Genomic DNA, 434,621 nt, shown 5'->3' with positions numbered 1-434,621 from the left:
TTGTTGCTGTTCTGAAGGAGTGTGTGAATGTTTCCCCGAAATGACCAAAAACGGTATTTCACAGTTAAAACTGTGTGAGAGAAATAATACCTAAAAATTTACAGCATTAGTGCCTGCGTGGAGAAGCCTGATTTATGCATACACAACTTCCAAGGTGAGAGATGATGTTAAGACACTTTACTTACTGAGGTTGATATGATCAAAACAGAACAATAGGGTGTTTCATAATGGACTCTAAAGATTGAAGGGTCTCTGAGGGAAAAATAAAGGTGAAATAAATTATTCATTCTACAAGACATTATTTATTAAAAAATAGAGCCATCAGGCAGTAGCTGAAGTAAGCAGTTTGCAATGTGTTGACATAAAACAACTGATACAAATCTATATTCCCTGAGAGCCCTAGTTCCCCATACAATCTGAGAATAATAAATATGCTTTATGATTTACCATATCATCCTATGGTGATAGATCCAGTTGCAAGGTTGCAACTACAAAAATCAGTTAAGCCTAATAATTAACATAACAGGAACAAACTGTTAGGTATTCCCTAGTTTAACTACAAAAACAGCTACAATATACTGCATATCTTCTTTCAGTCATACACAGTGGAAATTTCCTGACATCACAACACCTCTGGTAATGGGCCAGAGCATGGAACAGCCTTGACAGCTGCCTTTTAACCCAAAAGGTGTATCTGCTGGGACAACTGCTAGTAAGAAAGTAAACCTAGACCTTTTGCTTTACTATCAATCCTTTTTTGTCCCAGCATCCATCATGCCTCACGGAAAAGCTGAAAAAGTACTGCTTTTTAAATTCATCAAATAATTAAGGACAGAAACACTTGTTGTTTTGTTTTGTTTCATTTTATGGGAGACTCTTTTAGCTTAACTCAGCAGTCCTTAATCAAAGTTACAGTTTCATGGAATAAAGATCTGTTTTGCTGTCTCTGAAAATTACATCAACAGCATTACATCACAGCTGAGAGATAATAATAGATGCTCTAGTTTTTAATATTAATGCATCTCCATTTTGTAATATTCTTGTTCCAACAAGGGAAGTTGGTGAGAATTTGAAAACAGCTTACAATGCTTACTATTATTGTATCAGGAAATGCTGCACAGCATCAGCATGCTATCTTTGCAGCAGAGATCACTCCTACAATGACATTTGCGTATTTTATTTTAAGCATGAGTCAACTCATGCAAGATTACCTTTACGTTCAAAATTAAGCCTGGGTATGGGAAGGGAACCATTATTGATTTGAAAATGAATACAAAACTGAAAAAAGTAAAAAAAGTAAATAAAGAATTGAAACGTCAAAAATGCTGAATGGGACAAAGTCTTGGCAAGAAGTGATATTACCGAGGTTAATTTCCCTTTTATTATATTGTACTTTCAAGGCAATTCTCATCCAGCATATTGCATGCATAAGTGCACGCACAGTCCTCGCAACACAGTCCTCGGCATGAGTTTGAAGATAAGGACTGTCATGTTCATTTCACAGATGAGTAACCCTGATGCTTGGAAGATGATGGAAGAACATTCAACTCACAAGAAGGTTTATAGTACATAGTGCAAGAAACAGTGGTCTGCATAAATATAATGTATATATATACACACACACACACAAGCACTTCTCTACGTTTGAAAACTGATCCATGAAAGTCTGCAGACACCCACGCTTCAGGCAGAGTGCAGCATCTGTGCCACTGCTCTGCTTCTCATGTTGTTTACCTTCACCAACAGAGAGATGAAATCATAGTATAAACGGAGAGCAAAGTCCACTGCCGGGCATTACCCAACAAAGTCTCCTGTTTGACATGACAATAAAGCGTGGAGCAATATGGGATTTCTGGTTCTTTAAAAGCTCTCCGATGCGAACCCTGCTCTTTAGTGATGGCTGATCCCGACTGAATCACTCACCGTGCTGTTATCAACAGCACAGAAGGAAAACACCCAAAGTCCCGTGACCTCGCTAAACCTTTTGGGCAAGAGGTCAAGCTTCAGCGGGCATCCCTCCAACCCGTTAGCCCCTGGCTGGGCTCTCCGCGGGCCGGGTGGGGATGCCGCGTACCCCGGCTACCTCTGCCTAGCGGTGCCCCTCGGGGTGCAGCCCGCTGCTCCCCCCGTCCAACAGCCATCCCCGCCACATTTCCCATTTCACGAAGGGGCCCCTGGGCACCGAACCGCGCCAGTCGGGTGCCGCCGGTGCGAGCAGCCCCTTTAGTCCTCCACAGCACGGCTGGGTCCCCAGCGCTCCTTGCCGGCGGCGGGCCGGGGCGGGGCGGCGGGCGGACAATGGGGGCAGGCCGCGGGCCGGGGCCGGGCCCCGCTTCCCCAACGCCTGCGTGTGGCCGCGGGGCGGCGGCGGCGGCTTCTTAGTGTCGGGGGGGAGCCGAGCCGAGGTGAGCGGCGGCGGCGGCGGGGGGAGATCGGGGAGGGAGGCGAAGGGCTGGCGGGGGAGGCCGCCCCGTGAGGCGATGCTGCGGTAGCGGTGCGCCCGGTTCCCGGCGCCTGCCACCCGTGTGGAGACGCGGAGCCGGGTGCGCGTCGTTTCGCTCCTAGCGGAGCAGGAAGCGAGCCCTCGCAACAAGCCCGAAACAGACGGCTCGAGGTAAGCGCTCGGGAGTTGCCCCGGCCCCGGGCGGGAGGACCGCGGGCAGCAAGAGCCCAGGAGCACGGAGCGAAGGCAGATAGCGAGCCTGAGCCAGCGCCGGTGGGTGCCAAGGGCCCGGTACCCGGGCAGGACCGGTCCCGAAGGCGGGGGATCTGCTGCAGCGACCCCCGGGCAGGAGGATGCCCCCATCGCCCTCGGGTTTGTGCGTTTGGTGGGATTAATAAAACGCCTGGTAATTGTAACGTGTGGAAACACCGCCAGAAAGAATATTGTAGGTGGGGTGGGATTTTAAGTCGGAGCAACTTTGTTACTGTCAGCGCTTCGCCAGTATGGGAAGCTTAAGTAAAACTGAGAACGACGTGGTGTTTTAAAACTTTATACTGATGTGTGGGACAACAACAAAAAAAAGGCAGCATAAACAGTGACTTAAATTTTAGTTCTTAGACTTTCAGTTGCCTTGTACTTGCACATCAACCCTTCCCTTCACCTTTCTGATCTGACAGCAGTAAGCAGGATCTCAGATACACCTGTAGGAGAAGACCGCCAAAAGTCATGGAAGATGCAATGCTTTCTTACGAGTCCAGTAGCGTGCCCTGTTGCACAGGACAGGATGCAGGTGTGAGGTGGCAATGCATGACACCGTGTATGTCATGCTGCGCAGTGCTAAGGGGGACCAGGTGAGGGAAAACAGCAGCCCACGCTACTCGAATGCTGCTAGTTTTTTTAAGAATATGAATTATCATGTTTAAATTAACATTATTTGAGAAACTGAAGCTAAGACTAAGTATTTTTCGATTATGGCCTTGGTGATGAGCATCCTGTAAATCTGAATTTAATATCAAGGCATGAATTCCGCAATCTGCTTGCTGAGGATGCCACCAGGCTCACTGCAGATACTACACTGTTTGCATGGATGGCAGAACAAGGCCTTTCAAGTACTTTTTTTTTTTTCAATTTGAACAAATGTTAAATTTGAAATATTCCAATTTTATTGTGTAACGCTGTTAGTATGAGCAATGTGTGAAATTTTTTGACTACCAGTAACAACTTTTCTAACTGCATCACTTACTTTGTAGTTTTCAAAAATAAAAAACTACAAGGTTTTAAAGTTTTCAAATGTGAGCAAAGAAATATTTTCCATAGCTTAATAGCCCATTCATATATGACAGAACTATTTACATTTTCACACTTACCTTTTACAAATTGGTCATGTAAATCAAGTAGCAATTTTAAACAAAATCCTTTTATGTTATAAAAGTCTTGACCTGTTTCTGAGACAGAGAAGTGCAAAGGGCAGAAGATGTTTTTAAAAGGATATGTGAATGTTAGATTAAGTCAGAAAGCTTCTGCTCTAAAACTTAACTCTTTGTGAACAAGTAGAATGAAGACATCCCTGAGATGTTGGCCGCTGCCATGAAACTACAATATGAGTGTGGCAGATTTTTTTAAAGAAATTATTAATTTCAGTTTAGTATTAATATCTTTCTCTTCAATGTCCTCAGTTCTTCCCATGACTTTTTTTTTTTTTTTTAATAAAAGCAGAACTTCCTCATTTCCTTCAGAATTTAGAAGCGGTTGAAGTACACTGGTGAGCACTGAAGGACTCAGTAGATACTTTGAGGAAAATGACACTTTGTAGGTTTATTAAATCATAGCTTCTACTGTGGACATAATTTCTAAGGCAGAAACCTTTTGTTGCTTTCTGCAGTTGCATAATAAATGTCCCAGTAGGGACTGGTGCTCTCAGAGTGCTCTTAATGACAATATGCAAATTCTGATGATGCATAAAAATCTGACCAAAGGCAATGAAAGACATGAGACAGACATTCTTGAAGTCTTGACTCAGAATTTCTCTCATGACCCCTTTAACAGTCTCAGCAGAGACTGAAATAGAAAAATACCTGTGCAAGCTTTATATTTCAAAAGGCTTCCTCCATTTAAAGTCTATTATATCCTTTTATTTCACTCCTGAGGTTACAAGATTTGCTTAAGGAATACATTTTCTTTTGTTTCTATCATCAAACACTTTCTTATCCTGTTTTGAGGTGAGAGAGCCTGTGTTAAACTCCCAATGAAGGCATGTTCTGATAACAAGTATAAGAACGTAGAACGTAGATGAAATAAAATGTAAAAGAACACTATGTATTTCTTATATTTGCAGAAGTATACCTTTAATAGCTGTTTGAGGCAATATTAAGACATGTTTATGTGTAAACAGTATTCAAGGTCATTGGCATTAAGCTGATTGAGAACACATTACAAGACAGAGTGAATTTATCTCTGCTCCTTGGTCTGACACCGATTTAAGAGTAAATCCAGCAACCTAACCCAGAAAAAAAAAAAAATAATAATAATGATTACTTAACCTCTCCTCTTTCTTTAAAATAAGCTGAAGGTGCGATGGGTGCCTTGCAGTGCTTGGCCATGAATGGCCATGGTTGAGGAGGAAAGCCTGCTTAAGTCTGGGTATCCCAATGAGGGGAGGGAGAGGCAGTAGCGGTGCTGGTGTCTGTAGGACCTGCTGTGCCTACATACGGTCAGTGGCCAATGGTTTCCAACTAGCAAGGGAAGAAAAGTCAACAGCTGAGGCCAGCAGCCTCAGCCGCTTCCCCGCTGCTTCTGGCAGAGGTCATAGGAAACACAGAACTTAAAAGAGAACAAATCAGAAAACCACTGTGGGCTTTAAAGCATATATTCCTCCTCCCTGTTTCCCCCTAAGTGTCTGATATTTCAGTTTCTTGGTAACGTTAACTAGTTCTTCAACTTCAGTCATCTTACCAAAGACTTGTCCTTGTAAAATGGAATAGAGATTTGTGTTTGCAACAGCGTGGATGATGTCATGTTTTTAAAGAGTTGGCTATGGATTGAAGGGCATATATGCAAACAACCAAGCCTCTATTTGTTCTTCATTTAAATTTAGTTTGCATAGGCAGCTGGTAGAATCTGAAACAGTTTGAGATATGCTTTGATACCTCAGGGATAAGGGACAAGAGTCTTATCTGGCGATCTTTCTTTATGTAGGTAGGTTTGGGAATTTTAAGTTTGAATGCTGGAATTAGATCATCAACAGTGATTTTCTCATTTCACAACCATATTTAAAATATACTAAATCACATACTTTAGTTCTAATTAGTTTTATTAATCATGTCTGCATAAAGCATGCATAAGATGTAAACTGCATGTGTTATAGATATGTAATAAAATACATAAATATTATATATAAATTATCATTGATGCATTCAATGCATTATACTGAGAGATTATCGTGTCTGCCTTCTTAAAAATTATTGCCACAGCAAATCTAATCAAAATGAATACAAGAAAATCTCAGGACCTTTATAGTTTTCCCCAACTCACCTGCCAGTATACACAATTTAGCAATGTTTTCTTTTTTGAATAAGATTTTCTGTTCCCTTTTGCTAGGTTAAAAAAGAGACGCAACTGGAAAAAAAAAAAAAAAAAGACTAGGAAAAATAAAGATAGAGTCAAGCATCTCTGGTAGAAAGAGGATTTTCATTATTTAATCGTGTTTATAAAAAAGTCATAATTTCCTTCATATACATAAGCATAGGCATTTAGAGAGCCTTTTAAATTTGGACCTCTTCACCAAAACAGTAAGTATGCATTTAACTTTAAATACATTATTCATTCTGCTGAAGGCATTTCACCATTAAAACTAAGCTTTTAGTTTGCTCAGTCAAAGCCTTACAAAAAAGAACGAGTTTTTTGATCTGCTAGCTAGGTTGGAGATGCTTGCTGCTGCTAGTATGGGATCCTGCTGTGCCTCTCAGACATGTTGTGAGGATTAGGTTATGGTCACTTGCTATCTAAGTGGTAAGTTATTAACACAAACTCGGCACTTCTTGGTTTCTGTAAACCAAATTCAGTTTGCCCATTCTTTGTGTGTAAGCGAGAGCAAGAAGGAAAGAATGAGATGGATGGTGGAAGATTGATATATCCCTATTTGGAGGATCGGAATTGGCTGTAACACGATATACACTCTTCTTGCCCAGCTCTGTATGGATCTAGACTAGAGAAACAAACTGGGTCCACATTAATGCAGATTTCACATGTACGCCTATGTATACCAGTGTGTCTAGATTTAAAAAAGATGACAAAAATTAGCAAATGGCCTCAGTTTGGTCCCTAGCTGCCAGAAAGGCCAACACTAAGCTTTGCTTTGCAATTAAATGAGCCACATCTCACACACCTTCAGGGGAGTAGCCCTCTTAACGAGTGCCTTTGCCCCAGCGCTGCCAGTTCTACCCAGTGCACAACAAATACCCTCTTTCTTAGCTCTCCCTGACTTGAATGTGGAGACAAATCTGTGGGTGAAAAGAGCAGGACAGGCTGCAGCTGAATCCTTGGCAGCAGGACTCAGCAGCTACAGCAGTTTCTTTTTTAGCCTGTGGGAGGAAGGTATTATCATAACAGGTGTGAGGAAGCATATGTTGTGCTTTGGGCTTTTGTCATGGTATTGTATGGTTTGTTTACATTTCTGATTTCTGTCATGCATTGACTTATCACAGGTCTCTTTCAGAACTCAGTTTTAATCTCCTACAGATGTAGACATTTCCATTGTGTGGTCCTGCAAATGTGAAACTAGCATCTATTCTAGAAATGGAAAAAAATAGAAAATACTTTTTTCTTTTTTTTTTAGAGAGAATATTTCACAGTGCATGGTTCTGAAGTCTAAGAATAGTTGGTATAAACATGCAATAATAGACAGTTGAGTTTTTATGCTGTTTTTAAATACATTTGCTCTGGAGCTCCCAAAGCAGGAGCTGCCCCAGATAACGCAGATCATGCTGCAATAGCACTTATGTTGCATCAGCCTTGCCCAAAAAATAGAGAGGGATGCAGCTGGTAATCCACTGGTCTAGTTGTTCCTCTGGGAAATGGAAAGGCCAGCTCGGGTACTAGCACCAGGGAATATGTTTGTTTTTTGTTTTTTTTTTCCCAAGTGTGACAGCTTCACTGTGTTGTACACACGGAGCCTTGGCACCTAATTCAGAACTACAAAGTCCTCCAGGTGACTGTGTTTCTGGAAATCAGATATGGTGCTGGAAAAGTTGGAAGTCCCTATGGACATAACCCTTTTCCTGATCATTGCTTGGACTGAGGAAGGGGGGCATACAGCAACACATAAAGGAAGTGTTTAAAACAAGATAATAGTAAACTATACTCTGTATGATATATGCTAATATCTACTGAACATAAAGTAATCCTTAAAATTTTCTCCCCAGTCACATTGTGTCACTAAGAAGTCTTTGCTTTTGTAGAACTGAGTTGGTAGTTGGTACTAACTAACTTTTCATGTAGTTAGTATGAAATTTCTGCTAGTTCATGCAAATGCATTTACTTATGCAGTAATATATATACTGTAATTGATGATAAGTGCTTTATAGAAAATGTAATAATGTCTTATAAATATTGAAAGAAGATCAGGAGTTTCTCAGAGCACAAAGGCCCCAGTCTTGTTCCAGACATAAACCTTGAAGAAAGAGTTTATGGAATTGCATTAAGATGGCAAGCAAATCCACTATGAGCAGCTTCACCACAGACACTTTTTACTTGATTTAGCTCTATCTCTCATAATATTTTACATAGTTTTTATTCTGCAGCACATGCTTAAAAGGACAAAAGAATCCAGTCTGGCAGAAATCCCATTCATTGTTTCCAAGATTGGCAGCAAAAATAATCAGCTCAGTTATGATGTAGCTGGGAAGTAGAGAGATAAAGCAGCAGGCCAAAGCCATGCCAGATAAAACCAATGCACATCCAGAGGACTGTCATCACAGTCAATCATCAGGCACTGTAAAGGCAGAACAGAGCCTCCCTCTGCAGTGCTGCAGAAGCAAACATCTCTGGGGCAGGAGGAGCACTGGCTGGCTGCCTGAGGGTGTGTGTGTAGTTTTAAATAGTCCCGGTGCACAGCTCTGATATCATTGGGCTTGATAAGTCAAATAAAAACATTTGCAAAAGCTACAGAAACATTAGCTCTGCTCTGAGATCTGCTGTGGGTTATTTCAACCTCTTTGGTGCTTTAAGGAAAGCCTTATTGGAAATACTAGTGATGCACAACTTGGGCTGAAACCCTGGGATTTTTGTCATTTATTTTGCTAGAACAGGCCCATCATAGGACATGATGTGCCTATGTACTAGATCCTGGCTAGTGGTTTTGAATTGCTTTCTGGTCTGCTGGAGCAATGCAATGGTAGGAGGTCATTGCCAACAGCTTAGGAAAGCATCTCATACTAAGTGAAACTACTGGGAAGCTATACTTAGCTATGCTAGCTATGTTTATCTAGATTTTCCAATTTCTAGGCTGTTTTCATGCATTGTGAGGAGGCTGCACATTTGAATTGCTGTACATCTGTTGGTTCACTGAAACTTTCCTTTGACCACTCTCAAAATAGTTCTTACCTCAGTTCTTATGCTCGCGTTCTGACTGCAGACCCAAAAGGGGCAAACGCATACTCTGAACCACGTCCATCTAAAATGAGAAGACCTTGTGCTACCAGACACCGTGGGACTGACTCTGGTCTTGTTGCAGAGTATGATGTCCCAGACACAGAGAAGCCCCAGGCACTTTGTTCTCTCCAGCTACCCTGAAGGAGATCCAGAAGATGAAATGTATGGCAACCTTCTGGCAGCGCCAGATACTGCAGAGCAAATGGAGTTTAATATCAGGTATCATGCTGCAAGAATGCTCCTTCTGTCCTCCGCACCCGGGTAAAACCCTCCCCCACCCCAACCTTCACAAAGACTCCTGGCTAAGCTGTGGAATCAGTGGATGCTATTGAAAGTGTAGTAGATGCAAGTGTAGATAACCTGTAGTGCTTAGCACCAATTGTATGAGATTATGCTGGATTAAATGTCTACAACTTTTTATGCTGTCCAGGGACACAGATGTGGCTCTTAATTAGAAGCCCACCTGTTACAACAAGCAGCTGAAGAGGCCATTTTTACATAATTCTCCAGGCGCCTCTCACAACAAACTAATAGTGCTTTTTCTTTCTCTTTCTCTTCTTTTTCTTTTTCCTGTGCATACATTTTTTCCAGTTCAGCAGTCAGGGGCTGTCTTTCCCGTCTGTGAAAATTCCTTTCTGTGTTGTTGTTGTTGTTTGACTGACCAAACCAACTCTTTTTTGGACTTCAGCAAGGCTTTTGACACGGTTTCCCATAGGATCCTACTGGACAAAATGTCCAGCATACAGCTAAATAAAAACATCATACGATGGGTGAGCAATTGGCTAACGGGCAGGGCCCAAAGGGTTATGGTGAATGGCGCTGCGTCAGGCTGGTGGGCGGTCACTAGTGGGGTCCCTCAAGGCTCCATTTTAGGGCCGGTACTTTTCAATATTTTTATAAACGATCTGGATGTAGGAATAGAAGGTATTTTGAGCAAGTTTGCCGATGACACCAAACTTGGAGGAGTTGTGGACTCGAATGAGGGTGGAAAGGCCTTGCAGAGGGATCTGGATAGGTTGGAGAGCTGGGCGATCGCCAACCGCATGAAGTTCAATAAGAGCAAGTGCCGGGTCCTGCACCTGGGACGGGGAAACCCTGGCTGCACATACAGACTGGGCGATGAGACGCTGGAGAGCAGCCTAGAAGAGAGGGATCTGGGGGTCGTGGTAGACAGCAAGTTCAATATGAGCCAGCAGTGTGCCCTGGCAGCCAGGAGGGCCAACCGTATCCTGGGGTGCATCAAGCACGGCATCGCTAGTAGGTCGAGGGAGGTGATTGTCCCGCTCTACTCTGCGCTGGTGCGGCCTCACCTCGAGTACTGTGTGCAGTTCTGGGCACCACAGTATAAAAAGGACATGAAACTGTTGGAGAGTGTCCAGAGGAGGGCTACGAAGATGGTGAAAGGCCTGGAGGGGAAGACGTACGAGGAACGGCTGAGGGCACTGGGCCTGTTCAGCCTGGAGAAGAGGAGGCTGAGGGGAGACCTCATCGCAGTCTACAACTTCCTCGTAAGGGGGTGTCGAGAGGCAGGAGACCTTTTCTCCATTAACACTAGCGACAGGACCCGCGGGAACGGGGTTAAGCTGAAGCAGGGGAAGTTTAGGCTTGACATCAGGAGGAAGTTCTTCACAGAGAGAGTGGTTGCACACTGGAACAGGCTCCCCAGGGAAGTGGTCACTGCACCGAGCCTGACTGAATTTAAGAAGAGATTGGACTGTGCGCTTAGTCACATGGTCTGAACTTTTGGGTAGACCTGTGTGGTGTCAAGAGTTGGACTTGATGATCCTTAAGGGTCCCTTCCAACTCAGGATATTCTATGATTCTATGATTGAGTTTTTTTTAAGTCAATCTCTAGAATAAGGCTTTTAAGTCCATTTGCTGTGCAGCAGATCCCATAAACAAATCTCAGCAGAAATACAAGTAAAAATAAAAACATTTTGTCATAATTATTTTTATACAAAAAAAAAAAGCATGCACATCTAAAGGAAACTAGATTTCATTGGAGATTTTCATCAGTATAGTATAAACAGTTTGGGGACCCACCAAAATTCCTTAGCTTTTGTGTTTGACAGCAGTCATAGCTCAGGGACCTGTGTGCCCCAAGATCTTGAACAGCCATTGTGCTTTGGCCAATTCTACTCTAGCATCAGACATTAGCTGGAGAACTAGACTGCATCATGGAGATCACTGGAGTAATTCTGTTGGACAAAAAAAATTGATCAGTTATGTAATATGAGACATTTTGAGTCATCTGAAGTGAAGGTTTTCAATATTTCAACTTTGTGGAAAAAAATTCTAGGACTGGAATAGTGTTGTATTATATGAAGGGATTAGACACCATGGCTTTTCAAAAGTGTCAAATATGCAGGTTTTTATGAAAACATCACAGCATTTAAGCCTATAAATATGGACTTAAGGTGCCTGATCAATAAACCTATAAATAATAAAAAAGCCCTAACATTTAGCTTTTACATGCCAAGCTTAGTCCATCCATTAAGGAAATAATTGTACCTGACACTTGCAGAGTGCTTTTTAAAGAAGCAAGGTTGCAGTATTTTCCTCTAATGTGGATATCCTGAATGCCTTCCAGCTCAGCTGTCCAGGTTGGCCATCACCTGGCTCTAATTGGGGACGATTTTAACAGAGCATACAGCAGGAAGATTGAAGATACACTGCTTCACCTGGCACATGGGTGAGTTACCTTACTGACACCATCTGTTTTTGGCTACTTTTAAAAATCATGTTACATAGAAAAATAATAACGTTTCTGCACCCAAAGTAAAAAATAAAAATTATATATATATTATATATATGTGTGTGTGTATTGCTACTACTGTTGCTTCATACAGAACCCAAGAAAGAAACCAGCTACTGGATCTTATTTTACGGGGAAGATTTTTTATAATGAAAATTGTTTCCATGGACTATAACCAGTCAAAAGATTTACACAGTTTCTACGTATTTAAAATTCCACAATAGCACTGTAGTTCTTCTAGGTTAGACCATGTCTTTAAGCACAACTGAATGAGGAGAGGTCTGCAGCCTAGCAAATGTGATGCTTTAGGGATTAACATGTTACTGCACGTCAAACAACCCATCGAGGCACACTCAATAAAACGTGGCTCAACCTGTTTGCACTGCCTTTTATCTGATAAGAGCAGACAGGGCTGTCATCTCCGTCATAAAGAACACAGATTAACTGCAGTAATGCAGTAATTAGCATAGAAATGTCCTAGTCTGAAAGGAGAGTCGACTATTGCAGGTTTCAAGAGAATACGACCCGATTACACCTATGTTCCTGAATGCAGTATATAGCTATGCTCAGCAGCCTCAGTCAGCTCAGATTCAGGCTGCACAGAGCCTCTGTCAGCCAGACACACCTGCACTGGATCCCGATTCCTCAGGGTCCAACAGCTCTTGCTGGGGTTCGCTGCTCTTAGCTGGAAATAAGAGCAAAGGCACAGGGCTGACAGTCAGGAGATCTGCTGCATGCTTTCTCGTGTCAAAGTAGTAACCAGTTAATTCTAAAATCACATCTGTTTAGCTTTTAAAGCCCTACTGAGTTACCAGATTTTCCTCCTAAATATTTAGAGAAATGCACGTGCATAGATTACTCTGTAGGCTTTAAAGAAGGAACATATTGGAGTTGAGTGAGGCTTTGTTTTACAGTTTTCTACACTTGGCATTTAGTTTGCCAACTTTTAGAATAAAATTTCTATCCACATGTTTTGTTTTCAGTTTTTGTCTGTTGTGGTTTCTTGTTTAATCATCAGGGTTGCTGTCAGTGTTTTCCAGACATGGAATATTATTAAAAGCATTACAAGAAGATTTGGAAATATTTTGAACAATAACTGGACAAAGAGGATCGCTGGTTATGGAAGCTGGGTATGAGTTCTCCCTCTTCTCTACCTTTCTGTTACAGCAACACCTCAGTCCCATCTAAGTGTCACCAAGTAAAGCCTGATAGGTGACTGTAGGTTCAGGTTTTTTCTTTAGTTTGTTGGTACCCCTCACCAAAACCAAAACATCTTGTTCATAGACTGAGTGCGCCAAGTGTCTCCAAACACTCACATGCTAAACTGCCACTGAAATCACCGGGCTCTGTGCAAACAGGAGTCTCCCCACCATAAAAAACTGTGAGGCTATATTCTAGATGAGATAGGGTGGGTAGGCTGTTACAATCAGTGTTGTACATTACATTTTGGGGAAGAGACAAGGACTCTGTGGAGTTTGGAAAGGACAGGCACAGGAGTGGAAGGGTGAGACTCGCCTCTGCAGCTTGTTCCTGCAGAGGCGCAGGGCAATGTTCTCAGTTTGGCACTAACCTTGCCTGCAGGCGGTCATCCTCACTTTTCTGCACCAGCTTTTCGCTTCTTGTCATTTCTAATGGCCTCCCCTTTCCTCCCGCAGATTTGTCGGCTTCCTTTCAGGTGCGTCTGCCAGAAGCTGGTGCCTGCAGCCTTGCTTGCTGTTGCATTTTGGTGGGCCATAAGTTATGGACTGCAGAATTAACAGAGAATTACAATAGGAGGTCATTGCTGGACTCTGACCAATATAATTAACACCCTGGTGGTGGCAGCTGGTTTGTTTTTCAAATTTACACTGATAAAAATCTCTTTTATATTTAAAACCTAGGCTAGTGCTGGGTCACTGCTGTTTCATACTCTTTTTTAAAAGAAAATGTTTAAAATAATGAGGTTGGTGCTGGATAACTGCCTGACTTGCTAGTTTTGAAGTGTGAGGCCATGTGATCAGAAAGTCTGTTTCTGTCCTTTTTTTGTTTGTTTTAATGCAATACAAAATGTCTATTTCACATAAAGGAGTTTCTTGAAAATACTCTGTCAGTGGGGAAGACAGAAGGCATGCTGGTCATCCTTTAAATGTTAACATTGTAAAAGCAATAGCAAAGATTAAAACCATGATACTTTTCTAAAATTAAATTGTTGCTTTAAATGTTTTGCAGTGTTACCTACTTTGTTTTCTAGGACTGTGCTATTACATGTTAATAATTTCTTGTCTTGTACAGATTATCTAATACTACAGGACAGGCCTCGATTTACCTTTATTTAGTAAAATAAGCATATGGAACTAGTTTATTGGAAAAAAGAGTTGTTCAGATGAGCTAGCAATCGTGTTGGTTGGACTGGCACTCAAGGGCCACCCAAATCCAATCCATTGGTTCTGCAGGACTTCTCAAAAACTGACTACAGATTTTTACATTCTTTCTTCTGCCTCTTTATGAAGTAAAATTTCGAGTTGCCCAGAAAAAACAGAATTTGAGAAACTTTTTTTTAAATTTATTTTGATGATTCACAGCTTTTTGGAAGTCATGTGGTTAGGGGGAAATAACTGACTAGAGGAAGATTGTAAAATGGTGGTGGGATAGGTGTCACCTCCACCCTCCCTGGGGAGCAGCCAGGACAGGCAGCCTTCTTGCCTCTCAAGAGCATGCCCCAGCCGTGCCGAATGATCCTGCCTACCTGTGTGCGTGCATCCTCCCTGAGTGCTGATGCTTAAGCTGCTTTTCACTGCACAGGAACACAGACAGAGAGAAAATGAAAGTGCATCTCTGTGGTTTGGGTATTCCCCTCACAAGAGGGGATACCTGCTTCCTTTCTCATCAAGTGAATACCACTGCTAGGGCACTTTTGAAACAGGAAAATACAGTAATTAACGGTGCAGTAATTTAAGCACTTGCCTGAGAGGCTGGAGTTTCAAATTTGAGACACAGTTTTTAATTTGAGACAATGAATTTAAAGCACTCTTCTTCCTGTAGGTGAATGCCCAAATCAGAGGGTTGAGGGATGTGTTTCCTCTCCTTTATGGATGGTACCAAATCCAATTAAGCTCCTAGCCTTCCACCTCAAACCACTCTTCTGGAGGAGGAAAAAAAAAAAAAAAAAAAAGGAAGAGAAGGAGAGAGAGAAGAGAAAAGAAGGTTGAGGTAGAATATTTTGTCCAAACATTTTATGTTAAAAGATTTTGAAATATCTTCAACTTACTAGAAATGCAGAGAAAAAAAAAAAAGTAACTAGAGGATGAAGGATGCAGTTTACCCTTCAGAATGCAAGCAGCAGCACGTAAACTGGAGTCTCTCCAAAAATACGTCACCTTTCTTTCACAGTGCTCTGGACTCAGTCTGCCATTCAGGAGCAGGTACGTAAGGTACTTTACTAGAAAAGCATGTGTGGTACATTTAGAGCCATGGTCTTACCCAGGCCAGAAGCTGGCAAAAGGAGTTGCCCATATAACCATAAAAAGAGACCAAAACATCACCAGTGAGTTGATTGTTCTGTTTAACTCCATACCAGTGGCATGACAGAAAATATTTTAAAGTTATTTAGTAAGGTGTAAAAACTCCCATCAAAAGAGTCTAATAAACCAACTATGTGAGTGTAACAAACGTATCCACTGCAAATAATTTGATTCTTCCTGGCTGAATCATTTTAACAATACAAAATAATTTTATGTATGTCTAGATAAATAATCTTTATGCCCAGGGGAGCAGCTATATATAGGAGACTGCCACACGGCCTATTCCATATGAAAGCTGTAGGGGAGAGGGCTGTAGTTTTTCACTCTCAGGGACTGCAATAAATAACACTTACAATCCTAGGGAAAGGTCAGTATCTGGCATGTATGGAATAAAACACAGTACTGGGGAGCATAAACTGTAACTACATCAACACCATACATGAAACACAGCACAAACAGAACCTGCAGCAGGTATCAACACCAGCTGGGACACTGTAGTGAGCAGTAATGGCCAGGTTCCCTCTCACATGTAACTAGGACTCTTTGCTCAATGCCACGGCTCTGCACTGTGACTCAGGAGACCTAAATTTTATATATATATATGTATATATATTATTAATGCACACTTCCCCATGTGACAGAGTTTACAGCACTTGATTTTTTTTTCCACATCCTGTTTCTTCTTGTTCCTAGGTGCAGGAACTACGCTGACTTTTCACATCATAAAACTTTCAGTTTCCTAGAGCAGAATGCATAGATGAGCGCACGCATAAAAGAAATGCAGATAACAGTAGTAAGACCTAGGATCCTTAATTGCCCTGCATGCCATTCTCCACCTAGCCACAGACAAGTTCTATCACATGCAAGATACCCTCCCGTTCTTTTATAGCCATGTACAGCACGATGTTGTGTCACCAGGCACTACACTAAAGCAAGCCCTGAAAGCTCTTGACATGAAGGCATAAAGCTGTCTGCCATACTTTTCAGCTTATATAAACTGTAACATCAACACAAGGGTATAATGCTGCTGTTTGTGCAGATGCCAGGTGCACAGAGGTAAAGCAAAGAACTGCACATGGTAATGGCTGCTTCTCACCCCAATTAAACAGGGCCAACAAGTGTGGCATGCTCTTAGGGTCCTGTTGTCACTTCAGTATTCTGCATCTATTGAAGGTGCAAAGGTGATCTACCAGTCTGTGCTGCATTCGCAAACTGAGATTTCTATTATGTTTTTCCTGAAGAGATTTTTTTCCATGCAAAGTGTGCAGTAAAGTGAAATAATATATTAATTATATATATGTATACACACACATATACATACACTCTCACAAATATATATGGTAAGAACAGTATAAATAGAAGACAAGTCTTCAAATTTACCCCCAAAATGTTAAATAATTAAAAATTTGTAAACCATAAAGCACTATACTAAAAACAAAATGAGTGTCACCAGTATGCCATTCTCAGTTCTAACTACTATACAAGGTGGTTTAAAAGTCACTAACATTACTTTTAGTCTTACAAGATATAGTCAGAAACTTCCAACACAGCTCATAATTCAATGTTACTGTCATTTAGTTGGAATATTCTAACCACCTGGTGATAAATTTGTTATGTTTCACTTAACTAATTAGCACATTCCTGTTAACGGTAGAGACTTCATTTTTTTTTTTTTTTAAAGTCAGCCCAGGATTTAACTGGCAGCCTGTAGTAGTCATATATGATTTAAGTAATATATGCTTTTCTTTTTTTGGTATATCTGCTAAAAGCTATTAAAATACCAAAAGCGTGAAGAAAAGGGTAAAGTTCAGCTGAGGCTTCTGCTCAGCCATGCATGCACAATCTGTCCTCTACTTGCTCATCTGTACCCAATCCCCTAACAAACACTGTTCTCTGATTTTATTCCTAAACCACGAAGCACCCCTTAGAGACAAAGTACAAACAGAGCACGAATAAACTTTCTGTGTATCAGCAACTTTCTGTGCTTCACCAGTCAGGAAGCTCCTTCAAGGACTCTGCTCTCCACCACATCTCCTGCTTCTGGGAAATGCCAGAGCTGGCAGAACATAGTCAGGGGTACTGTGAGAAGTGACATCAGCATCCAAATTCCCCTGACTGGGTGCTGCTGCAGGGCTCACCTTCAACAAAGTTGCCCTCCCAAGGATCTCAGCAGGACATTTCCAGCACCCCTGCTTTCTGCTTTGTCAAGAAAAGCCGTTTTCTTGACAAGATCAAGCCTATGCAATCACAGGATAGGTCAGGGTTCCAGAACTCCTGCACCTCTTGAGAGGCTGGGAATTCTGGTAAGTTTATTTATTTGGGGAAACATTTATTCTATATGAGGAATTTTAGCACAGACAATGTGGCACTGAACAACTGGAAGAAAAATTATTTCCTTCTACATGTGGACCTGCAGGCCAACTATCATGCATCCCATAGCATCCCAAATTCAAACCCTTGGCAACCCAGCATCAAACAACCTAGCTCTGCCCAGAACACAGGTGGAGGACCCCTGGAATGGGCAGCAATAGCTACTGACTGGAACTTGAAGGCACACACACACACAAATTCAAAAAATAAAAATAAAAAGGAAAAAAAAAAGAGGGGAAGTTGCTTGGAAGATTAAGGCCAAACAGAACACTATTTGGCATGTTTATTGGCAGTTTTGCAGTCCCAACACAGGTGGAAGAGTGACTTTGCAAGCTGCTCTCTTGTTCCACATCCGAGGCACACAGGGAAGGACAATGTTAACTGCAGTGACTTGCATGGTGCTCTTCTCATTATGAGAAGCAACCAACGCTTAAGACTTCCTCTTTTAGGAGTGTGAAGTTATTTTTAAATAACGCAGAAACAAGTTGCATGGATTTTTCTCAAAAATCTGTTTATGTCTTTGTTACTTCCTCATCTTCTGAAACATCTACGTGGCTATATTGCCTCCAGGCCTTTAAGTTACACTTTTTCAGAACTGCTCCTAGCTGCTTCCCAGGCCCCACTTCGTATGTGTAAGGAAATTCTGTTCCTTGCTTTCTTTCATAAACAGAATGCATGGTCTGTTCCCATAACACAGGTGAAACAATCTGCTTTACTAGCAGCTTCTGAATGTGTTTTGAGTGCATATACTTTTTGCTATCAACATTGGAATAGACACAAATCAGGGGTTTTTGAATCTCAGTGCATTTTAGGACTTCAGCCAATGGCTCTACTGCTGGTTCCATAAGTCGTGTGTGAAAAGCACCACTGACCGGAAGCATTTTCGTACGTGTAAAATAATATTTTCGGGCATTCTCCTGCAAAAACTTCAAAGCCTATAAAAGAGAGATAGAAGTGAGTCTCACATGACAAAATTTTACTTGCTCACCCCACAAACCCCCCAAAAACAATCTCACCAGACTTGCCATGACAAAACAACTCCTTTCCCTACCCAACAACTGGGCACACACTAGAAAACAAACAAACAAACATCACAAAGCAACTTCTTTTGTTTGTCCAAACTCTTGCCACACAGGTTAACCTCCACATAGAAGCAGAAAAAAGTTTTAAATACTGAAATGTTAAATTCAACAAAATGTTAAATTCAACTTAATCTGCAGCAATACCTGCAAGTGTCCCGCAATGACTCTGCTGTCTGGAAACAAATAGTTTGAAATTTCACATACAGGGTTTTCTATACCCAGCAATTCACAGTGCCTGCGAGCTTCCAAGCAGGCAAACTTGTAATTTGCCTCCGGCCGGCCAATCACTGACAGCATCCCACTGGGGACAGCCTCCGACGCCTTCTGCATAGCTTCAGCGCGCACCTTCACTGCATACAGTGCTAGGGAGAAAGAAGGTAGAGCCAGGTAAATGTGGCCTTGGCTGACACTGTGTTGCATCACGCACAAGCGTTGGCTGCTCGTTCCCATTAAATGCTGATGCTTTCAGCATAATGTTAGGCAAATTAAAGCGAATCATAGAACCACTACGGTTGTAAAAGCCCTCCAAGATCATCTGGTCCAACCATCCCCCTACCACCAGTGTCACCCACTAAATCATGTCCCTAAGCACCAGGTCCAACCTTTCCTTGAACACCCCCAGGGACGATGACTCCACCACAGAATCTGCGTTGGAAGAGACCTCCAAGATCACCTAGTCCAACCTCTGACCTAACAATAACCAGTCCTCCACTAAACCATATCACTAAGCACTACATCTAAACCTCTTTTAAAGACCTCCAGGTAAATTGACTCAACCACTTCTCTGGGCAGCCCATTCCAATGCCTCACAACCCTTTCGGTAAATAAGTTCTTCCTAATATCCAACCTAAACCTTCCCTGGTGCAACTTTTTGCAACCACCTCCCTGGGCAACCCGTTCCTGTGCCTGACTACTCTTTCTGAGAAGAAACATCTCCTAATTTCCAACCTAAACCTCCTGACACAAACTGAAACCATTCCCTCTAGTCCTATCACTAGTTATCCACGAGAGGAGGCTGACTCCCGGCCTCCCACAACCTCCTTTCAGGTAGCTGTACAGAGAATGGTGTAAGCAGAAAGTAAACTTTAACAAAAAAGAGCCGGGGGCAGGGCGGTGACAGAAGGGGAGGTGTCCTACAAGCGGCTTCAAAGCGTTTCCCCAGCACCTTCAGCGAAGTCCATGGCTCCGGCGAACACAAGCGCAGCGAACTCCCCGACGCTGTACCCGGCGGCGGCCACGCAGCTCTCCAGCACCTGCGGGTGGAGAAGGGACACGGGCAGCCGCTGGGCGGAGTGCATGGGGCGCCATTTCTCGGCGCCAGGCCCGGGGCAGGCCCCGGCGCGGCCCTCACGTCAGGCTGCCGGTGGTTGAGCTTCTCCACGGCGGCCAGGGAGGCGACGAACACGGCGGGCTGGCAGTGCTGGGTGCGGTCCAGCTCTGCCCGCGGCCCCTCCAGGCAGAGCGAGAGCAGGTCGTAGCCCAGCACCTTCTCGGCCAGGCGGTACATGTCCCGCACGCCGGGGTACCGTAGCAGCCCGCGGCCCATCCCCACGAAATGGCTGCCCTGCCCGGGAAAGAGTAGCACCGTGCCCTCCCGGGGGGGCCGCCGGTCCCGCCTCGCCGCCGCCGCCGCCTCCTCTCCCGGCGCCCCGTCCCGCTCCGAGCTCCTCAGCAGGTCGCTCAGCCTCGCCGCCCGTTCCCCACCGCCGGCCAGGGAGCTGCCCGCCCGTCGCCAGGCGCGGTGGAGGCCGCCGCAGCCACCGAGCCGCCATGGCGCCGCGGCCCAGCTGCCCATGGCCGCCGCCCAGCTGCCTCTCCCCGCGTTGCCACGGGAACCGGGCAGTTCCAACCCCCCCTCCTCCTCAGCCGGCCCGAGACGAGCCGCCCTCGGTCCCTCCTCGGGGCGGGCCCCGCCGGCGGAAGGTGCAGGGGTGGCCGCCTGCTGGCACTGGAGGTAGCGGCGGGAGCGGAGCAGACTAGAGGTAACGGCCGGGCCCGCCGGGGGGCGACCGCGGGGTCCTCGGCGCTGAGGCGGGGCCGGGGGCAGTGGGGCCAGAGTCGGGGGGCTCAAGGCGAGACCCCGAGGAGATAGCGGGCCGGGAGCCCACTGCTTGGCACGGAAAGTGCTGCTGCTGCTGCTTTTTGTCCCCCGAAAAGGAGCTGAGGAGGAGCAGTTTGTTCTTTTTCTTTCTCCTTTTTTCTTTCTTCTTTTTTTTTTTCTTTGTGAGTTTTTCCGTTGTCCTTTGGGCAGTAGGTGTCCTCTTGCGTTGCCTCTCTGCTTCTTAACTGGACACGTATGTATCTTCAGGGCTGCGAGAAAGAACTTGTTTTTTTCAATTTCCAAGCAATTCTTATAAAATGGAGCAAAATGCACTGTACTGGCTTGAGCACTGAACAGCAAGAATTTTTTTTCTTTTTGAAAAATGAAAGCCATGCAGAAGTTGCAGTTGTGCAATGACTTTGCATAGCTTAAGGTTATGAAAGAGTAGCAAGCAGTGAGTCTGACATCACTACCCAGTTTAACAAAATAGATTGTATTAGTTTAGCAGGGCAGATGGGAAATGGATCAGAACAGCAAGACATTGTGTTGACTTTTTATTCAGGCCGATTCAAAAGGATTGTGGTGGGCAGATTTTGCTTGCTTTTCTAATCTCTATCCTACATTTCACTGTTAGTTTCCTCTGTTTTTGTCAACTTCAAGGTAAAATACCTGGAAAAAACACATGAATTTCTCAACAATTAGCTGAAATACACAGGCAGCAATGCACGACTACATCCTGCTCCACGTCTGCCTCTGCCTGTAACATAAGCAGCGGTGATACTTCGTGTTCAACCAAGAGCAGGCACTCGGGTGGCAAGTTATTAGGCTGGCCAGTCTGCGTTTCCACCTCAGTGAAAGCTCTTAGTGTAACCAACAGTTGCTCTCATTGCGTTCAAGCTGCACTGCAGAGCTTTGAGGTCCTGTTTCTGGCAGCTGCCCTGCGAGCTCCAGAAGCCAGACGTGCCCCTTTTGCATGAGGCCAGGGTTGCAGCTCATCCTACGGGGGCCCATTATGCCCAGGTAAGGTTCACGGTTGTGACCTCTGATGGTTCAGAGGCAGTGCCTGGGGGCAAAAGTCTGAGTCCTGTAAACCACTGCAGTATTGTTTCCTTTTTGGTTTGCCAGAAAGGGCACAGACTGCTTGCAAAGCACCTGATGCTTACCAGTGTTAGTGGATCATGAACATCTGCTGCTATTAAAGCATCCCTTGGATGTGGCACTTCTGCATCATTTTACTGTTTAAGGAATTCCTGGCAAGCTGGCCCAGGCATCACTTAAACAAGAACTGTCGAAGGGAAGCTAAATTGTTTTACAGCATATACACACAAATGACAGTTTCAAAGTGGGTAGATGAACAAGAAGAATCTGCAGCAGGAGGCTAGGTAGCTAGCTGTTTGAAAGGAAAGTAGTGTTTGTCTTTCAAATACAATGCGTGCAGAGGATATTATACAAATTTACAGAGGGAAAATCAGAAGACATTGAGCAGTATGCAGCAAATTATCACCTGGGAAGATGGTATTCTAGCATAAGTTTCTGTTCACAGCATGTGGATCTGGTCACTTCAGTAAATCCTAAATTTGCCACCCCAAAAGAAGTGTAACGTGGGTGGTAAGACTTGTTTTGTCTCTAAACCTGATACCTATATTACTCACATTGTATCCTTAAATAAATACAACTAGTTTTTAAATTTATAAATACATATTATAAACATACACTTGTTAGGCATTTATATTGTATTTATATTCTGTAATATTGATTGTAGAAATCCCTTATTTCTGAAAAACATACCTGACATTGTTCTAGGTATTACTTAAGATCAACAAAGATAAGACTGCTTTTTCTGTGGTAGCCATGTTCTGCATCACAGACTATGACAACAGTTTACTTTTAGTGTCACAGTTTCCCAGGAATTAAAGCAACAACAGATCTCAAAGGTTTATCATAAATTAAACGTGCACCCTTTAATTCTTCAGATAGCTATGTAAGGAAAAGCTTTACTCCACTTAAGACATGCATGATGCCTTTCAGTCCTGGGTAGGAACATATCTGCCCTCAAAATGAGACACTACAGAGGATGGGAGGGTGAGTATACATCTTGGGGGATCCCCTGCCCCTTCTCCCCCCCATACTTTTGCAGCTTTGTCAGTCCACCTCAAAACACCCAGGACCAGAAACTCCAGAGCTGCACTGGGGATTTAGCCTTGCTGAGAATTTTCCTCAGTGTTTTTAATGCAATAGCTGTGATCTAAACCCTGTGTGATTGGGTAGCCAGCATTAAGTTGCACAAGAAGGGGATTAGTCAAAAGTTTGCCCCTTTTCCAGATAAAAGAGAGGAGGACACACAAAGCTTCAGTTTTACTTTCTGCATGTTAACACTAACACAGAGAAACAACCTGCAAAAAGATAGCAGCTCATTAGGCAGCAAGCTGCAATATATTTTTTGCCTTCTCCTTCATTTTACCCGGTACTTTACTTAGCTGGAATTATGTTTTGGCAAGTCAGCTGTTTTGAATATCTAGAAAAAATATTTTAACATTTGTAAAACAAACTGTCCTGCTGCAGTCAGACTAGGGCTAAATGGAAAATGGGTGGGATTATGAAGAAAATGTTGGAGGGCAGAAACAGAAATAAGCAAGCTAAGTGTGTGGGGTGCGTGAAGATTTCCAGTGCTGGTCACACTGCAGTTACCAATCACAGACACCCAGGTTTCTTCAGTATGAAAATCAGGGTGCAAGAGTATTGTGCAACCTGATCTCACCCTGACGTGGGGTTGGAATATCGCTGGGAAAATAAGCTATTCTAGTTGTAACAATAATATAGTATTATTAACTAAAACCAAAACAAAACTTAGTTGCCTCGTCATAGTTGATTGTAAAAACTGAGAAGGTTTTCAGTCCTAAATCTATAAGCATCAGGCTTAATTCCAATGAAACTGACTAGAACACTACATTAAAAGAAAGTCATGGTTGGCAATCCTTTACAAACTCTTGACTACATTATTTTTACAAATTTTCTGGGCATTCCATAAAGGTGGCACAGATCTCATGCTGCATAGCTACCTGCACAAACGCTACAGCACTGACTGAGGGGCAGCGTGGACCCAGGCTAGGGCTGCCAGACTGCATGTGATAAAAGGTCAAAACAGAAACTTTATTTGCACAAGCTTTTCTGAGATCAGATTGTGTCACTCAGGACCCTTCACCTTTTCCATTTTCCTCCTCTCTTTGTCACCCAACATTGGGATTTCATACACAGCACCTTTCCTTGTGTGCGTCTTTCATTGCTGAAGGATCTTTTGCCATTTCAGCTGTTTTGCTCATCTGTTAAGGTTCCTCCATCGAGTCTCCACTGCATCCCTTCCTTTTACTTCCTCTCACTAAAGACCTGCCGCAAGTAGCCAGAGAAAGATGGACACAGCTTCTTCCAAAGTGAAGAAGCTGAACAGGTGTGGCTCCCCTATTGCTTTTTATTGGAAATTGATACTAGTATTTAATTTCTGGGGAATTAAAGACAGAACTCCCGCTGCTGCTGGACAGCTGTAGTCTACTGGACTGACCCTGTAACTGTGCTGCACGGCTTTGTTCTTCTTTCTGCTAGGTACTATGCAGGAGAGAGCATTTTGCAATGCTTAGGAAGTCCTGAGAAATGCTACTGGAAAACATCCCATAAAAATGAGCAGTAACAGTAGTCAAAATAATAGGACACCAATATTGAATTCAAATCAGTATGTTTAATTTCTTCACTTTTGTCTGTTCCCCATTCCTGTTCATGCACAGCTTGATTTTTCCCTTTCTCTGCTTTGTGCCTTCACCACTTGTTTGCCTACCTGATTTTCTTCCTCATGTCACTTAAGAATTATTTTAGCATTCTTCCTCTGACATGTACAGGGATAGACTTGCAGCTGCATCATTTATTTACTGACTGCAGCAGAGAATTGTTTTTCCAATTTGATAACATTTAGCACTTTTGGCTGGCAGAACACTTTCAGACTTATTTCCTTGGGGAGAAGCTGACAGAAGGAACAACACCTGACAAAGTCCAGTTGCCTAATACCTGCAGGAAACTGCCCTGATATTTTTATGTCTAAATAAAGCATAAAACCCTTGTGGTCCTTGCTTATCACTTAAAAAAAAATAAAATAAAATGCTAGCATTTGATAGCTGTGCTGGAGCTGCACCAATGACCAGTGCTGTACCATGTGTGTACAGAATTAAGGCCTGGTGTTCTCTTCAAGGTAAAAGCAACAGAATAAAAATTGATTAGATCTGAGCAGCTTTCTACTTGTAACTTAACCTTTGTGAATTACTATCGGAAGGCAACCAGAGGGAACCGTTGTGTTTGGAGCTCTTGTTCACATTATACCTCGTTTCTCCTGCACAAAGCAATTCCCTCATATCCCAAAGGCAGAGCCTTTGATGCTGTCAGTCTTGGCAACAAGTAGCACGCTCTACAGCTCCTGCAGGAAAGTAACCATACAGATCTACATGTGATAGAATGCATTAATTCCTTTGCTCCACTTAAGGTGCTCCCAGTAAAACAGCAGGAAGAATACTCGAGGCAGGAAGTACAGCAGCAATGACTGCAGCAATGAGCTATGCAGAGCTTTTCTTCCCTTCCTTGCTGTCCATCCTCCACCCAAGACCTAATTGATGCAGTTCCAGCAGGCTAGCACATTGTTCTCCCTCTTCCACTGCCCTCCTACACTCTCCCCTGAGGCATCCTCAGAGCACAGCAGCCTACATGCCCTTTCTTGTTTACTGCTTACAAACTTTCCAATCCTGCATGCTTTACCAGTCCCACTGTTCTGCCTTCAAAAATTGTTTGCTCCTATCACCAGAAATTTTCTCGATCCTTCTCAGCCTGGCCCGTGGTCACACCTACTGAACTGTCTTCTGAAATGCTGGTGGCTCTAACGCTTTCTGTCCCAGGGTTTCCAGTGCTGCCCTTTCACCGTTTCTTCCCTACCCTCTTGCCATCTTAGGATCCCTTCCTGCCATCTGTCCATGCTGCCTAACAGATTAACAGAAATTGGCTGTATTTTACCACTGTACATTTGAAAAATGATACGCTTTGGTTCTGCCCTTTTTATAATCCTCTCATCTATTTGCATTTCAACTAGCTAAACACAGATCTTTTGTAGCAACTGACTTCTTGCCAGACAACTTGTGATGAAGCTTTTCCCTGCCTACTTCCTTACTCTTTTTGTTGCTGCCTGTACTCCAACTAAAGCAGCTCAGCCTGCCAGAACAAGGCGTTGCTTCGTCTTACTTCTGTAGGCAAATTTAATCCAGTATACTTTATGGGTTTTAGCAGCTGAGATGGCTGCAACCGATTGCCTGTATTTTGAAGAAGCCCCATTTAGCCACCAAGGTCTCCATCCTTGTTCATCAAAACATCATTTAAGTGCCTGTTTTCTCCTTGCCCTCCCTAGCGCATGTTTTCTGAGCAGCTTCTCAACTGTCTGCTACTTATCACACCCATCTTACTAGCCCCTGAGCATCCTTAGCACCCTTAGAGGCTAAAAATATAACACAGTGTATAAAATTATTTTGCTTGAGCACAGGCAAGCACACTCTTTATCCACTTCATCACTTTTGATTACACCATTTCTGTAAGTGAATGAACTTTGTGGTAAATACAGAAATAAAAGTTTCTTTGGGCAGTCTTTTTTCCAAGTGTACTTAATATAATATCAAACTGCATTATTCCTCTGGCATAATTATTCTCACCCATGAATGACTATGTAGGTAAAATTCAGCAGTCTTACATTCAGCAGTCTTACTGCATGAAATTAAGGGGGAAGCAAAGGCTCAAAAAAACTCAACCAACCAAAAAAAAAAAAAACCAACCACCAAAACTCACCAAAATGTGAATGATAGGTTCCCATAAGCAGGTGAGTATTGTCCAGTGAAGCTGATAAAAGATACATTTATTTCAGCTGCACTCTTTCTGAGTGCCAAGGCAAGGCTGTGGATCAGATCCTACATGTGTATGTTTTTAAAATCTACTTTAAAAAAATTGAATAGTTTCATAGTTTCATTTTAAGGTTGCTCTACTAACCAACTTGTTTGGGTTTGTTTCAGATTCACTGTCTCAATGGAAGTGGTACCAGCCTGGGCCCCAGCAGTGGGCTTCGCACTCTTGCCCCATGCAGGAGGATTTTTAGGAAGCACAATAACCAAAAAGGAAATCTTGGTGTGGTATGAATCTCTGCAGAAGCCATCTTGGTGTCCACCTAACTGGGTGTTTGCTCCTGTTTGGGGAACTCTCTATACATCTATGGGGTATGTTTTTCACATTGTATCAACACACTTATCTGATCTTCAAGTTATTTATTTTATAATACTAGACCATAAAACTATTACTGTATTCCTGTAGCTGTATGTTTGTAAGAAACTGTGTCAAGCTGCCTGTGTAACAGGTAAGAACATGTTTGGGGAGTTGTGTGTGGGTTTGATAGGACATTTTGTACACAGAAGTATCCACTTCAGGAGTTTGAACACCTGTCATTAATTTGCTTTCATTATTCATTCTGAGGGGAAGACCTGCCAAGCTGGCAGCAATGGAGTGAGGAAGCTCTGGGATTTCTTCTAAGCATGTCCTACAGTAGCTTTAAGAAAATGAAAAAAAAAAGAGAGAGAACTGTTCTAACAGAGCTCAATTAAAAGAAAACAAAATCAAAAATAACATACATGTCCTTTCAAATAAAATTGGCAGGCTGTTAAACTATTGATGTCTGAAACCCTCTGCTGCCTCCTTATTTAACTAGTTTAAAATACCTGACAGCACAGCAATTACTGTCAAATGAACAGGAAAGCATGAGGCCAAATACCATTCCCACAGGTACTGTAAATGTTTAATACTACTATATTTTGGCAGCTGTTACTTTTAATAAGATGTAGCAAAAATATTTATAGAAGTAGATTGTCTCAGGAGATCATTTGGGCAGCTTTGTCACTTCTCACAGACTGCTCCAGAAGCTGTCCACCCAACAAAGCATGGTTTTATGTTAAGTCTGCTCAGGAGCTTCGGCAGAGGCTGGTGCAGCCAGCAAACACTAAATGATGCCTTGTGTTCCTTCTGCACTTGTTCATTAAGAACTAGCTACAATCCAAGACTCAACATCTTTTTTTTTCTTTTTTTTTTTTTTTTTCCTAGCTATCAAATATGCATAGTTTTTAAACCCATAGTATTAATTTTTAGGCTACAATCTGTACCTGGATGTTAAATTGGCTCTCTTACAGCGTGTCTTTTTTAATAGCTCTTTTCTTTTGTATATTCAGAGAGTTAATATTTGAATTGGAGCGTTACTGTCATGGGGATAAAAAAGAAACAAGAAAAAAAAATCACTTTCCCATGAAGGGCCTTCTTCAAGTTGACTGCACAGCTCATAAGCCTGTTTCCTGATTTCTCATCACTAAATCTGGACACTAAATTAAATCTTTTAAAAATCCTGATTGTGACAGTTTATCAGCTTACTTTGGAAATACCAGAAGCAGATTGATGGACTTGGTTATGTACTATATATACATCTAACTCAGTGAAAAGGCGTATTTATTGTCAGGCATTTTTTTTCCATAATCTGTCCTGTACACACATTCCTTGGAACAATCAAGACTCCTGGTTCCTTTAGTTATTTCTTGCTTTTAATACATTCAACAGATTCTAACAAAAAGCAAGGTTTAATAAGCTTCCATGCTTTTCTTTGATGTTTAGTTCCCAAATAAATTTGTGCACGACGAGCTTTGCCTTTAGTCAAAGTTAGATGTATCAACAACTCTGAATCCACACTGTAGCTGTGTTAAGTCACTTAGAAACTGACTTTGGTCCTGATGCCTTTTACAAAGAGAAACCATTAAGTTGCTCATCCTTCTCTCCCAAAAAGAATATGTGTTTTAAATATTCTCTGTAGTCAAACTGCCAGGATACCAGAGTTGCATTGTCTACTTATTGTGAAAGAAGTGGTCAAGAAGCAAGGTTTGGTCACCAACTTGGTCAGACCCAAAATATCCGTATTATTGAACACTCCTACAAGTGTTTGTCTGCTCCTTAAGGAAATAATGCTTAAGAGTTGGTATCCATTTTTGCTCCATTACCAGTAGAAATACGTATGAGCCCCCGCTGTCCAGCAAAGTGCACAGTCCAGTTCACATGCCTACTGGACTCCTACCAAGATGGACTCTGTATTCAGTTTTTAATTCTGAAACAAGAGTATAATTTGAGGTGTTGGCATTTTGTCCACGGGACTCTTGTCTCTTGGAATGGTTCTGCAGTCATGTGTATTGAAATATCTAATGAAAAAGTCAAACAAGCAAAAGAAGAGTGTTGGATGACGAGTACTCATTTTGCTAATCTGTCACGCCTTCCATGCAAAACTAAATCTTACATTGGCCAGTCTCACAAATCCCAAGAATTCTTGTCTTTAGCAGCTTACACTGTGGGATCTTTCCAGTGAATTGCTTTTCAGTAGCATTAAGGTGGCTTGTTCAAAATCTCGAGAACATTTTAGGAAGATCTTTCAATAGATGGGATCCCACAGAGAAGGAGGGTGCTAGATGCTCCTTGTTCTTTCAACAGAAGTCCTAAAAATCTTTGTTCTTCCTATCTTTGTACCTCCCTGCCCCTCACCATCCCTTCTGAAACATGACTGTAGGGTTCATTCTTTGCTCAAACACCATCTACCACCCATGCTTCTGTTACTCATTTTGTCCATTCCCACCTCAATTCCTACTTCTCCTATATTCATCTATTTAAAAAGCTTTCTTTTAAACTACAATATTTTTAAAACATCATCTCCCAGTATTGATTTTTTTTTTCCTATTCAGAGACTTACCTTTTATCTTCGAGTCTTAAGATTTGCTGTGTTGAAATGGAAGCATTCTCTTTTAAGACTTAAATGCAGTAGGTCATCTGCTCCTCCATACCTAGAAATAAGAACTCTGGCAGAACAGGGGAATTTTTCCTCCCTCCATCTTGCTGTCTGCAACAGATGATCAAACCTGCGCAGTCATTGATTCTGTCAAGTAGTGCCAAAACCAAATTAATTTAGTTTCTGACACTGAAGCAATTTGATTTGATTAAGAATACGTGGTTGCTTTCTAACCTGTGTATTGAATTACCCCTTACATTTGCTTTTTTTTTTTTTAGATATGGCTCTTACCTGGTATGGAAGGAATTGGGAGGCTTCAATGAAAAGTCAGTGGTTCCTCTGGGCCTGTATGCAGGGCAGCTAGCATTAAACTGGGCATGGACTCCAATATTTTTTGGAACTCACAAAATGGGATGGGTAAGTGGATAACGAAGTCTCCTCAGTATACGATTCTGCAGTCACTTGTAATGTGTTAAAACACAAGTTTTGTGTTATAATTTTTTCTCCCTGAAACTGAACGTGATTTGTGTAATCAGTATAGAATGCAGCTTGCAGAAGTTTTTCTTTATGCATGCTAACAGCCACCTATGAGAATTATGTATCTATAGCACCTGTGAATGTTTAGATTTCACGTAGTTCTTTCTGCCACCTTTTGATAAGAGCTTTCTGTGACTTGAAAATGTAAACATTTATGCCTTAGTAAAATTCCTAGCTATCTCTTTGGCAAACAGCAGTGATAAGAAGCTTATCATTACTCATGTAATCAGCATCCATTTTAGATCAGACTAATTTTCTGCAGTCTGAAGAAGAACAGCTTGCCTCAAAAATAATTAGTATAATTAGTAGTTCTTATTATTTGCCTGGTTTCCTAAATAAACAAGCAACATTATAGTAGCAGAACACTTTGAAAGCCATTGTTAATTTGATTTTATGGCATCTCTTTTGGGAAGCATTTATAACAGAAAAGCATTCGGTGAGCTTATTTGCTGTAAGTCACACCGGGTTTCTATTCAATGTAGCACTTCCTGCTACCAAAAAAGAAAAATAAGGAAAAAAATAAGGTATATATAGGTGAGATTTTTATCTGCTCCCAGCTGCTGTGCCCTTTCTTCTGACTGTTATGAGTCAGTTCACCTGACTCATAGAGGACAATCTTTTTCAAAAAAAAAAAAGAAGAAATCTTTTTCACTAGCTAGTTTCTGAGAAGAAATAAACCACAGAAACATACACCAAGTGTCAGAGCTAACTGGGAAGAGCCAGACAAATATCTTGACTAACTAGTCAAGAAAATGCAAAAGTAAAACACTAACCACCTTCCTGGTGTTCCAGGGGCTGGTGACTCTGCTGCTCACGACTGGTACTGCAACAGCTACAACTGCTTCCTGGTATAACATCAGCAAAACAGCAGCTTATTTGATGGTTCCTTATTTAGCTTGGCTAACCATGGCTTCTGCACTCAATTACCGTATCTGGAAAGACAATTGTGACAAGAACTCTGAATAAACAGCTTTTCGCCAAAAATATTTTTTCCTTAAGAATTTTCTAAAGAAAATTATGACTTTTTTTTAGCTAAACTACTTATACCATTACTATTTGTTAATTACAGTTTGATAACAGCAGTCTTTGTTTGAAACAAATGTGTCTAACTGGGTAAGTCACACAGGAGTTTTATGGTAAATTAAATGATAGTGCTGATTGAAAGGTAATATGATATTGAAAACTAGTACATTTTATAAGACAACAGCATTTTAACTGTTACCAGAAATAAGCACAAATTGCAACCTCACTACATTCAGATGAAGAAATCCATCTGTATATAAATACAGCTTCCAGAAAGCTGTTCCAAACAGTTGCAGCCATGACTGTGGCCTGAGTCTTTCATGTGTACCACTATAGAGTGTTGTGAAGTGTCTCGCTACAGCCATCAGATATTTGTCCTGTAATCATTGTACTCTGCAAATATTTGAGACCAAGTCTTTTTCACAATTTGTGCCTTGACACTTTGGAGCATTGTACAGTCTAGGTGTCAGCTAAATGTATTAAACTACATGTAAACTTACTTTGTTCCTGTTTTTATTGTTTCTGAACAAAAAAAAAAAATAAATACTGAAGGCAACAGGATGCTGTAGCCCCAAAGGTGGCCCCTTCCTTTCTTCCAAACACTGTAATGGACAAACAAAAACAGCTAATTCAAAGCACCTGAATTTGAAACCAAGAGCACTCAAATATTTAGCAGCTCTCTGCACACACCTCTGGCATCACCAGCAGCACTGGCCAAAAAGCACCAACGTACTCCATGGAGACTCCTCATTGTGCAGCCAGTTCACCATTAGACCTTCAAGGTGGAATGGGCAGCCAGGTCACAAGTAGGTTTGCTGCTCTTTAAGGCGCTACACACACAAGCACTGAAGGTACTACTGCTTGCAGCCTCTCATTTTAGCTTCTTGCAAACAAGGGTTTCTCCTCTTTAAGGTTATGGTAGCTGACATGGTAAGATCTGGAATGCTTAGTTCAACCAGTTGCTTCCTACAAGGCAAAGAATTTTTTATCTAAAGCAGAAGAGTATTTTTGCCCACAGAATATGGCCCAACTGCATAAATCTCACTAGGTTTCCTAGTTCATTCTTTCGGTTTGGTAAGCATGCTGTTACTTTCCCCTTTGTACTGAGGGAAACCTTCCCCTCCACTCAGGATCCACAGTTGCTTTGTTACTTGTTCTCAAGTACTTTGAAGGCAGAGAGTGCCTTTTGCTTTCCTGCAAGTCACAAATACATCTGGTGAGCAGCACTGTATGTCTGTCACGTTAAGGGGTGTAGCTGATTAACCGTTACGGGCCTGGTCGGATTCAGGGTACTGAACCAGTCGGACATTCACCAAAACATGTTAACCATCTGGGGGTCCAGTCAGACATTCACCAAAAACGCATTAACCGTCTGGGGGTCTGGTTGGATTCAGAACACTGAACTATCATGGATAACCACCCTTACCCTAGTTGCACTTAATGAGAGCTATCACAATGCAATCAAGTATGGTTTATTACAGCAACAGATAATCAGGTTCTTTTGGATTGCCAGCGATAGTGACTGTTTGCAAAAGCAAGCTAGCATGCATGAAATACACAGGTGTTACAGATGTTACAGGTGCATGGCCTAGAAATAAACACGTTAAAAAGATCAAAGACTCTAGAGAGATTTATAAGTATTCAGATCTCACCCAAAGGCGTCCCAATATGGGGGGGAAGAGAGGCTCAGCCCGTCAACTGATCCCAGGAGTCAGGAGGTCCTAAGGATGTTGTATTACCTCGGGATGGTATCTCCCCTGACGATGGTATCTTCCCTAACATCCTGTCTCTCTTGGGACAATTTATATTATTTTCTATCTTTTAGGTGGAGCTCGAGTGGCTCTGGTCAAGCATATCTTAGTAATGATTGGTGTAAAGTTTTCCCGTCTCCGTTTAAAGTAATAGGCTCTGAGAAATTCAGGGCACATGCTCAGTGAGGAGTGGTCACACCTTGGAGGCAGGTAGCTTTTGGGATGGAGGTGTGTTTTGGTATTATAATGATATTATAATGAGCAAAAAGTACACTAGGGTACAGCATTTGTCAAAACATGACAGGTCTTTGGCTCAGGGTGGCAAAAAGTGCAGCTTTGTGCACAAAAACAATCGAGTCCCCACCTGATTACAGAGCCTCGCCATGGTGTCTCTACTCCACTCTACGCTCCGTGCTGTTCCTTAGGGCTAGCACACCAAGCGCGATAGCATCTAAGGTTGGGAGTCTAGGGAACGCTCAGGTAATGCAGTTATGCCCTACCCTGAAAGCCTCTTCAATGCTGTACCTTTTCCTTAAAAATGTGAATGTTAGTTTTATTTTCCTAGTTACTTCAGGCAATTACACCACAATGTCCCCTTAGATCCAGTCTCAAGCACCTGTTTCTATATTCTGTACCACAGCCAAACTATCATATGCATTGAAAGTAGTCAACTGTCTATGATAAAGAAACAGAAATGTGATTAAGCACTCCACATCACCTTTGAGGAGTTCAAAGAAGTTCTGACTGGTGAACTGCAGACTCTGATATGGCTGTCAGCACCAACTGTGTCTGACTGATGTAGCTCTTCTTTCTGCCCCACCTATGAAGTGACAATCTTTGCAAGACAGATGGTTTATTTCTCTAGTCTATGTTCCAGTCAGTAAAAAAAAGAATAGCTTTCTGAAGAAGAGCACCCTGATATAGCCTAAGAAATCTTTCCCTTCCTGATCACAAGGGATAACACATTTGATAGCAAAACTTCAAGTAAGGTTTCAAACACTTCTACAATTTTGTAATTGAACTTTGTGCTCAGATTCCAATGGCTGCAACTAGCTATGAAGATACTACCCACATAACTTATACTTCATGGTGGACAGAACACCTTTCGCAACTTGTCCATACATAAAGCAACATAATACAGCCTAAAATTGCAAATTTCAGCTAGTTACCCTGATCTGAAGGGGGATGAGAGGTCAGGAATGATTCATTTGAAATTGACAACTCACTCCCAAACATCTGTCTTAGGGTCTTAACTTGAAAATCCAAAGACTGCTTGGTCCTCTAGCAGTTTCTTGGATCCATTTCCTTTTCTCAGGCTTTTTTTTTTTGTTGCTGCTCTAGACACAACATCCCTCTCACTTCCTGACTTCATCCCTTCTCACAAGTCTAGTTTCTCTTTAAGGGGCAGGCAGACAACCATGCAATACAGAGTTCCGATTTTTTTATTTTTATTTTTTTTATTTTTTAAATCAAGAATGGGAAGAGCCATCAAATACTCCATCTCATTACCTTGTAAGTTCACTTCACTGAAATACCATGTTATTCTCCCATAAGAAAGTATCATCCTTCTGTCCTTAGTCAAAATATTTAAAATAAATTAGTCTATCCCACTCTTTAAAGATACTTCAGCTTTGTTTAGCAAGACAGAAATGAGACGCCTAACAATTAACAGATTTGCCTCACTTCGTAGGATTTGCATTCATATCAAAAAAAACTCAGAACTAACACAGTATTAACTTCATGCACAGATTTCAGCAGGTATTCACCAATTTCATCACCTTCAACTGATTCCCCACTTCTTCAATCAAGCTTCATATATTTGATTTTCAGTGAATTTCCCACATGCAACTTTAAAATAACTTGTTTATGTCCACAGAGTGAGGTGAAACATTTTAGATCTTTGTATAAGAAAGGAGTGGCTAGGGAAGATATGCAAACTCCAACATGATTCAGTAAATTATAATTTTAATGTTGACAGAGAGAACTTATGCAATGTTTCCCAGCAAGCAAACAAGAGATTAGGCTACCTGAGAAACAAGTCAACTGATCCAGTTAAAGTCCTATTTTGAGGTCTCCCATATTCAATAAACAAGATATTTGGTCAACACAAACTGGTGATTTATAGTATTAAGCAAATCAAGGAAAAAGCAGATAAAATAATAATTGGTACAGTAAACAGTATATGCATATTCTTCTGATATGACATTTTCTCCTGGGTTACTAATACAGGAAAATAATTGCATCAACAGCTCATAGAACTGAAATTTAAATATTGCTGTTAAACATATCTGTGAAGGAAAGAGTCAAGTCTATTGTGGCTAGACAATACACGTCACATTGCAGTTTTTTGTTTCATCCAGAAATAGGGTGCTGAAGACATCATTAAAAAAGGTAGGGTGATATTTGCAGGCTCTATCACAGTCAGGATTAAAGTTCACCTCCAGGATCTGAGGCTGCATAATTCTCTTCCCTGTGAAGGGGAACACAAACATTGCCTTTTAATACAAGCTATAAAGAGTTCCTGAATCATCACCTGTTGTTAAGACAGAAACTACAGGAAATGGCTAGAAAAAAGCATCTTTTATGACACAAAATGTCAGGGCCTTTTGTTTCAGTGGGTTTGAGCTTCTTGTTTTGCTTTTTTTTATTTATTTGTTTTTGTAAGAAAACCCTGTTACACCATAGTTATCCAGAGGACAGTTACCCAATGGATTCTGCAATCACTGTGCTAATCCAATGCCTCACTTAGGATGAATACGCAGCAACATAATGGGATCTCTTCACAGTCCTGTTGCTTTACCCTCCAGCCATTCCCACCTGCCTTGTCATTTCAGCTCCTAGGAGGAAAGTGGGAAGTTTAATTTTCTCTTACAACTTAATCAGTGCAGTTCAGAGAGTTGGGAATCTAATGCATTCTGTGCAAAGAGAAAAAGAATTCTACTTCCTGTCTGGTGCTGAAATCATAAGTGAGGGTACAACCTTCTGCTGTGTAGGTAAGCCATGCTTTGCTCAGCACAGCAGCAACCTGTCCATCTGTCCATAGGCTGCTAACAGCATCACTGCTGTGACTTTGGCACCCATGCCCCCAGCTTCCAAAGGCTACGGCCTTACACAGCTTGTGTTCAGACATGGCTGTAATGTCAGGTTGGTCCGTAGAAGGACCACAGTCCCTTTCCCAGAATTAGTGATACTGTTGGGTTCTTTGCCTTTCCCATTTAAAAGGGCTCTTGGACAAGTAACCATTCAACGGAGAGAGCGTTCAACACAGATTGAACAGACCCAAATTTAAACCCTTGCTCCACCTGATCTGAACAGGAAAGACTCTTCTCTGCCTGTGTCCTGGAAATTCAGTTCTCTTTAATACTCCCTGGCAGTCAATTTTGTGTTCACAGAATCATAAAATATCCCAAGTTGGAAGGGACCAACAAGGATCATGGAGTCCAACTTCTGGCTCCACAGGACCAACCCAAAACTGGACCCTATGTCTGAGAGCGTTGTCCAAACTCTTCTTGAACTACAGCAAGCTCAGAGCTGTGACCACTGCCCTGGGGGGCCTGTTCCAGTGCTGACGACCCTCTTGGTGAAGACAGGAAGATGTCTCTAAGGATTTCATACAGACTTATTTTAGGCATTCTTCCATAATAAATGGAAAAGAAAACTTGTCACTGCCAGAGGGACTAGACTGCAGTACAGCTGCATTCAAGAAAAAACAAACCCAGAGAATGGAAGTAGCAGGGGCACAAGGAAGGTATGGATTCAGCAGAGTTAGCAACTTCCCCATTATTACAGTTAACCAGTGCAGCAGCTTCTAACACCATAAACCTGCAGCTTCAGATATGCTTTGATGTCAGTGGGAGGCACAGAGCACACAGCTCACACTGCTTAAAAAACAGTCACAATTCAGATAGAAGAAACAAGTTTCTGACAAGGTTCACAAATAACTCAACATTCAAAAAGTGAACTTCTCACCATCTCTGCTCGTGTCCCATTTAAGCATTAAGTCAATGGCATATATTGCTCTTGATGATGGATAATCACAGATGCCAAGAGGTGCAGGTTTAGCTGAAGCAACTTCAAACAACTCAGCAAATGCCTTAAAAATATTTGCCTAATGACAGAAAAAGGTCTCAGAATGAGAAGTGAAGTTCCATAAAGGTAATAAAAACTTTTAATTACACTAGCCAACAGACAAAACTGCACAGCATTGACTTCAAAACATTTAGACAAAGACCAACACAATGGAAGTATGAAGAACCTGATAGACATTTATGACCTTTTTTCTGGGAGAAAATAACTACAACAAATCCTAATAACAGCGCATTTAGTATTAGAATTAACCTCCTTTTCAGGCATTATATACACTATTACACTTTCACATAGACAAAGGCAGAGAGAGAAGCCAGGAGAGTTCTATGAACACCATCAGTACAGTTCTGAAATTATTTTTTTCTTGCCTGTTTGTATTCTAGCTTTGTTTTGTTCTGCAAAGAAGTCTTCTACCCACTTACACCTGCATCTAAAAACAGTGTTGTGTGTATACACACTCACACTGTGTACACTGCACTGGTATTTCCAGAAACCATCAGCCAATGTGGAACTGTAATAAAACAAGAACATACAGGTATGATTTTTAGCATGGAGTCTATCTTGCAGTGAATCATTCATTCTGCAAACAGATAGAGTAATAGAATGGCTTGGGTTGGATGGGACCGTAAAGACCATCTGGATCCAATGCCCCTGCTATGGGCAAGGGCACCTCCCACCAGACCAGGTTGCCCAAAGCCCCATCCAACCTGGCCTTGAACACCTCCTGGGATGGGACATCCACAGCTTCTCTGGGCAACCTGTTCCAGTGCCTCACCACCCTCTGAGTGAAGAATTTTCTCCTAACCTCTAATCTAAGTCTCCCCAGTAATACTTCATGTTCTGCACAAAGCACTCCTCTGGGTAGTCTGAAGCATCTTTTTCTTTAATCTCCCTCTTTCGCTCCTAGCGGTCTCTTCCAGGCTACTTCAAACCTAACACTGCAAAACCTGTCATAATCTGAATAACTTTAGTTGGATATGAGGTTCTAGGTAATACCAATGTAAATTATTTTTATGCAAATCAACCCACAGGTTTGTAATTTATTCACTTTTGTGAATAATTTTTTTTGTGAATAAATTATTCACTGTGCACTGCACAGCAAGTTAACGTGAAAATTTACAGGGAGATCTTTAGATCTGAAGCTCTGTTTAGGATAGGTAGGTCAAAACCCATGATGTCAGTTAACTGATTTAGAGGATTAATTTCGTACTTGTTTTGACAGCCCCTTATGTCATGAAGGGGCTTCCTTAGAACAAAGGAAGCAAGAGCCTGAATACTTCATGGTTTCAGCTTTTCAGATTCAGAGTTAATAACCTAGAGAAACAAAGGGTACTAAAAGCTTTGAAAACTTTAACAGAGTCACAATAAGCAACAGCTGTTAATTGCAACACACTTCATGCTCTGCATGCAAAAAGGAAGAGAATTCTAGTACTAAATCTTCACAACCATGGGTAAAGAAGGGAATTCCAATACTAACATCTTCACAAACATGGGTTTAGATAATTGGCATCTTTCTTCAAAAAGAGATTAAACTCACAAGAAAAAAAGATCTTTCTCCCAGGATCCTGGTAATAATAAAGCCAGTCCTGATTAACAAGTCCAGTACACAGAATTCTCAGTGTGACTATGAAATAAAATTTTCAAATGCTAACAATAAAATATTTTAGGCTGAATTAGTCTAAGTTAGAAAATGTTTCTAAAATAAAGGTTAACATTTACTGTCCTTTGTGAAGCTGATAGACTATGTTTTGTAAGGGAAAAGCTAACTTTTGGAAAAGCTAGTTTACTAAATAAAAAAGGATTCACAAATGTTTACACAACAAAGATGAATTGCTGACTTACTTGTACTGTTGTCCATGGATATTCGGGATACTGTTTTTCAAACAGAGGAATAAATTCTTCACAATGTACCTAAAACAGTTTAGCAACATTCTATATTGCTTTGGTTGGGAATGACTGAACAATGAGATAACACAAAACCAGAAAACCTAATTTTTTTTAATTTTATTTTTTTTTTGCCATTCGCACAAACTCAGATAGAGAACTAGGGAATTCTATAGTTCTTAAAACCCTTTCATATTCTAGTGTCTCTATATAAAAGGTTATACTAAAGTCTTTTACCAATCTCTATCAATGTGGGTTATACTCAAGGATGTAGGTTTGTATTATCTACCATAGATTTTTAGGGGTCCAGAGGGTAAAAAAACACCTAGGAAAATGCTCAATTAGGATACTTCCGACACTGACTGCTAGCTTAAGTGGATGTGAAATAAGGTATTTGGAAATATCCACAGAAGTAGGCACTGGAAGGTTTTGTAACAACAAAAAGCAGAATCTTCTGGACTGTTTGCTTACCTGCTTTAATGTTACACCAGGTGCATAATTCATGACTGTGAAATGCTTCTCATAGTCATCCAGGTCATCAAGAGAAAATGCCCTAAGGAATAAATCAATTCTTTAGTTTCCAAGGTATCAGATTTAATTTAAAGTCCCTTTAATCTAACATGGAGAATTTAATTACCGATTTGAAAAGCGCAGCCAAAATACATCATAGATATATAGCTTGAGTGGTTTTATGGACCGCAGCAATACAACATAACGGACGTCAAATTTAACCATCCCCACCTCTTCTCGGTGAAACAAGACTGGATTTTCAATATATTTGCACACTACCTACAAGAAACCAAAAACACAGTAAATATAATTGAGCTGAAGCGTCTCTGGATCTTGAAGACTGAAGATATCCTTATACGCATTTCTTTAGAAGCATGCATGAATACATCATATTGTTGTGCAAATAAGTGTGTTTTATCAGAACTCTAGAACTACGATAGGGAAGCTGGAAGGCCAGAATGTACTTGTTTCTGAGGAAAAAAGTCACAAAAATAATTGTATTTGTAGTATTGGTGACCTTATTGTTTTGAAATAGAAGTATGAAGCACTTAATGCACTTCTTTATTCCAGAAAATACACTTCACCAGAAATAAAGCTTCGGTGACAGTCTGACATTATGACCGCATATTGCGGAATCCCTAGACAAGTAACAGAGCTTCTTATATTGTTGGCAAAGAGTGCTCTATGCTGCCAAGCAGAGCTGTGGATCAACAATAGTGATCAACAGGTGCAGAAACAATCACGTTCCAAAATTCATGACCAATGCTAACTATAGTTAATGTGTGTTCAATTTAGTCTGAGGATTAGCATTAAAATAGTAACATGCTGGAACATCCATTACTGTCAGGGCATATTTTATTTTTAAAGAAGAAAATACCAGCTTCTTTGGGGCAAATGGAAGTGTCTTCATCACTGCAACAAAAGACATTGATTTGAATAATTAATTCTGAATTGATTCAAGTAGTACACCTATAGCCAACATAAGAATTTTGAAAATACATTTCTTTCCTTGTATTCTTCAACCGCCTCTTTTAACAATTTTTTCAGCTATTACCTTTAAATCTTATTCAAAGATCTTATCTTATTCATGATCTCTAACCTTTGGGCTGCTTTCCCTATGCCTGATGATATTGTTAAGGCTGTTGGTGATGTGGGTGTCCAGGCTTCTGGCCAAGTTCCATGGTTTGCATATCCAGTGATTGTCTTCTCCTCTGTGAGAGACAGAAAGCCAAAGCCTATAAGCATCCACCTCATTTATCTGTCTCAACATCCACTTGAACTGATCTATGTACTCTTCTGTCTAAATACTTCATGAATCTGTGCACTACAGTGCAAGGATCTAAGGACTTTTGACTGACAGCTAGGAGCAGTGGTCTTAGGCAAAGGAGAGAAAAGGTAGTGGTAGCTTTTGCTGATCTTTTCAGTTACGGACTAGCATCTTCTCACTGCTGATTTTCTTTTGTGAGATTTTCTGATATTCTTCCAAAGAGAACACCACCTCACCAACAGGACAGCATCACCATGATGACACAGAGGTCATGGTGCAGACATCACTCTGCCAGGAGTCTGACTGTTCTGGAACATATGCACGCAAGTTTAAGTTGATTCCCTAATAGCACATCCAAATAATTCACATTAAATGACATCACAATTCTCCCCTTCAGGAAGAAGTCAGAAAATCTCAGCAATTCATATTTCAAAAAAAACAAGAACATACCACCATCTCTCACTTTTGAATACCCAGTCACCTCAAGGGGGCAGTATTTCATGAAATATCCTCAAGAACAACAGGTAATATGTTGGTCTTTATTTGACGTATCTTTTTGAGTAAGGGCAGGGTGACACGTGATGTCTTTCCTCAATTAATAAATGAAAGCATCCCAAGAAACTGCTTGGGCTTTATGATAAACAGCACAAACTGAGCTGAAGTTAGCAGCGTTAACTTAAGCCAGGAAGTTTCACACAAAACACTATCTCCTCCTTCCCTCACCCTTAAGTATATACTGCATTCATGCTCAATTCTTGATATTAAAAAGGAGTGTAAAACACCACAGACTAAGGACACATGGAAGGAATGCACTCTCCTGGTTATGCTAGTCAAGAACAGAATCCCCAGATCAAAGAATGGCCAAATTCCTGGCAGCTAACACTGTAAACAAGAGCCACCAAGGAAGCAACTTTTCAGTCAGAACACTTCATGACAGGCATTAGACCTCCTGACAAGCTTAAGAAATTATTCCACTAGAAGTACCAAATGCTCTCTCTTAATAAAAGAGAATCTTAGCTTCCCTATTAAGGCCCCAAGGGAGCTGCAGCAGCAGAAAGAACACGAATTCAAAATTCTAAAGCTCCACAACTTCTTTATGCTAATATTAAAACTCATTTTTACTTTCACATCCATACAGAACTGAACTACTTTAACCCTAAACATTTTTCACTTCAGTGCAAGAACAACTTGTACTGGTTCCCTTAAAAAAAAAAAAAAAAAAAAAAAAAACACATTGGTTGCAAATACATTCTGATCCTCTGGATACTTAAGACTTGAGTCAAAAAAAAAGTTAAAAAAGAAACAGGTAAAAATCTGCTGTTAGAATCATGACAAGATTTTGTTTTGTTTCAGAAACACATTGCTTACCTACTCTTACAGTAGGTAACTAAGAAGTTTCAACTTTCCACATAAAATTTACCTAAACATAAATGCAAGAAGAGCAAACTCATGGTGGTGCAACAGTTTGCAAACCCTAGTATGTATGATGCTGGTCTTTGGAGAAAGCAGGATCAAGAAAGCACTAAATGTAAGGAAGCAGAAACATGAACCACCTTCTTTCACGTTGCTGAAAGTAACAGATGAACTGTGGCAATTCTGTTTGGAGATTAAAAGTACGAGGCAACCATCTTGGCCCATCTGGTCCTCCAGCTCGTCTAGATATGGATGCCAGGCAGTCTTTCACAGTCAGGAGGTTCTCACATGGGAATTGATTCAGCATTACTTCAGGTCGTTCCTCACTCAGCTTCCTACAAAACAGAAGTTTTGGGGGAGAGGGGAAGGGTCAGGAAGTCCTTTGGGAACAGATTTTTTTTTCCTAAAAAAAAAAAAAAAAAAAAAAAAAAAAAAAAAAAAGCAACAAAACAATTTGTGTTATCAGGGAAATAATTGCAACCTGTAATCCTTGAAGTGTGAGAAGTTGTAGAGGACGTCTGCTTCTCCCTCATTGTCTGTGAACACAAAGCGGGGATGTGTCAGGCTGTTGAGGACTTGCTGAATGTCTGTGAAAACCCTAGAAGAAAAAGGGATATGAAGAAGAATATCAGGTTCATTTCTGAAACTAAACAGCTTGAAAAGATTTTTTTTTTAAGCTTGGCTTCCTACAAGAGTTATGCGTTACCAACATGTTATCTGTGAGAAGCTCTCAACCCACAGAAAAAAAAATTAGAATGAGAAAGATTAGAAAAAGGTGTTTTGAGACCAAAATCTCAACAAGTTTAAGTCTTACAGCTTCCATGAAAACAGCAACTGAAACTAGCGACTAAGTCTCTGATAGAGAAGCACTAACTTTTTGTCTTGAGGAACCACTATATTCTTCCTCCTCTCCAAACTTGTTCTCATCAGATGTGTAACTTTCCTCTCCACTTCTACTACTAACTGATTGGAAGATAAGTTCCCCCGAGAAAGATCTCTCTGAATGAACTGCTGAAATAGCCCAGTCATAGTGGGAAACATTCTCCAAAAAACAGCACTTAAGATGCTTTGTTTATTCCCACAAATGTTTTGCATAACTTCACGTGTGATATATTACGTCCGTTATACTATTTACACTGGAGCCTAAAATTAAGAGAAATACATTCACTGCAAATGAGGAGAGTCAGCCCTGGCATTCTCATTGAAAGAAATCATCTTTCTTTCCCTACTACTGCAGCTCAGTGAAGTCAGTAACTTCATATAGCCCTAATAGCATTCCTTCCTGCAGTATTTGGCTTCTCCTTGTAGATCAGCACAGCTGAGAAAAGTACAACACCAAATTTATTAAAGGACCCAGAGCATGTTCCACCAAACTCATCTCACATGCATGCTAACCAAATATCTACTGTTTTGGAGCAACTTGTAGTCCTTGCTGAAGTAAATGGGATTCAAAGCAGGGACCTGAAGGTAAAAGGCCTTACAACGCTGTAACAAAGTCTTGTAGAATCCCATATCCTCAACAAATAGAGCAATACATACAACCTGGTCTAGTGGAAGGTGTCCCTGCCCACAGCAGGTAGGTTGGAGTTAGATGATCTTTAATGTTCCTTCCAACCCAAATCATTCTATGAAAAAGTAGAAATCAAGTTGCTCATACAGTCCCAGATCAGTCCCCTGTAAGCATACCCTATAATACACAATATCATCCCACAATAACAGCAGCCCCATGTAGCTAGACCTAAATGTAGCTTATAGCTCTTAGTGGCAAGAGGATCATCAGACCTATATAGCAGACCTATTCTGCTTGTTAGAATCATTGAAAAACTGGGACCAGCATTAGTTTATTTTTCTTTCCTGTGATTAAGCCCTTTGAGTATGATATGGAAATATTTTGTCAAGTTTTTTTTTTTGGTGGTAGAGTGCTGGAATGCTTGTCCTCAGGACTCACTTCAGGAAGTGACTCAGGAAGTCACTTCCACTCCAGGCTGTGTGAGCAGCATCTGGTCTCTAGCTGAGGAAAAGGGGGTAGAAGTAACTCAACCAAGTAGTTTGCTTTTCAGAATGAGTATACCAATGTGGCTGGGTAAAGCTTGCATATATAAATGGTATATATTTGGAGTAGAACCATGGCTAGGGTTGGGCTGAGGCTGTACAGTTGTTTAGTTAGTTATATGCAAAAACAGTCCAGCTACAGTTGCCTTTCCCAGGAAGAAAGTGAAACAGTGGTTTGGAATTAGTGGTACTTTGAAGCTATGAGGAGGCTCAGGTAGGACTCCTTTGCATGAGCTACCCGAGATTTTTGGATGCACTAACAGGTCAAGTTTTATTTTATTTATTTAAAATAAAATAAATACATAAAAATAAAATAAATAAATAAATATAGAGAGATAAATGATTGAAATAAAGTCAGTAGGGAATCTTCCTTTCTCTCCAATTGCAACTACAGAAAACACCTTTGAAACCTCTGGTTCATCAGTCAGTGGCTCTTGCAACAAATTTCCAAGTAGGGCAACCATAAGGCTGAACCAAACATAGCCTAAGGCATTAAAACTGATTAATCATTGGTTAAGACCAAACAAAAACATAACCTCCAGAGCAAAACCCTTTACTCAAGTCATAAAGAGGTGATGGTATGAGAAATATAGCGCTGTAACAAAGGCCTGAGGACAAGGCATTTGGCCTTTGACAGCACAAAATGAAGCCTGGAAAATCAGGCAGCATCCGCATAACTCCAATAAATCTGTATTGAACATCACTCCGCAGGTGTCATTTAATCAGTCAGGTGTGTTTTTTTTTTTTTTTGAGGAAGGGATTTTCTGTTTGTTTTTTTTTTTTTTAAGTCATTGTTTTTGTTTTCCTCCTCCCTCTGCATTGGTCTTATTTCACATTTCCAAATACATAATTTAGTAACAAATTCCCATTACTGGCTGGGCACTGAACAGCTACTCTTCTCAGCAGAAAGAGCATGATGTTCAGTTGAGAGGCAGGTCACCTTGTCTTGCACAAAAATACACTTCCTTCCAGTGTTAGTTCACTTAAACGTTTTTCAAGGTTTACACCACACAAGTACAACTAGTGACCTGCACTCTGAACAGCATGCTCTTTACAAATTATTGTAATCTTTTTCTTCCTGGATAACTATTGAGAGCAAAGAACATCTTAAACAAAATCGTTACCTCTCTTTAAATTTCTCACTATAACAATGAGCTGCTTTTACAGACACACAGAAGACTGTGGTATATTCAATAATACATAGTTACTATTAGAAAGACTTTTTAAATAGCTTACAGCTATACACAGTACTTCAGAAGTACTACTCACATTAGCAATAAAAAGTCTGCTTTCTTCATCTTGAATTCTTGTGAAGAAATTCATATGCCAGAATTATAGTATCTTAAGACTTGCTTACCCTATGAGCAAGAAGGCCACCAAAGTAAGTTATTTGAGGTACGCATTATAGTTGCTTGTTGAGGTTAAGATTAGAGGGCCATTCCACTCAAAGTTTTTAAATCACTCAATGCATTCTACATACAATACTATTAACATAAAAAGTCTTAGGACAGTCAAAGGCTCTGGAAGGCAGAAGACCTAATTTCAAGACTTAAGCTTTCATACAAACACTATATAAAATAAATGCATTTCTCTGTCAACACCTATCACTCGGTGATAAGTCAGATTCCTTTAGGGACTTGAGTACATCTAGTATTAAGGCATATATTTGAGAAAAATATGGCCTATACACATCTACTGAGCTTCTCACGTCCCCATCTGCCTGTCTGTGGTGACATCCTCAAAAACGTTAGTTCTCTGAATGCACTGCAGGACTGCAACTCCTGCTAGAACATCTGGACTCTGACATACCACCCTGCTCCTGGAGGAAGTTTAGTAGATGAAATTCAAAAAACACAAGAATAACCTTCTGGCCTCCTATTGAGGCCAAGCTGTTCTTTTTTTCTCCTCTTCAGACAGCAGCTGGGTAAGGAAGAGGAATGGAAGCTCCATATTAGTGCATGGACAAGCTGTTGACAACATTTCTCAGAAACAGAGCAGGAGGGATCTGGCATGTGTTTCCTTCCTTGCCTCCTTGATGTTAATGTTTAACATCATACAAGATACAAGAGAAAGATGTAGCAGTGAAGAGCTGACACTTCTCAGCAACCCCACTGTTTTTCTCTATCTTTATTAGAATGTATGCCTGGATCTTCATTACCTGAAATAGAGGTAAGCAATCTGGATGAAAAAATAGCTTCTTATCCTCAAGTCTGGTAGTCAGATCTCAATTGCATAATGAAACTGAGACTATCACTGAGCAAGGTAAGAAATGCCTCTCAACCTAACAGGACAAAGTTTTCAGTAGTACAACTCAAGTAAAGTTAATCTAGTGAGTAACAAATCCCTTAAACACATAAAGCTGAGGTATAAGTGTATCTGCCAACCATGTTTTAACCTACTTTTATTCCTTATGCAAAAATTCTTCAAGCAAGGACTTGGATCCCAGTGTCAGACAGCAATACTATGGAGCAAAACACACAGCACATACTATGTAATATGTCTTTCTAGGATAAAACCAGTAATAATGCAGTCTAGTCAGTGCAACTGGTTTTTTTGCTCACAACCCTTTGAAATTCTTTATCTGTACAATGTTCTTCCAGCTTTCTTCTGACGTAATTTCATACCATACACTACTACAGCACATACACAATTTTAAGCATAACAGGCTTTGACATGGTTCCTGTTTAACAATCTCATCAGAAGGTGTGGAATTAGTCTGTTATATTAACACAAAGAAAAGCACCTGCACCACAGTCACATGCTATACTGCAGCAGAAGTCTTTAGTCTCTTATATACTTAATACTCCTTAGTATAAACAAACATTAAAGAAAACATTTTGCAACTTTTATTTTGCCCAGAAGGTGGCACTTTAATAAAAATTAGTTTTTTTTCCTCCCCCCCCCCCCCCCCCCCAGAAATTCTGTAAGTGACAATCCATTTACCCCAAAGAGTCTAAGAAGAAGAACCCGTAAGTCAGAATGGTAAATGGGTACTTGCCTCTGTTGCTCAAAGCTAGAAAGGCTGATCTACTTGAGTACACTGCAGTTATTATACTTAACCTTGGCAAGAAAGCATTTTGTTTGCAGATACGTACTTGAAAACTTTGTCTTTGTCATAAACTGGTGGGTTTATTGCTATAGGCAGTTTCTCCTTGTTTTCTGCTAAAATTGCCTAAAAAAAAGTTAATATGAATTACAGTAAGTGGGCAGTCTTGGATCAAACATCACAATAATCAGCAACTTTGAACAGCAACTTAAACCAAAATGAATTTTAACGTGTGCATAATCGAGTTTATAGGAGTGATTGAAAAATAATTAACACAGTCTTTAAAGAAAAACTACAGGTAAAATATTCTACACGATTAAGTGTTTATCCATTTTTTTTTATTATTATTAGCAAAAGCCTACTGAATTTCTTTCAAATTACAAACCTTTAAGGATAATTTTCTGTAATTCCTTATCCTCATATAAATATTAAAATACAAGTGTGCACGTGCATTTGTAGCCACAGTAAAAATTACAGTCCATCTACATGGCTTACTTAGTCTCCTGTCTGCTTCAAGAGAACTCCAAAGTCGCATTTTGAGAAGAGTATTATGTCATGTAATGACCAGAAAAAGAGTCAGTACAAGAACAGAGGCAGAAAGAAATCAGAGTAAGAGGCTAATGATAAAGAAGGAACAAGAGGTATGGCTTTAAGACCAGGGCTTATCAACGCTATCCAAGCACCCTGAGAAATTTCTGCTTTTAAGCATTAAACAAAACACCAAACCACACAGTCACACACACTAAAAGAAAGTTACTGTAATTCCAAGGGAATGGAAGGAAGACTGACCATTTAGGTATGTTTTATTACAGATAACTGAAAAAAAAAAAAAGGCACAGAAAGCTGGAAGTTCTGCTTCTGTAAAACTGAACAGAAGGCTTTTTGCAATCTTCAACAGTAAGCATGCATCTCACTCTGCTTTTTACAGCTCTGATGAAAAAAACACATTTTAATCACTGCTACTATCCTGATGTAGGAAGTTGCTTACAAAAACTCTGGGATGGGACAAGTGCAATGGAAGAAACCCAAGTAGCTGTTGTTCTGCAACAGCTCTTTGAGTTCTGGCTGCCACAGGCTGACCATGCAAGCTGCAGTGCTGAAACGTCTGTCCAGCCACGGACATTCCACTCTACCTTTAAGGCTGTTACAGAGAATATAATCCTATTTAACAGGAAAGTATAAATAAAAGCAAATCCTGATCAGAGATCTTCTAAAAATAGACTGGACAGTACAAACACAGAATAACTCATGGAGTCACCTAAGATAAAGAAAGAAGCCTGTACTTTTAAGAGAAGACTAAAATTCTCAGAACAGAACATTAACATCTATCCTGAAATTCAAATTAGGGAACCACTGCAGAACAGCAAATACTCTCCCAAGAGGTATTTCTTCCATCCCAGACACTTTGTGAGAAAATGTCTACTTGACTCTGCTTTCTGCGATCATTGCCCAATCATACTACTCATAGTACCATTTAAGTAACAGACTCTGTGGTCTGTGTTGAAGAACAGAATTTGGTAATAGGACAAAAACCAGGTGAAAGTTAATCTGCAATATTGCTATAATTCTCTGATTCTTCTATAAAGATTGAAACTTTTCAGATTTCATGGGCACTAGATCATCTTTAAAGGTCCTTTCCAACCCAAACCATTCTGAGTCTATGATTCTATCTAAAGAAAAATGAGAACCAGAAAAGTAGCATGCCTGTTGAAAAAAACAACATAGATAATTTAACAAGTAATTATTTGTACATGGGAGTGAAACATTCCCAGTTGCAAAAACTGTACAGAGGTAGCAGCAAGTGTCATTGTGAAACAGTATGACCTACATAAAGATCTTCACACAGTTAAATCTCCTTGCAAAATTGTTGTCTCACTTATTAACACTGACATAGTCTGCAAATTTTTGTGCAGATAGCTCTGCTTATGTGAAGACAAGGCAACTAAGAGTGTGCACCAAATTATTCTTCACTAGTCTGTCATCATATTAAGATTATAATCTACAGCTAAAAAATTCTACAGTAAAAGAGCTCTGTTGTATGGTTCTAGCATAAACACTTTGTCATCTCAATAGCTGAGAGGCAGAGACACAAACAAAGATAAAATTATGCTTTGAAGAGATGCTTTCAAGGTGGGATGGGAAAGGAAGATGTCGCTCATCTGTCACACAGCTCTTTAGCCTGCACTGATCATCCCAAAACAGAATTAAAAAACACACACAGAAGACTGCCTTATCTCTTTTGCCAAGAGAACATCTACAGGGCCAGAATTATGTGAGCATTGTGAGAGAGAGAGTTAGGAGAATCTTATCAAGTAGTGATAAAGCGCTGATGGCATTAAAATAGGATGCTACTTAGTGCCTTTGCTAAGTATGGTGTATTGTGCGAATTAACTAAAGCAAGAAGCCTTAGGCCCCTTACCAAGGTCAGTCTCCTAATAAGAGTGTGAGCCTATCTTAAGAAACTGGTAGAAACTGGTCCTGCAGATGGACAAGAGCCAAGGAGCAACTGAGTCTGTGCAAAGACAAGAGGTCAACTAGCGCTGATGAGGAAGAGTCAATCTTCATCCCCACGACCCCTGACAACCACCACCAGGTGACACTGCACAAGCGCAGATGGGAGGAGCTTATGGAAACGACTCCTTGGAACTAATTTTAATGCAAAGCGGAGACAGGTTATGAATACCTGTTATAGGCATATAACAGGTATATACCTATATAGGCATATAGGCATATTGTGAGACTTCATGCATATGTAACTCTTTACTGAATATAACCAAGGCAAGTTGCCGTGTCAGGCAGGCACGACTTTGGCGGGACTACCCCCCGTGCTGCCCAGTGCTGAATAAACATACCTACTTTACAATCTTACTGACTGTAGAGCCCATTTTCCACAAGTCAATTGTTCCTCATCTGTAAATACAAAGTATTTACATCTATCCTGCTTCCAAAAAGTGCAAAATCCCAACCAATTAATCTGACATGGGTTACAAAACAGCCTAGCTGTTCTGAGTGTATACCTTTACTTGACAGAAGCAGCTTAACTTCATTTTTGCCTAGTTAATAACAAACTGGATCCAACATTTTCTGCCCTTCCTCCATCAAAAGCAGCAGGCAGTGTATAGGGCACAGATCCATCTTGAGAAGCTGCACTTTGAACACTGTTAGCAGCCAGTACAGCATCCTTGTATGCATCAGGAATTGCACTTCTGCCTTCTTAAAAAAGATTCTCGTGCAAGCTTGGTTCATGAAAAGGAGATTCCAAGCACCATTTATTTCATATTCTTAAAAATATCACAAACCCTTGGTAGAAAGGAGAGCTCAAAACAGATTAGATCAGTACATTATAACAGGTGCATCAAATTTCTTACAAGGACATGGAGAAGATTGTTTACATGTATACTTTTCACTTGACACTGCACAGGTGTAACTACAAGGCTTTATACCAAAAGTCATCAAAATCTCACATTTACATGGATGATTCACAATATAAACCCGTTTCTTTCTCAGTATCCAAAGAGAAAAACGAGTCAATAACTGCAACTGGTACATGTGTGACAGCAGAAAGGGGGTCAAGACTAGCAATAACACTGCTGTATAGCTGCTATGTACCACAGAACAGTATGCTGCATTCTCCATATACATTAGGAAAAGTAATATACTATGTTGTCGCTACTCCAATATTTAGTGATTCTGAACCATATTCATTGAATACCAGGCTGAAAAGTATAACCACTCCTAGCATACCAAAATGAATCTTTCTATAATTCAAGACTGACCAGAAGTGCTATAATAACAGAGCCAGTGGGTAAGCCTATTAGGCAATGCCTTGCACTGTGCTTACATTAAAAATACCAGGCAATAATGCAGTAACATTATAAGCCATTTGATTTGCTTCAGTTTTGAAAAATTGCTTATTACATGCAAGATACTTCTTGTCTCACTATGCTTTATTTATTTATTTTTTTAGTTAGTACCTAAATTCTGAATTAATCTTCTAGCCTAAAAAGAAACAGAACTCTCGAAAGTTTTTTAGACACTGTCTCTTTAAAGGTATAAAAGATGAAATTTGTTAAACTCATACCTGGTAATGCTCATCCGATGGCTCTGGGGTAAAACAGTTGACATCCAATACCTCAGCAGGTACCCATGGTAACAAAACACACTTCCTGATCAAGCGATCTGTTTCCCCATAAGCATAATCACGAGTCACCTCATCTGCAGCAAAACAAGGAGTCTTTGAGGAGTAGCCTTCCATTCTCCACTTAAAATCCTCCTCATACCTCAACACACGACAGATGAACAGTTAATAATACCACAAATTTTATAATTATATTTAATTTTGCATTTAAAGAATTATATTAAGAGTACATTACCTGGGATATGGAAATTAATCCCAAATTAGCTGACGTAACAGTTTAATCACACAGCTGAACATAATCACACCCTCTACATGATAGGGGCATAAGGTGGCCTCCAACTAAGGATAGAGGCACAAAGTTGATTTGGCATTTCTCCACTTCAAGTGCTTGACTGACTCAGAGATACAAACACAAACAAAGAAGTTTTCTTAAACTTTTGGATGCGTGAAGCAGTAGTTTCACTAAGGCAGTGATGCAAGATTTAAGTGCTCTGTCAATAAAACACGAACATTATTTGATGGATAAAGGACTGGTAGGAGGTAGACATCACAAATTATGTTGCTGGAAATATCAGATAGAACTTTGAAATTTGATAGCTTTAGAAATATGGAGTCATTTTAGTCTTGAAGTACCTATTGTGCTGTTAAGTGCTCAATTATTTATAAGAATATTGCATAACTTCTGTTGTGGACATTAAAAAACAAATGGACTCAACAGACACATGCTTACCACCAGTTTCAAGATCTCTCAAGGGCCAGAGAACAGTGTAAGCAATTTGTTGAGGCATATAAAATAGCGGTGCTGTTGCAAAGCTAGGCTGATCCGAATGCTGAATGCGTGATCCAAATTCATCCATAATGTACCAGACAGGAACCTTCTCCTCTGCAGTCTGAACAATTAAACAGAATGAGACATTCTGCACATAGCAATTGTTAGAAAAGCAAAGCACTGCAAGACAGAAAGCACTGGCAGTACTCTCTACACCATTTCTCTGTTTCCTACTCTACTCAAGATTGTGAGCAGGTGCTAAGTACAGACTAACATTCCCATCTCTGCAAATCTGAGACTAAGGCAGTTTAGAATCCAGGCACTGTGAAAGCTTGGCAAGCCAGTTCCCAACTCAATGGCACAGTACCATCCTCTTTCTTATGAAAGCATATCTTGCTTACCAGACCAACTTCCCCTGTATCAAACAAGTCATTTCAGGGAGTTAAAGCAGCAGAATACTGTTTTTCTCATATAGTTACTTTTCCTTCACTTTCTACTAGAGGAGTTTGCTACAAGGAGGAGTTTGAAGTCCACAGCCATGGCAATAAAATAGAGCAGAGCTGCCCCATGCTACCACAGCTAGCTGTGAGACTGGAGGTTGCATCAAAACATTCCTACCTCCAACACTTATGATAAAACCCAGAATGAATGAATAAGCATTAAATTGATTGTTAACACTACAGTCAACCTTTCACAGATACAGAAATAGAGGCATGGGGATTAGACTTAAGCTGCTCAAAGAGTTCAGTGCCAGAAAGGAAATCAGAAGCCATGTTCAACTATAGGTAGAATTAACTGTCTTCCAGGAAAGTGTGGTAACACAGATAACTTCACCTGACCCATAAGTCTCTCATGACAATATGGGAAACAATGACGCAGGGTAGAAAGACTGAGATGTACTGCTCAAATCTGCTTTTTAAATGATTAAAAAAAAGAAAGCTATCACAACAATCCCCTAGACCAGAATGTCTTCACTCACAATTATGCAGAGCTTTTTAGCATCCCAACTAGGCTTTAGAGACTCACTCCTTGAGAAAGCTGGTAGGTCTGATTGTACTTCCACATTTCCTGCAACACTTGCTCAATACTGCCCTCATCTGGGATCTCTCCATGAAAGATGATGCCCATGAGATTTGCCATTCTGTGAAGTAAACCAGGTACGTGAAGCAGCTGCTGGCGGGCGTGTTCAATACGGTATGTCCAAGCATGGTCGATGAGGAAAATGCTTAAAGAAAATTTTGGTAGCATTACAACAGTATATTTTTAAATGCAAATGGCCTTTTTTTTTTTCTTCTGTGAATAAGAGCTACAGGTCCTTATAGACAGTTTGATAACTAAGTATTCTGTTAGTCCTAAAGTAACTCTCTGAGTACACATCGTGACATTACAGGTTAAGAACAACTTCCCTGTAGTAACTTACACATTGCTTTTGTTCTAGAAAGTTTATTGTACATTAGTTAGCAATTCTATGAAAATAAGGAGCAAACACGGAACAGGATATTCAGTTTGTTAGCCCAGCTCTTCTTAATATCCTGGAACACAAGACTTACTCTTTTTGACCATTATTAATTCCACTACATCAACCTGATATTCTTGCCTGAAGAAGGTAAATACAGTGTTTTGCAAAAGTATTCAAAGACCTTGCTAGCCATGAATTCTTTAAAACTATGTGGAAAGTTGTGATCATTAGAAGCCTATATAGTAGGCTAGTTCAAAAATAATACAGTTTTACAGTCTTTGATTGTTTCTTTTTGGAATTTTTTTCCCCCCCTAGAAAAAAAAAAGCATTGTTTAAAAGAATTACCAACTAAATCAAAACCATACATAACTGGTATGCCTCTCCTTGACAAGTTTATTCCTTGTGTAAGCTGCATGATTTTACAGCAAAAGCCTAGTCATTTAAACAGAAGCTTCTCCACATGTTGGTTATATCCTCTTAGTTGAATCACACCAGAGAAAAATCTCAATTCTACTTGCTAACCCCCCTCCCCAATTTTCAGTAAGTTAAAAACATGTCAACTATCAAGTATGCTGAGTATCCTTGAACAGTTCTTGTATCTCAGTTTCAAGATAATGAAGAAACATCCTTTAATTTTAAAATTAAAGACTCCAGAGAATGCTAAGGTCATGCTCTGTGGAAATTTAGTTCAAGTCTCAGCTAGCAAACAGATGTCTGAATGCTACAAGGAAGCCCAAGAGTATCATATGAGCTCTTTTGAATTTTATAATTTACATGTGTTCTCATTTTTAGGCGAAGACTTCAGATACAGCAGGCACGTGAAGGCAGATGCCTATGCTCTAAGTTGTTTTTTTAATTCACCAAGGCTAAATTTAGGTAAACATACGAAGTCTAAAACTCCCAAACCTAGGAAGTATGAAGAGTCTAGCAATTTTTTTTTTAAATATATAGCTGAACATGATTATGTTTGGACCTCCAGCAGAGTTTAGACTTAATTTCATTTTTTATTAATGTATGACAGATAACCTCCTCTACATCTGAAATTAAATGAGTGTTACAACATCTTATACAACTTTTCTAATTTTACAGATGCATGCTAATGTCATGTTCATGACAGATAAGCTGATTCTGAAGAAAACCAACAGTAACTTGATGCATTCAATTATGTATGTATGCATAGGATGCAATCACATGATCATACTTAAATTTCTTTCAGTTGGCTAAAATGTAATTCAATAGGCCATGTATCATTACTGAAGTTACTCAGTATAACCTTAGCTTGAGATTTGTGGAGGATACAGTTATTTCTTCAGTGTTCTTCCAAGGGCACACATGCAGATACAAAGTTCCTACAGAACTCATTAAGGTTGCCTTTACTCTATTTTCTCTGTTTAATAAAACTGATTTATAAGCATCTTCCTGCATAATTTAAAGAGGAAACTCTTAACTCATAATTTAACACTAAATTATGAGAGGTACTCTTTACAAGGTAGGCTTCACAGCATGGAGATTATTTACCTTTCCTGAAACAAGCAGTTATGTTTCATAGTGAAAAAAAGATTTCCAAATGTTTAGGGTTTAAGACCACTCAAAGACCAAAGACCAGTTTTCCAGTTCTGAAATCACTACTCACCTATCAGGATTGGATGCTTGAAGCCCATTCTCATTTGTTACAATAACTTTGAAACAAGGCTCATTTCCAGGATTTGGTTTCGTTTTCAATTCTTCTTCCATGTTTTCACCCTCTTCTTCCTCATCTACCTCTTCTACTTGCATTATCCCAAAGTAGTCACCAGCATCAAACACCTGAGATCGAAAATGCAGAGTATCAAACATTTAGTTGGGGCACTACCATGAAATGCACAATGCAGTACTGAAAGGCACTTGTACACAAATTTCACCTGTAACCTGTCATTTATTGCATTTTTAACAGATAGATGGACTACAGCACTCATTCTTGCACATTTTAGTAGAGTAATGGAGTTAGTTGTTGGGAAGTTTCTCTGCCTAACAGTGGCAGATTGTCCATAACTTTAATTCCTCAGACTTTTCAGAAAATGAGGACTGAGTATTTTTGTTAAACTTAGCTAAAATAAGCAATTTAATTCCTGCAAAAGTAGTTCCATATTATGGCACGTAATGCCCAACAGAGCCAGGAGTTACCCAGGCTCCAGAACCACACTGAGTATATTAGGACCCCTGAAAAAGAAAAAGGTTTCACCAATCAAGTTCTAAACCAGTTATGACACGTTAATGTGTTTCCTCCTCTTCTTTCCATACTCAGGGAACTGCATATGCTCACTCACCTCTGGATGAGTTGAAAGACTCCTTATACTGCTGCAAGTTAAAGTCTATACAGTTACCTCCACCAATATGCTAAAAGGGGTTTGCATTCTTTGCCACTTTAGATGTAATAACTTGATTAAAAACCTACATAAGTTGAGTAGGCCACTACACAAGTTTTCTTTCTGTCACAAATCTTGCCAAATGGTGTGATTGTATACCTTTTGCAGAACCAAGATGCTGCTTACAACTTTTCTGATTTCAAAAAAGAAAAGACATGTAATTTTAAGAAGAAACTGGTATAAAGTCTCAGAAGCTTTTTCAAATCCTTTTAAAGGGAATTATTTTGCTAAGTCAGTTGTACTACGTAACTACGTAACTAGACAGGAGCAGACAAATCATTAGGCCTTTTACACATAATTTTTAAAGAGGCATCAGACCTCCTAATAGCACATTCTCCATGTAACCTCATTAGAAGGTAACTGGGAAGGTGAAAGACCTAGAAACATAACCTCTAGAGGTACTGGTTTAATATGTCAAGCCTGGGTAAGTCCCTAATGCATCGTTATTTCAAGTCATTACTTCTAGACATTGACAACTTATTAGCTGGAAAATCCCAGAGGTAGCAACAAGCTTTTATTTCTTTCTTTCAACAGTGTTCCTCCAAGATGATAAACTCTGCTAAACCCCAGCTGTATGGTGAAGAATTCAACCCTATGTTTGTAAAGCAAAGCCACTTAGATAAAGCAGATAGCTGCCCAAGGAGAGCAGCAAGGAAATGACACCTACTTCAGATGTCAAGTTACAGCACCCAAGCTGAAGAAGTTCCCGCAACTTGTGAGGATCAAGGGCTAGTATTTTCCTTTGGTATGAGGGGTGGAAAAAGATGCCAACAATGCATTGGCTAACTCCAAACGTACTTTTAAAAAGAATTATTATATATAATAAAATTATTTTGCAACCATCTCACTGGAGACTAAAATTACAACTATTAAGAAATTAATAGCTAACTTAGCATCACTCACTTCAACAAGCATCAAACTAGCTACCAATTCTAATTTACTCCTAGCTTTCCAGTTTTGCTAGAAAAGGTTATTACTCAATAGCAAGCAATATTACGACCTCTTGCTGTTACACCAACAGCCACCAACATTTCTTGAAGTCCCTGTTTGATTGCCTGTATGACTCCCAGGCACTCCAAGCTGATTTAACCACAGGCAGGTCCCAGCAACACGTGGCATCCTTCAGTGGGTGGCTGCCAGCAGTGATCACAGTTGACATCCATCAGGTTGGCTCCCAGCTGGGCTAGCCTCCAGAGCCAGCTCTCTGCATGAGCACTAATCCCTGCCCATGGCAGGCAGCCAAAGAGCACATCAGGGCACAGACATGCCACTCCCCCCCACCAAGTGATTCTTTGCTGCTCCTGCTGCTAGATCAAGAGCTTTCCCCATGGAGCTCATTAGCTGGCAGGAGAAACAGCAGCTAGACAACTGGCATTGGTAGGAAATTAAATCCACAAGTGAAATTCACTGGAGTCCACTTGACACCTGCTACATGGTGGGCCTCTATGCTTCTTGTACACAAGGTTTTGTCACTAGGATCTTGGCAGCACAGGGATGTGGCGCCAGCCTGCTGCTGGCTCCCAGAGTAGCCTCCACCCATATACCACGCACCCACAGTGAATACTAATAACAAGGAAGTTGTTGGCTGCATGTTTCATGAAATACCAACTCAGTGCTTGGGAACTAAGAGACTCCAGACCCTCTGAGCCAATGTCTTGATCTGATCTCTCCCTCCAATACTGCATCAGTTTTATTTAGCAAAAAGCGTAATGGCTTAGCAGAAATTCCACTTTTAATACCTTTTTAATTTTTTTTTTTTAATTTTCAGCAGAATTATGCTAAAAAAAAAAAAAAAGTCAATCCTGTCATTCTGCCAACTCAGCAGCTCTCTTAAAGGGAATCTTAAACTGTTCAAGACAAAAATCAGCGGTGTGAGGTCCCACCACTGATTTGAAAAGCATAACCTTTTGCTTGAAGCAGAACAGGGAGAACTCACACAAAGTACTCTACCATTAAGTAATATTTCTACAAGACAAGAGCAAAGGGGTAGCAATACATTTTGGTGGCACAGCTATTTGCAAGCAAGACATGCTTGGGCAAAATCCCTGCCTCTCCCTATTCAGATGCAGTTCCAACCTAACAAACCTAGTGAACCAGACAATGTGAAACAAAGCAGACACATGCCATGACAAAATTAGAAAGCACAGGCATCTTCAGCAAATTCCTTTCAGGCACACTGCAAACTGCTGCAAAGGCCATGGTAGCCTGGTGAGCAACAGCATGTTTAATAGCATTAATTGTTAGAAGGAATGCAGCACAATCAATTAGAAGCCTTCATTTCAAACTTTGACAAAAAACTCTAAGGAGTCCTTTGACAGTAACTTCTCAAGGCCACAAAAAACTTGCCGCAATGCGCAGGAGCCTGCCACTTCACATACAACTTGAAGAGAAAAGGAAGAGATCACATATAAAATTAGATGCAAACACTGTTTCCCAGACTTATGCAGGCCACAGAAGCATGTATTGCTAACCAAAATACATGAGATTTCTCCAGTAAAATAGAAAACAACCGCTATATTGGAAATAGAATTTGAGCGTAAGTTGTTACACTTGCAGGTTTGCACCAGAAACCCAGATAAGTTTGCTTCCCAGAGGTACTGCATGTTAATACTACATAAAGAAACAAATAAAAGCAGGTTTCTTGCTCTAGGAGACACACCATGTTTTGGATGAACAGTTTAATTTGCAGTTACACAATGCTCTCAGAAGGAAACCTGCTCCAGCAGATGAGGGAAAATGAAAAAACCCTCCACTTCTCTATGCATTAGCATATAGCTAGGAAGGAGGGTGCTGTACGTCAAAGCACATGTGGGTTGTAAAACAGCTGCCTGGGCTGGGTTCTGGAGGTATGTAAGATGATATTATCTGTGTTATGAATGCAAGTTTTCCAAGTTCTGTACTAGAAAGACTTTGCAACAGGTTAAGACAGATGAAGAATTCCTCCCACCTTCACACAAGAAGGTGGGAGGAATTAGCAAGAGAGCTAATACTATGTAAGTATTAGCAAGAGAGCTAATACTATGCTTAACATTTCACTGATTTCTTTTCCCCAGTTACTTTTCACCTAAAGCCCCAAAACACTTTAATCTTTTCCCTTCACCTCCTCTGCTGTCTTTACTGCTGCTGCTCCAGTCATAACATATCACAACTCTGTATCTACCTCCTCAAGAGCTCATCCCAGTCTACTGCATTCCTCAATGCAGTTTTCTCAGGATGTCCCAGTATTCTCCATATCCTTTTGCCTGTGGTTTTCCTCATTCTACTCTTCCCCTTCAAAATTCCATGGCCCCCCAACAACACACACGGATTTCAGCCACAGGACACAAACCTTAAGCCTGCGCTGCATCACAGCACAATCAGTGATCCAGTTTGTCAACTGTGTTTAGCTTTCTAATACTGGCATATGGTAGTGCAAAAGCCTGCAATTTTGGGTTTCTTTACTAGTTTTATATTGCCTTCTACTTCATCCTGTTCCAGTATGTCTCTTCTCTTACCCTTCTGTTTAAATAGGGCAGTGCATATTCCCTGCTCCAAGTCACTTGTACACATCCTTGCTGAGAGAGGTATAATATTACAGGAAGTTTGTGACTGAGCACACGCTTGAGTTTATGTAGATTTATGTTCTCTGTGAGACACATATATCCCTCTTAATAGAGGGAGACACAACAGTCAGAAAGCCAGGAACACACTCAAATCTTCCTGACTGACTGTGCTGTATCGTGTCTTTCTATGCATCCCTCCCATGCCAGCTTTAAAGCTGAGATGGGGAAGAAAAGCATCCAAGTAATGAGAAGTTAGTCTACTTGTATGAGTGTATTAAGCCACAGCCTCCTCTCCTTGCCCACTGTCCTGCACTTTATGTCCAAACTTCTCACACCATCCCACTTCTGCTGGTGGTGCCCCCCTGTATCCCACCCACACTGTTCTCCCCATACCCTGAAGTTCTCATCAGTGCTTTTTCTTCCTCTATGACTGCAAGATCACCTCACCCTTATTTCCCTCTCCAGGCAGACTCCTCCAGACCCCCCACAGCTCTCCCACTACTCCAGATACTCCAGATAACAAACAGGGGGAAAAGAGACTCTCTGTGCTGGTGTACAGAGCCTCTTTACTTCACAGACTCCTCCTGGTGTCAGCTTCAGCTGAAACAGACCAGCCCTTGCAAAGTGATGGTGTGCCTGAGTAGGACTACAGCAGGAGGGAGTCCTCCTCAAGAGAGGTCTGCAGATTTACATGGATGCATCTTTGGGTGGTGACAAGCTTACAAGGACTGACAGCTTCCCCAAAATTTATCCTGACAAAAAGCCACGCTCTACAGCTGCCCCACAATGCTGTGCAACACAAACCTCGTGCTGCTGGGAGTGGTTTAACCCCAGCCAAAACCTTCTCCCTGCTGTCCCTGCTCTTCAGAAGGGCTGGGCAGCTCTGACCTACACCAGGAACACACAGAGCAGAGTGAACACACGAGAGAAGCAGCTAGCCACGGTGGCTCCTGGGACACAGCCCTTTGCCCACCTCCACCTGCAGTGGGTAACTCACGTGTGTGCGGGGCGTGCTGGACAAGCCAGCTCCACACGCGGCCGAGCGACTGAAAACACCGGCGTGGAAGGATGGGAAAATTAGTGAAAAACCAACCAACCAGGGCACAAGGCAATTCAAACCGTAACACACCGACAACGTCCAGCCTTAAACACGGCCACGGCGGCTTCCATCACAGGCTTGGTGCCAGCCACCCCCAGCGCCGCGGGCAGGCGCTGAGATGGGCGCCGCCGCGCGAGCAGCATGGCGCGGCTCTCCTCCCGACCCCGCTACAGCGGCCGCCGCCTCTGCTCCCTCGGCCGGGCCGCTTCCCGAAGGGCGGCGGCTGCTCTGACTCGACCCCCGACCCACCTCGCCGCGCAGCTTGCGGCGCAAGCTCTCCCAGTAGCGTGCCGGGACGCAGGAGGCGCGGAGCGCGGCGCCGTGCAGCGCCACGAAGGCCGCTAGGTCTTCCCCGCTGTCCCCCGACATGGCCAGCTCCTCCGGCTCCTGCCGCCACCCTCCGCCCTCCCCGCCGCCGATCAGGACCCGCCGGGGGCTGACCGAGGAGGGAGGCAGGCGGCGGGGCGGGGCTCACCGTGCCTTGGGGCGGCCGTTAGAAACGGTTGAGGGACAGCTGTTGGGGGTTTAGGGCTGAGGGGTATATACAGGGGGCAGAGGCGCTGAACGAGTTCATTTTTAAACTTTTAAGGTGTTGTGCTTTTTTTTCTTTTTTTTTTTTTGGGGGGGGGGGAGGGGAGGGGAGGGGAGGGCGGTGGTGACGAGTGGATTTTCACTAATGCGGCCCTCTCACAGGGAAAGAGGGAGGTGGCTCGCCCTGTTGGGTTGCTTGGAAGTTTCCGAGAAAACTTTTTTGTTTTGTTTTGCTTTTCTTCCTCAGATTTAACAGGGAATTGCCACCACCTGCTTGACTTGAGTCTCCCAGGGCTGTACTGGTAGCTTGGGCCTGTGCTCAGGTGTGGCTGCAAAGCTGCAGAAGCAAGGCATTGATACTTGTGGCTACTCAAGTATCCACAAGGCTGGTGTTGCTGGGTTGTGCTGTGCCTGCTGCTCTGGCTAGCCAAGAGCTGCTGCTGAGAACACCTGCATTGTCTTCTTGCTGGGCTGTCTGCTCCAGGACTGTGGAAGTGGCTTTTCCTGGCAGTCCACCCTCAAACTGAGTCAGGATCTGATTTCAGTGCTGCTCCTGCTGGCAGCACAAAACCACGCTGGGAGGGGTGCCCTACAGCCCTGCAAGTGAAAGGCAGGGGCTAGAAGTAGGGCCAGGAGTGGGTCAGGAAAGACCCAGATTCATGGAGATCAATCATAAGAGAATTAACGTCAACAGCACATTGAAGAAATTCTTCTTTGCCCATCTTGTGTAGCCGGACTGAGGTTCTCTGTCAAATAACTACCTAGCACAGTAGTCCCTTTCTTTACATGATGAAAGAGCTATCAGGAGGCAGGTCTGTATGTTACAGTTGTGACAGCTTGGTCAGGCACAGAGGGTATAAAGATGAAAATTGATGCCTGCATACTGTAATGATACACCACCATTCTGCAGCTGAGTGTGAGAAACACTCCGTAGCCAATAACTTAGGCTCAGGCGAGGATCTCAGTGGAGTAGTAATTTATTCGCAATTGCAATGGCGGGCGCCCCACAAGCAGGAGAGAGCGCATCTACTAGTTCCAAAACACAGTTTATATACCTTTTGATGGCAGGACCCTCCCCTGTTTCCCCACTGAGTGGGTAATCCAGGTTCACAATCTATCTGATGCTTCACAAACAATGCATGGCCTTCTGTTGCCGGCCTGCTAAATTTCAAATTTCTTTTGACATTTTTACTGCTTGAAGTGGTAATGTTTCTTCACTTATCTGACTTGACTTGACACCGTGATTTTCACCTAATTGTCCTAAGGAGTCTGGTTGTCTGCATTTTACTAGGTCGCCTGCTAAACTTTCTTATCACTGTAAGCATATCTCAGTACCACATTCCCTCCTTCTAAACAATGTAACTCTGCAAAAACAACATTTCTATTCCCACAATTCCCCCCTTTTATTTTTTTATAAACTGTTGATTTTTGCAAAACCTTTCTCTAAGGTGTAATTTGATAGATTTCTTCTTCTTCTTTGCTTTCTTTGCTTTCAATCTCCTCATTTTCTCCTTATCTGAGTAAGGTGGTAGCTCCATGGTCATTTGTTTCAATAGTGCGGTTTCAGTTAACCACTGTACTAGTCCTCTTACACAGGGGATAATGCAGCAACCAATGGCTGTCAAAACTCCTACAACTATGATCAAGGATGTAAATATGCCTACTTTTTCTGCCAATTCACTGGCAAGGGTGGTAAGCCCTTGCAATGCTCTTGTTACCGAGCCATCTGGGACACTATTGTTGGGTATAAGAGTGCAACAATGGTTGCTCAGTATTACACACACAAACACACCCCCTTCCTCTGTGAGCATCATATCTAATGCTATCCTGTTTTCCCAAGCCATTTTGCTGATAGCATCTAGTTGTTCAGAGATTCCTCTCATCACATCCTTGGTATAATTGATGAATCTCTGCTGATTATAATAGAAATAATTAATTCAATCCACATTTTTATTGATTGTTACCCACCAGAACAGTGACTCAAACCCTGCAGCAATTTGATTTCTGGCTTTATGTTCATCTGGAACTCCTCTAGGTACCCCAATAGAATCTATGTATACTCTATCATCAAATGATATTCCTAAGCCTCTTTTACTTCTGGGTATTTGTGATGTTTCTCTTTCAAATGCCAGGGTGAAGGGTATAGCTAATTGAGCAAGTGCTCAAGTGCCTTCCCAATTAGATGGTAGGGTGGACCGTAAGATCTTCCCTCCACCATACCACCAGAGATCTGCCCTGGGGATCTCTAGTCTTGAGCAGTTTCCCATCAAGTCCTTGGTAGCACAAGGCAAATTCTCCCAGATGCCAGGTAGCACTCACACCCTGCCGTGAGAGGCAAGCTGTATGGTTACCTATAGCTGTGGAGAATGCAGGGGGAACCATGATATTGTTATCATGTAAGAAAAAGCAAAGAGAGACTTACAGGCCTCATTTCCCCAGGCAGTCTTTTCTTGGTACAATGCAATCATACATCGCATCCCTTGGGAGTCTTTGGTCCACCCCCAGAGGAAGGGCACTATCTGGGCAATCGGTCATCCCAAGGCACAAGCATAGCAGTAGCTACAGTTGAGACTCCGGACAGTATATTTGACCCATTCTATCCAGGCATTCACATCCCCATACCCTGTTTCAATCTCAAATGTTTGAACTGCCACATTTCAGAGGGCCTCCTGTTTTCTCTCCTGTTTCTCCTTGAGTTTCTCCCTTTCTCTGATGGCAATAGAGGATTGTTTCCATACAGCTATTCTCAATCTGGCTGTTGGGTCTCTCCCAGTTATTTGTTCTTTCTGCTCAATTGTCATTGGGCATTTAAATCTTCACAAGCTAGCACCTCACAAGCATCAAACGTGCCGGCTTGTGGTACATAACCCTCTGTCACAGTCACCCATATTTTGATGGGGTATCCCATTTTTGCTATTATCTGGTCATGCCTTTTCCTAGTTACCAATTGACCGAGGCCTTCTTTGAGGCCTAGAATCACTAAAAACAAAATTAGTAATCAATTTTTCCCTGTCATTATTCTTAAACCTTAGGTTTCCAAATAATTATCAATACAAAGAAGAAGATGTACACTACTACTATAACAACCCCCCCCTTGGGAGCACTGCAATTTACTATAGATCTGTCATTTTTCTCAATCACAAGTCACAGTCGTTAGTTACCTGTGAAAATAAAAGGTTAGTTTACAATTGTAAGCTCTTATCCTGCTCAGAGTCCACTATGAGATTTTTCTCTTCAATTTCAACTTCCAACAAGTCTTCTGTAGGAACAGCTTCCCAGGTACTAGCATCGAGGATGCCTTCACTCGAGTATAGTGAGTCCAACCTTTTTCCGCAGTTGTTACAGCTGTTTCAGTGGTTAGTAATTGTCCTTCCCATTCAGGCTGGAGTTGAGCCGACAACCCACAGGTCCTGAGAAATGACAAAGAAGAGGACAACCCCAGAATACAGTTCTTAAGAAAAGTCTCTTGTTTTGAATTGTGGTATCTCATCCGTTCTGCCCACATAGGGCAATCTGAACAGCATCTCATATGGTGAAATTCCTATATCCTTTCTTGGTGCTGTTTAAACCTGTAGGAGTAAGCATTTTACCCAAGGAAGCTGGGTTTCTAACACTAGTTTAGTTAATTGCTTCTTTAATGTCTGATTCATTCGCTCCACCTTCCCAGAAGAGGAGGGGTGCCAGGGGCTGTGAAAATCCCACTCAATCTCTAAGGCCTGCTTTAACCCTTGCAGTAAAGCTTTACACCCATCCAGTCACGTGGTCAATTAGGACAAACAAGTAACTCAGTAAAATTTACCCGTATACTTTGGAAAGGTCAAATCCCTGGCTCCCGTCCTCTTCTAGATGGGTTACAGAAGACCTTTTTATTTACCTTTTGACATATAGTACATCCTCTGCATATGTGCTTCGCTAAAGTGTATATTCCTACACAGACATACTTTCGTAGCACAACATCACACATTGCTTACACCTCCCAATGACTCTTCTGATGTAAAACAGTTAATATTTGCCTCATTATCCCTTTATTCAGCATTTCTGTCCCATCAGGGACAGAAATGATGTCCCATCATTTTCCTTCAGACTTCATAGCTCCTGATTCCTTAAAAAATCTTTCTTTTAAAACTTTTTAGTTCTTTCTTAATTTTCAACAATTCCCTGAATCCTCTCTGCATTTATTCTTTGTTTTCCTTCAGACATTAGATGCCTTAAATACCTGACTTCTCTTTCTCCGTATTGTAATTTATTTTTCAATACTCCCAAGCCCTGCTTTCCCAGAAAGCTTGTTAGTTGCTTTCTTCACAACTCTTTTCTCCTGTCCTGACAATAGAAAATGATCCACATATTTGTTAACACTAATACCTCCTTGGGAGGTTGTAATTGCTCCAAAATCTTTTTTTTTTTTTTTTTTTTTTTTTTTTAGAATTTACCCAAATAGATAGGTGGCCCTGTAAACCCCTGAGCTAAAATTGTCCACCTATATTGTTGCTTCCGCCCCCATTTCAGGGCCTTTCCAATCAGAGGTGAATATACATGTATGTTTGCTCTCAGGGCCTGAGAGCACTCCATTAATAACACTGATATTCCAGTCTAACAATTTACTATTTGAATGCCCAATTTAATCATCAAATCCCTTCCCAACAAGTTAGTCCCTGCCTTGGGTACATACAATAATTACCCAGTGATCATTTTATCCCCTGGTCTCAGCTTGGTATCCCCCAAAAGTGGCACTGTTATCCCAGCCCCTTCTGCCCCCATCACTTTTTAGGGTTTCATTAGTTAATTTAATCCCTGATACTTTACAAGTCAGTAATGACCTAGCTGTTCCCCAGTGTATTGGGTTTGATGGCAAGGTTCGGGGGCTGTGAGTTGGGGGGCGTGGGAAACTGCAGTGGCAGCCCCCGTGAGAAAAACCCAGAAGCGTCCCCGTGGCAGGTAAGGGACAATTTCATCTGGCCCCAAAGGGGCCCACTGCTGCCCAGAGCCAAGCCATGAGCAATACAGTCCATGCCTCTGTGAGAGCACATCCATGAAAACAAACAAACAAAGAAACAAACAAAAACCTGCTGCTCAACAGCAGTTGGGAGAGCGAGAAACCCCCCCCGCAGACTCCAAAGTCAGTGCAGAAGGAGGGGGAGGAGGCGCTCCAGGTGCTGGAGCAGAAGCCCCCCTGCAGCCGCTGGAGAGGCCCCTGGTGGAGTAGGCTGTTCCCCCCTCCCCGATGCTTGGGAAGCTGACCAAACACCACAGCAAATATACCAAAACTTCTAGACTGTTACTTAGATAATGCCTACATCACCTTTCCCTGCTCATTCAACTTCAGACAGCTCTGTTAAATATTACATGCCACACCTTTAACCCCTTCAGCAACCCTTTTAACACTTCCTTTATCTTTCTCCAGCCCATACTTTTCTAATACCAGCACCAAAGGCTCAGTCAGGGTCCAACTTAATTCCATACCTTTTCCCTCCAAGATAAACAACATATCAATATAGCATATTTCATCCCATTTTCCTTCTTTCCTTCTTCTTCCACTCCAGATATTCCTATTCGAAGTGGCCAGCCTGGCCACACTTAAAACATCTTATCAAAGCCTGTCCCTGCTAGGACTCAGGCCACAACACAGGCAGCCTTCTTTGCCTGCCATTCCTTCATCTCTCTTCCTCTCCTTTCCATCCTGGCCCTAACTCCCCCGAAGATTTTCTTCCTCTTTCTCCAACCCTCTGCCTCACTACCCGCTGCACTGTCAATACCATTAGTTTCACTCTCGCTCTTTTTATTTTTTTTCCTACTTATCTCCCCTCTGGACACACACCTCCAGGGCCTCCCACAGGAGGGTCCCCCAGTGACCATTCACTACATCCCCCCATCTTCTGAAGCATTTTCTGCGTATTTTGCCAGGCTTTAATCACACAATGAACTTTCAAGAGCCCTTGGGATACTGGGTCCTCAGGTCTCATCCCCAAGTACTTTCTCATTCTGACCCCAAGTCTCTCATATGATTTCTGTGTTGCACACTATTATTATTCCAGCCAGGATTGGCAAGTGGGTATTTCTGCCCTGCCGGAATTACCCCTGGTCCTGGAGGATGAGCTCTTTCCCATTCTTGTATAGCAGCTCTCCTCCTGATCATTCCCATTTCTTTCCCTGTAAACAACATACTTATAGACATAATTCCCTCCCCCAAGAGTATAAATCAGGTCGTAGGAACTGGTCTAATTGTTCAACTAGGCTGTTGGGGTCCTCAAATAAAGACTTCCTCTCCTTCTTAAAAGTCCTAACCTCTCTGCTGGTAAGGAGGAGGGGGTAGTTCACCGAAGAGGATACACAGTTAGTGTTAGTACTGTTAGTATCAGGGAAGGCAAAATTCTCAATATCTCTTCTACCTTGTTCTAATTCTTGCCGGAGCCTAGGGTACGATACTTTTTTAGGGACAGTGTTAATTACAGTCCCTGTCTCCCTTCCCGGAGTGACTGCTGCTGCCACCAGTTCAATATTAAGATTATAGGGAGCATAACTTGGCTCCTTCTCTGAAAAAGGAATCTTCTTGTTTACACATAAATTTAAAGCCTGAATTTTCATCAGACCCGTATTTTGGCCAAAATACTGCTGTTTCCTTAATTGGTTCTTTTGTCCAGACTGATACACAATATTTAACCTTTTTTAAATTATTTTTCTTTTACAATCCCTCTAATTTTGGGATTATGTTTCCAATTTCTTATCATTCTTCAGGAAGAACTATTAGTAGGCACTCCCCCAGGGATATCTCCCTGTCCCCTGGAACTCATATTTCCCATTTTTCCTAACCCTCGCCAGTATGTGCTACAGAATTTTCCCTTCTGCAGTGTACCACACACCAACGTACTGAAAGATGGGGGTGTACCGCCAAGCACTTCCCCGTGCCAGCGTTACCACACACCTGAGTTTACCAGATTCCCTGGTGTACTTCCAAGCACTTCCCCGTGCAAGGATTACCGTACACCAAATTCCCCTGGTGTAGTGCCAGCCCTTCCCCGTGCAAGGGCTTACCATACACCAGATACCCGACCCCCAAGGCAATACTTAATATTTCTTACCTTGGTCTGCGCACAGAGTTACCGGATCGATTCTTAAAAACCTGGAGTGCCTACCTTCTTCCTTTCCCCACTACTTCACGGATCCTGCCTCTTTAACCAGTCTCAGGCCCTCTGTCAGCTTTCCGCAGAACCACCACCGTCGATGCACAGGACCACTGAAATCAGCGGGGCATGCTTTCCTGCTGCTGCGGCGGTGGAGCTCCCCAGTAGGTGACTGGATCCCGGACGAGCCCCCAAATTGTGAGAAACACTCCGTAGCCAATAACTTAGGCTCAGGCGAGGATCTCAGTGAAGTAGTAATTTATTCGCGATTGCAATGGCGGGCGCCCCACAAGCAGGAGAGAGCGCATCTACTAGTTCCAAAACACAGTTTATATACCTTTTGATGGCAGGACCCTCCCCTGTTTCCCCACTGAGTGGGTAATCCAGGTTCACAATCTATCTGATGCTTCACAAACAATGCATGGCCTTCAGTTGCCGGCCTGCTAAATTTCAAATTTCTTTTGACATTTTTACTGTTTGAAGTGGTAATGTTTCTTCACTTATCTGACTTGACTTGACACCGTGATTTTCACCTAATTGTCCTAAGGAGTCTGGTTGTCTGCATTTTACTAGGTCGCCTGCTAAACTTTCTTATCACTGTAAGCATATCTCAGTACCACATTCCCTCCTTCTAAACAATGTAACTCTGCAAAAACAACATTTCTATTCCCACATGAGGATCTAGCACAATACCTAGGTTGGATATCTGAATAGTAAATGCAGGCAAATCTTCCTCTTTGCCTGAGATGGTCTGCCCCACTGTGTGCTGTGTTCCCACGCTTTCACAGCACAAAGCTTTTACTAGGATGTCACTAGGAACACCTACCTGACTAAACAACAGAAGCTTGAAAAGTAGCTGTGTTCCTGCGATGCTTTTCTAATTTTGTGGATGTTTTTGCTAATACTGTGGTTTGGAGAAAAAAAAAAAAAAAAAAAAAAAAAAAAAAAAAAAAAAAAGTCTGTGCTGGTAATCTTGCACTAACACTGTAAAATGTGGGAACAAGATCACTTACCAGTCCTCACGTGGATCTTGCTTACCACAAAAGCTCCCAAAGCCACCCTTCCCTCACCTCTAGCTCCACTATATACTCAGTACAGGATGGTATATTATGTATGCACATACCGTCGTACAGTTCTACAGAGCCTACACCATGTATGCCAAGTTACAAGACTTGTTTTTTTTTGCATAGCTTTTGCTCAGTACACCAAATGTTATCTCAAGTAGGCAATGTTCACTACTGCTAATTTGAAGTAGTTGCTTGTTTACTACTGCCAGGTGACTTTATGAAAATGAGAAAGTTCCCAGAACATAAAATCATTTTTATAGTTAAGTCAACCTTTTTAATTACCTGAAAAACAGTAAGTCTTTTCCCCTAAACAAACCAAGTAAGAAAAGTAGGATATATTTTCATTTCTTTGTTCAGTAGAGCCACATTGAACATGCCCTGTCCAGAGGCAACGGAATGTGATCCTGCTCCAACCTGAGATTTACGTATTTCTTGTCTTCACCAAGTGGGGGCAGGTGCTTTCTCACTGCTTCTTTGCACTTCCATCTCACTTTGGGTAGGAGTTCTGGCTGCTGGACAGCTGTCTGTGGTTCCAGGCTGTTTGGGTGTTTGCAGATCTGGGGGAAGGCTAAAAACGTTGCTGATATGGAGTGGTAATTCGTGTTGAGAAAATGGTTGATATTAATAAAGAAGGGGGAGATTTGGGAGTGTGGCCATGGAGGTCGGCAAGCCCCATCGTTGATGATAACATCAAACTCTTAATTATGAGGCCATCAGGAATGTAAAAGAGTTTAGAGGGAACAAAGAAGGGTGATTCAGGAGACTCTATGCAGTCTTGGGTTACTTGTTCTCCAGCCATTAAGGAATGGAAGTTTCTCGGTGCTTGCTGTTGCCGGGCAAAGTTGTTTGACCAATGAAAAGTTGTTTTGAAAAGGACTGCTGTGGAGAGAAGGGTATAAAAGGGGAGCCTGTCCTTGAGATGAAAAAATGCAACACGATATAATGAAGTTACGTCATCAAGAAAGAAGTAGAAAAAAGGAATGAATAGGGACAGGCTGGCAGAACAGGGACCAGGATGGGAACAGGCACTTTGATTGCCTCATGAAGATAGGTTCGGCCAAACTCAGCAAACTGCTCAGAGAAGCTCATACAGAAAGTCACTGGAAACAGGCGCACAGGAGCTGGAGAGAAGCTCAAGCTGAGAGAAGAGGACCTGAGCACACCACTGCCTCTTGCTGGTAAGCAGTTGTGCATTATGGGGAATCATACGTCCTTAGGAACAAAGACTGTCCTGGTAGCCTTACAGCTTATTCTCCTTATTAACAATCAGACAGTTTATGATCCTGAAACAAGGGATCAAATTGAGGTCAAGGTGTGGGACTCTGCAACTAAAAATGACAAGGTTGCAGTGGGATTGCTCGGCACCTGGCGAGCAATCTCTGAGGCCTTAAAGAACCATGTGGAGCCACAATCACAAACATGTGGTTTGCCAGATAGTGAGGGAGCTGCGGGCTCCTTTGCTGATCCGACTGCTACGCCATCGGCCCCTCTGCTGCCACAGCTATTGAAGGCTTTTGCTGTTACGCCCCCTGTTGACATAAACGTGCCTTTTGACCCAGGCCCTATTGGCCTTGAAAACAAGATGGATATGCTTTTCTTCGATTCGGGAAGAATGGGATACATAAGACCCAAAGACCGAGTTGGTCAAATAACTGGGAGAGACCCAACAGCCAGATTGAGAATAGCTGTATGGAAACGATCCTCTGTTGCCATCAGAGAAAGGGAAAAACTCAAGGAGAAAACGAGAGAAAACAGGAGGCCCTCTTTGAAATGCGGTTGTTGAAACATTTGAGATTGAAACAGGGTATGGGGATGTGAATGCCTGGATAGAATGGGTCAAATACACTGTCCGGAGTCTCAACCATAGCTACTGCTATGCTTTTGCTTCGGGATGACCGATTGCCCAGATAGTGCCCTTCCCATGGGGGTGGACTGAAGACTCCCAAGGGATGCGATGTATGATTGCATTGTACCAAGAAAAGACTGCTTGGGGAAATGAGGCCTGTAAGTCTCTCTTTGCTGTTTCTTACATGATAACAATATCATGGTTCCCCCTGCATTCTCTACAGCTATAGGTAACCATACAGCTTGCCTCTCATGGCAGGGTGTGAGTGCTACCTGGCATCTGGGAGAATTTGCCTTGTGCTACCAAGGACTTGATGGGAAACTGCTCAAGACTAGAGATCCCCAGGGCAGATCTCTGGTGGTATGGTGGAGGTGTGGGAATAGAAATGTTGTTTTTGCAGAGTTACATTGTTTAGAAGGAGGGAATGTGGTACTGAGATATGCTTACAGTGATAAGAAAGTTTAGCAGGCGACCTTGTAAAATGCAGACAACCAGACTCCTTAGGACAATTAGGTGAAAATCACGGTGTCAAGTCAAGTCAGATAAGTGAAGAAACATTACCACTTCAAACAGTAAAAATGTCAAAAGAAATTTGAAATTTAGCAGGCCGGCAACAGAAGGCCATGCATTGTTTGTGAAGCATCAGATAGATTGTGAACCTGGATTACCCACTCAGTGGGGAAACAGGGGAGGGTCCTGCCATCAAAAGGTATATAAACTGTGTTTTGGAACTAGTAGATGCGCTCTCTCCTGCTTGTGGGGCTCCCGCCATTGCAATCGCGAATAAATTACTACTTCACTGAGATCCTCGCCTGAGCCTAAGTTATTGGCTACGGAGTGTTTCTCACAATTTGGGGGCTCGTCCGGGATCCAGTCACCTACTGGGGAGCTCCACCGCCGCAGCAGCAGGAAAGCATGCCCCGCTGATTTCAGTGGTCCTGTGCATCGACGGTGGCGGTTCTGCGGAAAGCTGACAGAGGGCCTGAGACTGGTTAAAGAGGCAGGATCCGTGAAGTAGTGGGGAAAGGAAGAAGGTAGGCACTCCGGGTTTTTAAGAATCGATCCGGTAACTCTGTGCGCAGACCAAGGTAAGAAATATTAAGTATTGCCTTGGGGGTCGGGTATCTGGTGTATGGTAAGCCCTTGCACAGGGAAGTGCTGGCACTACACCAGGGGAATTTGGTGTACGGTAATCCTTGCACGGGGAAGTGCTTGGAAGTACACCAGGGAATCTGGTAAACTCAGGTGTGCGGTAACGCTGGCACGGGGAAGTGCTTGGCTGTACACCCCCATCTTTCAGTACGTTGGTGTGTGGTACACTGCAGAAGGGAAAATTCTGTAGCACATACTGGTGAGGGTTAGGAAATATGGGAAGCACGAGTTCCAGGGAATCTGGTAAACTCATAGGTGTGCGGTAACGCTGGCACAGGGAAGTGCTTGGCGGTACACCCCCATCTTTCAGTACGTTGGTGTGTGGTACACTGCAGAAGGGAAAATTCTGTAGCACATACTGGCGAGGGTTAGGAAAAATGGGAAATATGAGTTCCAGGGGACAGGGAGATATCCCTGGGGGAGTGCCTACTAATAGTTCTTCCTGAAGAATGATAAGAAATTGGAAACATAATCCCAAAATTAGAGGGATTGTAAAAGAAAAATAATTTAAAAAAGGTTAAATATTGTGTATCAGTCTGGACAAAAGAACCAATTAAGGAAACAGCAGTATTTTGGCCAAAATACGGGTCTGATGAAAATTCAGGCTTTAAATTTATGTGTAAACAAGAAGATTCCTTTTTCAGAGAAGGAGCCAAGTTATGCTCCCTATAATCTTAATATTGAACTGGTGGCAGCAGCAGTCACTCCGGGAAGGGAGACAGGGACTGTAATTAACACTGTCCCTAAAAAAGTATCGTACCCTAGGCTCCGGCAAGAATTAGAACAAGGTAGAAGAGATATTGAGAATTTTGCCTTCCCTGATACTAACAGTACTAACACTAACTGTGTATCCTCTTCGGTGAACTACCCCCTCCTCCTTACCAGCAGAGAGGTTAGGACTTTTAAGAAGGAGAGGAAGTCTTTATTTGAGGACCCCAACAGCCTAGTTGAACAATTAGACCAGTTCCTACGACCTGATTTATACTCTTGGGGGAGGGAATTATGTCTATAAGTATGTTGTTTACAGGGAAAGAAATGGGAATGATCAGGAGGAGAGCTGCTATACAAGAATGGGAAAGAGCTCATCCTCCAGGACCAGGGGTAATTCCGGCAGGGCAGAAATACCCACTTGCCAATCCTGGCTGGAATAATAATAGTGTGCAACACAGAAATCATATGAGAGACTTGGGGTCAGAATGAGAAAGTACTTGGGGATGAGACCTGAGGACCCAGTATCCCAAGGGCTCTTGAAAGTTCATTGTGTGATTAAAGCCTGGCAAAATACGCAGAAAATGCTTCAGAAGATGGGGGGATGTAGTGAATGGTCACTGGGGGACCCTCCTGTGGGAGGCCCTGGAGGTGTGTGTCCAGAGGGGAGATAAGTAGGAAAAAAAATAAAAAGAGCGAGAGTGAAACTAATGGTATTGACAGTGCAGCGGGTAGTGAGGCAGAGGGTTGGAGAAAGAGGAAGAAAATCTTCGGGGGAGTTAGGGCCAGGATGGAAAGGAGAGGAAGAGAGATGAAGGAATGGCAGGCAAAGAAGGCTGCCTGTGTTGTGGCCTGAGTCCTAGCAGGGACAGGCTTTGATAAGATGTTTTAAGTGTGGCCAGGCTGGCCACTTCGAATAGGAATATCTGGAGTGGAAGAAGAAGGAAAGAAGGAAAATGGGATGAAATATGCTATATTGATATGTTGTTTATCTTGGAGGGAAAAGGTATGGAATTAAGTTGGACCCTGACTGAGCCTTTGGTGCTGGTATTAGAAAAGTATGGGCTGGAGAAAGATAAAGGAAGTGTTAAAAGGGTTGCTGAAGGGGTTAAAGGTGTGGCATGTAATATTTAACAGAGCTGTCTGAAGTTGAATGAGCAGGGAAAGGTGATGTAGGCATTATCTAAGTAACAGTCTAGAAGTTTTGGTATATTTGCTGTGGTGTTTGGTCAGCTTCCCAAGCATCGGGGAGGGGGGAACAGCCTACTCCACCAGGGGCCTCTCCAGCGGCTGCAGGGGGGCTTCTGCTCCAGCACCTGGAGCGCCTCCTCCCCCTCCTTCTGCACTGACTTTGGAGTCTGCGGGGGGGGTTTCTCGCTCTCCCAACTGCTGTTGAGCAGCAGGTTTTTGTTTGTTTCTTTGTTTGTTTGTTTTCATGGATGTGCTCTCACAGAGGCATGGACTGTATTGCTCATGGCTTGGCTCTGGGCAGCAGTGGGCCCCTTTGGGGCCAGATGAAATTGTCCCTTACCTGCCACGGGGACGCTTCTGGGTTTTTCTCACGGGGGCTGCCACTGCAGTTTCCCACGCCCCCCAACTCACAGCCCCCGAACCTTGCCATCAAACCCAATACACTGGGGAACAGCTAGGTCATTACTGACTTGTAAAGTATCAGGGATTAAATTAACTAATGAAACCCTAAAAAGTGATGGGGGCAGAAGGGGCTGGGATAACAGTGCCACTTTTGGGGGATACCAAGCTGAGACCAGGGGATAAAATGATCACTGGGTAATTATTGTATGTACCCAAGGCAGGGACTAACTTGTTGGGAAGGGATTTGATGATTAAATTGGGCATTCAAATAGTAAATTGTTAGACTGGAATATCAGTGTTATTAATGGAGTGCTCTCAGGCCCTGAGAGCAAACATACATGTATATTCACCTCTGATTGGAAAGGCCCTGAAATGGGGGCGGAAGCAACAATATAGGTGGACAATTTTAGCTCAGGGGTTTACAGGGCCACCTATCTATTTGGGTAAATTCTAAAAAAAAAAAAAAAAAAAAAAAAAAAAGATTTTGGAGCAATTACAACCTCCCAAGGAGGTATTAGTGTTAACAAATATGTGGATCATTTTCTATTGTCAGGACAGGAGAAAAGAGTTGTGAAGAAAGCAACTAACAAGCTTTCTGGGAAAGCAGGGCTTGGGAGTATTGAAAAATAAATTACAATACGGAGAAAGAGAAGTCAGGTATTTAAGGCATCTAATGTCTGAAGGAAAACAAAGAATAAATGCAGAGAGGATTCAGGGAATTGTTGAAAATTAAGAAAGAACTAAAAAGTTTTAAAAGAAAGATTTTTTAAGGAATCAGGAGCTATGAAGTCTGAAGGAAAATGATGGGACATCATTTCTGTCCCTGATGGGACAGAAATGCTGAATAAAGGGATAATGAGGCAAATATTAACTGTTTTACATCAGAAGAGTCATTGGGAGGTGTAAGCAATGTGTGATGTTGTGCTACGAAAGTATGTCTGTGTAGGAATATACACTTTAGCGAAGCACATATGCAGAGGATGTACTATATGTCAAAAGGTAAATAAAAAGGTCTTCTGTAACCCATCTAGAAGAGGACGGGAGCCAGGGATTTGACCTTTCCAAAGTATACGGGTAAATTTTACTGAGTTACTTGTTTGTCCTAATTGACCACGTGACTGGATGGGTGTAAAGCTTTACTGCAAGGGTTAAAGCAGGCCTTAGAGATTGAGTGGGATTTTCACAGCCCCTGGCACCCCTCCTCTTCTGGGAAGGTGGAGCGAATGAATCAGACATTAAAGAAGCAATTAACTAAACTAGTGTTAGAAACCCAGCTTCCTTGGGTAAAATGCTTACTCCTACAGGTTTAAACAGCACCAAGAAAGGATATAGGAATTTCACCATATGAGATGCTGTTCAGATTGCCCTATGTGGGCAGAACGGATGAGATACCACAATTCAAAACAAGAGACTTTTCTTAAGAACTGTATTCTGGGGTTGTCCTCTTCTTTGTCATTTCTCAGGACCTGTGGGTTGTCGGCTCAACTCCAGCCTGAATGGGAAGGACAATTACTAACCACTGAAACAGCTGTAACAACTGCGGAAAAAGGTTGGACTCACTATACTCGAGTGAAGGCATCCTCGATGCTAGTACCTGGGAAGCTGTTCCTACAGAAGACTTGTTGGAAGTTGAAATTGAAGAGAAAAATCTCATAGTGGACTCTGAGCAGGATAAGAGCTTACAATTGTAAACTAACCTTTTATTTTCACAGGTAACTAACGACTGTGACTTGTGATTGAGAAAAATGACAGATCTATAGTAAATTGCAGTGCTCCCAAGGGGGGGGTTGTTATAGTAGTAGTGTACATCTTCTTCTTTGTATTGATAATTATTTGGAAACCTAAGGTTTAAGAATAATGACAGGGAAAAATTGATTACTAATTTTGTTTTTAGTGATTCTAGGCCTCAAAGAAGGCCTCGGTCAATTGGTAACTAGGAAAAGGCATGACCAGATAATAGCAAAAATGGGATACCCCATCAAAATATGGGTGACTGTGACAGAGGGTTATGTACCACAAGCCGGCACGTTTGATGCTTGTGAGGTGCTAGCTTGTGAAGATTTAAATGCCCAATGACAATTGAGCAGAAAGAACAAATAACTGGGAGAGACCCAACAGCCAGATTGAGAATAGCTGTATGGAAACAATCCTCTATTGCCATCAGAGAAAGGGAGAAACTCAAGGAGAAACAGGAGAGAAAACAGGAGGCCCTCTGAAATGTGGCAGTTCAAACATTTGAGATTGAAACAGGGTATGGGGATGTGAATGCCTGGATAGAATGGGTCAAATATACTGTCCGGAGTCTCAACTGTAGCTACTGCTATGCTTGTGCCTTGGGATGACCGATTGCCCAGATAGTGCCCTTCCTCTGGGGGTGGACCAAAGACTCCCAAGGGATGCGATGTATGATTGCATTGTACCAAGAAAAGACTGCCTGGGGAAATGAGGCCTGTAAGTCTCTCTTTGCTTTTTCTTACATGATAACAATATCATGGTTCCCCCTGCATTCTCCACAGCTATAGGTAACCATACAGCTTGCCTCTCACGGCAGGGTGTGAGTGCTACCTGGCATCTGGGAGAATTTGCCTTGTGCTACCAAGGACTTGATGGGAAACTGCTCAAGACTAGAGATCCCCAGGGCAGATCTCTGGTGGTATGGTGGAGGGAAGATCTTACGGTCCACCCTACCATCTAATTGGGAAGGCACTTGAGCACTTGCTCAATTAGCTATACCCTTCACCCTGGCATTTGAAAGAGAAACATCACAAATACCCAGAAGTAAAAGAGGCTTAGGAATATCATTTGATGATAGAGTATACATAGATTCTATTGGGGTACCTAGAGGAGTTCCAGATGAACATAAAGCCAGAAATCAAATTGCTGCAGGGTTTGAGTCACTGTTCTGGTGGGTAACAATCAATAAAAATGTGGATTGAATTAATTATTTCTATTATAATCAGCAGAGATTCATCAATTATACCAAGGATGTGATGAGAGGAATCTCTGAACAACTAGATGCTATCAGCAAAATGGCTTGGGAAAACAGGATAGCATTAGATATGATGCTCACAGAGGAAGGGGGTGTGTTTGTGTGTGTAATACTGAGCAACCATTGTTGCACTCTTATACCCAACAATAGTGTCCCAGATGGCTCGGTAACAAGAGCATTGCAAGGGCTTACCACCCTTGCCAGTGAATTGGCAGAAAAAGTAGGCATATTTACATCCTTGATCATAGTTGTAGGAGTTTTGACAGCCATTGGTTGCTGCATTATCCCCTGTGTAAGAGGACTAGTACAGTGGTTAACTGAAACCGCACTATTGAAACAAATGACCATGGAGCTACCACCTTACTCAGATAAGGAGAAAATGAGGAGATTGAAAGCAAAGAAAGCAAAGAAGAAGAAGAAATCTATCAAATTACACCTTAGAGAAAGGTTTTGCAAAAATCAACAGTTTATAAAAAAAGAAAAGGGGGGAATTGTGGGAATAGAAATGTTGTTTTTGCAGAGTTACATTGTTTAGAAGGAGGGAATGTGGTACTGAGATATGCTTACAGTGATAAGAAAGTTTAGCAGGCGACCTAGTAAAATGCAGACAACCAGACTCCTTAGGACAATTAGGTGAAAATCACGGTGTCAAGTCAAGTCAGATAAGTGAAGAAACATTACCACTTCAAGCAGTAAAAATGTCAAAAGAAATTTGAAATTTAGCAGGCCGGCAACAGAAGGCCATGCATTGTTTGTGAAGCATCAGATAGATTGTGAACCTGGATTACCCACTCAGTGGGGAAACAGGGGAGGGTCCTGCCATCAAAAGGTATATAAACTGTGTTTTGGAACTAGTAGATGCGCTCTCTCCTGCTTGTGGGGCGCCCGCCATTGCAATCGCGAATAAATTACTACTTCACTGAGATCCTCGCCTGAGCCTAAGTTATTGGCTACGGAGTGTTTCTCACAGAGGGAAGATCTTACGGTCCACCCTACCATCTAATTGGGGAGGCACTTGTGCACTTGTTCAATTAGCTATACCCTTCACCCTGGTGTTATAAATGACGTCTCAACTCAATCTTAACCTATACAATCAGAAAAGCTAACAAACAATCCTTTAAGTTCCATGACTTACTAAACTCGAGTATGCCTATATATGTGTACAACCAGAACAGGTAACAATCCTTTAAGTTCCATGACTTAAGAGTCTCCATTTTCCATTCCTTTTCCTGATTACAAAAAAGACTCCATTTTCCATTCCTTTTGAACAATATGTCTTGCTTTAAGTTGTCAAGCAACTCGGTCTTTGGGCCTTATGTATCTTATTCTTCCCGGATCGAAGAAAAGCATATCCATCTTGTTTTCAAGGCCAATAGGGCCTGGGTCAAAAGGTACGTTTATGTCAACAGGGGGCGTAACAGCAAAAGCCTTCAATGGCTGTGGCAGCAGAAGGGCCGATGGCATAGCAGTCGGATCAGTAAAGGAGCCCGCAGCTCCCTCACTATCTGGCAAACCACATGTTTGTGATTGTGGCTCCACATGGTTCTTTAAGGCCTCAGAGATTGCTCGCCAGGTGCCGAGCAATCCCACTGCAACCTTGTCATTTTTAGTTGCAGAGTCCCACACCTTGACCTCAATTTGATCCCTTGTTTCAGGATCATAAACTGTCTGATTGTTAATAAGGAGAATAAGCTGTAAGGCTACCAGGACAGTCTTTGTTCCTAAGGACGTATGATTCCCCATAATGCACAACTGCTTACCAGCAAGAGGCAGTGGTGTGCTCAGGTCCTCTTCTCTCAGCTTGAGCTTCTCTCCAGCTCCTGTGCGCCTGTTTCCAGTGACTTTCTGTATGAGCTTCTCTGAGCAGTTTGCTGAGTTTGGCCGAACCTATCTTCATGAGGCAATCAAAGTGCCTGTTCCCATCCTGGTCCTTGTTCTGCCAGCCTGTTCCTCTTCACTTCTTTTTCCTGCTTCTTTATTGATGTAACTTCATGGTGTTGCCTTTTTCTTCTTTTTATCTTGAGGGCAGGCTCCCCTCTTATACCTTTCTCTCCACAGCAGTTCTTTTCAAAACAACTTTTCATTGGTCAAACAACTTCGAATGTAACAACAACAGCAAACACCCAGAAACATCCATGCCTTAAGGGCTGGAGAACAAGAGAACCATCTGGAGAACAAGAAACCCCAGACTGCATGAAGTCTCCTGAATCACCCTTCTTTGTTCCCTCTAAACTCTTTTATATTCCTGATGGCCTTGTCGTTAAGAGTCTAATGTTACCTCAACCATGGGGCTTTCCAACCCCCATGGCCACACTCCCAAATCTCCCCCTTCTTTATTAATATCAACCATTTTCTCAACACGAATTACCACTCCATATATAACAGAGCCACCACCCTACTCAGATAAGATGATGATATTAGAGGAGATGGAAAGCAAAGAAAGTGAAGAAGAGGAAGATATCTACCAAATTACACCTTAAGAGAAAAGTTTTGCAAAAATCAACAGTTTATAAAGAAGAAAAGAGGGGGATTGTGGGAATAGAAATGTTGTTTTTGTGGAGTTACATTGTTTAGAGCAAAGGAATGTAGTATTGAGATATGCTTGCAGTGATAACAAAACTTGGCAGACTGTGAGAAACACTCCGTAGCCAATAACTTAGGCTCAGGCGAGGATCTCAGTGAAGTAGTAATTTATTCGCGATTGCAATGGCGGGCGCCCCACAAGCAGGAGAGAGCGCATCTACTAGTTCCAAAACACAGTTTATATACCTTTTGATGGCAGGACCCTCCCCTGTTTCCCCACTGAGTGGGTAATCCAGGTTCACAATCTATCTGATGCTTCACAAACAATGCATGGCCTTCAGTTGCCGGCCTGCTAAATTTCAAATTTCTTTTGACATTTTTACTGTTTGAAGTGGTAATGTTTCTTCACTTATCTGACTTGACTTGACACCGTGATTTTCACCTAATTGTCCTAAGGAGTCTGGTTGTCTGCATTTTACTAGGTCGCCTGCTAAACTTTCTTATCACTGTAAGCATATCTCAGTACCACATTCCCTCCTTCTAAACAATGTAACTCTGCAAAAACAACATTTCTATTCCTACAAGACTACCTTGTAAAATGCAGACAACCAGAACCCTTAGAGAAATTAGGCAGAAATCACCGTGTAAGAAACATTACCACCTCAAAGAGTATAAAAGTAAAAAAAAATAAAAATAATTGACTTATAAACGGCTGGCACCTGAAAGCATTGTCTGTGAAGCACCGGATAGATTGTGAACCTGGATTACCCCAGTCAATGGGGAAACAGAGAAGGGCCCCGGTCCTGGTGCTGGAGGAAAACAAGTATATAAACTGTGTTATGGAACTAGTAGGTGCGCTCTTCTGTTTGTGGGGCGTCTGCCATTGCAATTGCAAATAAATTACTACTTCACTGAGATCCTCCCTTGAGCCTAAGTCATTGGCTACAGAGTGTTTCTCACACACCTTAATGACAATTTGCACGTCCTGAACTGCAAAAGATTTTTAAAATAATTTTAACTGAGCTACTGATGTCACTACAGAGACTCTACTTTCCACTTTTTCTATTTTCTTCTTGCTTTGCATAACTGTCCTTGAAGTCTGTTTGGAAGGAACTCATTGTTCCAGCACTCATATGCTCCAGTTGTTTGATAAAAAAGAAAAAGCTCTCTGTTGCATAAAAATGCAAATTAGACTGAAATATCTTATCAAAAAGATGATTTCTCTTCTGATGCTTGTTTATAATACGCTGGTGTGTGGTACATATACCTCATATACCTGATATAGTATAAACTCACTTTAGGATAGAATAAAACTTGTGGTTAAAAGTTAGCAAGGACAAAGTAAACGACATCTTGTTATCTGTAGACCTTTTGTTATGTTTAAGCATCTTGTTATTTGAAAACATCCCAGTATCTGTTAACCGTTAATCAGGCTGAGACTTGAGATAACTTGAGTCAATTGTCTTGTCTTGTTAACTGAGACTTCCTGTTATCTGCGGACCCTCAGTTAAATTGAAAGCCAACTCAGCATTTTTACAGCTTGGAAAACAACTGATTAAGCAAAGGTGAAAAGTGCATTACGAGGAAGACCTACGGCCTTCCTCCCAAAGACCACTGCCCACATCATGGAGACCCCGGCCCACAATTCTTGGAAGACTTTTGCGCAAGCGCAAGGACTGATAAGCTAATTAGCATACGAAGCGAGGGTAGGCGGGGTTAGGTAATGAATATGTATGGTGCTAATTGAATATTCATTGTTTCGCTGTATAAATATGAGATATTTTGTCACTTCGAACATGCACGATAGGTGGAAGGATCCCCCATGCATCCAGTGCTGCAATAAAGAATATACCACTTAAGGAAATTTCGGCTTTCATCTTTAAATCAACCTTTTACACATACATGAATAAAATGGCAGGTGAAGATACCTTTTTCCATTTAATGTTTATTATGAAAGTGATTTTAACAATTTTTTTATTACATGCTTCATTTTGAGCTTTGACATAGAAAACAAAGCTATTAATATACAGAGGAAAAAGGAAATGTATTTTATTATAAGGTACATTTACAACAACATTTTCTACTACAAATCTGACAGTAGTGTTAAAATATTGGTAAAGCTTAGATCACTGTATTTTAGTTTCTAAGTATCAAATTTTGTACAGTTATTCACTGTCTTTGCTCTAAACTACCATGGTATGTTTCATACAGGAATAGCTGTTTATACATAATTTACATTGATAATAAAGCTTAGAAGTCCCAGCAGCATCTACAAGGGCTTAGTTCAAAATGTCACTCATGACCAGTGATTTAGACATAGCAAATTGGTACAGAAATCAATATTATGTATCCAGGTATTTTTCTCAAAATCTAGTCTACTAGAAATTCCTGCTTAATAGATGATGGATACGATCATATTGAACTTAATGTAGGTAAAAATCCCACAGATCTCAATGACAATTTTGCCTAAAAATGCTCATGATCTCATCCAGTATGTTATTTTATCACTTCCATTGCTACCTATGAGCACAGAGATACCATACCTTTCCTTGTCTTTATGCTATATTTGGTGATAATCATTTGAATTCCCTTTTATTTCTGAATTTCATGTTGTTTCTTACTCTAGTAAGAACTAGCACTAACTTTAAAATACATATTCTTTATGTGATGTGAAAATGGTAAGCACTTCAGAATGACACTTGATAGTCAATTCTGTGAAAATCAGCAGGTTAAGTTGCCCCAGAAATTTTTTCTTTGATGCCAGTGAGATTGCAGAAATAAGAAAAGCAGTAGTCTGGAAGGATGTATCTGGTACTAACCACATGCCAGTGTTGTGTAAGTACCTTTTAAATCATCTGTTAAGTATCTGCTGCTGTCAATACAAATTAGTGGCCTTTCTAAGGTATAAAACATAGAAAACAATATTTACAAAATAATTTTAATTAAAAAAGTAATAAAAACAAACTAAAAAGATATTTTCACAATCATTAAAATAAAGTTTAATTAAGCAAAGCCACTTCTTTTCCTAAATATTGATAAATTCAGCTAAAGTTGAATTGCAGTTGTTTGTAGATCTTTAGAACTTACCTCACCTTTCTGAATACTGATGGTTTAAATTATTACATCTAAAGGTACTTCTGTACATTTTACTCTTGTATATTACATATTACTTTTATAGATTAAAAAGTTTAGTGATGAAACAGAATAAATAAATGAAATAACAAACTGGAATTGTATATATTCAGATACTTATATAACTTTTTTTTTTTTTTTTACTTTAAGAGTTTTTTCCCAGTTTGTTTCTATTCAGATGAAAAGTGTTAGAATAAAACACAAGACTTCTCTTTGAATTCAAGTCTGATACCAAGGAATAAGTTTATATTACCTTACAGAAATTGATTTCCTTTCTTCCATAAATTCTTAAGGGAGACAATTTTTTTTTTTTAATTCCCTGCAAGTGCTTAAAACAGTGTCTCATCCTAGAAAACTATTTTATTAATGTCTTAAAGTATTGAGAGTCTATAGAACCTCTCCAGTTACTACCATTCCTGTCAAAGAGTGGTTTTAAATTATGGAAAAAAATGCAACTACTCGAAATCATGACACAAGTACACATAACAGCATGTTGCTCATTACCATCATGCAGAAAAGTGGAAACCCAGACCCCTGAGGTGGCTGAGGAATTCGCCACTGAGTTCAGTTATTGAGGATTTCGCTGCAACTTCATTTTTTAAGAGCACTCAATGGTATTTAGAGTCCAGACATGGATGCTGTCACAGACCAGAATCATACCAATGCTTCTGCTCTTGAAGATTAGAACTTGTTATCTACGAGATTAAAACTGGGTTGTTTGTGCATAAGACTGATCTGAGAAATTTGAAATTGTTGGACACACAAAGGGGAATGGGGTGAGGTTTGACTTTCTTATTTGAATGTTTAATGCACGTAAGCATGATTCTTGTTCATGTGGCATAATCTGTTCATTCTGCATATAGACAGAGGTCTACAGATTAGCTGTTCTCTTTAAAAAACATATGACAAATCAAAATGCAGACTCTGAAAGCTCTGCAACCAGACCTATCTTTACTTATGTTGGTCTAAAACGACATAAAGCTAAAATTAGCTTACTCTAGTAAGCTTACTTAAAGCTAATGCAAGGCTGATGTATAGGAGAGATTGGTCTAAATCTTCGGTATGTCTAACACACTGTGATTTAACTTTATTGTATGTGGGAGGCACAATAAGGAAATAACTTTCTTTTGAAAAGTCAGTCATCAGGTAAAAATCTAATACATGATAGAGGAAGGAAGGCAGGGCAGGAAAACGGGCTGAAAGAAGACTTTAGTGGCTTTAAACCCAGTTTCAGGGACCTAAATCTTCAGGCAGTATAAATCTTACTGTTGCAGGCAAGATGTAGGCAGCAATCTCCTACTAAGCACAAAATCCCAGTGCTCCCTGTACTCAGGCGACAGGCACAAGTGCCTCGCTTACAGCAATCACTAGCAAGCACTTTCATGCATGATTTAGGGCTTGATTAGTGACATCTGACTGTTGCAATCTCCCGGATAGCAGCAGGTGTGCAGGCTGTTATTTGGTGGCACATAAGAATGCTTAGGGATGATTCACTACCACCTCGCTAAGAATAAGTGCAGTATTTAAAGCAGGAGGAGAGGATTAAAATACTAAGTGCTACAGGTGCAGCTTTTAAGGATATAGGCATTTGCAAATTGAAAATAAAAAGCTTGGCTTGTTTGTGATGTAGAGTTGGGTGATCACCAATGGACACCTCTTCAGCCTTCCCAGAATAGCACAACTGTGTTATTGAACCTATCCTGGACACAACGTGAAATTCTGCAACAATAGATAGAAATAGGTATTTATTGAATATGTTTAAATGCACTATTTCACATTTAGGGTAAAAGGCAAAAATTTCTGCTATGTGTTAATTCATTCCAGAAAGCTAGTTTTCATAAAGAAAGCAGTGTTTCACCTTGTGTGTTTTCTGATTGCTAAATTTATCTAAGTCTTTTCCATAGAAAATGACATTCCTTGTTGTTATGCTATTATCATATAGTAGCAATATGTTCTCTAACTTCTTACAGTGAAAACACCCTCCACTACATTAACAAATGAAGAGCTCAGCTCACCTTCTCTTTGGTGAATACCAATTTCTGTAACTGTAAATCTAGTATGAAAAATACTTATGTCTTTCTGAAACTGTTAAGATATTCTTGGATAAGGTTTGTCAAAGCATTTTTCACTTTTAGAGTTCACGTAAAAATTATGTGCTGTCATAAAAATCAGCTGAAATTGGTTCAGAAGATCCTATATACCACTTGCCATTATTTTTTTTTAATGATAAATTTGCATATTCAATGGTAGTTCTGTGCTGCATGCATTCAAAGTTGGCTTGTGAAATCCCTATGTATTTAGAAGCATTTCACTGTATAATTTTGAAGGCTAAATTAATCTCTTTCACTGTTCTCAGCAATACAAATTCTGCATTTGCTACAGAAGTCACTGAGTGCTCTGTCCTGACTGTGGAGTCCTTGCCCTCATGTGGCTCCAGGGAGCATAAGGTAACACACACATCTGAAGTTGTCTTTCAGGATGAACTAGACAAAACATTGCTTTTGTCTAACATGGTTGTAATTGAGGGTGAGTTGTACCAGAGCAAAACAAGGCTAGTTCTTTCTGTATTCACCTCTCACAGCTATACCAAGGTCCCAGTAACAGTGGCCACAACCAGGACAAGCCTGTGTTGTAGTTGCTATATGGATTCCTCATGCAGATAAGAATGTGAAAAATATTACAGTACTGCCAGCGGTTTATGGACCTTTTAGGGCAGTTACTTTCAGCCCTGATCTAAAGAGGAAGCTTAACAGCCTTTAAAATATAATCTGTATGGAGCTGTTATGTTTGGAAGCAAAGGTTAATATATAAATATAGAGATTAAAGGCAAAGCTCTTCAAAGACCGCAGATCCACAAGTGAGAAAACTGAGTTGTTAGACTAAGTTGAAACCATTTAGGCACAGAAAAAAAAAATCTTCTTCAACAGAAGAGGAAAGAAGGCAAGCAAAAATACAAGATAGCCAAGCAGAAAAAATCAACAAAATATTTAAGGTATCTCTTAGAAATGGCATATTCAACCAGTTGTAGCCAACAGAAAACAACTTTGTAAACTTAAACAGCACTTGCTTGAAGACAAAAGTTAACTGTAACAACGCTTAATGTATGTCTTTGAGAGCATCCAAGGGTAATTTAAATTACAGGGTAGAGATAAAAACAAACAAACAAAAAAACAATAAGAAAAAAGTTATAATAGTCTTTCTGAAAGGATGTTGGCATGATAGTTAATTTATGCATGTCATAAACTTGTAGGATCAGAAAAGAAAATGATACAAAGGAGGAAGGGACTTGAAAATAAAGAGGTTGCTCTCTCACTGAAATTAGCTTCTGTGTCAGGAAACAGAAGGAATCAGTATTTATCATTGTCTTGGCACCCAGGCACCTGTCACTCTGAGGAAGGCCTGACCACAAGGCTAATGCTATTTTGCAGACTACAGTCCTCATGTTTTCTGAGGACTGTGGATGCAAATTTGTGATAAAAGGGAGCATTAGGTCTCTGATGCCTGCAGGGCCTGACCTCCAACTCATCTAACCGGGGTTCAAAACTTTGTTCCCCCCCCACTGCCCCCTTGGAGCTCTACCCATGGCAGAGGTATGTTCTCAGCATTTTTGAGCTGGCAGATCTAACATTTCCTCCTTAGTAAGCTCCTCACAAGCATGCTGTCCTCAGGAGTAACTCTGCTGGTCTGCGTGTGAGGGGTGCCAAAGAAATAACTGACCCTTTACTGCACAGTAGTTGCTTCCAAGTAGATGTTAATTTTCTTGGAATAATATGTTAAAAGAGAACGCCCCAAAGTAAACCATCATCCTGTGTTATAAAACTCCAGAAGGCTTCAGTTTGGTGTTAACGGAAGTGACAAGCACTTGGAGAAGTCATTTAATCGTCTAAGCAAAGTTACAAATAGATGTGAGTAAATAGTGTGTGTGGGAGTAAAGATTTAAGCACAAATAATATTTACAGTAACTGAAGATAACATTAATAATGTACCCACAAATAGAAGTATATATTTATATATTTATATATTGTAGTTAATTAGATGCTCTAATAAGGGAAATAAAAAATGAACACTACTACTGTTGCTGTTGTTCCTTTCTCATCTATCCTATTTTAACTGCCTCCAAAGGGACAAACTATTGTGTAGAATTCATTCGCTCAATCCATTTCAACGCTATTGCGAACAGTTGGAAAACCTCTGAAAAAGTTTAGAAGAGGACAGATAAAATGTTAGGATGTGGGACTCAATTGTACTTAATTCATAAAACAAAATTAAACATCTGTTTCTTTTTTTTTTCCTTTTTTTTTTTTTTCTTACATTTTGATTTCTACTTGGACAGAGGTTCTACTAAGCCACAAATGAGAAATAATGAAATTTAGATTGTTTTGTTTTCTTCTAAAGATTCAGATATAAACTTCAAGTGCAATTCAAAATCCAAGTATTATTTATACTACATACTCATTTCTACAACAGAACTTATCGACAGGTAGTTTAATCAGATTTGAATAGATGCCTTATTTGCTTTGCAGAAAACTACTTTTGAATGAAAAATAAAAATATAGAAAGAATATTTTCCACATGATATAGTTTTGAATGGAAAGTGAAGATACACTAGTGCAGACACAAATTTGTATCTTCAACTTAGATGCACTCAGGGATCCACATTTTTTTTTTTTTGTAGTAAAAATTTCATTTAGAACATTGGCTTTTAAAAATTATAAAACATTGTAGATATTCTTAAATATACAACTGAAAATAAAGACTGCAAAAAAGAGCCTTCAAATTACCAAATGTTTCTACTACGGAGGAGAGATAATATTCAACAAGAATGCAAAATAACCCCAAACTGAATACCACTATTTGTACGGTCGTAGAAATCTGGAAACTTTTGATCGCAGTAGCTTTATAAATGATCTTGGAAACATCTCTTTTGACTCTTGTGCTGTGTACTTGAAATAGTTTTGTGGATGTGCCAGTACATCAAAGAGAGCTTTAATCAGTTTCTTGTCCTACGAGACAGCATACATATTAGATAAAAATACTGTTTGGATTTTTTTTCTGTACATCTTTTAAAATTAATGAACAACAATCCTTTTTTTCTTTTTGCAAAACTGGACTCTGGGTAAAGCAATATAAGGAAAGTACTTAATGTTGTGTGGAATTTTACACTGATGAATCTGTCTACTGTGCCTTTTTTTTTTTTTTTTTTTTTTTTTTTTTTTTTTTTTGAGTGGGTAGCGGCTGGGTTAACCACAAACTGGCTGTAGAAGATTGGCATTAGCACTGCAAGCTACCTCTGGCTGCTCTTCCAGACTCTTTAATGCTGTTGCTCAGGGCCTTTCCTCCATAAGGGTAAGAGAAGGCTGGTCTCCAGCAACATTTATCTCTTTAAAGACCTTTTGCACTTTGGTAAAACCTTGATTCAGAGAATCAGCTGAGCCTGTGCCTGAGTCTCTCAGCACAGGAGTTGAAACCTGAGTGACCTCCAAACTTCAGTCAGTGAATACTTGCAGGGTTGGAGCAGGGATGGCCAGGAGAGCTGGCTGTTAATCAGCTCCTCTCCTTCTAAACTACACATTTAGCACGCTGAATTTGGCCTTCTGTTTTTTCCTTTAAAAAAAATAGATTTTCATTAACTAGTTGTTATAGGTGGCAACCCAGCCCAGCAGCCTTTCTCCACAATTCTCTCCAATTTGTTGCTTATATCTTTTGAAAATCATTTCATGGACAGCCTGCAATGCTACATTATGGCTGTACCTTGTGAAGGCAGGACAAAAGTTTAGGTAGATACATTTTTTAATGCACAGGAAATTCTAACTTAATGACTCATTTAAACAAATTTTAGACTGAGGCTGAAGAAGACTCTTCAAACAATAGGTTTTTTATTCTTGTTTGAGTAATTATTCTAACATACAATCATGGTAGCATATATTTCATTTAGATCCTGATTCAGCAGAGGATGTAGATGAGCTCAGCCCAGCTGAGCTACTGATTTTGTTACTACAAATACCAGCATAAACCTCAGAAGATAGATAATTTAATTCGGGATCACATGTAAACTTCAAATATTATGATCCTACCAGGGTAGAGAGATCTATGTTGGGAAAATATTTAGTGAAATGAATCCTTGGCTAGCCTCAGCTAAAGCAGAATTTTAGTACCTTTAGAATTTCTTGATGATTTTCTGATGCATATAATCGTCCATCTCGAACAATATCTTCTATTAGTTGTTGGTAATCCTCTGAAAAATAAACATCAGTGAGCGACTGTTTGTGACATCCTATGGGTGGATAATAGCCAAACACTGATTAACTAGACTTTCTCTTCAATGCAGAGCTGAGAAATTTAGTATCCAGTTCTTTATTCAGTGTCTCTCATCCTGCTGTAGTCCTACCTAATTAAAATTTTAAATTCTGTACTGCTTTTGAACAGTAAGCTAAATTAACCCAGAAAACTACTCCCTCCAGATAATAATGCTTTATTATCTGTATTTTACAGATGAAGAAACAGCGCCACATGTAGAAAGTAACTGTCAAAGATTACTCATGAAGTCCAGGACACAGTAAGGAACTGTCCCTGTTGTCTGCCCTGAGAACAGCTCTCATTTTAATTCTTGAATCAATGCTAATCACCAACTTAATACAGATTTTATTATCATTCCCAAAATTTCTTTGGTGTTTGGAAAAGAGATGGGCTAACAGCTGCCTGAGGTATCACAGAAAAGTCTTAGTTGTGTTAAAATAATCATCCCGGAGTACAAAATACACAGTTTATTGTATATTTCTATATGAGAAGCAAGACTGTTTTAAGACACGTTGGATTTATGAATCCTTAGTGAAAGGATCCTCTTGCACCATCGCTTTTCTCTGTTGGAGCTGTGATTTTATTAATTTATGCTTTTCATGATCTTGTGGGTTACCAGTAGGGCTTGATGAAGGGGCTTCCTGAAATGCACAGAAATTCTGAGTATTCTTGTTATGCATATGCTAAATGACCACTTAAAGGGAGTCTCTTTGAACTCAGTGGGAGAAGGATAAAGTTTATAAAGAATTCTGTGTAACTTGCCATCTGCTCTTCAAATATTAGGAAAATAACAAGTGTAAAATTAGGTATTATTTAAACCAGTTGTAAAGAGTTTGAAAGTAATGCACTGAAAACCTAAGTTACATTGATTTTTTTTTTTTTTTTTGGTCATGTTTTGCTCCCTGTCATCAATGTAAGAGAGATTATCTAAAGGACAGTTTTGTGCAATTCAGATACAACAGAAAGATGGAAAACAATCCCACTCTCACCATCGTAAGTGACATAGGGGACTTGAAATCCTTTGCCACTGTTTCCTTCATTTGACTTGAACTGAATCCATAGCTTCCTTGATCTTGAAGTAAATGCAATAGGTCTCTCATAAGTCTGACATGTTTCATATGTAGTAATTGAAGTAGGAGAAGCTAGGAAAGATTAAATAAATAAATGTTCTTTATAAAATAACTTTTTGCACCCTTCCTGATCTTGATGTCAAAAATGTCAAATTAACAAAACATTGTGGTTTACATATTCCCAAGAGCAGAAATGTTTGTGATAGAAGGCACATACTCTTTACCTGTTTATGAGAGGAAGGAGGTTTTCCCACAAAGGTAATGGAAATCCTTCCCTCTGTCCCAAGACAAGATGCTTACGTAGACAGCAAGGTGTACCGGATTGTTTTTGATATTTGCAAAATTACTATCAATATTACTCACTCTGTATACTATCGGCCCCAGATACACCAGAACAAGTCAGCTGCATCCCAGGCAGATGTGGTGACCAGCTCCTAACACTTCCAGTATGGGGAGTTAACCTGATAGTAACAAACAATTACTGCCTGCAGAAGAGTTAACGTGCCTATGCCCAGGCCTGTGCTGCACGTGCTGCATGGCCTTTAGGTCTGTACTGTGCTGCACAAACCTTGTAGCTGCAGGATCACCTCAGCCAGTGCCTGGTAGTAAGAAAAGCCTGCATGCAGCTCCCAGTGGGCACTTGTGACAATGCCTCCTACCTGTCCTTGCCTTTATCTAGCAGTGCAGCAACAAGTTTTCATGAGAACATTGTTTTTGTTTGACAGTGGAAATTATGATAGAGTTGTTTTCTTGTAAGAAAACCCCATAATAGTTTGAATAGCCAAAAGGGGAAAGTCTCTTCTGCACACAGAGTCTGCCCAGCATGCTGCGTATGGATCAGAGGTCCACTTGATGCTACCACTGCCTATGGTTCCCACCATCTAGAGATTATCTATACTATTCTATCCTTATAGTGCTAGTTCTAATTAATAGCATTTTAAGTGATATCTTACAGAGACTAAGTGCCTTTATCATAATGAACAAAGACATCTGTCTATAAATCTGCAAAGAAAATATCAGTTATCTATACTGAAATAAAGCAGACAGTTTGGGAACCAGGAAAAGAAAATTCCACTCCATAGCCAGAGGATAATTAGGGAAAATAACAAGCCTAATCTAAAACCTGAACTTGCTAAGGCTGACAGCTTTCATCGGTATTAGCAAAAAGAGACCTTTTCAACTGAATGTAATTTGGATAAGATCTCGGATGAATTCTGGAGTAAAGATTATACTAATTTGAGGTTAAACTTCAATATTTATAAAGAAGTCTTAAGGATGTAACTATTACAATGTCCAAAGACAAACAGTCTTTGCCAGACAGAAGATGCAAATTCTATTTTTCTTAAAGATTTGTAGAAATTTTGAAGTGTTATTTCTGTCCAGGTACAGAAAATGCCAATATCCAACCAACTTATCTAACAACACTAGATCTACCTATAGTATTGCCCTGCAACATACCTGTACAGTGAGTGTTTTTAATGTGTTCCAGACTAGCGTGAATTAATTTTTAAAAGTTACTTCTTACTATACAAAAGTGGCAGAGTTAAGGTGATATAGCAAGGCTAACAGCTGAATAAACTCCACAACCCTGTTCACTTTTCATTTGTTTTGCCCATGTAACTTGGGCTGAACACATCCACAGCATGCTGGAGGACTGTGCTCATGGCTTTTACCTGATCTGTGCAAACAGTTCCACAGAGCCGGAGCCTGCCTCAGCCCACTTCTGCCTGTGTGTGTGTAAGTGATGTGACTGGGTAATGAGTGGGCTAGAGAGAGGCCTACTTTAACATAACCATACAGGGGAGAACGTACTATATTATACACACATAATATTGCGGTTAAATCCAGTGGATCCATTGCTCTGGAACTGCAATCAGTTTTTCAACAGCAATCAGTTTTTCAACAGTAATGTTAGCAGCTGATCTTCCATGAACTGTGATAAATATTTGTAAGGGCTACTTTAACAATGCTAAACATACAGTGATTTCAAATCACAGCTCTGAAAAACTCATTTTCTAGCGTTGATACTGTGGCACTGTTATTGGTTCTCAAGCGGAAGCCAAACTTTTCACTCATCTGCCTTGCTTTAGACACTGTTGGAACTACAATTCAGGATTAGAAGAACAACTAATTTGTTCTGCTACAATATTTTGCTTTTTAAAAATTGCTCTAGACAGAAGTAATTTCCTCCCATCTGTAGTGAGCAGGTTTCTCCTTGTACTAATCTGATATACAGAGCTCTCAACAGAAGCTCAAGGACAAAAGTCATGAAAATTTTTTAGCAAGTGAAATATGCTGTTTTATCAAGTAAAATATGCTGTTTTAAACAATGCTGCATATAAGCAATTGCCTTTCAGGTTTGGTGCATCTTGGAAATTTAACATTAAATCACCAAAAGCTGGATGCCTGCACTGAACTGCAGGAGAAATGCATCTCAATAGCGTCTTAACTTCAGAAGTAGTTGAATTAGCTTTGTAATCAAAGACAGAACACAATATCCACTCCACACAGAACTGAGAAAACTGTATTTTTTGAAGGTGTCAGATGTACCAAACCTATGTCACTGCACAGACACAGCAATAACCACAGTACTTATATATACTCACAAAGGATAACTAAGAGCATAATTTATAGAGATGACGGGAAATTTCTCTTCTAATATAACACAGTATAGCTGTGTTGACTTTTAGATTGGTGGTGATTTATCCCACGTGATAATTGGGCCAGAGAGAAGCCCATTAACTGCTTTGTGATTCAGCCAAGATACTTGAATAATTAATAACACTGTGTTAACTGTTATTAGTACAGCATTCTGTTTTAACGTGCTGTGCCAGTTCATTCAACAGTCCTTTCAGAAACACTGGGAAGATGAAGACAGTTATCCCTTCAAGACAAACTTTCCACTCAGTCTGTTTACAATAAATATTTACGTTGCCCATATCTGGCAACTTACCACTTTTTCTCATTACTAAAACATCACCACATTCATCTTCAATTGGAAGAAATATCTCAGGTACTACGATGAGTATTCTTCTCTTTGGGGGTGGATTTATATTCCAAATGCATTCAACATTAGCTGGGTAGTCTCCAGGATAGTTGGGCGATTCAATATAGCCAGTATAATCACCAAGTTCTCCTCCGCAGTGCTGGTCTGTGCAGAAACATAAATCAGTATTTGCATTAACTGATTAGCTAATTTGAGGTGTTTTTCTAGGTCTGTCAAGAGCAAGTCTAAACTCCTCCCTGTGGCTTTAGAAATGGATACCTTCTTCAGCTGCCTCTGTGTGTTTAGCATGGAAAGCCTTTAAAGAAATGCTCAATCTGCAGGACTGCTTCAACTGATTCATAAAACCTTAACCTCCAGTGTGTAAAATGATTTAAGTCTTCACTGTTTTGACATTTGATTAAGAAACCAATGCAGGTAAGTAAACTTGATCCCATTGTGGAGGTACAGTTGTTACGAGTGAGATCATGCTGACATGCAGGTTTTCTGACTGAACTTCACATGCTTTTTAACCTGATTTAGCTGAATGAGCATGATTCTAATAGGTAACCTTGATTACAGATTTACCTTGCTTTATTTTAGATTAAACTAGTTACTAAAGAGTCCCATTTGGCAGATCAGTTTTGCATTCTGAGCTTTCAAAATTCCTATTGAATTTGCCGCAAAAGTGTGATTCACCAAGTTACTTAAGCTTGACCTCTCCAGGCCTACACATCTACATAAAACTAAATAAATGTTTAAATATTTTTGCTTGCTTAATCCAAGCCTCAAAAATTCTGCAAGGTCAGAAGCTGGCTTGAAAACAGAAAATATCTAAGCCAGCAAAGTGACTGTGGATGTGTTTACTTTACTGGAAATTAGCAAATTTCTTCAAATTTCTTCTTATTACCTATTTTTTTTTTTTTTATCAAATTACATTAGAAGTGACAAAGAGCTTCATAGGTATACAGCACTGTCCTGGTTTCAGTTAGCACAGAATTAATTTTCTTCCTAGTAGCTGGTGGAATGCTGTGTTTTGGCTTAGGATGAGAAGAGTGCTGATAACACCCCGATGCTTTAATTGTTGCAGAGCAGTGCTTATACTAAGCCAAGGACATCTCAGCCTTTTGCTCTGTCCTGCCAACGGGCAGGCTGGGGGTGCAGTAAGAGCTGGGAGGGGACAGACCCAGGACAGGTGACCCAAACTAGCCAAAGGGGTATTCCATACCATCTGACGTCATGCTAAACAATATATAGGGGTGGCTAGCTGGGGGGAGGGGGCCGGACTGCTCGGGGTTAGGCTGGGCATCGGTCAGCGGGTGGTGAGCAATTGCATTGTGCATCACTTGTTTGTACATACTATTACTTTCGTATTATCACCATTGTATCATTATTATTATTATTGTTATTATTATTTTTGTTATTATTATTTTCCTGTCTTATTAAACTGTCTTTATCTCAACTCACGGGCTTCACTCTCCATTTCTCTCCCCCGTCCCAGAGAGGGAGGGGGGAGGGTGAGCGAACGGCTGCGTGGTGTTTAGCTGCCGGCCGGGTTAAACCACGACAAGCACATAATCAGAACAAAAACTTATGGTAGCCTTGCATATGAATATTTAATTTAGGTGACATTACCTAATTATTATATTGAGGTTCTCTTAAATTAGCATGGTAGGCATGAAAATAAAATGCTTGCCTAGAAGAATCAGTCATTCACAAAAGATCAAATAAAATTGCACTGGAAACCTCGGAGATACTTAAAATGATATCTGAAGATAGAAGGCTGACTACTGCAAAAAAAGCCTACGAGAAGATTTCACTGTCACAAGCAATTATCTGGCATTTACAAAAGTATGCATGACTGTACCTCCTATTATTTTATAATGATTAGTAGCAGTTACTCTGATAGAAGACGTGCTCTACAGAGTCACAGAGCATATACACATAACTGCAAAACTTATGGGACCTGGGAATATGAAAGCTCAATGGTTATAACTCACAGAGGGCACTCTACAAAATTACATTAATGCTAAAATAATTATATGTGTCAAGTGATACATTTCCAGGTTTTGTTCTCATTGCTTTCGCAATTTTTACTGTTCCAAATGTCAGTCGGTATATGCTCTCTGAGAAACACAGAATTAGATTCCAGAATGACAGATGGGACCTTCAAGCTGCTGTTCAGATCCACAGAAAGGTGTCACCTCACAATTAATACATATGCAACTTACTTTTGCAATGTGTAACGTTAGTGGAGCCATCAAAATCCGTACTTGTGTTCCCAGGGCAGGTGATGCAGTAATTTTGGCCAAACTCAGGCTGGTATGTTCCTACAGGGCATCGGATACATCTGTGTGTTGTGGAGTTGTAGTAGTGTCCAGGAGAACAATGAACTGCAAAGTATGAGATATATTATTTTCAGAAAGTAACAATCTTCAGTGCAGAGACAGCTTCCTTCTACCCTGGACATACTGCATGATTCCATACTGAAATATACTTACTAGTCCATAAAAGGCAAAAAAGACATCAGCTCACTCTATTCCCAATTACAAAAGACCTTCTAACTAGAATCCTGTTCTGAAGACTACAGCTAAATCTTCATGAACTAGTAACGCATGCTACATATGTCTTCCACTGTATTTAATACAGTGGTTTCTGATGAGTATATAACAAATGGAAGCTGATACATATTGCCTCAATGACAAAAATGTCTTTCACAATAGCAAGAGAGAAGTTTCCATTATGTATGTTTGCCAGGATCAGCATGTAATTCAAGTAACTAAGCCAAAGTACATTTAGGTAGATTCTTTCTTCACTATTTGCACTGGAGGCTGTCATCATTGTGCACACATGTTGCATACTTACAGTTTGTGTCCAGCCCATTTGTAAAGAACTCTCAACTTCATATAATTTCTATAGTGTTTAGTTTTTCTAATTTGGTAAATAAAAATAGGCAACATGGGAAGACAAGAAAGAAAGCATTCTGATGCAAGTTGATTTCTTGCCATGCAGTGATGCTGATTTACTTTCCAGTTGCAGTGCTGACGCAATATGTGCCTGTGGTAAATTCCAAAGAATACCATAAAGCCAGCTCAGTCTCCACAATCTCAGGAGATCATGCCTAAATTTACAGATTTCTTGATTTAATCACAGAGAGTGTTGCTACATGCAATGACTATGTTTGTTTTGGAGACTCAAAGTCCCTTCATACTGAAACTTATAAACAAAAGGGTAAGCAGCAGGAAAATGAATCATAGAAAGATCTGAAATTCACCTTTGGTTTCACAGTCTTGAAAGGAAACAGCACCTTCATACTTGGTAACCAGCCCTCCACCACAAGGAAAGCAGAGGGTCCTTCCTGGTTCAGGCTGATATGTACCAAGAGGACAGATTCTACAAGGTTTAAAACCATCTGAAGAATAGTGTCCAGGAGAACACTGCCCTAGAAATTGAAAATGATCATCTGTATTAGTGAGACTACTTTTCTGGACAAAGTATAAATACAGTTCATAGTTAGCAACGCTTTCTTTTCCCTAAAAATGTATCATCAAGACAGCTGCAGATCAAATTTTAATCTTACCTATGGAGTTTGTATTGCTCCTGTAATTGCTTCCTAAAAACAGGGCCAGGAAATAGAACTATTCTCTTAATCAACTCTTTGCTTTTTTTTTTTCCTTGTTGTTGTTGTTGTTTGTTTGTTTTATTATCATTTATTTATTAATAAGGGCTCTATTAAGATGTTGATACTTTGCACTTGCACAGACTCTTTCATCTGAGAATTTTCAAAGTGCTCTGTAGGAAAAAAATGAATCTTTGCATCATAATTATGACATTGTTTTTTATATCTCTATCTTATAGATATGGAAATAGTACATCATGGCAATTGCCAAACTGGATGGGAACAGTCTGGAAACTTGTCTGTGAGAATAGCTGACACCAGCAGCTTTTTAGTTAGCTGTGAAAACTATTGTTTCTCAGAAGATCTTCTGCCAGAAAATGGCAGTTTATGAAAAGTAAGGCACTTTGTGGATGAACCTACTGACAGCTACAAGGTAGTTTCAAAACTTGCTCTCCAGGCAATTTCTGATAGGTGTTTGTTTGGCTTGGTTCTTGCTAGCTTGAGTAGTTTACTCCTCAACAACATACCTGTGAATCAGGATGTCAAGTTTTTCAGGATGATGGCATTAGTACATATCTTTACACCACCCCAGCCTGGGAGATAAGTATGTTGAGATGTGTTAGGTGTTTCCTGAGGTTGCCTAATGATGATACTTTGTAATTTAACTTCCCTAAGAACTGAACAGCAAACGGAAACAACTGACTTAAAAAGCAGAAGGTTTTGAGAGCCCTGGGTGGGGTTGGGGTCTCTTACCAACCCTGACACTGGGAAATGTTGAGGACCTCCAGCATCTTGGGTAATTGGTGCTCAGGATGAACAAGAACTCCTGAGCAAATGTAAAGTTCAAGTTCTGTCCCCACAAAAGTCAAACTTAAGTTCAACAGTGGGACCAGGATCTCTGGGGTTTAGTTTCACACCCATCCCAGCTGGCTTGGAATATGACTGTACAAGTTGGCTGCTGTGACACAGACCTCTGAGACATATTATAAGATTGCTAATTTGAAGGCAATTCTGCTATTCTTTTTGTAGCAAAACTGATCGACCTGGTCTAGTCCAAGTGGTCACCGGACTTTAACATGAAGGCAGTTAATGAAGAATGGATATGGATCTGGATTTCAGTGATTTCAGCGTGAAAATTAAGAACTTGTGAAATGTGGCTTACAGACATCCTTTTAAAGAGAGGGTGTTTAATACTGCTAAATACCTGCTGCTTTCAGCACTAATATGTCTCAGTCCTTACCTGGAGATGTATATAGAAATGAGCTAAGTTGTTTCCTTCACGCCTTTTGTATTGCAATTGCCTACAAAATGTATCTGATCTGTTTTCTGTGAAAAAATGCTCCAAATGAACAGCTTCCTAATCAAGTTTTGGGCTTCTGTCTACACAGATCACATTTAGCTTAGGTATCAAACCATCTTTTTCACTTGCAGCTACAACAGGGTTCTATTACAGCCACTTAAAGTCTCTTACAAGCTTGTATGTGCTTCACCTGTAGATGAGCATTTCAGTCATAGGCTATTTGTTACTACAAAGGCTTTACTGCTCCAGAAGAGACAAGAAAACACTATTAATGACAGGTAGTGAGGTTTCTAACAAAGACAATGTTCATCAAAACAAATTATTTCATTACATATACTGAAACATTTTATACTGTTGATAAAATCTTTAACAGGGAGATTCATGAAGTCCAAAGGATATCCTCTTGCAACTTTCAGAGAAAGAGAAAATGGGGCAGTTGATCAGAGAAAAAGACTTATGATCTGACAACAAATATTTTGAGACAAATCCACTCTGAAAAAAATAACCAGAAAGCTTTCTTTTTGTTGTGCAGAACAAAAATTTAAATGCAAGCCTTGCCAATTGTGATGCAAAACAGTCTTTTCCTGCTAGTTGTTGCACTGCTCTGGTTAGTATACTATATCAAACATTTCTAAACTCAGACTGTATTTTGTTAATCTGTTCTTGTTGGATTTTGGCTAAGTAAAGTCAACATAATTAAGATGCATGGGCATTTCAAGATTTTTCCAGTGATAGTTCCTTCATGCAGGGTATCAGGAAAATCTACCATATGTTTGGCTTGAGACACTAGAGTTTTTATTCAGTGGATGGGGAAAATGGCTATTTCTCAAGTGTCATTCATTGTGCATTTCACAGAATCACAGAATTTCTAGGTTGGAAGAGACCTCAAGATCATCGAGTCCAACCTCTAAGCTAACACTAACAGTCCCCACTAAACCATATCCCTAAGCTCTACATCTAAACGTCTTTTGAAGACTTCCAGGGATGGTGACTCCACCACCTCCCTGGGCAGCCCGTTCCAGTGCCTCACAACCCTTTCAGTAAAGAAATTCTTCCTAACATCTAACCCAAAACTCCCCTGGCATAACTTTAGCCCATTCCCCCTCGTCCTGTCACCAGGCACATGGGAGAACAGGCCAACCCCCACCTCTCTACAGCCTCCTTTAATGTACTTATACAGAGCAATAAGGTCACCCCTGAGCCTCCTCTTCTCTAGGCTGAACAAGCCCAGCTCATTTACCCTAGATATCCTTGAAACAAGCATTAATGTAAATTACATGAATGAGTTTTAAAGTTAGAACTTGCAAAGCAGATAGGAAGATTTATTTCAAAGTCAAACAATATATCTGCTATAAACTAGATTTTGCTCATCTGTAGTGAAATAAGATAGAGAAAATAATTAACAGGGATGTGTTAAAAACACATATATTTATACTGATCAAGTTACAGTAGCAGCATTTACAATACAAACTGAATATCACAGCTCCTTTCTGAAACCAGGGATTATCATCATTAAAATCTAATCTATATATCATTAAGTTGAGTCAGAGATGCTACGTCACTTGCCAAGAGCTACACTGAATTTATGCAGCATTGAAACTCGTAGTCATTAGCTTTAAGCCCAGGTACAGATCCTTGCAGCACACTATCTCAAAATTGTGATTGCTGCCAATTAGACTGGGTAAACTACATCCCATGCAAAACATTAAATCAGGAGATTCATTAAACTTGCCAATACCAGCCCAAAGTAATCTATCCCTTTGGCTCACACTATACCTGATGAGTCCTTACAAGTCGAGGTATGTCTGTCCAGATTCCATACCTGACTTGAAGCAAGGCAGTTTTCTTGGCTTGTTCATTTCCATACCATAACTCACATTGTAGCAGCAGGTCCCATCTTCGTGTTGGCAATGCCAGCATGTCAGCAGATGGAACAAGCCAAAACATTTTGTGTATTGCTTGTAAGAGGACAGAGATATCTTCTGTTACCTTTACAAGACAGAAATGTGGAAGGCTCTCCCTTCTTTTAGCCTCCATGCCTCACTGGCTGTGTGGCAACACCTTATCCTTTTATAACCAAATTAAACTTGCCTCCACATTCTGACACATTCCGGGCGCCTGCTACTCCCTGTCCATCGTTACTTGGGCAAGGCTCACAGGTAAGTTGACCTTCTGTGTCTTGGTATGTTCCTGGTGAGCAAGGAATGCACTGATTATGTTCTCCGCTATAAAAGGTGCCCATGCTGCAGGTAACTGAGAAAAGAAAAGGGGAATCTGCATAAGGACTTTAATTTTGATCATATCATTTGCCTTTACCCCAAACATTTAGAGAACATGAGTCTCTTTGGCCTCGGTATTATTAGTGGCACTTTTGCCTATGTTAGGCAGGATCCTCACCTGATATAAACAGGCCAATCTAGGATCTGTGGTCTAGCTCAATTTATATCAGTGCAAGGTCCTTCTATTGCTTAAGCTATCAAATGATGTTGTTCTATGCTGAAGCGCTATCAGACATATGTTGTTAATAAAGCTGATGCAGTCTGAAAATAGTATACTGTAGTTAAATTAAGACAGAGTTTTATAATGTATGGGAAATTATGTGATTTTTCTTTGTTTATACTAGGTATATTTATGTATTGGTTTTATGGAAGAAGACAACAGAAAAATTTGTCTCCTGTAATCAGTTCTAGAGATTACTCTGAGGGCACTGTATCCCATGCAATATTTTCTTTCTTGACACTCAAATAGCCCAATTAGTAGGCATTATATATGTATGTATATATATATATATATATATGTATATATATATATGTATATATATATGTATATATGAATCCACATACTCTTCTTATGGCAACAGGACACATAATTGTATTAAATGTTTTTCTCTGCTTGATATAGGTAATTAAAATGTATGGGTTTGTAGACACTAACACCAACAGTCTTTCAATAATAGCTTCTAAGTTCCAGCATGATGAAAATAGCCTCTGAAACAATTCATTAGAGGTACCTATCAAATCTGCATTTAACTCCTCCTTTTTGCTTGTGCCTGACTTGGTGCCTGAAAGCAGCTGGAAAAACAGATATGCTGGTTTTGAAAATATGATTCTAAGCAATTAAAAAGCTTGTGCTGCTGGGAGTTACCATTAATAGTTTTTTGTTAGAACCTTGGCTCTAGAGCCTGGTAACCTGGGAAAAAGCTTAAAGAAATTAGGTATTTTACAAAAAGTTAAACAGATTTTTATAGATTTTTTTTAATTGGATTTCTTGAGTGTTAAACATAAATATATCCATGGGTCATAAGATTATTTGGTGATGATGAGAGAGACAATACCAAACTAAACACACAGCACCTAGGCAAACATAATTTTATAGCTTTACAGAACTGTATTTTCATTAGATGCTGAGAGCAAGTGGGAAATAATTACCAAGAGAGGCTTGTGGCAGGCCTTGATATATATCAACTGACAGTGTATGTATGTACATGCTTATTTTGTTTTCCTGCAATCATTTAACGAATTCTCCTCTTGATACCTTAAGAACCTCAATGATCTATGGACATACACCAAGTAGTATTAATTTAAATCATCTGTTATCTCATATTTCCTGCCTGACTCGCTAGGAACAAATTAATTTGGGGTTACTTGGTTTTTGGGGAATGGCTGAACAGAGCTGTTGTGACTTACCACATTTTCCATCCTGCAGCACTTGCCCTGTACTGCAAGCTTCGTGCCCTTCAGTAGCTTTAGCTGGCTTCTGAGCCACTTCATATTCTGTCCCAGAAAACTGAATGTAAAATTGCTGTTTATTAATAGATTTCCTCAATGTTTTGATTGCAGTTTGCAGCTTCTGCTCCATCCTTTTCCGAACACAGTCAATGTTACAGGTGTCTAGATGGGAAATGATAAGAAAACTAGAAGCAATTGAGATTCATGCTTAAAAAAAGGAGCTTAACAAAAACCTTAGCCTACATTGTACCATGACACCTCTGTTTGCTTCATTGTCTTTTCCACATAAACTGTAGAAGCAGATCACTGTATTCAAAATCAGGCCTTTTACAGGGGATATCAAGTAGCACACTGTGATCTATCAAACTGAGCTTCTTGGCCTGTAAGTGTACACTGAGTGCAGATCTTCTCTCCATCATTAAGAAATTTGGTTATACTGAGTGCACAAGGGAGAGGAGAAGGCTACAGAAGACACCAGTCTAACCGGCATAATCAAGCTGGCACTGTGTGGCAATGCTGCGCTGTGCTGTACTGAGCAGCAGTGACTGGTGCTTTGTGCACTGTTACAGGAATGGTGCATTTCCCACTGTGTTGTATTTCCAGATATGTGTTCCAGTTGACATCACTATTATTTCTGAATTTTCTCAGCCAATGCTTTACTCAGTTGATTAGGAATTCTCCCCACTTCCCTGACTAAAATATGTACATGACACAAAGAAAGGTACTTTCTGGCACAGTAACTTTGAACCACTTGGCTAGCAAGATACCCCTCAGAGGTTAAGAAACCTGCCTTTGTGTACTGGCATGTTTATAGAATTCAACCCACATTTTCTTTGGCTGGATTTTATGGCATAATATTTCACCTCATGAATAACTTGAAGCAATTATTTTTCTTCCTGAAGTTTGTTATGAAAACATGAATTTACCAAATGTGTAATAAAAATGTTCGATTCCCAACAACTTACATTTTGGAGGATATTTTTAGTGTCAGCATTACAAAACTTATAGTTAATCTTTACATTCTCTGTGCATCAGTTAACACTTCTGTTACCTGAAGAAATCACAGTAAATTGAAATACAAAACTTAACTCCAGGCTTTGAGGGGCTTTTGCTGCAATCTTTGCTCCTTTATTCTATAATTTCATACCTGACTCCTTTCAATTAAATGTTGGAAACTGAGTTTGGAAAAGCTGTTGAATGAGGCTTGTATTAAAAGTTTTGCATGGCAGCTTGATGAAGTAGCATCAAAAAGATTCTAACATGCAGAGGAACTGAATTATGGTTTCTCTCCTTAGACAGAGATCTTTCACAAACCTGAGACTTCTTCCAACTTCATCTCCACTTCAAACTCTGCAGTGATATGGGACACTTCTTTTGATGGTGACTTGCGGCCCCGGCGCTTTTTCTTGGAGGAATCACACTTGAGATTCACAAATGTCACATGGCAGTTGTCTGTACAAGGGAATTGACCTCCTTTGTGTGAGAGAAGCAACACAGAAAAGAAGTCGAGTAGCAAAGTAGCAAGTGACAGTCTAATAAGCAGTATCTCAGCTGGATTATCATGGTTTCATAACATTTCACATGCAGTTAGACGCCTTTGCTGTGCAATTTTTGGTTTGCTCATTTTGCTGGTGACTGCAGGAGACAAAAGAATAGTGTGGTGGTGCTCAGCTGTGTAGTAGTAACTTTAATTTTGTCTTTTTTTCTGTGCAAGGATTAGGAAGTTCTTTATGGAGAGTAGTTAAAATCAGTTTATACAGTCATTGTATGCTTAAACCAAGCAAGAGAGTCAGTTTTCATGAGAGCAGCAGGCCTGAGACTAGACCATAGCAAGCATGGGCATCAAGAAACAATTGTTACAGCTTTTTCAGCAATGAAAATCACCAGATATCAAAAGGCTTGAAAACCTTTTGATTGGGAAGTTTTGAAAATATATTAGAAGGTTTGAACAGAATAAGTCACAAGCCAGAGGAACTTAATGCATTGTTCAGTTATGTGTTACTGACAAGAACAAAGGCCACAGTCCATTGAGACACAATCATGTAAGGATCCTTTCCTTATATAAATAAGTTTATGTGAAAAACATCCTTTTTTGATAAGTGATGAAAATTCCAACTCAGGGACAAATTTCTAGCCCCAAACCACCAGAAGGATTGCATTTTGAGTGTGCAGATTTATGACATAAACTGTTAGACCCAGAAGTTCAGGCATGTAACAGATACACAGCAAAGAGAGCAAAGGACAAGGAAATGCATCCAAGTGTATTCCTATAGTGATGGTATGGACAAAAAAAAAAAAAAAAGATAATCTATAACTTTAAAAATGAGTCCAATAGCCACATGTTATTAGAAGACAATACATAACAACAAGGTAAGCATCTTAAGAAGTGAGACTTGCTTCAAGCAAATACTTGGAAAATTAGGAAACTAGAAAGATAAATGTTTAGATTGCATGATAAAGATAAAATACATGTCTAAATTAAAAAAATAGAATCTTTAAGCCATTAACATTTTTTGGGCTACCTATTTTTACTCTTATCTGTTCATGATTCATACAACTTCTTACTAGCAAAAGTGATATGACAGATTCACAAGAGAATGTGTCACCACTAGACATTTTCTATAAGCTGATAAGCTCCTCTAAGTTACAATATGAGCTGTTTCAGTTATACTGATGTTGTATAATAAAATCCAGGATATTCCAAGTTAATATTAAATTTAAATGAAATTCAAATATTTTAACTGCTGTGGAAATGTGCAGCAAAAATACCAAGATATCAATACCAATCACTTAATTTCCTCTATTATATATCAAAATAAATGTCATGATGATCTGTCAAAAATGTATCAGTTTTATAATCCTTTTTAACTTTAAAAGTGAAGTTAAAAACTAGTAATAATAAAGATTTAAAAATAAATTTTCAAACAACACAACTACTCACTCCAATATCACAAGTGGTCTAAGGCTGTGTAACATCAGATTTTGATTATAACTTTGCTGCATAGGAGTTGTCTTGCTTATGCAATGAGATACTAATCCAGCACAAAGCAAATAATAGCTTTCACTAGTGTATTTTTTTTATAAACCTAACTTGGAAAAAATAAACTGAAAACATTTCATGCAAGTTGGTCATAACTTTTTGTGTCAAGATTTTTCTTTTTCATCTTAACGAATGCCAGAAAAAGAATCAGCTTAATTCCAAATTTGTATAGTTTTAGATGAAGACTTTTCAAAGCAACTGGTGACATTTCAGCACTGCCAGATCCAAACCCATGATACTGTTCAGCTAAAGTGTGAAACTTGACTTGATCTTAAATTCAGAAAGCATTACTTTTTTCTGTCTGCAGTGTGAAATCAAATTACACGAACAAGCAAACAAACAAGCAAAAAATTAGAATGCTGCTTATGTGCTGGAAGAAACAACATACCTAAAACAGCTTGCTTCCCAGTATCTTTTGTTTTTTCTTTGCTGCGAGGCCGTAAGTGGCACTTTGAATCTTTAATTTTAAAACGAGCTTTCTGCTTGATTGGAGGGGCTAAGGAATCTGTTGATGTAAAATATAAAAGCTATTGTTTGTGATGCAGATGAAAAAGTTTATTTTTTCCCCATAAACACTTACTCTTGAGCCCATAAAGATCAAGGAATTTGCTAGTATTGCTAGTATTGCATATACTCTGCACATACCCTTCCCCTCCAGCAAACCTGCATATCTTGGTGGACTTTGGGTGAATTTGTCTCTTATTATGAGAAAAGTTAACTGTTACCATTTTTTCCTGGCTCTAACTGTGACTTCCTATGTTACTTGGCTGTAGTTCCACCCTTGTTAATGCTAGCCAGTAATAAGAATGACAGTAAAGTTATGCTGTTAACAACTGAAAACCATCCAAAGGAAATGTCTCTACTTGACTATGGTCTATGGCTTGCTAGGTTTATTCTTCAGCTTTAGATCCAAGCCAGTCATGACTTTAAAGGCTCCAAACACGTGCTGCTTAGAAATGCAGCTGCTGCCTGACCTTCTCACAAATGCTGTGGTGGAAAAGGCTAGGCATGACCTATCACCTGTCTGCTGCTGTGGGCTGCCCACTGCAGTCAGAGCAAGCGGAGGGCGGTTGCAGGTTAAGTGCCATGGTGTGGGTCTCTCCTTCCCTGGGAGGTAACCTGCCCCTGTGGCACAGGCAGACAGATCTGCTGCTCTGTTAACTCACTTCACAGCATTGTAATTCCTAATACATTCCAAATATATAAGAAATACATGGTTAGAGGACAGGCAAATTGCAGAGAAGCATAGCAAGTAATGACACAAAGTGGGCCGGGATACTATTTCGTCTGCTTCTAAGTTTGCCAGACTTCAATCATTTGAGATGAATCTTTTTATTTATTTATTTATTTTATTTTATGCTGGTTATCAGTTTTAAGACCAATTTTGAAATGTCTCTGCAAAATAATGCAGCTATTTCCGTGAACAAGATGAATGAAACAGAATGTGATCATAAAATTCCCATAACGTTTTTTATCAGGAATGCCAAGAGCCTCAGTGCTTCCAAGCAAGGTCTTTGTAGCTGAGGACTGACCCCACTGCAGTCTGCTGCTGCTGCACTTGTGCTGGCCCCCTTGAATCAATTCCAAGTCTGCGAAGAGCTGACATTTTGATGTGCTTATTATTGCCTTGCTGGACTATGGAAAGTAAATTACAATAGACACTTGTCTTCATTGAGTATAAATCAAACCTCCGCTGCTACTATATTGACCTACAAACAGGATGTGGCACTGCAGGGCAGCTAAGCACTTTCCAGCCCTAGAAGAGAGGCTGTGAAAAAGCAAGTGCGTGTGTGTGGAAACACAGGCTACCTTAAATCTGGCCTTGTGTAACTTTAGTTGTGCATCTTGCAGCTCAGGGAACTTCTGTTGCCTTTCCTCTAGAGGTCATGGCCCAGGTGAACAGGAGAGCACATACCTGCACAGCTGGGAAGGGTGGCATTGCGTTTCTGTTGAGCCTTGCCTTGCTGGACAGGAACACCACAGCTCAGCGTGTAGCTGTTCTCCGAATCTGCAAGGCACAATGCTGAGTCAACACACATGGCAACAGCCTCAAAAGACACCTGCTCCACTTGTCACTCCCAGCACTAATATACTGCACTCAAGCAAACTTTTTAATACTGCTAAATAAAGAGACATTTAAAGTGCTGAACTGGCTGAAATAGCTTGCCAAAGCCTACTGCTTCAATGTTGACTAGAAATTTTGTTTCTTGCAACACTGGGTTTCTTGCAACATTTCATAAACAGTTTAGCATGAGGTTAGCTGTAAATTAGATAATTCCATGGTGCACAAGTAGGAAATATTTTACTGTGTTTGTCTGTGGTAGAGTCCTTGTGCTTTGATCATCTCTGTAATTTAAAAGTAAACCACGTACTTTAGTAATAATGTTAGCTTCAGACCAAGAGAACTTATTGGCAGAAACAAAAACAACATACTTAGAACCATAAAAGGGTTTATATACTGCACAGATAAAACTGTGTATTGATGCATACAAATTAGGTAAATGCATGGGTAATCTCTGTTAAATTGAAAATAAAGTGTGAACAGCTCTACAGCATGAGAGTACATGACAGTACAACATGTCAGTACTAACATGAAAAGTAGAGACAGTCTTGTGGAAAATAATCCTGTGTCAGGATGAGAACATCCACAAAAAAGTAATCTCAACCCCTAGCTCCCTTGCCCTGCAAAACTGTGTAGATGAAAATTACCTGTAGCAAATGATATAGAAAAGAGGAGGGAAAAAAAAAAAAAAAAAAAAAAAAAAAAAAAAGGATGTCTGAGTTTCTATAACATTCAGCTGAACTACTTCCAAAAAAAATTATTAAAACCCAGCAACTGAAACAACTGAAGTGAAGGATTTTTCCATACAATCTCCAGAGACAGATTTAGTTATATTCATTTTGTATGAGACCATAAGACAGCTTTTAAGCGGTTGCTAGGCCATCCATTGCTCTGCAGTATCCCTGGATGAACTGATGGCATTTTTATACTACTGTGGTATGAGAGCTCGGGCTGCCACAGCATTAAATTGCTGTGTCCCAGTGCTCCTCTCCTGCCCCTGCCTCATGCTGTGCTCTGTCAGAGGAACCCATCCACTTAATGATTTGTTTCTGCTCCTGCTCAGTCACACAATTGCAGGTTATTTCAGGACATGAAGCAGAGTCCACCTTTTTAAGAAGATGCCTGGATAGGCTCAGGGGTCTCTATTTACAGTGAGTAACATGATATCTAAAATTATCAGGGAAATCAACTGTTCAGTTTTTCCTCCACTTTTGACTGAGCAATTTATTTTTTTTTCTTTTGCACCATGTTGTTTACTTTAGTTACATTTCAGTTTTTGGGGAGAATTTCATTGTTTTTTTTTCCTTCAAATGACACCTCAATTAAACAACTAAGGGCCAAACCTCTAATATAACAGACAGTCAGCTCTTGTATTTAATGTTTGGCCCAAATTTAATTTATAATGATATTTTGCTCAATTACAGTTGTTCATACCAAAAACTGAATGCACGAATCATGAATATATTAGCATAGAAAAATCATCAAGTCACATCCTAGACTTAGGAGGACAAATACTCTGTACAAACCTGGAACAAAAAGAGTATTGGATGGACATGACAGGAAGCAGCTCTCTATTCCTCCTGTCTTACTACACACTAGCTGAGCCTTGGGAGCAGGCTTGGCATTTGGGAGACATTTAACCATCTCTGAGGAGAAAAAAAAAAAAAAAAAGAAAAATCAAACACTGTACAACCCAGAACCTCACACATCCACTTGTTTACAACAATGCAGAAAGGTAGAAGTGGCAACAAAGCAAAATCACAGGTCCAGGCATTTCTGAAATAAGCACATAACAAAGAGAAGTATGTGGGTCTTGTGCTTGGACTTAGAAATGAAACTCCTTCACATTTTTAGACCTAAACACTGGATCCAATCTTTTCTTCCAATTCTCCATTTTGGGACTCCAGATCTGTTATGTGAAATGTAGGTGTGTCTAATTATGAGCATGATGCTGCATGCACAGTGTGATCACAGAAGTGACAGGTCCAGAAGTCCTGTCCCCCCTTTTTGGAGGCATAGCTCTGTAGTTCAGCAGGCCCACTACAACAACATAAATGGGAGTCACCCTCAAAAGGTCTATATATTCATATGACCAGTAAAAGCATTTTCTGTTTCTCACTCCAGCTCTCATAGACTTACATCTCAGTTCTATGCTTAAACTTCTAAAAGTAGAAAACTTCCCAGCCAAGCTGGGGTGAGGCAGCACATGCTGGGACTGGGGGTATATGGCCCCACCAATCCTTTCAGCCACTGCTGAAACACCCTGAGCTATGCTAGGAAGGACACTGTGACATGCACATAAATGTCAGCTACTTCTCATCACCACCCACCACACAACGCACATTGCTGCTCATACAATGGAAATGTCCAGCTTCTTCTCACAGCTTCATGGCAGGTTGAAGACAGAATATCCTGTAGGTCTTACTCACACTGCTCTCTTTATCTGGTTGAAGGACAGTTTTTATTTTAGCCGAATCTACATACAATTGTTGAGCTGTTGGACCAGTTTCCGTGCTTCCCCCTGAAGATGACTGATAATTATAATACTGCAGCTATTTTAATTCAACATCTTCTTGGACTCAGATATTTAAATACACCTTTTTCCCTATAAATGATCAGATGCATTCTCAGCTACAGCCAGTAGGTGCCATGTCTATCTGCACCTCAGATAGAGGCAGCCTCACTGCTTGCTTCTTTCCTCCAGTCATTTCCTCCAGAACTCTGCACTGAGGCTGACTGAAGTGCTGGGCACTTCTTCAAGCAGATGCTTCATGCTGCATGAGCTGGCTGAATCTAAGGCAGGTGTCTGCAGAACAGTTCTTGTTTTAGCCCCATAAAAACATTTGTTCAGGCTTTTCCTCTGGCTGTTATTTGGTACTTCCTCTAATCATGCTCACCTTGCAAGTTGGTACTTGGCTGCTTCCTGTTTAGCTCCTGACTGGCCTTGCTGCTGCACCTGCTATTTTTCCTACCCCTCATCTCACCACTGAACCACAGCAAGGTATGTGTGGGTCAGAGCTGGGGATCAGAGCTGTAGCATCTGAGTCCTATAGGATGCAGTCAGACTGATTTGGGTTGGCCAGGGCTTGGGAAAAGACAAGTAAAGGTGGGATAAAAAAGGCCTATTCAAATGTGGTAGCTGACATAAGCCTTGCCTGGTTTGGTCTGAGTGCAGAGGAAGGGTTCCAGCTGCTGCCACCTAGGTTGTGTGCCTGGCCTCACCGCTGGTTAAATACAAATAAATGCAAGTCCCTTAAACTCACCTGATGTTCACATCTGAAATACGGGAATGATCATCCTCCACTTACCTCCCTCCTAAGGCCTTTTTTGTTGCTTTGGTGACATTTATAAAGAAATTATTTCTTTGTACTGAATAGACAATACATGTGCGAAGTGTCATTGCTGAGCACAAAAGAATTTTGTTACTGCAAATGTAGAATGCAGCAGGGAGATGACACTCATTTTAAGCCTCATTAAAGTCATCAAATAAAACAGTGTGTATTTATGGAGAAAGATATTCTATTTTGTGTCTCTAACTGAGTATTACAAATAATGAAGAGAAATTTACAATTAGGAAAATATTTTCAATACAGTCTGTTATTATGGGAACAGCATTCTTAATAGAGGGAGAGTATAACATAAAACTTCTGTGGTCTAACTGTATACCAGACTTCAGAAAACATTAGTCCCTGCTATTTGTTTACAAACCCCTTTCCAGAGGACTAACCAATACTTTGCAAGGGAGATGCAGTAGATAACTTAAAACCAAACCAAATCGAAACAAAGCAAAACCAAGGAGTTAACCATTTTTTATTCCTATTGTACTTAGTTTGCTATGTAACAGTGAAGGCAATATATCTGAGGGTGAGGAAGATGAAGTTCTTAATGGTGCTTAAGAAAGAAAGTCAGTGGCAAAGGCTGAAAGCCAACTCAAGCCCTTCCAGTTATAAAGTGCTTTCCATAGTGCTGTATCCATGTAAGTGGAAAAAATGCCACAATCACCTGATCATGTAAGAGGCTGGTGCAGTGCCCTCTACTCCAGAATAAAGTGCTTTCCCTTGGTCTATCAGGAGATTCCCTTAAGTAAGGCCCTTCCCTTATTTTTGTGTCTTGCTTAGTTAGGTATTAGACATCAGTTCCAAATGTATCCACAGTAAGTTATTCATGGTTTAAAAAAAAAAAAAAGTAACAACTTTGATTTGCCTAGGAAAGACCTAAGGTATATAATTCCCACTAAAAATATGAAAATAGAATTATAATCTCATAGAAAATATTTCTAACAGGTGTAGCCATGGCCAAGATTTGCCATGTATCAAATTGTGCTTCCAGAATTAAAAATAATCTATTTATAAGATAAACAAGAACAATGATTAGAACAGATATTTGGATTTGCCACAGAGTAAATGGCATTAGCAGTACGTGCCATCATTTCAGTAGTCTCGGGATTTGTACTTATTGCAATTAATACTTCTTATACAGTTACTGTCAGTACTTTATAATACGCAGGATACCTTTGGAAAGAACTTGAAACATTGGGGTATGGTGCTGTGAATATAGATGTTAGCTTGAATTAATATTAACTTTAATTTCTCCTATTTTTAAACAGTTAAATATTTTGGGTATTCTAAATGATTCTTAAAAAGTTGAGTTACATTTAAGGTCACAGAGTTGGATGTCAAAGGACAAAAAAGAAAAGGACAAAATTATAAGATGGGTAAACTAATAATGTAGGAAGACTTAGATTTTTGGGCACAGAATCATAAATTTAAAAAAAAAAAACAACCAACACTTAAAATACAGCATATTTCCAATTCTACAGCCAATCTACAGCAATCCTCATACAAAGCCCCAGGCTTCTCCACTCTCCTGGAGCAATAAAGCATCACTGCAGTCACCTCTGAGTCAGTAACTTACTCACCAACGCAGTCTTTTTTATTCCAGTGCAGTTTCTTTCCAGGTGGACAGACACACTCATAGCTCCCCATTGTATTCAGACATCCATAGTCACAGCTGCCATTGCTGATGCTGCATTCATCAATATCTGAAAATGTAATTAAAACTGAGAACAATATTAATAATATGCGCCCAGTATCCCTGTATATACTGTACACTGGAATATTATGTACATAACAATATCTGTACCTACTATGTCTTCTACATTTACACCTATATAAATGTGTGCAATACAGTCAATAGTCTTGTCAAACAATTTAGTGCACACTGCATGTATTTGTCCTCAGACACACATATAACTCCTATTCCTATAAGGATTTATGCATCTGATACAATTTACTTGTCAGGACTAGTTACACTGAAATTCTTGGAAGTACTGACAGGATACAAAATATACTTGAAAGTCTGCAGCATCTGGACAATAACTATTCCATTATATGAAAAATGTCAAAGGTATAAACATCTGTGAGATTCAATCACTTTTACGTATCAGGGAGGTAAATTTTCCATAGTCATTCACAGAGTTTGCTTTTAGAAATTATTCAGGTGAAGGAAATAATAATATTTGATAGGAACCTAGAAGCTGAAAGGTAGTTGTTTATTCAGTCTCCTCAAACAAAAAAATGAAAGCTGAAAGTTTCCAAGAAGGCAAGCAGCTACCAGATACATATCACTGATATTTCATATAGAATCTTTGAACTATAGATACATTAGAAAAGTATTTGGTCAATATGAAGTATAACCTTTTTAGTCTATACAGTCAGAGTTTATATGTGTCAGCATGGCTGATCTCTCTTCTCCTCTTCCCCCCCCCCATCAGAAGGGATGTTTATTCATCAAGCTCACCAGGATTTGTGCTGCCATGTCCTTATCCCTGGATCACACTCAGGTGCATCTTGAGCAGTAGATGGCAAAGACCAAAATGATGATACAATACCAGCAAACCATCATCAATTTGCTACTCCAGACTCTTTAGTTTACTAAAAAAGCCATAATCTAAAAGTCCTCGTTATGGACCATAGCCTTGTTTTAGGCACTGTGCTAACCTCAACAACATGTGGTTTCTGCCCTTTAAACATACCTACCCATCTGCTTGCTAAAACAGTAGTATTACTTCAGTAGACTTCTACATGGCACATAGATTGTGCCATGCCATTTAATGTATGCTTAAGTGAGCTGGAATGACAACAGTCAACATGAAATATGCTGAATTGCTCTACCTCAATGATAGGCCTCAAAATTTAACTGTCAAAGAAAAATTGTCACTGAACATGTTTTTAAGGGAGGTCTGGCCACAACGGTTGACAAGCTGAGTGTCTACCTGCCTTTCCAAATCACACCCAAGCCCAAACTTGAACTCCAACTGCTGTGTACCTGGCCGTGTAATTCCATACACCCTGCCAATTCCCTCCAGGTCCCAGGTTTGGAGTCTAGTGACCCAGCCAGAGCGTGAGGTACAGGTAGGAAGTGGGGCCAATGACGGGTCAAGCACACACCTAGGTCCTGCACCAATTAACACATGCAGGCCCAGCCCTATTAGCCACATCTTCCTCTAGAATCTGTGGAAGAATGGCTGCTCAGTAAACAGTTCACAAAGCAAACAAAGTAAACTGATGAGCAAAACTCAGTTTCCAAACCTCCACAGTGTGTCAGCCCGTACAAAGTGTAGCCTTTATGGCAGAGACATTCAAAGCTTCCAGGGTAGTTGATGCAGGTGTGATCACAGGTCCTTTCAAAGGAACACTCGTCTATATCTGAATACACAGAAAAAACATTGAGAAGTTAGAATTCATTTGAACTGAATAGCTGCAATTTCACATCCAGCTGCAACATCTTGTTCCTGATAAGCTAGGAGATCTCTTCCCAGGTAAAATCTGAATAAAACACCAGTTTCATTCCTCTAGTGCTTAATGAAGGAAGGACTTGCAGGTACACAGAGCAAGGTAATAAAAGACAAAACATCAAAACTGTATTATAGATATTCACCATTAGATGGCAACATTTAACTTCCGATCATATTTTCCCAGAAGGACAATGGTGTTATTCAAGGTTCTTTGGGGTTGGTGGTGGTGTTAGTGGCACAACGGAAAAAAAGCTTTGAATTGAATCTCATTCCCTCTTTTCATTTCCTGAATAACCACCAAGTTGAAGTTTTCACTCAAAATGGAATAGCATGAGTTTAAGACTTGCACAAGAGCAAATGAGAAGAATGCCCTAATACAGACAGCTGCTATGGTCTGTGGTTTGACCTCAGCTACAAGAAACAGCACTTGACCAATGTGGGTGCTCAGCTCTTCTGTTGCTGAGGGAAAGCAGAGGAGCAGCTACCACCTCACAGTTCTTGTTAGTAGTCTACATGGGTGAGAAGAAGCCCCTGCCAATCCCTCCAGTGAATATTACTAACTTCACCGAGCAGTTGACCACTGCTCCGACATCTTACTCACCAGGACAAGAACTTGCTGACTACTGAACAGTTACCATTCCTCTCTCATCTTACTCACCAGGACAGGGAGCTGCTCAGACTTCTGCTCTGCCTACATAAGACTACAAGGGGCACTACTTGCACAGCTACAAGGGGCATAAGCAGAATATTACCTTAGAATAAACTATGGTTAGGAACAGATGGGCTGCACCTAAGAGGGAATCAGTCAGAGAGTGGTGTGGACTGGAAGGGACCCTAAAGACCACCTGCTTCCAACCCACCTGCCATGGGCAGGGATACCTCCCACTTTGACCAGGTTGCTCAAAGCCCCATCCTCCAAAACACATCCTCCAAAGTGCACATTGTATCTAATTCAAGAGAATCTGACCTCTTCCCCTTTAAAAAGTAAGGCATTTCTAATTATTGGTGCTCACTAATGTGAAACCCTTATTTACATAGTCTCTTCCATCCAGCAGCCCAGGAAGAAAGCAATTAACAGCACATTACTTCAAAGACAGTACAAAGGTTTTGCTGAGCAGGGCAATATAAAGGTTTATTTGACAGCAGTCATCACAGAAGGACTTGCTGAAAGCCACTACATTAAAGGTACTTTAAATATCAGTGTGTGCAATATAACAACACTCGACTGAATTTTATCCTCAAACAATTGGTTTTCGTAAATCCTTTTCAATGATCAAATCAGATCTGTTAGAGGGACAGATAAATTTATACAATGGCATCATTTGAGAGATGTAACTTCGGAAAAAAACAAACAACAAAAACACATTCTTCCCATGTTCCGGAGGCAAGAAGGAAAGGAATAGTGTTTCCTTAATAGCTTGCACACCTTTTAGAGTTGCTCATAAACATAACCTGAGTGACACCATTACTATATATAAACTCAGACTTTCACATTGTGCATGTTTAGAAAGGCACGTGTGCTTGAAAAAAATGTGGGAAATCACATATATTTTAGGGTACCCATTTCCTATATTATATTTCCAGGTATCATTTATACAGTTTTGATCTTTAATGAAACATTCTGGATCTCATCTTGCTATTATAAATTATAAATACTTATATTACTATTATATTACTATATTACTTATATTACTATTATGAATACTGACACTATTATAAATACTTAACTTCAAGAACTAAAAAATTAAGCTTTTATGTGTGTATACATAAAACCAAAGTATTTGTGAGAGTTTATATAAAAATTTACAACGTTGTAAACAGATATATTTTATATGAGCCACAATTCTGAGTGTTTCAAAACATGCACAGAAAGAGAATTCATGACACAGAAAGCAAGTGCTCAGACAAATGCATAATAAAATTAAATACATACAATGAACAAAAAATCTGTGCTATCTGGTTTTATGTATGCATATCAACCACTTGTTATGATTAAGTACAAAAAAAAAGACAATTGAGATTTTCTATTTTTTGCACCTATTCATTTTTAATGCATTTTCCTATATATTTTAAAATATCACTATTTGAGTTGTGAAAGTAATTTCTTTTTAAGGTTTTCTTTATGGTCTTGGAAATATGAAGCTTTTGAATATACAAAGATGTATGTAAACTATTTCAGTTTTCTTTAAAAATTACGCAATGCAAAATCATTTGGGAATGAACACTGCAGTTACAGTTTTAAAGTTTTTTTAATGCTTAAGAAGCCACATCATACATCATGGTTTCATTCATGCGCAACCCTGTTCAGTATATGGTATTGCAGGAAATTCACAAAAGCAACTCATTTTCTGGCCTGACTTAGCATGGAAGGCTCTATTTAAAAAAAAAATAATATTTCTCAATAGTGTTATATATGGAGTGTATATATGGAGTATATTTGTATATGGAGTGTATATATGGAGTTATATATAGTGTTATATATGGTTGATATTAATAAAAAAGTGGGAGATGTTGGATTGTGGTCATGGGGGTCAGAAAGCCCCGTGGTTGAGATAACATTAGACTCTTAATGATGAGGCCATCAGGAACATAAAAGAATTTAGAGGGAACAAAGAAGGGTGATTCAGGAGACTCCATGCAGTCTGGTGTTTCTTGTTCTCCGGCCGTTAAGACATGGAATTTTCTGGGTGTTTGCTGTTGTTGTTATAGGCAAAGTTGTTTTGAAAAGAACTGCTGTGGAGAGAAGGGTATAAGAGGGGAGCCTGCCCTCAGGTTAAAAAAGAAGGCAACGAGATGTGATAAAGTTATGTCATCAATAAAGAAATAGAAAGAAGGAATGAAAAGGAACAGGCTAGCAGAACAGAGACCAGGAGGCGAACAGGCACATTGATTGCCTCATGAAGATAGGTTCGGCCAAACTCAGCAAACCGCTCAGAGAAGCTCATACAGAAAGTTGCTGGAAACAGGCACACAGGAGCTGGGAAGAAGCTCAAGCTGAAGAAGAGGACCCGTGCACACAACTGCCCCTCGCTGGTAAGCAGCTGCGCATTATGGGGAATCATACGTCCTTAGAAACAAAGACTGTCCTGGTAACCTTACAGCTTATTCTCCTTATTAACAATCAGACAGTTTATGATCCTGAAATATGGGACCAAATTGAGGTCAAGGTGTGGGACTCTGCAACTAAAAACGACAAGGTTGCAGTGGGATTGCTCGGCACCTGGCGAGCAATCTCTGAGACCTTAAAGAGCCATGTGGAGCCACAGTCAGAAACGTGTGGTTTGCCAGATAGTGAGGGAGCTGCTGGCTCGTTTACCTATTCGACTGCTGCACCATGGGCCCCTAAGCTGCTACAGCCATCGAAGGCTTTTGCTGTTACGCCCCCTGCTGACCTGGACGTGCCTTTTGACCCAGGCCTATTGGCCTCGAAAACAATATGGATATGCTTTTCTTCGATCTGGAAGAACAGGATACATAAGGCCCAAAGACCAAGTTGCTTGACAACTTAAAGCAAGACATTTTGTTCAAAAGGAATGGAAAATGGAGACTTGTTTGTAATCAAGAAAAGGAATGGAAAATGGAGGCTGTTAAGTCATGGAACTTAAGGATTGTTTGTTACCTTTTCTGATTGTATAGGCATACTCTGGTTTAGTATGTAAAGCAATGTTCTGTATATTTAGAATGTTTGATGTTTCTGTGTGCGTGTTGGTGGAGCGTAGACTCCCTGCACACCCAGTGCTGTTTACTTGCCTTTTATACCTTTTATAAATATTCTTTTATGAATATTACTAAATTCAGATTGAGACTTCATTTATAACAATAGTGACCTTATCCTGTACTATTTTATTCAATTGAGTTTACGTGCTGCTTCCACACATGTTTCTTTGTCCTGTAATGCATTATGGCTTAGACCTTTACAGGTTTTTCTTCACATTAACAAGGACGTGTACCCCACCTTGCCTGTGGAAACAATAGTCTGTCTAATAAGACCAGTCATCTGCTTGCCAAGTAACAGGCACTCAGGATGGACAAATGCGTTTCTATTGCATGAATTATTGTATGAAATATCAGCTACTCTTAAACTTATATTGCTTTCACTGACTAGCAGAGATGCTGAAACAAACACTTTTATTATAATACAAAGACCACTATAAAAAGCATTTTTTAGCCATTTAAACCCCTCATCCCACCTCCTGCTGCTGTTCTCATAAATTCAACCTCTGCTGAATTCAGCCTCTTGCTTTGGCTGATTGCATGTGGAAAGCCTCTGCATACACATTTCCTTGCTCAACAACAAGCCCTTTGCTCCCCTCTGCTCCATGCCTGTTGAGGGTAGGGCTAGGCACTGCCCAAGGGACCAAGTTTTCCACAGCACCGTATCTGAAGAATCACCAGTCCCCTGAGGAATTCAGCACTGGTCATAGAAAAGGGAAAAATATGCACAACATGCTCTTCACTAAAAGAAAGCTGTGGTGTGATGCTGGATGCTGAAATCCTCTTGCACTTTTTTTTTTTTTTTTTTTTTTTTTTTTTCCTTCTAAACTCCAAAACCTGTGTTCTGGGTGCTGTCATCCCTCATCTCCCAGAAACTGTAGAGTTGGCTCTCATGCCTTTGTAGTGCTCCATAATACTTCTCCATATTTACCCTGAAAAGATGCATTTATTTCCCACTACCCTCATGATACAGGTATATCTCATAAGAGAATGAAGAAAAGGGAATTACTCCACTTTTCCACACTCACAGACCTGGGTTTCAAATTGTGCACACCACACAACTGGGAAAGAACATAGGTATCTAATCTTTGTCTTCTCTCTATAAACACAACTACACAATCTGCTAGCGTTATCTATTGAAGAGAAACCCAAAAATATAAAAGCAGGGATGTGTCAGGTTACAGCTAAAGCACTGAAAATAAACAAATTGTCTTTTGGTTTTGTGGTCAAACTCGCCACAAACATGTGCACATGCTCACACAAACAGAATTTTTTGTATTGGGTCACTCACTCTGAACTTTCTGGTTTGAGGTACTTTATTTAAATTACATTTTTGAATCATTTTATCACGAGGAGTCAAAAAGTTTTGTTTTTGAGGAACTGCAGTGGAAAAAAACCTTGAAGTTTCTAGTTTATTTTTAGTTGAATACATGTATGGCATGAATTCAAAAATAGCCTAAGGTGTCTCAGAACCTTTCAGATTTGCTAGCACTAATCTTATTTTGCTAATCTGATATCTAGCACATTCTTTTTACTTTCACTTAGTCAATAATTCTTTATCACATTCACCACAATAATCAGCAGACGTGGTTCTGTCATTTCAGCGTATTGAGAGACATCTTCACAGTTTAACTGTTTGAGGCCTATGGGAACTATAAAGCAAAATTAATCTCTGATAGTGTGGGGCGAGTTTCCTGCCAGAGGTAGTTTTTCTGCCAGTAGCATATAAATTCTAATGTGAAGAACTTCCCAGTTCACAGCAGATGGGTCTGTGTAAGTGCCAGTTTCAGGGACCAGAACAGATGACCTCCAGAGGTCCCTTCCAATCTACTATTCTGTGATCCACGTGCACACCAGATGCCCCAGACCTCCCTAAAGGCACTCTGTTTATGGTGTCTAGTGTTGCTGACAGCTCTCCTTCCAGTCAATGTTACCATGACATTGAAGCATCATCTCAGCCTGAATGAAGTCCAGAATCACTTCTATCAATCCACATTCTCATCTCCAAGGAGTACTTGTACAGTGCAAGCACTCCTTTCTTTTTGCCTAGGATAGATTCAAATTGAAGAGATTGTTCAATGGTTTAATAATAGAGCAGGATTTTCTGTATTTTTGAGGGAAATAACTGTTGCCAATGGTGGTCAGGCGTTATAATATTTGCTGGGCTCTGTTCCTATTATTTTAAATTAGCACTTTGGATTTTCTTATTAGTTCAACTTTTTTTTTTTTTTTTTTTTAAGTTCGTACTTTCACACATTAAACCATCTCTTAATGAACTTTCTTGTTCTTGAATATAATGTTTGTAAGGGGGTGTCAGATTCTCAGTACTGGCAAGTAAAGTCTTCCATTTTTCTCCAGAAGGAGAGCTACCACAGAGCTAGTTTCTTCAAGATTTCCTCACACAGTTATGTCTTAAAGGTGACCTGAAGGAGCAGGGAGAAAACAGCTCTTTTTCCATGCTCACTCAGTCCCTGCCCTTTCCACCGGTCCTGGCAGAAGACTCCCAATTACAGTAGCATTAATTGTTCTGGTGGTTCGTGAGATGCAGACTCTGACTCATTTGTGGATCTAGAGTGCAGGGCACCAAGAAGCCATCACACAGTAATGATTTTTGCTAAATCTGAAGCTGAGCTGGATTCTTACCAGCAGCTCTTTAGTGAAAGGCTTCTTTCTGTACTCCATTTCCTCAAATGCAGTGCCCTATATTCTTGATTGCCATTGCTTTTTCCCTCTACAATAAATTTCAGAGAAACTAAAAGAAATCAACAATGAGAAAATTTAAGTGCAATGCACGGCATTTCAAAAAGCATTAGCATTGCAAACAAACAGCTCAATGATAAACATTTAAAAGCAAGGCTGATAACAGTGGATCTGGATATGCTTTGAGGACTGCAAACCAATGCAGAATCCATTATGATTTCCAGTCAGAATACACACACGCAAAATTCACCTTGCACATAGTACATAGGTGAACTTGTGTTGTGGTTATAGAACTGAACAATTCAGTGCTTAGCTTGGCCAATCACATGTTAAAAATTTATTGCAAAACTATATCTCTCCTCCCCCCCTTTTTATTCACTAATGTCATTTTATTTGCTAATACTAATAATAAATGATTAGTTGGTTAGTGCAACCTAATGGCCATCAGGACAGTTTTTCTCAGAGACATGAATTAAACAAATAGGTTGATTTATGAAACCAGGAGTCTTCTTCCAAAATACAGGTGACATGACGTTTGAATTAGAGTTTGGTCTTCTTGTTTGACATATTTTTCATGCGGTCTGAAAATAGACATGGTAAAGGAAGTCATTATTATTTAATGGTACTATTTATACCATAGAGAACAATACAGGAGGGGCTCTGAGACGATCAATAAAATCTATGAGTGCAGACTGGATCAGTTCTGGGCACTGTAAATAAAGAACCCATCTTATATTTGATTTGCCTCTGTTTAGTGAGGCAAGACATGGAATATATGCTAGATCACGGCATATATACAGAATATATAGATTACATTTAAATGTGCTGTATTAAATAGAAATAGAATAGAATGACTTTTTGCACAGAAATGTAAAGTAAAATAAAATTAAATATCAATTTCTTCCATCAAAGTGACTCCCAACACCCTGAATGCTGATAGATGACCTCAGCCAATAAAGGTCATAATATCACATTAATACTTTGAGGTGCTATCATAGTCATTACTTCATATGCTCCCAATCCTTCTCCCAGTTAAGTATACCTTCATTGTTGCAGCAAAGACTCAGGATGCCGTGAAGAATATACTCAACAAGGAATCTATGGCTTTCTGATTCATGCAGTAGTGTTCATGTTTCATGCCAGTAGTGTTCGGCCCCTTGCTGGAAGTGATGGCCCAGGTGTCCCAGTGGGACACACAAAGTAATAGATCAGCACAGAGGAGTTATCTCCCAGTGCGGCACCACAGCAGGAGTCATTCTCCCCGTGCAGAAGTCTGCAACACATAGCTTTCTTCCAGCCTTCTCTAACACCCTTGGTTTGCGTTTAAGCCCCAATCAAATGCAGACTCATTGTGGAGTACCCCACTCAACTGATAATGCACACAAAGCAAACCCAAGGCTAGGCAGAACATTTCTGCTCGCAGACCTCAGCTTCCGAGTCACTGGCTCCTCTGATAAACAGAGCTTCTCCTTTTTATCATTTGTTAAGCACACATATATAGAAACTAAAACACTGTTAGATGATGTTTTTGAAATAAACACTAATGCTTTTTTATATGTATTTTTGGCTGAAAGTGATTTTCTGTCTTCCCCCATGCATCCTCCAGTTTCTGCAGGGAATTCATACCACCCATGTAACGTTGTTCACCTTACAGTCCAGCCAGAGTGGTTTCCAACAATATTTGACAGACATTAGGGAAACCATGTTGAGTGGTTGCTGGACCACAGGGAGCCATGATTCAAACTATGCTCTCCAGCAAATGCTGGTTTAAATTCACTATTGGGAAAGGTATTACTTTGCTACAGAAGCCACAAGAGGGGTTTCCACCACAGCTCAAATTTTCTGATCTACAGTGACTTACTCCTGTTCACAGTTAGTAAAAATACATCCTCTGAGAACGTAACTCGCTAATACACATCCAGCACCAACCAAAAGGAATGGCTTATAGCTAACTTACATTTCAGGGTCTACAAAAATAAAACCAATGAAGAGGAAACATGGAAAGACCTAGTAACATACAAAACTTCTACTTCATTGCTTTCTCACTGAAGCAGGCTAACAAAAAGGGAAAAAAAAACACCAAAGCAACCTGTAACCCCAAACCCTTAAAAGTAATCGAAAAACCACACCCATTTAGGCTTCCCACAACATTACTGACTTGCAATCAAATCACCTTGCTGCTGAGACTTAGTTGTTAATAACATACTAATGACCTGCAGAAAAACAGATCTGGCCTTAATTGTTATATTTTTAATGTGAATGTAAGTATCTAAGTAGCCCAGTCACATCTCGTGTTTCAGAAATTTAAGTAGGAAACCATCCATTATGACTAACAGTGACTTGGACCAAAGCACTTTTTTATTTAAGAATTTTATTGCTCACAGTTGTGATTAGTGAAGACCAAATGTAACACGCTAATCAGGGAATGAAAGACTTCTGAAGGAAATTGATTCTGCTTGCAAGGAAATGTGCTTTTTATTACAGCTGATTTGTTCTTAGAATGCAAAGTGGTAGTAAAACAAATAAATCTATATAAAATGTAAAAGAAACTTGCAAAATATACTAGAGATAGATGCAATAAATAATTAGAAACCTGTGACTTATTATATAAGAATCCCACAGAGGAGATACTGCAAGGATTTTCAAAATGAAACTATTTTTATATCAGGGATAGGCACACAGAAGCAGTGAGTGCCAAATTTTGCAGAATTTTTGCTTCCTACCCACTCTAATAAAGATAGAACCACTGCTCCATGCATTATTTAAACATGCTGCCTTGGTTCAGTTCACAAACAAAAATTTGCCCATAGCAAATTAGAGTTAATCTAGTTTTCCCAGTCTAAATAAACCATTTAGTTGTACCCTTGATTTTCACTAGTAGCAAATAGCATGTCTCTGATCTCTAGCAATAGATTTAGGCAGCAATACTACAAGTAGGTCCATGTCTTTGTCCACATGGGAGCTGTGAAATCAATAAGGACCTGCAGTGACACCAGGATCATGCAGATGTGCCTCCAATCATATTCCCACTGGAAGACTTTGGGCTCAAGTTAGCTTCTGCTCTGCAACTCACAGAAGGTACTTTCTGCCCCAGAGGGCAACACTTTCTAGGACAGCAGTAGCTTAACACTGACTTCACTAATTAGAGTAATTCCTCTGGGTTCACCACCCTGAGGGAGCTGCTTTCTTGCACGCTACTGGGTAGCCCAAGCTTCTGCGACAGCAGTAGGGTCTCTTTGGACCTTGAGCCTGCCAGCCCATCCAGGCTGGCTGAGCAAGAAGGCAGTGCTCTGCTGAACAGCCAAATGCCCCAGAAGATGCAACTAGGCCACGGTTTCCTTTTAAGCCAGTGTGGTATGCAATGCCTAGAGTGTGAAGCCCATCCTTTCCAGTCCTGCAGTAAGGACTGCTAGCATTATCATCTACATAGTTCTACCTCACTACCTCAGTATCTTTTTATGTCTGTATATCCTGTTTATCCAATATATTTAGATCCTGGAAACAACTTGTCTTCACCTACCTGTCAGGCTATCTCTACCCATAATAACTTCAATAACATGTTATCTCTGTTCTTGAGGCTGTCAAACTGCTGATCATCCCTCTTTAGAAAGGCTGTGTCTTTCCTTGTCTTTGTAGAGTACTAAATGCAGAATTACCACTCGATAGCTCTGGTGCAAATGCAATTTAGGGAGCCACAGTTGTCTCTACCATTTATCATTCTGGTCTGATGACTTCAAACACTCATATTGTGCTCTAAGGAATATCTGGACATCACTGATTTCTTCTTTCTGTGTGTACTCACACTTCTGCTACATGTCCAAGGCTGACTAAAGTCTTCAAAGTCCTACCACAGTGGACAGAAACAGGACATTTATTTTGATAGAATGATTTTATTTAATATTAGCAAGATGACCATGCTCATTTAGCCTGACCTGCTGTACTTAAGCAGCATCTATCACTGGTAACCTCCAAAAGCATCCCTCTTATCCCTCTTCCTGAGAGGATGGTCTAGATGTTTTCCTGGAGTAAATTTCTAGTGTCCTACACCAGTTTATTTTTTAGAGTTCAAATTAGTGCAATCTTTTTTAATTGCTAAATCTGGTAAAGGCTGAATAATTTCTCTTATAAGAGTGTTGTGCATACCTGATCCTTCCAGGAATCAGCAAGTACCTCTTGATGTATTTCTTGTAGTATCTTGTTGGGTCTGAGGTTACATATAAGAAAGCAAAACTCAACTAAGTAGTTCCCTTGGGCTGGCTGGCTGCCTCCGTTAATTCATATCACCAGAGCAGCGAAGTTCAGAAGACAGTAATCATTCATTGGCCCCTTCAGTGGTTAGAGGAACTTCAGTAGTCAGATCTTTCTTTGATGCTATGCACCAAGGGGACAACTCTTAACCCAGCAAACTCATCATCATCATTAACATCAGAAAGTTGGCTTCACACTGTTTACCCAAAAGTTACAGCAAAGGGAACTATAGTTGGAAAGAACAAGACAGTAAAATTGGGAGAGTCTTTAAAGGCAAGTAGCAGCTTGTTTTCTTTATCTTTGCTATCAGACCTATCATAAGTACCCAGTTACACTTTCTGGAAACCGCTTTGCTATCTCTGGGGGTTGAAAGCAGAAGGAATGAAGGTTAAATACTGAGACTTGGCAATATAAACTGTAGGTCTAAACTATTTACTCCTTCTCCAGAGTAAATACAATCCTTCCTGTAGGAACTCTTCCAAGGGAGTTTTATGTGATCTCATGTACCAACAAATTTTCCCTTCTCTTCTCCATTTCTTTCAAAAATTCCTTTTTTAATTTTCTTCCACACACAGTCCACAAGCTCATTCTCTTCCACAAGCCTCCCTCAGGGCTTTCTCAGAGTCTGCAGAAATGGGGCTGCAAAATGACATCTTAATGCTATAAATATCTATTCCCTATGTGTTCCCCTTAATGTATGTGCCAAGTCAACTGACCACCATACATTCATCTTCCTGTCAGCACTGCAGAGCCAATTCTGCTCCCAGTCAGTATGGTTTTGTTCTGCCTCATGCATCAGCCACAGAACCAATTGCTTGCTTTTGGATTACCAAAAGGTTTGCCTTAGGAGCTGGGAAGATTTATAGTTTTGGATGGAAATTGCAGAATTTGGCAATTTCAGCCAGGCAAAACTTGGCAGCTAACCTTGGGGTCTTTGGGGGTATCTTTGAATAAAGATGGTGGGATTTGGCCCAAGGGTTTTTACATTTCTGTAATGAAATACATCATCATCGCCATCATCATTGTTATTACATTATTATTTCTCTGCTGTTTGGCAACGTAAAAAGTTTTCAATATTTTTTCCCTGCAGCATTTTGAAATACCCCATTACATTCTTTTTTTTTTTTTCTTTTTTTTTTTTCTTTTTGTAAGAAGCAGCAAACTGAAAACCGAATAACGGTAGAGGACTACCTGATAATTTCCCTGTCTAGCAGACAATCTTTTCTTCCAATATTTTCAACACAAAGCTACTTGCTAAATCTTGGCACTGCAAGAGGAGATGGAGAATGGAGCTGCCCATGGGACTGCTGAGGAGGAAAAAGAGCGTGGCCAAGGCTCTTCCTTCACTTCTCTTCTTCTTCAGCTGAGCTGAACTGGTCAGCAATTCTGAATTTGACCAGCTGTCATAACTGATAGAGGAATGAGAAACCAGATGCTGGGTACTGAGGCTCTCTGAATAGAAGACAGCAGTACATTTCATATCTAATGAGAAATGTTTGTTTCTTATATGCAGACTATTCACCTTGTCACTTACAACAGGGAACACATCCTCAGTTCTCCTTAGCCCAGTATTTCCCAGTGCTTTTCACCATATTTCAACCAACACTGCCATGGCTTCTCCCTCAATCTGCGAAATCACTTGAGAGATAACCTTAGTCAATGTAGTGTGTAATTTACTGACCTGCTTTACCAGATGTATGAGCTTCTGGAGCTGGGGAAAGGCTACAGATCTGCGCTGCAGCTGAAGATGGGTGACCTCCTGGGAGCATGCACTGCAAGGCGCCTATACACCTGTGACACATTCCACATATCCTGTCTATACAGACACCCTCTAGACACCCTCAGATTGAGTACTCATGTACTTCAAGAGAAGAAACTTGAGGGATCCCCATCTGCTCTTGGGCAGGGAAAGGGAGCAGAGAGGGCAGAAGAACCCTCAGCTAGCAAAGTCTCTGAGGAGGGTTTGCAGAGAAACTCACCAATCACCAGAGACAGGTCTGGAGATACTTTTAAATAAAGAAGTTTAAAAAAAGAAAGAAAGATATTGTTTTTGCATGTGAGAAAGTTTTCCGGGTCTCCTATTGATTGGGAAAAAAACATACTAATAACTAGACACAATGGCATAAAATTAATAAGATTGCCTAAGGTCACAGATATGAAGGGAAGTGTTCTAAAAAGGCATTTGGAAAGGAAGATTTCAAATATCATTACTGGTTTTCACTGTGAAGCTTTTTGAACTTAGTCTGACCATGAGCTCATGGCAGTTGTTTTCATCCTACTTTGTGTTTGTTGTTATCCTTGTAACAATTTTAAAAAATCAGTTTAAAAGACTTATAAAGATTTTTTTAAAAGATTTTAAATGTCCTATAGGGATCTGAATCCGAGTAGTGCACAGTTACCTGCTAAATACAACAAAAGATTATAATATCAGAAATGCACATATATCTTCAACAACATTGTTCATTTTTAGAACCTATTACTTTTAAAATCAATAGGAAATGAGTGGAACCAAGCACTTTGCTCCTTCTTTTCCCCCCCCTAAGAGCTACAAAATTGGAAGGGCTGAAACTGCTTGATGAAAGGCCATGTACAAGAGCAAAGAAACAGTAAGTACATTTGCAACCTTTTGGTGATTGGCAAATCAGAGAAAAGTCAACAAAGCTATGATAAATGAGCCTGAGTTAAAACCATACCTCTAAATGCTTAGCTTGGAGAATGCAAGTGCAACTATACTCAGTGACCTTTGTGATAAGTCTAATCTGTTACGCATGCTAGCACCAACAAAATTGTAGCACTGTGGGCATCAGGATGTGTAGTTTTCCCATTACAGCTCTTCTTAGTGCCCTGCATGAGCATTTCAACAATCACAGCTTCATTGTTAATACGAAAAGAATATGTACATGCTAATAAATGCACTGTTCTGCATTTGAGGGCCATCACCCCCAACACACATCTGACATTGGCTTTATTAGCTTCATGGCCCTGACACATTATGAACAGAGAGTCTTTGAGACAAGCTTTTGAAACACAGAATTATTTATGGTAAGACAATAAAGAACTTGAGTCAAGTTGCTTGTATAGCTTGTACAGGCATTTCTACATGTGACAGTTGGACACAAAATCCTTAGTGGAAACATAAGGACCTCCAAGCCTTGAGGGCTGTTGGAGGGCAGAATCTGCTGAGATAGAAGGTAAAAGAGGGAGAGATGTAGAGACAAGAAGGCAAAAGACTGTTTCTGTGTGATGAGCTTAATATTGGCAACTGAAATAGAGTCAACGCTAGATGGCCTGTAGATTTCTGAGACAGAGCCCTTGCTCTTGGGTCTATGTTTACCTGTCTGAGCTCTTTCCCACCCTGCAGCTCCTCTCCATTACATGAGGGCTTTGTTGTGCTCAGGCTCCTCTATTAACCTGAGGAAACCAGTAAGAGGCAATTGGCTTTAGTTCCTATTATGTTTATCCTCTTACCATTGTTTTGCTAGGACAATCTAAAATGCAATTAAAGTCACTACTTTCCCAACATTTTTTTAAAGAAAACAAAGTACTTTCATCAGATCATTGCCAAGATTTTATAAACAAACATATCCTTTTCCAAAATCAATCATTTTCCAAGGCAAAGGCAAATTGAGTTATCTACTGCTATTACAGCAATAAACTGTGTTACGCGTCAAGTGTTTGGGATAGGAAAAGCCATATATCAACAGCAGAAATGCATTAAAAGAAACTTCAGGCAGGTTTATTTATTTTCCTACAAATATAAACATGTTTAGTTGTCTGCACTCTGCTCAAGCCACTATTTACACAGCAACTCTGTAAGAGCAACTTAACAGCCTGATGAGACAAACAAAAAAGGTTTTACCCTCTGTGTATCAAGTGAGGAATATTCCCTCCATCCTGAAATACATTTGTTTTTTTAGACATATTTCTGGAAAGAGAGACCTTCTCTTTGCCAAGCTGTCTCTATCACCGCTGAGTAGTAGCTGCTAGTGAGACTTCTTGAAGGAATAAGGGGCTACTCTGGGTCAAAATCTGCTTTAGTGTTATTTGATGGTGCTGAAAGAGCAAGTACAAAAACAGTTTCAGCTTTCAACTGAAAAATCAAATGCTGCACTTCACCTCCTGTCATTCTGATTGTGCATCCCTAGCTTACTTCAAGCTCCCAGTGAAGTCAGTGGCCAATTAATACAAACAATAATTGCTGTTCTCTGCCTCTGCTTCAAAGGCTTGTTTAAAAAGTAATTAGAAACCTTGTCCTGAGGTCCAGAACTAGCACAAGTCACCTTCTTCTTTGCAAGCACTCAATCTAAAGATCAGATCAAGGTGGGAGGAGGGCATATGGAAGTGGAGAGGTGAAACAATGCTTGCCTCTGTAAGCCAATGAGAAAAGCAGAAGAGGCCATGATAAGAGGCAGTTTCTTGTCTCTGCCACATGCTTGCTGATTGTTTGCCTGCAACTCATGGTCTGCCACAGGCTCCATGAGTTGTGGCTTGTGCCCGCAGAAAAATGTACCCTCCATTGGGCTGTTCATGTGTGCTCTGCTTCATGCCACTACTTCCACCAAGGAAGGCCAGCCTCCAGGGAGTCCAGGAATGGCAGGTATCACTCCAAAAACATGAACAGAAGCTTTTTGCAAATACGAATAAAAAAAAACCCTCCACCCAACAATAACCCAGGAAATACTCCTCCATCTCATTGCCTCTTAGTATTAGAGCTTAAATTTTTGTTTTTATCTCACCTGTCCTAACACAGGGCTCATCAGAAAATTATCAACACAAGTAGTTCATAACATGGCTTCTGGAAGAAAATCACACTCCTTTGCTTAAATGAGTTAAGATCTTAAGGGATTTTATTCTCATTAGAAAAAAAGTAAACGAAATTGAGCACTTTTAAAAGGCCCAGAAGGGTAGAAACAAGCACAGGAAGATGAAGCTCCTCTGAACATTTGGGATAGGGTTGTCATTTTCCTGCAATTCTGTACAGCACTTAGTGTAAAGGATTCCTGACCTTAAGGTGATTAAATGAGTGAGAGCTGTAACATGGCATTATCTCAAGGTGCACCACTGCAATAGTGGAGAATATATATCCATAGAGTCTCTCTCTGGTTCTCTTCAAAAACAATTCCTATTGAATTACAGCTTTCACCACTATTTATCAACAGATTATTGTTTGTGGAACAATGCTACTTTCCTGCTCAAACTATTCCAATGCTGACTCATATCCTGGTAATTCATTAATACATAATATGATTTAAGTCCAGTAAAATCATTTCTGCACTATGCATGTACTAAATCCTACAGCATCAAATGAAAAACATATCTCAAATTCTCTTTCTAAACATTAACGGAATGTTTTGCTTGGCTTCCCATGCACAACATCACTGGGGGGAGGGGTCAGACAGAGCTGTAGAAAGCAATTTGATAGCAATATGCACTACAGAGTTTAACACAGGAGTATAAGAGCTGCAATACTGAATGAGACCTGAGGTCAAACTAATCTAGTATCTTCCAACAGTAGCCCTTGTCAGAAACTTCATGGGAAAATAGAGGTGGAATAACCTGCCCCAGCTGCCCTCCCCACATTAGGTCTCATCCCATTAGAAATTGATTTAAAGCCTAGATTATGAGGTTTAATATTCCTTCTAAGCAGCAGACACCAAAGAAAATTTACATTTAACGATAAATCTGTATGTGCTGAAGTGAGGAGAGCTGGAGTTGGGGGGGTATGTATTTGTTTTCATGTTTCAGCAGACATAATTGCTACAACCAACATGGGAGATACTATCACTTGGCAAACAAACTTGTACTGGCTAGAACTGTTTATAATTTATGCCTGAGGTATTTATGATCTCTGTGTATGATCTTGCAACCCTTTTTTTCTCACAGAGGCAGACTGTACCACTATTCACAATCTCACTGACACCAAGAGTAAGCACCATGTATAACAAAGGTTTTGAGATGTATTCCTTTTATTGACAGTGTAACATATTGCTTCCCAGCAGAGTATTTTTTAACCTGATGCTAGAAGCAATATGGTGCCTGTCATAGGCAAGATATTTTTGCAAGCCTCAGTGACACACAGTGCCTTACAGAAAATCTGCATAGGGAATGTACATGATCAGCGACAGGGAAGTCATCTCAAATTTTCTTTCTGTGAGACACACTGATTTCTACAAGCAGCTCCCGGGATCGCCTCCAGCACTCGAGATTCTTCCTGGTTCTCGACCTGCCTCAGCAGCTGAACCAGCACAGCTGTTTGTATGCCACGTGTGCATAGAATCAAACATACTGGGCCAGACTTAGCTGGATTGGCTGCAAATCAGTCTTAATCAAGAAAATGTATTTTGTATCTTACAGCATGGCTATCTTATGTTGGTGAGAGGACAGGTGCATCAAGGCAAAACCACTCTCCTTCATGTGTATCGCACAAATGAGTGTTGATACACAAACGGCTTGTGTCCCTTCATCCCTTTCTCTCATTAGTCAACCCTGCATGGTACTGACTCACCCTGTTCAAGTGGTTTAATGCAATGAGGACCAGCAGATTCCTTTAGTGTGACTGCAATGTGAATACAGAAGTCTGCCAAGTACGGTAGCCTTACTTATATAAGTGAGAGCAAAAGGAAGCCCTGGATATTTTCTCTATCTGCTGAAAACCTACAGCTTACCACACATGCACATGCAAACTCAGGCAAATGTCAGTGAGGGGACTTGTAAGCCTGCTAGCTCCTCTTCCCCATTGCTGCCTTCTCTTGCAGGGACACAGAGAGCAGCACCCTTAAGGCTTACTAATGCTCTGCACTGGCTGCAGTCCAGTCCTGAACACCTCTGAGAGAGAGGTTTGCATGGGTTAAGGTAAAAATGTATTTTAAATATTAAGAAAAAACAAAGCAAACAAAAAAACAGCAACAAAAAATAAGTAATATTTCTGCTACTGTCCCCTTTATGTCTCTTGCCTGGCTGTGAAGTTGTAACAGAGCAGTACTGCTAGTGCCATTCCAGAAAGAAGGGACAGGGTAAATAATGCTCCTGTTATTGTACATTGGCTTCTTCTGTTTATTTAGTAGGAAAGAAAAGGAAAGAGTGGAACAAGAACAAAACTTTATAACAGTTTTCACTGGTAAGTTAGCCAAACTGTGAAGCTGATCCATTGAATATGAGGGATCAGGGTTTCAACCACTGTATTTTAAATTAACTTACTTGAAACATAAGTTCTAGCACCAATACAGATTAGCTGAAAAATTTCATCATGTGTGCAATTACAGCATGGTGCAGCTGTACCCATCTGCAATCTCCCACAGCTCAATGTCTCTGGGCCTATACTAGGATAGATATACTCAGCTATTCATCTAGCTACTCAGAACAAGAACAGTTATAGGAGCAGCAGTAAGGTAAAAAGGACTTTTGTCTTGGCTTGGAGAGTCATGGCATAAAATTCCCCTTTCCTGGTACAAGGAATTTCTTCAGGCTTTTAAAACTGGGGCACAGGACTCGGGATTCTCCCTGTCTTCCATTTTCACAGTGCAGTGAGAGAGAGAGAGAGAGACAGATGCTCCAGCCCTTATCTCTACCCATGCATTGAGTTAAGTAACTTAAGATTGGTGGCTGTATAAATCAATGCAAGGGCTGTACCCTCATCCTGAGACCTCCATCAGATTACATGACTGGGACAAGGTCAACTGCTTTACTGGGTTATATGATCAAATGTGGGTGGCAGGTCACTGTCATGTAACCTAGTGAAGAAAACCATCTCTGGTCCCTTTTTATTTTTTAATTTGGTCCCTCTATATTCAAGATACTTGGTGAGTCAGTGCTGCTGATGTGGATGCACTGATTTACTTGAGTTTGAACTGGTTCTGTACTGCCATATTTATTATCAATGCTTCCATACAGAAGAGTATAGAGACATCTTTGTAGTTAATCTTTGTGGGCTTCTTTAGGCCAAAAATAATTCCCACAAACACTTTCTATCTGTCATTCCCTGTATGATTAATCTCTCATTTCACACACATTTTCAAAATGGAGATACCATGCGAGAGATTGCCCTTGGAAGGCTAATAGTGCATATTTTGTACAACTAAGTGAAAAGATGGATGTTATTAAGGGGGATTAGATATCCAGTTAATATGGCAATGTTTCAAGATCAGGTCTGTGTGACCCTTGGATCATAGACAGTTACTGCATTTTTCAAGGTGCTATTTTCTTTCTCTTGTTCTGAAATGCAAGAAGGTATCTCTTGACAATTATCCATTGGTAGCTCTACGTGAAGCATCCTTCTACCACATATCACTCATAAGGTCAGCTAAAATTAATCACTTCAAATTCTCTGGAAAGAAAACCTACTTGGCAATAAAAAAAGGTCTCTCATTTGACAGCATTATTTTAGGACTGCATGGATTATGGCTCTGTGGTGTATGGGTTAACAAAGCAGCCCTAAGACTGGGTTCAAATCTTATTTAAAGCCTGCTCATAGACAACCTGAGGGAAAACAAAACAAAACAAAACAAAACAAAACAAAACAAAACCAAACCAAACCAAACCAAAACAAAACAAAACACAAAAACCCAAAACCACCAGTTGGGCAATGTTTGAAGTATTTCAAAGGTCAGCATTGTGATATGCTGGCAGTTACTAAGGAAACTGCCTTAACATCTGCTCACAGCATACTTGGCTCTAGCCATCACTTCCAGTTGCTCCACTCCATGAGTGTCAAGTTTAGAGGAACACTTGTCTGGAAGTGAAGCTGGGGAGACGGGAAGGTGGGATACAGTAGGGCACATAAGAAACACATTACTTTAAAAGAAAGAAAGACAAGTCCGAATACATTAACATGATAGTGGATATGCTCACATCTTTCTGTTTTTCTTGAAGAAAACAAACAAACAAACAAACAACAAAACAAATCAGCTATACTTAGGCTTTTACTGGATAGTTTTGTAGTGTTATAAAACCCCAAACCTCTAGCAAAATGTGCCCACAGAAAATTACTAGAAGGGAAATTCAATATATCATGAAGCTAGTGAGCCAAATTTTGTTTTGGATTTCCTGTTGAATAAACTGACATCACTGAACTTCCTTTAGACAACAGTACTACCAATAGCAGACTATGAGGCACTGTATTCCAACACCTAGTTATAAAATAGTCATTGCATTCATTTCAAATCTGGTAGGAAAGCAGTAAAGAATAATCAACAATCAAACAGGCAATATGTCAAAGCGAATAAAAAATGCCATCAACTACTGATTGTGAACACATAGCTTTAAAGAAGCTGTAGAAATGCCAGAGAGCTTGTGCAGGTATTCCACATGCCAGAGGGGTATTTTTGCCTAGTGGACAATCATCTCCTTTTACAGTGGCTGTATTGATTGAAATAGTTGGTGAAATGGCTACTTGGACAGATTTCATTATGGTCTGTGAGATCTAGCAATCATCAAGCCCCGCTTAAGTTGCTTTTGAGGCTGTAAGTGGACTACAATGATGCAAATGCCTTGAATTGCCTCCTGCAGAAGGTTAAATTCCTCAGCATACAAGGATTTGGCTCTATTTTGGGCAGAGTTAGAGAGGGGCAGAGGAGCAGAGTGTAGATCTAGCAGTCCAAAGTATTGCATGTTGTTCACTGCATGTTCCCACTAAAAGCACTATTTTATTTTATTTTATTTTTTTTCTGAATGGAGAGTTACAACAAATGGACTCCCTGGAGAGTTATGACAAATGCATGCTGTCTCTCCTTGTCTTCTCTTGCAAAAGGCAATTCCTACAGCAGGAAGAGAAAATTATTTATGATAGAATTTCACACATTTTTCTGGGTGCTTAATGAAGCTTGGACTTGAGTGGAGCAGAAAGAATGCTTATTGTTGATTTTTTTTCAAGATCACTACACAACAAACAGAAACTGAATAAGCAATTAAGTTAAATGGCTTTAAAACTCATATTGGCTGAGGATTAAGGTAATTACGTCTGCACTTATACACATTCAGCTTTAAGCAGTCTTGCTTGATGTTATGCTGCTGATGTCATTCTAAAACTAATCTGAATTCTTGTCCTGCTGTTAATTACTGCAAAGGTTACAAATATAACCTCTCCTTGCTATAAATATAGCTACATTATTTGTATTAAATGCTCAAAGGAGACACAGGCCTCTTTTTGCAAGGTTTATACAAACAGATCCAATGGTTTCTTTCCATACCAATGAATTTACAATTCTTTAGGCTTAAGGGATCTTTTAAAATAATACACAATAGATGGGTTTGGTATTGTCAAACAGTGATTTCAGCATTAAAGGTGAAAAAAAAGAAATCTATTTTAAGTTTGCATGAAAAGAGAGACTCTGGGAAAGTCGTATTAGTCTCCACAATATTGCTGCCAAGGCGATGTGGATTCTTCACCTTCTGGGTTACAAATAAGTTTCCTTTTAAATGGTTGGAATGCAGGGGAGGGGAAAGGAAGAGAAACCCCCTACATTTTCCTTGTCTAACAAGGAGCCCCAGCGTGAGAACCACTCCCTAGCAGAAGTAATCTGTGATTGACAATAGTTTTCTTTGCAACCAGGGCTAAAAATGGTTTAGCTGTAAACAGGCAAATGCAGAACACTTTAATGCCCTTTACAAATGCAAAAGCTGCTTATACAAGCCCTGTGCATGCAAGGTGGCTAGCCAGTGGCTCCAACTGATCAGCAAGCTTCAGAGTTACTGAAAAATTATGAATTTTCATAGCAGAGTATAAACACAAATGCAAGAGTTTTTGTTGTTGTTTTTCTTTTTTCTTGTAATGAAGGAAGAGGGCAGATTAACAAAAACTTGAGAAAAAAAATTGTCTGCACTGTCCAGGCATTCCTATATGTGATCTTAGGCAAGCTACAATATTGGGCTTGAAAAACTCAGAGAAATACTTTCCTCTTCACAAAGATAATGAATGTGTGTAAGGCACTTGGTACAATGGGGCGGGAGCTATACAAACAGCCTGAACAAAGTCTGAGACTTTTCCCTACAATCCTAAAGTTGGCTCTTTCTTTCTACAATGGGTCTACATAGGTCTACAACGAAAGACACCAAGGAAATGAGGTGAGATAGGACAATCTGAGTTTCACAGGGAATATGGAAAGAACCTTTTTATTGAAGCATGTAAAGTTGCCTTGTGCTGAAGTTAACATTTACATGAATAAAGTTATGCAGCAACAGCTTATTTGTATTTTCCAACAGTTTGAAAAATGTTGCTAATGTAACCTGTGTCTCTGTGGCTTTTTTCTTTACAGGTTCTTTCTCATGAACCAGACACACACACCTATACAGGGATTCTGCAGGTCTTAAAAGGGCATGCTTACCAACTGCTTCCATGGGTATTTTGTTTAATGTTGGCAGGATCTGTTCCTTGATGTGAGTGATGGACTCATTTGGAGATGAACTCCTTATACACCAGTGAGGCCATCTGAACTAAATAGGACTTAACCCCAAACAACATACACTTCCAAGGTCCTAAGTAAGTATTTGCTAAACACATCGATTTGTAACTTAAAGACGTCTTTAGTTTTAAAATGAAAATTAGAGGAGAAAGGCAATGTTACAGCAACATCACAAGTCCTAAAAACTCTCTTATGAATCAAAATAACAGATATAACACAAATAACAGCATCTTCTATAAAGACAGATTAAACTTCTCTAATTCACTCATTGAAAAGGCTAATATACTTAAAATAAATTTATCTGAATCTCTCAGTAATGGTCAGTGTTGACTGCCTATTACCAGAAAAATTCTTATTTTTCCAGAAAAAAACATGGATGATTTATATGCCAGCAGTGTCACTTAACCCCCAACCACATTTTCCCGTCAGACCTGACAAATTCTCCTTTGCAGGGGAAGCAACAAAGTATAAGTGACTAATACATCAGATTTCTTGATCTATATCCACTTTTCCTTTTTCTTTGTTAGCAGGCCTTCTGTTTCCCTAAGTCAACAACTATCACCTTAAGCACCAGACAGAAACAAAATTATCGCAGTGGTTCCTCCACAAAGCTGGCATCATACCATAGTTGCTATAATCAGTCTCTGGGGCCCAAATACCTCAGACTTCAAACAGGAAATAACTTCGTCCTCCAAATTTCACACTATGAAGGACCAGCATTTCTGGGACCAAAGCAATTCTCCAGAGCAAGAATTCTCTGGGCTTGCACTAATCAGGCTGTTAGAGCAGCAGATAAGCTACAGTTAACATGTCAGTCAAAGTATCACATAGAGGCAGACAGAGTGCCTGCCCTTGTTCATTGACAATGGCAAAAGTAGGATGGCCAGGTCATGTTTGTATTTCCAAACCAACAATTCTTGTCTGATCACATGAGGATGAGAAGATCAGCTACAGCTTCATTCATTGCACAGTATATACTGTCATTAGCAAGTAATTCATTCAGCAGCCCAGGCACATGAAGAAACAAAACTCAGATGAACAATGTTTACAGAACTGCTTCATCAGAAGAAATAACTGATTACTTACAGGCAGATTTCAAAGTCTGTTACCAAGACTTTGAACAATGAACACATAAATTTTCTATCTGCTCTTGCCTAACAAGAATGCAGGTCTCAACTTTATTGACAAGTTTTTCCCTGGTGTAATTACAATGACTTCAGTGTCACACCTGTGGCTAATACTGCAGTGACAAACTGTCATGATACAAGCAACTCAAGAACCAGAAACTATTCCTAACTATCTCTAACTATTCCTAACTATCTCTAGATGCATCATGAAGGGAATGTTTCTTTTTAATATTTTGTTCCTATTTTTAGCAGGTGTATCAGAACCTGACAACTTATCCTTGTCTGACATGACCCAACAATATTTTTTTCTGTCTAGTCATAGAACTCACGGTTCTGGTCTGAGCTTTTCCCATCCTGTCCCAGCATGAAGCCAACCTTGCACTGACTCCTCAGTGGCTAACCACACACTCAGGGTGGAGTAGACTTCTCAGATAATAGAAGTACCAATGAGAATCAATAGAAAATCTTTTGAATGATGTATGTATCTCCAGACATTTGTTTCTCCCTTACTGATGAACAAAGAAGCTCTAAAATACTAATGCTGTTCTGGACTTCATAATTTTTACATGTGCAAAGCCCATGAAGATAATTAATAAAAAGGCAACCCCCGCAGAAAAAAAAATCCTTGAATACTTCCTTCCTTTTCTCTATTTAAAGTGTAATTTCTCCAAATGTACATGGGTTGTTGTACTGAAATGAGAAGTACTTACGCACTTAATTGGTCATTGGTCATAGAAAATATAATTTTATATGACTTAGGTAACAAATCATGACACACACACACAAAACATGACATAAATCATACTTCATATGAATTCCCACAAAAGTCCTTCAATGATTGCTCCATAAGCAGATTCTATCAGGCAAAGGTGAGCTCATATATTACACTCTTTTTTTTTTTCAGTTTAACTGTTGCAAATGCTCTATTCCAGTAAATTACTCAAAATTAATCCAGTGTAAATATGGTAAACCTCTGTTCCATAAAGATCACAACAAATTAAAGGATTTGAACATAAGATTCTGCCTGTGCTTATTACACTATACCACGGGGATTTTCCTGCTTCAGGACACTGGCATTCCTACTACTAAAAACAATGAAACAAGACATTTCCAGAAATATTCTAAACCAATCTTAGATTATCAAAATCTGGCAGGTCTTTTCTAACTTTAACTCCTATGACAGTATGATTAAAATCTGTAATACAAAAGCTTTACTTCTTTTTCTCTCCCCCACCCCCCAAAAAAAAAAATAATCAGTTGAAATTAACAAATTAACATCCTCATTTTCCTAAAAGTGAAATAAGTGAAGAATTACCTTGGCAGGTCCGTTCATCTGTGAGGAGTTTATAGCCTTTCTGGCAGCTGCATTCAAAGCTGCCAACCGTGTTTCGGCAGAAATGGTCACAGCCACCATTGTTTACCAAGCATTCGTCAATATCTGCAACGAATGAATGGGCAAAAATTTAGTTCATGGCTGTAATTCGAGTATTTCATGGCAGGAATATAGGACTTTACTCAGATCTTCAAGGAGGCTGCAGTTCCCACTAGGAAACAGGTTTGTCAAATGTATCCCTTCCCAAACCTTTCTGGAAAAGCTTACAAAAGAACTATGAATGAGTTGTTCTGGAGACAGAAGTATTTCTCTCAGCAGCTCAACCAACAGATGACCAAGTTAAAAAAAAAAATTAGGGAAGTTTCTTTGTAGATTCAGTAATGTGCCTAACACAAGACTTCAGGCTGTGTAATGTGAATCCGTCACCTTACATAGGAACTATCGAAACCTAACAACACCTGAAAAAATGAAATAACAACAAAGAAACACAAAGCAAAACATATTTGATTTGAATTATCACAAAATACTTCCATTATAACTACATAAAGAAATGCAGAGGTACATTTGCTCACATTTAGGATTATGTGCTAGTTTGTCCACTATGAACACAGTGCCACTGAATAACCATTTTCATACCTCTAACCTTTCTGATTTGATGTTTTTGCAGAGCAACACTAAATGTATGTGAGATGTTGTCTCTTGAGTTGTTCTCAACGCATAGCGTCTATTGCCTTTATTTGAAAGCCATGTACATGTATGAAGGACAGGATCAATGGCTCTTAATTTAAAAAGCCATCAAGAAGATAAAGACTCTCATGAAGATAAAGACTCTGTTCTGAATTTCAGACTCTTGACTCCACTTCCTCCACCCTATAGCTTCTCCCAAAGGTTTGGAAAATCTGGAATGACCAGTCCCTTTTCCATTCTATAAAAACTTCTGCAATAGGTATATAATAGGTCATAGAACCTCATCTGAAATACAGAGCACCTTTCCATCCTCCCCCAGTTATAAAACCATGGATCCACATTTTCTGCAAAAGAAAAAAAAACAAAAAACAAAAAACAAGCCTGCTAGTTTTCAGGAGAAGAATACTGCCAATAATATAGGTCTTTTTAGGGATAAATACAGAGAAGAAATATGTCATAGAGCCCTGGCTGCACACTTCTGAAAATGAAAATTAGATCTTTGAGAAAAATGAGTGGAGAATGACCTTTCCTTCTGAAAAGTCTCTTACAAGCTCTGAAAATTTGAGGTAACAGCTAGCCATTTAAAAAGGAATTGTTGCAAAACACAAAGCTAGGAACTAATATGTGGAGATGGAAATTTATCAAAGATGCATGATGCTGGTGAATGAAGGGAGCATTTAAAATAACTTGATTTTAGGATGACTTTGAGAGTCATTCACTCATTTTTGAATACACATGATTACAGATCTGGGAGTGTTGTATGGTTTTTATCACATTTCTGCACGTCAAATACAATCAGCAGCAAAATATGTCTGCAAGAGCAGTGAGGAAGTAAATCTAGAAATTCTAATAGCTGAGAATCAATTTCAGCCTGCTTTTCTAAATGGTGCTTTGTTGCATGGACGTTGACAGAAATATGTTCAGGAGGTGTACAACTCAAATGAGCAAGGGCAGCATACATCATTATAAAGGTTTGTTCGTAAGCTGAATTTTTGGAAAAGAGAAAGCAAAGCTGCTCTGAGACCCTCTGAACTAACACTGCTGCTTACTGCTTTTGTGTCTGGTTCTGCAAAGGAGTGGCATTTGCATTCAATCCTATTAAAAGCATGAGGGTAAAATGGTAGGTAGCAGTTATAGTAGTATCACGCCCTGAGTGCTTTGCACAAACGTAGCTGCAATCTTTGTGTCTCAGGTAACAGAATTCTCAAGCTGAGCTGATGGCTGGAGTCTTGTTTGTTGTCTGTGGTCCTCAAGTTTTGGTGACTGAAATAGAATAGCCAAGAAAGATAATCTTAGGTTCTCAACCTGATAAACCTGGTGAAGATTACACTGTTGGCTGCTTTGCCTAATATCATGAGGCTGAAGGCAGCAACACATTTGGTTTCAGCTGTGATTACAAGCACAGGTCCAGATCAGCAGTGAAAATGTAAGACTTGTTGGCACAATTCCCACAGGCTGACATTTCCAATCTCGTGAGTGCTGCCTCCTAACTTTAGGATGTGCAGACTGTGGTATAGGTCTTATGATAGCTCACCACAACCTTTTTCACAGCACAGGTGTAACTAACTATAGTTCAGCTTGCTATGACAAAACTTTTGGACAAATGAAATTGTGAGTTAAAATTACTAATATATTAAGCATCACAAACACACAGAGTAGTCATCCATCATGAAGAAGGTCTCTCTTACCCATAAGAACAACATGACCTCTGGGCTACTCTGCTGTTGAGACTGCTTGAAGCAGAAATTACTTGCAGACTGTCAAACACCATTCTGAAGGACTGATATTTTAAATGACAGCCCCTGGATTTCATGTGTTAAATTACAAGTTCCAGTCTCACTAACTTTCTTCTTGGGGTCCCTATAGTCCACAACGGACAAAAATCAAACCTCCTACGCCGCAAAGGGTAGATTTAAAGCTGTTAACTGTTGTAATTCCACTAACATATCAGTTTTACACCAGCAATTCCTTGGAATAATCCTGAGCCAGGGTCTGGGTAAAACCTAGGAGAGTCCACAGGAAAATAAAGTATTTACTCATTTCTTCTAGCTGGAAGACACGACGTGGCCTTCTGAAACCAGGACCTTCAAAACAGAATAGAGGTCAAAACTGTTAGCTGCAAAAAACATTCTAAATAACACAAACAGCATCAGTGTCTCTGCTTTCACTGTATTTCTTTCCATGGCCATAGCAAGAATGATAAGGCATGTAAAATTATTTCTGTCTATGGAGAGCAGTGCATTACTGCATTTCACTTGAAAGAGAGCAGTATCCAACCATGTCGTGTCTAACTGGTTCATAGAAATTGCAACAGTCTATATCTCCATTATTTTTCTTTCCATAGCTATAAATAATTTGTTATGAGCCATGTGAAAATAAATGATTCCACTGTGTGACAAGGTGAGGCTCCATTTATCTTTAAACTGACTGGTACCCAACTTTGTCAAGTGCCTTTTGTGAACTTCACAGACATGTCTGCTTCCATGTCATGTCTGCTTACCACACAGGGAAAGAAAACACAGTGGAAACCCACCATAGTATCTACCAGCTTTGAAATTACTTAGTCAAATCTCCTCATACTAGTATTGGGACTGTCTGTAGAAGAGTCATAAAGCTCGTGTTTTCAAATATAGCTCTGAAGTGGCTCCTTTTCAATCGATGATACAGGTTGCATAAAAGTGCCTCAAGCTTTCCACAGTGCATAGTTTCCCTAGGAATTCAAAAGTATTTACAGAGCTGTATTTCTCTGTAGAGGATGTTTCTCTGCAGGCAAAATGCCCTGACAATCAGTGCTCAGACAATGTGCTGGTCATTTCAGACTAGGAGGCCTGATGGACTTTCAGTGCATTATCAATGAAATCCAAAACAATTTCTCTTAATGCAGTAAGTCTATGCTGTTAAATGATACCTTGCTCATACAAGCTACTGATGTACAAACACCAACTGATGTTCCCTGCACAGATGGGACACGTGCAGAAACAGAAAACAAGAGACCAATGAAAAAACACAGAATTTACTCGCATAGCCACAATTTGATTAGAGGTAACTGACATTCTGTTATTTTTGTTTTCACGTCATTGTGAAGAATAATGGGAAAGATAGTTCCTGTTCTACTTGTACCTTTTTAAGCTCTGCTCATTGTGATTCTTGTTTAGAAGGAGCTAGTTTTGATCAGGGTATGTGTGCATGTATGTGTGTATATGCATATAAACTTGCAAAGGTTTGCCTTGCTGCACACAAGACAGAGAACAAATTAAAAAGTAGGGATTTTAAGCAGCTTAGAATTTAGCTTTCCACATAAGCTGCTTAAATGCAACGAAAAGGGTAATCAATATGTAATCTTCCCTTAGCTCTTGAACAATGATGGATATGGAGGTTTCCAAAGCCTCATCACAGGCAGAAGTTAGACTTCTCCTTTCAATGGCTGGATAAATATTTGAACTGATTGTGTCAGCCTAATCCTTTGCAGTATAAAAATGCTACCTAGCTTCAGGAAAATAATATACTCCAAGATCAACCTAAAATAATTACAGAAGCTTCATACCCTTCTAGTTTTTACTAATGACAGCATGTTAAGATTAACAATACTATTATCAACATACAGTGGACATCAATAGACAGGTTTTCTGCGAAGTGGGAAGTCTGACAACTCTTCTTAGCTTCTTATTCTTACACATATTTTCCTTTGCTTTTCTTTCTTTCTTTTTCTCATGCTTCTAAAAATCACTAGTATTCCCTAACCATTATAACTATTGTTGTCTTATTGACACAGGTATTAGTTTTGTGATGCATGCAGACCACAGAGTACTTTATAAAACAGGCCACAAAACTCTTTAACCTTGTCAGAGATGGGGAAATAGAGGCACAGAAAAACAAATTTACTCTCCCACACTTGAATCCTATCCCCACGCACAACCCAACAGGCTATCTCTGCAGGAGGATCTGGATAGGCTGGACCGATGGGCTGAGGTCAACTGTATGAGGTTCAACAAGGCCAAGTGCCAGGTCTTGCACCTGGGGCACAACAACCCCAAGCAGAGCTACAGGCTGGGAGATGAGTGGTTGGAAAGCTGCCAGGTGGAGAAGGACCTGGGAGTAATGGTGGATAGTCACTTGAATATGAGCCAGCAGTGTGCTCAGGTGGCCAAGAAGGCCAACAGCATCCTGGCTTGCATAAGAAGCAATGTGGCCAGCAGGGCTAGGGAAGTGATCGTACCCCTGTACTCAGCTCTGGTGAGGCCGCACCTCGAGTACTGTGTTCAGTTTTGGGCCCCTCGCTACAAGAAGGACATCGAGGTGCTTGAGCAAGTCCAGAGAAGGGTGATGAAGCTGGTGAGGGGTCTGGAGAACAAGTCTTATGAGGAGTGGCTGAGGGAGCTGGGGTTGTTCTGCCTGGAGAAAAGGAGGCTCAGGGGCTACCTTATCACTCTTTATAAGTATGTTAAAGGAGGCTGTAGTGAGGTGGGAGTTGGTCTATTCTCCCATGTGCCTGGTGACAGAACAAGGAGGAATGGGCTAAAGTTGCACCAGGGGTGTTTTAGGTTGGATATTAGGAAGAACTGCTTTACTGAGAGGGTTGTTAGGCATTGGAATGGGCTGCCCAGGGAAGTGGTAGAGTCACTATCCCTGAAGGTCTTTAAAAGACATTTAGATGTAGAGCTTAGGGATATGGTTTAGTGGGGACTGTTAGTGTTAGGTCAGAGGTTGGACTCGATGATCTTGAGGTCTCTTCCAACCTAGACAGTTCTGTGATTCTGTGGTCTTGTTTAGACAGTGTGTCAAACAGTATAAGCTTGCACAAAGCACATGCTGCTCTACATTACCACCAATGCTCAGATTGCAATTATTTAAATATTTTCCTCTCTTTTTTTTCCCCTCTCAATGTAACATGAAATATATTAAGGAATTTGGAATTAACATAAATATAATCTATTAAGCTACACTTGCAACGTACTAAGTAACATTTCCTATTGTATGTATGCCAGGGATATTTTATTAAGGATATTCCATATCCTCAGACATACTGGATTCAGTGCTACTGTAAGAAAGCCTAAATCTAAATGCTGTCTGGTAGATTGCAGAGAGTTAGAAGTCCTAGTTCTAGTTTTACAATGGGTTTATCTAGCAGTTTTGGTAAGTTGTAACACTTTACTCCAGTAGTTGTAACTACTTTACTCCATTTGTGTAACAGGGTATTGGTAATTATCACTTAATATTTTCAGGACCAATGCTTTAAAACGGATTAATTTAACTGAAGAAAGCATTTTGAATCAAAGTAGTTTACAGTAAAAAAAAAAAAAAAAAAAAAAAAAAAAGAGTCGTTAAATTACAGTTGTTTTTCCTTTGTGGGCTAGGCTTTTGAGTGATTTGTTCTGGAAGATTTTGTGAATATGTGCAGAACTGTACAGGTGTACTCCACTTTAAGAAGTACATGTGCTGCTCCACCACTCTACCTGTGACTGTGCTCTCCAAACATAGCTCATTGCCTCTAACATGCTTTGCATGTTTCAGGGAGGAATAATTCTATTTATGCAGTATTTTCTATTTGAGGCTTTCAAAGCACAGAATCTTAACAGTTTTATTACATTAAAGCTACATAACACTTCTGCAGCAGAGATAAATTTAATTATTTCTCCCTTAACATATGTGAAACTGAGGCAGGTAGGGTAGTGTGTGACTTTCCTGCATCATTTAGCTATAAAATGAAATAAAGCATATATTACAGCACTTCTAATTTGAGTTCTGCACTTCAGTGACATCCTCATTTTCCCTACCGCAGTGCTAATTAACTGTAATGTATGATAATCATTACTGAACTGAAGTTCCACTAGGCAGCAAATGAAGGTTATCTGTATAATTAGCATTATGGCTAAGTTGTGAGGCAAGGAATTTTCCTAATTAACAGAACTAAAACTAGACCGGGCAAACAGGAATGAGTGTAATTAAAATTTGATCTCCCTCATCCTGAAAACAGACTGCCCACAAAATAGAGAACTTTGTGTAAATGCTTATAGAGCATGGAAGGGTTGGGGCAGGTTTCAACACATTTCTCTCATGTCACTTTTTCTATTTTCACCTGCTATCTTTGCGATTTCATGAAGAAACTTGTCTTCCAACACAGATGGTAATCTGTCACATATGGATTTAGGTGTCAGCTATTCTCCTCCAGGACATATCCACTCTGGCATTATCCACCAACCAGTCAATAAAAGAGTCTGCTAGGCTGCCAAGAGATCAATCACCTTGTAAAACAAACATTATGTCCTATTATTTTCTTATTACAGTTAATTAGATTTATAAAATACAAAAAGCCTTGAAAGCAAAAAACTTAGAAATGCTGTCAGAACAGTTTAGACCCTGATTTTTCATTTGTGAAAGGGAAGGGATTTACTAAATCTAATATTAAAAGAAAGGATTTCCATCTAAAATTTTGCTGAACACTGAATTCTTTTTTAAACTTAAAAACATGTTAGTGCAATGCTACCAACCCAAATAGTGCAAGCTGTCTTAAGACTGTGATGCTAGAATGTGAAAGGGACTGGAGAAATCAAGAGATAAGGGTACTCCAGTTAATATAGTCTAGGTGGAGGTAAATGCAAAAACTACCAAAAAAAGAAAAAAAAATAAAAAAAAAAACACAAAAGCAATAGAGATCACAGAAAATATAGTTAGCTTTCCTCCTTCTGTAAGATTTTATTAATCAAAGTGTTTTCTATAATACACTGGAGAGGGATACGTATACAATTAGGATTCCTGACTGTACCTGGGGACAACAAATAATGTCTCTCTGGTACAAAGCATCTGGAAAGTTAAGTACATTAGACTCTGATGGCAATAACGACAGTTTATATGTAGAATTGGAGGCTGCGTTTAAAACGGTGGTACAGAATTGTGCAAATATATAGGGCTGACTACTTCTCTACTTTAATTATTCATATAGCCACTATACCATAATAATTCTATATTTAATTCTTATCTTCTATATGCAGGAAGAGCTGAGACAGAAAAGAACTATACAAGTTGCTGAAGGTTACAATCAATGACTACAGTAAAGGAATTAATTCAGTGTCTCCTAAAAATATTAAAAAAAAAAAAAAAAGAAGTAGAAAATACAAAACTGTCTGAGCTAACACACTTGGGCAACTTCTCTGTACTCTGTCTCACTAAAAAACAGTGCCTTGCTCTAACAGTATTTAATTTCTCCATGCAATCTCAATGAAGAGCATGGGGCTGGTGAGAAAGCTGGGCACTACTGGACAAAGAGAAAAGAATCTCCAGACTTAGCATATTAACTTAATTTACCTTAACTGTTAGTTATTTTCATTTTTCTCCTTGGAATTGTTGCTTGCTCAGGAAGATGCATGTTTATTTTCAAGAATCTCAACTGGCACCTAAAAATTGCTGTACTTATGTTTGATTTAATTAAATACAATTAAAAAATGAAATTGGTATTGGATAAGGAAAGTTGAAGATACTGATGCTCTCCCTAAAATCCCATTGAAATTGTGTTGGCTTTACTATGATAAAGGTACTGTTGCTGAAAAAGACAGCTGAATACTATTAACCCATGATAACTCAAATCCCTTATTGCTGATAATGAATCAAAGAAAATTGGCTGGTGACCAAACATTAACCCTCCAAAACTTTTGGAAGACATTTCTTCACCCAACCAAGGATCAGTTCTGTACCATGGAAGACAAATACTTTACTGAGAGCAGGATCTGGCCATATAAAAAACAAGCTGTAATTTATGATGAAAAAAAAAAAAAAGAAAAAAAGTACTGTAAGTTTTGAATGTTGGTAGCTATGATTATGTGAGCAGTCAACTCCCAAATTACAGAAAGCACCGTACATTTTTACATAATAAACTGTGGTTGCTCTTCCTCAGGGACCTTTATATTACTGAATAAATTTAAGGTGTTTTCAACAACTGAAATGCAAAATATGACCCTCCCAAGCATTAATTTGAATGATTTGGCATTTTCAAAGGGGAGGTTCACAAAGACAAATAACAACTGCAAGTTTCCAGGGAGCAGGGATATTGCCTACTCATGAAAAAACCCTAAGTTAGTACACATGAATTTATTTTGTGAGGATAGATGGAAACCTTGTGAAGGAATGAAACTGAATGAGTTACATGGCAGCTGACCCAAGTCTGCAATTTTTTAATGGAAGATAATCTGTTATATTAAATTTGTCTGTCATGAAAGAGTGTACACCAGACAAATGAATTGAATGTCTTAAACCTAAAAAAAGGCAATCCCCCAGAAAGGGAAGGAGCAGTGGAAGTTTCACAAAGTCTGAATTAGATAAAGTTACAGCAACAGTTAGAAGGCAGACGTTACTCACGGTTCTATTTCTTAGATTCTGTTCTCCACCAATTCTTTTTTTTTCTTTCTTTCTTTCTTCTATTTTTTTTTAATTGCCTGCCATCCTGTTTTCTTCTTTTACCTGTGTTGGTATTTAAAATTTTAATTTCCCCTAATTTTTTAAATCCCATGGGTTTATCACTTCATTTTTCCTCACTGTGACCTGGAATGTCACTTCTCTCTTAGAAAATCTGGGTCAGATTATGTCTAAAATTAATCTAAAATTAATTGTTCTGCTGCTCTCTCAAAATATATACCCATCAGTCAATGTCCAGTCCTCACTTTTCTGATTCCTTCCTTCTCTAGGCTTCTTATCACTTGCAGCCACCTATCACCAAATATTTTCTATGCTTTCTCCCTGCAAAATGCTGCATATTTCCTCTTGGTGACAAGCATCTCTTTCTCTCTCCAACGTCTTCTTCTCTACCACATTATGGTCTCACCACCACCTTTGCCCACCTTTCTCCTTTCTCTGTGCCTCCCTCTGTCTCTTGGTCAGATGGTCTATCATCCAATCACATGCCAGATTAGCCTTTGCAATGACAACAGTCAAATCTCTGTTTTCTTCAAAAAAGTGGGGAAAAAAGCAGAATCCAGTCACCTCTCAGTCTTTTCAGTCTTGAAACAGTTGTTTCCACAGCAGCAGTGCTGGGCCAGATGACTACAGCCCCTTCTTTGGGCATGACATAGAGCTCTTCACTGAGAAGCTGCAGCTGCCTGCCAGATGTTGTTACCATTTTCCTCACATTAGGTTGATCCTATTTGTTCTTTGTCTTGAGACTGGTTAACATAGGTATAATCACATAAAATGAGTGTGGCCTCAGCAATAAGGCTATTGCAGTCAGGCTTTCATGTTTGCTTCTTTAATCCACATTTCGGTAGATATCTTGAAAATGTTTTTGTAGCTACCTTGTGAGATTGTGCTCTAGTCTGATTTTCTTGTCATCGCTATCTTTTCTAAAACAAGCAGCTTCTCTGATAAACTGAACTTGACCACTGTTCTTCCACCAGTTTTCCCTCTCTGAATTCTGAGCTTTATGAGTTTTCTCAGATACAGATTATCTTGCAGCTTGTTCAAGTCCTACCAAAACAACAAAAATAATTTCAAAACTGCCTCTCTTGTTTAGTATTCCATTTTGTCTTTAATCTTCCTTTTGTCTCCTCTATGTAACAAATATTGAAAATTTCCTTTGCTTCTTCTTCCTTCATCAACTACAAGTCCACCCATTATCTCTGCAGTATAGCCCATGTATACAGTTTGTTTATATGTCAAGGAATCCTGTGTAGAAACATTTACTGGATTGCACTCTGACATGGTCTTCTCTCCTTTCCCAAAGATGTCACAAAGCATGCATTCTCAGAAATTCTCACCAGTACTCAAACACAACACGACTGCTGTTTTCATGACAAAAATCTTAATTTTCCTCTGGTTTAATGTTGCTTTTTCTTTACTCTTTTCTTCAGTTAAGTAGCTGCATCCATTTTTTCACACTCCTAAATCACCAATTAGCTGCCTTTGGTTGCCTCTTTGGCACAAACAGCTCTATTTTCTTAATAAGGGTTTTGTCAGAAGCAGTGGATTAGGAAAGGGGAAAGGCAGGTAGATCCTTTGCTGTTGCTGCAACATCTATCCAGAAAATCTGTCCATTTCTATATATCAAAAAAACAGTTTGAGATTCACACAGTCCATGCTGCCTTTACCAAGAAGCTATCTGCTTGCTTCCTGAAAATGACACGTGACCTTGTCCTTTAACTATGCAGAAGCACTGTAAAATTGTCAGAACTTGTTTGCCAGAAGACATTCTATAGGAAATTCAGCCAGTTTTAATTGTACGTTTAATTGCACATTTAATTTGTGCAACATAGAGCTATACAGAAGGTGACTATTTTTGTTCCTCCTAAAAGCACAAGTCTAGTTACTGGAAAACCTTCATTTCCATTACCATCTTTCTTCACGTCATTGTCATGTTCATGAATTTATTTAGGTGCTGACTTCTCACACAAGGCAAGTATGTTCCTCTGACCATTCACCCCTCTGCATCATACAGTTTATGTATGCAAATACATAAGAGGTTTTTGCATTTGATTTTTTTTTCTTGTTTTTAGAATAAAAGATGGGCCTTAACCACAAGATTTGTATTTGATTCAAACCCTTTCAACTCCTGCAAACTACAAAGTTGGTGAGACCTTGGGTTTGCTTCAACAGTAAATAAATTCATTGTTATAAATTCAACTTCAGCTCTTTCTCATTCCATTGTGTTCAGCATGGAGAGGCCAAAGTTATTTTTTTGGTTTTGATTCATGGTTGTAGTGGAGTGTAATCATATCTGACCTCTTCTGTTTTCTGATAGCTTTTTACTTACATGTATGGAGAAGCAAACTTAAATGGCATTTATATTTGAACATGAACTTATTTCTCCTTACAAACACTGGGAGGGTAAGTTGCTATAGCTTGAAAGCAGAATCATGTAAGGGCTCTGATGGAAGTAGAGTTGCTATATAATGAATTATGAAAACTAGATCATGATTTGACTATTCAGAAGTTTACTCTAGGTTTAAGTTGTTGAGAAGCAGGGAGAAAGCTATCACGGAGAAAGAAGGACTCAGAATAAACCACTGAAGTAAACTGAAGTTACTGAAGTAAACACTTAAGGGCTGTTAACAGACAACACATACTCAGCTTGCAGACGGGCTTTGAGAAACAGGATAGGGCCTGGTGTTGATAAAAATCCAGGATGTTTGATTTCTGTGGAGTAGGAAGTTCTTAGAGAGTGACACAGCAGGTAGAAGGAAACCAAAGAGGGACTAGAATTTTATGCTGCATCAACTACCACGTATGAAGGGAGAACATGGGCCTGTTTGCACCACTGTAATAACATCTACTCTTTCCTTGTATTTTGTTTCTATTGTTGAGATTAAGAACAGTCTCTTTCTCAAGACTCACTGGTCAGACACTGAAGGGAAGTGGAACAGCTAACCCAATTCAGATGGACTTTCAAGGCAAGTAAGGTAGATATCCTATAGGCTGGGATTAGGCTATTTGCATGCACTTATGAGCATGTTATTGCAATAGGATCAGAGTTCAGAGCATGCCAGCTGTTCCATGTTATCTCCCAGTGCACAGATTTTTAAGGAGGTACCTTAGCTATATAATGAAAGACTTCTCATCCCATTAGGAATGACCAAAGCTGATACACTTCTTTTACCTCAGGGTCACAAATTCTGACCATATTCTAAAAAAATGGGAAATTGCGTGATTCCTGAGAGAAGTAAAAGGCATGAGGTGTAAAATCGAAGTCAGTGCTCACTGAGAGCTGATGCACAGAAGAAAGGACAGAGGTTCTAGCTTGGTATCCATGTCAGGAACAAAATGGGCCTTGGGGATCAAAGGAAGAATGGCAGAAGGTGTAATCTATACAAAGGCCTGAGAATAACAACCTCTGTTTTAAAAGTGAACTAGTAATTTTTAATTACTTTTTTTTTTTTTTTTTTTTTTGAGGTTCTCAACTTGAAATCCCACAAAGATCCAGCTTGCTGAAATGTCTGAGAATCTTTCCCTAATACAACTGAATTTTATCTAGCTGATCACCTAAAAACCTTTTTTTTTCACTAGCCACTCCAAGAAACCATGGCTCCATTTGCTCAGGTCAGCCTCTTCAGAGGGTCCAAACACTCACTGTGTCTCAATCTGTTTCCATTTGCAAAATTTTGTCTTTCCCTTAGTTAACTATTCACAGGCTTTGAGGAACATGCATATGATTGCTCTGGAATACAGCAATCCAACCCAGATAGCTTTATGTATGTGCAGCAAGAAAAGCTATTTATTAGCTTAAATGAGAACCTGCTCTCACTAGTCATCACTGTACCTTGACTGAGTAAGGCAAAAGGACCATTTTCTGTATACTACTTCCAAACCAAACTATGAACATAAGGCAACATATCAGCAGAACGTTAGCAAAATTTAATGTGCTATACACCAAATTAGGCTGGCATCAAGTAGCAATGGTATAAACTAATACTAAAATCATGAGTACAACTGCCTTATTAACTATGTAAGTTATCTTAAAGAAGCATCGCCGAAGTATAGGCCATTTCAGGTTCTGCTATTATCAAGGGAAATGAATCAGAAGAAAAGGTAATAAAACAAAGGTCTCTGCCCTTTCTGGCTTTGCCAGAGATCCTGTTTAAAAAACTCACTGGTGCTGTAACCTTGTGGTTGACATTTATGCAGATATTTGCTGGTGCCACACCACTCTGACTGCAATGGAGATGATGACTGACAGCAGCTTACTTCATTTCAGTTTATTCTTTCATGCCATTTGTATATATGCTTTTTCCTTTTTTCAAGAAGGATCACTGGAAAATGCTAATAGCCCATCATGGCTAATGGCTCAAATACTTATGTTTTGCAAAAGCAGTATGTGTCCAATGGGGAAGAAGCTAAACAGATGTGTGAAAAAACGTGATTCACCATCATGCTGCTAGAGAAAGGTGAGCTGGAAAAAAGCTGTTTTTTTATGTCTCAGGACCTGCTCTGGGTGCTAATCCATCTATTGACACTAACACCAGTAGTCTTTTCGTTGTGCGGACTATCTGCGGACCGGTATCACACTAAAGAACAGTGCTAATGGGGGACGCAGAGAAAGTATATATGCCAATCTCAAGTAGTAGCAGTCCAGGCAGCTATGAACAGTTTTGCTTCTATAGGTAACCTCTAGAAGTTTCAACTCTTCGGGAGACCATTCAAAATCATTTTAATTTAAAATGCTAACATACTTGAATGTATGTAACAGGGAGGACAAGAACAGCTATGCAGCATGGTATTTTAGTGAATCCAATGTAATTCTTAATCTGAGATTAGGTGTTTAACCACCTTGGCTCACTATGTTCATGTAGCTATAACGTGACTACTAAAGGCAAAATCAGTAGGAAATATTGCAGAGACAGCAGAGAGAAAGGTTACGCACAGATTCCTACCCACTTCATGCTGAATTGAAGTGACAATGGTTCCTTCTAGACATTAATGGGTATGAGTCATCTTCTTGGTTTACTATTATCAATATATATATATATTTTTTTTTCCCTTCTTCCCTCTGAAGAGGAAGTTCCTTCATACTTATCAGACCTGCAGCTAGTGTGCTTGCAAATGCATATGAGACTGTTGTTCAAATCCAACATTTCCTGCAGTGAAAGGCAGATTGCCATGCTATCTCCCTCCAAGTAACTGTTCCAGTCATAGATGAGCAGAAAACAACCTTTCACAACCTTTCTGACTTACTAAGCATAGGAATGCCTGCCAGAGCAAGTAAACCAAGAAAGGAAGATCAATTTTCCATTGTAATTCAGATTTGAGCTTAGGGTAACTGGAATTTGACTTAGTATGCACCTCAGACACTGGCAGAAATTCAGGCACTATAGAATTTTGCAGGTGAAAGTTTAGGTCCTTTGTGAATTTACATTGCTTGAAGCTATTCAGAAGGTAAGTAACTAAATTACGTGGCTGTGCACCTTCAAATTGAAGTTATGCACCCCAGCAGAAAACTCAGGGGTAGTTTTCAGCATGCTGTTTTAGTGATGTCTTCTCTAATGCTGCTTATGCATTTATGAAAAAGTTATGTATAACTTTATTAAAAGGATGGTCTCATTTAAACAGAAGTCTATGAATTTTCTGTGGGAATCAAACCCAAGGAAAGCTTTTTGTATTTTTTGTATTAAGAAAGAACACTAGAACAATGCCCAAAGAAAAAAAAAATCATATGTATTTATTTGTGCCTGTCTTGCATACGTCTCTTAGGTGAGACAAATTTTAGTTCAGAAGACCTGCTCCAAACCTATGGACTTGATTCTAAGGGCACTGAGTCACCTACATGATGTGAAAAGTATGGTTGTACGTGCCACTTTAGTTACATCTTGCTTGCTGTAAATTTGATTGATGCATGTATTTCACATGGGTTATCTTGCACAGAGATATATTTTACTGTCATGTAATAACTTTTCTGTAAATTCTGTAACTTTTACTGGCATGCAAAAAGAATGCTGAGTCAGGCATATATACAAAACAAAATGTTAGTTCATCATAGATAATTACTCCTACTGCAGGAAGTTCCCCATTTAAGCAATCTGTGAAAAAATATACTACTCTGATTATCAAATCAATCACAGTCAAATAAAATAGAATCGTAACTCAAGTGAGCCAATAGTTGACGTAACCAACTAACAACTGCATCTTACTAATGGTAAACAATACAAGTAACTTACAACTCCTTCTGGTGTTCCTTTTAAAAAAATGAGGAAACAATTTCGAGTTTCATATAAATTGATTGGGATTGACAAGATGCAATTTTGTCAATTTAATCCAATTTAGAGAAAACAAAACACAACAAAACAAAACAAAACACAAATTTTAAGTAATTTTGACTAATGGAATGATGGAGGAAATCATAACTGTTCACAGATATTTTATAGCCAGGAAATGAAGCCAAATTAGCCAGCTAAACTGTTCATTGTGAGCTTTTCACTTTGTGTTAGTGTGTTCTGAGTGAAAAGAGGGGAAAGCCTTCAACATTTGAGTCAGATTCTTGTACCAAACTGATCCAAGCATTAATTTTACACATTTAATTTAATGAAACCTTTCAGTTCATATTTAACAAAACACAATGTAGTCTGCTTCATTGAAATTCATTCCATAATAAAACCTTTCCTGACAGAAACAATTTCATTTTCAAAATTTAATCAACTTCTGGGTTTTCTTCTTTTTTTCTTTTTTTTTTTTTTTTTTAATCAAAAAATAATTTAAAATGCATTCTCCTGACATAATAGGCTGCAATTAAGAATGATAAAAATGTGAAATTGCTATGTCAATCTAATAAAGCCAATATAAAAATTATCTTCTATTTCAGTAAACTTTGATTAGGTCGTTTGACTGAAATAGTTCAGTAGTCATTATGCTCCTGGTTTTCACTTATAGATTGCTTAATGATAAGGAAGGTTACAGAGTTGAGTTAGTGGATAAACCAGTCAATGATAAGGCATTTCTGATGCTCCCACTGCAGGAGAGTCAAGTATTTAAGCATGTAAGTGACACATTTCTCTGCTGCATCTGATTGCAAAAGGATGGGGGCCTGTTTCAAAGAAGTAGAGAGCACACCACATTGCTGGGTAACCATGACAATGAGACAGCAGGAAGAAGAAATGTTTGCCTAAACAACATCCAGTCACATAACCCCAGCATAACACTGCTCTAGTTAAATACGCCAGAGGGCTAAGAAGGGCTTACTTAGTGTAGAACAGTAAATAAAATGTCCCATCCTTAGGTGTAGATGTGCATGGACCTTTCTGTCTTCTAAATACACGTCTGTAAGATCACCTAGGCTTGGCAAAGTTCTGTTTGTGTGCAGAAATTAATACTGTTGTATTTAGCAACGTTATTGATGTAACATCACAGTGCTACTAAAATCAAGCACATTTTGGCCCAGCTGAGGACCTACCTCCCCAAAACCCTACTGTCAAGCCTGACTGTGAAAGTGAAGCAAAATAGCATGTTAGCTAATCAAAATAATACACATCTTGCTACAATTGCAAAAAAATCTATGGGCCACTGCAAAGTTAGATGCTTTACAGAAAAGCCATATTTAAGATGTGGCTTTTGTTCCAGACATCTAGAAATTCAGTTATGCTTTTATTCTCCTGCTTTAGAATTATATTCACTCTGCCATTTGAGTCTAGGAATTTGGAGAGTACTGCACCCTGCACAGACTGTATCTTTGTGTACAGTGCTCAGAAGCTGCATTACTCTGGGGCACAGGAGTGCCTCAGGGGGCACAGTTTCTTTGTCATATCCCTGAGGCAGAGATGGCTGATGCCACACTTCTACATTTTACACCTTGCCAGAAGCCCTTGCCCTAATTGCTTCTTAGAGCCCACAAAACAACTCCCTGACCCCCCTTTTTTGTTGTTGTTGTTCAATACAGTTTGGCAGCTGGATTTAAACAGTTCAGAAAATAAACTAGTCTGACTTCAGTCCTCTTGAACCCCACAGGTTTTTCTCAAATGAATCTTCCACTTTATCAGCTACATAGATTCTATTTAATATAATTAAAATGTTGAAGTGATGAATCTTCTCACTGAGAGCAAATTATGGCTGAATACATGAAATGGGTACTCAGCAGGAAAGGTGCACAGGTACCAACAAGCGAGGGAGCAAGAAACTGGAGAACTCCGATACACACAAGACAGGGAAAATTAAAAAATGGATAGGAAGCAATGAGCAATAAGCATCTTGGGCCACTACGTCTTTTAATCTTGTGTCTCCCTTTCTGTCTGTGTTAGCTGACTTCTGTGGCATGACTTGGTAGGCATCTAAGGAAACGAACTACACACTGTTTTGGCATGCATAGCACAATAATCAACGGCATAAAATCAACTCAGTATCAAGCTGGGATCACCGAATTATGATGGCAGGAGAAATTAAATAACATTAATAAGAAGGTGGATATGGAATTCTTTCCGTCTGGGACATGCCTCTTTTGTTAGTTGACAATGGTCTGCATGGTTTGGCTTACTAACAGACAAGGCTAACACCTGATTAGAAAGCTGAAGGGAAAAAAGAATCATTTTCTATTCTGCACCAACCCAGCTGAGAAAATTTGAAACTAATTAAAGAACAGTAAAATGTTAATGAATCTGTGTCCCAGTCACCATTCATGTAACTGAAGGTTCCTCTACCTATATCACAGACAGCACTTTTGCTCATATTTCAACACGAGATCACATAAGTAGCAATGTGCAAGGGAGAAAGAATCAGAGATAAAAAAAGATTTTTCAAGCTCCCCTCTTCAGCTCCCAGAAACCAAAATAATCTTCCTCTACAGCAGTACTCCTATTGGCTATGCTGCTACCTGTACATACACCATGGTAAGACTTTATTCACAATGATTTTTCATTATTTTATTGACATTTGATATAGACCAGACTGCACTCTGCATTAACTAAGGGAGCCTGATTCTTTGAGGTCCATAAACTCCCATTTCCCACTGGGCCTGTGAAAGAGGTTGATGCACAAAGCCACTGAAGATAGGTCCCTTGCAATACTTGGAACTTGCTTTCCCGCAGCCTCCATTCTCTGCTATATTGGGAAAGAGCCAGGAGAAATACCAGCACTTCAGTCCCAACTCAGTTTTGTACTCTGTGGTTTGAATCCCAGCTTTTATGAAAAAACTATAGAATTTGAATTATGGTATAGCAAAGAAAGTGTGGAACAATTAGTTATGTTTAAAGAATTACAAACTCTTTCCTGGGATTTTTTTTTTTTTCATGAAAACTTGTATTTTTTCTACACTAAACTGTTAATGAACTTCCAAACTACTAAACAGAAACAAAGAAACAAACAAAAACTGTGTACATATTGAACAGCAAACTCTTTTTCCATTACATGAGTCAACTAAGAATTTTTGTTATTTTCAAAATACGCATATTTATTTCATGAATGTAAAAATAAAAATGTTCTTTAATATATCTGAATCTCTGATTAAAAAAAAAAAAAAAGGAAGAAAACAGGCAACAGATTTCCATAAAATACCAATATCGTAAAAACACAATTGCCTATTGAGGCAATCACCTACTAGTGAGTTAAAACTACAGATTAGTAAATTGCATAATGCCCCCCTTGGAGTACTCAACAGTTCAGATGTTTCTCTGAGTCTTATTTAAGCCTCTTCAATCTCAGCAAATACATAATTTCAAATAGTAGCTGTACTATGTTAAATGCCATAGAAAGGGAAATGCCAAAATGGACTAAAAAATCATAGACTTCCCAATAAAAACATTATTTTTGGTAGACATTATTTTGCTAAATTCAACCTAAACATGATAATCATTTTGCTCAACCCCCAATTGCATTTTTTGCTGAATACATTAATTATCCCTCCAATTTCTCTCACCTTTTCTTACATGTCTTGCCTCTCTTGTTTTCCTTTAATAGATAATCTTTCTCCCATATTTAAAAATATAACCTTTCTTAACATCATGCTTTTATGTAAAACCTCCCTTGGAGATGCTGCTACATTTGATAGGCTTTGAAACTCTGTGCATGAAAGACAGGATGTGATAACTCTATGATACCTGAAGATGCTTCAATGGGCACTCAATAGGTAGTCCATTACTCTTACCACACAGATATGATTGTTACAGAGAGACGGAACAATGTACTGTATATACAAGAAAGAGTAGTGCAGTCAAATCAAGCAGAACAAAAAGAAAAAAAAAAAAAAAACAAAATCAAAAACTTGAGAAGATCACTCTTTTCTTTTGTTTCCTACGAAATTCATGGGAAAAAATGTGTGAACACTGAACTTTCCCACTCCAGCCTTTTCTGGGCTCTTCCTATAAGCCGGAGAAGCAGAGAAGGCGTCAATTTTACTCTGCCAGAATGCTCACTATTGCAGTCAGAAGATGTAAATCTCGTGGAGCAGTCCTGACTAATGGTTGTCTGCATAATCTACAGAAGCAGCTTCATTGGTCATTTTAAGAGCATGATTCTTCACAGATTTAAATGGGAAGTTACTTGGGCTTCAGGGAAGTAGAATCTAGCTCAGAAATCTCACAGTGTAATACATTACAAAAATATTATTAATTTCAGTTAAATTAAATGAAAAACATACATTTTACTATTTTATGATGACAAGCATTTCCCAAAATGTCAATAAATGTTAAAAAGAAATGACCTGGTTGGTTTGTTCAACCATATGAGGGAATTTCAATTTGCTATTTATTTTAAGTAAAAATGTATCTGCAAAATCATAAAAATACAGATTCTGTTTCTCTTATTTTCTTATAAAAAAGGGAGAATGAAGACAAACGTGAAAGAGCTTAAAGCTATGGTATTTGGTTTGAGGATCAGTTGGACTTTTCATTTTGTCTGTAGCACTAATTATAGATTTGATTATTATATAAATATTGTTTTGTGTTAGCTCTATGGTCAGACTTCTAAATTTAGAATTCTTTTTTTTTTTTTTTTCATGATGTAGTTTCAATAATAAACATTATGATCATCCTAGGTGTATGTTACAGCATTAAAATGCTTCCTTTTTAGGCACTCGGTGGAATCGCGGCTACTGCTCAGATATGGCTTAGTTAGTCTGCCTGTAAAAATGAAGATTTATTTTTATGTGGCTTGAACTAAAACACCGGAGTTTTAATGTGTGCTCACTCTTAACTATTAAAATTGTGTGCAATGGCAGTTTAAATGTTTTATTTTCAAATAAACAAGCAAATGGACTGTTATTTCTATAAATACTAATAGAATCATGCTCAAGCACTGGGAGTTTTCAGCCTGGAGCAAGAGAAAACCACACATTTTCTGTTTATTTTTTGTGGGTTTTACTATTTTAAGTAACATCAAGGCCTGAACTGGAGATATTCTGACGTTTCTGGTTACTTTGAAGAAAAAAAGTCCCAGTAGTTTCTTAGCAAGTTAGGTCAGTTTATGCTAAGTCACTGAGTGACAAAAAGTATTCTCCATGACGACAATATATGCAATGTCCTTCTGGACAAGGGAAAATAGTTGATGGAGTCAACAAGCATGTTGCAAGCATGTATGCAAAACTGCAAGCATGTATGCAAAACTACTTACAGTCCTGCAAGCATGTATGCAAAACTACTTACGTGCACAGTACCATCAAGTGTCATTCTGCAGGGGTATTTGAGAACTGTCCCTGTCTCCTTAACTGAGAACAGATGCTGACAGTGGTATCAGATGCTCTTTGCTGTTCTCCCTCCCTGTATCCTCAAGCATGAAGGATAAAATGCCAAGGTTCTTATGATGTCTTTGAAACAGTAAAAGCTGAGCATTAGCTGCAAGGTTTAGATCTAATAAATGTTGCTTTGGCTTTCCTTTATAACTAACTCCTTTCAATGTTTTGAAGGAGCAGAAATGGACAATTATTTGGTTGTGTTGTGGAGCTTTTGCTCAGCCTCATTTGGTGATAAACAATTATCTGCAGGTGACAAAGTATTGGCTGAGTTTTTAAATTAAATTTTGAATAGACAAATTCAGACAGCATTACATGACTGATTTTTTACAAGGGTATCAGACTATCCTTTGAAACTGTATGTTTTTGCAGCCCAGAGTTGTTCCTCTAAATCTCTGGTCAGTTGAAAACAGTGCAATCTCATTTCTTTGCAGTAATAAAACCCTCTAATAAATAGAGAGAAAAAATGACTGAAATAAGTAAATACAACAAAATTAGAGATGCTGAAAGCTAATGAACTCAATTGCAATCACTTTGGGAGTAATAGCCTTATCTTAAAAGTATTGATTAAATATCCGAATATTTACATCTTGTACTGGAACTGTTGAAGGCAAATGATGCATTGCAAAGCAAACAGAAGCTGACCTTTGCACGTTTTCCCATCAGGCTGCAGCGTAAATCCAACTGGGCAACTGCATCGTACCCCCGTCGCGGTATCCTTGCAAGTCCGATCACAGCCTCCATTATTGACAGCACATGTTTCTGCAGAATGAAAAAAAAAGAGACAGAGAGGAGGGGGGAGAAAGGGAGTGTAATGAAATGTTCTGGGGGGGGGGACAGGCACCAACTCTTTGGGACAATTTTATAACATTATGAAAGCAATCTAAGTTTAAGCAAGACAATTCAATCAAGCTCTCAAGGTCATCAGGGTCCACATACTTGTTTTGACGGGTAAATCATTTCCACAAGTCATGATTTCTTTCTCCCACAAAACTAGTGTTTTTATTTATTATATTTAGTTAGTGCTTTTGAACTGTCTTAGACAATAGGATGGGTTATTACATATGAAACAAGTTTAAAAAGAAAAAAAGCGATTGCCTTTAAAAGCAGAACCAAACAGTCAGTCTGTTTCATATCAGTCAATGTCTAGCCAAGGCTTTTTAAGGTTCATTATTTTAAAACTATGTTGCAGGCATAATGAACTTTAAAAAGCAGTAGAAAGCAAAGCAGAGTGCTAGACTTGGAACCGAGAATATAAAATCCTTAGTTAAGAAAGAGTTAATGGAAAATGAACTACATATATCACTTTGACAAGAATCTACATGCCCAATCTGTTCTTACTGAACTACAAGCAAAAGGCATCTGGGTTTTGTCCACTTAAAGCTTTTTGCAATTTGAAAGGAGTTTGGAGTGGGTGGGAGGGCATAATTGAGGTCACTGAACCCATTCCAAGCTGTGTCATTGAAATTTCCCAGTGCTTGTAGTATGTAGAAGGGTGGCTGGGCAAACACAGGCGAAAGAAAGTTGCAGTGCTTCTTAGCTTTTACAACAGCGGGCAACAACTATTAAGTACCACTACATAAAAAAAATAATCTTCAACTTCATTACAAAAAAAGCAAAAACCCCTTTCTTAATGCTGTTATTTTCTGTTACTTGTGTGTGCACATGCACCCACCTTACACATACATACACATGCATACACACACATCCATAAAACAGATAAAAGGCAAGTGAAATGATTAACTTTGCTTTGATCTAGAGAATAGAGTGGATGCTAGGATGCCAATTTAGCATGTCAGTTTGAACTGTGCATTTATCTGAAAAGTATCTGCTTCAGAGACCAAGTCCTTTTAATAGTATCTTTTTCAGCTGCTCTGGCTTTGATTAAATTAAAATATCCTCCCTGCTCCTCCCAAGATTGCCATTATTCTACTCAGCTCACCTCATTTTGGCTTTCCCTGAAGAGGCTTTGTCATTATTTACTCAGATTTACAGACTCTTATTGCTGAATATTCACAGTCTGTGTCACAACTGTTTTCTGTAGACAGAATCTGAAAATATGCTATAGGATATGCTAATGGAGAATTGCCTTAGAACAGTATGTTGATCAAAAATTATTTACACAGAACAGAAAATGCTTTACTTTTAAACCAACTGGTACTACAGGATTTTTATTTCAAAGTAGCTTCTGCTAATGCCTTCAGTGTGAACTTAGGCTGGTCCTTTGGAAGGACTTCACTGCTTCAAAGTAAGAAAAAAATACATCTGTTTATTTATTGTTTTGAACTGATACAGACCTCTACATCAGTTTTGGAATAAGTTGCTGGCACCTATGAACAAACTGAAAGCAAGTGGTACGGGCACACATGCATTAACAGCATGGGACAAAGCTTTGCTGTCCATATACATTTACCTATGCTGTACTAGATATATCATGTGTGCTACATAATAACATCATATAGAAAAAGCAATAAGTATACGAACGAATTTGCATTAAGCTACTAGCAAGTACAGCTAACAAAAGGATTGACTTTTTTAGTAAAAACTTCCTAAAAATGGAGATGAACCTGCAACTTTTTATTTTCAGGCAGAGTTCTTGCTTACCTGTCTAATCCAACAAAATTAAAAGGTCATTTTGTATGAGTACAGAACATTTATGTAAGACTTGCAGAACACGAACCTAACTGCTTAAATTCTGATTTTCATATACTATCCTGGGAATCTTAGATGCTGATTCTACTCTATGGAATTCCTTGGTAAATTACAATGCTGTCATTCCATTTGTATGTGAATGTGTGTGTCCTCGTACAGCAACATATCAAATTATTTTATGTTTCAGAGAAGGGAAAAGGTTTCAGGTCATTTAATTTAATTTTTATTTTTTTAATTTGGGTACAAGTTAATGATATGATGACTTGACAAAAGTAAGGAGTTAAGATTAAAAAATAGGAAAAAGTGTTGAAGATGTATGTTTGGCATGGCATTGCAAAGAGCAGTAAATCTTATGTTAGCAGATTAACTTTGGCATATGAAGAATCCTTTATTGCAGTTCATCACCAAGATATGAACATAAGCAGTAATATTTCTGCTTTCTGGATGACATCCAGTGAAAATGAATAGACACAACAATTTTTTTTTCCCATGGCACAGATGACTGGATCTATAGGATAAGGGTCATTCAGTGAACAAAAGTTATTTCTATGTATAAATAGAGAGAATCAAGACAGCTTTTCTTATTTTCACAGAGATTTAGTAAAACAAACCAAAAAGGATAAATACCCTTCAACTTTCCTGGTGACTCTGACTTTAATACATGACAAACTCTAACAGAATGAAGACCCAAGTGAGTGAGAGGACATCTGACAGTACCTCTTGCATTATGGATAATCAGGGAGATGTATTGATGAAATTCCTTAAACTTAAGGTCATGAGAAAAAAATGGTAAAAGAAAGCTAATATGAATAGCAGAATGTGGGAAAGAGGTATTAACAAGCTACATCAAATATAATTGCTGAGGCCTATATACAACATAAACTGAAGCATGTCATCACTGGTGTTTCTGTTAATTATTTCAACCCATTCTTCTCACCACTGTCAAACTTTAGTATATATTTGAAATGCAAATAAAATTTTAGGTCTCAAATAAAGAGCAGAAACAAATGACTTATTTCCAAGCTATCATGCTGGAGATGCTATACTTATATGGAAGGGAAAGAACAAATGTTCAAAGTTTGGATCAAGTCTTCATGATCATATTGATCCTACAGGCTATTTTCCACAGTTTTTGTCTTGGTGAAAGGTAATCTCACCTTATTTAATGCTCCTTTTTTTTTTAAAATTCTTTTTCTTTTCAGATTATTTTGGTATGTTTCTGATTTTTTTTTTTTTTTTTTTTTTTTTTTTTTTTTTTTTGTTCTGATGCAGGAGCAGAAAATCACTGGAAGACAAAGTAGTGTTGGGAAACTGATATTTCAGTTCCTTCTGAATTATGATAAAGCTCATCATTCATAACTAGACTTCACTAGAGCTTAAAATCCTACTTATATCCTCACAGCCCTGCTTATATTCTTATCAAATTCCTACCAGAAAACTCAGACAGAAACTGAGATCTAAAGAAGAGGACATCTACTTATACAAGGCACTGTGGGACAGCTTATATTGTGTTTTTCCACTGTAAGATCCTAATTCTGTAACAGTCTCTCATGTAACTGCTCCCCGGATTGATAAAAAAGAAGTAACCAAAATCATTACCAACATGATTTAAAAAATATCTACATTTTTACTAAATTAAAATGTTTATTGATTCAGCAATAGTTCATTGCACTATGGGATATGTGCTGTTTCTAAGCACCCTATTAAACTAAATATCCTAATAAAAAATACATGCTTGAGCTGTCAAGTCCTTCAGCGCAGGATCAGAAGTGTTTACTAAGTTACGAGGTGAAGTTACAGTATTCAGTCCTTTAATCACTCCAGTGTCTATAAGGATTTAGCAGTGAAAGATGAGTTCTCCAGGTTCTAGTTCTGCATCTTTTTAAACTACAGTGGCCACAGGGACTGGTCACTTCCTTTAAAATAAGCTGACATCATCAGACAAGACTTATTTGGTGTTGAATACTATTAAATGCCTGAAATGCAAAACACATTTATCATGGTTTGGGAACATTTCTACAAAACTAAATTTCATCTTTTTTATGAAATATGTAAAAGATAAACACTCAAAATGTAAGCCTCTATTCAAATCTGTTTTTTTTGGAAATGGTTGATTATTTCATAAAGCCATTCAAAAACTGCCTCCACTTTTTGTAGTTGCATTTTACCTCTACAATCAAAAGAACATAACATGATTTCAAAGACATTACTGAAAATCAGGCAAATCTTAGAATTTTTATTATTTACTTTGGTAGCTTGGGTAAATTTCATCTAAAATCTAAAACAAGTTTTAGGAACTGAGATATGATGCAAACCAAAACAAACTTACATAGGTTTACACGACCAGAAGGGATACATCTGAATATTATAAAGTAATATATGTTTTAGTGAGGTCACTGTCTATAATCTTTGATAGTCATGAGTTAGGTTCCTGATGACAGGAAAAGGCAAACATCAAGAAGGGCAATGGGGAGGCTCTGGGTAACTACAGGCCAATCAGCCTCACATAATAAAATCATGCTGGAAGCCATTTCCAAGAACATGAAAGACCAAATGATTTGAGAACAGCCAGCACTGACTTCCTAAGGGCTAATCGTGCCCGATTATCATGATCACCTTCTAAAATGACATGATCTGCTCTGTCCATAAGGAGATGGCTGTGGATGCTGTTCACCTTAAATTTCGCAAGTGCTTTGGCATTATTTTCCATAGTATCCTTATAACCACAGTGATCAGAATGATTATGCACTGGATAAGTGGATAATATGTCAAGTAGAAAATCAGCTGGATCAGGGCTCAAATGATTGAATCAGTGGTACAAAGTCCATCTGGCAGTGTGTCATGAAAATTAACCCTCAGCTAGTGATATGAGGGCCAATATGTCTGTACTAACAATGTGGACATTGGGATGTAGTGCACTTTCTGAGAATTTGGGGATGGTACAAAATTGGGTGAGTAGGGACTTAAGGCTGCTATTCAGAGGGGCCTTAGCAAGTTGGAAAAATGGACTGAAATGAACATCATGAACTTCAGTGAAGGCAAATGCAAATCCTGCATCTGGGATGGAATAATTCCATACAACAGAAAAAGCTGAGCATTTACTGGCTAGAAAGCAGCTTTGTAGAAAAAAAAAAAAAAAAAAAAAAAAAAGGAGTCTTTTCTGAATGGGATTCAGGTTTGTTTCCTCATGGCAAAGAAGATAATCCACATCCTGGCCTGCATTAATACCAGCACAACCAGAAGATCAAGAGAAGTGATCTACTTGGCACTTGGAGTAACAACATCTGGAGTGCTTTGTCCAGTTCTGGGTGCTGCAGTGCAGGAAAGGCATGGACATATTGGAACAGATTCAGTGGAGGTCTGCCTAGATCATTTTGGTTGGAGCACATGACAGAAGAGGCTGAGAGAGCTGTTCAGCCCTAACAGCTTTCTGAGCCTGAATACTCAGAAGAGATCTTGTTTCTGTCTATAGCTATCTAATGTAGCAGTGTATAGAAGATGGAACCAGATCTTTCTTGGAGGTGCACAGTGGAAGGACAAGAGGCAACACATGTAATCTGGAATTCCAACTTGATACAAGGAAAAAAATGTTCCTATGACAGTATTCAAACACTGGAACAGTTGCTCAGGGAGGCTCTGAAATCTATATGCTTGAAGATGTTAAAAACTCAAATGGATGTGGCTCTAAGCAACCTGGTATAGTTGACCTTTGACCAGCAGGTCAGATTAGATGATCTCCAGGGTCCCTTCCAACTTACGTGAGTCTATGATTCAGCTATTCAAAAGAGACTAAAGAAGCTGAGTTTCACTTTTACTTCACGTTATTTATTTCTGATAAAAAATATTGAAGGGGTAGAGGGAGAAGGACCATGAACACAGAAAGGAGTATGTCAAATTCATATCTACTCAATATCCTATTCAAGCATCTCTTTGGAATCTGATATGTTCATATTTCTGATAGGTAATGCTCATGTTCTGAAAGTTGGGAGCATGGAATTAGAGACCTAAACTTCTTCCCTAGTCTCACATAAGCTGCTATGTTTTCCCTGGCAAATTATTTGTGCTGGAGCTCACAAGACATTTTGTGATATACTAGTCTCTTCATGTAAAACAGGGGCAGTATTTCCTACACTCACAAGATCTTCTGAAATTCATTAGCACACATCATCTTGAAACATTAAATACCATTGTTTTTATTACTACAAATAGTACAGAAATTGCTACCAGTAGCACAGAAATCAAAAGCGAGCCCTGGCACTCCCAAGTCTTAATTTACTTTTTGCCCTGATCGTATATATTCCTCTTTAAACATAACTTTTTACAGGGATAAGAGAATTTCATCTTTTCAATCCACTCTGAAGTTCATTTAGATTAGCATAATATGCAGCAGGATTCATATAAGAAAGCTTCATCTAACAGATGAAAGTGTTTCTGCTTTGTCCTAACCAAGGTCAGTCATTTTGCATTAGCACTAATTATGTTGTACATAAAAAATTAATCCTACACTCTGGAATGTGTGTATACATCTGTAGATATATGCAAAACTCCCCTTTCCAAGTCTCAGTCAACCTATCAAAGCATTTGGTGTACTATTCAGTGTGATAAAAATTTGCTTAAGATAATATAAAACTTTCAAATGATTCTCTTACAGGATAAAAAGGTTTAAAAAAACTAAAAATGCAGTACTTGGCTTTAAGGAATGAAGTGAAGAAGTAACAAAGGAATTGATCGTGTTTTTTTAAGAAGACCTAAAAATTCACATGGTACACAAGTGTTAGGCAGGTAAGCAGGTAACTGATGAATTTAAAATTTTATAAAGAGCTGAGGTCCCTATTAGCACTGAAAAGGTGCAATCCGGCTTGTCCCACAAGAAGGTTGAGCCAGAAGGCAGTCACAAAGAGCCCTCAGAAAAATATGTTAAATATAACTTGGGTTTACAGTATTACTGTTCAAAAGCACAAGTGCTGATCTGCAGCCAATGCACCACTGTGTGGGCTACCAAGACACCAGTCAGTGTAGTGTATTTTTGCTGTGTAGACCAGTGCAGGTCTACATAGTATCCTGAAAAAGAAAAAAGACAGATGAATGCTGTGTGGATCTCAGCGTGGAGGATGATGGTCGTAATTGCATGTTATTACCAGAGTTTATAAGAAGTGTAAAAACATTGCACTAGTAATCATTGTCAGTTCCCTTTTTCTCATCAATATGCAGCTCTATCCCAAAGGCACCATAAGGCATGAAAGGAAGACCAAGCTATCTAGCAACAAGGAGTTTCCTTTGGAGATATTGAGAATTGGTTCTCTGATCTCTTCAGTTACCCAGCATGACAGCCTGCAGTCAGCAGGATCGAGAAGCCCTATGTGTTATCATTCTCTTGCTCACAAAACAATGACTGGAAAGAGCAGGGAACAACTGTAAATCAAAGAGCTGTTCTCAATAATGTGTGGAAGAAATGAAAAAATTCTGTATAGCTAATGATTTCTATTTTATATTTTCTATCCTAAATCATATTCTATGATTTTGACTGACCTTCTCTCTTCAGGCTTTGTGCAGACAAAAAGGATATATGCAGCAATGTGTAGGCAGTAAAAGATTAGGATTGGTCATATCTGCTGGTTTATGTCATCAAACTAAAGATGGTGAAATCCATATACTACAAAAGGTACAGCTCTGTCCTGGTTTCAGCTGGGACATAATTAATTTTCTTCAGAGCAGTCGGTATGGTACAGTGTTTTGGACTTAGGATGAAAATAATGTTGGTAACACTGATGTTTTAGTTGTTGAACAGCCTGGCTTCTGCATTGCCATTAAGTAAGCTGAAGGGGGTGGTAAGAAGCCGGGAGGCGACACAACCAGGACAGCTGACCCACACTGACCAAGGAAATATTCCATACCATACGACACCATGCTGAACAACAAAATTGTGGGGAGTTGGCTAGGGGGAGGCTACTGTTGCTGAGGGACTGGCTGGGTATTGGTCAGCAGGTTGTGAGCAATTGTGTTGTGCATCACTTGTTTTTTTATTTTTTATTTCTTCTTCTTCACTTTCTTATTAAACCGTCCTTATCTCAATCCACAAGTTCTCACACGTTTACCTTTTTAAGTTGTCTCACTCATCCCACTGTGGAGGAGTGAGAGAATGGCTATGTGGTGCTTAGCTGCCTGACAAGTCACAACAAGCATGCACCCTCTTTTCTCACTGATTAGTAATTAGTAACTGATTTGAAATAATTGCTATTGGAAACATGGAGAGGCAGGTTTGTGCTGATTCTCAAATTTAAAGGCGACTGAGGTGCTTAACGCTGCCTGAAGACACAAATCTGGGCAATGTCTGACTTTAAGACAGTAGGGAGAAGAAGAGATAGCAGTCCCTCAAAACAAAGAATTGTTTCCAAGTTTCCCAAATTTCTGTATTCTGTTAAGACTGAAATGGTGAGAGGTAAGTATGGCTGAAAGGAGGACCTGAGGGACATGTTTTCCCTACCTAGTTCATATGACTGGCCAAACAATAACACTGCCCATAGTGCAAGTTAGAGCAGTCTAGCAGTTCATTGCCCTTCATTTGGAATTCACTTGCAGAAGCTTTAAGTTCACTGACTCAGAAGAAATCTTAATCTGTGATGTAATATTGCCTGGCAAGTGGAGTGGCAAAAAGGGTTAAACCTACTGACAATCTCCGTTCCTCAGCAGATGTGCCATAGCTAAAGCAGTTGTAAACTGCTTCTGTGTTTGAGCCAAGAGATAACATTCTTACCTATCCTAAAAGACATAAAAAGATGCTGAGAAAGCCTAATCTTAAAGCATTAATTGTCATAATCTGTAATGATTCTTTGCATCTGGTTTCTTAGCATTCTGAAGCCTTCATAAGGATTAACATAATGACCCAACTGTGCTAGTTGCTATTATGTTAAGGTTAGGAAACAGTTATCAAAGGAAACAGTATGATTGTAAAGTATTAGAGCAGTTCTATAGGAGACAGATCCTGCCCAGCTGAGGGGAACTGGCTCCCTCACTTTCAACAACACTAAATTCATCCAGTTTAGCAAACACACACACACACACAAAAACAAACAAACAAACAAACAAACAAACAAAAAAAGTACCTGAAATCAAATCATACCATAACTTTTAGCTACAATATGTCACCTTCTCTCACACCCAAAAAAAAGCCTGTGCTGACATCTCATTTTTTCACTTCAGGTCGATATCACAGCACAATCTCTAACAAACACAGCTCTCTGTGAATTCCACAGATATTAGATTTTTGCATAGTGCACTCCTCCACTTAACATTTATATTATATAGAGGAATCTTAAGGAACAGATTTACCACTGGTGTCATCACCGGTTTATGCAGGTGAGTTGCATGACCAAGCCTAACAAAGATATCTAACTGGATAAAATAACATTCAAAATCCCACTCAAATTCTGACCAAAAAAATTCTTTAAGCCCAAAACTTGGAAGACACTAAAGCTTAACTTGGGAAAGGTAATTTTGGAGGGAAAAGTTCTGTTGATTATACAGTTGAGCTTGCTTTTAAATAAGAGAGAATAAGCAGTGTGGGTAACAAGGCAATGAGACAGAGGACACGTGACAAGACTGCTGCTGCCATCCATAAAAAGAATTTTACTGCAAGTGGCAGTGCATGCAGCATACAGCATAAGATCAGGGTAGAAGGAAAGACCCAAAGAACAACAAACACAAGGAGAAAATTAAACACACAACTAAAATAATTGAATTTTCAGTTAAGTCAGAACAATGTTATTCTCATGCAAATTATGTTTTGTGATGCTGAAAGGATAGAGAAAGAGCATTCAGAAGAGTATAATGAAAGAAACAAATAGCTGTGAACAGAAAGAAGGAGAAAGTGAAAGAGCTTCATATTCAGGGAATGAAAAACATGAGACAGAAAGGGTAACTTGCAGGATGTGGAATTCTTCACTCTGTTATGCTTGTCTCTTCATTTTGTTTCAATTTCATGATTGGAAGAATTTTATTTGCATGAAAATAGGATGAGAATTCTGCGCTGCCACATAGGGAATGTGTGAAGAAATGACTAGGTGAATCTTGCAGTGAATCACTAATCCTACAGTTCTCATTTCAGAGTTTCAGGTTCATCTTCAGGGAAACAGTACACATTCAGGGAATGTCACTTGATAGATTGGATCAGGTGTTTTATAAACACTGGATGAGTCCATTCTGGTCACTTATAAATAGCACTATTAGTTTTTTTTTTCTTCTTCTTCTTTTTTTTTTTTCCTTTTTCTTTTTAATTTTAATTTTCCTTCTAAATAGGGAAGATGCATTTAAGAAATACCAAAATACCCCAAACATCACTAGGGAGCACTATCTCTTGGCCTTGGACAAATCCTTTCATTTAAAATGGAAAAGTGAAACAATGGAAGGTATTGGTAGGAATTCTAGATAAGGTCAGAGACTTTATCATCAGCAAAGAAATGAAGAAAAGGGATTTTTATAGGAAATAGCACACCATTCACAAACTCAATAAAAGTGTCAATAACTCAAGATGAAAAGATCTGCCCTTGGGAGAGAGAGAATGCATGAATAACCTCAGGGATTCCTTCCCCTGTTTTCTGTGATTTCATATAGCAAAATAGAACTGATAGAAAGAGCTGAAGTGGGGTCTTGGTTTCACTGTTAGTAACTGACTTAGAGATTCCCCTGGCAATATACTTGTTAAGAACACATTTTAAATGCTTTGTCAATTAAAGAACAAAAAGGTTGTGATGCATACAGAGCAGCACATTTGGCTTTCTGACAGCAGATTTCTGACAGTGAGCATTTTAAAATCAGATAAACACCATTCAGAGAAATAAAGACGCATTTTAAGTTATTTGAAAGACACCTAGAAGGCAGGACAACAGAGCTAAGAACTGAAGTAAATGCTGAAAAGGTGTTTCTGGCATTAAGTGATACTTGGTAGACTGTAACTATGATAGAAGTTAATTGCCTTGGCAGAAAATAAGCAGTAACTTGTCCATCTCTCTGCTCTTTGAGACATCTGGAAACTATCATTCCATTTTGAAAGAGAATCAAAAGAGAATCAAAAATCAATACTACAGAATCCATTTTTTATTTCACACTGGAAAAAAACAACCTAAGCCTTTTGGAAAATTTCTAAGGAAAAAACAGAGCCCATAACACTTTATTCTAATGGCATGGTATCTAGGTTATTACATGGCATGTTAGAAACCCTGGTTCCAGTTTCTATCAGTTAATGTTTACTGCAGCTGAAGAATCGCAAGCCCTTATCAGGCTATATTGGTTGTCAATATGGACCCAAATAGTAGAACACCTTCATAAGGTAATAATGAGGTAGTCTGAATTTACATCCCAATGTGTCTCTTGAACATGGGTGGTAGATCACCATGAAAAGGGCTTCAGTATCATTTTTTTCACAGCCCAAACAAGTGTTCAAAACAGAATACTGTGTCCAGTTTGTTTCCCTATTTCTGAAGACCACTCCAGGCAAAAGCAATTTGAAAACCATAGTCTTCCCACAAAATTTTCTTTCAAGAAAAAGGAAAGGCTTTTGCCAGAAAACTTCTATCATATGGAAGAATATTTTAGGTGAAGAATGCACAGCTTCAGTAAGTTCTACAGTTCTACAATATTCCTTCCTGAGCTGCAAAGGAACTAAATTTGGCTCTACTAGAGAGTTCTGAAATCCAGAAAATGGTGGATTTCTATATGAATTACATTGTGTGTTACAAAGTAATTCAAAACGTTTAGGTGTAGAGCTTAGGGATATTGTTTAGTGGGGACTGTTAGTGTTAGGTTAGAGGTTGGACTCGATGATCTTGAGGTCTCTTCCAACCTAGAAATTCTGTGATTCTGTGATTCTGTGAAGACAGAGATTTGACTTTGTAGAAGTTATTCACAGTGAACTGGTAGAGATCTTTGGATGACTGAAAGGGTGACCAGTGATTGTTTCCATACTGGTATGATGTTATTTTACACCTGGCAGGAGAAAATCACTTTAATTATGAGGCTGTGGTAATCCTAGTTAATTTTGTTGATTCTATTTCCCTGTAACCAAGGAAGAACTGTACATCTCTCTGGAAAGAAAATAGTGATTCAGAGAGATTAAGTCCTGAATTCTTAACAAACAAAACACCAGACTGGAGGCAACAGCTGGATAAGGTAAGCATAACAGACTAGAAAGTCTGCAAGAACAGTTATTCTGTGATTCCTACAAAGCTTAAGCCATAATGCCTCCTGTCCTGGTTTCAGCTAGGATAGAGTTAACTTTCCTCCTAGTAGCTAGTAGGGTGCTACATGTTTTGGATTTAGGATGAGAAGAATATTGATAACACACTGATGTTTTAATCGTTGCAGAGCAGTGCTTATGCTAAGCCAACGACTTTTCAGCTTCTTGCTCTGTCCTGCCAGTGGGCAGGCTGGGGGTGCAGCAGGAGCTGGGAGGGGACAGACCCAGGACAGCTGACCCAAACTGGCCAAAGGGGTATTCCATACCATCTGACATCATGCCGAACAATATATATATATATATATATATATATATATATATATATATATATATATACACAGGGGTCGCTGGCCGGGGGGGACGACTCAGGGATAGGCTGGGTGTCAGTCAGTGGGTGGCGAGCAATTGCATTGTGCATCACTTGTTTTGTATACATTATTATTAGCAGTACTATTATCATTTTTATTTTATTTTATTTTATTTTATTTTATTTTATTTTATTTTATTTTATTTTATTTTATTTTATTTTATTTTATTTTATTTTATTTTCTGTCCTAATAAACTGTCTCTATCTCAACCCTCAGGCTTCATTCTCCTGATCTTCTCCCCCATCCCAAAGAGGGATGGGGGAGGGTGAGCGAATGGCTGTGTGGTGCTTAGCTGCCGGACAGGTTAAACCACAACACTCCTTAATGTTCTACCAAGCTTATACTCCGCAGCATATACAACGATAACCCTCAGAATCACAATGTGCCATAGGGAAGGGCAGAAGTAAAAAGAAGACAGCGTACTAGAGAAAGTAGAAAGTTTTTATATGTTATTCATGTGCACGGTCATACAAGGCATATATCCTTGCAAGTTAAGACATGAGATTTTTTAGCCTTAACACCAACATAGTGCCATAGCACCAGTTCTTGTCAGCTCTGGAATCCCAAGAATTTTCAATTGGACTAAGAGAAAGAAGGGGAGAAGGGTCGCTTACCATATGAATGTGCATATGGCAACATGTCTCAAGTAAGTGACCTTCATTTCTCTTCACATGATTATCAATATGACATTTACACACCAGGTGTCTGCCCTCTGGGCGTCTGCCTTCTTGAGTCCCTGACTTATGTACATGTAAGCTTCCTGAAGGGAAATCTTGTTTCATCAGAAATGAGGAATGCAGAAGACTGCTCTGCTAAGAGCTGCATAGTACCTAGAAGCCTCTGAAGGAAAACTGCAGAAGCAGAGATGGTGCTTTAGATGGCCTTTCTGTTAACGTTAGGCACAAAATCAATGAGGTACCTTGATTGGAGGATGTTCAGCTTGCATGTGATGGTTCTACCCCTGCTTATTAACAACATGGCCTGATACCTACAGTGTGTATACATCTGATACCTACAGTGATAACCTGGGGTGGAAATAAGTATAACTAGGTACTATTCTGCCATGGAGGCAATCAGGTGAGGGAAGAGTGCTCCTTAGGTTCCTGCTCCTAAACAAAACAAAGTCAAATCATGCTTGGTGGCCAGTGTAAATAAGATAGCTTTATTCTTAGATAACTGTGGTTTAGGAAAAAATAAACTGAAGATATAAAGTCAGGTACCACTTTAGGGTACCACTTTAGGCTGTGGATGCCCCATCCCTGGAAGCGTTCAAGGCCAGGTTGGATGGGGACTTGGGCAACTTGACCAAAGACCTGCCTGTAAGTCACTCTTAGGAAATCAGGGATGGAATGTAATACAGGTACATGTAAGCTACAGCCTGGAAAAGCTGGTCCTTGTTGGTGTGTATTAACAAATCACTTAAAGTGCTTCCTACACTGAAGAAACAATCTAGGCAGAGGTAAGCTTCAGCAAAAACAAAGTCCAGAACATTTCCAATATACTTCACTGCTTATACAAGCACTTTAATTGACAGTAAAATGGTTTGTAAGGGCTTCGGGAGCCAGCTTAGAATCACAGAATCATCTTCAAGGGAAAGAAAAAGAATTACATTCCTGTATCTGAAGCAGGCTGCCAATAGCCTTACTGATGATCCAAGAAGCCAGTGCCCACTGGCAAAACCTTTAGAAGCCCTGACTTACAATGAGATGAGCACATCTTGTGAAAGAGTGAATTTCAGTGCCCGCTTTGGGTGTTACAAAGATGTTTGTAGTGATGGTATTACTACCATTTGCACCATTATTCTGGCCTTTAACATGGAAGGGAAGTTACTGCACTCCTTTAAGTTCAAGGCAGGATCAATGCAATCAGTGCTCCTTGTTCTTTGATATAATAAAAGAAACTTTGTATAACTGTCTTCTTGAGATAAGAAACCAGCCTTATACCTTCCAGAACCAGAGGAAGAACATTCTGTTGCCAAAGTGGGATCTTACAACAGTGACCTCTGGGAAGAATGGAAAAGGTATACAGAAGGTGAGGGAGAGAAATGCAGAGAGCCTTTGCAGTGGTTCTGAAGTTACATGGGTTCAAGCCCAAATCAACCTGATCTGCTTGAGTAGCAGAGAGTACAGGGAGGGAAATGAAACATGGTGAGAAATGGGTCAGGCCAACCTCTTCAAAAGTTCTGACCATATAGGAAGATAAGATAATAAGACATTAGAAATACCCTATGGGATAGGAGTTGGGTCATACCATGATGGTGTTGCTAAAGCAACTTGATTTATATGTCTAGTAAGGTCTGTGACAACAATGCAGCAAGTGACTGTATTTTTAAATATAAAACAAACAAACAAACAAACAAACAAACATATTTTTTTTTGCTTCTAAGAGTTGACGTAGACTCCCCAAAGAGCAAAGTATTACCTTAATTAGGATATGAGGACTTCTTGAGACTTAAGACCAAACAGTGGCTCAGTATCCATAATTCTGGCAGACAGCAGAAGTCCATCTGGATGGAATACAATTAAAGGTTTCCCTCTAAAATGGCAACTGAAGTGGAAGTGAAGGAAATGTAAATAAGGTGTATGAAGATCAATATGGCAAAACATTTCACTGACAGGAGAAAATGCAGTGACATCTTTTTAATGAGAGAACTCTTTACTCTAAACCCAAGTAGTTTGCTAACAACAGGGGAGGTAAAAGAAAAGATGGAAGCCTGCAGTATTTCTCAATGTTATGAAAGAAATTGGATGAAAATTTCTAAGAATCACTGGATGGCTCTAAAGGAAAGTCTCTTGCAGATCATCTAAGAAGACCAGTTTCTTGTCTGCCTCACAAGACTTCAAAAAAAAAAAAAAATCAGGCAGGAAGGAATGGAGTGTGTATATCTAGTTTTCTCTTTTTAAGATTTAGCTGCAGGTCACAAACCACACCATGACTAGGACACAGACCCTTCTAAGAGTCAGTCTGAGATACTGAAGCAGCCACTCTTCCTGTAGGAAATTAGTGGCACTGGCACTCATATCTGACAGCAGTTGTGTTCTCCCAAAGTAATCTAACTCAAGACTGTTCTGAGCCTGTACTGATATTAAGTGTTATGAAGATCACAGTTATTTTAATAATACAGCAAATGACAGAGGACTAGTAGTGATCGTCTCAGGGCTTGTGATAGAAGGCATCTTTCATCCGATTACTAAAATTACATAGTCATCAACATTTCCTACTTTTCCAAGACTGCCTGCAGCAGTCCATTTGCAAGAGCTGGTAAGGTTTTCTGAGGAACTTTCTAGTGCTTTCTAGAACAACTGTTTAGAAAGCACATGAAGAAATTTGGAATTTTATGGAAATGCACTACACTTTTTAAATGTAATAAAACTCTATTAAAAAATCAGTTATGGATTTTATGAGTATCATAACATAGAGTAGAAATAAACAATCAGATAAGTCCCTAAATAGTAAGCTACCCACTCAAGTCTCAGTTTCTAATTAAATTTCTGTACAACCCTAGTTAATGTTCTTCTAAGCAATCACTTGTTCAAACAGGGGCTGTCCAGAAACTGTCAGCTCTTGGCCAATACCGGCTGATACAGGAAGTACTGAAGAGTTATACAATGTGCTTTGCAAACTGATTTTTTTAACTATCTCCCTAAACCTACTTACAGAGTCTATTTTTGTCTTGGAACTTGCAGGCCTAGTGTAACTAAGAAGCTTGTTTTTCATAATATCTTTTTAATTCTGTGCCTGAACTCTTGTAAGCACTGTGAACTTACTCTCAGGTTGGATAATTGCTTCTATCAGAGGGCAAAGTAGTGAAGCAGTACACTATGCTGCTCAGTCCCTCTAAACCACATTTTACATGGGCTGGGTAATTTCACTTTGTAGATAGACCTTGAGTACTGCATTTTCCAATGGTATATAGGTCCTTTCCATGATTTTTTACTGACTTCCTGTGCGATGATGGCTCTCACTGGAATTACAACTAGAAGTGTTACTACCACCTTTAGAAAGCAAGATGAGCTGCCTCATAGCTTTTGTCAGCTTAAATCAGTTTAAACAGGGCACCATTAAAAAACAAATTTTTATGGGTCACTTGCTAGATCTGTGAGCGAATTGCAAATTAACAAGCACAGATATTCTAAAAATAAAGGAACATATGCACAGGCGTTCACAAGAGGGAAAATATTTTACTTCAATATTATCATCTAATACAATTTCAGACTTAACAACACCCTGTGATTTCTAACATAGGGTCTGTCTGCTGTCCTATGATTAAGTGGATGGTTTAGCATGGGTGAGAAGATATGACGTGGTATGAAAATTGTGCAAGTGTTGTCACCTACTGCAACTATTAGCCCAACAATTAACTCAAACTGAGACTTCTGGTCTTCCAAAGGTGGTTCTTCTAGGTAGGTGAAGATGTTTACAGCCAGAGCTGAGCCTGCCAAGGGCTAGCAGGGCAGAGTGTGTGATAGGCTTACTGTTTTTAGGAAAGGAAAAAACAACCAGAAGGGAAAAGAGCAGAATCTCATCATGCCATAATCTCTTATGTGAGTGAAGAACCCCTATCTTGTAAATGGTTCACTGGGTATATCTCATCAATGATTGCTATGATTAAAACTAATAGAAATATTGTATGTGGCGTATAGGGCATCAGAATGGAAAATACAGAGTAATAAACCACTTGGAAGCCTCCAAACTGCTGGCATCATTCAGCAGTCTATGTTACCCTGTGTCCTTTGTCACATGAAAAGAATCTGGTAGAGATTCAGCCACTACCCTGTCAAGTTATCAAGAGGTCGTTCTCACTAATGGCCACAAAAGTAACATAAGAAGACTAGCACAAAGGTGAGCAATGGGTTAACTAGAGAAACTAAAGAATTATCTTCATTGTCCAATGCACATCCTCATCTCTTCCACTCTCAGGCTCCACCAATACAGAAAAACAAGACATGCTTTAGTCTTGAAAGAAGAACATAAGGAAGCTCACTAGTCACTAGGGAAAAAATCTTTCAGCAATTACTAATACAGTACACAAAGGAAATAAAATCAATTTCCAGTCATAATATTTACATTTTTATCAAAAGTAGGCAAATTCAGTTGTTTGTTTAACACCACATATGTAATAGAACATTGTTTTATATCATCATCTACTTTTAAGTCAAAAGGCAAGTCTGCAACATGAGATTCTTTAGGAATCTTAGAGCAACACATACACACAAACACACACGATTCACATGTAAGAAGTAGCTTGCATAAGGTAAGTAAGGTTAATGGCAAAAGCTTCTTTTTATGCAGAAGAAACTGAACATTAATGCTTCAGCATTAGGAAAATAAAGTTTAAAAATGAGAAATGAAGTTGTACAACAGATGAGAACTTAACAAAATCGGTGACCTTTCAACACAGATAAAGTCAGCTAAAAAACAAAAACAAAAAACACAAACCAAATCAAAACCAAAAGGACCAAATGAGACCAAAACAGAAACTCTCCCCCCACCCCCCACGCACATACAGACAAAAGTGAGAGCACAACAAAGGAAGTGGAAGAAAAGTGTTACCCATAAGTAGCCGCCGTTTCACCCGCTTGTCCACATCAGCTACTGACGTGGCATTGTACTCAGAACTCTCAATTGCAGCCTCATCCTTCTCTAAAACACAAGTAAGGGACAAACATGGAGCAGTTGGTTAATCACAAGCCCAATTTTCCACTGCCTAAGACAGTTTCTTGGCATGGCACAGCCAAAGCCAAGAAGCAAGGCATGAAAGCACTAAATCCCCGTTAGAGAGTTAATTCCCTTAAAGACCCCAGGAAAAAATTAAAGGGAGTTTTGGGAAAGGAGGATGAAAGAGGGGGAGGAGGAAGAATGGTCAACTACAAAGTAATCAGATACATGAAGGTTGATTAATACTGGAGAACAAGGCAGCTAACATGAGTACCCCAGAGAAGTGTTAATGATGGAAATTAAAATTCAAGGATGCTAGCTAAGCAACCTATTAAAGACAAACTGTAAAGTGATTCAGGCTAGTGGTGGCGTCATGATCTGAAATTGGCAGGCGGAAGACCAAGACAAACAGAGAAAGCAAGAGTCCGGTGATGGATGGGCATGGATGCACCATAGTCTTGTACACATTGACACATCATGAAGAGGAACCAAACAACAGCATGCAAATTGAACAAAAACAACAACAAAAATAAACAAACAACAAACCAAACAAACACAAAAAAGATCAATTTGGGCAGTGCTGGTTGCCTGCTTGTCTATGAAACACTACTAGCTAAACATTCAATGCTAGAAAGGATGTTGCAAGAACAGGGTTTAGTAAACTTATGAGCATGCATTGAGCAAGATGATGTCAGAAAATGTCATTGTACAAAGTAGTCTCTGATGTCCTATAGGTAAGAGTTTCAGACAGCATAATGAGGACTTTGGTTATGCTTCATTAGAAATACACAGAAACAGTCAAAAGTGTGGGAAGAGGTGATCAGTAAGTGAAATAAAAATAAAGATTTCTCATACAGGAGAGCAATGGAGAAGCAGCAGCTTGGTAAATAAAATGATCTATACAGAAAAGGAATTGCTTTATTAGCAAAACAAAAACCAAAATGAAAGTGGGGACTTTCACATGCAGCAAACATAAAAATAAAATAAAAGGATTAGTTAAGCAAAGACAAAATATGTTAGACAAAGGGTCAAAAAGTATTTATATGGGATTGCAGAAGTTTGCATTCTTGCAGTGATGTCTGGAATCTATACACCACTGAAGACAGCAAACATTGGAATCACTGAAGTGAGGAGGAGGAGGAGGCTGGCAGGTGTTTTTTTTTTTTTGTGGCAACACTACATAGTTGAGTAGTAACAAGAGTTGTTTTGTTTTGTTTTTAACAAGTTCTAGATGGGATCAGGCTGCAATAGAGGCTTTTGTTTGATTTTTTTTTTTTTTCTCTGTAAATAATTAATGAACGTCAGTTATCAGACAAGACAGGCAATCAGGAACCATCACCAGGAAGCAGGTATAAAAATGTAAAAAAAAGAATATTAATAAAAAAGAAGTATTCTAAGAGAAAGAACTACTTAGTGGAAAGAAAATCAGCACAGGCAGTAATATGTGACTTACATCACAAGACCAAGGAATGTAACATGAAGTTATATGTATTACATTACAAAAATGGAAAAAAAAAAAAAAAGAAAAGTAAAAAACAGGTGCAGTGCATACAGCTTTTTAAATCATTTTTTACATGCTGGATAATATAAAACATTGATCTGAGGATATTAGTGAATGTTAAGAAACAGAAGATCAATAATCCGTTCAGTATAACCTGCTCTCAAGGCCCTCACTCTTGCAAATTCTCTGCATCTAGAAATGCCACAGGCTTCAAGGAGGGTTATTTAAACAGAGGGACTGTAAAACTGAGTCCACTGTGTTAATCAAAAAGTACTAGCTGAGAGATCCTGTAAGCTGAGACGCAGCTTGCCTACAACACAGCAAGGCAAAGACCAGTGCTGAACCTTGTTCAGCTCTGCCTCTGCCCATACAACTCTTATCCTGCCATACAATTCGTGCAATCAAATCCTTCAAAAGCAAATGAAGTTCTTTGCAGCCTCTGAGTTTTATGCCATGGATCTGATCAAGAGATCACTAAAGATAATTGACTGATTTCCATGGATTTTAGATCAAGTGCTTTGTCTTGCAGTAATGACAAAGGAGAGAAAAGATGATAAACATGTCCATTTTTTTATTTTTTATTCTTAACCTCAGGAAATTATTAGGAATTCATAAGAACTTGAAATTAAACAAACAAAAAAGTCAAAAAGACCACAATACTAATGAAAGCCATTATGGATTTTAGGCTCTAGCCTGTAAGAATCTTTGAATTCTAACTTACATTGTGCAAAAATATCCCTTTTTATTTAAAAAATGCAGGGAGTAGAAAGAAACAGTGTTAAGCAAATAATATATTTTATAATCATAAATGTTTGCATAACATCTCCCAAGATGCTTTGTCTCTTGAATGGCTTTCCTACTGATAATCTAATGAAAGCATATTCGCTACAAGTGCTGTAATTTTTAGAATCATAAAAAATACATCAGGGAAGAAAGCACATCACGATGTTTCATTTTCCACAGTAACAGCTTAGAAAAACGTGACCATTTTCCTCACCTTACTTACACAAGGAAGTCTGACTCATGAAAGTGAACAGAAGAGATGAACTCTCATACTATTTATGTAATGAAACTTTCATACATAATTATGAAAGTTCTACACCTTTTCATTAAAAAAATATTAGAGTAATGAAAAGAAATAAAAGTTAAAGAAGAGTAACAAAGGGATACTTCATTAGCAAATATTTTGACAAAACACACAAATGCTTCTCTTTATACATAGCATGATCTTTGCTGTTATGGCCAAGAACTGCTGTTACACACTTCTCTCAGCAATGATGCTAAACTCCTGGGAGATACAAACACACACATGTGCACGCACACACACACACACACACCTATGTGCACATATGTATTCTACGAGGAATATGAAATAAAATGTGCTGCAGAGAAGTACTTACCAATGCAGGTTCGGCCATCTGAATGTAGGGCATACTTCTGATGACAACCACACACAGGACCAGTATCAGTGTCATCACAGGTGTGTTGGCAGCCTCCATTCCCATAGTTACAGGTTACTAATTAAGCCCCAAATGAATGAGTATATATGTATATATAAATAAAATGACAATGAAACCAATTAGTCTTAAGGGCCTTTCAGAATACAGAAGAGCAGTAACAAACCAAGACATAAGGCAACATAACATTCTTATTTGTAGTTATTTGCATTCTTTATTCTTTCTGAGCCACATTGTCTTAGTCACGCTCCTGCCTCATGCCTTACTTATTCAATCCATGAAGTGAAGAAAAGGAAAGAAAGAAAAATGAAGCATGTGCTGCTTTTCCACCAGTCTATTTTTATTAGTAATTTTAGCATGAGTGGTCAGCCAATTTCATCTCTTCCTAACAGCTATATGCTTTTATGTACACATCTGTGATGTATGTGGCAGAAAGAAATGAGCAGTCTCCTAATACAGAGTCTATAGACAGACTTTCTCTTTTTGTTCTTCTTTACTTTCTAAGTAGAGGAAGCAGAGACCAAACAGCAAGAACAGAACCACATAAGACTTGAAATCTACTGTTTCAAGTAGTGGTCCTCCTAGAGTAGAAGAACATTTTAAATAAAGCAGTTTTTTTTTTTTTCTTCCCTGAGACAAAAAATATAATGTTAATATGGCCCCACAGTGTACTGGCCTCTACTAGGGAGAAAGCATTGGAAAGGTCGCTTTTACTTACAAGTATACAGTGCAAAATTGCTTTTGGCAGTTAAAATGTTATCTATTCAAAAAAAAATACTAAATATACATTAAAGCAAACATTTTTCCTGACAGGTACAGTTTTGAAGTTTACAAGAATTAATAGATTGATTTTTTGCCACTTGATGGATTTAATTTCTGACAAACTATTTTTTTAAATATAAACCTGGTATACAATGTCTCTAATTTTCCCCTGTTCTGTTTAATCTTTTGCAGTCACATAGCTTGATGCTGAACAAGCCAGCTCTGAATTCACTTTATTGTCTTTATATACAGGTATTTTGGACTGGACTCTTTATGGATATATTTTTATTACCAGATACAGGGGAAATTCAATGTATGATTATATATACTTAGAAATTTCAGAGGACTTAGATATTCTGTTATGTTAGAGTAATTTAAATACTGACTGTTATTAATCAGAATGAAATTCCTCACATTGGTCTTCAGCAGAAATTTTCTCCTAGATAAGAGAGTTTATATAAGAGCCACGGTAGCAAATTGCAATATACCATAAAACTAAGATAATAGTTAACAGGATTTTAAAATTGGGGATCTAAATCTAAACTGTGCTTCTACTTAATCCAACAGAGCTGAACTCAAAATTTCCCAGTGACCTCAGTAACTCTGCTTTAACACTAGCTTCTTAAAATGAAGTAGACTGGAATTTCTAGTAATAGTATCGGTAATTGAAATATCTCACATCTGCTGTGAGTGTCCCATGTGCCGAAGTCATGCACTCTCAGTAACCACTGAAGTATTTTGCATAAAATGGAACACTTCTAGCAAAAGAAATTGAGGGAGACCACCTCACCATATCCAATAGAATTCCCATTAGATCTCTCGACAACATAGGAACCTCTAGTTTATGTGAACAGTTCTTGAAGTCTGGTTAAGGTCACAACAGAAATTGTCCCTCTCCTAAGTGAGTGTAGACCAGAGGCTTTTCTGGGTACAAGCATTCTTGGTCCTTGACATTGTACAACCTGAACAAAATCCCTGTGATGTTGAGAGATAGTGAGAGAATAATCTCTTGGTGTAGTCAAAACAATCCCTAAGAAGATGGCCTGCCTGGATTCCTGCCTCTCCTTCCATGAATGCTAGTATTTTACCCAACTGAAAAGAATGGTGGTGAGAAAGATGGACAGCAGCTTGATTTTTTTTTTTTTTTTTTTTTTTTTTACTGGAGCCTGACAGTGCACTAGGCTGCAAAATGGGAATTGTGGGTCCAGTCCCACCAGATAGAGGAGGGAATTAATTCAAATCATAACAATCCTATGCTTCCAGAGAATTACATTAAAAAAAACCTCCAAGCAGCAACCACCCTCAGTCATTTCATCTCTTTCTTCTGTTGTATAACTAACCGTTGTTTTGTTTTTCTGAAAAAATACCTAAAGAAAACCATTCTACTTTGCATCAAATTGAAGCAACATTTTTTTTTCAATACACAGTAACAATTACGCTTTTATTTTTGATGCAAAACAAAAACTTAAAATTTTTAGTCAATTCTTCCTTCTTAAAACTCCCACTTTTTCAATGCAGTCATGATGAAAATCATTTTCCTGCTCAACACTATGCCTGTCCTCGTTCACTTCTTTTTCTCCACTCTTTGATTTGCAATTATTTTTGGTGTGTCTTTTTCTTGTGGCTCCCTCTCTATGTCACATGATGTGCAGAACAGTAACACTTTTTTGTTAATCTGGGAGTAGATGTAATACTATTTTACAGCCTAACTGAAAGGTACAGTTACAGGCAGAGGATATTTGAAATCAGGTGGCTGCAGGCTGACTGCAAATGTGAGCTGATCTTCTGGCTGGCTGTGTCTGGGATGTGATCAACCAGGAGCTGTAAGTGGTGCAGAAGGCAACTGCTTGCAGTATTCATGGTAAAGGGTGCACACTGGCAGAGCTAATTCAAGGCAAGGTAATTTTCATTTACCTATCTTCCCCTCCTTCTCAACCCTGCACGCCTCTTGGACTACTCGGAGATTCATTCAATGTTTCCATTCCTGTTGGACTGCAGTGCTATCACAAATTAACTTAAAGGTGCTGTTTATGCCAGATACTTAAATACATATATTACCAACAGTATTTTTATTAACTATTTTAAAGTGCAATCAGCAACAATGTGTACACTTCAGACAACTTGACTGCAGTGCAGTCAAAAAACTAAAAACCTCCACTCAAGTCTAAAAACCTCCACTGGAAGAGATGAAAGTATCTTAACACAGTTACTCTGATCCACATAACATAATGGACTTTTCCTTACATTTGTCTGATGCTGTTTATAGTACATCCTGCAGAATCACACACTTGTTTTATAGTTTCCTTGTATACTAAAGTTAGAGGAATACTGGTTCCTGCTCTACCCAATAAGTTAATGTACAATTTAGGTCAGTTCCTTTTACTGTCTCTTACAAATATTTGTAAATCGTGAAAAATACTTAAGAGCAAAGGGACATCCAGATTGACTCCATTTTTATCAGAAAGCATTAAAGCAAATTCATGAGAAAAAAGTGTTCTTTTAAAAATTATTTCTTACAAATTTGGACTCTACAGCTATGCAACAGACTATGTGTGTGTTCTTTAAGTTTGTGGCATTGAAGAGGCAAATGAAAAAGGACAAAATGGTAACTTCTGATGGACACAGATTATCTTCAAACACTATAAATCGAGTTAAAAGGATGTAAAATACTAAGTAATGTTTTATTTTGTTTTACCAAAAGAGAGTATACAAGTATCTATTAGAATTCAGATACACTGATCCCCACATTGCAGATTTAAAACCTGAATGACACCACTGCTTTTGACACTGCATCAGCATTCACATGTATCTTAAGTGCAATCAAGATGCTGGACTTGTTCTCTTAGTATTTATGTCATGGTAATTAAAATATGTGATACAGATAGAGAGAGTTTTCTGAATATCTTATAGGCCAAATGGCTTTTCCATTTGTGGGGAAATACTCTGTACATTTGGCTTAGAGAAGAGGAGGCTGAGGGGAGGCCTCATGGTGTTCTGCATCTTCCTCATGAGGGGAGTGGAGGGGCAAGTGCTGAGCTTTGCTCTCTGGGGACAGTGACAGGACCCAAGAGAATGACATGGAGCTGGGACAGGGGAGGATTGCACTGAGTGTTAGGGAAAGGTACTGCACCCTGAGGGTGGTCGGGCACTGGGACAGGCTCCCCAGGGCAGTGGTCATGGCATTGAGCCTGCCAGAGTTCAAGAAGCATTTGGACAATGCTCTCTTGGGTTGGCCCTGTGTGGAGCCAGGAGTTCCAGGAGTTGGAGTTGATGATCATTGTGGGTCCCTTCCAACCCAGGATATTTTATGACTCTATGTTTCTATGAAAACTAGTACCAGATAGAGAAGGCTTTGCTCACACCTGCTATTAACATGAGCAGAAACAACATATAAGCCCTTCAGAGATACACGCCATTTATAAGACATGGCTAATGCAGGTGGCCAAGTTACCGGTCTGTTCTCCCAACATTCTACTGTGAATTAAGAGCTATAGGGCATCCTGAGCCAAAGCCATGATACCAGTGTTTCAGACTGCATTCAAATAAGATTTACTCTTTTCATTGACTATCACACTCAGGCTCCTGAACTGGCCAGCCACCCTTCAGGGCCTGCAGGCCGGCTGCATGGCATGATCTCCCAAACTATCCACCTGCCTCTGTGTAACAGCAGAATTTACTCTGTTTGGTTGGGCTGTGCTAAGCACTCCTGAGCTTTGCATTTGGGCCAGTGCTTACATCCATAGACTAGTCTTGAAATGACATTTTGATGATGAAGAACAAGAGATTACTGTTTGGACGACAAATGATACATTAAAGAAAAAAAGAAACTGTGCCATGAATATTCCACGAAAAAAAGGTATTTTCTACCTTCCATGTTAAAACACCTGGAACACTTTTCCAGTGCTTCTCTGAACTTTGGTATCATTTTTTTTCTGGTCTCTTCCGTCTCTTCCATCTGTCATGCCCATGATAAGGAACATTTGGAAAAGGTATGGACAAATATTGAATCTAGTATTTAGTACCAACTAACCCCTAAAATTTCCTAAGACAATGATCTCCTCATCTTGTATATGTGTAGATGAGGTATATACCATGGCTCAGATGTCACAAAATTTGCAGCAAATTTTGTTTTTGCAATAGACTATGTGAAAACATGGCTTTCTCAGATAGATCAAACCAGTGTATTGCAGTTCCAGATAAATTAAAAATTGCAGTGTTTTTTAACTAAATTGGACATTGAATATATAATTAATATATAATTGAATATATAATTAATATATAATTTATATAAATACACGGACATCTCTATCTATGTGATAAAGCTATGAATGCAGCACAGCAAATAGCTGAAACTGTCAGCAGAAGCTGAAAAGCTGCCACTAGGCCTAGGTGGGAGGGCATTTTATTGCAAACATACTAGACAGGATTTTTGGAATTACTTAGCACTAGCCCTCCTCTTCAATTATTATAGGAGGAGGTTGGTAGAAATAACTGTAGTTAGGTTTATCTAGTATTCTTCATTAAAAGACTCAGCTTCCACTTGGTTATAACTCTGCCAGCATTATTTCTTTTAGGTTACGACTTGCATGAATGTGTACCTGCTTTAGGTTTCTTCATATTTCCTCAAGTTCCAGCAAAAATGATCCAGGTAACTAACAAAAAATGCCTTGATTTGTCCATATTTGGGAAAAAAAAAATCTCTTTATCAAAAAGCTATGCTATCATGCATGGGCACAAGACCTTAAAATTTATCATGGATACGGATTTAGATAGTAGAGGTCATTTCCAATGTTTTTCCACTGTAATCTGGAACCAAATTCACTATGCGTAAGTCTTATCTTTATGCTGCCAATGAGTACCCATTAAAATCATTGACAAAGCATATTCTTCTTCTAATGGCATGTAAGCACAGAAGATGATAGTTTACTACTGTTTTGGATCTAAAGGATGTAGCTTTGCTGAGATATTATGTATGGTTCTGCCTGGTGCATTTCTAGATGGCCTTCTGACATCACTTCCAGCCTCAATACTTCTGTATTTTCCTAGGGTAGCAACTGAGAAACTACATGTTTAAAATTAACATTAAGAAAACACTACTGTTGCAATATTAAGCATTCAAAAGCTAAAAAATACCAGACTTTTGGTGCACAGACTTATTGTATCATGATAACCATCCTTACTGACAAATGCAGACAACATTTCTGTCTTTTCTTTGCACAGGTGGGAAAGTCAGGTCTGTGGAAACAGCTGGAGAATCCTTGCCTCACTGCCAAGAGAGGATGGTCTTTTGATGCAGTGATAACAGCCCATAAAGATCTCAATTTCTGCCCTTGTAATGGAAATCCTACTTAGTGCTTGGCAATCCACAAGTATCTCATCTATTACAGGCTTCTAGTATAATACTCATTTCTCCATGGCATTTGAGACTACAATGGGAGCCATTGGGGGCTTGGCTTTGACCATACTAAGTGCTACAAATGCAGAACTGTGTTCTGGGATGTCTTGGTTTCAGCTAGGATAGAGTTAACTTTCCTCCTAGTAGCTAGTAGGGTGTTATCTTTTGGATTTAGGATGAGAAGAATGTTGATAACACACTGATGTTTTAATTGCTACAGAGCAGTGCTTATACTAAGCCAACGACTTTTCAGCTTCTAGCTCTGTCTTGCCAGTGGGCAGGCTGGGGGTGCAGCAGGAGCTGGGAGGGGACAGACCCAGAACAGCTGACCCAAATTGGCCAAAGGGGTATTCCATACCATCTGACATCATGCCAAACAATATATATATATATATATATATATATATATACACAGGGGTGGCTGGCTGGGGGGTGTCAGTCAGTGGGTGGCGAGCAATTGCATTGTGCATCACTTGTTTTGTATACATTATTATTAGCAGTACTATTATCATTTTTATTTTATTTTATTTTATTTTATTTTATTTTATTTTATTTTATTTTATTTTATTTTATTTTATTTTATTAGTTTAGTTTAGTTTAGTTTAGTTTAGTTATTTTATTTTCTGTCCTAATAAACTGTCTCTATCTCAACCCGTAGGCTTCATTTTCCTGATCTTCTCCCCCATCCCAAAGAGGGATGGGGGAGGGTGAGCGAATGGCTGTGTGGTGCTTAGCTGCCAAACAGTTTAAACCACAACATGGCTGTTTCTGGTTAATCACCTATCACTACTAAATGACTTTGACATTAACACCTTTACATTATTCTCCCATTTGTAAGATAGGCAAAACAGTACTTTTTAACTTGACAAGAATGTTATGAAAGTATATTAACAATGCCTATGGAGCGCTCTGATATTACTGTAATGAGTATCATGGGAAAATCCATGAGGAAATTTAAAATCTTATGTTCAGAATAGCTTTTGAACACTGTGTAGCAAGCAAGGCATAACAATGAGTTATGAAGGAGAGGAAACTATTGAATGAAAGCCTATTTAATGAGCACTGACCATGACATACACTGAATGAAGCAAGACACTATTGGTGATTGCCTTATTAGTATGGAATATGACCAGGTGACGTGTGATCATGTAATTAGGATGTAATGACAGTCATGTAATGCATGCATTAAAAGCTGGGAGCCTTTCTTCCATTTTTTTATGTTTTCTAATTTCTTTTACCTTTTTTTTTTTTTTTTTTTAACTGAAAAACATGCCACATTAGAGTGGACTTGGGCCAATTCTGAAAATTCCTCTCAGTATTGTGATTCATTGGCAAAGTGACTGATAAAAAAATCACTTATTGACACATTGGTTATCTGTCATCTCCTCACATAAACAAACAAACAAACATGTAAGAAAGCTCTGTCAAACACTGAAAGGCACAGTTTCATGGACCATTATAAACCAGAATACTTGAGAGGACAGTCAGTATATCAGACACTACCAGTCTGTATCCCTGTATACCAGGGGTATAGACCCAGTCCAGACTGCCAAGGGGCAGGCATCTCTTCTTCAGTTCTTCTTCATGTATGCAATAATTGCAAAGTTTCAGCTCAGGATTTAAGTTAATTCCACTGAAATGCTTAGTTGTAATTTTTATTTTTTTTTTAATGTCAAGATTTTGTTTCAGTACTAAACCTTTATAAATAGTCTTCTGTAATCTCACAACTGTTGTCTTCGGCTATCTGGCTATAATTTTAGGTATCTTTGCATATGGAAGGGCTAGTAGTAAGACTATTTTAAGCAATACTCTGGAACATTTGCAGAATGTGCTGTGATTTTAGGGGTTGGTGTATTCTGCAGCAAGATCTGTGGCCTTGAAAAACTCTGTGTTCCTACATAGAGGCTTGTCAGCAAAAGTTCTTTATAAATCAAACTAACATTTGAACACCGCAGGGCAATGAGTAAATTCAAGTATTTTAATCTATTAAACTTTGAGGCATTTAGAAATATCTTTCCAGAAGAGGCCCTATTTCTCCTGTCATCATCTCACTATGAAAAAGGATAATATAATTCTTAAGGAATGTACGAATTCGTGGAAACAAATAATAAACAGTATAAATAAACATCCTCTCCAACTTAACCAATGTAGCTGATCTTGCACTGCAATTAACAGCATGCAATGTTCGCTTCTAATAAACACTGGGAAAGAAAATGACCATAGAGGCATTTTTTTCTCTATGTTTTTGCCATTGGCCTTGTGTAGCCTCACAAGCATGGAGGAGCAATCAGACTGTACAGTATCCTGTGGGACTTCTTGATCACATTCAAAGGTGATTCTTTTGAATTCATACTTAGGAACAAGTATTATCTAAGCTTGTTTAAACAGTGGAGATCTCAGGTAGAAAAAAGCTGGAGTGGAAGAAAAGGTAGCACAAAAATACTGGCCCTATGCAAAGTACAAAATGTGTTTTATTCATTTTATTCATTAATCATTTTATTGCACTATTTTATTTATTTATTTATTTATTTATTTATTTATTTCTCTCACAAAGCTACCAGCTAGGAAAGGAAGCTATTGGAGTCAGACCTAACACTCACTGAAGCCATAAGAAAGACTCCCATGCACTTCAGAAGCTTTCAGATGAAGATGTTATAGAGGGTCAATTATTTTAACCTATACAGAACAATTCTAGCTTCCAATTTTGTGGGCTGATGAATATCTTCAGTATCTCAACTTCTAGAATACATCACTAATAGTACATTTGATACTGCTGAGTTATATCAGTAAAAGTAGCCTGTATGCAGTGGAATCAGCAGTAGAGCAAACATTCCTGTCATTTAAAAAAGAGGAATTAACATTGATAGTATGATGGCTGTAACAGATTTATCATTAAACCTATTAGTACATTTATCAATGTATCCATCATTGTGGACCTCCAAAAGCTAGAATCTTCTATGCGCTTGTTTGTTTGTTTTGCTTTACAAGGAAAATCTAGATTAAATTATCTATCACTTCCTGCATTCATAGGAAGATACAAAAGTTGATAACACTTTGCTAACAGGCTCACTGCCAAAGTTCTGTTATTTGATCCCTCTTATCCAAACCGAAGTAAACCTTTGACAGAAAAAACACACTACTAAAATTACAAATCACCTTTGGCCAAAACAAAGTTGATTTCTTGAATTCTGGAAAATAACAACAATGAAGAAAATAAGACATTTGTGGGCATTTGAAATTTAATCTTTATCTACCTACATTTGCAGTCCTTCTGGTTTTTGGCAAGTTCAAAGCCAGGCCTACATTCACAGGCAACCCCACCTTTGGGTGTCTCCCGGCAGATGTGTGCACACCCATGATCTTTGTTCATACAGTTCATACCCTCTGTAAAAGAAAGAAAGAAGAATAGAAAATATTAGTACTGAAATAAACTTGCAAAAAGATTATCACCAATTATACACATCCTGTCCTTCATTGTCATTCTAATCTTAATTTTGCATCTGGACCATGTTCCACAAGGCAAAATAATGCAGCTGAAAAGACATATACAATCAACAAAACAGTGTAATGAATGACAAAATAACCAATCCTATGATCAACTGCAGCTCTATTTCACGCTTTACACATTACAGTAATGTATATTTTGAGCATGGGTTCACAAAGGGGAAGTCATGCTTAACCAGCCTGATAAACTTATACAATGAAATGACTTGATTGGTAGATGAGGGGAGAGTGGCTGATATTGTCTACTTGGACTTAGAAACGTAGAATCATAGAATATCCTGGGGGTTGGAAGGGACCCAATAAGGATCACTGAGTCCAACTCCTGGCTCTACACAGGACCAACCCAAAAAACAGACCCTATGTCTGATAGAGTTGTCCAAATACTTCTTGAAATCTGGCAGGCTCAGTGCCATGACCCTAACTTTCCACACTTATAGAATTGCAGAATCTATTTTCCAAATTCAAATATAAGTATTTGAAAAATGAAAAGAGAACGGAAAATGCATGTAGGATTGGCTGTTTTTATTTATATCTTTATAAAAATTCTCATTTCAAAAGGAAAAGACAGATACGAGAAATTTGGCAGTATACTGAGGCTAGTGGTATATACATGTACCTTCCTTGGGGCATACACAGTGAGCATTGCTATAGAATATAGGGTGTTTTTCTGCGTGTAGAAACCCATTACTTTTGATCTCCCTATTGAATCTCCATATTCTAATTTTTCATGAAAATATAATGGATTAAAAGGATACTTCAGGATACTCCAGGAAGTTGTCTGTGCAACTGGTGATTATAAGAGTTCAATAACTAAGCTCACAGCTATTTGTTTTATGAATAAATGTAATGATTGTTAATGCCTGGTTCATTTTCATTTGCCTGTTAATGTGCTGTATACTCTGTCACACATAAAATCTGTTTTTCAGATGATGCATCCACCAAAACTTATATCTAAGCATTTTTGGTTGGATTTCTTTGCTCTTTGCCATACAACTCAATTATCTCTGTTATCCACAGTAAGTGCAGGCAATCTTCAACAAACCTGCTACTCCTTTTCTCTTTGACTACATTAATTTCTTAGTCATCTTAAGTCCAATTTTAGCTTTCTGAACTATACAAGTGATTTAGATATTTAATGTGCCTGATGTTCTTAGAGGTTTTCATTACCATGTTAATTAAAATCCCACATATTCACAGAAATATTTAACTCAGTCCTTGTGGGTCAGCATCTAGCATTCTTAGTGTGAAGGAAGGTCAGCTAAATCTGCATTACAAAGCCTTCCCAGACTTCCCCTTGGGTTTCTGACCTGGAAAGGAGAGATTAATTCTCTTAGAGTATCACTGCCCGAGATTTCACAACGTAACTCGGCTTACTACCATGAAAACAACATGTATTCCCCAAAACACTGGTGAATGGAGGATCACTGTAGACTCAGCAGCTCGTCTGCCACTTTGTACCATGGCTATTTCTACCTATTAAAGGCCAATTTTGCAAAACAATTCCAATGGAAAATGTTCAAGCTAAACTGACAGTGATGATGTATTATAAATATATATTTTTTTCTTTTTTCAGGGCTGTTGCAAGGTTTTTGCTTCCAAAGGTGGAAACAATCTCTGTGTTCCCTTTTCATTCTTAAAGAAGTCACATGAACACATCTGCCACCTCTGGTATCTACACGCACAGCCTTTGCATTTAGGCTGATCTCACACTATCAAATCAAATACTTCAAACCAAGTATTGAGATTTTATTACAAACTTTTATGACAAACTCAGCATACAGAATAGTTTTTAATCAAACATAAATGAAAGGATTAGCATGTAAACCAGTTACTAATAAAATTTGTGTACAAAATTTGAAGAAGGAAATGTTCCAGAAAGTCAGATTGGCTCAGGTTGACAGAAGCTAACAGATTCAGAAGTTATTTGCACTGCCTGACTTTACTTCAGAAAGGTTATATTAGCAGAACAATGAAAAACACATCACCAGTAAGACTGGGTAGGTTAGTTGATCTCCCCTATAAAAAAAATCAGAATCTTAAAACTCAATGTATGAAAATCAACATCATAAACAAATTATTTCTCTCTAAGCTGTGTTAGCATGGATGAGTATAAAAACTTGTCAAAGTGCAAAATTCTCTGCAAACTGTAGCCTGCACAAGAGATGCTATTGAAGATATAATACACAACATACTATACTATACTATATGCATGATACTGTACTCTGCCATCCCATACATAAAAGTGAGGTATGAATGTTGTATATGGATGAACAGATATAAGAAACCTGGGAACAGCCTTTTTGAAAGTTTTGAGGCATTTTATAATCCCTTTCTCTCCACTGCTACCAACAAAGGATTTCAAACACAATGTGTTTGACAAACTACATTCCTGCATACTACACTATGTCCAGAAAAGGATCTGGGAAAGATACCACATGCCCGATGGAGTCACATTGCTGAGGCAATGAGAAGAGAGGAAATAGATAGATGAAAGAAGATATTTAATGGCCCAGAAGTGTAATGAAGCAAGTGATTTTCAGTGTTTACTTACAGATACTGAATATCTGCCATTGTTAAAATCACTTGGGAAGTGAGAAATTATACACTGCCAATAATATTGGGAAAAGCTATGATTAGAATTATTACATCTTGAAACTAAAGTGAAAGGCAAAGCAGGTTTTTATTCTAGTATTTGTGTGTATGACCACAATATTTCAGTTATTTTCTTACTCATTTCAGTTATTGTATTCATCAGGTTCTTGGAGCTGTACAAAAGCTATTTCAGTTTAGCTGGAGAACACCATTAAAATCTCCTAAACCAGAGAATCATTATTTCAGAAAACTGAAGTTTTTATGGTGAAATATAACACCATTATTTTTCAAAACAGGAACTCATCCACAAGCTTATCATTTATATTTTAGTATTTTTCAAATCCCTAAGAACTAAATTAAAAAGAAATTCTGAACAAAATTTTGATTAGAACTTACAAAACATTTATATGAAAATGCAGCAAGGAAATACTTAGGCTTGTTTAAAAAATATTGTCTTAAACAAATTCATGCTAATTTGCAAATAGTTTTAATTGTTCCAAATTTCAGATTTTCAGCAAATGCAGCATTTGGCCAGATGCCTTCTGCATCAATCTGCATACACAAATGATTTACGAATCATTGTTGAGACGTAAGATTTACCCTTTTCTGAAGAGCTGGCCCTTCAACCAATACTGAATCTTTTATGACATTGCATATAAATCAAACTAAAAAAAAAAAAAACAAAAAACACTACTTTCCAAACGCTAGTTTATTTGCTATACAAATGCATGCAAGTGGGAGAGAAAAATGCTCCTAGAATTACTTTGCCAGATATTCCCTTTAGCAAGATATGGTCTAAAATGTCCAATGTAGTACAAATACATAAACACAACACATATTTTCCTATAGTGGAACTGGGTAGATTGCACTGCTTGTAGTAGAACAGCTGGTCTTTTGACAGTAGTTCATTGCACTATCATAGAAGTAGTAAAATGTCTGAGTTATCATTTCCCCTCACTATCACCTCCTGAGAAACAAAGTTTTGCCTTATTTTAGTTCATCTTCAGTAGCTACCTAATGTTCCCATACTTTTACCTAGGGACCCAAGAGTGAATAAAAGCACAGAAAAAGCATCTTAGTGCCTGCCTCGGTGTTCAGCATCCCTTGGACTCACAAAAAAAAAGGGCAACTGAAAGAGGAGGTGAGGAACATGTGTCCAGACCTACTGGCACTGTCATGTGCAGGGAGACAGGAAGCTCCTCTCCTGGGTGATGGGCAGTGCACAGCTAGAGCAAAAATGCTGTGTTCCCTCTGGGGGTAAGTGGAACAATGAATGATGACCTACAGCTTGATTTGTAGATATGTGTGGAAAACTAGTCATTCAAGTAAAAAACATCATCATTGAATAACTGAGAGGGATTCTATTTTTCATTTAAATGTGTTGAAGATTTTCTCTTCATCATCATAAGCCCCAAGTCAGCAAAGAGGCCCTAGCTCCAAGAGGAGCACCCTGTGCCTCACATGTCACTCCTTCCTAGAGTTGACAACCCATTGCAGGTCCAAAGAAGAGAGGGGAAATACCTGTGGAATTATCCTAGCCCTTTCCCAAGACAGTACAGGATTATGTCTAGAGCACTTTTACCCCAGTATGCTGCACAGCCTGGACCAAGGAACAGACAATGGATCTTTCACCCGACCCTTGACCAAAATGTATTTGCAAAACTTTATCTTCTACTACACAGCTTTCATAGAATCATGAAATCACAGAATGGTTTGGGTTGGAAGGGACCTCAAAGACCACCTGGTTCCAACACCCCTGCAATGGGCAGGGACACTTCTCACTAAACCAGGTCACACAAAGCCCCATCTAACCTGACCTTGAACACGTCCACGGATAGGGCATCCACAGTTTCTCTGGGCAGCCTGTTCCAGTGCCTCACCACATTCAGAGTAAAGAATTTCTTCCAAATAACTAGGATAAATCTACCATCTTTTAGTTTAATGCCATTACTCCTTGTCCTATTACTACACTCCCAGACAAAGAGTCCCTCTCCAGCTTTCTTGTATCCTTTTAGGTACTACAAGGCTGAAATGAGGTTTCTCTTCTCCAGGCTGAACAACCTCAACTCTTTCAGCCTTTCTTCACAGGAGAGGTGCTCCAGCCCTCTGATCACCTTCGTGGCCCTCCTCTGGACTTGTTCTAATATAATCATGTCCTTCTTGTGCTGGGGACTCCAGGGCTGAATGCAGGTGGGGTCTCAGGAGGACAGAATAGAGGGGTAGAATTCCCTCCCTTGGTCTGCTGGCCGCACTGCTTTTGATGCAGCCCAGGATACAGTTGGCTTTCTGGGCTGCAAGTGCACACTGCTGACTCTTGAGGTTCTCATCAACCAACAACCCCAGGTCCTTCTCCTCAGGGCTGCTCTCAGTGCATTTTCCGCCCAGCCTTTATTTGCGCTGATGCAGGTACAGGAATTGGCCTTGTTGAAATTCATGAGGTTTGCACAGGCAAACTCTGATCCCTCTGTCATCAGCTCTTACATCCTTCTGGATGGCATCCCTTCCCTCCGTCTTTGTGGTCCCCTTTCTCTCTCACTTCTATTATTTTTTGCACTAATCTGTGTACAGCAGCTTCTAGAACTTGAGTGATTATAGATGAACTGAAAAAACATAGTTCCCAAATCAAGGGAAAGACTAAATGTTGAGAAAAGAGAAGTCAGAACACCAAAAAATGTTTACTTATCCTTGATACTATAATGTTTGAAGTTGAAAGGCTCTAGATTTTTCATGTTAATTGTTAACTAAAGCAATATCTTAATTTCATATACTGCTACTCAAGATCATCTTTAGAGCATAGCACAAAAACAGGTGTGTGTTCTCTGGCAGTGCTGGCAGACAGTAAAATGAAGACTTTTCAAACAGTTATACACATTCTCAGTAGATTCACCTCATAAAAGACAGCAAAACAGAATCCAACAGAAAATACATTATAAACAGGAAGAGAAATGCTACTTAAGAAAGAAGAACACTAATCTAATTGAACTAAAACCTCTCTTAGCATTTTAGATATGACTTGAGAAGCTCGCGTATTGCAGTCATGTTTTTTCTTCTGACTTTCAGTTACAAAAGATTGTTCATGGAGAGTGGCAGACATTGTTATGTGACCTGCAATCTACAGTCATTTTGTTCCTGGCCTAGGAGAGATTGGGTGTGAGTCTACTACATTAATACACTCTGCCATCTATTTATCACAAATCTCTTAATAGGGCTGTTCTGAAAAACATTCAGTCTGATACAATGACCTTTCCATTGTATTATGTTCTAAAAATGTTTTCATCTCAGTGGCTCTGAAAGTGCTTGAATCAGGCTCACTGTGACAACTAATGTGCTGATCAGCCTTTATTTTTCATTAACACTGCCTGTTCTCATCTTAATTAAGACATCTAGCCATTATTTTACTTTGTGGTTCATCATATATGCTCATATTACCTTCTCTGTTGTCACAGTTTCACTCTGTATTTGCTTTGTTGCTGTTTTTTATATTTTCCAATTAACCATGTTAGTTCCAAACACAATCTGAAATGGAATGCTTAAAATTGTGCCAATGATATAATACAGTACCACTTTTGAAGGTTATTGTCAGAATATACGTGCTTGAATGTGGTTAAAAGGTACAAGAAATCTAGAATTTAATCCATACAAATACACTGGCATAAACATTAACATGTGCAGCATTGATACTCAGTCCCCAAAACTATGTAATTGGAATCTCTTTTTTTGTGTGTGTGGGTATGTTAATTTTAGTACTAGGTACACATAAAAATAATTTATTACAGTTGCACCCTCATTTAATTAAAAAATGGATCTTATAAAAAGTCATGAAAAAGTTGTAGAAACTATTTACATAATTCATACATCATACATAATCTGTATGATTGTGTTCAATAGCTTCTAGAAAAGTTAAAATACATTCAATATATTTATATGCTAGTCACTGAATTTCTGGACTCAGATAAACCACAGTGTTTTATTATTTATTGTTTTACATACTTTTTATGAACATGCTCTGCGTGCAAAGTAAAGCAAAAATTTTTTTAACACAAACAATAAGAAATTGTTTGGTCAGCTTCTTTCCATCAATCTTAATTACAGTGGATAATTACTTTTGCTTAGGCAGGGGATACATGTGGTGCTATACTGCTAATAGTGATACTCATGAATTTCAGGTGTAAATGTGAGAACTGCTCTGTGAGTGACAGGATTCAATTGTATCAGAATCAGTTGTTGCAGTTCAACTGTATCAGTATGCATTATATATCATAGCAAAATAAAATAATACATAGTATATAGTAATGATAATATAGTAAGAACCAGAATGTAACATGAACTGTAATCTTTTTAGATCAGCTGATTGTCACATAGTCATTCCCTCCATAACTGCTGCCAGAAAGAGGGAAACACACCTTCAGCAACAGAGAAATCAAATACAAGAAGATACAAACATTCTAATTTTAGTTGTTTACTAAATTATTGAAATAGTGTATTTTTTGTTGTTGCTGTTGTTTGTTTTCTTTCTAAAAATTAATGTGAGCAATGACAGCATTGCTACAGTGAAACACACTGGGGAATTACCAAGAAATGTAGAAGACTGACAGAGAAAATTCCTCTCAGAATTTTTGGTTTACTGTGTTCAGAATGGAGGCCAAAAAAAACCACAGTAAGTTTCTGATGGAGACACGAACACAATGCTAGTGAAAGTGCAAGACAGATGTTTCAAGCCAAATGTTACTTCTGTGTGTAAATTTTGGTCATAAGTGCTGAAAGATGGTTGAATATCCAAAATATGCGTACAGTTAACTTTCCCACTGGCTTGTGGAAAGCAGATCCCCATCTATAGCCTAATACACAAAGTACTCCTGCCTTGGCCTTTTAACTCAAGCATCTTGCACGCTTCAGAGCAATGAAAATCAACATTTGGCTAACCACCCCAGGTACAGGCAACAAATACGTGTAGCCTGATCTTGGTTCCATTAAAAACAAAGGATCATTTTCCAACAGCATGGACCTGACCTTCACCTTCATGCTACACACTTCCTTCAAACCTTCTGAACATTTCTGGCTCACTAATAAGGACTTTGTTCTGGGAGGTGAAGAACATCTGGTGAGCTTGGATACTCAGTGAGAGCTTGAGATGCTTTCATCTCAAAAAATAATACATCCCTACCTGAAGATAGGAAAAAAAACAAAACAAAACAAAAACACAAACAAACAAAACAAAACAACAACAACAAAACGTACCAAGATTCTCTCTCTTTAGCAAGAAAAAAAAAAGGACAAAATAAATTTATCAGGGCAGCTACTCTTCCTCAGACAATGATAATGTCATGGTAAAAAGCGTCCATCTAGGAATAGACCACTGGAGTTAAGTGGGAAACATTGTATCAGGTATGTCATAAATACAATAATCTATTTCATGATCTAATATTCTTCATTTTGTTAAGTGGATGAGTACAGGACTTTCTGCTTTCATTTGTGGAATAGGTTGCTTGTTTCTACCTAAAGCTTTAGGAAAATACCACTTTTAGTGACCACTATCTCACCTCTACAGAGGTTAAAAAGAAAACTAAACAAATATAGCAGGCAAATTGACACAAGGAAACAGAATTTTACCCTATTAAGTAGGTTGGCTAGATAAATTCTGGACATCATACAAGAAAACAGCTGCTACTATATAATACAAAATAAACAAGTTCAAGTTTGTTTAGCAATTGCATGTGTTTTCAGTTTGGATATAAAACATGCTTAGGGACATCATCTTCAGCAGGCAGACTTGCAGTCTGATCTCTGACAAAATACTCCTGCTCTAAGTGTCAGCCGGAAAAACTGCATCTGTCATCCAGCCCTGAAGAGAGGTTTTGTCTGACGATTTAAAAATAGGCATGTGTCAGAAATACAACTTCATTCTGTCAGTAGTATGGAGATAGATTTGTAATTCTGCAAAGGTACTGTAATTTCAGATAAGAGGACAGAAAGATTAAATGAATGATGGGAGTGAACAAACCAAGTTTAATTTAGCAGAAAAATCATGCTGGTAGAGAAAGATAATAGATTTAAAAATTTCTAACAAATGATAGCAATTCCAGTGGGACCATGAGAGAATGAGAATGACAGGCAGAAATCCAACCCAGGTTGGCTGAGACTGACTACTGTGAGTGTGTGATGGCTTTTTGGTGGATTGCATGAAGGTATTTTGGCAAACTCAGTCTTTCCCACATTGTTGTTCAGCACCACACTGGTGCTCACTGTATAGACCCTTTCCTTGCCTTTGTGGGGAGGCTGAGTACAGTTACCTTCTCACATGTAGAATGGAGTTTATTTCAAAGATAATTCAGTAAGATAGCACAGGAAATTTGAGCTGCTGCTGTTCTGGCAAAATCTCTGTCTCCACCAATACCTACTTGGCACCCACCATCAATGCTGATTTCACACAAAAGGAAAGAAATGGCAGGGGAAGGGAAGGGAAGGGAAGGGAAGGGAAGGGAAGGGAAGGGAAGGGAAGGGAAGGGAAGGGAAGGGAAGGGAAGGGAAGGGAAGGGAAGGGAAGGGAAGGGAAGGGAAGGGAAGGGAAGGGAAGGGAAGGGAAGGGAAGGGAAGGGAAGGGAAGGGAAGGGAAGGGAAGGGAAGGGAAGGGAAGCATAGTCAACACTACTACAATCTGCTTTTAATTTTTCTTCATCTTTGAATAAGAATTCCTTAAGGACCAAAGCAAAGCAAAAGTAAAGGCTGGTTTTTGAGGAGATACTGCCACACAAAGCCCTCTGGTAGATGAAGGTAACCCTGAATGCAGGCAAGGCTTTGCAGGAGGCATAGCTGAGGAATGTTCTTTCTCTATTTGAGTCTTCGCCACTGCTGTTGTATTTCTTGGTGCCTTGGTGGGAGCTACTAAATCCCAAAATGTCTCTCATGTCCCACCCCTCAGAGATGTGGTGCTACAGCAGAGCTAGCAAATGACAGCATCATCAAGACTTGAATACCCTCAGATGGGTAGGAGTTTGGTAACTACAAAATAGGCCAAAGTTGTCTCAAAAATTAGAAACTCCCAGGTTATTTTGGAAAATACTAGTCTTTGTGCCTTATAGCATACTGAAAACCTGGCTCAGTGATTTCTATACAGTCTCTCTAAGTAGAAAAAAAAATCATGGGAAGGTTGTAGAGCGTTAGAACAGACAACAGCAAGGTGGGTATTTTTTTCCTCCCTGTTCGCAGGAAAACTCAGTTTTTCAACAAAAATACTCCACCTAATATCTAAAAGATGTTGTGGAGCTTTTAGTTTTCCAATAAAATGACTTACAATAATCCCTGGAAGCAGATAATTTCCACAAATATAAATAAATCAATTAAAAATACAGCTCTTCATTAGTGTTTCATGAGGAGATTTTGAACAAGGACTAATCAAAGTTTAAACAACTATTATAATCTATGTAAAGATAAGGTAAGAAATGGGATGATGGGAATAACAAAACGAAGTCTAAAATCCTCTGTGTTTTTTGTTATTGTTGTTATTTTATTTTTCCTTCTGAAATCTTTACAGTTGACATGAGACAGCCTTGGTTTCCAGAAAGAAATCATTCTAATAAAATATTTCTGAAATAAAGATTTCAAGGGCACTTTTTCAAAACACATACCATATACTCAAATAGACAGACTAGCAGCAAATATTTCAACAACACTTCACTTTGCAGGAACTTCTTCACATCTGAAACTCTTCCTAGGAAAATTTCATAACTTCTTGCAACATCATGTAATAAAATATACATATGTGCTTCATCAGCATCCTTGAAAGCAATATAGGGCACTTACCAAGTTTAATTTCAGACTCTGCTATTTGAGAAAACTGTGAAGTAAATAATCCTCTCAAAGCAGCAGGGTGAAACAGATTCTCATTCTTGATTTCTATTAAACTTTAACTAAGATGCTTTTTTCCCCATGGAAACAGCTGATGACGAATGCACCAGCTGTATGTGAGGTTTAGGTTAAAAATCCCAACTGGAAAAACAATCTCAGCCATGTCTATTCTGCACTGGGAATGTACTCACAACTCTCAAATTCTTTTTCAGGGAGGAAGCCATCTCCCTTGCCCTTGGCCTTACAGGTACTACCTTTCTGAGGCATGATACATCCCCATACCAGACAGCATTTTCTGAAGACATTCCAAAGAAACCTAATATTAATTCTGCTATTTTAGTAAGATTATTTATTACCATGAACACAACACTTAAAGACACTTGTAAGTATTTTGTGTTGATGGCTGGAAAAAAGCTGGATACATGCAATTGATTTTTTCACTATTTTTACATTAATAGAAAATACACTGCAGAACTAGTTAGCAAAATGATACATGATAGTATATATAACTACATAAAATATTTTACTTACTCTACTATATATACCACTATAAATATACTATTTTATATGTATTATGAACATTATACACATAATTACATATAACGCTATACACACATATGCACATATACAATCTATTTAAACCTACAGATGTGTTGTGCAGAAAATAAAGACTGTCCGCTGCTCTACAGACAAATATAGAGAACATACAAAATGATTATCTATCATCAGGCCTATCATTTTTTTTAGGGTATGACCAAGATTCAAAGCTCAACCTGCTATTGATTTTGGTTCTTACAAAATGAAACACTGACCATGATGACAATAAATTCATAGACTCGTGCACATTCTGAAAGGCTCACATAGCATAAAGGCAGTCATGTTTCTCAAAGATAAGGGATAAAACTACCAAGTTTCTGGCCTCCTGTTATGTTTTTTGTAGATCAGTTCACCTCTAGAAAGCCAAATGTGAAGCAACATCCATATGTAGCTGTGCTATAGTCCCCAGAACTTCACAGTACTATCCACATTTTGACAGTAGAAAAATCCAATAGTCTTAGCTGTTCTAGAACAACCAGATAGCTGATGTCCACCACTGTGGTGACTTTCAGAAACAAAGGGTCATTCATAGCTTATATACAATGCAGAACTTTATTTTTAACAGTGCTTTTTGGAGCTATTATTTATAGATGCAAACTTCAAGGTTTGTACAGCCCACTTCCACACACCATCAGTGTTCGGGAAACAGTTTCTTTCTTGGAGAAGTCAACCTGGAAGGTGTATATCAGGTTGCCATATATAGCTAGCACCACAGAGTACAGAATGGGTTTCAAAATTGTTCCCAATTTCAATGCATTCTCTTCTTTTTTATTTTCAATAAAAACACATACATACATATATCACTGATGAGTGTCAAAGAAATAAAGTAATCTAAGCCAGAACTGTAGCAGAAGCAAGAAATAATAAAATTATACTCTGCCTCAGAAATGCTATTGCTTCTGCAATTTTACACTAGCAAGACTGTCAATACCTGGGGACAATGGAACAATGAATATGAAAGGCAAAATATATGTTTGTAAACTGCTTTTTAGATGGACAATTAGATTTCCTATCAAAATGTTTCAAAATATGAATAGTGTCTGGGGTAAAAGCTTAGCGATCTAGAGTACTGTCATAACTGGATTAATATTTTATCAGAGTGTTTGTCTTTTCTCTATTCATCTCTATCTTTTGATTATTTAGTGAGTATGGGGCTAGAGATCATAAATTTCAAAATTCTTTAAATTTTTTTTTCTCTTTCTGATCAAAGAAATGTTTATGTATCCTTCCCATATTGTGTCTCTTTAAACCATTCGCTTTTTCAAAGTGATTTTTTTTTTTTTTAACACCATAATGTGATGTACACAGAGAGGTAAATGATGTCAGGATCCTTTCTGCTCCAAACCAGTCTGTAAATCTTCAGAAAAGCAAAGTTCATGGGTGCATTTAAAAAGGGCACAATCTGTTTGTGCTTAAAAGAAAGTCCCCCTTTTTTGTGTGCAGAATAACAATGCCAGAATGTGTTATTCCAAAGAACTGTTGCCATGACGATGCCATCAATAACATCATTTTCTGCATCCTTTTCCTCTAAACACATAAGTAACGCAACAAGCATTGGTAAATGTGAAAAAAGAACAATTACCTTTTCTCTCTCAACAGAAGAGGAAGCCTTTTTTCACCTCATCAATAGAAAATTATGTAGAAAGGAATAATAAAGACTGTTACAAGAAGCACCAAGAAGGCTATTAGTGACAAAGGTTTTTTTGTTTTTTTTTTTCCTTTCCATGAATAATTACAGCTCTTCAAGAAGAAATCAGTCCAGACTAAGGACCCTTTGCAAACTTTAGATGGTAAAACAAACATTTGACTATACAAGAATTTCCCTTTCATGTACCTTTCCAAGGAAAACCAACTAAAATCCAGAGTGAAATGGGAGGGAGAAAACCCAAAGGAACATCTGTTGCAATTAAATCCAAAGAACCCTACACATTCACCTAAAAAACTTGTATCAAAAGCAACTATGTTAGTGACAGAATCAAGCCAGCAGGTTAAAATTGGCTGTGGTGGGAAAATTTGGCTCTTTAAGTAGTATAATAACAGGAAGCTATTCCGATTTTGAACCAACAGGGAGAAAAGGATTTCAATAGCAGATGTGTTAACAAACAGTTGTAAAACACTGTTAAGTTTAAAACCTCAAGGTCTAAAGCAAAACAGTAGATATACTTACTACATGGAGTCCACTCATAAGAAATGGAAACTTTACCAAAGCAAGGTATGACTGCAGAATCATGTAACATGTAATCATGTAATTAATAAACCCTTCTGAAACACTACAATTTTTTTTTTTTTTTTTTTTTTTTTCTTACTTTGATGGGCAATATACAAACTGGAGCTCTGAATGTGCTCCTTGGCTCCTTGGTATTTTCTGCAGAAAGTGAAGGACAACATACTGTGTGATGGCTTGTTTGTATATTTTGGGCCTTTCTCTGTATGCCTGTAGTAGGATATAATTATGAGGATGACATTGGGAAAATCTACTGCTCCCTTCTCCTTGGCTCTGGGTAATAAAAGGAATATAAGTGAAGGACAATTGTGAAGGAAAAGAAGAAAGGAGTCACAACTTTTAACGGTAGCTGGAGCACATGAGTTGGAGATGAGAGCAGGGGTTGGTAACTTCAGACACAGATGTCCTACAGAGTTAGATCAAAGGGCTGTTAGGGCAAATGGCAGCAAAGATACATAGCACAAAACTGTAATCAGATTTAAAGCAGTAAAATTAGTTTATTAAGATGATACAATTCCAAACCCTTCAACTGACTGAAAATGATCTATAAGTAAGAGATACCAACTTAACCATAAAGCTGTATTTATGACAGAAAGTCTCAGCTAGTTAGGAAAAGGGACACTGCATTATTCATTTCCTGAACATGTTATTATCTTACATTGTCCTTTGACTTGTTACTGCTTTAGTCTCTCCATCTCTAAAGTGAGAAATAAAGCTTGCTTGTTTTGGATAGGTCCTCGACCTCTCCACTTGTTACTGTGGAAATCCAAAAAGTATTGTGAGCCAGTAGAGATGAACAACATATGGAGATGGTGGGAACCAATACTTTTCATTTCTGTTTTAGTGCCTCTGCAATGCTTCAAACTACTCACACTACTCAATTTAGTTTAAATGCCAACACTGACTGGGTTCTGTTTCATGGAGAAAAAGTTTCCATCTTCTGTCTAGGTTTCAACACATTTAAGAAAAGATTAGAAAGATCTGTTGAAAGACTTTAATAGGGCAGCTAATGGGCTAACTCAGCTTATCTGAGCTGAGCATTTAAGTCCTAGGAATAAAAGATAAATTATTCAAAGAAAATGTTATGATTCTCCTCCTTTCCAGTTTGTCTGAGAATTGGAAAGAAAATGTCTGCTTTTCTAATTTGCTAACTGGACTCAATAGGTTGAAAACTGAACTGCAATTCCCAGGTTACCGATCCCTCATATCAACACTCCTGCATGATTGTCAACACAACAAAACAATGTTTTTCATGAATTGGTGGAAAGTCCCTTGAAATCCTTTGAGATACTTTAAAGGCCATTGGAAGTTTATATGCTTAATTTATGGAGTAAGTATTAAAAGCATACATGTGTTTTGTTAAGCAACAGTTTCTTAACTCTGTTGAACTCTGTGACTAGAAGGACACTAGTGATTTTAATTGCTTATCATTCCTCTCAGAATGCCTAAGGGTCATCCCAGTGTGAACACCTCCTTGCACAGATCTTTGAGAAAATCTTTCATTCTTATTTTGAAGAGAGAAAAAAAGATTCTAAAATATTTTAAAATAAATGCCATTGCTTACAATATTATTCTCTTTTACCAGTAATTTAAAAAAAAATAATAATTAAATTCACTAAAACAATCAGATATCAATGAAATTGTTCTCTTTATCTGTCCACTGAGTCCTCGGATGGAACTTCCTCCATTTGATCATATAAAACTTTAATATTTGCCGGTGGAAAAGCAAAAGCAATGTCAACTCCTTTTAAACTCCAGTGTGCTAACATATTTGAAATACAAATGGTGCTTGAGAAAAGAGAACAGTATTTCCATTTTAGGGATGCTTGCAGAATGAAAACCTGTAGATGAATCCAGGAGTGTGCCTTTGTAGCTATTTAGATTAAATAAGACTTCTACTGTGGCAAACGGCATACTATCCCTACAAAGCAAACTACACCATGCCACATCAGAACTACAAATTTAATTGTTTTAATGGCCTCTGCAACATTGTATCCTCCTCTACATCATCACCATTTCTCTCAAATGGGAGTGTTTCCCCTATTCTTAGGTGACAAGACTATTTTTCAAAAGTTTTTAAAGATAGTATTGAAAAGCTTTAATGGCATATTTCTGTCTACATCCTGTACAACAGAAGCTAGGAAGTATGTCTTACAGCTCTGCTTTTATCACCATGTAGATAACAGTAGACTTTTTGCAATGTATCTTTGCTAACACACTTGTCAGATCCTGAGAGAAAAATGAAAGCTGTTGACTGCATGGGCATATGGTGAAAGCACGAGATGGGTCTTGTGGAAGTGGCAAAATAAGGGAAGGAAGTCTTTTGTGGAAGAAACTGAAAAATGGGAAGGAAAACTGTTTTCGGTGAATTCCTGGATGTGATCTGGTGTGGATATCGAATGGAGAAAGTGGTGTACTGAACAGACAGGTAACTTAAATTCCTGGGACCAGAACAATGGGAAAAAAAGAAAAAAAGGTGAAAAAAAAAAAAAAAAGAAATAATGGGATAATGGAGAAATGAATGGAAATGATGGTAGACTGCAGGAGTCAATGAATACAGGGTTATCTGAAACAGGCATGTATCACTCTTTTTTTTTTTCCAAGTTTCTCAGTGACTTTATATTACAGTTGCTTGCATACTGCTGAAGACCTTGGCTTGAGAACATATGTGTTTTTCAGCATCTTTAACAGAGTTTTGTAAGAAGACTTGGTTTCATCTACTACAGTCTTTCCCACCACAACTCTTTGTAAGCAGGCTTCTTGTGGGGTGACATCAAACCAAAGAAACATTATTAGCATTCCTCACTACCATTGGCATAAGGAACATCAGTATCAATACCCAGCAAAGCATAACAGTGGAAACTCTATATGGTCAGAAGCAAAGTACCGGACAAACTCTCAATTTGTAACAAAAACAGGATTTCAGTCTCCAGGTGCTATTCTGGATGAGCTTAGCATTCTTGGGTGCTCATGAAATTACATTCTTTGTAGTTTCTTGTTTCACCAAAAAAAAATATAATTAGCTGGGTTATTACATTAATTTAGAATAATCCGTGGACCTGGAATGCAGCTGCAGGGTGTGAGTTCTATGTAATTTTAGTAAATGCTGTATGTTGTTTCTGAGTATCACTGATGTTTTTTTCTAGATTCATTGAACTATGAAGGAGGCATAGGACATACACTTTGTTCAGACTTGTCCAACTTTGAAAAGTTCAGTTGAATGGCAATCCACATCCTTAAAAATTAAAGGGTACCATCATCTGAATTAAGCCCAACATATGCAAAACAAACTCCAGCTATCTCATTTTGCCAGCCAAGGAAGAGAATACAATGCTACTTTGTGCATGTTTACTGGATTGAAAGTGCTACCATCAGTTTTTGTCTAGAACTAGCTCTCCTGAAAGGAATGAAGACAGGCCAAGTGGTGGGTGCCAGAATGCAAAATCAAGACAACACCTCTTAAGCTCCTAAGACTTAAGAAGCCTTTCTCTTTTCCCTTTGCTTGCAATTATTCTGTGAAGCTGCTTTTATGACCTTGCCTTCATAATTCAAGACATGCATATTTATAGGTCTGGCACATCTGATAACCAGGATTTGCATTACCACAGCCTAACAACAATAAGCCTCCCAGCACTAGTGAGCCATTTTACATCAGTTATAATATTGCTGCTCTACATTGATGCCACTGAGTTTCCAACTTCATGGCATAAGCAAAAGGACAGAGATCTTTCTCCCATCTACTGTTATGAAAGCATATTGGCAGCCACTGTACTGTTTTTTCCCCATGATGGTAGTTGCCAGATTTCATAAGTAGTGAGAGGGTTGCTATGTTACTTTTGACCCCAACTTGTCTTCCATGTCTTCTATCTTGCATGCAAGTTTTATAAATGTCAGTGAAGAATAGTAAGGAATCAGATTAATGATAGGTAAAACCACAGAATCTTATAAATAAATGTTACTTTGTAAGAGGCTATACATTAATGTGTTCTGCTAAGATGACATTTGTACTTACAATCCTACAATATTATTTTTCATGAAACATTGAGTAATTGAAGACTGATAATTTGGAAGATTGCTCTTTACATGGAATTTATGATGTTGCAAGAGATTTCAGATTCAAAAGCTATAGTATAACACAATAATCACCAGAAATCTTTTTATAAGCAAAGAGAAATCTTACTTCTTTATTAAAGGAGTAACTGGGAAGGAGTCTTCATCTGAATGGAAAAGGCAACTCTCATTGACTTTGTTGCCGTGGCCCCAAGCCATTAAGGTCAGAACAAAAAGGAAATTGTTTGGAAAATGATTTTGTGGTCATTGGTCACAAGCCATCTAAGAGGAAGTCCTTGAAGAAAGTGTATGAAAAGACTTCCAAATGAAACTGCCCTTGTGGACATAAAATTATCCATGCTCTTTCTTTTAAGATAATGCAAGCTAAACATGCTATCTGCTTGCAGAATTATTATTGTGGCCATTGCTTCTATGTAAATGATACACTGATGTAGACTATTGTCAAGCTGTACAATCATTGCTGTCACTAAAAATTGTGACAGGGATTGTGATAACATGGCATGGCTTATTTTATACAAACTATGAATGCTCGTTCTTTTAATGCTGCCTGCTGCATAGGTACCTTTTCAAGAGGAATCAGTTGTGGGCAGAGCTATTAGGAAGAGAAAGTACTTCATTTACTTCAAAACTGACAACTTCTTTGGCTCTGTAACAACTTTTTGGCATTTCAAATTGAAGAGTTAAGTAATTTCGTACCCTCTTGGACAAGGTCAAAGACCTTAAGTGCTAAATTTTATTTTAGGAAGAGTAAGGATAAACTAATGTGCACTCCTATGTCATGCAGCGACATGAAGAATCAGTATTACAGGAACACTGTCAAAGAGAAAAGACAAAATATGAAAACATGCCTAATTTAGCCAGACTTTACTAGCATAGTCGACGTTGCTTCTTGCTAATGATGCCTGTTTTAAATGTCTTCAAAAGTTTTCAATAAACTTCAGGCAACAAAGAAGTTTGAACAAAGCTACATAGCAGTGTTCTCATAGTAAAGCCAGTTAAGTCAGTTATCTTAAATGCTACTTCTCACAGCAAAAATACTGCTTCCCAGAAATCTCCAAACCAACTGCATCTTATATGAAAAACAATAAACCCACATTTGAGACTGTTTAGATTACAGTAGCAACTCTGAAAAAAATAAGGGATATGGAAGGGGGCAGGCTACTTTTTTACTATCTATTCTCAAATAGTTTCTGTCTAAATTAGGAATCAATCTCTATTCTCCCTGTATTGTTCAGGAACAAACTCCCCTAGAAACCCAAATCCCTCCAGGACATGAGATTAAATGCAAGGAAACAACACAACTATCCCTCAATTCCCCCCAACCCTTCAACTCCTTGAAGAGATTGTTGGTGAACTACAACTTTTCCAAGATGTCAGACGAATGCTTTTTGAAAGATGATTGAATACATTCATGATGATGGATAACAGCCAGCAATCATATCAGGTTTATGTCTCACACACAAAAACTGTTTTGGAATCACAGACTTTTCCAGTTCCTGATCCCACAGATGGCTGAGAGACAAAACAGAAACAGTATGGTCATTTTGGAAAAAATAAGGTAAGTGTTGTGGTTTAACCTGGCCAGCAGCTAAACACCACAGAGCCATTTGCTCACCCTCCTCCGTCCCTTTCTGGGATGGGGGAGAGAAACTAGAAAACTGAAGCTTGTGGGTTGAGATAGAGACAGTTTATTAGGACATAAAATATAATAATAATAATAATAATAATAATAATAATAATAATAATAATAATAATAATAATAATAATAATAATAATAATAAGGAGAAGAAGAAGAAGAAGAAGTACAAAACAAGTGATGCACAATGCAATTGCTCACCACCTGATGACCGATGCCCAGCCTATCCCCAAGCAGCCAGTCCCATCCCCCCCAGCCAGCCACCCCTATATATTGTTCAGCATGATGTCAGATGGTATGGAATACCCCTTTGGCCAGTTTGGGTCAGCTGTCCTGGGTCTGTCCCCTCCCAGCTCCTGCTGCACCCCCAGCCTGCCCACTGGCAGGACAGAGCGAGAAGCTGAAAAGTTGTTGGCTTAGTATAAGCACTGCTCTGCAACAATTAAAACATCAGTGTGTTATCAATATTCTTCTCATCCTAAATCCAAAACATAGCACCCTACTAGCTACTAGGAGAAAATTAACTCTATCCTAGCTAGAACCAGGACAGTAAGCCTTTCTACAGGAGTAGAAAGCTGTCATGAGAACAAAGGCAGTCCATCTCCTGGCTAGACTTGTACAGTCTGTAGCACAAAGTGTGAATTAAGACTTGATAAATCCATCTAATACTGTAAATAGAAAGAAAAAAAGACTTGGAAGTAATGAACAAATTATGAGAAAACATTACTGAACAGTCTTATGACTGAGAGACTAGAAAAAGAGTGCATGTGTCTGGCTAAGACAACAGTCTAGCACCTGATAACCATAAAGCATCATTCAATTGTTCCAAAGGAATATAGTTTAACGACAACAACAAAACCTGCCTAGCACCTAGATTACTGCGTTTTACCTCACTTTAACTATGATATTACTGTCCCATGTAAAGTATAACACCAAAGAAACCTGCTCATTCTGAGAAGGTCTGAAATACTGTAAAGGGAACAAAGACATCAAGACTACTTCTGATGAAAATTAAAAAAATTGTAAGTGTAATATGCTGACACAGTGAAACAGGCATCCTGGCCTGTATCAGAAATAGTTTGGCCAGGAGAACTGGGGAAGGGATTGTCTCCTTGTATGCAGCACTGGTGAGACCACAACTTGACTGTTGTGTTCAGTTACGGGCCACTCACTACAGGAAGAATACTGAGTTGCTCCAGCATGTGCAGAGAAGAGTGATGAAGCTGGTGAAGGGACTAGAAAACAAGACTTATGAGAAGCCACTGAGGGAACTGGTGTTGTTCAGTCCAAAGAAAAAGAGGCTGAGGCTCATCGCTCTCTACAGCTACCTGAAAGGAAGCTGCAGTGAGGAGGGTGTTGGTCTCTTTTCTCCAGTGATAAGTGATAGGACACAAGGAAGCAGTCTCAGGTTGTGCCAGGGGAGATTTAGATTTGATATTGGGAAGAATTTCTTCACAGTAAGCGTGGTCAAGCATTGGAATAAGCTGCCCAGTGAAGTGGTGGAGTCCCCAACCTAGAGGTATTTGATAGATGTGTGGATGTGGCGCTAAGGGTCATGATTTAGTGATGGGAATCAGTAGGTTGGGTTAATGGTCAGACTTGATGCTTTTGAATGTTTTTTACAACCTTGATGATTCTATGCTACTCTGAAAAAGTTGATTAGCAAACAATTTAGCACCTGGACCTATAAATTTCAAAATACAGTGGAAGAGCTGTCAAATCTATTTCACTCAGAAAAGGCAACAACTACACCTACAATCCTTCCAAAGTACTTTCATCCTATTCTCTGCCTTCCTTGCCACCAGTATTACTGGTGACCATTAATGCCATGGTTGTGCCTCGTCTTTACATTTTCAAGTCAGTATAAGCAAGTACCAAGAAATATAGGTAATGATTCCTTCTTATAGTCATTGCCTTTCACTTTGGAGATACACAGAACCTTTCTTATTTTTTTAGTTGCAGCACTTTATTATTACAACTAGGCTCTCTTTCGGATTAGTCAGGTGCAAACAATAATAAAAGCTAGAAGTGTGGTAGTGAAGGTGTTGGGTTTGCTTGCTCAACTGGCTGTGTTGTCCACAGAAACTACAATCCAGAAGCATATGACACTAGGGAAAACAAAGTGATTAAAACTACCTGCATGTTTAAGCAAGTGGAGGACAGGGAAAATGGATGGCACAGAACATTTTTGACCCTCCTCTCAGCACCTTCCTGTGTGAGAAGTGAGCTGAACCCTTCCTTTAGGTGGCTATGGAAGGGATGCAATGGGAAACAAGAACTGAAATCTCAATAAAGAGAAGAACTTATGGATTAAAATCATGGCAAAACGTAATGGTACTGCTTTACACTGAAGGAATGAGTACACATTTTTGAAGTATATTTGACTTAATGTGGTAACTACATCAACTTTGCTTTATAAATATCACAGTTGGGGCTTCATAATAATTATATGTCTTTGCAGCACAGTTGATAATTACTCTCAAATGGATCCCACAGTATTTACCATGTATCTGCTTTGTGGTTTAGAAGATGAGATGGCTATATAATTCGAAGGTATTTTTTGTGGCTAAACCCTACTATTATATGGTACTGTATTTACTGTGAACTATCATCAATATGATCAACACACACATTGTTGAGCATCTTGTTTTGAGCAATAAAATTTCATATGATTGGAAACCTGAGTTAGAATGAAATACTTTTTTTAGATGCTCAATGCACATCTGCATTTTAAAGTAAATACCCAAGAATGCTAAATTCCCTTTTTACACATACTTTTAAGTAATTTCACACAGAAAATTTGCTAGAAAATACATATTGAATGTATGTGAGTGTAAGAATTCACACTTAAGCTCTGATTTTCAAAAATACATTCACACAATCACCAAAAAGTTATTTCTTGCATGATCTGTGCATTTAATCAGAAATCTACTTTGAATATCAAGAAATTATGAACACATGCCAACAGATACACTTCATATGAAGAGGTATTCAGTTAAATTTGTGACCTCACAGGCTGTTCTACTTGACTGAATACAGAAGTGCAGCTCAGGAAGCCTGATCTCTTGCAATGCCTGAAGGAAATTAACTTAAACTCCCTTGCCTCTGTCTCTCTCTTCAGTCTCTTCTACCTATTTAGATGGAAAGATTTTTGCTTCAGATCTGTATTTGCTCACTGTCTGAATGTATGGACATATCAACACAGGTCCAGGAATGGACTCATCACTCTACTCATCATGGTAATATAAATCATGCAGAAATGACTTCTAATGGTGTGTACATTTTGACAGAAAAATTGGTTTTAATCAAAGAGCTTATTCTTCATGAATGAAATCTCTGAGCTGTAACTACTGAGTGGTGTTTCTACAGTGAGAGTCTGTATACAATTTTACCCTAATTCCTGAACAACAGATGTGAGCTTCAAGGTTACTGGGGAACAGTGTCAGTGTCATTCAGCCAGAGACTACTTTTTTGTATGCTCATTTTACAGCAGTTTTAGAAGCACTCACTTAAGGTTACGTGCCTCCAAACAATTTTAAAAAGATTTGACATCTGCTTAGTGCTGAACTTCTCCAAAAAGAGAAAAATACAGAGAAGCATAGCACATTATTCTAAGCTGGTTATACACATTCATTCTAAGGTACAACTAGGGTTGCAATAGCAACATAGATCCAGAGGATGCTCTTCTAGCCCAATCATTTTACACATCTCCCCATCTCCCTACCTGCACACTTATCATCATATCATGAGAATATCAGCTATAAGAAGTCTTGTTGTCATAAAAGTATCAAATAACTTAGGTTGGAAGGCATCTTTAAGGATCATTTAGTCCAATCTCCTTCTCCAAGGAGGGCTAATGGAAGTTACATTGCATCTTGACATGCTGGATATTGTTTTTAAAGGTACTAATATCTCATCACAGCAATTACAAAACATGGTAAACTTGGTGAAATAGCGTTTTAAACGTTTGAAAATCAACATTGAGGATTTTTGTAGTAAAATTTTCAGCTACTTTTTGTGGAATGGCTGCTGAGTTCATGCTGGTGATATCCATCACTTGTACATTTGTCACCTTAATAATATGCTATTATAAACAAAATCTAACAAAAGAAAGTTATCTGCATTGAGGATATACCGAAAGAGTATCATTTGGAGAACAATTAACACCTTTCTTTCTCATCCTGCTGGAGATAATTGCCTTATCACCCTTGCTTCTGCTTCTTGCTACTGACACAATTTCCCTTAGTGCATCTCATCACAGATGGAACAATTGTTCTCAGCTTGTATTTACTTTTGAACCTTCTTGTTTCTGTTCCAGACTTGAAGATTTTACATGCTCAAAGCTTGCCAGCCTTTCCATATATACCAAGGAAGTCAGAAAACATACTATCTCTTCTGACAATTTTTACCTTTCTTATGCCATCAGACTATCCCAGCTATGAGAGCTTTACTGTTCTAAAAAGACATCTGCAACACACCATGATGTCTTCCATAGTTTAGGTGGCTTTAGGTCTTAGCTTTAAGATAATGTCAAAATTTGATGAAATATCAATATAACTAAGTTTTGACTGTTGACGCTATTTTAAATCCTCCCTGTATTTTGCTTAAAAAAGGACAGAGTGAGTCTTGACATCTGACTCCAGTCAGCTGCCATTTCTGTGAGCCAGGGCATGGCCCTTAGACACCTGGCGATCTGCCAAAGCAGCTGTCATCAGGGGACAGCTCAAGTGTCCCTTGCTTGTGGTTAAGCTCTACTTTTAGGGTGATGAAAGTCAAGAGTTAGAACAGATATGAAAAGAAAACATATTTGCAACTGATCATGTTGTCTTACGTATTAGATCCACACATCCTTATCCACGATGCTGCACTGGATTCACAACGAGGAAACATAAAGAGAAATTATCCAAAAAGGAAATACTATTTTGGGGGTGAGGGGTTCTTTTCCATGTCTTACCTACGTGTGGGTTATTCATTTCCAATCCTTTTATTTAACCTGCTTCAAACATTAGGTCAAATCTATACTCATCTGATGCAAAACTTCAGGCAAGTGAACATATGCTAAGGAAAGAGCTTTATTCAAGGTCATCTCTATTGTTGGGGTGGGGTGGGGATAATTGTAATTATTATTTTTTCTTTTTAAAAAAAAAAACATTATTTCTCTGTGCATATGTGGCTAGGTATTTAGCCATGTACAGAACGGGCTTACTGGGAAACCTTCTCTTTATGACCACATAAATCTTTTTCATTAAAATCAGAATTATTTATGCCTAGGACTACCTGTGCTTGCACCAGACTTGGTGGGCCAGAAGAAAACCCTGCCAAGACCACAGACTAACCCAGCTGTCTAGGGATTCCTTGTTTGCCATAAGGAGTGGCTTAAGAAAGCAGTTTTTTGAAGTCAGGTTATGACTCCCTGTGGGTCTCCTGTTTATTTTATAAAGGAAAAAATCATGCTACCTCTTTACTACATAACCCAACACCCATAGAGAAGAGGAAATGCTTTGAGAAATTTACCAAAACTTATCTTGGACAATTCCAGAATTCAGATATGTATGCATTAAAGAAAAAGACAACTCCCTAGATTTTGTGCTAAAGAGTATCATTCTATTAATAAAATACAATTGTAGACATTGAAAATAGAACATTCATAAAATCCTGTGCAAATATTTGTGCTAATGAAGGCTAAGGATTTGTCAGTCCTGAAAACTGTAGTCCTCTATTTATCGACAGTCTAATTTCAATGCAGGAAGCTGGAGTGGAAGCTTCCCTACCTTGGACTGCCAACGCTTTCAACCCTGACCTAAAGAGACCCTCTCTAGAAGCAAGAAATAATTCATTCTTTATGCTTGTTTGGCCCTGGATTTATTTCAAGTAAAGCTGCAAATTCCACTGAATCTGTACACAGCGGTTTTATAATATGGTTTACAGTCAACTCGGATCTGAGACTACCTAAGTCATTCCATTAAAACTACACACTGTAGTAAAAATAGAGTGTTGGGAGCAAAAGACAAGAGCTGTTATCCACTTCAGCTTATATTTGTGATTTGGAGGTGGTTGCAAAGGAAGGGAAAGAGTTCTGAAGCAAGCTGAGTCACACCTACTAGTCTTGAAAACTGCATAATAAAAATTAAGAGTAAAGGTCAGACAGCATTGAAGAACAGTTTAGACTTTTATACAATTGTCTCACCTATTCTTTTAAACACTAATATTCCCTATTCGTTTCACAAAATGAAATGCATTCTTGATGTCAGAATTTACCTGTTGTAAGCATGTTGTGTGTGACACAACACCAGCTAGTAATAACAGAGCTGTGCCAAGGGGAACAATGGCAAGGCTGGGAGAGAAGGCAATGGCCCAACTGAAGAGCAACTACACTAATGCACGCAGCATGGATAACGAACAGGAGGAGCTAGAAGCCATCGTGCGGCAGGCAGGCTACAACTTGGTTGCCATCATGGAAACGTCGTGGAACCACTCTCATGACTGCAGTGCTGCAATGTTTAGCTATAGGCTCTTCAGAAGGGACAGGCAGGGGTGGTGGTGTGGCTCTCTATATCAGAGAGAGTTTTGATGTTGTGGAACTTGAAGCTGGGAATGATAAGGTTGAGTCCCTATGGATTAGGATCGGCGGGAAGGCCAAGAAGGCAAGCATCCTGGTGGGGGTCTGTTATAGACCTCCAGACCAGGATGAGGAGACAGATGAGGAGTTCTACAGGCAGCTGACAGAAGTTGCGAAATTGTCAGCGCTTGTTCTTGTGGGGGACTTCAACTTCCCGGATATATCCTGGAAGCACAATGCAGCCCAGAGAAAGTAATCTAGGAGGTTTCTGGAGAGCGTGGAAGATAGCTTCCTGATGCAGCTGGTTAGTGAGCCTACCAGGGGAGGTGCCCTGCTAGACCTTCTCTTCACAAACAGAGAAGGACTGGTGGGAGATATGGTGGTTGGAAGCTGTCCTGGGCAGAGTGACCATGAAATGGTAGAGTTCTCCATCCTTGGAGAAGCCAGGAAGGGGACCAGTAAAACCACTGTACTGGACTTCTGGAGGGCCGACTTTGAACTGTTCAGGACACTGGTTGGTAGAGTCCCTTGGGAGGTGGTTCTGAAGGGTAGAGGAGTCCAGGAAGGCTGGGCGCTCTTCAAGAAGGAAATCTGAATGGTGCAGGAGCAGTCTGTCCCCACGTGCCCAAAGACAAGCTGGCGGGAAGAAGACTGGCCTGGCTGAACAGAGAATTGTGGCTTGAGCTTAGGAGAAAAAGAGGGTTTATGATCTTTGGAAAAGAGCGCGGACCACTCGGGAGGACTATAAGGATGTTGCGAGGCAGTGCAGGGACTAAATTAGAAAGGCCAAAGCTCATCTGGAACTCAATCTGGCTACTGCAGCCAGCCTTTACTGGATGCGGGGGGGAACTTAGTTACAAAAGATGAGGAAAAGGCGGAGGTGCTCAATGCCTTCTTTGCCTCAGTCTTTAGCGGCAAAACCAGTTGTTCTCTGGATACCCAGCACGCTGAACTGGTGGAAGGGGATGGGGAGCAGAATGTGGCCCTCACATATCCAATGGTTGGTGACCTGCTACGGCAGTTGGATGTATGCAAGTCGATAGGGCCAGATGGGATCCACCTGAGGATACTGAGAGAACTGGCAGAGGAGCTTTCCATCATTTATCAACGGTCCTGGCTATCGGGGGAGGTCCCAGTCGACTGGTGGCTAGCAAACATGATGTCCATCTACAAGAAGGTCTGGAGGGCAGACCTGGGAAACTATAGGCCTGTCAGTTTGACCTCAGTGCCAGGGAAACTCATGGAGCAGATTATCTTGAATGTCATCATGCGGCACTTACAGGGCAACCAAGTGATCAGGCCCAGTCAGCATGGGTTTATGAAAGGCAGGTCCTGCTTGACAAACCTGATCTCCTTCTATGACAAAGTGACGCGCTTGGTGGATGAGGAAAAGGCTGTGGATCTGGTCTACCTTGACTTCAGCATGACATTTGACATCATTTCCCACAGCATTATCCTCAAGAAACTGGCTGCTCTTGGCTTGGACTGGCATATGCTTCATTGGGTTAAAAACTGGCTGGATAGCCAGGCCCAAAGAGTTGTGGTGAATGGAGTCAAATCCAGTTGGAGGATGGTCACTGGTGGTGTTCTCCAGGGCTTGGTAATGGGGCCGGTCCTCTTTAATATCTTTATCGATGATCCGGATGAGGGCATTGAGTGCACCCTCAGTAAGTTCGCAGATGACACCAAGTTAGGTGCGTGTGTCGGTCTGCTCGAGGGTAGGAAGGCTCTGTGGGAGGATCTGGATAGGCTGGACCAATGGGCTGAGGTCAACTGTATGAAGTTCAATAAGGCCAAGTGCCAGGTCCTGCACCTGGGGCACAACAACCCCAAGCAGAGCTACAGGCTGGGAGATGAGTGGTTGGAAAGCTGCCAGGTGGAGAAGGACCTTGGAGTAATGGTGGATAGTCACTTGAATATGAGCCAGCAGTGTGCTCAGGTGGCCAAGAAGGCCAACAGCATCCTGGCTTGCATAAGAAGCAGTGTGGCCAGCAGGGCTAGGGAAGTGATCGTCCCCCTGTACTCAGCTCTGGTGAGGCTGCACCTCGAGTACTGTGTTCAGTTTTGGGCCCCTCGCTACAAGAAGGACATCGAGGTGCTTGAGCAAGTCCAGAGAAGGGTGATGAAGCTGGTGAGGGGTCTGGAGAACAAGTCTTATGAGGAGTGGCTGAGGGAGCTGGGGTTGTTCTGCCTGGAGAAAAGGAGGCTCAGGGGCTACCTTATCACTCTTTATAAGTACGTTAAAGGAGGCTGTAGCAAGGTGGGAGTTGGTCTATTCTCCCATGTGCCTGGTGACAGGACAAGGAGGAATGGGCTAAAGTTGCGCCAGGGGTGTTTTAGGTTGGATATTAGGAAGAACTGCTTTACTGAGAGGGTTGTTAGGCATTGGAATGGGCTGCCCAGGGAAGTGGTGGAGTCACTATCCCTGAAGGTCTTTAAAAGACGTTTAGATGTTGAACTTAGCGATATGGTTTAGTGGAGGACTTGTTAGTGTTAGGTCAGAGGTTGGACTCGATGATCTTGAGGTCTCTTCCAACCTAGACAATTCCAGGGTTCTGTGATTCTGTAATAAGTAGAAATATCTCCATTGACTGAGACAGTGATTTATAAGCTTCTTTTTATTTAGACCAGCTTTCAGAAATGGGCGTCTTGGCATTTCAGGATCTTAGGTTTGCCTTCTGCTTAAGAAGTGGGATTTTCAGAAAATATGAAGCACACTCCTCCTGAAATGTACCCATTTAATGTCATACTGTACCCAACTAGAATTAAAGGCACACCTGTCACTTCTGAAAGGCAGAAATTCACACGGTTCCCTCTGAAGTATCATCCTCCTTTTTTTTTTTTTTTAAATTCTTCTCAAAACTCTGCTCATTAGTAGATAGTGTCAAAAGGACTGCCTTACACAAACAGTATTTCCATCAGTCTTCACTATAGTCTTTACTTTTTTCTTCACTAGGTGTGTCTAGAAACAGGAAGTTTCCACTGTTCAGAAGGGTGAAGAGTTTACTTGCTTTATGCCCATATTTTCTGCTTTAGGAACATCTGCAACTCCAAAATCTCAGCCCAGATCATAGTTCTGTTTTAGGAGACTCATTCCTCCTGCACTCAGAAGTTAATGTCACTGCCGACATTTGTGAAGCGCAGGCTGGCTTTATGATATGACTGAAAAGGGAAAGAATCAGTGGCAGTAGAAAAAAGGAACTACTTACAACAAATGGTTTATCTATGTGATCCATATGATCAACTTATACTGCTTTTGGAAGCATGCTTATCATTACCTCTTACATCTAACTAAATTACAGGATAGCAGTTTGTAAAGCAAGGAAGGTAATAAAATCCTCTAGTTTAATAGCATGAATTGAAAAACTATCTGGGAAACAAATCAAAGTCCTCTGTAATTATGTATTTAATCCTGCTAAATTCAACATAAAGATGCACTGATATAAGTACAGTTAGATTAATCTCTTCAGTTCTATTTATTTGCTCAGAAATAAACAGTTCAGGTGGGATTCTTAAAAAATAATAAAAAAGAAAATGAAAAAATAGGAATACATATTCTTTTTTTAGATCACTTTGTAGTTCCTTTCTTCAGAACTGATTAGGTGCATGACAGCACCCTTAAGACTACCCTAGTATACAAGCTACCAGTCAGAACATGACTCCACCCATTTTCCCTATGATTTTATTTCATAGAAAGACAACTGTGCTAAATTTGACCAAAGAATCATATTGACTTAATTTCAAGAGAATTGTTTTTATTAAAAAAGTAATTATGCTTCTAAAAGTTTGCAAAATTGCATCTAAAACAATAATGTTAGAAAAGGATAATTCATACTTAAGAGAACAACATCCCAAAGTGGCAACTTTATTAGCATTTTTGCATTCCTTTTCCCTCTTATTGAGACATCCTGACAGAGTTAACAGGTTCTGCTACTTATATTTTCCACCTCATATCAGTACAGAGATGGGGCTTATTTTGATTACTTCCTCTTGCCTTATCCCACACCTGTATCCACTTAATGTCTCAGGAAAGCAACAGAACTGGAGAGTACAGCATTGCAGAAAATGGTGCACTTACATTGAAAGAAATTATTTAATATCAGATATGGTATGGTTAGGTAGTATAGTATGAAATAGTTGCAAGGAAGTATTACTACCAAGAAAGGCAGTACAAAGAACCAAATCAGTACATCTGCCTTGCTTGCTTTATTTAGGCAGAAACCATCAATGTATCTTTTAAAGAAGGAAAGGGATTAAAAAAAAATAAAATTGTGGGATTTTATTTTTTATTTTATTTTTTTTACTATTGAGTACAACAAAATAATTCTTATTAATAGTAAACCACTCACAAGAAACAGAACTTCATGTCAATTTGTCTATTTGAAGGGAACGCAATACAGTTACTGATTTTTCAGTTGTACTCAACTTTTGTTTTGTACTTACTTTGAGACATATTTGATGTTTTGGCTAAACAAGTCCTGGCTTTTAACTATACAAACATGTCTCTAAAGCTTTGTATTTTGTGTGTGGTTCCCTTACTACTTTTTCAAGCACAGATGAATACCACATAATCTTCAAGCAGGCAAACTGCCACTCATGGGTCTCTCACAGATACCGCATGAATATACACTGCTTTGGATTGACCCCTAACACAGGTGGAACCAAAATTAGGAAAGATGTATCCACTTTTACTCATCATAATAAAGCTGGGCTGGATTATACATAGTATATGAGGTAAACAATAAATTCAACTACTGAAACAAAATGTCAACCAAAAAAGGTACACAATGGGCCTCACCTGCTCCAAATACATAGCATGCAGCTTGTAGCAAAACCTTACAGCACTCTGATAAACAATATATTACTGGTTTCTTATGGGTGGCAAATGATATCACATGCAAATGAAATAACCAGCTCAATTTCATTCGTGACTATATTTCCGCATTGAAGATTTGCTAAGATGTTAATCATTTCAGGTCAGACTGGCTAATGGCAAAATCACATAGTATTATATGCTCACCAGGTCCTCTCCCATCAGAAGCAATCTGCTCGTTGTTGCATGCTGGGTTATTTATAAGATTGATTGTACCTGATCCAGCTCCTGGAGAGATATTCCCAGGTCTTCGTACTTAACTTGTGATTATCCTGGAAGGGTTTCTTGGCTTGTGCACCATATGGTATGAATGCACAGGGCAGCCCAAGAAGCTCACCTGAGCCTAGAGGACCGATGAAGCAACTTATTTGGCCCTCAGTACAACTGTCCAAGAGGGGTGTACCTCTGGATGGGCTCCAGGTTGGTTTATCTGTTCCATCCTAAGGGTGCCCATGCCAAGGTCACACCAGATGTATGTCACAGCACTGGAGTGAGGGGGTATTGCACAGGTCTGCAATATGATAAACAAATGGGCCAGAGTGCATATAAACTGACAGTTCTCTTTCTCTTGCAGCCCGGGAGCAGAAGGCCACCAGAGGAATCAGAAGCCAGGATGAGGCAAAGAGGAGATGGCAGTTCAGCAGAGATGCAGTAGGCCCATGGGGCTCCCTGCCAAAGAAGGCAAAATGCCTATATGGATTCAAGGAGTAAACTCTGCCCCAGCTTTCTGTGTGAGAAGCTTTGGTTAAGCAACCATCCCTGCAGTTATGCACAGTGACCGCAAAGTCACGCCGATGACCAAAGCTGCAGCTGGCTGGTACAAGTTCCCCCTGCCTGCCCACAGACCATGTCAGACATCTAGGAGGTTGTGAAACAAGCTGTTGGTCTCCCTGCAGCCTCCCCTGCCCATGAACTATCCACCCCGGTGTGTTTCTGTAAGACTATGCAAAAGGGATGAATCACTGGCATTCAGAGGCTTACCTGAAACTACTCCAAGTATGTGACAGGTGATAAAGGGAGCCTCACATCAGTGGCGTGCAGTGTAGTGCATGTAAATAGCCAACGCAAGACATTTTCACCTGCCAGCACATCCCATCCAGAGCTGTACTTTAGCCCCAAGACAAGGCTAAATACAATAGATACCAGAGAAGTATAAATAGGAGAGATCCACTAATGATTACAAAGCATGCAAACCATGACAGGCAAAGGAAATCCCCTGACCAATAGTCAGGTGCCAGGAAGTAACCCATGTGCCTGCCCAGATTTTTCTCTTCCCTAGATATCCATAGCCATTAATGGAGACAGGATACTGGGCAAGATGGACCTTTATTCTGAACCAGTACACCTCTTCTTAGGCCCTAGCACATTCCTTAGGGACTACATGACCTTTTTTTTATTCAAATAGCAACAGATTTTTCCTTTCCACATTATTCTTGAATAATGAAGACAGTATTTTACGCATAAGGTAGATGAGCCATTTCTTAAGCAAACTTTTTAGCCTTACTTCTCCTAATGCCATTGAAATAAACTGGAAGATAAGTACCAGCTCACATATGCATATTTGACTCCCCTTTACTTTTACCTAACAGCTTTCTGAATTTGAAAACAAGACTACTGTTCTAGATCATCAAGCGCAGTAGAGAAATCAAAGCTACGTAAATATTGGCAAATATTGGCAAATTTGTTTTTTTAAGAAGGCTTTCTAAGTTGCAAGTGTTTTTAATAACTTCAAACAAGTTATTACCCTATAAATTTTGGAGTTCAATTTTATAATATTTATTAATTTTTATTAAATCAATATTTATTAATTTTATAATATTTATAAATATATGAGTACTTTATATTTATTTATTAAAAATGGGTTTTATTTCTGAACTTTAAAGTTAAGGTTTTTGTAAAAGAACTTAGTGTGGGTTTAATTACCAGGGAATTAAATGTTGCATTTTTGCTATGAATTCTACACATCTATGTATTCTGATTATACCCTTAATACTGGTGGGATAAATCTGGCTCCTTGCTGCCTCAGTAGACCTATATTAGCATGTAATGGGTTTCTTTTACACATAGCTGATCTTCACAGGTCTATATATTACATTACAGGACTGGACTGATATCAAAATTAAAGGCAAAAGGGTTTATTCACACTCGCTATTAACTTTAGGCATTTGATATCAGTATTTTTGGCAGTGTGATGATGATCCTTTCTAATATCCACAGAGTGCCTCAGCTCTTAAACTCAGGTGCTCTCAATCACTTAGATCTCATAGTCATTCCTATTGCTGAATTCAGCTTGAAAGCTAAAGCTTTGAAGAACCTCTTTCCCTTGAACTCATGAAGAGGATGGTTTTGTGCATCATCTGAAACCAGTCTGATTTGTTTCATTTAGGTGTAGCTGATATTTTTTTTTTGCAGCTTTGTTGGCAAAATTAAGCACAACAGCTGTATTTAAAGTTCAATAAAAATCGTTTTTTTAATCTGCAATTATTTCAGGTACTGTTCTCCTTTTTCCCTAAAATCTAGATTAAATGTGTATTTCATTTCAAAAAACTGTTCATTTATTTTTCTTTGTCTGAATATGTTTTCTCTGTGAGTTTGCTCATCATTCTGGATTATATAAACATGATTTTTCAACTAATGAGCAAATGGTTTGTCTGTGAAATCTTGCTCAATGCTGGCAGTGAAGATGAGAGATGTAGGTGACCAGAAGTCAGAAGGCAATGTTCTCTCCCTAATGAGGCCAGCTGAATGCTGTGCTTCCTTGCCTGTAGAGTAGGGATACACATCTTTTGTCTGTTTGAATAGTAAAGGGAGAGTCTCAACTTCACAGTCTCTCTCTGTATAGAGTGTAGAGCAGTTAATACAATAGACCCTGACCTAAAAGCTACTGTAACACAAATTAATATTTTTTTTCCAAAGGACTTCAATAATGCTAACTGAATATATATTTTTGGCCACAGTGCCATCCAAACCCAAATGCAATAATACAGGAGATTTTTCCCCACTTGTACTGCAATTACTGCAGTGAAGTGTGTCTTTTAAGAATTTTATTGGTGTAAAAAGAATATAGCATCATCTTGTTCAATACCAATTCCTCTGCTGATACATTCATCACCTAAGTGATAGTTGTGTTTTTTTCATAGTGTTAAATATGCATGGCCTTTGCCACCAGAAGGCTATGTTCTTACTACATTTAAAGGTGTATAGAGCAGCCATAATTATTAAGCTTGGATAGCCAAAAATTATGATAAATTTAAAGATTGTATTTTTTTTTTCAATTTACATATTGACATTTTTAAAAGAAATTAAGAAAATCTCAAAACTGAAAAACACAAACCTATACCCTGGATCTGAACCATGTAAGTAGCAATTACCTTAAAATAAAATGCTGATATGGTTATTAAAATAACAAAATGTATATTCATTTTTATTACTTGTTACTGTTATAAATGAGGTCTCAACTCAATCCGAATTTTGTAATATTTATAAAACAAATATTTCTAAAAGGTATAAAAGGCAAGTAAAGAGCACTGGGTGTGCGGGGAGTCTATGCTCCACCAACACATGCACATGAACGTCAAACATTCTAAATATACAGAGCATGGCTTTTACATACTAAACCTGAGTACACCTATACATATGTACAATCAGAAAAGGTAAACAATCCTTAAGTTCCATGAGTTAACAGTCTCTATTTTTTCATTCTTTTTCTTGATTACAAACAAGTCTCCATTTTCCATTCCTTTTGAACAATATGTCTCGCTTTAAGTTGTCAAGCAACTCGGCCTTCGGGCCTTATGTATCCCGTTCTTCCCAGATCGAAGAAAAGCATATCCATCTCCTTTTCAAGGCCACTAGGCCTGGGTCAAAAGGCACGTCCAGGTCAGCAGGCGGTGTAACAGCAAAAGCCTTCGATGGCTGTAGCAGCTTAGGGGCCCATGGTGCAGCAGTCGAATAGGTAAACGAGCCCGCAGCTCCCTCACTATCTGGCAAACCACACGTTTCTGACTGTGGCTCCACATGGCTCTTTAAGGTCTCAGAGATTGCTCGCCAGGTTCTGAGCAATCCCACAGCAATCTTGTTGTTTTTAGTTGCAGAGTTCCACACCTTGACCTCAATTTGGTTCCATATTTCAGGATCATAAACTGTCTGATTGTTAATAAGGAGAATAAGCTGTAAGGTTACCAGGACAGTCTTTGTTTCTAAGGACGTATGATTCCCCATAATGCGCAGCTGCTTACCAGCGAGGGGCAGTTGTGTGCACAGGTCCTCTTCTTCAGCTTGAGCTTCTTCCCAGCTCCTGTGTGCCTATTTCCAGCGACTTTCTCTATGAGCTTCTTTGAGCAGTTTGCTGAGTCTGGCCGAACCTATCTTCATGAGGCAACCAAAGTGCCTGTTCCTGTCCCGGTCTCTGTTCTGCTAGCCTGTTCCTTTTCATTCCTTCTTTCTGCTTCTTTATTGATGACATAACTTCATTATATCTTGTTGCCTTTACACCCTTCACCCCACAGCAGTCCTTTTCAAAAACAGTTTTTCATTGGTCAAACAACTTTGCATATAACAGCAACAGCAAACACCCAGAAACTTCCATGCCTTAATAGCTGGAGAACAAGAAATCTGAGACTGCACGGAGTCTCCTGAATCACCCTTCTTTGTTCCCTCTAAACTCTTTTACATTCCTGATGGCCTCATCCTTAAGTCTGATGTTATCATCAACGATGGGGCTTGCCGACCCCCATGGCCACACTTCCACATCTCCCCCTTCTTTATTAATATTAACCATCTTCTCGCCATGAATTACCACTCCATATATAACATTACCATTGGTACAATTTGCATTATTATTATTATGCAATGGATATTTGTCATTTAACAATGCTTGTCTGACCATGCTGTCTATCCGTCAGTCCCCCAGCTTAGTTTTGAACACACTGGGCAATCCCAACTCATTTAGCTAGAGGTAATCAAAGATAACTGCATTCACACAAACTTTGTGCAAATAGGCAACCAAAGAGGAGAGAACCAGACTGGTGTGGCCAGCCAGGAAAGGCCACAACATCAGCACACGAGCTACCTACTTTACCCAGCATACCATCAAGTCAGTCAGTACACAGGTACAAATAGGAACAATTGACTAAAGCACAGCTGAGAACCACAGCTATAGCATACGTGAAAGGAGACTAGGGCCAGAGGAGTAAAGAGAAAGGGGTTATTGTGCCAGGGAGTAAGCACAGTTAGGGAGAAAGCATGAGCCACACTAGCCAGAAAATGAGCTTCACTGGTTTCATTGACCATGAGACAACAGGTCCTAAACTACAAAAATACAACAAAATTTCTTTATGGATGTAACCTGAGCAGTTCTACAGAAGAAAACTTGAAACATAAAATTAATAGAGCACTTCACTATATAAGCTCCTGGATCATGAAAAACATGAAGGCAACTTCTGGAGAGAAAAAAAAAAAAAGGATTGGGGAGCAAAATTTGGTGAGGACAGGTGTTAGATAAATGATTAATTTCAAATAAAGCATTCTATTACATCTTCCTTGGAAATTTTACAAGTATATCCATAAAGAAGGCAGAATTGATCTTGACTGACTAGGCTTTTGGTATTTGTATTTCCTGCAAAGCCTGTTAGCCACTCTGCTGCTTCCAGTGGTGTAGTAGTTAAGGGTTCAAGTATCATTATAGATGCCCTGCAGAAACCAAGATAAAGGCAAAAATAATAAATTCATGACTGACATGATACACTGCCATTTATGTTCCTCTGAAAAAATCCAGTTCATGGCAGGCCAGTGCTCTAGAGCTGAAACCCTGATGCTTCAAGCAGTTTCAAGTGTTGTATGAGAGCTAATGGGATCCAAATCACCCTGCACCTCTCTGCAAAATTGCCTTAGCTGCACTCTGCTGCGGCAGTTTTGCCTTGAATCCCACTTTGTGGGATTGGTTTGGTTCTAGGTATCCTCCAAGGTATGCTATAAAACCCCTGGCTTTTCTTAACTTGTAGGAGTGAGACACAGCTAGTGATTTGGCAAGATGAAGAATACTACTTAGACTGTGTAGGTTTTATGTTTGTAGCTATTCCAAGGACCTGCAAGCATTTGTTTATCAGTACATTCTCATCACACTTTGAGATTTAGAGACAAACAATTCTTACAGTAGGTCAGTTCAACAGGTATTGTTCTGTTTGTTATAAATGAGGTCTCAACTCAATCTGAATTTTGTAATATTTATAAAACAAATATTTCTAAAAGGTATAAAAGACAAGTAAACAGCACTGAGTGTGCAGGGAGTCTACGCTCCACCAACACGCACACAGAAACATCAAACATTCTAAATATACAGAACATTGCTTTACATACTAAACCCGAGTATGCCTATACATACGTACAATCAGGAAAGGTAACAAACAATCCTTTAAGTTCCATAAAACTCCTCTAAACTCTTTTATATTCCTGATGGCCTCATTGTTAAGAGTCTAATGTTATCTCAACCACGGGGCTTTCCAACCCCCATGGCCACATTCCCAAATCTCCCCCTTCTTTATTAATATCAACCATTTTCTCTAAACAAATTACTACTCTATATATAACATGTTCATGCTGTCTTTTATAATAGGGCAGAGAAAATAGGGTCATCTGGGAATTTCATTTTAGTTCCCCATGATTTCAAGGATCTGAGGAACAGGCAATGGCCTGGATTTTTCTTTCCTTAGTGTGGTAAATTAAATTTGTGGCTTTTGGGGTCCTACTACAAGTTTTGAGTTTGTTTTACTGGCAAGCATTTTGTGGCCGGTGGTATTTAGTTGCATCTAGAACAGATGTTCTCTGAACCTTTATGTATCTCTTGCATACTTCCCTGCAACTGACTTCAGTTGATGACCATAGTGGGCCTTTCTAGCCATATATTGATATATTCCTGTTATTTGTTGACTGAGGTTGCTCAGACATCAATTCAATGAGGTGTCATACTACAGAAGCCACTGGAATTAAAATAAAACCAAACTACAGCCTTCGTAAGAAAAAAAAAAGTTAATGGCAACTACTACCATAGCTAAACACAGAAAAAATAGTTATTAGACAATTTTATTTATTTTGAAAATATATTTTCCCTTCCAAATTTTCTAATTAATCTATCAATGTAAAAATTAGTCAAGAGAGAAAAAAATGTAAAAATTAGTCAAGCGAGAAAAAAAAAAAAAAAAAAAGCCACAGCTTTGATCTGAATAAGACTTTAGGTCTATGGAATTTTTATTTTACCCATTTTGAAATACCTTGCTCTCAGACCTATTAAAACACTGTTTCAAGGAATGATGTTTGATGTCTGAGACAGATACTTACATATTTCACTCAATATTAAAATGGCAATGATCGGCTTCACAGAGCTATACAAATACCTTTTCAATTGAAATCTTTCTATCTTTTCTATTTTCAAGACCCCAGAGGTACCAAGCTATGAATTTCAGTTAGGGCTTTGCAAAACAGGAGTTAATTAGTGCTTTTCTGTCATTTTTTCTCTCATCACTCACCTATGCATTCCTGTTTCTACAGTGACATGTAACGGCAATTTAATGTTATACAAAAGGAGCAACATTCTTTAAAAGTAGCAACAATATGAGACATATCAGTTCAAACTAATTTTTGTATGGCTGTTTTTCAAACCCATATGGAATACAGTGCCTGCTTTTATTATGGGGATAGCAGACTTTCATTTGTTTACTCAAAAAAAGTAATTTTGTACCTAAAGGAACCAAAGGCTTCAACACAGTGTTACAAAGCATAATCTGAATTTAATCCCTTGTTTTAAAATGCAGCCATGAGTAGTTCCTTGTAATAGAACTTTTATTACTGTTGGATATCAGCTGTCAATCTAAAAGTATCAACTATGTTGTTCTTCATTCAACATTCAAAAGACGAAGAATGAAAACCTCAAAGGTCTGATTTTTGAGGCAGGATACCAGGATCTCTGAATCACAGTCCAGGCCCTTCTGACCTGTGAAATATAATCACTAACAACTGCTACCACCTTGACCAAACAAGCACTCTACATAAATTCACAGAAAAATCTACCAAATGTTAAATACAAACGTTTTCAACAAAGTCAGTTACTGCTGGCCTTGCACAATCTGGATTTCTCCTAGGTCATAGGTGAATACAATGATTTGAATGAATTGATTCTTATCCTCTAGGATTCTGCACAGGGCAGAATTGTCTCAGCTGGTGAGGGGCATAGCTAATGCAATATAATAGTTTGATTCCTTACAGAGTGATCTATGCTTTAAGTAATTGGAAGAAATTACAGTATCATCACTAGATCCCATACTTTTGAAGCTGCAAAATGGATCGATTCTTTTTCTACCTCTTTTTTCCTCTGTGCATGTAGCATCAAGTAATCTAATTGAACTATACAGAAACAAGAGCATGCAATATGTAGATAACTCAGTGTCTTGCCTGCTTACTGTTTATCCTACACTTGACCATAACACTACCAGCAGCTGGCAGAAATCAGTTCTTGGATAAAAATGTCTGACTGAAGCTGAACCTCAGTAAATGATGCAGTTGAACACAGGACAGTAGACTTGCAGACACTGCAGTCTCTTTTGGTTGAATGCTAAATTGGTTGCTTTTATCCCTAGTTAAAGAATACTTTTGCGTTCCCTGCCAAGTAAACCTTAACACTGCTAAGTTCACAATTAGCACCTGCTATATTTCCTGTCTAATAAGATGATTAGACAATAAGCCTGGCTTCAGTACGTCTGATTTTATCCTCTTTCACCGGGACCACAACAAATTCACAAAACCAGGCTCAAAACCTTTAGGGTTTTCCTTTGGGAAATGCAAGTGCTACACTATGAAAAAACTGCAGTGCATCACCTGGAGTAGGCATATCAGACATACCCTTCATTTTTGATGCTGGCTTGGCACTGGTGTGAGACCAAATCCTTCTTCCTTGTCTAAAGGACTTTAATGACTTCTACACTCAGCTTCTCATCATCTTCAAAAGAATTCAAAAATCCCTACTCTGAATAGGATCTCCCAGCTAAAAAGTTCTTCACTGAGATGAAATTCTCCTTGAGAAAAGTAAATTCTGTCTACAACAGACACACGTCATTCATAGAGGTGAATGGAATAAGGGTAAATGAATTACTAGATCCTGTACACATTTCTTGTGAAGAATTTGAGAATACAAAGAAATATTATGTGACAGAAATAACCATCATTGATGTGGCTTAATATTGCAATGTTTTTATATTAAAATGGTAAGGATGCAGTAGCATACACAGAATGGAATAGCAGACTAATGCTGCTTCAATAATATTCTAGAAATTTAAATTCAGCTCTTGAAGTGAACTGTAGAAAGATATTGATTCAGATGACTGTTCCTATATGAAGTCTTTAAACAAATTTCATCATGACTGATAATTTCTCACTCAGACATGGAGTGAAAAATGGATTAAAAGGCATGCTACCATCAAATAAAAGTTCTGAGAGGTGTCACAAGGGTAATTATTCACACTATCCCTTCCCTTTCATAATATTTCTCCTTCCTTCAAATACCATCTTAACCTTACACTAAATACATTCAGAAAACAGAAGATCAAAACAATAAAACATTTCTCAACTTCTGATGGCAGGCAGACTTGGGAAAAGATGGGGTAGTATCCAGCCATAAGAAAATGAATCATGACAAAATTATCATTGGAAAGCTGACGGTATCACATAAATTGCTCCTTACTATACACCCTTCTGTCCTCAGTTTTGACTAGAACTTGCGAGTCAGTGTGATAATACTAATTTTGGTACAGAGAGAGCAGAAAAGAAAAAGAAACTGGCAGTAAAAGCCACAAGGCACCACAGGAGGGTGCTGCACACAGTCACTGCATTCATTTAGCAGGAACACTTAAAGGCAGCATGATTTTATGCTTTCCATACAGACAAAGCAGGAATGACTCCTTTTCCTTCAGAGCACCTCAGAGTGAATCCACCTACCTGTAATCAGGAATTTGAAACAAAAGTGCCTGATACCATTGTTGTCTGTAATGACAATGTTAACTAAGGCCCATTGCTAACATCGTAAGGAGTGAGAATTAACTCAACAAAGGACTGATCCAACGCAGAAAGTTTAATGACCTTATATTTTACTGTGTTTATGATGTGTTAGAGGATAACACCTCTCTACCTCAAGACATCAGCAGTTATTCTCTACACACTTAACTTCAATACATCTTTGGAAGACTCAATGATTCAAAGAATGAAATTGCTGTATGAAGGGATTTACGCTTTTATAAACCAGTATGTAACAATACACTGATTGTATACAAGTATAGATGTATATTACTGTGCCCAGATATGTTTTCTTTTGCACATCCCACTCGATTTTGAGTGGATAAACAAATGCACAGCACTGTATTGTATACAATACTGCAGAGTTACCACTACCTACTTTTTCCTGAGGCTGCTTACAGCAATTTAACAGAATCTGCTGGTCCCCTTCCCCTCTCAACAAATGAAAGTCAGGTTGTATTACTATACAGAAGCTGATGAAGATAACAGGGGCAGAAAATATCCCAAGAAATTTCTCCTAATTTTCCAGGATGTAACTCCCTTCTATACATAAATGAAGCTATGAGAGTTTACCACAGTAATCTGATGCATATTGGATGCTCTTGGTAACAAATAAAGTGCATATAGTATTGTAACTAGACGAGGGTCAGTCTCATCTTACTGAGGTATCCTTCCTCTGTGTTGGTTTTCATGCTAACTCCTTTAACATAATGCTGGCCAACAGCCACTGCACTGCCAACTTCACTTTCTTCAGTCATAATATCTCTTTCAAGTTACCTCTCCAGTTTTCTTCCCTTTACCTGTACAGTAGCTACATCTTGCAGCTTTCCTTTCTCCATAAAGCCATCTTTCCTTATTTATCTCTATGATGGAGCTTGCACTCTTCAAGGAATGAGTCCATCTGCTGTTCTCTCTTTGATCCTGTTTGCTTGACGTTATATCCACTTTATACAACATCAAACCTAAGGCTTTTGCTTTCACCTGTTTCTGTCCCCTCTAACTTGACAAATTCCAGTTGTTTTTCAGGGAGATAGTGAAGGGAGAACAACCCCTAGCTCCTCCTTCTGTTCACTTGATTCTAGTGCTCATCACTACTGTGTACATTACTGTTTGCTTCCAGTAAACCACAGAGCATGCTGTGTGTATGTCCCATACAGTCCATGCTTTCAAGCACCTTCACCCACAGGTAATGCCACTACCTAGAATGACATCTGTAAAGCACCCTGAGAGAATTCAGGATGAAAGCTGCTATATTAAATCAACAGATAACTATCTCAGAAGCAATACTGTGAGAAAATGATACATATCACTGCCTTAAAATCATTGCTGGTCTACTCATCCACAAAGGGATTCCAAGTTAATGCTAGCAAACATGGGAGACAGCACCATGGTGCAGGATAGAAAAAAGCCTAGCAGGTGAGGAAATAATGTTGACATGCAAGATGAGATGCACTCAGCAGCACCACCTTATGCAATGTGAAACTGGTGCTGCTGTCTCTATCCAGGCATGACTTTGCTTTGATAAAGCCACCAAATTTAAACACCAAATATTAACTGAAACCAAAGGTGGCAATCAGGACCCAACACAAATGCGACAAAGTGGGTGGTGACTGACAACACATTCCACACAAAGCAGTGGTAGTGGAGGAGTGGAGATAATCAGTTCCCATGGTCAGTTTCTTACTAATGGCAAAATATTAATATAGAAAAACAAATAATTTACCAAAATAAGAACTCACCTGCTTTCTAATATGTGCTGTGTACAAATATTTGTTTTACCAATTGAAATTTCATTACAAAGGAGAAATTTGCCACAGAGAAGCACAGCTACTGTCCCATGCTACAGGCTGGAGGCACAGAACAGGCAAAGGCTTTCAGAGAAACTCCTGTCAGCCTGCGTTGAGTATCTGTTGTCACTAACACTCTAATTATTTGGCAGCAAAATTCTGTTTCTAACACTGGGACGTACTGTAAGGAAAATACATTCACACATTGCCACTTTTGCAGAAGAAAAGAAAGTATGGCAACAATGGCCACCGCATGGACTTTCCTTTAGGGAATGGAACTTGCATGGGAAGAAAAGGGGATGAGAATTCAGAATATCTATCAGAAGGCAATGCAGAAATAATAAGTAGTGAGAAGACATTTTTGCACACAATTTCATAAATACAGAAAATAAGCTGCTTGTTGCCCTATATCGTATACAAATACTCGAAGTACAAACTGTCTGGGAAGAAAAAATAGAATGTTATACCCTGGTATGTGCCCTAATTCATTAACTGTTCTGTGGCTCCCATCCAGCAAAACACTTAAGGTCATGAATAGTCCCAACAACAAAGGCCTGAAAGCCTGACCATACATCAAAGTAAAATGCACTGTAAGCATAAGCCTCTCCCCTTGCTTTCACGAAAAACAGACAAACAAACAAAAAAACTACAAAACCCAGAGAACAAAACCAGTGCTGCCTCCCTTGGGCATACCAGTCAGGGAGTGGGGTCACAGCAGCCACATTCAAGGACAGCAAGGAAAATATATGTACTAAATGCACATGTATTTGTATATACAAACTTTAAGTACATATACAGTGATGGTATTACAAACCCAGTTACTTATGTAAAACCTTTAGAACTTTTTTACTGTTGACTCTTTTATGGGAAAACAGTTGGCCATTCTGCGGAAACAGAATGTTCCTCTTCTCCCTGAATTTTTCTCAGAGAAGAAATGTTAATAAAATGTCTGACATACAGTAATCCTAGCTCACACAAATCAAATTTCAGGCTCAAGCCAGCACAACAATAACTTTTGGTGGGGGCATGAGGGAGAGAGATGAATGACTCATAGTCTGGAAAGCAACATTTCACAGTCTAGGTCAGGACAAAAGTGAGAGGTGCTGGGGAAAGATGGGTATAGAATGGAGATGATAAATATATTGCCATTTGAAAAAAAGTTACCTGCAATCTAGATTTCCTCAGGCAGTGCCATTAAGGCATTCAAAAACAACTTTCCAATGAGCTGAAACAACAAGATCCTTTATTATCCGAACACACTTATTCCCAAGAGGACCATTTTAAAGCACAGTTATAATTTCTCCTTTTACTACTGTTGTTATTTATCTTCACCAAAGTAATCCTTTTGCTTCTCCACTCAAATGCTACAACCAGCCCAAAGCACAAACACAAAGGGGGCATCCACGCACACATATTTTCCTCAAGCCATCAAATTGTAGCGAGGTGGGGGTTGGTCTGTTCTCCCACGTGCCTGGTGACAGGACGAGGGGGAATGGACTTAAGTTGCGCCAGGGGAGTTTTAGATTGGATCTTAGGAAGAACTTCTTTACCGAAAGGGTTGTTAGACATTGGAACGGGCTGCCCAGGGAAGTGGTTGAGTCACCATCCCTGGAAGTCTTTAAAAGACGTTTAGATGTAGAGCTTAGGGATATGGTTTAGTGGGGACTGCTAGTGTTAGGTCAGAGGTTGGACTCGATGATCTTGAGGTCTCTTCCAACCTAGAAATTCTGTGATTCTGTGAAATTTAATCCTCTTCTTGTCACAAATGGTTATTTTTTTTTTTTCCTGGTGAACGCAGCATCAGATTTCATGTGCTGGGACCTGAAATAGCAGCACTATGTTATTAGCACTTGAAGACCAAATGCTATCACCAACACAAGTGGAACCCTAATCTACTAGCTGTACTTCAGAAATGAATGAAATGTTTATAGGGCAATGTTTAGGGAATGAAATGTTTATAGGGCATGAAAGTGAAAGAACCTGCTTCACTCAGAAGTCCCTATGCTCTTCTGGCACATGGAGGGTGAGAAACATCCAGTGTGTATATAAATCACCCTACTGTTTTCATACTACTGTTCTCTTTCTGTGCATTGAGGCTTATTTGTCATTGCAAATAGTCAGTTTAGCACAGAAGAGAGCCTGCTGGTTTTAAGATGATAAAAAGCATCTCAGCACCTATTTACTGCCCTGCTACAGTGCCTACCTACTTCTTACTATCGTAAGTATCATTAATAGTGTTTGGGATTAGTAGACTATGTAAAATCCTTGAAAGCATATTCTTCAGTACTGAACTGCTATCAGTTTACTTACCACGTATTGTTTTTTTCTTGGCACTTTTTAATCCCATTTCACAAAGTTCTGTGTTGGTCCTAGAGACACTTCTGTCCTCCAGATTGGTGAAATGGTTTGCTAAAGTATTTCACGGGAAGGGAAAAATTTGCGATGATGGCACAGTTATTCATATATTTATTTACCTATGCAATACTGTAACCCAAGGAAATAATTTGCATCATCCATCTATTGTTGGAAGATGTTCACTGTCTATGAGTCCAGTTTAAGTTCTACTGAAATTGCTGGGAGTTTGTGGACTTCTAAATCAGTTTAATCATACTTGCATCTCATCTCCATTTCAGAGGGAACACTACTTTAGCATTCAGATATTTCATGGTCTATCAAAGCCATTTTATTTCATCCAATTTTTCATTTATACACCTAATTGGTATTCTGTTCTTTAGTAAGAATGAAAAGGTGAAAGGACAGGATGAATGAAGATGATGACACATTGGCAAAGCTGCACATGGAAATACATATGACATCTGCCAGAAGAATATCCGGTTAGTATCGATCCCTTGTTTGAGTCATCTATGAAAATAAAGGTGAAGAAAATCATTTGGAATCTATGAGGCATTTGTCAGAATTCAGTAAGACCTTGTAACAATAAATAGAGTGCAGGAAGCATTGCTGTGCAAGGGTGAACATGGAAAAATAGAAATCTTCTTGATAAGCAGCTCCATTTGATTTCCGTACTTTGACAAATAGTATCATCTAAACTTTGAAAACAGATTTTCATTTGGCCACTATTTGCAGGTTTTCAAGGTAAGCAGAAAAAAATTACTATTTTTATTCTGATATCATATCAGATTAGAAGGCAGAGGAATCTTATTTCTGCCTGTAAATAGTTTGTGAAAGTCCAAGGAGAGGACAAATATAGAATAGCAAACATGATGTCGTTCAACACAGCCACACTTCTGACCACAATGTTGCTTTTCAGATAGCACAGGTAGTAGAGCTTAGCACAGAATTATCTCCTTGAAGTGAGTCATAAGAAACACTAAAATAAAATGAGGCCAATACAGGTGTTTTTAAGGGAAACAAAGAAACAAAGCAAACCATAAAATATATAACTAAGTGACATAAACTTTGAGTGCTTGGAAATATTTTTATGTTAGGCGTTTAAGCACTTGATAGCTTATAAGAAGCTAATTTGATGGACACTCAGAAGCGACACCATTTATAGCTAGGTCTAAAAAGCCTCAGAGGTGGGTTAAAAATATACCCACAAGCTGCACAACAGGAAAATTCCTTTAGCCACTTTGTGTCCCTCTTTCATGAAACTGAGAGCAACACACAAAATACAGTGGGACGTTCCTGCTCTTACCAAGGCTGTATTTTTAAAGGATCTAACTATTGAGAATTACCACCGGTGTTCTTTGATTTTATTATTATTTTTTTTTACTCTACGGCAGGGCTGTTCCGTGGAGCATTTCAGTGAGCTCCTGACAGATAATCCTCCAGAGTAATTCAGAGTTCATTTGGCAGATAAATGGTCAGCTTCTCAGAGAGATAGCTCAGGAATGACAGCTACTACCTCTTTATGTGAATTCTCAGAAGATTCAAGAGCACAAGGTATTTTCAACTAATGCCAGCTGAAGATAAACGGTAACTTAGCCAAATGCCAAATAGTCATGATGAGATCTCCACAGAAAGCCTTTTCAAAATAAATGTCCAGGTAAACATACTATTCTGGATTCAAAAGAGAGACACAGATTAGGCTAGGAAAGTACTGCTCACCAAATCCTGGTTTAAAGCAGCTTACTACAGGCTTTTTTTTTAATGATGTGTTTTCCCAGACCCCAATTAGAGCAGAGTAATTAAATGTCCATTAAGGAAGCACTTAGGACAAATCATAACTTTTCTTGGGAAGCCTAGAAGGAATTCTAAAAGCATTTTGTCTGGGGAGATGTGGAGCAGAAACACACAACTGTCTGTAAGGGCAGTGTTAGCCAGTCTCTCCACAAGCACAGCCTGAATGCTGCCCTTTGATAGTGCTGGCCAGTTTTTTTTGTGTGTGTGATTGTGTTCGACCTTTTCCTCAAAAGCTCCCCTAACCTGGAAATATTTCACCTGTGAAAGGAAACTGGCAATTCAGAAATGCTGCTGGGAATATGCTCCTTCACCAGCCAAACCAGGCTTCATGCTTGAGCTGTTTCTTGCAGTAAATGCTCAGTCTACCCTCTTGGTAAGATGCTTCATGGACATAAATGTTATGGGGTAATACAACAGATGAAATCTAGCCGCACTGCCTGGCATATGAAGGCAGACAAGGCTGCCTAACTACCACACTGTACAGTGCCAAGGACAACACCCTTCAGGACTACATGTTTCAGAGTTTTGATGTTTGTTTATTTTTCTAGGAGGTTTATTATTATTATTATTATTCCAGAAAAAGGAGCTACTTCAGAGGACAGAATTTGGTTTAGTGGAAAAATACACCTCTTTCTAAAATAATGTTGACAACATTTGGTTGACCTGTTCAGGTAGCTGTATTCTACCTCACTTTTCAGAATGTACACATTTGGCTGCTTTCCCAATACAAGGGCACAGTGCAGAGTCATCAGGCATCTGGATTTTCAGTAAGGAGTTCCTTGTTCAATTTACAATGCTGAACCAACAGAAAACAAACAGGTGATGGAAGTCTAGGGAGGGAAGATGGGAGAGGATAGGATTTGCAAAGGCACTGTGCTACACTTTGATTGCCAAACATGTACATGTAACTCATCAATCACTGATTTTAAAGTGCACCAGGGATGAAAGAAAAGAATTAAGTAACAGAGCAAAAGAATGGACCTTAAGACATCTGCAACATTTTCCTAGCAGGAGCATAAAGAAAAACAGACACAGTTGTACAAAAGGGGGTTGATGAAAACAACTTAGTTTCAAATAAAAAGGCACGCTCTGTCTAATGATTCCTTCATAACTGTTCTGAAAAGCTCTTGAGATTTCTGTAGGCTTCCTGTCTTTCTTCTAGGCAAATTATTTAACATTTCTGTCTCCTATACCAATAATCTACAGCACATGGCCTAATAGTTCCTATTTCAAAGGGGATTTAGAGTCCTGCGGTAGTTTTTGTAGACTCCTTCAACATCCTCTAATTAATCAGTGATTAGAAGAGCAAATAACGAGCAGTTCACTTCCAAAACAGACAGAACAAGGAACGCACATCATAAGAACTGTTCACATCACTGCTTCCCATCTTGGTATTTCTAGCATTCCAAAACAAATGTCAATTTAAATAACCAATTGTCATTACACAAAATACTGAAATGCCAACATTGATCATGTAAACTTCTGTCAAAAATTAGTGTTTGAGTATGGAGGCTCTTAGATCTAGCTTGTCTAGTACTTTGCAGTTTGATATGGATTGAAGAGAGCAGCTCTTATATTTTCTTTAGCCCATGTTACCTGTAGGGAGAAAACCTGCCAACTCTGCTAAATCACCAGCATAACACAATGCTCACAGTACTGGATACTATTAGATTACATTGCATGTTCTGTGATTTAATCAGCTATGAACACACAAAATAACTTTTAAAGGAGGTGCTCCACACCAAAGAGGGACAAAAGTGATGTAGGTTTCACTCTCAGGTGAATGTTTTATATTTGGTACAAAAGAAGAAAGATATTATTAACTTATCAGCATAAGTCAGACAGAGCCTCTTGAAAATGCATAATCATCCTACACATTATGCATAAAAAGCAGGTAAACTGATTCATTGCACAAGCTCAATGCTCTTATCAGCGGTGAACATAGTTCAGAGAATAATGAACTTCAACAGCACATGATGCCTTGCTCCCTGTTATAGTCAATGCATTTTTTCTGCATTTTTTGTCTCCTGGGAGATGCAAGGAGCTGAACTCTTCTGGGGTTATCATCCTGTTCACCTGTGCATGACTGGCAGGTTTGCTTTGCAGTCCCAGCACTTGACCCATTCCACTGAAAATAACACAGGTCTTCCAATATATTGATGGGATTTGGATAGTTTGACTACAATACAGTTTAAACAGGAGAAGAGTTAGCTAAAAAGAAGAAAACTAAAAGAGAGAGGATACTGAAAAGAAATGGCATTAGCGAACCAGGAAATTCAGGAGACAGAGAAGCATAGGTTTTGCATTGTGCTAACTCTCCCACACCTTTCATTTCTTCTTTGATCTAGTCTCCTCCACTTCATTCCCACTTGACTATCTGTCTGTCTTCCTCCTCCTCCTGCTGTTTAGCTGATATATCCTTGTCTCCCATCTCCTTTTGTGGCTCTTAAAACTATCTCTTGGTGCTACCACAGCATTTCTGCTGTGAAAGCATTCACTTTGTGTGTGACTTTGTCTTTTGTCCTGTCCTCTGCCCTATGTCTACCTTGTTTACTTAGGCTGCAAATTTTCCAAGTTTGTTCAAGCTCTAGCATGATCTGGTCCCTTTCTTGACTTGGTGCTCAAGTACAAATAAATAAATAAATAAATAAAAGCACCATCAAGAACAGTAACAACAACAATTTCACTACCCAAAAGCTTCTAGGATGCAAACTTTAGCAAAGCATACAACTATCAGGCTTGAAAATATACAATGTTATTAAATACAAGCATCTTCCTTCTCATTTCCATAAACTCCTAAATTATTTCAGAATAGCTCAGAGCAACTTCAAACATAATTACAAGGAATTGAATAATTAATTGAACTCATTAAATCCATAGTATATATACTATACACAGTAGGGTGTACAGCTACTGAACAGCTATTTAGCATTTATATCTTGAATTCCTACTGGTTTATAGCCAAAAACACATTGTGGTATCAGCCTCTAGAGTGTTCCTGCTGCATTACACCTCTGAGATTTGTCATGAATAGCAAAAAAGAGAAACAGTGCCTACAATATGGTCTATGGGTGATTTCTCCACATAGTGAAAAAGAAGTAAGAGAGATACTGAGAGGTCCATAGTCACTACAGTAGGTATGAAAGATGCTAAGCATCTCTATACAGCATTCAGAATGGGACAGGAATTCATCATTGTATCCCTAATGGCATGAGAGAGACATATCATGAGAAATTCAAAGTGTGGCGTATTTAAAACAGAGTCCACTTGTGCACATTTGTGAATGCAAGCTTCTTCCAGTACATCCTGGCTTAATATTCTTCCCAGATCTTTCTCACCTGATGTTTCAGTCAACTGGATGCTAGAGGCCTTTAAAAAACATGCCAGCTCTTTTATTTAGTATAACCTGCTATATCCAGAGCAGACAGTATGAACAGAATATTGTTTCTCTTCCAATGCTATTGAATGATTGAGTGTGAAAGCCCCCATATTTTCTCTCTTTATTTTTTTTTTCTCTTTTTAATGTACCGTTCCTAGTGTGTTTTCCCATTCGTGCGTATAGCTTTCCCATCTTGTCAGCACTGCCAGTCAGTCAGGAGCTGAGCTACAGACTGTTTACTGTACTTGCTGTCACACAGGTATGGAGAGATTTTTGATCTGACTTACAAATTCCCTGCTCCTCCTGGCAAGCTAGCTGCCTGTCATGCTGCTGCAGGGTGTTTCAAACAGCTGCTCTTTCCAATACACACTTTTTTACATCTCCAGCTAATTTCTTATACAATTCTTTTCTCCCTTTAGTTTCATCTCCTCCAAACCAAAAGGCATTGGCAAAGAAGCCATGCAGAAGCAAAACTACCACACTATTAAACTCTTCCAGATTCTGGCTCACAGAGAAATTATCTACATGTCCTAGTTGAACATGACTGCCTAAATGATAAACTGTGCTGTTTTTATTATTGTTCAAGCACTATGTGCAACTTACACATGTGACTTGTTGGTTACTTATCAGTTAATGTTTTCTAGAACATTAGGCTTTTTTTTTTTTTTAAACGTATGTCTGTTTGATCATGGACACTTAAATTTGGAATCTACTACAGGACAGCTTCTGCAAAACACTAAGAATTCAGCCACAGATTTCGACAATATCTGGCAATCTGATATTGCTCCTGAGAGTTGGGAGATGTTTTCCTTTGAGTTTTAACAAACTCAATCCATGGTATATGGCTAATGAGTTGGTTTACTAGCAAACTCAATCTCAGCTGAAGCAAAGCAGCAGAGGGTAATGATTATTGAACAAAATTTGATTTTCTTTCTGAATCAAACCTAATCCGAAGTCCTAGAAAATTATAAAGTGCAGTATTTTTCTTTTAGAAGGCAAGTGAGCTATAAAACTAAGGTAGAGTATGTAGAGACTTCATCATTTTGTTGAGTACAAGTATGAAATGGGTCTCAGTTTGTGCTTAGGTACCCAACAGGGGCCTGCAATAAACCATACTTGGCTCTACTTAACCTCGCAGCTTGGGATATACAGAAACACTACCACAATTTTGTATCCTATACCGTTTCCTCATGTATTTGTTATTTTCCGGACTGCTTTGAGGAACAGGGCTACAGCTGGTTTACTGGAGTGAATCTGTCCTGCAGTTCAGACACAGTTACAAGGACTTTCGACAATATAGCATTGCTTACTCCTCATGTTTCTTACCTATAAAAGGAAGATTGCAGCCTCAGGTTTCAGATACATTTAAAACGTTCATAAAGCAAGAGTGGCATGCCTTTGCTTCCAGTTCTATGACATTCTAAGCAGTCACCATTTAAGATGACATTTACTGAAGACCTTAAATGTGAAAAATTAAATTTAAAAAACAAACAAACAAACAAACAAAAACAACTTTAACAATTTTGATATTTTACTAAAAAAACCTGCTGTTGCACATTTATTTGGGTAAACTACATTTTCATATCTAATCCTAAGTTTTCACCTAATATTGTTTTTAATGATTTTATAATTATTGCTTACCCTTACAGCTGAACTTAAGACAGTTTTTACTTAAATCAATTTTATACCAGTGTAACTTTACTGGTCTTAATCATGACAAATCACAGGTGCATGAGAGGTGCAAGATCAGGCCTAAGAGAGATTATTTTCAATTTATATCAGATGTTGTCACCTGTTGTAACTTTGCTGGAAGGAAAACAAAAACTCCTTCCATCCTAGAGCAATGGAGAAAGCAAAGGTGAGGTGTCCTTCACACTGACTGCTGGAGCAAATAAAAATTCCTGAAACTAAAGTACAGCAATTTCTGTGGATTATAGGCACTTTTAAAAGCTTACACACTTCTAACAGAGAACAACGAGATTTAAAATGCTTTGTTAAGCCTTTTTTTCCTGGATACTTTCTGTATCCTACATTCTGTGAAAGATAATTGATCAAAATGCAACGTATGAATGAATAAATGAACTAGATTCTATTATGCTTCAGTCATACTGAGAGCAGTCTTAGGAAAAAGCATCTAGAATCTCTGTATGTTTGTCCAGATAAAAGTTTTGCTTTCTGAAATGTTTTATTATTATGTTATCTAAAAGCACGTAAACTGATTCCCTTAAAATATATTTAACATATTCCTCTACTTTCCAATCATATTAGGACTCCAATTTAAAAAGACAAATAGGATGATGTTCCAGTGGAAAGCCTGTACTCAGGATAGCTATGGCAAATATATTGGAAGTGATGGAATAATTTAACTGGTTACATCACCATTGAAAGAGCTTTCACAGTTGAGATGAGAAACCCTGTGCTTCATGAATTCTTGAATGGTGCTGGCAATACTTAATTATTTAAAGTCACCCTTCCACATTAATCTAAACATGAATAGGTTATTGTGCTTCTGTAGAAAAAGCACCTTTGTCCTCTAAAGCGTGTTGCAGAAATTCTGAGTCACAATAACCTTCTTGCCCTGCATCCCACAAGGCATCAGCACCAGTGATGGGAATAAAGTCCAAAAACCCAGAAGCCTAGACTTCTTCTGTACTGGCTGGGGGTTGTGCTTCCTCCCAGGGAGTCCTAACACATTATTCTACTGCTATGAAATCCCACTGAACTAAGAAAATGTGTAAGAAATAACAATAAATCATGGAAAGTAGGAAAGAAAAAAAAAATGAATAAAGGTGGTTTTTTTTAGTCCTCAGACTAAAGTGAGGAAGTGAGTAGTTTGATGCCAGGTTACAGGACTCCTATGCTGCTACTGCAAAATTTTCAAGTGTTTAAACATATAAACAAGTTTACAAGGTGCTATGTATCAGCACAAGCATGGTAAGTCATTTCATAAGAATACTTAGCCCATTGCAAATGTAAGACAGTTTGACTTTGCATGATTTTCTTTCCTCTGAGATTAGATTGTTGCACTTGCGCAAAAAGAGATGCAGTTTCTGAGGATTGGTCTGTAGCACAGTAATTTGCTGGATTGTGGTAGCTTGACTTTAAATATCAAAATCCCTAACTCTTCTAAGAATGTAAGTCTAATAGAATAAGTAATTCTTTACTTTAAAAAAAAAAAAAAAAAAAAAAAAAACAGGCTTGAAAAATTACTTTGACAACCACATTAAAACAAACAAACAAAAAAACCCTTTTCTGCTATTTGACCAGACCATCACAATCTCCATACTTCTATGGTCTGGTACTACTCCACCTCTTCTTGTCTCCATCTCAAACCTTGAGCTCTTTGTGTCGTACTTTCTCCCTCTTCCTCTTTGAGGAGGGGGAAGGAGAGAGCAGCCGTTGTAGAACTCGACTGCCCACCTGAGTAAAACCACCACACTAGCTGTATAAAAATACTGGCAGTGAACAATTAGCATATATAAGACCATTAATATAACTATGTTCATTCAAGGCATGAAATTTTAAATGGCAAAAGTCTTCCTAGCCACAGAACTCATGAGATCACCTGGCTTGTGAGCAAACACCTGTTGTGCTTTAGGTGACTTGCTCTCTCTAGGTAGGACAGTAATAGCTTTCTTTACTGCTTTGGCTGAGATTTCTGGCTGGAGAGGCACTTTATCCCCAGGGCTCCTGAACACAACACCTTTAATAGTTGAGGGACATACTGCACCTTTCATCTCGCACAGACTCCACTTCAGGGGCATTACAGGCATCTAGCTAAATTCTGTCTATTTTGGTGCTTTTAGGTCCAGTTCAGATTTTTAACCAACTTTGATATTACTAGGAGCTTAAGGATGCGCCCAGAGGCTTTGCTAAACTGGAGCTTTTAGTTTATCAGCATTATTAACGAAAAACATGCTGTAACCCCCTCACCTGACTCAGTCATAACCACAGTGTATGATTCTCCACATTTATTAAACACATGTTCCCTCTGGAGCTGGAGATGATACAGTAACAGGTGTTTTATTCTGGTTTCTTTTCAATTCACAAGGAAACACAAATGCGTCTCCAGTGTAACTTACAGCTTTCACACTGACTTCTGTAATTAAGATAAACAACAAGTTCCCCATATCTTTCACAATCCACACTCCCTCCCATTCTATCTCTCTCTGTTGTTGTGATCATTAATGTGAGTAAACTAGGCAAAGGGAAATTAAGTTTTATGCAAAAATAAGTGAGGTAAGTTGTACTGGGCATAGTCTCCTCCCAAAAGATGCAGAGATTAAACATAAGAAATCAGCAGGCCTATAACAAAGATGGTGAAATAGAGCAAATACTGGGAAACCAGGGTATGCCCTGACTTTAATGTCAGCCTGGCCTCTGGTTGGTACAAAATTTATATTTCTCATTAGATCATGAATCCTTCTTGTCCACGGAAAATAATGAGAACACTTCTAGACTGCAAGCAATATGCCATTTGGGACACAAGGATAATATTAAAAACCCCTACCATGATGGTAAAACACACCCGGCAAACCACTGAGACAAGCACAACACATTTCTCACACTGCAGCTGAGAGTCATAAAGAGGATGCCTTGTATCACAAGATACCTCTTCCTTGGCTGGTTAGTGCAAAAAGGGACACCTTTTTTCCTATGTTCAACCCCTGAGAAAATATCCACTGCCATTTCTCAAATCTGAAGCTAGCATATCACCTGAATGTACTGATGAGCTCAAAGTACCAGCCTTGCTGAAGGCTGAGGAAGGCAAGCTGCCCCACAGCGAGGGCATTGCTTAGGCTTGCTACAGCCCCTTCCACTGTGAAGTCATCCTGACTCGAAGTCATCCTAAGCACCTTGCAGTACTTCTCCCCAGGCACTTGAAAACAGGAGGAATAAAGTGGTAGCTAGCAAACTGAATGAAGAACCTTGTGGTTGATTTAGATCAGCTGAGTCCTTGAAGAGACAAAGGGTTTGTGTGACTGCACATGCATTTTTCAGAGACAGAAAAGTAATCCCACTGTAATTAATGGATCTTATTATGCTCTAAATCAACAAGCTTGCAGTGTTTTGGTGATTCAGCACCTCTGTGTTTGGATTGCAGTTCTAGATGCGTGTTATGCCTTTGTCCACTTCAGCCTTGTTTACCAACATAGGTATAGACGTAATCTAGCACTAGGCACAATTCTATCTGAATGGATTGGTGGAAGTATTTTGGTATTTTTGCATTCCCACAGTTTCTGTAGAGGCACTTACAAGTGAGACAGATGAAAGCAAGTAAACACAGATATTAAAAAAAAAAAAAATAGGCCATTTACTTTCTCACCACACAATGTTTACTATTTGCAGTTCAGTCACCTCTGACAACTGAAATAGATCATTCCATCTCATTTCCTTCCTCCAGCATAACCACCCAATGTATTTGTGTCAAGAATCATGACACTGCAGTTTAATGTCAGTTTTTATTGCAAATAGATACTTTATTTTTCAAAGTTCACAAAACATCTCTTCGTAAAATACTTTGCAATCATTATTAGTCTATTTGGTGGTGGTTTTTTTCCAACTCTAAAGAATGTGAAGATATTGCTTCAAATTAAATGTCCAAGTTTTATGTGACATTCCTCGTAAATAAGTTAAAAAATATATTACTCCCATGCTTATTTATTAAGTGCATTCAGCAGTCAACATTCAAGTCCACTCCCCCAGTCCTTCCTACAAACTAGAAATCTTCTTTGCCACAAAAATTCACCTATTTCCCTCAATAAATCTATTCCTTACAAAAAACTTTTGCCCTTAGAGTCTCATTTTTTAAATTTATTTCATTAGTTTCCATCTCTGATAACTAAATTCTCTTTTATTACAACAGGGAATTGTTATAATGTGCAAATTGAAATAATGATTGTATCACAGCACTCTGCAAGTGGTTTTCATTAAGCTTCCAGCTACTATTCCTTGCCCTGTTGGATATCTTTGTGTCAGGGTTACTTTATGCTGGACAGAAATGTGAACAATTTATGCTGAAAAGGATAAATAAAAACCTGTTAGATAACAACCTTTAAAATACACTGGCTGAGAGAGCTTAACTGTATGTCCTTGTCATAATCAAAACACTTCAAAAACAACACTGCTTAAAACTTAACAGTTATGCTAAAAAGTGGACCTGTGAATATATTCACATTTCTCAAAATCAGAATTCCTACTTGTCATTACAATTCTATGTAAACAGGCACACAGTGCCAGAAATACATTTACATTTTTGAAATGCTAGACTACAAAGATTTGCTTATTTGTAAACAGAACAGGGTGACTAAATTCATACTCTATGTTCAAGTAGGATTTTCTGGTTAATTTTAGTGACTTAAAATAGCTCAGAACCATTTGTGTGGCTTGCTGAAATTTACAGCATGCTTATATTGTTGATCACCAGACTCATCTTGCTACTTTGTCATTCTGTATTGCCTATAGGTAAATGAGTTTGCTAGCATATAATCCCATTGCTGCCAGGGTCACCAGAAGTCTGAATAACACATAAAGAATCCACTTAATTGCAAAGATTTATAGCTATGCTGTTTTCTTTTCTCCCTTTCCACTCAAACTTGTCTTCCATGTCTGACATGTATAGAAAAGGGAGAGCTGCTTATTCTAGTCAAAATCAGCAGCCACAAGGACCACAGTTCTGCAGGGATTCCTTATTTCTGCTGCTAATGCACAGGCAACAGAGAAGCAGTTTTCTAATCCACCCCAGACACAGTACAGAACCAAAGAAAAATGATGTGTCGGTATAGTATCAGCCATCACGTCTGCAATAAAGCAATACATTACATGACTGGCAAAAAACAAACAAACAAAAAACCCAAAAACAACACAAACACGACAAACCAAAACCACAACAACATAACTTCCAGAAGCAACAAGCTTTTCATTTTAAGCTGTTAATTTTGATTTAAGGTATCACCCTCTCTAAGGTAAAAGACACGTGAACTATTATGCAATAAACAGATGAGAAGTTTTTGAGTCTTTAAAGTCAGAAGCAGAAAGTTGCCATTTGAAAATCTCTTCTCTGCCTGTCCCAAAAGCCCAGTGTTTGAACCATGTATAATTTCTACTTCATATGGAAGCCTTTTCCTTTGCTTTATTTATGGTTGTGGTACAAGTTTGGGTAACAGAGGAATTGACCGATTCCAACCAACCAGTGAAATGAATTTTGTAACCCTCTCAAAGCACTTTCTGCTTGAACTGATTTCTATAAACTTACCAATGGAGCGATGAATGCAGGTGTGCTGGTTATCACTCAGAAAAAAGCCTTCTTTGCACTGACATTCGTAGCTGCCCATAGTATTTACACATATCTGCTGGCACCCTCCATTGTTATCCTGACACTCATCGACATCTAGGAGAGAAGGAAAAGGAAATGCAAGGTTATATAAAGATTCAGAACAAACATATGGAAGAGCAGGGAATCCATAAAAAGGCATACTGAAAATTAAGCTAATCAAAACTACCCAGACTCCATCACAGTTAATCTAAATTAATCCATTAATTAATTAATCCAAATTAAATTATTTTTCCTGCATCCCAGGATTATAGTTAAAATAACAATAAATAAATAAATAAATAACAGATCAAAGGAGTCTCTGCAAAGTCTCCATGCATTTTGAGCTGCAAATTAATTTCCAATCTGCAATAAATGTTCTAAATGTTAATGTTCTAGAAAGGCTGCAACCCCATCTGCCAAGTGCGGTGTTGCACTCTGTCATTCCCACTCTGCTTGGGAAGACATACTTCAGGCATACAGAATTTCTATCAGGGGTAGCAGGCAAACACAAAGGGCATTATTAGGTAAGAAGAGTCTTTACAGAGTTCTGGTCTTGAACAGAACAGCATGTTTCAATTACTGGAGTCATAACTCCCTACTTTGTCAGTTTGTTTACAGTTGGTTAATGAAAAGAAGGCTTCTTAAATCTAAATGTTCCATTTCTGTACTGTCATTTTAATAGGCATATATATAAAACCACAAAGGCAGCATTAGCTACTGGCTGTTTTGAGAGTCACTGCCTACCCCCCCGGGCTCCAATCACCTCCCTTTGGCATAAAAAGTTTTTATGCTGTTGCATTTGACAGAAACATGTGTTTCAGCATTGGGAAAACACTGCCACTAAAAGATGTCTGACCCATTTTCAACCTTGAAACTCTCCTGTTTGCTCATAAGAGGTGTATCATATCCATTTTCTGTTTTCTGTTTGGATAAAAGAAACTTGCCACCTGAGAAATCCATGTTTTGCTTTTTTTTTTTTTTTTTTTAATAGACACGCTGCTACCAGTTAGTTATTCTACCATATGTGCCAACATGTCAGCAAACAATTTGGTGTTATGTTTTGTTTTCATTTTTTTTTGGAAAGGGGAAAAAAAACACACACCAAAGCTAAAACCAAAAACTACAACAACAAAAAACAGATTCACAACACTGAAAGCCTCAGAAGAGCTAGCACAGCTCCTTCAGAAACTAATTGCTGCAGGACTGGCCACAGTACACTAAAGTAAAACTTAACTGCTTTTGCCAGTGCTCTACCAGGCAAGGCCAGGGAGCTCAGAAAAGCTGGAGAAACATAGCTGGTAACTAATGTAGGAACTTAACCTAGCAGCTTGTGCAACTAAGCCGGCTATTGCTGTTTGTGCTACTCACACTTCATGTAGATGACAGAAACTCAAGTATTTTTTCACAGAGAAGGAAAGCTCTAAGGTAATTACAGCAATACCCACAGAAACCAGACTGTCTACTCGTGTCTTGAATTGCAATGCAAGTACATAGACAGTCCTTTTCATTTATTTTGTTTCATTTTATTTAAGCACTATTGCCTCACATTTCCTGTGTCAACATCCTCCCTGCCCACAGTTCTTAGCCTTTTCCAGATCCAAACCTATTTCATAACCCCATCAGAGTAGTTTGGGAGAGCCTAAGAAAAGGAAAAGTGAAGACGTTCCTTGCTTACTGCAGTATGAGAAGGACAACTCTGTAAGAATTTTCATCTGTAAATCGGCAGGCTTTGCTGCCCTATTAGTGCCAACTCAAACTTGTTCCTTCAAAACAGCATACTGCAATCTAGATTCACCTCTCTGGAAGATTAGTCGAAAACTTCCTGAAGGAAAAAGTCTCAGTTGGTAATTGTACAAACCTTAAAATTTTGCTACAAAGCATACAGCCTTTCAAGCATTGTTTATAGTATCACAAAGCAAGTTGAACAATTGTCTTCCAGCTCTGATGAATAACCTGAAACAAACGCAATGATTTTATAAACATTATTGTCTGCTCTTGATAGTAAAGGCTGGTGATTTACCACTTTTGTAGAGACAGCTCAATTTACCACCAACCCTCAGATTCTTACGCTGGAATAAAAAAACAAAACAAAACAAAACACCAATTATTTGTATATCTTCAAAACTTAGAAATGAAAGAGCTGCCAAAGATGTTTTTATTTTCTTTCATTGTGCAACTCCAGTTCAGTGCAGCTCAAGTTGCCCAGTTGAACATGTAAACACCAGTAATGCAGCAAATGTGAGATTGCATTTTGGACCAGACATTCTAGAGATTAAGTTCCACATAAACACTAAAATAACAAGTCAGTTTTTCAATAAAGCTCCTCTGGCTCCGGTTTTGGAGGCTCTACATGTCTACATGTAGGCTCACCACCTGACATTGTGATGATTCCATATCTACAGCTTATAGGATAGTTGAATCTCAAAATCTGACTGCTGATCCCTAAGGGGAACCTGGAGCAAGGCTTCTGCAAACACATGTAATCTAGACTCACAAAAAGATGGAAAAAGGTTCTCACCTGAGCTGTAACATTCCTCACAAAGACCTGCCCTGTGATTGTCTCCACCAAAGGCAATCATTGATAATCATTGAAAGTATCTAGAAATAGATGCTCAGTTTCCACAGCCCTTAACTGCTCCTTACTAACATACCTAAATAGATAAAATGACTACCATCACAACGGCTAGAATCACTTATACAGGGGATAGATCAGTGTGAGAAACCTGTTTTTCAAAGGAGATTGGGACCTGAATTTCAAATTGGCTAGCCATCATCAAGGAATAAGGGAAAATCCAGATTAGGGAGGGGCTGGGAAAGAAGTATCTTTCAAATAAAAGGGAAAGATAACGGATGCATTTATACATATACATACATATATAGAGAGATACATCTATATATCAGAAGTATGATGCAAATTAATGCATACCTGAATTTGCATAAACTCTAGCTTTTTGGCCCACTGCCTTCACATAATCAAACTTGTGTTCTGTAACATGAGATCCTCTAAGAGAATGGTAGTGTGGAACAGTATCAAAGAGTAGGAGACATTACAGATGATAAAGATGGATGTTTTATTTATTACATAAACAAATGCTTTCAGTTTCTCATTTAACTTATCTGATGAACACTTCAAATATGCTCCACTGGTATTTCACCTTGATCTGGCTCAGAACTTCCTTCAGTATCTGCCCTAAGGAAGCTATTCTGACCATGTGTCCTATTTGGATATGAGGGAGAAAGGTCTGCTAAGGGTACCCGAAACCAAAACCACAAGCAGGAAGACACAAAAGCGGAAATGGTATACAGAGTCAAATGACAAGTGAACGGTATGAACAGTATGTTCACTGTCCAATTCCTCCCATGATCTTCTCTTCCTTCCTTCTGGCATTTTTCTTTCATGTGAGCATTCTTGTAAGCACTCAAGACCCTCAGAAATCTGAGTCATCCTTGAAGTCTCCAAAGCATTTAGGAGTGACAGAACAATTCACTTACCATTGCATTAACATTCTTTGGAGACTTCTGAAAACAGGACTTTGACTCATGATCCAGGGAACCAATCCTGTACATTTTACTCTAAGCTATTCTTTGAAATTCATTGAAGATTTTTCTAAGCAGCCTATTTTACCCATTGTAGAACACTGTGACAGAGAGATGAACTCTTGACAGCATTACTGCATACTTTTCTCAAGTTAGAAACTAAACACCACTAAGGATATACTGTATATGTAAAAGAAATTATCAGCAATGTCAAGCTCAGAAAATACAAATATGCAATTTTGGAATTTAAAAAATCGTTATATTCTGAATATTTCTAACCAAAAAAGGGTGAAAATCTCAAAAATCACATTCCTGGATTTACTATAGTAACGGCTGTTATAATAATCATAAAAAAAGAACATCTAGCCCAACATCCTATCTTTCACATTGCCTTGTAGTGGATATTCAGGAAAGACTATACACATGGAACAGAATCATTACTGACATGCCCTCCTGCTTCCTGTGATCACATACCTGTTAGCCTTCCTAAACCACTAGCCATGCCATTGCCACTGGTGGACCTTTCCTGTATTAATTTTTCCAATCTCTTCTGAACCCAGCATGATGGTACAATTTAATTGAGTTGAAAGAAGACTTCTTTTTCTTTCAAACACGTTTCATAGTCTGAATGAATGTCTCCTAATGCCATTATTGTAATATACAGTTAATATTCATTCCCTACTTGCCTTTTTTGTATGTTTTGTGATCTTACCAATACCCCTCAGCCTTGTATGGTCTACCTGGTCTATTTCAATCTACAAAGCACAGCTATACACAAATAGTATTACAAAGATAATTCAAATGACTTCAGTACATTGTGTTTAAAACAAGTGCCCATTTCTAGAAATTAATGTTAATGACAGCAACAGTTGGCAAGTGTTCTCATTTCTCTATTCCATTCCCCTCAAGCACCATGATACTCTGTTGGAGTGGGTGTCTTGGAAGATATGATTTCAAGATAGCTGTGGAAGCCCAAAGAGTAAATCTGCCATGCAGGACCTGAGGAAGTGGTATCAGGTAAGATGCTGCAGGCAGGTGTTCCTGCTGGAATGCTCACACAAGTAGTGACATGTCAAGGTAGGAAAGTTAATACATGGCATCAGCTGAGGGGGCTATGAGAACAGGGATCATTAATTTAAATAATTGCTAAACCATCTTTCTTACGCCAACTTTATATGAGAAAACAAAGGGAAATATTAGAAGAAAGAAACCACTACCTACATACACAACATTTGTATCTCCAGGAGATTTGACATCAGACTTTAACAAGAATTTAAAAGCATGACTCAAATTTTCTACCATTTGCACATGACACTAGAATTCTGCTTTTTGTTCCCTTCCTTCAGAAAGAAATGGAAAAATGTGGCAAAGGAAAAACGAATACCAAGCCCATGAATCCAGTACTTCACTACTGTGGTTTCAGTAACCTTCAAGGAAGCTTTTGCTGAGAAGAAGTCCACTTTTTTTTCCAAAAAAAATAAAATTCTTTTTTTAATGTTTAATGTTTACCAGAGTTGAAATTATTTTTTTTTAATGTTTAATGTTTACCAGAGTTGAAATTTAAAAAAAAAAAAAAAAAAAAGGTAAGAAAAGAATGCCTTTCCTTGATAAATAAAGGACATTTTACAGAAAAGAGAAACATGAATAAGTAATCACAAGGACACTTTTGATGATGAATACACAAACCATTCTAAAATGATAAATGAATATTGTAAAACACAAGGTTTCCCTAGAACCACTCTTCTCTTATGTGCAGTGGTACAACACCAAACGCATGCCCATGACCTCTCCTGAAGAACCCCACCTCTTAATGGGCTACAATCACCTATCACCTGAACACCCACAGAGTAGGTTTCTTATTTGTGTGCAGTTAACAGATCCATAGAACTTGAAAAGAAATGCTCAAAATCTTTCTTTCCTGCAGCTGCTTTGTGAAACATGGTGGTACTCCTTAAACTTCACACTACATACATGCTCTAAGTATGGCTGTAACAGATGCCTCTTATGGGTAATGAACCTAAGGAATTTTTTAATGTTGCTCCAACAGTTTTTGTAATAATCTACTTAATCTATTGAAACTACCACTTAAGGCAACCATAAACACAGACAAATCTGTATCTGAGGTGGAAATAGTGGTTCAGTTTTCCTGCAATACACTCGATCTGCTGCAATAGTATTTGGTTTAAGGCGTTTTGCTCTTAAATTTGAACCCTCACAATTAATGAGATTATAAAGACCCACGATTTTCTAAGTGCATCTCAGTAAAATAGACTTCTTGGCTATCTGTATCTCTGACATATTTATACAGTGAATTTCAGAGGGTATTGTAAGTACTGAACAGCTGATGGCATATAGTGAGTCTCAGGCCTGTTCAAGAAAATGCTGCACTTGCACAGGCAGTGGACATTGTTACTCATATCTAGTCGGTGCCAAAAAGGCTTGATGCATTGGGACCAGGGTGCTTATTCTTATATAATCAAACCCTAAACAATTTCTAATTTGCATGGCAGTCTGGCTTCCTGTCCTGTAAATGCAACTCTAAGCCTGTTACTGTAAATCACCAGTAGGATCCAGAACCCATTCTTTGCTGTCATATTAATTTTTTTTATTGCTTCTCTGACTAATTTCAGAAGCAGTTTCTTAGTTATAACTGGAAAAAAAAAAAAAAAGACAAATAAATAAATGAAGTTCCTCAGCTTCTTCAAAGGAAATCATTCAATCTCCACACTTAAGTCTAAATATATCAATGCATATACTCACAATTTTCACAGAATGACAGAATCATAGAATTGTCTAGGTTGGAAGAGACCTCAAGATCATCGAGTCCAACCTCTAACCTAACACTAACAAGTCCTCTGCTAAACCATATCACTAAATTCAACATCTAAACGTCTTTTAAAGACCACCAGGGATGGTGACTCCACCACTTCCCTGGGCAGCCCATTCCAATGCCTAACAACCCTCTCAGTAAAGCAGTTCTTTCTAATATCCAACCTAAACCTCCCCTGGTGCAACTTTAGCCCATTCCCTCTCATCCTGTCACCAGGCACATGGGAGAACAGACCAACCCCCACCTCACTACAGCCTTCTTTAATGTATCCATTTTTTACCTTTAAGTACAAAAACTATTTTTCAGAAGATACGGCTGAAATACTGTTCCTCTTTATTTGCTAATACATATCTGAAAAATAGAATTCTGGTACTTTAATACAACAGTCTGAGTTATCAGTGGAAAACTTCTCAGCCTGTACTGGCCACAATATACATACACTAGGAATAGTTTCAAATGATCACTTTAGGGAATTTTTGACGATTCACATACACTGAAACAGAACACCTCATTTTCAAGATGTCTGTATACTTATACATAAATTATGTTGGAGAAACTGTGTGAGAGGAAAAATCTTATATAAAAATGTACTTCTTTCCCATTCAAGCTTATTTCACTAAAAGAATTAAAAAAATCACCCATGAGTTTTCTCTTCTTAGTACGTTGTCCGATATAATAGCAAATGCAAGAAAAGAATTAGAAAACTCTACAGTACATCCTAAGATTAAAAAAATCCTTTTTTTTTCCTTGAAGGACTACACAATTTTTTTTTTTTTTCTATTTTAAGGGAAAGCCAACTTTCAAAGTCGTGCAACAGAACCTTGTCCTTTCTGTATAGCTCTTCATATAAGAAGAAAAAAAAAAAGACATGAAAACATGCCCACTAACATGTGAATCAAAGTATACCCAAAAGGTTCCCAGAATTCTGGATGCCCAGCTGTTGCTAAGGATTGTCTATAACACTGCCTTCTAAATAAATTCAGCAAATACATCTTTCCACTCTTTTGAACTCTTCAGTTTTTACCATAGAATCACAGAACGGTTTGGGTTGGAAGGAACCTTAACGACCATCTGGTTCCAACACCCCTGCCATGGGCAGGAACACCTCCCACAAGACCAGGTTGCTCAAAGCCTCATCAAACCTCACCTTGAACACCTCCAGGGATGGGGCATCCACAGCTTCTCTGGGCAACCTGTGCCAGTGCATCACCACCCTCAGAGTAAAGAATTTATTCCTTATATCTAATCTAAATGTACCCTCATTCAGTTTAAAGCCTTTATCCCTTGTCCTATTACTATACCCTTTGACAAAGAGTCCCTCTCCAGGTTTCCTCTAGGAACCCTTTAGGTACTGCAAGGCTGCTAAAAGGTCTCCCTGAAGCTTTCTCTTCTCCAGGCTGAACAACCCCAACTCCCTCAGCCTTTCTTCACAGGAGAGGTGCTCTATCCCCTTGATCATTCTCGTGGACTCCTCTGGACCTGCTCTATCAGGTCCACGTCTCTTCTTGTGCTGGGAGTCCCAAAACTGGATGCAGTACTCCAGGTGGGGCTGCATGAGGGTGGAGATTCAACTAAGGTATAATCACTCTGCTGAGGAGGTTATACTACAGTCCAACACTTACTGCTGTAGCAACTTTCTCTTCAGTTAATATTTTCTTTTGTAAAGATAGAATAGAAAAGCTTTGCCCTGACTCTCTTTTCTGTTCTTATGGCACAATAACTCATGTCTGCTCCAGTTTTAGTTAAGAAAGTGCATACCAATTATTTCCAAACACTTATTTCCATACCTTATAAGGCTCCTTAACAACAAATTTTTGCTAAACCCTCCAAATTCTCTAAACAATTATTCTCATAAAGTATGGCCAATGACATTTTAGTTAACGCTTTAATTAATCACTATTACTATTATTTGTTAGTTACAGGCTTCATACAGACAAACTAAAAGTTGCTAGTTCATGTTCATTCTTGCCTCTCTTTTATCCAAAACTACTTACTGTGCTCTGACACAATTTCTCTAAGCAACATGTACATAAGGAGCATTTTGAAATACTCAAGAAGGATCTGGACCTAAGCCTGCAAAAGCTAATGTAAGCAGTAAAAAAGAATCTTGTCTTGTGGACTTATCCAAACTTTTAAGTTTGCACATTGTACACTAAAGCCAAAAGGACAATGTTAAAACACAGAAATTCATGGAAATTATCAGACAGCAAAAGCAGGTACTACAGAAAGCTGAGACTCTGGAATCTACCTAACAAGGAAGTTCACTGCCAACCTTTCGACTCATGCTCAAGTTTACTGGAAAATAATTTTGTCTAAAAAATTGTTCTAATTTGTCTAAATTTTTCTAATACAGCAAGCAATTATGCAGCAGCTATTATTTTCAATGGCTAATTTCTCAACTGTTTAAATCATGCTGCTTATCATAAATGAACACTGCCAAGAACTGATTGCATTCTAGAGCACAGTATAATGACAGTGACTATATTTGGAATCAGACATCAGAGAATTTTGCTGCTCTCTGCTTTGTCTGTGTTTTTTTGTTTGTTTGTTTGTTTGTTTGTTTGTTTTTCTGTAATCCATATGCATTGAGTGTTTTCACTGGTTATACATAATTTCTAGGACTAATGCATACATTATAGGCTGAAATCCTACACCTTCAGGTGAAAACATGGTCTCTCTTGCTTTAAGTAAGATCTACACACAGCATGGATCCCAAACTTCTGGTTAATTTTAGTATATTTTATAGAATTTATCTCAAGGTATACATCAACATAGGCCATACTGGCTTAGAAATTTTCTATTTTTAAGAAAGTTGAGATGAATTAACAAAAGATATGAAGCTAATACAAACAATATAAAACAGTAAAGATGAACAACCCAGAATAAAACTGTGACTTTGATGAACTAAGACACAGCCATCTACAGCCGTGTTAGATCAAAGAAGAGCATCCATATACAATTTAACTTATACTTAATAACTACACACTCTAAGAGGATTATTCTTTATTTTTCTGTGTGTTCCATGCAGAGAAATCTTTACTGTGACTTATTAGTCGCAGGACTAATATTAGAGGAGGCTCCAGGGAGTAAGTATTAAAAAAAAAAAAAAAAAAAAAAGGCTCAGATAACAAGAAGACTTGAAGAAACAAGAGACTGAGATTGATGAGGCTGTCACATAGCTCCTGGTTTCTCCATTTATTATGACAGTCTGAGAATCATAGTTCATAGTTGACAGCAACCAAGATTTATTCTACACTTTTGATTATTTCCCTGTAACTAACAAAAAACTTCAGGCCTACACTGATTTATATACTCTCTTGTTTCAGTACTTCTTAGATCATATTGGTTTAAGAAAGCAAACATAGAGCAAATTAACATGTAAAGAAAGTTGTATGTCATTTGAACACAAAAGATTAATGTCAGGTGATCATACATCAGAATAATTCTGAGGGGGAAATGTTCAGATACAGAATTTAAAAAAGCAGAGTTTTATAACAAAAACAGTGTGTTCAGATCCTAGTTTCAGAGAAAGCTGGATATTAGAGGCCTTTCCATTAGTCACAATGAAAATTCACTATTTTTATTGGATTTACAGAGTGAACCTGGATGCATTTTCAAAATTAGTCTCCAGTTTTCAGACTTCCTAGAGCAAAAATCCTATTTTCAAAGGTGTTAGTTAACTGAATTCTATGGAACTACATCTGTGGGAAAAAAAAAGGGAGCAGTTCATCAGAGCTACAGAAAATACACACCTTATGGTCTGAGGATCACACACCCAAAATACCTATTTCTCTCTAATGACTTCAAAGTGAGTACAGATAGATGTCTTATATGCAGACGTTTACACTCCACTAGCTGAACCTCAGCCCAGGACATTTGGAGTAATGGTAGTTAAATGTTTTTCAAATTTGCATTGCAAACACAGTGACAATGATTCTCATCCATCTATCACAGGATCATCACGAGAGGAGGCTGAAATTGCTCAGTTTGAAAATTTCTAGTTAACAGGTACCATAAAGCTAAATCTGATATCTACAGGGGGGAGAACATTATAACTAGTATATTACTTATAATCCCACTTCAAAAGAGACATATAATTTGTTTCTAGGTCTGTGCTACCACCTACACTACCCAGACTCTCACAACATGCAGGCAACCAAGTAATAGAAGTAAACATATATGTACAGAAATTGTATGTAAAAATCTAACACAGAGTTGCCTATGGAACATCTTCTTATCATCCTAGCTATTCATATTTGCTCAGCATCTACTCTTCAGTCTGCAGAACAGCAGTACATGTTATAAAGTCTGATGCATGCTCCTGTACCACAAATACTAAATACTTAGAATTGCTGTGATGAATCAGAGCTGTTATCATTCATCTAACATACAGACTGATGTAAGATTTGAAAACTGGAGCTCAAGCAAGCAACACACTACACACAGCTGTCTGGAGATGAAGAAAAATAAAGCCGTATTAAAAGGAAGGCACTGGTCCCTTTAATCATACTAGTGATTACGCAATCCTAAACCAGTTATGTACCACCACTTGACATTTTGCATTTAGGAGTTTTAGAAGCGATTTCACATACACTTGCAACTTTCCTCCCACTTCATGTTGACAGGCAAATTAGATTATAAACCCCTGTACCTGTGTACACATTCAGACAAATCCAGGGGTAGAAATACATAGATTTCAGGTTCTATCTGTTGTGTTGTTGGTTTGTTGTTGTTGCTTGTTTTTGAAAGAAAAACTGGAACATTCATTGAAAAGGTACATTCATGAATGGTACAATGAGGTATACATACACATGCATACATACTAACATTCTTTTTGTAATCTGAGTCAGACTGTAGACTACTACTACCCAGTCAGGAATTAAGCTTGCATGTCAGGATTGAAATCCCTTCTCTCTCAATGTAAGCCAACAGATCTTAAAGGCGCACAGCAAGACAAGAACTTCGGTCTAGATCCTAACTTCATACCTCAGAAGAAAATAAATTGTGTCATTTTAAACATGAGCCTAGTTTTCATACTGACTTGGGATCCCAGCAACCATTTTATAACAGGCAGATGTTACTTCAAGGACATCCAATCTGTTCCTGGTTTGTCTCTGAAGCTTCTCCTTCAGCTGCAGGCTCCTAAATGCCTTGCTGTATTGCTGCTCTGCCCCACCTTCCAAAGCTGGTAGACCGGTACCACTCTCGGAGCAGGTTCAGTTGTTCCAGGGAAAGCACTACCTCTCTTTTCCTGCAAGGAACTCCATGTGACAGTTACTTTGTCAAGAAAGGCAAAAAACCATCGGAGAACAGGCAAACAATACACTGAAGTCCATTTTTCTAGGCTGAAAAATCAGACCTGTTGCCCAATGCACACCTTCAAGACTGGGGACATAACCAGGATTTTGCCATTTACTTTTTGGTACTGAAGTCAAAATGACACTGTGCTTGTCTACCACACTGAACATTCAACTCTTGAATAGGGCTCTGTGGAATTTATGACGAACACTAGAACTTGCAATCCTGGCTTTATTTTCATAAAAATGTTCATAAATTTTCCTGGCTTTATTTTCATATATCATAATTTCACTCAGCTTCCTAGGACTCATCTGAATCAGACACAGGATCAACTGCTGAAGAACAATATGCCTTTATTGGAACACCAAAATCAATTATTGTAGTTATTTCCAGAAGTATGACATACAAGACAATTAACTGAGATATCATACTATTGGTGTCCAAATTTAGTGATTCTGTTACTTTCCTGTAAACAAGAGAAATCAAGGTTACACAGAATGTTTGAAATAGGAGTGTATAAGCAAGGTTTCATAAAAGTAGGGATTCTATTCCTGACTATGTTGCAGAAATCCTGTGTGAAGATCAGGAAGTCACTTCGCCTTAGTTCCTCATCTATAAAAAACTATTAAAATTATAATTCTTTTTCTTACAGGATTTGGTGAAGACAAATCTATTAGTATTTGCAAGGTGCTCACATATGTTCCCATGTAACAGCAATTAATACCATGGAAAAACCTATAAATAAAAGAAATGCATCTCTAAATAGATTATGATAAATTTTTTGTCTGGTTAAGATGAGTGCAACCTGGAAGAGAGAGGTACTTTTTCAAAAAACAAAAATAAAAACAATGCAAACTCCCTATTAAAAAGGGACAATCTGAAGTGAGAACTGAGAAAATAAAAAAAACAAAAACCTCCAAAAAACAGAGAGCTGAGCTTCACTTCATATCTATTTATATTCATATCTGACTAGATATGGAAAGAAAATTATCACTCCATGCAATTCAATCCTTTAACCTGTTAATCCTTTAACATTTTTCAAACACAGATTTGGTTTGACAATCAAACAGAAAACAATGAGTTGTGACAATTTATGTATTTTTTAGGAAGAATGCCCCAACTACATGTACACAAAACTCTGCCTCCAGGTAAAAAAGACAAAAGAGAAGAATTTGGAGGAAGTATCACATGGTTGTCTCGTATCAGTGGCAATCACTTTTTGCTTTGACATGTTTTTCTTTCACACTTTTTTCCCCCCATTTTTTGACAGTCTGATCAGAGATGGCTGAATTCCAGAAAGCCTCAAATAGTCAAGTATTAGCTGACACGTAAGCCCTTTGGCAAGGAAATTTAGATACATAAATTTAGATCACATAGATATGGCACTCTCTTCTACTTTCTATTTCTAGATGCTGAATAACTTAAGACTTGCTCAGGTATATCAGTAAGAACTGCTTTCACTGAGGTTTCTATCAAGTTTTTCCTGAGTAAATCCCTAGGTTTATTAGTGTTAAGCAATGCTTCAGACCAAAACAGAATATAATACTCTCCCAGGAAGCTAATATTTTTATACAGTAGGGGAGAGATGAATCTAAGACAATAGTACTCCACAACAAGAATCCTTTAGGCAAAATAATTCAATGTTTTTTTCTGAATATCCAAGTGGAGCACACTATTGCAATTTTTTTAATTCTGCAACTGCAGTAACCAAACACTATTGCTCTACCTCATTCAATTCAGCAGGGCTATAAAGGCTAATCAGTAAAACTGCAATTCTTCGCAGCAACCTTTTCTGGACTTGATGACTACTGTAACTTCTTTTCCATCTTCTCTTCCATGCAAGAGAATTAAACCTTTCATTTGATTCTTTTGGCATTAGCCATCTTATCTACAACACTCATTAGTCTCATTGCTCTCTTCTGGCATCTTCCAAATGCAATGCTTCACACTGAACGGTCCTCCAACAGCTGAAGCCTAATCACTGCTTAAGGAGTAGAGTTTTTTTCCATATGACAATTCCTATCTCAATAGCTTAAAAGCAAACAAAAACAAAAAAACCACCACACCCAGTAAATTTTATCTTCTCCTCCTAACTACATCTTAGAGCCTCTATATTGGCAACAAAACAAAGCTCCCTTGAAATTCTCAATGAAAAGGAAGACATGTTTGCTAGCCTTCCCTATAGCATCCCCATCAATAGCATATCTACTTTGTGCAACACCCAGCTTTTAACACCAGTCTCAGTCTACCTCTTCTAGCACATCTGCTGTCAAGGAACAATTCTGCTCTCAGTCTGACTGAAAGCTTCCAACAGCATATGAAGACAGAGTACAAGAATGCCCAGTTTCCAGAGGCCTCAATTCAGTAATATACTTAGATAAATGTAAAACTCCAGTTTTCTTTCTTAATATTACATCAAAGAAGCATCAAAAAAAAAAAAAAGGGGGAGGGGGGGGCAAATTAGGAACACCTGTAAGCGTCATGCTGAATCAGAGGAGGGAATGTATATTGAATAACTAGTTTAAAAGGCGTGTTACCCATTGATTCTTTGTAGTACAGATTCAGATTTTACCAGTTAACTGAGAATAGAAACTGATTTACTACAAACAAGATGGCTAAAGTGTTCTGTAGTAATAGGAATGATGATCAGTTAAGCCATAAACTCTTCTAAAGGCAAAAGAGAATAGAAATTGATAGCCTGCTTCAATGGCTCAACACGTGAAAGACAAAGAAGGAAAAATCGATTTATCGGTAAGATCATGGAGAAAAAATGATCAAACAGGAAAGAACATGTGGACCAGTGAGCGAATTGCTTGCTAAAAAAAACAGACTGGTATTTCGTATATGAGAGAGGAAAACATATTTCATGACCAGTTGCAAACGAAGGATAAAGAAAACCCATTGCATGAGACCAAATATTAGTCTTGCATCCACAGAGCAGAATTTAGAGCAATTTTCAGAAAGAACTACTGCTATTCCATGTGATTACAGTGCTAAAATAAATCATTTCTAGCCAGACAAGGATCTCATCATAGTTCAAATTCCCTGTGGTGTCATTTCATGTTATATTTGAGAAATTCCTCAATAAAAATGACAAATAGAGAATGAGTCAGGTTCCCCTGAGGATGGTTTTGGATATTTTCCAGTACAAATTTGAGCCATGAAATCCTAACCAAACACCTCCTCCCAACAAATAAATAAACAAGAAATTTTGGTTCATTAGAAAGAAAGACAGAAATGTTGAAACAAGAACGCAGGAAAAAATACTTAACCTGTCAGCCACAGTTGACATTACTTGTGTCAAATACTTGTGAATTTTTCAAGTTTGTTATTTATAAAGACTGTAATTATCTTGCTATATTGACGTTACTAGAAAGACATCCAATGATGGTTTAAAAAGAAATGTAAACACTGCCAAGAAGAGATAGCTTAAGATTTTGCACAGACTGAAGTCAAAATCCTGACACAAGTCTTCTCCATTACAATCTGTTTTCTGGAGGTTCCTAGGTGGCCTGCAGGACTATCATCAAACTATTATTAGCTCCCATCCCTAGGCCTTCTATCTTAAATCACTAGACAAAGATTTCTGGTGATTTGTGTGTGAGAAATGCAGCCTAGGTCACTGAAAGAGCAATTCAGCTGTCTAAATAGGAGACTGACACCATTTTAGGTTCCTTATATTATCCCATCTGGCCACCAGCTCACACTCCAGATCTACAGCAGTAGATCCCATGTCACATCTGCCAGCTCCAGGGTGTTTTAAATGGCACAAGACACCTATGTTCAGGCGATCAAATTGCCCCCTAAGAATTCTTGTTGTCTGGCTCCCTGTGTGCTGACAGAACAGATCCCAACAGTAATGTCTGCAAGAAATTACTTGGAAACAAATTTGGATTGGAAACAAAGCTGATAATAGCAAGCAGTTTGAAACAACAGACTTGCACATTTATTAGAATCCCAGGTAGCTGAAATATTTGATTGGGTTCTGTTTAATTAAGAGATATTCGTGAACAATAGCATAACCAGTTTTTCTTTCATTTTCAAATGAATAGCTGGCTGCTCTTTGTTTAAGAAATACCACTTGCACAATTAATCATTTGAGCACCTCAGGTTGAGGCAAATAAATCTATTTAGTCTGTTCTATGATAAATGAAATTTGGAAGTTTGAGTCTAAAACCTATCAATGCTCAGGATGCATAATCCATTTGAACTCATACTCAGTTTGAAAATGAACCAAGTAGGAAATACATCTACTGAAAAGCTAACCAGAACCCTGCTCAGAAATTCTAGTTGTTCTATAGCTTCAGTGAGTGCAGGCTGGTGTTATGATTTCTCATTCAATACCTGATTTTTTGATTTTTCTTGCAAAGAACCTCCGCTTTACCAAAGTAAAGATGTTGCATGACACAGATGAAATATCCCTTTTCTTCACTGTTATAAATGGCTAAGTCCCAAAATAGGATTATAATCAAAGTTTAAAATTTATTAAAGGAATAGAGGTAAGCAAACAGCGCTGGGTGCGCCGGGAGTCTCTGCTCCACCAAGACACACACATGTTACATCAAGATGCTGATTTTTATGCTCCTAGACTAATAGATATTCATTACTACTTCTAAAAGAAACAGGGTTGTTATAATTAGTTTCCAGAATCCAAACCCTCCTACTGGAGCATGCGTATCAGTCTCTGGTGGTCCCTCTGACGGTCTCTCATGCTGAAGGCTCATAGTCTTCCTCTCAGTTTTTTTTTTTTTTTTTTTTTTTTTTTTTTTTTTTTTTGTCCTTCTCCTTTGTCCATCTTGGCTGTATGTCAGAGGCTTGCACAGCATTCCCTGCAAGCTTTGTCTTTTAGCTGTCCTTCAGATTTCCCCTTCTCCTTAATCTCCTGGCCAGATATCAGAGACTTGCACAGTGTCTCATGCAATAGTCATAATAGTTAGCAGTTATTCTGAAACCCCCCAGATATCAGAAACTTCAAGGAAAAGCCTACAAATACATTTCCCTTCAAGCTCTCTATTGACATGAATTGCTAAAACATTCCTCACAACTGTATAATGCACATCAATTTGAAATGAATCTGGTAATGCATCAAACAGCAGCTGTTGCAATTATATTTGGAATGTTGAGAAAGACAATACAAGTCCTATGCACTGTGACTTAGCTAGAATGACTATCAAGTCAACTGGTAAGGGAAACTGGATGTAACAGTCAAATTTGTTTCCAGGTAATTGGTGTGATGAAATTAAAACATAAAACACAAACTTTGTTTTCAGTATATAGGATAAAACCCACCTATTTAAAACAGAGCAATGGGCATAAATCAAAATCACAGATCCCCAAATCCTAAGACTGCCAATACAACTAAGATCGTGCTCTGAACCTGTTTTTGTAGAGTTAGTGGACTGTGCCCATTTCCTTTGTAAACATCTATTGTTGATAACTGTTCTTCTGCCTTGTTTTATTGTTCAAGTATTCCTTCATTACAGCTGCACTTTTAACATTCAGTAACCTGTTAATACAGCACGTTCTGGAATCCTTTTATCCTAAAAAGAGGGAAAAGGGGGAGGGAAAACTTTAAACTTATGACTGGAATTACAAAACTTGGAAGAAATAGGCAAAATATGTATGTGTTTTAGGGAAGATTACTTTTCTTAAAAAAGAAGTCCAAACATCCAGCACAAGCCTTGCTGAAATGGAAACAAAAAAACAACCCTGACCTCTAATTTTAGATGTGGACATTAGAGTATGTTAAAATGATGAGTGCCAACCTTAATGGTCTGGTCTAAACCACACTGGAGTCAATAGAAACACTTCAACTTATTCAGTGCAACTTTATGCACTTCATAAAAGGTAATAATGTTACTAGGCTACAGATTTTGTTATTATCCAGGAGTTGAATACAATCAAGTCACTTTTTCTTTCTGTGATGACCAGTTCAAGTTGTCACAGAACAGTGCCTCAGAATCTCAACTTTCATCAAGTTAAATCTTATTAAATTTATGATAATATAAATAATACCCTAAATGTGAGCACACGGCACTGTCTGAAACTGCTGTAGGATCTGGATCAGGCCTTCATCGCAAACATGTATGAGCTGACAAAATGCTGCCAGTACATCAGGCTTTCTTACCACAGTCATGAAATTAAACTTCTTTGCCAGCATTCACTACTTACCAAGACAGTTGTGGCCATCATGGGCTAACATGAACCCATCGTAGCAGGTACATCTGTAGTTGCCTGGAATGTTGATGCACTCATGGACGCAGCCCCCATTGTAGAAGTCATTTTCACATTCATCAATATCTAAAACACAAAAGGAGGATAAAGAAGTTTTTGTAAATAGAGAATCCTATGAATACAGGAGAATTCTCCAGCCAAGCATGATCTTTGAATATATGCATTCTCCTAATCATTCTATATACTTATATTGCATACTCCATCCAATAGATGGCTCAGGGAATTACAGGCAGATTATATGAGGATCATAAGAGACTGAAATTCAGCAAGCTTATACCTAGAACACTCCTTCTCAAATTAACTTTAGTATCACCACAGGAAACAATTATATATTTTCAGAAAATTTTTGAGTGATTTTGTTATTATTTTATATTTAAAACATACTTTTCATTTTCTGTTTAAAATAATCAAGCAGACAATGAGTTAAACCATACTATTAATACAGTTTAATAGATAAAAGTATGACCAGAAAGTCTTCTCAGCACAAGGATGACTTGATATATTCCTGACAACACATAAAGCTGTTTTTATGTGCAATAAATCTTGAAAGGCACCATTTCTGAAATAGCTGTCACAGTCTGCTGAGCTCTGTGAAGTTGCTCTTGATAACACAATGCAGTTTTGTCCGTCTCTTTCCCTTTCCCCAAAAAGAGAAGCCCTGTTATAATTTTCTCTATTATTTCACATATGAAAGTGACAACAAAATTTAAAGTTTTATTCTTAGAAAGCATGTTAGAATTACTGTTAATTATGTTTTGTGCACTGACATGCAAGTGCAGAACCACCATGAATGACAAGAGATATTAATTCCATTTCAACTGCAAACAATTCTATTATGGTCTTCCATGACTCATACAAAAAAAAATCACTTCTTCACTCATTCTAGAAAGTGCATTCTAGATCGTATCTTGACTTACAGATGGGATGTATGCATTACAATTGCGTCTGTGAATCAGTGGCACACATCAACCAACTAAAAACGCACAAATAATTACAGTCTCATAAGTTGAGAGCTGTCAGCTCTAAATCTGCGGTGTGCTAAACCAAAGTCCCCACCCACTGTCCCTATGTTACATAGTGCAAGATACGCTGATAAAGACATCTGTAGAAAATAATCTGTTGGCACATTAAAGCTATCCTGCCTGTAATTTCAAGTGTGCCTTCCACTGCAGAGGTGGATGATGTACTTTGATATTAGGTTCACACAGACTCCCTCTTTTTTTTTTTTTTAATTTTCAAAACTATCACCAGAAAAGCTTAGCTACCTGGTATCATACCCAGAAACAATCCCAACACAGCATAGTAGTCTGGGAAACACAGATTCTGCTGAAAAGACAGCAGAGACTCAGTCGTTCACTGGCCCTTCAAGCATTTCTGCCCTTGGTCTGAATCAAAGTTTGTCCCTCTTAGCACAATCCTTTGAGATGTTTGATTTGGCAGAGCAGGGACAGGCCCCCTCCAGCCTTCTTTGTAGGTCTTCCCCCTCAGGTCCGCCTGTCTATGTCTCCATCTTCTTCCATCCAACAGCTTTGAAGCCCTCCTTCTGCAATCTCCTCAGCAGTTCAAAATGGGAATTACTAATTTAACTTTATCTGCAAAAATAATTAGCTTTTTTTGTAACTCAGAATTCAGCACAACAAAAATGCTGGAAACAAGAAAATGGAGAAAGGATCTTAATAAAAATAATACCTACTGATGAAAAGTAAACTTCCTAGCCTTTGAACCACTCCTCTGTTTTGAAAAATTCCCATCTTTCACTAAGTACTTTCATCCATTAGCTTTATCAATGCCTAGTCAGCGCAGCCTGTGGGTGTGCTCTGCCTCCCACAGCCCAGTATGACAACAAAAACCATCATTTGTGATTTTTCCTGACAACACTAACCAGTAAATGAGTTACTGCGTATTGGGGCCACTCTGAACTCAGCTGCACAACAGTATTGCGAAGTCCCAGAGATGCTCTCCTGCCTATATAGCCCAGTAAACCTGGGTACACATTTCTAGAGAATTCTAGTGAGCTCTCCACTTAATAAATATTTGCAAGGTTACTTAATCACTCATGAATATTGTTAAAAGCTTCCTATCATTCTAGGGCTGCAAGGATAAAATCAGAGACCTACAGTAATGTCATGCTTTAAATGGTCCAAGTCAATAACTGAAAAGCACATAACAGGACTTGGTGTCAGGTGTGTACTTTAGTAAACTCCTGGGAAAAAGATAACTTCATTTTCAGATTTGTTCTTAATTTTCATCCAGCACCAAGTTTTGTCTGAAGAGGAAATTCAGGAGACAGTGTGATCAGTTGTTACATTACTCAGCATCAGACTGCAATGCACTGATCAATCCACTTCCTTTTTTCAAACAATGAATTAAGTAACACTATCTGTTTAAGTAAGCAACAGGAAAGTTAAGTAAGCTCCATGAGTTTCCCTGGCACTGAGGTCAAACTGACAGGCCTACAGTTTCCCAGGTCTACCCTCCAGCCCTTCTTGTAGATGGGCATCACATCTGCTAGCCACCAGTCGACTGGGACCTCCCCTGATAGCCAGGACCATTGATAAATGATGGAAAGCTCCTCTGACAGTTCTCTCAGTATCCTCGGGTGGATCCCATCTGGCCCTATTGACTTGCATACATCCAACTGCCGTAGCAGGTCACCAACCATTTCCTCATGGATAGTGAGGGCCACATTCTGCTCCCCATCCCCTTCCACCAGTTCAGCGTGCTGGGTATCCAGAGAACAACTGGTTTTGCCGCTAAAGACTGAGGCAAAGAAGGCATTGAGCACCTCCGCCTTTTCCTCATCTTTTGTAACTAAAGTTTTCCCCCACATCCAGTAAAGGATGGAGATTATCCTTAGTCCTCCGTTTTGCGTTGATGTATTTGAAAAAACATTTTTTGTTGTCTTTGATGGCAGTAGCCAGATTGAGCTCCAGATGAGCTTTGGCCTTTCTAATTTTGTCCCTGCACAGCCTTGCAACATCCTTATAGTCCTCCCGAGTGGCTTGCCCTCTTTTCCAAAGATCATAAACCCTCTTTTTTTCTCCTAAGATCAAGCCACAGTTCTCTGTTCAGCCAGGCCAGTCTTCTTCCATGCTAGCTCATCTTTGGGCACGTGGGGACAGACTGCTCCTGCGCCATTCAGATTTCCTTCTTGAAGAGCGCCCAGCCTCCCTGGACTCCTCTACCCTTCAGAACCACCTCCCAAGGGACTCTACCAACCAGTGTCCTGAACAGTTCAAAGTCGGCCCTCCAGAAGTCCAGTACAGTGGTTTTACTGGTCCCCTTCCTGGCTTCTCCAAGAATGGAGAACTCTACCATTTCATGGTCACTCTGCCCAGGACAGCTTCCAACCACCATATCTCCCACCAGTCCTTCTCTGTTTGTGAAGAGAAGGTCTAGCAGGGCACCTCCCCTGGTAGGCTCACTAACCAGCTGCATCAGGAAGCTATCTTCCACGCTCTCCAGAAACCTCCTAGATTACTTTCTCTGGGGCGTGTTATTCTTCCAGGATATGTCTGGGAAGTCCCTCATGAGAACAAGCGCTGACAATTTCGCAACTTCTGTCAGCTGCCTGTAGAACTCCTCATCTGTCTCCTCATCCTGGTCTGGAGGTCTATAACAGACCCCCACCAGGATGCTTGCCTTGTTGGCCTTCCCGCCAATCCTAATCCATAGGGACTCAACCTTATCATTCCCAGCTTCAAGTTCCACAACATCAAAACTCTCTCTGATATAGAGAGCCACACCACCACCCCTTCTGTGCTGCCTGTCCCTTCTGAAGAGCTTATAGCCAGGCACTGCAGCACTCCAGTCATGAGACTGGTCCCACCACGTCTCCGTGATGGCAACCAAGTCGTAGCCTGCCTGCCGCACGATGGCTTCTAGCTCCTCCTGTTTGTTATCCATGCTGTGTTCTCTGTGTAGATGCACTTCAGTTGGGCCATTGCCTTCTCTCCCAGCTTTGCCATTGTTCCCCTTGGTACAGCTCTAACAAGCCTCGTTTCAGCCCTTTCCCCTTCTTACCTAGTTGAAAGCCCTCTCAATGAGCCCCGCCATCCTGGCCTAGGATCTGTTTTCCCCTTAGAGATTGGGACCTGTCTGCAGCCATCAGGCTGGGTGCTGAGTAAAGCACCCCATTATAAAAAAACAAACAAACAAACAAACTCTCTGTTGGCACCAGCCTCTGAGCCACATGTATATCAGGTGGGCTTTCCATGCCCTCCCCGTACTCCTCCCTGCCACCATGGGGATAGACAAAAACACCACCTGTACTCCCACTCCATCCACTAACCATTCCAGTCCCCTAAAGTCCCATTTGATAGCCCTCAGGCTTCTCTCTTCAGTGTCATCACTGCCAGCCTGGACTATTAAAAGAGGATAATAGCCAGAGGGGTGAACCAGGTTGGGAAGCTTTCTGGCAATGTCCCTGACCCTGGCCCCAGGGAGGCAGCAGACTTCCCTATGGGTAGGATCAGGCCGACAAATAGGGCCTTCTGTTCCCCTGAGAAGGGAGTCACCTACAACACCCTTCTTTCTGTCTTGGTAGAGGCAGTCCTGAGGCATGGAGTCGACTTCCTCGCCCTAGGCATCCTCCTGGGTAGACTTCCTACCTCATCCTCACCTACCGGTCTCTCAAGCTCCAGGGCCTCCAATCTGTTGTGTACAGAAATTACAATGATAAATGATAATGATACAGTCTTCTAAGAACTTATTTATGCTTAACTGCATTTAAATAAGACAGCAACTCCCAAGGCCAGAGCTGGATATGTACAACCACATTTTCAGTTGCCAGTGAGCTAAGTCCTGATCATCCCTTTCTGGAACTGGTTTGGGAAATCTTGAAAATCCACTGCTTGTTTTAAAAGATAACATTATTGGGAGAAAAAAAAAAAAAAAAAAAAAAGATAAAAAGAAACTTGCTTACTTGGGGTACAACTAACTGTACAGGTTCATCTGTCTTACAAGATGAAAGAAGCTTGTATGCTATAGTGTACATTCTTCTGGAAAACAGAGGTGAATCTTTTTGTTACAACCTGGATCTCTTTTTCAGCAGCCCTAGGGAATGCAGCAATGTCATACAATGCTATTGTCCTTCTCCATCAACGTGTTACTTAAAGGGTACATAAAGTACAAGCCTAATTATTATATAAGCATCCAATAACTTTTTAAAATTCTAGACAGTTATCTGAGAAAATCTTAGCATTTGATAACGTGAGGAAGTGCTGTAATTTGCAATCACTGTATTCAAGTCATAGGAAGAGAATCTGAAGTTGTCTTTTTTACATAACCTAATTCTCTTTAGTCTGGCAGAACCTGTATCCATCTTATACAGACTGACTTCTTTCATTATTACTGCTGAGACTCTCAGCAGACCAGATATTTGTTTTATTTGTGTATTCTGCAACAATGGGATAGCACTCTCAGAAGTCTCACAAAGCCACTGTGATTTATAAGCCTCCAGAGAAGCCAATCTTCCAGCAGCATATACAACTTGACTAAGAAATGTTCAAAATAAAGTAAGAACTGATCTCTTCTGCTTCCAGCTTTCTGATTTCAGCAGAGTAGAAGACATCACTATGTAATAATTAACATCCAAAATACAAAACAAACTGTAAAACAGACTGAAGAAATGCTTGTTCCCATTTTGTCTAAACAGTTTCAGCCTGGTATCATGAAATTTGCTGTGCACTAACCATCTTTTCCAAGCAGAAGGCTGCAGATACATCATCCTAGGAAAGTAAAAAATCTACCTCCAGCAAAATCCATTCCCAGTCTTCATGAAACCAGTTGCCACTCATCACATCCTCATATGTCCAAAAATCCTTACAGCACATACAAGAAAATGTATTTGTCAGCACAGCTACAGATCATTGTGGGCAAAGCCTCTGAAATCAAAGGAAACCTCTGTGTGGAGTTGACACATTTTGGATCAGTGTCACAGCTGAACTGTCAAAGATGCCTTATGGCCATTAACATGCAAGAGGAAGAATGGCTGAGCCCTGAAAGTCAATGAGCCAAATTCAGCTTTTAGTGTTGAATTTCACAGATTTCCATAGAAAATTGGGAAGCATGCATTGTAACAACCTTTATCTTGGCATCTATCAAGGACCTAAATCCCAACACTCACTATGCAGCAGAACTTCAAAATAGGAGTAGATTGGGTAAAACATAGGTTCATTTGAAACTTCTTCTAGATTACTAATGTAAAGGAAAATCTGGAGTTAATTTAGAAAACACAAATTATAATTGACTTTGAAAGGAATAATTTATGTGCTTGGACATTTTAAAATAAATAGCCAAAGGAAGTTGTCTGCCCTCATCAATGTCTTCTAAACTAAAGAGCCATGAACAAAACTAAGCATACAGGTATATTACACAGATGTAGGGTATTTCCTAAAGCAGTTGGATCTATAAAACAGCTAGAAAAATAAATATTAAATTCTTTGTAACTGTACTTCAATGGACAAATCTCCATATTTTTTTGGTATCTAAAGAAAAAGATATTTCTGTTTTCATCTTTATCTATTAATCTAGCTGCTTTAAACAAAACACTGCCAAGGGGCATTATGGAGACGTTAAATAACATTGTCTTTAAAGACTTGCCAAAGGAACCATGTTTTTACCTTCATGTTCCATGAGAAGTTGCTACCAGCCCTTGTTTCACCTACAGAAGACAAAGCATACCACTTGCAGAATTGTGTATTATCAGTAGTTTTATGCATATTGCCTGCTTCTCCAGAACTGGTATGCAGCAAAGGACAATGTGAAATGCTGGAACGCTTATTTCCATGTGGTAACATTTTGCACTTTTATGGCTTCTCTCTTAAAAGGCCTTAAAGAATTTTTTACTGATTCATTACTGAGTTTGGTCACTGTTCCTCCCAGAACTAATGCAGCATCTTCATTAAAAAAAAAAAAAAAGCACCATACTACCTTCCAGTTCTTAAACAATTGAGAATAAAGCTACAGTATGAACATAGCTTTTTTTTTTCATATGATTGGGAAAGAAGTGACTTTGTAATATCTAAAGGTGAAATGCCCTGGGGTGAAATTGCAACCCTACAAAAGTCAAGAGGCATTTTTGGCATGGACTTTGTTCAGGACAACATTTTTCAACATTTTTTCTGGGATGTATGGTAAAGAGATACCAGAGACAAGATCAGCAATTAAATTGCTTGTTCATAGAATCATAGAATCATAGAATATCCTGAGTTGGAAGGGACCCTTAAGGATCATCAAGTCCAACTCTTGACACCGCACAGGTCTACCCAAAAGTTCAGACCATGTGACTAAGCGCACAGTCCAATCTCTTCTTAAATTCAGTCAGGCTCGGTGCAGTGACCACTTCCCTGGGGAGCCTGTTCCAGTGTGCAACCACTCTCTCTGTGAAGAACTTCCTCCTGATGTCAAGCCTAAACTTCCCCTGCCTCAGCTTAACCCTGTTCCCGCGGGTCCTGTCGCTGGTGTTAATGGAGAAAAGGTCTTCTGCCTCTCAACACCCCCTTACAAGGAAGTTGTAGACTGTTCCCACTAACAAATTCAGAATAAGAAGCAGTGTAGCATCAACACTGTTACTTTACTTTTAAGGAAGTAGGCAGAAATGTAGTATCACAGAATCACAGAATTTCTAGGTTGGAAGATACCTCAAGATCATCAAGTCCAACCTCTGACCTAACACTAACAGTCCTCACTAAACCATATCCCTGAGCTTTACATCTAAACGTCTTTTAAAGACCTCCAGGGATGGTGACTCCACCACTTCCCTGGGCAGCCTATTCCAATGTCTAACAGTCCTTTCGGTAAAGAAGTTCTTCCTAACATCCAACCTAAAACTCCCCTGGCACAACTTAAGGCCATTCCCCCTCATCCTGTCACCAGGCACGTGGGAGAACAGACCAACCTCCACCTCACTACAGCCTCCTTTAAGGTACCTGTAGAGAGCAATAAGGTCGCCCCTGAGCCTCCTCTTCTCCAGGCTGAACAACCCCAGCTCCCTCAGCCGCTCCTCATAAGACTCACTAGGGACGATCACTTCCCTAGCCCTGCTGGCCACACTGTTTCTGATACAAGCCAGGATGCCGTTGGCCTTCTTAGCCACCTGAACACACTGCTGGCTCATATTCAGCCAACTATCCACCAATACTCCCAGGTCCTTCTCTGTCAGGCAGCTTTCTAACCACTCATCTCCCAGCCTGTAGCTCTGCTTGGGGTTATTGTGCCCCAGGTGCAGGACCCGGCACTTGGCCTTATTGAACTTCATGCAGTTGACCTCAGCCCATCGGTCCAGCCTATCCAGATCCTCCCGCAGAGCCTTCCTACCCTCAAGCAGATCGACACACGCACCTAACTTGGTGTCATCTGCGAACTTACTGAGGGTGCACTCAATGCCCTCGTCCAGATCATCAATGAAGATATTAGAGGACTGGCCCAGCACCGAGCCCTGGGGAACGCCACTAGTAACCGGCCTTCAACTGGATTTGACTCCATTTACCATGACTCTTTGGGCCTGGCTATCCCGCCAGTTTCTAACCCAACGAAGCGTATGCCAGTCCAAGCCAAGAGCAGACAGTTTCTTGAGGAGAATGCTGTAATATGCAAACTGACAATAATACAAATAAAGTTCTGGATCATAATCAGATCAACGTCTGGTATATTTTCATGGCTTTTGCAGTCCCCAAATCTAGTCATTAAAAAGAATAAAACCACATTATTCTCACACGGGAACATTTATATATACTCTGTTTCTTTAGCAGATTCTACATTAAATATACTTTCAGGAGTAACACACACCCTGGATAACCTGAATTATGTAAGCTATTTGTATTTCCTATATTGAGTCGCACTTTCCTTAAAAAGAGAACCATCTCTAGAACTAAAGGCCAGAAAAAAAGCTCACAGAAGTTAAAGACTGTTTTGGTTAAGCGCAGCCCAAACTTGCTGGAGGTTCAGGTCTCTTTGGAAAGCATGCAACCAGAACAAGACAACTAAAATAATAAGATTCTCAAGGAGTTCAGCATCAGCAAATTTCCACATGTTCAAAATTACTTGAAACCTTTCAGTGTTCTGCTCTTAACATTTGCAAGAGTTCAAATTTATCATTTGTCACATCTGGAAACAAATCTGGCTCCTTCTGATATATATGTATTTTAAATACTCAAAAATGGTAACATCTTTATTCTTTAGATGTTGTGACCTGGGGAACATTACAATCTAATGAATCAAAGAGGAAAACACTGCAGTTTTTATGGCTTTCAGGTTGTCATGATATTTTCAAGACGTCTGTGCCCAAGAAAACTGTAAAATTTGATAGCCATTAGGACTACTCCGAAAGCCAAAGTGAAGGGTGAGCAGGATGGGATTGGGTTTAAACCAGAAAATACAGTCTGAGGTTTCTCAGTGGAGAAAGAAAAGAGTAGAACAGGTACAATAGGTTGTTTAGTATGAGGGTTTCTTGCAGTTTAAATCCCTCAAGCACCCTTCTACTTGTTCTTCCAGTGTTTTCCATGTTAGTTCATCCCTGAAGAAGAAAAAAAAAAACAACTCAATTTTATATTATATATTTATATATTTATTTAATGTATTTATTATTTAATATATTATATATATATGTGTATATATATATTATAACAGCAGTAAAATGAAAATGTCATGTCAACTTAATGGAGATGATATGGATGCAATCTGTGGCATTGCTGGGGTGTTCTTCTGGAAGACATCTCATACAGTTTCCCAGAAAACATCAAGTACTGTTGCAGTTTTATTTGCTTCCTCTTATTATGAGAAGGCTGAGCATAAAATTAATCATACTTTGCATCTTGTTAAAGTCCCTGTCCAAAAGAGAGGGAAAAAAATGAATCCAAACCAAATTATGCAGGGGTATAGCCACATGGTTAAAAAGATTTTTAAAATGCAAACAGCCTCAAATTTAAAACATTTAGGATGCACTTGAAGGTTAATGGCTTGATATCTTATCAAGCCATTAATCACTGTCAGTAAGGTGGGACTTTTTTATTTTCTGTTTTTTTTTTTTTTTATTATTATGTTCTTCTCTAACAATAATTATCTCCTTAAAGTTGTTAGAAATCACAAAGAGTGAGGATGACCTTACAAGAGTCACCTTCCTTTCTTGAGGAGGAGATGCACTAACTGCTCTGGGGAAAAAAAAAAAAAAAAAAAAAAAAAAAAAAAAAAAAGCTCACAGACTCACAAGCCTTCTCTAAGGAGGCAATTGAGTATATGAATTCTGAATTTATCAGCTGTAGAAAAATAAGTGTGTTTAGCAGTTACTGTTTTGTAAGGTTTACTTAATGTTCTTCAAATATAATTCAGCATACAACACGAAAATTAAAGAGTCACATCCAAAGCTTCTGGTAGCTAGACACGGTTGTGTGCTGTAAATAGAGTTCCACTGACTCAGATCACATGTTAAATGGAACAAGGCAGCAGACTGAAAAGCCAAACTTTCTGCAGTAGCTGCATGGTTATATTTTACATTTACATTTGACAGTGAATGACTATCACATTCTTTATTCATTGATAAGAAATACAGTCTCTGGAAACTCCCCTTCCTTATATTTTTCTTAAATTCACTTTACCTTTCTCAGTTTTCCCATCTCTTTCTTACGCACTTCCCTCCTTTCCCTCAAAAAATTGACTCCTAGTTCAGAGTCAAAAGAAAGTTTTTAATAACTGGGCATTTTAACACTGTAACTTTGCCTCTGGGCATCAGATTTGATATACTCTTCTAAATGAGAGCAAAGAAGCTCCCCTTTGATTCTTATCTGCACTTTGGTGCAGGTATTACTGCTTCAGTGTACACATACTTTACCAAAGAAAAGTTATCACTGAAGTACAGAGGATTCAAAATTAGTTTAAAAACAAAACAAAAGCAACTAAACAAAAAAACCCACAACACCAAACTTAATGCTGAGATTTTGCATGCACTTGGTGTCATTTGCTGGCCAGATAAATACCTTTTTTGGTGATACATTTAACACTCCAGAAGCAGGAACAAAGAGGAGATTGAATAAATAACATGGAACATTCTTCATTTAGGACTGTGCAGAGTTTTTGATTGTTTAATTGATAAGTCTTCCTACTGCATTAATATTAGGTTTATAGAGCACTTTTTGCCATGAATTACTTTTGTGGGTCTAAAGCCTTTGGATGGCTACAGTCAGTTATGGAAAAAAGTCTTCCATTAAATAGAATATGAATAGAAAACTTATTATATACATTTGTACATTATGTAAATTTATTATCTCTAATATCTCTATAATATTATCAGTATTATCTCTATGCCATTCTAATCAGCACAATGGGAACTGATTTGGGACCACTGAAGCTCCATTCATACTTAATATAGCATTTTACCAGATTTAAAAAAAAAAAAGAAAAAAGAAAAAAGATGCTATCCTGCACCAGGCATCTTGAAGTCTCGATTATAGTTTATTGTGGTTTCACGTTTTTCCTAACTGATATTTAAACAGATTCGCTACAAGTTCTTTGAACTGCAAGTGAGATACTCAAATAAAGATGGATACCTACAGAGCACATAAAATTTTAGAGTCTGTCTTTATTTAGTGGCTGCCATGCCTGACAAGCTCAAACAGAGAGATTTCCTGTTCACAAACTGTTATGAATGTGAAACATTACATTTGACAGCATTTTCCCCACCACTTCCAAATCACAGACATTTCCATCACAATTCCCTCTTTTAGTATCATGGGAAATGTTTGCTTCCACATCTAATCCTGCATGTTCTTGGAGATCTAATGGGAGAATATTTTTGTGTGCCTTACTGCCACAACTGGTGTGCATACATCCTAACAAGCATGGTTTCGGTAAATCACAGCAGGAGCTTATTCCTAGACCTTCAAATTGAAATACGCATCTAAAAACTTTGAGGAGGATGTTTAAAAGTGTTAAAGTCCCTGATTCACACTGACATCATTCACTTATGCTTTTCCAACCCTTCTGCACATCTTCCTCATTTGCCAATTCTTTACCTCCAACCTTCCTTTGCATTTCATTCTTAAATTCCTGTCCATTGACAAAAGGAAACAATACCAAGCCTCAATTTTGAACTAAATTCTCTTACTACCAGTCAGTGAACAAACATTAGCTTATTGCCCAAGAACCTTCATGTCAAAGAACAGAAGGTAGCAATTCCTCCTTGCTTATTTCAGAGTATGCAGCAGATCACATTATAGTGTAAAATGGAAGACTTCTCAATACCATACAGCTCATGCTTCATGCTTCCCTGGCAGATTAACACTACTTCAGCTTCAGATTGAGACAGATAAGGCCAAAAGAGCTTTAAGGAGTTATCCTGTATTGATTTTCAACAGTTTAACAGTCTTGAGGAGCTTTTTACGTGTTCCAGCAGATATGCCAATCATTTAATAGCAAAGTCAAGTCTTCTGACAGCAGGGTTTCCTTTTCGAACGATTTTTTCCGTAGATGCTTTAGCAGTATCCCTTGGGCTAGTGCAGACTCCTAGCTGAGATCTGTTCTGTCACACTGGTTAACCACTTAGGAAATACAATGTACTTTACATCATGTAGAATTTTTAGAGTGTAGGGCTTTCTGTCATCCTGTATTATTTGATCAAACTCCCTATTTCATATGGGATGTGTATCAGCCTTGAAATATACCAGGCTTGCAAAAGAACTTCCATGTGTATATACCATACTACTAATCTATCTATAAGCAGAGCAACTCTTATTGCACACACCATGAAACTGCTGTGAGAGAGTCATTGTACACACTCAAATGACCTGTTCAGTGCTGCCCTTCATTTCAACATTAGAAGAAGTCTGATGGCTACTTCTAATGTGATACATAAGGGTCCCATTCATGTCCTCTTATAACCCTGGACCTAATAGCTATGAAGCCCAACAAATTAACTCTGCATATTATTTTCTCATCTGTCCCAAATGCAGACAAAACCAATATATTTCCTAAACAGCATCCTTTATGAATATAGAAGGCCTCCCAGAATTTTAGTTTGCAAAGAGCACTCTGTACAGGCTGCCACTCTACGGCCTTCACAAGTGTGAAGACAGTAGCACTTTCCCTATTAAAAAGTAGCTGACTGGAGGATAACTTAGATGATTAAGGCATAGATCCTTCTTTGTTTCAGAGTCATAATTTTTACCACAATTAGTTTTTCTAACTGCAGAACTGTTTATCTGGACTAGGAAGGTCCACATGATAGTAAAACAGCTGTAACATAGGACATACTGAAAACAACAGTATGGCTCATTCATTAAACTCAATGAAACAGAAATCCCACATACCTTGTTGAAATTTAAGACCCTAAAGTAATTTAGCAAGAGTAGTACATTAATACCTGCACGTTGACTAACTTCCAAATCAAATCATTTTATATTCCACTGTTCTTATGAGGACATAGTACAGGGAATTTCCAGTTTTCCTTCTATTTTCTATGGTACACACTGAGTGTAAGCCTGTTTAAAAACTATTTGAATGCTCTAGCCTAGATACAGATGCAAAATCTGTATATAATTTATGCTTTCAGAAGAGTGTTTTTTTTTGTTTTTTTTTTTAAAAAAGTCCTTAAAGATGCTGAGTCCTGCAAGGAAACAAATTTTCTGAGATGCCACTACAACTATAAGAATTGTCTTCTCTATGAGGTTATGTATTTGCTTCACTCATTTTTGTCTAGCACCCTTCAACTTTATGCACTTCATAGAAGGTAATAATGTTACTAGGCTACAGATTTTGTTATTATCCAGGAGTTGAATACAATCAAGTCACCTTTTCTTTCTGTGATGGCCAGTTCAAGTTGTCACAGAACAGTGCCTCAGAATCTCAACTTTCATCGAGTTAAATCTTATTAAATTTATGATAATATAAATAATACCCTAAATGTGAGCACACAGCACTGTCTGAAACAGCTGTAGGAGCTACTGGAAACAGAAGTCAGTGGATTTGAGACTGTACAATCAAAAATTATTTCCAGGATGCCAAAACATTCGGAAATTTTGCTGCACAGCTCAGAATACTAGTGCACCCCCTGAGCTTCATAACAACAATTCTATATTCACAATATGCAAAGTGCCCGCAGTGTAGCATTGCTTAGGTACAGACCAAAAATTTCCTTTTATTTTTTTTTCTTTATTTGGGAATATGGCCCTGGCCAGTAACAACAGGAAACCCTGGATGATGATGATGGTCAATGCAAAAGGGTTTTATTTTCAAAAGAATATTAGAATATTACATTAATGTAATTTCTGACAGTTCTAAAATTTTATTAACAAAAATATAAACATCATTTATGTAAGCTGTCCTTAGTCTTCTAAAAAGTGATACAGAAGTAGATCTTGTGAGCCAGAGCTCTATTTATAACCAGAGGCAAATAATAATAGAGAAAATTTGAAAACCTACAGTAAACAACTTTTGTTTTTTTAACCTGTGGATGTGTAACAATCGTTAAGCAGAGACACAGATATGCACGCTGTGACCACCAGCATGGAACCCATCAACTCTTTCCATCATTACCCTTTATAGGCTCATCAAAACATTCCCTAGACTCACTGGCCAGTAGAGAAATAAGTGAGAGCAGGGGCTCTCTGAAAAGGAACTAATGAAGCTACACACTCCCCTTTGCCTGAGACACAGGGGTGAGGGTTAGGCAAGGCCAGGGCAGGCTGTACAAACACATATTTCACAGTGAGGAAAATCCAGGAAAAGTGGTAAGGATGAAATTTAAAGTTCAACTGTGAAAAACACCATTGTTGACCTGTGAATCACCAAATATTTTCAATTATAAACTGTGCTTGCATCTGATGTTTGGACAAGAAAGAAAGATAGAGCAAACAGATGCAATAACTAGCTCTGCCAAGAAATTAAATATTTTGCTCCACTGTTCAAATATCTGTACTAGAAAGTACCCAGGGCTTCTAGTGCTGTTAAGGCTATCTAGTGTAAAAAAATAATGAAATAGTTTGTATTTATTGCCTGTAAATTTTCCTTTTGTAATTTTATATAATTATATTTGTTTGTTACTTTTGGGAGGACGTTAGGTAAAAGAACCAAAGAATAACTACAACTTCTGTATAGTATTCAAACAGTACCATGCATTTGACTGACCACATTACAGCAAACTAATTGTACTGCCTTCTTCCCCAGTAGCAGATTCATAAAAGTGGGTAAGTTTATACAAATATTGTTTGTGTCCTCTAAACTTATCCCAAATACTGATTTAGATTATTTATCATGGAAGGCCTTTTACAGCAATGCTATTTTATTATGAACAGATAAGCAATATGTAACAATCTCTTAACTAAACACTTGTTTAACAACCCAGTAAACAGCTGGTGGTTTTTTGTTTGTTTTGTTTGTTTTTCTTTTTTAAATTGGACAGCATATATAAAACTAGACTCTATATAAAACTAGAAACTAGAAAAGTCACTTTTTGAAATGTTCTTGATGAGTTCTCCATGCTCCTCTTTTCCCCTTCCCATCTTTATAGATAATAATTTTTAAAAGCTATGTCTGGTGTATGTTCATAGCATTTCTAAGACATATAAATAAAAGTCCTCAAGAGAACACATTATAACATTCTTAGTTATTCATTGAAAACAGGGCACCAGGCCTAAACAGTTAACTCACCCATGATTAATAGAGGACTTTACCCCCAATAAAAGGCTCAAAATTAAAGGGGTTTTAGGTGTTTATCAATGGCTCCTGGTTTAACAATGTAGCCATTTAAAGTTAGATTAAAGGTCCAGATCAAACTTTTTAAAGGACCTGTTTGTTTTCCACAACTGACTTAAGACTCTTCTTAATGAAGTCTCATTTTCAGAAAAGCAGGAAGGCCAGTCATTCTGAAGATATTATTTGCCAAGCTGAAAAATTAATAACTTGTTTTGTAGGGTTTGGCCATCATCATGTAGAGACAGGTAATGTAACACTTGTAGTAAACAACTGTAGGCAGGAGGCTCACAAGAGGCAGGTGTATATGACTACCTGTTCGTATGCAATTCTTTTCCAGTATACAGAGCATGGCTAAACACCTATCTACCAACTGTATTCTGTGTTGCAGCAAACATACTCATTTTCCATTTCTATTCTGAAAATGAAATTAAACCCAATGATTTGGATTAAATTTCTGGCTCTAGAAGTCTCCAAATCACTAGGTGCAGATAATGGTTACATCATTCTTCCATGTTCAATTTTTTATAGTCTACCCTAAGTGTCCACTGTTGACTGTTGTCAGAGACTTCACATCAACCTAGACAGATCCTTAGTCCAACTCTGCTTGGCCATCTTACACATTCAAGATATTGAAACATAAATATACATAGGTGTGTGGCATGGGTAAATAACTGGAGTTATTTGAACCCACTGTAAAGAGCCCTGATTTTACTTTTTCTTCTAACAGATATAAATTAACAATCTTCGTATGCGCTGTCAGCACAGAACATACAACTACACAGTACAGAAAAAATATGATGTAAGCTTAAAAGGTATTCTGAAGGTCTGACAACTAAGCAAAGGAAACTGACATTCAGGAAGGTCTGTCCATCTCCATAGCTGGCAAAAGTGACTTTTGTTCAAAGATACTTAAATGCACATAAATGTCTAGCAGGTTTAGTGTAAACAGCCGAATTTACATTTAGTGTAATGCAAGCAGACAACTCACAGTTACTGGAATTAAAAGCAAATTGTACTGGACAAGTTGGATTGCATTTTAAATTAGAGAATAAATAAATTAAATGGGAGACTGAATTTCATGATTGAATGAGAATATTGCAGCTTAAAAATCACCTGTCATGGTTAAATTTAAAGTACAATTAAGTACGGAATATTTTTCAATAATTTTTTAAATTAATATAACTTTATTTTACTGCAATTTAGGCCTCATGTAAGGGTGCAATGTAAAACCCATAATCAACTGTCAGAACAAAAATTTAAATATTAAAGTGAATTAATTATACAATGCATTGTTAGAGACTGCAATTATATTCCTAGTACACCATCTAATTTGTGACTGACAAGCATTTATTGAGGATAAGGAAATGCAGGAAGCTAATATTTATATTAATTCACATGTTATTTTTGTGATTTGTAACCCTAGAAAATTTTTAAAATAAATAAATAAAGACAGCAACATGTTTTCAAATTACTACAGAAAAAGTAATCCCCACACACACCATCCAAACAATTTTACAGCCAACAGATGGAAAAAAAACACATGGAGGAGACATTTTTAATTAAGTGCAATATAAAGACAATAATGGTTACCCATACTCAGTCTAAACAATTATCAAAAGGGCCTCAGCTTTTAAAAATAAGTCATTTAAGAATGGCTTACTGTTTTAAGCTTAGGCTGTTTCCAATTATAAAAAAGAGCTTTTAATTAAGATTAGTAAAGTCTAATTCAAGCTATAATTTGGTTCCTTTAGTTAGCAAATGTCTATTAAAACTGAGCAATTAAGGCTAAATGGTTTGAAGCATTTAAAGCACTCCCCCCAGCATCAAATACTACAATAGAAAAGACCATGTCAGTGACTAATTCAGACCAGAAGACATGTATTTCCACTGGGTTTTATATTTCCTTGTTGATCATAAAGTTTGCTTAAGAATCCATTGGTAAACTATATTTTCACTGGAACTTAATTTTTTTTTATGTTTGTATATTATGTAACAAAATATAAGCTACAAGTTCTTCAACCTGACACATATAGTACAATGTTTACTCCTGCAATGGCTTTTTTCCCTTAATTTTGTATGGTTCAGTAATAAAAATATGTACTAAGCTTCTCAGTAGCATATCCCTCCCTTTTAATAATTATTTTCATACCTGGTCTAAGGGTTTTGAACACATACGTTGTGTGTACTTCTGTCAGGTAAAGAAGAATACCAAGATTTGTACTTACATAAGTGCCTTTTAACGCTTTCCCTCCCCACTTCCCATTTTCACAAGTTATTGAAAGACTGAAATTCTTCATGCTTGGAATCATCATTGGGATCAATTTATTCCATTAAGTTTAAGCAAAAACACCTGAGCAAGCTTGAGGTCTGTGGTTGTGAATACATGACAGGCACCCACACATCTCCCCAACCAGCTGTGGCAGCCCCTTCACATAGCAAGACCAAACAGCAAACCTCTCATACATTACCTGGGGTCTCCCAGACTCCCCACAGGCACAAGGACCCTGTCTTAAAAGTCAAATTGCATGGCGCAGACACTAGACTATCCTTTCCATTAAGCATGAGACCTACAGAATATGCTAGGTATGAACAGGATCATTCAGGTGGCTTCACAGGATTTTCTGCAATGAACGGTGACTAAGGAAAACATGCTGGTCCTTTCAGAAAGGATCCCTCCACCCCTTCAGACTCGTCCTAACTCAGGTATTTTATCAGGTAATTCTATACAGAATAAGGATTGATGAAGTATTCCCACTGCAGAGCAGGCTACAGCAACTGCTCGTCACCTTCCTTACAGATCACAAGACACTTGCCTTGAAAACTCCTAGATCATACCGCCATTGTCTAATCCTAACATCAATATTAATGATAATGACTAAAAAACTTCCATTTTTATGCAGTACAGGAATGTCTTCTATTAAATCTGTTCTACTTGGATACAGACTAACACACAAATTTACAAGCTGGAGTTCCTCAGGATACTTAAATATATTATCTGACATAAAGAGACAAAAAACTACAAAGTGTTATTTCTGCCTTAGGACTGATTTTTCCTGACTTTTTAAAATCCTTTTAGCCTTATGTTTCATACCCTCCACAGTACATTATGTCAGTAAGTTATTCTAGAAAATGGATGCAATTCCTGCCGCTATCCTGAAACAGATTTTTGTGTGCTCCCAATTCAGAACAAATGCTAAAGCTTTTGCTTCATGAGACCATATGTGATACAATCAACTGATTTTCCTCATGCAGTTCTCACATATCATTCAAGAAGAAGAATTATAAAAATATTTCAAAACAGAAACAGTGAAAGGATGTAAAGTGCTAGAGGCAAAAAGAACTCAATTTTTATTTAGGTTTAGAAGTGACAAAAATTTGAGGGTGTTGTTTTTATTAAGCCCTTGAGAGAACTGTAACTGAGAAGTTCGTCCATTCTGAAGCTATAATCTCCTTAGACATTAAACTGTACATAGAGTAAACTGCTTCCATCTTCACATAATGAAACAGTTTATACCTAATGAAACAGACTACACCTAAACAAACCATTTTGGTCTTCAGGTTTTCATTTCAGGAAAATAAGCTGAGGTTGTCTATTCCTCCCTTATTCTCTGGCTTGCTCTTACAGGTCAAAACAGTTACAGGTCAGAGTAATTCTGGCGGTCCTCGCTCCCTCAGTCATTGCTTGCACTCTGAGTATGTCCACACACTTCAGTCTTAACAGATGTAAATTCACTGTGCAAGGAACTCAAGCTACACAAAGGCCACAGGGCTCCACTTGCACAAAGCCAAGCATGGCACAACAGGCACTGCCCTCCAGTAGCTGAATAGTTCACATTTAGCCTCCCTAATGAAGCAGTTTCATGACTTTGGACCAGTCTGAAGCACAGGCCAAGCAAAATTGCCTTTGCCCAGTGCGCCCAATTACCCTTGAAGAAATCCTTTAGCAGTCAGAAGTAGGAGCAGTCAGTTGTTCAGAGCACATGGCTTTCTGGTGCGTAATATACTGAGGCCATTATTAAGGATCGCATGTAGCGTACAAGCAACAACTTGGATGGTTTAAGAGAGACTGGTGTGAGGAAGAAGGACGTGGAAAGAAGCACTCTGATAATTTTTATCTTTAGACAAGTTGGAATGAATCAGAAAAACATGCATTTCTGAATAAACTCAGAATTTGGTGCTTCATAGTTAGAAGCACACCTCAAAATCATGTTTTTTATGTAATAATCTTCCAAGTTTAACAAATTGAAGAAAACTGCAAAAAGAGTAAAAGGCACAACTGTGTTCAGTAAAAGACAAGAACTTCACTAGAGTATGAAGTCAGATATCAAACTCCCACATACATGCTGATTAAAAAATAAATAAAAAATAAATGCAATACTCACACTCTCCATTCAGCAAGATAGATAAATAGCTATCTACTTACTTCAAGCATGTTTTCACTGTAACAGGAAGACTATTTGCTTAAAAGCTTTCTATGTAGCTTCAGCTTTCAGATAATGAAAGCAGAGCAAAAGCAATCCAGTAATTTTCTTCTGACAACAGCAAGAACTTGAATGCACAGCTGTTATGTCATGGAGTACTTTCAGAGATTGTATGTCCAATGATACGTCCAACAAATATTTACTTCTGCAGTGGTTCCCATCCTCTGTTCTCTAAAGCACATTCTACACTAGACCCCTCTCCAGAATAACACCAAATCAGTATCATCAGTATCCATATTTTTTTCAAGTAAAATGTTGATGTTCTTTGAGCATGCCTTATGAAACATAAGGATTGACAATAGTTCATGAAGACTAATGCATGGGAACCTCAGTATGCTAGGCTGAGCTCTCTCAACTTAAAACTGTTAATCTGTTAAAAATATTACAGGAATTAAAACTGGTCATTTAAACCATTTAATAGATCAGGTTCTGTCATTAGTGGTTGTACTCTAAAACATCATCAACAGCTGTGAAATCATGATCTTGAATTTGATGTTACCTATGGGGCAGACAACAACAAAGTGGTCTCATTTTAAGCACTTGGTTCAGGTCTAAAGCATCTGCTAAACAAAGGCATTATATCAGCTCGTTAAATGATCCAAATACTTTTTTTTTCTTTTCTTTGAACAGTGAAGGAAAACCTGTGATATTCTACAGCTCCAGAAAGGTCTTCTTTCAACTGAAATTTATATACCAAAATAACAAAACCAAACCCATAGACGTGCCCCCCCCCCAAAGTGATTATATGGAAAAGGCACTGCTTTACTGCATTTAAAAATCTCCCCCAATTACTTGAACAAATTTTGTGCTCTCATAAACCTCCTGAAAGAAAGCAGGGAGCATTCATTAAATTTCTGGGAACAGAAAAAGCTGACCAAGATACATAGCTAAAAACTCACCAAAAAAAAAAAAAAAATCATGATTTTAAAAATAATCATGATCAAATAAATTCACAAGCTAAATTTGGGTAGAAACTTTCAAAATGTCTCCACTGTCAGTGTTTTTGCAGCCTTAGGCTGTAGTTTCAGAATAGAATGACTCCAGGAACCAACCCAGATTATGAAACCTACTCACCTTTTCCACTATTTCTTTCGGCCGCTATACCACAGTTGGTATAAGCCTTTTCAGTGTAGAGCTGCTTATGGGGCCATGCTGTAATCCTTTGTTTTTTCTTCCTTTTTTTTTTTTTTTTTTGGGGGGGGGGGTAATTTCAGTGATATTCTTCATAGTATAGCCCTGCATCAGTTGATGCTGTGTGAAAAAGCATGATCAAGCAAACAGGAACTCCCTAAATCAGTGCATTGAGAAGACTGAGAGTATTATTCCTTTTCCCAACCAACTGTACATGTAACTATCTGCTCTATTTTCCCCCATCCCAGGGCTAGCTGAAGCTAGGCAAGACTTTCCCTCTTGTTATGGCTCCCATTAATCCTGGTCTAGAACAGGGTTGGGTTAGTTCCACGTGTACACAAACTGTATCCATCATCCATAATTACAATTGCTGTCTCTGTCCTAATAGTATTAGAGAGGATGCTACCTTCGCCCTCACCATCCACGAAGAACTGGTTGGTGACCTGCTACGGCACTTGGATGTGCACAAATCGATGGGGCCGGATGGGATCCACCCAAGGGTACTGAGAGAACGGGCAGAGGAGCTGGCCAAGCCCCTATCCATCATTTATCAGCAGTCCTGGCTATCGGGGGAGGTCCCAGCTGACTGGCGACTAGCAAATGTGACGCCCATCTACAAGAAGGGCCGGAGGGCAGACCCGGGGAACTACAGGCCGGTCAGTTTGACCTCAGTACCAGGGAAACTCATGGAGCAGATCTTCTTGGGAGTCATCATGCGGCACTTGAAGGGCAAGCAGGCGATCAGGCCCAGCCAGCATGGGTTTATGGAAGGCAGGTCCTGCTTGACGAACCTGATCTCCTTCTACGACAAAGTGACGCGCTGGGTGGATGAGGGAAAGGCTGTGGATGTGGTCTACCTTGACTTCAGCAAGGCTTTTGACACCGTCTCCCACAGCATTCTCCTCAAGAAACTGGCTGCTCTTGGCTTGGACTGGCGCACGCTTCGTTGGGTTAGAAACTGGCTGGATAGCCGGGCCCAAAGAGTTGTGGTGAATGGAGCCAAGTCCAGTTGGAGGCCAGTCACTAGTGGCGTCCCCCAGGGCTCGGTGCTGGGGCCGGTCCTCTTTAACATCTTCATCAATGATCTGGATGATGGCATTGAGTGCACCCTCAGTAAGTTTGCAGATGACACCAAGCTAGGTGCGTGTGTCGATCTGCTCGAGGGTAGGAAGGCTCTGCAGGAGGATCTGGAGAGGCTGCACCGATGGGCTGAGGTCAACTGTATGAAGTTCAACAAGGTCAAGTGCCGGGTCCTGCACCTGGGGCGCAATAACCCCAAGCAGAACTACAGGCTGGGAGAGGAATGGTTGGAGAGCTGCCAGGCAGAGAAGGACCTGGGAGTGATGGTGGACAGTCGGCTGAATATGAGCCAGCAGTGTGCTCAGGTGGCCAAGAAGGCCAACGGCATCCTGGCTTGTATCAGAAACAGTGTGACCAGCAGGGCTAGGGAGGTGATCGTCCCCCTGTACTCGGCTCTGGTGAGGCCGCACCTCGAGTACTGTGTTCAGTTTTGGGCCCCTCGCTACAAGAAGGACATCGAGGTGCTTGAGCAAGTCCAGAGAAGGGCGACGAAGCTGGTGAGGGGCCTGGAGAACAAGTCATATGAGGAGCGGCTGAAGGAGCTGGGCTTGTTCAGCCTAGAGAAGAGGAGGCTCAGGGGTGACCTTATTGCTCTGTATAAGTACATTAAAGGAGGCTGTAGAGAGGTGGGGGTTGGCCTGTTCTCCCATGTGCCTGGTGACAGGACGAGGGGGAATGGGCTAAAGTTACGCCAGGGGAGTTTTAGGTTAGATGTTAGGAAGAATTTCTTTACTGAAAGGGTTGTGAGGCACTGGAACGGGCTGCCCAGGGAGGTGGTGGAGTCACCATCCCTGGAAGTCTTCAAAAGACGCTTAGATGTAGAGCTTAGGGATATGGTTTAGTGGGGACTGTTAGTGTTAGGTTAGAGGTTGGACTCGATGATCTTGAGGTCTCTTCCAACCTAGAAATTCTGTGATTCTGTGATTCTGTGATTCTGTCTCAAATGTATAGGACACAAAAGCCACACTAGCAGAGCTTATTTGGACACGGGTTAGAGAAATAATAGAAGGTCACATTTCCCAACTCCTCTGCTGTCATTTGACCAAAGGCTCCCTAACCACCTGATGCATCAGTGTATGCATGCATTTTGATACCGTGTTGGACACACATGCTTACAGTCCCCTCCACCCCCCCAATCAAATGAAAGCTGACAAACGGTGGTAAACCATTTGCACCGATGACTTTACAGTCAGCCATCTGAGAAAAGAGACATGAATCTGCAGGGGGCGTGAACAACAGGGAATGGGATGAAGGACAGGTGAACTCCGAGGTGGCAGCGAAGCCCAGAAAAGAAATGGAAAAAAGGAAATGAAAGAAGAAAAAGTTTAAAAACTGCAAGTTGATGGGAACTATTTTGATCTGAAGATAGAACTCAAGAGAGAGGACTCATAAGGGGTACACAGCCAGCAGCTACCAGCTCTCTGTTCCCAGGAGTCTTGCAATAGGACACTGGTTCTCAGAATAATGCCGTTCTAACTGGAATAAGCAACTGAAATAAAGGACAAGGAAGGGAAAACAGAACAATAATTTTTTTAAAGGCAAAAATGCACTAGGAATGGACAAAAGACAGAGAAATGAGATTTGGAGGGAAGTTACAAGGTTAAGGGACAGCTAAATAACAAATTACACAGGACAACAGAGATGAAGGCTGCAAGGGAAGAGGACTACATCACAAATAAAGAGGTGCAGTTAAGAGAACAAGTCAAAGTAAACAGAAATACAGAAATTAAGGAAAACTGGGCAGTGTGTGGCAGACATTTAAAGAATGAAGACAAAAGAGGACAGACTCACAGACTCTTACATATTGAGCTTAGTGCAATCGAATTATGCTCCTTCATTTAATTATAATTTTTCTGGCAGATAACTTATACTGTATATTTGGGCAAAGGAGAAGTTCCTGTGAAATGCCAAGATTACATCACCATCGAAGGCCACCCCGGGTTCTGCAGCTCAGCAACTGCTGAGACTGATGAAATTTAATATATAAATTCCCAGAGTACCTATAGACCATCCAGCAGACAGGGAGCTTATAAACTATTTAGAGAAGTGTCCTTGGAAAAAAAAAAAAAATTCCAAATCAAGAACTATATGTAATGCTTCTGAAGAATGAGACCATATTTCTATCTGCATGGTATTTGTTTAAGCAAAATGCAGTGATATTTGTATCCAAGAAGTATTAAAAAAAAAAAAAAAAAGAGATAGAGAAGGAGAGAGAGAGGAGGAGAGAACGAAGCAAATGTTCTTTTCCATAGTAAAAATGGAAGATTTTCAAACTGTTCATTGAAGTAGCATTATGGGCTCCCAGAAAGTAGCTCTGAAAGGTAGGACAGGGTAGGGAGTAAAAGGAAGAAGAGAAAATAAGAGCATGTGACTCATGGGGACTCAAGAGTATTTTCTTGCTTGCTACTCCTTCTCCATCCCCTAAGAAACTCCACTCCCTGGAGTAGTTCAGAAAACTGGCAAACTGGGAATTAAGCATTAAATAGTACAATATGGGAGGGGGGGGGGGGGAAGCACAGATAGAGAAGTCCTGAGAACTGAGTTGTGGGGGATACCTTTATCAGCCTAAACTGATGCATCAAGTTAGCCAGTCAAATTAATATGATTTATAGAGAATAAAAAAAATGAAGCTGGTTTATGTTCTTCCTCCCCCACTTTTTGACAACATGTAGTGCTTCAATCTAGAAGCTGCTTTCAATTAAGACAGCACAATGGCTCACACAGAGTAAACTTATTATCTGTGTGATTAGAACTTGGAAGATCTGATGCTGAAATAAAGACCACCACAAAACTGGAAGGTGGCATATCTCTTCCTCTGGGCTCAGATGGGCTGCAGCAAGTCAACAGGAAACAAAACAGGCATTGCAGGCTGGTAGCAAGAGATCTCATCCAGGCAACACAGCCATTATGGGAGGACAATGTGAAGTTCCACAGATGACATTAATGTTATTTTTAATGTATCATAGCTGGAAAACTAGGAAGCAATGCAGATTCAGTACCTAATATTCGCTATAGACCTCAAGAAGGTCTATAGGTCTGTTTGTACAACCAGTTCAAAAGTAATTAAATCTGTGCCTAAGTCTCAAACACTAAACAGATCAGGTCATGGAATGGTTATAGAGAAAACAACAAAATTAGAATAAAGATATGAAGCAATGATGGAACAATATTTAGGAATAACATGCACATTTAATCTTCCTGCAGCTTTGCACAATAGGTAGAGGGTGTAGATATATGTGCTCAGAAAATTGTTCTGCTGACAGGTACATAGCTGGATGTTATTGGTGGATTTGACCAAACCAACTTCGCAAAGCACCTTCTTATGGGCAGGAACAGTAAGACTATGGATGCAGTAATAATATTCAACCTGAAATGCATTAATATATTCAAGATCCTAGACGATGACCTTTCCCTGAGGAAATAAATTCACCTTCCATTGCATTTACAAGGATTACCAATCAGGAAGAAGTCATTTAAGTTGCCCTGTTCAGTGGCAACACTGTTACTCAGCAGAGTGATACAGGCAGTTCAAGCTTGAGCCCACTAGAGTAGTGTGATCATTGAGATGCTTATGTTTCAAAAACCAAGGACAAGAAACAGTGGTTATTTGCTCTCACATGACTTCACTGATAAGGAAGACCCACTTAAAAAAAGACTTGCTGAGAGTGGACTGATAGGACAACATGGGTGACTTAAAAGAAATGGGCATGACCGTTCCATCCAGAATCCCTGCACATACTTATCTCTGCAGATAGGAGGAAACCAGTCCAAATTACTTGACCAAGAGCTCGGAAATGAGAACCCTGAATTGTCTTGTGCTGCTTCCAGGTTCAGAGGGGCTCTGTGGCAATATTTGGAATCATCTTTGAAGAGCATGAGAAAAATATGACAGATATTTGAAAGACTAAAGTAACATTAAGTAAGTAAGACCAGCTTCTTAAGAAAGATGGAATTGATGAACAAGATTAAAATAGTAAGAATAACACTAAATCAACTTTGCAGAAACAGTCATTATTGTTCAAATAATAACCAACAGAGACTGCGGCCTGTGGAGTATCCCTGCTGGAGCAGATTCCAGTCCGGACCTGTAGCCCGTGGAGAGGAGACCACGCAGAAGCAGGAGACCTGGCAGGAGCTGCTGCCCGTGCAGGACTCAGGTTGGAGCACTGTGCTCCTGAGGGATGGACCCTGTGGTACGGACCCATATCTGGAGCAGTTCTTGAAGAGCTACTGCCTGTGGGAAGCCCACACCGGATCAGTTCACCAAGGACTGAATCCCATGAGTGGAACCCCACAGCACAGGGGATGAGTGGCCGAGAAAGAGCAGCGGAGAAGAAGCGCTATAGACTGACCATAACCCCCATTCCCCCATGCCACCTGGGGGAAGGAGGTGGAAGAGGGTAGATGGGAGGAAGGTGCTTTTGGTTTCTTTCCTTTGTTTCTCACTTCTCTAGCTTGTTAGTAATAAGCAATAAATCTTACTATCTCCCTGTGCTGAGTCTGTTTTGCCCGTCACAATAATTCCTGTGCGATCTCCCTGTCCTTATCTCAACCCTTGAGCCCTTTTCATAGTATTTTCTCCCCATTCCTCTTTGAGCAGGGAGAGTGAGAGCACGGTTGTGGTGGAACTTGGCTGCCCACCCAAGTAAAACCACCACAATGAGGAAAGATCAGCTGTCCTGTCTAGAGAAGCAACTGTGCTCTATGGAAAGAAATTTGTCAGATGGTTCAGGCAGAGAAGGCTACACAGTAAATTAAAAAAAAAAAAAAAAAAAAAAAAAAAGTAGACCTGTGAACTGAGAAGTCATCCCTAATCCAAAGAAACTCTGGAGAAGCCCAGTCCAAAGACATTCTGGGAGAAAAGCAAAGTCCTGAAACAAATTTCCTATTAAAGGAATTTAACAGACGGTCAAGAAAAAGTTTCATTTCAGTATAATTACTGCTAAAGCTCTCTGCAAGTCCTTAAAGGACTGTTTCTGTCTTGTGCAGTTCTTCCTACCCTTTAGGTCAGAGTGGCAAAATATGCACAAAATCTTGCGCAAGTGGCTAGACTCTACATTTCCAGTCACAAGAAAGGCATGCATTACCCCAACAGTCCCACTTTTTAAATTATTCCTTTTATTTGAAGCAAAAATGTAAATACACAGGAGTACACAAAACACATTCACATTCTCAACATATTTGTTCAAACATGCTACATTGTTTTTATAAAACTTAAGAATCATCCAAATCATATTAGTTCCCATACTCTATCCTGTTCCCCCAAAACGGAGCAAGTAAAAGCAATATTTAAGACTGATCTTTAATGTAAACTAACATGCGCACCTTTCTAAATTAATCGTAGTATCTCAGTATATTCCAATAAATTTTGGTAAGCCCTCAGTTTAGTTTCAATGTGATAACAGTGTCATTTCTTCGAGGTCACTGCAGCATTTAAACTGCTATTTCTGCTTGTCTAGTAAAACCTGGCTGTATAGGACAGCCAGCACTATAAGGGAGTTAGTTTTGCCATAATGAATGTTCTTTAGACATGAAGCAATACAGGTAGTTTGACATTTGTATGTCAGCAAGAACTCGATTAAAGATGCACATCTTTACAAAATACATCTTTTTCTCATAGATAACTAATTAAAAAGCTTGTTAAGAAAAGCTCTGTTATGAAGTCCCAGAATCATTTAACGACCCAGCTTTGGTATTTGTACGATAAAAACCATTTGACATATTTCATCTTTGTTACTACAAGCACTTTTATCTTAAAAGTGAATTTATAAAGGCTGATTATTGGTGTTGTCTTGTGATGGAATACTGAATACCAGTCCATAGTGCCAGTCTGTTTATTTCTGTAGGTCTGGAGTACTTGACCTCAAGATGCAAAATACATGTAAACCCATGCTATGTGAACAGCAGGCTTGAGGCAGATTTTAGGTCTGCCACTGACTTGTGTGACCCATCCTTTACCTCAATAGTTTTAAGAAGGACATTAATGATATTTGTCTGCCACTGAAGGCATATTACTTCAGTAGCAAATTTTCAAAGTAATCCAGGATCAAATTAAAAGGGACTATAATAAGTAATCTAAAATAAGCTTATTTCATGCTTTCCGTTTATCCCAACATTTGATATTAATCAGAAACTTCAGATTTAAAGCTGATATAAAATCTTTAGAACTATTACTATATTATAAATAAGTCATACACAACACACAGTAATACCTGGTTTAGACACTTTACTTTTTTTTTTTTTTTTACCTAAACATAGAACAATTTAACATACATACAGACACATTGTAGACTGTCCTAGCTTACTTTACTTGTCAAGCTTGTCAAACAATAAACACCATCAGATATAAGAGTTTGACATCAGCCACGGAAATTCCATGCCTCTGTACATCATTCTGCAGGGAAATCTGAATTTTACTACTTACACAACTCTCTCTATTTTTAAAATGAGCCAAGGTAAGTCAGGCAAAGAGAAATTCATTTACTAAATAAGCATGAATACCAGCCAGGTCTACTGTTAAACAGAGCTCAACAGCTGAAATACAAAGTAGCTAAAAATACAAAGTAGCTGAAATACAAGTAGCTAAAGCTTAAGGAAACTTTTGATGTGGAAAACAAATACAAGAAGTACAATTCTGAGAACACTGCAACCTCTACAGCTGTGGCCTTGAGTACATTTTCACTGCACAGAGCTCTTTCCCTGGAAGGGATGAATAGGGGAGGAAAACGTGCTGAACGATTATTCTGTCTGTTTGCAAGAAGGAAATTCTGGCTTCCAAATGAACAACAGCTCAGAGACATTAGAGCACCAAGAGGTGGACAGTAGGAATTTTTCAATTTAAACCCAAGACAGAAAAAATATGACAACCACAAAAATGCTTTATGAGGGCACTTGAACAAACACTTTGGAAGTCCATGGAGAACAATCATGTGGTTTCAAATTTTGTAGACTTCAGCAAAGTCATTTCTAGGTCTTGAATCTTTTTGATGGACTAGCCATATACATTTTGAAAAAAGATTTAGTCTGCAGTAGAGAGACTTGGAAGAATTTATATAGCTGCTAAGCATCTACAAGTGAAAAAAAAAAACACCGTTGCATCTTTTATTTGTATGGCATTCTGCTGTGGTTACAATATTCCTTCCCTTCACCAGAGAATAATCTCTCTGCTGAGGTTCAATAAATGAGTTCACAAAATCTGAAATACGATTGTACACAATGCCCTATAAAATGTGATAGATTTTTTCCCCTCAATAAAATGGATGGTTTAGAGAGACAAAGAAGCAAAACAACTTTTCAAAGTTTAAGTATCATGAAACAGTTCTTTCTAAAACAGCGTTGCACAGACTCAAAAATACACGAGCGTGACACACATGTAGTGCCAACACTAGGCACGCTCTGGCACCCGGTTAAGTTGTGCAAAAGAAGCACAAGGGTGCACCGGGCTCCCCCCGGGTGAGGGGAGCAAAGGGCGATGGCAAATCTCTGGGTGGCCACACAACCCTACCCGTGACTTCGCGAGCCCCGGGGACAGCCAGCGGCTGAGCCCACGGTACCACTGCGATGGGCAAGATGGGGAGAGTCAGGGGGCGGCTGCTCCCCACGGGTCCTCCCGTCCCCAAACCCGCTCGGTGGCTCCACGGACTTCCCCTGGAATTCCCGCTGCCCGGGAATACTCCGGAGCCGACTTGGTGGGGAAAAAATAATCGCACCCCGCCTTCCTCCCTCCCCCAAGCGGGCTGGAGGATGCGATGGTTGTGACGGCAGACAGACAATTAGCGAAAGCAGCAGGGGGATTCTTGCCAATAAACACCGACATTTGAGGTTAACCAGCTGTAAATCTGCATTAATCGTTTCAGGAATTCAGCTACTTTTACAAAAGCTTTCAAAGAGCAAACAAATAAGAAGTAGGAGGGGAGGAGAAACAGGAGAGAAGCCGAGCGGTCCTTACCTTCACATTGTTTCCCTTCGCCTTTATAGCCTGGCTTGCAGATGCATCTGTAGGATTTTGGTGTGTTTTGGCATATCGCATCGATATGACAGTCATCTGTAGCTTCTGCGCACTCGTCAACATCTGGAATCACAGGATAAACCCCAGGGAAGACAGATAAGACAGGAGACCTGAGACACAGAAAACGCCTATGGATACCCTCCCTGCAGAAGTCTTTGCTTGCTTGCCCTCCAAGTGTCTGTCATCCTGGAAGTGAGAACACCTAAGGCTAAATGATAAACAAGCCAATGAGTTATTCTCACTACATCTAAGCACTGCCTTTTGCCGTCCACGAACCTAGAGGGGCTCAGTCCCACGTTTCTGCTTTAAGCAATCATTAAACTTACTAGAACTTAGTGGCTGTTGTATAGGTCTGGTGGTGGAGATGCACATCTCGGTTAGATAAAACAAGTGAGCATGTAAATGACCCAAGAGAAGAAAATCCCATTTACATGTTCTAGCAGAGACCTCAATTTAGAAAGAGATACCCTAGTTTAAATAAACCATGCTGGCAGGGGTATGAGGGAAATGAACTATCTGAAGAGCAAAACAATAGGAATCCTTTTTATTAAGAGGCAAAATGGAAATAAATGGGAAACCGCATGAGGCTCGGTAAGTTAGAGCGGAGAAAAGCAACCTGCGTTAACAACCCCCCCCCCCCCCCCCACACACACACACTCACCCGACCAACCCTAACCGGGGGAAAGGGGCCCGGAGCACACCCGGCATTGCCCGGGGATGCCGGGCTCTGAAAGGGGGGAACCTGCCCGCTGTCCTTGCTTTCAGGGGAGGAAAGCCTTCACAAACATTTCAGTGACAGGCATTCGTTTTCTCCCCCGGCCTTAAAGAGGCTGGGGGGAGGGAAGAGAATGAAAGCAAGTCGAGGTTTGGTAGTCGTGGGAATGTTAATGAAGTGTATGTAGAAGGAGAAAGAGGGGAAGAGACAAAACAAACAAACAAACAACAACAAAAACAAAAAACTCGAACTAGGCACACCAAAGTGAAAGCGGGTTTATTGTCAGCTTCAAATTCCAACGTTAATCGGTTCCGAAGTGCTCGCTCAGGCATCCCCAGCGCTGAAACACGGATCCTCCAAGGTCCCCGGCAGAGGAGGGGGCGATGGGGGAGTAATGGGGGAGTGCATGCAGCACAGCATTGCGCCCAGAGGCGCCCAGTGGCACACCGCAGGGCTTCTCACAAGAGGACTGCCTCCTGGACTCGTCTTTTTTTTTTTTTTTTTTTTTTTTTTTTTAAATGGAGAACGTTTTTCCCCTCCTAGACGCACTGTTGTGTTTCCTCGAGAATCGCCGGGCTGCTGCACTCTGTTCCCTTCTTTCTTGCCCGTTCGTTTCTTTGAACTGCTCAGCCAGTTCAGACTTAGCTATGATTTATGTGAATTCGCTTTGGGGGTCCGAGGGTGTTGTCCAGATAAGACACAGATCCAGTCAAGTACAAAAAGAAAATAAGTTTTTTCTCGTTTTCCTCCAAACGCTTTGGTTCATACTTTTGACTCATTAAACCGGCACCCATCTCACCCATCAAGATCAGCAGAAGTGACAGCTGGACTCTTTGTAATGCCGTCAAAAATCCGAACTGCATTGAGCCAAAGGGGACATTTCACAGCAACCAGAGGATGCCTGAGAGTCAGGCGTGAATGCCAATGAGTCAAATGAAAGGGCAAAACCAAATATGAGCCCCATGCTCTACTCCACATCTCACGTTGCATTTCAGGGACTTGAAGAACTTCTACACTCACTCCTTTCATTTTGTTGCATTTAAAGTCAGTATCTGGGCAAAAGACGATTTCTTATACCCCTTACCCCCTGTTTTAAGGATTTCTCCTAGCACAACTTTAGAGACTACATACACATCTTTAAGAAATTAGTCCTGGCTTACAACATTCCTAGGCAGATTTTTTTTTTTTTTTTTGAAACATTAGAGCCAAAACTTAATATCATTACTGCTATTAGACAGATCCGAGCGCGGCTGTTAAGAAACACCAGGTTAATGCGCAAACAGGGAAAGAAAACCTGAGACGATAGAGCAGCCTGCGGACTCTCCGGGGCTCAGCACAGATTTATATCGCAGGCACTTAGGGAACTTTTTTCTCCCTAGCCTCTCCCCCGTTAGTCCTTAGGCTCTGGCAGTGCCGACGCGAGAGTACGCCTCCCCACCGCAACCTGCGGCACCCCCGCCGCCTCTAGCAGCGAGCAGCCACCTCCCCGACGCCTTCAGCCGGGGACGTCGGGTGGACACAGTCCCCCCGGGACCAGGACCCCCTCCTCTTACCTGCACCCCCGCTGCCTCCCGTCAACCTGCCAGTCCAGGCGAGGGCGAGAAGCAAACAGCAGCGCCACGGAAAGCCTGCAGCGCCCATGTTACCACTGCGAGCCCCAACCCTCGGTGCCTGCCTGCGCCGTGCGGAACGCGCTCGGGGCCGGCCGCCGGCGCTGACGCCCTGGCAGCGCCCCACCGATTCGCCGCCGCTTCGGGGGCGGGACGGCGCCGGCCCCTCAGCCTGCCCCCTCCCCGGCCCCTCCGCCCCCCTGCCCTGCTCCCTGCCGGCTTCCCCTCAGCCGTGTACCCGCTCGCGCGGGGTCACTAAAGGAGCTACCGGCCGCGGCTTCGCCCCTCGCCCCGGCCGACCCCTCGCAGGTAACAGGGTGGCCGCAGACGGGTTCGGTCCTTCCACCCTAAAAATTTCCCCTCCGAAAGGGGCAAGGCGCGACGCCGCCGCCTTCCAGCCCCAGCATTTCCAGTAGCTGGCACGCAGCCCCCGCTAGGGCTTCGCGCCCCTGCCCATTTCACGCTTTTGTCCATTCCACCAGCGAAAGGTTTTGCTGCTTTTGCGCCTCTGCTCTAATTCCTAACTCTCTGCCACCCAGCTGCGACATACACTTGTCACCCGGCTAGCACGTGAACCCCGCCACAGCCTAACGTGCCGCTTCTCGGCAACTCGTGTCCAGTGCAGGCATGTGCAATTGCAAGTGTTGCTCAGCACCGCCAAGCGTCCCAAAGCCCGAAGAGACTGGAAGGACGCGTAAGAGAGTTGCCCACTCCAGCTTCTCGAAAAGTACGCACCACGATCTTTTTCCTCCATAAAACTCAATAATTAGGGCACGGCGTAAAAACTGTTTGCTTTCTGAGTGTTTACACCTTTGGGCAATCGCTTCCCTAATCCCCTAGAAGTGGGACGCTGGCATCAGTATTTTAATTTCGGTCCCATATTTTTGTGTTAATATCTTGAGGTGCGATTGTGAATTCAATGCTCCAGCTTTCTCCTAGATACAGAGAGCGTTTCTTCCACGTGGGTCCCTAGAGGTACATTAGAGCTCCACCTAGTGAGTTTTATGGCATGCTGTAGCTGAATCGTTCGCCCCAATCATTGTCTGATAGTGGTATTTAACTCACTAACAGCAATCTTCCTTGGAAAGGCTTCTTATTTTCAAAGACTTTGTAAGTATGTGTTTTGCCTGGGTGAAAAATAAGGCTAACCCTCCTTATTAGAGTTCTTGTTTATTTTCTTTCCTCTTTAATTTTGTAATTAATTGGTCTTGCCCTTCAATTCCATGAAATCATGCTACTTAATTGAGGTAAATTGTCTGAAAAGCATTTTTCATGAAATAATTCACTAGAACTGTCTAAAAATGAGCTACTTCAAATTTTTTTGAGGTCACAATGTAATAAAAAGATTTGCTAGAGCAACAAAATACTCCAATTGCCTTTGTGACTTGCTGTCTAGCATGCATTAAAAGTGTCACATTGAGTGCATGTGTTAAGTTATTCTTACAGAAGTTACTGCAATCGCCTTCTGTCTTCCCCAGTTCTGTGCATTTATTATCTGTACATCAATACCACCTCCCACGTAGCACTCAGGAAAGGAAGTCACCTTGATCCAAATCTATCACTCTACGCATGCATTTCCTTATATATTCTGAGGGTGGCATGCAATTAAAAGCCAAGGATACTTCATAACATCTGTCCATTATCTAGCAAGCTTTTTCCTCATTTTTTTCCCCTTAAAAACAAAACAAAACAACAACAACCAAACAACAACAACAAACTATGTGGAAATACAGTGGAAGCGGGTCAGAACCTGATCATCACATTCAATAAGGAATACAGTCTACAGTGCCAGGCTGATATTTCCATAAGGGTCTTTTCAGCAGTTTTCCTTGCTAATGGTGACATCTTAGAAAGATAATCCCTTTGGATTTTTACTTTTTCCACTTTAATTATGTTTCTGTTCTTGTTTATAATCATATAAAAATCCTGTGTCAATTGCACAGAGGCTTCTATTAAAAATTTAATATTGGAATTAATGACCAAGAAGCTTCTAGCATGGGAGCTTCAGAGTCAGTTGCTTGACCATAAACCTTCTCTGTATAACTATGGTGAGCAAGAGCTCCTTGAATCTAAGTGGGGGCTCCTAGCCTGGGAACCCCTATCATTGCCCTTAAGTCCTGCCTGAAAACTTTTGGGAAGTCTGCAACAACAGACTTTGATTGTGGACTGCACAGACTTCTAATGTGTTAAAAAATAATAATATTTCATTAGGACCCATCTCTTTACTGTGTAGAAGGTCCCTGAACACCTGTGTACCAGGGAGGTAAATAACATTAATAAATATTAACGTTAGTGTTTAATTAAACATTAAAAACATTAATAGAAGTGTCTGCTGAGCAGTAGCCTCACCTCCAAAACACTTTAAACCACATACATGGACCATTCCAAAAAATACTTTGAGAAAACAGGAAATACTTTGAGAGGACAGCATCTGCAGAATTACTTAGTTTCCCAATTCACTATTTAAGAACACCTGTATATTGGGACCAACAGTGCTAGACCCCCAGCACTGAGGGGGTGGGGGAGGTCCACCTGTTCAAGACATCCATAAGGAAAATTTTATACAAGAAGCAGAATCCATAATAAAGTTCAACGTCAGACAGAAAGTATTCAGGTACCCTCCCCCCCCCCAGAGGATGGGAAATTATATAATGGTTCATCAATACATGCATGGCTGGAGGACAGTTATTCTCTTGTTCCTACTGTAACATTACTTTCCTCCAAAACATGTCTCCTCTTCACCCATCTAACCTTCTCCTTTCATTGCCAGGGTGCCAGAAGAGTTAAAACTTGTATGAACACATTTTCTTAAACCTGTAAATCTTTCAACAAGGTAGATCACAATATGCCTTATTGATGACCTACGAAGTCATAAATTGTTTTTCCCTTAACTGTCATATGAACAGTTCTCCATTTATAAAAATGAATTAGCAGCCAGAGAGAAAAAAAAAAAAAAAAGAGTAATGGAGTTGTTCTTTCCTGCTTGGATTGTAACCACTGAGATGGAAAAATGACATTGAAGAACTGGAACATACCTCCATTACCACAAAGAGTAGATTAGATCCTTCATTATTTATAGTCACTTCATCCTGGTAGAAGACATATTTTGCCAAGTTGAAAATTGGTACTAAAACAGGTAAATGAAGGTTAAAAACAGGTTAATGCAAAAGATGCATTAAAAGCTGGGTACTGTTTCATGACCTATATTGCATGGGAGACTGGTTACTGCAGCCTCCCTTAAAATGAATAATGGAGACCTATAAAAGGTGCAAAAGGGATGGCACAGGACAAGGGTGTATGTACTACCTGTTATGTGATTACACCACAGCAAGTGGAAGAAGACACGGACTTGTGTGAAATATGCAGTTGAATAAGATGCTTTTTCTGAAGTCCTGTTTGTTAACTCTGTTGCCAAAATACTAGCAGAGGTGGTGATCTGTCTTTGTTCATAAGGACATTGTAGTCCCAAAGCTGGGGAAAAAACAAGAAAACCTTGAAGAAAATAGGGAGGCCTGTAGCTTGTGTAGTCTTTCTACAGCATTCTGAATTGGGCAGCAGCATTCTGAATTGGTTTCGTTTTAGAAAGGGAGAGCATAATGGAACCAGAAGGGAAATATCAAGGCAATTAAAAAAAAAAAAAAAGCAATAAAAACAAAACCAAAAAAAAAAAACACAAACAAAACCACCAGAGGCTAGGGAAACAGCAAAACAGCAACTGAGCATTCAGATTTCTGTGCCAGCAAAAGTTACAGGAAGAAAGGATGCTAAGAACACCCTCTTGTTTTTGAGCTGCACCAACTGATTGAAGTGAAGCTACAAAATATTTACTTGTAGTTTACAGAAAGATGTAGAGGATGCTAAAAAGCCAGAGTTGAATCCTGTGCTTGACTACAAGGAGGATAAAGCAAGCAGGTACCCATTGCTCTTTGTCCATCCCCTGACTTTAGACAAGTGTAAGATCAGGATTTTAATTCAATGACTCCTCCGCAGAAGCCTTCAAAACAGTGACATTTTTGCTAGTACAACTTCTGACTCCTGATCTGGTATGGATTACTTATCATATTCTTATCATTGTCAGCTCAGTTATTCTCAAAGTGGATGTTACTGATTATTATGATTGCATACAAATATATTGTATTGCTGCTGTTTTAACAGGCTATCTTCTTGAACACCAAGGTTTGCACAGTCTAAAAAGCTCAAGCAACTCAAAGAAAAGTACTCTCAGGGGTACTTTAGAGCTGCACCACTCAATTTTAATCGTAAATCTTGGATAGTCATTAATTGCTCTGACTGCACAGAACAGCAACAAGAGTTATAGTAATCCAACAGATGATAAAGTTTTTGGGCTGTTTTAAAATACATAAGACCTCAAATTATTTTATGATTACTCCTGTTAAAGTGATCTTCTTAAAAAAAATGGCTACAGCTGACTCTGCTTTCTTCTTCAAAGCCCTGATTAGGGCACTCAGTCAGATACTTTCTGTTGTTGCTTTTCTGACAGATGTCCAAGATCTGCAGTCAGTTGTGTGTACTTTCCTGTTCTAATCAAGACCCCAAATACGTAAGGAACACTGAAGCATGTGCATATGCATCAGCAGAATGACTCTTGCATATAGACTTCTGATAGGACTGTCTCAACAAGATCAGAATCATACATTGCAAGATAAAGAGAAAGGCCTATGACCTCTACTCACAGTCCCTTTATCCTTCAGCTTAGCTCAAAACCAGATATGGGGAGTAGTGTGGCTCTAAGCCACATGGGCTGTCCCCTCTCTGTAAGACATACCATGACAGCAGTTCAAAGAAAAAGCTGATTTCACTTCACAGAAGACTTCAATACTGTGAAATTTGATTTTGTTCCAATCTAGAGCCTTGCGTTCCTCCAAAAACACTCCCAGAAGTCTCAAGACTTCCAGAAGCTGCAAGTCTCAACTGCAACCTGACAGAGCAGTCACAGAGGTGGGTAAGTTGGCAGGACAGCTTGCCAAGTTGTGGTAGGATACTGTCAGATCCCTGCTTCATTTTTTTCAGACCTTTCCTGAACCCAGAATGATTCAGTTTAAACATTAAAAGCAACAGCAACACTCCAGGAAAATTCTGAGGGTTCTTTAGTCAAAGTTTTTCCTGACTCCACAATCCCACAAAAAATTTAAGGCTGTTTCTCGGGTCACTTTCATGCAGATGGGAAAGGAAAATATCTGTAACGCAGCCTGCTCCTGTAATTTTCTTCCTTCCCTACCCACCTACTCTGCCATTGAGGGTTGAGTGAGATTTGTGTACTCACTCAAAATTCTATGTTGTTCAGGGAGATCCACAACACAAAAGCTACCCTCAAGTTCTTCCTTTTAACTTGCTATAATATCAAAAGGAGCCAATTGATAATTTTGTATTTTAGCACCTATTCAATGTATTGCAGGCAAAAGAGTTCCACCAAAAACATCTGGAAGACCAAGGACCAGGTCAGGACATCAATCCCTTTACCCAAGGCCTAGCTAGCTATGTAGTGGGAAGGTTATTCAGTTGGTGGAAAATTGTATACAAACTTCTTAAAAACAATATGCTTATTTTAGTGCAAGTGTATGTATGCACTTATCCTCTTGTTTAGCTGAAATCTTTACTGCATGTAATCCACATGGTGTAAGAGCCTGTTGACATATAAACTTGATCTTGAGTAGGAAGTAAGCACTGCATGGTTTGTACTAAAGACGAGCTCTAGATTAAGTCCTGCTTTATTGGGTAAAGTCTGGCCTATTACCAATAATAATTTTATACTAAACAAAACCTGTGTTGATCAAATAGTCTTATTCTGAAATAGGTGCCTATGTAGGAATATAAAACACATGTAATTCTTTGTACTGTAATTAAATGCATTTTATCTCAGTTATTTAGTTCATCCAACACAGCTGAGTTGCAATCAGCTTTGATCAGAAAGCCTGCATCTCCCCTGTTTTGTCTGTAGCCTAGGCCTCTTCAGCTGTGTCAGATGAATGCAAAGCACTCCAGCTGTCTCCTGTAAAGACAAGCGAGCGTACCAGGGAAATGACAGTGAAATCAAAGTTATGGTCTTGTGCCATGAGGACTGTGGTGGTCACTTAATGAGAAGTGACTAGCAGAATGGCACCACAGGACAGTCACTCACCACTGTGTGTAAGATTGTTCAGGAGAGAAGCATAGATGGAGGTTTAGAATCAGAACAAGCAAGGTTCCATCTCCCATTGCCCTGCCATAAGCAACTCCATTGCTATCTATAGATTTGCTCAGATGAGCTACAGAGTGTGATAGCCAACACATTTCAGTCACTTCCCAGTAAATAGAACTGTGCATCTAAACAGAAAATTAAATCAAGGAAAGGATGATTTTCCCTCACTGTCTTTTAAATGAGGGGGAAAAGACATGGTCTTATCTTACAAAAGGATCTTTAAAATACTTTGCTGAAACTTCTTTAAACTACTAGAATATTATTCAACTTTTTAGAAACTATCTATCTTATTTTACAGAAGGATAAGCTGTATTCCTCACATTTTTCATACACTTAAAATGATGATGCTGTGCACTACTGTGAGCATTAGAAAAGGCTCAAGATCCAATTATAGTCCAAAAGAATAGGCAAAGTACCTAAAAATAAGTTACATCTAAGAATACAGTTGTGTGCTCAGGGTTTTGATAGATACAAATAAAACTCAGTTGTCATAGGACTATAAAGCAACAGACAAAGGGCATGTTTTGAGAAGATTCATGATGTGCTCAACACAGCAGATTAATCTGATTGAATGAATTTAGCATGGTTATTGCTGTTTAAGACAATCTTCCAACCCAGAAGATATCATAAAATATGCAAGCCCAAATCTTTGCCCTAGGATTTCTACTGCATCAAGCAATGACTCCCTCAAAAAAAAAAAAAAAAAAAAAAGTCTATCCACCCACTGGTGTTGATATTTTGATATTTGTAGTCCTTCCAACCTAAGTTTGCATAGACTTAAATCAAAACAAAAGGTCAGCAAATCTCCATTCCTCGTACTACATTTTTCTCACATCCCAGGATTGTATTTCAGTGACCTATTCTGAAATTGACTGCACGTACAATTGAAATTGCTGTCATGGAATCCATGCTCATGGGCTGCACTCATATAGACACCAGCCCTTCTTCCCCATACGTCTGTGAAGGGCTCAGAAGTTATCACTTATCTCAGAATAAAAGGTGAACATCCCTCTGCAAATCCCTTATGCCAAAAGCTTGCTGCTCCCCTATGGTAGAATGCTTATCGCACATGTTTTCCCAGTAATCATCTTCAAAGGAACCAGGAGTTGGGGTGGTCTAGTAGCACACTTCATCATTAAAATCACAGGCCATTCTATTACACAAATTTCTGCAGAGGCTTTTCAAATACATCATCCTATCCAAACATAAAGGGATAACTCCAGAACCATTTGAAAAACCCTATCATCATTTTCTGCTAAATGAGTTCTTCTCCCTGAGGGCTCTCTGGAGGAGCCAATGCTATAGTGTACTAAGCTACCTATGTGACAGCTGAAGCTCAACCGACTCAATTCCTGACAGGCAGCTGCAGTTCGAGGTGGTGTGAAATAGCAAATGAAAAAGACTATCATATAGAATTAAATGCAGCACTCTCAGGAGGCCTTGATATAGAAAGGGTAAAAGTCCACTCAACTTAATCCTGCATATTATCCCGTTCAACTGAATAGAACTGAATAGCTATATGAATAAAGACACCAGGATTTGGTCTCATATGCTTACTATTCCTCTTTTTAAATTATATGAGATGCACAATATAGACCTATTAAAAATGTTGCAGTTTGTTAGTATTATGCTATTTGGGACGTATTGGATTAACACAGGTATATTAAATTACAGTGAAAGCAGCTGTCAAGAAAATAGGATGGTAAGACTGGTTCATAAAGGTTTGCTCAGAAAGCTCATGAAATCGGAAAAACTGCATACTACCACTAAATGAAAATACAAGCAGCAGAAGTTACTGACTGCTTGAGAGTCCTGATAAATTCTCATAATACTTGAACTGATCACAGTTTAATTACTTATCTAAAATATTTGGAAGACCTTCAATCAAATACCTATAGTAGAATTACAGAAAAGCAAAATCAATACTTGTCCCCTCCAATTTCCAAGTGAATGTAAAGAATCCTGGGATATCAAATTAGGTGGACATAGAGATCTACATGGGTCAAGACCAAGACAGAGACTTCAACCAGTCCTGCAGTATGCCCTACAGGGGCATACAGACCCATGGGGGAAAAAAGTGGTGTGGGTTTCATACTGTCTTTGTATTTCCAGAAGAATCCTTAGACAGGAGGTATTCTTAGCTGGCTAGGTGAGTCAGAGGTAGGTCTGTTGTGCACTACTGAAACAGTTTGAAGCAAACAGGGAGCAAATACTTAATATTCAAACTTTTATTTGTGCTGTGTGCTATCAGTAAGCATGTGTAAGATTTAGAGGATGTTCAGAACCTGATTTAAACACATTATCTCAGGTTCCTCTCTTTATTCTACAGAAAAATCTACATACAAACACTTACAGTAAGTTTCCCAGTAAGTATTGTATCATATGCCATATGAAGACAATGCTCAATGATGGTCTCAATTCTCATCTTCTTTCTACATCTACTAGTCCAACCCAACAACTCAGAATAACGTAGACCTTTCTATTAGCTTCATTCAGCCTCCAGATGAGCACTCATGTTTGCACCATATGGGTGAAAACCCTCACAGCTCTAAAAATGGCAAGATGAACAACTCTGCAGGGTGCAAAACAGTAATGTTGGCCCTGTGGAAAGCTCACACTGTATATCCGAGTTCAAACTGAAACACAGGGGGTGTCCAGCAGAGCCCCCAGCTGTGTGTGTAGTGGCAGGATACCTCAGGTGGTTGGGCAACGACTGAGTGCTGCCAGCTGTGCCAGCCACAATCACGTCCATCACTTTGTGCTCTCATTTCTTGTTGGCCATCATGTCAGCCTGGAACTGCATCTGCTGTTTTGGGAAGAAAGCACAATAGGGACTTTGCCTCCAGGTACCAAAGTTACACAAACATTACTCCACCACAGGTGCTGATAATACAACTAAAGAATAACTCCTATAGCAATCCATAGAAACTCCAGCAGGCTCTCAATGTGCAATTCTAAAAATGATTTATGAGGCCACTATGTACAACTCTTCTGCAAGGACATGGGTAAGCATTCACGAATTAGGTCACTCGCAAAGATAAGGAAAAGAACATATGGATAGGTTAACTGACTTTCTCAGGTTCGCATGGGAAGTTCGGAAACCCAGAAATAGAATCAGTCAAGACTTTCAAAGGGATTCCAGGTATCTCCATTACACAACTTAAGAGTGGCTTAGTGCAGTAACTGCAAGCTCTGTGAACATTTGGTATCACTTGAGAGGGTCCACATTTTGGCAGCCACTGCTACTCATGACCTTAGCAAAACTTAGTCCATATTCTTGACTCCTGCTACAAGGTGTTTGGTACTGTAAAGCACAGTGTGCTGTCCTACCAAGACACAGAGGGAGCTAATTAAAGAAGTAACTTATCTTTAGCAACTCAAAGACCTGAAGTTCCACATTCATTAAGCACTGTTTTGTTTTCTAATCTGCTCAACGGAACTTAAATGTTATTTATAGACTAGAAATTTGGGATGAGTCCTGGGTTTTGTGGAATAGTTATGCTCCAAGAAATCCTTTCACTGAGAATAGATGATTACAACAGTTTCTATAAATACAAATTGTTTTACAAAGGCAGACATTACAGTTTGTTCTAGTTTTCACTGAAATTAGGCCAGCAGAGCTCTCATGCCAGTATTATAACAATAATCATGCTGATAGTATTATTTCAGTTTACCAAAGCCAAAATCCAATATACTACAAATTGGATCAAGCACCAAATAAAATTAAGCAAAAGATAAGCAATGCTAAAGGAAATGAATGCTAATAATAATAAAAAAAGTGTTTACATTTCTTTGCTGGTTTCAGATACAAGCTAGACATATATAAGCAATTTTATGTTTAACTGTACCTTTATTTCCTACTGCTCCCACCTCTCTTTTTTTATTAAAAAAAAAAAAAAAAAAAAAAAAGATTTTGCAGACAAAGATGCTTCAAAAGAGCATATTTCAGTTTAAATATACTGGTTTTAGGACTGGGGAAAGAAAACAGGGCAACAGGGCTCAGACCTATTAAAAGCTTTAAGAAGAAAGGCAGATCAATTAAAAATGCCAGAGGGCAAAGATTGCTTAGGAAGAGAAGAGACTTTGACAAATTTGAGATAGCTACGTTCTACAAAGTCCATAATGGAAAACAAAATAACTTGCATTTGTAACAGCAAATATCCATAGGAAAATAAGGCATCTGATACATCACAGATAATACAGACCTATGCTTTCACAGGCTGAATAAACAAGCCACATCACTGAGTTAGCGTTTGTTGACTACTTTGAAGATGAAAAGCAACGTATAAAATGTGAGGTGTTATTCTTAAGACACCCAAGGCAGCCAACCTTCAAACTCAGCTGCTGAATTATTAGACTTATTGATCTGACATTGCATTATTTTTTGCACCACAAAACCGAGTAGCTACTCAATAGAACACACACCAAAAAGACAGTAAAAAAAAATCACAACAACAACACACCACCACCAAACCAAGCTTCTTATTTGGGACTTTTAAAAGTAATATTCTGATTTTTGGCAGCTTGCTAGGAAAAAATGGACCAGAACTGTCGTTGCTGAGTGTATCTTTTGACTGTAACTATAATTTAAAACAATTGTCTGATGTAATTTCTTCTTTTCTCACACAGCGATTCCAGGCCAATTATTTATCCCCCTTTCTCCCCCCATAAGAATAGTGTTTTGAAGTCAACCAATGAAACATGTTTTATTTGAGGACTATATTCCTAGAGCAATGGATTCTTTGGAGACCTAAAGGTTGCAGAGCACTTCATTAGTTCCACATAATGAAAGAATGGTGCAATTGAAGGAGGTCTCTAAGGGAGAATGGTGTGAAAATTAGAGACCCGTCTGCTCACTTGCAAAAAAAAAAAAAAAATGCAAAAAAAAGGAAAGAAGAGGAAAAGGGGAAAAAAAAAGGAGAAAAAGGACGAAAATAATAAAAGTTGTGGATTTTCTAAATAAAGCACACCATCTCCATTCAGTCTACTGAGAAAGGGTGTCTACTCAATCCTCTTACCATTGACAATATAATAAAACCAGAGGAACTTTTTTGAAGTAGATCTGCACATTCCACATTTGGATTGAGGGGCAATGGACTGTTTAAATTGCTATTTACATTTCCAGCTGTTTTACCAGTGATTTGCCCAACTTAATAGCTCTTTAAGCTTTTAAACAAGAAAATAGCTATTCTCACGATTCAAAGAAGAAACCATGGTTATTTCAGACTGCCTCTATTGTAAAAGGCTTAGACCCCTCTGTCTTTATAGATGCCCTTCCCTTTATAGTACTTCCCTTTTCCATCCCCTCCTGCTTTCTAAATCTTCTTCCATCTTTAGTTCACTTTTTACATTATATATTTTTAGTAATATAATGAATCTTTGCTGATACTGCTTATTCAAGGAAAACGTTTGCATGCAGCCACCAAAGTTTCCAGGAGAGACTTAAGTTAGCTAGAAAATTAGATTTGCCTGTATGATCTTCCATTAGTTGTTGTGGAGCATTTGTTTAATGCTGGCTAACTCCCCAACTATTGAAAAATGTGTATTTATTTATACTCTTTCCTCTGAGGCTGTACTAAAAAAACAAACAAAAAAAAAAAAACACAACAACAACACACTAGAAGTGTGTACAGCCATAATGTAAACTGTATATTCTGCTTATTTTTTTCAGGCGAAGGAGAAGAGAATGGCAAGGGTTTTTTGTGGACTTGCCCTTCAAGTCCACAAATAAGGATGAGACTAAGATGAAAGGTTAAATAGGGGTGGAGGGAGGAGGAAGTTATTTCATAGTGGCTCAACAAACCACTGCAATTATTTTGTAATAATTTGCACCCATTAGTTTGTTTAACCCGGTGCTAATAAACTCTAATATCATGAATAAAAAGTTCAAAAACAAAAGCCTCCCCATCTTGCTTTTTCCCTGATCAAAGCATTTTCCTTTTACTACTCTTAAGTATCCTCTGTGTATATAGATAATTAAAACGCCATTCAGATAGTGGGGCAAACAGTCAAATTCAAGTTATTTAGAAAGTGGTAACTACTACTCTGATCAAAATTTTCAAAACTAATACAGTTCACTGAAGAAAATGATGGTAATACTTGGAAAAGTGTAAATTCTTTTCAAGAACTGATTTTACCCTACCTTAAAAAATGAGAGAATAGCATTATGCTGGTATAATACTCAACAACTGATTTTTATTTTAAAAGGTAACACTTCATATATAACAGTCAATATATCCTGAACTAAAATTCCATTTTTTTTTATACAACTTATACAGAAGGCAGTGAATGATCCCCAAACTGACATATTGTCTGCTGATAAAGCAGACATTTGTCCTACTTTCACGCACCAGAGCGTCATTGAGGATATAACAGTTTCACTAGGCAAAACAGGACCAAGAATCAATCTGTATTTGAATTAGTGTGGTTATAAATAAAATAGACTTGTAGCTGGAATGTCTGGTGTCTTCAAAAGGAAGGAAAAAAATCACACCTGAGACACTGAGAAGTGACTAAGTTCTAAAGAAAGTATATTTAAGGATAAATCAAGTGCCCTGTTCCCGTGCAAAGAGAAAAAGATTATCAAACAGCATCATAAATAAATACAGGTCCAGTAAGGGCTAGAAGAATTTTGGATGTTTTTTTCAGCTTTTAAGTACAAGTAGCCTTCATGAACATTGTTAGCGAAAAGTTCTACCACCAACTAGTACTCTGCAGGAGGGTTGAAAATGAGCCATATTTAGCAGTATTTTTCTGAAAAACTCTTTACTCATATTTTGAAAATTCCCAGGCAGCTCTGCTATTAATGCCCAAAATAAAACAGATTACCCAGGGAAAAAAAAATAATGTAAAAATCTAATGCGATAAATCCAGTGCTGCTTTGGAGTATTGGTGGAAACAAAACAAAACAAACAAACAAAAAGACAGTTCTTAAAGTATATGGCAGAAGAAAACAAAAATACTAAAAGAAAGGCTCAAAAGGAAGTTCCTCAGAGCAGGCATTTGTCTCTTAGCACTCAGTTCTAAGAAATGCAATGCCTTCCCTCTCTACACAAGACAGATTTTTGGTTAAACATAAAATAATCTCCTTTGCATCCTTGTTGCCAACACGTAGTAGTACGAAAGGAGAACTGCAAATCAGCTTTTGTTCTGTGCCAAGGAGCTGTTGTGTGCACTTAGGTACATTAGGTATATTCTCCTAGCCTTGGTTTCAACAACTAAAAATAGCATCAGGACCCATCTTCATGGAAGTTCCTAGTTAAGCTAGCAGAGGAAACTACAGCATACAGAGGGCAAAAATTAGTTTATTGTCCGCAGCCTATTAATAGCCCCAAACCTATGCAGTAGAGCAGCCACAGTAAGTCACACTTCAAGTAAAAAGCATTTGAAAGTCAAACTTTCCAGCACTGGGCATGATTAACAGCAGACACACTCCTGTGAGCAGCTCCACTAAAATCAAAACAATTGTTTACAATAATGAAAATATGTGCAATTATGGCTGCAGGATTACGACCCATTCCAGAGCTACAGGAGCCCTGTATTAGAAAATACACTTGTATTAAATCACTTTGACTACTTTGTTGCAGAGATAGAAGTTTTATTGCCAAAGGAGCCATAGTGAAAGGGCAATGATTCAACTCAAGCACTCTACAGCATATGAACAGTTGCACATGTTACAGAGCACTCAGCTGCCACAGCCATCAGATCTCTAATGCCTACTGGCAAATCCCATTAGGCTTCTTCCTGCCGCATTAAAATCACTGGAGGCTAAAAAAGCAGTAGCAAATCGATTTCATATTGCCTAAGGATCTGTTACTGCATTTATTCTTTACGCCAACCTATTATTTACAGGGATAAGATTCACCATGGAGATTGTTTTCTAAGAATCTGAATAATACAGATTGGCTTTCGTGATCACAAAGTAGGAATTAACCTGACACAAATAAGTTGAACATGTAGATTAACACACAGTTTAGATGCCCAAAAGGCCCAGCAACTCTGGAAAAAAAGTACCTTCACCTCTGCTCTCCTCCAATTTTGCAGTCTGCCTTCTCTGCTCAAAAAAAAGGAAAAGGGCTCCCTGGGGCTTTGCTACCTCTTGCAGACAGCCTGCCTGGGCATTTCCAGCTGGGTATTGAAAGGTAGGATGTGCTTGGAGCTATTCAGCTCCTCAAGCTCTGGTGAAACCTCCCTATTGTACCTAGGCTCCCCCACCTGCAGCCCTTCTATCTGAGGGTCTGAAGGTGGGGCCTGAAGGTGAGCTGGGGGGAAGGTGGCTACAGCTACACAGGCTATATCAATGCAGCAGCAGAGGTGAAGGCTAAAGGAAACTAATGATTATCTCATCTAAATATCCCCAGCTTGGAATGACTTCTAGTGTCTTCCCCAAGTGACACTGTGAGCACACAGGTGTTTTTGCAATTCCAGAAATGGCGTTGCAAGCAGAAGAGTTTAGAAACAAAGGAGTTAGTCTAATCTTTATCACAGGCTGTTACCTTTATGAAGCCTCTCACATGCTGGGAGGTTGTTTGGAGATGGGGGATTGATGGTGAGGTGCATCCACCTAGCCATGCTCTCAAGTCACAGAAGATGCTCTGAGGTCTAGGCAAATGAGCAAAACCCTTCCCCTGTGGCCTGGAGAAAGGAGTCTCAGTGTAACCCTGGGCCACTGTGAGGTTCACCAGGGAGGAGTCAGTCTCCAGGCATAGCCAATTTCCAATGCTTCAGAGGAACTAAGCAAACACTAAACCAGAGTACATCTGGCTAATTGTATAGTGGGAGAAAAAAAACCTTTCTTGACCCCAGCTAAACCCCTGAAGCAGAGGCTTTTATTACAACCATTATCTTTATGCAAATGATGATCGTGCTGAGGACTTATTCTGCCTGTTACATATGAAGGAAAGAGCTGAATGAATGATACATTCTGGACAGATTCCTTGGCCAGGAGGGACCATTCATGCCAAAGCCAGTTTGAAAGAATATATTTTAGAAAAATATCCAAACTGCCTCTTAAAAACTCGAAGTGATGTCAATCATGCTGCCCCCTTGGTCTATTGCAACATTCTGTTACCCTCACTACTAGGACACTATCTGAAATCAATGTAAAATTTATCTAGCATGAGCTCTTCCCTATCAGACCACTTTCTGCAAGCCTGAAAAGCAATGACAAACTGCTTGGTTGCTTTGCTGTTAACATTCCTACTGATGGCAGTTTTATAAATAGCTCTGCTAGCCACCCTGAACTGCTCTATTTCAGGTTTCAGTGGGATTCATAAGGTCCCAGAGAAATTCTCTCTTAGGTGCCAAAAGTTCTGCAAGGGAACTAGACAAAACCATGCTTTTTTTCTTAAATAATAACAAACAAAAAAAGCAAACAAACAAACAAAAAAAACAACAAACTAACTAACAAACAAACAAAAAACCAGACACACACACACAAGAAGCAAAGAAGCAAAATGAAAATGACTCTACTTTACAAGGTATAACATAAAGCATGGCTGCAAGGCAAACTCTTTTATTCTTGCTTATGCTTCTGTCCACTCCAGCAATATACGCTGGCCATACACAAAAAGGCTGCTTGGTCTCAGTCTCCCAAAATGGACCAGAGGAAGAAGCACAAGCAGGGAGAGAAAAGAAAAAATAGTTCAACAGTAAATGTGATCTGAAACAGCAGGATGCTTCAGCTGTTTCATGTAGCTATCGCCACAAACTCAGTAGGATGGCTCTGAGTGCTAGAAAGGTACAAACCACTTATCAAATATTAATGGGCAAAACATGGGCTCTTGCCAGCTGGAGATATTAAAACCAAGCATAGAAGTGGCCATCTTAGTCTATGTCTTCATGTTCCAGAAATGTCCAAGACAGTGGTGAAGAGCAGCCATCACAGTCATCCAGCATTGCGGAAAAACAGCTCCTCAGCAGCTCTGGGATGTGCTCGATCAATAGCTGGAAAATACTATTTGGTTGAACATTGAGCAGTAGCAGGTGCACCTAGTATGCAGCTATTAAAATGCCTGTTCCCCAATCGATTCCTTTACACGGATACTCCTTGGCCTGGACATTACAGTTTTCACAAGCTTTGTCACTTAAGGTTTCGCTTGTCCGGCTCTGTTGCTGCTATCATACCAGTCACACCAGCATGTGTCTACCTGTGTTAGGTCAATCACTGTGTTTGCTGCAGAACATGCTTCATTTTTGTTTGGTGCAGGATGACTGAATTCAGCTTCCCTTACTTGCTTCAGATCAAACAGTTTTGCTGTTCTCACAGTCACCCTGCTCCTGGTGCCCTGCTAGGCATGCTTCCTTTGAACTCCAACAGCCTCTTATCTAACAGAGAATTGACTGGAAACTGTTTCTGTGCCAGCTGCCTTGCTGGAGCCTGAATTATGTTTTGAAGTCAGTCTAAGTATAGTACATAAAAGCTGAAAAATACTTCAGCTCCTAAGGTCAGAAGTGCAGCAAAATCTGCGTTCCTTGTCTTTAACCCCCCCAGTATAACTGCTGAAAGTCCTATGCTGGGAGTCCAAAATCCAAGCATACATAGAAATTGGCTCCCCTAATTCTTTTTAGGAGGCTCACTGGTGGGAACCATTTGCTGAATAAAGATGCCAGGCAAGGCTAAGACTTCAAAGACTCCTCTTGTGGATCACACAGGACAGTACCATTCTGTGTAGTTTTGACGAGTTTCTTTTGTAGGGCACAAATTTTAGGCTCAGGAGATATGGAATGTTTGCCTGCATGGACAGCTTAACTTGGCTTCAAATGCTCTATACTTTAATACACCTCCTGCCTGTATGTGAAAATGTTTCACAATCTGATTCCCAGACTATAAGTTGTGACCATTTGCAAATATGTTAAAATGTTCAGAATGCTCAAAAAAGATGTAAATACATAATTTATATGTATCACAATTATAGCCCTGGCATGTTGCATTATCTAGATGCAAATATAGTCAGCACTTTGGTCCTGTGCTGGAACAAATCCTAAACTGTCTGTGTTCAATGAACCTTGTCCTCAGAAGCCAAAACTACACAAGCAAACTATTCCACTAGCTGTGCAGAGGGAAAAAAGCATGGCCAGCCATGAGATGGAGATGCAACCTGGGACGCTTGAGAGCAAGAAGAAACATCAGAGCTTGCACAGCATGTCTGCATAGATGTTGCCTGCATCCTGATATATGTGTGCCGTGATTCTTCAGAGCACTTGGCAGGAAAGTTTGCTCTGTGCCACAATCTCTCTTATCAGTCACCACAACATGCCTCCAAGGTAGAACAGTTTCACCAGAGTCTGGTATTAACATTTTGTCAGACAGTTTTTTATGCTGTTTGTGAGCACTTCTGTTCTGAGGCTGGTAAATGTATGTAGCGTACATGGCACCGAGTCTGAATTTCTCTTCACTACTTTGCCTAATGGTGGGAGGTTACCATATGCTACTGCTCAGCAAAGGACAACATTACATTGTGGCTCCTTCATTTAAAACAATAACAACTGCCTCCTGAGTAGAAAACTAATAGGCCCTGTCCCCAGATGGTGTAAATTAGCATGGCACCGCTAATGTCTGATTCATAACAATTGAAGATCCAGTCTTCCCAATATACCACATGATTAAGCATGCACTTTGCTAGCCTGGAAATGTTTTGAGGGCAATGTAATTGTGCAGTAATGAACTAAACTTTTAATTAAGTTCTCATTTTGAATTAGAATCAATAAGTCAATAAATAGCCTTCACTTGATTTAGATGATAAATATGCACAGCTGAGGCTGCACTGTATGTCCTCCCCAGTTTTCAGGCTCTCATTTCTCCTCCATATGTCAGAATCTAATGAAGGAGCTCTGAAGTATAGTCCTAATATATTATTGTCACACAGTGATAATACTGCTTGAGTTAGGAGACTGCCAGGCTTCTATTATAAATCCTGTTCTCAAGGTTTTATAGCATGTGTGTTTCAAACTGCAGTGAGCAAAGTTGTTTTTACAAGGAGCTGTCAGCCCCAGTGTGATTTTTTGTCAAAATAAAATTAAAAATTGATTTGATTGATTCAACCTGTCATTTTTTCAGGGTTTCTGAAGCTATTTTTGCTAACCTCTGGTATAATATGTCTTAGATTTGAAAAATGCAGTTTTATAGCAAGCTTTTAAACAAGACTAATTGCTGATTTTTGTTGGAAGGAGAGAAAGGGCAAATAGGTTTGTATGGTGGTAATGACTCATATTTTAAGACTAGACAAGACCTTTTCTGACCATCTAGTCTGACCTTTCAAATAGCTAGGTCACAGAATTTTGCCCGGTAATTAACATATCTGTCCTGGTAACTTCCAGGTTGAATTACAGCAGATCTTTAGAAACCTATCACCTCTTACCAGAGGGAATGTCACAGACAAACTGTATTATCCAGTACTTGAAATAGCAGAGTAGAAGTTATCACTTCAGACTTCTTTTCTCTGATTTTGACTCACTGTATGGCCTTAGGAAATCACTTCATTTTCTAATTTCTCCATTTTTCCATCTTCCGCGATGAAGAAAATAATATTTGAACACCACAGAGAGGACATGTTATGTTGTAATAAATTATTTGAGGAATGCTTTGAACTATACAGATAAAAGATGCTATTCTGCAAAAGTAAAGAAAGCTACTTCTGTGTATTCAAATCTGGAAACTGATTACTTTTCAGAATGTGTTCTTTCTCTCCATTTTTGTCATGTTAAAAGCTAGTGCGTAACAGATCTGCTTATGTGGATTCTCACAGTCTGCTGTTTCAAATATTTTAGAAAGAAATGTTGTAAAAATTGTTATGGATATTTTCACTCAGCTGGTATGATTTTTCTCTAATGGAACGAGTGGTTCTCATTATGAACAAAATTTGTCTTAGTTTCCATTGGATAAAACACCTTTCAGCAGGGCTCTCTCAGAGTCACAAAAACTGTCCCTTTCTTGGCTTTCCAAAGATCTGGTAGAAAATTTATTTCTGGAGCACAAATGATACCTCTCTGAAATTAATCAGGCAGTTTGTACTCTGAATTGTCACTGCAGCTAGACACTCAACAAATACAGGGTTTCACCTTTCAAGACCGTGATAACAATGCTTGGCATCAGAATGAAAGATAATACAAAGCATTATAGCTTAAAAACATCCAGCATCACTCAACTGGAATATCCAGGTCATTTTTTCAGAGTGACTTTTACTTCTAAGAATATCTACCCCAAAGACTGATCCTTGGTACTCAGGCTGGAGATGCAAATGGCCTGAACATGCACTCTTGGTTCAGTTTGGCACCTTTGTGGCTTGAAGAGATTATTATTTCACTGCAGCTTTCTAATTCAAAGTGCCAAAAAACAAAACAAAACAATGAAGTAGGACAGCGAGGGAAGGTAAGTTCTGCAACCTGTAGTAGTGCAACTTCAGTGAGTTGCTCAGCAGAGTAAAGTTAGCTTGCTGAAGGACCATCACAGTGAAAATTTCAGAGATGTGTTCTGGGAACTGGGAACATCAGCTCTGTGGATCCTTGCTGCTGGCCCATGACTATTCACTAGGGCATTTTCCGTGCAAGAGACCACAGCTGGGCTATAGTGACTCTAGGAGTGGTGTTTCAGTGAAGAATGTGGAAGACACATAGAGAAATACACTGAAGTGATCAGTGCTGCAGAGTGGTCAACCCCTTCCACACACAGTGACTTAGAAGAGAGAAAGCCTAGAAGGAATTGTCAAAAAAACAAGAATAAAACTTTGACTTACATGACTTACAGAAGTTGTAAGATTGGAGCAAGGGAACTATGCAGCTGGTCTTAAGTTGTTTTCCAAGGCTTGTACAGCCAGGTGCTTTAAAAATAAAATTTCTACTGGAAAAGCCTGTGTTCTTTCTCTCTGTGTTTTCACATCCCAGTTGAATTAGAAATTCAACACCAGTTTGGAGTTCTCAAAGCTTTAATAATGCTCAAGAGAAATTTGTGTGATGGTTTGGGAGGTCTCAGGCTACAAATCCTGGTCACAAAATAGAATGCTAATTCCTTAGTCTCAGAATGAATCCTAAACTCCCAAAGTCAAAAGTAGTGACCAGTCTCTGCCCTGTCTGTGTGGGATGAGCTAACAGTATAGAGATATAGTAGATCAGATTGTAGAAGTTGCATTGACAGCCTGATATAGCTCTGCTGAAGTCAGATTTCACCAGCTGATATTCTATTCTTCTGTCTACAAGCAACAAAAGAGAATGAAAAAACGTCTATATTTTTACTTCAACTGGAAATTCTTTAGCTAGCACAAGAAATAGTTAGCGTTCTTAACTGCATTCATCAGCACTTCTGCCTGACTCCATGCAGCAGTTTTAGGAAAGGTGGAGAAACAGAGTCTAAGCCATTAGTAACAATTCTGATAGTTGAATAAATAGCAGTAGTATTAAAGAGCTGTATGCCTTTCCCTGTACAGACATAAGATGATCGTAGTCGAAGAATGTCTCTGTGAAGGAGATATTGTTACATTCTTTTTCTGTCTGGAACATGGCATAGAATACTTCTGGGTAGCTGGCACTGAATGAAAAATGTGATTTTTTGTACAATGGAAGATGAGGTTTTCAACAAAATGATAATTCTTGTGTGAATGATTGTTTTGCTATGATCCTTTCCTATTTTTAAGGAAAAGCCTAAAAAAAGTGGGATTTTAATGATATTCAGTCATTACTGTGATTCTGTGATTTGCTCGATACTGACAATCCAGGCTGAGTGTATGTTTGGTTTTCCCCCCACATTTCTTTTGCTCACTGTCCAGCTGCTGTCAAGGGCAGAGTCACAACTTCAAACACAGTTTAAGGTGCTTTTGTAAAATCCTTTGTTTAGAAAAATATCTGGAGGACAATTCTCTTCTTAATAAGAAAGAGAAAAAAATGCATAAAAATGAATAATCAAAGTGAATGAAATCAAATAGCAGGGGTAACATGAAACCTGCTATGTAGGCATTTGACACAACCCCCTGATATCTTTCCTACATTTTGTCACATCTCCTGAATATTGCATAATCTTTACTACACCGCTTTGAGCATTGAAATTATATGTCTGGATAAACAGATGCAAGCTTCTCTGTGCAGTTTCTGACCTGGCAGGTGAAGAGTATCTTGGGTTCAGAAGCTGGGCTGACATGGTTTTGCATTCTGAGTTTATTTTACCTCACAGCAAAACCTTCAGGGTAGTGATTATTTTGCATATGCTTGTGTGAAACCCAGCATACATGGTTTTGGTTGGCCCTGCTTGCTTCAACTACACAAAAACAACAAGTAATATGTTTTTGTTCACACACAGTTTCAGTGTCTTTTAGCAGTTTAAATTTGGCTGTTATTAGCGGGGACTGAAGAAGAACAAGATAAGGTGAAAAAGAACAAGATAAGGGCTTCTAAACAATGCCTATTAGGTACTAGAACTTCTTGAGCTGGGAAAAGATTGGATTAATAGCCTACATATCATAAATTTAGCAAACACTTTGATAAAATATACCAAATTCATTCCTGATTTATAGCATTTCAGTGGGGTTGTACCAAGATGTGGATTTAATATGTTGACTCTGTTCAGTGAGAAATGCACAGATGTACAACTAAACATCATGAAAGCACTTACAAGTATATTTCTCAAATTGTTTACCTTCTGGGCATTACTGGTAACCAGAAATACATTAGAACAGAGCTGGCCAGCAAAGGCTGCAACTATAAAAATCTAGAGGAAGAAGAATCAAAAGCCATTTGTCTTAAGTGAACAACACACGTTTTTGTCATGTCTATGTGCAATTATCTACAGTCTAGACCAGTTCTGAGTGTAAAAAACTACTAGAATCACCTTTCTCTATGGGGTGAGGCTCACCTTTGTCACAGATAATTTAAAAGTGTAAATTGCCACATAATAATAATTCATTGCTGGCTCAATTCCCCTTATTCTCTAGCACTGAACAGTTTGTGAACAAGGTTATACAGACTGTGGTTTTGTGATAGGATGCAGAAAAAGAAATGAATGAGAACAGCATTATACTGAAGGGTTGGACAGGTTTCCTCATCTACTTCCTGACTCAACAGCTTGCAGCTTCCTGATGTGTGCCTCATACTTCAGAGTATGTCAAGACAAAAACCCACAGAAGTTCTGACACAGAGGATGACATGGCTTTCTTGGAGCCCCTCTCTTTCCCTGTAGGGGCAACATAGGGTTCCTGTAAATACCAGGAAGCAGCTTTTGCTCCCACAGTCAGGAACTGCGGTTAACCAATAGCTCCTATGGAGGCAGAACTGTGCTATCAATCACACGACATTAGTCTAGGCAGGGGAGCACTCTATTTACAGGTCACAGTTTGGACAGCACTTATGCAGAATGGAAGACTGAATTTCACCCTTCTGAATTATAACCATGGAGTTTATTATTGCTATTGTTATTTCACTAGCCTTCATACTGAAACCAGTGTGGAAACAGAAGACCATTCTGCATATTATAGCCAAATGTGAATGTTAGTACACAAAGAGATTCACATCACAGTCAGATTCATTGCTATAATACGTCACATTAACCAAAACACAGAAGTCATATCCAAACAAGCTGTTGTTTGGATATGTACAATAAAATTCTTCTCTTGGTACAATTAAAGCATTCAGTGACATATTGAATGAGACATTCAGTGTCTGACTAAACTTTTTGTCTCCAAACTAGAAACAAAATGGTTTAACATAAACTGAACATGAGAATTGAGTAGAAAAGTTTAAATGCTGGTCAGGACACTTCTACCTCTTAAGAGCATTCCAGGCTGGGTTCTTCATGCATTGTAGAAACAGAGACCAGATGACTCCTGCTGTGTTCTACACTATTCCAAAATCACACTTGAAGAACTTCAATTCACAGGGTATTATTTTTCAGATGGACCTCTATTGACATCCTGTGACACCTCTGTCCAGAATGGGAGCTTGTTAGCTATATTATCAATCACGTCACCACAGAAGCAGATGGGTATGTGTCACTTTGCACTCTGCAGCTCCCTGTGCAGTGGCTGGCTGCAGGACTGAACCATAACACCATACTAAACCATCAAACTAATGTTTATGACCTTATTTGTCTTCCTGGACCAATGGGTATAACCCACTGATGGAATGCATCCTCTGACTAGACACTGAAATGCAGTATAATAGGTCTTGTTCACCAGCCTGTACAAATCTTAGTAACAATTAGAATGGAGTCACGATCCACAGACAATAAAGGTCAAGAGCTTAGCATCACAGACTAACGGTATATTCCTCTCACCTTTCAAGCCAATGGAGACAAGCATCTTGTTAACATAGCTGTAGCTTGTCCATGAAATGACACCCTCATATTTCTTTTTTTTTTTTTCTCTTCTTTTTTTGTTTTGTTTTCTAATGCAGTCATTTCACATTAGTTTCTTAAGCCATTTGTTTACAAGTTGGCCTCTAACTTCACAAGTGAAATTGAAGCATAAATCAGTATTAGCAAAGAAAGTAGGGAATATACTGAGTTTAAAATCAGGGCTACATGTGTTTCAGGTAAAAGGAATACATTGAATAAAGATTAAAGAATAATTGACTGAAGGACAAAGATAACATGAAATGATACAGATCATTTTATTTGTCTAAAAGTGAAGTGCTCCTGACAGAGCAGCCTAGATGGATGGATTTTCTTTTATTCAGAAACACCATCTAATTCTTGAAATGCCAACAGAAAAAAAAAATCAGGAAGTGCAAATGTGGTCTAATGTCAAACAGAAGATGTAATTTCAAGTCATGAAACAACAGATTTCAATGGAATGGCACAACCTTCGTTTGGTCTGCAGATTGTACCACACAGCTACAAACAAAGCTGTCCCTAAAACTTCGTGGGTGGCAGCACAAAGGGTTGATACCCTGTGGATATATTACGACATTATGGTACAACTCTGTTTATTAAGCCAATCTTTCATTCTCTGCCTTAAAATGTCTACAATTATTTTCCCCCTTCCATTCCCCTCCATTTCAGTTGTACGAATGGATTACCTGGACAAAACTAACCTAGGCCACCATGGCAGCACTGAGACTGAACCTCAGCCCTTTCTTGGGGAGGTGAAGGAGGACACTGAATGGCTGCAGCACTTGTCCTCTACCAAGGCGCTGTAGGGCTCCTGGGAAGCACCCTTAACAAATGAAGGCTACCCACCACTGCATTGGCTTCCAACTGCTTCCACTCAAAGAAAACAGAGGGTTTGCAGGGTGCCTTACCAAGGTCTTACAGTTTCTCTTCTGTGGATTGCTTCTGTCCGTGAAGAAGGCTGGCACAGAGTTGTGACACTACTGCTTTGTCAACAGGAAGCCCTTAGAGTAAAAGACCACCCTACGGGAGCAATTGTCCCCCACTATAGGAATGGCAGCAATGAGAGGGGCTGAGCAGGTCCTGAGGTACAGAAGGATTCAAACTGCGTTACCCTAAAGGGATTCCAACCCCTCAGCCGGTCTTTCATATAGAAGAACTGTGAAGCTATGCTTTATTTGTCCTTTTTCCTTCATGCATACTCTCAGGTACTATTTGTAATTTCATTTCATAACATAAAGCATTCCACAGAGGCATCATTCACTGCCTTCTAGGATACAGTGATTAAATTCGACAACAATGAGATTTTTATCTCTCTTGGAATGTTTTTGCTGTCACACATAACTCACAAAAGGTTTCTGCAGAGTTTTCTGTCATAATTCTCAAAAGATGAAACAATTTAAAAGCAGAATTACAGAATGATGGTGACTGCAACGTGTTGCTGACCTGCTGTGGTGCAACTTATTTTTCATTTTTTAGAGCTCCACAGACCAGTCTATGCTTTTCTGTGCTTCACTGGTACCATACTGCTCCCTGCTCCAGCACTGACACTGAGTTAGTATTTGCAGGATTGCTTTCTAGTTATCCAGATAAGATGTGCTGGTTAAAAAAAGTATATCAAACATTATCCTTTTCTTTGATATTGACTAAAGGAATCATCAAAATGCATATCACCATCTGGATTGAGACAGACTTATTTCTGGTTTGCATCACTTGCCAGAGAACTGCTGGGTTATAAACACATTTGAGCATAAAGTTGCTATCATAAGGAAAGGTCAGGAGAAAAACAAGCACTTTAGACAGATGAGCTCCTGTAGTCTTGAACGTTATACTGCCAATGCAAATAAAAATGATTAAAGCAGAGATGGCTGTAATTGGCAGTCTCAGATATTTGAGATCAATAGAACAATAAAGAATGTATAATGCAACTTTGAATTAACTGCTTTAGTTGATGTTTCCAGAATTCACAGTCTAATGCAAGTGCAATAATTCACTAGTTAGTTGCATAGGCCCAGGATACCCTGGTCTGATCCATAAATAATACTGATATATCTGATAGAATTACAGATTGAGAAAACTCAAAAGCCTACCTGGTGGTTTCTCATCCTGCCAGCACTTGACAGCTCTGTCTTTTTCAGCCTCAGGAGACCATCAAGTCCATTTGGAGTAAGGCACCGTACATTGCAGTGGATTATTTAGGGCTCAGCTGCTGAGCTGTGGCAACTTCCTCGGTTTCAGAAAAAAATACAATAGCGGTAAGTGAGTGGGGGGATTTGACACTTTCAGGATGGCCAAGGCAATCACATTTTTTTAATCTGTCTCTCTTTAGTTTTTAAACCAATGGTAGGAAAATGTTTTTTGATGTTGTTTTTGGAAGAAGTGAACAATAGTAAATCTGGAACACTCCAAACAGCAAATCCCAAAATTCATAAGTACTTGACCAGGCTTCAGATTATTGCTGTTGAATTTAAGGCCATACTTTCACTCCAATCCCTTTCCCTTCCACCCCCCCAAAAAAAGGGATGGTCTTATACCAAAATAATAAATTAGAGACTGACAGAGTGGAACAGCGGGCTGGGAGTTAAAAAAATAATAAAAAAAAATAATCCTTTGTAAGATATTCTCATCGTGATCTTTAATTAGGATTGGTGATCTCATTGAAACATTCTGGGCAGTTTTAAGTTTTCCAGGAGGTAACATATATAAACACACTCAGCATTAGAAATTGCCTCCAGATAAGAAACTGCACAAATGTTTTGTTGACTTGTCACTGCAACCAGCTTGTTCTTAAAACTATTTGTGGAGGTGCCAGTTCATGCAGACTTGGTTCTGCAGCTAGGCTCTGGTTGATCATCCTGGTGATGCTGCAGTCAGAAGAGATTTTACTTCTGCACTGTGTTGTCTCAATGATACTGCAGGGAGTTCAGATAATGTGTTTTCATACCTACTTGAAAACCACCCCTCTCCTGAATAACGTGGTACACTTTGAATTAATTTGACAGTTTGAGTTACAGGTATTAAAATGCAAGGAAAATGCCTTGAACAGTTAATTAAGAGGTGTCTTCCAGCTGAATACAAATTTAGGATTAGTCTCAGTCTCTGAAAGTCACCAGTATCAAACTTTAAATAAATAAATAAATAATGCAGGCTAGCAGAAAGCAGCAGAGCACAGCAGTAAATCTGCAAAGTTATTAGTCCTCTAGACAGCTGTCACAAACACAGCAGAAGATACATCTACATATTTTCTAATGTAAGAAGTTCTACCTTTCATTCAGAGAAATGGCAGTGCTTTACAACTAATAATTAAAGCTCATGACACTGTTGGGAGTCAGTAAAATGTGAATGCTAGTTTTGCAGATGTGTAAATTAGCCCGTTTATCACTTAATATTTGAATGTACTTGATCAAATTCAGGGGAAGCTGAGCTGGAACCGTTGTTTCTATTGATTTTCCTATATTTTAAAGGATATGATGTCTCCAGAGACTTAGAGAAGGAGCATTCAATATAAAAAATGAAATGACTCAGAAGAACAAAGACTGTTTAGTCTTTCACCTTTTCTCAACAAAATTTCAAATAAACATTCTCCCTTTACTGTGCCTAACACTTCAGGGAAAAAAAAAAAAGACAAAAGCTTAGGAAGGAATTAAATAAGTTTCTGTTTCTCTGTTTCACTTGCCTACTGTTTCCAAGACTCTTTTTCCTGTAAAGATAATTAGACGTAAGTATGGCTAAACTACCAGCTGAATTTCTAGCCAATCCATTCCTAGAAGCAAGGAAGTAACACTAGTGCACAACACCATATGCCTGTGATTTCCAAGGAGGAGGGAACAGCAGACGAGAAGGAAGTAAATTCTTGATTTTTAGAGAATTTCTTTTAGAGAATTAGAGAATTTAGAGAATTTTTAGAGAATTAGAAAATCTCAAGTTCATTTGCTCTGGATGACAAATTCTGCCATCAGCTAAAGTTTTCAAAAGACAAAACATGTTGAAAGAATGGATAGAATATTTTGTGTTGTACAGCTTCAGTGTTGCACTCAGTAAAGGTTAATTTAAGATGTCTGTCCTCTGAAGTCAATGGACATTTCAATGAATGGCAAAAGAACTGGTGGTGTCTCTAGTATATGGCACTTTTAAAAATGTTAAGGAAGGCCTCATCTTGTAATTCACTGGGCAGGAAAGCAGCTGAAGCTAGGTGGTCCTAAGGCTTCCAGCTCTCTGCCCACTTACCATCTGTTCCAAAAATTCAGGACCCACTGCAGAGTAATCATGCAACTGATCACAAAAAAATTACATGGTGCCTCCCCATTAAGTTTTATCCTACTTTGGTTGTAAAACCTTTGAGAAAGCATAGCAGATGCTGAGCGGGTAATTGAAATGGACAATGATAAGAGCTGGCAAAACTGTAGAAGCCGTAATATGATTGCCAATAACTTTACAGCTGTAAAGCCTATAAAGCCAGACATAATCAGATTTTATGTGCCAGGCAGAAAGCTGAGTCCTGTACCATCTAAAGCAATGCTTACCTCAGTTCTCTTCAGCATTAGTCGGTCATGTTTTGGCTAGGTAAACTTATCCAACTTCCTTTGAAACATCTCATGTCCTGACAGCTGCTAGGAACAGGATATCTGACCTGATAGGTATGGCAAATCCTACTTCCCTGGAAAGGCTTCCTTTGAGCCTACTCTTTGATATTTCCTTTCCTATGGAAATGGATAGAACTGTCAACCTCACTGGAAACTGCAATTAATCCAGGGTGAGGAACTCATTGCCATAACAAAGATACAGACAAACTTGCTTTTTCTGCTCAGCATGTCTAATATTCAAACATCCTGGCCAAATTGTAGGTTCAGCTTTGAGCTTGAAGCCAAAAATGCTCCAAATCTGTGCTCTTGACTGTGATGCCTACTATGAGGTGCTGGACTGATACCTGACATGTATCTGGGACTTATTCACTGGAAAGATCCCCAAATGTTTTGCATGCTATATATAGGAATAATTTCATATACTACTGAAATGTGGCTGCATCTGAAGTGAAAGGGACAGCAGAGAACGTAAATGCTGCAGCAATTATGTGAAAAATAGATCAGTTAACTTTAAAGGCAGATGAGTTGCCATTTCTTGAGCCAGAATCAAGTAATTTGAAGCCACTTATTTTACAGAAGATATCACAAAAATCTTCAGTGATGCCCTATTGTCAGTTTTTTGGCTCCCTGTTACTGCTGGAACACAGTGATCCTGCGCAACAGCTCTTTGGATTTATTCTTTAATTAAAACACCATTTTTAAAAATATAATTGCAAACAGCAGGAGAACTTGGCATGATAATACCACTCCAAATACAAGAGATAAGGCAGCCCAGAAGGAAAGACAAATAATAAATTACCTGGTGACAGTACTAACAGGACATCCCTGTAGTTCTGGTGCTTCAGAGTCAGTAATGCATTCCTCCTCACAGTAGCCCTGTAAAGATAATCAGTTATCCATAGGAGGAATGAAAGCTTCAGGAAAGCTCACATCCTCTACACCTTCATAGTGTTCTTCAGGCTAAACCATGATATCATAGCTTCATCAAAGCCTCCGAACAGAGGCAGTGGATTGCCCCCTCTCTCCCTAAGGATGCTACAGTGCAAAGCCTGAACAAGCCTCACCAGCGTTTGGGGCCTCAGTAGCTCAGACCTTAAGCACTCAAAGGGTCATGGAGTGTGACTGCCAGGATGCAATTTGGCAGGTGCACTTCTGCAGGAATCAATTGTGTTCCAGGGCATCTTTCCAAATGCTGCTAGGCTATGCCCAAGCTTTAAGGTCCTGTTTATGACTGATCACAGAGCTGTAGCTGTCCTGTGGATCTCACCTAACACCACACACTCCATCTCACCATGAGGCATCCAACCCTTTCCTATAGGTCTGCATAACTGCTGGCATGGGGAATGAAGCATCTCCAAAGCAGCAAAAGCTACTCTCATGATGGAGAAAAAAGGCAGTTGCTCACCACAGCTTTACAGCATCAGTGGCTTTGAATTGCTATCGTTTACCTCTACCTGTATTTCAGAGGGACAAGATGGCTTACAGCTTCGGTAATCAGTTCTGCAGCTTTTCATCCTCAGGTTTTCTGCCATGTAGCTCAGGCTGGGGTGTGTGGGGGGGTTCCAAGCGAGGCCAGCTGGGGCCATTAATGCCCATGTGCCACCTGGGCATGACCAGGCCTATTACCATTCTCAAGGCCCTGGCAAGCACTTTGGTTTATTGTTTCCTAAATAAGTGTGTTTTTATCAAAAGTCTGAAAGCTTTTCATACAGATCAGTTTTGAATTGTGGTGTTGAAAAGGATATAAAGAAAATCTCTGTATGTGATAAAAATATACTACAATATTTAAGGCTTTTACTTTCAATGGAATTTTATGAGGGACAAAAAATATAAAATATTCCTCCTTGTCTTTCTCAAGTAGCTGGGGGTTGAAAAAAGATAAATCTAGTGCTGTGTTGGATCAAAACGATGTGAGAAGAGAATCTCAGCTGAGACCACGAAGAGAGCAAGATCTTCCTTTCCTATCTCCCAAAAATGAGATGTTGACCCAGTGAATGAGTGAGAAAAAAACAACAACAACTAGTCTTACCAGGAATGTAGAATTTGTTGCACTGGATCACTTAATTGACTTCTTCCGTGAGAAAAGTGTTTTGCAAATACATGGTGCTGCAAAGGATTTGAGAAAGCTTACTTGAAATGTCTTCTGTGAAATGAACGTCAGAGGTGGGCCGATGCCTATTTTAGAACAGTATTAAAGAAATAAATCTGCTCCTAGCAACAAGATTTGTCTTCTGTAGATAAAGCTAATAGTTATACATGATGAATTTTCTTGCATTCAAAAAAAAAAAAAAAAAAAAAGAATTCGTCATTTCTCTGAAGGACAAATTTAAATTCAACTGCTTTTGACTGAAGCAAATACACAGTCTAAATCTTCCTGGCTTTTCCATTCTGCTTTTATTTTATTTAAAGCATTTCTCCTCTGATTTCTAGCAAACTGCTCTAAGAATGCAGGCAGTCCAGAAAAGTTAAATGTAGTTGAATTTGGTGAAGACGTGGGTTTTTAATGTCCTTCTATATTTGCACTTTTTTTCCAAAACCCAGCTTCTGGGATCCTTTGAGTATGCAAAAATCTGAACTTCCATTTAGAAGAAAGTAAACAGAAGCAAGTTTTTAATCCCTGTTCTTGGAGAGAAACACCTTGAAAATATAAATTATAAAATCTTATAAGCCAGAAGACAAAAAAAAAAAACACTTCACATCTATTTTCTTTAAAGTGTCATGATATTTAAGACAATCATGTAAATTGAAAGGGAGGAGTGTTTGTTCCATGGCATTTGAATACCTGGTTTGGAAATGCTGGGCTTTATAGCACTATTATTTCCCATATTATAGACAATCCTATTTATTTTATAGTAATTATATTTATAGTATCAAGGCATAAAATTGCAACTTTCAGCAGACTAGAATGCTTTCTTTTCCTGGGGTGATAAATCCCCCCAAACAATGGAAATATTGACAAAACTTTAATTATACTGTCTCAGTTAGACACCATGATTTTTAGTTTCTAATTAAATGCATATTTCTTTCAAAAATGGCTCTTATGTAACTTGTAAATCATTTTGGTGGCAGCTCAGTGGGAAATAAGGGGAATGTTGACCTTGGCAATCTTTGTCTTGGCAAGAAAAAAAAAAAGAATTTTCCGCTGAACTTAAAACTCATAAAATCTCTTGTCCAAACAATATATATATACTAGGTAAAAGATTTCTTTAAAAGAAAAAGGAAAAAAAAAAAATGAAAAAAAGCACCAAAGTTAGAAGCAAATTAACAGGTATTCTGCTGCCTCCCTGTGGAGACTAGGATGCCTTCATCTGGAATTTCTGAAACCAGAATCAAGTACATTTTTAGATCAAGGCAATTTGAGAGAGTATTTCTAATTACCTGTTTGGTTGACAAATAGAAACATCACACTGCAGAAATACAGATGAAGGCTGAAGGATGTCAAAATACTTGCTGGTCAGCCCACAAGAGGAAGTGCTGCGGGGGTACAGACTGGTACAGGTGGCTGCACGGCCCATGAACTCAGTATCTGTTGCTGCATAGGGGTTAGGTCTACAGTCTGAGTGACTACGGCAGTGCTGTGGCATCCTGCCCTCCCCCTAACCTACATATCCCCACTACTCCAAAACTTAGCTTAAGAAGAAAAAAAAAAAAAAAAAAAAGGTCTGCTACAGATGGAGGTTTCTGGAGCAGAATTCTTTTGTGGGGAGTGAAGTGTGATATTGCTATGGAATGACCGCAGCTGAGGAAGGGGAAGACGGGGTACCAGCTGCACTTCCTGGCTAGCACTAGAGGAGATATGAGCCACTGTTGACTCAGCACGCAGTGCTTGCCAGAATAAGGTCATGTTGGCAGGTCAGCATTGGCCTCACTGTCCTTTAGCACTGGAAGGACTGATCAGATTTTGTCATTCCTTGTCTTGTATGTCTATAGTCTGATTTTCTTCAGCAACTATCATTCCTGACACTGTGTGACCCAGATGCAACAGACTTCACTGGCATTTCTATTGGGGAAGAAAGTAGATGCAATGATCAGATTCCACCTCATCTGAACCACTTACGTGAGCCAAACTGTGCTCTGAAGATGCACTGCGCCTTACTTACAAATTGAATTACCCTCAGGAGGGATCTTCCTCTACTAATTGTAAAGGTAGCTCAGGAAAGCTTTATGTGCCTGGAATTATAGGGGATTAATAGCAACTTGATATGCAAGGAGCAGGGCAGCAGCCTGTTGACTCACAAAACGTATCCAGGAAAGCATACTACTTGACTAGATTAGCTTTTATGTGAAGCCTAGCAGCACAGTCAGCCCACAGACTGCAGGTCCAATTGAGACCAATAAAATTTGATCGCTGTCAAGTGGGCAGTCTGCTGCCCAGCTCCAGGTCAGAGATGGCAATGGACTGTGAGATCACTGCCTCATGCTCAAGTCTTCCAACAGATCTCAATGAAGCCACTAAAACTGGAGAAGACCCTAATGCATGTTTTACAAACAGTTAATGAAACATTAATAGGTATTCCTACCAATACTTTCCCATAGAAATTTTCTGCTGTATCTTCCTCATATGGCTTTAAATATATATGAGTGTATGCTTGGTCCACAGAGCAATAATCAGGGCATGACAACACCCAGTCTGGAAACTCTTTAACAAGTTCACCAGGCAGAATCAGGAAATCATGAACATAACTGACTGTGGAACTGCACCCTTCCCTGCTACACAAAAGGAAAAGCAGCAAAGTGCAAGTTATTTAGAACTTAAAAGTCAACTAAGTTCTCTAGCAATTACCCAGGAAAGCTTATACTTCCATTGATGGATGACACAGATGAGTGGGAGACATGCTTTATCCTAGGTCATAACAGGAATTATAGGAAAGAAAAGATTCCATCAGGAAAGGAAAATCCTGAGTCTGAGTTCTCTACTGTAATGTAGAAGGTTGGGGTTTGAGAAGCTCGGGAAGACACTGGATCCTTTAGGATGGTGAAACCAGGACTTTTTGTAAATTAAGATTTCCTAGAGAACTGTTAGCTACATAATAGCAATGTGGCAGTTTTCTGCCATAACGTCCTCATATGACTTTAAACATATAATGGCGTGCTCTGGTCTATAGATTAGAAACACAGAGCATGACATCACCCAGCTTGGAAACTGATTAAGGAGATATCAGAGCAATCCGCCTGCAGAAATAGCTTCACCTTCAAATATTTAACAATCTATAGTTTTATTAGTGTTTCAGCAGACTGAAAAATTATTACCTCTAAAAATATAAGATTGCCCTTCTGGAACAGAGGCATGAAGAGCCTCAGTCTCTGCTCTACTCTTTGTCATACCTCTGATGGTGCTGATGGGCAAACATTAAATTCCCATTTTGCTACTCCCTCTCCTTGATCTCTTTATTCCTGTGAAGGTGGCACATGGCCACAGAGAGCTACTTTTTCTGTCTTGGATGACTACACGTCCAGAGCTGACCTGGACAGTCCTGGAACAGAGGTTTTACGCAGTGACCAAAGACTTTCTTCACAGCCTTATTTAGATCTCAATGACAAAAAGAGCATGTAGGACACCCGATTTACACTCTACATGCTGATTATGTGAATTTCCTCATCCAGACCAGATGTCACTTGAGCAAGTGACTCTGCAAGACAGCAGCCCCAGCAATGACTCTGTTTTTTACTTCATGTAACTATGGAAGATGGTTGGCAGAATTATTTTTTTTCTTTCTGCCAAGTTTCTCACTTTTATTTTTGCTTCTGTTGAAATAACATTTCAGTTTGCAGATTTTTACTAAAAAAGCGAAACAACTTCCACAAAACAGCAGACACTTCAGGGGAGGATAAAGTTACTTGAAAACCTAAGAAAAAAACACTCTTACTATTCCTATGAGTACTTTTAAAAGCAAACATTTTTAATGTTGTTCGCTATCTTACATCTGTCTCACATAAGGGAAATATTTGGGGAAAAAATTGCACTTTTGGAGGGGATTTATTCCAGTTCTGTGCTCTCTAAACCCCTTCTTCTCAAAGAAAATGGCAAATAACTTGAAATAGACTGTGTAGGAAGAAATGTTCTGTCACCGTTTTTCTTCTCCCATGGAAGAAGAAACAAAGTAAAGAGTAAAAAGCCCTCTCCTTTAGCTTCTTCTCATTCATTCTCCTTCAAAAAACAAACAAAAAAACTAGATGGAGTTGGAACATAACCTTCCTCTCACATTTCGAGTAAAACAAGGAAGGCAAACCCCTTTTCTGAGAGAAATAAGCTATAAGAAAAAATAGATTCTGATGCTTTCAATTGCTATGTACTTTTTCACCTGTGCATCAGGAAAAAGAATGAGAAAGTTTTAAAAAGCAGGAATTCTGCCCTCTTTGCCAAATAAAAGAACATGACTATATTAATAAGTCAAAGGCTACATTTTTGTTTTCCAAAGCCTTACAAATGCAGTCTCAAAAGCTAAAAATAAAAATCCATAACACAATTTTAGATCTTTTGGAAAAAAAAAAAAAAGTAGCTCCCTGTGAGAATGTGCCACCTGCACTGGCATAAAAAAGAGATCAAGGAGAGGGAGAAAAATAACTTTTTAAATGTTTAACTGGTGAAGCTGCATTAGTGATTAACGAATGACCTAGAAGAAAACGCCATCTAATGACTGATCTATATATCAAGTGAGCAATTTATCTGTGTATTTAGTTGTTTACTTACATATCACACACCTCAGTATCACCTGGCTGCAGGTGTTTCTTCAGCTTGTGGCTGTCAGCCCAGACTGTGGTTAGCGTTTTCACAGATATATTAAAAATAACACGCATAAGGGTTGAGACCTCCAAGGCCCAGAGGGGTGGCGATGAGCTAGCGTCCCTGCGCGTGCTGTGGTCTTCTGCAGAAATACCCAAGTGTAGGTCTGAGGCTTCTGAGGGCGAGGAGCTGGGTAGAAGCACCTAACCCTCCTCTCAGCTCGCCGCGAGGGGGCGCTGCCGCCCGCGGCCGTGCCGCCGCCACTCGTTTCGACCTTATAGCCTCGCGGCTCGGCGTTTCCTACCGCAAAGCCCCGCTTCGAGGAGGCGGTCAGCTCCGCGCCAACGGGGAAGGGCTAGCTGAGGGGGAAGGCGCATCGCCGAGCTCGGCCGCCTCCGCGGGGGTAGCCACCGGGGCCGGCAGCTGCCCACCGGCCGCCCAGCGCCTCGGACGTCGAGGAAATAGCGGCTGCGGCCGCGCGGGGCCGGAGGGCCGTAGGGAGGCTGCGACACCGGGCAGGAACCCGACTTTCTGTGGGCCTCCTCCTCCTCCTCGAGGCGGACGCCGCCCAGTCACAGAGCTTCCGACCCCACAAACCGCCCTTGGAGGGGGGGAGGGGGCACAACTGAACGTATAAATATTTTCTGGGTCTCCCAGGCAATGCTGCTTCAATGCTCCTCTCCTAACTAAATATCCTGAGAGCCTCTTTTTAAAAATAAATAAATAAAATAAATAAACAAATAAATATTTTACAGATTCTTCTTACTTTTGCTTTAATCCGGGGTATTAAAGAGAATGCGTAATACAAACTTCATGAATTCTCACGATGGTGCAGGAGATGAAATTATGTTTTACTTCAAAAAATAATCAAGACCAGCTCTATCTGAGTTCTGATTGAAACAGCTTATGTTTTAATGAAAAAAATGACATTCCAATATCAGCCTGTGGAGATTTCTGTGAATACTGACTTGTTTTGAAATAACACAAGAATAATGCATAGAAAAATGGAAAGGCTCACAAAATAAGCCTGTGAAGCAGACCCGTGAGTTTTTCCCAAAGTGAAAAAGATCATTCATTAAGTATTGGTTTAAATAAAATTAAATTGAATTTAAATGAACAATATGGGATTTTTTTTAACGTAGGCCTTAAATGGCAAATTTATGGCCAGTTCTATTGGTTTTGCTATATATGTGATACTGTGCAAATTTTTTAGTTCCACCAAATATTCCTCTTCCAAAGTCCCCTTCTCTCTAGCTGAATAAGAATGCAACAATTTTGAAAATGGTTGTTCTGAAGAGTGGTTAAGTATGGGCTTGTGCTTTCTCTGTTTTAACTGCAAAACATTTTTCAGCAGAATCCTGAAGAATTATCCAAGAGGTTAAAATCAATAAATTGAATGAGTTTATCTTCCCTTATGCCTCTTAAATAAGCATATACCTAAAACAACAACAAACCAAAAAATAAAATAAAAAATGAGAGCTGCCTGAAGGGAGACACTGAAGAATCAAGCCTGCTTTTTGACTTGCCTTTGATTTTTGAACCTTTCAGAATTTATATATCCAAACTATTCTCCGCAATCACAAAAGCTGAGAACTAGCCTTTGAAGGGCTAATATACATGTACATATACACATATATATGATTCCAGGAACTAAGGTAGCAAAGAAAATGCTACATAATGCAAGGGAATGCAAGAGGTGGCTGCCCTTGTGAAGGGATGTTCAGATGATGGGGAATGGCAGCAAAAGCTGTGGCATTAATGTGTCTCAGTACCCATGGCTGAAGAGACTGAAAACAAGAAAGAGAGGATGGTTGGGGGCTGGTGTTCCCCTTTGTTGCTGGTGACCTCTGTCAGAAGCTGGCACACATCTCCACTACCTATGTAGTCCCCTTGCAGGGTACCCTGGCTGGCAGCCAGACAAAGCCCCTGTGGAGTTGTGATGGGCAGCTCAGACCATCTCCAGCTATTCCCCACAGAGCACTGTACAGAAAGAGGTGGCTCTAATGCCTTTTGCTTCTTGGCTGCTGTTCCCTAACGTGCCCACAAACTTTTGAGGTACTTAAAAGTACCACTGTTTTCAAGTGGGGCTGGGGACCTCTGTTTGGAAGAAATTAATACATTATTTAATTTGGAAAGCATACTAAATTCCTTTTTTAGTTCATTACACTTCACTCCCCAGTTAATGCAGTTATGTCATTACAAGTAAGATTACTTTGATATTTACCTGAGCTCAAAGAACGCCATTTCTCCATCTTACTGAAGACGACAAGTAATAATTAGAAGGGGGAACACTGTCTGAGGAATAAAGGATAATAACAAAGGCAGCATTGCATCTGTTGTTAAAATACTGAAATAAAATAAGACTAGGCTTGCACCATCCCATTTTCTTTTACAAATGATAAGGATTTAAGACTGATTAAGCTCATTTGGCATTATCACTGTCTTCTTTAAATGAACATTCCTGCCAGGTCAGGGTTGGGAGATAAAAGGAATATGTATATTTTTAAATGTATATTTTTAAAATTCTGTCACAACAAAGTTAAAAGAGCAAAGGCATGCATGTGTGCACCATCTACTGAATCATGTATTACACTCATCCACTACCTCTACTGAAATCTGTGGACAGAAAGACCACAGATGAAATTGTGGGTTTGTGATGAAATTATGGGCTGGTGGGAGAGTAATGTCAGGTGAAGGCAGAATGTTCTGAGAGAGTGAAGAATGGGGGCTGCAGCCGACCAGAACCAAAAACTGACTTTATGTTCCAGGTAAGAATTAAACAGCAATAATCCTCTGTAACCCTGTTTGCTTCTCATCATTTGTCCTATTTTATCACAAACTCTGGATGCAGTGACTGCTTTTCCCTGCGAGTACACAGAGTGCCTGGGATTGTGGTATTTTAATACCAGCCTAGGCTTCTGTAATGCAAATAATAAATGAAAAGCTTATTGTGCCTTCACACTAAAGACAGTGCCTCAAACACAATCATGATAAATGCAAAACAATCTTTCTCGTTTTATCCAGGTCTCTTTTTGTTCTGCTAAAGCCACAAACAAAGCAGGGAAAAGAAAAAAAAAAAAAAAAAAGGTAAAAATAGCACATTTAGTTTTTCATTCCTGGTAGGGCTTTGATGACAACCACACACAGTGGATTATATATACCTCACTTCCCAGTAATAACATAAACCGTTTATTCCTTTCCAACAGATTATACATTCCAAAAATGTTTCGGGTATATTTAATATACTGATTATTTCATTTATCCTGTTATTAAAGGCAAATTAAATACACCTAAGAATCCTTTCAATTTCTATAATCTCTTTCATCTGAAGGTCCCAAAGCATATACAGTTGTTAATTTGCCATGAAAAACACCCTGCCATGAAGCTGTGAGAATAAATGATTTTGGTAGTTGAATCTAATATACTTTTTGGTTTCAGTATGACCCACAATCACTTTTGCCTTTAGGGAAAGGGAAAACATTCATTTTCAAGCTAAAAGAAATGTTCTGTTTGACCTAAAATATTTTATTTCCTGGCATGTGAAAAATGAAAATTTGGAAAGAAGTGGCCAGCTGCATAACAGAAGTTGTTAACATGACATGGAGGCTGTTGTTTGTCCTGGTCTTGGTTGGTGGCTACAACAGTTTTGGAGAAAACAAAGAAAAATAAGGCCCATCTTATACTCCCCTTTTTATTTAAGAAAAAAGGCTCTTTTCTCTACTTAGGGCTTTTCCTGGAAAGTGGACAATGCATTAACTTCCTAAGAGGCAGGCATCAGAGGTGTGAACTCCATACTTCAGGTACAAGACAAAGTGTAGGGACACATCGAAACATTACATAGAAGCCCTTTGTGTTCCAACCCAAAGCATGTACTGAATTTCTCTTCTATTTAGTCATACTTTTGCCTGTTTCAATAGTTAGTTCCCCATCTTTTTCCTCCTCCTCTTAGAAAATGATTTTGTGGGGGGGAAAAAGGTTCACTCAGTTTTCTTCATGCAATTTTTTTTTTTTTTTTTTTTTTGGTAGAAGTAAATCAAGGCATAGAACAACTGTACTACTCACAAGTCATTAAACTCAGTATAAGTTTTAACATTAATGTCAGTGAAAGCTGGATGGCAGCCAGAACCACTTATTGGCAGATCAAAGACTGGAGCCCAGGAGTCCCCACGTGTGGCCCTCTGCTGTGACCTTGCTACAGTACAGATGCCTCCGCACAACCACAAAATTAGCAGATTTAGACTTTGTTATACTTTCAGTTGGATAGTGATAAGTACTATGCACATTGTAGATGTTTATGTGATTTAACATTGTGGGAAGTAATGAAAAAAAATTAAGGACAGTAATTAGGAAAAATGTAAACAAATTAAGGAAGCTGGAAATTATTGCCTAATATACATGCACAATGTATTATGGGTTTTGTATACAAAGCCCCCAACTTTGTAAAATCTTCTGACTAAGCATCCCTTTAGTGGATTTAATTTTAGTATGTATGCAGCATGTTTAATGACATTTTCTCTCAGACATGACTGCTATGATTTGGGCTTCTCGAGGATTCATTTATCCTCAAATTCTTGTTGTTCCAGGTCCATGGCCAAGACCCCTCAATTAATTGGGGCATAATGCAAATGCTGAGGAAGAATCAGACCCCGCCCCATAGAATTTACATGGACGCGGTAGCTCCATCTTTTAATCCTAAATTTTAAATACTCAATTCTGTTGTGCGTATTTACACACAGTTCTGTAATTCATTACAGTAAAATCCAAGCATCATGAAGGTTACAATATGTGCACAGATCTCGTATTTTATACTGTGCTCCATTACTAGTCATACTTCCTTAGTGCAGCTATAGTTCAAAGCCCTAAAACAATTAGATACTGGAAACATGTTTTTACACAACTGTTATTTCATCCAATTTAGAAGATGCATTCAAATCTCTTTACCTGCTACAGCTTGGGAAAGTTGAAGTTCATTGAGTTCTTGCCTTTGAAAGATTTGCATCGGTGAAACATGGAGGAGATTCTTCCAACTACCAGACCTGTTACCTACCATCCCTATGGTGGCAGGGAGGGGTACAGAGAGGACACGGAAAGCCCACCTGTTAAACACGTGGCTCCAGGGCTGGTGCCAACACAGAAATCTTGGGTTTTTCGACCATGGGGCACTTTACTCGGCACCTGGCCTGATGGCCGCAGATGGGTCCCTATCTTTTAGGGGAAAGAGAATCCTGGGCCAGGAGCTGGCAGGGCTCATTGAGAGGGCTTTAAACTAGGTAAGAAGGGGGATGGGGCTGAAGCAAGGATTGTTGGGGCTGTGCCAGGGGGAACAATGGCAAGGCCGGAGGATAAGGTAATGGCCCAGCTGAAGTGCATCTACACCAATGCACGCAGCATGGGTAACAAACAGGAGGAGCTGGAAGCCATCGTGCAGCAGGCAGGCTATGACTTGGTTGCCATCACGGAGACGTGGTGGGACCAGTCTCATGACTGGAGTGCTGCAATGCCTGGCTATAAGCTCTTCAGAAGGGACAGGCAGCACAGAAGGGGTGGTGGTGTGGCTCTCTATATTAGAGAGTCTTTCAATGTTGTAGAACTCGAGGCTAGGAATGACAAGGTCGAGTCCCTTTGGGTTAGGATTGGCAGGGACAACAAGGCTAGCATCCTGGTCGGGGTCTGCTATAGACCGCCGAACCAGGATGAGGAGACAGATGAGGAGTTCTACAGGCAGCTGACAGAAGTTGCGAAATCGTCAGCGCTTGTTCTTGTGGGGGACTTCAACTTCCCAGATATATCCTGGAAGCACAACACAGCCCAGAGAAAGCAGTCTAGGAGGTTTCTGGAGAGCGTGGAAGATAGCTTCCTGACGCAGTTGGTTAGTGAACCTACCAGGGGTGGTGCCCTGCTAGACCTTCTCTTCACAAACAGAGAAGGACTGGTGGAGGATGTGATTGTCGGGAGCTGTCTTGGGCAGAGTGACCACAAAATGGTGGAGTTCACTATTTTTGGCGAGGCCAGGAAGGGGACCAGTAAAACCGCTGTATTGGACTTTCGGAGGGCTGACTTTGGGCTGCTCAGGACACTAGTTGGTGGAGTCCCTTGGGAGGCAGTTCTGAAGGGCAGAGGGGTCCAGGAAGCCTGGGCGCTCTTCAAGAGGGAAATCTTAATGGAGCAGGAGCAGTCTGTCCCCATGTGCCCAAAGACGAGCCAGCGGGGAAGAAGACCAGCCTGGCTCAACAGAGAACTGTGGCTTGAGCTTAGGAGAAAAAAGAGGGTTTATAATCTTTGGAAAAGTGGGCAGGCCACTAGGGAGGACTATAAGGATGTAGCGAGGCTGTGCAGGGACAAAATTAGGAAGGCCAAAGCTCATCTGGAGCTCAATCTGGCTACTGCCGTTAAAGATAACAAAAAACGTTTTTATAAATACATCAACACAAAAAGGAGGACAAAGGAGAATCTCCATCCTTTACTGGATGCGGGGGGAAACTTAGTTACAAGAGATGAGGAAAAGGCGGAGGTGCTCAATGCCTTCTTTTCCTCAGTCTTTAGCAGCAATACCAGTTGTTCTCTGGATACCCAGTACCCTGAGCTGGTGGAAGGGGATGGGGAGCAGGATGTGGCCCTCACTATCCATGAAGAACTGGTTGGTGACCTGCTACGGCACTTGGATGTGCACAAATCGATGGGGCCGGATGGGATCCACCCAAGGGTACTGAGAGAACTGGCAGAGGAGCTGGCCAAGCCCCTATCCATCATTTATCAGCAGTCCTGGCTATCGGGGGAGGTCCCAGTTGACTGGCGGCTAGCAAACGTGACGCCCATCTACAAGAAGGGCCGGAGGGCAGACCCGGGAAACTACAGGCCTGTCAGTTTGACCTCAGTACCAGGGAAGCTCATGGAGCAGATCCTCTTGAGAGTCATCACACAGCACTTGCAGGGCAAGCAGGCGATCAGGCCCAGTCAGCATGGGTTTATGGAAGGCAGGTCCTGCTTGACGAACCTGATCTCCTTCTATGACAAAGTGACACGCTGGGTGGATGAGGGAAAGGCTGTGGATGTGGTCTACCTTGACTTCAGCAAGGCTTTTGACACCATCTCCCATAGCATTCTCCTCAAGAAACTGGCTGCTCTTGACTTGGACTGGAGCATGCTTCGTTGGGTTAGAAACTGGCTGGATAGCCGGGCCCAAAGAGTCGTGGTAAATGGAGTCAAGTCCAGTTGGAGGCCAGTCACTAGTGGCGTCCCCCAGGGCTTGGTACTGGGGCCGGTCCTCTTTAATATCTTCATCGATGATCTGGACGAGGGCATTGAGTGCACCCTCAGTAAGTTCACAGATGACACCAAGTTAGGTGCATGTGTCGATCTGCTCGAGGGTAGGAAAGCTCTGCAGAAGGATCTGGATAGGCTGCACCAATGGGCTGAGGTCAACTGCATGAAGTTCAACAAGGCCAAGTGCCAGGTCCTCCACCTGGGGCGCAATAACCCCAAGCAGAGCTACAGGCTGGGAGATGAGTGGTTGGAGAGCTGCCAGGCAGAGAAGGACCTGGGAGTGATGGTGGACAGTCGGCTGAATATGAGCCAGCAGTGTGCTCAGGTGGCCAAGAAGGCCAACAGCATCCTGGCTTGTATCAGAACCAGTGTGACCAGCAGGGATAGGGAGGTGATTGTCCCCCTGTACTCGGTTCTGGTGAGGCCGCACCTCGAGTACTGTGTTCAGTTTTGGGCCCCTCGCTACAAGAAGGACATCGAGGTGCTTGAGCGGGTCCAGAGAAGGGCGACCAAGCTGGTGAGGGGCCTGGAGAACAAGTCCTGCAAGGAGCAGCTGAAGGAGCTGGGGTTGTTCAGCCTGGAGAAGAGGAGGCTCAGGGGCGACCTTAATGCTCTCTACAAGTACCTTAAAGGAGGCTGTAGTGAGGTGGGGGTTGGCCTGTTCTCCCACGTGCCTGGTGACAGGACGAGGGGGAATGGGCTTAAGTTGTGCCAGGGGAGTTTTCGGTTAGATGTTAGGAAGAACTTCTTTACCGAAAGGGTCATTAGACACTGGAACAGGCTGCCCAGGGAAGTGGTGGAGTCACCATCCCTGGAAGTCTTTAAAAGACATTTAGATGTAGAGCTTAGGGATATGGTTTAGTGGGGACTGTTAGTGTTAGGTCAGAGGTTGGACTTGATGATCTTGAGGTCTCTTCCAACCTAGAAATTCTGTGATTCTGTGATTCTGTTTCAGCAGCTACCAGTTGTATTGCCCTGCACCTTTTTTGCTTTGTGGTTTGAATAATGTTCAAACTTCTGTGTCTCAAGTGAATCTCTTTTTTGCTTGTTTGTTTAGTTTTGCTTTTATAAAGTACCCAACATTATTGCCAAATTGATTCAAACTGTGTGAACCCTGAGGACCTTAATAAAGTGCCCAGGTTTTGTGTTTAGACATTATTAAAGCACCCATATTACAAATTGGTCTGCCTGTGTATCAAGGATGTTGCATTGAATGCTTGCTTGCCACTGTACAAAATGCAGACCAAGATACGGCCTCAGCCAGAGTCACATATAATAACAAATCACATACTCTGGTAGAGTCACATACAGTATCACATACAATAACAAATTTTATTTCAACAAAAACATTAAAACTGAGAGAAGTATCAAGCGTCTCCCTCTATATGCATAGACACAGAGCTATTTTCACAAATCCTTTATATCAAGCTACGAAATCTTCACATCCAGTAGAACTTCTTGAGGGTAGTTCACATACATGATTTAGCATGTTCAAAGGATACATACACTATTTTCTTTGTAGAAAACTTACTTTGACAGGTGATGGTCTGAACAACAGGAAACAGGTACCACCTATAACCTTATACCTAAGTAAACTTAATCAAGGGGATGCCTATAGAAGAAAGTATAATGCCTTAAAGTGAAGTGAAGCAACATTACCAGTAATTACAGGATAACTGTGAGAGAAAATAACCAACAATGTCTGCTGTTATATGAGCTTGAGATTAATACAGTGCCTACGAACACTGGAAGATTCTTTCTAGGCTTTTTACTTGTGCAGTCATGTTCTCAGTATGCACACACAAATGTCCCTCAGAAAATACCTCTACAAGTCACTAGCAGGTTTTACCTAAGTTGTCTAGACAGCAAGGGTTCCAAACTGAAGAGTAGAACTCTAGTGAGTTCTAGTGGCCAGAAACCCTACTATTGCCACTGCTGAGGAAGAGTGTCATATAGATTAAGATCTTTTTAGACATGAAGTATCCATGTGAGAGAATGACTATACAAATATCTCAACCATGAAAAAAGTTTGTGTCAAAGATTGCTCTTCCTTAGACACCAGGCAATGAATAATGAGATGTACATCTCCATAAAGCACCACAGCACTTCAGTTTTGATATTTAAGGAGCAATATTTTTGGACATTTAGTATTACAAATGGCAAAATTCAGAAGAAAGGAGAGGATACCGGAATGGAACTGAGGAGGGACATGAGAATAAAAGTGAGGCTGCAGGGCACAACATCCAGCACAATGTTCTAGGCACATGGGTTTGCTTAAAGAAAGGGTAGCAGGGAATATAGATGGTCCCTACTATTTTGTAAAAGTAGTGTGTCTGCTGGGTTCAAACTGACATACATCAGTAGACAGAAGTACCAAGTGTCTGAAAATTAACAGCAGTGAGTTTCTGCTTCATGTGGAATGAGGTAAAAAGCTAATGCAGTGATTTAAATCTGGAAGGGAAAAAGATGCTGGACTGTGACATTAGCATGCAAGAATTGTGGCTTTGTATGGCTTAACTTGCATAAGTGAGGTGACTTTATAGTTGTTGAAGAAGGACCTACTGTAATAACTATGACAAGAGATACAGTATTGCAAGGACCACTACTTGAGCAAGAGAAGGAAATTTGACACAGTACTTGGTAGCATGGGAAGCAAAAGGATGAGGGACCAGACAATGGTTCTTAAGTTGTAAACCCCTTGCACTAGTTTCGATCCTGCCTCTGCATATGATATCTTTCATATGACTGGCAAAAGCAGCTATATCACCCCTCCTTGGAGGGGAGAAAGTCAGACATATGGCTTTCCTTTCAGAAACAGAAAGGCACTTAACTTGAGGAGCCATTAATCGCCTATAAACACTACCAAGCCCACCTTTGCTAGCAGGGAAAGTGCTGCTATGAAATTTTAGTTGCATGGGATGATCACTTTGCTAAAATGTATGTATTGGATATCGATCAACAGCCATTTAAAAAGTAGAAATGACAAAGATATTTAAAAACATAGCAAATTAAAAAGATGAAAGCAGGAATTACCTGCTCTGAGAATAGAGAGAATTTTGTTGAGAAAAATGAAAAAGCAAAAGATGAAGAAGGTGAAGAGCATGTATTTAAGTCAGATATTCAGGGCAAGATTTCAAATAGGCAACTGCTGATCTCAAATTGATTGCAAGAGATTGTCAGGGAACATATGCAAAGGAATACAGTCACAATCACAGTTGTATGTATAGGGAACAGATATGTAGTAAAAGTATAAAGGGAATAGGGAGAACACTGAAATGACAGGGAGCCACCAAGTGGAAAAGAGGACATGAAAGGAAGAGCCACTCACAGTAGTACCACCTCAGTCAGGTACAAAACTCTTGGAGAGCTGGAGTCTTAGGAGATTGCAATAAGATGAGGAATTGACACAAACCAGCCCAATTTCCACCCAGACCTGAGTGCCAGTAGCAAGTGGTCTGTGTGCAGTGATGGAGAGGGATGACCTATGGCACAGGTTATACCAGTGACAAAAAAAAAAAAAGGCAACCAAGTCAGAAGGAGCTGGCTGGATAACTGAGACCCCTGGGAGCACACAGCAGATTTAAAATAGCCAGGATTAAGGATGAAGGAAATGCAAAAGGTTGAGAGTTCATTTGATCTATCTATACCAGGGGAAAACAAAACAAACAAAAAAAAAGGCAGAGAAAAAAAAAAATAACAGAGGCAGAGAAAGAAGAGAAATTACCCCAGCAAATCAAGAAAAGCAATTAGTGGGGAAAAAAAAAAAAATAATAAATTAAAAAGGTAGACCTAGAAATACTAAAGTAATGCATGAAGCAGAAGGGGGGACAGACATTTCAGGGTCTTACTTTTAGAGAACTTTTTTTTTTAGGAAAGATGAAGGAATATCTGGTGCGAGAGCAGTTCAAGCAGAGTAATGAGCCAACCAAAATTTTCACTTCAACACCACAGGTAGAATTATCCCCCTCTTTGTTGAAGCAATTCTCTTGAGAAACACTAGGTCAGGTGTGAGAAAAGCGCAGCTCTGAAAATGGATGTGTAGTATTTTCTCTTAGAAAACAGTTTTCAAAAGTGCAAAAGTGAGTGTAGTTAGCATTCTCCCTTGTTATACTATATAAATAAGGTTAGCTTACCTGCCTACACATAGTACATTTAACATGTTGAAGACAAATTGACTCAGTAAATTCACTTGTCATAGAAAATGGTGAGAACAACATGTTGATGACATTGGAACAGTAAGAGATTGTATTCTAAATGTTCCAACGTCTTTGACACATTATTTCTGAGGTTCTAACATCACTGGCATAAGATTTCTTTTTTCTAAGATAATAGTATCATCTTTCACACTTTTTTTTGGCACCGAACAATACTGTTCCTACTGTGGACTTGCCTCTGTTTGTCCCAGTCCCTTACATTTATGGTATGGATCCACTTCTCATTGTGCCAGTAATCCTGCCCAGATTTTAGTTCACAAATGACAAGACTGGATCCATGTGATGAACAGAGGATAAAAATTATTTTCTAAGACATCATAACTATCCTGGCAATTAACACATGTTATGACCCCTCTTACCTGCTGAGTCACCACTCTGGGCATTGCAGGTTGTTCCAGTTAGGAGCAGAAACTGTTTGGTGGAGTCAGCTGTTTTCCTGATGTCATCCCATTTGCTTGAACAAAAAAAGGACTCAAATAGGAAGAGACTGTCTCAGTTCACAACTCAGTCATATGGAACAGTATTCAGCTGAAAAATGCTCCTTTAGCTTTTTGAAAGAACCAGAGTCCCAGTGCTTGTTCATTCTACACTTAAGCTTTCTCTTCTATACTTTTCACACACACATACAGCACTCCTTTCAAAGGGATTCCCATGGAAGACTGTGGCTGCAGATTGTGAATTCCTGAGCAGCTTTTTATATCTTTGGCTCTGGACATTGAATTTTGAAGTTCCATCACCTGTTGCAATTTCACGAGGAAGTTTTACGGCTTCTTACAACTTACAGAAGTAAGAGACAGTAATTAGGATAATAATCAAGGTGGTACATAACCACATCTCACTAACTTATTTACTCATCACTGCTGTTTAGGATAGTGTGACACCTTCAAGCTACCTCCAAAAGGAAATAAGAGAGTCTTCATAGAAGAAAGATAAATTATATAATTAAGAGACTATCCTGTCTTTCTATTCCGATGTTCCCATGTGCTACTCCAAACCAATTACACCTCATTGCATCTCTTTTGGGAGCTTTCCACTCCTTATGCAGTTTTTTTCAGGCTCCTTGGAGGCATCTCTCACAATGGGCCCCTGAACAGCATCTGTTGTGTGGGTAGAAGTTGCTAGCTGACACACCCCATGCATTGTATCCTACTGGATACAAGCAGCTTTTGCAATTTTGAGGCTGACAGGTATTCTCTCCATTTTCTGTTGGTAGAAAGGGAAGGAGATAATCTTAACCCTGAAAATACCCTCAGTTGGGCACAACAGATAAGTTATTTCAAAGACTGACCCCCAAATTATCTTCAATGACATTGTTTGTATTCACATCAGTTTTACATACAGACCTACCCAAGGTTTATTCAGTTTAAGTTTTCCAATAGATCTGGTCCAAATGCAGGATTTGTGGTTCAGTAGAAGTTTAAATGGACTTTTAGGATTTGATTTCAGTCCAAGTCAAATTAAAGAGAGATATTTTCAGGATTTTTTCTGAACCCCAAATGGTTTGGTTCCCCAAACCATTCAGCTGCTCAGTGATTACCACAGCTAAAACAAGCATTGACTTCACAAAGCATCAATAGAGACTCAAACTCCCAGTTCCAAGTAGTTCCATCTGTGATTTACTCTGTAGGGAGGACAAAATAGTCTACAATTTTGCCAGAAACTCAGGAACTACCTTAGATCAGAAACTGAACAGCACTTGAGAGGTATCTAACAAATGATCTTTGTTTCAGCAGTACTGTTGCTACTTAAAAAGTCTTATCTATAGCCCACCCGGCAGTCCCCATCTCTCCAGTTGGGGGATTCCATCCTAGTCCATGTGCCTAAGCTTCCTTTGAATCTCTGAATGAAAATGGTTATGTAGAAGAGCTGGTGTAATCCAGGCCTTGTCCCAGCACAACCCCCAGTCTGGGGAAGTACTACTCCTGGCTCACATAGTAAAATCATTACTATTACTTAGTCCCAGTTATCCAAAGCTGCCTTCAGATATAACCCAGGAAGCATGTGACACTTTGGTTTCCCATTTTGCAACTCAAAGCTTCTAAGTGACCAAAAGAACTGTTAGTCTACAGGAACACCAGGCAGAAGACTTGCAGAAATCTCTAACCCCCAAGGATAAGGAGCCTGCACTTCTTACTAATTTAGAAGGAATAAAAAAATGTTAATTTGTGCCTGTAAGGGATAAGAAAGCCAGCATCAAGTCTGATTTTCTCTGCTATCTTATCATAAATTTGTTCACTGAAATGGTAGTTACTTAATAGATTTCCTGTAGTTCTACAAGTCTACAGAAACACATGATTCATAATTTCTTCCCTGACCCATGTATATCTCACCCCCAAATTCCAAATCTAAATCATTTTCTCTGCTACAGTCTGTTCCACTTCATGTCTGCCAGGGAGAAGCAGAGCAGGGCTGTTCTCCAAAGGGAGGTGAGCCACAAGCCAGTGGGGATCCCAGTGCCACCAGTGCAGTGACCTCATTAACCAGATTAACCAGAGCCCAACCCACAGTACCTAAAGGACAATTTTGCAGGGCAAATCCAGAGACAGTGGCCAGGTCCCCCCTCCCCCCCCCCAAAAAAAAAAAAAAAAAAAGATTTTAAAGGCACTATTATGGTGGTGAAGCAGGTCTAAAGTCCAGCTAGAAAGTGTTCCTATAGGTCAGGGCTAAAATCACATCCAGCGATGACTAGGCAGGCCCGCGTAGAAAAAACAGACCCCTAATCAAGGCAGCACATAAATTAAGGCACAGAGCAAGCAGCTCCCCAGCATGCCTGTGACCTGCCACTGCTCCAATATAGCTCATACAAGAGCTGAATGCCCAAAGCTTAGCTTAAATAGAGCTCCTGGCTCCATGAGTGTGGGGTGGAGACCACAGGTGAAGCTAGTCAGGGTCATTAAGACTTATTACTGCATGCAGGGCCCTCATAATGCCTTCCCAAACAATGGTTGTTATGTTGTGAACCAGTTTAAAAAACCCCAATCAAATAAAAATTGCTACTCCTTATTCATGTGTACTTATTCATGTGATCTGCTTGGCAAAATATTGCCTCCCAGAGATTTTCCTTGTTACTTGTTTCCTGGACACTTTTTCTACATCTATTGTGTAACTTTTGTAATAGAAATTGTACCATGTTGTAACCCCTCAACCATTATCAAACCTCCAGCCATTTTCAAATGATGACATTACACTACAGCCTTCTTTTTCCGTTGATCTAAAACCAGCCAATAAAGCTTATCACCTACTGCTTTCTTTCCATCTTCTTTACCAAATTGCATTTCAAACCCCAAGCCATCACAGTGTGAACAGAGAGTTCTCACTGAGGTAAACTAAGGGAGAGACTGTATTTCAAGATAGCTGTTACCAGTTGCACAGTGCTCTGATACCAGGTTCTTGCCATGGGAATGACTTGGTTTCTTGAGAATAATTGTAGCCACTGTTTTACTGGATTTGAACTGCTGCAAGATATAGGAAGGGAGGAAACAATCATCTCTTCCCAAACACGCTCATTCCCCTGAGCAATCAGTTCTTTGCTCCTTGCTTGTTTAGACTGGCATTTGGAATCAATCTCACAATAAACCTATCTGGACAAAATATCAATAGCAATCAACATTAAGCCTGAACCAATGCTTTTGGGCTACTACAAAACCGTAGCACTGCAGTTTTTCCAATCTGTGGTTAAAAGGAATTGCCCCTCTGGTTTCAAATCCAAAGAGCCAATTCTGGGATTGCCCAGTCTGTTCCAATCACAAGCTTCTTTCTATACAAACAGTTGTGAAAATGTTCCATAGTTTTAATCACTGGCAGAGCATCTAGTAATTTTTCCCAGGAGAGTTCAGCCATTGACTTATAATAAACTGTCATCCTGTGAAGTCATTTGCATTCCTGTATCAATACCTAGTCCATAAACACCAGCATTTTTGTCTAATTGAAAAGGGGGTTTGAAGCCCAGGCAGTTTAACACAGAAAAAGTCAGAAGAACCTTTTCATCTTTGTTTACTAAATCACACACTGACCACTGAAATAACATTCTTTTCCTAACATTTTTATGCAAATGACATGTAATATTGTGAAATGCACAAATAAACTTCCTCGAGTAGGATTAAAGTCCCACAAAACTGCACATCTGGGAGTCTCTGGGGAGCTGGCTGGTGTTGAAAGATCTTAAGAGTGGAATTTCTCTCCTCACAGCTCTGCGCACCAGAGCTAAACTCATTGTTTTAAACCAATTCCTATGGCTTTGGGTACAGTTTCAAACCAGCAGCCTTAGGTTGATCCCAGCCTATATTTGTAAACGTATCTAATTTTGTTCGAAGATATTAGCATAAGACCAGTATATTAACTAGGTGTAGAGAACAGGCTGGTAGGAGTTCTGGACCAAAGCCTTCTCTGGTGGTCTCTCTTGCGTAACTGCCCACTATGAAAATTAAAGGCCATCATGTTGAAGTGCCACACACTTTGTCTTCAATAATAGCATTTTTCTCATCTTCTGGGCCATTTTCTATTGCCAATCTTTGCTTAATATTCAGTCTGAAAAATCAGATAAAACTGTTACAGGGTCTGGGGAATCATCACTATTCATAGTGACTCAGAGGAAGCCTTTTAAAGTGTTCAAGGTAGTTTCTACACAAGAACCAAATCTGCCTTCATTTTTTTCTCTTACAAGAATTATTGTTGATGCACAAGAACAGTTGAAGACTTATTTATGCTCTTCTGTTTTTCGATGTCCTTTGTGGCTTCTTCTTTCTTTGCTTGATGTTATAAACATATGAGGTGGATGTTTGAGGTGCTGGTTCTCCCTTTGATAGCCTCGGAATACTGCAGCCTCCGTCCTTCCTGAATCAAAGAGAAAGTCATGATGTTTATCCAAAAGGTCTTTGGGGCAATATCAAACCAGGTACTATTGAAGCCAGGGATAGAAAAATAGGGGCTTGCCTAATCGCATTAATGATTTCTAAATAAAACAATTGTACTTATTAAAGCCAGGAATGGAAGAATGGGGGTTTGCTTAATCACATTAAAATAGATATTGCTAAGTGTCTTTGCTTACTACTATGCAAATTAACTGAAACAATGAGTCTCGTGGCCCCTCACAGAGGATGCTTCCTGACACAAATGAGGAACCTGTCTCAAAAACCAGCTGAGACCAACCTTGTGGTTTGGACAAGAGCCAAGGAGCAGCTAGGTCTGTACAAAGGCAGGGGGTCAACTAGTGGTGATGAAGAAGAGTTATCAACCTTCTTCCCACAACCTCCCCCCCCCCCGACGACCACCACCTGCGCAAGTGCAGACAGAAGGAGTTTATGGAAATGACTTCTTGGAGCTAACTTCAATACAAATCGGGGATAGGTTATGCATATGTATCGGCATATTGGGAAACTTCATGCATATGTAACACTTTACTGCATATAACCATAGCAAGTTGCCGTGTTAGGGCGCTCATGCCTTTGGGAGCTATCCTGCATGTTCCTGGTGCCAAAACAAACCACATACCTGCTTTATAACTGATTTGGTTTGAGTTGTAGAGTTCTTCCATGAATCACTATATCAAAATAAATCTAACAGAAACAAACCTTCAACTTCATCCCTTTAGTGTTCCTCCTGTACACGATTCATTTACACCAGTGGTTTTACATTTTTACATATTGTGTCACTTTTTTTTTCCTTTTTACTGTTCACTACACATTAGCTACATTATCAAACATAAAAATTTTCTCCTGCTTCAGAACTACTGAAAACCTAACATATCAGATCCTCCTGCAAACTTTATCTAAAAGTTTCAACCAAAGGTTTCTTCCTCTGGAAGACTACCATAATATTAAACTACGTTTATTGTTACAGAACAGTTTGTTCACACTGGTAAATTACTTGCTCCACACTAACAGATCTTGAATGAATTTGGCACAGGCTGGATTTACAGGGTACCACCTGTCAACTACCAGTTGACTAAAATTTAGTCACCAAAACTGCACAAGGAAACACTCATTTAGAGTCTGCACAGCCAAGCTGGCCTATTAATTGTCATTTTTGAAGCTATGTCTACTTTGGTCAGTAACCAAGCTCCCATTCTTATTTCTCAAGTATATGCTGGCAGTGGGTTCTGGCTCTTCCATGCTTTCCCTAAGGATGGTGTCCCTGTTTTCTGGCTAGCTGTGTAACAATAATCTTTCCTTTTTTTTTTTTTTTTTTTTTGTCTGCATTTTTTCAAACTATTTATTTGCATTACTGTAAACTTGGTCTTACAAGCCAACTGTACTATTTTTGATAGCTCGAAAAATGAGACTACCATCCCTTTTCCAGCGTGTATACTGGCCACAAAGCTGTGTTTACAGTGCTCATGGCAGTCAGTTCTCAGCCTCCTTATGAGCGCCTGCTTGCCATCCTAGAGCAATGGGGGACAGCTTTATGGGCAAATTCCATTGCATTCCTGCAGGCCTGTAACTTCATTTCACTCACCTCAGTCCTGAGAAACATACAAAAATTAATTTGGTGGTAAGTTATCTATCCCAGAAATGTTCAGTGATAAGTGTGCATTCTACAAGCCTCTGTCATCCTCTGCAGGTGAAGTGAGGACTCTCTTTTCTCCTTCTTCCTCACTCCTGGTTATCCTCTGACACCCCCAGTCTTTAAACCAAAAGCTCAGGACTTCCTCCGTGATCAGGATAATGCCTTCTTGTTCTGGTGGGTAAGTTGTGTGTCATTCAAACTGTATATTACATCTTTTCTGTCCTTTATCCAGCTGTCCCCTACCAGAGAAATAGCAGATCATTTCAAGGAGAGGCTAATTATTCCATTTATGCTTAAATTGAAGGTGCAACAGAAGAGGAAACACTTGATGCCTTTCACCAGGCTGCAACAGAGAGTGGCTAGCTACTCAGATGTTGGACATACTGTCTTGTTGAAGGTCAAACAGTGCAGTCATTGTACTGTTAGGAACAGAAAGGAGGACTCTTTTCTCATGTTTTTTTTTCTCTAAGGGGTAAATGCATACTTCCCTTACCTCTGAATTTCTGTGCCATGATGGGTTTATTTGACTCCATTGTGTGCTTCTGTGATTTAATTATTAGGGTGAGTAAAATAAAGCTGCAGCTCTTCTTTTGCTGTATTAGTGCAGTTTAATTACATTTGGGAAAGGCGAAAAGGAGAGTGGGAGCTTGCCAACATTAATGCTGTCTGTCATTCACAGCCCATTGATGACAAGGAGTTGAAAGCTTGGCAGTTACTCTGGTAATCAGCAACCTGGCTGATGACGAATGGAAAAGATTATGTGAAATTTCCTGAAAGGGGAGAAAAAAGAGTTCTCCAAAGAAATAACATACAAAACAAGAACAAAGGGCAAAAAAACCCAAACCCCAACTTCTACATCCAACAGTAAATTCCTTTTATAATGTTTACATGAAAGACACTACATGAAACAGTTATAATAAATGAAAAAATCCACTAGTAAACCATGTTTAGTGTCTATAAAAGGGATCTATGTTCCTAAAATAGAAGCACAAATATGACCACTGGATTGTTGTTAAAAGTAATTTGGAAATGGACTTTTTCCCCTGAGCTGAAGAGTACATATCACTTGCAAAAAAAACAACAAAATACCTTTCATCACTAGAGATGGCATCTCAGTTACATTTTTTGATTTATAGCATGGAAAAGAAAGTAATCTTTAGAGCTGTTCCAAATATATAACTCCTAATCTTTCAAAATATTACGCTTTTTGTTTTTGTTTTTATTCACTTTGCTTAATTTTCTCTTTTTAATATAGGAGAATGCAGACTTATTTCATTTTACTATTAATAATACAGGCAACTTCTGTCCAGGCTTTAAGGTTATTTGTAGCACTCCAGCATCCAGCACAGTATTAAACTTAAAGGAAGGCTCCAGGAAAATGCAACTGGGAACTACATCAAGAAAGAAGAAATTCTACAGTACTTACGTGCTTTTGATGTGACCCATACAATGGATGATTTGTGACATCTCTCATTTGTCTTAATTAAAAGCTGAATATAATTCTGAAGCCATTTTTGGCATCTTTGGGATAAAACAATGCTGGCTTGTCTGAAATTATGTCTTGTCATTTTTCTGTAGCTGTTGGATGTACCTACTTGATTTCATACTTCACATAATTAAACACATCAAGAAATCATACTGATACTTGTTCATTGCAAAGTGGGAATGACAATCCAGAAAATATTTCTGGCTGAGTGCAGCTAAATCTCTTTGGTTAAAAAGGCTATCTTTTTGAAATGAAGTTTCTTTTATGCATCTCTCTCACTTCACCTTCTCACAGCCTTCTGCCCAGTCCCCTTCATTTGAAAAGTACTCTGCATTTGGGATTCTGGACTTCAGCCTTTCATTTCACTTGTAATGGAGAAATTAAAAGGTCCTACAGTATCTATAGTATTACTACATTTTTAAGAATATGAAAAGCCTGTAGAATTGATCAACGTGCAATTGTTTGATTGGTATGCAAACATTCGAGTCTTTTGTCTCCTCCATTTCATCAAACAACATAATGCAAAAAAAAAAAAGAGGGTTTTAATCATGGTGTCAGGCAACTTAAAATTTACCAGCAGGTCATGTTGACTGTGCAAGACTGTGAATAGGGAAATTCTCTTTCACAGTGTTGAACAGATACACCACCATGTGGCTTCAGGCTTTTTCCCCATAGGCAGAATACTGCAGTTCTGTATTTTAGGAGGCGTGGGAGGGAATACCTCGCCACAATTGAAAGATCACTGAGGTTTACTGGAAAACTACATATGAATAAGAATGATTTGACTAATACATTTAATATTATGAAATAATGTATATAATATTAGATGAAAAACATAATGCATATTAATGACCTCCACTAAAGAAATGACAATAGAATATTAGTCATGCATCAGACCCAGTTTTAAATTTCTCTGGGAAAGAGAAACGGGGGGACAAAAAAACAAACTTTTTTGTGTGTGTACATTAACAACGAAGTTCTACTGCCCAAGTAACAGATCTCTCCATTGGTGGAGAATGAAGTAATAAGGCTAATTTATAGATAAGGCTTCTTACATATGTCATTTCCTCTACGTGGTAATCATGTGCAGGCACAACTTGATGGTCTTCTTTATTTGTCCAGGTTTTATGGCCATAGAGCAAAGCACCAGGGTGCATGTACACTTACTTGCATGCAGAATAGTCAAGAGTCCAGGCTAGGACCACACTGAATGTGTAGATCAGCTGTACTTGCACATATGCATTAAACCTGATCCGTCAGAGGAACATTGTGGGATCCTAAATCAGACTAGTCTAGGAGGTATCGGCATAGCGCGTATGTGTAGACTAGCTTTGCAGCGCACGTGCAGGAAGTCTGACATGTCAAGCACAGAGGATACCAGATAACACAAGAGATGATTGAAGATTTCAGAGCTAGAGAATGCCACTCAGCAGTGGTCTACCGTTCCTCCTCTGCAGTGATGCTGTGCTGACAGAAGTCTGCTGGCCCCATATCTGTAAAAATCAAACTATTTGAGAAACATAAAAAAAATCCTGAAGTAGGTATGATCCGTTCACCCACTGAAAAATGGGTGGTTTTGAAGTATGGATTTAAATTAAACTACTTATAAAGAATTAACAATGACCAAAGTCCCAAATGAAATACAAATATTTAGCAGAAATAAAGAGATGTGCTGTTATACAGGGCTATCTTTACTATCCATTTCTGCCTTCCCCAGTGTTCTCCTGAACTTCATTTGCCCACCTTAAAGTAACATTCTGTTTGTACAATCAAAGGCAACTATAAATAGTTGAATAAAACCCTAAAGTTGAAAAGAGAACCTTAAAGGGGTTCTTTGCATTACTATCCCTTGAATTTGATCAAGATACCATTAGAAGTACTGTCCTAAATGGACACCATTATTCCATCATATTTCCCCCCAGAATTTAATATTTTTAAAAAAATCAACCTTCTCCCCCCTATATATACATCTGCATCTCTTCCAATTACATGTGATACTGGAGGTAATTTAGATCTTGCTGTCATGTACTGAAGTGAGTTCAGATAGTCAATCAAAAGAGGCGTTTGCTGCTGAAGTTTTGATGGTGATGCCAGTGAATTGACTGAAGCCACTGGCTAAGCGTATGGAACAGGATTTAAATGATGCAGGAGAGCAATTTCTGAGAGCTGCAGTGTCTTCTATAGGCAGAGTAAGTGTCTTTGTTTCAAGCCATGCAAGAAGTTCAGTTAAGAACTATTTAACTCAAAGCTGAAACATCAACGTAAGACTAGAAAAAAATTGCCTATTTTCCTCTGTCAATCTACAACTAAACCTAAGCAAGAAAGGACAAGATCTGTCTTCTCTAAGACCATGAAGGTGATGGCTACTACATGCTTCAAATTTAATTCATTTTCTACATGTCATTATTTCAGTTGTTTCATAAAGTATTTTAAAAGACAAACATGCTTTTAAAATGCATCAAGAACATTTAGGGTAGTCTTAATTAATGAACAATTTAAAATGATGTCATGTAAATTTTAACTGAATGTCAGTTTTCATATGAACAGAACTTGACAAATCATAAGTAAACAACTAAAAATGTAAAGTATAATTCACTTTTTGTAACAATAGAGCTTAAGAAATTAATGTTCTGAATAAAGATTTAAAAGCTAAAATAGAATAATACAATGTGTACGGATACATCATCCTTTAGCTGAAGAGCAATCAGAATAGCCATATTTGGTAATACGGCTGCAAATTTATGTTTACATGTTTAACAGTTTAACAAAAAAAGTAAAAAGTTTCTCTTAGGCAAGACAACTAAAAATTTAAAAAGTAAAAACAAACGGTAACAATGAAAAACCCCACACTTAAGTTACCAAGATATTCTTTTTTCTGCCTCAAGTATTAAACAATAATTAAAAGGAAGGATTTACGTCAAGCCAACCTTACCATATCTGGAATATTTCATCAACAATTTTAATATTAAAGACAAAAATAAATACCAGTATTTTTTTTTTTTAAGGAATTTAATACTCATATTTCCTGTGGGGAAACTACACAGCCTCAAGATTTCCAAAAACGGGTGCCTGTAATTACTTTTCTAAGCTTGTATTCATGCATGTGAGTAAGTGAATTGATTGTGAATATGTTCTCCAGCTTCTAATAGGTCCTGAACATTAGGCTGATCAAAAAAATTTCAAGCTCATTTATATTGTAAAAATACTGACATGTCAAAATGCAAACTTTCAAGATAAATACATGTTTTGCCAGTAACGGAAACTGTGAGGGAGGGTTTTCAGGTCCAATTCTTGGTTTCTGATACACAGCTTGGCCTCGTCTCCATCTGTGCAGAGAGTAGATAGTAGACAGTACCTACTATCTACTAGTTACAGGCCTGCAGTGAGTAGACAGTACCTACTCTGTGGGTAGCTGAAGTATTCACCTCCTACGTGGAGGCCTGTGTTCAAGTTTGGCCTCCACTTTAGGGACACGCTGACTACTGGGCTAGTCTAAGGTGCATTGCTTTATTTCCTCCAGATTTTTTTCCTAATGCCACCTCTTTCATGCTTACATAGAACAAATGTCCAAATCCAAAATCTTGATAGAATGGATGTTTTCCCACACAAATTTTTTTTCAATGACTGTTTTATCAGTGATAAAGTCACCAGGTGCGCTAAAAGCAGATGTAACTCTACTAATTGTTGCTAGCTACCCAGCACACTTCCTTCCATAGTAGGCGATCCAGAAACAAGCGTGCGGGAATTAAATTTATTCTTGGAAGGGTTTTCAAATATTTCATTTCAGAATCGCTCAACAACTGCACAGCAAAGCCCTTTACATGTCAGTTGCCTCTCCTCGATGTACACATTTAACTCTTCTGCTCCCTACTCATCACATCGGAGGAGTATTATGTATTTACGATTCTATCATGGCCTGATTTGGGAGCTGGCAGGAGCCGTGCATGCTCAGTGCCTCTGAGGAGCACGCTAGCCGCTGGCGGGGCCGCGGCCTGCCCCCATGGCATCCCAACTTCCAGCACCCCACAAGTAGACATGCAGACCCACACCCCCGGCACCCCGTTCTTCTCTGCAGGGCCCACAGCAGCTCCCCCGGCCTCAAAGGCCCCGGGGCCCGAGAGGGAAAGTCCGTGAGGGGGGCTCCGGACGGGGGGCGGCAGCCGCAGACCCCAACGGGCCGCCCGCCCTCCCGCCTGGCTGCCTGGCGGCGAGCAGCCCGATACCCCCGGCCGTCATCCCCACGATCTCGGGGGACGGCTGGGCAGGGGCCTCCCCGAGCGGCTGCTGCCACAACTCTGCCCCGGGTCTCCCCGGGGCGCATCCTTCCCCGCGACCCGCCGGGGGCGGCCCCGCGCCGCCGCCCGCTACCCCCGACCCGAGGCGAGCCTCCGCCGCAGCGCCGGCTAGTCCCAGCCCCGGCCACGGCCCCAGCCTCGGACGGGGGACCATGGAGCCCCGGCCGTGCGGGGAGGAGGGGAGAGCCGACACTGGGGGATTCCTGGCCCCCCAAAGGAGGTGGGGGAGGTGGGAGAGGCGGGGGAGGGGAGGCGGGGGGGAGGGGAGGCTGGGCTCCCGGAGAAGGAGACGAAAGCTCTCGCACAAAATCCGGCGGCTTCCAAGCAGCCCCGGCGGGCAGGGTGAGTATTTTGGGGGAGCCCCCGCCCCGCTCCCCAACCCGGCGCCCCCTGCCCCTGTGTGGCGGGGGAGGGATCCGAGCGGCCGCCCCGGGTGGCGTCTGAGCGCCGGCTCGGGGCGGGGGGATCGCGCCCGGGGCCCGCTCCCCGCTGCGGGAGCACCGGGGGCGACAGGCGGTGGGGCTGGGGCTGCGTGTGCCAGGGTCTGCACCCTTCCCCCCCCTTTTTCCCTACCCACCCTCAATCGCGTCAGGGTTTTGCTTCTTCCAACCCAGCTTCCCCGCGGCTGCTCCTCCGTGCTCCTTAAAAAATAGACCTGTGTGTGTGCCCCAAAGCTGGGCGGGAGAGGGGGAGAGCGACGGGGGGGAAGGGCTTCTCCGAGGAGCAGGGAGGCGCAGGGAGAAACGCCGGCAGCTCCTCTTGCCCTGCCTCTATGCTGCCGTGCCGGAGCGGAGAAAGGGGGTGCGCCGAGGTAAGGGCTGGCACCCTGCTCACGGGGATGGGGGGTGGCCGCCGTCTTGCCCGCTCCCTTCCTCTCCCCGGGGCGCCCCACGGAGCCCGGCCGCCCTCGGGCAGAAGTTAGTTTGTCGGCGGAGTTGTCGCGGAGGGCCCCCCGAGGTGGCACAGCACCCCGTTGTGGTGGGCGAGGGCTCGGTGACCTCCAAAGTTTTCGCCTTGGAAGGAGACCTGTGCCATAAGTTTTTCAGGATCCGTGCTGATCTGCGTGGAATGAGTGGGTCGTGCCACTACCTGGTTCGAAGCAGGAAAAAGAAAAGGCAAAACCAGGGAGGGTTAGGTAGGGATTTCAATGCTTTTAATATATTGCTTGCTTTATACCTGTGGTTTGTGTTTGACTCTTTTGGAAAGGTAACATGGAATACATTTATTAATACATATGCTGGGATGTGGACAACGTAGGAGATAAATCTGGGGAACGTGCAGAAACGGGATGGTTTTTGAACATTCCGTTCTCTTTGGCAAATGATCAATAGTGAAAGATTTCTGCTTATACAATCTATACCTTGACAATATCGTAATTAAGAGATTTGCTCATAATGTCTGGTATTGATAACCACTGCAACTTGAGTTAATGCTTAATAAATTTAGTAAGTAACTTAGATTTAAGAAGTTTGTATATTCTGGATAAATTGATAGCTAGGCAAGATTATTAAACTTTGTGATTGGCTTCTGATCAAGTGAACTCTCAGTTACTCAGGAGAGTATCAGTAGACAGATATTTAAAATACAAGACTACATTTTAAATGTGTATGGCCAAGGTTTGACTACTGAAATGAGAGTATCTTTTGAGAAGACAAGTTAAGTAGTCATTATATAATGGTAATTGTGTTGGACTCGTGCATATTAAACTGTTCCATGATGCCAGGCACCGTACATTCTCTGGCAGTGTACTATACAAATGGGGGGTGGTGGTGGTTGTAATTTTTATTTTACGTATAGGTAATGGCCATTCCATGTATGATACGTACATGAATTGATCGAAATTAATTGCTCACTGTGAAATTTTAATGGTATATTTAAACAGTTTTAGCTTTGCTCTTCTGGTTTTCTTCATTGTCTCAGGCAGTGACAGAAGAATTTCCGATTTCTTGCTTGTACATTATTCCCTCTTTCTCTCCTCTCTCTGTTCTCCTTCAGTCTAATTTAAAGCACAGTAACTTCTGCAAATACCTGTACATATTTACATGAAGAAAAATGCCCATTTTAAAGATAAACAACTCTTCCTGGTAGACTAGAGCAAATCCCTCATGCCCTGTGTGAAAACCTGTTTTGGTGTTAGTTTGTGATGCCAAACAACAAACATGCAAGAATACAAAGATATAGCTGGTGCTCTGATCTTTATTTAAACAGGTCATGGTTTTTATTTAATGCTGTGTGCTCATTACAGAAACTGTCAGCAGGAATGTAAAGCGGACCAGGGTTCTACTTTGGCATATATAGCCTATTCTGACATCAATGTTTCTGCCTCTTGAATTAACGGTTCATAGAGCATGGAGTTGTATATTTATTTGATTGTATTTGTTATAAGGATTTAGGAAAAAATGCCCAGGATATGTCCTTTAAGGAAAGGAATAAGATCAGATCTGCTGCTTCAGGTGCCGTCCCTTTCACCTGAAGAGTTAAACGTGACTGGGCACTTCTGTATTTTAGTAGAACATGTAGATGTGTATGAAAAGCTTACTGTTTTTTAAGTCAGCAAGAGTTTTGCCACTGAATCGGGAGGAAGCAGACTCAAATCCCCTAGAACCAGGTATCTGCTTAGTTGATTATCCAGATGGTTTCTTCTTCCTGACACATGGAAACAGTATCAAATAGTGAATAAAAAAAACCGAGTTTATATTTGAGGATTTCAGTATTTTTGTGCATGACAACAGGTTTCATCTCAAATGATAAATGAACATAGTAAAAATAAATCATGCAGTTCATTTGATTCTTGTTGGACTTCGTTTTGAAGAACAGCAAGCAGTCACATTCAGTGAGGATGTGTAAAGTAATCTCAGGGAAGAGCCTTTTCACATGTTACATTAACATACATTAGACTTTTACAGTGTGCACTGTCAAGTCTCCTAAGAAGACTAAGTATAGTGCTGGTAACTGTAGTTTGCACATACACCAGGTTCTAACACTGTCTGCAGGTAAATTGGGTTTGTGTGAGAGTGTCTGAAGGCAAATTGGTCTCTTATTTCTAACTTAAATACAAGTTTCTGTTTCAATTGTGAATATTCCATGTTTGATTTGAAATACCATCAAGGTTAGTAATGTAAGAGGGTCCTTTAAGGTAACTGGGCTGTTAACCTGTGACTTCTTCTTAGAAGGTCATCCTTTGAGGCTAATGTTATTATAAATAAAATACATGTGAATGTAATGCTTGAATAAGGTTGCAGAATGACAGTCCAGTGTAAGATGCGTTGCAAAAAGGAGCAGAGCTGTAATGATGACTATTCACCTACTTCAGCACTGACCACTTCTAGAGAGTAAAGCAATTCATTCTTTGTGACTGCTCACTGCTTGACCTCCTTGTTGGAACTGTCAACAAGGACGAAAGTTTCGCTGTGATTTGATAGTGGAAATTATATTAGGATTAACAAATAACCATCATGCTATCTATGTAGTAACTTGCAGTTGTAACTGAATTGGGATTCGTTACACAAACCTAAATACAAAATGCTTAGTGTTAGCCATTTAATCACTATTTAAAACGTGAATATTTACCATTGAAGTAAAATTGGCTTTTTAATGTCATTTAAATATGCTATCTATGACCATGCAGAGCCGTACTAATATTGGTGTAACAAGGATTTTTTTACGTATGTTTTTTACTCAGGCTATCTATTTTCAGAGGTGTAATACCTCTGAATACATTTCAATTGCAAGTATGTTCTTTTACTTATTAGATCTTTTTCATTTATACATGTATGTTAATCAGCAGATTAGTCCGTCTAGCAGATATGACTCTTTTCAATGCTATGTCTTATGCAGCGTGCCCTCCTGACCTTTTAAGTTCAGTGTCTCTGCCATACAGCTAGTCCAGCTTCTCTTACAGCAGGTGAGGGTCTTGCCATTCAACCAAAGACTGAAGCCAACAGAGCAGCTGTAGAAGCAACATATGAAGGAGACTGATGGTTGCTGATATTTTGGACTGTTTTTTCTCTGCCTTATTCTAATTGGCTGTTTTGCTCAAGCTCTCTTTGCCAGCTCTTGCAGTCGCTTCACTTTTCTTAATGTGTTCTGTAGCGCAAACATCCTGCATGCCATTTTCTTTGCTTTTTCCTCTTCTCACCTGTGCTGTAATAACCCATCTTCTCTCTGCTGTTGTCTTCTGTGACACTAACCTTGTTTATTCATTCCTTCTCTGCAAAAGAAGATGGAAAGAACATAATGTTCTGTCATTGCATTGATCGTTTTTCTATGTTACTATATTATTGTTTGCCCCTACTCCTTTGTTGAGTTTCTGTACACTGTAAGCTCTTTGGGGCAGAAGCTGCTGTTTGTGCAATGCCTAGCATACATGTAGTTTGTTTTTGGATTTTGGTTGGTCTGTGGACACTCATATAATAATAAATCATAATACTGGGACTATGTCTTTATGTGACAGCCTTCTTTTTGGTTTTGTGGTAAACCAAAAATTTATTACTTAAAGTTTACCTTCACAATTCTGAGATGTATCTCAGTTTTGTCTCTCAGCACATGTACTGAAGTCAGTACATTCTACATGACTACATTCAATACATTCAGTGGAAATTCAGATCTGACAGCACCAAAAATAAAATAATTTCTGGTTTCACCAGGTTGATCAAGTAAGGAACATAAAGGAAAAGGATCTCCAAAAAAGTATGGTGATTTCATTTCACTACTTTGATACTTTCCTCCTAAATGTTTTTTCATTTTGGTCTCCCTGTACTTTTCAACACTGAAATATTTGGCTTTGTTTTAGCAGCTTTCAGGTCAAATGAAGATTTGTAGTTGGCCCAAATAAAACTGTCAAATCAGTTTTTTAAACAGCCAGCAAATCAGATGATGTACTGTGCGTACAGCTTGGAGTCACAGTTCATTGACAGACAGCCCAGTGAGCAATGATCCAATAAGCATTTGGAGCAGGCTGATCAGTGTTTTGCAAGGCGAGAGCTTCCCCCAGAGCTAGCCAAGCTGGAGTGTGCCTTAGTACAACCATTCTCACGAATCTACTCTCAGGAGTAGCCCCTTCAGTTTCAGGGAGAGCAGTGATTTGAAGCATCCCTGTGCGAGAAAGGCACTGTAAGACTGGGTTCTTCTGTTCAGCAAACCAGCAGCTGGACATTTTAGATCTGGTGAATACGCAGAGGTGTCTGACCTGAAACACTCCCCCATCAGGAATGTTTACCTGGGACTACCTCTGTAATCTCTGTCCTCATTCTTTGAAAGAAAGGCTTTCATTATGTTTGTTTCAGTTTCTGGTGGACTCTCTGGGCATGATGTTATGGGCACAAGGAGTGAGTGGTCCAAACAACCATATTTAACATCAAACAAACACATTTAAGTATTTTGTTTTGTATTTTTCCTTTATCAGTCCTGGGGAGGATACCTGTAAAAATAACCAGGGCAAACTCACTGACTCCTTCCCTGAATGTTAATGAGATGACACGAAGGATTTCAGTGAATAAATGCAGCTTGAAAAGTAGAAACAAAAATTATAGGACAATATTCTCAAAGTTTTGTGTCTAAGAGAAAGATGCATAAAACTGTTAAAATTTTGATTGATTCCTTTTAATTATGTAATTATCTCAGAAGTAGCATCACTGTAGGTGTATATACATGTAAGCTGTGTTCTACATTCTGCCTTATGTATGTTGGCATGCCTGTACTTTGGCATTTCATTCAGCTACAGGTATTAGAGTGACTACTTTTATTTTCCCATTCTTGTGTATTGACATAGAGATCAACAACCCTTCAAGACTGGTTAGTGTTAGATTTCTTCCTGAAACAGGAGGAGAATATTGGCAATAGGAATTCGTCCAAAGCTGAGAGATGCTGCTTCACAAAAAGGGAAGACCCTGTGAGCTGTCCTGTGGTATCAAACTGCCCACATGTAAAGCAGCAGCACCAGCCGCTGATGACCTTAGCACAGGGGAGCTGCTGCCTTTCCTGCTGTCTGCTCCAGGGGTGCTGCTCGCTTGCATCTGCCCTCAGCTACCCCAGCACCATGCTGTACACTGCTGACCATTAGCTACTGCTGCTGGTGGCAGACACTGACTTTTGAGTTCTTACCTGGAAACAAACCAAACTGATGGCTGGGATAATCCTCCACTCAGGATTAGGCTTTGTCATATTCTGTTAAAATTTTGGTATCAGAGTGAACAGGCTAAATTGTATGGGATGTATTCTGCCCTCACATATGTGTGAATGATCCAGTCAGCTAAATTCTGTGCATTTATACACAATTTGCAGTGAAATTGGTTTGGATACATTTCTGTGGCTCAGGCAAGTGGATTTCAGCCAGTGGTGCTTGTACAGATGAAGGCCAGGAAATGAGAGTTATGCAAATTCTCACAAAAAGGCGAAGAAAGAGAACAAAGTTCTTCAGTTACAAATTTAAACCTACTCTGTTTTCTTAAATGTGTGTTTCAATACGTACATATTGCTTTTTCTATGTAAATATTTTAAGAGTGTCAAGAGCCTTATCAGAAGACATGCCCAAATTGCAGACTAAAACATAGAATCAAATCACTGCACCCCTAATTTACTCCTATTGGAATGTCCGTTTTTGGTAATTTTTCCAGATAACCAGTATTTTTAGCAATTTTTTCATTAGAATTACTATTATAATTTTAAGACTTGTCATTTTTCTTGTATGAGCCCAGGATTTTCAGTAACAGCAGATTTTGAAATATTGCCAGAGATGAAGGCAATTTTTTTTTAGAGTGAGGAATGAGCTTTGTGGCTTTTAGGTATTTATTTAAAATTTACTTCCTTAGAGGTAATTACTTAAATAGATTAGCTACCTCGGCAAATATTTTGGCATAAATACAGGCAGCATGAAACCAAAATGCTATGTTTTTCAGGGAAGAGACTTGATTTTCCTTAAGAAAAATGTATTCATTTAAATATTTTATCCAAATGTGATGTTTTATACATTCAGGCAAGATCGTTATGTAGGACTACATTAATGCATTTAGCCTTGGCAAATGTTCAGTCTATTTGTAAATCCTGGAGTATTTCAGTGCTTAAATCTAAAATGTATTTGGTACATTGTAAAGTGCATGTTTAAGAAGACAAAGCAATATTATTAGGTTGTGTTTATTTTTTAAATTGAATAAATTAACAGTTATTTGTATGGATGAGAATTTAGAAAATCACACTCCTGATAATTCAAAATAAAATTAAATGTAATTCAAAATAAAATTAAATCTTCATAAATAGAATGCACAGTTACTCTAGTTTTGTGAGCTCAGGTAGGAAAATTTGAACAGGTAATTTAAAATCATACAATCATCATTCAAACTAAGACTAGCTAAGAAAGTTTAAAAGTGGTAACTGCTTTAACTAAATATAGAATTAGATTTCATAAGCAAATGTGTAATTTTGGTGTTTTCTGAACTCATTGATCCATCTCTTTTTCTGGGTGCCAGGTCAGACTTTGGCTAATAGTAGGTACAATATATTTATATTTATTATTATATTATATTCTTATATTTATTGTTTGAAGAAACTCCACAGAAGTGAATATAAGGGCACAGTTCCAAAAGACAAATTATTTATCATGTTTCTTACTTGCTGTGTCTATAAAATCCTTTTATGGCAGTTAAAACTAACAAGTACATTAGTGTTCTTTACTTATATCATAGTGAGAGAAACGTGTATTTTACTTGTGTTTCAGAGCAATGGAAAAAAGCTAATTTGAAGAAAAAAAGTAAATTTCAGTGAAGAATGTTGTCATACTGTATTTGACAGGTCATTATAATGAGCAAAGAAGAATAATATTTATTTTAGCATGGTGAGAAATAACTTTGGGGATTTTTTTATATTTTTTTTCTAGTTCAGGTTAAAGTAATTATAATTAAAGAGAAATAGAAGGTCTTGTTTAAGTCACTGGATCTTTTCACATACAAAACATAGCTCTGTGCCCTGCAGATCTGCAGTTAACAAATATGTTATATGTGATATGTGATATACATGAAGAGGCACTTCGCTTTGACAGGTGAAGCAGGTGATTCGAAGCAGAGGATAGGTCTTGTGTTTCTTTTCATTGAAGTCTATAGGATTTTGAGACATACAGGTAATTGAGAACTATGCCTGCTGTTTTTGGTTATTTGGATGGAAAAAGTTCTGACTTCTGGTGAAAAGATACAGTCACAGGACTGAGTGTTACTGATTGTTACTGAGTGTTTGCAAATTTAGATTCACTAGCAGAAAACCGTCTCAGATGTGTTTTAAAAAGATGATCCAAAGGCCTTAATAAGTCATGAAGATAATTTAACTTCTTTACCAGAGTCCTCTGAAGAAAGCTGAAACTGGAAGGCATGATGCTTAAATTCTCTTTCAATTAAAGATACACCATAAGCAAAGGTTTTTGAAAATGAGGGCCAGAGTACAGCGGCGTGTGTGCTCTAGTTACCAGGTGAAGATTGTGAAATCCATGGTAAGAGTAATTGTAGAGAGGCATTTTAAAGCTTTTATTCTGATATTTGATAAGCATGCACATCAATATACCTACATGTTGTGCCCTGAGAAGCAGGTGGTGCAGTGTATTTTGTCATCTCAGGATACTCACAGAATGAACTGGTGAGTGTGTTCCACCTTTTATGTGGCAGTAAATCTGCATTACAAAAGTCACCCTAACTTAAACATTTATTTGCTCCTTAAAAGCAGAGATTTCTCAGTATGTGTGGCTATGAAGTGAGAGCTGCCCTTCAGTAGTGGTCTTTCCCAATTAGGTCTGAGGCACAAAGGCAGCCCAGGGACATGTGCCAGGCCTGTGTGTGTGCTGTGGATCGAGGACTTGAGGCTTGAAGGCTGTCACCCTGGCACATTTCACCAGAGCTAAACTGACATTTAGAAAAACTAACATTCTCAAATGCCATACTGCTTCTGCAGCTTAAGTGGGGTTAGCTTTCCAAGCACACTTTCTAGGTCCCTGTGTTTGTAAGGTAGAACTCTGTGAAGTTTGTAAAAGGGGTAGATACCTTAAAATGACACCACAGATGGTAAGATGGTAATTTAGATATCATCAAGGAGTCTGATGTTTTTTAAAATATTGTTTAATTCCCATTGTCACTAATTGCAGGTGTGTAACACATTTGCTTTGTGGAAAGAAGCCTTATGGGTGCATATTTTGCTTCAATACATTGCAGTTTTATTTGTTTGCTTTTTAAATGCAATTGGTACAACAAATCATATTCATTTAGAAAGCCTAGTGATCCCATCAGTAGCAGTGTGCATGATTAACCTTAAAATCTACAAGTGTCTCTGTGAACATTTGATTATGCTGCCTTCATTTCAAAGTCTGCAAGTATGTTGAGAGCATTCAGATTTCTGGATTTGTTACATGAATCCAGACCGGTCTGCTAAGGGAAGATTTGGTGGTTCTGGTTTGCTAGGACTTGCATTCAGTTTCAGAAAATGAAGAGAAGAAAGAGGAAAGTGTATCACTCTGGAAAAGCTTTTGGCTGCAGAGTGATTTGCTTAGCTCATCCTTTCCCACAGAATAATGCCTTTTTAGGATTATTTCAGTATTCATTTCCTGATGGCAGAGCTGAAGTTAGCAGCCTAATTCAATTGATTGGCTTCTGTCTGGAGTATGTGAAATGGATATTTTCAATGCAAATAAATAAATAAATTGTTTTTCAGCCTAGTTCTTATAATAAGTAATTGTTTTACTGGGTTCAGTATGTTCACTTAGCACTGGGCTGTCTATAACAATTTGTGTGGGTGGCGGTTAAAACTGAAAAATATTAATTTGTGATAATGAAGCCAAATACTAATGGTTACAAGAATGTTAGGAATGACAATTGAGATCACTGCTGCTCAGTGGTGCTTTTTTTGTTGTTGTTGTTGTTTTTTGTTTTAATAAAGAGCCTACTTCTCTGTGTAAAGGATGATCTGACAGCTTATGAAGAACAGTGTATCATCAGTATGGGGGACAACCTGAACTCTCGATGAAGCTCTAGAAGGGGTTTCTGCTAACCGGTATCCAAGATTTTTAGTGGAAGGTGTCCCAGCCCGTGGCAGGGGTTTTGGACTAGAAGATCTTTAAGGTCTCTTCCAACCAAACCACTCTATCAATCTATGATTTGCACAAGAAGCAGGTGTGTGCCTACACTGTCTATCACAAACTCTCACACTCTTCTTTAAGGTATTTTACTGCTGTTGTCTCACTGGCTTTCCCTGAAAAAAATACGGCTTTGATGTTTTATAGCTGCACGGAGATGCCTTTTTTACTACTACATTTCATTTATTTATTGCCTTCCCAAATCCCAGCTTGTCAGGCTCTCTGAACAAAACATGTTTTCTGTAGCTGCCTCTTTGCCACTGACCTAGTACCAGCATTCTCTTCCTTCTTCATGACATCTCTGTTGTTGGTGCAAAACCTGTCAACTGCCCCTCCTCAGCTCTCTCGGTGGGATGTGCTGTAGTTATGTTGTGCTTCTTGACCTCCAGATTTTTTGTAACCTGGCAGAGGTAAAGTTTTCTCTTTTAATTCATAACTTCTTTGTTATTATCATCATCATAATTTCATCTTGGTTTCTAAATATTGTTTCAGTGACATCTGCTTGAGTCGTGTTGTTTTCAAGTGTAAATTCGTATTTTCTGTTTCTGGAATAATTCTCAAGAAGTCTCAATATTGGTGTTTATGGGCTTGAGACAAAGGGTAGGTGAATGGAGGGAGAAGTGGGGTTGATGGAGTAAGATATGGCAAGGGACAACGGACAAGAGAGTGAGCTGAAGGATGAACGTAGAATGAAACAGAATCTGGGAGTGAAGAAGTGAGATTAAAACAAAGCATTGGCTTGAAATTGAAGAAAAAAGAGAAAATAAGATGCATAAAAAAGCTGGAGAATTCATGTAAAAATAAACATGCCAGCTATACAAGAAGGCAGTGAGATGAAAATAACAGAAATTGCAGGCTGAAAAAGTCAGAAAATCACAATGATTTATGTGAAGACTTAATTCAGCAAAGGACTTAAATATATGTCTGAGTTGAAGCACCTGTCTAGTAATTCCTCAGGAGAGATGGTGTAATCCATATAGTTTATGGCCTGATGCAAAACTTAGTGAAGGTGATGGAGCAATGTCCACTATATACAGTGGTCTTTGGGTCAGGGCTCTTGTGAACCTTTGAGCACATGCTTGAGAAGGCAGCAAGAAAATAATAGATAGAGAACATTCCTGACATCAGTAAGATGGCTTAGCTGATTTAATAGCTTTTTCTCAGTCTGTGATTCTAACAGCCAGGTTTGCAATATTTATTTTAGCATTCATGTTCTTGCAGTCAGTTTTACATTTCCCTGTGTTTCTCTGGCAGACATCCCACAGCTCCATAAGTCTGGGGGAAGAGGATGGTTAGCATGTTGTTGCTGTGGGGATTTGAGTCTTAGTGTTCTGTATTCGTAATGCTGGGCATATAATGTTAAAACTTGCATGCTATAAAAGCAGATAATTATTCCCTGCTACATTTTATACTCTGGTTTGGGAAAGGAAGACATTTCAGAATATTAGAAGAAAAAAAAAAGTTACAGTTTTCGAGACTATTGGAAATTGAAACAGAAAGAGGAGTAATGGGTTATCAGCCAAGCTGGAAAGAGACAGCTTGTTCTGTTGAACACCAATAATGTTTATAGTCAGCCAACCACTTATGCAGGAAAGAAACCCTAGACTGAAAGGTAAGGTTCAAAGACATCTGTGTATGTTTCTGACATGAGCTTGAATTAAGCTTGCTATTGAATTATGTTTATTGATTATGTGTGTTATAGTATCTGGTTTTTGTTTAGCACAAGATATTCATGTGATTGCTAGTTATCTTATTTTCAGTGCAGTATCTGGCTCCTTTTTTTTTCCCCCTCCTGTCTTGGATACTTTTTATGTGTCCAGGGTTGACACTGGGGGACTGTCATTTGGCAGAAGGCTCACCAGTACTGTGGTGGTTTTTTTTTTGTTTGTTTGTTTGTTTCTTTCTTTCTTTCTTTAAGTGAGATGTATCTTTCTATATCCTACATTTTATATGGTGGACTTCTAGGTGAATGTTTGTGGCTAGCATACTCAAAGGCTGGCCTAATGGTGTGATTCACATGATCTCCCGCGTATGAGGATAGATTCCCCGCTTAAAAGAAGTCTTGAGCACTAAATGCTGTATGAGTGCTGTACTTGCTGTGCTTTGCTTCTGTTTGCAAACAAAGTTGGAAAAAAATGTTCTTTTGAGTTAGTTTGCATTGTTAAATGCTATTTTCCCCTTACCCAGAAAAAGGAAACAGAGCTTGAGTGGACATCGGAGGTGCCTGAATGCATCTGCTGCTTGTGCAGTGGATTTGATGTATCACTTGAGAGTAGTCATGAAAGACAGGACCAACAAGGAGGCTGACAAAAGCTGTGTCTTAGCTGCGGTAGGCACTGGGATCTTCCTAAGGCCAAAGGGAGATTCTAGGTCCCACCAGGCAGTGCCTTAATGCCTTTGCAGCTTCAGTTCATCTGTGTGTAAAGTGGGCATAAGCCTTGGTTTATAAAACACAGGGTGTTTTTCAGGTAGTTTGAAATCCTCACATAGAGCCATGGAATCTTAAATTATTAATCATACTAGAGAATATTTCTAGAAGTCACCAGTTCTAATAGTTTCAAACACAAGTAGCTTCACTTGGAACAGTTTACCCCCTATAAAATCTCTGACCTTGCCCATTCAAACTTCTTTACAAATGCATCATGTAATACAGGAAGCTCCTCAGGGAGGGTTCTTCACATCTGCCATCATAATTTCTTATTTCCTAAGTGCAGCGATTTGTACTCGATTATTCTTACAAGAATTATGCCTCCCTTCCCTCCCCCTGCTCTGTCACATTTCGTTGTGCTGCTGCTTGTTCTGTAGCCTGAACAAATCATCTGAGAGTGTTTAAAATCCAAATTTTTATTTGCTGTTTTTCTACCATTTCCTTAACCACTCACTTCTAGGGGAGGGCATGAAGGAATTTGCTCTCATTCTCAGACTGTTTTCCTGTGGGTTGTTACTGACAGCGAGTTGTCGTTATATTACAGCCATTCACCAAGTAACAAAAATGAGCTGAATCTCTCATTCCAGCTTCCTAAGGACAACATTTCCCAAAACAAAAATACAATACCACTTCTTGGAGCACTTAACATCTGTAGTAGTTAGGTGAAGAACTGAAGCCCAGATTTTTAAAGATGCTTAGGTGCTTGTCTCCCACTAGAACTGAATTAGACCTAAGTACCTATAAATAGCTTTAAAAAATTGAGTGAATACGAAGACCTTCCTTGTCCATCACTCTTGGCAGTGGTCCCGTCACAGTGCATCACAGCAGATCAACAAGGTGACGTAAAGAGTCCTTTTTTGCAGAAGATGCACATATCAATCGAATTGCTGCATTCTAGCACGGCTTTTCATGAAATACATCTTCTAAAGCAGATTCCTTACATTGCTAGATGCCCTTGCTTGCATGAAAGTAAATATTTAAGACAGACAACTTTTAAAAAGGACACAACAAAATACTGTAAAAATACCCACCTGTATTCCTGATAATCCATTTTTTATTAAAACTGGAAAATAAAAATAAAATTCACGGTTAAATTACTTTCTGCTGTTTCTAGGGGATACTCTTTACATTCCAGTTGGCTTTACTTTATTGTTCCTATATCCAGTTTCAGTGCCGTTGTTCTAGACTTGCATAACTTTCAGGGAAAATTTATTCCCTAACATAAAACCTGTATGGATTTTACCTTTTTTATATTTAATAACATTTAACTGTGTGTTAGCCTTTGAATCACTTTCTTTTCTAGTGAATTCGGATTCTGGGGCTAGTGCTGTCTAAGAAGAGAATGTGTTTGAAGGGGGGAGCCCTTCATATCTGTATCAGGAGGTTCTTCAGTGATACAACTAAACCAGAAGCATGTGCATGGAAGGCCCGGTTTGCTCGGTTCCTTGGGATATGATGAACAACCACCTGCAATGCATACCCGTACTAAATGGTGGAGATTTTCTGGAGAATTGATTAAACTGATTCTTTTTAAATAACTCACATTTTAGTTATGCACTGGCATGTATTAAGTTTTGGGTTTGAGGTTTTCTTGAAGGAATATGGGGAATAAACATTCAGCAATACAATTGGGAAAAAAAAAATGTGTTGACAAAACTTTATTATTTGACAAACCATTCTGAAGAGTGACTGCCTTGTGTTTTAGATCTGTATTAAATGTCTGAAATATCTGAGCAAGTTGCTCCCTGTATTTTTTTTGCAAGCTTACTTCCTCCACCCACTTCCCACCCCCAACTCAAGTATGTTCATCAAATTGCTGGCTTAGAAAGGTTTGTAATTAGTTCTTTGAGCTGTGTGTCTTCCTCCCTCCATATCCTGCTTTTGATCTTCATCTCCTATTAAATAAAGCAAATCCCAAATAAATTAACTGTCAAACAGTTATGCTCCATCTCTTCAATCTGCTTCTAGGTTTTTCAGAGGCAAGTGCTGCATAGGTAAGGAGATGTCATGGTCTTCTTCCATCAATGTAGGAAGATAGCAGATATGATTGCCTGAAAAAGCAGACCTACCCTGTGCAAGCATGGCTTTCGCCCAGTCACACATTATGGCAGCTAGAAGGCATCAGCATAGTAGACTCATAATTGAAGTGGATGAGTACAGCTCCAACCCCACACAGGCTTTCACGTTCTACAACATTAACCAGGGACGTTTCCAGCCCCCACATGTGCAAATGTAAGTATTATAGTTTTGTTACTGCTCTAGCACAGCCTTCTGAATTGTTATTGCCTTGTTGATGTGGTATTTGATGGACCAGTCAAAAAGAATGCAAAGAACACTGCTTTGCTGCCTTTCTAATAATAATTACTATAGTGATACAAAAATTGGGTCATTTGGAAAATGTAAGTACTTTGTTAAAGGGTGGGAGACAGATCATTCCACTAGCATAACTTTAAGGCATAATAGTATTAAAAAAAAAAGAAATAAACAAAAAGCAGTGGTAATGAAATAAGAGATTGTACAAAGCTGATACTTTCTGCAATCTTAATAGTTGTTTGTTTGCATTATGCACTTACTTATTGATGTAAATAGCTGTTGAAATACCAAGCCCATATCTGTACAACAGATATTGTTTGGTTAGTTATACTACAGCTGCATACAAAGAAAAAATGACATCAATAAGTAAAATGGTGTGGGCACCCATCCGACAACTTACTTTCATACCAACGTGCCGAAGATGCCAAGTGCTTAAAGGGTAATTAAAATAATGTGTTTGTTTCTGACTTCTTATATAATGACAGTATCAGTAAAATTAACTGCTCTAAATGATTTACTTGTAATGTAAGTGGAGAATTATAATTACAAAATGAAACCTGCCATAAAGTTTAAAGCATAAAGGAAGAGCAAAACCATAAAGGAAGAGCAAAACAGTAAAGCTATTACAAATAAATTAAGTATAAAATTCTATGGTAAAATATTTTTATAGGGAATAAAAATGTCTGCACCATTTTATTGTGTTTATTAAAGAGAAATGCAGCCTTATCTTCAGATGAGAAGACTGGTTTTCATTTTTTTTTAAAGGAAACTTTTTTTTCTTCACCAAGACTGAATAAATAATCACCCCACTCACATTTTTGGTATTTAAAATGAATTGATAAATTCCACACATAGAACATGATTTCTGCATTTGAAAAAAGTCAGCAGTTATGAGTGGCTGAATGGTGTGTGACTGTTTAGTGAATGCTTATATACATTCTTTGGCATAAATTAGATACTGTGTTAAAAAAATCTGGAGACTAGCATACACCAGGATGGTGAGCAAACAGTCATTTTTTTGGGGACAGTATATTCGCTTATAGTCTGTGTTTGGGGCTTTTAGGTACTGTTGAAATGCAAACAGTAAAATGAGTCGCGTATTAGCACTGGGAAATATCTTTTGTTTACAGAGCTGGCAAATGGTAGCAAAAGTACAAATTAATGTGGGTTCAGAAATACTTTGATAAATGAAAAAAAACAAATGCAGGTTGCTTTATTTGTCAAAGCTTAGCCATTCTTTGTGCATATTCAGACAGTTCCTGGGCACTCATGAATTTGTTCACCAGTTCTAAAAGCTGAGTGTTTTTCACTGGGCTGAAAATGAGTTATTTATTAGTATATACTTTGAACTCAACAATACTTTGCTTAAATTTATAACCAGTAACAAATCATATTACCAGAGGGCTTAGAAAATCAACTGCATGATGGAAGTTCAGAACCTAGGCAAGTAGTTGAAAATAAGCTATCCTTAGAAAATTGTTCTTCAGAAGAATTTAGCAATCTCTTATGAATGATTAATACCATTGAAAAGGCTTGGGCAAATAGAAGAACAGGCTAAATCAATTGAAACATCTACCACAATCTGACCTGCTCGTTTCTTGGTACAGAAATTGTAAAGAATGTTTCTGAATACCAGCAGGATTGCTTTTGCCTCCTATGACTGAATAGAAGAGTGACAAAGAAGGGAAAAGTATGTACAAAAAGTATAACAAAAGCACCTTTTATTCACACAATTATGGGTGAAATCTTAGCCCTGCTTTAGTCGATGCAAGTTTTGTCATTAACTTCAGAGAGGTGGGGGCTTTGCTCTGCATGTGTGGATAGCTTAAAAGAACTACATTGGTGATGTTACAGGCAATCACATACTTCAGACCTGTTCATGTCTGACCTTGTGTAAACTACTTGAACTGTACTTATTTTTTGTGCTCTTCTTCTGAATTCAATCCTAGAGCTCTTCCTTGGTCCTCAGTGCAGTTCTATATTGTGTTTAATTTTTTAGCATCCATAACATACTAAGAGCACTTTCCTAGTCCCATTTTAGTCCACCATTCCCATGCTTGTGAGATGACTGGGTTGCCAGAGATGAGAAGGGTGATAAATACTGACATTGTTTTCACATCCATCAGTTGTTCCTAGAAAGTTCCTGTCATGTTTCTTTGAGAAACTTTACTAAAGTCTAATGTAAAAACTAACCTTTATTACTGCTTTTTCTCTGAGTTTTTAACTTCATTTTTCAATTTTTCTTTACATTTACCTATTGCTTTGAAGAAAAACAAAAACATTTGCACAAAAATAATCAGATCTGTCTTCCTCTGCTCATGCTGCAAGCAGTGCATTGGGTGTTGGTATGACAGCTGCTGTGGCAACGTGTTACCCAAGAACATGGGGATCGAGCCTTCAGAAATGATTTCCAATGCAACTTAGATGCATTTGTGAAACTTGATGTATGTTTTTACCTATATATGTGTGTGCATATAACTTGAAAATCTGCATCTCTTTTTTTTTTTTTTTAATACCTCTTTTCCATTAATATTCTCTGGCCCACTGCACAGGCTCTGAAAGTTATGCATACTTTAGCAACATGAAAATGCTGTCCATACCTCCCTCCTCCCTGTCCAAACTATAAGGAAAAGCATCAGTATTAGGTGCTGTGTGGGTTGCCATGGTAAGTCTCTTGTTTTTCCGTTCAGCTCCAGAGAAGCAACAAGGGAAATGCATCCCTGACACACAACTTGTGGCTGTGCTGTACTTTGAAAGATTTCAGAGGAAGAAGCAGCAACTGCTTTAAAGACTACCCTATGGTGAAAGGTCACTAAGTGGTCTCTTAAATCAGTCCGTATCCCTGGTTTGTGCCAGGGTAGTATGCATAATTTGAGCCAGGCTTACTGGTATGACCTGTAGCTCACTTTGCCAAGTGCTGGGCAGGGACAGCAATAATCAGAAGTTTGTTTACTGAACCAATGTTTAATCTTTTCAGCTTCAACGGCTGTAGCCAGGGTCAGCTCCCCTTCTTTCTTCTTCAGTTGTCCCAATTCATTTTGATGAGGAACTCTGTGAACTAAATGCAGCACCCTTCAAATAGCTTGTACCTTAAGACAACACTCACTCACTCGTTTGAAACCCACCATCCTCCTTTTTTGGTACCATCCATGGTACCTCCACTCACCAACCATGGGGCTCCCTCTGTGCCATCTCTCATACCTGCAAAAACAGAAGCATTCTTTATATGCAGCTCCATTGTTTGAGGTTGGGACCTGCCATACCTACCCCACCATCTAATTCTTTTCTCATCTTCCCTTCTCCATGGGCCTGTGACCCTCTCACAGCATACATACTCCCTCAGCCACCTACATAGTGTTTGCAGTTGGTGTGTCTCAGGGTCCAAACATTTCTCTCTTTTTCAGATGGGTTTCACAGTTTCCACTGTGTGCATACTTACGTGTATGACCAGCACATACATACTGTTCATTGGGTATGATCACATGGGTATGAACAAATATACTGTGTTCATTAGGTATGATCTGATCACAGCTAATTTTACACGTTACCTCATATTTGGGTATTTTCTTCTCAGAAAATGTCACTTTAGAGAGAATGCTATAAGGTACTCATAATGGTTTCTCCAGTGTCCCTGTACAGGAAAAAAAACCAACTCATGAATAGCTGATGTTTAGTATAATGGCTTAATTAAAAAACAAACAAACAAAAAAAAACCCAACAACACTCCTTCATCCTAAAAGGTGTAGGAAAAATAGTTAAAAAATAATTTATTCATACCCTAGTTTTGTAGTTGTGTTGTAGAAAATGCTGAGTTGTTTTTTTGTTGTTGTTGTTGTTTTTTTTTAATATATAACATAATTTGAATGTTTTAGATTTTATTCACTTGTCTAGTGAAGTTTTCAGGAACACCTCAGTTTACCTGTCTATAAATTTAATAGAATTATTCTTTGACTTAGTGAAAAGACCATGTGATTAAAAATGATTATGTTACGTCTTTCAAGTAATAGTTTCTATTGAAAACTACCTGAGTCAGTAGACCTACTGACTCAGGAGTAGTATTATTAATAAAAATCTCCTAACTTTTTTTGAGAGTTTATTTAGATAACAGTAAGATCCTGAATTGAAGCACAAGCAGCAAGGCATGTATTATATACTGTAACAATAAACAAAACAAAACTATTATTGTTTCTCTTTTCAAAATAAATGTTTTAAACATAAAATAATTCATAACATTTCTGTATGCCTCTTTGGTTTCTAGTGACATAAATATGTCTTCTGCATCTCTGAATTTTTGATTTTATTTCACCAGAATTCCCTAATTGGAATAGCAGATATGGTTTACCTGCATATAGATACATTTACTTCTAAATATTGTAACAAAATATAGATTGAGGGTATAAAATTGAATGAGTTGGAAATAAGTATGACTGATATTGCAGAGAGGTGTTCTCTGCTTTTCTCTCCTAAGTCATAAGTAAGTCTCATCAAGTTGGGTCAGATCTTTTATTTTCCTCAGCTTAGAATAGCGAGATTGGTCTTTGAACAATGGAGCCTCAACCCTCACAGCGTCTGATTTCATTTAGTATAATTAAGCCCGGAAAGTTGCCACATTTGTCCTGACAGTAGTCAGGCTTGAACGTAAATTTACAGTTGTTGTCAGGAGTGTTCTTATCTTGTTTTGCATTACCACACTGAAACATATCTCCAAAATGTATTAATTAAATTTGTTATAATTAAAAAAATGCATTTAAATATATTTGTGTTTCTAAAATAAATCTTTTCCCCGTGTACCGTGTAATCATATTTAAACAATGAAACAGGATAGCACAGTTCCTTTGAAACTGGCAATGCCTTTGATTTATTTGTATTTGTTTTAGAGTTGCTGCCATAGTTCAATCTCTTTTCCTTAATCTCTTTAAATTAATACAGCTACCCAACAAATACTGAAAATGTTGTGATGTGAACATCAAGAATTTTTACACCTCCCATTAGTGATAGGTTTGTTTTAATAAATCCCTTCCACCAGACATATCTAGAAGACTGTGTAGTCTTTTGTAAAGGTAAAAATTGGTATTAGAATTGCAAAGTAGACACTAAGAAGTTCGTAAGTACTTTATAACCTTGTTACGATGCATTTCCTGCAGGGTTGATCCAGTACCCCATGATGCTCCCAAACCTCCGGGATATACTCGATTTGTCTGTATTTCTGATACTCACTCGAGAACTGATCCCATCCAAATGCCATATGGAGATGTGTTAATACATGCTGGTGATTTTACTGAGCTGGGACTTCCTAGTGAAGTAAAAAAATTCAACGAGTGGCTAGGTAGGTATTGAATTCTGTGTGGATTTGAAAGTAAATTTGTTTACTGAATGTATCTGCCCTTCTGCATCCCAGTAAAAAACATTGTGCAGTCAGGAATGATTAATATTAATTTGTCTTTTAAATTTGAATGGCAATGAGAAGGAATCACATATTCATTTATTTATTTATTTATTTATTTATTTAAACAAGTATTTTTGCATTTTTCCAACTGAGCAAATAAGATTTGTGAGACTATTCATCTGTTCTGCCTTCACACTCTGAAGTGTACATTAAGCAACTTTGTGGTGTTAGCAACAATTTAAGTCAGTAGGCCTTTAATGATTTACACAAAACCTCTTACATACATTGTTATGGCTTCACTTCCCTGAAAAAAAAAAAAAAAAAAAGTTGTTGTGACAGAAAACATTTGTCTGTTTGACCCCAGAGGCTCATAGTTTTTTTATCTGGGGCTCAGCTGCACCACAGTGATGAATTACAAACAAAGCAAAACGTGTGCCTGTGGTTGCTGTCTTGGATGTAGCAGACCAGATGTAGATGCCTTCTGTAGGCAACTGTTGGCATTGGTAACTGAAATTCTGTTCCACTGGGCAAGAAAGTGGTGATTTACATGTGCTTGTGGAGTGTTTTGTATGTGCTAAAAAAAATGTCAGTAAAAACTGGAAAGAATACACTGTATCCAGACAAAAACCCCGATCGGTATTGTTATCAAAAACAGGGTGAGAGGAAATGAAGGACTTGGGAAGAGTAAGGACAGAGTTTAAGAGTAATGGAATAAAATCTGTTTTTATATTGGTTTTCTTTCCTTAAGTTAATGCATTTTGCATTTTCCCTTTTTTTTTTTTTTTCATCCTGTTAACAGCATTCCACACTAGAAAGTCACAAAGCTGACAAACACATGTATGCTGAAATGGGGTATAAAAAAAAAATCACAATTTAAGCAAATATTTACTAGCCAATAATTATTAGTTAAGACTGATATTTACTTCAGCTTGGAAACCTAATAATATGCCCAACATGGAGCAACTGCATTGTTCTATTGCACTCAGGGGCAGCCTGTGGGGGTAGCACACTCTGCTCTCTCTGTCCCTCTGCTCTGTCTCTGTCCCCAAATAGAGCAGGTCTGCTGTACAACAGAAAGCAAATAATCCTATTTCGTAGGTCTCTACCATGTATTATACTTAAAATAGCATAGAAAGATATACAAACCATATGGTTATCCATTCTAAAGTATATCCATTTTATTTATCTGCTAGTGTTGGAAGAAAAGTGCTTTGGGACATGCTAGCAAGCAAAGGTGGGGCTACACACATTACTCACTGAACAGTTTTTGTCTTCCTAGTTCTCCGTCTGCCTCCCTGCTGGTCACAGCTGTACAGTGTTCTGAAGAAGTCCTTAAACTGAAATCCTCTCAGTTTGGTCAAGAAATTTCCCAAGGCATTTCTGCGATGGTCTCTTCATCATTTTTATTCCAAACGAAGACCTATTTTTCTGACTTTTCAAGGCATCCTTCCAATTTCGTGGTAGCATGCAGTTTGGGAAAAGGTGATCTGTGCAGTTTGGGATATATTTTTGCAAGAACATCTCTGAGATATCTGAGTTTAAGCAGCAAGAGATCTTTCTAGCTCATTAGCAATTAGAAAAAAATGGAAAATTTCACTATTTTTTGAATTCTGAAAAATGCAATAGAAGAATAGTTTGGAGTCGCTAAAGAGCTAGCATTTCAGCTAGCATTTAAAGCTTCATTTCTGTTCAAAAGTGTAAGCTTTTTTTTTTTCAATTATGCTCAATAACATTTTAAAATGAAAACTTTAGCTATTAAATGAACAATTTATGAATTCACAAATACTTTCAATGTTTGCAAAAATCTGTAGTGAGTGGTAGAATGGTTAAAAGTGTTCTTTTTAAAAAGAATTTTCAAAATTTTTGCAGGTTACCCATTTTGCTGTGAAAGGTGCTAGTCCCTGACAGTTTGGATTTTTCTAGATAGCTGTTTCCATTATTTGCTGTGATTTTCTAATTATAACTCCCACAGCTCTCCTTCTCCTTCTTCTTGAGAAAGTAACTAAGAGACTGGCCAGGACTTTTACTTTCAGCCTCATTCTTATCAGTTGCCACCAAATTTACTTGTATTCTCCTTTATCCCATACTGCATGGCTAGCTTTCCCACATAGTTATTTTGTTCTGTTTCACATATATGTCTTCTGCTATCACAGAATCACAGAATTTCTAGGTTGGAAGAAACCTCAAGATCATCAAGTCCAACCTCTAACCTAACACTAACAGTCCTCCACTAAACCATATCCCTAAGCTCTACATCTAAACGTCTTTTAAAGACCTCCAAGGATGGTGACTCCACCACTTCCCTGGGCAGCCCATTCCAATGCCTAACAACACTTTCGGTAAAGAAGTTCTTCCTAACATCCAACCTAAAACTCCCCTGGTGCAACTTTAGCCCATTCCCCCTCGTCCTGTCACCAGGCACGTGGGAGAACAGACCAACCCCCACCTCACTACAGCCTCCTTTAAGGTACCTGTAGAGAGCATTAAGGTCGCCTCTGAGCCTCCTTTTCTCCAGGCTGAACAAGCCCAGCTCCCTCAGCCGCTCCTCATAGGACTTGTTCTCCAGACCCCTCACCAGCTTGGTCGCCCTTCTCTGGACCCGCTCAAGCACCTCGATGTCCTTCTTGTAGCGAGGGGCCCAAAACTGAACACAGTACTCGATATGTGGCCTCACCAGAGCTGAGTACAGGGGGACGATCACTTCCCTAGCCCTGCTGGTCACACTGGTTCTGATACAAGCCAGGATGCTGTTGGCCTTCTTGGCCACCTGAGCACACTGCTGGCTCATATTCAGCCAACTATCCACCAATACTCCCAGGTCCTTCTCTGCCAGGCAGCTTTCCAACCACTCATCTCCCAGCCTGTAGCTCTGCTTGGGGTTATTGTGCCCCAGGTGCAGGACCCGGCACTTGGCCTTGTTGAACTTCATGCAGTTGACCTCAGCCCATCGGAGCAGCCTATCCAGATCCTCCTGCAGAGCCTTCCTACCCTCGAGCAGATCGACACATGCACCTAACTTGGTGTCATCTGTGAACTTACTGAGGGTGCACTCAATGCCCTCGTCCAGATCATCGATGAAGATATTAAAGAGGACCGGCCCCAGTACCAAGCCCTGGGGAACACCACCAGTGACAGGCCTCCAACTGGATTTGACTCCATTTACCACAACTCTTTGGGCCCGGCTATCCAGCCAGTTTCTAACCCAAATGAAGCGTATACCAGTCCAAGCCAAGAGCAGCCAGTTTCTTGAGGAGAATGCTGTAGGAAACTGTGTCAAAAGCCTTGCTGAAGTCAAGGTAGACCACATCCACAGCCTTTTCCTCATCCACCAAGCGCGTCACTTTGTCATAGAAGGAGATCAGGTTCATCAAGCAGGACCTGCCTTTCATAAACCCATGCTGACAGGGCCTGATCGCCTGCTTGCCCTGCAAGTGCTGTGTGATCACTCTCAAGATAATCAAATCTCAATACCATGAGCTTCCCTGGTACTGAGGTCAAACTGACAGGCCTGTAGTTCCCCGGGTCTGCCCTCCGGCCCTTCTTGTGGGTGGGCGTCACGTTTGCTAGCCGCCAGTCAACTGGGACCTCCCCCGATAGCCAGGACTGCTGATAAATGATGGATAGGGGCTTGGCCAGCTCCTCTGCCAGTTCTCTCAGTACCCTCGGGTGGATCCTATAGCTTTATTTATGCCTTGGAATAAAGAGTAGAATATTTTTATGCCTTCCCTCAGCTTCCTTTTAGGCACTAGATGCATTTCTTACTTCTTCGATTAGACCATATCTTTATGTGTAGCATTTATTCCTCCCTTTCGGCTTTCTGTTCTAGCATATACCCTTGGGTCTCTGCCACTCTGGTCTATCAGCATACTTCATCTATCAGGAGGCCTTTCAGCAAGTTCAGATTTTATCTTTCTGCTCTACATAAAATGTCTTTTGCTGTCTGATGCAAAGTATATTTTACATTAACATCATTAACTTCCGTGAATCTTACAGTTACATCAAGCACATGCTCAAGTGTTATGCTAATAGAGGCACGTTGGCTTGCTGAGTCATACCCTAAAATATGTTATCTCTTTTTTAAGGTAACTATGTGGGTACTCAGGAAGGCCAGATGATATTTCTCTGTAGCCCAGCATTGTCTTTGTCTGTCTTGTTTGCCCCTTAGTCACCTACTTTTATACCTTTTATTCTCTCACTTCTTCAGCCCTCCACTGCATTTCATTTCAGTTCATTCTTCTCAGTAATCAGTTGTTTTCTTCCCCTTTTCTTTTTCTGAAGTCTTCTTTCCACCTTTCCAGGGAGGGATTTGAGGTTTTACCAGGGCTAGGTTGATGCTCAACTGTAAGGAGGAGGTAAAGGGTTGGTGGTAACTGGATGTGGGTATTTTCTTAGCTTTAGATAGATGGTCCAAAGACGTCCTGAGCTACGACGTTACTGTGTTTTTAATAAACATTTACAGATTTTTCTTCTCTGAGCTTTTTAACTACCTTTTGAATCTGTGCAAATTTTTAATGCAGACATAATCTTGCGGCAGAGAGTTCAACAATGTAATACAAATTGTGTGAAGAACTCTGTATATTTTTAATTTATCATCCACTAGTTTCCTTTGGTATTTCCTAATATTGGAAGATGCAAGTGAACAATTCCATTCTTCATTCTGCTCCAGAATTTATAGGCTCTTCCCATATCTACCCTTCAGATATTTTTCAGGCTGAAGGCTGTTTAGAAGTCCTTAAATGCCTTTGATAATCTGTGTCTCTCTTTGTACATCTTCTTGTTCTTTATCCTTTTAAAAGGTGGAGAGACTATGGCTGCACATGTACTGATTATGCCCTGTCGTAATGAAATTTCCTGTTTTGTTCTCTTTTCCTTTCTAATGTCATGGATTACTGTTTTCATTTTTGACAGTGACGGAACAATGAGATGGCTTTTTCATAAAACTGCCTGTTGTAACTCTGTAAACTTTTTATTTTTGAATGGCAGTATCTATTTCATAATCAATCACTGTGTATCTACAATTGGGCTACTTATTCCAGTACTTACTGTTCAGCTTGAATTTATGTTCAGCTTCATCTGTTCTCTTACTGTCTAATCATGAAGTACCATGACATACTTCTTCAATTCAGGTTTCCATTTTGCTACCCTTATTCAGGGTACCTTAGTAAAAGAAGGGGAAAGGGTATGAATATTCAGTTTACAGAGTTTGCCAATGGTGATGACATGGTAGTTTCCTTCCCCTCTTTTTCCTGAATTGACCTTTCTGCTGTTTTTATATTTCTCCTTTTCCTTTCACTATATAGCTTATTTTCTGAATGTGCTTTTCTTCCAGATTTGTAAATCCATTTATTGGGAATCAGAAAAAATGAAGTACAGAGCATGTGTTATGGTAGGACTGGATGGGAAGCCATGAGGGGAGCGAAAGTTTCTAGTGATGTTAAAAGGATGGGTTGTTTGAAGTTTTGAACATACCCTAGTTTTCCAGTATGTCCAGGAGATTTTAATAGCATCACTTTAAATAGCTGAAAATAATTCAAATGAACTGTTTTTAAATACACACTAGTACATAATCAAGGCTAGATAAGGTAGGATATATCATGCTTGCTATACACTGTAGCTAACTTTGTGCTCATATTTGTCATTATTTTTGTTTTTGTTACTTACTGTTAACCTGCATATAAATCAAATGTACTGTAGGACAAGTACAAAGCCAAATGTCCTGCTTTAGTGAACTCATCAAACAATGACTCCAAAACCGTCTGTTTTGTTTGTCCCATACTGTTGGCACTGGAAACTGCGTGCTTGGCTCAGTTGCTCCTCTAATTGCTCAAGACTGTAATATCATTTCCAAATTTTATATGCTCTAGGACCCACTGTCACTTTGAGATTGTGGGTAACTTTCCTGGAAATTTAACTAAATAGCTGGTGTGTGATATACGCTCCAACACATACTTTTATATTCTCTCTGAGAATTATCTTCTGTGTATGGATTGAAAAGATTACTTAAACTAACACATTTTATAATATTTGTTGTTGCAGTGTGTTTGCTTGACATTTTTCAATGTCAAATATACTCTTATTTGAAATTCAAGTTCAGGCTAAACTTGAAAAAAAGAAAAAGAAGGTAGCTTTGGATTGTAGTGGAAAACACTAATTAGCTCTTCAGACTATTTTCCTGAAAATATTAATCTTACTTGAGTATCATACATACACACGCACAAATTTGATTAAATTATTTGACTTGCACTTCAGGAATTGACCTGGGCAGATTCAGCTCAAAAGATAACATTTTTCTCTCAGACTGAACAAATGTTTTTTAGATTGAAAATGCCTGCCCAGCTTTAGTAACTAGCACTAGTAGAATCACCTGCTTCTATTATTACATTGGAGAACAGAATCAGCTAATTTTAGTCAATAAGCATTATCCCTATTTTTAAGTTCTTGATGAAGAGTAAAAAATAATCAAAAAAGTCCAAAACACTAGACTTAGTTTTACTTTTGCCGTTGTGATAAATCTTGTGAAATAGTGGTAGTTATATATTTTCCTCTCTCAACAGGTATTTTATATTTTTAGGTTCAATAATACTCACATATAAAACAGATTAAAATTATGTTGAAGAAGAAAGAATATCAGCTTCAGAGCAGCAAAAAATATTAGAATTTATTAATTGTAGTCATGCCATTTTGACCATCGGTAATTATACTATTTTTATGTTAATGCAGAAACCCCTTGAAAGGAGTATTTAAGCACTAATTATCTATTTACAAAAGAATGGCTCTGGAAATGCAGTGAAAAACATTGAGCTGTGTAGGGATTTAGAACAGATGTCATTTTTAAAAGACTGGGCATACTAAAAAAAGTGTTGGTTTTTATTGCATTTCTTAAATGTGTTATGGCTCAGATCCGTTTGTACATCTAAGGCTCAGACAGTATGGTGCAGAAAAGCAGAAATGTGCACTGCAACACACTCTTCCATTATTTCTCCAGTTCTGGGGATTTCATGTATTCTGAAGACTTTTGAGCATTAAACTAGCAGCCAGGAGTCTCAAGAAATATTTAAGCTGCATGCCTGTACTGGGAAGATGAGCCAGAGCAACTGCTTTCCAGATATGCTTCCCATGCTAGTGATGAGAAGCTGTAGGAGCTCTGGGAGTGGTAGTTGCTAAAGGACTTTTTCCTTCATTCCATTGTTCCAAGTACATTTATGCCTTTTTTTTTTTTTCTTCACTTTGTACTTGCATTGACGTTGCTGCTTTCCACTGATAAAGCAGATTGTAGCCAGCCTGCAAGATTCTGAGCCTCTGGGATGGCTCATGTAAAAATGGCTTGTGGTTTTCATAAATATTGAGATTTCTGAACTCCCCAGTTTAAGCAAGTGAGTAAATTTATCCAGCCTTATTCTGGACTAGCAGACAAGCTTTAGGACAGTGAGACCCAGAAGTGCACAGAACAGCCAGGGAAGTGAAAGGTCTGGAATATAATTCTGCAAACTCTGATTGGCTCTGGCTGAGGTATTTGCAGGAGCCTGAGGAAGACAGGCAACCAAATTCTATTTAGTCCTCTTCAGATTTGACAGCCTCTTCATCGTTCCCCCTTGTAAAATTGTGAGAACGATGCTTGATCCACCTACCACATGAATGTGTTGGAGGATTAGTGATTCTCAGCACAGCTCTTTGAACACCTATTAACAAGCACTGTCTGCAAACATTAAACATCATTATTAGTGCTGTGCACCTCATACAGTGATAGAACACACAGTTCTTTGTAGTCTTCCCTTGCAGAAGGTGACAACTGGGAGATACTAAATTACCTCTGTGGGATCGGAAGATCTGAACAGGAATCTGAATTAGGGTGTAGAGAGATCCATGTAGGAAGTCTAAAGTATTTTTGTTATTTTTTAACATAGTTCTCTATTTCCTTTGCTTTCATTGTTCCCAGATACATGTTGTAAACCAAAACTAGAATACTCTAAAGGGCAAAAAACCCATTGTAGAAATTTATTTTGTCAGAAAGGTTTATTATTTAATACTATAACTTTTCAGAAAATAGCAGAAGAAAATATGTATGAAGGGGGCGTATCAAAGGAAGGCTGAGGCAAACCTTACAGCTGTGCAATTTTTTTGACATCTGTTACTGACCACTAGTGGATGGAAGATACAGAGCTACATAATCTTGTGATGAGACTCACTGCAGCTACTCTCATGGTGTTGTTTGCAGTATTCATGGGGTTGGTTCTGTGTAATTACTAGGTTACTAAATAAACTAGGCTAGAAGAAAGCCATATTCCCTTTAGAAGTAATTTTGGCCAATTATTATGCATGTGTGTTTGTATAAAACAGAGTATATCAAATAATTTAAGTTGGACTATTAGCTGTTTGTTTGTTTGTTCGTTTACCTTTATCTACTTAGTTAAAGAAATACTGGTTTGCAAACGTGAGCAATATTATGAGTTTGTTGTTTGAGTGTTTGATACAATTACTGGCTTTTACAATGCAAGAGTGTCTTGATCTTGCAGGTTATAGATGATTTAGGAAGGAGTGTTCATTTACAATATTATTCCAGATTACACACCATACAATAAGTATGTTAATGTGAATTTCCCAGACGTCAGCCCCAGTGTTTAAACACAGAACTGTCAAAGAGATGCTAAAAAAAGCAATCTGAGACAGTTATGCAGTCTTTTTACTGTATCACTCACTGCTGTATTCTAAAAGGTTGAAATGAGAGGGAGAAAGCATTAAGTGGGCACTTACATGTTTGTCACTGCTTTTAATGAATACTAAAAATTCTGCTCAGTGCAATACTGGGAGAGAAGCAAAGCACATCTGCTTGTACAAGTTCGCATTTATCTCTGTGAGCTGTAAGTTGATAGCAATTGTAAGCTGCAAAGGAGGTCACTGGTTGGTAAAGATGCCTAACCTCTTAGTACAAGAGGAGTCTGGAGTATAAACATCATGCATTTGCTTTTGAATTATTTGCAGTCTTTATCTAATTTAGGAAGGAGAAGGCTTGCTGATAGAATGGGATGAACCTTTAAGCACATAGAAATCTACTTTGAATGAACTCTCATGCAGAGAAATAGCAAACAAAGACATCGCTCAGTGCTTTGCATTATGCAGTTTGTAGTTCAAGTGACAGTCCCCCAGCATTTCAAATTATTTTGTAAAAATTATGTTCACTATAAAAGGACCTGTGGTAGTTTAGAAGTTAAGAATTGCTGTAATAATTTTCTAATTGGTGTATAAAACCACAAAAAGTTAGATGTTCAGTTGATTTTCTTAATTGGTAATCTACAGTAATGAGAGGAATAAACAAAGATGTTACTAGCTAAACAAATACACATATATATTCTCATACACATTATATTACCAGAGCTATTATCAGATTCTTATATTAACCAAACAAAGGCTAAGAATATGTCTGAGGAGTGCTTGCTACAACTGACAAAAGCCCTATATATATAGTTAAAAAGTTGTTAAGGTGATAACATCTTTTGGCTATATATGTAAGTTAAGTATGATACCCCAGGCTTTTCAATAGTAAAATAATCTCAAAAAATAAAAAATTACATTGATTTAGGAGGTTTGGGGCAGATTTTTGTGTGTATGATGAACTGTTCTGGAAGCAGAATCACTGCTGCTAAACTTCTTAGATTTTGTCTTGCAGACCTTCTGTGGGATCTTAGGTATATCCTAAGAGTTGTCATCCCTTTGAAGCCTCATGTTCAGAATGGACATTAATCTTACTAGGCTCTTACTTTTGGGAAACTCAAGGGAACATAATCATCTCTGAGGCCTCTACTACTTTGCCTATTGTAGTAAATGACTTTTGAATCTGTTGGGCAGGATATTGAGAGATGAGGGTACAGAAGTGTAAGACACCATGCTTCTATACTGTTACAAGTTTTGTATTGGTAAAAGGGTAAGAAAAATATACCCTTTTCTAAAACTGCTGAATTAAGTGCAAGAGAATGTGTCTCCAGCATTTTTCTGCATACAAATGAAGATTGCAGAAACAAAAGGAGAGGGAAAAATGAGACAAAAGATATGAAGAACTATGTAGCAGAGAAGGAAAAGGAAGGAAAAAAATCCTCTTAACCCATGTTAAGATAATGGCTGGAAGAATAAATTGTTGTTTGGAGCCCCATTCCAAACTGGCAGAAGGCAAATGCTGGATGTGTCCTGAAAGAGAAAGCCCCGAAGCCCAGGACTGAATTGGAGCCAGTGTGTTTCTGACAGAATTTTAATGTGCAAACATTTCTGTTGATTCCAATTCCAAATAGGATTAAGTGGCTAGAGGTTGATTATGGAGGAAAATATTTTTTATTTCTTTCAAGTTAGGGTTTCCAGGAGAGGAAAAAAACGAATTTTTCCTTAGAAGTGAAATTTTTATTCACTCTAAAATATTTTTAAATGACATTTTGTTTCATTTTGTTTCCTTTGTAATTCCAGAATCATTACATGAATTTCCTAATATATCCCATTCCATTGAAGTGGTATTTTAATTATTTTAATACGGAAGGCTATTCAAATAAAATTTTTCAACCAGGTCTAGTTGTAGTTCATCACCAGGTTACAGAGTTATTTTAGCAGAAGCGTCTCAGATGTGAAGAACAGGGAGATTCCCGGTCTTCAGCAAAAATTATTGTCATTATTTGGCTAGTCAAAATAAGAAATCAGGATAAAAGTGTAGCTTTCTCCCAAATTCCCCAAATTCAAAACTTAACTTTTGTTGTTGTTTGTTTAAAAATACATCTTTGACTCTCATAGCATATGTTCTTTAATGTATTTCTTGACACTTCTGAAGGGCAGATCTATTTCTTGCATGTTTGCTGCCTTAATTTTATAGGGGAATTAATTTTGTTCTGGATATGTGCACAGAATTCTTGTGACAAATAAATTCTCTTTAATATCTTTGTATACGTAGAGCTTCTATATTAAAACTGAGTTTGCTACCTGCCCACCAGGAAAACCATATGCTAGCATCAAATGTTAATTGGTTATCAGCTGGGTATTAGTCCTACTCATCTGCTAAATGGATACTACAAGAAACTTACACTGAAGTTAATGGAACATACTCTCTAGTCCTGTTAAATAGCTTTTCTACCATAGATTTGTTCTGTTAGAATCACTACACAAAATGAGTATTTAATTTGTTTCAGCATTACAGGCTCTTTAAAATTCTTTTTCATTTTCCAGTGTGAACTTGGAGACACAAAAGATAGACGGGACTTGTGGAGGTCATCAAGCCCATCCTCCTGTTCAAAGCAGCTGTAGTTACAGTAGACTGCTCAGAGCCTTGTCCAGTTTAATTCTGAACATCTCCAAGGATGGAAATTTCACAGCTGCTCTGGGCACATCTTCTACACTTTGACCATCCTAATGGTATTTTTTTTCCTTAAATTGAGTTAAGGAAGTGGATTTAAGGAAGACAACTCAGTAGTTTTGTTGAATGAGGTTACTCCATCCTAGGTGCAGGTCTTTGCATTCACTTTTGATAAAGTTTGATGTTTCTGTCAGCCCATTTTTCCAGCTTTTGGATATTCATTACTATAGCAGACCTGCCTTTCTCTTTGTTGGCAGATCCATGCCCCTAATTTTGTGTTGTCTGCAAATGTGCTGAAAATGCACTCCATCTGATCATCCAGGCTGTTAGTAAAGATGGAGAACAGCATTGGTCTCAGAATTATTGGCTGAGGATAACTATAGCGACTGACTGCCAGCTGGACTTGGTACCATTGATTCTGGCCCTTTGAACCCAGTGATCCAGGCAGTATTCAGCCATCCATATCTCACCAATTTAGCCATAAGGATGCTATGAGAGAGTGTCAAGGGCTTTGCTGAAGTCCCAGTGAACAAAATCCAATGCTCTCCCTTATTAATGGAGTCAATCATGTCCTCTGAGAAAGCAATTGTGTTAGTCAGGCATGATTTGCCTGTGTTAAATCGATGATGGATATTCCCGCTAACCTTAATGTGCTTAGAAAATGACTTTGTGGGTGATTTGTTCAATAATTTTCCCAGACCTGATGTGAGGCCTGCTGGCTGGTAATTCCCCAGATTCCTCTTCTTGCCCTTCTTGAGCATGGGTGGTTCATCTGCCTTTTTCTAGACATTGGAAACTTATGTGATACCCCTGATTTTTCGAAGATGATAGACAGCCTGTGTCCATCTATTGCAACACTTCAGCTGCAAGCTTTCCCACTATGGCTCCATAGCCTCAGAGATGTCACAGCTCTCCACCGTGTGTGGAATTCTCCTTCCTCCTGGTAGTACTCTATGTTATGTGTCTGCATATAGGTACCTGAGAAGAACCACAGTCAGACTGGTTTCACAAGGGCAATGTGAGACCCTTCACCATCCTGTGCCGCTTCCTCACTGCCCCGAGCTGCCCCCAGCTGCCCCAGCATCCCAGCTGCTTCCTCACTGCCCCCATGCCTTTGCTTCATGGTATGACAACCCTTTCCCGAGCACACCTACTTTGAAACCCTTCCTACCGCATTCCTACTGAACCTTTTGGCAAGGACACTACTGACTAAGTTTGCCGAGGGAATACCACCCCTGCACAATAGCCTTTGTTCTTCAGAAAGGGCGCTGTGTGTTTTTTTTTTTTAAAAGGTGATTTCAGCACCTGCTGCACAACCAGATACAGACTATGGGATGCACCCCCTCCCACCTGAGCTGTTGAACCCCTAACTGGGAGGATTGAGGTACCACTGGGGCTCCATCCGCTTCACCCCAGGGCTGTTAGTCACTCTTGATGCAGTCAGGTTCATTATAATGGTGTCATTACAATGAACTACATGGCTGAGTGTTAGGGAAACTTTATATTTAACATATGGCTATTTTGGAAAGAAAAAGGAAAACAGCTTAGCAAATGAAAATGGTACTCAGTGCTCAGGCTTGTTTTTATGGAGCTTGCAAATGGAAGACGAAAGAACCCCTCTGCACTGTAGCTCTTGGTAGGAATCATTCTTGCCAATGCAGGAAAACCTTCACAAGTGGAAATTCAATATTCTCAGCTCAGTTTGTTGAAAAAAGGACAGGAAATGTTCCTGATGTCATTTCTACCTATCTTGCCATTAGCACCTACGAGCAGGTGTGGGAATAAACTGGTCAACGTAGAAGTGTTTGAATGATCTCTGATCAAGAGCTACTTGCACAGAAGATAGTAGATGGAAAAGTGGTTGTTCTCAAGTTATGGGCACGTGTAGAAACTCAGGCTGTAGAATAGCTGTTGGGCTGTGTTCTCTTGGAGAGGTCTTGGTCCTAGCCAAGAACCAAATCAGGGCTAGAAATTGTGCCATAGTCTGTGCCTAGAGTTGGAAAACTATATATTTGTTTTGGAAGGACATGCTAGAATAAGAAAATACAAAATAATTTAAATATAACGAGAAAAAGTAAAAAGCTGTAGGTAAGAAGTAGGAAAGAAAGTTGCTGCTCTGAGGTAGTTTTCAGATAACTATCGATCAGATATTGCTAATGCTTGCTTGGTGGATCTTTAAACTGTAAAAAGCAGTTGTAACATTAGCAGTTTCTCAGGATTGTGTTTACACACCATGTTGGATTGTGTTCCTGCTAAAGTAAGGTGGTACTGGTACCTTTTAGATCAGTGGTATGAGGATTGTGCCTTTAGTGCAGCAAGATGTATAGCATTCGGTGCTGACTTCTGCATGTGGACTGGCCATAAGAATAGGTAAGTACTCATCATGCTGGAAGCAGGGAAGGTAGGAAGCATGTCAATAATATCATGGTCTGATAGCTGAGAATCTTTGTCTGCATGCACTTAATTGAGGTCTTATACATATAGTTGTACATGACATGACAGCAGCACCCAGCCAAAAACAGGGTTTCAAAGATTTCCTTCTAAGGTTAACTTTGCACTCTGAGTGTTCCTGGTGTAAAAAATGAAACATATTCGTAAGTCTTCAAAGGACAAAGTTGAAGCAAAATACTGTTAAATTTATGTACAAAAAATAGCAGCAAAAATACCTCTCTGTGTTAGACAAAAAAATAAGATTTAACGGGTAAAGAGAGGTAAATAGGTTTAGCAAGCTGCCACCTGGTATGGAATGAAAGGAAAAGAAAGGAAAAAAACCTGAGTTGCAAACTCATCAAAAACAGAGTTGTTAATGGAAAAGCTGACAGACCTGTAACTGCAGCAGTGCTTCTGGCCGCCACTGTAATAAATGTAACTGTACATTTAGAGTAATTTGCTAATTTGCCTAAGTAACACCCACAGACAGCAACATGACATAAATACATTAGTGGAAGCAACAACTATAACCAGCTCATGCAGGTTGCTGGCTGCTAGATGGATGGATCAGATGAGCTGAAAAAGATTTACACAATGGAATAGAAATGGAATTGTTAACAATATTGTGGAATATTTTTTTTTCTTTTTTTTTTTTTTTCTTTTTTTCCCAAGAATGCTCTAAGGCCTGTAGATGCCATACATATTGCAGCATGTAAATAACATTTTTAACTTATGTGTGCACCACCTAGAAAACTTGTGGAAATGGAGTACACATCTGCAAAACATGAAGCATTTCAGAAGTAAAAAATTGCCATATTTATATTACAAGTAGTCTTCCAGTTAAATAATGAACTCTCAATGTGTAATAATAAATATCTGAACAGAGTTTCTGGCAGTACTTTTTCTAAAGGCACATATGTATTGGGTCCACAGGAAAGACTGTAAGATCAAATTTCGTAATGCAGGTGTTAGAAGTGCCTGGAAGTTACATTTAGGAGTTACTCATATTTTCATTTGTCAGACACTGTGTTCAGCTACATGATATCTCCTCTGGATTAGTGCTGTTTGCTCTCACTTCTTTCTGGAGCTCTGAATCACACTGTTGAATTTTATCCTTCAGTCCTACTAATGCCAACTTCTGCCTCTGTATATGGTCTGGTAACTTACATTCTCTAAACATCCTAATTCTGGGTTAGGCTTGGGATCATCACTAAAGGTGTATATAATGTTACAAATAATACATTTTTAAAATTAGAAATTATAAGATTGTTACTGTGTCAGGTTGGTCTCTTTTTCAATAAAATACGTACTACTTCTCCCATTCTCCTGTTCTGACTGTCTTCATCTGATGCAAATAAATACTACAGAAACAAGGTAGTGAGTGCAGCTTTACAGTTTCCGCCTTTGCTTCCTCTCAGATGTATGTATAAGGTTTCTGCTGATCTTTTTGGGACAGGTGATTGCTGCTTCCACGTGCAGAGTCCATTTGATAACCAAACTTGGAGTTGGGAGGAAAGTTTCTGTTGCAGTACTGCTCTAGGAGAGCCTTTGTGTGTGGGCATATATATTCTTGCCTTCAGCAGGAGGTTGTTAGGTTTTTCACTAAATACGGGTTGTAAAATATTCTCAAACATGAGTCATTTTAAATTATAGTCCATGGGTCTAAGGAAGTCAGTGAGAAAATGGAACAGAGAAAAACCGGACAGAGGCAAACTTTGAAACTCCTCCTGGGGATGTGGAATTCTGACAGCAAAGCCCAAGCCCTGTCTTGCGTGATGGCTTGGTCCTCATATCAGGGCAAAGAGGGCAGCAAACCCCACTGGTTGACCCAAGCTTTGAGTTGATGAGACCTCCTCAGTGCAAGCTGATAATGACCGCAGGTCTGGGAGAAGAGAACTGGGATTATTTTTTCAAGTGTTGTGGACAGTTTCCTTTGAACTGTAATTTCTGACACTGAGTTGTCATCACTGTCACAGTAAGTGATACTTGCAACACAAACGGCAATTAAATAGGAGTAAATGCTAGAGCAGAAGTCTGCAGACCGTTATTTAAGGTTGCATTGAAAGTAGTTTCAGCACATTAATGCTAAGCAAGCTAAATCGTACCGTGCCCTGAAAAAGACAGTAATGTCATTTACCTGAAATCACCAGGAATTATAGTAACAGTGAGTAGGAATATGCTCAATTGTTTCAAATATGGGAACATATTATAAGAATTGATGATAGTTTGTGAGTCTGCCTGTTTGTTTTTTTTTTTTTTATTGGATTTTCCATAAGACAAGTAATTTGTTTGTTTTTCACTGTTTTAGGTAGCCTGCCCTATGAATACAAGATTGTGATAGCAGGAAATCACGAATTGACCTTTGACCAGGAATTCATGGCTGACTTAATCAAGCAGGACTTTTACTATTTCCCCTCTGTTTCTAAGCTGAAGCCAGAAAGCTATGAAAATGTACAGTCTCTTCTAACAAACTGCATCTATCTTCAAGACTCTGAAGTGACCGTGAGGGGATTCAGAATATATGGCTCCCCTTGGTAAGCAGGTTTTTAAGCATACGTAAGAAAATACCATTGACTGCTGTCACATCAGCCATTTTGTATGCATTCAGACATATTTGGATGACTGTGTTAGGAAGAAAAATAATACTTGGTTTGATAAAATTTTATATAGTCTTATAATGAATCACTCGTGGTGAAATTAGATACTTGCATAGAATAGGTATTACTAACCAAAAAACGATGGGGAAAAGATAGTGTGCTCCTTAGATTCTCACCCTGGAGAAGTTCTGTAATAGAGTCCATGTATTTTATTTTTTTTTCTGTCATAAAATACATTTTCAATACTTTGTGAGTTTATATAATTACAGGTTAATTTTATTGCAAGGATACATTCTTATGACAGTTTCTGTCCTACAGATGATATTTAAGGTTCATCGGTGTATACAGTAGTCATTTAAAGCAGCAAGCTTGTTTCAGTATTTTATTTTATGAAATATTTTATTTTATTTTATTTTATTTTATTTTATTTTATTTTATTTTATTTTATTTTATTTTATTTTATTTTATTTTATTTTATTTTATTTTATTTTAAGAAATAAAATACTGAAGGCATTTTTTCAGTTCAGGCATTTTTTCCCCTTAACATCAGATTCTTACTTTCTTTTTTTACAGTAATAGCTTTTCTCAAGGTGTAGTTGAGCTTCTAAATTAAAGTCAACAAATCAGTGGCAACCTAGTATTTCATGGATTGTGCTGTACTGCGTAGAGAGAACACTTAAAGCTCTTTGACAGTATCAGAGATAGATGGGTTTTGGCTTCACAACCCTCACCTTTGACCTCATATGTACTTCTTCTGTGTCGCTTATGTTTCATTACTATGCCATTTCTGCTAACACAATTATAAATTAGGTCTTTCATGAGCATTTGGTATACATTTAAAATAAGTTTAAATGTATTTTAAAAGGCAGGCTTTTAAGGGAATCTGTTACTCATCCTTGTAAAATTACATCAGGCTGGAATATAGCAAAGAAGTTGTCAAACCTGATGCATATACCCCAATGTGAATTTTCAGTGTGAATAAACCATGAAATCTCTTGGATTTTTTTTTTTTAATGAAAATTGGCATTTTCCCATTTGGTTACTTGAGATGGATGTTAATTTTCTCCATGCTTATTATTCAACATTTTTCTACATCAAATAGTTTCCCTCTAAACTGCACCCTTCTCTCTCCCTCTTAGACCTCCAGATCCTTCTGTTGTTTTTTTTTTTTTAAACTACCCACCTGCTGTGTTGTAGTTTATCTTCCTCTTGTGTCTATTGTGTATTCAATCAATGTACAATTTACTTAATTTTCCAAATTATTAGGGAAGATATTAGATGGTATCAGTCCCAATATTAACTTCTGAGAAATGCCACTTGGCATTTCTTCCCATTTTGATGTTCAAATGTAAATACTGTAATTACACTCTGTTTACAATATGTCTGGCAACTTCGTATCTTCATTGCAATATTCATAACCAGGCACCATATTTCCAGTGTCAGTAATAATTTTCCAGGCAGTAATGTACCTAAAGTTTCATTAAAGTCCAGATAAATTAAATCAAAGCAAAACAGTATCGACAAAATAGCACTAAGTGGAGGCTAAAAGAAACCATTTGAACTTTCTGTGTTTGATTAGGGCTGTAAAAATCTGTTGAGAAAACATTTTTCCTCCCATTAAACCATAAATATTCCTGTAAAATCAGATTTGCTGCATTCCCTTTGTGCACTTATCTTGTGATTTTGCACAAGTTGTCTAGGATATCTGGCATGACAATTCATGAAAAAAAGATTGCTTTTCATCTTTCATACATTCTTTTAGATTTACTGTCATTTTTTCTATTCTATAGTGCTTCAGGTTATATCTTAGGTTCCACAGTATGTATTTTGCAGTGCCACTAACTTACATGTACCTCCCACCACTTATGGTCCCAGAAGGTAAGTGATGTAGAGGCCTTTGAAGATCTTCACCTACTGCATGTGGGAGAAAGTCTTGGTGATGGAACCTAGGCCAATGAAGCTTTTCTTTTTTATTTTATTTTTTTACCAGAGAGACCTGGTACCCACAGTACCCACACCTGGTACCCACATAAAAATCGGTGATGCTGCCGTAATGCTGAGAAGGGGAAGTGTAGTGGGAATCCACTGATTCCCTTCCTCTCTGCTTATTATTCCAGGGTTCTGTGACAAAAGTCTGTGGACAAAAGTCGTGATGATGCTTAACTTTGACTCTGCATATCCCCACATTGCCTGCTTTACATCTGATTGAACACCTCTTTTCCCTTCTCCTTGCTTGGCAAGGTGGTTTGTAGTTTTGCAATTTTAATCCTTCCTGCACCAGCTCTGTTGGATTAGGCCTGGCATCATGATCATATTGTTCCAGCCAAACCCTTTTTTTGTTTGTTTGTTTGGTTGGTTTAGTTTGTTAGTATGCAATGCTGAATGAAGTTTCCCTGCTAAACAATGTCATGTCCAGTAAAAACAGCAGCAACAGCAACACAACAGTTTTTGGATGAAGAACAACAGTAATAGCAATAATAAGTTGCTCTTCATTATTCTATCAGAAGGCCACATGCAGAATTGGAAAAGTTACATCAGCCAAACCAACGGTCAGAAAACTTAGAAAAAGCTATTGTATGGGGGTTAAACTGCCTGATTGATCAATTGAAGGCTGTAGTACAAGTCTGTGTCTAATGAGCACTACTGTTCTCTAGCATTACTTTTTGTTTCTATACTTCATTTGCCTGGAAAAGAAAGGTGTTTCCATAATCTCTGTGGGAAATTAATCTCAGTTTCTTTATACATCATAACAGTAATGATAAAAACTAAGAAGTATGGAACTTTTGTGTACTTCTTGTGGAAATTTTTTTTCTTTCTTTCTTTCTTTTTTTTTTTTTTTTTGCATTTGCATCATGAATCCAGTCCTTTAGAAAATGTTCATGAGTCTAGTCAAGCCTTCAAAGTTTAGAGTTCTTAAACTGCGCAGAGCACAACAAGAAAGCTAAGTTTCATGTAGTTGCTTGCTCAGTAACCTAAATACTTTATTTTCCAGCCTTCAAAATATGCGTATAGTTTTTTGTTGTTTGTTTTTTAATGGATTTGTTTGATTGGAGACCTGCCAGTTAGAGTTTCTGTTTGTTGTACATGCATGATTCTAATTAGAAGGTGAGCTATCTAGAAATTAAAGATGGGGACCCCAGATCCTGCCTTTCTATTTCTGATTACACCCCTGATACCCTGTCTTACTTCACCCTTTGTAAAAATAAACGCTAGCTACAGATACCCCTCCTTTATAAAACAAGCTGATCAATATTTGCAAAGTACTTTGAAAACCCAGGAGTAAGGTCTGAGTGAATACTAACCAGCATTAATTTAGTGTTTTTACCTGTAGCCATCTGTGCTTTTATGTGTGACCTATTCAGAATTAGATTATAGTTCTGCTTAAGATGTTTTAGTTGCAAAGTAACCATGAAAGCTCGATTGGTTTGCATAAGGTGCCAGTCTCTAAGGCCTTTTAACTATATGCCATTTGTGTATGGATAAATATTTTCAATAGCACTTGGGTATATTGACCTCTATTCTTACCTAAAATTCAGTGGTTATTTTTAATTGCAAGAAGAAATGGGACACTGTCTTGTCTCAAAAACCAAAGCTATAACTCTCCTGGGCTTCAAGGGCAAGATTTCAAGTGCCAGATTGAGCCTCTACTCACTAAAAAAATTGACTGCCTTAAACATGAATTATACTAGTATTATAATCAAGCAGGAAGCAGCCATTTTGATATTCAAGCTGCAAAGCACAGAAGCTGCTGTTTAAAATTAGCATTTGCAACACACTGGTAACTTGGAAGATCAGTATAAATGCTAGGAGAGAGGAGGATAAAAATATTTGGTACTTCATGAGAAACTTGGGAATTTTCTTTTTAAAAGATTTTAAATGTCTCCAGAGCAATCTTGAATTTTAAGGGTTTTCTGTGGCTACATTTGGCCAATGAGGCTGGTGCTCTTGACAGTGCACGACACAGTATTGACTCTCAGGTTTGGATAAGCAGAGGATCAGTAAGAATGTAATGTGTTGCCTTCTAGCTTAGCACAGACACAGAACTGCACGGGTTTCTTTTCCTATATAAATTCTGGACACAATGATTATTTTTTGTTTGTGTGTTTGTTTGTTTAAAGCTGGTCACAGAAAGATGCAGTCTGGTTTCATTCCAGCAAAACCTCGGACATGGCCAGAACACAATTCACAGGCCTGGAAGCAATCTTGCATCAAGAATTGCCATAGCTGCAATGAATATAAAACAAAGACTTTACTTCCTCAATAGTATTTATTGTAAATTGGAAAGTTTCTGATTGGAAAGTACTCTTAAACACCCTAATTCATTCTGGACTACTATGAGAAAAGCCAATAGGTAAAATAAATACTTCATAAAAAAATGCTTCTATAAAATGTTCTTGTGACTGTTGGGCCTTCCAAAGCATGAAGCCATTTGTCAGGGGGGAGTTTATTTGTTTTTCAGTAACATGTAAAATCATAATGTATAGATTGCAGCATGCAGGAACAACACAGAGGTAGCAGAGTTAGCGGAGGTAGCAAGCAGCCTGAGGTGCTTTGAAGACTTGGCAGGACAGTCATGGCAGATGAGATCTAGTGAGAGTGATAGGCTTCCCTGAAGTGATGGGTTGGACTGAAGACCTCCAAAGGTCCCTTTTGAGCAATGTTTCTGTAATTGTAAATGCCGCTATGAAGCTAGAACTAGGTATAATCGTTGATACCTGAAATGAACAGGTATCAAAAAAGTCCTTGCAATAGGGAACTTTGATGTTGATATCAAACTGCTGACAAGCAGTGGACAGTCCAGACAGGTGGTTTGAAAGTCAGAAAGCCAAAATAAAAGTGGAAATCTGAAACTGAATTGTAGCAGAACATCTTTTTTTTTTTTCTGTCAACAGACTGAATATTATATCCATGGGGACATCATTCATGGAACTATATTAATTAATGATTTTTGAACATTTCATATAGATCTCTAGCCTTCAATTATAGTTCATTACCCCCACAATGTAGGAGTTCTAGTGTTAGCTATAGCTAGAATTAAATACAATCCACTTGTGCCTTTGCACTGCTAAAGATTTTAATTGCACAATCACACACTGTTTACACACAAAAAAAAAAACAAAACACACCCTGGTGCATTCACTGCACATGATCTGCTGTGTTTTCTGAATGAGGCAACAATGTGTTAGTCCTTTTATGCTCATTGTTTAGAAACACCATGTAAAAATAAATAAATGTAAAGGTGCATGTGTGCTTTTGTATCAACTTGAGCGCACCTTGCTGAGGTTCATACGTATACGTGTGATCCTGAGTGTTGCTACATCTGCTATGCTGCACAGGGTTTCAATAACAGGCTGAGACATGGATGAGAGCTTAATAAACTCTGCTGTACTACATATTTTTTACATCAAGTTTTATACAACTCAGTGAGTAAATAACATAGCTCTGTTCTTCTCCTCTTGCTTGCAATAACTAATGAAAAGACTTTAAGATGAATTAATTGACCACAGATCAATAATCAGAAGTTGTTTGTATCTGGCAAAGGTTATCCTGCTGCCCCTCTAATGTCTAATACTACACCTCTGCCTTAAATTTATTGATAAGGTGTGCATTTGCAGAAGATCAGTTATTTTGTGTTTATGCTCTGACCTTGTGGAAAAGGGCAGGAATTCCCGTGGCATTTTCTATTACAAGGGGAACTACTGTACATTAATGGTAAGGGTACACGTTTTACATGACATAGCAAGAGAAATGTAAGTGACAGAAAGGAAGGCAACTTCTTCCTACCCATTGAATCTCCATAATGCTTCTAAGCAGCTGTACAGAGCTGTAGGAGAAACTTCTGTCACCGTGTCCTAAAACAGGCATACAATGTGGCAGGGGAACCTTTTATTTCTGTGTTTTGTTTTTGTTTTTGTTTTTTTTTTTCATTTTCAGCAACGTGAAAGAGGAAGGGACAATCAAACCCCTCTTGCCAAACGTGACCATTTCCTTATTCTAAATGACATATTGTCCTGGATAACTTAAAGAAGCCCTTTAGGATGAGATTGCCTCTAGACTCATTATTCAGAGAGTAGATGTTTGTTTTGCTTTGATTATCTGGAGGGATCTGTTCCTCTGGAACAGAACCTCATTTTTCTCTTTACACAATTACATTTTTTTAAGCGTCTATGCATTCACATTTCCTCTTTCATTATTTTGTTATAGCCCATCTGGAACTTCAGAAACTTTTATTTCCCAGTCAGGGAGAATGGGAGAGCAAAGATTAATATCAGCCTAGAAAGTCATTTGTGACCATTTTTGCTGATGTGACAGATGCTCAGGCTGGACTTGTTTTGTTTTGCTTTGTTTTGTTTTCTGTTGTTGTTGCTTTTCTCCAATGGGATGTTGATTAAATAGAGTCATCGTTTGTTTACACACAGACCAACATCTCTCATACAACATTTTTATTCAGATAATGGGAATCAAGTGAAGAAGGTTAGGGGTGTGTGTGGGGGGGGAATTTACTGAGCATAGCATCCTGGGCCAGGGACATTCAGTAAGTTCTGACTGAGCCAGTGCAAGACACACTGATCTGCAGGTTGTGTTAATGAGTATCAGACGCCAGCTTCAGCCCAAAGCAACCTCAGCAAGGGCCCTATTCTGCATGTCATCACCCCACTTTGGTGTTAGGTCCTTCTGTAGACGTAGTGCAGGTTACAACTGTTCACAACATGCAGCCCAGTGTCTTTATTCAAGCTGTGTAGTCCAGTGTCATCAGTGGTGCCACAGGTGTCTAACTCATCTGATTTTTTTTCCTTGCCTGATTCATTTTCTTTTAATCACAATGTAGGTGACTTTATTATAAAAATACTCTCAAACTCTATTGGCGTGTGTACATGCGTCCTTTGGGCAGGCTGAATGGTGACTTCCATGTGTAATTGTAGTTGTTTCAAAGAGCATGCAAAGGACAAGATGAGGCAGACTCATTTTTGTTTCACACTGAGTCTAGCCTACCCAATCCGTAGGTCTTTATTTCAGTCCCTTTCTCCTCCATCTTTTCAAGAGCAGCTGTAATAGTCTCTTTCATTCCTCACTGAACTCAGTTTCCATCAGTACAATAATGTAACAAAGATTTATATATTCATTTCATGATAGGGACATGCTTACATTTTGCCATTGATGAATCATCTCATGTTTACTTTGCCAGACCTCATACAAATCTTTACAGTCATTGAGGTGAGCATCAATTAAAATGAAACTGTATTAAAATAAAATATTGATTTCATTTAACATAATGTACCTCCCAAGTTGGGAGCATGGCTTACCCATATTAGAGCAAGCAGCAGCAGTGCAAAATACTATGGTGCACATTTCATTCTCTTTAAAATTCACAGAAAATGATTACTGTTCTTCTGCATCAGAATGACTGCTTTGATTCTTAAGTTCCCTTTCAAATCTGCAAAAAACTATTCAACACTTTGCACCTGAAGAAAACATGTAGAGAGGCTCAAAAATGTGTGTTATTGGACAAAACCAAACTAGAAATGTATCTAAGTAAAATATCTGACCCTCATTTGTTCTCTCCTTTCTGCATCCTCACTTGGTCAAAAGATAAAAATACAAATAACTGAAGTGCAATTGCTTTTGTACTGTTATATAAAACAGTAAAATACCACTCTAAAAATCTTGCATTCATTGCAGATTAAGTAATTTTTTGAGCAGGTGGCTTGTTTTCATGTTTAGCTCTGCCAGTGATGGAATTTACAGAATGCTGGATGTGGAAATACTACTGAGTGCTGGGTTTTGGTTGCTCAGAAATATGTGTTAATATTGGTGGATATTCCCTGATTTTCCAAGTCAGGAGCTGTTTGGAGCTCTGTCTTTATTAGTGACATTGAGTTAGACAATATACATGAGTAATTTAGGTACACAGATATGGTTCTAGAATAAAGTGAATATAATGAGTGGGAGGAATAGGTGCCACTCATTATTTAGAAATGAGGCATCTCAAGTTTCAGAAATTCTGGGGAAGAGGTTGGCTTCTAAGCCTACTTGATGTGGCTGTATTATTACAGTTAGAATGCTGAAGACTTTTTATTGATTCAGGCATTCAGTAAAAGGTAGGTAAGGTGTGACTGATGTGTAAGAAATAACAACATGTTCAGAAGAGAGAAAGCAAAATTCATCATCCTGTTAAAAAATATTAATTACAGACTGCAGTGCATAGATGCAGGTTTAATTGTGTTTTAATGGAATGCTCGAGTGATATTTTTATTTCCTTTTCTGTACTTATCAGAAACTGTTTTCCATTTTGGAAAGTGCTGCTTCTAAAAACACTTAAAACTGCAATACACTGTAATTTAGTTTGCAGCATATGGGAGATTGTAAGAAAGGTTTTTCCTGCAAAATGATTTTGATATATTAAATTCAGCTGTTCAGGGGAGGTGGTGGGGAGAATTGTAAGATATTGAACTCTTGAAGAGTAAAAGGTTTTCCAGGGGCAGAAAGTGAGACTTCAGAGTGCATTCTGGCTGGTTTAACATCAGAAACAGATCGCTGGATATTTTTTCTCCCCCCCACTTTTTTTTTTTTTACTAATGGCATTTTGCTAAAATTGGTGAATTTCATGTGGTAAACATGTCCTGACAAGCGTTCTCTTTACAGGACTTGGAAACACAGGAAATCTGAGTCTCATTCAGTAAACCCAAGGTATATCACAGAATCACACAGACTCACAGAATTTCTAGGTTGGAAGAGACCTCAAGATCATCGAGTCCAACCTCTGACCTAACACTAACAGTCCTCCACTAAACCATATCCCTAAGCTCTACACCTAAACATCTTTTAAAGACCTCCAGGGGTCCCACCTGGGAAGTGGGGTCCACCACTTCCCTGGGCAGCCTGTTCCAATGCCTAACAACCCTTTCGGTAAAGAAGTTCTTCCTAAAGAAGAACTATACAGCTGTCATTCCTCATATAAGCAATCATACTGAATTCAGGAGAGGTTTTTTTAATGAATACTGCCATACAGATTAAGCAACTGAAAAGAATTAGCCAGAATCATAAAAAAATGCTGAAAAAAATATTTATGAGGCAAAATCAAAATTTCTCAGACTGCAAGTGAATTTTCTGTAGCATGTTAAAGGAACATGGTTGTTGTTAACTAATAAGCAAGTAACCTGACCTGCTGGCTGTTCCTCGTGGAGATGGCAGAGATGCAGCGGGAGGGAGGGAGGGAGCTGGTGGCCGCTCTTTGGCCACAAGGGCTCCCGGCACGATTTTTTTTTTATTCTTTAAACTTGGGCCCCTCGCTACAAGAAGGACATCGAGGTGCTCGAGCGAGTCCAGAGAAGGGCGACCAAGCTGGTGAGGCGTCTGGAGAACAAGTCCTATGAGGAGCGGCTGAGGGAGCTGGGCTTGTTCAGCCTGGAGAAGAGGAGGCTCAGAGGTGACCTTATCGCTCTTTATAAGTACATTAAAGGAGGCTGTAGCGAGGTGGGGGTTGGTCTGTTCTCCCACGTGCCTGGTGACAGGGCGAGGGGGAATGGGATAAAGTTGCACCAGGGGAGCTTTAGGTTGGATGTTAGGAAGAACTTCTTTACTGAGAGGGTTGTTAGACATTGGAACAGGCTGCCCAGGGAAGTGGTGGAGTCACCATCCCTGGGGGTCTTTAAAAGACGTTTAGGTGTAGAGCTTAGGGATATGGTTTAGTGGAGGACTGTTAGTGTTAGGTCAGAGGTTGGACTCGATGATCTTGAGGTTTCTTCCAACCTAGAAATTCTGTGATTCTGTGATAATTAAACTCTGCACTAGGTTATGTGAGTGAATGAAAGTGTAAATCTGACTACATGTATCGTAGCTCATAAATATAATCAAAGGCAGGCCAACGTGATAAATTCTAGCTGTTGTGTACTCCTGAGAACTTTTACTTCTCCGTTTCCCATGAGATTTTTTTTTCAAGTGACAGCAATTTAGAATATTCATTATTTTTTTCCCTGTTAACAAATGTTCCAGAAAATGTTTTCTCTCAAAAAAGACTTCTCCCAAACATTGCCCAGGGCTGAGGAGTTTGGAACAATTTAATCTCTGAATAGTCAAAGAAAGAAAAAAACAGTAAGTCAAACACTGTTGTGTACTGCTTACACATACATGTTGGATATGAATCAGTTCTCTAAGATGTTTCACAGTGACCTCTCACAGAGTGAGCTTAGTCAGTTACTGAATGCAAAGATCCTTTGCATCCACTTTGCAGTTGTGTTCCTCCACTGCATCTGTACCGGAGTGCAGGAGGACATGATGCTATGTGTGCATGTGTATTTCTGTGTATGTCTGCTAAATATGGATCAGCAGTTATGTTTATTTCCCATCACATTTCGGCATAAGTGCTTTTTCTTGTAATGTCTGAATAAATGGTGTGGCTTTATATTTCTGCATATGACTGGAGATTTGCATTTGCTTGTTTTGTTGCAAATGTTTCTAGCTTTATTTAAATTTGAGAGCAGTCAAAAAATATATTGCTTCAGTTTAATTAGGTTGGTAGAAAAAAGGTTCTTTCTTGGATGATAATTATTAGTTGTATATTATTAGAAGTAGTATTGAAGTAGTTCACATTCAGTTACTTAGCAGAAATAATTGAATTTTCTGATCCAGTAAACTAGCTCACTTTGTATTCAGCTGGTTTTTAATTTAAGACCTATAGAAGAAGAAACCTGTAATCTCACTATAGGGAATTGGCTACACTTCCCTGCAGTTCATAAACCACGAGAGTGAAATAGCAATCCCCCACAGCAGTTTTTTGTTTATTTTTCACATTTCCTTAAAAGTTTAATTTTATGAGACAGAGCAGATTTTAAAGTTTAAAGTGTTTTTTTTGGTGCCTTTTTTTTTTTTTTTCCCACTTCAACAAAAGGACTGCAAACTATATCTGTGGTCTGGACTGTAGTCTCAGACAGCAGCGGTTTCAGGATGTTTCAAAGATGTAAACACAGTTGGGTACTTTGATGAGCCCTTTGGCGATGTTCCAGGAGAAACACAAATAGCTATCTAGTTTGGAGCGGATCTACATGGAGCTGATTCTCAGCTGGAGTAAACTGGCAGAGCTCCACCAGCTTTAAACCGTTTATGCTGGTGAGAATCAGCCTCTCTACTTCACAGATGCTTGTATGTATGTGTTTTCCATAGTTTTTTTCAAAATAAGTGCATTGCTACGTTGAGAAGTAGATCATGACTTTACATCCTGCTCTAAGGAAGTGAAGAACTGTAAACAGAGCCACCATCACAAGGTCTAATTGTAACATGGTTATCTCCATTTTTTTCTTTTTTTTTCTGGCCAGAATTTAAGGGGAAAAAAGCAGTAATCTATCACTTGAGGAGCTGTTCACAACACTCAGAACTTGTTCACAAATCAGAACACTTCCTTTGGATTTGTCGTTCATAATTGTATTTTATAAATTGACATAATTTAACATGAATTAATACGAGGATTTCATCCCTAGTAAAAAAGCAAATTTGAACCAATATTAAAATGGAGGGCTACACCTGTGTGTGTCTCGTATTTCTAATGGTATAATTTACATCAGGTAAGTATATTATTTTTATAGGGCTATCTCAGAATTCCTGGCTAGCTGAATGAACATCTATGTGTTTAAGATGTAGGCATAGAAAGTTACATTGCAGCAGTTGCTTTCCACCACTCTGGTGTGGGGTGAATTTAGGACTGCAGGAAAACATTAATTTGGATTTTAGGATTGCTTGTATGTTGTTCACTTCAGGTAGAAACAGGCCATATGACGTATCAGTATGTGCTGTTTAAAACAAGAAATATCTTCATTTGAAAATGTTAATAATATACTTTATGTGTATATATGCATGTGGTGTATTAATTTAATTGTTTTGGAAGCATTTTCATGCTTGCTTAACTCAAAACGTCTTTGATTTTTCTTTTTTTTTTAAAAAAAAAAAAAGGAAAACAAAGAAAGAACTGGCAGAGAGTTAGTCCATATGGCCTAATTAGTCCTGGTATTTTGAGAAAAGAATGTAAACCTGGTGAGTTACTAAACTGAGAAGTGGCTGCTGTGAGGGCCTTTTTTATCAATTCTCAGTGCACCTGTGCATCCTACGTATTTTATTCATGTTTCATCTAAGAGAGTCCCTCCAGGAGCTTCATTGTTAAAAAAACGAACAACAAAAAAAAACCCACACCCCAAGTGTCTCCCTTTGGAGGGATATTCCGTTTCCTCAGCTGACTTCCTGCGCAGTCTTAAAGTACTGCAGTAAACCCCAACTAGCCAGACGTGCAGAAGAAGAATATGTTTCTTTAGCTGTCTGGTCATCTGATAGTGAAAAATTGTAGAGATGCCATGCACGGATGAGACTTGAATTATTTTTCCATACTGAGTGTTATATTTGTGGCAAGTTTTGCATTTAAAAGGAGATGGTGACTGTACTGTGGATAGAGGCTGTTCAATCCCCTTACTCCCTCTTAAGTCCTTCTTCTCACTGTGACTTAACAGTTACCAGTATTTGAAATATAGTCTGGATAACCTACCTGTACATATATTTTTCATGTTGCGAAAACTGAGGGAACAGACTCTGAGATACCAGGAGCTAAACACATGAGCCCTGCATTAAATCCGTAATACTGAATGTCCATACAGTTCTACATCTGTCCCCTCAGCATTGAATCTCATATCCAATTATTCCGAATGAGCTTTAAAGGTTGTTTGTGAAGTTTATTTTATTATTTAAAAAAAAATCAGATGGGACATTATTATTTGGTTCCCAGCAGAATGAAATAAACTATTTGCATTTGGTGTTGGCATGTTTTAAATTCAGTCTTTCATTATTTTTTCTCCTTACCTGTTATCTTCTGTGTTCTTGTTATGAAGATAAAAATGGATTTCATTTTATTTTTCATTGTTTTATAACAAATTAATGTTTAAAAATGATCAGTTCCTATTAGTCACAGCTCATTCTTTCTTCTTTCCAATCAGTGATGTATGAAATCCTTTACTAAACAAAAGATGCATGGTTTCATATGTAACTCAAATTGCAAAAGAAATAATTACTGACAAAGGGTCACATTCTGATTTATATACTCCTTTCCTTTTGTGAAAACAGTAATTTAATTTGATTCAGAGTTCTGAGAATTACAACCTTGGATGCAAAGCAAGTAAGACAAAACAAACAAACAAAAAACAACAACAACAAAAGAAAAAACAAAACAAAACACAGTAAACTTTCCCATGGAAGAAATGTACTTCTTGTGGCCGGTAGACTGATGGAGGATCCAAATTCAATTTGGTGTTCACTACAGACTCCCTAGGTAACGCTGTGGAAGCCTTTTATTGTCTTAGCTGAAGTTCTTAGCTTAGTTCCTCTCCCTGCCACTTCTGACTTTCACCTGCTGAGCTGTACTTCGTGGCTGTGTGTCCCAGAGGATAATCATCTATGAGATTAACTATAAGGTGCATTTAATTGATTTAAGTATGAGGCCTTGGCTTTCATTAAAACACTTGGCTTCCAATATTACGAATAGGTGAATCTTCAGGGTGTTTTTTTTGTTTTGTTTTGTTTTTGTTTTTGTTTTTGTTTTGCGTAATTTAATCCTTTCTGTACACTGCTGTATGCCACTTCTGTAAATGATGTACCACCCTTGTCTCTCTCACATGGTATCTGGTCATAATATGTCTCCTCACAACTTCTGAAACATGTTCTTCGTTACATCTCAGTTATGCTGTTAATATGCTTTGATGCCAAGGCGATGAACACTTGTTCAAAGCCTACAAACAGCGCCCTACCTTGTTCCTTCGGTCCCTGCCTATTTTGGGCTGTCCTCTTGCAGCAAAGAAAAAAAGATAGAACATTGTTATTTCATACCTACTTTAGATGTAGAAACAACTGATGACACAAAACAAAACAAAACAAAACAAACAACAACAACAACAACAATCAAACAAAAAGGCATACTTTTATGATTCTTTACCTGGAGAGAAAATGAGAAAACCGAGTAAAAAGCTGTAAAAATGCTCAGTGAACTGGAGATAGCTACTTAGAATAGGCTAGAAAGGTACTTAAAGAGATTGGTTGATGACCACCTGAAGGATGTGAACACCAGGCAGACAAGGAAGGTACACGTTATTGTATACCTTTGTTCATTGAACTGTAACTAATAAATGAAGAGCAGGAAAAATTAGATTGATGTGTGTCTCTACAATTGTAGGGAAAGGGAGCAGAAATGAGAGTATTTGTTCCATTCTTTTCCTAGTGAGCTTCTTTACAGTCATAGGCCACTCTCTGCTCATTTTCCTATAGGAGAAAAATGACAATTGTTGTGGAGGAAAGACGGGAACAAGTTGCATGTCTTCATGAACCATTGAAATTTATTTTGTAAGCAGAGGAATTCTAGTGAGAGAATTTGCCTTTCAGCTGCAGAAAAGATTTATGTAGGAAGCTTTACGGAAAAGAGGAGATATAATGATTGTATTCTAGTCGTATATTTTTTGTTCTTCAAGTGCACACAAGATGTTACCCACTGATCCCTTTGATACGCTAATAACTGTTACCACCCATAGCTCCCTGTGGATATTGCACTCTGTAAGGGAGTTATCCCTTGAAGTCAACAAGAGTAATTGCGTGCCTACTGGTGGCAGGATTTGTCTAAAACAACCAGACAACCCAGATGAAGCTGCTGCTGTAAATCTGGCAGTCCTGAAGTTTCTTGGGTAGCTTGCACCGTGTGAGCACTAAGGCAGTGCTGTGGTGGGAATGTTTTTGTAACTGCCCAGTGACTGCCTGTTGGGTTCATTTGTAGCTGATGGCAGAGTACCATGGAGGTTCCTGTGGAGCAGATAAATGTACAGAGAGGAAGAAATCCATTCTTTAAGTTACAATGTTTAAATAAAGCCAAGGTAATGATTTAGACTTCACCCTCTCATTGAGTGTAATAGAAAAAAACATGCACATTGATAGTTTTCCCCAGTCAAGTATCCTTTTTTGGGTCCCCTTGTACGTTTGCTGAGCAGAGTAAGATATATACCAGTGGTCTGAAAATTGAAAACCTTCGATGTTCACATAAATTACAGGTCAAGTCTGTGTAGTGCATCACTGCCCTTTACAGTAAATCATATGTAAAACCAAGTTATGCCCCATTTAAATGACAAAAGAATTCTTGGACTAGACAGTTACTCTTTCCAGGAGTAGCTGAATAAAAGAAGAAAAACTAATAAATAATTAAGGAAGTAATATGTTTGACCACTTTTTTTTTGTATGACTTTTTTTCTGTTATTATTGTAAGAGAAATGCTCCTTTCAAAAACAACTAAAGCACTAATGATGGCTGAGAAAGTCATTCATAGGAGGTTGAACTGGTTTAATTAGAATTTATGAGAAGGTTACTACAAGAGTGCAGAAAGATGTTAAGGGGTTAACCTATAAGAGATTACATTGTAGTCAGTGTTCTGTTAAAGTTTGAATTAATTTTTCCCATGGGTTTTTCACATTCTAATTTTCAACTAAATGAGACATCTGTTTCAGAAAAGGAAAATTTGCTATGGTTGTCATAGCAACTATCATTCTGTAAGAAAATTATTCCAATGGTTACTTTAGAACAGAAAGATAGAAATTCAGTACATAAAGCAACATCCGATTGCTAGCACAAATTCTGATAATTGAGCCCTTTTTGAATGGTGCGTTATTTGACCTGCAAAACTTGTTCATATGTTTTTAACATAAGGTTAATTGTGATGTAAACAAATTCATTTCTGATGTATTTTCCCCCTAGAGTCTTATATGTAGACAATCATTATTCTTATAATAATAGTACTGTTGAATTTCAGAGTAAATGGAGAGATCCACACTGTTCCCTTTAAGAATATAAGATCTAAATCAAAGTACATTTCTATGAGTGCTTCACTTCAGAGGTGAAATACATTCATGATGTATATCTCTAATTGCCAAATAATTTTCTTTTTTTTTTTTTTAATAGCAGATTTTCTCTTTTAGAACATACTGTAGCATTTTCTTCCTAAAATGCAAACTATTAGTGAAACATCTATATCTATATAAACATTACACATTTCCTGAGCAAGCACTAATAAAGAGATCCAGAAATTCTGTGCTTGATATTAAGACTTCAACTTTATTTTCAGGTTTCATCATAAATGGAAATTTTAGACCAAGTTGTATATGCATGACATCCAGATTGCAGACTTGTTAGTGGTTATTAGAGAAGATTTATTTTTTCCTACCCAGAAACTTTTGCGATAAATTTTCTGAAGAAGGGACTTGGGGTTTTATAAAATCCCTGCATGCATATGAAGCTTGTTTTGCTTTGGGGGTGAGGGCACTGAAGTGCATGATTTTTCTTCCCTCTTAAATGTAAAGCACACTACCATCCCCCTCTGAATCCTTCCTGGGACTTCATATTTTTGTCAGAAATGCTCCAACCATTTCTTTCAATCTTGGGATTGTCACAAAAGACAGCATTATGGCAAATCAGGCGAGTTCGAACATTTCCCCTTCACAAAAGAACAGCTCCAGCATGCATAACTTACCAGCCTGCAGCTCAGGCGGGCGCGAGCTACAGGCACAAAGGGAGGCAGAGACAGGGGAAAGTGCTGCAGGTCTTAATAAGCAGATCATGCCTATTCATAAGGGGAAACAGGCTTTTAACAAGTGGAAACATACAGGCTAGGCCTAGGAGAGGCAGGCAGAGGCTCTCACGTTTGCATGTGCAATTCGTGGTCTTTTGGGTTTCAACAGGATTAAACTGACTGCTGATGCAACCTATTCACAATTACATCTCCTTATAAATGCTTCATTGTGTGCTTAAAATAATGGCTTGGTAGGTTTTTGACCTTTTCTTCTTTGGCAAATATTGTTCTTTCCCCTTGGCTTCTTCCAGGGGAGCAGCCTGGCTGCAGCTGGTTCTGCTGTGCCTCGCGTGCCAGCGGGTGGTGGGACAGATCCTGACCTTTTATCTCACTGAGGCCCTGGGGACCATCCTGACCTGGGCAGCGGGTGGGAGCACTGGGCTGCATTCCCTGCGTCTCTCAGTGGCTTTCAACAGCCGAAGCAGGATTTACTGCACTGACGCTTTGTTTGCGTCCTGTTTGCCCTTGTAAATATTTTCTGTCAGTGAGATTTTCCTCCTGGAAAACTTGCTCTGGACCTAAATACTCTTTGCCAAGTAGTTGAGTGTTTTCATGTTGGTGAAGGAAGCTGCTTGGCACACAAGGTTTGTAGTGCGATCCCAAGACAGGGGTGGGGAATCTGGAAAAAGCCTAACCCCTGTATGTTTCTATAAAGCCTGCCACTTCTGTGACATCTGAGCACCTTACAGACTTGTTTGCTTTATTTTCACAGTGTGTGTGTGAGAGAAAAATATTCCTGTCAGTGGTGAGCGGAACATAAAGATCTCTGATCAGACTGGGGTTTGGTCTGTATGACAGAATTACAAACCAAAGTTGTGAGCAGCTGACTGCAAAATAAGCCAGTGAACAGACCATGAGTAATTGCCTCAGCAGTAGGAAAGGGAGAAGTCATGTACCTGCGAGCCAGCTGCTGTTCCTCCTGGGAGGAAAGCCTGGATGATGAACACCTAACCAGATACATGTGGTGTAAAATGTGAAGGCAGAAGCTGGTGAAGGGCTAGGTCTTTTTCTCAGCCAGCTGCCTTGGTCTGAGCCACCTGACTCAAAACAACATTTCTGCTTCATGCTGTTAGCATCTCATCTTCACACAGCTTCACCTCACTCGTCACATCTTCTGGAGGCAGAGATATATTTCTGGTCCCAGCGGCAGATGTGCGAAGCTTCACTTTTTTTTTTTTTTTTCTGGACACCTGGTTATGCAGGGCATTGTGTGATGAGGAGCTAGGAGATGAGCTGTCTCCTAGCTGTGAACACAGAAAGCCTTCAGACACCTCTCTAGAAAGCTTGAGGCTTTTGTCGTCTCTAGAAAAAGGAAACATTTGCAAAGCCCCCTTCTCTTTTTCCCTTTACCAGAATTTTCTTCTCCCGGGTAAGCCACATCCCTTTATATTTTCACAAGCTCTGTATTTTTAAGCTGTTTTCAGGAGACGTGCTTTGCAGCATTCTAAAAGGAAAAGTAGAAAATATATCATCATGAATATTGCAGATGTGCTAATTTTTGAAACATTAGTCAAGAATCAGTAATGGAACAAGATGATTAATAGCTTTATGGGTATTTTCTTTTGTCTTTGCCATACATGATGTAATGATGTTACTATGTTAATGTTGTTATTTTTGCCTTTGCCATACATGATGTTCAGAGAATTTGTTTAAAAGATTTCTTTCTGTCTTTTGATGCAGTGAGGGAGTGTAAATCTTTCTTTAACAAAGTAACATCTCAAAGGGAAGTCTGGTTGATGTGTATGTATTTATAAACACTAAGGCTGCAATTATCATAAACCTTATTAAATCACAGCAGCCTGTTTGTTGTTCCTCAAGTATGGACATGCCCAGAACAAGTCAGTCAAAAAAATTATTAAAAAATTCCAACCTAAAACTAACCTTTCAATTTTATGGCTGAGAATTAGAGCATAGTCAGCAAAACATAATTTACCACTGTGATATAATTGCTGTGAAACACATTCTTTTAATCAACAGGATAGCAAGATACGGATAAATTGTGTTCTGATTGGCAGTGTTACAATCCCACTGCTCCACAATGACCCAGTCTATAAGTATGTTTTTAAAAATATAAATGCCCATCTGATAAGAAATCCTGAATATGTAAAGTCTTATTTAAAAGCAACTCAACACACCAGAGAACAGAAGAAAATTATATGTAGGAAAAGAAGAAGCGTTCTTTTTTTTCTGATGAGATGCTTCCCACTGGAGAAACAAACCAGCATAGGTGATGTCTCCAGCTTTTGAGTGGGCTCTGTAGCTGTGCCAGGGTCTGCCCTTGCCCAAATGACAGTAGGCTATGGGCCAAACACAATGTGAGGCAATGTGGAACACATATCCACACCTGGCTATCTGTGGCAGGTGTTCTAGATACCACAGGAGTCCAGCATGCTAATTCAAGTAGACGTCTTGGTACCTAGGTCTTGTGAGAGTTACTATTCACCTGGTTAGAGTAACTGTATGAATATTTTGTTCTGTGCTGCCTACTGAAACTCATAGGGAGACTGCACTGATTTTCCACAGTAGTTAAGTAACACTGGTTTTATGGAAAGAGGGTTTTACTGTGCACAGAAAGAAGAAAATGAATGCTATTTGTGTCTTCAAATTCCAGGCTACTAGGAAGTCAATATTTTAGTTAGATAACCAATACATGGAAGTAGCACTGAAGACATTCTCCTCCTCTCTTGGCAGGCAACCTTGGTTTTATGGCTGGGGCTTTAATCTTCCACGAGGCCAAGCGCTATTAGAGAAATGGAACCTTATTCCAGATGGGATAGATATTCTTATAACACATGGACCACCTCTCGGTAAGAAAATATTAGTGCTGTTAGCTGTGTATTTCAGATGTTTATACAGTAACTGATGGCTGTCCTTAGACAAAGAGTGGAAACCTTAGTTGTAAAAGTCAGAAATAACAACCCTACTGTTTTCAGCAGCACCAGGGCTTTGGCTTGGGTTTATGTTTCATGATTACTTACAATCAGTGGTGGGAAGTTAAATAACAGGTACAAAACTGAAGTCCTCATAAATAAAGTCTTAATAAGTTTTATAAATTAACAAGGTCCAGTTTGCCCATGTGTCCTCCCGCTCTGACAGTGGTGAAATCAGTAGACTTGAAAAAGGGAGCCTGCTTGGAGAGAAATACAGGATTAGTTTGTAGTACAGTCTTTCTCCCTCACTTGCACTAATGTCCCCCTCCAACCCAAAGTTGTATTTTCATGCTGACTTGATGAATTTCCTGTTTCACAAACCCAAATTCTGCACTAGTTGGCCCGCTCTTTGGACAGCATGGGTGAATTACTAATTTTTAACACAATCCAGCAACAGACCAGCAATAAACAGTTTTCCATTTGTATTTTACAAGGAATAATAATATAGCTCCTCATCTCCTTTGAAGAAATCCCTGTAGCTAGGGCTTGAAAATCTGGGGACTGAAGGTAGAGAGCAAGTTCTCAGCACCCAGTTTCAGGCACCGGGCTAATTTTGCCGTCTGGTTAAACCTGTATTGCTGTTGTTATTATTATTTATTATTATTATTTATTTAGTTTGAGCCATCCTCCAAGGATTTTGTTTTTTTGAAGATCCCATTTCTTTGTCTTATTGATTCATTAATAGACGGCTTCAGCACAGAACACTTTGCCTGAGGGCATCAGCTGTTGGCATCCCTGACATCCATGGTAACAAATACATTATGCTTCAAAAGAAATTAGCACTCTACCTAACTTACAGAACCTCTTTATTGTGTATCTCTGTCCACAGACATTTTGAGAAACAGGATCCTCCTTGACCCTGGGAGCCAATTATTTTCACCAGGAAGCTGATTCTTTTTGTTCTGATCTTGGACAGCATCACTAGAGCTGTTCCTAATGATCATAAAAAGCAATCAGTGTTCTTACAAATTCCTCTTACATTCCAGAATGGGTGCCTAAATTCTGTCGATCATCCATTTTCTCTGCTCCTTTTTTATTCATTCACTTCCAGACTGCATGCATACCCCTAAACTAATTAATGCTTCATTATTAGATAGTTTTAAAATTGCCTGCATGATTTAGATGCAGAAGCACCATTAAGAGTTAATGGACTTTGTGCTTCTTAGTCCCTTAAATGTGTAAAGAAAATCTGAACCACAAGTAATTTTTTTTCTGTTTTAGAGGAGTGCTTTGGGATGAAACTGCGGCAAGGAAACAGAGGTTCACACAGGATAAGGAAACAAAAATTAAACAGCTGTTATTGACCATTTTATTTTAACCTGTTTGTTATTAATAAATATATAGCATATTTTTGTAGTTTATAAAATGCAATATTCATGATCCCATGATTAGCGCTAATGCTCATTTCTAAATCAGCATATTTTTTATTAATTTTATGTATAGTGTAACTTGTAAAGTCCTTTCCTTGACTCCTAAAGGTCTGCATTTATGATTCTTTTATTTCTCTTCAAAAAGTTCACTTTTCTTTATTTGTTTTTAATTTAATTTCACCCTTAAGTCTTCATTTCTAGCTGTCTGCTTGATTGTCTGTTACAAAGATTTATACTTTCCTGACAGCTGCATAAACCTGTTTCATCTAACCAAACATTACAAAAACACAAAGATGAACTCTATTTGTTAGCTAGGTGTAATCAATTATTCTTAGTTTGTGTAGTCAGGTGTACATAATAAGCTGCTAACATACGGGAAAGCTTCAGAAGGCTGATAATGCATGTAAACAAAAACATGTTCAACATAAATAATGTTTAATTTAAGGGAGAGGTTAATTTTATGGATTTTTGTTTGTGACGTTTTTGAAGTGGAAATACTTTTGCCTTTATGTTCACCACAGACATTTTGACAATTAACTGTTTCAAATCGTTAATGTAACAAAACCTAAAGTTACAACAATTGCTTTGGAAAAAAAAATAATAAAAAAAAAAAAACACGAACTGGATTCCAGAGGAACTGCTGGCTTCACTGTGGCATCTTAAATAGTTGTTATTTCCCACATTGAATTTTGAATTGCATTGGATACCAGGAATGACAGGTAGAACTGATTAACAGAACTCAGCATTGACCTGCTGTCTGTAACTCAGACAGCTTTCTCTTTGTGCATCACCCCATCCGGAGCCAACAGTGTCTTGAGAGGCATCTGAATGAATTAGGAATCTACATCCATTACTTCCTCTTTTTGACACCTAGGATACAACTATGATAGTAGAGCAAACTTCTACCATTTTTATAAAAACCCATACTATAATGAGCCCAGTTTTCAGGCACTGGCATCTAAAGAGTTATTTCTCAATGTATGAACCTACTTTGAAACTCTAATAAACCTGAGAGCATTTCCAAGAGCTTGAATACCACGCTTTTGGTCTTTTAAGCCAGTTGGTTAGCTGCTACTTAGCCATGCTTGAGTGAATCTGAAAAGTAAACACATGAAAAGTAGGTACAGACTCTGTACCTCTCTGGCTGACTACAGTTTTTTCAAATGTACAATATATTCTAGCAACAATCATTGCAGCGATCTAAGTCAGGGATGCACAGCTATGACAGGCACAGTGAGAGTACCAGAACACACAGAATCCTAGAATCCTAGAATCATTAAGGTTGGAAAAGACCTCCAAGATCATCTGGTCCAACCATCCTCCTACTACCAATGTCACCCACTAAACCTTGTCCCTAAGCACCACATCCAACCTTTCCTTGAACACCCCCAGGGATAGTGACTCCACCTCTTCCCTAGGCAACCCATGCCAGTGCCTGACTACTCCTTCTGAGAAGAAATGTCCCCTCATTTCTAACGTAAAACTCCCCTGGCATAATTTGAAGCCATTCCCTCTAGTCCTATTGCTAGTTTCCTGTGAGAAGAGGCTGACCCCCCGCACCCCACACCTTCCTTTCAGGCAGCTGTAGAGAGCAATAAGGTCTCCCCTGAGCCTCCTCTTCTCCAGACTAAACAACCCCAGTTCCCTCAGCCACTCCTCACAGGACTTGTGTTCCAGGCCCTTCACCAGCTTCATAGCCCTTCTCTGGACATGCCCCAAGACCTTGATGTCCTTCTTGTACTGAGGGACCCCAAACTGAGCACAGTACTTGAGGTGTGACCTCACCAGAGCAGAGTACAGGGGGGCAATCACCTCCCTGGTCCTCCTGGCTACACTATTCCTGATACAAGACAGGATGCCGTTGGCCTTCTTGGCCATCTGAGCAAACTGCCAGCTCATGTTCAGGTGAGCATCGACCAACACCCCCAGATCCTTTTCCTCTGCACAGCTTTTGATCTACTCTGCCGCAAGCCTGTAGCGCTGCATGGGGTTGTTGTGGCTGAAGTGCAGGACCTGGCACTTAGCCATGTTGAACCTCATCCCATCTGCCTCTGCCCATCAATCCAACCTGTCCAGGTCTTTCTGCAGGGTGTTCCTACCTTCGGCAGATTGACACTTACCCCCAGCTTGGTGTTGTCTTCAAACTTACTGCGGGTGCACTCAATTCCCTCATCCAAATCATCAGTAAAGATATTGAAGAGGATGGGCCCCAACACCAACCCCTGGGAAACACCACTGGTGGCCGAGCACTAGCTAGATTTCACTCTGTTCAGCACCACCCTTTGGGCCCAGCCATCCAGCCAGTTTTTAACCCAGCAAAGAGTGTACCTGTCTAAGTCATGGGCTGCCAGCTTCTCCAGGAGATTACCATGGGAGACCATGTCAAAGGTCTTGCTGAAATCTGGGTAGATTACATGAACAGCATTTACCTCATCCACCATGTGGGTCACCTGGTCGTAGAAGGAGACGAAGTTGGTCAGGCAGGACTTGCCTTTCAAGAACCCATTCTGGCTGTGTCTGATCCCCCAGTAGTCCCGCATACAGTGCGTGATGCATTCAAGATGACCTGTTCCGTCACCTTTCCTGGCACCAAGGTCAGGCTGACAGGCCTGTAGCTCCCTGGTTCCTCCTTACAACCCTTCTTATAGATGAGCATCACATTAGCAAGTCTCCAGTCATCCGGGACCTCTCAGATGACCAAGACCACTGATAGATGATGGAAAGCAGCCCAGCAATTGCATCCACCAGCTCCGGTCTGGCCCCATGGACTCGTGACTGTCCAGGTGGAGCAGTAGGTCTCTTAACAGTTTCCACATGAACTGGAAACAAGTTCAGGGAGATGCCCCTAAACAAGGGGGTTTCTTCTGCTCCTTATCTCAGACTTCCAGGTCAGGAGGCTGAGTACTCTGAGGATAAGTAGTCTAGCTAGTTACAAAACAGAATAATTGTATCTTTTACGTTTCCAAATTTGAGCCTGATGAAAATGGCAGAACAATATAAAGGAAACAAGATCGGTTAATCCAAAGCATCTCATACAACATCCTTCTTATACTACTGTGAAGAAAACACCACACTTCAGTTGGCAGTAAGCATCCCCCTGCTGCATGCTTTTGGTCTCAGAAGCAAGTTGGTGTGCATTTCTGTCTATATTCATAAAAAGTGTATTTTTGTATGGATCTATGGGAGTAAATATAGCACTTAAAGCATATCTGCTGCAAAAGGGCTGAGTTTCTCTGGCTGTTTGAAGCCCTTAAGCCAGGTCTACTCGAGGATACTGTTTTTAAATACACTCTGGGTTCCTCACCTCGGTTCCACTAATGTAAGATTCGATGTGATAAAAATACAGTTTTGTCATTAGCCACACAAATTCCATTACATCAATTAAAGTGTTCAGTATTAATAACTACATCCCAGGGCTAGATTTAAACAGCTAAGTGTTGAATTAGATGCTTAATTTCAGAGACTTGCTTTGGAGACTTGCTCTTATTAAAGAGCCTCCATCTCTTAAAGGAAGAAGAATGAATAAATCATTGACTCTTCCTGCTAACAGTAGTGCAAAAATGCTTAAAATGCAGTGATTTTTTCACTTGAAAAATTATTGGCAAGAGTTACCATAGTTCTGTTTCTTCAGATGGGCTTTTAAGTTTTTCTTCAATTATTTTTCCTTGTTTCCTCTTCTACTTACCAAGGCAAACACGATTTTTTTCCATGCCTGTTTTTCTATGACTGCTTATGAGAAGTTATGTGACATTAAATCTCAGAAATATTTTTGAATGTTACAGCAGTACAGCTTTGCAGATAACGTCTTCTTTTAAAGCTTTCCTTTCTTTTCCAAAGGTTTCCTAGACTGGGTACCTAAGAAAATGCAACGGGTAGGATGTGTTGAGCTGCTGAACACAGTCCAGAGACGGGTACAGCCAAGGCTTCATGTTTTTGGACACATCCATGAAGGTTAGAAAACATTTCTTTCTGTATATATACTTAAAAACCACAACCACAGAAGCTGTCTGCTTTAACCAGTATTTTTAAAATTGAATGTTTGAACTGAAGCACTTCTGGAATTCGGATACTTATTTAGCTGCATATATACAGATGAAATTGGCTGATACTTGCCTTTCAATATTTGTATTTTAGCTTCTCTTTTAGTTTCTACATCTATAAAGTAGGGTGATGCTTCCATCACAGTGAGGATTACTGTAAATTTTAAAATAACACGAGTCCAGTAGTTGCAGAAAGGGACTAAATATTAGTATTGATGGATTGTATTTTCCCCTGCTGAATCTCTTTGATTTAGGATAATTCTTGTAAGCTCTTTGTGTCTCAGTTTCTCTTTTTGTGTGTTTGTTTGTTTGTTTTGTGTTTCTTTCTTTTTCCTAATGGGTGAGAGTGATTTGGGGGGTGCTTCTGGGGCTTAATTTTTAAGATCGGACAATAAAGGTTGTCTCTCCTTGTCAATGCCTATGTAAAATCAAGAGGGAAGTCACTTCCAACATGTGTAGAAGTGCAAGATGCTTATCCATGTATTTATTTGCTTTGTCAGGGGAAACATTTTGTAGCCAGACAAAACAAGGCAGTACTCTTGACTGTTTGAGTTTTAATTGGAAAAAATGAGTCCCCTTCACGTAATTCAGTAAATGGTGACAAATGTGATCTACTGAAGTCAGGGACTGTAGGAGTTCATCTCCAGGCAAAGGGAAAGGTAGACACTGTCACACAGAGATGTCTCTCCCATATGCATTCCATGGCAGCAAGACTTCAAGCATGCCCCCACCAAGAGAAAACACTGGGCTCTGCAGAAATGTACCCATCAGCATGTAAGCATGTATTATCAGCCGCTTAGTTCTTGGCAATGTTAACTTACTGGCAGGAAGAGGTGCTCTACAACTGCCAGCTTTCTGCTTCTGGGACTGCTCCAGACTTTGATGTAGGATATCTGTGGGTTCTCAGCAGTGTAGAAATGAACAAATGGAAAAAATGGAGTAGCTGGCACTCATATACTTCTGTTTCTATGAAGAACCATCACCCTTCCTAAAAAAATCCCACTCTGACTTGCTGCTTGGTGTTTTCACACTGCTAAGTTAAGGGTGACATTGGTTAGAAGTGTGCTGCTGTAAAATCAGTGAAGACATTCATATCTTTATTTCAGAGGGTAGGGATGAAGTCCATTCTCGTTGTGTATCTCATCTGTGGTGACTTATTAATGTGTAGGTAATGTCCAAAGTGCTGTTAAAAGCACGGAGTAAACAAACAGCGCATAGGCAGTACTTTTTCCTAACATTTTTGTGTTACAACAGACTTTGAGAATTTGTACAAGAGAGCTGGTGAATACAGTTCAAACTCATTGTCTTTTTAGAAATTGTAGGCCAAGTGAGTTGCAGGGGATGTAAGCAAACAGTTAGTGAGCCATGAAGCTTCAGGCAGGTAAACAAAATCACATCTGCTAAGACCAAGCCCAGCTTTGGCTCCCAAGGGAAAAGAATGGCACCTCCACGGAATGGTAAATCAAGTGAATTAATACAGTTGGCACCAAAGGTATCAGAACACAGAAACAAGGTACTCTTCTTGTAAACTATCATAATTTAGAGAAAACAAATGGGGAGCTGCATAGCCTATTCTGCGGTGGGATGCTAAATCTCTGCAGAGGAGAATTCCCATTGCAGACAGGCTGTGCAAACAAAGCTGTTCTTTGTAGAGAGAGAATGCATGATTTGAACAGATGAGTTCCTCCCCTGACTGAGTATAGCTACATGTGCAGCAGTCATTTACTGAACATCCATGAGGATGAGATGCTTAGATGAGATGTTTCTTCCCTATTCTCCCTCTGCACTTCTGCATCTGCCAAAAAATACCTCTACACATGGCCTTTCAACCTTGGTGGTGACAAGCAGCATGGCAGGGATTCCAGCTAAAATACTGCTGTGCCAATTTCAGCCAGTGCTTGGCAGTATGGGAAGAGTGAAAACTGTAGCATGATGAATCTTTCAGCAAAAAGAATGCATTAGCAAGCTGATTTTGTTCTCTGCAAACATGTAGCTGAGGAGACAGTCCCAGCAGCAAAGCGGGCTGTCCTCGATGCAGTTTGTGTTTTACATAGAACAATTGTTCTGTGGCAAACAGCACATGATTTAAAGAAATGAATGTGACAGGAACCTGACAGAGTTCTCTTCCCTCCCTACTTCCTAACTATAGTGTGTTTTTTCTATGGGGAGTCCAAGAGACCCTGCATTATTCAGGGTATTTTAAGGAATGAAAAATAAAGCTATTTGGCTGCTGGTTTCTTGTTCATAAATTCTGCAAGTAACAATGCTTCTGTAAGACATTAAATTACACTTGGAAAACCTGGGATCCTAGGTACCTAGGATATGAATAGCTTTAACTCAGCATAGCAATGAATATGTTTCTCTGTTAACTACATTAATGATAAGACTGAATTGTAGTACAAAAGCTTTCCACCAGGTGATTTCTCCAAAATCATGTATGTATTTCAGATTGTGACTGCATTTCTTCATATTCAGCATAATACTTGCATTTATTTCAATTTGAGTGACCAACATTAAGCTTTTTGTTTTAGTGTAATCAAGCTCATGTTTTTTTCCTAGTCATTCATGAAAAGATTTTGACAGTGGAGAGTGTGTCTAATTTTTCATAACACCATGGCAGTTAAAGGGCTTTTTCTTCACTTTTTCAAACATCATTTCACTGTATTTCTACAAAACTTAGAACTGGAAGTTTGATTTCCTGCAGATTTAGCTCTGGAATTGTTTGGCTTGGGTGCCTACCCACACATGAGATGTAGTTAATGACTTCCCCCACTAGTAAGACATTCAGGAGGTGTTTTCTCCCATGTAAAAGTTACAGTATCTTAGGATGTGAATGCACCTTGTCCATCAGAGAATGCATGACTAAAGTCTTTTTTCTCTGCCTGGGCAGGCATTTTAGAGTCTTTCCGTCAAGTCTGGCTGAAATTAGTTAGCAAGTTCAAACACATGGGAAGTGGTTCCTTCAAATCCCAACCTGGTGCACATGCACACATCCTCCCCTTAGTCATGTCATCTTTTTTCTTCATTGGTTTCTTAAAAGATGTACAACATAGCACAGAGAAAAAAGGTGGAAAAAAGAAAATAGCTCAAACACTGGTGCATTGATGACTGCAAATCTAAATGACATACAGACATTTTTTTAGTGTTGAAATTTTCTAAGCTCTCTCTTCACATCTCTTCCAAAAATGAGAAGGGTTTAAGAAAAAAGTTTTGCAAAGAAGAATATTAGTGTTTCTAAGGAGGTCTGGGGAGCAGGCTGCCAGAGATTGTAGCCACTAACCAGTGAAGGTCAATTTTGATTTTATATGATTTAAAAGATAGCAGAATATTTTACTGTGGGAAAAAGATGGTATTCATCCTGGAGACCTTCACATTTTGCATTAAGAAGAATTTTAAATGTATTCCAAGGAATATATGTGACACTCGTTGTTATACGATAAAGGTAATGGTAAAGGTAAATAATAAAAAGCAATTAATAAAGAGTGAATAATAATAGTAACCAGAGCTTTTCTTTCTTCATAGGTTATGGTGTCATGGCTGATGGAACTACTACCTATGTGAATGCATCTGTGTGCACTGTGAATTACCAGCCACTAAATCCACCTATAGTTATTGACTTACCTACTCCAAGGAACACATGATTATAATAAAGGATTTAATGTTGTGCCCAACACATTAGCAACTTTATATTGCTGGCTGAGAATCCCAATAAGGAACTATTCAACAAAGCAAAAACCTTCTTTTTTTCCTGCTATCTCTTCACAGATAAATTCAAGTGACAGAAATGGAAGATGAACACAGGCATTTTGGTGCCAGAAACAGATTAAAGACATATCGCCATTAAAATATTTGTGAACACAGCAAAGTGAATGCATTCCACATATATATACATATATATCTCTTTCAAGTAGGGACTTTTGTATATACCATACATTATATTGGACTTACTAAAAGAACAATGTCTTTCAAGGGAGTGTTTCCTGAAGAAAGTTTGAAGTTTAACATAAGTGTTTAGACTAGGATTTCCTCATTTCAGAAGTTTCCCAGTGAGCTCTTGATAACGAATGTGATGGTAAAGATGTTTTCCCTTAGTTAACATGGCATGTACAAAAGATAGTACATGAATGACCAGTCATAGGAGGAAAGCTCTTATTTCAGGTCCTCCAGGTCTTGATTCTTTGCATCTATTCAAAACCAATGCAGCAGAGGCCCTACCTAATTCACTGTACTAAAATGAAGTTCGACTACATGTGGCATTACAGATGGTAAGGGAAATGGTGCATATTGCTGGCATGCTGTAAACAGCTCAAAATTCAAGAAGGGAGACTGTGTTAAGTGCAGTATAAACTCAGGAATTTGTAACCTGGCCTCACCTGTGGGGAAAAAAAAAAGTGTAACTTTTTTCATATGCTAAGGCGATATGTGATTGTATGTAAAAAGCAAAAGCAAAAGCAAAAACAAAAACAAAAAAAAAAATGATGTTCAGTAGTGATATTCTAAATAAAACCCACTGGGACTGTTTAAAACCTGTTAACCTGTTACTGGGACATGCAACCAATGATGAGATTGCTGGTTTGAATTTGGCCCATGTCAGCTGTGATTAAATGTCATTGTGTTCAGTTTGTCCTTTGGGAAACTGTGTGGACTTAGAGGGGGGGTGTCATCCCAAAGTGGAGTTTGCGCATTCATTTTCAGACAGCTATGTAGTAGCATAAATGCAATGAGTGACGAGTACTTGCCAATGGGTACAGAGCAAGAGTCACCTCACAAAACTTATCGTTCCCATGTGCCAACTCAGAGACACTGCTGAGACAGGCCCGAGACAAAACCATTAACCCAGTTGAAATCCATCTGTTGTGTTGGGTGTTGGTATACCCATGCGAAGCAGGAGATGTGGGAGCTGCTGGGGATGGCTAACACTAGTCCTGCCCCTGCAGCTTTCCTGCAGGTTAACAGAGGTGCTGAATCTGCTGGGATTTCAGTCCAGTCCTAGGCAGAAGCTCAAGAATTGACTAAAACCCACAAAAATATGTGCTTCAAATGTGTGCTGCAACACATTTCTGCCTTGAACTAACAACCATCTCCATGCTCAAAGAGGAACCTTTTTGCCTTGATGGAGATAATGTAACTGGTGTAACCTGAACATGGACATTCTGAATTTGGTGCTGACTGCATCTATATATTAATTTTGTTTCCACACATGAGGCAAATCATTGCACTATCAATACAGGGTTGTTTGCAGGTCTGTAGATAGCCCATACCTGCACACACAGTGGTTAGATGTATGGGTTACTTTTTGCCTGATGTATGGTTATAAATGTGACCTTTGCAGCTGCATGTACATGATATACATACACAAACTTAAATACCTGTTCTACAACCCCAGACTTGCAGCCTCAACTCTTAAGCAAGATAGGCAGAAACACCACATTTTGCTGGCTTACCGCATGCGGCTGCTCTTCTGACTGATGCTGGAAGCTGTGAAATTTGAACCCAGGTACTGACCCACTGACACCAGAAAACATAGCAAGACACAGATTTTTCATTTCTTGGAGCTGTTGAGTGACTTGGATTTTCTTTTTGACTAATTTGCTGCTTTTTCCTGAAACAAAAGCAAACTGATAACCAGCAATATCCTGCAACTGTTTTGGATGAGCATGGTTTGTAGCACAAGAACAGTCTACAATGATTCAGCTGGGTCTACTTTTTGTATAATCCATTGGTGTAGAAATTGCAAGATCAGCTCCTAAATCAGCAAGGACTGAAATTTTTAGTTTAATGTGAACTCCCAGCATCATTGGGAAGATGAAGAATAGCTTGCAGTTAGAATAAAAGTGTCTTACCTAGTCACAACGCAAGCGTTTTGAAACATATGTGTTTCAAAATTGGCTGTATGTTAAAGTCTGAAATGTTTACATTCACTCATGGCACTTACACTAAAATGTTAAAAGTGGGGGAAAGAGATCCTTTTATTAGCCTCAGCAAAATTTCTGTTGACCATAAACTATTCTCTTAAAAATAATTTTGCCTAAGGTATCTTCAAAATACTGTGTATTTTTATGTGAAAAGGATATGAAAGCAGCTGTTACTTCAAAATGTCATTTAAAGTACTCGAGGTATGAAAGCTTAAAGGTTATTTAATCATTTTGGCATAACTTGATTGTTGTTGTAATTTTTGGTCAAGCATGTTAGACAAATAAAGTCTTAAAAGAAACAACATAAGGCCTCTTTATATCCACCTCATACTTTCAGCCCTGGTAATGGAGAATCTCTTCTCCAGGTGTGGGGTATTAAAGTTGGGGTGTTGAGGTAGGGGTATTAAAGCTGTCATCAGCAAGGGCTGTGGTTTAGTGAGAGGCAGCTGGCACAGGGGATGCGGTGTCCCGCAGGTGGCATGGCAATGCTTACTGTGGAAGTGACTGACAAGTCATGGGTCCTTGTCCTGCACGATTCACCAGCCTGGGGCTTCCTCACCTCCCTCAAAAGCTGCAGAGCAAACTGTATGGAGGGGATTGCTGAGAGGGGGAGCCAGCAGCTGTTTCCTGTAACTACAAAAGTTTGGCAGAGGGGATATGCCAGATGTCTTTGTGATGCGGGGAAAAACTACCAAGTGAGTACTGCAGCAGAACTGCGTGAAATAGTTGAGAACTGGGATGCTGTCCTTATCCAGAGAAGGACTATGAAGCTGGTGAAGGGCCTGGAACACAAGTCCTGTGAGGAGTGGCTGAGGGAACTGGGGTTGTTTAGTCTGGAGAAGAGGAGGCTCAGGGGAGACCTTATTGCTCTCTACAGCTGCCTGAAAGGAAGGTGTGGGGTGCGGGGGGTCAGCCTCTTCTCACAGGAAACTAGCAATAGGACTAGAGGGAATGGCTTCAAATTATGCCAGGGGAGTTTTACGTTAGAAATGAGGGGACATTTCTTCTCAGAAGGAGTAGTCAGGCACTGGCATGGGTTGCCTAGGGAAGAGGTGGAGTCACTATCCCTGGGGGTGTTCAAGGAAAGGTTGGATGTGGTGCTTAGGGACAAGGTTTAGTGGGTGACATTGGTAGTAGGAGGATGGTTGGACCAGATGATCTTGGAGGTCTTTTCCAACCTTAATGATTCTAGGATTCTATCTGGAGGATAGACCGTTTGTGCACAGGGTTGAGCCTGTATGAGCACAAACCTCACAGGGGATATTAAATGAGGTGACATTTTTATTTTAGCTGTGTGAGCACTGTCAAGGGCCTGGCCTTTTGACTCCAATCTGGTCTAACTCAGGTGAGTGAGGCCATGAAATGCAAGGTTTCCACAAGTGCAGTTTTGCAGTTGTTAACTCTATTTAAATTCATGGATGATCTTTCAAGTCATTTCTCACCCCACCTCCCCATGGTTGACCTTCACTGATATTTATCCTGGTAGCGTCACTCCCAAAGGTGTGCTGATGTGTATCAGTAATACGTGCTTTCCCATTACTAGGCAGAATTGTTACCAAGATTAATTTCAGTTCATTCTGATGAATGGACTAGGAGAGCTATGACTGCATGCCAATGAAAAAAAAAAAAAAAAAAGGCAAGATTATTTTTATCTCTCTCAGGCACATATGGCTGAGGATGTGAAATGTTCCTTGGCTACAAGGAACGAGCAAGCTGGGACTCAACACCCATCGAGCAGCTGCCTTTTTCTGTGCAGCTCCCACCCACTGCAGATGCACCCCAGCCTAGGAAGCTGGATTTAGGGTATCAGATGAAGCTGTTTGGTAGCACCTGAAGCCAGAGACACCAAAAACTACTTCAGCCTTCAAGGAGGTTGCCACAGGGAGCCAGCAAGGGAGCTGAGAGGAGGGAAGGTGAAATCCCCACCCAGCTCAGCTGGGCAATGCATGGGCACAAACTGGGCAGGAGGCATCGTTGGTCCTGTTGCACTGCTGCAGCAGGGAGCTAGAGAGGATGGGGAGAGGTAGTTTGTCTTCTCCAGTCTCTTAAGTGCTTCAGAAGAAAGAGGAACAAGCCATTCCTTAGAAGGAAATTTTTAGAATAATCTACCCATGGGGATTTCTGCCCACCTCCATTTATTCTTGTTTGTATGAGAATTTCTCTCTTAAAAACATTTATTATTGCTCACTGCTAATGTAACTCACATATAGCAAACATAACTGCAAATGTTCTTTCAGGTACATTCCCATCCCCTTCTGGAAACTCTGCATCTGAGATTTTAGAGATATTTTGGAACAGTGAGTTCCCCAGGTGATTATGCACAATGCAGTAGAACAACAGCATTTCGCTTATCCCTGTAAGAATGCTGCCATTCAGCTTTATTGACTGTCCCTTTGTTCTCTTTTTATGTGAAAAGTGTAAATAGGAGTGCTTATCTGTACCTTATATGTACACTTCATCTAGAAATTAAAATAATTTAAATTCTATCTAGACTCCATTGCTAAGCCTTTTACTTTCCCATCCCAGAAAGGCTCCTCCCTGCTTGCTGCTGTGTCCCTGGGGAGTTAGGGAGAGCCAGTGACTCCAGAGGACCTCTTGTCCCTGTGTACCAGAGCTTTGGGATACAGTTCTAGCTACATCCTCTTCATTTGCTGTTCTTCATTTCTTTGGGGTTTCATGTTAATAATGGATATTTGCAGCCCCACTGGAGGACTGTGGTGAGCTGCCTATGGCTTCAGCTGAGGTTTTCCTTCAAGAGGTGACAACTAATAATTCTACAAGCATCAGCCCTCCTTCCCAGTGTGCCCAGCCAATCATGTACCCACATGGGAATCCCTCCCTTTGTGTCTATGTAAGAATCTCTTTGTGGCCTTTCCCCTGCTTGCCCTGGCTTTGGCGGTGCCCTCTGCAGTCCTCATCTCCTCAGGCTGTGCTGGAGAGGACACCTAACCCTGGCACTGACATTTGTGCAATATCTGACCATGTCTCATCCTGCTTTGTGCTGTTTTGTGGCTGGTCCCTCACCCATGCTCCTTCTGTGGCTGCTGATCATCTTCCTTTTGTCACCGACTCTTCTGCATCCCACAGCCATTCCGTCTGTCCCCACTCCTGTGCCCTGCTCACAGCGGGGCTCCCCAAACAGCCCCCTGACATGGGTGCCGCCACCTCAGATACATTTTTGGTCTCCCCAGGGGCCAGTGTGCATCCATACATGCAAAGAAGCAGAAATCAGCTGGGGGATGATTGATTTACCCCAGGGATGTGGCCTGGAAGAGGAGGGTCCTGCGTGCTCCTGTAGGCCTCATGCCAAGGGCCATGCATGTTTGAATTTCTTGAAGGAATACATATTTACTTTAATGACAGCAGAGACATTGAGCATATTTTTTAATACTATTTTATTTCTTCATTTTGTGCATTTGAAATGTCAGGATTTACATCAGGCTTCATTTATGGAAAAAATGATGGCTTTTTGCGGCATTGCTGCAGGCAACTCCTCTGTGAAATGGGCAGGCTGATCTCATTGCCCTGAGAGGTAGCAGCTCATGGAGGGACAGGGCAGGGACCCCCTGTGACGTGTTGTGACAGTAGCTGAAACATCACCTTTTATGCCATGCGCTTGCTCTCAAAGTTAGCAACTATCTGACAGGGTTATGGCATGTGTGGTGAGTCCTGTGAGGACCAGAACATGTTGGTCTTATCACATGGACATCTGGTCTTGTCTTTTGCCAGGCAGAACCTGCAACAAGCCCAGAGCAGCACAGGCCAAGGGAGACCTTCTGCTGGGGATGACACCAGGAGGTCTCCCCAAGCTTGGCCCAGGATGAAGAACATGGATATCTCATGTTTCCCATCTGTTTGTGCAATGGATCAAATGGCACTTGGATGATCTCGCAGCTCCAAGATGCTTGGTTGATCTTGCAGCTCCAAGGTGTTCCAACCATGATGTCCATGTTCATCCAGGTGCCAGGAGGAGCAGCACCTCTGCTGTCCCTCCTTCCAACCAGTGCCCTTGGGATTTTGTGTAGGGACAACACAAAATTTGTTTTGTGCTTTTTTCCCCATGCACTTGCAACAACACCTTTTTTCCCCCACCTGTTATCCTTGCAAAGCAGTACATGATTATGTTTTTTGCTTGTTCAGAAATAAATAATAGCTCTGAAGTGTTACAAATCCTGTTTGTTTATATGGATGCCCATAACAATAATTAATCATATGTATTAACATACGGTCAAGAGACTTGTCAAAGCTGGAGCTCTTGAGTGGTAAACAGAGCTCACACAATTAGCAGTCCCTTCTCTGAGAACGCTTGAATTGATTCAATGTTTCTCCCAACACCTAAGAAAGTCAAGGAAGCGATAAATCATGAAAATACAGACAACACACTCAACAAACTGTGATGAAGACACTTCATCAACTGCCTTTAGTGTTGCATCAGTGTGTTGCATGAGACAACACTGTTTGAACTTGTTGCATTACAGCTGTAATGAGGAAGTGCTCACTAACGCTGCCCTAAACTTGAAAATACTGTGCTCTCTTCTGAGCTAGAAGTAGAGTGTTTGTTAATTACTTCCAATTCATCTGCTAGTGAGTACTTGTTATCCCTTAAAATAAAGACATCATAACTTTTAGGGTATGGATTTTAATCTAAAGCGTAGCATCTCAGCCAAACCCCCAGGCCAAGTAGACCAGAGGGGCAAAGGGTGCAATTGGCCACACTGGACAAGAAGGGTCCTGCCAGAACCAAGCATGAAGCACCCTGTGATCCTGCATCCTTTATCTGCTTTGTTAAAGCAGAGCCTTTCAACTTGCAAGAAATCAACACTTGCTAAGGGAACAAAGAAAAAAGGACAACAGCAGCAGATGGAGATCAGTTCCTCCAAACTTTGAAGCTGGTATTATCTACTAGAAACAATAAAAAGAGATCAAAGCCCAGAGATGGTAAACAACAAAACGTACGGAAGCAAATGACTTGAATGGTGCTCTCAGAAGCCACTGTGATGTTTTGTGCTCCCTATTGGCTTCATTTCTGTTTCTGAGCTAAAAAGGATAGCGTCCTTTAAAGAACATCGTTGTCTGGTTGTCCCCACACTTACGTTATTAGCAGTGGTTGTGTTCAATAATTGTGCAGTGTTGATCTAAAATTCCAGCCTCTTCGTCTGTGGAAGATCAGGCTGTCTGGAGCTGTAAGGAGATATTTCAATGAACAGAAATGTGTGAAAAGAAGTGACCACTAAATCCTCAGCCCATGCGACGTCTTTGTGTTGTCAACACATAACAGATACAAAGACTACACAGTGCAAAAATTCATAAATTTATTATGCATCAAGATTAGAAACCCAGGTAATAAATGTGAGGAATAGAAATCACTTGTTTAGAAACATGCATTTGAACTAGCTGATATTAATGAAGTCTGATAGGATGACACGTGACAGGAATGCTGATTAAGTTGTTTGTAATCTCCTCAGGAAAGATCAACTATGCAAGACAGGAATAAAGCTGGCTCACAGTACAAAATGGTAACTGGCAACTTTGAAGTCAGTCAAATGGAATATCTATTCATCCACTGAACCTAAGAAATAATACTTGTGGTATCCCTCCAGGTGGTATGTGCTGGCTACCGTTACAGCCCACTTCAGCTGGAGGATGACCACTACTTAAATACCCTGTGCTCATCGTTGTGACGCAGTTCATTCTAAACAATATAAGTGGGAGAAAGATCTGACAGATTTTTTAAAATCCCTAGATGACAATTTTCTGACAAAAAGGCTACTTCAAGCAGGAGCAACTGCTACATCACATCTCCTCTTGATGGGCAAGGAGATCTGGTTCACAGGAGAATGCTGAAGCAGCTTAAAGTATTGGCAACCATGACCTTGACCACATCCACTGCTGTAACTTTAAATAAGGAAAAATAACAAGTCAGATAAACTCCTCGTGTTTCAAAAAGGATAATTGCAAAGCCAACACATTGGTTGGGAGAAAAAACACTTAAACAGGAAAACATAGATGGTATTTGCAAACTGTTTAAGAAAGTTTGCTAAAGAGAAATCCAAGAATCCAGAAAGAGACAAACTGGTTTCAAAACCAATCAATCAACCAGAAAAACACCCTGGTTTTGAAGGTAAAAAAAATAGACTGGGAAAAAAAAATAATAAACTGATGAAGGGAGAAATGTGTGCTAAAAAGCAGTGAAGAAAGCAAAAGTACACAGGAATTATCAATGGCTTGCGATGGTAATGACTCAAATATACAAAAGCTAATGGCACTGGGAGAGCCACTGACAGCTGTATTAAAAAGGTGGGATTTTTAGATTAATATTTTTGTTGTGTACAGACAAAATGGCTGGGTGGTACTGGGGCATTACACACTGCCAGTGATCAAGTACTTTTCAGCCCAGCAGTCCTTAAACGTGTGTTAAACAGCATTTACCAAGTTTTTTGAATCAGGAACACTGTATCTGAGATTATCTGAGAAGCCGTCTGAGGAGATTTTGAAACTGTTAATAATGAATTTTCAGACAAGTTGGGACATGAGAGAAGTCTAAACAACCTGGGGAAAGCTGAAATTGTGACAATATTTTAAAAATTTTTAAGAAGGCCAAAGTGAGACAGCCTGACTTTGATCACCAGAAAGAAGCAGTGATAGGATTGATTGTAAAGGCTTGAGTAATAAAGTATTAAAAAGGGATAATAAAATTAAATGCTAATCAAGGTGCGTTTAAGTAGGATGGATCTTCTCAAACTAATTTGATGTCTTTTTATGAGATTACAACTTTGGATAATAAATGAAATAGTGTTAAGGCAATAGACATCTGCAAGGCACATCATTTGGCACCACTGCCTAGCATTTTGAGTAGGAAACTGGAACAATAGATTTTTGACATGGCACATGTTAAATAAATTTAAAACCACCCAACCAATGTAATTAAATGAGGAGTCATCTTTAAAAGGCTATCTGCTTCATAGGGTCCGCCAGGTAGTGGTTCCTGTCCTGATATGATTTGACTGCTAGATCTTGACTGAGAAATCTTTCTCTCCCCCCCAAAAGCAAAGGTGCTACTGAAATGGTTTACAAAGGAACCCTGTGTTGAACCACAGGGAATACTGAACAGAATGGGTCACAGGTACGCTGCAGTCTAGATTTTGTTTAGAAAGTAAGGTGTAGCAAAGAAGTCTACCTTTCATTGTGACCACATAGGAAGCTGTATCTCTAAACACAGGAATATGGGCAATAGTGGGCTTCCTGTGTGGAGAAGAGCTCTCAAAAAGGACTTAGGTGTGGCCCAGGCATCCCAGCAACTGTTTTGTTTTTAAAATACATATATGTATATATTTATATGTATGTATATAGTGTTTTCTTTATGAAGATTGTAATTATTCACCAAAACAACCTTCAAATGATTGTGCTGATTGTTTGCAACTGCCAATTTTAAAATCAAGATCTGATGTATATCTTCAAACAAAAATTAATTATGGAAGTCCCGTTCATTAAAAACAAACAAATAAACAAACATCCATTTGTACCCTTTTGGCTTAACTTATTGCGCTTTGAATCGGGCCCTGGATTAATTATGGAAAAATCTACAAAATGACCACTGGCCATGGTGCTTCTACTCCTGCTGCCTTGCTGGGGCTCTGCAAACCAGTGGCAGTAACAAAAACACTTCTTTACCCAGACATGTCATTCCACACTCTGGCAGGCAATTAAAATGCAAATTAAAAATGTTAATTAGAAGTGTTTCAACATCTATTCTAATACGTGAGCTGGGAATTCTGCATAGTGTGTGGAGAAGGATGCATTCTTCCTCAGGCAAAACCAAACTTCCAGTCTTACTCTAGAGTGAGCAGAAATAGCTGCTACTTTTTATGAAAACTGACTGCAGCAAGAAAAGAAAAGAAAAGAAAAGGAAAGGAAAGGAAAGGAAAGGAAAGGAAAGGAAAGGAAAGGAAAGGAAAGGAAAGGAAAGGAAAGGAAAGGAAAGGAAAGGAAAGGAAAGGAAAGGAAAGGAAAGGAAAGGAAAGGAAAGGAAAGGAAAGGAAAGGAAAGGAAAGGAAAGGAAAGGAAAGGAAAGGAAAGGAAAGGAAAGGAAAGGAAAGGAAAGGAGAAAAGAAAAGAAGAAAAGAAAAGAAGAAAAGAAAAGAAAAGAAAAGAAAAAAGAAAAGAAAAGAAAAGAAAAAAGAAAAGAAAAGAAAAGAAAAGAAAAGAAAAGAAAAGAAAAGAAAAGAAAAGAAAAGAAAAGAAAAGAAAAGAAAAGAAAAGAAAAGAAAAGAAAAGAAAAGAAAAGAAAAGAAAAGAAAAGAAAAGAAAAGAAAAGAAAAGAAAAGAAAAGAAAAGAAAAGCACCTAGGTCTTATGCTGATCTAATATACTGGAATAAATCCACTGAAATTAGGGTAGTCACAGTGCTTTGTTGATTTAATGGGATGAGAATTAAGCCCCATAAATGTACTTACACTGAAAGCAGGTCCAAAAGGGTGTCTGCAGCACAATGAAACTTCTGTGTCACACTATTTCCTCCCTTTATTTTTAGTCACAGCAAATCTATATTCAGGGATTAGGACAGACAGTAGCTAAAGTAAGGCTCAAGCACATTGGACTGCAGCCTGAGTATAATCCTGTGGCCATGGGGCCAGTTGTGAAGTTTCTGACTGAACGTCACCTCAGAGCTGATGGGATAACATCTACACAAGACTGGAGGAGCCACCAGCAACTGTGGGGCTCATCAGGGACAACCCTGAGAATACTAGATCAAAGCAGAACAAAAATTATGGGCTAGCAACAAGCTGATGGCACATATTACAGAATTTTTAAATATCAACTCAAATTACTGAGGCATAACAATTACCAGGAGGAGTCATTTGAAGACAGAGGTTGGCAAGAAATGACTCCTGGTTTTGGTGTATGTCAGATGGAGCATTGCTGCCATTTATTGTTGGAAGTCCTGTTGATATTCACTCCTCTAGTGGTGAAAAGAAATAGAAAGTCTGTTTTCTTGCTTTTAAAACTTCTCACAGAAGGTGTTTCTAAGATGGCAATCACTGTTTCCCACTACCCAAGGAGATCCCCATTCCCTTTACATGCAGATCTGAGGCTGGACTCATGAATGTCCTGCTTGAGTGACAGCTGCAAAACCAAAGCCCAGATGAATACGGCAAAGAGTTTCCAATGAGAAACAGGATTTCCCTGTGTTGCTGTTATGTCTTGGTGTCTACACCAGTGGGAGACCATTTACCCTACAATGCAGGAGGGTTGTGCAGGAGCAAGTCCTATAGCTGCTTTGTTAAAAAAAATCTGGAGCATGACCACAAATACAGTTTAAGCTCTTTTGCGACTTTCAACTTCCCCAGCTCAGCAGGGCAGGAGGAAAGAGGTGGCTGCAGTGCAGTACTGAGTGCCTGCAGCCCCACACAGTGCCTGTACACATGGGGAACTCCCACAGCCTTGCAGAGCCCACTCTGGCTGAGCTGCACCTGAAACCCCCAAAACAAGCAGTCCAGGAGCACCTCTGTGCACTTAGCTGTCATCTCCCCCAAGATGAGTCATCAGCCCTTAATGGGCAGGCCCAGAAATGTGTTTTTATAATGACTCTGACTTACACATCCTGGTAGGTCTGCTGTCCATTTAAATATTCCTCCATGTTCCTCCAGTAAGGCTCATCCCAGTAAAATCTGATGGTTAAGATGACATTCTTCCCTTTCCTACTTAAAACCTACCTACATTAAAGATGAAATCTGATGCTCCCAGAGCTGTGATGGGGTTGTTTTTACATTTGTTTGAGCAGCATATTATACCTGCTTAT

At 39.3% G+C, this 434,621-nt stretch overlaps 5 protein-coding genes and 5 long non-coding RNA genes across 36 annotated transcripts; 4 read left to right on the top strand and 6 right to left on the bottom strand.

Moving 5' to 3' along the window:
- Positions 1-17,960: 17,960 nt before the first annotated feature.
- On the bottom strand, positions 17,961-20,593 carry MCAT (malonyl-CoA-acyl carrier protein transacylase). Its single transcript, XM_027450047.3, has 4 exons — positions 20,150-20,593; positions 19,964-20,051; positions 18,943-19,160; positions 17,961-18,651 (listed from the first exon to the last, which is right to left on the bottom strand). The coding sequence occupies exons 1-4, from the start codon at positions 20,591-20,593 to the stop codon at positions 18,229-18,231; spliced, it is 1,173 nt and encodes a 390-aa protein (XP_027305848.1). The 3' UTR covers positions 17,961-18,228.
- A 47-nt stretch (positions 20,594-20,640) lies between these two features.
- On the top strand, positions 20,641-56,822 carry TSPO (translocator protein). 5 transcript variants are annotated; one of them, XM_027450065.3, is made up of 5 exons: positions 20,649-20,780; positions 21,737-21,859; positions 26,923-27,123; positions 29,987-30,125; positions 56,583-56,822. In XM_027450065.3, exons 2-5 carry the CDS (start codon positions 21,813-21,815, stop codon positions 56,706-56,708), a joined length of 513 nt encoding a protein of 170 aa, XP_027305866.1. In that variant the 5' UTR covers positions 20,649-20,780; positions 21,737-21,812; the 3' UTR covers positions 56,709-56,822. The 5 variants fall into 5 exon arrangements, with proteins under 5 accessions (XP_027305867.1, XP_027305866.1, XP_071897878.1 ...); XM_072041777.1 differs by lacking the exon at positions 56,583-56,822 and adding an exon at positions 31,038-31,767; XM_072041782.1 differs by lacking the exon at positions 56,583-56,822 and adding an exon at positions 31,038-31,767 and having other exon boundaries at positions 21,500-21,859.
- On the bottom strand, positions 34,968-61,167 carry TTLL12 (tubulin tyrosine ligase like 12). Of its 4 annotated transcripts, XR_003494982.3 has the most exons (15): positions 60,939-61,167; positions 55,277-55,449; positions 53,211-53,409; positions 52,146-52,305; positions 51,359-51,492; positions 47,327-47,403; positions 42,661-42,777; positions 42,320-42,514; positions 40,599-40,710; positions 39,627-39,778; positions 39,461-39,542; positions 38,948-39,016; positions 36,989-37,127; positions 35,724-35,856; positions 35,315-35,489 (listed from the first exon to the last, which is right to left on the bottom strand). XR_003494982.3 is itself a non-coding variant. In XM_027450045.3 (14 exons), the coding sequence occupies exons 1-14, from the start codon at positions 61,056-61,058 to the stop codon at positions 35,338-35,340; spliced, it is 1,881 nt and encodes a 626-aa protein (XP_027305846.1). In that variant the 5' UTR covers positions 61,059-61,166; the 3' UTR covers positions 34,968-35,337. The 4 variants fall into 4 exon arrangements, 3 of the variants coding, with proteins under 3 accessions (XP_027305846.1, XP_038029423.1, XP_071897834.1); XM_027450045.3 differs by lacking the exon at positions 35,724-35,856 and having other exon boundaries at positions 34,968-35,489; positions 60,939-61,166; XM_038173495.2 differs by lacking the exons at positions 35,724-35,856; positions 38,948-39,016 and having other exon boundaries at positions 34,968-35,489.
- A 1,717-nt stretch (positions 61,168-62,884) lies between these two features.
- LOC140003071 (uncharacterized) lies at positions 62,885-68,900 on the bottom strand. The gene is made up of 2 exons (XR_011811031.1): positions 68,297-68,900; positions 62,885-64,630 (listed from the first exon to the last, which is right to left on the bottom strand). It is a non-coding gene; the product is annotated as an uncharacterized lncRNA (long non-coding RNA).
- Positions 68,901-69,457: 557 nt separating this feature from the next.
- LOC140003073 (uncharacterized) lies at positions 69,458-77,913 on the top strand. Its single transcript, XR_011811032.1, has 2 exons — positions 69,458-72,339; positions 76,168-77,913. It is a non-coding gene; the product is annotated as an uncharacterized lncRNA (long non-coding RNA).
- Positions 77,914-82,141: 4,228 nt separating this feature from the next.
- SCUBE1 (signal peptide, CUB domain and EGF like domain containing 1) lies at positions 82,142-334,104 on the bottom strand. Of its 9 annotated transcripts, XM_021278740.4 has the most exons (25): positions 333,576-334,104; positions 327,673-327,749; positions 324,381-324,513; positions 296,399-296,521; positions 266,012-266,140; positions 248,116-248,250; positions 190,847-190,972; positions 181,375-181,491; positions 178,369-178,458; positions 160,210-160,326; positions 138,744-138,866; positions 114,038-114,154; positions 112,366-112,488; positions 108,974-109,093; positions 107,301-107,393; positions 105,774-105,890; positions 103,660-103,818; positions 102,304-102,507; positions 100,709-100,870; positions 96,973-97,140; positions 95,930-96,091; positions 93,669-93,866; positions 90,635-90,787; positions 89,504-89,583; positions 82,142-88,351 (listed from the first exon to the last, which is right to left on the bottom strand). In XM_021278740.4, the coding sequence occupies exons 5-25, from the start codon at positions 266,040-266,042 to the stop codon at positions 88,199-88,201; spliced, it is 2,748 nt and encodes a 915-aa protein (XP_021134415.1). In that variant the 5' UTR covers positions 266,043-266,140; positions 296,399-296,521; positions 324,381-324,513; positions 327,673-327,749; positions 333,576-334,104; the 3' UTR covers positions 82,142-88,198. The 9 variants fall into 9 exon arrangements, with proteins under 9 accessions (XP_021134415.1, XP_038029417.1, XP_071897812.1 ...); XM_038173489.2 differs by lacking the exons at positions 324,381-324,513; positions 327,673-327,749; positions 333,576-334,104 and adding an exon at positions 298,727-298,917 and having other exon boundaries at positions 82,142-87,539; positions 88,197-88,351; XM_072041711.1 differs by lacking the exons at positions 327,673-327,749; positions 333,576-334,104 and having other exon boundaries at positions 324,381-324,517.
- Positions 84,963-92,294, top strand: LOC110354444 (uncharacterized). Its single transcript, XR_002406393.4, has 4 exons — positions 84,963-85,089; positions 85,705-85,795; positions 88,574-88,694; positions 89,841-92,294. It is a non-coding gene; the product is annotated as an uncharacterized lncRNA (long non-coding RNA).
- LOC106020065 (uncharacterized) lies at positions 119,339-125,003 on the bottom strand. Its single transcript, XR_001195397.4, has 2 exons — positions 121,700-125,003; positions 119,339-121,238 (listed from the first exon to the last, which is right to left on the bottom strand). It is a non-coding gene; the product is annotated as an uncharacterized lncRNA (long non-coding RNA).
- An 8,062-nt stretch (positions 334,105-342,166) lies between the features above and the next one.
- Positions 342,167-358,058, bottom strand: LOC110354443 (uncharacterized). Of its 3 annotated transcripts, XR_011810937.1 has the most exons (3): positions 357,937-358,058; positions 352,072-354,557; positions 342,167-349,907 (listed from the first exon to the last, which is right to left on the bottom strand). It is a non-coding gene; the product is annotated as an uncharacterized lncRNA (long non-coding RNA). The 3 variants fall into 3 exon arrangements; XR_005262938.2 differs by lacking the exon at positions 357,937-358,058 and having other exon boundaries at positions 342,167-351,817; positions 352,072-357,205; XR_011810936.1 differs by lacking the exon at positions 357,937-358,058 and having other exon boundaries at positions 352,072-357,205.
- Positions 357,443-425,141, top strand: MPPED1 (metallophosphoesterase domain containing 1). 10 transcript variants are annotated; one of them, XM_072041666.1, is made up of 8 exons: positions 358,063-358,170; positions 367,266-367,498; positions 371,858-372,121; positions 377,347-377,532; positions 393,654-393,875; positions 413,260-413,375; positions 418,706-418,819; positions 422,431-425,140. In XM_072041666.1, the coding sequence occupies exons 3-8, from the start codon at positions 371,970-371,972 to the stop codon at positions 422,547-422,549; spliced, it is 909 nt and encodes a 302-aa protein (XP_071897767.1). In that variant the 5' UTR covers positions 358,063-358,170; positions 367,266-367,498; positions 371,858-371,969; the 3' UTR covers positions 422,550-425,140. The 10 variants fall into 10 exon arrangements, with proteins under 10 accessions (XP_071897755.1, XP_027305874.1, XP_071897748.1 ...); XM_072041663.1 differs by lacking the exon at positions 358,063-358,170 and adding an exon at positions 358,330-358,494; XM_072041654.1 differs by lacking the exons at positions 358,063-358,170; positions 367,266-367,498 and adding an exon at positions 357,443-357,579.
- Positions 425,142-434,621: the final 9,480 nt, after the last annotated feature.

Source organism: Anas platyrhynchos, chromosome 1 (genome assembly GCF_047663525.1).
Source record: "Anas platyrhynchos isolate ZD024472 breed Pekin duck chromosome 1, IASCAAS_PekinDuck_T2T, whole genome shotgun sequence".
NCBI lineage: Eukaryota > Metazoa > Chordata > Aves > Anseriformes > Anatidae > Anas > Anas platyrhynchos.
Note: the sequence above shows the minus strand (reverse complement) of the source record. Positions and strands in the feature narration are given on the sequence as shown.

Coding starts and splice junctions, on each gene's coding strand:
- MCAT (XM_027450047.3), bottom strand. CDS start 20,593: ATGGGCAGCTGGGCCGCGGCGCCATGGCGGCTCGGTGGCTGCGGCGGC. Junction 20,052..20,149: donor TCAACCACCGGCAGCCTGAC/GTGAGGGCCGCG, acceptor CTCCACCCGCAG/GTGCTGGAGAGCTGCGTGGC. Junction 19,161..19,963: donor AGCCATGGACTTCGCTGAAG/GTGCTGGGGAAA, acceptor CTTTCTCCCTAG/CACTGTATGCAGTGAAGGTG.
- TSPO (XM_072041777.1), top strand. CDS start 21,813: ATGAGGCCAGGGTTGCAGCTCATCCTACGGGGGCCCATTATGCCCAG. Junction 21,860..26,922: donor CGGGGGCCCATTATGCCCAG/GTAAGGTTCACG, acceptor GGTTTGTTTCAG/ATTCACTGTCTCAATGGAAG. Junction 30,126..31,037: donor GAACTCACAAAATGGGATGG/GTAAGTGGATAA, acceptor CTGGTGTTCCAG/GGGCTGGTGACTCTGCTGCT.
- TTLL12 (XM_027450045.3), bottom strand. CDS start 61,058: ATGTCGGGGGACAGCGGGGAAGACCTAGCGGCCTTCGTGGCGCTGCAC. Junction 51,493..52,145: donor GAGAGATCTTGAAACTGGTG/GTAAGCATGTGT, acceptor GTTTTGCTGCAG/ATGAGGTGACTCGTGATTAT. Junction 40,711..42,319: donor TTTCAGCAACGTGAAAGAAG/GTGGTTCATGTT, acceptor TGTCTCTCACAG/AGGAGAAGACAATCACTGGA.
- SCUBE1 (XM_038173489.2), bottom strand. CDS start 298,814: ATGGGCGCTGCAGGCTTTCCGTGGCGCTGCTGTTTGCTTCTCGCCCTC. Junction 178,459..181,374: donor AGATGGCCGAACCTGCATTG/GTAAGTACTTCT, acceptor CTTGTGTTTTAG/AGAAGGATGAGGCTGCAATT. Junction 96,092..96,972: donor TCAAGACTGTGAAACCAAAG/GTGAATTTCAGA, acceptor CATACTTTGCAG/TTCATTGTTCTCCTGGACAC.
- MPPED1 (XM_027450073.3), top strand. CDS start 371,970: ATGGCTTTCGCCCAGTCACACATTATGGCAGCTAGAAGGCATCAGCAT. Junction 377,529..393,649: donor AAAATTCAACGAGTGGCTAG/GTAGGTATTGAA, acceptor TCACTGTTTTAG/GTAGCCTGCCCTATGAATAC. Junction 393,876..413,259: donor AGAATATATGGCTCCCCTTG/GTAAGCAGGTTT, acceptor CTCTCTTGGCAG/GCAACCTTGGTTTTATGGCT.